The 576,716-nt window shown below is 44.7% G+C and overlaps 6 protein-coding genes across 12 annotated transcripts; 4 read left to right on the top strand and 2 right to left on the bottom strand.

Moving 5' to 3' along the window:
- The first annotated feature begins 870 nt into the window (after nt 1-870).
- Nucleotides 871-394,675, top strand: LOC143766340 (uncharacterized). Of its 3 annotated transcripts, XM_077253955.1 has the most exons (8): nt 888-924; nt 9,715-9,849; nt 16,861-17,008; nt 17,136-17,315; nt 17,398-17,521; nt 17,605-17,702; nt 17,889-17,979; nt 22,634-24,953. In XM_077253955.1, exons 3-8 carry the CDS (start codon nt 16,931-16,933, stop codon nt 23,989-23,991), a joined length of 1,929 nt encoding a protein of 642 aa, XP_077110070.1. In that variant the 5' UTR covers nt 888-924; nt 9,715-9,849; nt 16,861-16,930; the 3' UTR covers nt 23,992-24,953. The 3 variants fall into 3 exon arrangements, with proteins under 3 accessions (XP_077110068.1, XP_077110070.1, XP_077110069.1); XM_077253953.1 differs by lacking the exons at nt 9,715-9,849; nt 16,861-17,008; nt 17,136-17,315; ... (2 more) ...; nt 17,889-17,979; nt 22,634-24,953 and adding exons at nt 387,082-387,231; nt 387,361-387,540; nt 387,624-387,747; ... (1 more) ...; nt 388,851-388,941; nt 393,095-394,675 and having other exon boundaries at nt 871-924; XM_077253954.1 differs by lacking the exons at nt 888-924; nt 9,715-9,849; nt 16,861-17,008; ... (3 more) ...; nt 17,889-17,979; nt 22,634-24,953 and adding exons at nt 356,392-356,477; nt 387,082-387,231; nt 387,361-387,540; ... (2 more) ...; nt 388,851-388,941; nt 393,095-394,675.
- On the bottom strand, nt 59,286-86,395 carry LOC143766355 (uncharacterized). Of its 4 annotated transcripts, none has more exons than XM_077253981.1 (8): nt 86,172-86,374; nt 81,192-81,362; nt 79,015-79,164; nt 72,257-72,433; nt 72,051-72,174; nt 71,870-71,967; nt 71,042-71,132; nt 59,286-61,442 (listed from the first exon to the last, which is right to left on the bottom strand). In XM_077253981.1, the coding sequence occupies exons 3-8, from the start codon at nt 79,090-79,092 to the stop codon at nt 60,103-60,105; spliced, it is 1,908 nt and encodes a 635-aa protein (XP_077110096.1). In that variant the 5' UTR covers nt 79,093-79,164; nt 81,192-81,362; nt 86,172-86,374; the 3' UTR covers nt 59,286-60,102. The 4 variants fall into 4 exon arrangements, with proteins under 4 accessions (XP_077110096.1, XP_077110098.1, XP_077110097.1 ...); XM_077253983.1 differs by having other exon boundaries at nt 59,286-61,439; nt 86,172-86,362; XM_077253982.1 differs by lacking the exon at nt 81,192-81,362 and having other exon boundaries at nt 86,333-86,395.
- LOC143766346 (uncharacterized) lies at nt 115,918-155,265 on the bottom strand. The gene is made up of 7 exons (XM_077253965.1): nt 155,169-155,265; nt 140,886-141,034; nt 140,577-140,756; nt 140,368-140,494; nt 140,188-140,285; nt 139,899-139,989; nt 115,918-118,081 (listed from the first exon to the last, which is right to left on the bottom strand). The coding sequence occupies exons 2-7, from the start codon at nt 140,961-140,963 to the stop codon at nt 116,640-116,642; spliced, it is 2,016 nt and encodes a 671-aa protein (XP_077110080.1). The 5' UTR covers nt 140,964-141,034; nt 155,169-155,265; the 3' UTR covers nt 115,918-116,639.
- On the top strand, nt 210,376-243,874 carry LOC143766341 (uncharacterized). The gene is made up of 7 exons (XM_077253956.1): nt 210,376-210,418; nt 216,487-216,617; nt 216,747-216,926; nt 217,008-217,131; nt 217,211-217,308; nt 217,504-217,594; nt 240,484-243,874. The coding sequence occupies exons 2-7, from the start codon at nt 216,540-216,542 to the stop codon at nt 242,070-242,072; spliced, it is 2,160 nt and encodes a 719-aa protein (XP_077110071.1). The 5' UTR covers nt 210,376-210,418; nt 216,487-216,539; the 3' UTR covers nt 242,073-243,874.
- On the top strand, nt 285,357-326,643 carry LOC143766374 (gastrula zinc finger protein XlCGF66.1-like). The gene is made up of 7 exons (XM_077254021.1): nt 285,357-285,387; nt 317,561-317,711; nt 317,843-318,022; nt 318,104-318,215; nt 318,292-318,389; nt 318,737-318,827; nt 322,046-326,643. The coding sequence occupies exons 2-7, from the start codon at nt 317,634-317,636 to the stop codon at nt 322,738-322,740; spliced, it is 1,254 nt and encodes a 417-aa protein (XP_077110136.1). The 5' UTR covers nt 285,357-285,387; nt 317,561-317,633; the 3' UTR covers nt 322,741-326,643.
- Nucleotides 394,676-487,223: 92,548 nt separating the features above from the next.
- LOC143766338 (uncharacterized) lies at nt 487,224-492,627 on the top strand. 2 transcript variants are annotated; one of them, XM_077253937.1, is made up of 7 exons: nt 487,224-487,352; nt 488,368-488,517; nt 488,647-488,826; nt 488,909-489,032; nt 489,116-489,210; nt 489,884-489,974; nt 490,864-492,627. In XM_077253937.1, the coding sequence occupies exons 1-7, from the start codon at nt 487,296-487,298 to the stop codon at nt 492,471-492,473; spliced, it is 2,307 nt and encodes a 768-aa protein (XP_077110052.1). In that variant the 5' UTR covers nt 487,224-487,295; the 3' UTR covers nt 492,474-492,627. The 2 variants fall into 2 exon arrangements, with proteins under 2 accessions (XP_077110052.1, XP_077110053.1); XM_077253938.1 differs by having other exon boundaries at nt 487,269-487,422.
- Nucleotides 492,628-576,716: the final 84,089 nt, after the last annotated feature.

The following is a 576,716-nucleotide window of genomic DNA, read 5'->3' on the forward strand; positions in this document are numbered from 1 at the left end:
TGCACGCAATGTTGATCGTAAACAGATCAAGCAACTGACAGAATCTATGGATGGAAGGCTGCTGAGTGTCATCATAAAGAAAGGTGGCTGTATTAGTCACTAATTTTTGGGGGGTTTGTTTTTGCATGTCAGAAAAGTTTATTTCTAAATTTTGTGCAGTGATATTGGTTTACCTGGTGAAAATAAACAAGTGAGATGAGAATATATTTGGTTTTTATTAAGTTGCCTAATAATTCTGCACAGTAAGTTACGTGCACAAACATATCCTCCTAAGATAGCCAAATCTAAAAAAACCCACGCCAACTTCCAAAAATATTAAGCTTTGATATTTATGAGTCTTTTAGGTTGATTGAGAACATAGTTGTTAATCAATTATAAAAATAATCCTCTAAAATACAACTTGCCTAATAATTCTGCACACAGTGTATTGGATGAAATGTTTGAGTAGATTGAATTTCCTCCACAGACGTTCGGCGCACCTGGAGCACTGCTGTAGAAAACGTGTTTGCAGAGTGTGCCAGGGTTGTCGCCGTTTGTGCCGTGTCACACACGGCTCCGCTCCATACACCTGGTATACACATGACTCAACTCCGTACACCTTGAACACACACGGCTCCGCTCTGTACACCCCGTAAACACACGGCTCTGCTCTGTATACCCATGGCTCTGCTTCGTACACACGTGGCTCGGCTCCATACACCTCATATACACACACGGCTCTGCTACATTCACACTGTATACCCCTCCTCCACACACATAAACTTCCACTCATCCAGCACCATGACAACCAGCACAGCAGAGTCCTGCATACACTAAGGCCTCTGATCATGTGACCTCTGACTCCTCCCCTCCTGTGACCTCATCACAGGTCCTGTGCGCACAGAGCAGCAGCCATATATGTGGAGCGCTGCTCTGCGGGTGGAGGTAGGTGCTGGAGGCTCCATTATTCTCTGTGGAGTGCGGCTCTGCAGGTGGAGGGATGTTCTGGAGATTCCCCTTTACTGGGGGCATCTAGTGGGTTTGGATCAGGGAGAACCTTCTGAGTGGCCCCATATCCAGGTAGTAACACTGTTTACACTATGGTGGCGCCCCCCTCAGGCTGGAGTCACACAGGGTATGGCATCAGATGTGAGATGCTGATGCCCTCGGCTCCTGATCTGCTGTGATCTCGGTGTCCATGCTCGGTGCTCTGATTCTCTCACATGACCGGATCGGAGCACAGCTGTAATTTCTGCTTCTCCTCTGCTGTCGGTGTATATCACACTGCAATCGGGTGACTCCCGTAGACTTGTATGGGTGTGATTGAGCCAAGTGTCGCTACTAATCTCAGATCCTCGCTGCCCCATAGAGTAACACGGGGGCCGAGTGCTGTTTGTGGTTTTATCCCCCGATCGTGTTATACAGTAATGTGACTCCGGCCTAATAGTGGATGTAGGAGAACCTCAGCAGATGACCGTGCTGTTACTGAAAATAATCTCTATACAGACACCAGCGCTGATATTACCGCCATATGGTGACATATAGTGATAGATCTTGGTCCTGCAGAACATGTCTGAGATTACAGCACAGTTACAGATGGTGACTTACAGCTGACGTTCTTTCTGGTAGAGTCAATAACTTCTCTCGTCTTTTCCATCTAGCCCAGACTGACATGAAGTCTCCAGCCAGGACTGCAGATATTACAGCACAGACACATCTGACTTCTCACATTTCCAGCCCCGTCCCCATCTATTCCCAACCCGAAGAACCTCCTAATCCTGCCGATACCCCAGTACTGAGCTGCTGCTTCTGCCATATTAGTCCCTATTACTGCGCCTATGGTGTGCCCTCTAGATGGTAAAACAAACCTCTAGAATATAGTAATGCCCTCTTCTCCCCTAGAAAGTAATAATGCTCTGTGTGCACCTGTGACACTCACAATAAACAGAGTGCCCCATAACAAAATGGGCCCACTTAAAGGGAACCTATCACCAGATTTGGCTGATATGAGATGCGGCCACCACCTTTCAGGGCTTATCTACAGAGTTCTATGATGCTGTATAATGATCCCTTAGTAGCAAACGGTTTTATGGCCCTAACACTGTATGATAGCCCCCTCACTGTAACCCCCACACTGGCCCACTCACTGTATTATGACCCCACTAAATATCCCCCATATAGTATAATGCACCCCATAGTCTTCCATATATTATACTGCACTCATCATAGGCCTCTGTATAGTATAATACACTCCCCATGGGCCTCCATACAGTATAATGCAATCCTCGTAGTCATCTATACAATATAATTCACTCCTCATAGGCCTCCATATACACTGCTCAACGAAATAAAGGGAACACTAAAATTTCACATCCTAGATATCACTGAATGAAATATTCCAGTTGTAAATCTTTATTCATTACATAGTGGAATGTGTTGAGAACAATAAAACCTAAAAATTATCAATGTAAATCACAACTAATATCCCACGGAGGTCTGGAGTTGGAATTATGCTCAAAATCAAAGTGGAAAATTAAGTTACAGGCTGATCCAACTTCAATGGAAATGCCTCAAGACAAGGAAATGATGCTCAGTGGTGTGTGTGGCCTCCACGTGCCTTTATAACCTCCCTACAACTCCTGGTCATGCTCCTGATGAGGCAGCGGATGGTCTCCTGAGGCATTTCCTCCCAGACCTGGACTAAAGCATCTGCCAATTCCTGGATAGTCTGTGGTGCAACGTGACATTGGTGGATGGTGTGAGACATGATGTCCCAGATGTGTTCAATCGGATTCAGGTCTGGGGAAGGGACGGACCAGTCCATAGCTTCAATGCCTTCATCTTGCAGGAACTGCTGACACACTCCAGCCACATGAGGTCTGGCATTGTCCTGCATTAGGAGGAACCCAGGGCCAACCGCACAAGCATATGGTCTCACAAGGGGTCTGAGGATCTCATCTCGGTATCTAATGGCAGTCAGGCTACCTCTGGCGAGCACAGGGAGGGCTGTGCGGCCCTCCAAAGAAATGCCACCCCACAACATTACTGACCCACTGGCAAACGAGTCATGCTGATGGATGTTGCAGGCAGCAGATCACTCTCCACGGCATCTGCAGACTCTGTGACGTCTGTCACATGTGCTCAGTGTGAACCTGCTTTCATCTGTGAAGAGCACAGGGGTGACAGTGGCAAATTTGCCAATCCTGGTGTTCTGTGGCAAATGCCAAACATCCTGCACGGTGTTGGGCTGTGAGCACAACCCCCATTTGTGGACGTCGAGCACTTAGACCATCCTTATGGAGTCGGTTTCTAACTGTGCAGACACATGCACATTTGTGGCCTGCTGGAAGTCATTTTGCAGGGCTCTGACAGTGCTCATTCTGTTCCTCCTTGCACAAAGGCTGAGTAGCAGTCCTGCTGCTGGGTTGTTGCCCTCCTACGGCCCCCTCCATGTCTCCTGGTGTACTGGCCTGTCTCCTGGTAGCGCCTCCAACCTCTGGACACTACGCTGACAGACTCAGCAAACCTTTTTGCCATAGCTCGCATTGATGTGCCATCCTGGATGAGCTGCACTACCTGAGCCACTTGTGTGAGTTGTAGAGTCTGTCTCATGCTACCACGAGTGTGCAAGCACAACCAACATTCAAAAGTGACCAAAACATCAGCCAGAAAGCATTGGTACTGAGATGTGGTCTGTGGTCCCCACCTGCAGAACCACTCATTTATTGAGCGTGTCTTGATCATTGCCAATAATTTCCATCTGTTCTCTATTCCATTTGCACAACAGCATGTGAAATTGATTGTCAAACAGTGTTGCTTCCTAAGTGGACAGTGTGATTTCACAGAAGTTTGATTTAATTGGAATTATATTCTGTTGTTTAATTGTTCCCTATATTACTAGTACCTAGAAAAATAGACCTTAATTTGATTCTGGCCATCACTATGTATGTATTGGTGGTGTGAGATCACTTGTCCAAAGTCATTTAACTCCTGTAAAACACTAAAGAAGTTGTCCACTTTTTGGCCAACTTCTTCTCATACCCTTCGCTGAGCCCCGATAAAATAATAGAGCCTATACTCGCCTCCCATGACGGCACCTTTCTCGCATTGTCGGCACTAGTTCTCCCGGGACTCCCATGTTGTGTTGTGAAATGTCCCCAATCAGCGCTGGCGTCGCTGTCCCTGCTTTTGGACAAATCGTCAAGAACTGGACTTCCTCTTCATGATCCATTTGTCTGGAGGCGGAGACAGTGACCCCAGAGCTGATTGGCTCTGGCCATCACGTGTCATAATACCATACGAAAGCCCCTGGGAGAGCGAGTACAGAAACCGGGAGAACGGCGTGAGCATGGGAGGGGAGTATAGGTTTATTATAATCGGGGCCAAACATATTAATCAAGAAGGTGTTGTCCTATTGGACGCTGCCTCTGACCCAGCCTAATAGACCTTCCTATATTGCAGGCCCAGACAACATTATTTGGCATGTACATATCGTAGTAACTAGGCCACCCCATTCTATCGAGTACTTGGGGGCAGAGGGGCATTCAGCCGAACTCACACCTTCTTAGATGCCATGTTTGCTTATCATAGCAGCAAGTGGTTAAACTGTCAGGGTTTTTGTTGCAGCCGCATCTGTGCCATCCCTGCTGTGTATATCTATGTTCTGGGGCCCAAAGATTTTTTTTCTTTTCAACAAATGTTAACCCCTTTACCCCCAAGGGTGGTTTGCACATTAATAACCAGGCCAATTTTTACAATTCTGACCACTGTCCCTTTATGAGGTTATAACTCTGGAACGCTTCAACGGATCCCAGTGATTCTGACATTGTTTTCTCGTGACATATTGTACTTCATGATAGTGGTAAAATTTATTTGATATTACCTGCGTTTATTTGTGAAAAAAATGAAAATTTTGAAAATTTCACAATTTTCTAACTTTGAATTTTTATGCAATGAAATCACAGAGATATGTCACACAAAATACTTAATATGTAACATTTCCCACATGTCTACATTACATGAGCACAATTTTGGAACCAGTTTTATTTTTTTTAGGGAGTTATAAGGGTTAAAAGTTGACCAGCAATTTCTCATTTTTACAACACCATTTTTTTTTTAGGGACCACATCTCATTTGAAGTCATTTTGAGGGGTCTATATGATAGAAAATAACCAAGTATGACACCATTCTAAAAACTGCACCCCTCAAGGTGCTCAAAACCACATTCAAGAAGTTTATTAACCCTTCAGGTGTTTCACAGGAATTTTTGGAATGTTTAAATAAAAATTAACATTTAACTTTTTTTCACACAAAATTTACTTCAGCTCCAATTTGTTTTATTTTACCAAGGGTAACAGGAGAAAATGGACCCCAAAAGTTGTTGTACAATTTGTCCTGAGTACGCCGATACCTGATATGTGGGGGTAAACCACTGTTTGGGCGCATGGCAGAGCTCGGAAGCGAAGGAGCGCCATTTGACTTTTCAATGCAAAATTTACTGGAATTGAGATGGGATGCCATGTTGCGTTTGGAGAGCCCCTGATGTGCCTAAACATTGAAACCCCCCCACAAGTGAATCCATTTTGGAAAGTAGACCCCTAAGGAACTTATCTAGATGTGTGGTGAGCACTTTGACCCATTAAGTGATTCACAGAAGTTTATAAGGCAGAGCCATAAAAATAAAAAAATCATATTTATTCACAAAAATGATCTTTTCACCCCCAATTTTTTATTTTCCCAAGGGTAAGAGAAGAAATTGGACCCCAAAAGTTGTTGTACAATTTGTCCTGAGTACGCTGATACCCCATATGTGGGGGTAAACCACTGTTTGGGCGCATGGGAGAGCTTGGAAGGGAAGGAGCGCCGTTTGACTTTTCAATGCAAAATTGACAGGAATTGAGATGGGACGCCATGTTGCGTTTGGAGAGCCACTGATGTGCCTAAACATTGAAACCCCACCCACAAGTGACCCCATATTGGAAACTAGACTCCCAAGGAACTTATCTAGATGTGTTGTGAGAACTTTGAACCCCCAAGTGTTTCACTACAGTTTATAAGGCAGAGCCGTGAAAATAAAAAATCTTTTTTTTTTTCACAAAAATTATTTTTTAGCCCCCAGTTTTGTATTTTTCCAAGGGTAACAGGAGAAATTGGACCCCAAAAGTTGTTGTCCAATTTGTCCTGAGTACGCTGATAGCCCACATGCGGGGGGAACCACCGTTTGAGCGCATGGCAGAGCTCGGAAGGGAAGGAGCGTCATTTGGAATGCAGACTTAGATGGATTGGTCTGCAGGCATCACATTGCGTTTGCAGAGCCCCTAATGTACCTAAACAGTAGAAACCCCCACAAGTGACCCCATATTGGAAACTAGACCCCCTAAGGAACTTATCTAGATGTGTTGTGAGAACTTTGAACCCCCAAGTGTTTCACTACAGTTTATAACGCAGAGCCGTGAAAATAAAAAATCTTTTTTTTCCACAAAAATTATTTTTTAGCCCCCAGTTTTGTATTTTCCCAGGGGTAACAGGAGAAATTGGACACCAAAAGTTGTTGTCCAATGTGTCCTGAGTATGCTGATGCCCCATATGTTGGGGTAAACCCCTGTTTGGGCGCACGGGAGAGCTCGGAAGAGAAGGAGCACTGAATTGGCTGGAATTGAGATCAGACGCCATGTCGCGTTTGGAGAGCCCCTGATGTGCCTAAAACGTGAAAACCCCCAATTCTAACTGAAACCCTAATCCAAACACATCCCTAACCCTAATCCCAACGGTAATCCCAACCACACCCCTAACCCTGACACACCCCTAACCCTAATCCCAACCCTATACCCAACCGTAAATGTAATCCAAACCCTAACCCTAACTTTAGCCCCAACCCTTGCCCTAACCCTTGCCCTAACCCTTGCCCTAACCCTAGCCCTAACCCTTTCCCTAACCCTAGCCCTAGCCCTAACCCTAATGGGAAAATGGAAATAAATACATTTTTTTTAATTTTTAAATTTTTCGCTAACTAAGGGGGTGATGAAGAGGGGTTTGATTTACTTTTATAGCGGGTTGTATAGCGGATTTTTATGATTGGCAGCCGTCACACACTGAAAGATGCTTTTTATTGCAAAAAATATTTTTTGCGTTACCACATTTTGAGAGCTATAATTTTTCCATATTTTGGTTCACAGAGTCATATGAGGTCTTGTTTTTTGCAGGATGAGTTGACGTTTTTATTTGTAACATTTTCGGGCACGTGACATTTTTTGATCGCTTTTTATTCCGATTTTTGTGAGGCAGAATGACCAAAAACCAGCTATTCATGAATTTATTTTGGGGGAGGCGTTTATACCATTCCGCGTTTGGTAAAATGGATAAAGCAGTTTTATTCTTCGGGTCAGTACGATTACAGCGATACCTCATTTATATCATTTTTTATGTTTTGGCGCTTTTATACGATAAAAACTATTTTATATAAAAAATAATTATTTTTGTATTGCTTCATTCTGAGGACTATAACTTTTTTACTTTTTCTTTGATGATGCCGTATGGCAGCTCGTTTTTTGCGGGACAAGATGACGTTTTCAGCGGTACCATGGTTATTTATATCTGTCTTTTTGATCACGTGTTATTCCACTTTTTGTTTGGCGGTATGATAATAAAGCGTTGTTTTTTGCCTCTTTTTCTTTACAGTGTTCACTGAAGGGGTTAACTAGTGGGACAGTTTTATAGGTTGGGTCGTTACGGACGCGGCGATACTAAATATGTGTACTTTTATTGTTTTGTTTTTTTTATTTAGATAAAGAAATGTATTTATAGGAACAATATATATATATATATATATATATATATATATATATATATATATATATATATATATATATGAATTTTTTTTACACATGTAATTTTTTTTTTTTTACACTACTGTATAACATTGCCCCAGGGGGGGACATCATGTTATAGTGTAAGGTCGCTGATCTGACACTTTGCTGTGCACTGTGTCAGATCGGCGATCTTAGTACAGGACAAGACGTGCACTCTCGCTAGTGTTGGTGCAGACTGAACTTGGAGGGATACTCCAGAATATAGTCCTATGTAACAACAGTCGCACTCAATAAGGAGAGTTCTTCTGAATTTTCTTAGTCAAAAAACGTGGTTTCTTTATTGTGAACAAACACCAAAATAAAGGTATCACCGCAGTGTTTCAAGGTAACGTTTCGACCCACAGGGTCTTTCTCAAACCTTACTTTAAATAGTAGATACCAAGCAGAGGGCACATATCCCTGGAGAGGTGCAGGAGTCCCGTTAGGGGCTGTAGCAAGAGAGTGACTGGCGTCTGCGGTGGTGGTGTGTGTCGGCGATCTGACATGCACAGCTCCTGGCTTCCCAGCACCTGCTCTGAGCAGGTGCTGTGAAGCCACCTCCCAGCAGAACCCGGATGCCGCGGCCATTTTGGATCCGGGCCTGCTGCAGCGAGGAGGAGGTAAGAGACCCTCGGAGCAACGCGATCACATCGCGTTGCTCCGGGGGTCTCAGGGAAGGGGATGCTTCTCTATACCGCCGGAACACTGCGATCATGTTTGATCGCAGTGTGCCAGGGGTTTATGTGCCGGGGGCAGTCCGTGACCGCTCCTGGCACATAGTGCCGGATGTCAGCTGCGATAGTCAGCTGACACCGGGCCGCGATTGGCCGCGCTCCCCCCGTGAGCGCGGCCGATTGCATATGACGTACTATCCCGTCGGTGGTCATACGGGCCCACCCCACCTCGATGGGATAGTACGTCTAATGTCAGAAAGGGGTTAATGTTAAAAAATAACAAAATGTGTCTTATATTTTTTGCATGATTTTTACCTTTTTACAAGGATTGTTGGTGCCAACTTTCTATTGAAACATTTTGGTCCCTTCACCCTCGGGACATTTTCCATTTTTGCTTTTCTGTTTTTTGCTCTTCTTCTTTTTTTTCCCCCAGAGCTATAACTTTTTGATTTTTCCATCAATATGGCCATGTGAGGGCTTATTTTTTGCGGGACGAGTCATACTTCTGAACGACACCATTGATTTTACTTTATAATGTACTGGAAGTAGGGAAAAAAATCCAAGTGCGGTGAAATTGCTTTACTTAAAAAAAAGTGCAACTCCACAATTTTTTTTTTTTTTACCATGTTAACCAAATGCTAAAACTGACCTGCCATTATGATTCTCCAGGTCATTACGAGCTCAAAGATACCAAACATGTGTAGGTTCTCTTATTTAAGTGGTAAAAAATGTATTTTCCGAGACCTGTAGCGTCTTCATTTTTACTGATCTGGGTGAGGGCTTATTTTTTTTAGCACACCGAGGAAACACGACATGTGCCGTACATATACGGCACCTGTCATGAAGGGGTTAATATCTGCTCTTTTCTGGTGTTTTTCTTGTAATATAGGAAAGCCTAAGGCCAGAAATAAATCCCATAAAGCACTGTACATGGAGATTTTGGGATAAAACAATTTGTCTGTGTTGTTTGTGCAAACAAAAAAGATTTTAGAAAAGCTTCAAACTTGTGTGTGTGAAACAGACATGAGATCTAACGTGATAGAAGATTACAGTGCGGGGAAGATGGGAAACATTCATATAGACGGCCGGTGGTGATGGAGTCAGTAACGGACTCTGGCCAAATATGTTTCTAGAGCCGTAGTAAAAGATGAAGATGTCGTCCTCATCATGAAGTAGTTATTTCTCATGTCACGTGTAATTAATATCTCCTGCAGTATTGCTAATGCCGATTCCAGTGTCGGTAATTAAGATGAGAATTAGCGTTATGGAAGATGAGTCTATGAGAAACGTATTCAGCTGCCGACTCCGAGGAAGAAACTGCTTGTTGTCTGTGGCCTAAAATATATACGGTAGGTTTTATTAGTACCGTATATACTCGAGTATAAGTTGACCAGAGTATAAGCCGAGACCCCTAACTTTGCCACAAAAAACTGGGAAAACTTAATGACTCGAGTATAAGCCTAGGGTGGAAAATGCAGCAGCTACCGGTAGATTTCAAAAATAAAATAGGTACCAATAAAAGTAAAATTAATTGAGACATCAGTAGGCTAAGTGTTTTTGAATATCCATTGTCATGATCTCCATGGCCAGAGAACTAGCATAAGCCTCAATAGGAACAAGCTCTTGGAAGATGTAACTATACTGACCATGAACTAAACCTACCGCATCATCTAGAAGTAGCCAGGTAGCATGTCCTACTTTTTATCCCTATATGCCCAGCGCCGGCCGGAGAACTAAATAATGCTAGCAGAGGGAAATATAAGACCTGACTCACCTCTAGAGAAATGCCCAAAAAGGAGACAGAGGCCCCCCACATATATTGGCGGTGATATGAGATGAAACAACAAACGCAGCAGGAAAATAGTTTTAGCAAATTTGAGGTCCGCTTTCTAGATAGCAGAAGACAGAAAGCATACTTTCATGGTCAGTAGAAAACCCTAACAAAACACATCCAGAAATTACTTTAGGACTCTGGCATTAACTCATAATACCAGAGTGGCAATTCCTGATCAACAAGAGCTTTCCAGACACAGTAACGAAACTGCAGCTGTGAACTGGAACCAAAATACAAAAACAAAACATGGACGAATGTCCAACTTATCTAGTAGATGTCTGGGAGCAGGAACAAGCACAGAGAGGCTTCTGATAACATTGTTGACCGGCAAGCATCTAACAGAGAAGCCAGGTTATATAGCGACACCCAGATCTAATCAGAACAGGTGAACAGGGAAGATGATGTCACAAGTTCAATTCCACCAGTAGCCACCGGGGGAGCCCAGAATCCAAATTCACAACAGTACCCCCCCCTCAAGGAGGGGGCACCGAACCCTCACCAGAACCACCAGGGCGATCAGGATGGGCCCTATGAAAGGCACGAACCAGATCAGAGGCATGAACATCAGATGCAGTGACCCAAGAATTGTCCTCCTGGCCGTATCCCTTCCACTTGACCAGATACTGGAGTCTCCGTCTGGAAACACGGGAGTCTAGGATTTTTTCCACAACGTACTCCAACTCACCCTCAACCAACACCGGAGCAGGAGGCTCAACGGAAGGCACAACCGGTGCCTCATACCTGCGCAATAACGACCGATGAAAAACGTTATGAATAGAAAAGGATGCAGGGAGGTCCAAACGGAAGGAAACAGGGTTAAGAATCTCCAATATTTTATACGGACCGATGAACCGAGGCTTAAACTTAGGAGATGAGACCCTCATAGGGACAAAACGAGAAGACAACCACACCAAATCTCCAACACAAAGCCGAGGACCAACACGACGGTGACGGTTGGCAAAAAGCTGAGTCTTCTCCTGGGACAACTTTAAATTGTCCATCACCTGCCCCCAGATATGATGCAATCTCTCCACCACCGCATCCACTCCAGGACAATCCGAGGATTCCATCTGACCGGAGGAAAATCGAGGGTGGAACCCCGAATTACAGAAAAACGGGGACACCAAAGTGGCAGAGCTGGCCCGATTATTGAGGGCGAACTCCGCCAATGGCAAAAAAGCAACCCAATCATCCTGGTCAGCAGACACAAAACACCTCAGATATGTCTCCAGGGTCTGATTAGTCCGCTCGGTCTGGCCATTAGTCTGAGGGTGAAAAGCAGACGAAAAAGACAAATCTATGCCCATCCTAGCACAGAATGCCCGCCAAAATCTAGACACAAATTGGGTTCCTCTGTCAGAAACGATATTCTCAGGAATACCATGCAAACGAACAACATTTTGAAAAAACAGGGGCACCAACTCGGAAGAAGAAGGCAATTTGGGCAGGGGAACCAAATGGACCATCTTAGAAAAACGGTCACACACCACCCAGATGACAGACATCTTCTGAGAAACAGGCAGATCTGAAATAAAATCCATCGAGATGTGTGTCCAAGGCCTCTTAGGAATAGGCAAGGGCAACAATAATCCACTAGCCCGAGAACAACAAGGCTTGGCCCGAGCACAAACGTCACAAGACTGCACAAAGCCTCGCACATCTCGTGACAGGGAAGGCCACCAGAAGGATCTTGCCACCAAATCCCTGGTACCAAAAATTCCAGGATGACCTGCCAATGCAGAAGAATGTACCTCAGAGATGACTCTACTGGTCCAATCATCAGGAACAAACAACCTATCAGGCGGACAACGATCCGGTCTATCCGCCTGAAACTCCTGCAAGGCCCGCCGCAGGTCTGGAGAAACGGCTGACAAGATAACTCCCTCCTTAAGAATACCTGTGGGGTCAGAGTTGCCGGGTGAATCAGGCTCAAAACTCCTAGAAAGGGCATCCGCCTTAACATTCTTAGAACCCGGTAGGTACGATACCACAAAATTAAACCGAGAGAAAAATAATGACCAGCGCGCCTGTCTAGGATTCAGGCGCCTGGCGGTCTCAAGATAGATCAAATTTTTGTGGTCAGTCAATACCACCACCTGATGTCTGGCCCCCTCGAGCCAATGGCGCCACTCCTCAAACGCCCACTTCATGGCCAAAAGCTCCCGATTCCCAACATCATAATTCCGCTCAGCGGGCGAAAATTTACGGGAAAAGAAGGCACAAGGCCTCATCACGGCGCAGTCAGAACTTTTCTGCGACAACACTGCCCCAGCCCCGATCTCAGAAGCGTCGACCTCAACCTGAAAAGGAAGAGTCACATCAGGCTGACGCAACACAGGGGCAGAAGAAAAACGGCGCTTAAGCTCCTGAAAGGCCTCCACAGCATCAGGGGACCAATTAGCAACATCAGCACCCTGTCTAGTCAAATCGGTCAATGGCTTAACGACATCCGAAAAACCAGAAATAAATCGACGATAAAAGTTGGCAAAGCCCAAAAATTTCTGAAGACTTTTAAGAGAAGAGGGCTGCGTCCAATCACAAATAGCTTGAACCTTGACAGGATCCATCTCAATGGAAGAGGGAGAAAAAATATATCCCAAAAAGGAAATTCTCTGAACCCCAAAAACGCACTTAGAACCCTTGACACACAGAGAATTAGACCGCAAAACCTGAAAAACCCTCTTAACTTGCCGGACATGAGAGTCCCAGTCATCCGAAAAAATCAGAATATCATCCAGATACACTATCATAAATTTATCCAAAAAATCGCGGAAAATATCATGCATAAAGGACTGGAAGACTGAAGGGGCATTAGAAAGACCAAAAGGCATCACCAAATACTCAAAGTGGCCCTCGGGCGTATTAAATGCGGTTTTCCACTCATCCCCCTGCCTGATCCGCACCAAATTATACGCCCCACGGAGATCAATCTTAGAGAACCACTTGGCCCCCTTTATGCGAGCAAACAAATCAGTCAGCAACGGCAATGGGTATTGATATTTAACCGTGATTTTATTCAAAAGCCGATAATCAATACATGGTCTCAAAGAGCCGTCTTTTTTTGACACAAAGAAAAAACCGGCTCCTAAGGGAGATGACGATGGACGAATATGTCCCTTTTCCAAGGACTCCTTTACATATTCTCGCATAGCAGTATGTTCAGGCACAGACAGATTAAATAAACGACCCTTTGGGTATTTACTACCCGGAATTAAATCTATAGCACAATCGCACTCACGGTGCGGAGGTAGTGAACCCAGCTTGGGTTCTTCAAAGACGTCACGATAATCAGACAGGAACTCAGGGATTTCAGAGGGAATAGATGATGAAATGGACACCAAAGGTACGTCCCCATGAGTCCCCTTACATCCCCAGCTCAACACAGACATAGCTCTCCAGTCAAGGACTGGGTTGTGAGACTGCAGCCATGGCAATCCCAGCACCAAATCATCATGTAGATTATACAGCACCAGAAAACGAATAGTCTCCTGGTGATCCGGATTAATACACATAGTCACTTGTGTCCAGTATTGTGGTTTATTATTAGCCAATGGGGTGGAGTCAATCCCCTTCAGAGGAATAAGAGTCTCCAAAGGCTCTAAATCATACCCACAACGATTGGCAAAGGACCAATCCATAAGACTCAAAGCGGCGCCAGAGTCGATATAGGCGTCCGTAGTAATAGATGACAAAGAGCAAATCAGGGTCACAGACAAAATAAATTTAGACTGTAAAGTGCCAATGGGAACGGATTTATCAAGCTTTTTAGTACGCTTAAAGCATGCTGATATAACATGAGTAAAATCCCCACAATAGAAACACAACCCATTTTTCCGTCTAAAATTCTGCCGCTCGCTTCTGGACAGAATTCTATCACACTGCATGTTTTCTGGCGTCTTCTCAGTGGACACCGCCAGATGGTGCACTGGTTTGCGCTCCCGCAGACGCCTATCGATCTGAATGGCCATTGTCATGGACTCATTCAGACTTGCAGGCACAGGGAACCCCACCATAACATCCTTAATGGCATCAGAAAGACCCTCTCTGAAAGTAGCCGCCAAGGCACACTCATTCCACTGAGTAAGCACAGACCATTTACGGAATTTTTGGCAGTAAATTTCAGCTTCATCTTGCCCCTGCGATAGGGACATCAAAGTTTTTTCTGCCTGAAGTTCCAAATGAGGTTCCTCATACAGCAAGCCCAAGGCCAGAAAAAACGCATCCACATTGCGCAACGCAGGATCCCCTGGTGCCAATGCAAAAGCCCAATCTTGAGGGTCGCCGCGGAGCAAGGAAATCACAATCCCAACCTGCTGTGCAGAGTCTCCAGCAGAACGAGATTTCAGGGACAAAAATAACTTACAATTATTTCTAAAATTCTGAAAGCTAGATCTATTCCCTGAGAAGAATTCCGGCAAAGGAATTCTCGGCTCTGATACCGGAGCATGAACAACAAAATCTTGCAAACTTTGTACTTTCGTGGCGAGATTATTCAAACCTGCAGTTACACTCTGAAGATCCATAATAAACAGGTGAACACAGAGCCATTCAAAGATTAGAAGGAGAGAGAAAAAAAAAGAAAGACTGCAGCATAGACAGACTGGCAAGTGATCCAATTAAGAGCACACTAACTACTAGAGAAAAAAAAAAGAAAAAAAAAAAAAAAAAAAAAAAAATTTTCAGCAGACTTCTTATTTCTCTCCTTTCTCAGCCAAGGATTTTAACCCTTTAGTGGGCCGGTCAAACTGTCATGATCTCCATGGCCAGAGAACTAGCATAAGCCTCAATAGGAACAAGCTCTTGGAAGATGTAACTATACTGACCATGAACTAAACCTACCGCATCATCTAGAAGTAGCCAGGTAGCATGTCCTACTTTTTATCCCTATATGCCCAGCGCCGGCCGGAGAACTAAATAATGCTAGCAGAGGGAAATATAAGACCTGACTCACCTCTAGAGAAATGCCCAAAAAGGAGACAGAGGCCCCCCACATATATTGGCGGTGATATGAGATGAAACAACAAACGCAGCAGGAAAATAGTTTTAGCAAATTTGAGGTCCGCTTTCTAGATAGCAGAAGACAGAAAGCATACTTTCATGGTCAGTAGAAAACCCTAACAAAACACATCCAGAAATTACTTTAGGACTCTGGCATTAACTCATAATACCAGAGTGGCAATTCCTGATCAACAAGAGCTTTCCAGACACAGTAACGAAACTGCAGCTGTGAACTGGAACCAAAATACAAAAACAAAACATGGACGAATGTCCAACTTATCTAGTAGATGTCTGGGAGCAGGAACAAGCACAGAGAGGCTTCTGATAACATTGTTGACCGGCAAGCATCTAACAGAGAAGCCAGGTTATATAGCGACACCCAGATCTAATCAGAACAGGTGAACAGGGAAGATGATGTCACAAGTTCAATTCCACCAGTAGCCACCGGGGGAGCCCAGAATCCAAATTCACAACAATCCATATTGAATCAGGAGCCCCATATATTGCTCCATACATGATGAGCCCCATAAGATGCTCCATACAAAATGCGCTCCATATAATGCTCCATAAAGTTTACGATGGCCCCATAAGATGCTCCATATTAAAATATGCCCCATATAGTGCTACATAAAGGTTAATAAGGGCCCCATAAGACGCTCCATAGAGATATCTGCCCCATATAATGCTGAACAAATGCTGATTATGGCCACATAAGATGCTCCATAGAGATATTTGCCCCATATGCTGTTGCTGCGATTAAAAAAAAATAAAAAATGACATACTCGCCTCTGGTCACTCAGGCCCCCAGCACTTGCAATATTCACCTGTCCTCGTTCCACCGCCGGGCGCCGCTCCATCTTCCGCGTCCTCTGCACTGATGTTCAGGCAGAGGGCGCGCACTAACCACATCATCGCGCCCTCTGACCTGAGCGTCACAGCAGAGGACGCGGAAGATGGAGCGGTGCCCGGCAGTGGAACGAGGACAGGTGAATACTGCGCAATGCTGCTCACCCTCCCCATTATACTCACCTGCTCCCGACGCGGTCCTGGAAGCGACCCTGATGGTCTTCTCCGGGCGCTGACAGCTTCTTCCAGCGTTGAGCGGTCACCGGTACCGCTCATTATAGTAATGAATATGCGGCTCCACCCCTATGGGAGTGGAGTCGCGTCCATATTCATTACTGTAATGAGCGGTACCATGTGACCGCTCAATGCTGGAAGAAGCGCCCGGAGACCATTGGACATGCAGGGACTATGCCAGAAGCAGGTGAGTATGTCACAGCCGCCGCTCCCCCTCCCCCGCCAACCCCTCTGGGACAATGACTCAAGTATAAGCCTAGAGAGGCACTTTCAGCAAAAAAAAACGGGCTGAAAATCAAAGCTTATACTCGAGTATATACGGTAGATGTAGAGAAGAAAAGTAAATACTGTAAAATAATAAGGGAAACATATGAAATTTATTAATTCCAGTAATTGTATTATTACACAGGATTTTTATGATGTTACATCAGCTCATCTTCTCATTCAGGTCTCTACAATATCAGATCCTCTGTGAAGATCTTCTATACAAGAGAATTTTTCTTAATTACCCATCACAGATGGATATGGACAGAGACAAGATGGCGGAGAGAATATTACACCTCACCCTAGAGATCCTTTTCCGGCTTACTGGAGAGGTGAGAGATTCTGATGACGTCACATTACTTCATTCTTATCTATGGGAATTACATGGACAGAACTGTAGAGGTGAGGACTCTGGAAATGTCTGTAGTGAGATTTATTAATGTGTCTCTCCATAACCAGGATTACACAGTAGTGAAGAAGACCTCTAGTGAGCTCTGTCAGGACCCTGTGTCTGAGGGATGGGGAAGACCCGTGAGACTAATAATGGGGCCTCCACCTCACCCCCTGGTACATGAGGACATCGATGACCAGAAGATCCTAGAACTCGCCTACAAGATGATTGAGCTGTTGACTGGAGAGGTGACACTGCTGGGAATGCTGAGACATTATACAGTAATGCTATAAAGGGATCAGGGGATGATGGTATCATTGTATGTGTCAGGTTCCTATAAGGTGTCAGGATGTTGCCGTCTATTTCTCCATGGAGGAGTGGGAGTATTTAGAAGGACACAAAGATGTGTACAAGGACATCATGATGGAGGTTCCTCAGTTCCTCACATCACCAGGTAATAGACAGGACTAAATACACACGGAGTATAATTATCTGTATATAAATAATGAATTCAGTCCCTGTATGTGTTTCCTCCAGATCTATCCAGGAAGAGGACAACACCAGAGAGATGTCCCCATCCTCTTCTTCCACAGGACTGTAAACAAGAAGATCCCAGTGTTCCTCAGAATCATCAGGTAGATGGAGAGAAGGTGTCAGGACTCATGAGATCTCCCCTATGATGTGTAGATGGCTGTGAAGGTCTTGTGCTCAGTCTTGTTTTATCCACCAGTATTATATGTTTTATATTTGTGTAATGAGAACGTTGGAGATGTCAGGATTAGATCTGACCATAGATGTGACATTTACAATGTTTGTTTCAGGGTGAAGATCTGACCCATATTAATACTACAGATACATATGTGAGGGGTGATGAGTGGTGTAAAGAGGAGATTCCTACATATGACTACCCAGGTGAGTAGTAACCACTTAAAGAAGAGAAGTTACAGATTCTTCTCAGTCACCGGCTGTGGCTGCTTCATCGGTGATGTAGTCCAACCGTATCACAATTGTGTGATCACTATTTTGCCTCTAAACCACAACATTCTCCACAATCCATAACTGTTTAAATGACTTTGGGTGTTGAAAGCCCTTTTCTATAGAACTTACAACCTGGAGGATCCACCTACCTCCTGAGATTAGGAGACACTGACCCTTACCTGCTCAGATCTGTAGTAATCTACAAAGTAAAATGAGAGCTTATGTAGAATTTGCTGACAAGTTAGAAAAATATTATAATGGACCTCTTCAAGAAAGTGGAAGGTAGTGATGCTGTTAGCTTTCAAGATCCCTGATATGGGAAGAAGGAAAAAATCAGGGCTTTGAAAAGTGCTGCCAAGTGCTGAGCCACAAAGTTGGGTATCAAAAACAAATGAACATGAAAAAAAAACTTTTCATTTTAAAATTCTAAACATTTCCAATCTGAACCAGCTTCTTCCTCAGGCATATACAAATGATACATTGTGGATCTTATATCCTCCAAAACAACGTCACTAATCCAATTGCTTAATTTATTAATTAAACTGCGCTTATGGTGTGCAGATTTTTGTATTGAAATCTTTCTTCTTATACAAAACAATACAAATAGATGTAAAATGCATATTGGATGCACAATAAAATACATACAAAGAAAAATAAACATACATGGCAACAACCAAAATACCTAAGGATTATTAAAAAAAACCCTCTATTATGTTGTATTTTCAATGCTCCCATTCAGGCCCTCCGGTTTAAAGGGAATGTCACCACAAAAATCGTATATGAGCTGCAGCCACCGGCATCAGGGGCTTATCTACAGCATTCTGTAATGCTGTAGATAAGCCCCCGATGTATCCTGAAAGATGAGAAAAAGAGGTTATATTATACTCACCCAGGGGCGGTCCTGCTGTGGTCCAGTCCGATGGGCGTCGCGATCCGGGTCCAGCGTCTTCTATCTTCATTCGATGAAGTCCTCTTCTTGTCTTCCTGCTGCGACTCCGGTGCAGGCGTACTTTGTCTGCCCTGTTGAGGGCAGAGCAAGGTACTGCAGTGCGCAGGCACCGGTCCTCTCTGACCTTTCCCGACGCCTGCACACTGCAGTACTTTGCTCTGCCTTCAACAGGGCAGACAAAGTACGCCTGCCCCGAAGCCGCGGCAGGAAGACAAGAAGAGGACGTCATCGCATGAAGATAGGAGGTGCAGGACCCGGATCGCGACGCCCATCGGACCGGACCACAGCGGGACCGCCCCTGGGTGAGTATAATATAATCTGTTTTTCTTACTTTTCGGGTTACATCGGGGGCACTAATACTTTCTCTACTAGAAGGTTAGGACTCGTAGTAACTCCAATGGTCCACCATAAATGAGTGCAACTCTGGTTTAGTGTTGGAGCTCTTCCCACATACATACATACATACATACATACATACATACATACATACATACATTGTTGTTCGGGACTTAATGTATTTTTTTTTTTAATTCTATGTCTTTTTTAACAGGTTCATTCTGGAAAATAGTTTAATTGTGGTGGGGTCGGCCTGCCTCACTTATGAGTCTACAACTCCCTGGTAGTCTTTAAAGAATGATCTCCATTGCCTCTTCCAAATGCCCAAGATCTACACTTAAGACACCTCAGCTCTACACTATTATAAATAGTTCTCTTTAAATGACTAAATTCTTGACTCATGTGATATAAAATATTGGCTTAACGATAGTTTAGATTACCAAAAGCCACATACTATAATTGCTCCAGAGAGGTTACTCCACTAGTTACCCATTTTTTACTGAAGAAGACCGTTGAGTTTGATAATTTCAGTAGATGTATTATTGTTTATAGTCACAGTTTTTGTCTGCATTAGTCAGAGCCCAGAATCCTCTCATCTAATGCAGTCAGTTCCCATTTTTCAAATCTGATGTGTGTCACTTTATGTGGTGGTAACTTTGAAATTCTTCACAAAGGATAATGGGAAACAGATGGACCTTATAAATTAGATTCCACCTTCTCTTGAATCCGACTATACTCTGTATATGGTTGTAGATTACTGTCTGGGCATATGTCATGGTTAAGAAAAGGAGAGACATTTAGCTATTTGAATGCAGATATTGCTGGAATAGTTTGCAGGCACACGGTATTGGGAGCACTGTTCATGGTCATCTGGTAGCTCAAAAGATGGCCACCACAAGCAAGCTTGGCATTATCTACTCCATTTTCCAGATGCCAGGGATTGCCTTACTCCTCATCCTACCCCATGCACATGGATTTGGACTTGCACAGAGACCCCTAGGCTTGGGCAACAGTGTTATATTGTTTAGTTGTGTGAGATAGCAAGAAGAATACTCAGGTAACCAGGTCAGAACCAGGAGGGCAGGGAAAATACAAAATCAAAAGATGCAAGATCAGTCAGTAAACAGGCCAGGGTCACAACCGGAAACAAATACACAAGCTGGTAGCCAGAGGACAGAACTAGGGAGGAGATTGCTTCAGCTGGACAGCACATACACTCATATTGCCATACTGGATGATACTACTGGTCCCAAGCACCCTAATCTTAGTGGCTGGAGAGAGCCCCTGTTTCCAAAGTCGCCTCCATTACCAGCGCTGCCTGCAGAATGAATAAAGCCATGTTTCATAGAAAAATTAAACCATCTCTAGTGCAATGTCCCCCTACCTCTTCACCACTTGTTAGTTTGTGAGGGAAGAATTACATATATCTAGGAAGTAAGCAAAACTAATTAAGACATAGGAAGAGCTGACAATTTAAACTCCTTTTGTAAGTAAGACCTCACAATGGAACATATGGGAAAGTGAGAGAACGCCCTAACTTCTTTTGAAGCAGAGGACCCCTGCAGTGTACAGGTAATTAAACAGGAAATGTCTTCTAGGGGGAGATACCAAAAGGAGAGGAGTTTACTTGAGAAGTGTGCTTTCCCAGGCACAGAACTACTATTCACACATTACAGATTATAGCCAGCCCGGCTCCGGTGTCCAGATAGGAATATTGGGGTTGGTATCAATCCGATATGTATGAGATATAGATTTTCATAACAAAGAGAATAACGTGATGCATTAATTCACATCACCGGGGGGCCACTAGAATCCCTCCAATTGAATAACGTTCTGACAGATGGTGTGAACCAGGTCATATTCTTGGGAGGTTCTTCTTGGTTGGATCCGATCCGGTGCACACTGCCGTGCTACAGTTTATTGGTAAGCGCCGCTCTTGATTATGATTTGAGGCTGTGGGATACTTTTTACTCACGGGCTGATCCTTATAGTGTACTTATGGCTGCTTTCCTTCTCTGATGTATTGCATGAGATGTAGATAGTGGTAGATTGCACCGGTGGGTACTCATTTTCCTTTTTAACCATCCTGTTTTTACTATGTATTGACTTACTATGCACTTTATGCCTGTTAAATTAATAAAATTTGTTAAATTTTGCACTACCTCTACGCTCCGTTGGTACTCCTTTTTTTCTAGTAGTTTGCATGGAGTTGGTATGCCGCTTTGGTTGTGGGTTTTATGGCACTATTTAGTGCTCTAATTTCCCTATGGTTCTATGATGTTGTCTGGTATTGTTATCACCATATACTGCCTGTTGGATACCTAATAACTGGCCTAGTAGTGGAAGTGGCTGTGGTCTTGTCCATCAATCATTGATCAATTTCAAACTGTCCTGACGATTGGAGGCAGCCAGCGGAGTTGCATTCCCTTGACGAAGTGATAACAGCAAGTAGATCTGTGTGACCCCTGGCTGTCTATCTTTGACACCACATCTAGTCACAGAAGCAGATGACGCAGGAGCAGATTCCAGAGAAGATGTTGCACACCATTTGCAGAAGCTCTAATATTACAAAATGGCAGAAAATTAGAGCAGTAGAAATCCCCATAAAGTGACTCTATTTTGGAAAATGAAACCCTCAGTGAGTTAATCTATAGGAGTAGTGACTATTTTGACTCTGCAGGCACTTTCTGGAAATTAGCATGCAGTGGATGATGGAGAGTGAAAATTGCACATTTTCCATTTTATTCCCCACACATAGTGCCCAGATTGTGCTCCAGGAGACACACACACCGTAAACAAAGTGGGTTCTTCTCACTATAGTAATGTCAAATACATGGATGTTGAATGTGGTTTGGGCACACTGCACGGCTCAGAAGTGAGGGGCAGATTTTACTTTGGGAGTATGGATATTGCTGGATTGGTTTATTGGAGTCATGTTGCTTTTTAACAGGCTTTGAGCCACTATGGAAACATCTGTTTTTTCCATTGACAAATTATGAACCTGAGTGGGGACTTGTTTTTTGCAGGATGAGTAGAAGTTTTTATTGGTATTATTTTCACCTATATAACATTGTTTGGTGGCTTTTTATTCCATATTTGTGAGACAGAATGAACAAACAGGTCAACACCATGCTCTGCTGGTTCATGCTATGAGTTTTTTTTTATTAGACTGTGATTTGCCATTGTTTTGTGAATTCTATTTTTTTAAATAACCTGACATTTTTATGGACAGTTTAAGTAGAAATGGTCAAATTAAAATTCAAGGATATTTTGTTAAAAAATAATTGGTTTTATTCTTGACAGATGACTGTACCTGGAGATCAGAGGGACAGCTGACATCTTCAGTTTTTAAAGCAGATGATTTTGACATCACCCAGGATTCTATTGAAGAGAATGCCATTACTCCAGATATACCATCATCTATTCACAGCAAAAATCAATCATCTGATCCTTTGAAACAGATCTTGTCTTCTGATTCATTACCGACTGCTAAGGAAAATCGAACTCGCAAAAAAAGCATTAAAAAAAGAACTGCTCTTAAAGCAAAGAAGTCATTTTCACGTTTAGAACATGGAAGTAGTTTTCCCCTCAAAAACTGTTTTCTTAAACATAGAAAAAAAAACACAGCAGAGAATAGATTTTCTTGTTCCATTTGTAGGAAATTTTTTACCCAGAAATCATCTCTTCTTAGACACAGGAGAACTCACACAGGGGAGAAGCCTTTTTTCTGTTCAGAATGTGGGAAATATTTTAGACAGAAATGTAATCTTCTTATACATCAAATAACTCACACAGGGAAGAAGCCTTTTTCATGTTCAGAATGTGGGAAATGTTTTAACCAGAAAGCGCATCTTGATAGCCACCAGAGAACTCACACAGGGGAGAAGCCTTTTTCCTGTTCAGAATGTGGGAAATGTTTTAACCAGAAAGCGCATCTTGATAACCACCAGAGAACTCACACAGGGGACAAGCCATTCTCATGTTCAGAATGTAGGAAATGTTTTAACCAGAAATCAGATTTTGTTAAGCACCAGAGAATTCATACAGGGGAGAAGCCTTTTTCCTGTTCAGAATGTGGGAAATGTTTTAACCAGAAAGCGCATCTTGATAGACACCAGAAAATCCACACAGGGGAGAAGCCTTTTTCATGTTCAGAATGTGGGAAATGTTTTAACCAGAAATCAGATTTTGTTAAGCACCAGAGAATTCATACAGGGGAGAAGCCATACTCATGTTCAGAATGTAGGAAATGTTTTAACCAGAGTTCAAGTTTTGTTGCGCACCAGAGAACTCATACAGGGGAGAAGCCTTTTTCGTGTTCAGAATGTGGAAAGTATTTTGTGAAAAAATCATCTCTTCTTAGTCACCAGAGCAGTCACACAGGGGAGAAGCCTTTTCCATGTTCAGAATGTGGGAAATGTTTTAACCAGAAAGTGCATCTTGATAGCCACCAGAGAATCCATACAGGGGAGAAGCCTTTTTCCTGTTTAAAATGTGGGAAATGTTTTAACAAGAAAGCGAATGTTGATAGACACCAGAGAACCCACACAGGGGAGAAGCCTTTTTTCTGTTCAGAATGTGGGAAATGTTTTAACAAGAAAGCGAATCTTGATAGACACCAGAAAATCCACACAGGGGAGAAGCCTTTTTCATGTTCGTAATGTGGGCAATGATTGATTGGAAATCAACTCTTAAAGGGATGCTGTCACCAGCAAAAAGGTTGTTAACGTGAAGATAGGGGCGTAATCTGCAGATTAATTGCATTACTAACTTGATTGGTGCCTGCAGGTAGCCAAACGCTGCTGGGAGAAAATGAACTTTATTCTCCTTGGCAGCATTCTGTTTCAGTCAAAGGGGTGTAACCGGTGCTGGTTCATTCACCACTCTGAAAATACAGCACGGCGGCTGTAACCGTGCCCCCGGCCTGACGGACAATGGCTTTGCATTGGGACTGGTGACCAGTCGGTGTCACGGCGTGGTTATAGCCACTGCTCTGTGTAAGCAGAGCGGTGACTGACCCGGCACCGCTCCTCTGACTGAAGCCGAAAGCTGCCGGTGAGAATAAAGTTAATTTTTACCCAGAAGCATTCGGCTGCGTGCAGGCGCAGGGCAGGTTAGTAATGAGGCTTGAGAAAGGAAGATGTCCCCCAAAACATCGCTGCAGGTGTGTTTCCCTCATCGTCGGTCAGTATCTCTGCTTTCTTGCTCAAACTATGGAAGTGCAAGTTTGCAAAGAGATCACCCATACCCTGGATCTGTCTGCAAGTCGGAAGCTTGCTCAACCCCATACCACAGTCTGGATGAGTTGTTCACAGTGGTGAATATAATGCAAAGTAATTTTTATTACTTACAGTGAAGGAAATAAGTATTTGATCCCTTGCTGATTTTGTAAGTTTGCCCACTGACAAAAACATGAACAGTCAATAATTTTAAGGGCAGGTTAATTTTAACATTGAGAGCTAGAATATCAAAAATAAAATCCAGCAAATCGCATTGTATACATTTATTTGCATTTTGCAGTGAGAAATAAGTATTTTATCCCCTACCAACCATTAAGAGTTTTGTCTCCTACAGACCAGTTAAACGCTCCTAATCAACTCGTTACCTGCACTAACCCCTTTAACACCCGGACCTTTTTTCGATCTTGCATTTTTTTCACTCCCCTCCTTCCCAGAGCCATAACTTTTTTTTTTTTTTTTTTTTGTCAATATGGCCTTGTGAGGGCCTATTTTTTGCGGGACGAGTTGTACTTTTGAACAACACCATTGGTTTTACCATGTCAAGTACTAGAAAACGGGAAGAAAATTCCAAGAGCGGTGAAATTGCAAAAAAAGTGCAATTCCACACTTGTTTTTTGTTTAGCTTTTTTGCTAGGTTCATTAAATGCTAAAACTGACCTGTTATTATGATTCTCCAGGTCATTACGAGTTCATAGATGCCAAACATGTCTAGGTTCTTTTTTATCTAAGTGGTGAAAAAAAATTCCAACCTTTGCAAAAAAAAAATGTTTAGCAATTTTCGAATACCAGAAGCATCTGCATTTTTCGTGATCTGGGGTTGGGTGAGGGCTTAATTTTTGCATGCCAAGCTATCGTTTTTAATGATACCATTCTGGTGCAGATATGCTCTTTTGATCGCCCGTTATTGCATTTTAATACAATGTCTCGGCGATGAAAAAATGGAATTCTGGCATTTTCACTTTTGTTTATCGCTACGCCGTTTAGCGATCAGGTTTTTGTTTTATTTTAAATGGAGCGAAAGGGAGGTGATTTAAACTTTAATTTTTATATATATATATTTGTCATTTTTAAAAACATTATTTTTTTTTTACTTTTGGCATACTTCAATAGCCTCCATGGGAGGCTAGAAGCTGCCACAACTTGATCGGCTCAGCTACATAGAGGCGATGCTCAGAACACACCCATAACCCTAACCACAACCCTAAGCCCAACACACCCCTAATCCCAACCCTAACCATAACCCTATCTAAACCCTAATCCCAACCATAAATGTAATTTTAGCCCCAACCCTAACCCTAATGGGAAAATGGAAATAAATACATTTATTTTATTATTTTTCCCTAAGGGGGTGATACTTATAAGCGGGATTTTATGTTTGGCAGCTGTTACACGCTAAGACACTTTTTATTGCAAAAAATAGTTTTTGCATCACCACATTTTGAGAGCTATAATTTTTCCATATTTTGGCCCACAGACATCAGAAACATGCATGACAAAAATTAGAGTGACTGTTGCATCATGGAATACGTTCACCCTCATGTTCTAGTGGCGGTGTCTGAAGAGACGTGCAGGATGTCCTACTATGAATGTTTTCCCAATTTAAAGGAGCGGGTCTCCTATACTTGTAATGCCCACTAAGTGCATAGGCTGACAAACATTTCCCCATGGGGGATACATTTTTTCAAAAATTTTTACGGGCCTCATAGACACACTTGAAAAAAAATAGACTGGCTGTAGCATCACAGAACATGTTCATCCTGGCGTTCTAGTGGTGGTAGATGAGGAGAAGGAGGAGGAGGAAACGAAATAGCTAAAATCATGGGAATATACCTCCCAAAAATACACTGTAGTGCAGGTTATGTTTCGCTGTCATTTGGTGGTGTAGAGAAGTCCCAATTCAGCCCCTGTTCATTTTTATAAGAGTCGGCCTGTCTGCATTTTCATTTGACAGGCAAATGCGCTTATCTGTTATAATTCCACCAGCGGCACTAAAAACCCGCTCTGACAAAATGCTAGCAGCAGGGCAGGCCAGGACCTCCAAAGCATGGAGAGTGAGTTCATGCCACATGTCCAGCTTGGATACCCAATAATTAAAAGGCACAGAGGAATCACGGAGGACGTTGGTACGGTCAGCAAGGTATTCCCTCACCATCTTCCCAAACATTCCATTCCTTGTGACATTACCCTGCTCCTCTGGGCCAGGGCGATGGGAGGGTCTGAGAAAACTGTCCCATAACTTTGCAATTGTTGCCCTGCCACTGCTGGATTGGAGTTGTCTCTCTAGCTTGTACTCCTTTGTTGTCCAATGAACTGTGACATCTGCCGCCAGCATTTTCAGATGGGAATTTTTTTAATAATTCCGCAACAATGGCCCCCTGGTACTGCATCATTTTAGTACACCTGTCTGCCTCTGGAACAACTAAGAAAAATAACCTTTGGCACTCAAAACATTCACAATAAGTTCACTTTAAAGATGTACTCTTTATTCTTTAACGCTCAGCCGGTATTCATGTACAACAGACATCAAAAATATTCCAACGTTTCGGCAAGTTCTGCCTTTTTCAAGGAAGTCTGTATGAAATAGCTAATGTATGCGATAGATCAGTAGCCATAGGCTGACGGGTGCAATAGTGTTGCAGCGGTGTAACCGGCCGGTATGAGTCCGATGATCCCAGGAGACAGTGTCACAGACTTCCTTGAAAAAGGCAGAACTTGCTGAAATGTTGGAATATTTTTGATGTCTGTTGTACATGAATACCGGCTGACCGTTAACCCCTTCCCGACCTTTGACGCCACGTAGGCGTCATGAAAACTGGTGCCAATCCGACCCATGACGCCTATGTGGCGTCATGGAATGATCGCGTCCCTGCAGATCGGGTGAAGGGGTTAACTCCTATTTTACCCGATCTGCAGGGAGAGGGGGAGTGGTACTTCAGCCCAGGGGGGGTGGCTTCACCCCCCCGTGGCTACGATCGCTCTGATTGGCTGTTGAAAGTGAAACTGCCAATCAGAGCGATTTGTAATATTTCACCTAAAAAACTGGTGAAATATTACAATCCAGCCATGGCCGATGCTGCAATACCATCGGCCATGGCTGGAAAACCTGAAGTGACCCCCCCCACCCCACCGATCGCCCCCCCAGTGCTCCGTTATGGGGTCCGGTCCCCTCCGTCCTGTGCTCCGCTCCCCCGTCCTCCTGCCCGCTCCCCCCCTGCTCCTATGTCACCCCCCGGTGCTCCGACGCCCCCCCCCGTGCCCCGATCTCCCCCCCCTTATACTTACCTAGGCTCCCGGTGTCGGTCCGTCTCCTCGCTGGGCGCCGCCATCTTCCAAAATGGCGGGCGCATGCTCAGTGCGCCCGCCGAATCAGCCGGCTGGCTGATTCATTACAGGTACATTTTGATCGCTGTGGTAGGTTCTAACACAGCGATCAAAATAAAAAAATAATAAATAAACCCCCCCCTTTATCACCCCCATAGGTAGGGACAATAATAAAATAAAGAAAATATTTGTTTTTCTTTTTCCACTAGGGTTAGGGTTAGAACTAGGGTTAGAACTAGGGGTAGGGTTAGGGTTACGGGTTATGGCATGTGCACACAGAGCGGATCGGCCGCGGATCCGCAGCGGATCGGCAGCGGATCGGCCGCGGATCCGCAGCGGATCGGCCGCGGATCCGCAGCGGATCCACAGCGGATCGGCCGCGGATCGGCCGCGGATCCGCAGCGGATCGGCCGCGGATCCGCAGCGGATCGGCCGCGGATCCGCAGCGGATCGGCCGCGGATCCGCAGCGGATCCGCAGTGGATCGGCCGCGGATCCGCAGCGGATCCGCAGCGGATCCGCAGCGGATCGGCAGCGGATCCGCAGCGGATCGGCCGCGGATCCGCAGCGGATCCGCAGCGGATCGGCCGCGGATCCGCAGCGGATCGGCCGCGGATCCGCAGCGGATCGGCCGCGGATCCGCAGCGGATCCGCAGCGGATTGGCCACGGATCCGCAGCGGATTGGCCGCGGATCCGCAGCGGATTGGCCGCTGCGAATTCGAAGCAGTTTTCCATCAGGTTTACAGTACCATGTACACCTAAGGAAAACCAAATCCGCTGTGCCCATGGTGCGGAAAATTCCGTGCAGAAACGCTGCATTGTATTTTCCGCAGCATGTCAATTCTTTGTGCGGATTCCGCAGCGTTTTACACCTGTTCCTCAATAGGAATCCGCAGGTGAAATCCGCACAAAAAAACACTGGAAATATGCTGTAAATCCGCAGGTAAAACGCAGTGCCTTTTACCTGCAGATTTTTCAAAAATCGTGCGGAAAGATCTCACACGAATCCGCAACGTGGGCACATAGCCTTAGGGTTAGGGTTGGAATTAGAGTTAGGGTTGGAATTAGGGCTAGGGTTTGAAATAGGGTTAAGATTAGGCTTGTGGTTAGGGTTACGGATAGGGTTAGGGGTGTGTTGGGGTTACAGTTGTGGTTAGGGTTGGGATTAGGGTTGGAATTAGGGTTACGGGTGTGTTGCGGTTAGGGTTGTGGTTAGGGGTGTGTTGGGGTTAGGGTTGTGATTAGGGTTATGGCTACAGTTGGGATTAGGATTAGGGGTCTGTTGGGGTTAGTGTTGAAGTTAGAATTGAGGGGTTTCCACTGTTTAGGCACATCAGGGGTCTCCAAACGCAACATGGCGCCACCATTGATTCCAGCCAATCTTGCGTTCAAAAAGTCAAATGGTGCTCCCGCCCTTCCAAGCCCCGACGTGCGCCCAAACAGTGGTTTACCCCCACATTTGGGGTACCAGTGTACTCAGGACAAACTGGGCAACAACTGTTGGGGTCCAATTTCTCCTGTTACCCTTGCAAAAATAAAAAATTACTTGCTAAAACATAATTTTTGAGGAAAGAACAATTATTTTTTATTTTCACGGCTCTGCGTTATAAACTTCTGTGAAGCACTTGGGGGTTGAAAGTGCTCACCACACATCTAGATAAGTTCCTTCGGGGGTCTAGTTTCCAAAATGGGGTCACTTGTGGGGTGTTTCTACTGTTTAGGCACATCAGGGGCTCTGCAAATGCAATGTGACGCCCGCAGACCATTCCATCAAAGTCTGCATTTCAAATGTCACTACTTCCCTTCCGAGCCCTGACGTGTGCCCAAACAGTGGTTTACCCCCACATATGGGGTATCAGCGTATTCACAACAAACTGGGCAACAAATATTGGGGTCCAAATTCTCCTGTTACCCTTGTGAAAATAAAAAATTGCTTGCTAAAACATCTTTTTTGAGGAAAGAAAAATGATCTTTTATTTTCACGGCTCTGCGTTGTAAACTTCTGTGAAGCACTTGGGGGTTGAACGTGCTCACCACACATCTAGATAAGTTCCTTGGGGGGTCTAGTTTCCAAAATGGGGTCACTTGTGGGGGGTTTCTACTGTTTAGGCATATCAGGGGCTCTGCAAACATAACATGATGCCCGCAGACCATGCCATCAAAGTCTGCATTCCAAAACGTCACTACTTCCCTTCCGAGCCCCGGCATGTGCCCAAACAGTGGTTTACCCCCACATATGGGGTATCAGCGTACTCAGGAGAAACTGGACAACAACTTTTGGGGTCCAATTTCTCCTGTTACTCTTGCAGAAATAAAAAAATTCTGGGCTAAAAAAATATTTTTGAGGAAAGGAAACACATTTTTTATTTTCACGGCTCTGCGTTATAAACTTCTGTGAAGCACTTGGGGGTTCAAAGTGCTCACTACACATCTAGATAAGTTCCCTTGGGGGTCTAGTTTCCAAAATGGAGTCACTTGTGGGGAGTTCCTACTGTTTAGGCACATCAGGGGCTCTGCAAATGCAACGTGACGCCCGCAGAGCATTCCATCAAAGTCTGCATTTCAAAACGTCACTACTTTCCTTCCGAACCCCGACGTGTGCCAAAACAGTGGTTTACCCCCACATATGGGGTATCATCGTACTCAGGACAAACTGGACAACAACATTTGGGGTCCAATTTCTCCTATTACCCTTGGGAAAATAAAAAATTCTGGGCTAAAAATCATTTTTGAGGAAAGAAAAATTATTTTTTTATTTTCACGGCTCTGCGTTATAAACTTCTGTGAAGCACCTGGGGGTTATAAGTGCTCACTATGCATCTAGATAAGTTCCTTGGGGGGTCTAGTTTCCAAAATGGGGTCACTTGTAGGGGAGCTCCAATGTTTAGGCACACAGGGGCTCTCCAAACACGACATGATGTCCGCTAACGATTGGAGCTAATTTTCCATTCAAAAAGTCAAATGGCACGCCTCCCCTTCCGAGCCTTGCCGTGCACCCAAACAGTGGTTTACCCCCACATATGAGGTATCGGCATACTCAGGAGAAATTGCCCAACTAATTTTAGGATCCATTTTATCCTGTTGCCCATGTGAAAATGAAAGAATTGAGGCTAAAAGAAATTTTGTGTGAAAAAAAAGTACTTTTTCATTTTTGCGGATCAATTTGTGAAGCACCTGGGGGTTTAAAGTGCTCACTATGCCTCTAGATGAGTTCCTTGGGGGGTCTAGTTTCCAAAATGGGGTCACTTGTGGAGGAGCTCCAATGGTTAGGCACACAGGGGCTTTCCAAACGCGACATGGTGTCCGCTAACGATGGAGATAATTTTTCATTCAAAAAGTCAAATGGCGCTCCTTCCCTTCCGAGCCTTACCATGTGCCCAAACAGTGGTTTACCCCCACATGTGAGGTATTGGTGTACTCAGGAGAAATTGCCCAACAAAATTTAGGATCCATTTTATCCTGTTGCCCATGTGAAAATGAAAAAATTGAGGCTAAAATAATTTTTTTGTGAAAAAGTACTTTTTCATTTTTACCGATCAATTTGTGAAGCACCTGGGGGTTTAAAGTGCTCACTATGCTTCTAGATAAGTTCCTTGGGGGGTCTAGTTTCCAAAATGGGGTCACTTGTGGGGGAGCTCCAATGTTTAGGCACACGGGGGCTCTCCAAACGCGACATGGTGTCCGCTAAAGATTGGAGCCAATTTTTCATTGAAAAAGTCAAATGGCGCTGCTTCCCTTCCGAGCCCTGCTGTGTGCCCAAACAGTGGTTTACCCCCACATATGAGGTATCAGCGTACTCAGGACAAATTGGACAACAACGTCCGTGGTCCAGTTTCTCCTTTTACCCTTGGGAAAATAAAAAAATTGTTGCTAAAAGATCATTTTTGTGACTAAAAAGTTAAATGTTCATTTTTTACTTCCATGTTTCTTCTGCTGCTGTGAAACACCTGAAGGGTTAATAAACTTCTTGAATGTGGTTTTGAGCACCTTGAGGGGTGCAGTTTTTAGAATGGTGTCACTTTTGGGTATTTTCAGCCATATAGAACCCTCAAACTGACTTCAAATGTGAGGTGGTCCCTAAAAAAAATGGTTTTGTAAATTTTGTTGTAAAAATGAGAAATCACTCGTCAAATTTTAACCCTTATAACTTCCTAGCAAAAAAAAAATTTGTTTCCAAAATTGTGCTGATGTAAAGTAGAAGTGGGAAATGTTATTTATTAACTATTTTGTGTCACATAACTCTCTGGTTTAACAGAATAAAAATTCAAAATGTGAAAATTGCGAAATTTTCAAAATTTTTGCCAAATTTCCGCTTTTTTCACAAATAAACTCAGAAATTATCGACCTAAATTTACCACTAACATGAAGCCCAATATGTCACGAAAAAACAATCTCAGAATCGCTAGGATCCATTGAAGCGTTCCTGAGTTATTACCTCATAAAGGGACACTGGTCAGAATTGCAAAAAACGGCAAGGTCATTAAGGCCAAAATAGGCTGGGTCATGAAGGGGTTAAAGAATAAAGAGTACATCTTTAAAGTGAACTTATTGTGAACGTTTTGAGTGCCAAAAGTTATTTTTCTTAGATGTACTGCTTTTTTCCTTTGAGCACCTCCTTCATCTGTTGAGTGCACCACTTTTGACTTTTCAGATTTGATGCCACTGGAACAAGAGCTTGAAAGTTCTCCTTGTAGCTTGGGTCTAAAAGTGTCACTACCCAGTAATGACTGTCACCCAAAATTTTTACAGTACGAGGGTCACAGGAAAGGCAGCCCTGCATGCCAGACTGGAAACAGGAAAGCCTTCTGTGTCCTCAACAGGACAAGTGACCAAGTTGTACTCTTTCCTCCTCCTCCCTGTCCTCAGGCCATCCACGCTGAACAGACGGTATGATATCTGTGCTTGTTGTACCATCTATACCGCAAGAAAGTAGCACCTTTTCTTCCTCCTCCTCTTCCTCATTGTCAACCAATCCACATTGGGATGACATGAGGCTGGCCTGTGTATAATCACCCTGCATGGTTTCTTGCTCCATGTCCTCGTTCTCCGCCTGCAATGCATCCTATCTCATTGTGAGCAGAGAGCTTTTCACAATGCAGAGAAGTGAGATGGTGGTGCTAATTATGGTGTCATAGCCGCTCACCATCTTGGTGGACTCCTCAAAATTTTGCAGAATGGTACAGATGTCTGACATCCATGTCCACTCCTGAGGTCTTATGTGTGGAGTCTGAACTGAATACCGACTGCCTTGTTGATGCTGGTAGTCAATAACTGCCCTCTACTGCTCACAAATCTTTTACAACATATGCAGTGTAGAGTTCCAATGCATTGGGACATCACACATCAGTCGGTGAGCTGGAAGCTGCAAATGCTGCTGAAGCACCGCAAGGGTGGCTGAAGCTGTAGCTGACTTTCTAAAATGGGCACACAGTTGGCATACTTTCATAAGCAGATTCGGCAGCTCCAGGTAAGTTTTGAGAAAATGCTGAACCACGAGGTTAAGTATATGGGCCAGGCAAGGCACGTGTGTGAGCTCACCTCAGGTTCCGGTCATTGTCACACACGACCATGCCTGGCTGTAAGTTAAGCGGTGTCAGCCACAGATCTTACTACTCTTTTAGAGCTGTCCACAACTCTTCAGCATTGTGCGGTTTGTCACCTAAGCAGATTAGCTTCAGCAAAGCCTGTTAACGCTTGGCTGAGGCAGTGCTTCCAACTTGTGACTGATGTGCTACTTTCGGAGATGGACGCTGAAGAGGAGATGGAAGAGGAGGTGCAGGAGCTGTAGACTGTGGGGGCAACCCAGATTGATGCAGGGCCCGCAATCCTTGGGGTTGGGAGGACGTGCACCATCCCAAGGTCTGACGGTCCTGGCTTCCACTATGTTAACCCAGTGTGCCGTCAGCGAGATGTACCATCCCTGCCCACAAGCACTTGTCCACATTGTTGAGGGCACGGCTAATGTTGTGGGACACGTGCTTATGTAATGCCGGGACTGCACACCGGGAGAAATAGTGGCAGCTGGGGACTGAATACCTTGGGACGGCCACCATCAAGTTGCGGAAAGCTGTCTCCACAAGCCTAAAAGGCAACATTTCGAGAAAAATTGAAAAATTTGTGAATTTAGTACTGTGGCCTGTGGGGCGTTGGAGGTGTACTTCTGCTTGCGTTCCAATGACTGTGGTATGGACAACTGAAGGCTGCACTGGGACAAGGACATGGACGTGCCCGATGATGGGCTAAAGACATACTGATGTGTGCAAATTGTAAAGCGCTGTGGAATACTTTATCGCTATATAAAAATAAAGATTATTATTATTATGATGCTAGATGAGTCTGGGTAATGGCAGGTGCAGGGCAGGAGGCATTTTCACATGCACCGTGGACAGGGGGACTGGCTTTCACACACAACAGTGGAAGGAGTGGTTTTACCCGCAGACACTCTTCCGGGTGCCTGTGGTTCGGCCCACAAAGTCAGATGCTTTGCTGCCATGTGCCTGATCATGGTGGTGGTCAGGCTGGGAGTTTTGCGACCCCTGCTGATGCGGGCGTGGCAGGTGTTGCAAACGGCCTGTTTGGGGTTATCGGCAGAGTCTTTAAAAAACAACCAGACTCGGGAAGACCTAACAGTTGAATTGGCAACTTCCATAATGTTCGTGTTGCATGGAACGGTTGCCCGCCTTCTGTCTGCGGTCACCATACTGTGTCTTCCTGCCTGTTGGGGTGTTACGCCTTCATCCCCCCGTGTGCTGCTGTTCTCGCTCTGCATGTCCTCCTGCCAGGTTGGGTTAGTTACTGTATCATCCACCACCACTTCTTCCACTTCCGCACTCTGGTCGTCCTGAGTTTCTGGCAATTGTGTCTCATTATCGTCCACCTTTTGTGACACATTAACACTTGCCTTCGTGTGACCGTGGCTGCTCAAATATTTGAGCATCGCTACATGGAATCTCATCTTGCCTCGCTTCAAGTGGACAGGGAAAGAGACCCAAATCGATAAATGGAAAAACAACTGTTCGTAGTGTCCAAGCATTGGATCAGTTCTCTCAGGGCACTCAGCATGGTAGGAGGAAGGAGGATCAGGGTGAGGAATATGCTGTCAGAGTCACGGCTACTCAGACTTGACCATGTGGAAGACAGGATGCTGGCTGTCATGGCAAAGTGACTGGAAGCATTATCCACCATCCAACCTACTACCTTTTCACACTGCTCTGGTGTCAAGAGTGTTGTTCTGCCGTGCCCTATGAATTCTGACAGGAATCTGTTGCGAGAAGATGTAGATGTTTGTTGTGGCCCACTTTCAGCTTGCCCACAGCCTCGACCTCTGCATGCACCATCACATCCACTTCCCTGTCCCTTGCCACGTGCCTTGCGCATTTTAATAAAAAGGTAAATGCAAGCCTTGACTCTAATCTAATGATACAATTTGTAGGCCACAGATAGACCAGGCGTATGATGGAGATAACAGACTGTTAAATATGTGGCCTTTATTTTTTTTTACCCCAAAATACTGTATAGACCTAGGGTAGCAGACAGCCAAAAAAGTGGAATGTAGGGCTGAAAAGCAACTATTTGTAGAGCACAGATAGACCTGGCGTCTGACAGAGATATCACACTCTTTAATATGTGGCCTGGATTTTTTTGGGCCCACCAAAATTGTGTCAATAAGTAGGCTATGACACACAAAAAAAAAAATGTAGCATAATGATATGCGATGCGTGTGGCGTACAAGACACAGTTATACATATAAGAACTGTAACTAAATAGTTTTTGGTCAACAAAATGGGGTCCAAAAATGTTGTAAGACACTCCAAATAATACTGCAGTACCAAAAAAAAAAAGGCCAGAATTTTCTGCACACACACATCTGATGCCTGGGACAAAAAAAAAACAGTTTTAAATTGCTAGATTTTCACGCTGGCTGTAGTCTGCAGTGTGACCAAGCAAATAAATGTAGAAAAAAAGGGGTCTCTGGATTGCTTTGTAATAAAATTAGCAGGATTCAGGTGCCCCAAAAAAATTATTCTAGCCACATATACCTGCAGCTAGGTGTATATAAAATAGGCAGCAGCAGACAGTAATGGACCCTCTTGATGCATGCGGTGAGATCTATATACTCACATACAGTGCCTGAATGCCTTGCACTGATGTGGATATGTGCACATAGACACTCCCCTGCCTACCTAGCACTGCAATCAATATACCCCCTAATTAGCCCTGAAAGGGACTGTTGGTTTATCTGGATTCGTGGATTGAACAGTAGTAGACTCACACTAACTAATAAAAGAACAAATCTGATCGTATCTCAGCAGCAGCTCTAACTACACTAGCTGAGTCCGGAGCTGAGTGCGCTGAGCAGGGCGACATCCGGTCTCTTATAGACCTGATGAGGCTGTGCAGCCAGCCAATCACTGTAATACCACAACAGAGATGGCTGCGGCATTACAGTGCATGGCAGACAATCCCTGCATGTTCATTCGCGCTCTAAAGAGCGCCAAAATTGCAGGGCAGAGATCCGAGCTCTCCCCGAATAATCATGGAAATGTTCAATGCTCGCTGAGTACTGTTATACTCGGGCGAGTAACGTGTAGTGGTGAGCACGTTCGCTCATCACTAATCTCCATATCTTTCAAGTTTTGGGGCTGTCACTGGGGAACATTGAGTTTCAGCTCCCTCCAAAGATTTTCTATTGGGTTCAGGTCTGGAGTCTTTGTAGGTCGCTCCAGGACCTTGAAATGCTTCTTACGAAGACACTTCTTAATTGCCCTGGCTGTGTGTTTTAGGTCTTTGTCATGCTGGAAGACCCAGCCACGACCCATCTTCAATGCTATTGGTGAGAAAAGGAGGTTGTTGGCCAAAATCTCACGCTACATGACCCCATCCATCCCTCCTGTCCCTTTTGCACAAAAAAGCACCCCCAAATTATGATGTTTCCCCCGCCATGCTTAATGCTTGGGATGATGTTTTTGGGGTTATACTAATGTTCCTTCTTCCAAACTCAGCAAGTGGAGTTGATACAAAAAAAGTTCTATTTTGGTCTTATCTGACCACATGACCTTCTCTCATGCCTCCTCTGGATCATCCAGATGGTCATTGGTGAAATTCAAACGGGCCTGGACATGTGCTTACGTGAGCAGGGGGACCTTGTGTGCCCTGCAAGATTTTAATCCATGACTGCATACTGTGTTACTAACTGTAATGTTTGAGACTGTGGTTCCAGCTTTCTTCGGGTCATTGACAAGGTCCTCTCGTGTAGTTCTGGGCTGATTCCTGATCTTTCTCAGAATCCTCCTTACCCCACGAGGCGAGATCTTGCATAGAGCCCCAGACCGAGGAAGTTTGACAGTCATCTATCTTGTGTTTCTTCCATTTTCTAATAATTGTGCCAACAGTTGTTGCCTTCTCATGAAGCTAAAGAGTGCAGAGTAGGACGACTTCTTAAACAAAAAACTAACAGGTATGTGAGAGTGTAATTCTGTAGTTTGTCCTTAGAATTTTCAATTCAAACCAGGATTTAATAAAAAGAACCTCTTATATGTGTAAATACAGACATAACTGCATGATGTTATGTATTTAACATTAATAAATAACTAACTGAATCATATTATGCGAGTAACACCCATGTAGGTTTTTTGTTTGCTGTTAATATTTTCTAATATTTTGCAGTTATTGTTTTGCACGATAACTTTACAGCATGACATGTTTTACAGTCGCAACATGTGACATTTGAACTTTGGACTAATAATAAGGATACCATACCCCTATTTTCAGTTTGTGTAATTTAAAGCTTGTAGCCTCAATGTAAACATTTCTGAGAGACTTCAACTTTTTCAGAGTTCAGATACAATATTTATCCTATGTGTCCTTCTATTTATAAAATGGTTTATAAAGTGTTATGTTAGGTGTAGTTGGGAAATATTCAAAGAAATATTAAGATTAAATGTAATAGTTTACTATGTGCATTGATAATTAGGATTAGAGATGAGTGAATATTTCAATGTTTCGATCGGATTACTATCTCTGAATTTGCAATATTCGCCTATGTATTTGTTGAATATTTACCGAACATCATTACAGTCAATGGGAGGCAAAAGCAAACGCATGCAAAACACCTTCTAGTGGCCCCAAACACTGCCAAAACACATCAAGTGAGGCACAGGCACCATGAAAGTGGCCTCAGTTCACCCACGGTGCAAATTGTAGCATGGCACTGCCGCAATCAGCCATGAATGAGGTATTGTGGTGAAGGCCAGCATTTCCAGATTTCAGCTGGACCTCAAAGATGAGGTGGGTGAGGGATTGGTGTAGGCCTGCTGTGCTTGGAGCCCTGATACCACATACGACAGCTCAACCTGCTTTCATGCTCAGCCACACTCAGGTGGCATAAATATCTGTTTTGTAGTCTGCTATTGTCAGAAAAATCTAAGGATAGTAGTAACATGGGCAGTGGACTCCAATGAAGTGAAGCTTTCAGAAGCCTACTGCTATAGGCAACACACATGAAGGAGACCCAACCAGGAGTTAAAAAAAAATGAGGGCCTGACACTAGTGATTAGTGAATATACTCGTTACTCGAGATTTCCCGAGCATGCCCGGGTGTCCTCTGAGTATTTGTAAGTGCTCGGAGACTTAGTTTTCATCGCCGCAGCTGAATGATTTACAGCTACTAGCTAGCATAAGTACATGTGGGGGTTGCCTGTTTGCTAGGGAATCCCCACATGTAATCAAGCTGGCTAACAGATGTAAATCATTCAGCTGCGGCACAGAAGCCACTCTAAAGATATCACAGTGCAGTTACACAAGGTTAATGCAGCATACTAAAAAATGCAGCATCGCCTAGTCTGCACAGTCTGCAATTGGGGTGCAAAGGTCCTTGGAGATCCATGACTTGTTCATCTTGATGAAAGTTAGACGGCCTACACTTTTAGGGGACAGCCTGATGCACTTATCTGTCAGGATACCACCAACAGCGCTGAAGATGGGAGAAGGGGGAAGTGTCCACCATAGAGTCCGGTTGGAGGGTCGGCAAACAAATTACCTCTACATTGGGTGAGACCTTTCCATATTGCCAAAGTATGCTGACTTTGTGTCATATTGATCCCCTCCTAAGAGAGGGATTAGAGTATGGTGCATCGTTAGGGATGCATTTTTAAGCATGATACCGCATCAATAGGTGACACCTGCTGATAATGGAGTTGTTGCAATTGAGGACCCCGCTATCTTGTTGTCCTGAAGGATTTTATAACATATAACCACAAGAGGGGGTCTTACCTTTGTGGCAAATAGATGGTCCTTATAGATTACATAAAAGGACCCATTATATACATTAGCCATTTGTATCTATACTGAGACAAGAGTCCTATGTTAATGATGTTGTTGGAGATATGGTCTACATAGCCTACCCATAGGTTTGTGATACGAATGCATCAATGTGGAGTCTGCACTAATTGGGCGCATATTGAATATAATATTGGTCGCCAAAATCTGATTGTCAGCTGAATAGCTTGCATTATAGGGATCGTGGTTTCTTGGAAAGAACTAAATATTGCACAGACCTGAAAGGCCTTGGGCATATTAGATTACCCTACCTTGTATGTGCACTCCACCTATCTGTAGTGTTGTTTGTCTAAAGCACCTTGCACTTTATTTTGTGTGCGTTATTGGCATTCTATTTTAATAGGATATTTATTAAAAGTTAATTTTTAATCAAAAAATGCTGAGATTCTCAATTGCTGGAATTAAATAACACAGGCTAAAACAGCGCTGAAGACATGTTCTGAGAGAATGCTGGCTGTCGGGCACGTTAAAACCTCCAAGGCATGTGAGTTGAGCTCAGGCCACTCATCCATTTTGGAAGACCAAAATGTGAAAGGGTCCAAACCCTACCTGATTATTGATATTCAGTTCTACATACTCCTGCACCATCCTTTCCATTCACCACATGTAACTCTGTTGTGTTGGTGCATCAGCTGGTCTAATAAAAGTGTCAAAAGACTCAAGAAATTGCTTCTTCCACTTATCCTGCTGCTGCAACAACTGTTTTGGCATTGACGGGTTGACGTGCCGGACATTGAAAGTCTAGAGCTGCAATGCACATTGGGTACTTCACTGCTGTCTTGGGGAAAAGCTCTCTTAAGGTACTGTAAAAGCATGTTTCGATACTCCAGTATTCGCGGGTCCCTTTCCAGGGCGGGAAGCATCTGGCAAAATTTGATTTTATAACATGGATCCAACAGAGTGGCTACATGAGGATGGTCTGAGTGCCCGACATCCACAGATGGGGGTTGTGCTCACAGTCCAACACCGTGCAGGACGCTTGGCATTTGCCACAGAACACCAGGATTGGCAAATTTGCCACTGGTGCACTGTTCTCTTCACAGATGAAAACAGGTTCACACTGAGCACATGTGACAGAGTCTGGAGATGCCATGGAGAGCTTTGTTGTCTCCAATGTCTGTTGCTTCACCTTGTTGTAATGGACTGTCCTCTTAGACATTTTAAGGATGGAGGCAATATGACGCTCACTGTATCCCTCTGCTGTTAAAGCCAGAATTGAGCCCTTCTTTTCCTCACTCAAGACTTTTCTTTTCAACTCCTTTGGCATGGTTAAAAGTTATTTTTTCATTCCTATTCCTATTACTTTTGGGATAGTACTAGCACTTGTTTTGCCATCCAGCTTGTCCTATAGCAAGAGGATTGTGAACACAACAGCAGTGTTTTTTTATACTTTCCTTCGTTAAATAAGATTTGATTCAGGTGATTACCTAATCAGAAGCACATTAAGTAGAATAAGGTGTACTCTCGTTGGAATTCAACTGACACTGGAATAGAATGGCTGTTAGACATGTAGAGAAGCTGATTTTTTTATAGAACTGTGCAGTGGTCTCTTAATTTTTGCCATAGCTGTATGTTTCTAATTCTGGACAGCTCTCCTTTTTGAGACGTGTATTTGTGAGACTAAATCATCTTCCACCATCTGCGTTATATATTGGACGTGATTTTAATGTACCTTTCTCAGAAGTGAGGATAGGCTCTCTATGGACAATCTCCCAACTCCTGTAACATTACTCAGACAAAAGCCTTCCCCAAATTGATTAGTAAACATGGTCTCTATGACCTCTGGTGCATCTCTAATCCAACTGGCAGACAATACACGTTCTATTCACATCCCCATTAAAAACATACGCTGATATTTTTATGGGCAATCTCCCTGCTTCGAGACGGTCTTTATCTACAGCTATTGGCTGAATATCTTGATCAGATCATGCACTAGTCTTAGTAGACCTGCTTCCGTTCTCCTCTCCAAGGAGGGAATGCCATTGGAGAGTAAATGACTACCTACTTAAGAATCTGGTCCACAGAATTGGGTTCCAACAACAATTAGTGGACTACTTTATAATTTAGGAGGCTCATAACTCAGTGATGAAAGAGAACTGTATCTCACTGGACTCATATTTTAAAAAAGACATTAATCATCAACACAAAGTACTTTCAACATGCCGTAAAACTTTAGAACACAAAATGTCCCTGCACGCTACAAGAAGTACACATCGTTGATGTCCAAGGGAAACTGAAAGACCTTTCTATTATGAGGGTAGAAAAGATGCTAGTGTATACCAAACAGAGATACAATGAGAGAGGTAACAGGGCTTACTCTCTTAATATCTTTTCTCTTAATCTATTTGTGCCAGCAGTATGTGTTTTTTATTATTACATGGGATTTTACAAGTTATCTAACATATTTGAAATTGTCTATATTTGATGTCTAATACTGCACATGCACGTTATTCTGTATGATTGCACGGAGTATATACCTGCATAGTCCAGGTACTTTACTCATATACATATACTATTCTTTTTGGGCTCTCTACGTATCGAGCATACTGCTGTTTGCACTATTATATAAGTGCACATCCTGTTGGTGAATCATTACTTGTTTGGTGATCTATTCCTTACATCTAACTGACTAAAGGATGTGACCAAACATTATAATGTTGTGGTCCAGTATACCTTTTTCTATAGCTACTTATGCTTTTTAATTGTTTTTAAAATGTTTTGTTTGGCTTGTTTTGCTACTAAATCATTTACTTGGTGACTCCTGTCATTGCATATTACTGCCTTCTTATATACATTTTGTGCCCTTTCTGTAAGTGACCAGTAGATCACGGTTTACCTTGTGGTGGTGCCCTCTCTATTCTCTTACTCTCATAAAGCCAATGAAAGAGCTTTTGAGATAATTGCCCAATTAGGTCAGGTCCCTTTGAAAAAGAGACAGCTCCATGTTAAAGAGCTGAAATTCCTAAACCCTTACTCCAATTTGGATATGAATACCGTCAAATTAAAGCGGAGAGTCGGCACTGTAAGTTCAGATTGATTATATAACTGTATCTTGAATACGTTTTGGTAAACAGCTAAAATGCCAAAACTTGTGTCACTGTCCAAGTATTTTCTAGACCTAACAATCTAACAGTGCTATTGACATGAATGTCTCACCAGATGTCGGTAACAACCCATCCAATCCATACAGGTAGAGAAATCAAACCAAAGATGACCATAACTTATGTGTAACTAGTTGGCCCGTGCAAAATTTTCGCACATTGTTTGTCGGGGGCACAGGCAATTTCAGGAAAATCAAGCTGGTCAAATGTAAATGTATTTAATGAGATGATGAACACAGAGAGGTATGTGTCTCACTGACATCAAAACTATGAATTAACACATGTGGAATTATATACTTAAGAAAAAAGTGTGAAACAACTGAAAATATGTCTTATATTCTAGGTTCTTCTAAGTAGCCAACTTTTGCTTTGATGACTGTTTTGCACACTCTTGATGAGCTTCAAGAGGTAGTCACCGGGAATGGTTTCCACTTCACAGGTGTGCCCTGTCAGGTTCAATAAGTGGGAATTCTTGCCTTATAAATGGGGTTGGGACCATCAGTTGTGTTATGCAGAAGTCTGGTGGATACACAGCTGATAGTCTGACTGAATAGACTGCTAGAATTTGTATTATGGCAAGAAAAAAGAAGCTAAGAAAAACAAGTGGCCATCATTACTTTAAGAAAGGAAGGTCAGTCAGTCCGAAAAATTGGGAAAACTTTGAAAGTGTCCCCAAGTGCACTGGCAAAAACCATCAAGCGCTACAAAGAAACTGGCTCACATGAGGACCGCCCCAGGAAAGGAAGACAGAGTCACCTCTGCTTCTGAGGATAAGTTTATCCGAGTCACCAGCCTCAGAAATCGCAGGTTAGCAGCAGCTCAGAGACCAGGTCAATGCCACACAGAGTTCTAGCATCAGACACATCTCTACAACAACTGTTAAGAGGAGACTTTGTGCAGCAGGCTTTCATGGTAAAATAGCTGCTAGAAAACCACTGCTAAGGACAGGCAACAAGCAGTAGAGACTTGTTTGGGCTAAAGAACACAAGGAATGGACATTAGACCAGTGGAAATCTGTGCTTTGGTCTGATGAGTCCAAATTAATTTGAGATCTTTGGGTCCAACCACCGTGTCTTTTTGCGACGCAGAAAAGATGAACGGATGGACTCTACATGCCTGGTTCCCACCGTGAAGCATGGAGGAGGAGGTGTGATAGTGTGGGGGTGCTTTGCTGGTGACACTGTTTGGGATTTATTCAAAATTGAAGGCATACTGAACCAGCATGGCTACCACAGCATCTTGCAGCGGCATGCTATTCCATCCGGTTTGCGTTTAGTTGGACCATCATTTATTTTTCAACAGGACAATGACCCCAAACACACCTCTAGGCTGTGTAAGGGCTATTTGCCCAAGAAGGAGAGTGATGGGTTGCTATGCCAGATGACCTGGCCTCCACAGTCACCAGACCTGAACCCAATCGAGATGGTTTGGGGTGAGCTGGACCGCAGAGTGCAGGCAAAAGGGCCAACAAGTGCTAAGCATCTCTTTGAACTCCTTCAAGATTGTTGGAAGACCATTCCCAGTGAATACCTCTTGAAGCTCATCAAGAGAATTCCAAGAGTGTGCAAAGCAGTCATTAAAGCAAAAGGTGGCTACTTTGAAGAACCTAGAATATAAAACATAATTTCAGTTGTTTCACACTTTTTTTGTTACGTATATAATTCCACGTGTGTTAATTCATAGTTTTGATGCCTTCAGTGTGAATGTACAATTTTCATAGACATGAAAATACAGAAAAATCTTTAAATGAGAAGGTGTGTCCAAACTTTTGGTCTGTACTGTATATATATATATATATATATATATATATATATATATATATATATTATACTAGATTGTGGCCCGATTCTAACACATCGGGTATTCTAGAATATGTATGTCCCCGTAGTATATGGACAATGATGATTCCAGAATTCGCGGCAGACTGTGCCCGTCGCTGATTAGTCGAGGCAACCTTTATGACATCGTCGCCATGGCAACCATTATGACATCTACGTCGATACTGTGCCTGTCGCTGATTGGTCGAGGCGAATTCGCGGCTGACTGTGCCCGTCGCTGATTGGTCGGGGCAACCTTTATGACATCATCGTCGCCATGCTGTGCCGGTCGCTGATTGGTCGAGGCCTGGCGGCCTCGACCAATCAGAGACGCGGGATTTCCAGGACAGACAGACAGACAGAAAAACCCTTAGACAATTATATATATAGATATTTATATACATATATGTTTTCACGAATATTTGAGCCCATGGATCCATTATACGTCCATTTTGCAAGCCGGTGAGAAAATCTCACCATACGGATGCCATACGGATGCTTACAGGCGAGAAAATCGCATCCTCGCATTGCACACGCATGACACATGGATCACTGTTCAGGGAACATTTCTGCGATTGTCGTCCGTGTAAAACAGACTGATTTTTTTTATACGTTGTGTGTGACTCCAGCCTAAAGGAGATCCCCCAACATTAAACATAATGGTATTTTATTTACTGATCAGAAGGGGTCTGATTGTCAGGACCTTGCAAAAGAACATGGGCAGCAGCATTTTTTTCCCTCCACAGCAGCACTGCCATCTATCTGCAGTGTAGGGAAGTGCAACACAGCCCTATGTATGTGAACGGAGCAGCTCCCTGTACAGCAGTGCCTCTTTGACCGTAAAAATTATGAAGGAGAATTGACCCCATAACTGAGCGTATTTACATCATTGCATAATAATTGGGAATATCCCTTTAAAAAAAATTATATCTGCAGATTATTTTACCTTTTTCCCTACAGTTTGGATTTTTTTTTCAATTTTTGCAAGGTTGTTTCCACCAATCTCTCCCATTGGGAAACAATGTACAGTCTGAGTTATGTCAATGTTGCAGTTTTTTACTTGGAACCAGAGGTGACTCTAGGTCACCAATAAGCTGCTTAGAAGGAAGCTAGACTTTTCAATGACTGTCCAATAATACAGAAAATCTGATGGTTCAGAACCTGACCGGTCCCTTTTAGGCTGCATTCATTTATATCTTCAGTTTTAAAGCTGAAGTCTTAAACAAGTAAAGTTTTACTTTTATTCTTCCACATATGTAGCAAATATTTTATATGTTCCTGCCTGAAATCGGCTGGGCAAGGAGTTCGGCAAGCTGGAAAACCCCAAAGGCAAATGTTAGGATTTGTTTCAGCTTTGTATTAGTATGCTCGGGGTAGTGTGGTGCCACCTGCAGGTCATTTTTGCTTACTGCAGTTTTATGAAAATAAATGTTTAAAATGTATTTTATGATAACATCGTGGATGTGTGGTTTGTTTGGCTATTTTCTTGCTTAAGGGGGCAAGTTTACCTTTCAAATGGTGTATCATTTGTGTGTGTGGGTGCAGTATGAACGGAGATACAAAGTGATCACCCAAAAAGAGTGTTTTGAAATAATATAGAAGGATAACTAGAGATGGGTGCACCAGAACAGTAAAGTTCGGGGCCCGTACTGAACACCTACTGTTCGGTCACGGACACCGACTTGACTATGAAGTCAATCGTACTGTTCGGTTTCGGCACTCCAAATAATAGGTGTTTCTCACACTGTCATGACAGCACGAGAAACACCGGCGGCTCTGATCGTTGATAAGATTAATACCACCATAAGATTAATACTACCATCAGAATAGCAGGGTCCTCACGCCATTTAAAAAAAAAAATATTTTAAAAAAAAAAACGGCGTAGGGTATCCCTCTTTTTTGACAACCGGCCAAGCTGAAGCAGGCAGCTGGGGGCTGGTATTCTCAGGCTGGTAAGGAGCCATAGATATTTGCTCACCAGCCTAAATATAGCAGCCGCCGCTGCCCAGTAAAGGCGCATCTATTCAATGCACCAATTCTGGAGCTTTGACCCGCTCTTACAATTTACCCTGTGGTGGTGGCAAGTGTGGTTCACATTACCTTTGTATTGTCCAGTGACATCAAGCCCACGGCTTAGTAATGGAGAGACATCTATAAGACACCTCTCCATTATTAATCCTATAGTTCTATTGTAAATAAACACACAGCCAGAATAAAGTTCTTTATTTGAAATAAAAAAAACAAAAAACAGACTTTTAATCACCTAATGCCCAATTCCACGGAAGTCAACGTCTCCTGTAAAAAGACGAAAATAAAAAACAACCATATACCTCACCTGTCCGTTGTTATGTCCCACGCTGTAATACACGTTTACTTCAGTGGAATTTGGTGTTAGGTGACTAGAACTGCATTTGTTATTTTTAAATAAAAAAGTAAAAGTGTGTCTATTTACAATACAACTATAAGACTAGTAATGGAGGGACGTCTTAAAAACAGCTCTCTATTACTAAGCAGTGGGCTTGATGTCACCTGAAAATAAAAAGGTGACATCAACCCCACAAATATGAACCCCTCTTTCCACTGCCACAGGGCAAGTGGGAACATTCGGACAAAGCACCAGAATTGGCTCCTCTAATATGAGTCTAATATGGGCAGCTGCAGGCTGCTATTTTTAGGCTGGAGGGGCAATATCCATGGCCCCCTTACCAGTCAGAGTTCCAGCCCTCAGCTGTCTGCTTTAGTTTGGCAGGTTGTCAAAAATGAGAGAAACCCATGCAGTTTTTTAAAATTTAGTTAAATTTTAAAAAACGGCATGTGGACCCCTCTATTCTTGATAACCAGCCTTGCTAAAGCTGACAGCTCAGGGTTGGCTAGTAATGAAAAAAAATACCGGGGAACCCATGCCATTTTTTTTTTTTAATTATTTATTTAGAATGCATACAGCGGCTGACGAATACTCCCATCAGCCTCTGCCTGCTCTCGCTGTTATTAGTGCAGTAGGCATAGAATTATGGAAGTAGTAGTCCCATCAGTTTACTCCATTGACCACAGGTAATCATTTTACCTCCAGGCACAGCTGTGGGCTCACACTGTTATTTGACAATGTGAAAAAAAAACACAAAAATTGAGCTTGACTTGGTACACATGCAGCACAAACGCATGTTCACATTGGACACAAAACATATAAAACCTACAAGAGAAAAAATGAGCAAAAACCCTGCTGTAACTAAGTAAATAAAATGCAAAAAGTGCATTTAAATTACACAGAGTTTTTAGTTATACTGTTTTGATCAAAAATAGGATAAAAGCCATCCCACCACAACAAGGTAACTCTGATTGGGACAGTCCTACACTGTCTAATATTAACCCCTTCATGACCTTGCCGTTTTTTGCAATTCTGACCAGTGTCCCTTTATGAGGTAATAACTCAGGAACGCTTCAACGGATCCTAGCGATTCTGAGATTGTTTTTTCGTGACATATTGGGCTTCATGTTAGTGGTAAATTTAGGTCGATAATTTCTGTGTTTATTTGTGAAAAAAACGGAAATTTGACAAAAATTTAGAAAATTTTGCAATTTTCACATTTTGAATTTTTATTCTGTTAAACCAGAGAGTTATGTGACACAAAATAGTTAATAAATAACATTTCCCACATGTCTACTTTACATCAGCACAATTTTGGAAACAATTTTTTTTTTTGCTAGGAAGTTATAAGGGTTAAAATTTGACCAGTGATTTCTCATTTTTACAACAAAATTTACAAAACCATTTTTTTTAGGGACCACCTCACATTTGAAGTCAGTTTGAGGGTTCTATATGGCTGAAAATACCCAAAAGTGACACCATTCTAAAAACTGCACCCCTCAAGGTGCTCAAAACCACATTCAAGAAGTTTATTAACCCTTCAGGTGTTTCACAGCAGCAGAAGCAACATGGAAGTAAAAAATGAACATTTAACTTTTTAGTCACAAAAATGGTATTTTAGCGAAAATTTTTTTATTTTCCCAAGGGTAAAAGGAGAAACTGGACCACGGACGTTGTTGTCCAATTTGTCCTGAGTACGCTGATACCTCATATGTGGGGGTAAACCACTGTTTGGGCGCACGGCAGGGCTCGGAAGGGAAGGAGCGCCATTTGACTTTTTCAATGAAAAATTGGCTCCAATCTTTAGCGGACACCATGTCGCGTTTGGAGAGCCCCCGTGTGCCTAAACATTGGAGCTCCCCCACAAGTGACCCCATTTTGGAAACGAGACCCCCCAAGGAACTTATCTAGAAGCATAGTGAGCACTTTAAACCCCCAGGTGCTTCACAAATTGATCCGTAAAAATGAAAAAGTACTTTTTTTTCACAAAAAAATTATTTTAGCCTCAATTTTTTCATTTTCACATGGGCAACAGGATAAAATGGATCCTAAATTTTGTTGGGCAATTTCTCCTGAGTACACAAATACCTCACATGTGGGGGTAAACCACTGTTAGGGCACATGGTAAGGCTCGGAAGGGGAGGCGTGCCATTTGACTTTTTGAATGGAAAATTAGCTCCAATCGTTAGCGGACACCATGTCGCGTTTGGAGAGCCCCTGTGTGCCTAAACATTGGAGCTCCCCTACAAGTGACCCCATTTTGGAAACTAGACCCCCCAAGGAACTTATCTAGATGCATAGTGAGCACTTATAACCCCCAGGTGCTTCACAGAAGTTTATAACGCAGAGCCGTGAAAATAAAAAAATAATTTTTCTTTCCTCAAAAATGATTTTTAGCCCAGAATTTTTTATTTTCCCAAGGGTAATAGGAGAAATTGGACCCCAAATGTTGTTGTCCAGTTTGTCCTGAGTACGATGATACCCCATATGTGGGGGTAAACCACTGTTTGGGCGCACGGCAGGGCTCGGAAGGGAAGGCACGCCATTTGGCTTTTTGAATGGAAAATTAGCTCCAATCATTAGCGGACACCATGTCGCGTTTGGAGAGCCCCTGTGTGCCTAAACATTGGAGCTCCCGCACAAGTGACCCCATTTTGGAAACTAGACCTCCCAAGGAACTAATCTAGATGTGTGGTGAGCACTTTGAACCCCCAAGTGCTTCACAGAAGTTTATAACGCAGAGCCATGAAAATAAAAAATAATTTTTCTTTTCTCAAAAATGATTTTTTAGCCCACAATTTTTTATTTTCCCAAGGGTAACAGGAGAAATTGGACCCCAAAAGTTGTTTTCCAGTTTCTCCTGAGTATGATGATACCCCATATGTGGGGGTAAACCACTGTTTTGGCACATGTCGGGGTTCGGAAGGGAAGTAGTGACGTTTTGAAATGCAGACTTTGATGGAATGCTCTGCGGGCATCAGGTTGCGTTTGCAGAGCCCCTGATGTGCCTAAACAGTAGGAACTCCCCACAAGTGACTCCATTTTGGAAACTAGACCCCCAAGGGAACTTATCTAGATGTGTGGTGAGCACTTTGAACCCCCAAGTGCTTCACAGAAGTTTATAACGCAGAGCCGTGAAAATAATAAATGTGTTTCCTTTCCTCAAAAATATTTTTTTAGCCCAGAATTTTTTATTTTTGCAAGAGTAACAGGAGAAATTGGACCCCAAAAGTTGTTGTCCAGTTTCTCCTGAGTACGCTGATACCCCATATGTGGGGGTAAACCACTGTTTGGGTACATGCCGGGGCTCGGAAGGGAAGTAGTGACGTTTTGGAATGCAGACTTTGATGGAATGGTCTGCGGGCATCATGTTACGTTTGCAGAGCCCCTGATATGCCTAAACAGTAGAAACCCCCCACAAGTGACCCCATTTTGGAAACTAGACCCCCCAAGGAACTTATCTAGATGTGTGGTGAGTAGTGTTGAGCGATACCGTCCGATACTTGAAAGTATCGGTATCGGAAAGTATCGGCCGATACCGGCAAAGTATCGGATCCAATCCGATACCCGATACCAATACAAGTCAATGGGACTCAAGTATCGGACGGTATTCCTGATGGTTCCCAGGGTCTGAAGGAGAGGAAACTCTCCTTCAGACCCTGGGATCCATATAAATGTGTAAAATAAAGAATTAAAATAAAAAATATTGCTATACTCACCTGTCCGACGCAGCCTGGACCTCAGCGAGGGAACCGGCAGCGTTGTTTGTTTAAAATTCGCGCTTTTACTTGGTTACGTGAAGTCCCGGCTTGTGATTGGTCAGGGCGGCCATGTTGCCGGGACGCGAACCAATCACAGCAAGCCGTGACGAAATTACGTCACGGCTTGCTGTGATTGGTCCGCGTCCCGGCAACATGGCCGCCATTAACCAATCACAAGCCGTGACGTCACGGGAGGCTGGACACGCGCGCTTTTTAAAATACGCGCATGTCCAGCCTCCCGTGACGTCACGGCTTGTGATTGGTTAATGGCGGCCATGTTGCCGGGACGCGGACCAATCACAGCAAGCCGTGACGTAATTTCGTCACGGCTTGCTGTGATTGGTCCGCGTCCCGGCAACATGGCGCCGTGACCAATCATAAGCCGGGACGTCACTGGAGGCTGGACACGCGCGCTTTTTAAAATACGCGCATGTCCAGCCTCCCGTGACGTCACGGCTTGTGATTGGTTAATGGCGGCCATGTTGCCGGGACGCGGACCAATCACAGCAAGCCGTGACGTAATTTCGTCACGGCTTGCTGTGATTGGTCCGCGTCCCGGCAACATGGCGCCGTGACCAATCATAAGCCGGGACGTCACTGGAGGCTGGACACGCGCGCTTTTTAAAATACGCGCATGTCCAGCCTCCCGTGACGTCACGGCTTGTGATTGGTTAATGGCGGCCATGTTGCCGGGACGCGGACCAATCACAGCAAGCCGTGACGTAATTTCGTCACGGCTTGCTGTGATTGGTCCGCGTCCCGGCAACATGGCCGCCCTGACCAATCACAAGCCGGGACTTCACGTAACCAAGTAAAAGCGCGAAATTTAAACAAACAACGCTGCCGGTTCCCTCGCTGAGGTCCAGGCTGCGTCGGAGAGGTGAGTATAGCAATATTTTTTATTTTAATTCTCTCTTTTACACATTATTACATTAATGTTGTTGCGATACCCGATACCCGATACCACAAAAGTATCGGATCTCGGTATCGGAAATTCCGATACAGCAAATATCGGCCGATACCCGATACTTGCAGTATCGGAATGCTCAACACTAGTGGTGAGCACGTTCAACCCCCAAGTGCTTCACAGAAGTTTACAACGCAGAGCCGTGAAAATAAAAAATCATTTTTCTTTCCTCAAAAAAGATGTTTTAGCAAGCAATTTTTTATTTTCACAGGGGTAACAGGAGAATTTGGACCCCAATATTTGTTGCCCAGTTTGTTGTGAGTACGCTGATACCCCATATGTGGGGGTAAACCACTGTTTGGGCACACGTCAGGGCTCGGAAGGGAAGTAGTGACATTTGAAATGCAGACTTTGATGGAATGGTCTGCGGGCGTCACATTGCATTTGCAGAGCCCCTGATGTGCCTAAACAGTAGAAACACCCCACAAGTGACCCCATTTTGGAAACTAGACCCCCGAAGGAACTTATCTAGATGTGTGGTGAGCACTTTCAACCCCCAAGTGCTTCACAGAAGTTTATAACGCAGAGCCGTGAAAATAAAAAAATAATTGTTCTTTCCTCAAAAATTATGTTTTAGCAAGTAATTTTTTATTTTTGCAAGGGTAACAGGAGAAATTGGACCCCAACAGTTGTTGCCCAGTTTGTCCTGAGTACGCTGGTACCCCAAATGTGGGGGTAAACCACTGTTTGGGCGCACGTCGGGGCTTGGAAGGGCGGGAGCACCATTTGACTTTTTGAACGCAAGATTGGCTGGAATCAATGGTGGCGCCATGTTGCGTTTGGAGACCCCTGATGTGCCTAAACAGTGGAAACCCCTCAATTCTAACTTCAACACTAACCCCAACACACCCCTAATCCTAATCCCAACTGTAGCCATAACCCTAACACACCCCTAACCACAACCCTAACCGCAACACAACCGTAACCCTAATTCCAACCCTAATGCTAACCCTAATCCCAACTGTAACCCTAATCCCAACCCTAACCACAACTGTAACCCCAACACACCCCTAACCCTATCCGTAACCCTAACCACAAGCCTAATCTTAACCCTATTTCAAACCCTAGCCCTAATTCCAACCCTAACTCTAATTCCAACCCTAACCCTAAGGCTATGTGCCCACGTTGCGGATTCGTGTGAGATTTTTCCGCACGATTTTTGAAAAATCTGCAGGTAAAAGGCACTGCGTTTTGCCTGCGGATTTACAGCAGATTTCCAGTGTTTTTTTGTGCGGATTTCACCTGCGGATTCCTATTGAGGAACAGGTGTAAAACGCTGCGGAATCCGCACAAAGAATTGACATGCTGCGGAAAATACAATGCAGCGTTTCTGCACGGAATTTTCCGCACCATGGGCACAGCGGATTTGGTTTTCCTTAGGTGTACATGGTACTGTAAACCTGATGGAAAACTGCTTCGAATTCGCAGCGGCCAATCCGCTGCGGATCCGCGGCCAATCCGCTGCGGATCCACTGCCGATCCGCTGCAGATCCGCGGCCGATCCGCGGCCAAACCGCTGCGGATCCGCGGCCGATCCGCTGCGGATCCGCTGCGGATCCGCGGCCGATCCGCGGCCGATCCGCTGCGGATCCGCGGCCGATCCGCTCTGTGTGCACATGCCATAACCCTACCCCTAACCCTACCCGTAACCCTAACCCTACCCCTAGTTCTAACCCTAGTTCTAACCCTAACCCTAGTGGAAAAAGAAAAAAAAATATTTTCTTTATTTTATTATTGTCCCTACCTATGGGGGTGATAAAGGGGGGGGTTTATTTATTAATTTTTTATTTTGATCGCTGTGGTAGAACCTACCACAGCGATCAAAATGTACTTGTAACGAATCTGCCAGCCTGCAGATTCGGCGGGCGTACTGAGCATGTTGGAAGATGGCGGCGCCCAGGGAGAAGACGGACCGACTTCGGGAGGATCGGTAAGTATGAGGGGGTGGTGGGGGGGTGGATCGGAGCACAGGGGGGGGGATCGGAGGACGGGGGGAGCGGACAGGAGCACGGGGGAGCGGGCAGGAGGACGGGGAAGCGGACAGGAGGACGGAGAGGACCGGGCCACATAACGGACGACTGGGGAGGAGATCGGGGGCGGTGGGGGGGGGCAGAACATGATTTCCAGCCATGGCAGATGCTATTGCAGCATCGGCCATGGCTGGATTGCAATATTTCACCATTTTCATAGGTGAAATATTGCAAATTGCTCTGATTGGCTGTTGCACTTTCAACAGCCAATCAGAGCGATCGTAGCCACGTGGGGGCAAAGCCACCCCCCCTAGGCTGAAGTACAACTCCCCCTCTCCCTGCAGATCGGGTAAAATAGGAATTAACCCTTTCACCCGATATGCAGGGATGCGATCATTCCATGACGCCGCATAGGCGTCATGGGTCGGGAAGGGGTTAAAAACCTTACCAAGTGTCAAGGTTGACCTCAGTGTATGAATAAGGGCAGACAAAATGACTGGGCTCAACCAGTGGAACACCAGTCTGGGAAACCTTATATATAATTTCCAGCTCAGGAAATGGAGGTCACATCCCAGCTTGCACAGAATGCAATAATACAAAGAAAAAAAACACAAAAATTGAGCTTGACTTGAGTCACATGGTACACATGCAGCACATTTGACAATGTGGGAGCCGCGGCTGTCTGACCGGTGGTAATGATTTTACTGTGTGTAATAATTATAGGGGATAACTCAGGAGACTCTTTGCGTTGAACAAGACAACTACAGGACACAGTTTTATAAGTGGTAAAGTCTATATTATCAAACGGTGATTCAAGCAGGTGCAGAGAGAAACTCAAGTCCACAACACTTGGAGTAAATATTAAATGCAGCTTAGCAGTCTATAGGAAACTTCAGAGGAAAATGCAATCACACAGAAAGTCTATGAAGCACAATTATTCTTGAGGATACTTGACACGAATAAGTCCTTGCTTAGTCCAAAACACAGATAGATATGCTTATAAGACAGTTCAAATAATATCTTAGCTCAACCAGGGAGGCCTGGTTATTAGTCTCAGGTTTAAGCATAGCAGCAACAGCTTACATGTCCAGCAAATGCAGATGGAAGTAAACACGAGCAGCAGATGAAGGAGGATTACTGGAACTGGTGTATGCAGCAGGAACTCAGAGCAGAGTAGCAGGATAACCCCACAGGTTCACAGGAGCAGGTAAATAGCCAGGGAGTAACCAGAGGTCAGGAGCTGGATGCAAGGCAGAATACTCTAGCACAGACAGAAGGCTGGGGTGGAGTTTTATAGCAGGAAGACACATTGCACATGAGACCAAAGACGCCATCTTGGAAAAGGGCAGTAATGCACAAAAGGTAATAAAAAATGTTCAGAGTCCTGACACTGTGGATCAGGTGCAGTGTTTGCCATGCTGGCATAGTTCTGGTCCCCGATTCAAATGAATGGGGTCCAGGTTAGGGTAATTTTTCTTTTACCTGAACCAAACTTTTTTTTTACTTTTCAGCCAAACCAGAACATCCACTAGTAATCACTAGTAATAACGAGAAATGACACAGCGAAAAAGTATTTAACTCGCTTTCTGACATTTATTTAGAAGTTTGTACAAAAGCCGTTGTTGGTGATGACAGTTTCAAGATACCTCCTATATGGAGAAACTAGTCATATGCATTGTTCACGTGTGCTTTTGTCCCATTCTTCCACACAAACACTCATCAAATCCTGAAGGTCTCGTGAGCTCCTTCTGTGACCTCTGAGCTTTAGTTCCTTCCATAAATTTTCTATTGAAATCAGGTTAGGTGATTGGCTGGGTTATTCTAGCAGCTTTATTTTTTTTTTAACTGAAACCAATTGAAAATTTCCTTGGCTGTGTATTTGCAAACCCTCGTTTCATCTTAATCATTCTGGTAGATGACCGCAGATGTTTACCCATAATATCCTGGTAAAGCCGTTTAAGTGGTGCGTTCCCGGTGCTCATGTGAAGTTCTTAAGTCATGTGAGCCCTGCATTTAATCAAAGCTGGCGTCACAGTCTCCAGCTTCAGACAAATTGCATGTCATGAGGAAGTTAGAGAGGAGCCACAGCCCTGGCTTTGTGTTGATGTTCAATATGTCCGAAGATGGGAAATGTGAGGCCGACACTGAATGGTCGAATGGCTCATGTGACGTAACAACCTCATGTAAGTCCTGGGAATGCAAGTCCTGAAACCTCTGGACAGGGCTGCCACTAGGAATTTTGAGGGCCCCATACTGGCAAAATTTTCGGGACACCCTTGAAACTCCATCCTAGCCCCGCCTACACCCCTCGAACCTTCCACAGTCCCACAGCCCTCTTTGGAAGAACTCCTCTTCTGCACTATGTCCTCTCCAATCACACATTATCATTTCCAATCACCAGACCACATCCATAGCCAGCAGCTTTTGTTTTGGCCAAAAGATTTTTTAATCCGCCACCACGACAAAGTCGACTCTTCTGGCCAGGCCATACTCTACTCTAACTTATTAAACATTTGTTAAAATACCTAATACAATTTAAGCAGAGATAAAAACTCACACACTTAGGGTACCGTCACACAGTACCATTTACATCGCTACAACGGCACGATTCGTGACGTCGCAGCGTCGTATGATTATCGCTCCAGCGTCGTAGACTGCGGTCATACGTTGCAATCACGGCGCTGGAGCGATGCCGAAGTTCCCAGGTAACCAGGGTAAACATCGGGTTACTAAGCGCAGGGCCGTGCTTAGTAACCCGATGTTTACCGTGGTTACCAGCGTAAAAGTAAAAAAAAACAAACAGTACATACTCACCATCTGATGTCCGTCAGGTCCCTTGCCGTCTGCTTCCTGCTCTGACTGAGATCCGGCCGTACAGTGAGAGCAGAGCGCAGCGGTGACGTCACCGCTGTGATCTGCTCTCACTTTCCGGCCGGCAGACAGTCAGAGCGGAAAGCAGACGGCAAGGGACCTGACGGACATCAGATGGTGAGTATGTACTGTTTGGTTTTTTTTACTTTTACGCTGGTAACCACGGTAAACATCGGGTTACTAAGCGCGGCCCTGCGCTTAGTTACCCGATGTTTACCCTGGTTACAAGCGAACGCATCGCTGGATCGCTGTCACACACAACGATCCAGCGATGACAGCGGGAGATCCAGCGACGAAAGAAAGTTTAAAACGATGTGCTACGACGTACGATTCTCAGCTGGGTGCCTGATCGCAGTAGCGTGTCAGACACTGCGAGATCGTAACGATATCGCTAGAACGTCACGAATCGTGCCGTCGTAGCGATAAAAATGCCACTGTGTGACGGTACCCTTAATCAGCATGGCAGAGGCATATAATACATCACAATAACAAGAAATATTATTCAAATAAACAACAAAGCCTCGCCTGCTGTAATCCAATGGACATAAAAGACTGGACAAGTCGTAAATAATGAAAATCAAAAAAGAACGGTGGCCAAAGACCAGAACAAGAACGACCAAAAGTCCGTGTATAAATCTATATCAAAATGACTTTATTTAGAAAGAATATATATACAGAACAATATGAACGTAGGATAGGGAAATAGTGCAGGGGATTGACGGCCACTGCCAAGGAGTACGAAAAGCAAGTTAGTGTGGACGGGCATGTGGAACCCCCACATCAGATGTACTATTGCTGTGTGCGGTAGGATAAATAAAACAGTGGTCAGATACAAAACTGTAAACAGCCAATCATATATAGTATCCACTTATGGGAATCAGACCACAATCGGACAACCTTATAGTGATGGTACTAGCGTATACCGAAATAGGTAGCAACATCTTATACTAAGAGTGAGCTAAGGAAAAAATACACTAGTGGTCCCGGTGCGCATACGCATTTGCACAAATGTTACATGCCGCAACTAGCCTCTCAAGCTGAGAATGCACAAGTATACCAAAATTGGCAGCAGCATATCAAATACAGAAACAAGCTACAGAAAAAATCACTAGCATGCCCCCTGAGGAAGGAGAACATCCGAAACGATCGTCGGGGAGTGTGGACGGCTCCGTTGTACCTCCACATCACACTGCTGTGGTATGTAACTTTTGTGCATACGTTTGCACGCACTGTGATCGCTAGTGAATTTTTCTGTAGCTTGTTTCTGTATTTGATATGCTGCTGCCAATTTTGGTATACTTGTGCATTCTCAGCTTGAGAGGCTAGTTGCGGCATGTAACATTTGTGCAAATGCGTATGCGCACCGGGACCACTAGTGTATTTTTTCCTTGGCTCACTCTTAGTATAAGATGTTGCTACCTATTTTGGTATACGCTAGTACCATCACTATAAGGTTGTCCGGTTGTGGTCTGATTCCCCTAAGTGGATACTATATATGATTGGCTGTTTACAGTTTTGTATCTGACCACTGTTTTATTTATCCTACCGCACACAGCAATAGTACATCTGATGTGGGGGTTCCACGTGCCCGTCCACACTAACTTGCTTTTCGTACTCCTTGGCAGTGGCCGTCAATCCCCTGCACTATTTCCCTATCCTACATTCATATTGTTCTGTATATATATTCTTTCTAAATAAAGTCATTTTGATATAGATTTATACACGGACTTTTGGTCGTTCTTGTTCTGGTCTTTGGCCACCGTTCTTTTTTGATTTTCTAATACAATTTAAGGTATATTTTTATTTCTTTTTCAATTTTTTAAGTGACCAAATAATACCACATACAGGGAATAAATATCGCCACACCATGACCAGACAACATATTACCACCACATGGAGACCAATAATACCACATACAAGGAACAAATACCGCCATACCATGACCAGATCACATATTACCACCACATCGTGACTGAATACTACAATATTTATCATTAATAAAAAAACACAATACTAATGCCATTATACACAGGAGATCTGTACTTAGTATACAGTGTCCGTGTACACGTAATACAGTGATCACCGGTGACATTATACACAGGAGCTCTGTATATAGTGTATAGTGTACAGGTAATACAGTGATCACTAGTGACATTATACACAGGAGCTCTGTATATAGTGTAAGTGTACAGGTAACACACTGAATCACTGGTGACGTCTCTAATTGAAGTCCTTCATCTCCGCTTTTCTTCTTCATCCACTTCAGACCACCATCACTTCTTCCAGCCAGGACTCGGCTCTGCAGAAAATAACACGGTTATCTAGAGCACATTCCCCAATTTTTCCCCAAATTCTATACTACTCCAGATATAGAAAAAAAGCGATAGTGTCACCCTGCACAGTAACAGGACCTCTCCTTCCCCACACTGAAAACAGTATCCTCAAAAAGAATATCCTTAATTAGCCCCTACAGTAATCATATCCCACATTCTGGACCCCACATATCCCCCTATTCTGGAGCCCACATGTCCTCCCATTATGGACCCCACGTGTCCACCCAGTCTGCCTCATGTCTCTCCATATTGCCCCCATAGTCATCCATAATATTATAATGCATCCCATAGTCCTATATAGTAGTATAATGCATCCCATAGTCATATATAGCGGTATAATGCAGCCCCATAGCGGTATAATGCAGCCCCATAGTGGTAAAATGCACCCCCATAGTGGTATAATGCAGCCACATAGCGGTATAACGCAGCCTCATAGTGGTATAATGCACCCCATAGTATAATGCAACTCATAATTTGATACACCTACATAATGGTATAATGCACTCCCATAGCAGTATAATGCACCCCCACAGTATAATGCACCCCATGGTATAATACAGCCCCATAGGGGTATAATGCACCCCCATAATAAAATGCTCCCCATAGGGGTAAAATGCAGTCGCATAGAGGTATAATGCACCCCCATAATATAATGCACCACATAGGGGTATAATGCAGCCCCATAGGGGTATAATGCACCCCTATAATATAATGCACCCCACAGCTGTATAATGCAGCCCCATCATATAATGCTCCCCCATATAGGATATAATGCACCCCCACAATATAATGCACCCCATAGGGGTATAATCCAGCCCCATAATATAATGCTCCCCCATAGGGGTATAATGCACCCACATAGTATAATGCACTCCCATAATATAATGCTCCCCCATATGGGTATAATGCAGCCACATACCACGGCTATACAATGAATAAAAAAGGTTCTCCTTACCTGGCTGAGATCCAGCGATGTCCTTGGCTAGATACATCTGAGGCGCGCAAAGTCGTTCCGGCGTATGACAGTGACGTCATATGCTGGTGACGTGTCTGCTGATGTCAGCTGCCGGCCTGTGATTGGCAGGAGGCTGTTAATTGTTGCCGTGCAGGAATCTCCCACACGACAACAAATTTTAACTGCCTGTGCGTCTGAGGATGCACGGGCAGTTACTGAGCCAGTAGAATCCTGCCGCTGGGGCCCGGGGAGCAGAGGAGAGGGGGCCCGCTTCTGCTCATCGGGCCCCATATGCCAGTAAGGGATGTAATGCCCTGATGGCGGGCCCTGCCTTTGGAACAGTGGTGGCACAGAAGGCGACTATGAGTGTTTTTTATTTTAACAAGTTCAAACATGAGGAATGACAAGTTTTCATAGTAGTGGATAAGCACTTTAAGACGATTTAACTTTTGGTTAAAACACTTCCAACATTCTGAACATGAAAAAGGCTTCTTCCTTGTTTTGATGTTTATTAAAAGTTGTAAAACATGTCCTACTTTAAGAACATGAAAAAAGTTTCTCTCCTGTATAGGTTCTCTGGTGATGAGATAATTTATTCCCAAAACATTTTGCACATTATGAACATAAAAATGGTTTCAAGATGCTACTTCATATTAAACAATATCCCACATTCTAAATAAGAACACAGGTTTTTTTAATGTATTATAAGAACTGCTTTGTGCATAAAACATTTCTCACATTTTTAACGTGTGAATTTTCTGATGTCTATAAAGATTTGATTTCTGTATAAAACATTTCCCACATTCTGAACATGAAAAAGGCTTCTCCCCTGTGTGAATTTTCTGGTGCTTAACAAAATTGGATTTATGCTTAAAACATTTCACACATTCTGAACATGAAAATGGCTTCTCCCCTGTGTGAGTTCTCTGATGTGTAACAAGAGTTGATTTATATACAAAACATTTTCCACAGTCTGAACAGGAAAAGGGTCTATCCCCTATGTGGGTTCTCTGGTGGCTATCAAGAAGCGATTTCCAGTTAAAACATTTCCCACATTCTGAACAGGAAAAAGGCTTCATCCCTGTGTGGGTTCTCTGATGTGTAATAAGCTGTGATTTCTGTACAAAACATTTCCCACATTCTGAACATGAAAAAGGCTTCTCACCTGTGTGGGTTCTTTTGTGTATAACAACATCTGATTTCTGTTTGAAACATTTCCCACATTCTGAACATGAAAAAGGCTTCTCCCCTGTGTGAGTTCTCTGGTGCTTAACCAAATCTGATTTCTGGTTAAAATGTTTCCCACATTCTGAGCATAAAACAGGTTTCTCTCCAGTGTGGGTTCTCTGGTGGATATCAAGATGCGCTTTGCGGTTAAAACATTTTCCACATTCTGTACAGGAAAAAGGCTTCTCGCCTGTGTGAATTCTCTGGTGCATAACAAAATCTGATTTTTGGATAAAACATTTTCCACATTCTGAACAAGAAAAAGGCTTCTCCCCTGTGTGGGTTCTCTTATGTATAAAAAGTTGTGATTTCCATACAAAACATTTCCCACATTCTGAACATGAAAAAGGCTTCTCCCCCGTGTGACTTCTCTGATGTGCAATAAGATTTGATTTCTCTATAAAACATTTACCACATTCTGAACAGGAAAATGGCTTCTCCCCTGTGTGAGTTCTCAGGTGACTAACAAGATCTGATTTCTGGTTAAAAAATTTCCCACACTTGGAGCAGGAAAATCTATTCTCCTCCGCGTCAATTTGTTGATGATTAAGAAAAAACTTTTCGAAAGGAAAACTATTTCCATATTCTGAATGTGAAAATGGCTTTTTTACTTTAGGAGTAGTTTGTTTTTTAATACTTATTTTGTGACTTTGATTTCTCTTAGTATTCATTAATAAATCAGAAGATAGGACCTGTTTCAATGGATCAGATGATTGATCTTTGGTGTGAAGGAATGATGGTATTTCTGGAGTAATGGCATTCACTTCAATTGTATCCTGTGGGATCTCAAGATCATCAAAAATTGAAGATGTCAGCTGTCCCTCTGATCTTCTGGTACATTCATCTGCTAAGAATAAAACCAATTATTTTTTAATATATCCTTGAATTTTATATTTTTTTGTTCAATCTATTTTATTAAACATTTTATAAACAAAAATATTATATGAAAAATGATAATAAATAGAACCATAGAAAATATCTAGTATTCAAAATGAGAATACCACTTTTAACAGTAAGTCAAACATACCATGGTAGACAATAACAGTAACCATATGGCGAACTCCAACAAGGTATTCAAGAAAGGAAGTATCCTCTATATTATGTAGAAGAAAGACATAGGATATGAAAAACGGGGAAAAAAAGACAAGGGAAGGAAAAAGAAAAGGGAACAAAAAGGGGTTACCAACAAAGGGGCCCTTAAAATCATACTATATATATATATATATATATATATATATATATATATATATATATATATATACACACACAAATTCTTATGTAAATGTAAAAGTCAGCGGAACAAATTACGGAAATCAGGCAGGTCCTGAAATAAAATCCATCCACTCCAAATCCTTCTAAATTTATTGTTTGTTCCATTGTCTGCAGACAGCTCCTCCATTCTACACAGATTGACCACTTCCTTATACCAGTCTAATATGTCAAGGGGTTTGTAAGTTTCCCAAACCACGGGATTACCATTCGTGCTGCTGTTAGACAAAACTGAAGAATACCTCTTGTCTGAGTCTCTTTTGAAGAAGGTAAAATTGACACAAGAGCTATTTGAGGGGACCTTGCTACACTGTTTCCCGTGATTCGTTGATAACTGTCAAACCTTCTCACAGAATGGCTTGATCTTAGAGCACTCCCACCAAATGTGAATCATAGAGCCCACCTCCCTCTCGCATTTCCAACATACCTCTCAATCTGCTGGATATATTGAGTGTAGTTTACAAGGGTAATGATACAATCACATAAGTATTTTATAGTTCTTCTCTTGTGCAATCCCAGCGCTAGCAAGTTTATGCGTGAAGAGAAATCCCCTTTTCCATTCCTGAGGAGATAAGCTTACCCCCAAGTCTCTCTCCCATGCCTGTTGAAATGTTAACTTCTCTGCTCAATCCCCCATAAATCACTGATATAGCATTTGGCGCCTATTTTCTTCTAGGAACAATTTCTCAAAAAAGGTGAAGTTTGAAATCAAAATTTTGTCAAAATTATGTGCCACTAGGAAGGATTGTAATTGCAAGTATTCAAACCACCTAATTTTCTCATTTGGAAACTGAGCCTGTATAGAGACAAAAGAAGGCAACTCCCCGTCTTCAAGCACCTGAAACAATCAGGTATCCTCCACTGCCCTCCGACCGAGAAAAGATCAGCAGAAGTATCCAGGAAGACAGGATGGATTGAAAAACATTGCTGTAAGTGGGCTAATATTCCTATCTGGGAACCCCTTCTTTCTCAGAGTGTGCCATATTTTAAGTGTGTCTCTAGTTAAATTACAATTGACTATAGTCAATGATTCCCCAGAACACCACTGCATATGTCTTAAAGGGACATCCAAACCCTCCGGTTTCACCCCCACCCATTGCTTAGCATCAGCTTGGAAGTGCCAATCTAGAATCCTAAGTAATGCAGTAGCCTGGAAGTACCTCCTAAAATTGGGAAGGCCAGCCCCACCTATAGATTTAGGTCAAGAAAGGGTCTGAATGCTTATGCGAGGTTTGAGTTTACCCCATATGAATTTGGTTAAAGTTGATTGTAATTTACAGAAGAAACTATGAGGGGGGAAACTGGTACTGTCTACTGGAATATGTATAAGAAACGGGGTAAAAATGTCCTTTTTGATAGCATTCATCCTTCCAAACCAGGGTACTTTAAATTTACTATAACTTGCTAGATCTCTGTATGTTCTGCTTAATAAAGTTTGATAGTTAAGCTCGAACAATTTATTAGGATCAGAAGGGACCACGACCCCTAGATATTTCAATTACTCTCCTTAAAATTTAAACAATACTTTTTGCATCCCGGTCAGACACCTTTCATTCAGCCAAACCAGATCTCCACTTTGCACTGACAAGGGGCAGTACCCCAAAACACAGTGTCTGCAAATTGACATCTGGTTTGGCTATTATCCTAAGTCATGTGACAAGGATCGTTAAAGGGTTGACATTGACTGTTAGGAGAAAGGAGAAATGGGAATTTCCAGCACGTCCATCCAGTGTAAGTAAAATAACCAAAATTTATTAGAACATTTTAAAAAACAATTTTAAAAAAAGAGAGAGGAACCCTCTTTGCCTGACGCGTTTCTGGCGCATCACAGCGCCCTTAGTCATAGGAACTAATACAACATGGATAAACAGGTTTATATATGACAGGGAACCAATCACAGACATAGCAATCAATTTCATTGGAAAAGGCTGCAGCTAGACTCACATAACAGAACTTTAACTTATTTTTCTCCAAATATATTGGAAATACACAAATATCTGTTTGTCAATTCAATATATATAAAAAAGATCATTTTTGTAATTCATACCATGTGGATATTTGGTGTCTAAAGTTAGAATCCAAAAAGCTTCCCGCAGAGCTAATTGCTTCCTCCAATCTCCACCTCTAGGTGACTGACTAACCCTTTCAATGCCAAAAAAAGAAAAATCTGATAGATCGCCTTTGTGCACAGAAATAAAATGTTTAGTAGCCCCAGAATAACCTGAATTATTATTTTTTATATTAGCTATATGTTCAGCCAAACCAGATCTCCACTTTGCACTGACAAGGGGCAGTACCCCAAAACACAGTGTCTGCAAATTGACATCTGGTTTGGCTATTATCCTAAGTCATGTGACAAGGATCGTTAAAGGGTTGACATTGACTGTTAGGATTGCTACTTCCAATAGGTAGCACTAAAGTCCTCTTCCTGGCACTAGTCCTCTTCCTCTCTGAAGAGACAATTTGCATATTTCCCAGAGGAGCATTGCGGCTTTAAGTCTCCTAATCTCGACATGCTTAACATGTCACTTTCCGCAAGGAGAAACGATACTTTTTGGATCCCGGTCAGACGCCTCTCATTGAGCCAAACCAGATATCCACTTTGCACTGATGAGGGGCAGTACCCCGAAACACAGTGTCTGCAAATTGAGATCTGGTTTGGCGCTTATCCTAAGTCATGTGACAAGGCTCGTTAAAGGGTTGACATTGACTGTTATGATTGCTACTTCCAATAGGTGGCACTAGAGATCTAGTCCTCTTCCTCTCTGAAGAGGCAATTTGTAAAATTTAAATGGAAATTTATTCATGACTTGAAGGACCTCAGTTTGAGGAAGGGATATATTTAAGGCTTCTTGCTTGAAATAATTGACTTTAAAATTACTGAGTGATCCAATCCTATCAAATTCCTTTAAAATCATTGGAAACGATATTTGTGGTTGTGATATATAAAGGAGTAAATCATCTGCATATAGAGCTGTTTTATAAGGTTAGATCCTATTGTATATCCATGAATACTGCTATTATTTCTGATAGCGTTGGCTAAGTGTTCCATTACGACTTCGTAAAGTAATGGAGAAAGTGGGCAGCCCTGTCTGGTTCCATTGTTGATCTTAAATGGGCTGGATAGTGAACCATTTACTCTAACCCGTGCTGTTGGACCATTATTTAGGGCTTAGATTTTCTGTAGAAAGCGAGGACCTAGAGCTATCTGTCTCAAGGCTTCCTCTATAAACCCCAATGGACTCTATCGAAAGCTTTCTCTGCATCTACAGATAAAAGACCTAGTGACGTGGAGTTAGTTTTTGCCTTGGAAATGATAAGTAATGTCTTAATAGTATTATCCCGGGTTCTCTTGTCCCATGACAAAGCCTACCTGATCATTATTGACTAGGGAAGGTAGTAAAGGGGCTAGCCTGTCAGCCAAGATTTTTAAAAATAATTTAATGTCTATGTTTAAGAGAGAAATCGGCCTAAAGTGGGCAATTATCGAAGGGTCTTTACCTAGCTTAGGGAGCACACTGTGTGCCTCTAGAGATCGGGGTACAAATCCAGTTAGCATTGAAAGTTTTTGCTATTATTGGAGAGAGTTGTTCCCTAAAGTTTTTATAAAACGCCAGTGTAAATCTGTCTGGACCAGGGCATTTACCTGCCAGAGAGGACCGTATTGCAAAGTCAATCTCTTCTATTGAAATCTCCTCTCATAAAGCTTTCTGAACTGAACTACTCAACATAGGTAGGGCTGTTTCCTGAATCTATTCTTTTATCTTATAGGAAAAGTCTAATGTGGGCACATCTGCAAATTGATTCTTAATATTGTATAAATTCTCATAATAAGACCGAAAAAGATCCACAATTTCTTGTGGGTTGTGTGTATCCCTGCCTTTTTGTTTTTTAACAAACGGAATAAAAGTAGCCGACGCACGTGGATGGAGCAGTCTGGATAATTGTCTCCCACACTTGTCTGATAGTTCATAGAAAAAACATTTAGATTTTTCCGTGGATTGAAGATATTTTTTAACTGAAATTTATATTAATTCACTTCTTTTTTTTGTCAAGTCAGCAAGCGTGGAAGCAGATAGAGTTTGTTTGTGAGAAATTTCAAGGGAATGAATTTGCTGTAATAATTTATCCTCTTTCTGAGCTCTCTCTTTAACCTAGAACCATGCTTTATCAGAATCCCTCTCATAACGCATTTCAAAGTCTCCCATTGCAAGGGAGCGGAAGTTTAGTCAGAGGTATGTATTTGGATAAAGGAGTCAATAGATTCCTTCAGCTCCGAAGCACATGAAATATCTCTGATAAGTTTATCATGTAATCTCCAAGTACAAGAACGTTGGACCAGATATGGCAGAGATAAGGACCGAAAAATCAGAGCGTAATCTGACCACAGAATATCTCCAATTGTGGCCTTAGGTTGCCAGGGCAAAGCATGGTGGCTCAAGAGAAGGAGGTCGATGAGGCTATAAGAATTATGTATATGAGAATAATATGTGTAATCCTTCCCCTGAGGATTCATTATCCGCCAAACATCTTTCAGTCGGAGGGCATGGAGAACCCTTTTAAGAGAACGCAGCTGTCTCACCGAAACAGTTTCCCTCCCAGAGGAAGAGTCTAACTTTGGGTTCACTGTGAAATTGAAGTCTCCATCTGTGATCAGTGTACCTTCTGCGAAATTAGAGTGAGGTTAGGAATGCATAGCATGCTGGAATCTGGCCCTTATTAGGAAGATACCAGTTAGCAATTGTGTAAATTGAGTCTGCAATTTTTATCTTGAAAAAAGATATATCTACCCTGTATGTCTACAAGTGTATCAATAAGAGAAAATGCTAATGACTTATGAACTGCAATGGAGACAACTTTGGCTTTTGATTCAGGATTTGTGCTATGGAACCATTTGTTGAAGTACCTATCTTTTAACTTAGGAACATGATAAGATTTAAAGTGTGTTTCTTGTAACATAAGAATTTGGAGTACATAAATCATGCACAGTTTTAGACAGTCTCACTTGAAGTTTAAAGGGAAAGCCCCAAGAATAAAGGATTTTATGTTGTCCCAGTATGTCTAGTAAGGGTCCCAGAGTACGTCTTCTCTGGAGTGTGCACCACGACAGATCATGCATAACTTGGATAATGTGCTCTTTATATATGATGGTTTCCATTGTGTGGGCCTTAACAAGAATGTTCTCCTTTACCTTGTATCTATGTATCCGACATATTACATCTCTTGGTCTAGCTGAATCAGTGGATTTGGGTCCTAGGGACCTATGAGCTCTCTCAAACTCTATGTCAGAGTCACGTGGTACATCCAGTATAGAATTAAAAATATAACGCAGGGATTCCTCTAACTTGTTTTGTTCCACCGACTCTGGCAGACCTCTGATCCTGATATTATTAAGTCTCCCTCTGTTTTCCATATCGTCCACCAGTTCATCCAAACACTCCAGTTGATGTGAGTGAGATGCAATTATCTGTTCCTGTGCATGTAATCTCTGAGTAATGTCCTCTGTGTGACCTTCATTATTAGCCACCCTTTCAGAAATCTGCTGTACTTCCCCTCTAATAGCAGCAGTCTCAGCTCTATAAGAGGATTCAAGCCTGGAAATGTAATTCTTCATATCCTCCTTTGTGGGGATAGTGCTTATGTGAGCCTTAATGTCTTCCCATACATTGTGTGACTGTGTTAAATCACCACATACCAGGCCCTCTGGCTGCACACATATGCCTTGAGACAAGTCCCTCAGTATGGGCAGGGAAGTGCTCACTGCCTGTGAATAGGAAGGAGACATCCCCTCTGGCCTGCATGTTGTCTTTAGAAGCCTCCATGGTGTGAAGCCTGTCCTTATTTGTGTGACTTTCTGCTGATAAACGGGGCTCCTTATCTGCCAACTCCTTTAGGGTATGTGCACACGTCAGGATTTCTTGCAAAAATTTCCTGAAGAAAACCGGAAATTTTCTGCAAGAAATCTGCATTTTTTTTGCGTTTTTTTCCCGTTTTTTTCGCTTTTTTTTTTAGCATTTTGCAAGCGAAATTAGCTTGCAGAATGCTAAAGTTTTCCAAGCGATCTGTAGCATCGCTTGGAAAACTGACTGACAGGTTGGTCACACTTGTCAAACTGTTTGACAAGTGTGACCAACTTTTTACTATAGATGCTGCTTATGCAGCATCAATAGTAAAAAGATATGTTAAAAATAATTTAAAAAAAAAATGCTTATACTCACCTGCAGACAGCCGATCTCCTCAGCGGCATCCGTTCCTATAGATGGTGTGGTTCAGGACCTTCGATGACGTCACGGTCACGTGAGCGGTCACATGAGTGGTCACGCGACCAATCACAAGACAGCGACGTCATCGCAGGTTCTGAACCACACCATCTATAGGAACGGAAGCGGCAGCATGCAGCGCTGAGAGGCGGGAACACTCCGGGGCCATCGAAGGTGAGTATATCACTATTTTTTATTTTAATTCTTTTTTTTGACCAATTATATGGTGCCCAGTCCGTGGAGGAGAGTCTCCTCTCCTCCACCCTGGGTACCAACCACACATGATCTGCTTACTTCCCGCATGGTGTGCACAGCCCCGTGCGGTAAGTAAGCAGATCAATGCATTCCTAGGTGTGCGGAACCCCTCAATTCCGCAAATTTAATGAACATGTTGCTTTTTTTCCGCTATGCGATTTTTTTTCGCGAAAAAAATGCAGCATGTGCACAAAAAATGCGGAATACACTGAAAATAATGGGAGACATATGCAAGCGTTTTTTTCGCGTTTTTATCACGTTTTTATAGCGAAAAAACACGTAAAAAACGCGAAAAATACTGAACGTGTGCACATGGCCTTACAGAGAGGCATGAGGAGATAAGTACATCTCCAGGCGCTTCTTCACAATCTTTTCCTCTGGCACACTCTGAACATGGGCCATCCTCATCTTGGGAATCACAAGCCTCTGAGTGGAGCCTGCTGAGCTTCTCAAATACAGGGAGATTCCTGTCACTGATACCACCGAAGGACTGCTGCTTGATGGGCCATAACTTGCACGCTTCTTAGGCTACTTTCACATTTCCGTCGGTACGGGGCCATCGCAAACCGCCGGCCCGACGGACTTTGTGCTAAATTTAGCACAATGTGGGCAGCGGATGCAGTTTAACAACGCATCCGCTGCCCATTGTGATGAGCGGGGAGGGGGCAGAGATCTGGCAGCGCATGAAAGGTCGGAAATGACGGACATGTCGCACAAAAAAATGTTACACTGAACTTTTTTTTGTGCGTCGCGTTCGCCAAAACACGACGCATCGGTAGCACGACGGATGCGACGTGTGCCCATCCGTCGCTTATTCAAGTCTATGGGCAAAAAAGGCATCATGCAAGCACATTTGCAGGATCCGTTTTTTGCCCATAACGACGGATTGCGACGGAGCAAAAAAGACGGAAGGCAGGAGCTGAACGGCTGCACGTCCTCATGCCTCCATAGCTAGGCCATGCCCTGAATTTTATATTTTTACACATTTTTACTTAACTTGCCATTTTTATGGACCGTTTATGTAAAAATATTGAAAACCTCATAGCTGAACACCACGCTCCACTGGTTCATGCTGTTTGTTCATTTTTCCTTACAAATATTGAATACAAAGCCACCAAACAATGTTATGTAGTCAAAAAATAATACCAAAAGAAACTTCTACTCATCTCACAAAAAAACAAGTCTCCTCTCAGGTCCATCATCTGTAGAAAAACAGAGGTTTCCATATTATTAGTGGCTCTAACGCTCGCACCATGGCTTCCGTAAAACAATTCAGCAAAATCCGTTATCCCAAAGTCAAATCTCCTCCTTTCTTTGAGCCTTGCAGTGTGCACAAACCACATTTAACATCCACGTAACTATTACTACAGTGAGAAGAACCCACTTAATTTACGATGTGTGTGTGTCTCCTGGAGCACAATCTGGGCACTATGTGTTGGGTAATAAATGGCATATTTGCAATTTTCACTCTCCAACATCCACAGCATGCTAATTTCTGGAAAGTGCCTGTGTAATCAAAATAGGTACTACTCCTATAGATTAATTCGCAGAGGGTTAAAAATTCCAAAATGGAGTCACTTTCTGAAGATTTTTACTGCTCTGCTTTTCTGCCATTCTGCTATATTGGAACACACCATTTGTAACAGCCCTATCTTTGGGATCTACTCCTGCGACATCTGCTTCTGTCACCAGGAGCCTCCTTATTCATTCGGCAGCTGGCTCTGGTGATGTAGGAGCCGTTGGAACCAGAAACTCTGAGCAGCGCAGACTCAGTCCAGCCACTAACATGAGGGATACTGGGACCAGTAGTACCATCTAGTCTGGCAGTATGGGTGTGTGTGCCGTCCAGCTGAAGTAATCTGCTCTCTGCTTCAGTTAATTGGAGAGCATCAATCCCTACTAAAGCTCGAAGCATATCGCTGGAAGCTGCAAGATTTTGTATTTTCTGACCCGGCTACCTATTCTTGTCATCTCACATTACAGACCAGCAAGTAACACCATGACCCAAGCCTAGGGGTCTCTGTGTAAGTACAGATCCAAGGGTTAAAGGCAATCCATGGGATCGGGAGACCGAGTAGACAACGCCAAGCATGTTCGTGGTAGCCATCTTTTGAGCTGCCAGGTGACCACAAACCGTGACTTCAATACATTGTTCCAGCAAGATCTGCATTCAAGTGTCTAAATGGCGCCCCTTCGCTTCTTAACCCTGCCATGTGCCAGATAGTAATATACAACTGTATATGGGGTATTGTTGGATTCAAGAGAAGGTGGAAAATAATTTGTAAGGTCCATTTGTTTCCTATTATCCCTTGTGAAGAATTCTAAAGTTATCACCACATAAAGTGACACACGTCAGATTTTAAAATTGGGCCCTTGTTACAAATAGAAAACTGTTTGCGGGAAGTTTATAAATCAGAGTATTTTGTACACTAACTACTGCAGTCAAAAACTGTGCGCATGGACAAAATTATCTACTTAAATGATCAAACTCAACAGTCTTGATCAGTAAAAAAATGATTAACTAGTGGAGAATGTTATGCTCCAGAGGCAAAATTGCAATCACACGATTGTGAAACAGCCAGACTAAATTACCAGTAAAGCAGGCACAGCCAGTGACTAAGAAGAATCTGTGACTTCTCTGCATTTAGTGGTTACTACTCACCTGGGTAGTCATATGTAGGAATCTCCTCTTTACACCACTCATCACCTCTCACATATGTCTCTGTAGTATTAATATGGGTCAGATCTTCACTCTGAAACAAATATTGTAAGAGTCACAGACAGATGGAGAAGTCACATCTACATCTCTGGCAAAAATTAAGAGACCACTGCAAAATGTTCAGTTTGTGTGATTTTTCTCTTTATAGGTATATTTTTGAGTAAAATGTAAATTGTTCTTTTATTCTATAAACTTCTGACAACATGTCTTTGAATTTCCGATCAATAAATTTTGTATTTTTTTTCTGACAAAGAAAAATGGTCAAAATAAAAAAAAACAAAAAACATTGCTTTCAGACCTCAAATTTGCAAAGAAAACAAGTTTATAATCATTTAGAAACAACAATACTAATGTTTTAACTCAGGAAGAGTTCAAAAATCAATATTTTGTGGAATAACCATGATTTTTAATCACAGCTTTCATGCCTCTTGGCATGCTTTCCACCAGTCTTTCACACTGCTTATGGAGCAAAAATGTAAGCAGTTCTTCTTTGTTTGATGGCTTGTGACTATCCATAATCCTCCTGATTACATTCCAGAGGTTTTCAATGGGGTTCAGGTCTGGAAATTGGGCTGCCCATGACAGGGATTCGATGTGATGGTCTCTTATTTTTTGCCAGAGCTGTATGATCAGCTCTAATCCTGCCATCTTCACCGTTCTCATTACAGAAATATAAAACATATATTACTGGTGCACAAAACAAGACTGAGCAAAAGATCTTCACAACTATGTACACATCATAGGGGAGATCTCATGACACTCTCCATCTACCTTATGATCATGAGGAACATTGGGATCTTCTTGTTTACATTCCTGTGGAAGAAGAGGACGGGGACATCTCTCTGGTGTTGTCCTCTTACTGAATAGATCTGGAGGAAACACATGCAGGGACTGAATTCATTCTTTACATACAGACAATTATAGGCCATGTGTATTTAGTCCTGTCTATTACCTGGTGATGTGAGGGGCTGGGGAATCTCCATTATGATGTCCTTGTACAGATCTCTGTGTTCTTCTAAATACTCCCACTCCTCCATGGAGAAATAGACAGCAGCATCCTGACACCTTATAGGAATCTGAGACATACAACGATACCGTCATCACCCAATCCCTTCATAGCGTTACTGTATAATGTCCCAGCATTCCCAGCAGTGTCACCTCTCCAGTCAGCAGCTCAATCATCTTGTAGGCGAGTTCTAGGATCTTCTGGTCACTGATGTCCTCATGTATGATGTGAGGTGGAGGTCCCGTGATTGGGCTTAGGGGTCTTCCCCATCTCTCAGACACAGGGTCCTGACAGCGCTCTTTAGAGGTCTTCTTCACTACTGTGTAATCCTGGTTATGGAGAGACACATTAAGAAATCTCACTACAGACATTTCCAGAGTCCTCACCTCTCCAGTTCTATCCATCTGTTATTCCCATTTGAGATATGGGAAAATTATATCTAATTGATATCATTTTGATATCTGACGGAATGCCTTGTCACATATATTTTGCCCCAGAATGTGTGCTCCCAAACTCAGCCCCCACACTTGGGATTCCACAAGACTATTCATTGTTTTTCTTTAACTAACCAAGGCAACAAGTCTTTTGAAGCTCTCTCTATGGGGGACCGAAAGCCATAGACTCTGTGTCCAAAGCAATTATCACAAGGGTGTGAACTCTTGTGCAGCTAGGAGCCAGCTGGCTTCCTTTATTTAACTGAGGCTGCCATTGTGGCACTACAGCTCCCAGGCTAACTAGTGCAAGGCTCTGAGATATGGAATCTGGGAAATGACCTATAATAACAGAATGCAATATCTCTGAGCCTACCCGAGCACATAGTCGGAATCGGCATTCCTTTCCCCACACGCCCATACCATTTAGCCACCTCCAGAACCTTGCGTTATGGAGTTATAAAGCATAGCTACCAAGAATTAAAAACAGTAGCCGTATTTGGTCTCCCTGCACAGATAAAATCTAATGGAACCCAGTGGCGCCACCGCCAACCCATTTGGAGCTACGGGCAGAAGGTTATGGGCCATCCATATTTCTGCCTGGAAAATCATACTCTCAGATATGGGAGGAGCGAGGCGGCCTAGCCCAGGGGTGAGTCAGCATGTGGGAGGGAGCAGCCTAGGAGATATTAGGCAGCTCCTCATTTTGGTTTTAGTTCTTCTACTTGCAGGAGGCCCGTTACCTGACACGGCCAAGGGAACCACGTAACTAAGATTTGAAACTGTGATCCATTAGCGCCTCCCTATGGTCATATGCTACATAGCACGGTAATTGTAACCTATCTGTACCCTACCCTTGTACTACACTCTTGACTGTATGCATATTTGTTCTTGTATATATATATATATATATATATATATATATATATATATATATATATATATATACATACATACACACACACACACACACACACACACACACACACACACACACACACACACACACACACACCTGTATTTTTCTAGTGCACCTTTTCGGCGATTAAATATAAAATTAATCTCGGCTGCTCTTTTATCTTGATTCACGAATCCCCACGTCTGCGATGGCTGGGAGATATATCTACTATATAATTGTCTAAGGGTCACTTCCGTCTTTCTGTCTGTCTGTCTGTCTGTCTGTCGCGGATATTCATTGGTCGCGGCCTCTTTCTGTCAAGGAATCCAAGTCGCTGATTGGTCGTGGCAAAACGCCCATGACCAATCAGCGACGCGCACAGTCCGGAAGAAAATGGCCGCTCCTTACTCCCCGCACTCACTGCCCGGCGCACGCATACACCCCTCCGGTCACCGCTCACACAGGGTTAATGCCGGCGGTAACGGACGGCGTTATGCCGCGGGTAACGCACTCCGTTACCGCTGCTATTAACCCTGTGTGACCAAGTTTTTTACTATTGACGCAACCTATGCAGCGTCAATAGTAAAAACTAGGGTTGAGCGACCTTTACTTTTATAGGATCGGGTCGGGTTTCACGAAACCCGACTTTTTCAAAAGTCGGGTCGAGTGAAATCGGCCGATCCTATAAAAAAGTCGGGGTCGGGGTCGGCCGAAACTCGAAACCCAATGCAGTGCGACGTCACCGTGACGTCACCGCAGGTCTTGGAAGGCTGATTCTAAGGAAGGAAGGTTCCCGGTTAGTACCAGGGCACATCAGAGTGTAAGTATAGCGATATTTTTTATTTTAATTCTTTATTTTACACTTAAATCTGAATTCCGATACCAATTCCCGATATCTTAAACATATCGGGAATCGGTATCGGAATTCCGATTCCAGATTCAGAAGATCGCCGACCTCATGGCCGACCCCACACAGGGGTCGGGTTTCATGAAACCCGACTTTGCCAAAAGTCGGCGACTTCTGAAAATTGCCGACCCGTTTCGCTCAACCCTAGTAAAAACATCTAATGTCAAAAATAATTAAAAAAATAAAAAATGATTATATACTCCCCTACGCCGCCTTTCCCGCTCCTCGCGATGCAAGCGGAACGTTCCGGTGGCAAGGATGGTCTGGCAGAAGGACCTGCCATGACGTCACGGTCATGTGACCGCGACGTCATCACAAGTCCTGCGCGCCTGCGTGGGAAGGACCTGTCGTGACGTCACGGTCATGTGACCGCTACACGGTCATGTGACCGCGACGTCATCACACCCTGGGACCGGAAGCTGCCGCCTGCACCCCACACAGGCGACAGAGCTACAACGTGCCTGCGGAAGGTGAGTATATGTTTATTTTTTATTTTTTTAACCTGTGTCATAGGTGGCTGGGCAATATACTACGTCGCTGGGCAATATACTACGTTGCTCTGTCCTGTATACTACGTCACTGGGCAATATACTACGTGGCTGGGCAATATACTACGTCACTGGGCAATATACTACGTAACTGGGCAATATACTATGTGGCTCTGTGCTGTATACTACGTCACTTGGCAATATATAATGTAACTGGGCAATATACTACGTCACTGGGCAATATACTACGTGGCTGGGCAATATACTACGTCACTGGGCAATATACTATGTGGCTCTGTGCTGTATACTATGCCACTGGGCAATATACAATGTAACTGGGCAATATACTACCTGGCTGGTGTGAGGCTGTGGCCTCTGATACAGCTAGGGGGCGCTGTTTGTTCTCCCCAGAATGTGCATGCAGACGGATGAAGTCCATAGGTGTGCATGAGAGTCATGGATTTCCGGTCTGGGTTTTCCATGTGGCTAAAGGCCACAGGTTTGTGTGTGTTTAAAAAGCCCTGCAGTAAGGGGTATGGGTGTGTCAGGCCGTGCAGGCCGTGTCAGGTGTCTGGCCAGGTCAGGCCAGGTGTGTGAGGTGCACGTCAGTGTCAGACTGGTGTGTGCTGGTCTGCAGAGTGCATGGAGGCCAGCAGAGCCAGCACCCAGGGCAGCTGAATAGCCTGGCACCCGCAGCGTACACAGAGATGCAAGTCATCCATGGTACTGGTCTCGGATGTGGACAGTCCTGTGCCCGGAGGTGGACAGTCCTGTGCCCGTAGGAGTCGGATGTGGACAGTCCTGTGCTCGGAGGTGGATGTTCTGTGCCCGGAGGTGGATGTCCTGTGCCCGAAAGAGGACTAGCATGTGCATCGATTGCAAACAGGTGGATATGGTGCCCGGCTGCTATCCGGAGGATATCCTGAACTGTGTACGACTGTGTGAGTAAAGAGTCTGTAAGAGACTGTGATACAGCGATGCAGGACACCCACGAGAACTAGTCAGAGGAGGGCTGGCGTGTGTAGTGTCTGCAACATATGAGGCTGTGTGTATGGAGACGTATAGAGACTGAGATGGCGTGCGGTCACCCAGGGAATCTGGACAAGGGAAGTCTGGCCTGTTTAGGGACCGCAAATCTAAAGCCATGTGAAATATATTGCATTGAACTGGTGTCAACTGATCACTGAAGTTATATGCATTTATGTGTACCCGGCTGCACTCCAGAGGATAAAGAGTGCAGTGCGCTGAGTGAGTACAGAGATTTGTTACCGGCGTGCGGTCACCCAGGGAAACTGGACAGAGGGAAGTTCGGCCTGTGTATTGACTGCGTCATATAGCCATGCATTATTAATGGACTGTATGAAGAAGCCGTATACTATATTGACTGTGTGAAGTAACACAATAAAAGTAACTTTTGTGTTTGAATTTGTGGGTCACTGCTTCTTCACTGCGTACGAAGCTACTGCAGCTTTACACTGGGCAATATACTACGTGGCTGGGCAATATACCACGTGGCTGGGCAATATACTATGTGGCTCTGTGCTGTATACTACGTCACTGGGCAATATACAATGTAACTGGGCAATATACTACGTGGATGGGAAATATACTACGTGACTGGGCAATATACTACGTGGACATACATATTCTAGAATACCCGATGCGTTAGAATCGGGCCACCATCTAGTGTGTATATATATATATATATATATATATATATATATATATATATATATATATATATATATATATATATATATATATATATATATATATATATATATATATATATATATATATATATACACTAGACTGTGGCCCGATTCTAACGCATCGGGTATTCTAGAATATGCATGTCCCCGTAGTATATGGACAATGATGATTCCAGAATTCGCGGCAGACTGTGCCCGTCGCTGATTGGTCGAGGCAACCTTTATGACATCATTGTCGCCATGGCAACCATTATGACATCTACGTCGATACTGTGCCTGTCGCTGATTGGTCGAGGCGAATTCGCGGCAGACTGTGCCCATCGCTGATTGGTCGAGGCAACCTTTTTGACATCATCGTCGCCATGCTGTGCCCGTCGCTGATTGGTCGAGGCCTGGCGGCCTCGACCAATCAGAGACGCGGGATTTCCAGGACAGACAGACAGACAGAAAAACCCTTAGACAATTATATATATAGATATATATATATATATACATATATATATATATACAGTACAGACCAAAAGTGTGGACACACCTTCTCATTTAAAGATTTTTCTGTATTTTCATGACTATGAAAATTGTACATTCACACTGAGGGCATCAAAACTATGAATTAACACATGTGGAATTATATACTTAACAAAAAAGTGAGAAGCAACTGAAATTATGTCTTATATTCTAGGTTCTTTAAAGTGGCCACCTGTTGCTTTGATGACTGCTTTGCACACTCTTGGCATTCTCTTGATGAACATCAAGAGGTAGTCACCGGGAATGGTTTTCACTTCACAGGTGTGCCCTGTCAGGTTTATTAAGTGGGATTTCTTGCCTTATAAATGGGGTTGGGAATATCAGTTGTGTTGAGCAGAAGTCAGATGGATACACAGCTGATAGTCCTACTGAATAGACTGTTAGAATTTGTATTATGGCAATAAAAAAGCAGCGAAGTAAAGAAAAACGAGTGGCCATCATTACTTTAAGAATTGAAGGTCAGTCAGTCTGAAAAATTGGGAAAATGTTGACAGTGTCCCCAAGTGCAGTTGCAAAAACCATCAAGCGCTACAAAGAAACTGGCTCACATGAGGACCGCCCCAGGAAAGGAAGACCAAGAGTCACCTCTGCTTCTGAAATCGCAGGTTAACAGCAGCTCAGATTAGAATGCCACACAGAGTTCTAGCAGCAGACACATCTCTACAACTGTTAAGAGGAGACTTTGTGCAGCAGGCCTTCATGGTAAAATAGCTGCTAGGAAACCACTGCTAAGGACAGGCAACAAGCAGAAGAGACTTGTATGGGCTAAAGAACACAAGGAATGGACATTAGACCAGTGGAAATCTGTGCTTTGGTCTGATGAGTCCAAATTAATTTGAGATCTTTGGCTCCAACCACCGTGTCTTTTTGCGACGCAGAAAAGATGAACGGATGGACTCTACATGCCTGGTTCCCACCGTGAAGCAAGGAGGTGTGATGGTGTGGGGGGGGCTTTGCTGGTGACACTGTTGGGGATTTATTCAAAATTGAAGGCATACTGAACCAGCATGGCTACCACAGCATCTTGCAGCGGCATGCTATTCCATCTGGATTGCGTTTAGTTGGACCATCATTTATTTTTCAACAGGACAATGACCCCAAACACACCTCCAGGCTGTGTAAGGGCTATTTGACCAAGAAGGAGAGTGATGGGGTGCTACGCCAGATGACCTGGCCTCCACAGTCACCAGACCTGAACCCAATCGAGAAGGTTTGGGGTGAGCTGGACCGCAGAGTGAAGGCAAAAGGGCCAACAAGTGCTAAGCATCTCTGGGAACTCCTTCAAGATTGTTGGAAGACCATTCCCGGTGACTACCTCTTGAAGCTCATAAAGAGAATGCCAAGAGTGTGCAAAGCAGTCATCAAAGCAAAAGGTGGCTACTTTGAAGAACCTAGAATATAAGACATAATTTCAGTTGTTTCACACTTTTTTGTTAAGTATATAATTCCACATGTGTTAATTCATAGTTTTGATGCCTTCAGTGTGAATGTACAATTTTCATAGTCATGAAACACAGGTGTGTCCAAACTTTTGGTCTGTACTATATTATATGTATATATATATATATATATATATATATATATATATATATATTTATTTATTTACACACACACACACACATATATATATATATATATATATATATATATATATATATATATATATATATATATATATCCCTAGCCAGCTGGTGATATATATGCCCCCGTCACTGGGATCGCTTCAATAGCTCGTACCTATAAGGGAAGCCTTTCCGGCCACTATTTGCCTTCGGTGCAGTTCCCTGATTGACCTTGGGCAAGTGCTAGCGCCAGAGAGCCGATCCCTGCTGGGTCCTTCTCTCCTCTCCACAGAGATAAGTGAAGTTGACACACCCCTTCCCCTGAGCAATCCGTCACACCCATAGATAACAATGATGTAATGTGACGTCATCAGAATCTCTCACCTCTCCAGTAAGCCGGAAGAGGATCTCTAGGGTGAGGTGTAATATCTTCTCCGCCATCTTGTCTCTGTCCATATCCATCCTTGATGGGTAAATCAGGAAAATTCTCTTCTATAGAAGATCTTCCCTGAGAGGATCTGATATTGTAGAGACCTGAATGAGAAGAAGATGAGCCGATGTAACATCATAAAAATCCTGTATAATAATAAAATTACTGGAGATAATAAGGGAAACATGAGGAAATTTATTATTTTACAGTATTTAGTTTTCTTTTTTAAAACATCTCTATATATAAATCAGAAAATCTGTGCGTGGTAGCCCGTGGTAACCACATTTTCACCCAGTTTAAGGCTATGTGAACATGTTGCGGATTTTGCTGCGGATCCGCAGCTGTTTTCCATGCGTTTACAGTACCATGTAAACCTATGGAAAACCAAATCCGCAGTGCACATGCTGCGGAAAATATCACGCTTAAACTCTGAGTTTACACCTACTCCACAATAGGAATCCGCAGGTGTTAAACCGCAGGTGGAATCCGTACAAAACCCACAGTAATTCCGCGGTAAATCCGCAGGTAAAACGCAGTGCGTTTTTCCTGCAGATTTTACAAAAAAGGTGCTTAAAAATCCGCACCCTATTAAATACCGCAACATGGGCACATAGCCTTAGTGAAATTTTGCACGGCCTGTCTTTAATACCAGACTAAAAATACTGCAAACAGTAAAACTCAAAATTCCCCCCTTCATGAGATTTTGCCCCTCAAATTTATGCTCTATAAAATAAACAATAAAATGGGTACCTGTGTGTTGAATGCAAAAACAACAGGTTTTGCCCAAAGGGTCTTAAAGAATTAGAGCAACCTGATAAGGGACAGCAACCTGGTAAGTCGCACTAATGTATGTAATTATAGCAACGGATGTTGCAGAAATAACTGAGGCCTCATTTATGAAAATTGCCTCACAGTAAGATCGTTCTGGTTACCTATACCAACCAGAGTGCATCTTTCAGCATTGAAAGCATTGAGGTAAATTGAAAGCTGAGCTCTGATTGGTTGCTAAGGACAACTAGAACAGTCTGACTGTGAGGCAGTCACACATTTTCTGCTTTATATATGTATTCACTTATTAGGTCTCTGATCAGTGTGAGGTGATAACTAAGGTATCAAAAAGCTTGGCACTCAATAATGCTTGTAGAAAATAAAGTCATTTATTTTACATCTGGACAGACAGATCAGCGGTAGCTCGTTTCTTGCTAAACGTTTTCGGTCCTTTGTGGACCTTCCTCAGAGCAAGTTTATCTAATGTACTGGAGCGTAGGCTCTGGACTTATAATCAGATGTATGAGTATACTGGCAATATATGTGTCTCAAAAATTGTCTCAAACAGCTGAGACAAGTGAACAATGTGAGTAATGGCTTGAAAGGAAATTTTCCCAGTGTGAACGAAGCACCTATTGTGATGGTTGGACGTAGGGACTTTCTAAGCCGAGATATAATTATTCAGCGACGAAGCAAAAATCTTCAACGTATTATAGAAACACATACTGTAGATCATATGATGCTCTGCAATATCCTATAATATTGTGGAATGGCCAAGATGTCAATCACTATAATCTAACGCAGACTGATCCCAACACTGCTAGGCCAACCAATATAACAATATCAGCTATGGACTTCTATGCCTACCAAATAATGATCACACATGGTTCATCAAACCACATTGAACAATGTAGGCAACTTTTTCATCAATTTATATTAGATATGCCAAGGTGGAAAGTGATTGCCTTTTGTACATAAGACTGAATCAAAAAAGCCTTTGAGTGGATGAATACATTCATTTAAGAGATGCTGTTGCTAATGATGGAAACGTGGGAGATATTGGGAGTATGGTTATTTTACTGACTACATTTACAGGGAGCCCCTGATATACAGTACAGACCAAAAGTTTGGACACACCTTCTCATTTAAAGATTTTTCTGTATGTTCATGACTATGAAAATTGTACAGTCAAAGTCCAAAAACCAAAACATCAAACCCGCACCCTTATTCTTGTAAACAAAAGGTTTCCAAGGAACAAAAGGGCGCATGTCCAAAACCAGGGAGTCCAATCTGGATAACGTACCACGCCAAAAATCACAACAGGACAGCGCCACAATGGATGGTGAAAAAAATAGAAGCTTACATCTTTATTCTGCCTTCTGTAACGACGTTTCGGTCAACAGACCTTTATACAACTCCTTCAAGATTGTTGGAAGACCATTCCCAGTGACTACCTCTTGAAGCTCATCAAGAGAATGCCAAGAGTGTGCAAAGTGTGCAGTCATCAAAGCAAAAGGTGGCTACTTTGAAGAACCTAGAATATAAGACATAAATTCAGTTGTTTCACACTTTTTTGTTAAGTTTATAATTTCACATGTGTTAATTCATAGTTCTGATGCCTTCAGTGTGAATGTACAATTTTCATAGTCCTGAAAATACAGAAAAATCTTTAAATGAGGTGTGTCCAAACTTTTGGTCTGTACTGTATGCATGCGTATGCTCAGGATGCCCTGAAATATGTTCAGATATATGACCGTATAGATTTGTTTATTATAGATACGTGTAATCCATCTTGGTCAGAGATAAGGGACAAGCTTCTGAATGGTCACTGCCCCTCTGATCGACATGATTTAACAGCAAGGGTGTTTAAACAAAAACTGAGCAAGGTCATGGAAGTAATTACAAAGTGTCACGTTTTTGGAGAAACTTGATGTTGGATGTATTCAATTGAGTGGCAAAAAGACGTTGCACATGCACACATGTGACGCTTGTCACTTCACATGGCCAAGCCGTGAGTCAAAATGGTCAAGTAGTCCAAAGTCAAAAGCCAGGAGGGTACATCATAAACAGAAGGAAGAGACAAAAGTGTGGTCAGATAAGGTTCCGAGGTCAGAATAGAAGGAGGATAACGGATCGGAGGATAAGGAGTTAAATGGTTGGATGGTCAGAATGAAGTCCAAGGTCAGGCATCAAAAGATCAAGCATACAGAACTCAAGGCACACAAGAACAAACCTCACAAGCTGAATGTACGTCTGGGAGAAGCTGCTCAGTTAAGTAGCATGGCAATCACCCGGAATAATGAACAACTGGAGACAGACGACGCCTCCCTGTCTCAGAATGGATAGTCGAGCTGTCAATCAACACAATGACAGCTTCAGCCCACCCCTGTACGAGATTGGACGGCCGAGCTGTCAGGAACTACATCCTAGAAACACTGAGGGGTAGAATTGTGACAACACATACAGATATGGCTAACGGACAAGATATGCCCTGATGAAATGGACAGTGTTATTTCGGGTTAGCTTCAAAACCCAGAAAAGGACATGGTACTTTTTGAAGCTATTTAGAAACAAAATGATCCACGGGCCATGTGGGGCACTTAACCCAAGATCGCCATGCATGAAGGAAGGAAAATACCCTAATAAGTAATCGCACCATTTGATTGAAGAAACACAGACAGGAGATGATGGTTATTTTCTTTACAGAAGATAGAAACTTGGATGGGAAAGATATACTGCAACTATCAGATTTAAAAGGGTTATTCAGTACACAGATATTGAAATGGATAACCAATGGAGTGTACCTTACTCTCCACTGCTTTAAAAAATATTTGACGAGCACATTAACGTGGAATATTGGAATTCTGTGAAGTCAATCAAATATAATTGTAAATATACTAACAAGGGCAGTGATACGGCAGTTTTTCAGCTACACAATCAAAAATGTGATGAGATGGAAGGTAAATACTAACGAATCCGTGAGGCGATTACTATATTTTTCCATCAGTGAAAGACATCTGACTATAGTTCATCTCAACGTCCAACTTGAAAATGGACGAGTTAATTTCAGTACCAACAATGCAGATGAAAGAGCGGCTCGACCACCTAATAAAACACTAACAGCTTTCTTTTTCCTGTGTCAAGCAGATCTATTTGCGTGGAGTTTATCATATTCTGATGTTCCAAAATATTTTACATGGAATAAATTGAGAAAAGTATTTTGCAAGAAGAAACAAGGTACAAGGGGCTAAGGATGGAACGGACGTTCCAGTGATGTTCTTGGATGCGTGCATACAGTTCATCCAAACAACGAAGACTGTTACTACCTACGTTTATTGCTTCACACTGTCCGCAGGCCGATGTCTGTCACAGAATTAAAAACAGTTGATGATAAACTGTGTCAAACTTACAGGGTGGAATGCTAACAGCATGGTCTGATGGAAGATGATCCACATTTTTTCAGCACGTTTTTTGTGCTGAAAACGCCACCCCCTCAGCTAATACACGAGTCACGGTCCCAGAAAGCCGGCAGGGGAGGGTGAGAGGCGAAGCACCGGGTCACAGAGGCAGGAGCTGGCGGCTGTGGCTAAAGCCTGTGCCGCTGCTGTAATAGAGCACAGGGCCAGCCACAGCTGCCAGCTTCCAGCACTCATCATACTCACCTACTGGCATGCCCTCGGTGCTGGCAATGCATCTCGTTATGGCCACCGGCGCCTGCAACTCTTCCAGCCGAGAGATCACGTGGCACCGCTCATTAAGGTAATGAATATGCATGCCATGCCTATTGAAGTGGAGAGGCGTGCATATTCATTACTTTAATGAGCGGGGCCACGTGATCGCTTGGCAGGAAGTGCTGCTGGAAGCCGGAACAAGATGCAGTGCCATCAAGGGAGCACAGGCAGGTAAATAGGATTTTTTTTTTAACAGGAATCATACATAGTGATAAGGGGATAAGGAGCCATGCACCCCAGGACAGGGACATGGGATCCATGCATACCAGAACAGGGAATGGGGAGCCATGCATACAATGACAGGGACTGGGGAGCCATGCATACAATGACAGGGACTGGGGAGCCATGCATACAATGACAAGGACTGGGGAGCCATGCATACAATGACAGGGATGGGGGAGCCATTCATACAATGACAGGGATGGGGGGAGCCATGCATACAATGACAGGGATGGGGGGAGCCATGCATAGAATCACAGGGACAGGGGAGCCATCCATACCACGATACGGATGAGGGGACAATGCATACCTGGCTTATACTCGAGTCAATAAGCTTACCCAGTTTTCTGTGGCAAAAGTAGGTGCCTCGTCTTATAGTAGGGTCGGCTTATACTTGAGTATATACGGTATACACTTCGAAAGGCGCTAAAATAAAGCACCATCTTACTGTATCGTACTGGGATATACGTCTCCATTCTGTCGGCATACAAAATAAACTAGGAACTCAACTTAAGGATGAATTTTTTGACTTTAATGTAGTCAAGGCAAAATGTTTCAGCCGCATCTGGCCTTTATCAATTACAAACTATACAGGAGTGTCAGGGATTCGTGGGAATCCTGTGGATTTTAGTGAGGCACGTCTCGGTATGGTCACTTTCACAAGAGTATGGGGCGTCTAAAGGGGAAAAAACCCCAATGGTAAACAACCGACAGCGGACGCTGCATCTTTCTCCAGGCACGTGCGCACATTCAGGTCCCCTGGCTTGTTTACCATTGGGGTTTTTTCCCCTTTAGACGCCCCATACTCTTGTGAAAGTGACCATACCGAGACGTGCCTCACTAAAATCCACAGGATTCCCACGAATCCCCGACACTCCTGAATAATTTGTAATTGATAAAGGCCAGATGCTGCCGAAACGTTTTGCCTTGACTACATTAAAAGTCCAAAAATTCATCCTTAAGTTGAGTGCCTAGTTTATTTTGTATTACTTCATGGTGTGGGATCCTACTACGGCACCTTCCTTAGTAGTGCACACAGTTCTCTTAGTTCCATTCTGTCGGTGGCGTGGAATATTGTCTGATGGTCACTTGGTGACCCTTGGATCTGCTACGGCTGATTTTCGGTATTATATGTGTCTTTAACAGATTGAACAGGTGAGTTTAATCTGAGTGCTAAACTAACTGTATTTCTCGGATAAGACCCTATTTGCGCTGATCTCTCCTAGTTTCTGGATTAATTTGCTTCTAGCAGAAATTCACTCAGATAATAACATTGCTCCGGCTGTTATATCGTCTGGGGTTGTGGCCGCTCTCTTAGATGGAGGCCGCACGGCTCATTCAGCACTAGGATTGCCCCTGAATCTCGCGCTCTTGGAAACTCCCGTCTGTAATATCACTAAGGGCTCAGGGAAAGATAAAGTATTACTTGCAAATTAATTGTTTGGGAAGAATGTACCATGGCGCACAAGAAAGTGGTGAAGGTCCTCTATCGCATCTTGAAAGATCTGGGGGATCCAATCGCTTAATGGGGGTGGGGGTGGGGGGGACAGTGGTACTTGTTACAGCTGACTTCTGCGAAACGCTACCTTTTCTTTATGGAGCAAAACCAGCAGACGAGCTGAATAGCTGTTTAAAATCTTATCTATGGAGACATATGCAGAAGCTAACTGTGACTAATATGCGGGATGGGAAACACTACTGCGGACACATTTCCCCGCCACCTACTTTGCCTCGGAAACGGCAGGTTCCCTTTAGATTCCACTTCGGGCTTAATTTCCTTTCCAGAAGACTTTTGCAGAATGGCGTCCTCGGTGCTGGAGGTCACTGACCAAGTTTCCCTGATATCTGTAACAATTGTAACACCCATCAGCGGCTCTGTGATCGCACAATCCTGCCAGTGTCAGCTCCATAATCTACAGATACCGGGGAGACGGCCCAGCGACCACAGACACGGCCATTGCTTCAGTCATGGAGAGTGAGAAGCCGGAATGTCCCCATTGGGGTTCCTGAATTCTGTGGGGTCTCCTGGGTGTCCCCGCAGGGGCTCACTATAAGGATAGGAGCTCCGATAATGTTACTGAGGAACCTTCACCACAAATTATGTAACGGCGCAAGGTCGTGTGTCCGCGGCTCAGCCCAGCGTTACTGGGGCCACTATTCTTATGGGAAACTAAGGGGAAATGTTTCCGTCCCGCGTCTCCCCCCTCGTTACCAAGCGACACGTCCCCCATTATAGGCGTCTGCTGCTCCCAGTCCGACCTGTATTTACTATGAGCAGAAACAAAGCACAAGGTCAATCACTGACAGGAGCCGTCACATGGGGAACACTGCTTGTTCTAGGGCGGAGACCCCAAAATCTCCATATATGAGGGGAGACGGGAAACGCTGCTTACCAGAAAGCTCCAAAGACAACGGCGTATCTGTAACCAGCCTGACCCCTCTGTCCGCAGCTGCTATGTCACTGTACACACCACAGGGGACCCAAAAGAGCCTCCTCAGTGCTGAAGGGGTTAATGTCCCCTGCACCCAGTAATGGGGAATCTCCAGCACCGACCTCCACCCTCAGAGCCGCACACCACATATATGGCTGCTCTGTGACAGGACCTGTGATGAGGTCACAGGAGGGAGGAGTCATGGGTCACATGATCAGGGGCCTCAGTGTATGCAGGACTCTGCTGTGCTGGTTGTCATGGTGCTGGATGAGGGGAGATTTATGTTTGGGGTCAGGAGGGGTTTACAGTGTGGATGTAGCAGAGCCGTGTGTGTATGAGTTGTACAGAGCGGAGGAGCCGTGTGTGTACGGGGTGCGCGGAGCGGAGCCACGTGTGTACGAGGTGCGCGGAGCGGAGCCGTGTGTGTACGGGGTGTACGAAGCTGAGCCGTGTATGTACGAGGTGTACGGGGCAGAGCCGTGTGTGTACGGGGTGTACGTACTGTAGCTGTTTGTGTACGAGGTGTAAATATAAGAAATAATGGCTTGTCTATTAAATTACTTAGTTCTCTTAGTACTCGTGGGTGTATGCCATCCGGACCTGGAGATTTATCTATTTTAATCTTATTTAGCCGGTTTCGCACCTCTTCTTGGGTTAGATTGGTGACCCTTAATATAGGGTTTTCTTTATTTCTCGGCATTTCACCTAGCATTTTATTTTCCACCGTGAATACCGTGGAGAAGAAGGTGTTTAATATGTTAGCCTTTTCCTCGTCATCTACAACCATTCTTTCCTCACAATTTTTTAAGGGGCCTAAACTTTCACTTATGATTCTTTTATTATTGATATAGTTGAAAACAAGTTTGGGATTAGTTTTTTCTCTCCTTAGCAATGTGCTTCTCCGTTTCCTTTTTGGCAGCTTTAATTAGTTTTTTAGATAAAGTATTTTTCTCCCTATAGTTTTTTTAGAGCTTCAATGGTGCCATCCTGCTTTAGTAGTTTAAATGCTTTCTTTTTACTGTTAATTGGCCCACTTACTTCTTTGTTTAGCCACAATGGTTTTTCCTATTTCTTGTCCTTTTATTCCCACAAGGTATAAACCGCTTACAGTGCCTATTTAGGATGTTCTTAAATATTTCCCATTTATTATCTGTCTTCTTATTTCTGAGGACATTGTCCCAGTCAACCAGATTAAGGGCATCTCTAAGCTGGTCACACTTTGCCTTCCTAAAGTTCAGGGTTCTTGTGACTCCCTGACAAGGCCCCCTAGCGAAAGACAGGTGAAACTGTACAATATTGTGGTCGCTATTTCCTAGATACCTGACGACCTGCAGATTTGTTATTCTGTCAGGTCTATTAGATAGTATTAGGTCTAAAAGTGCTGCTCCTCTGGTTGGATTCTGCACCAATTGTGAAAGATAATAATTTTAATAATAATTTCTTGGTTATTAGCAGAAACCTGTTGCCTTTATGGGTTTCGCAGGTCTCGGTTTCCCAGTTAATATGTGGGTAGTTAAAGTCCCCCATAACCAGGACCTCATTATGGGTTGCAGCTTCATCTATCTCCCTTAGTAGTAGACTTTCCATGATTTCTGTTATATTTGGGGGTTTGTAACAGACCCCAATGAGAATTTTGTTACTATTTTTCCCTCCATGTATTTCGACCCATATGGACTCAACATCCTTATTCCCTTCACTAATATCCTCCCTTAAAGTGGACTTTAGACAAGACTTTAAGTAAAGACAAACCCCTCCTCCTCTCTGATTTTTATGATCCTTTCTAAACAGACTGTAACCCTTTAAGTTAACTGCCCAGTCTTTCATCTAACCATGTCTCGGTTATTCCCACTATGTCATAGTCACCTGTAGATATTTCTGCTTCTAGTTCTTCCATCTTGTTTGTCAGGCTTCTGGCGTTTGCGAGCATGCAGTTTAGAGTATTTTGTTTTGTTCTAATCTCCTCCCTGTGCATTGCTTTAGAAATTTTCTTACCTCCCTTCCTATGTTGTCTTGGGTCTTCTTTGCCGCACCTCATATCCTTCATCAGTATATTTTCTGGCTTTATGTTCGTGGCTAACGTTTTTCTTCCCGTCCCCTCTTCTTCTGGTTTAACACCCTCCTGATGAGTGTAGCGAGTCTTGTAGCGAATGTGTGTTTCCCAGGTTTGTTGAGCTGTAGTCCTTCTCTGGCGAGGAGTCCGTTGTACAGGTAATTCACACCGTCGTCCAGGAATTCGAATCCTTGTAGTCTGCACCATCGCCTTAGCCAGTTGCTCGCATCAAGGATCAGGTTCCATCTCCTGGTGCCATGCCCGTCTACTGGAAGGATAGAAGACAAAACTACCTGTCCATTCAGTTCCTTTACTTTCTTCCCCAACTCTTCAAAGTCCTTGCAGATTATCGGTAGGTCCTTCCTTGCTGTGTCATTGGTGCCAACATGTATCAGAAGAAATGGGTGGACGTCCTTGGAACTGAAGAGCTTTGGTATCCTATTGGTCACATTCTTGATCTTCGCACTTGGGAGGCAGCATGCTTCTCTTGCGGTTATGTCCAGTCTGCAGATGGCTGCTTCTGTGCCTCTCAGTAGTGAGTCTCCCACCACTACCACTCTTCTTCGCTTCTTGGCTGTACTCTTTGTTGTCACTTCTGTGTGTTGCTGTGTGCCCTTTTCTTCTTTGCTTGCTGGTAATGCCACATACTTAGGTGTGCCATCATCGTTCTCCACAAGGCCTTGGTATTGTTTTCTCAGTTATGTGGTTGGTGACATCTCCATGGTTTTCTTGCTTCTTTTGGTAACATGCTTCCACTCATCTGCTTTAGGAGGTTCTCTGACACTCTTTTCATCTTCTGTGACCAGTAGAGACGCTTCTGTTCTGTCTAGGAAATCTTCATTTTCTTTGATGAGTTTCAAAGTTGCAATTCTTTCTTCCAGACCCAGCACCTTTTCTCCTAAAAGGGCCAGTAGTCTATACTTTTGGCAGGTGAAGTTAAATTCTTCTTCTGGTTGGTCTGTGAACATGTAGCACATGTTGCAGCTCACTATGTAGGTTGTCATATCTGTTATGTTGCTCCTAGATCCTTCTGACTTGCTGGGTGTCTTCCTTCTTGTGTAATCTACTCAATCAGCCAAGTTTCCTTGCAATAATGTCCTAGAGACAAAAATTTGCGCGGTTTGGCGATGCTTTCCAAGCAGCTGATCCCAGCTGTACCCAATTATCTTTTTGCTGAGAGAGACTCTTTGCTTTTCCCAGAAGGCACCTGGAATCTGCAAATTGTCCTCCTCAAGCTTCAATCCCTGGTGGTGCATGGAGCGGAGCCGTGTGTGTTCGAGGTGCGCGGAGCCACGTGTGTACGAGGTGCGCGGAGCGGAGCCACGTGTGTACGAGGTGCGCGGAGCGGAGCCACATGTGTATGAGGTGCACGGAGCAGAGCCGTGTGTGTACAAGGTACGCGGAGTGGTGCCGCATGTGTACGAGGTGCGCGGAGCAGAGCCGCGTGTGTACGAGGTGAATGGAGTTGCATTTGTAAGAGGTGTATGGAGCGGAGCCGCATGTGTACAAGATGAACGAAGCGGGGCCGCTTATATGAGTTTTATAGTAGTATAAGTTGATTGAACATAAAGTGCCAAAGTGTAAAATCCAATAAAAAATATGAAATATATAATTATAATCAAGTGATCAGAAATAAGGCAAAATTTGCTAATAAATGAGCTGTGGGCAGTGATAAGCATGTGCAATGTATGAACATATATGATGGAGGATATAGAAACACCCTATATAAGCGGCATCTTCCCCTTGGAAGAATTGTCAGTGAGACGTGAGTTGGGGTTTCAGCCTGGGCATCCGCACTTCCACAGATTATCCTCCTTGACTGTTTTTCTTCATTTCTATGGAAATCCTTCAGAACCAGGAGCTATTTCATTACATCAGGCTAGCATACCTTTTGAAGAAGGGAAAGAGGGACAAAGTCTGCGGCGCGCGTAGCGTGGCGCGGCAAGGCAAATTTTAGGCCACGCCCCTGACCACCCCCATGTCACAACTAGTCACACCCATATCCACGCCCCAATCGCACCCATTTAGCACTGCTGTTCACACTAATTGGTACTGAGGGCACAGTGGCTGGTACTATGGGCACACTGACTGGTACTGAGGAAAAGAAAAAAAGAAAGAACAGAGAAAGAGAAAAAAGAAAGAAAGGAGAGAAAGAAAGAAAGAACAACAGAGAGAGAGAAAGGAAAAGTACAGAGAGAAAGAAAGAACAGAGAGAAAGAAAGAACAGAGAGAGAGAGAAAGGAAGAACAAAGAGAAAGAAAGAGGAAAGAAAGAACAGAGAGCAAAAGAAACAAAAGAGAGAAAGAAAGGAGAAAGAAAGAACAGAGAGAGAAAGAGGGGAAAGAAAGAACAGAGAGCAAAAGAAAGAACAGAGAGAAAGAAAGGAGAACGAAAGAACAGAGAGAAAGAAAGAGGGGAAACAAAGAACAGAGAGAGAAAGGAAGAACAGAAAGAAAGAGGGGAAAGAAAAGAGAGAGAGAAAGGAAAAACAGAACAAAACAAAGAACAGAGAAAGAAAGAAAGAACAGAGAGAGAGAAAGAAAGAGGGGAAAGAAAGAACAGAGAGAGAGAAAGAAAGAACAGAGAGAAAGAAAAAGGGAAAAGAAAGAATAGACAGAAAGAAAGAGGGGAAAGAAAGAACAGAGAGAGAAAGAAAAGAGAGAGAAAGAAAGAACAGAGAGAGAAAGGAAGAACAGAGAAAGTCGGGAAAGAAAAAGAACAGAGAGCGAAAGAAAGAACAGAGAGAAAAAAGAAAGGAGAGAAAGAAAGAGAACAGAGAGAGAAAGAAAGAGCAGACAGAGAAAGGAAGAACAGAGAGAGAAAGAAAGAGGAAAGAAAGAACAGAGAGCAAAAGAAAGAACAAAGAGAAAGAAAGGAGAAAGAAAGAAAGAACAGAGAGACAAAGAAAGGGGAAAGAAAGAACAGAGAGTGAAAAAGAAAGGAGAAAGAAAGAACAGAGAGAAAGAAAAGGAAGAACAGAAAGAAAAATAACAGAGAGTGAAAGAAAACAGAGACAAAGAAAGAGGGTTAAGAAAGAACAGAGAGAGAGAGAAAGAGGGGACAGAAAGAACAGAGAGAGAAAGAAAGGGGAAAGAAAACAGAAAGAAAGAGGGAAAAGAAAGAAAGAACAGAGAAAGAAAGAGCGGAAGAAAGAACAGAGAGAGAAAGAAAGAGGGGAAAGAAAGAAACAGACAGAGAAAGACTGGAAACAGAGAAAGAGAAAGAAAACAGAGAGAAAAAAAGGGGAAAGAAAGAACAGAGAGAGAAAGAAAGAAAAGAGAGAGAGAAAGGAAGAAGAGAGAAAGAAAGAACAGAGAGAGAAAGGAAGAACAGAGGGAAAGAAAGAACAGAGAAAGAAAAAAAGGGGAAATAAAGAACAGAGAGAGAGAAAGAAAGAGGAAAGAAAGAACAGAGAAAGAAAGAGGGGAAAGAAAGAACAGAGAAAGAAAGCGGGGAAAGAATAGAGAGAGAAAGAAAGAAGAGAGAGAAAGAAAGAACAGAGAGAGAAAGGAAGAACAGAGAGAAAGAAAGTCCTGAAAGAAAAAGAACAGGGAGCGAAAGAAAGAACAGAGAGAGAAAAAAGAAAGAACAGAGAGAAAGAAAGAACAGAGGGACAAAGGAAGAACAGAGAGGGAAATAAAGAGAGGAAAGAAAACAGAGAGCAAAAGAAAGAACAGAGAGAAAGAAAGGAGAAAGAAAACAGAGAGAAAGAAAGAGGGGAAAGAAAGAACAGAGAGAGAAAGAAGAAAGAAAGAGGGGAAAGAAAAAGCAGGGAGAGAAAAAAAAAGAAGAGAGAGAAAGAACAGAGAGAGAAAGAGGGGAAAGAAAAAGAACAGAGCAAAAGAAAGAACAGAGAGAGGGAAAGAAAAAAGGGGGAAAGAAAGAACAGAAACAAAAAAAAAAGAGGGGAAAGAAAGAACAGAGAGAGAAAGAAAGAAAGGGGAAAGAAAGAACAGAGAAAGAAAGAGGGGAAAGAAAGAACAGAGAGAGAAAGAAAGAGGGAAAAGAAAGAACAGAGAGAGGAAAAAAGAGGTGAAACAAAACAGAGAGAGAGAGAGAAAGAAAGAAAGAGGGGAAACAAAGAACAGATAGAAAGAAAGAAAGAGGGGAGAGAAAGAACAGAGAAAGAAAGAAGGAAAAGAAAGTACAGAGAGAGAGAAAGAAAGGGGAAAGAAAGAACAGAGAGAAAGAGGGGAAGGAAAGAACAGAGAGAAAGAGGGGAAAGAAAGAACAGAGAGAAAGAAAGAACAGAGAAATAAAGAAAGAAAGGAGAAAGAAAGAATAAAGAGAGAAAGAAAGAACAGAGAGAGAAAGAAAGAGGGGAAAGAAAAAGCAGAGAGAAAGAAAGAACAGAGAGAGAAAGACAGAACAGAGAGAGGGAAAGAAAGAGTGGAAAGAAAGAACAGAGAGAGAAAGAAACAGGAAGAAAGAGGGGAAAGGAAGAAAGATTCTATAAAGATACTATAGCAGCCCGGCTCCCATTGTAATGCCCACCTGAGCCTCCTACACCAATCAGCAATGCCCCTCTAGTCATCCACCATAATGCTCTGTAATGCCATCACACCACACTGCACCCAGTACCGCATTACCGGTCTGCTGATCGGTCACTCCCTCCTCACTGAAGACATGGAATGGGATAACATAGGCATAAGACTTTGGCCACCATGACAGAAGCGCTCACTGAGCAGCAGGGCAGGTCCAGTACAATTATCTTGGTCCCCAGTAGTACGTCACTCCGCCGCCTGCCCATTACATGCTACACTTTACCAGCCTCTGTGTCCCGCTCATCTGCTCCGGTATGTACCGTACACATGTGACATCATCAGCACGTCTACCAGTGGCGGGAAGTGCTGCGGGTATCGCTGCCCAGACGCCGGTAGCTATGGCAACTAACTGCCTGGTGAGGCGAGGCTGCCGGCGGGGTGTGTGGGCAGCGGGGTATACGGCTGTCGTGTGCGGGTGGCGCAGAGGACCAGAGGGTACAGTGGTTGCACTCCTGTGTGACTGTCCATGGGAAAAGTAAGCTCCCGGCCGGGGCAGACTCTCAAAATCTGGACTGCCCTGCTGGATCCGGGACGGTTGGGAGGCATGGGCCAGATTGACCAATCACTCTCTGTACTTTATTTTGTGGTGCATCCACCCATGACAATTCCTACCTCACATCCGTCCACCTCTGACCATTCCTACCTTGCATACGTCCACCTTTGACTTTTCCTACTTCACATACATCCACCTCTGACATTTCCTACTTCACATACATCCACCTCTGACATTTCTTACCTCCCATACATCCACCTCTGACATTTCCTACCTCACATGCGTCCACCTCTGACATTTCCTACTTCACATACATCCACCTCTGACATTTCTTAACTCCCATACATCCACCTCTGACATTTTCTACCTCACATACGTCCACCTCTGACATTTCCTATGTCACATACATACGTCCACCTCTGACATTTCCTACCTCACATACATCCACCTCTGACATTTCCTTCCTCACATATGTTCACCTCTGACATTTCCTACCTCACATATGTCCACCTCTGACATTTCCTACCTCACATATATCCACCTCTGACGTTCCTACCTCAGATACGTCCACCTCTGACGCTTCCTACCTCACAAACGTCCATCTCTAACATTTCCTACCTCACAATAGTTCACCTCTGAAGCTTCCTACCTCACATACGTCAACTTCAGACATTTCCTACCTCACATACAGTCACCTCTGACATTTCCTACCTCACATACATCTACCTCTGACATGTCCTGCCTGCCTTACATACATCCACCGCTGACATTTCCTACCTCACATACATTCACCTCTTACATTTCCTACCTCACATACTGTACGTCCACCTCTGACATTTCCTACCTCACTTACTTCCACATCTGACATTTCCTACCTCACATACTTCCACCTCTGATATTTCCTACCTCACAAACATCCACCTCTGACATTTTCTACCTTACATACATCCACCACTGACATTTCCTCCTTCATATACATCCACCTCTGACATTTCCTACCTCACATACTGTATGTCCACTTCTGACATTTCCTACCTCACATACATCCACCTGTGATGCTTCCTACCTCAGATACGACCTTTTCTAACGCTTCCTACCTCAAATACAGTAAGCCAACCTCTGACACTTCCTACCTCACATAAGTCCACTTCTGACACTTCCTACCTTGCATACGTCCACCTCTAATGCTTCCTATCTCACATACAGTGGAGGAAATAAATATTTGATCCTTTGCTGATTTTGTAAGTTTGCCCACTGACAAAGAAATGCACAGCCTAAAATTGTAAGGGTAGGTTAATTTTAACATTGAGAAATAGAATATCAAAAATAAAATCCAGAAAATCACACTGTATAAATTACATAAATGTATTTGCATTTTGCAATGTGAAATAAGTATTTGATCCTCTAACAACCATTAAGAGTTCTGGCTCCTAAAGACCAGTTAGACGCTCCTAATCAACTTGTTACCTGCATTAAAGACAGCTGTCTTACAAAGCCACCTTTACAAAAGACTCTTATCCACAGACTCAATTAATCAGTCGGACTCTAACCTCTACAACATGGGCAAGACCAAAGAGCTTTATAAGGATGTGAGGAACAAGATCACAGACCTGCACAAAGCTGGAATGGGCTACAAAACCATAAGTAAGATGCTGGGTGAGAAGGAGACAACTATTGGTGCAATAGTAAGAATATGGAAGAAATACAAAATGACTGTCAATCGACATCGATCTGGGGCACCATGCAAAATTTCACTTCGTGGGGTATCCTTGATCATGAGGAAGGTGAGAGATAAGTCTAAAACTACATGGGGGGAACTCGTTAATGATCTCAAGGCAGCTGGGACCTGTAAGGTTCCCCTGCTCAAGAAGGCACATGTGCAGGCCCTTCTGAAGTTTGCCATTGAAAACCTGGATGATTCTGTGAGTAATTGGGAGAAGGTATTGTGGTCAGATGAAACAAAAATTGAGCTCTTTGGCATTAACTCAACTCGCCATGTTTGGAGAAAGAGAAATGCTGCCTATCACCCAAAGAGCACCTTTCCCACTGTCAAGCATGGAAGTGGAAACATTATGTTTTGGGGGTGTTTCTCTGCTAAGGGCACAGAACTACTTCACCGGGGGATCAAATACTTATTTCTGACTGCAAAATGCAAATAAATTTCTATAATTTAGTTAAATTTTTGATATTCTATCTCTCAATGTTAAAATTAACCTACCCTTAAAATTAAAATGTTACAAAATCAGCAAGGGATCAAATACTTATTTCCTTCTCTGTAACAAAAAAAAAGTGAAACTCATTATATACTCCCTGATAAAAGTTATGTCGATTATCCATGTTATGTAAATAAAAGGTTATAACCTGACGTTAACCTTATCCATTGGTTGTATACATTATTCTTTTGAGAGCTGAAACCCTCCAAAATGTGGTTTAGGTTAAGAAAATAAATTGGCATCAATGCTGAAATATTGATCAGTTAATGAACACAGAATGGTCAGATTTTGGCAAGACAAAAGTTTTGTCTCCTGGTCATATAATGCACCCTGTCCTAGTTTAAATCCTCACCTGGGCTCAGTAAATGATCAGTTAATTAGTGCGTGTGTATAAAAAGAAACCCAGCACCCCAGACCTTCACTTGAACTGCAACTTGAGCTTTGACAACATGCCAAAAATCCACCCTGCGACCAGTACCTGGATTATCAAGAGGCTGAAGACCAGATCCACTGCAGAGGTTGCTGGCACCTTTAATGTGTCTCAGCGTCAAGTACAAATAACTAAAAAAAGATTTGAAGAGACTGGAGATGTGTTTCACAAGCCCTGGTCCGGCAGACCCTGCAAGATAACTGCTCAGGAAGAATGTTTGTTGGTTAGAAATCCAAAGCAAGCCCCTCTTCCACTGCAGCAGAGCTCCAACAGGCCTGGTCACCTCAAGTCCCTGTGTCAACTAGAACAGTTTGTAGGATTCTGTCTCGAAATGGCCTCCATGGTCGAATCAGTGCCCAGAAGCCAGCACTAAACAAAAGGCAAATAAAAAACTGTGTGGCATTTGCATTTGTAACACAGCCTGCTAAACAGATGGATGCTGGAAAAGTGGCAGAAGGTGGATTTCTCTGATGAATCTTCAGTAGAATTACACCACAGCCGCCGCAAATACTGAAGGAGACCTACTGGAGTCCGTATGGATCCAAAATACACCCAGAAAACAGTTAAATTTGGTGATGGAAAGATCATGGTCTGGGGTTACATTCAGTATGGGGGTGTGCGAAACATTTGCAAGGTGAAAGGCAATATCAATAGCCTAAAATATCAAGAAGTATTAGCTACCTCTTATATTCCAAATCATAAAAGGGGTCAAATTCTGCAGCAGGATGGTGCTCCATCTCATACCTCCATCTCTACAACAAAGTTCCTCCAGGCAAAAAAGATCAAGGTGCTCAAGGACTGGCCAGCCCAGTCACCAGACATGAACATAATTGAGCATGTTTGGGGTAGGATGAAAGAGGAAGCTTGGAAGACAAAACCAAAGAATCTAGATGAACTCCGGGAGGCATGTACGACTGCATTCTTTGCTATTCCTGATGACTTCATTAATAAATTGTATGAATCATTGTTGACCCGCATGGATGCAGTCCTTCAAGCTCATGGAAGTCACACAAAATATGAAATATGACTCTAATAGCACTACAACTTCATTCACCAATGTTATGCAACATATATTTGTATTTTAAGTTAATTATTTGTTTGAATATCACATTACTTTCTGTGGGCGACAAAACTTTTGTCTTGCCAAAATCTGACCATTCTATTCTGACCATGATGATCAATATTTCTGCATTGATGCCAATTTATTTTCTTAACCTAAACCACATTTCGGAGGGTTTCAGCTTTGAAAAGAATAATTTATACAACCAATGGATGAATTTAATGTCAGGTTATAAGCTTTTATTTTCATAACATGGATAAGCGACATAACGTCTGTCAGGGAGTGTATAGAGTCATTACAAACAGAGTTGAAGTGTTTATTTCTGTTAATGTTGATGACTATGACCTACAGCCAATGAAAACCCAAAAGTCATTATCTCAGTAAATTAGAATATTTTATAACACCAGCTTGAAAAATGATTTTAAAATCCAAAATGTTGTCCTACTGAAATGCATGTTCAGAAAATGCACTAAATACTTGTCCGGCGTTCCTTTTGCATCAAATACTGCATCAATGCGGTGTGGCATGGAGGCGATCAGCTTGTGGTACTGCTGAAGTGTAAAGGAAGCCCAGGTTGCTTTGATAGCAGTCTTCAGCTTGTTTGCATTGTTGGTTCTGGTGTTTCTCATATCCCTCTTGACAATACCAGGTGAGTTTGCTGGTCTACCAAGTACAGTGATACTGTTGTTTGTAAACCAGGTATTGGTACTTTTGGCAGTGTGGACAGGTGCCAAGTCCTGCTGGAGAATGAAATTTCCATCTCCAAAAAGCTTGTCGGCAGAGGGAAGCATGAAGTCCTCTAAAATGTCCTGGTCAATGGCTGCACTGACTTTGGTCTTGATAAAACATAGTGAACCTACAACAACAGATGACATGGCTCCCCAAACCATCACTGATTGTGGAAACTTCACACTAGACCTCAAGCAGCTTGGATTGTGTACCTCTCCACTCTTCCTCCAGACTTTGGGATCTTGATTTCCAAATGAAAAGCAAAATATATTTCCCTATGTAATGTGTCAATGACTGCCTTCTGGACATCTGTCAAGTCAGCAGTCTTCCCCATGAATATGGAGCCTATTGAAACAGGCTAAGAGACCTATGTAAATGCTTAGGAAGCATTTGCAGATGTTTTTTGTTAATGATTCTAAGTTACTGAGATAATGACTTTTGGGTTTTCATTGGCTGTAAGCCATAATCATCAACAGAACACTTGAAATAGATCACTCTGTAATGACTATGTAATATAGAAGTTTCACTTCTTGTATTGAAGAACTGAAATAAATTAACTTTTTGATGATATTCTAATTTTGTGAGAAGCACCTCAATATATATATTTTATTTCAATTGTTTTGTTTCTGTATGAATTTGATATTTAATCTTTTATTTTTCCTTAGAATTTTCATTTCAAACCAGGATTTGATTAATAACCTCTTATTAATGTAATTCAAAATAAACTATTAATTTACGGTATATACAGTTGTGCTCAAAAGTTTACATATCCCGGCAGAATGTTTGCTTTCTTGGCCTTCTTTCAGAATATGAATGATAGCACCAAAACTTTTCTCCACTCATGGTTAGTGGTTGGGTGAAGCCATTTATTGACAAACTACTGTGCTTTCTCTTTATAAATCATAATGACAACCCAAAACATCCAAAGGACCTTGATCAAAAGTTTACATGCCCTGGTGATTTTGGCCTGATAACATGCACAGAAATTGAGACAAATGGGTTTGAATGGCTACTAAAGGTAACATCCTCACCTATGACCTGTTTGCTTGTGATCAATGTGTGTGCATAAAAGCTGAGTTTCTGGGATCCAGACTGACTCTTGCATCTTTCATCCAGCTACTGATGTTTCTGGATTGTGAGTCATGGGGAAAGCAAAAGAATTATCTATGGATCTGTGGCACACCAGGAATCCGGGAATCATTGGGGTGATGTCATGCCTGGAAGCAAGGAGGGGTCCCCTTACCAGGTAACACTAGCATCCAACACTTTTCCTTACTTCAGACCAGAAGGGGAAGCTCTAACACCTGGTTTCAGGGGAGCTTCCCTATAAGTTCTGGCCTGGAGGTGGAGTTAGTGTAGTTTGAGTTAAGTCTGAGAGTGAAAGGAGAGCAGATTTAGAGAACCTGGGGAGTGGAGCTGTAGCTAAGCTCACTCCAGAACAGAGCACTGACAAAGAGGATGCCAGAGTCCTTGGCTGTGTGGGTGCTGTACGCCTGGAGAGCTAAATCTGGAGGGCAGGAGACTGCAAGCTACCTGGCCATACTGAACACCCGGAGGCACCCCAGCAGACCAAAAGCCTAGGGCTGCCAGTGAGAAGGCAGTGCTCATGATAGGCTCACACTGTCTGCCATACAGGTTAGAAGCAACACGCAGGAGAGGAACTTGAGCAGAGCTTTAAGCAGCAAGGACCTAAGAGAGCGCAGCAGGAAGGCCTCTGAACCCACCTGGCTAGGTGGATCCTAAGTTGCTTCCAGGCTGCCCGGACCCCATCATCACTTTTTACCCGTGCCCCGGATTCAACCTTCAGCTACCAAGTAAAGGTAAAGAAGACTACAGTCCTTCTGTCCTCCAGTCATTTCCCGCACCCTCAGTCCTGCCCCCCAACGTTCACGATCCCTTACAAAATTATACCGGTATCCCTGGGGCCCTGCTTCACCTGTGGGGAGCAGAGCCATCTCAGCTGCATCAGCATCGGCCCAAGCGGTCTCCCAAGGGCCACAGACTGGGTCACTGCTGCCGTAACAACCCCAGAAGAACTGCCGACCCGGACCGAGCACCCTGCGGCCCTAGCAGCCATCGCAGATCTACGGGAAAAGGTAGCTGAACTGTATAAAACAGTAAAAGGATACAAAAAGATATCCAAGGAATTGATAATGCCAGTCAGCAGCGTTCAAACTGTGATTAACAAATTGATAATCAGGGGCTCTGTAAAAAAAACAAAACCATGATCAGGTAGACCAATAAAAATTGCGTCCATATCTGCCAGGAAAATTGTTCAGGATGCAAAGAAAAACCCACAAATAACATCAGCTGAAATACTGGACTTTCTGAAAACTAGCGGTGTGGCTGTTTCAATGCACAATAAGGAGGCACTTGAAGAAAAATGGGCTGCATGGTCGAGTTGCCAGAAGAAAGCCACTGCTGCGCAAATTCCACAAAGTATCTGGCCTACAATATGCAAAACAGCGCAAAGACAAGCCTAAAAACTTCTGGAACAAGATAATTTGAAGTGATGATACCAAAATTTATCTTTTTGCCCACAACTAAAAATGTTACATTTGGAGAGAGGTCAACAAGGCCTATGATGAAAGGAACACCATTCCTACTGTAAAGCACGGAGGTGGATTGCTGATGTTTTGGGGATATGTGAGCTACAACAGGACACAGGAAACTTGGTCAAAGCCGAAGGAAAGATGAATATAGCACATTATCAGCAAATATTGGAGGCAAATTTGAAATCATCAGCTCGGAAGCTGCGTATGAGACGTATTTGGACGTTCCAACATGATAATGATCCAAAACACAAGGCCAAGTCAACCTGTCATTGGCTACAGCAGAACAAAGTGAAGGTTCTGGTGTGGCCATCTGCTGACCTCAATCGGGAGATCTCAAGCATACAGTTCATGCTAGACAGCCCAGGTATTTACAGGAACTGGAAGCTTTTTGCCAGGAAGAATGGGCAGCTTTACCATCTGAAAAAATAAAGAACCTCATCCACAATTACGACTAAAGACTTCATGCTGTCATTGATGTTAGAGGGGGGCAATACACGGTATTAAGAAATGGGGTATCCAGACGAGCGGTGGATACCGCGTCTCTTTGATACACATTAACCCCTGACCACCACTGCAGCCCCTGGAGGACAGACATATATAGGTCGAGGTGTGCCCTCACCTGATTTCCACAGCAGGGACCCTTTATACGGAGCACATTAAGCCCCTGTGGCACCAGGACTGTGATCCTATTATGGGAACATTCTATGCCAGTACTAAGACTGCAACCCAATAAAGTCTACCATGTGCTATCTTTCTGCAGTTATACCTATTCTCTACACGTGAATTCTGATAGGACTAACTCCTTTACCGAACTCCAAAAACATTTTGAGGAGCTCATTACTCCAATCCCGTGTATATAATTTTACACCATATTCTTTCTGTGACAAGCAGTCGGACTGATGAAGGTCTTGATAAGACTGAAACGTTTACAGACTGCAAAAATAATAAAAAATCCTTTTGCAATGACATACTAAGTTGAGTACCAAGTTCTTTATTTTACTGCCCTTGTCTCAAGGCATCTTTTGTGACAGTGATCCCAGTAAAGCAGCTTCCCTAGAAGCCAGGACTGACAAGGAGTCAGTGTGTGGAATGGAGCTCCAGGAAGGTATCCTCAGACAAGGGGGTTGTAGTAAGGGCAGACAAGTATCTGCTATTGGAACAGACTGGTGGTGCCTTATTATGTTCCGTTGATGTTAAGTAATGGACTATTCATGGTGCAGTTTATGATGCCAAAATAAACCAAATAGACTGTTTCTGTGAGAAATCGTTCCTGTGCGCCTTAATCCTGTTGACAAGCGAGTGTCCCCCAACACGTACAGGGAGTGCTGCACTACAATATACCGTGGGTAAGGAAAGTATTCAGACCCCCTTTAAATTTTTCACTCTTTGTTTCATTGCAGCCATTGGGTAAATTCAAAAAAGTTTATTTTTTTCTCATTATTGTGCACTCTGCACCCCATCTTAACTGAAAAAAACATAAATGTAGAAATTTTTGCAAATTTATTAAAAAAGAAAAATTGAAATATCACATGGTCATAAGTATTCAGACCCTTTGCTCACAGACTCATTTAAGTCACATGCTGTCCATTTCCTTGTGATCCTCCTTGAGATGGTTCTACTCCTTCATTGGAGTCCAGCTGTGTTTAATTAAAGTGATAGGACTTGATTTGGAAAGGCAAACACCTATCTATATAAGACCTCACAGCGCACAGTGCATGTCAAACCAAATGAGAATCATGAGGTCAAAGGAACTGGCCAAGGAGCTCAGAGACGGAATTGTGGCTAGGCACAGATATGGCCAAGGTTACAACAGAATTTCTGCAGTACTCAGGTTCCAAAGAGCACAGTGGCCTCCATAATCCTTAAATAGAAGAAGTTTGGGACCACCAGAAGTCTTCCTAGACCTGGCCGTCAGCTTAACTGAGCAATCGTGGGAGAAGAGCTTTGGTGAGAGAGGTAAAGAAGAAACCCAAGATCACTGTGGCTGAGCTCCAGAGATGAAGTAGGGAGATGGGAGAAAGTTCCACAAAGTCAACTATCACTGCAGCCCTCCACCAGTTGGGCCTTTATGGCAGAGTGGCCCAACAGAAGCCTCTCCTCAGTGCAATACATATTAAAGCCCGCATAGAGTTTGCTAAAAACACATGAAGGACTCTCAGACAGGGCCGTATTTGCCACTAGGCACTTGAGGGCACGTGCCTAGGGCGGGGACAGGCGGGGGGGGCGGCACCTGAGCAAGTTTTTTTTTTTTCTCTTTTTTTTTTTTTTTTTATACCAGTCCTGTGCGACGCGTCCCTTCCTGAAGACAGGGGGCGGCAGAGCGGCAGCCAGAACACGTGGTGCTGGTGCCGACTCTCCCTACTCCCCCTGCTGAGACACAGTGACCCCCTGCTCACAGTCTGGTGCCTGCCCGGCCGGAATGTGAGTGACTGCTGAGGTGGAGGGGCGGCGCCCTGTGTCCCGACCCTGGGTCCTGTCCTGGACTCACATTGCTGGCCTGGAGGAATCGCAGTAGAGCAGTACATACACAGTGAGTAGTGTACTGTCTCTGCAATGGTCATCCTCCTTGCTCCTGCTCGCGCGCTGCCTGCTGCACGGCTGTCTGTGACTCACCTCACGGTGCTCACCCCTTCCCTCACATTCCTCAGCCTTATCTCTGCCTGTAGTGCCTGAGGCTGGAGGAGCCGTGCAAACACAGCAGCCCTGAATGTTTAATGTCTTTGATCTTTGCTCCCGGCAGACGGACCCAGAGAGTGAGTGGTGGGGGTGGGGTATAATACAGCCTCACTCACTCTATCTGGGTCCTGGGAGCAATCATTGCCAGTGCTGGTGTGCAGAGGTGTGTGTGTGTGTGTGTGTCTGTGCGTGCAAAGCTGTATGTGTGTGGGGCTGTATGTGCGTGTGTGCTGGCAGCGGAGCTGTATGTGCGCGGAGTTGTATGTATGTGTGTGTGTCTGTGTGTGTGCGGACCTCTGTGTGTGCGGAGCGAAGCTGTATGTGTGTGTCTGTGTGGTGCTGTGTGTGTGGGCAGCGGAGCTGTATGGGCATGTGTGTGCAGGCAGTGGAGCTGTATGGGCATGTGTGCACGGGCAGCGGAGCTGTATGTGTGTGTGCGCGGAGTTGTATGTATGTGTGCGTCTGTGTGTGTGCGGACTTCTGTGTGTGCGGAGCGGAGCTGTATGTGTGTGTCTGTGTGGTGCTGTGTGTGCGGGCAGCGGAGCTGTATGGGCATGTGTGCACGGGCAGCGAAGCTGTATGTGTGTGTGCGCGGAGTTGTATGTATGTGTGCGTCTGTGTGTGTGCGGACCTCTGTGTGTGCGGAGCGGAGCTGTATGTGTGTGTCTGTGTGGTGCTGTATGTGCGTGTGTGCGGGCAGCAGAGCTGTATGGGCATGTGTGCACGGGCAGCGGAGCTGTATGTGTGTGTGCGCGCGGAGTTGTATGTATGTATGTGTATGTATGTGTGTGTCTGTGTGGTGCTGTATGTGTGTGTGCGGCGCTCTGTGGGTGCGGAGCTGAATGTATGTGTGTGTCTGTGTGGTGCTGTATGTGTTTGTGTGTGCGGAGCTATATCTGTGTGGGGCTGTATGTGTTTGTGTGTGTGCGGGCAGCGGAGCTGTGTGTGTGTGTGTGGAGCTCTGTGTGTGCGGAGCTGTATGTATGTGTGTGTCTGTGCGGTGCTGTATGTGTGTGTGTGCGGAGCTGTATGTGTGTGGGTCTGTGTGTGTGTGCGGGCAGCGGAGCTATATGTGTGTGTGTGTGCGCGGGCAGCGGAGCTATATGTGTGTGTGTGCGCGGGCAGCGGAGCTGTATGTGTGTCTGTGCGGTGCTGTATGTGTGTGGGGCTGTATGTGTGTTTGTGCGGGCAGCGGAGCTGTATGTGTGTTTGTGTGCGGAGCTGTGTGTTTGTGTGCGGAGCTGGGTGTGTTTGTGTGTGGAGCTGTATGCATGTGTGTGTCTGCGGTGCTGTATGTGTGTGCAGAGCTGTATGTGTGTTTGTGCAGAGCTGTGTGTGTGGCGCTGTATGCTTGTGGAGCTGTATGTGTGTGTGTGTGTATGGCGCTGTATGTGTGTGGAGCTGTGTGTGTGTGCGGAGCTGTTAGTGGCAGTGTGTCGCCCCATCCCGGACCAACTTTTCACTATCGATACTGCCTATGCAGCATCAATAGTAAAAAGATATAATGTTAAAAATAATTAAAAAAATAAAAAATTGTGCTATTCTCACCTTCCGCCGTCCACTGATACGCGCGATGCTGCCGCCAGCTTCCGTTCCCAGTGATGCACGGAAGCTGGCGGCAGCATCGCGCGCATCGGGACAGCTTCGGTGGACGCCGGAGGGTGAGTATATAACTATTTTTTATTTTAATTATTTTTTTTAACAGGGATATGGTGCCCATACTGCTATATATTACGTGGGCTCTGTTATATTCTACGTGGGCTGTGTTAAATACTGCGTGGGCTGTGTTATATACTACGTGGGCTGTGGTATATACTGCCTGGCTGTGTTATATACTACGTGGGCTGTGTTATACACTGCGTGGGCTGTGTTATACACTGCGTGGGCTGTGTTATACACTGCGTGGGCTGTGTTATACACTGCGTGGGCTGTGTTATACACTGTGTGGGCTGTGTTATACACTGCGTGGGCTGTGTTATATACTGCGTGGGCTGTGTTATATACTGCGTGGGCTGTGTTATATACTGCGTGGGCTGTGTTATATACTGCGTGGGCTGTGTTATATACTGCGTGGGCTGTGTTAAATACTGCGTGGGCTGTGTTAAATACTGCGTGGGCTGTGTTATATACTGCGTGGGCTGTGTTATATACTGCGTGGGCTGTGTTAAATACTGCGTGGGCTGTGTTAAATACTGCGTGGGCTGTGGTATATACTACGTGGGCTGTGGTATATACTACGTGGGCTGTGGTATACACTGCCTGGCTGTGTTATACACTGCGTGGGCTGTGTTATACACTGCGTGGGCTGTGTTATACACTGCGTGGGCTGTGTTATATACTGCGTGGGCTGTGTTATATACTGCGTGGGCTGTGTTATATACTGCGTGGGCTGTGCTATATACTGCGTGGGCTGTGCTATATACTGCGTGGGCTGTGCTATATACTGCATGGGCTGTGTTATATACTGCGTGGGCTGTGCTATATACTGCATGGGCTGTGTTATATACTGCGTGGGCTGTGCTATATAATGCGTGGGCTGTGCTATATACTACGTGGCTCCTATATACTACGTGGCTGTGTTATATACTACATAATACAGCACTGAGGGGGTATAGAGCTGGAGTAACAGATCTACTCCCTTATTTGCATATGTATGCAAACCGATTTCAGATGAGTGGACTGAGCATGTAAAAATATTGCTGGAATTGTCTTTGAAAGCTACATGGGCATATACATAGATTTGGACCCCTTACCGATTCCATATGGGACTTGTGAACATGTGCAGCACTTGCGGTTTTACACTTACGATGAGACAAAAAAACACTGCTAGCAGCGTTTTTTTTCTGTTGCTGCAAGTACCGCATTTACCGGATCGCGGCAAAACTGCAAGTGCAGCACATGTCCGCAAGTCCCACAGGGAATGAGAGACCGAACGCAGTGTTGCAGTAAGAGATGCGTTACGTGGCAGATGCAGAAAAACTGCCGGATCTGCCACAAATGGGCTACTTTCACATCAGCGATTTTTACCAAGTCACTGCCGACAGTGTCTGCATTAGGCTACGTTCACATTTGCGTCGTGCGGCACAGTGTCGGCGACGCAACGTACAACGCATGCATAACGCATGCACAACGCAGCATTTTGTGACGCATGCGTTCATTTTTTGCATGATTTTTGCCGCAGAAAAAACTGCATCATGCAGCGTCCTCTGCGCCCTGACAGTTGCGCCAAAATGACGCATGCGTCACAAAACGCAAGACAACGCATGTCCATGCGCCCCCCATGTTAAATATAGGGGCGCATGACGCATATGTCGCCGCGGCTGCGCCCGATGCTGCGCCGCACAACGCTAATGTGAACGTAGCCTGAGTCATACTCACCAGTGGAGGAGGCAGCACGAAAAGTGCCTAGGGCAGCAGAAACTCTAAATACGGCCCTGCTCTCAGACTATGAGAAATAAGATTCCCTGGTCTGATGAGACGAAGATAGACCTTCTTGGTGATAATTCTAAGCGGTACGTGTGAAGAAAACCAGGCACTGCTCATCACCTGCCCAATACAATCCCAACGGTGAAAATGGTGGTGGCAGCATCATGCTATGGGGGTGATTTTCAGCTGCAAGGACAGGACGACTGGTTGCTATTGAAGGAAACATGAATGCGGACAAGTACAGAGATATCATGAAAACCTCTTCCAGAGTGCTCTGGACCTCAGACTTGGCTGAAGGTTCACCTTCCAACAAGACAGTGACCCTAAGTACACAGCTAAAATAACAAAGGAGTGGCTTCAGAACAACTCTGTGACCATTCTTGACTGGCCCAGCCAGAGCCCTGACCCAAACCCAATTGAGCATCTCTGGAGAGACCTGAAAATGGTTGTCCTCCAAAGTTTACCATCCAACCTGATGGAACTGGAGAGGATCTGCAAGGAAGAATGCAGAGGATCCAAAATCCAGGTGTGAAAAACGTTTTGCATCATTCCCAGGAAGACTCATGGCTGTACTATCTCAACAGGGTGATTCTACTCAATACTGAGCAAAGGGTCTGAATACTTATGACCATGTGATATTTCAGTTTTCCTTTTTTTTAATAAATTTGCAAACCTTTCTACATTTCTATTTTTCTTCAGTCAAGATGGGGTGCAGAGTGTACATTAATGAGAAAAAAAAACTTTTTTGAAGTTTCCAAATGGCAGCAATAAAACAAAGAGTGAAAAATTTGATGGGGTCTGAATACTTTCCGTATCCACTGTGTATATATATATATATATATATATATATATATATATATATATATATATATATATATATATATATATATACACAAAAACTTTGGAACTACAGTATTATACTCTATAAAATAATTACAAATAACTAAGTAATACTTGGTATAACACTTTGATATAACATATAATTACAGTTTTAGCCATTTCCTAAATCAAATCTTATTTCTCGGTCAAAAATGTCCTCAAACGCTCTATTTATCATTCCCATTTTTAAACTAGTAGATTCTTTGAAGGGTTCAGATAATTGAGTCTTCAGTTTACCCCCATGATGTCTCTCTCAGAAATCACCTGTTTCTGTCTGTCAAATTCTGTCATATGTCTTTTTACAGAGAGGTCTGAACTTTTAATTTTTAACTCTTTCTATGAAATTCTTTCTGTGGACTTTTGGATCATTTGATAGGGCTTATAACAAATGTGTAATTTTCTACGTATTTCATAGATTTGATTACAAGGATAACTCAATTTAGGAGAGTTTGATACTGGCTTCTTATAAAATTTTACCATGTCTGACTTTACAAAGTTAGCACAATTTATTTTCCTTTCACGAGTCTCATATTTTCTAGCAAAATCAAGGGATTACGCACATTCAAATAAAGAATCTTTTTATGATGCAATAACAAGAGATACAGAATTTAAGAATACAAATTTGTTTATAAAACTTTTTATCATTGACTGTGTTTTGACATTTTTAATGAGAGTTCTGTACAACCGTTGAGATATGGACATGAATGTAAATGTACATTCTTTCTGAAAAATCCTTAAAGGGAACCTGTCACCCCCAAAATTGAAGTTGAGCTAAGCCCAGGGGCTTATCTACAGCATTCTGTAATGTTGTAGAGAAGCCCCCGATGTATCCTGAAAAATGAGAAAAAGAGGTTAGATTATACTCACCCAGGGGCGGTCCCGCTGTGGTCCGGTCCGATGTGCGTCGCGGTCTGGGGCCTCCCATCTTCTTACGATGATGTCCTCTTCTTGTCTTCACGCTGCGGCTCCGCAGGCGTACTTTGTCTGCCCTTTTGAGGGCAGAGCAAAGTACTGCAGTGTGCAGGCCCCGGGAAAGGTCAGAGAGGCCTCTTAGTCCTTACTCGTAGATTCTGTCTGATCCTTATGACTTGAAAAAGTGGAATTCCTGACCCTTGGACAACAGATGTTTAGCAAAGCTCTTCTCTCTTCCCCCATATGCAAGTAGAAGGAAATCCACTCAAAATAGCACAAAAAATCAGGAATAGCTAGTTTGCCAATGTTAAAGATACTTATTTTGTATATTTATTGATTCAGGACTCTTTACCAGATGTGATACTGTAATGAAAATGTCATGATGTTTCTTATAAAAAATGTAGTGGTTTATTGGATTGTCCTCCAAATAGAATCATTGCAGCAAAACATAAAATTGGTGAAATAGTTATGAAGAGATTGTCTGTCCATGTCAAAGTTTGTTCCCCATCTTTCCTGGGATCCTGAATGGTCTGTCTGTGTCAATAGTATGGATATCATATGTCCAGCATTGCAAAACCTTGTGTTCATCTAGTGTCTGTGTAAAGTGAACCCCCTTCCTGTGGGTCACATGGTTATATATGTCCCACATAGCACGTGTGCTCTCTATATGGCCCCAATCACATCTTAGCATCTAAGTGTGAACTGTAATTGCCATGGACTACCCATGAGACTGTTCCTTATTTGTCCCAAGTTATAATTCCCGTTCCAGTTGTATGCCAAGCCCTGAAGGAACCATAAAGCCAAACCCCTGCACCTCGCGAATCGGGCAGTATCCCCAGGACCATGTTCTAGTTGCCCAGGTGCTGGAGGGCTTCCATCTGGAGATTGTGTCTACTGTACTTATTGTGAGCATCCTGGGCACTATAAGTATCAATGCTATAAGTTAAACGGGCCACCCCTGAGGCCAAGGGCTTCCCCTCGGGAGGTTAGTCCAAAGGCCCAGAGGGATCGTCACAATGGGTTTCTCCATATATAACCATATGGATTGATGATGTACCCTTAGAAACTTTATTAGACACTGGTTCACAAGTCACCACCATTGACCGCTGAACTTTTGAGAAGAATTGGGACTATGATATTCTGAATCCAGTGGGCAAAGCGAAGTTATGTGTAATTGCAAGCAATGGTCAATCTGTTCCCCAGCTAGGCTACTGGGAACCCATCATCTAAATTGGGGATCGTAAGTTACCAGGTCATGGTGTAGTTGTTACCGAGGCTAAGGGAGATACAACAGCAGTAGTGCTAGGCATGAATGTTATGCGACATGTGTTTCCTGAATTGCTCGCTGCCTTGCATGCTTCTCGCCCTTTTGCTTCTTCCCATTACAGGAAAATTGTTCAACGGACCATCAAAGTGCTCTGCGCCCAACAGAAGTTTGTCAACTGTAAAGGTGAGATCTGCCGTGTGCGTATCACCGACACATGGCCAGTTGCCCTGTCGGCCAACAGCGAGACTTTAGTCTGGTGCCAAGCCCAACCATGAATTAACAATAAAGACTATGAAGCGCTTCTCGACTCCATCCTAATTGAAGGACAGCCCCTTGTAAAAGCTGCCAGAGGCATCGTCACTGTCTCAAACGGTAGAGTACCAGTATGGCTAATCAATCTGAGTGATGCACCAATCGAGCTATACAAGTTTAATTCAGTCGCTCAACTGTACAGCCTTGACCCTGAAGACATCCTAGATGAGAAGACACTCGCTCATCAAAAGTTGATGAAAGCCGCTCCCAAATGCACTAATACACCCACTACCTTCTGGTGGAATGAACTTAATATCGGAGATGCTAACACTCCCATCAAACACATCTTGCAGAAGTATTCCAGGTACTCATTGAATATGGCCTGAAACTAAAACCATCAAAGTGCCATCTGCTCAAGCCAAACGTCAAATACCTGTGTCATGTTGTAAGTGCCAAAGGTATCCAGCCTGATCCTGACAAAATCTCAGTTAAGAAAGACTGGGTTACTCCAAGAACCTTGAAAGAAGTCAAGAGCTTCTAGGTTTTGTGGGCTGCTACCGCTGCTTCATCCCTCATTTTGCACAAATAGCAGAACACCTTACAGAACTGCTACGAGGTTGCCCTAGAGAACACTACGACAGAAGACTTACAATTGATTGGTCTGAGTGACAAGAAACTGCCTTTCAGATGCTGAAAAGGTTACTAACTTCCCCTCCAATTCTGGTGTATCCTGACTACTGCCACCCTTTCCGTCTCTATACGGATGCCATCTATCAAGGCCTCGGGGCGGTACTATCACAAGTCCAGAATGGCAAAGAGAGAGTCATTGCCTATGCCAGCCGAAGCTAGAGAGGAATGATAACAATTACAGCTCATTCAAGTTAGAGCTGCTAGCTCTTGTGTGGGCTGTCACCGAGAGGTTCAAAGATTACCTTGTGCCTACCCCTTCACCGTTTACATGGACAATAATCCCCTCGCTCACCTTAATACTGCACGGCTAGGTGCTCTGGAACAGAGATGGGCTTCAAGATTGGCGAGTTTCTGCTTTGACATTAAGTATCGCAGTGGCAAGATCAACATCAATGCATGCAGATGTGTTATCTTGTTTGCCCATAGGAGAAGAGCCTCTTGAGGAAGATCTGTGGGAGGATGTCGAGATGCCTCCCTTCTATCAAAGATTTGCTACACAGAATGCCATTGCTGCTACATAAACTGATGAAGTCTCTCAACCAAAACAGGATTTGTGCCAAGATCCATTGAGATGGCAAACCCTTCAAAATGAGTCTCGTGTCCTAGGAGAGATCTATGAATACCTGATTACTGGGAGAATACCTGCCCAAAGACGCAGACGATGTTGAGCTTAATCGTCTATGGAGACAGCGCAAAAGACTCTTCATTCAAAAGGGCTTCATCTTGCGCAATTCCCTGGACCCTGTTTCAGGTGAAAGATAACGTCAGATTCTAATCCCACGGCAGATGCCAGAATTGTTCTCGATGCCTACCACGACCAGTCTGGGCACTTTGGCATACACAAAACTGAAGCCACCATATGCCAACGCTTCTATTGGATTGGGATGCGCTCAAACATAGGGAATTGGTGTAGTGCATGTCCAGCTTGCAACCTCACTAAAGCTGGCAAGATGCCAGAGCTCCTCTTCATCCAATCAATTCCCAGAAACCGAACAAACTAGTTGTTCTTGATCACGTGAAGCTAGCTCCAACTCGTTTGGGCTACACGTATGCCCTTACCATGGTGGACCACTATACTAAGTGGGTTGCTGTTATACCGGTGAAAGATCTTACAGCTCGGACTACAGCTATCACCTTCTACCACGAATATGTGAGACATTACGGTTGCCCTGAAGCAGTCCTCACAGACCGTGGACCTGCCTTTGAGTCCCAGCTATTTCAAGAACTCTGCCAGTGCCATGGGTGCAAGAAGCTAAGAACCATTGCCTATCATCTACAAAGGAATGGCTTTTGTGAGAAAGTCAACCAGACCTTCATCAATATGCTGCGAACAGCATTTGTTACCAAACAAGCTGAATGGCCTCAACTACTTGATGAGTTAGTGGAAACCTACAACAATACTGTCCACTGTTCTACCAGCTACATGTCATATTACTTGATGTTTGGAAGACAAGGTCAACTCCCAAAAGATCATGCTTCGGGAATCCAGGTTCCTGATGTGATTAATTCCCTGCCTAAAACTGATTAGGTCTCAGAGCATCAGCGAAGAATACATGAAGCCCAGCAGATCGCTGTTCACCGCATGGGTGAAGCTCACCGTCGGCAGGAAGAGAGCTACAATCAAAAAGCTAATGCTTCCCCACTTCACTTTGGAGACAAAGTATGGCTAAAGAAGTGCCACCATACAGGGAAACTCGATTCACTCTGGGAAACAGAGCCCTACACAATTACAGCTATCATATATCCAGAGTCCGATGTATATGAAGTGAAGAAACCCGGAATGGACCCAAAGATGGGGCACAGAAGCCACATGAAGTTATGTACCAAAGAGGATCTACTGGTGATGTCCTCACCTCCTCCACAAGTCATGCCGGTCTACACACCAATTCCAAGCTTGGAGCCACCACACAGACAACCCACAGAGGAAGAGTCACCTTTCAACTATCAATTTATCCTCCCGTGCTATCAATATGCCCCATCTCGATTCCTGCTCGTTGTTGTTCCTTTGCCAATCCCATCTGAACCAGCAGACTGTTTCATTCCTGCTCAAGAGGAAGATCAAAGGTTGAGGCATTCAGAGCGAAGCACAAAGGAAACACTTCCAGCCCGCTATAGAGACTAAAAAAATATCCTTTAACGTTTCTGCCTCTGCACCTGGGTAATACCATGCACTTTGCTTATTATTTGCATTATTTTCATACGCAGCCATGGACTTATTATGTACTGTTTGTTGCCACTAAATTGCCTTACCATAGCCTTTCATATGGACGATAGTATATTGCGGAAAGAGTCTCTATTCCACACAGGCTCTTCCACCTTCATGTTTTGCAGTTGTTTAATGTATATTGTTCTCCCATATATCTGAGTATGCTTGCCTTGGTGTTGCTTTACATTACCTGTATATTTCCTTCTTTAGTAGACTTCCACTCGTGCAGTCACCGAGGATGGCTTATCTTCAGAGGGGAAGTATGTAGTGACTCAATCCAGAGTATGTCCTTCCCTTTAAGTAATCCCGGATTGTGAGTAGCTTCTGTACACTACAGCTCACTTTCTAACTGCCCCTCTACATTATCCCCTGCATTTGTGAGCTGTAATTCTCCATTTCTAGTCATCTCCATTTTAGATGCAATGCATTTCTCATTTGCTGTGTTCTGGGGCCATCTAATGGTGAAAGTGTACAATGATGCATAATTATTGTTTTGTAAGGATCTGAGATGGGAATTCGGTGTCCTATTGGCCAGCTCCTAGTCACATAGTCAATAGGAGGAGCTGTTTTCCAGGCAAGTCTAGAATTTTCTTTAGTCTGAGGGATGCCTTCAGGGAGAGCAGAATACACATGGAGGATTTTCACTACAAGATCTCCTACAGGCCTAAGAGCCTGGGTTCCCTCTCTAACCTGTACAGACATCATTCTAAAGTCTTTCTGACTGGATTCACCACAGTTATTACATTCCCCTATAAGTACTTGTGCACGTGCCGTGACACACTGTGGAGTTTACCCCGAGTACAGGTCTGTAACCTCTAATTGCTGCGTCTACCTCCTTCTGTAAACTACCAAAAGACACTGTCCAGTGCTCTGAAAGCTCCAGACCTCAATCACATCTCTAAATGTGAACTGTAATTGCTATGAACTACCCATGAGAGACTGTTCCTTATTTGTCCCAAGTTATAATTCCTGTTCCTGCTGAAGTAAAAGCAGCTGTTATCCCCGAGACCGGTGTGTGTCATAATTCCTTTGGCTACGGACCCCGTGTGGGAGTGGATAGCAGGGAACGTTCGGCCTGGTCATTACATACTCAATTATGAGAAAGATTTTTTTCTTGCTAAAAGGGTGTCTTATAGGCTAGAAAATATGGTAAGTTCTAAAGTAAATTCCCTTTCTCACCATTTCAGCGGTGTCGGCATTAGAGTTTCCGGGGCTCATGTGAGGTTGTTATGTCATGGGAGCCCTGCTCCCAATCTGAGCTGGCATCACTGTCCACACAAATTGAACATTACAAGGAAGTCAGTGAGCAGCCACCTCCCTGGCTTCCTGTTGATGTTCAATATGTCCAAAGGTGGGAACAGTGAAGCTGGCGCTGATTGTGCACAGGGCTCGTGTGATGTAACAACCTCATGTGAGCCCCGGGAATACAAGTCCAGGCTCCGCTTAAACGACACCAGCACTGGAGCTAAGTATGAGTGTTTTTATTTTAATGAGGCCAAACATGAGGAATGACAAGGGGTAGTCCTAGTAGTGAACAACCCCTTTAAGGCTGCCATCACACTAGCAGTATTTGCTCAGTATTTTACATCAGTATCTGTAAGCCAAAACCAGGAGTGGAACAATCAGAGGAAAAGTATAATAGAAACATATGCACCACTTCTCCATTTATCACCCACTCCTGGTTTTGGCTTACAAATACTGACGTAAAATACTGAGCAAATACTGCCAGTGTGACGGCAACCTAAGAAGATACAATTTTAGGTTAAAACATTTCTAACATTCTGAACATAAAAAGACTTCTCCCCTGTATGGCTTCTCTGATGCTTATTAAAGGGAAACTTTCACCAGCAATAACGCTGTTAACCTGCAGATACGGGCTTAATCTTCAGTTCAATAGTGTTACTAATCCAAAAATCCAAACTTGAAAAAGTGGCAAACTTGAAAAAGTGGCTTACTTAATATCAAAATCTCACACCTAAAATAGCCGCATAGCAGTTGCTCCCACCATCTGGCTATAGTCCATACAAAACAAAAGACACAAGTTGTTTTTCTACATGATTTATTCAAAAATCCAACATATACAGTAGTGAAAATAAGTGTTTAATACACTGCAGATTTTGCAAGTTTTCCCACCTACTAAGAATAGAAAGGGCTGTAATTTTTATTACACTTCAACTGTGAGAGACAGAATCTGAAAAAAAAACAAACAGAAAATCACATAGTGTGATTTTTAAATAGTTAAATAGTATTTTATTGCATGAAATAAGTATTTGATTTCCTACCAACCAGCAAGAATTCTGGCTCCCACAGACCTGTTAGTTTTTCTTTAAGAAGCCCTCCTACTCTGCACTCATTAGCTTGGTGAGAGGACAACAACTGTTGGCACAATTATTAGAAAATGGGAGAAACACAACATGACAGTCAATCTTCCTCGGTCTGGGGCTCTATGCAAGATCTCACCTCGTGGGGTAAGGATGATTCTGAGAAAGATCAGGAATCCATCCAGAACTACACAGGAGGACCTTGTCAATGACCTGAAGAAAGCTGAGACCGCAGTCTCAAATATTACAGTTAGGTCCCTATACTCACGCCAGCACAAGTCCTAGCCCATTGGAAGTTCACCAATGACCATCTGGATGATCCATAGTAGGTATAGGAGAAGTTTATGTGGTTAGATGAGACCAAAATAAAACTTTTTGGCCTCAACTCCACTTGCTGAGTTTGGAGACAGAAGGAGGATTAGTACAACCCAAAAAACACTGTCCCAAGCTTTATAGGGAACCTGTCACCCCCAAAATCGAGGGTGAGCTAAGCCCACCAGCATCAGGGGCTTATCTACAGCATTTTGTAATGCTGTAGAAAAGCCCCAGATGTATCCTAAAAGATGAGAAAAAGAGGTTAAATTATACTCACCTGGGCGGGCTGTCCGATCCGGTGGGCGTCGCGGTCCGGTCTGGGGCCTCCCATCTTCATAGGATGACGTCCTCTTCTAGTCTTCACGCTGTGGCTCCGGCGTACTTTGTCTGCCCTGTTGAGGGCAGAGCAAAGTACTGCAGTGCGCAGGCACCGGGAAAGGTCAGAGAGGCCCAGCACCTGCGCACTGCAGTACTTTGCTCTGCCCTCAACAGGGCAGACAAAGTACGCCGGAGCCGGAGCCTGAAGACTAGAAGAGGACGTCATCTGATGAAGATGGGAGGCGCTGGACCGGACCGCGACACCCATCGGAGCGGACCTCAGTGGGGAACGCCCCTGGGTGAGTATAATCTAACCTCTATTTATCTTTTAGGATACATCGGGGGCTTATCTACAGCATTACAGAATGCTGTAGATAAACCCCTGATGCTGGTGGGATTAGCTCACCCTCGATTTTGGGGGTGACAGGTTCCTTTTAAGCATGGTGGGGTAAATATATTTTAGGGGTGCTTTTCTGCAAAAGTTAAGTAAGCTACCCACTTGCAGACAGATTCTGGGTGTGGGTGATCTCTTTGCAGACTTGCACTTCCATAGTTTGAGCACGAAAGCAGAGATACTGACCAATGGTGAGGGATTTACACATGCGGCGACATTTTGGGGTGCCTTTCCCTTTCTCAAGCCTCATTACTAACTTGCCCAGTTGCTGCATGCAGCTGAACACTTCTGGGAAAAATGTACATTATTATCACCGGCAGCATTCGGCTTCAGTCAGAGGGGCGGCGCTAGCGCTGATTCAGTCACCTCTCTGAGTACACAGAGCAGTGGCTATAACTGCACCAAGACACTGACTGGCCACCGGTTCCAATGCAGAGCCAGTGTCAGGCAGGCCGGGGGCACGGTTAAAGCCTCAGAGTGGCGAATGAAACCGCACCAGCAACGCCCCTTTCACTAAAACTGAATGCTGCTAAGAGGAATAAAGTTCATTTCCCCAGCAGCGTTCGGCTATCTATAGGCACTAATCAAGTTAGTAATGCAATTAGCCTGCAGATTGCGCTCCTATCTGCAGGTTAATAGCATTTTGCTGGTGACAGGTTCCCTTTTAAGAGTTGATTTCCAAGCAAAACATTTCCCACATTAAGAACATGAAAAAGGCTTTTCCCCTGTGTGACTGCTCTGGTGACGAAGAAGAGATGATTTCTTCACAAAATATTTTCCACATTCTGAACAGAAAAAAGGCTTTTCCCCTGTGTGGGTTCTCTGGTGGCCATCAAGATACGCTTTCCGGGTAAAACTTTTTCCACATTCTGAACAGGTGAAAGGCTTCTCACCCGTGTGGGATCTCTGGTGGCCATCAAGATACGATTTCCGGGTAAAACATTTCCCACATTCTGAACAGATAAAAGGCTTCTCCCCTGTGTGGGTTCTCTGGTGCTTAACAAAATCTGATTTCTCGTTAAAACATTTCCCACATTCTGAGCATGAGAATGGCTTCTCCCCTGTATGGGTTCTCTGGTGTCTATCAAGATGAGCTTTCCGGTTAAAACGTTTCCCACATTCTGAACATAAAAAAGGCTTCTTCCCTGTGTGGGTTCTCTGGTGGCCATCAAGATACGCTTTCAGGTTAAAACATTTCCCACATTCTGAACATGAAAAAGGCTTCTCCCCGGTGTGGGTTCTTTGGTGTATAATAACAGATGATTTCCAGATAAAACATTTCCCACATTCTGAACATGAAAAAGGCTTCTCCCCTGTGTGGCTTCTCAGGTGACCATCAAGAAGCTTTTTCCGGATAAAACATTTCTTACATTCTGAACATGAAAAAGGCTTCTCACCGGTGTGGGTTCTTTGGTGTATAATAACATCTGATTTACTTTTAAAACATTTCCCACATTCTGAACATGAAAAAGGCTTCTCCCCTGTGTGGGTTCTCTGGTGGCTATCAAGATGCGCTTTCCGGCTAAAACATTTCAGACATTCTGAACATGAGAAAAGCTTCTCCCCTGTGTGAATTTTCTGATGTCTGTTAAAACCTGATTGGTCTGTATAACTTTTCCCACATTCTGAACATGAGAATGGCTTCTCCCCTGTGTGGGTTCTCTTGTGTCTATCAAGATGAGCTTTCTGGTTAAAACATTTCCCACATTCTGAACATGAAAAAGGCTTCTTCCCTGTGTGAGTTCTCTTGTGACTAACAAGACTTGATTTTCTGTTAAAAAATTTCCTACAAATGGAACAAGAAAATCTATTCTCCGCTGTGTGAATTTTTTGATGTTTAAGAAAACACTTTTTGAGGGGAAAACTGTTTCCATGTTCTGAATGTGAAAATGGCTTCTTTCCTTTAGGACCAGTTCGTTTTTTAATGCTTATTTTGTGAGTTTGATTTTCCTTAGCAGTCGGTAATGAATCAGAAGACATGACTTGTTTCAAAGGATCAGATGATTGATCTTTGCTATGAACGGATGATGGTATATCTGGAGTAATGGCATTCACTTCAATAGAATCCTGTTTGATCTCAAAATCATCTGATTTTAAAATTGAAGATGTCAGCTGTCCCTCTAATCTCCTGGTACAGTCATCTGCCAAGAATAAAACAAATTATTATTTATGAGTAAGATCCTTGAATTTTAATTTTTTTTACCATGTCTACTTAAATTGTCTGTAAAAATGGCAAGTTATGTAAAAAAAAATATTGAATTCACAAGACAATGGCAGTTCACAGTCTAACAAAAAAAAACCTCATAGCATGAACCAGTAGAGCGTGGTGTTCAATTGTTTGTTCATTCTGCCTCACAAATATGGAATAAAAAGCCACTAAACAATGTTATGTAGGTTAAAATAATACCAATAAAAACTTCTATTCATCTCACAAAAAACAAGTCCCCACTCAGGTCCATCATTTGTCAATGGAAAGGCTCTAAGGCTCTTGAAAAGCAAAAAGGCTTCCATAACCCAATCCAGCAACATCCGCTCTCCCATAGTAAAATCTCCCCCTCGCTTCCATGTATTAGGAATTACTATTGAGAGAAGATCCCACTTAATTTATGGTGTGTCTCCTGGAGCACAATCTGGGCACTATATGTGGGGAATAAAATAGCAAATGTGCAATTTTCACACTTCAACTGCTAATTTATGGAAAGTGCCTGCAGAGTCAAAATAGTCACTGCTCCTATAGATTAATTCACTGAGGGTTTTATTTTCAAAAATGGAGTCACTTTATGGAGATTTCAACTGCTCTGATTTTCTGCCATTTTGGAATATTAGAGCTTCTGCAAATGGTGTGCAACATCTTCTCTGGAATTGCTCCAGCGACATCTGCTTCTGTCACTAGACGTGGTGTCAAAGATACACAGCTGGGGGGTCACGCAGATCCACCCGCTGTTATCACTTCATTAACGGAATGCAAGTCCACTGCCTCTAATCGTCAGGAAAGTAAGAAATTGACCAATGATTGATGGACGAGACCGCAGCCGCTTTCACTACTAGGCCGATTATTAGGTGTCTAACAGGCAGCATGCGATATATACACCCATGATTCCAAAGCATAAATTATATGTAAATACCCCGTATGGTCATTTACAACTTCGCAGAAACGACTCACTGCCACCACCAATCATTTATACAGGCCGATTGGACAGCCACTGCAGAAACAGTATGGCTTTGGGGTGCTGTTTACAGAGCAAAGTCAACAGACCTATAGAATGTTATTTTTAATCCAGAAAGATAGGCAGTGTTTATAAAAAATATACAAAATGGCAACAAAACAATACAATGTATACAATTACATAAAAGGGATAAAAGAAGAAAATTACTAAATTTAGTCACAGAAATGGCTCAGAGCTTAGCGAAGCACTTTGATTGGGAATTGGATAGAACCTGCACAGCAAACTACATCTTCCCAGGTACTGACAATAACCCAGACCAAGGATCTGCTTTTTATTAGCTCCTAAGTTTCACCCATACACTTCACCTTGATGTGGGGTGGTTTGTGAAATGTTTTCAGTTTTGGAATTTTAGGATATCCCCAACTTACAAGATATATTAGCCTCTAAAGATCACAGGCGCCAGATATTGCAACATATCTTTATTATGATTTTACATACACATAGAGCCAAATATGACGTGGTTCACACCATCTATCAGATCGTTATTCAATTGGAGGGATTCTAGTGATGTGAATTAATGCATCACGTCATTCTCTTCATTATGAAAATCTGTATCTCATGCATATCAGATTGGTACCAACCTAATATTCCTATCTGAACCCTGGAGCCGGGTTGGCTATAATCTGTGATGTGTGAATAGTAGTTCTGTGCTTGAGAAAGCACAATTCTCCTCAAGTAAACACCTTCTTTTGGTATTTCTTTTACCCTAGAAGACATTTCCTGTTTAATTACCTGTACACTACAGGGGTCCTCTGCTTCAAAAAAGTTAAAGCGTTCTCTCTCTTTCCCATATGTTCCATTGTGAAGTCTTACTTACAAAAGGAGTTTAAATTGTCAGTTGTGATGAATGAGCATGCTCGGTAATGCTCGGTGCTCGCCTAAGCATCGCAGTGCTCGCGATGCTCGGTGAGCATTTCCGAGGTTGCTCGGCGGGAGTTTTGGTCACCGCCCTGCATGTTTGGCGCTCATTTTGGAGTGCCAATCAACATGCAGGCATTGTCTGCCACGCACTGTAATGTCGCAGCCATGTTGGTGTGGCATTACAGTGATTGGTTGGGCGCAAAGCGCCATTAGGTCTATGTCAGACCTGGCGCTGCCCTACTGACACACTCAGCTCTGGAATCACCAGTGTAGGGAGAGTTGCTGCAGAGATAGGGACAGAATAGGTGGGGTATCAGTTAGTGTGGGTATACCATTATTGAATACACAAATCCAGCTAAACCAACAGTCCTTCTGAGGACTAATTAAGGGGTATATAGATATCAGTGCAAGGTAGGCAGGCAGTGTATGTGGGTATATAGATATCAGTGCTAGGCAGGCAGGCATTGTATGTGGCATACTTTATTGCATACAGCAAGAGGATCCATTCCTTTACTGGCTGCTGCTGCCTATTACAGTTATTAACCGTATATACATAGACCCATATATCAGTGGCCATGAATAATTTTTTTTGCATCTTAATCTTGATTATTTTATTTAAAAGCAATCCAGAGCACACGGCTTTTTATCTCCATTTGTTGTTGGTACTGCAGAATACAGCCAGATCCTTTCCATAGTACAGCATTAAAATACAGCTATTTTAACCCCTTCACCCCCAAGGGTGGTTTGCACGTTATTGACCGGGCCAATTTTTACAATTCTGACCACTGTCCCTTTAGGAGGTTATAACTCTGGAACGCTTCAACGGATCTTGGCGATTCTGACATTGTTTTCTTGTGACATATTGTACTTCATGATAGTGGTAAAATTTCTTCGATATAACTTGCGTTTATTTGTGAAAAAAACGGAAATTTGGCGAAAATTTTGAAAATTTTGCAATTTTCCAACTTTGAATTTTTATGCCCTTAAATCACAGACATATGTCACGCAAAATACTTAATAAGTAACATTTCCCACATGTCTACTTTACATCAGCACAATTTTGGAACCAAAATTTTTTTTTGTTAGGGAGTTATAAGGGTTAAAAGTTGACCAGAAATTTCTCATTTTTACAACACCATTTTTTTTTAGGGACCACATCTCATTTGAAGTCATTTTGAGGGGTCTGTATGATAGAAAATACCCAAGTGTGACACCATTCTAAAAACTGCACCCCTCAAGGTGCTCAAAACCACACTCAAGAAGTTTATTAACCCTTCAGGTGTTTCACAGGAATTTTTGGAATGTTTAAATAAAAATGAACATTTAATTTTTTTTCACACAAAATTTATTTCAGCTCCAATTTGTTTTATTTTACCAAGGGTAACAGGAGAAAATAGACTGCAAAAGTTGTTGTACAATTTGTCCTGAGTACGCTGATACCCCATATGTGGGTGTAAACCATTGTTTGGGGGCATGGCAGAGCTTGGAAGGGAAGGAGCGCCATTTGACTTTTCAATGCAAAATTTACTGGAATTGAGATGGGACGCCATGTTGCGTTTGGAGAGCCCCTGATGTGCCTAAACATTGAAACCCCCTACAAGTGACACCATTTTGGAAAGTAGACCCCCTAAGGAACTTATCTAGATGTGTGGTGAGCACTTTGACCCACCAAGTGCTTCACAGAAGTTTATAATGCAGAGCCGTAAAAATAAAAAATCATATTTTTTCACAAAAATGATCTTTTCGCCCCCAATTTTTTATTTTCCCAAGGGTAAGAGAAGAAATTGGTCCCCAAAAAATGTTGTGCAATTTGTCCTGAGTACGCAGATACCCCATATGTTGGGGTAAACCACTGTTTGGGCGCATGGCAGAGCTTGGAAGGGAAGGAGCGCCATTTGACTTTTCAATGCAAAATTGACTGGAATTGAGATGGGACGCCATGTTGCGTTTGGAGAGCCCCTGATGTGCCTAAACATTGAAACCCCCTACAAGTGACACCATTTTGGAAAGTAGACCCCCTAAGGAACTTATCTAGATGTGTGGTGAGCACTTTGACCCACCAAGTGCTTCACAGAAGTTTATAATGCAGAGCCGTAAAAATAAAAAATCATATTTTTTCACAAAAATGATCTTTTCGCCCCCAATTTTTTATTTTCCCAAGGGTAAGAGAAGAAATTGGTCCCCAAAAAATGTTGTGCAATTTGTCCTGAGTACGCAGATACCCCATATGTTGGGGTAAACCACTGTTTGGGCGCATGGCAGAGCTCGGAAGTGAAGGAGCGCCATTTGACTTTTCAATGCAAAATTGACTGGAATTGAGATGGGACGCCATGTTGCGTTTGGAGAGCCCCTGATGTGCCTAAACATTGAAACCTCCTACAAGTGACACCATTTTGGAAAGTAGACCCCCTAAGGAACTTATCTAGATGTGTGGTGAGCACTTTGACCCACCAAGTGCTTCACAGAAGTTTATAATGCAGAGCCGTAAAAATAAAAAATCATATTTTTTCACAAAAATGATCTTTTCGCCCCCAATTTTTTATTTTCCCAAGGGTAAGAGAAGAAATTGGTCCCCAAAAAATGTTGTGCAATTTGTCCTGAGTACGCTGATACCCCACATGTTGGGGTAAACCACTGTTTGGGCGCATGGCAGAGCTTGGAAGGGAAGGAGCGCCATTTGACTTTTCAATGCAAAATTGACTGGAATTGAGATGGGACGCCATGTTGCGTTTGGAGAGCCCCTGATGTGCCTAAACATTGAAACCCCCCACAAATGACACCATTTTGGAAATTAGACCCCCTAAGGAACTTATCTAGATGTGTTTTGAGAGCTTTGCACCCCCAAGTGTTTCACTACAGATTATAACGCAGAGCCGTGAAAATAAAAATTCTTTTTTTTTTTCACAAAAATGATTTTTTAGCCCCCAGCTTTGTATTTTTACAAGGGTAACAGAATAAATTGGACCCTACAAGTTGTTGTCCAATTTGTCCTGAGTACGCTGATACCCCCTATGTGGGGGGTAACCACTGTTTGGGCACATGACAGAGCTCGGAAGGGAAGGAGCGCCATTTGGAATGCAGACTTAAATGGATTGGTCTGCAGGCGTCACGTTGCATTTGCAGAGCCCCTGATGTACCCAAACAGTACAAACCCCCCACAAGTGACCCCATATTGGAAACTAGACCTCCCAAGGAACTTATCTAGATGTGTTGTGAGAACTTTGAACCCCCAAGTGTTTCACTACAGTTTGTAACGCAAAGCCGTGAAAATAAAAATTCTTTTTTTTTTCACAAAAATGATTTTTTAGCCCCCAGCTTTGTATTTTTACAAGGGTAACAGAATAAATTGGACCCTACAAGTTGTTGTCCAATTTGTCCTGAGTACGCTGATACCCCCTATGTGGGGGGTAACCACTGTTTGGGCACATGACAGAGCTCGGAAGGGAAGGAGCGCCATTTGGAATGCAGACTTAAATGGATTGGTCTGCAGGCGTCACGTTGCATTTGCAGAGCCCCTGATGTACCCAAACAGTACAAACCCCCCACAAGTGACCCCATATTGGAAACTAGACCTCCCAAGGAACTTATCTAGATGTGTTGTGAGAACTTTGAACCCCCAAGTGTTTCACTAGAGTTTGTAACGCAAAGCCGTGAAAATAAAAATTCTTTTTTTTTTCACAAAAATGATTTTTTAGCCCCCAGCTTTGTATTTTTACAAGGGTAACAGAATAAATTGGACCCTACAAGTTGTTGTCCAATTTGTCCTGAGTACGCTGATACCCCCTATGTGGGGGGTAACCACTGTTTGGGCACATGACAGAGCTCGGAAGGGAAGGAGCGCCATTTGGAATGCAGACTTAAATGGATTGGTCTGCAGGCGTCACGTTGCATTTGCAGAGCCCCTGATGTACCCAAACAGTACAACCCCCCCACAAGTGACCCCATATTGGAAACTAGACCTCCCAAGGAACTTATCTAGATGTGTTGTGAGAACTTTGAACCCCCAAGTGTTTCACTACAGTTTACAACGCAGAGCCGTGAAAATAAAACATATTTTTTTCCCACAAAAATGATTTTTAGCCCCCCAAATTTTTATTTTCCCAAGGATAACAAGAGAACTTGGACCGCAGAAGTTGTTGTTCAATTTGTCCCGAGTACGCTGATAACCCATATGTTGGGGTAAACCCCTTTTTGGACGCACGGGAGAGCTCGGAAGGGAAGGAGCACTGTTTTACTTTTTCAACGCAGAATTGGCTGGAATTGAGATCGGATGCCATGTCGCGTTTGGAGAGCCCCTGATGTGCCTGAACAGTGGAAACTCCCCAATTCTACCTGAAACCCTAACCCAAACACACCCCTAACCCTAATCCCAACGGTAACCCTAACCCTACCCCTAACCTCACCTCTAACCGTTTAATGAACATTTTCTGACAGTCATAAGTGCCACGTATTTAAGTGCCACATATTTAAGTGCCACGTATTTAAGTGCCACGTGTTTCAGTGCCACGTGTTTCAGTGCCACGTGTTTCAGTGCCACGATATTTCAGTGCCACGTATTTCAGTGCCACGTACTATAAATACTATAACTATGTGGTTATACGTGGCACTGAAATATCGTGGCACGTAAATACGTGGCACTTAAGTACGTGGCACTTAAGTACGTGGCACTTAAATACGTGGCACGTAAATACGTGGCACGTAAATACGTGGCACTTAAGTACGTGGCACTTAAGTACGTGGCACTTAAGTACGTGGCACTTATATACGTGGCACTTATATACGTGGCACTTATATACGTGGCACTTATATACGTGGCCACTGAAATATCGTGGCACTTATATACGTATATAAACGTATATTTTAGTGCCACGTATTTCAGGTTAGGGGTAGGGTTAGGGGTAGGGTTTTTTTTGTTTGTTTGTTTTCTTGTGTTTTTCTATAAAAACGCATGCGTCTAAAAACGCATGCGTTTTACCACGTTTACATGCGTTTTTTCACACATGCGTTTTTTAAAAAAACGCATGCAGATAAAAACGCAAGTGTGAAACCAGCCTAAAAGACGCTTTTTATAGCAAAAAAGTTTTTGCGTCTCCACATTTTGAGACCTATAATTTTTCCACATTTTGGTCCACAGAGTCATGTGAGGTCTTGTTTTTTGTGGGACGAGTTGACGTTTTTATTGGTAACATTTTCGGACACGTGACCATTTTTGATCACTTTTTATTCCGATTTTTGTGAGGCAGAATGACCAAAAACCAGCTATTCATGAATTTCTTTTGGGAGAGGCGTTTATACCGTTCCGCGTTTGGTAAAATTGATAAAGCAGTTTTATTCGTCGGGTCAGTACGATTACAGCGATATCTCATTTATATAATTTTTTTATGTTTTGGCGCTTTTATACGATAAAAACTATTTTATAGAAAAAATAATTATTTTGGTATCGCTTTATTCTCAGGACTATAACTTTTTTATTTTTTTGCTGATGATGCTGTATGGCGGCTCGTTTTTTGCGGGACAAGATGACGTTTTCAGCGGTACCATGGTTATTTATATCCGTCTTTTTGATCGCGTGTTATTCCACTTTTTGTTCGGCGGTATGGTAATAAAGCGTTGTTTTTTGCCTCGTTTTTTTTTTTTTTTTCTTACGGTGTTTACTGAAGGGGTTAACTAGTGGGGCAGTTTTATAGGTTGGGTCGTTACGGACGCGGCGATACTAAATATGTGTACTTTTATTGTTTTTTTTATTTTATTTAGATAAAGAAATGTATTTATGGGAATAATATTTTATTTTTTTTTTCATTATTTTGGAATATTTTTTTTTTTTTTTTTTTACACATTTGGAAAAAATTTTTTTTAACTTTTTTACTTTGCCCCAGGGGGGGACAATACAGATCGGTGATCTGTCAGTTTGCATAGCACTCTGACAGACCACCGATCTGAGGAAAGTGCAGGCTGCTTCACAGTGCCTGCTCTGAGCAGGCGTCTGTGAAGCCACCTCCCTCCCTGCAGGACCCGGATCCGCGGCCATCTTGGATCCGGGTCTGGGAGCTGCAGGGAGGGAGGTAAGACCCTCGCAGCAACGCGATCACATCGCGTTGCTGCGGGGGGCTCAGGGAAGCCCGCAGGGAGCCCCCTCCCTGCGCGATGCTTCCCTGCACCGCCGGCACATCGCGATCATGTTTGATCGCGGTGTGCCGGGGGTTAATGTGCCGGGGGCGGTCCGTGACCGCTCCTGGCACATAGTGCCGGATGTCAGCTGTGATAATCAGCTGACACCCGGCCGCGATCGGCGGCGCTCCCCCCGTGAGCGCCGCTGATCGCGTATGACGTACTATCCCGTCGGCGGTCATACGGGCCCACCCCACCTCGACGGGATAGTACGTCGGATGTCAGGAAGGGGTTAAACAGGGATTTGGCTGTCACAGCGATTACATGTAAGTGCTCCGAAAATTCAGCCATTTTTGTGGTACTGTCAAATTTTGTTGGAGTGTCTTATACAAGTTATTGACACCAGTTTGCTTAAAAAATATTTACCTACAGGGCAGATATTTTACACTGTGTTTTGTCCGTGACACGGATTGCCTATCATTGTGCTCAAAATTGTGCTATTTCAGGCATCCACTGAATTTTTTTTTGCTGTGTGTTAGTCTAGTTATTGACACCATTTTGCTGCAAAAAAACAAAAATACAGGCCAGATATTTTAAAGTGGGGTATTTGCGTCACAGGCATCACACATCAGTGTGCTAAAAATAGTACCATTTCAGCCCTCCGTTTAATTTGACCACAGCAGCACACCACTATTGAACCCAGAGCAGTGTCAAAAGGTTGTTGGTTGGATAGCGGATAATGTTTCCAGTCACTTTGCCACCACCACCCTGTCTTCCACACGGTCAAGTCTGAGTAGCCGTGAGTGTGGACTGCATATTCCACACCCTGATCCTCCTTCCTCTCACAATGCCGAGTGCCCGGAGACAACTGATCCCACACTTGGACACTCCGAAGAGCTGTTCACTTTTCCACTTAGAGATTCGGGCATCTCTCCCGGTCCACTTGAAGCAGGGTAAGAGAAGGTCACATGTAGCGATGCCCAAATATTTGTGCAGCCACGGTCACAAGAAAGCGACCGTGGTAACGTGTCACAAGAGGTGGACGATGATGAGACACAATTGCCAGAAAGTCAGGAGGAAGACGAGGGTGCGGAGGTGGAAAAGGAGTTGGTGGATGATATACAGTAGTAACTGACCCAACCTGGCAGGAGGACATGCAGAGGACAGCGGCACGCAGGGGGAGGTAGGCGTAGCACCCCAACAGACAGAAAGAAGCAGTGTGGTGGCCACAGACAGAAAGCGGGCAACCGTTCCCCGTAACACCAACATGACAGAAGTTGGTAGTACAACTGTTAGTTCTTCCTGAGTCTGTTTGTTTTTTAAGGACTCAGCCGATATCCCCAAACAGGCCATTTGCACCACCTGCCATGCCCGCATCAGCAGGGGTAGCAAAACTACCAGCCTGACCACAAGCAGCACAATCAGGCACAAGGCAGCAAAGCCCCCGACTTTGTTGGCTGAACCCCAGGGTCAAGGAACAGTGCCTGCGGGTTACACCACTGCTTCTTCCACTATTGCCATGCAAGCCAATCTCCTGTCCATGGTGCATGCGAAGATGCCTCCTGCCCTGCACTTGTCGTTGCACACACTCAACTAGCACCATTATCAAGCACGCCCACGTCTTTGTCCTTTGCGCAGCATGCAGTTGTCCATACCCCAGTCCTTGGAATGCAAGCGCAAATATGCTGCCAACGCCTCACAGGCCACACTAATAAATTCACACATTTCTCGTCTGCTTGCGCTCAAAATGTTGCCTTTTAGGCTCGTGGAGACAGAAGCTTTCCACATCCTGATGGAGGCGGCTGTCCCAAGGGACTCGGTCCCCAGCCGCCACTATTTCTCCCGGTGTGCCGTCCCCGCGTTACACAATCACGTATCCCACAACATTAGCCATGTCCTCACCAATGCGGTTACTGGGAAAGTCCACCTAACTACGGATACGTGGACAAGTGTTTCTGGGCAGGGATGGTACATCTCACTGATGGCACACTGGGTTAACATAGTGGAAGCCGAGACAGAGTTGGAACTTGGGATGGAACATGTCCCCTGAATGCCGAGGATTGCGGGCCCTACGTCAATCAGGGTTGCCCCCATAGTCTACACCTTTCACCTCCTCCTCTTCAGCCTCCATCTCTGAAATGACCACATCAGTCATAAGCTGGAGGCACTACAGCACTGCCTTAGCCAAGCAGCAACAGGCTGTGCTGAAGCTAATATGCTTAGTTGACAAACCGCACAATGCTAAAGAGTTGTGGACAGCTCTGAAAGAGAAGGCAGATCTGTGGCTGACACCGCTGAACCTCTAGCCAGGCACGGTCGTGTGTGACAATGGATAGAATCTGGTGGCGGCTCTGAGGTGAGCTCACACATGTACCATGCCTGGCCCATGTGCTTAACCTCGTTGTTCAACAGTTTCTCAAAAGCTACCCAGAGCTGTCGGATCAGCTTGTCAAAGTATGCCACTTGTGTGCCCATTTTAGAAAGTAAGCTACAGCTTCCGCCGCCCTTGCCGTGCTTCAGCAGCGTTTGCAGCTTCTGGCTCACTGACTATTGTGTGATGTCCCCACACATTGGAACTCTACAATGCAGATGTTGGAAAAGATTTGTGAGCAGAAGAGGGCAGTTGTTGACTACCAGCATCAACAAGGCCGTCAGTATTCAGTTCAGACTCCACACATAAGACCTCAGGAGTGGACATGGATGTCAGACATATGTACCATCCTCCAAAACTTTGAGGACTCCACCAAGATGGTGAGCAGTGAGGACACCATAATTAGCGTCACCATCCCACTTCTCTGTGTTCTGAAACGCTCTCTGCTCACAATCAAAGAGGATGCATTGCAGGCAGAGATTGATGAGATGGAGCAAGGAATCATACAGGGTGATTACACACAGCCCAGCCTCATCTCATCCCAACGTGGATTGGGTGACAATGAAGAAGAGGAGGAGGAAGAACAGGAGCTACTTTCATGCGATATAGATGGCACTACAAGCACAACTGTCATATCGTCTGTTCAGCGTGCATAGCATGAGGACATGGAGGAGGAGGAGGAGAGCATGGTCAGTCATTATCTTGGTGAGGACACAGAAGTCTTGCCTGTTAGCAGTCTGGCACACATGGCTGAGTTTACGTTCGCTGCCTTTCCTGTGATCCTCCAGTTCTCAAAATTTTGGGTGACAGTGATTACTGGTTGGTGACACTTCTAGACTCACGCTACAAGGAAAACGTTCTATCTCTTACTCCAGAGGCAGACAGGTGTACTAAAATGGTGCAGTACCAGAGGGCCCTTGTTGCGGAATTATTTAAAAAAATCCCATCTGAAAACGCTGGAGGCAGAGGTCACAGTTCGTTGGACAACCAAGGAGTATAGGCTAGAGACACAACTCCAATCCAGCAGAGGCAGGGGAACACGGGGTACACTGGTAAAGTTCTGGGAGAGTTTTCTCAGACCTTCCCATCACACAGGCCCTGAGGTGCTGGGTATTCTCACAAGCAGTGCAAAGTTTTGGAAGATGCTGAGGGAGTACCTTGCTGACCATACCGACATCCTCCGTGATTCCTCTGTGCCTTATAATTATTGGGTATCCAAGCTGGACATGTGGCATGAACTGGCTCTGTATACCTTGGAGTCCTGGCATGCCCTGTCACTAGCATTTTGTCAGAGCGGGTATTTAATGCCGCTGGTGGAATTATAACTGATAAGTGCATCCCCTGTCAACTGAAAATGCAGACAGACTGACTTATAAAAATGAACAATTTCTGCATTGTGACAGACTTCTGTACACCACTGAACGATAGCAGCGAAACAAACTCAAATCCAGTGTCTTTTTTTGGGAACTCTTTTACCATGCACCCCTTCACACCCACACATGGGTATACGCTTTCTGATTTGGCCTATTTGCTACTGTCGTCCTCCTTCTCCTCATCCTCAGCATCCACCACCAGTAGATCACCATGTTAACCGTAGTCCGTGATGCAACACCCACGTTATTGTTTTGAAGGGTGTTTATGATGCCCGTAAATACATTTTTGGACAGTATGTTGCTGTATATCCCCCATGGGGAAATGTTTGTCAGCCCATACACGTACTGCATGGGCATTACAAGTATAGGAGACCCGCTTCTTTGTAATGGGGACAGATTTTTAGGAGGCCCACCTCCATGTCTCTTCATCCACCACCACTAGGTCACCAGGGTGACCGTGGTCTGCGATGCCCATAAAGTACATTTTTAAACACTATGGTGATGTATATTCCCCAGGGGGAAATGTATGTCAGCTCATACCCTTACTGCATGGGCATTACAAGTATAGGAAACCAGCTCCTTTGTAATTGGAACAGATTTTTAGGAGGCCCTCCTACAATTCTCTTCCAAGAGGCATTGGTGTGTGTCCAAATTTGGGCCAGGCCTTGCATTCACTGCATAGGCAAACGGTATGAGAGACCCACTTCATAATAATGGGAACTGTAGGGGTTGGTCAACAATCAATTCTGCACTACCCGTTCTTCAGCCCCAACACTGAAATTCTCCACTGCAGGTTCTACAGCCTCAACACTGCAAATCTCCACTGCAGGTTCTACAGCCTCAACATTGCAATTCTCCACAGCAGGTTCTTCAGCCTTATCACTACAATTCTCCACTGCAGGTTCTTCTGGCTCACCACTGCAATTCACCAATGCAGGTTTTTCAGGCTCAACACTGCAATTTACAAATGCCGGGGCTTCAGCCTCAACACTGCAATGCTCCACTGCCAGGTCTTCATCCTCAACACTGCAATACTCCACTACTTATTCTTCAGCATCAACACTGCAATTCTCCAATGCAGTTTCTATAGCCTCAAGACTGCTATTATCCACTGTAGTTTCTTCAGCACGTTCACCAATGCAGGTTCTTCGGGCTCACCACTGCAATTCAACAATGCAGGTTCTTCAGCCTCAAGACGGCAATTCGCAAATGCCGGGACTTCAGCCTCAAAACTGCAATGCTCCACTGCTAGTTCCTCAGCCTCAACACTACAATTCTCCAATGCAGTTTCTTCAGTCTCAAGACTGCTATTCTCTTCTGCAGTTTCTTCAGCCTCAACACTGCAATTCTGTACTGCAGATCCTCCATCTCACCACTGCAATTCACCACTGCAGGTTCTTCAGCCTCAACACTGCAATTCGCAAATGCCGGGGCTTCTGCCTCAACACTGCAATGCTCCACTGCTAGTTCTTCAGCCTCAACACTGCAATTCTCCAATGCAGTTTCTTCAGCCTCAAGACTGCTATTCTCCACTGCAGATTCTTCTGGCTCCCCACTGCAATTCAACAATGTAGTTCTTCATCCTCAACACTGCAATTCTCCACTGCTGGTTCTTCAGCCTCAACACTGCAATTCTCCAATGCAGTTTCTTCAGCCTCAAGACTGCTATTCTCCACTGAGGTTTCTTCAGCCTCAACACTGCAAATCTACACTGCATGTTTTCCAGCCTCAACACTGCAATGCTCCAATGCCGTGTCTTCATCCTCCACACTGACATTCTCCAATGCAGGTTCTTCTGGCTCAACAATTCACTGCATAGCCAAACAGTATGTGAGAACCAAATTACAAATAATGAGAACAATGCTTTCAATTGGCCATCCAGTGCGTTGGTTCAAAGGATTATTAGGGTGCGTCCAAATTTGGAGCAGGCCTTGCATTCACTTCATGGGCAAACTGTATGGGAGTAAAAAAAATTTTGGGCAGCCCTGCCACTCACTGCATATGCAATAACATGATAGGAGACAAACTGTTTAATAATGGGAACAACAAAGCATAGCCGGCTGATGGATGAATAGTGAAGGCCGCCTGAGCGACCCTATAAAAATAGGCTTTGTGTCTTTCAGAGTCCGTCCTTCATAAATGAAACAGGATGTGTCTGATGATGTGGCACACACCACATGGGCAGATAAGGTTGCCAAATGTTTAAATGACATTTCCTAGTGAATGTATTTGTCTTGGTTGAAAGCAATGCTCAAGTTGAAAAACGCATCAAAAACGCTAGGTGTGAACATAGCCCAAGGTGAGGATGAGCATTTTTGTTTTTGGTCATTTATTTTGCCTTATATAGAAGTGATTACCCTGGAAACGATGTTCCTTAACATATTTCCAAGGAAAACACATTTTGGTTTAGTTTTGGTATGTTTTTTCGTGAGTCTGTAAAAGTGGCATAAGACTCTGACAACATTGTTCACAGCAGTGACCTGACAGTCAGAAATGCTTCCAGGGGTCTTCACTGTGATGTTCCCATGTTATTTGAGCACTGTTTTCATCAATTTCCGCAGTTTACAGACCCTTTAAAGACCTCCGGGGGGTGCAGCAAAAATATTCGACTTTCCCATAGACTTACATTGGGCTCATTGCTCGGGTCGAGCACCCGAGCATTTTAGTGCTTGCCCATCACTAATTGTCAGCTCTTCCTATGTCTTAATTAGTATTGCTTACTTCCTAGCTATATGTAATTCTCCCTCTTCACCACATGTTAATTTGTGAGGGGAGGGGGACATCTCACTGGAGATTTCCTTATGGGTTTTAATTTTTCTATGAAACATGGCTTTATTCATTGTGCAGGTGGCGCTGGTAATGGAGGCAACATTGGATACAGGGGCTCTGTCCAGCCACTAAGATTAGGGTGCCTGGGACCAGTAGTATCATCCAGTTTGGCAGAATGTGTGTGTGTGCTGCCCAGCTGAAGCAATCTGCACCCTGCTTCAGCCATTTGTAAAGCACCACACCCTACTAAAGCTTCAGGCATATTGCTGGAAACTGCCAGACACAGCCTTATTCTCCTCTGGTTCAGTCCTCTGTGCTCAGCTCCCAGCTTGTGTATTTGTTTCCTGTTGTGACCCTGGCCTTTTTCCTGACTGATCTTGCTTCTTTTGATTTTATATTTTCCCTGTCCTCCTGGTTCTGACCCGGCTACCTGAGTATTCTTCTTGCTATCTCACACTTCCAAACATAATGTAACACCGTGGCCCAAGCCTAGGGGTCTCTGCAAGTCCAGATCGATATGCATGGGGCAGGATGATGAGCAAGGCAATCCCTGGGATCCGGAAAATAGAGTAGATAAGGCCAAGATTGTTTGTGGTGGCCATCTTTTGAGCTGCCACATGACCATGAACAGTGCGCCCAATACAGTGTCCCTGCAAACTATTCCAGCAAGATCTGCACTCAAATAGCTAAATGGCGCTCCTTCCTTTCTTAACCATGCCATATGCCCAGAAAGTAATGTACAACCGTATACAGGGTATTGTCAGATTCAAGAGAAGGTGGAATATAATTTGTAAGGTCCATCTGTTTCCTATTATCCTTTGTGAAGAATTTCAAAGTTACCACCACATAAAGTGACACACATCAGGTTTGAAAAATGGGAACTGATTAGATTAGATCAGAGGATCCTGGGTACTGACTATGCAGACAAAAACTGTGACTATAAACAATAATACATCTACTGAAATTATCAACAGTCTTCTTCAGTAAAAAATGAGTAACTAGTTGAGAAACCTCTCTGGAGTAATTACAGTATGTGGCTCTTGGCAATCAAAACTATCGTTAGGCCAATATCAGATGAGTTTCAAGAAGAAATATTAGTCATTTAAAAAGAGAACTTTTTATAATAGTGTAGAGCTGAGGTGTCTTATATTTAGATCTCGGGCATTTGGAAAAGGCAATAGAGATCTTTCTTTAAAGACTTCCAATGAGTTGTAGACTCACATAAGCGAGGCAGGTCGATCCCACCACAATGAAACCGTTATACAGAATGAACCTGTTAAAAAAAGACATACAATAAAAAAACATGTTATGTCCCCAACAACAATATATGTATGAGGGGAGAACTCGAACACTAAACCAGAGTTGCACTCATTTATGGTGGACCATTGGAGTTACTATGAGTCCTGACCAGAGGAGAAGAGAAAGTATTAGTGCTCCTCATTTCAGAAGAGATTGTGCAGTAATCTGAATTCCTTAGGATTGAAAACAAAATGGAATTTATGACGTGGAGTGAATCCATGAAACCAGGGCTCGAGCCATGCCAACACATCTCCTGCAGGCGTGAATAAATGTATATTACAGCTATTAGCCACGTACAGCTTAGAGATATATCATGGCACAGGTGTAATGTTTTTTTATGTACCATATTTTCCGGTGTATAAGACGACTAGGCGTATAAGGCGGCCCCCAACTTTTCCAGTTAAAATATAAAATCTTCTCAAAAGACGGGGGTCATCTTATATTCCGGGTGTCATCTTATAGGGTCGGTGCGGATCAATCTGCGGTCGCCAGATATGGTGGGGGGGAGGGGTCCCAATGATGAGGTGAGGGGGTGCCTCACCGGGAAGGTGTAAGTGAAGCAAATTGCAGGCGTCCAGGATGCCCGGGGTCTGGAAAAAAGAGAGAGCAGCGCTGTGCCCAGAAAAACACGCTTCTTTCACCCGTCTGGCCTGCCCTTGTATCCTATTACCTATTTCACTGCCTCTCAGATCTTGCTCTCGAGGAATGCAGTGAAGTGGCGCTGGCGCATGCAGGGCCGCCATCAGGGCATTACTGCCCTTTCTGCTGTATGGGGCTGTCATGATAATATAAATAGGCCATATTTTGAGTATACACCTAGAGGATTCCATGGCTTTTCAGACACACGCTGTGGGTTTCTGATCCCCCCTCTTCACACTGCCTAGAAAGCTCTTCTTTTCACTGCTCCCTCCTCCCTCCCTCCTGCATGCAGCTGTAATGTGAAACCAGTGTGCTGTGAGCAGGGCTACTCAGCTGTGTGAAAAGAGCATGGTCGGGGGGGGGGGCATTCCCTTTGTTTTCTTAAACTGGTATATAATCGCGCAGCTTAGGTCTGGAAGCAGGACAAATACATTTTTGGCCTCTGCATCGGCCGGGCCATCACCCAGTGCGTTTTCTAATTTCCCATACCATTGGTATCCGAGAAACGAATTACTGTTTACCCACGTTGCATAGCCAGGTCATGTTTGGCCTTCATAGAATGCTAATCTCAAAACAAGATCAATGGTAATTCTGTTGCCGCTATATGAGGTTACATCCTGGAGCTACAGCGGATATGAATGTTTCCTAACTCTGAGTTCTTCTGAGAAAGTAAGAGTGCATTCCATAACTCAGGCCACTCAGTGATGTCACGACCAGGGGTATAAGACAGTGAGATCTCATTTTGCTTCAGCTTTTGTCCAAGGAACTAGCTGAGAGACACATCTGTGATGCATTGGGATGTATGCTCCACTCCCCCAGCCCCATGGTCAGCCATGAAATGAGAGAACTGTAAGTCTATTTTCTTCCTTTAATCCCTTTTTATTTTGTAATTGTCTGTATAAACGATACTTGTCTCATTTTATAATATATATTTACACTTTTGTAAACACTGCCTACCTTTTGGAGTAAAATATATAAAATTACTAGCTTAGTTTCTTCTTGCTCTAACGTAACCACAAAACAAGGATTCCTAAAATATAACTTTTAATATATAAAGTTAAGATAACAAAGTTCTAAAATTGAAGACACCAATAAAGACAAATAGCCAGCAGGGGGAACAAATAACCCCTACCAAATCCCTACTCTTTTCCACTACCTACTTACGGGGGTAGGCACCCTAAGTTACTGCGGTTGGCGCCCCCGCTCAACGAAGACTGTCCCTATTCGCCCTACAGATACCCTACAGTCCCTATAAGGTAGTGTCCCAGATACAGGTTGACCCAAAAAACCTCATCCTTGCACCATTTGGACGGTCGTACCCCCTGATGAACCCCCGGTTTTCCCACGGGGGGGAAACGCGTTGGGTATTATAGGGAAGCTTTTCCCAGGTGGAGATAGATGTCAGTGGCTAGACTGATATTTGCAGTGCGGTTTAAGGATTTCCATATATCAGATGAGCAAGACAGTTAAACCTGGCCGAAGAAACTATCTTATGGAGAGACTCACTGGTGGTTGAATGGATCCGAAATGCTACGGAAGGACTTTGATTAAGCAGATGAGTAAAAGCGCTTATTTCAGCATAATGAATATTGTAGCTGTATGGATTATAGTCGCCAGAGGACTTGGCTACTGAAATTACTATGCATAGTGCTTGCTATCAATTAATGTCTGCTTCAGCTGCTGGGATACGAATATCTTGATGACAATTGGACTCATATTTATAACGGTGTTTTTTTTTCTCTTTGTGGAGAAGCACTCCATGTGGCTGAAGAGCTGTTTGAACCGCATAAGTTGTGGCCACTTAAATGACTATTAGTTATACATCTCCTTGGGATAAGAATTCTACATCATACTCTGGGGCTTTCACTCTATATAATGACCTTATTGTGAACGAATATTAGCCAGTCAATGAAGATTGGCCTTGTGTATTTAAATTTGGTTGATTCCACCATTGTGTGAGATTTATATACCAACATTGCTGGCATTTGAGTGGTGCCCCATAACTGAGATTTGTGCATAAATGGGACTTTGACTTTTTCCCTCTCTATTTTTTGTCCCAAAGAAGAGGATATTTTTGTTCGAGCTCCCTATTAAGGACAAAAAGGCTGTGGTGTATAAGACTATTTTTTCAGTTTTTTTGCTTGGTTCTTTTTTTCATTATTTTTTCTTATTTTTGTTTTTCATACAATTTTTTGCTAATTTTTTATGATATGTTATTTTTTCTGGGTGAGAAATCAGTAGGCCAATAAGCCAACAAATGTGTGTTTGGAGGGGCTTTATTTTATGGATCTGTTATGTGTAATTGAGAGAATTATATCTTCCCTGTCTGTGCCTTATGAAATATCTTACATCTATGTATGAACATCCTATTAAGGGCCTCTAGCCTTTTGGTTATACAAATATTTTTTGTTTTTTTGATTTTTTCTAATTTTTTCATATTACTTTATCCATTTTGTTTATTTTTTTATAATATGTTTATTATGGAAAAATTGGGACTTGCCATTATTGATGGGTATGGACAGAATAATGAAAAACTATATACTGTGTAATAGGATAATAACAGTCTCCTTTTGTATACTCTATAACAACCATTCATTGTGTATTAGTACCCTATTTAGGGTCCTCAGCCTTTTGGCTATATTACCATTTTTGTGTTTTTTTGTTTGGTTTATTTTTTCTAATTTTTTTTTTTTTTTTATTCTTTATATGAACTATTTTGCTAATTTTTTATGATAATTTTGGTTTTTTGGGTCAACCTGTATCTGGGACACTACCTTATAGGGACTGTAGGGTATCTGTAGGGCGAATAGGGACAGTCTTCGTGGAGCGGGGGCGCCAACCGCAGTAACTTAGGGTGCCTACCCCCGTAAGTAGGTAGTGGAAAAGAGTAGGGATTTGGTAGGGGTTATTTGTTCCCCCTGCTGGCTATTTGTCTTTATTGGTGTCTTAAATTTTAGAACTTTGTTATCTTAACTTTATATATTAAAAGTTATATTTTAGGAATCCTTGTTTTGTGGTTTTGTTTTGTAGTCTAGGATTCCATTTATATTTGCTTTTGGTTTTTTCAGCTCTATAACGTACTTACACGTCCTCTGAAGTAAATTATGCTACTAATTTGGTTGGCTCCTGACCCGTTATTAATTAGGGAACAGGAGCTGGTGGCAGCGGAAGTGTCCTGGCCTGGTGGGTAATGCTGGCAATGACGGAAGAGTTTTTATAGTGTATTGCTCGGCTACGGCTGGAAATAATTATATCACCCTCACTGCAGTGTGTGCCCCACAGCCAGTACATAGCAGGCAGCCTTTCTGGTGACTAATTATCCTAGGTGCAGTTCCCTGACTGACCTGAGGGTAAGGGAGGCACCAGAGAGCTGCGAGTTCCAAACCGGAACAGGAAAGTGGGATATAAATAAATCCCCTTCAGAAAAGAACCGGGGCCAACCAAACAAATTGGTGTCAGCGGTGCGGATGATAAAAATATCCCCCCTGTGATTTATGACAGGGGCCCAATGACCAGCGGCATATAGGGGGGCCCGCAGGGCCCCACCTTTTGTGCTTCTGCTCATCGGGCCGGGGTCCCATCATGCACTAATGTGCTGCGGCCTGCTGCGCACACATTGGCGCCGGGTCCGGGATTTTTCTCGGAGCTGTGCATGGCTGTCTTACCTTGACAGTTGCACAGCTTTGACTCCCTCCCCCTACTTTTAAAAACCAGCACAGATAAAGCTGGGCGCTTCTAATATCAGGCTGGGACAGTCCAGTGTTACAGGATGTCCCAGCCAAAAAATAGAAGCCCCCAGCCACCCCAGAATTAGCACATCACATCAGATTCGCGAATTCTGGCACTTTACCCAGTCATCCCGGTGTCTTGGTGCAGTGGCAATCAGGGTAATATATGGGTTTGATGAAAGCTATGATTTTTCAAAAATCACATCTGCCATCAAGTCCAAGGGTTAGTAATAGAGAGGTGTCAGTCAAACACTCCCATTACTAACCCTGTAAATAAAAATTAATAAACACACACAGAAAAGACATTTTAAAATAAAAACCTAGACAACATCTTTCACCTATTATTTCTCAAAAAAATAGATCCACAGGTCCATTATAATCCACATCTATGTCTCACATTTATCCCTGACACTGTTACATCCACAGGCTGTGATGAGCGGTGACATCAGTAAGGTTACCAACTTACCGCAGTTCACAGCTGGCTGCTCACACGCTGCCATCTACGGATCACACAGAGGTTACCGTGAGAATCGCCAGCTGTGACCTGTGGTAACCTTATTGACATGTGGCGGTTGCCTGGTTGCTAGGGAATCCCCACATGTAATCAAGCTGGCTTTCAGATGTAAATCATTCAGCTGCGGCAAGAAAAACTAAAACTCCGAGCACCAAAAAATACTCGGAGGACCCCCGAGCATGCTCGAGAAATCTCGAGTAACGAGTACATTCGCTCATCACTAGACAATAACCATGAACCACCCCAGCCTAATAATAGAAACCCAGACACCGTCTGTTTTATCTGACCTGGTTTTAAAATATAGGAGGGACGCCACGCCATTTTTTAAAATTTAATTATTTATGTAATGCACGCAGTTCCCAGGCACTGGGGGCTGACTACAACTGTCATCAGCGTTGTCTGGGCTTGCTGATCGCATGGAGACCAGGCAAGGATGATGACAGTTATAGTTAGCACCCGGCGCCTGGGAATAGCGCTAACTGTACTGCTTTTCCCAGCCGCAAGAGCATTTAATTCTGGTGTGTGTAATGGTTTTATGGGTTAATGCCAGCTGCCATCAATCCATGGTGTAAGTAATGGAGAGATGTCTATCAGGCACCCCCACTACTAGCCCAGACCTGGCGAGACCCAGCGACTCTGAAGAGCAGTGATGGTAGTAACAATACTGCTCTTCACATTCACTGAGCGCAGCGCAAACTCGGAATATCTGAAGAGCGGTGACATTACTAAGTTACTGATGTCACTGCTCTTCAGAGTCACCGGGTCTCGTGCGGAACCGCAAGTGGCTGTAGGCAAAGTTTATGGAGCGTGAGAATGAGGTTCCATAGCCTTTGGTGTCTCAATCCCTTGATTATCTACGAGACTCAGCTATGTAGGTAAAGGAGGACTGAGCTGTAATACTGGATACAGCTGTGATTATATGTTATATAGTTGTGTTACACTCACCTCACTTCTTGTAACCTACAAGTGTACAAAGATATTATACAGTCACCATGTGACAAGTGGGCCTGTGTAACTTCAAATGCCAGGGCTGAATTTTAGTCCCAGTCCGGCCCTGGTTAAAACTCACCTGGGTAGTCATATTTAGCAATCTCCTCTTTACAGCCCTCATCACCCCTCACATATGTCCCTGTAGTATTAATATGGGTCAGATCTTCACCCTGAAACAAATATTGTAAAAGTCACAGACAGATGGAGAAGTCACATCTATGATCAGCTCTAATCCTGACATCTCCACCATTCTAATCACACAAGTATAAAACATATAATACTGGTGGATAAAACAAGACTGAGCACAAGACCTTCACAGCTGTCTACACATCATAGGGGAGATCTCATGACACTTTTTCTCCATCTACCTGATGATCCGGAGGAACATTGGGATCTTCTTGTTTACAGTCCTGTGGAAGAAGAGGACGGGGACATCTCTCTGGTGTTGTCCTCTTACTGGATAGATCTGGAGGAACACAGGGACTGAATTTATTCTTTATATACAGATAGTTAGTTTTAGGCCATTTGTATTTAGTCCTGTCTATTACCTGGTGATGTGACGAGCTGGGGAAGCTCCATCATCATGATGTCCTTGTACAGATCTTTGTGTCCATCTAAATACTCCCACTCCTCCATGGAGAAATAGACAGCGACATCCTGACACCTTATAGGAACCTGACACATACAATGATACTGTCATCCCCCGATCCCTTCATAGAATTACTGTATAATGTCCCAGCATTCCCAGCAGTGTCACCTCTCCAGTCAGCAGCTCAATCATCTTGTAGGCGAGTTCTAGGATCTTCTGGTCATTGATGTCCTCATGTATGAGGGGATAAGGTGGAGGCCCCATGATTGGGCTCAGGGTTCTTCCCCATCCCTCAGACACAGGGTCCTGACAGCGCTCACTAGAGGTCTTCTTCAGTACTGTGTAATCCTGGTTATGGAGAGACACATTAATAAATCTCACTACAGACATTCCCAGAGTCCTCACCTCTCCAGTTCTGTCCATCTGTTATTGCCATAGATAAGAATGATGTAATGTGACGTCATCAGAATCTCTCACCTCTCCAGTAAGCCGGAAGAGGATCTCTAGGGTGAGGTGTAATATCCTCTCCACCATCTTGTCTCTGTCCATATCCATTTTGATGGGTAATTCAGAAAAATTATCTTATACAGAAGATCTTCACTGAGTGGATCCGATATTGTAGAGACCTGAATGAGAAGAAGATGAGCCGATGTAACATCATAAAAATCCTGTGTAATAATACAATTACTGTAGATAATAAGGGAAACATATGAGGAGATTTATTATTTTACAGTATTTAGTTTTCTTCTTTACACCTACTAATAAAACCTATATACTTAGGCCACAGACAACAAGCAGTTTCTCCCTCGGAGTCGGCAGCTGAATACGTTTCTCATAAACTCATCTTCCATATCGATAATTCTCATCTCATTTACAGACACTAGAATCGGCATTAGCAATACTGCAGGAGATATTCATTACACGTGACAGGAGAAATAACTACTTTTTAATCTTTAAAGAGTCCATAATAACAGGGTCTGTACCACAGGACTGGCGTATAGCAAATGTGGTGCCAATATTCAAAAAGGGGACAAAAACTGAACTCGGAAATTATAGGCCAGTAAGCTTAACCTCTACTGTGGGTAAAATCCTGGAGGATTTTCTAAGGGATGCTATACTGGAGTATCTGAAGAGGAATAACCTCATGACCCAGTATCAGCACGGGTTTACTAGGGACCGATCATGTCAGACTAATTTGATCAGCTCTATGAAGAGATAAGTTCCGGACTGGACCAAGGGAACCCAGTAGATGTAGTGTATATGGACTTTTCAAAAGCTTTTGATATGGTGCCACACAAAAGGTTGATACATAAAATGAGAATAATGGGGATAGGGGAAAATATGTGCAAGTGGGTTGAGAGCTGGCTCAGGGATAGGAAACAAAGGGTGGTTATTAATGGCGTACACTCGGACTGGGTCGCGGTTAGTAGTGGGGTACCACAGGGGTCAGTATTGGGCCCTCTTCTTTTTAACATATTTATTAATGACCTTGTAGGGGGCATTCAGAGTAGAATTTCAATATTTGCAGATGACACTAAACTCTGCAGGGTAATCAATACAGAGGAGGACAATTTTATATTAAAGGATGATTTGTGTAAACTAGAAGCTTGGGCTGATAAATGGCAAATGAGCTTTAATGGGGATAAATGTAAGGTCATGCACTTGGGTAGAAGTAATATGATGTATAACTATGTGCTTAATTCTAACATTCTGGGCAAAACCGTCAATGAAAAAGACCTGGGTGTATGGGTGGATGACAAACTCATATTCAGTGGCCAGTGTCAGGCAGCTGCTTCTAAGGCAAATAAAATAATGGGATGCATTAAAAGAGGCATAGATGCTCATGAGGAGAACATAATTTTACCTCTATACAAGTCACTAGTTCGACCACACTTAGAATACTGTGCACAGTTCTGGTCTCCGGTGTATAAGAAAGACATAGCTGAACTAGAGCGGGTGCAGAGAAGAGCGACCAAGGTTATTAGAGGACTGGGGGGTCTGCAATACCAAGATAGATTATTACACTTGGGGCTATTTAGTTTGGAAAAACGAAGACTAAGGAGTGATCTTATTTTAATGTATAAATATATGAGGGGACAGTACAAGGACCTTTCTGATGATCTTTTTAATCATAGACCGGTGACAGGGACAAGGGGGCATACTCTACGTCTGGAGGAAAAAAGGTTTAAGCATAATAACAGACGCGGATTCTTTACCGTAAGAGCAGTGAGACTATGGAACTCTCTGCCGTATGATGTTGTAATGAGTGATTCATTACTTAAATTTAAGAGGGGACTGGATACGTTTCTGGAAAAGTATAATGTTACAGGGTATATATACTAGATTCCTTGATAGGGCGTTGATCCAGGGAACTAGTCTGATTGCCGAATGTGGGGTCGGGAAGGAATTTTTTTCCCCATGGTGGAGCTTACTGTTTGCCACATGGGTTTTTTTTGCCTTCCCCTGGATCAACATGTTAGGGCATGTTAGGTTAGGCTATGGGTTGAACTAGATGGACTTAAAGTCTTCCTTCAACCTTAATAACTATGTAACTATGATGAGGACGACATCTTCATCTTCTACTACAGCTCTAGAAACAGATTTGTCCAGAGTCCGTCACTGACTCCATCACCACCGGCCGTCTATATGAATGTTTCCCATCTTCCCCACGCTGTAATCTTCTATCACGTTAGATCTCAGGTCTGATTCACACACAGAAGTTTGAGGCTTTTATAAAAGCTTTTTTGTTTGCACAAACATCGGGGACAGAAGTTATCTGATACCAAAGTCTCCATGTACAGTGTTTTATGGGGTTTATTTCTCCCCTTAGGCTTTCCTATATTACATGGAAAACATCAGAAAAAAAATATATTAACCCCTTCACGACATGCGCTGTACATGTGCGGAGCATGTCTGGTCTCCCCATTTGATGTGGGCTCAGGTGCTGAGCCCACATCTTTTCCCACGCATGTCAGCTGATTTCAACAGCTGACTTGTGCTCCTCACAGCCACAGGTGGAATCGAGATCCACCCGTGGCTGTTAACCTGTTAAATGCTGCTGTCAATCTCTAACAGCAGCATTTAACACGATCGCGCCAGAAGCACGTCACTAACATGATCACGGTTCACCAATGGGTTGGCATGACAACTTGGGGTCTGCAGGAGACCCCTGTGATTGTCATTGGTGGATAGCTATGAGCGCTGGGCCAGCCATCGGCACTCATAGCAAGTGAACATTTCTGCTACACAGAACAGGGCTGAAGCACTGCTCTGTATAGCACAAGCGATCAGATGATTGCAGCTTCTAGTCTCCCATGAAGACTATTCAAGCAAGCGTAAAGTAAAATACTAAAATGTTTTAAAAAATATATACACTGCTCAAAAAAATAAAGGGAACACTAACTAAATACCACATCCTAGACATCACTGAATGAAATATTTCAGTTGCAAATCTTTATTCATTACATAGTGGAATGTAACAATAAAACATAAAAATGATCAATGTAAATCAAAATGAAAATCCCATGGAGGTCTGGATTTGGAATGATACTCAAAATCAAAGTGGAAAATCAAATTACAGTCTGATCCAACTTCAGTGGAAATGTCTCAAGACAAGGAAATTATGTTCAGTTGTGTGTGTGTTGCCTCCATGTTCCTGTATGACCTCCCTATAACGCCTGGGCATGCTACTGATGAGGCGACGGATGGTCTCCTGAGGGATCTCCTCCCAGACCTGGACTAAAGCATCCGCCATCTCCTGGACAGTCTGTGGTGCAATGTGACGTTAATGGATGGTGCGAGATTCAAGTCTGGGGAATGGGCGGGCCAGTCCATAGCCTCAATGCCTTCATCTTGCAGGAACTGCTGACACACTCCAGCCACATGAGGTCTGGCATTGTCCTGCATTAGGAGGAACCCAGGGCCAACCGCACCAGCATAAGGTCTCACAAGGGGTCTGAGGATCTCATCTCGGTACCTAATGGCAGTCAGGCTACCTCTGGCGAGCACATGGACGGCTGTGAGGCACTCCAAAGAAATGCCACCTGACTCTATTACTGACCCACTGCCAAACCAGTCATTCTGAAGGATGTTTCAGGCAGATCGCTCTCCACGGTGTCTCCAGACTCTGTCACGTCTATCACATGTGCTCAGTGTGAACCTGCTTTCATCGGTGAAGAGCACAGGGCTCCAGTGGCGAATTTGCCAATCCTACTGTTCTGTGGCACATGCCAATCGTCCTGCACGGTGTTGGGTTTCTAACCGTTTGTGCAGACACATGCACATTTGTGGCCTGCTGGAGGTCATTTTGCAGGGATCTGCCAATGCTCCTGTTCCTCCTTGCACAAAGGCTGAGGTAGTGGTCCTACTGCTGGGTCGTTGCTCTCCTACGGCCCCCTCCACATCTCCTGTTGTACTGGCCTGTCTCCTGGTAATGCCTCCAGCCTCTGGACACTACGCTGACAGACACAGCAAACCTTCTTGCTACAGCTCGCATTCATGTGCCATCCTGGATGAGCTGCACTACCTGAGCCACTTGTGTGGGTTGTAGAGTCCATCTCATGCTACCACGAGTGTGAAAGCACAACCAACATTCAAAAGTGACCAAAACATCAGCCAGAAAGGATCATCTTTATTCTCATTTGCACAAGGAAAGACTAGAAGCAATGGGATAAAACTGAATGGGAGGAGACAAAGATTAGATATTAGAAAAAACTTTTTGACAGTCAGGGTGATCAATGAGTGGAACAAGAGGTCAAGAGAGGTGGTGAGTTCTCCTACCATGGAAGTCTTCAAACAGAGGCTGGACAGACATCTGTCTGGGATGATTTAGTGAATTCTGCTTTGAGCAGGAGGTTGGACCAGATGACCCAGGAGGTCCCTTCCAACTCTACCATTCTATGATTCTACAGTAAATTGCCACCTCATTCAAAAGCAAAACATAGATACTGTATATTTGGTATCACTTCGGTCGTTATCGCCTAATCTATCAATATATAAAAAGAATTAATCTGATCTGTAAACGGCATAACGAGAAATAAAGTAAAAAGGCCAGAATTAAATTTTTTTGCTCGCCGCAAGATTGCATTAAAAAGCAATAACAAGCAATCAAAACACTGTACCTACATAAAAATTGTATCAATAAAAATGATAGGTCGGCACTCAAACAATAAGCCGTCACCCAGCCCCAGATCCCGAAAAATGGAGATGCTACGGTCTGGGAAAATGACACCATTTTTTTTTGTAACAAATGTTGGATTTTTTTTTCACCACTTAAATAAAAAAAGAACTTATTCATGTTTGGTGTCTACAAACCTGTAATCATCTGGAGAATCATGATGGCAGGTCAGTTTTAGCATTTGGTGAACATGGTGAAGAAATAAATAAACAATTGTGGAATTGCACTTTTTTGCAGTTTCACCACACTTGTATTTTGTTTCCCTGTTTTCCAGTATAGTATAAGGTAAAACCAATGGGGTCGTTCAAAAGTACAACTCGTCCTGCACAAAACAAGCCCTCACATGGTCATTTTGACAGAAAAATAAAAAAAGTTATGGCCCTGGGAAGAAGGGGAGCAAAAACAGAAGTGCAAAAATGGAAAATGTCCTGGGGGTGAAGGGGCTAAAATGTTTCAAAAGAAAATTGGCACCAACAATCCTTGTAAAAAGGAAGAAAACATGCAAAAAGCAGAAGACACTGTTAATTTTTAATATTAACATTCGTTTTTTTAAAAAAAACCTCTTTGGGCCCCAGAACATAAATGTACACCCAGGGATGGCACAGGTGCGGCTGTAACAAAAACCCTTTCAGTTTACCCACTTTCTGCTCTGAAAAGCAAACATGGCATCTAAGAAGGTGTGACAGAGTTCAGATGAATGCCCTTCCGCCCCCAAGTACTCGATAGTATGGGGCGGCCTAGTTACTACGATACTTACATGCCTAATGATGGTGTCTGGGCCTGCAATGTACGAAGCTCTATTGCCATTCACCACATATTAAATATAATATATCATATGGAGAATTAACTAGAATTAAACACAATTGCTCAGATCCTGAGGTTTTCCATAATGAAAGAAAAAAGGTTTTTGGTAGAGGTAGGGCCGGTTTTAGACAAATTGGGGCACTAGGCAAAACTCAAAGTGGGGCCCCCATGTCAATATAAAACACGTACATGTTACACCCATATCGGTGTCACCAGAGTTTTCAATCAGCATGCCATCCGTGTTTTTCCGGTATGGATAATGGAAATGAAATTACAAAGCTTCTCATATACTTTCCATGTTAAAGATGTACAGCACACGGATGGCACATGGACGGCATGTTTACACGGAATCATAGACTTGTATTGGCCCTTGTCATCTGTCTGCTGGGAAAACACGAAAATGAGTGCAGCACCGTAGGTTAAATAGGGCACACGTGGCATCCGTGAAAAACATGATAGGTCGTGTGAAGGGGGCTGTATAGTCACATAATAGAAAAGAGCAGAATTGCCATATTTTTCTACATCCTACCTCACAAACAGCAGAATAAAAAGTGATTTAAAAAAAGTCCTACATGTCCCCCCAACCTACTCTGCTAAATCCCCTCTGGCTCAGTGTGGCCGATGGTTCGGGGTCCCTGATGGTTATTATACACTTTGCAGCTGTAATATAAGCTGAAGCCACAAGACCCCTGCAGCCCAGTGCTAAGATTGGTGGAGACCCCTGGAGCCACAAGACCCCTGCAGCCCAGTGCTGAGACTGGCAGAGACCCCCGTAGCCACAAGACCACTGCGGCCCAGTGCTAAGACTGGTGGAGACCCCTGGAGCCACAAGACCCCTGCAGCCCAGTGCTGAGACTGGCAGAGACCCCCGAAGCCACAAGACCACTGCAGCCCAGTGCTAAGACTGGTGGAGACCCCTGGAGCCACAAGACACCTGCAGCCCAGTGCTGAGACTGGCAGAGACCCCCGGAGCCACAAGACCACTGCGGCCCAGTGCTGAGACCCCCAGAGCCACAGGACCCCTGCAGCCCAGGGATAAGACTAGTGGAGTCCCCTGGAGCATCAGTGCTGGAGCCGCAGGGATTTATCATTTCATGCTAATTATTTTTACATTCTCAGAAAACCCCTGTAGCAGGGCCGGACTGGGACTAAAATTCAGCCCTGGCATTTGAAGTTACACAGGCCCACTTGTCACATGGTGACTGTATAATATCTTTGTACACTTGTAGGCAGGGCCGGTTTTAGGCAAAGTGGGGCCCTAGGCAAAGTTTAAAATGGGTCCCCAAATGCTAACATATTGCACATCACACAGAAGCCTTTCTGTTGTATTTACGTGCGCTGAGTTCAGGCCGCTAAACGAGTTTGATCGACAATACTGAAGTTGTTCAACGCTTGTTTCCCGGCCTCTTTCCACCAGCTGAGGAATAATGATGAGACAGAACGATCACTAATAGATCACCATACAGTATCATGTTTTCAGCAGCACATCTACAGTTTACACTGGCAATGTGCTGCTGACAACAAGGCTTTTTGTTCCAGCAAAAACAATCCGAATATGCAGCATTTTACTTGTTTAGTAAAATACACCCCATAGTCCTCCATATATTATAATGTGCTCCATAGTCCTCCATATAGTATAATACACTCCTTATAGTCCTCCATATATTAAAATACACTGCTCAGTCCTCCACATAGTATAATACACTCCTCATAGTCCTCCATATAGCATAATACAATCCTCATAGTCCTCCATATAGCATAATACAATCCTCATAGTGCTCCATATAGTATAATGCACCGCCACAGTCATCCATGTAGTACAATTCACTTCCCATAGTATAATGCACCCCATAGTTCTTCATATAGTATAACGTATTCCCCATAGTCCTCGATACAGTATAATGCAGCCCACATATAGTATAATGCAGCCACCCCAGAGTATAATGCAGCCACCCCAGAGTATAATGCAGCCACCCCAGAGTATAATGCAGCCACCCCAGAGTATAATGCAGCCACCCCACAGAGTATGTAACCCCCATAGAATATAATACAGCCCACCTCCCCATAATATATAATGTAGCCCCCCATAGAATATAACGCAGCCTCCCCCATAGAATATAATATACCCCCACAATAGTATATAACACAGCCACATAGTACATAACATGGCCTCCCCCATAGAATATAATATACTCCCCATAGTATATAGCAAAGCCCGCATATTATATAGCACAAACCGCATAGTATACAGCACAGCCTGCATACTATAGCACAGCTCGCGTAGTAGATAACACAGCCCACACAGCAGTATTCAGCACAGACCACACAGTAGTATACAGCACAGACCACACAGTAGTATACAGCACAGCCCACGTAGAAGTATACAGCACAGTCCACACAGTAGTATACAGCACAGCCCACAGAGTAATATATACAGCACAGCCCACAAAGTAATATATACAGCACAGCCCACAAAGTAATATATACAGCACAGCCCACAGAGAACTATATACAGCACAGCCCACAGAGAACTATATACAGCACAGCCCACAGAGAACTATATAAAGCACAGCCCAGAGTACTATATACAGCACAGCCCAGAGTACTATATAAAGCACAGCCCAGAGAGTACTATATACAGCACAGCCCAGAGAGTACTATATACAGCACAGCCCACAGAGTACTATATACAGCACAGCCCACAGAGTACTATATACAGCACAGCCCACAGAGTACTATACACAGCACAGCCCACAGAGTACTATATACAGCACAGCCCACAGAGTACTATATACAGCACAGGCCACAGAGTACTATATACAGCACAGCCCACAGAGAACTATATACAGCACACAGTAGTATACAGCACAGAGCACAGCCCACAGAGAACTATATACAGCCCACAGCAGTATACAGCACAGAGCACAGCCCACAGAGAACTATATACAGCCCACAGCAGTATACAGCACAGAGCACAGCCCACAGAGAACTATATATAGCACAGAGCACACAGTAGTATACAGCACAGAGCACAGCCCACAGAGAGCTATATACAGCCCACAGCAGTATACAGCACAGAGCACAGCCCACAGAGAACTATATACAGCCCACAGCAGTATACAGCACAGAGCACAGCCCACAGAGAGCTATATACAGCCCACAGCAGTATACAGCACAGAGCACAGCCCACAGAGAACTATATACAGCCCACAGTAGTATACAGCACAGAGCACAGCCCACAGAGAACTATATATAGCACAGAGCACACAGTAGTATACAGCACAGAGCACAGCCCACAGAGAACTATATACAGCCCACAGCAGTATACAGCACAGAGCACAGCCCACAGAGAACTATATATAGCACAGAGCACACAGTAGTATACAGCACAGAGCACAGCCCACAGAGAGCTATATACAGCCCACAGCAGTATACAGCACAGAGCACAGCCCACAGAGAACTATATACAGCCCACAGCAGTATACAGCACAGAGCACAGCCCACAGAGAACTATATACAGCCCACAGCAGTATACAGCACAGAGCACAGCCCACAGAGAACTATATGTAGCACAGAGCACACAGTAGTATACAGCACAGAGCACAGCCCACAGAGAGCTATATACAGCCCACAGCAGTATACAGCACAGAGCACAGCCCACAGAGAACTATATACAGCCCACAGTAGTATACAGCACAGAGCACAGCCCACAGAGAACTATATACAGCCCACAGCAGTATACAGCACAGAGCACAGCCCACAGAGAGCTATATACAGCCCACAGTAGTATACAGCACAGAGCACAGCCCACAGAGAACTATATAAAGCCCACAGCAGTATACAGCACAGAGCACAGCCCACAGAGAACTATATACAGCCCACAGCAGTATACAGCACAGAGCACAGCCCACAGAGAACTATATACAGCCCACAGTAGTATACAGCACAGAGCACAGCCCACAGAGAACTATATACAGCCCACAGCAGTATACAGCACAGAGAACAGCCCACAGAGTACTATATACAGCCCACAGTAGTATACAGCACAGAGCACAGCCCACAGAGAACTATATACAGCCCACAGCAGTATACAGCACAGAGCACAGCCCACAGAGAACTATATACAGCCCACAGCAGTATACAGCACAGAGCACAGCCCACAGAGAACTATATACAGCCCACAGCAGTATACAGCACAGAGCACAGCCCACAGAGAACTATATACAGCACAGAGCACACAGTAGTATACAGCACAGAGCACAGCCCACAGAGAACTATATACAGCCCACAGTAGTATACAGCACAGAGCACAGCCCACAGAGAACTATATACAGCTCACAGCAGTATACAGCACAGAGCACAGCCCACAGAGAACTATATACAGCCCACAGCAGTATACAGCACAGAGCACAGCCCACAGAGAACTATATACAGCCCACAGCAGTATACAGCACAGAGCACAGCCCACAGAGAACTATATACAGCCCACAGCAGTATACAGCACAGAGCACAGCCCACAGAGAACTATATACAGCCCACAGCAGTATACAGCACAGCCCACAGAGAACTATATACAGCCCACATCTCTTCTCTTCCTCCCCTCCCCTCCTCCGAGAATGGCCCCACAGTCCAGAAAAAAAAAAAAACTCTCCTCACCTCTCCTCGTGCCCAGCGTTGCTTCCTGGTTCCTGCTCCTGTCTCAGCGGCTGCAGTCTGCCCGGGACACAGCAGGTGCGCGATGATATGACATCATCGCGCACCCGCAGTGTCAGAGGCAGAGCGGGGAATGATGGGAGAGGAGCGTCTGTAGACGCTCTCTCCTCCATCATTGCATTCAACTGTACCGGCGTCTATACGCCGGTATAGTTGAATGCGACGGCGGGGGCGGCGGATTGAGCGGCCCACCACTGGCACCGGCCCTTCTGGCATTTGCCAGAAGTGCCCTATGGCCAGTCCGGCCCTGCCCTGTAGACACTGTTCACACGCACCATTTTTGCTGCCGATTGATCTACAGGGTTGGCAGGAAATATTCAGCATTTGTGCAGCCTTTTCTCTTGCATTTTTGTGTCCCATTCATTTAAATAGGGAAAGAAATGCTGAAAGACGACAGCTACAGATTTCTTAAAAAAAAAAGTGTCTTTTAGCCGCTGTCCGTGTCTGGCAGAACGCACCGGGAGCAGTAAAGAAAGTGTGAACAGGCCCTAATATAAGACACAGGCATTAGACATACTGTGTTTTTCGGATTATAAGACGCACTTTTTTCCCACAAAATTTTTGGGGAAAATGGGGGTGCGTCTTATAAAGCAGATATACCTTACCAGCCACGGTGGAGCAGGGTCCAGGGTCTCTGCAGGCCACAGGCTGGGATGAAGGGGTGATCACATGTGCGGTGCGCCACTGCGGGTGTTCGGTGCTGCGGGTGTACGGTGCTGCAGGGGCTTTGCCGACATTTTGTCAAAGGCCAGAGCCCCCGCAGTTGCATGGTTTCCTATGGGGTGGACTCCGGGACAATGGCTGCAGGGGGCGGCGCATGAGCAGATGGAGATCTCAGCACAAGATCTTGGAAGATGAAATTTCAGCGCTGAGATCTCATCTCCTGAGATCTTGGTGACGAGATCTCCATCTGTGCAGCTATTTTCCCAGGAGTCCACCACATGGGAAACCATGCCATGCAACTGGGGCGGCACGGTGGCTCAGTGGTTAGCATTGCAGCGCTGGGGTCCTGGGTTCAAATTCCACCTAGGACAACATCTGCAAGGAGTTTGTATGTTCTCCTCGAATTTGCGTGGGTTTTCTCCTACATTCCAAAGATAGGGAATTTAGATTTTGAGCCCCGTTGGGGACAGTGCCACTAATGTCTGTAAAGTGCTGTGGAATTAATAGCGCTATATTAATGAGTAAAATTAAATAAACTGCAGGGGTTCTGGCCTTTCACAAAATATTGGCAGAGCCCCCCGCAGCCACACATCCGAACACCCGCATCGGCGTGCTGTACATCCGAACACGTGGCTCCTCCAGCAACGACCTTGGGACCCTGCTCCACCAAAGCCACCACCCCCAGTAAGTAATAAGATGCATGGATTATAAGAAGCACCAACATTTTATTAAAAAAAGTTTTTTCCTATTTTTCTCTTCAAAACTTGGGGTGCATTTTATAATCCGGAGCGTTTTATAATCTGCATAATACAGTAAACTACTGATTCCTATTATATCGACACTACAATTACAGAACTATATACTGTATGCAGCACATATACACAGATACACACTATACATGTACACACATTATGTTTACTTTATAAATATAGAGACACTAGATGGTGGCCCGATTCTAATGCATCGGGTATTCAAGAATATGTATGTATATAGCAGCCACATAGTATATAGCACAGGCCATGTAGTATATAGAGGCCATGTAGTATATAGTAGCCATGTAGTATATAGCAGACAAATACTACGTGGCCTGTGCTATATACCATGTGGCTGCTATATACATACATATTGTAGAATAGCCGATGCGTTAATACAGGCCATGCAGTATGTAACACAGCCCAAACAGTATATAACACAGCCCACGCAGTATATAGCAGCCACGCAGTATATAACAGAGGCACACAGGTGACGTAATATATAGCACAGGCCACGCAGTATATAACACAGGGCACGCAGTATATAACACAGGGCACATAGTATATAGCACAGCCCACGCAGTATATAACAGTGGCCATGTAGTATAAAGCAGCCACGTGGTATATAACACAGCCCACGTAGTATTTAGCAGTGTGGGCACCATATCCCTGTTAAAAAAAATAATTAAAATAAAAAATAGTTATATACTCACAAGCCGGGATCCAGCGAAGCTCTGGCGATGCGAGCGCGGCTGCCGCCATCTTCCGTTCCCAGGATGCATTGCGAAATTACCCAGATGACTTAGCGGTCTCGCAAGACCGCTAAGTGTTCTGGGTAATTTCGCAATGCATCTCTGGGAACGGAAGATGGCGGCAGGCGCGAGCGCATCGTCGGACGACGGAAGGGGAGAATAGCAGGTTTTTTGTTTTTTTATTATTTTTAACATTAGATCTTTTTACTATTGATGCTGCATAGGCAGCATCAATAGTAAAAAGTTGGGGACACACAGAGTTAATAGCAGCGGTAACGGAGTGCGTTACCCGCAGCATAATGCGGTCCGTTACTGCTGGCATTAACCCTGTGTGAGCGCTGACTGGAGGGGAATTTGTGGGCGCCGGGCTCTGACTGCAGGGGAGTAGGGAGGGACTGTGCTCGTCGCTGATTGGTCGCGGAAGCCATGACAGGCAGCTGGCGAGACCAATCAGTGACGCGGGATTTCCGTGACGGAAGTTGCCGACAGAAAGACGGAAGTACCCCTTAGACAATTATATATATAGATACACTATATAAAGTATATACACACAGAAACATTCAGTTTATATACAGTATATACATTATGCTCACATACTCATACAGTTTATGTATTTACACAATATACTGCACATACAGTATACAAATATAGTATACATACACATACTATATACTGTATGTACGTGTGTGTGTGTGTGTGTGTATATATATATATACAGTATATATTATGATTGTGTATATCTGTGGTGCATGTGAGTATATATATATATATATATATATATATATATATATATACACACTCACATGCACCACAGATATACACAATCATAATATATACTGTATATATATATATATATATATATATATATATATATATATATATATATATACATACACACACACACATACTATATACACATATACAGACACACACACACACACTGTATACTGCACATGTACACACAGATACATGTATACTTACCAGATTCTGCGGCTTCACTTGTACAGATCCATTCCCAGGACAGTGCTAGGAGCAGCCATGATAAGGGGAGAGGGCACAGACATACAGGGCTGCAGGTATCTTCCTCCTGGCCCGCCTCTGACCTCTGTCTGATGTGCTGTAATCAGGCCCCTCCCCCTCACTTGCAACTTCTAACCTGACAGCAGGCAGGGAGAAAGAGAGAGAGAGATGGGGGCTGGAAGGGGATTTGGGAGAGATGCTCCAGGACTCACTGGTTATTCACTGCTGTACACCCTCTAGGGCACTTCATAAAGGGGCCTCAGACGCAGGGGCCCCCTTTTGTGAGTGTGGGCCCCAAGCGTCTGCCTGCCACAAACGCAGCCCTGGATAGAGGATACCCTGATTGGACTTTACATAAAGCTAGAGCTAGAATTAATGGTATTGACCGTAACGCTTTTGTATACGGACAATTATAGAAATAAAAAGCCCCCAATGTGCATCACGTTCTCAACTGATTACAGTCCACAGTTCAAGGACATAGTAAATATTATAAAAAAATATATTCCGATATTGAACCAAGATACAAAGCTTAAATATGTAACAATGATATACATTATGTAGCAAAGAAGGCCCCCACTTTAGGTTCCATACTGTCACCAAGTTTATTTAGTAGTAATCAATCAAAAATTAATACAGGGGCAAAAAAACTTGGCTGGATTTTAAAGGATATTGCAAATGTGGTGCTCAACGCTGTCTAGTATGCCAGTTTGTATTAAAAACAAACAGATAGCAATCACGATCCAACCTCAGGGAATATTACAATAAAGCTTTCATTAGTTGTAATGTTACATACGTAGTATATCTTATTGAATGCTCCCCTTGCAGATTACAATACGTAGGATGCACAACATGTCCTCTAAAAACGAGAATTAGGTGTCACCTGTCTGATGCCGCTAACCCTGCAGTTCTGTCCTCTTCTCCGGTCTCTAAACATTTTTCGAATGTCCATAAGGGTGACACATCTGGATTTGTGTTCTGTGGTATAGAGAAAGTATACAGACCATACAGAGGTGGACATCACAGAAGAAAACTTTTAAATAGAGAATCTTGCTGGATTTTCACACTCGGAACAAGAATACGGCATGGTCTGAACCACAGACAGGATCTGATCTTACAATATTAACTTATAGGATTTATATTTATTTTATCTTTTCTATTATGGATTTTTATATTTTCTAGTTTTCATTTTATATGTGTTGTAATAATGTGGTGTTATTAAGTTGTATTTGTCTCTTTGTCTTTTTACTTAGATTCTGTTTTCTACACAGCTATTTCAATGGCAATGTACGAAGGTCTATTAGGCCGGGCCAGAGGCAGCGCCCAATAAGTTACCTTTTAACGTCCCCATACACATTAGACTAAAGTTACATGAAAGCACTGATTTCAGGGGGTTTGGTCAACTATATAATATATTTGGGGGCCTCGCACCAGATGATGTCAGGGCAGAGAAGGATCTGGCATCCTGAATTTCAGAGGCTAGTCAGTTTGTTCTTCCTTCCGCTAGAGGAGTCTGGAGGTGACTCTCATAGAGACCACAGGAAAGAGGGAATATTTGTGTGTATGGGGGAGTCGGGAGAGATAGCCATCTGCCAAATGACCATTCAGCTAACACTTATCTCATGTGTATGGTGCCGTTAGTATTACACCGACAGGCAGGGATGATACCCGGCACTACAGTAGTACAGGGCATCACTGGAGCCATCAGAGGCTTGTATGTTGTATGATCGCACTAATCAGAGGTGTTTAAAAGAAGAAAAAAATTTAATGTGAAAAAAAAAAAAATCACAGTTTTAGCAGCAAGTAATATCCCGTCACTATATGGCAAACAGAGTCACTGCACAATGTGAGTTAAGTTACATCCATAACAACTTTATTATACCCTAGTATCCTATACACAGCGTTGTAGATAGAAATCACAGGTCTGACAGCAAAAGCTGGAATTGGGCCCCCCAAAGGAAAAAAAAATATTGTAGTGCAGCGGGGTTGGATCAGTGTGACAGACAATGACCACAGGAAAAGTTCACAGCAAATGTGTTTTAATGTCCACACTCACACAGTGTGCAGCATATGGCATCCTCAGCTGGGAAACAAAACAGTCCGTGGAAGTCCGGGTGCCAAGGGTGACGGCACTCCCTGTATCATGCTACAGGGTGCCAGGAGTTTGCTCTGCTGGCTCTGTGTTAGCTCACACAGGCTGAGCTTCTGCAGAGCCTACTACTCTGCAAGTTGCAAACTCCCAAAACTGACACACCCAAACCCTTGCTGTAGGGGTTTTAACCTGGAATCTGTGGCCATAGGCCACTTGCAAGACCCGGCCTGGAGGAGACGAACCGCCCTGCTACCTTCCTGTAGTCCGTTTAAAAAAATAAAAGCCCATAACAGCTTTTCCAAAGCTTGACCAGGTCCATTTTTCTATTATTTTGCTTTGAAACTCACAGGCGTCCTGCTGTGAACACAAGGCACTCCAGTGGGTCTAATAGGACTACGTCTGCATCCTGGGGGATACATATAAACCCTTGCATATGATCCCCCTCCCTGCCTCACATATCCCCCCGCTCTGTTCAATCTTGTGGGGTTGAACACATCATCATACAGGGGGCCCATGCCAGGGTATCCGCATTTCCCTGTGATTTCCCCGCCCGATGTTCAACGGTGAAATTAAAATTCTGCAGAGAAAGAAACCATCTGGTGACCTGAGCGTTCCTCTCCTTGGCATTCCCCATCCATACCAAAGGTGAATGATCTGTCACCAAGTGCTAATGAGGACAGGCTGTCCACACACCGCCACCTTCATGGATTGGTATGCTTCCTCCGCTGGGGGTTCCACAGAACCACAACAGACTTTTTCCCTTTGAGGAGATCAGTTAGGGGAGTTGTTCTTCCAAAAAAATTAGGTATGAACCTCCGGTAATACCCGAAGATTACGACAAACGCTCTCACCCGTTTGGTGGTAACAGGTCGGGACCAGTTCTGAATAGCCTCAATTTTATTTATTTGCAGTTTGATAACTCCACGGTCGATCACGTATCCCAAGTACTGGGCTTCCTCGAGCCCTACCGCACATTTCTTCAGATTCAACATCAAGCCCATGGCTCTGAGTGAATCTACTACCATTTACACCTGGGAAAGGTGGGTATGCCAGTCAGTACTAAAGATGATAATGTCATCCAAGTACGCTGACGCATACTTCCAATGTGGTTCCAGTACTATGTCCATTAACCTCTGGAACGTGGCTGGGGCCTCATGTAGTCGAAAGGCCAGGACGACATAGTGGTACAGACCCTCTGGTGTTATGAAGGTGGTCTTTTCCTTTGCCGACTCTGTAAGAGGCACTTTCCCTTGGTCAGATCGAGCGTGGTGAAGTACTGGGCCTGACCCAGGCGCTTGATCAGCTTGTCCACCTGGGGCATTGGGTAAAGGTCGAACTTTGACATCTCATTTAACTTATGGAAGTCATTACAGAACCGTAATGAATCGTCTGGCTTCAGGATTAGCACAATCGGGCTAGACCAGTCACTCTGGGATTCCTCAAATACTCCCAGCTGAAGTATTTGTTTCACCTCACTCGCGATGGCTTGTCTCCGGGCCTCAGGCACATGGGTACGGCTTCATTCGTACCTTCACGTGAGGCTCGGTGATAATGTCAGGCTGGATGACAGAGGTACAACTGGGTAAACCCGAGAATACATCAGCATTCCCTTGTACCAATTTCCGCACCTCTCGCCGCTGCTGTTGAGAGGGTGTCTCCTATCTTTACCTCTCCCTCAGCCTCCGACCGCTCCAATATCGGAGGGTCCCCAGATGATATATCGGGCGTCACCTCCATAAGCATACACTCCCGGTCCTTCCACGCTTTCAACAGATTAACGTGATATAACTATTTGGGTTTTCTTTTCCGGTGGTAAACTCGGTAGTTTACTTCGCCAACTTTTTCACGAACTTCATATGGCCCTTGCCACTTGCCCATAAGCTTGCTTTCGGTAGTGGGCACCAAAACCAACACCCAATCTCCCAAGTTAAAGGAGCGGACCGTGGCCTTTTAGTTATATACGCAGCTCTACGCTGCCTGAGCATCCACCAAATGCTCCTTTACTATAGGCATGACCGCTGCAATTCGGTCCTGTATGTTGGCCACATGCTCAATGACACTCTTATGGTGTGTAGGTTCCTGCTCCCACGTCTCTTTGGCTACGTCCAGCAGACCCCTAGAATGCCTGCCATACAGTAGCTCAAAGGGTGAAATCCCGTGGAAGCCTGCGGTACTTCCCGAATGGCGAACATCAAGTAGGGCAACAACATGTCCCAATCCCTTCCATCCTTAGAGACTACTTTCTTCAACATGGATTTGAGAGTTTTGTTGAGGTGCTCGACTAGCCCATCTGGGGGTGATACACCGACGTGCGCAACTGTTTAATTTTTAGTAGTTGCACAGTTCCTTTGTCACCATGGACATATGATCCCCCTCCCTGCCTAACTCACTATATATATATATATATATATATATATATATATACACACTCACCGGCCACTTTATTAGGTACACCATGCTAGTAACGGGTTGGACCCCCTTTTGCCTTCAGAACTGCCTCAATTTTTCGTGGCATAGATTCAACAAGGTGCTGGAAGCATTCCTCAGAGATTTTGGTCCATATTGACATGATGGCATCACACAGTTGCCGCAGATTTGTCGGCTGCACATCCCAAAGATGCTCCATACAAGGCAGGATGGATCCATGCTTTCATGTTGTTTACGCCAAATTCTGACCCTATCCTAGAGTCGGGAGATCCTATATATAGGATCTCCCGACTCTGCAGATCGCATGCTGCTGTTGTACTTGCAGACCCGGACCAGATGGTATGGAGATGAATGTTCCTTTACTTAACAAGAACTTGTTGGGAAGTATATACATCAGATAGCAGGCACATCACTCTATAAAATGCTTCTTCTGCATTATGCAGAGTCAGGAACTTTCCGGGTACATGACTTTTGTTATAAGTCAAATAGTCCAGCAAACCTGAGCTAAGAACCTCGTCCTTACTTTTTGTTTCCGCTATTCTCTCAGCCTGCAATCCAGATTCTCACTGCCATTATATCTTTGCTTTCCTTCAGGATTTACTATCTGATGTCTCCCTCCTGGCACACAACACCATATCAATTCAAGTCTACAACCAGATAGACCAAAGGTCTGTATTTCTCACTTATTTATCCCTATCTGATTCATCACAAGGAATTTGTTCTCCTGTGTGCCCATGAAGCTCAGAATGAGGTCTACCACACAGTATGATGGCCTCCACAGCACCTCACGCAGTATTATGGCCACCACAACCTGCTACAGAAAATAAGAACCTCCAGTCAGTATGGAAACATTTACAGTCCTCCACAACCCCTCAGTATAATGGCCCCAACCAGCCATACACTCACAGTTCTTCTCTTAATATTAAGCCCCCACAATTCCTGATATTTAAAAAAAAACACACACTACTCACCCAGCCGTGTCCGGAGGTGCGCTGCTCCAGTCTGTGCAGTGTTGAGTAGAGGTTCCATACTACAGGTGTGATGTAGTGTCGCTATTGTGCCTGCAGTGCACAGAGTCTCAGACTCACAAGCAAAGGCTGAATGGTGGATCAGGAGCTTTTGACTCCCTGATTCACTATTCTATTCAGCGTCATTGGCATGTGGATATCTCTGAAATTGTTATTATGGAAAGGAGAGGGTGACCAATACCAAACCTCACGAGCCCTCTCAATTCATGGGCATCATAGCGACCAAGTGGACTACCTTTATGGTTGATACACTTCTGCCTATCCAACTATCGTATGGTAAATCGCATAGATCCTGGGTTCATTAGTATCTACATCAAGAATGAGGCTAAGTGAGTATTAATTAGCTGTGAGGTTGTTGGTGGAGTGGATGGTACCATATTGTGCATGTAGGGGGCAGTATTGTGGGATCATTAGAATGTGGGGGGAAGGCATTACTGTTGGAACATTATACTGTGTGTGAGGAGGCCAGTCCTGTAGAAACCTTATCCTGTGTGTATGGCAAGCTGCTATTGTGTGAACATTATAATATGTAGGGTGATGGTGGTACTGGGGGATCTTTACACTGTGTGTGGTGGGATGATGGTGCTATGGAAACATTATACTGTGTGGAGAGAATGGCGGTACTGTGAGAAGATTATACTGTGTTACGGAGTAGTAGGATGGCGGTACTGTGAGAAGATTATACTGTGTTACTGAGTAGTAGGATGGCGGTACTGTGAGAAGATTATACTGTGTTACTGAGTAGTAGGATGGCGGTACTGTGAGAAGATTATACTGTGTTACTGAGTAGTAGGGTGGCGGTACTGTGAAAAGATTATACTGTGTTACTGAGTAGTAGGATGGCGGTACTGTGAGAAGATTATACTGTGTTACTGAGTAGTAGGATGGCGGTACTGTGAGAAGATTATACTGTGTTACTGAGTAGTAGGATGGCGGTACTGTGAGAAGATTATACTGTGTTACTGAGTAGTAGGATGGCGGTACTGTGAGAAGATTATACTGTGTGTGGAGGGAACTTCAGTTCTGTGAGAGATGCCAGTACTGTGGAAACTTAATACTGTGTGAGGGGCATCATATATACTGCATAAGGGGTGTAAAAAGGAGTGTCATAAGAACGAATCCTCAGAGCTCTACGGCATTTGTACAAAAAGACTGCCATCTGCCATCCAGATGGGACCTTGTGGAATCAATAGGAAAAGGGAGAGTTTCAGGAAGAAAGAGTCTAGATGATACACCAGGTCAGGTGACCTTGGTGAAGCGGTTTACTGTTAGGCTAGGTTCACATTGCGTTAACAGCAGCCCGTTCAACACATGCGTTAACGGGCTGCTGTTAACGCAAGTGGCGATATATCCATTGTGGGCATGCGCTAGCGATGCGTCCGACATAGGACTTAATGGCGGCATAATGGCGTTATGCCACGGTGTAACGTAGTCCCTTTAATGTGCCATATAAACGCAATGTGAACCCAGCCTTATTATTATAAAGGCCTTAGCTCCAAAGCCAGAACAGATTTGGTGCCAAGCAAAAAAAAAGGGTGCAAATGAAGAATCTGAGGTACCAGGCCATGGTAAAGAACCAGAGGCAGCTGATTGTGGCAACAGAACCAAGGAGACATCAGATGAGTCCCAGAGTCCTAGACTATGCCAGCCAAGACCTGAGAACCTGACTTGCGTCGGTAAAGACTCAGAGACCAGACTATGCCAGGTAAGAGCAGAGTCCCAGCTCTTATTACTTCTGGTACAAGAGACGAATGTGCCAATAATCTGTGAGGAGATTCCGCTCAGTAGTATACGCCTGCAGTAAAGAGCAGGAGGCGCGAGTGAGCCGGGCCATTGCTTCCAGCACTGACGTCAGTACAGGTGTTGGTCCAGTGTAGTACAACAGACAAGGTGAAAGCTAGTTGAAGTAAAGGCGGCCCAGCGAGCCTTGGTAGACTTTGTTAGGAGGACTTATGGCCTAACAGGAAGAGGTAGAGACACCACTTTGGCCTGTGTTCACAGAAGAGACAGTGTTATTGACCATATGTGTCAGGAAAATCATTCTTTTCAGTACCAAAAGTAACATTTGCTTAGAGGCTGCTATTACAGTGAGAGTGAGCCGGAGAATTCATTGTATATCTGATATTGTATATTTCACCTCGTAATCACCGTTTTGCATTATTCACTGTTGCCATAGTGATCACAATTCCCATTATAAGGAAATAAATAATTATATTGGTTACTTCTGCCTTGGGTTTGTCAGTGTGTTGTATCCGGTCACCTGCTTACAGGGGCATAATGGAGGCATTATATTGTGTGGGGGCATCATATATACTGCATAAGGAGCATATTGGGGGCATTACACTGTGTGGGGGCCAAGAAAGGGGCCTGTACTATGAGAACAATCTGTTTCCTCCCTTCCTGTCTTCCACAGTTGGGCCGTATGTATCTATTACAGGAAACAGAACAAAAACGCTATAATTCTTATAAAGTGGCAACAAAAACCCCAAAGGAGTCTCAGTACTGAAAGGGTTAATGTCCCCCGCGCGCTCAGTAATGGGGAATCTCCAGCACCTACCTGCAGAGCAGCACATCACATATATACAGTAGCTGCTCTGTGCACAGGACCTGTGATGAGGTCACAGGAGGGGAGGAGTCAGGGGTCACATGATCAGGGGCCTCAGTGAATGATAATAGTGATGGGCAGTCCGGCTCTTTCGGCTCGTGAACCGGCTCTTTTTTTAAATAAAACTAGATTTTACACTGTCATCGTTCCCAGTCTTTGCCTGTAAAGTGACAGCCTCATGATACACCTGTGTAAGTATCTAGTGAAGCAGTAAAGACTGTTTTTTAGCATTGCTGTTTCCGCAGATTGTTGGCACTTGTGAACAGAGCCCGCGCTACTCGGTTGTAGTCCTAAGGCCGGGTTCACACTGCGTTAGCAGCAGCCCGCTCAGCACATACGGTAACGGGCTGCTGTTATCGCAAGTGCCGACGTTTACATTGCGCTAGCGCAGGTAGAGCATCTTCTAGCTCTATCTGCGCTAGCAGTGACGGACCCGGAAACGCTGCAGCCCGCGTCTCAGGGTCCGTCACTCAATGACGGCATATCCCTAGCGCACGCCCATTGTGGGTGTGCGCTACTGATGCGTCCGACATTGGAGTCAATGGCGGCCGTAACGGACTGCGTTACACCGCGTTTATGCTGCTGTGTAACATAGTCCGTCTAACAGACGCCACTAACGCAATGTGAACCCAGCCTAACCTGTATTACTTTGTAATATGCGCCGTTTTTTGTACACGTCCTTTCTGAATTAGTAAGTGCTGTGCTATATGTTGGTGCTGTATAAGATTGTAATTCATAAAAATAAAGGCTGCAAGCACTGTGCTAAGGCTGCTTTCACACTAGCGTCGGTACGGGGCCGTCGCCATGCGTCAGCCCGATGTACCGACGCACGTTGTGAAAGAAATGAACAACGGGGGCAGCGCATGCAGTTTTTCAACGCATCCGCTGCCCCATTGTAAGGTCCGGGGAGGAGGGGGCACGGTCGAAAATGGCGGACGTGACGCACAAAAAAAGTTACATGGAACTTTTTTTGTGCCGACGGTCCACCAAAACACAACGCATCCGTCGCACGACGGATGCGACGTGTGGCCATACATCGTAATGCGTCGCTAATGAAAGTCTATGGAGAAAAAAGCATAATGCAGATAATTCTGCAGGATGCGTTTTTTCTCCAAAACAATGCATTGCGACGTACAGCAAACAACGCTAGTGTGAAAGTAGCCTTACACGCACACTGTATACACACACTGTACACACACTACACACATACACTGTATACATACACAATGTATACACTGTACACACACACACACACACTGTGCAAAGCATATGGAATAGTAAACTCAGTTTATTTCAACACAACGTGGAACAGAAATGTATAAATGCTACTATACCATGGTATCAACTTCTCCTGCTGGTGGTGCACAGCACTACAAATCCCAGCAAGTCAAACAGAATATGGCACTGCAACCCTAGTTACATACCAACTTTATTAACAGTTAAGTTACAGTAAATATGATTGAGGTAGTATTACAGATAGAACAAGTTTAAAGAGATTGTCCATGACTAACATTGATGGCCTGGCCTTAGGGTACCGTTACACTAAACGATTTACCAACGATCACGACCAGCGATACGACCTGGCCGTGATTGTTGGTAAGTCGTTGTGTGGTCGCTGGGGAGCTGTCACACAGACCACTCTCTAGCGACCAACGATGCCGAAGTCCCCGGGTAACCAGGGTAAACATCGGTTTACTAAGTGCAGGGCCGCGCTTAGTAACCCGATATTTACCCTGGTTACCATTGTAAATGTAAAAAAAAACAAACACTACATACTTACATTCTGATGTCTGTCACGTCCCCCGCCGGCGGCTTCCCGCACTGACTGTGTCAGTGCCGGCCGTAAAGCACAGCACAGCAGTGACGTCACCGCTGTGCTCTGCTTTTACTTTCCGGCCGGCGCTCACAGTCAGTGCGGGAAGCAGACGCCGGGGGACGTGACAGACATCAGAAGGCGAGTATGTAGTGTTTGTTTTTTTTTTACTTTTACAATGGTAACCAGGGTAAACATCGGGTTACTAAGCGCGGCCCTGCGCTTAGTAACCCGATGTTTACCCTGGTTACAAGCAAACACATCGCTGGATCGGTGTCACACACACCGATCCAGCGATGACAGCGGGAGATCCAGCAACGAAAGAAAGTTTCAAACGATCTGCTACGACGTACGATTCTCAGCAGGGTCCCTGATCGCTGCTGCGTGTCAGACATAGCGATATCGTATGGATATCGCTGGAACGTCACGGATCGTACCGTCGTAGCGATCAAAGTGCCACTGTGAGACGGTACCCTTACTGTAGGTGATCAATGTGGCGAGACGCTGCAGAGAAGCGAGTGCAGCCCCAGCCTCCTGTGATGCCATGTGTGAGACCACCTCAAATGAAACCGTGCACTCTGAACTACGCAAAACAAATCCCCCAAACTATACGGTGGAATTGCTTCCCCACCTTCATTTTACCTCACTGTGAACTTTTTTTTTCCTGGTTTTTCAGGACATTATATGGTAAAATGGGCTCATTCAGAACTAAAACTTGTCCTGCAAAAAAAGAAACACAAAACCCCAAGCCCTTAGGCTATGTTCACACGATGCGGTTTTCGCTGCGGATCCGCAGCGGATTTGCAGCTGCGGATCCGCAGACGTTTTCCATGCAGGGTACAGTACAATGTTACCCTATGGAAAACGAAATCCGCTGTGCCCACTATCCTTTTTTCGGCTTGAAAATCAGCGCGGATTTTCAGCGGAAAAAAAGAAGTAGCATGTCAATTCTTTCTGCGGATTCCGCAGCGGGTTTCCACCTGCACCAATAGGAAAATGCAGGTGGAAACCCGCAGTGGAATCCGCAGTAGAAAAAGGACTGAAAACCGCAGTGAAAACCACCGCAGGTTTTGCACTGCGGTTTTCACAAATCAGGACCTGAAAAATCCGCAGCGAAAAAAGGATCGTGTGAACAAGCCCTTACAAAGGCTCCTGAAAGGTGTGGCAGAAAAAGAACAATAGCTGCAACATGAAGGGGTTAATCACCATGATTTGCAGATATTTTGGGTGCATTAAAAAGGTTGCAAAAGTGTAAAGACAAGAAGAGCTGCAGAGTGTCAGATAATTGGAGATGGCACAGAACTGCAGCCATTATTAGAGGGAGCTGATAATAACAGCATGGCCACCTCTCCAGCACAAGCCTGGCCTGACGGGAGGCTACAGGCTGCACAGCTGCGGTACTTGTGTGAGGTGAATGCCCGGGAGCTGAGGAGAACACTACAGCGACACTTCAACCGCACCCGGCTGTGCCTTCCTGGGCACTGATTTTGTGATCACATCACTGGACTCACAGGCATTTATTTACACTGAGTACAGTCCACAGACTCCACATCTCCCTCTCTCCTGTCTGCTCCTCCCACATGAGTCACAGTCACACTCACTGAGCTCGCTGAATCTGATAGGCTGCAGGCGCCAGACAAGGAAGGAAAAAAAAAAAAAAAAGATTCGGTTCACTCACGCTGCAGAGCCGGCTCTCATCGTTCACAGCAGGGAGCCGGCTCTTTGTGTCGGCTCGTTCACGAACGACACATCACTAAATGATATCTGTAGTGCAGACCCTACATGGAAACTTCTCAGTCAGTGACATTCCCGCCATTATTTCCCCTCACTACTGGCACAATTACCCCGCGCCGCCTTTTCTGCACAGTGTTATGTGTGGAATGTAACGTGTGATTTCTCTGGAGACAAATAGACCCCACACATGAGGGAATTATCACCAGTTACTATATGGCGACATATGATTGTGCTATCGACTCCATACCAGGAGCTAAAATGGCAAAATCTCATTATTTATCCCCTTCCAGAGTCTGGCTAAGGCTCATATACGGCCATGCACCTCTCCAGTCGCCATGAGGGTTTTTTTGGTAAAAGGATGGAGGGCTGCGTCTGTGCTTGGATTTTAGAGAGATTAATAAAATCACGGCTCACAATCCCTATCCTTTACCCCTTATACCTGACCTGTCTAACCAATTATCTGGAGATACATGGTTTTACGAACTCAATGGGCATATAACCTTATACGTATACGCCATGGTGACGAATGGAAGACCGCATTCAATACACCTGAGGGTCATATTGAAAATTTCGTGATGCCATTCGGGTCAATTAATGCGCCGGCAGTCATTGAAAATTTCATAAATTAGGTATATGTTTTTCTCAATGATGGGTAAATTTGCGGTAGTTTACCTGGATGATATATGAGTTACTCCCGTACTCTGCAGGAGCATCATGAGCATGTCAGACAGCTGGAGTGGGAAAAACATTACCTAGCAATCCCTTTTTGACATTTCGAATAGAGCTCATCATTAGAAAATGTCCTAGCACCAAGAAAGATAAAAAAAAGAAGATGGAAGATTCGCTAAAAGTGGCGTGTCTTCTGAATAAAATCATTACATGCAATATGAAAAATTTATGTTGTCACACAACCTGCTATGGTCTCTCTGAATTTACCCTTAATTCTACAGGTGAAATTTTCCCGATCAAAAGTCCCATGTCATGTTCCACCAGTTATGTTATATATGTGATTATATGCTCATGCCAGAATTTATATGTGGGAAGGATTGCCCAACCCCTCCACAAAAGGCTGAACTCACATCCTTCCAATATTCTATAGGGTTTTCTCAATCATGGGCTTTCACACAACTGCGCCATCAAACACAATAAAGATTTCACACAACTGAAAATATTCCCTATAGAGGAGATTCCCCCACAGGTTCAGAATAGCATTGACCAACTAAATCGGAAAGAAATCTTTTGGATTTATAAACTAAACACCCTTACTCCACATGGACTCAACAAAATTGCAGATGTAGCTTTGTGACCACCTTTTTGACTTCATAAATTGTATTATTTACTATAACATTTTATTGTCATATTCATCATACATTTTATTGGTCTATTCATTGGGGATCTTAATTATTTTAATATTTTTAACATGCTTCTAATACATTCATAAATGTCATTGTCATATTTTTTATCACTCTTATTTATAATACAGTTTTAATACATTTCTACTATAATAACACATAGTTTGTTTATATCACATCAGGTAGTTACTCTTTTCATATCCCTATATACACTATATTAATATTACACGCCTGCCACCAATTCCTGTGTGTAGTTCGTTCCCCCAGTTTTTTTCGTTGTCTCCGGCATCCAGAGCACTCCTCCAATGGATCCTCCGTTCTGTAGCCTGAGTGATCGGCCGACGCTCTTTGTATCGCATTATTCACCTCATCTACAACACCTCCCTCATTTTCCTTCACTCCCATTCACTAAATGTTCTATCAGCTTCCACCATAGTAGCTGGACCCCGATACATGATCGCTAGGTTTATGTCTCCTGTTACCAGAACAGCCGCGATCAGGAACCAACACGTGCTCTTCGTATAGACAGCCGTCACATACAAGATTCAATCACATTCTTGTTTTGTCAGCACCTCCATTTCTCACTATGTAACACCCCAGGCTGACATTCATTCTCATTACTTATTAACCATTGGGTTATGTATTCATCTTCTGGTTCAATTGATTCTTTTCCAATAATCCTATTTTTTCAGGCTGATGCTGAGCCATCAAGTTCTCTAGTGGCGCACAGCTTTACACCACTATACCTGTGACTTCAGAAACTTACTGATCACCAGTTTACATCTCATATAGGAAACTACTGGCATAACTAAATAAAGCCATTTATAAATTATTTATTTAATGGCAAGAACTTTTTCTTTCATTTCACATACATTTTATTCATTCTTTTAGATGATGTCATTTAATTCATAGGTACTTTTTAATATAATTAATGTATATAAGTGTTTTGGGTTTTTTTCATGAACCATAATTTATCTTTGTTTTACGGACTTTCTCATGAACTTTTTTCCATTTATGACACCACACCGGACATGGTTTCCACTCAGACCTCAACCGGTGGGAATGACAGGATTACTATAGACAATACATCTGTAGGAACAAATGTCCTGGTTTCTTTTTTACCCCAGGCTCTCTCTTCCAAAAAGGATCAAATAAATCATTCATACAGGGGATCCAGGGGCGGAAGAAGGAGAAAAAAAAGAAAGGGAAAATTATACGCTCTTCCAACCTCAAATAGTTCATCCTTCTAATATATATAATCTATCAGGATATGAGTTAACAGCTGTAGAATCCTCATAATTTTTCTAAAGGTCTCTCCTTTTGCCCCACTTTTTATCATAAAGATTTTGACCTTTTTCTTCACCTACAAGTATTTGTTAGGAAAATGACACTGACACGACACTTTGTTATTGACAGTGAAAAATCAAAATCCACTCTTCCCGTGCCACAGGATAATACTGGTTACCATATAGATCTAAGTGGGAAGTCCAATTTTTATTCCACAGAGAATAAAGGTCATCACTGTAACACTTTCAACAATGTCCTAGTCCTTAATACATTTAAATCTATCACGGAAAATCTGAGGAACAAAATAAAAAACACACATAACCTGACTAAAGGAGAAAGGAAAGCCCTCCGGTCATTAAGTGAGAACAAAAATATTGTAATAAGATCGGCTGATATGGGTGGTGGTATTGTTATACAGAACCGTGAGAATTATTGTAAGGAAGCACTACGAAGCCTCTCAGATAACAGTTATCATGTTAAAAAAAATCTCCGACGCAATTACTAATGCAATTCCGGAATATAACGCTCTAATTACCAAAGTGCTTCTGAAGGGTGTACTAAGTCAAGCTGAGACGAGATTCCTATCTGTTAAAAATCCATCAACCTCCTTTTTTATCACCTACCCAAGATCCATAAAAAACTTTAATAATCCCCTTGGGAGACCAGTTATTTCAGATGTTGGTTCCCTTACAAGCAATCTATCAGAATACACAGATACAATTATGCAAATCCATGTTCTGAACCTTCGAAGTCATCTCAGGGATTCCTCTCATTAATTCAAATATTGCAGGATGTTGAATGGAAACCCACTTATGATTTCATGACACTGGACGTGGCCTCACTGCACTCGAATATACAACATGATATTGGTCTTATGTGTTTCAAGAAATATCTGACTATGGATTTAAGACTTTCTGAACATCAGAGAGACTTTTTATATGAAAGTCTATTCTTTATCTTGCATAATAATTTCTTTGCATTCCAAGGAGAATTCTACCATCAGCAACTTGGGACCTCAATGGGTTGGAAGGTCGCACCCACATACGCAAATTTATTTATGGGGATTTTTGAAGAAATATTTATTTATAATAATTTTATAATTAAAAAATTATAATTATTTATAAAAGATTCATAGATGACCTGTTTTTTTTATATGAGATAATTCTAGGGGGGGATATTCAGTCCTTCATCCAGGACATTAATACCAATGTTTGGGGACTATCCTTTGCTACTGAAAGCATTGACTTTTTGGACATTACAATTTTCATTTTGGATAATCGCATCTGTACTCATACATTTTTTAAGAAAGTGGCTACTAACAGTTATATACGATATACAAGTGGACATTACACCAAGTGGTTAGACAATATTCCTCAGAATCAATTTACGAGAATGAGGAAGAATTGTACATTAGATTTGGACTTCAATGTCCAGGCTAATGTCCTAAAAGAAAGATTCCAAAACCAAAAATATCCATCAAAATTAATAAAACGTGCTTTCATCAATGTCAAGGGGCGGGATCAGGAATCCTTACTGATAACCAAAAACAAGACGTCATGTGTCAAATATGAGTCCAATTTTGTCACCGCACTCAATATACACCATAAAGACATATGGTACCGTCCTAGGGAAACATCTTCCCAGGAATCCAGCATTGACCTTCTGTACAGCTCCGAGTATTAAAAATATGCTAGCACCCAGTAGATTAAAAAATAATTTGAACCCCAAACATCGAGCATGCTGTATCCATAAATGTAAAACCAAGGATTGCCTATGTTGTCATTCTATATATCATGGTGGTACCTGTGTTATTTCCAACAGCTCCAATGAATCGTTTTGTATTTCTCAATCATTGACCTCCGTTACTAGTTTTGTGATTTATATGATTGAGTGTCTCTGTAACAAGCAGTATGTGGCCATACAGCACAGCCCTTACACAGAAGGGTTAATTCCCATAGAGCCAACATACGTAAAGGCTTTCTCCTTCACAGTTTATGGAGACACTAGACCCTAAATCACAACAAAGACAGCAATAAAATGCGTATTAGCCCCACTGAACACGTCTCTGTAGAAACACAGAATCGTGTACAACAACCCAAGAGAAAGGAAATGTACTTGATATACAAGCTAAATACAGTAAGACCTAATGGACTCAATGAAATCACACATGTATTCCTATGAGAGCATATGGAAATTGTTTATAACATTTCTCCTATGTCAGTCCAGTATTACCTTGTTTTTAACAGAAAACAATATGGGAAATAGTTCATAATAGATGTATGTGTATCTATGCCTATATGTATGTATGTGTATATATGTATGTATATAAGTATATGTTTGCGTGTATTTGTGTTTGCCTATGTATATGTTTTTCGTTGGTAGTTTATTTATAGGATAGAAGGATATATATATATATATATATAGCATATATTTTATAACTGTTTTTATAATGATCGTATTTTTAGATACATTTTATCTTTTTTTTCTCCTTTCCACACAATTTTTAAATCATCAATCTTTTTAAACATACTGTTTATATTATAGACCTCTAATAGATACTAAAGGACAATATACAGCTCTCAAAGTATGAGTTTTGGTTGTGCTATGTAATGTGCAACTACTAATACCCTTTGCTGCTTTTAAACATATTGTTTCATGGTTTGTTTTTTAATCTTCACTTTCTCGTTTAGGACATATGACTAGAATATAATAACATACCAACAAAATAAGACCTCTGGATATCCTGTCTCTTTACTGCTCCCACAGATCTTTAATGGGCGTCTCTCTGTTGACGCCTTTTGGTATATGAAGCAACTTCGCTATATCAAAACTTTTTCTTTTTTACTTTCCCTATGTTTTTTCTTCCTCTCCAAGAGATTTTTTATTTTTATTATATATTTTTTCACTCACATCAGGGGGATATTCCAGGGTAAGCCGGGTTCAGTGGAGTTCAGCAGAGAGAGACTTTCCAGCTGTAAGATTACCTTGCTACGTCATTACACAGCCAGCACTGTTTTCATGTCCTTACTTCAACTCCATTTTATCTACACATAAATATATATTTTTACCTTTTAACCCCTTTCTGCCATCTGAGGTACTATCCCGTCGAGGTGACCTGGGACTTAATTCCCAGGGACGGGATAGTACATCATAGGCTGATTATTACAGCTGACATCCGGCACTATGTGCCAGGAGTGGTCACGGACATGATCAAACATGATCGCAGCGTTTCGGCGGCATAGAGAAGCATCGCGCAGGGAGGGCGCTCCCTGCGTGCTTCCCTGAGAACCTCAGAACAACGGGATGTGATCGCCTTGTTCCGAGAGTCTCCTTCCTCTAAAATGGCTGTGGGGCCCCTTACGGGTCCTGAAGGGATGTGGCTTGCAAGCGCCTGCTAAGAGCAGGCGCCGGAAAGCCTGCACTGCCTGTCAGATCGCTGATCGAACACAGTGCTTTGCAAAGTGCCAGATCAGCGATCTGACACTATAGCATGATGTCCCACCCTGGGACAATGTAAAAAAGTTAAAAAAAGATATATTTATATGTGTAAAAAATAAATAAATACATTACTAAATAAAGAGAAAAAAATTGTTCCAATAAATACATTTCTTTATCTAAGTAAAAAAACAAACAAACAATAAAAGTACACATATTTAGTATTGCCGCGTCCGTAACGACCCGACCTATAAAACTGCCCCACTAGTTAACCCCTTCAGGGAACACCGTAAAGAAAAAAAAAAACAGGCAAAAAACAACGCTTTTTATGCTTTATTATCATACCGCCGAACAAAAAGTCGAATAACACACGATCAAAAAGACGGATTTAAATAAACATAGTACTGCTGAAAACGGCATCTTGTCCCGCAAAAAACGAGCTGCCATACAGCATCATCAGCAAAAAAATAAAAAAGTTATAGTCCTCAGAATAAAAAGATGCAAAAATAATTATTTTTTATATAAAATAGTTTTTATCGTATAAAAGCACCAAAACATAAAAAAAAGACATAAATGAGGTAACTCTGTAATAGCACTAACCCGAAGAATAAAACTGCTTTATCAATTTTACCAAGCGCGGAACGATGTAAACGCCCCCTCCCCAAAATAAATCCATGAATTGCTGTTTTTTGGTCATTCTGCCTAATTCAGAATAAAAAGCGACCAAAAAATGTCACATGCCCGAAAATGGTACCAATACAAACGTCAACTCGTCCTGCAAAAAACAAGACCTCACATGACTCTGTGGACCAAAATATGGAAAAATTATAGCTCTCAAAATATGGAGACGCAAAAACTATTTTTTGCAATAAAAAGCGTCTTTTAGTGTGTGACAGCTGCCAATCATAAAAATCCGCTAAAAACCCGCTTTAAATAGTAAATCAAACCCCCCTCCATCACCACCTTAGTTAGGGAAAAATAATAAAATTATAAAAAGTATTTATTTCCATTTTCCCATTAGGGTTAGGGTTATGGTTAGGGTTGGGGCTAAAGTTAGGGTTATGGTTGGGGCTAAAGCTAGGGTTAGGGTTGGGGCTAAAGTTAGGGTTAGGGCTACAGTTAGAGTTGGTGCTAAAGTTAGGGTTGGGGCTAAAGTGAGGGTAGGGGCTACAGTTAGGGTTAGGGTTGGGGCTAAAGTTAGGGTTAGGGCTACAGTTAGTGTTGGGGCTAAAGTTAGGGTTAGGGTTGGGGTTAAAGTTAGGGTTTGGATTACATTTATGGTTGGGATTAGGGTTAGGGGTATGTCAGGGTTAGAGGTATGGTTAGGGTTATGGTTGGGATTAGGGTTAGGGGTGTGTTGGAGTTAGGGGTGTGGTTAGGGTTGGGATTAGAGATAGGGGTGTGTTGGGGTTAGGGGTGTGTTGGGGTTGGGGTGTGGTTGGGATTAGGGTTAGGGGCGTGTTCGGGTTAGTGGTGTGGTTAGGGTTATGGATAGGGTTGGGATTAGGGTTAAGGGTGTGTTTGGGTTAGGGTTGGAGTTAGAATTGGGGGGTTTCCACTGTTTAGGCACATCAGGGGCTCTCCAAATGCGACATGGCATCCGATCTCAATTCCAGCCAATTCTGTGTTGAAAAAGTAAAATAGTGCTCCTTCCCTTCTGAGCTCTCCTGTGCGTCCAAACAGGGATTTACCCCAACATCAGCATACTCAGGACAAAATGGACAACAACTTTTGGGGTCCAATTTTTCTTGGTACCCTTGGGAAAATAAAAAATTGGGGACTTAAAAATAATTTTTGTGGGAAAAAATGATTTTTTATTTTCACGGCTTTGCATTGTAAACTGTAGTGAAACACTGTTCAAAGTTCTCACAACACATCTAGATAAGTTCCTTGGGGGTCTACTTTCCAAAATGGTGTCACTTGTGGGGGGTTTCCACTGTTTAGGCACATCAGGGGCCCTGCAAATGCAATGTGACGCCTGGAGACCAATCCATCTAAGTCTGCATTCCAAATGGCGCTCCTTCCCTTCCGAGCTCTACCATGTGCCCAAACGGTGGTTCCCCCACATATGGGGTATCAGCGTACTCAGGACAAGTTGGACAACAACTTTTGTGGTCCAATTTCTCCTGTTACCCTTGGGAAAATACAAAACGGGGCTAAAAAATAATTTTTGTGGAAAAAAAAGGATTTTTTATTTTCACAGCTCTGCGTTATAAACTGTAGTGAAACACTTGGGGGTTAAAAGTTCTCACAATACATCTAGATAAGTTCCTTAGGGGGTCTACTTTCCAAAATGGTGCCACTTGTGGAGGGTTTCCACTGTTTAGGCACATCAGGGGCTCTCAAAAAGCAACATGGCGTTCGATCTCAATTCCAGCCAATTCTGCGTTGAAAAAGTAAAACAGTGCTTCTTTCCTTCCGGTCCTATCTCAATTCCAGTCAATTATGCATTGAAAAGCCAAACGGCGCTCTTTCCCTTCCGAGCTCTGCCATGCGCCCAAACAGTTGTTTACCCCCACATATGGGATATCAGCGTACTCAGAACAAATTGCACAACAACTTTTGGGGTCCAATTTCTTCTGTTACCCTTGGGAAAAAAAAAATGGGGGCGAAAAAATCTTTTTTGTGAAAAAATAGGATTTTTTATTTTTACGGCTATACATTATAAACTTCTGTGAAGCACTTTGTGGGTCAGAGTGCTCACCACACATCTAGATAAGTTCCTTAGGAGGTCTACTTTCCAAAACGGTGTTACTTGTAGGGGTTTCAATGTTTAGGCACATTAGTGGCTCTCCAAACGCGACATGGCGTCCGATCTCAATTCCAGTCAATTTTGCATTGAAAAGTCAAATGGCGCTCCTTCCCTTCCGAGCTCTGCCATGCACCCAAACAGTGGTTTACCCCCACATATGGGGTATCAGTGTACTCAGGACAAATTGTACAACAACTTTTGGCATCCAAATTCTCCTGTTACCCTTGGTAAAATAAAACAAATTGGAGCTGAAGTAAATTTTTTGTGAAAAAAAGTTAAATGTTCATTTTTTTAAAACATTCCAAAAATTCCTGTGAAACACCTGAAGGGTTAATAAACTTCTTAAATGTGGTTTTGAGCACCTTGAGGGGTGCAGTTTTTAGAATGGTGTCAAACTTGGATATTTTCTATCATATAGACCCCTCAAAGTTACTTCAAATGTGATATAGTCCCTAAAATAAATGGTGCTGTAAAAATGTGAAATTGCTGGTCAACTTTTAACCCTTATAACTCCCTAACAAAAAAAAAAATTGTGTTCCAAAATTGTGCTAATGTAAAGTAGACATGTGGGAAATGTTAGTTATTAAGTATTTTGTGTGACATATCTCTGTGATTTAAGGGCATAAAAATATAAGGTTGGAAAATTGTGAAATTTTTGCCAAATTTCCATTTTCACAAATTAAAGCAGGTAATATCAAAGAAATTTTATCACTATCATGAAGTACAATATGTCACAAGAAAATAATGTCAGAATCATCAGGATCTGTTGAAGCATTCCAGAGCTATAAGCTCATAAAGGGACAGTGGTCAGCATTGTAAAAATTGGCTCGGTCATTAACGTGCAAACCACCCTTGGGGGTTAAGGGGATAAATACATATAAAATTTGTTTTTCTTTTTTCTTCTTTGTGTCTTCTTCGGTTAGAAATAAATAAAATGAGAGTATAAGTCTGTACTACCATCCTTTTTTCTCTCTTTTTTTTTTTTTACCTGATGACCTTTGATGAACTTTGACACATCAGGTGTCCATCATGTGTCTATCAGGTGTCCATCATCTGTCTATTTGGCTCCAATATTTGAGCTTTTATCACCATAAATGTAACTGCATTGTGGTGTGAACTCCGCTTTTCTTGTCCTGATGAAGAAGTCTATAGTACTTCGAAACGCGTAGAATAAATAAAGAATAACCACATGTACTTTCTGTCTGGATTTGGATTTATTATATGGGATACCAGCAGCGCAGATTATCCACAAACCATCCTTATCTGTGTTTTCCCGGTCTGAAGACCCGTTGGACCTGCAGCAGCTGGATGTATAAGTGATTGAAATGTTGTGTATACACAACTAAATCATAAACCCTGTTTTCCCCTTAATATACAGCTGGAATTGGGCAGGTTAATCTTTGCAAAGGACAAATGAATCAAGACGCATACAAGGTTATCCTGGAAAAACAGTTGATTCCTTCTTCTCAGGCAATGTACTCCAACTCTGAGGACTGGTGTTTCCAGCAGGACAATGTGCCATGCCACAAAGCTACTGTAGGTCAATCAAGGTGTAGATGAAGGACCACCACATCAAATCCCTGTCATGGCCAGCCCAATCTCCAGACCTGAACCCCATAGAAAACCTCTGGAATGTAATCAAGAGGAAGATGGATTGTCACAAGCCATCAAACAAAGAACTGCTTAAATTTTTGTACCAGGAGTGGCATAAGGTCACCCAAAAGCAGTGTGAAAGATTGGTGGAAAGAATGCCTAGATGCATGAAAGCTGTGATTAAAAATCATGGTTATTCCAAAAAATATTGACTTCTGAACTCTTCCTGAGTTAAAACATTAGTATTGTTGTTTCTAAATGATTATGGACTTGTTTTTTTTTGCATTATTTGAGGTCTGCAAGCAATGCATTTTTTTGTTATTTTGACCATTTCTCATTTTCAGAAAATTAATACAAAATGTATTGCTTGAAACTTCAGAAACATGTTGTCAGTAGTTTATAGAATAAAAGAACAATTTCCATTTTACTCCAAAATATACCTATCAAGAGACAAATCAGACAAACTGAAAATTTTGCAGTGGTCTCTTAATTTTTTCCACAGCTGTAAAATGCAAAACAGGGTGATTACGAGGTGAAATATACAATATCAAAAATACTATGAATTCTCCGGCTCACTCTAACTGTAATAGCAGCCTCTAACTGTATGTTAAATTCGCTACTGACAAGGGTGATGGTCGCAACACATATAGGCCGCAACACTACCGCTTCTGTGAACACAGGCCATAGTTGAGATCTCCGGTTCTTCCCGCTAGGCCACCTGTCCTCCTGACAAAGTCTATTAAGGCTCGCTGAACTGCCTGCAGTTAAACCTGCCCCTGTCCTGACTGTTGTACTATCCCAGACCATCCCCTTTTACCGTACATCAGTACTGGAAGCAATGGCCCAGATCACTCGTGCCTCCTGCTCTACACTGCAGGCATTGATTCTCGAGCAGAATCTCCTCACAGATCTTTAGTGCTTGACCAACAGTGGATGTCTCTTGTACCTGAAGTAGTGAGGGATGGGAGTTGGCTGTTGCCTGGAGTAGTATGGACTCCAGGTCTTGACTGGCGCAGGTCTGTTCTCAGCCCTTGGCTGGCGTAGCCTGGACTGGGCCTTATCTGGTGCCACCTGGGCTCTGCTTCCTGGCATGCCACAACCTCCTGCCTTGGGCACTTTACCACGGCCTGGTACCTCAGCCTCAGTGTCTTCCCTGACACACGTCCTGCCCTTTCTTTGCTTGTCGACAAATTTACTCCTTTTTTTGTAGTGACCTTTTCTTTTGTTTTTAAACATCTTTTTATTGGGTTTTAACACAAAAAAAAAACAAAGTTACAGACAGAGGTACAGTATATATCCAAGTATTAGAGTCCTTCATAGTCATCCTTCAGATAATCATGTCCCGTGGTGGGAGAAATGAAACAAATTCAATGAACTGTTGTGTGTTTGCCTTCTCCTAGGTGAGGATTATGGTTTCTTCTCTGGAAACTCTATGTCTTAACACAACCATCATTAGGAAGGACGTCATATCTATACATACAATTCAATCAAACTTATATAAATGTAAATATGAAGACAAAATAGATAAAGAAAGGTAGAAAGGAAAGGGGGGGGGGGGTAGAGAGGAGGGGGTAGGGGAATCCTCCGTGAGGAACAGGGATGTTGGTTTCTGCGATTAAATTTTTCCGTTTCATGAGACCGGTAAGTGAACCATTATTCTTAGATAAAAAGTGACCTAGTTTCTTTTGTGTATAGTTTAGACCATCGCCTATTTTATGAATTTGACTGTTGACCTATCAACTTCAGGTATTCATCATTATCTCTGAATAATTTCCAGGGAGCCCAGGTTACCTTGAATTTGTCTTGTGTGAAATGTGTGTAAGCTATTATTTCCACTATATAATATAGCTGGTCGACTTTATGTATCCAATCTGATAAAGTCGGACAATTTTGGGATATCCAGTGTAAAGGAATGAGTAATTTGGCCACAGCTATTAGGAACATTAGGAGGGATTCATATTTGGACTGCGAGATATCACTAGACCAATTTAGAAAGATAAGTTTCGGTGGGGGAGGATTTGAAAGCTTACATATTTTAGATGTAATTTTCAATACGCTTTTCCAAATCATCTGAATTTTATAGCATGACCACAACATGTGTACGAATATTCCTATTTCTCTATAACACCTCCAACGGGTTGGGGGGTGCTAGGATACCATAGATGTGTAGCCACTGGGGTGATGTACCATTAGTAACAATCGTGTATGAGTTTTCTTGAACTCTCACACATCCAGATGGACCATATGAATTTTTATAAATGTGTTCAACTTGCCAATCTTGCAGTTTAATACCCAGTTCTTTTTCCCAGATTGATATATAGGCCCATTTAGCAGGAATTGAGCTAGTCAAGAGCATCTGGTATAGTTTAGCCAAGACACCTCTTGGTCTTGGCTGTTTATGTTGGGTTAATATTGTTTCGAAGGCCGTTAATTCCCTGAGTGGGATTCCAGTTTGTAGATAGGTTCTTACGTTTTTCTTTAGTCTGTTGTAATGGAGAAAATTAATATGGGTTTGTGGAAATTTATTTTGTAGGTCTGTTAGCGGGAGTAGTGTACCTTCTGCCAGAAAAGTATCTAAACTCTCCTTGATCATGTGCAAAGAGTCTGAGTTCTTAGATTTGGATAGATCCAAATAAAGACCTGGTTGATCCATTACTCTGGCTAAGGGTGATGTTAGTGGCATTAATGAGAGGGAGTGTTTTGTCCAGGTCTGAAGCAAATTTTTAGATATAGCATTAGAGACCTCCAATTTGTGGACAAACTCTTTAGATGCATGGAGTATAGTGGAAATCGGAACTGGTACTGATTCATCTGCAATCTTTGTCCAAAGCTTATGCTTATGACTAATGATGAGCGAGTGTACTCGTTGCTCGGGTTTTCTTCAGGTGATCTCCCTGTATTTGTTAGTGTTCGAAGATTTAGTTTTCATCTCCGCAGCTGAATGATTTACAGCCACTAGCCAGGCTGAGTACTTGTGGAGGTTGCCTGGTTGCTAGGGAATCCTCACATGTAATCAAGCTGGCTAGTAGCTGTAAATCATTCAGCTGTGGGTATGAAAACTAAATCTCCAAGCAGTTACAAATACTCGGAGACCACCCGAGCGTGCCCAAGAAAAACCGAGCAACGAGTATATTCGCTCATCACTACTTAAGACCTCATCCAATCATTGTAGTGGCCTTTAATATCAAGAAACTGCATCATCAAGGTACCACCTAGACTCTTCCTTGCTGAAACTCTCCCTCTCCCCATTTATTCCTCAGGGTCCCACTGGATGGCAGATGTCAGTCTTCTTGTACAAATGCCACACATTGCTTAGAATTTCCGCTTCCTATGGCACGCCTTTTTAAAAAAACCCTTATGCAGTATGCATGATGCCATTCACACAGTATAATGTTCAAACAGTGCTGACATCTCACACAAAAGATATTTCCATGGTACCAACATCACCCCACACAGTATAATGTTCTCATAGTACCACAAATCCACCACACACAGTATAATCTTCTTACAGTACCACCATTCCCTCCGTATAGTATAATATTCCCACAGTACCATCATCCCATCACTCACAGTATAATGTTAACATGGCAACGCCATTCTCCCACACACAGTATAATGTTCCCACAGTACCATCAGCCCCCCACACAGTATAATATTCTCATAGTACCACAAATCCACCACACACAGTATAATCTTCTTACAGTACCACCATTCCATCCATACAGCATAATGTTCCCACAGTACCACCATCCCACCACACACAGTATAATGTTTCTATGGCAATGACATTCGCTCACACACAGTATGCAGTAAACTTCTCACAGTATCGTCATTCTCTCCTCACAGTATAATATTCCCACAATACTGCTATTCCCCCACACACAGAATAACCTTCCCACAGTACCGCCATTCCACCATGCACTGTATAATGCTCCCACAGTACTGTCATTTTTCAGTCACCCATGACAGCACCACGAGAGAGGGGATCCACCCTTCAAGGACAGGAAACCTTCAAGATAAAAAGGGAGGCTACTCTCTCCACATCAGTTGGTTTCCTGTCCTTGATGGGAAACCCTCAATAAAATCAGCGGTGACGATAGAAGAGGATGCCTGGGACGGTCAGTGTTTGACAGACATGGGTCTGCTGCGGCTGTCACCAGGTACTAGTAGCACATCAGAAGTCCCTGTGGGGTGTCCTCCCTGCCCGGACTCATCAGTGTGCTGGGTAAATAAAAGCCGGCAAGCAGCAGCAGAGTCTCACCTGTAGGGGCTGCAGGGCTTCCTCCATCTGCGGTCCCTTGTGAGTATGATATGGGACCGCCTGAAGGCAGATGGTGGCATCAGGATGGAAGCTCAGTGATTGCCTGAGCAGCTACAGCCACCACGTCAGCAGGAGCAACAGGAGTTGCCCCAGCAGCCAGAGAAAAGACACCCGTCACGTCCTCATCAAAGAAAGAAACAAGCGCCCCAGCAGTCTCGCTGGGCCAGGACAGCAAGCTCAGTTATCCTGTTGGTGAGAACACAGAAGTGTTGCCTGTTAGCAGTTTGGCATGCATGGCTGACTTTATGTTGCTCTGCGTTTCCCGAGACCATCGCTTTTTTAAAATTTTCGGTGTCACGCATTACTGGTTGGTGACACTTCTAGACCCACGATACAAGGAGAACTTTCAATCTCTTCTTCCAGAGGCAGACAGGTGTACTAAAATGTGGCAGTACCAGAGGGTCCTTGTAGCAGAATTACTTAAAATATTCCCATCTGAGAACTCTGGCAGCAGACGTCAGAGTTTATTGTACAACCAAGGAGTCCAAGCGAGAGAGACAGAAGTACAATCCAGCTCAGACAGGGGAACAATGGCAAAATTCTGGGACAGTTTTCACAGACCCTCCCATCGTGGTGGCACATAGGCAATGGGTGCTGTCACATGAAGTGCAATGTTTGGAAAGATGCTGAGGGAGTACCTTGCAGATCGTACAAACATTCTCCGGGAATCCTCTGTGCCTTTAAATTATTGGGTATACAAGCTGGACACGTAGCTTGAGCTGGCTCTCTACGCCTTGGAGGTCCTGGCCTGCCCTTCTGCTAGCATTGTGTCAGAGCGGGTTTTTAGTGCCTCTGGTGGAATTTTAACAGATAAGCGCATCTGTCTGTCAACTGAAAATGCTGACAGGCTGACTCATAAAAATGAACAAGGCCTGGATTGGGCAAGACTTCTGTACACCACTGAATGAAAACAGTGAAACAACCTCAAATACATTGTCTTTTTTGTGGAGGTGTATTCTCATGCACCACTTCACAACCACACATGGGAATATACTTCCTGATTTGATCTGTTTGGTGTTATCCTCCTCCTTATCCTCATCATCCACAACTAGAACACCAGGGTGAGCGTATTCCGTGATGTAAAAGTCACTCAATTTTTGTGCAAGGGTGTTTTTATGATGCCTGTTACTAATTTGAAACCAAAACAAATGTTACTCCCCCGGGGGGAAATGTCATAAAAATGAGATGTATGTATATTCTTTCCATTTAATCTTAAATTTTGCATTTTTCCTATCTCTGGACCATCCTCTTATGACCTAGTGTATAGCTCCCAAATATAAAAATATTGAAATACTATTATATTATATTTTTATTTATATCCCTGTCTCTGAGCTGTTGCTAGTGACCAACATATCTCGTTGGACACATTCTGGCTTCATATCTATGAACCTGTGTTCGCCCCTCCCTTTTGTTATTTTCTTTCATAGGTCGATTCACATCCTTTATTCATTTGTTTGATTTCAGTATGATTGATCATTATGTCTCCTCCTTCTCCGCCACTAGATCTTCAGGGTTAACGTGTTCCGTGCTGCTACAGCCAGTCCAATTTTTGGCAAGGGTGTCTATGATGCCCATAAAATATTTTAAAAAATTGTACCCCCTATGGGGAAATGTTTGTCAGCCCATGCACTTCGTGTATGGGCATTACAAGTCTAGGAGACCCGTTCCTTTACATTGGGCCTAGTTTTTAATGAGGCCTTCATCAATGTCTCCTCATTCTCTGCCACAAGATCACCAGGGTTATCGTGTTCTGTGCTGCTACAGCCAGTCCAACTTTTGGCAAGGGTGTCTATGATGCCCATAAAATATTTTTTAAAAATGTACCCCCATGGGGAAATGTTTGTCAGCCCATGCACTTCGTTTATGGGCATTACAAGTCTAGGAGACCTGCTCCTTTACATTGGGCCTAGTTTTTAATGAGGCCTTCCTCCACATCTCATCACCAATGCCACTAGATCACCAAGGTTAACGTGTTCTGTGCTGCTACAGCCAGTCCAATTTTTGTCAAGGGTGTCTATGATGTCCATAAAATTTTTTAAAAAATGTACCCCCCATGGGGAAATGTTTGTCAGCCCATGCACTTCGTGTATGGGCATTACAAGTCTAGGAGACATGCTCTTTTACATTGGGCCTAGTTTTTAATTGTGCTAGGTAGGCAGGGGAGTCTATGTGCACATATCCACATCACTGCAAGGCATGCAGGTGGATCGCCCCAGTGTAGGGCTAGGGGTCCTTCGGTTCTCAGGGGGATGTCACGTGGCTGACTTGGTCCGTGGCCTTCGGGAGGTCCGTTGTAAATGGGGAAAGGTCTTTAAAGGGATAGAGTTTATGTTCGTGACGCCACCTGTGGTATTCGGTTAGGATGACCGATGCTGCTTTAAGGGGTCCACTGGGCTGATGTTATGGGAGCTAGATGGTATACCTTCCCACAGGTGAAGTATGTCCCCAGGGCTTCCCAGTGTGTGGATGGTGAGAGGCGCAGTGAAGAACGAGGACACAAGGTTGCAGTCTCTGTCCCTTTACTGAAGGCTTCAGCATCCGCAGTCCAGAGCACCAGATCACGGGGCAGGCAAAGTCCGGCCGGTTTGGAGGCAAATCCAGAGTCCCCTTATCCAGGTGGAAATCAGTAGCCTTCCTCTAGCGCCTGGGTGTTGTAGTACCTTATTGCTGAGCCTCTCATAAGGTCCTCACAACTGTTGTAGATGTTCTAGATGTTATGTCTCTTTCTCTGTCCCCCTGATGGATAGGACAACCCGTATGACTGGTGGCCTGAGGCTTTTTACAGAGACTCTAGCATGCCCCGGTCTCTGAGGGGTGCCACCGTGCCTCCTGGGTATGGGGCGGATCAGTAACGTGAAATTAGCTGTCCTGCCGGTCTCTGGAGCAAGGCATAAAGGACTGTTGCTCCCTCGGTGTTCCGGCTACCGGATCCTGCGCCTCAGAACCTTTTGCTATGACTTCGTTTCTCATCCTCTACAATACAGTACTCTGTTCATGTCTTTTCTTAGGGGCTGCCGCACTTGGGGCAGGCACAGCACCGTGTCCTTCTGTCTAGTCCTTTGACAGGATCCCACCCCTGTCAGGGACCAACCAGGTGAGCGGAGCTCAACTAGCAGCTGCCTGAGTGAAGCTCAGTTGGCATCTGCCTAACTTCCTATCCAGACCATCAGATTTACCTAAGTGTGAAGAGTGCCCTAATAAATAGGAGCATAGCTCCCCCTGGTGGACTGGAGTATGAAATGTGTTGAATGTTGGTGATACCTGGTAAAGAGAATTCCTTTATTGCCTCCAAACTTCAGGACCTTCCTAGAGGACCAATGGGAGCTGTTACAGGACCTGAGCGTGTGACCCCCGACCTCCAATGAGAGGTCCTCCCTTGGGCATGCTCATAAGGGGAAAAGTAGGACTTAGTCCCAGAGATGTCTGCTCGCCGCTGACAAGTATTGGCTGCAATGGCTGAGCCTGAAAGAGCAGCAGTAACCAAGCGCAGAGTATCTGCCCTAGCCAGATGCTGGGACCGAAGTCTCCGCTGAGCAGACTCCACTGCGGCTGGAGAAGAATGGGAGACCGCAGCGGCGGTGGTTCGAGATTCCCCCTGTGCAGCGGTGGGAACTCGACACCTAACAGTATCTTTGGTCTACAAAGTGTGCTTTTCAGGCTTCCATTCACCTTTTTTTTTGCTGTCTGTTACCCTAGCTCTAAACAGTAAACACTATTTTGTGCTGATTTTTTTTTTTACATTTTTTTACCCCCATGGGGAAATGTTTGTCAGCCAACACACTTAGGCCGGCCTCACACTCAGCGTATGTAAATACGGCCCGTTTTTTTACGGCCGTAATATGCAGAAAAGTCCCCAAAATAGTGATCCGTATGTCATCCGTAGGCAGGGTGTGTCAGCGTATTTTGTGCATGGCATCCTCCGTATGTAATCCGTATGGCATCCGTACTGCGATATTTTCTCGCAGGCTTGCAAAACCGACATCTAATGGATTTATGTGCTCAAATGTTCGGTAAAACATATATACAGTATATATATATATATATATATATATATATATATATATATATATATATATATATGTCATTGAGACACATATATATATATATTATGTATTTATATTTAATTCAGCGCGATATATGTGAAAAGCCGGTAATTCAATTGCCGGCTTTTCATTTCTCCTTCACAAACCCGACAGGATATGAGACATGGTTTACATACAGTAAACCATCTCATATCCCCTTTTTTTTGCATATTCCACACTACTAATGTTAGTAGTGTGTATGTGCAAAATTTGGGCGCTGTAGCTGCTAAAATAAAGGGTTAAATTGCGGAAAAAATTGGCGTGGGCTCCAGCGCAATTTTCTCCGCCAGAATGGTAAAGCCAGTGACTGAGGGCAGATATTAATAGCCTAGAGAGGGTCCATGGTTATTGGCCCCCCCCTGGCTACAAACATCTGCCCCCAGCCACCCCAGAAAAGGCACATCTGGAAGATGCACCTATTCTGGCACTTGGCCACTCTCTTCCCACTCCCGTGTAGCAGTGGGATATGGGGTAATGAAGGGTTAATGTCACCTTGCTATTGTAAGGTGACATTAAGCCAGATTAATAATGGAGAGGCATCAATTATGACACCTATCCATTATTAATCCAATAGTACTAAATGGTTAATAAAACACACACACGATTACAAAGTATTTTAATGAAATAAAGACACAGGGTGTTGTAATATTTTATTAGACTCTTAATCCACCTGAAGACCCTCGTTCTGTAACAAAGTTAAAAAAACAAACAACAATATTCCATACCTTCCGTTGTTATGTCCCACGATGTAAATCCATCTGAAGGGGTTAAATCATTTTACAGCCAGGAGCTGTGCTAATGCACTCGCTCGTACCTGTAAACCGCCGGGTACTGAAAGGAAAGCTGGGTGACCTGTAGTTACCTTGAGTTGCGGTGAGGCGCCCTCTGCTGGATGTCCTCATATGAACTCGAGCGTGGGAACTTTTCCAAGGCTCCAGTTCATGAGGACATCCAGCAGAGGGCGCATAAAAAATTGTTTAAAAAATGTACCCCCGCACCTTTGTAATGGGACAGGTTTTTTTAGGAGGTCCTCCTCCATGTTTCTTCCAAGGGGAGATTGGGGTGCGTGCAAATTTGGGTCTAGGCGGCCCTTGCATTCAACGCATAAGGAAACTGTATGGCAGGACCAACTGAAGACTGTGAAGTGGGTTTTCTTGTGGCCATCCAATACCTGGGTTCAAAGGCTTCTTGGGGTGCATATGACTTGATAGCAGGGCAGGCCTTGCAGTCAATGCAACATTTTTTCAGGAAGCCCTCCTGTACCTCTCGTGAAAGGGGCATTGGGGTGCGTCGTAATTCTTGTCAGCCCAGCTACTCACTGCATAGGCAATACCAGTATAGGAGACCCACTGTTTAATAATGGCCCTTTAAGAATATTAATGCCGCCTGATGCCCCTCTAAAAATAGGCTGTGACTTTAAGAGTCCCTCCTTCATAAATGAAACAAGATGTGTCTCCTTATGTGTCACACACCACATGGCCAGGTTAAATGTTACAATGTCATTTCCCAGTGAATGCATTTGTATTGGTTGAAAGCAATATTAAAGTTGAAAAACGCATAAAAAATGCTGCGTGTGACCATAGCCAAAGTGGTGGAGGAGCATTTTGGTCTGGAGTTAATTATTTTGCCTTATATACAAGTCATTACCCTGGAAAGGATGTACCTTAACATATTTCCCAGCAAAATCCATTTTGGTTTTGTTTTTGTATGTTTTTTGGTGCACCTGTAAAAATGGCGTGAAACTCTGACAACATTGCTTTCAGCTGTAACCTAGGAGTCAGAAATGCTCCCAGGTGCGATACCCATGATTTTCCTGTGTCACTTGAGCAGTGTTTCCATCATTTTCAGACTTTTAAGACCTTAAAAGTACCCCCGGGGGGGATCGCGGTAAAAATACTCGGGTTTCCCATAGACTTACATTGGGCTCGTTGCTCGGGTCGAGTACCCGAGTATTTCAATTTGCTCGACCCGAGCAACGAGCACCCGAGCATTTTAGTGCTCGCTCGTCACTATGACGCTAGTCACTTCTCACGGCTAAGAGGGGTCAGGGAGTCCAAGGTCAGAAGCCAGGTGGGTATGTCATTAACAGAAGGAAGAGACAAAAGCGTAGTCATGTAACGATCCGAGGTCAGAGTACCAGAGTATTACAGATCAGAACTGAAGGGGTTAAACAGGCGGATGGTCATAACGAAGTCCAAAGTCAGGCAACAGATTAACCATATAGAACTCAAGGCACAGGGAGCATGGAGCACAAACCTCACAAGATGAATGTACATCTGGCAGTGGTATGGGAGAAGCTGCTCAGTTAAGTAGGCATGGCCATTACCCGGGATTGTGAACACCTGAGACAGCCAACGCCTCCCACTCACAGATTGGCTAGTCGAGCTGTCAATAAACACACCAACAGCTCAGCACGCCCCTGAACCACACTGGACGGTCATGCTGACAATCAAAGTACTGACAGCTTCAGCACATCCATGTACCAGATTGGACGTCCGAGCTGTCAGTAACTACATCCCAGACACCCTGAGGGGTGGAACCATGACAATGACGTTAATATCAGAAGAATTTGTTTGTAGCCCATGGATCAGGCCTCTATAACATACTAGATGCTACAAACTATTTTAAAGTCAGGTCCCTAACTGTATGATGTTAATAAAAGAATAGTTTTTGTTTTGGACTATGGATCAGGCTTCTATAACACACTAGATGCTACAAACTATTTTTAAAGTCAGGTTCCTTACTGTATGCCATTAATAACAGAAGAATTTTGTTGCAGCCTATGGATCAGGCCTCTATAACACACTAGATGCTACAAACTATTTTACAGTCAGGTCCTTTACTGTATGACGATAATAACAGAAGAATTTTTTGTGGCCTCTGAATCAGGCCTCAACAGCTTAATTTCATCCCAAACAAATGACAAAGTGTGATACGGAGGGTTGTTTAACTTTTTGCAACTGAAAAATTATAATTTTTTTTAAAAATGTGCCTTAGGTCTGCAGACAGGTTCACATCACTGCCACAAAATGAAGATAAAATGGGATACAGCAGGCTGTTTCACATTTAGCAACAAAAAAGTTATAACTTTTTTTAATGTGCCTTAGGTCTGCAGACAGTTTTATATCACCACGGCACTGTCATGATCCCTGGAGTGGACCCACCTCCCTGGTGGTTCCAACCCACCCTGGGCGAGCAGACCTAGTGAGACCGACCCCTATACAGGGAGTGTCAGGGGCAGGCCCAGCGAAGCGGAGTACCATGACAACTGCTGCCAGGAGGTCGGCTGCCAGGAGGCCGGCTCGTGGGAGACCAAGGAGACAAAGAAACAAGACTGACAGACAAGAGACACAGAGTTGAGTGCAAGGGGAAGACAGGATAACGGGATACAGAGGTGGGTGGCTGGGAAGAAGGAGTAAAATCCGAAGAGTAGGAGGCAGGAGACAGGACCGGATCCAGACCACCAGAGCCCTGAAGTTGACGGGTACTAAAAGGAAGGGAGATAAGCAGGTCAGGACCAGAATAACACAGGGAAGCACACCGGTGAGCAGGAGGCAGCAGAGCGCATGCTGGGAAGCGCACTGGGAATAGCAGAGAGCAAAGCATGCACTGGGAATAGCATACAGCAGATCGCAAACTGGGACCCGCACTGGTACCGAGGCCGGCACCAGGACAGACACTAGAGCAATAATCAGGCGGTTCCTCTAGCAGGAAGCGGCCTGATATACCTGGCAGTAGCCCCCACGCCGGAGGAACACTTCGGGGTCGAGATCCCCTGGCCGCATAAAGCACTTGAAGAAATGCGCGGCCGCAGCCTTAGCTGCCCAACGTGCATGTGTGGGCGGCCAGATCCCCCACGTGGACGGAAGGCAGGGAGAGCAGGAGGGACATCACGAGGACACTGGTGAGAGGCACGTCGGGGAGGGAGGTGAGCATCCTCCCTTTTTAAGACTGGAAAGAAATCTTAGGATACGAGGTGCAGATATATTCTCCCGGGGTTCCCAAGACCTCTCCTCAAGACAATATCCTTTCCAATCAATCAAGAATAAAGTTTTCCACCACACTCTTTTCATTGGAAGAATGGAGCGCCCGCCAGGGCTTAGGAGTTACTTGGTACCAGGTCCAGTGGTCATTAAAGGGGAAGTCACGGTGACATCAACCCGGTCCATGGCCTTGGGAGTCCAAATTAAAGGGCAGGTCTTTAAAGGGGTTATCAGAAATAAGGATGTTCGTGACACCACCTGTGGTATTCGGTCAGAGGTGAAAGAGGTCCTCTGGGGAGTGATGGCACTGCAGCAAGGATGGTAGGCTTCCCACCGGTGAAGCTGGGTCCCCAGGGCTCCCGGTGTATTTGGCAGGGATAGTGAGGTGCCAGTAGTAATCAGATGACACAAGTCTCTGCTTCAGTCTCTTTACCTATTTTACTGGTGGTTTACAGCCACAGTCCAGGGTACCAGCAAGAGTTGACCGTGAAGTCCAGGCAGCCTGGAAACAAATTGAATTCCTCTTGTCAGGTCAGATTGGGAGCCTTCCACTATGTGCTGTCTAATAGTCCTTTCAAGGTCCTCTTTCACTCTCTGTCCTGCGACAGTACCTGCATGGTAGGCAACGCAAGCCATTTTATAGGGGTCTCTATTCACGGTGACTCCAGGCTCTGTATATTGCTGTACCTCAGGGTGTAGATGTGGGCAAGTTTCTTTCAATCTCCTGCCCTCCAGTTTCTGCTGTGGGACATACAGTCCCACACAGGCTCAGACTCCCGGTGTCTAGTTTTTGCGCTTCAGCGTGGAGGAAGCCCACTCGCAGCTCTCCTCCAGCTCCTCACTTCTCCTGTCCCCCTTCCTCCTCCACTGTCTCACACAATCTCCAGACTCAATTAACTAACTCCTCCTCCAAGCCAGAATATATACTGTATATCTAGGGAAGCTCCAGTGAAACCGGGTCTAGAGCTTCCCTTTCTGTCCTGGAGTCAGAACATGTTGCATATACAGGTTACCTGTCAAAGGGATTCTCCTCGTTTCCAGGCATGGCATCACCCTCCCCGAGAGGAAGGCAGTACCACTGTGGTACCCAAACTCCTGGGGGTTCCACAAGAATATCCCTCACCTCAAAAACGCTATCGGTGCAAACAGGACTAGGAGCATGACAGAGAGAAGAATGATAGCGGTTAGACACCACAGGTTTGAGGAGGGAAACATGGAAGGTGCTAGGAATACGAAGCGAGGCAGGCAACTTCAACTTATAGGCCACGTCATTGATTCTTCCCGAGATCTCAAAGGGACCAATGTATCGAGGACCCAACTTGTAGGAGGGAGCCTTAAGCCGGATATATTTGGAAGAGAGCCATACCTTGAGAGCCATACCTTGTCACCAGGAAGGTAAGTAGGAGAGTCCAGGCATCTTTCATCAGCATGTCTCTTCATCCTGGCGCTCGCCTTAAGAAGTGATCCCTTGGTCTCCTCCCAAATCTTAGAGAACTCCATGGACAGGGAGTCAGCAGCAGGTACAACCAAAACTGGAGGAACCGGCAGAGGCATATTTAGGTGATGTCCCGAGACAATGAAGAAAGGAGTCTTATTAGAAGATTCGCTGGAATGATTGTTATAAGCAAACACGGCCCAAGGAAAGGGACTGACCCAGTTGTCCTGGTTACCATTAGAAAAATGCCGAAGGTATGACGTCAGGATCTGGTTGGTATGCTCTACCTGTCCAAAGTCACGTTCATAAGCTTGCAGTGGGCTCCCCAAAACCGAGAAGTAAACTGGACTTCCCTGTCGGAAACGATGCATAGTGGGAATCCATGTATCCTGAAAACGTGAGTGATAAAAGTTTTGGCCAATTCGGAAGCTGAAGGCAAGCCAGGCAATGGGACAAAGTAAGCCATCTTAGAGAAATGATCCATTACCACTAAAATAACTGTGCATCTAGAGGAGCGGGGAAGATCACTAACAAAGTCCATGGCTATATGTTGCCATGGAACCGAAGGTACTGGACGAGGATGCAGAGTACCGGAGGGAATTTGTCTTGGAATGTTGTTCTTGGCACAGGACGGACAAGAGGTTATAAAATCTTGTATGTCTTGGCATAGAGAAGACCCCCAGTAGTAGCGTGAGATAAGAGAGAGAGAGAGTCTTCTTAATCCCATCATGCCCGGCAAGCATAGAAGAATGACCCCAGAGCAATACCTTTTCTCTGTCCTTCTCTGCAACAAAAGTCTTCTCAGGGGTAGAGTTGCGAGATTCAGAGGAGCCACTGAGATGATTCTGGAAGGAACGATAACATGAGATGAATTCTCTACTGCATCAGCCAGTAGAATGAATGGCCTGTTAGCCTCAGGACGATGTAGGACAGGAGTGACTGCAAAGGCTTGCTTTAGAGGCAGAAATGCATCCTTAGCCTCCAGAGACCAAATGTGGGAATTGGATCCCTTGCGAACTAGAGCTGAGATAGGCTGAAATAGAGAAGAAAAATGCGGAATGAACTGCCTGTAATAGTTTGCAAATCCGAGGAGCCATTGCATGGCCTAACCCCGAGAGGCAGCAGCCAATTGAGGATGGCAGACACTTTCTCTGGATCCATCATCAAGCGGAAGTCAGAGATAATGTATCCCAAAAAAGGAAAAGAGGTCCGCTCAAAAACACATTTCATTCATATTCTCTGAAAAAAAGGCCAAGAAAGCAAAAATTCTGCTGGGGTATGTAAACTTTTGACCACAATTGTAAACTGTCTGATGAGCACTATATACATAGTGACTTATGAGCACTATATACAGTGACTGATGAGCACTATGTACTGTGACTGATGAGCACAATATACAGTGACTGATGGGCACAATATACTGTGACTGATGAGCACTATATTCTGTGCCTGATGGGCTCTATATACAGTGACTGATGAGCACTATATACATAGTAAATGATGGGCACTGTATAGTGACTGATGGGCACTGCATACTGTGACTGATGATCACCATATACATAATGACTGATGAGCACTATATTCTGTGACTGATGGGTACTATATACAGTGACTGATGAGCACTACATACAGTGACTGATGAGCACTATATACAGTGACTGAGCACTGTATATTGTGTCTGATGAGCACTATACACAGTGACTGATGAGCACTATAAACTGTGACTGAGCACTATATACAATGATTGATGAGCACTATACACAGTGACTGATGGGAACTATATATAGTGACTGATGAGCACTATATACTGTGACTGATGGACACTATACACACAGTGACTGATGAGCACTACATACACAGTAACTGATGGGCACTATATACAGTGACTGATGGGCACTATACACTTTGACTGATGAGCACTATATATCTAGTGACTGATGAGTACTATATACTGTGACTGATGGGCAGTATATGCTGTACCTGATGGGCTCTATATACAGTGACTGATGAGCACTATATACATAGTAACTGATAGGCACTATATACATAGTGACTGATGGGCACTATATACAGTGACTGATGGGGACTATAATCTATGACTGATTAGCACTATATACAGTGGGGAAAAAAGTATTTAGTCAGCCACCAATTGTGCAAGTTCTCCCACTTAAAAAATGAGAGACCTGTAATTGACATCACAGGTAGACCACAACTGTGAGAGTCAAAATGAGAAAACAAATCCAGAAAATCGCCTTGTCTGATTGGCAAGATTTATTTTGCATATTATGGTGGAAAATAAGTATTTGGTCACCTAATAAAAAGCATGATTTCTGGCTCTCACGGACCTGTAACTTCTTCTTTAAGAGGCTCCTCTGTCCTCCACTCATTACCTGCAGTAATGGCCCCTGTTTGAACTTGTTATCAGTATAAAAGACACCTGTCCACAACCTCAAACAGTCACACTCCAAACTCCACTGTGGTGAAGACCAAAGAGCTGTCAAAGGATACCAAAAACAAAATTGCAGCCCTGCCCCAGGCTGAGAAGACTGAATCTGCAGTAGGCAAGCAGCTTGTTGTGATGAAATCAACTGTGGGAGCAATAATAAGAAAATGGAAGACATACAAGACCACTAATAATATCCCTCGATCTAGCGCTCCACGCAAGATCTCACCCCGTGAGGTCAAAATTATCACAAAACTAGTGAGCAAAAATCCCAGAACTACACGGGGGATCTAGTGAATGACCTGCATAGAGCTGGCACCACCGTAACAAAGGCTACAATCAGTAACACACTACACAGCCAGGGACTCTGATCCTGCAGTGCCTGACGTGTCCCCCTGCTTAAGCCAGTACATGTCTGGACCCGTCTGAAGTTTGCTAGAGAGCATTTGGATTATCCAGAAGAATATTGGGAGAATGTTATATTGTCTGTTGAAACCAAAGTAGAACTGTTTGGTAGAAACAAAACTTGTTGTGTTTGGAGGAGACAGAATGCTGAGTTGCGTCCAAAGAACACCATACCCACTGTGAAGCATGGGGGTGGCAACATCATGCTTTGGGGCTGTTTCTCTGCAAAGGGATCAGGATAACTGATCCGTGTACATAAAAGAATGAATAGGGCCATGTACCATGGGATTTTGAGTGCAAACCTCCGTCTATCAGCAAGAGCATTGAAGATGAAATGTGGAAGGGTCTTTCAGCATGATAATGATCCCATGCACACCACCAGTGGCCACGTAAGAAGCATTTGAAGGTCCTGGAGTGGCCTAGCCAGTCTCCAGATCTCAACCCCATAGAAAACCTTTGGAGGGAGTTGAAAGTTGGTGTTGCCCAGCGACAGGCCCAAAACATCACTACTCTAGAGGAGATCTGCATGGAGGAATGGGCCAACATACCACAAACAGAGTGTGCCAACCTTGTGAAGACTTACAGAAAACGTTTGACCTCTGTCATTGCCAACAAAGGATATATAACAAAATATTGAGGGGAACGTTTGATAATGACCAAATACTTATTTTCCACCATAATTTGCAAAATAAATCTTGCCAAATCAGACAAGGTGATTTTCTGGATTTGTTTTCTCATTTTGACTCTTATAGTTGTGGTCTACCTATGATGTCAATTACAGGCCTCTCACATGTTTTTAAGTGGGAGAACTTGCACAATTGGTGGCTGACTAAATACTTTTTCCCCACTATATGTGATGAATATGATTCCAATAAATCTTCCAAACTCCTTTCTTGTAAACAAATAATTTCAAACTACATATGAAAACGTCATCCATATGAAGAAAACAAGAAAATAAACGCAATAGCACTCACCGATATTGTAGTAAAAAAAGAGTCCTCTTTATTACAACATATACGGAGGGATCTTCACGGCACGGGGGAGTCTGACGAACAACGAGTGTGCAGGACGGGACAACAGCCGTTTCGCGCTAAACCAAAGCGCTTTGGTTTAGCGTGAAACGGCTGTTGTCCCGTCCTGCACACTCGTTGTTCGTCAGACTCCCCCGTGCCGTGAAGATCCCTCCGTATATGTTGTAATAAAGAGGACTCTTTTTTGACTACAATATCGGTGAGTGCTATTGCGTTTATTTTCTTGTTTTCTTCATATGGATGACCTTTTCTTCTACGCAAAGCATCGCCGTTAGACACGCCAGTGCGTTTGCCTCGTATTGATAGTACACGATGGAGCATATCCTCTGAATGAAGCTGTGCCGCTCTACTTTTTTTCTTTTCTTTTTTCTGCTACATATGAAAACACAAAAAAAGCTCACAAAATACTCACCCTCTCCCAATAATTAGGTGGCTTAGAACTTCCAGACCTCACATATTATGACAAGGCGATCCATATGGCTAGATGGCTGAAACTAATACACCTTTATAGGATCGGTGAGAACAGGAATCTGGAACTAGTCCTATTGGGCAGAGACCAGAGGTATCTATGATCTCACAGTGTACCACCAAGTCTAACCAATTTGGATGAAATCACACAACCCTAAAAATTAGAAGAGACATAATCTGGAAATTATCACCATCTTCCTCTTTCCCCGAGATGGTTCCTATAAGTTCTATTCCTTATATACTAAATCCTAACTACATATATGTATATAATCTATGGTCGTCTCTATCAAACCTTGCTATCTCATACCTAAGAGCTAACAAAATACTGTGTATTAACCTTTGGCCAAAAGAGGCCATGAAACACCCCATAAATGTCTTGCAATACTGACATATAAAGTATATTTTGGACCAATTTAATCTAAAAGCTGAAATTGCAAAAGACTGGACTTTGCTATCTTTCCTAACACAACTTCAGTTTCCTATCTCCAAAATTATCTCAAAATTATATAATAGCATTTCCTCCCAAACTACTCGATTTAAGCCTCTATTCTTGATCTCCTGGGAAAAGGAACTTAACACTGAGTTATCTAGTAAAGATACCCAGAACATTCTTAATAATTCACATAGATTTTCCAAATGTACACTGTTGAAAGAAGAGGCCTATAAAATAATTTCCCGATGGTACAACTTGCACCACCTGGGGTTGTCGGAATGTAATCTATGTTGGAGGTGTAAAACCCATAAAGGAAATTTGGCACACATATTTTGATTCTCTCCCAAATTGAAAAAATTCTGGAAAGATATTAGTAAGATGCTGACATCATTAGGCATCCTGACTTCAGAGGTGCTTTGTACATTTTTCAAAAATGGAGCTCCTTGACATGTCAAAGGAGGATTGTTAGATAATGTTTTCCCACTCCAGCTGTCTGACATGCTCATGATGCTTCTCCAGAGTACATGAGTAACTCAATATATCATCCAGGTAAATTACCACAAATTTCTACCCACCAGTGAGAAAAACATATAATTTATGAAATTTTAAAAGACTGCTGGAGTATTGGCAAATCTGAACGGCATCACCACATTTTCAATATGACCCTCAGGTGTATTGAATGCGGTCTTCCATTCATCACCATGGTGTATATGTATAAGGTTATATGACCCTCTCACGTTGAGTTTATAAAACCATTTAGCTCCAGATAATTGGTTAAACAGGTCAGGTATAATGGGTAAAGGATAGGAATTGGGAACAATGATTTTTTTAACCCCTTTACCCCTGAGGGTGGTTTGCATGTTAATGACCAAACCAATTTTTACAATTCTGACCACTGTCCCTTTATGAGGTAGTAACTCTGGAATGCTTCATTAGATCCCGGTGATTCTGACACTGTTTTTTTGTGACATATTGTACTTCATGTTAGTGGTAAAATTTATTTGATATGACTTGCAACTATTTATGAAAAAAAAAGAAATTTGATGAACAATTTGAAAATTTTTGCAATTTTTCAACTTTGAATTTTCATGCCCTTAAATCACAGAGATATGTCACACAAAATACTTAATAAGTAACATTTCCCACATGTCTACTTTACATCAGCACAATTTTGGAACCAAATTTTTTTTGTTAGGAATTTATAAGGGTTAAAAGTTAAACAGCGATTTCTCATTTTTACAACACCATTTTTTTTTTAGGTACCACATCACATTTGAAGTCAACTTGCGGGGTGTATATGATAGAAAATACCAAAAAGTGACACCATTCTAAACACTGCATCCCTCAAGGTGCTCAAAACCACACTCAAGATGTTTATTAACCCTTCAGGTGCTTCACAGGAATTTTTTGAATGTTTAAAAAAATGAACATTTAAATTTTTTTCACAAAAAATTAAAGGGAACCTGTCACCCCGTTTTTTGAAGATGAGCTAAAAAAAGCGTTAAATAGGGGCAGAGCTGGGCGTTACATTAGTGTCTTTTGTGTGCCTTTATTACCCACCTATGCTGCTAAAATACCTTTGTAAAGTCGCCGTTTTCTGCTGTCACTCACGCTGGTCTGGTCCTATGGGCGTGGTGACAGCGCTGTTTCTCCCCCAGATCAGGCTCATCATTCCGTTGGTGGCGTAGTGGTGTGCGCATGTCCAACAGAGAATATCCACTGCCCAGGAGATGAAAAAGAGCGCGATCTGCGCTATTCAGCTGTTTACTGGTGGGCGCAGCCATCTTTCTGTGGCCACGCGTGCGCAGATGAAGCGCTCTGCTGCCCGGGGCTTCAGGAAAATGGCCGCCACGATCTCCATCTGCGCACGCGCGGAATCCCGCGGCCATTTTCCTGAAACCCTGGGCAGCAGAGCGCTCCATCTGTGCACGCGCGGCCACAGAAAGATGGCCGCGCCCACCGGTAAGTGCTACTTAGCCATGTGGAGAGACTCGGGAGGAACATAGTGCTATTTGCCTATCTAAGTAAATGGGTCCCTGCACATGTCAGTGTGTTTCCACGGACCATGTGTTCGTGGGCAAAACATGCTGATGTGTCCATTTTTTTATGTCAGCACAGGCCATAAAACGTCCCGCACACGTGCATACACATAACACACATGGATGTCATCCATGTGACACGCATCGGCGCTGGGGAAGAAGCGTTACAGTAAGCACCAGGGTTACCTCTGGTCACTGAGCTCCGTTCCCAGCTGGGCTGAGCTGCGGTGACTTCTGTGAGATCCCCACTAGCACCATGAGCCGTGAGCGCTCACTGTGCTAGCGGGGATCTGATCGCAGTTCAACCTGGCTGGGAACGGAGCTCAGTGACCGGAATTAACCTCTATCACGTCACCCCGGGTCACTGAAGTTCCGCTCCCAAGCAGCTCATTCACCAGTGGTTTTCAGCTGGGACGGTCGCATCTTAGCATCGTCCAGGTTGAAAACTATATATCCCCCTGATATGGATTACGACGTAGGACACAGCGACCTACAGGTATGGTATATTGTTGTGTTTTTATTTTACTTATATTACAGGAGATCGAGGGCTTCGCTTAGATTAGGCATTGCAGTATGTATGGTTTAATTAAGAATAATAAAAGGTGTCTGTGGCATTTTTTTTCAAATAAACGACTTTATTCTGGCTGTGTCTTTATTTAACATTACAACTCTAGGATTAGTAATGGATAGGTGTCTTATAGACGCTTCTCCATTACTAAGCCGTGGGCTTGATGTCACCGGTGACATCGACCCCACAACTATTACCCCACTTGCCACCGCTACAGGGCAAGTGGGAAGAGTCAGGCAAAAGCGCCAGAATTGGCACATCTAATAAATGTGCCTTTTCTGGGCAGCTGCGGGCTGCTATTTTTAGGCTGGTGGGGGTCAATATCCATGGCCCCTTAAGAGCCTGAGAATACCAGCCCCCAGCTGTGAGCTTTAGGAAGGCTGGCTGTCAAAAATGAGGGGGACCCCATGTCATTTTTTAAAATTATTTATTTAAAAAATTAAAAAATATGGCATGGGTACCCCTCTATTCTTAATATTCAACCTTGCTGAAGCTGACAGCTGAGGGTTGCTGCCCCCAGCTGTGAGTTTTGTCTGGTTGGTTGTCAAAAATATGGGGGAACCCATGCCATTTTTTTTAAATACCGTATTTATTTACAGCGCAGGAGCGGCACATGAATACTCCCATCTGCCTCTCCTGCTGTCACTGTTATTAGCAGCAGCAGGGGTAGGCTGATGGGAGTAATAGTCCCATCAGCCGCCGCATGCTGTCTCTTTTATTACTGTAACTGTATAAATGTAACTCTCATCAGTCTCCCCTGCTCTCGCCAATCACTGGCAGAGCAGGGGAGAATGATGAGAGCCGTGTTCAGTACCCAGCGCTGGGGAACAGCGCTTATTGTAACGCTTCTTCCCTGGCACCCGTCCTTGTGGTACTGATGTGGCACACGCATGCCACACGTGTGCCGCAAGTATTACACACACATACACTGACATCTCCGGTATCGGAAATATCAGGATGTGTGAAAGAGACCTTATAGCGGGATTTTATGTTTGGCTGCCACAAATTAAAAGACTGTTTTCATTGCAAAAAATAGTTTTTGCATCGCCATATTTTGAGACCTATAATTTTTTCATATTTCAGCTGACAGACTCATGTGAGGTCTTGTTTTTTGTAGGACGAGTTGACGTTTTTATTGGTACCATTTTTGGGAATTAATAAAAACCAGCAATTCATGAATTTCTTTTGGGGGGGTGTTTATACTGTTCCATGTGTGGTAAAATTGATAAAGCAGTTTTATTCTTTGGGTTAGTACTATTACAGCAATATCTCATCTATATCATTTTTTTATGTTTTGGCGCTTTTATACAATAAAAACTGTATTTCATATAAAAAATAATTATATTGCATCCCTTTATTCTAAGAGCTATAAACTTTTTGATGGAGCTGTATGAGGGTTTGTTTTTTGCTGGACAAGATGACGTTTTCAGCGGTACCATGTTTATTTATATCTGCCTTTTTGGTCGCGTGTTACTCCACTTTTTGTTCGGCGGTATGATGATAAAGTATTGGTTTTTTTATGGTGCTAAAGGGGTTAACTAGTGGGAAGATTTATAGGTCAGGTCATTACGGACGCGGCGATACCAAATATGTGCACTTTTATTGTTTAGATTTTTTTTTATTCGAATATTTATTTAATGATAGAATAAATATTGATTTTTTTATTTTTATTTTTTTATATTTTTCAATTGTTTTAAAAAATGTTTTTACTTTATTCTGACTTTTACACTTTGTCTCACTACGGGACAATCATTTTTTGGCAGCCTGATCGCTTCTATAGCATGCAGATCTGCATGCTACAGAAGCTGTCAGCACTACAGCTTCTGTGCACTGACACTGAGAGACTTCCTGACATGCACTGTGCATAACCAGGAAGTTTCTTAGGTCTGGTAACCCCATCAGGTTACCATGGCAGTGATTGGCACGCCGCGGGGTCTCCGATGCAAAGGCAGTATTTCAGAGGTTAAAAAAAATGAAATGAAAAAAATGGAAATTTGGCAAAAATTTCGCAATTTTCAAATTTTTAATTTGTATTCTGTTAAACCAGAGAGTTATGTGAAACAATAAAGTTAATAAATAACATTACCCATATGTCTACTTTACATTAGCACAATTTTGGAAACAAATTTTTTTTTTGCTAGGAAGTTATAAGGGTTAAAATTTGATCAGCGATTTCTCATTTTTACAACAAAATTTACAAAACCATTTTTTTAGGGACCACCTCACATTTGAAGTCAGTTTGAGGTGTCTATATGGCTGAAAATACCCAAAAGTGACACCATTCTAAAAACTGCACCCCTCAAGGTGCTCAAAACCACATTCAAGAAGTTTATTAACCCTTCAGGTGCTTCACAGCAGCAGAAGCAACATGGAAGGAAAAAATTAACATTTAACTTTTTAGTCATAAAAATGATTTTTTAGCAACATTTTTTTTATTTTCCCAAGGGTAAAAGGAGAAACTGGACCCCAAAAGTTATTGTACAATTTGTCCTGAGTATGCTGATACCCCATATGTGGGGGGAACCACTGTTTGGGCGCATGACAGGGCTCAGAATGTAAGGAGCACCATTTGACTTTTTGAATGAAAAATTGGCTCCAATCTTTAGCGGACACCATGTCACGTTTGGAGAGCTCCTGTGTGCCTAAAGATTGGAGCTCCCCCACAAGTGACCCCATTTTGGAACCTAGACCCACCCAAGGAACTTCTCTATATGCATAGTGAGCACTTTGAACCCGCAAGTGCTTCACAAATTGATCCGCAAAAATGAAAAAGTACTTTTTTTTCACAAAAAAATTATTTAAGCCTCAATTTTTTCATTTTCACATGGGCAACAGGATAAAAAGGATCTTAAAATTTGTTGGTCAATTTGTCCTGAGTACACCGATACCTCACATGTAGGGGTAAACCACTGTTTGGGCACACGGCAAGGCTCGGAAGGGAAGGAGCGCCATTTGACTTTTGAATGAAAAATTAGCTCCAATCGTTAGCGGACACCATGTCGCATTTGGAGAGCCCCTGTGTGCCTATACATTGGAGCTTCCCCACAAGTGACCCCATTTTGGAAACTAGACCTCCCAAGGACCGAATCTAGATGTGCAGTGACCACTTTAAACCCCCAAGTGCTTCACAGAAGTTTATAACGCAGAGCCATGAAAATAAAAAATAATTTTTCTTTCCTTTAAAAATTATTTTTTAGCCCACAATTTTCTATTTTTACATGGGTAACAGCAGAAATTGTACGCCAATAGTTGTTGACCAGTTTGTCCTGAGTATGCTGATACCCCATATGTGGGGGGAACCACTGTTTGGACACACGTCGGGGCTCGGAAGGGAAGTAGTGACGTTTTGAAATGCAGACTTTGATGGAATGGTCTGCGGGCGTCACGTTGCGTTTGCAGAGCCCCTGATGTGCCTAAAAAGTAGAAACCCCCCACAAGTGACCCTTTTGGAAACTAGACTCCCCAAGGAACTTATCTAGATGCATAGTGAGCACTTTGAACAACCAGGTGCTTCACAAATTGATCCGTAAAAATGAAAAAGTACTTTTTTTTCACAAAAAAATTCTTTTAGCCTCAATTTTTTCATTTTCACATGGGCAACAGGATAAAATGGATCCTAAAATTTGTTGGGCAATTTCTCCTCAGTGCAATGATAACTCACATGTGGGGGTAAACCACTGTTTTGGCACCCGGCAGGGCTCGGAAGGGAAGGAGCGCCATTTGACTTTTTGAATGAAAAATTAGCTCCAATCGTTAGCGGATACCATGTCGCGTTTGGAGAGCCCCTGTGTGCCTAAACATTGGAGCTCCCCCACAAGTGACCCCATTTTGGAAACTAGACCTCCCAAGGAACGAATCTAGATGTGCGGTGACCACTTTAAACCCCCAAGTTCTTCACAGCAGTTTATAACGCAGAGCTGTGAAAATAAAAAATAATTTTTCTTTCCTTAAAAATTATTTTTTAGCCCGCAATTGTTTATTTTCACAAGGGTAACAGCAGAAATTGGACCCCAATAGTTGTTGACCAGTTTGTCCTGAGTATGCTGATACCCCATATGTGGGGGGGAACCACTGTTTGGGCACACGTCAGGGCTCAGAAGGGAAGTAGTGACGTTTTGAAATGCAGACTTTGATGGAATGGTCTGCGGGCGTCACGTTGCGTTTGCAGAGCCCCTGATGTGCCTAAACAGTAGAAACCCCCCCAAGCGACCCCATTATGGAAACTAGACCCCCCAAGGAACTTATCTAGATGTGTGGTGAGCACTTTGAACCCACAAGTGCTTCACAGAATTTTATAACGCAGAGCCGTGAAAAATGAATATTTTTTTTCCCACAAAAATAATTTTTTAGCCCCCATTTTTTTATTTTCTCAAGGGTAACAGGAGAAATTAGACCCCCAAAGTTGTTGTGCAATTTTTCCTAAGTATGCTGATACCCCATATGTTTGGGTAAACCACTGTTTGGGCACACGTCGGGGCTCGGAAGGGAGGGAGCACTATTTGACTTTTTGAACGCAAGATTGGCTGCAATCAATGGTGGCGCCATGTCGCGTTTGGAGACCCCTGATGTGCCTAAACAGTGGAAACCCCTCAATTCTAACTCCAATACTAACGCCAACACACCCCTAACCATAATCCCAACTCTAACCATAACCGTAATCACAACCCTAACCCCAACACACCCCTAACCACAACCCTAACCCCAACACACCCCTAACCCTAATCCCAACTCTAGCCATAACCCTAATCGCAACCTAACCCCAACACACCCCTAACCACAACCCAAACCCCAACACACCCCTAACCCTAATCCCAGCCCTAGCCCTAACAACAACCCTAACCCCAATACACTCCTAACCCTAATCCCAACCCTAACCATAACAACAAGCCTAACCCTAACCCCAACACAGCCCTAACCCTAATCTTAACCCTATTTCCAAGGCTAACCCTAATTCCAACCCTAACTCTAATTCCAACCCTAACCCTAAGGCTATGTGCCCACGCTGCGGATTCGTGTGAGGATTTTTCTGCACCGTTTTTGAAAAATCCGCAGGTAAAAGGCACTGCGTTTTACCTGCTGATTTACCGCGGATTTCCAGTGTTTTTTGTGTGGATTTCACCAGCATTCCTATTGAGGAACAGGTGTAAAACGCTGCGGAATCCGCACAAAAAATTGACATGCTGCAGAAAATGCAATGCAGCATTTCCGCGTGGTATTTTCCGCACCATGGGCACAGCAGATTTGGTTTTCCCCTGGGCTGAAGTACCACTCCCCCTGTTCCTGCAGGTCGGGTGAAATTAGTTAACCCTTTCACCCAATCTGCAGGAACGCGATCATTCTTTGACACAGCATATGCGTCACAGGTCGGATTGGCATCGAATTTCATGACGCATACACTGTGTCACAGGTCGGGAAGGGGTTAACAGGTGGTACACATACTGTTAGGGCTAGCGGAACGCACTGAGAGAATATAGTTTTTTATTGTTATTGATGCATTCGCAGCCTGGGGTCCACCGTGCAGGAAAACCTGCTGCTAGCAAATGGCAGCACTATATGGCGGTATTGGCTAGCTCTGTTAACTCACAGAGCAGCCGTGAAAGCAAAGCAAAGCTCTGCGCCCTGTTAGACTTCACAGGAGCACAGGCTATCTGCCCAATAGAGAGCAGTCAGTGGTCATGCATGCACACAAAACTCCTCGCTGGAGGTGCCAGCATTCTAGGGGCTTATTTCAGCCAGGTCCATGAATACACAAACACACAAACTCCTCACCAGGGGTGCCAGCATTCTAGGGGCTTATTTCAGCCGGGTCCCTGAACACAATCTTATATAACCACACTGGCGCAAAGCACATAACTTAGAAAGATACTAGCGCATGGCCGTGCGGGCATGCGAGCCTTTTATAGCTGTAGCCAAAACAGGACCTTCCTAGAAGGACCAATGAGAAGCTGCCACAAAGCCTGAGCACCTTCTGGACCTTCCTGGAGGACCAATGGGCTTTGCTGCAGTATCCAAGCATGTGACCCTCGATCTCCAATGAGAGATTTTACCTTGTGCATGCTCAGAAGGAGAAAAGCAGGACTTAGTCCCAAAAACGTCTGCTCGACGCTGCCCAGCACTGACTTCAATGGCAGAAGCTGGAAAAGCAGCAGTAATCCTCACAGAGTCAGATTGAGCGAGATGCTGGGACCGACGTCTCCGCTGAGCAGTCTCCACTGCGGCAGGAGAAGAATGGGAGACTGCAGCAGAGATGGCTCGAGATTCCCTCTGTGCAGAGGCGGGAACTCGACCCCTAACATTACCCCCCCTCCTAGGGCCCCCCTCCTTGGACCTCGCTATGCTCGAAGGCAGCAATGAGCTGCAGAGCCTGAATGTGCTCAGCAGGCTCACAGGACCATAACCCTTCAAATCCACCAAATAAAATTTTTTGCCATGTACCACCTTGCACCCCAAAATAGCGTTCACCTCGTAATCATCCGTAGACGAACCCGATGTCCCAGCAGATGACTCAGAAAACCGGGACATGTATACGGGTTTCAAGAGGGACACATGCGTGGCGTGGCGTGGCGGAAGGGCTAAACGATAGACTACAGGGTTAACCTGTTCGAGGACCTTGAAAGGACCCAAGTAGCGAGGTGCAAACTTAGTGGACTCAACTCGCAGCCTGATGGTACGGGCGGAGAGCCACACCAAGTCACCAGGAGCAAAGGTCGGAGCAGGGCGCATCGGCAGAGGACCTCATTCTCTCCTTGGAGGCCCGAATAGCATCCTGAGTGCGGTCCCAAATATCCCGTGCTTCCACAGCCCAGTCTGCCACCCTGGAGTCAGCGGAAGACACGGGCATAGGCACAGGTACCCGCGGATGCTGACCACAGTTGAGGAGGAATGGGGTTTGTCCAGTGGAGTCGGCTACAGCATTGTTTAGCGCAAACTCCGCCCACGGTAGCAAGGATGCCCAGTCATCCTGCCTGGCTGAGACAAAATGTCGCAGATATGTGACCAAGGTCTGGTTGGCCCTCTCTACCAACCCATTCGTCTCGGGATGATATGCGGAAGAGAGATTTAACTCAATGCTGAGAAGACGACAAAGCTCTCTCCAGAACCGAGACGCAAACTGGGGACCCCGGTCACTGACAATTTTGTCTGGCATACCGTGTAGGTGGAAGATGTGTCTTATGAACAACGCTTCCAAGGCCAGTGCAGAAGGTAACCACGGAAGCGGCACCAAATGCACCATTTTTGAAAAATGATCAGTGATATCCCAAATGATGGTACAGCTACGAGACTTGGGCAAACCCACCACAAAGTCCATCCCGACCATTTCCCAGGGCCTGTCTGCCACCGGCAAGGGATAGAGTAACGCAGCTGGCCGTTGTCGAGAAGACTTATTTTTGGCGCAGGAGACACACGCCTGAATATAATCTCTGACATCACGGAACATATGTGGCCACCAGTACATCCTCGCCAACAACTCAGACGTCCTCTTTGTCCCAAAGTGTCCACCCACCCTGGACGAATGAGCCCAAGAGAGAACCTCCGGTCGCAAATTAATGGGTACAAAAGTCTTGCCCGGAGGCACAGACTCTAGCGAAACCGGAGCTACGGTTCTCAGACTCTCGGAAGGGACAATAAGCCGAGGCTCTCCTTCCTCCTCCTCAGAAGACACAACAGAGCGAGAAAGGGCGTCCGCACGAATGTTCTCCCCAGCGAGATAATGGAGGGTGAAATGGAACTGGGAGAAGAACAAGGACCATCTGGCTTGGCGAGAATTTAGCCGCTGAGCTGTTTGCAAATATAATAAATTTTTGTGGTCCGTGAAGACTTGAAAGGGAAAACGAGCCCCCTCCAAGAGATGTCTCCACTCAGAGAAAGCCAACTTCATCGCTAGATACTCCCTGTCCCCGATGGAATAATTCCTCTCCGCTGGTGTGAAGGTCTTGGAGAAGAAGAAGCAAGGATGCTTCCGACCTTGAGCATCCTTTTGGAAGAGGACTGCTCCTGCACCAACAGATGAGGCATCTACTTCCAAGATAAACGGCTTATCTACATCGGGACGATGTAGAATGGGAGCACTAGCAAAATGAGACTTAATAGAAGAGAAGGCTCTGGAGACCTCTTCTGACCACAATTTGGGATTTGCTCCCTTCTTGGTGAGGGCTACCAAGGGAGCTACCAAAGTTGAGAAGTGGGGAATGAACTGGCGGTAATAATTAATGAACCCCATAAAGCGCTGCACCGCTTTAAGAGAATGGGGTTCTTGCCAGTCCATCACAGCCTGTAGTTTGGCAGGATCCATAGCCAATCCCTGGGCTGAGATGATATAGCCCAGGAAAGGTAAAGACTCCTGCTCAAACATACACTTCTCCAACTTTGCATAGAGAGAATTTGCCCGTAAGAAGTCGAAGACTCTGCCAACATCTCTCCGGTGGGAGTCAATATCTGGAGAAAAGATGAGAATATCATCCAGATAGACTACAACCGAGGTGGAGAGCATATACCGGAAGATGTCGTTGACAAAGTCTTGGAAAACGGCTGGAGCATTACAGAGCCCAAAGGGCATCACCAAATATTCATAGTGCCCATCTCTGGTGTTAAACGCCGTCTTCCATTCGTCCCCCTCACGGATGCGAATCAGGTTATAAGCACCCCGCAGATCCAATTTGGTAAATACCCTCGCTCCCCGTAGCCTATCAAAAAGCTCAGAAATCAGGGGCAGCGGGTATTTATTCTTAACGGTGATGGCGTTAAGACCCCTGTAATCTATGCAAGGACGTAACTCTCCGTTCTTCTTCTGAATGAAAAAGAACGCCGCCCCTGCAGGTGACACTGACTTCCTAATGAACCCTCTTGCCAAATTCTCCTGGATGTATTGGGACATAGCCTCCATTTCCGGGAGAGAGAGGGGATAGACACGTCCCCGAGGAGGTTCTGCTCCAGGCAAGAGATCTATAGGACAGTCATAGGGACGGTGAGGCGGAAGGGTCTCCGCAGCCTTTTTGGAGAAAACGTCTGCATAGTACCGATAGCATTCGGGAAGAGAAGAGAGATCTGCGGGTATCTCAGAGGTGGAAACCTGAACGCACTCTTTCACACATGTGCCCTTACAAGATTCACTCCAACCCAATATCCTCCCAGAGGTCCACTCAATATGTGGAGAGTGGAAACGGAGCCAGGGTATTCCCAGCAGAATCTCATCCATTCCCTCGGGAAGGACAAGAAGGGAAATAACCTCCTGGTGGGATGGGGACATGGCTAATGTGAAAGGGACAGTCTGGTGTGTGATTTGTAACGGAAGGGTCGACCCATTCACCACTCTAACAGTTACTGGTTTGGTGAGCATCACCAGAGGTACTGCGTGGCGCAGAGCAAAAGCAGAGGACATGAAATTTCCCTCTGCTCCTGAATCCACACAAAGCTCAACTGCAAGAGTGGATGAGCCCAACAGAATTGTCCCTTTAAAGGACAGCTTGGAGGAAAAGACCGCTGTGTCTAGTGAACCTCCTCCTATGGACACTAGATGCGATCGTTTCCGACCGCTGAGGACACTTGTTAGCGTAATGTCCCAGTTGTTGACAATTTTTACACACCACAGGTACTCGAGCGGTCTGAGACAGGTCCCGCTCGAGAAACCTTCATGGCCTCATGGGAGTCAGACGCCAGAACAGGAGATTCTAGAGGTTTGGCAAAGGTGGGAGCCAGCCGAAACTTGTGCCTACACTGGGTCCGCTCCAACCTCCGCTCGTTAAAACGGAGGTCGATGCGGGTAGATACTGAAATGAGCTCCTCCAGTGTGGCGGGAATCTCCCTGGTGGCCAAGGCGTCCTTTACATGATCTGCCAGTCCTTTCCAGTACACCGGAATAAGGACTTTATCAGGCCATTCTAGCTCAGTGGCTAGGGTGCAGAATTGAACGGCAAACTGGCTGACCATGGACGAACCCTGAGTAATTGCCAACAATTGGAGCGCGGTATCGTGAGTGACACGAGGTCCCAAAAAGACCTGCCTCAGAGCATCCAGGAAGAGAGAAGCACTCTGCACCACACGATCATTGCGCTCCCAAAGCGTCGTTGCCCACTCCAACGACCTGCCCGACAAAAGAGACAAAATGAATCCCACTTTCGCCCGTTCCGTAGGAAAACGTGCAGCCAGGAGCTTAAGATGTATGGAGCACTGGCTCACGAATCCCCAACATAGCTTACTGTCACCAGCAAACTTGTCTGGAAGCGGGAGACGGGATATAGTCGGAGAAGGGGTGGCTGCGGACAAACTGGCTGCAGCTGCACTTGCAGCCTGAACAGCGACAGCAGTGACGTCCACAGCTGAGGTTGTAAGCTCTAGAGCCGCCAACCTACCCTCCAGCTGCTGGATGTACCGCTGTAGACGCTGATCGTCCGCCATTTACTAGCCAGACCCTGGCGCTAGTATACTGTTAGGGCTAGCGGAACACACTGAGAGAATATAGTTTTTTATTGTTATTGATGCGTTCGCAGCCTGGGGTCCACCGTGCAGGAAAACCTGCTGCTAGCAAATGGCAGCACTATATGGCGGTATTGGCTAGCTCTGTTAACTCACAGAGCAGCCGTGAAAGCAAAGCAAAGCTCTGCGCCCTGTTAGACTTCACAGGAGCACAGGCTATCTGCCCAAGAGAGAGCAGTCAGTGGTCATGCATGCACACAAAACTCCTCGCCAGAGGTGCCAGCATTCTAGGGGCTTATTTCAGCCAGGTCCCTGAATACACAAACACACAAACTCCTCGCCGGAGGTGCCAGCATTCTATGGGCTTATTTCAGCCGGGTCCCTGAACACAATCTTACATGACCACACTGGCGCAAATCACATAACTTAGAAAGATACTAGCGCATGGCCGTGCGGGCATGCGAGCCTTTTATAGCTGCAGCCAGAACAGGACCTTCCTAGAAGGACCAATGAGAAGCTGCCACAAAGCCTGAGCACCTTCTGGACCTTCCTGGACCAATGGGCTTTGCTGCAGTATCCAAGCATGTGACCCTCGATCTCCAATGAGAGATCTTACCCTGTGCATGCTCAGAAGGAGAAAAGCAGGACTTAGTCCCAAAAGCGTCTGCTCGCCGCTGCCCAGCACTGACTTCAATGGCAGAAGCTGGAAAAGCAGCAGTAATCCTCCTCACAGAGTCAGATTGAGTGAGACGCTGGGACCGACGTCTCTGCTGAGCAGTCTCCACTGCGGCAGGAGAAGAATGGGAGACGGCAGCGGAGATGGCTCGAGATTCCCCCTGTGCAGAGGCGGGAACTCAACCCCTAACACATACAAGCAACATGTTCTGATTCCAGGCCAGAAGGGGGAGCTCTAGACCCAGTTTCAGGGGAGATTCCCCCAGATATATATATTCTGTCTTGGAGGAGGAGTTAGTGAGTTGTAGAAGTGAGCTGTTCAGTCTGGAGAGACAGTGAAGAAGAGAGGAGTGAGAGCAGAGCTGGGACCCTGCAGCCACATGTGGTGCTGCAGCTCCAGGACAGAGGAGAGAAGCAGACTGGTTGCATCTGTAGCAAGTGCCAGAGGGGAGAAGCACAGGAAAACTAAGGAGCTGGAGGGTAATTGCAACTGGGCTCCCTCTAAGCTGAAGCGCAGGCACCGGGAGCCCGAGGCTGTGTAGTACTTCACGTCCCACAGCAGAACCGGAGGGCAGAAGACTCTAGGTCATCTGTCCACACCCACACCTGAAGGTGCAGCAATACATAGAGCCCGGAATCTTTTTAGAGACCCCTGTAAAAAGGCTCGCATTGCCCACCATGCGGGTACTGTCCTAGGACAGGAACAGAGAGGACCTTGTTAGGAGCCACAGGCAGCAAGGAACTCGCCTCAAAGCTAGAGAAGGAAGGCTTACGAACCTCACTTGAGAGAGGGATCCATCATTGCTTCCAGGCCGACCGGACCTCACCAACACCTGTTGCTGGTACCCTGGACTGTGGCTATCTACCATCAGTAAACCAGGTAAAGAGACTGTCCTCTGTTTATTTCCAACACCACACCATCCTTGCCAAATACACCGGGATGGGATCCCTGGGGACCCAGCTTCACCTGTGGGAAGCCATACCATCTTTGCTGCAGTACCATCACCCCAGAGGACCCCTTTAAGCAACGTCAGTCATCCCTGACCAAGTACCCCAGGTGGCGTCACGAACAAACTTGATTAAACAAACCCCTTTAAAGACCGTCCCATTAACATGGGCACCCAGGGCCATGGACCGGGTCGCTGCCGCCATGACACATCCCTTTAAGTACCGGACCAGGTACCGAGTACCCCTAGGCCCTGGCGGGCGTTCCATCTGATGTCAGAGAGGGGTTAATCTCTCTAAAATCCAAGCATGGACGCAGCCCTCCATTCTTTTAACAAAAAAACCCCATGGTGACCAGAGAGGTGGATGGCCTTATACGAGCCTTAGCCAAACTCTGGAACGGGTTAAATAAATGAGATTTCGGCATTTTAGCTCCTGGTATGGAGTCGATAGAACACACATGTCGCCATATAGTAGATGTCTGGTAACTGGTGATTCCTTCATGTGTGGGGTCTATTTGTCTCCAGAGAAATCACACGTTACATTCCACACATAACACTGTGTAGAAAAGGCGGCGCGGGGTAATTGTGCCAGTAGTGAGGGGGAATAATGGCGGGAATGTCACTGACTGAGGAGAAGTTTCCATGTAGTGTCTGCACTACAGATATCATTCCCTGAGGCCCCTGATCATGTGACCCCTGACTCCTCCCCTCCTGTGACCTCATCACAGGTCCTGTTATACCATATATGTGGAGTGCGGCTCTGCAGGTGGAGGTAGGTGCTGGAGATTCCCCATTACTGAGCGCGCGGGGGACATTAACCCCTTCAGCACTGAGACTCTTCTGGTGTTTTTGTTGCCACTTTATAAGAATCATAACGTTTCCTGTAATAGATACATACGACCCAACTATGGGAGACAGGAAGTGAGGACATGTATTGTTCTCCTAGTACAGGGCCCCTTTCTAGGCCCCACACAGTGTAATGCCCCTTATGCAGTATATATGATGCCCCCTCCACACAAAGTATAATGCCCCTGTAAGCAGGTGACCGGATACAACACACAAAGGCAAGGTGAAAGTAACCAATATAATTATTTCCTTGATAATGGCAGAAATTGTGATCACTATGGCAACAATGAATAATATATAAAGGGTGATTTTGAGGTGAAATATTATTATTTATTATTTTAGCGCCATTTATTCCATGGCGCTTTACATATGAGGAGGGGTGTACATAATTAAAAAACAAGTACAGTAATCTTAAACAACACAGGTAAAATATACAATATCAGATACACAATGACTTCTCCGGCTCACCCTCACTGTAATAGCAGCCTCTAACCAAATGTTACTTTAGCTACTGACCGGGGTGATTTTCCTGACACATATAGTCGACAACACTGGCTACTCTGCAAACACAGGCCATAGCAGGGTCTCCGTCTTTTCCCGTTAGCCCATAAGTCTTCGTAACAAAGTCCACCAAGGCTCGCTGGGCCACCTTCACTTTAACCGGCTTTCGCCTTCTCTGTTGTGCTACTCTGGACAAACATGTTTACTGACGTCAGTGCTGGAAGCAATGGCCCAGCTCACTCCAGCTTCCTGCTCTTCACTGCAGGGGTATACTACTGAGCGAAAACTCACAGATTTTTGGTGCTTGACCAAAGGCGGATGCCTCTTGTACCAGAAGTAATAAGAGCTGGGACTCTGCTCTTGCCTGACGTAGTCTGGACTCTGGGTCTTGACCAACGCAGGTCAGGTTCTCGGGCCTTGACACAGGCATAGTCTGGGACTCGTCTGGTGCCGCCTGAGTTCTGCCACTACAACCAGCTGCCTCGGGCACTTTAGCATGGCCTGGTACCTCAGATTCTTCACTGACACCCGGTCTTTTTGCTTGGCACCAAATCTGTTTTGGCTTTGGGGTATGGCCATTATAATAACAGTAAACTGCATCATCAAGGTCACCTGACCTGGTGTACCATCTAGACTCTTTCTTCCTGAAACTCTCCCTCTTCCCATTGATTCTGTAGGGTCCCATCTGGATGGCAGATGGCAGTCTTTTTGTACAAATGCCGCAGAGCTCTGAGGATTTATTCTTATGACAGACCATTTTACGCCCCTTACGCAGTATATGATGCCCCTCACAAAGTATAAAGTTTCCACAGTACTGGCGTCTTACAGAAAAGATATTTCCACAGTGTTGCCATACCCACACACACATAGTATAATCTTCTCACAGTACCAGCATCCCAGCACACATAATATAATCTTCTCACAGTACCGTCATTCTTTCCACACAGTATAATGTTTCCATAGCACCATCATCCCACCACACACAGTATAATGTTCCCACAGTACCGCCATCCACCTACATAGTAAAATGTTCCTACAACAGCATTTTGCCATACACACCGGATAATATTTCCACAGGTCTGGCATCCCCCTCACACACAGTATAATGTTCCAACAGTACTGCCTTCCCCCACTTTCTAATGTTCCCACAGTACTGCCCCCTACATGCACAATATGGTACCATCCACCCCACCGACAACCTCACAGCTAATTAATAAATACTCTCTTAGCCTCATTCTTGGTGTAGATACTAATGAACCCAGGATCTATGAGATATTTACCATACGATAGTTGGAAAGGCATCAGTGTATCATCCATAAAAGTAGCCCACTTGGTCGCTATGATGCTCATGAATTGAGAGGGCTCATGTGTTTTGGTATTGGTCACCCTCTCCTTCCCATCATAACAATTTCAGAGATATCCACATTCCCATGATGGTGATACTATTGAATAGAATAGTGAATCATGGAGTTGAAAGCTCCTGATCCACCACTGTAAGTCCGAGACTCCGGACGTCACTACATCACTCCTGTAGTATTGTGCCTCAGTACTCACACTGCACAGACTGGAGCATTGCACCTTGGTTAAAAAAAAGTAACCATTACTGACTAACACATTTTTTGTTCTTGATTTCTTTTAGTGTTTCTTAAAGCCAGAAAGTTGCCATTTGAAATTACTTTAGTTTTGTGCCATGTCTGTGATCTGCTTTTTTTTCTACAAAATTAAACAACTGAATGAACATCCTCCAAGGCTGGTGATTCCATAATTTTTGCCAGGGGTTCTATTAAGAGAAGAGCTGTTGGGACTGTCATACTGAATGTGTGGCTGGTAGAGGTCATTATACTGAGCAAGTGGTTGTAGTGGACTGTAAATGCCTCCATACTAAGTGGTAGTCTTTATTTTCTGTGGTAGGTTGTGGTGGCCATAATACTGTGTGAGGTACTGTGAGGACCGTCATACTGTGTGGGGTCTGTGGAGGCTATCATACTATATGGGAGACCTCAAACTGAGCTACATGGGCACAGAGGAAAAGAATTTCCTGGTGATGAGTCAGCTAGGGATAAATACTGTATATACTCGAGTATAAATCGATCCAAGTATAAGCCGAGGCCATGGACAACTGGGTAAGCTTATTGACTCAAGTATAAGCCAGGCATGCATTGTCCCCTCATCCCTGTAATGCTATGGGTGGCTCCCCTGGTCTCCTAGTTGTATGCATGGCTCCTCCCCCTTTTATGCATGGCTGTGTCCTCCCTCTTCTATGCTTGGCTCGGTGTCCTCCCCCTTCTATGCATGGCTTGGTGTCCTCCCCCATCCTCACCCTTGTATTCATGGCTCGGCGTCCCCCCCCTTGTTTGCATGGCTCTGCATCCTCTCCCTTGTATGCATGGCTCGGCTTCCTCCCCATCATATTCACCCACCTCATGCGGTCACTGCACATCTCTGCATCTCTGTTGTCCTGGTGCGGCAGCTCTTCCTGTGCTGAGTGGTCACGTGGTTCTGCTCATTAAGTTAATGAATATGCAAGCATCTCCACTCCCATAGGTGTGGAGTGCATATCCATGGGCCAGGCATGGAAAGTGTTTGATCTCGCCTTGCCTCATAGCCGCCACCAGGTTCCAGCCATTGTCACACACGACCATGCCTGGATGTAGGTTCAGCGGTGTCAGCCACAGATTTGCCTGCTCTTCAGAGCTGTCCGCAACTCTTCAGCATTGTGCGGTTTGTCACCTAAGCATTTTAGCTTCAGCACAGCCTGTTGCCGCTTGGCTGAGGCAGTGCTTCCAGCTTGTGACTGATGTGGTCATTTTGGAGATGGAGGCTGAAGAGGAGGAGGATGAGGTGCAGGAGCTGTAGACTGTTGGTCCAACCCTGATTGACATGGCCCGCAATCCTCGGCGTCGGAAGGACGTGTCCATCCCCAGGTCCGACTTGGTCCCGGCTTCCACTATGATAACCCAGTGTGCTGCCAGCGAGATGTACCGTCCCTGCCCACAAGCACTTGTCCACGTGTCCATGGTCAGGTGGACTTTCCCAGTAACTGCATAGTTGAGGGCACGGCTAATGTGGGACACATGCTTGTGTAATGCGGGGATGGCACACCGGGAGAAATAGTGGCGGCTGGAGACTGAGTACCGAGGGACGGCCACCGCCATCAGGTTGCGGAAAGCTTCCGTTTCCACAAGCCTAAAAGGCAACATTTCGGGTGCAAGCTGTCTCGAAATGTGAGAATTTAGTAGTGGAGCTTTGTCTGCGTATTTGCACTTGCGTTCCAAGAATTGGGGTATGGACAAATGAACGCTGCGCTGGAACAAGGACGTGGACATGCTTGATGATGGTGCTAGTTGAATGTGCGCAACAACAGGTGCAGGGCAAGAGGCATCTTCGCATGCACTATGGACAGGGGATTGGATTGCATGCACAACAGTGGAAGAAGCAGTGTTGTCACCTGCAGACACTGTTCCTGGACCCTGGTGTTCAGCCCACAAAGTCGGGTTCTTTGCTGCCATGTGCCTGATCATGCTGGTGGTGATCAGGCGGGACCCTCTTGCTATATGCACTGAAGTCTCCCACATTCACTGCCTGCCTAGCACTGATATCTATGCAGCTCCTCAGAAGGACTGTTAGTTGAGATGGATATGTGTGTTATATATGGTATACCCAGACTAAGTACGAAGCAAACTAATCTCTCCCTAGCTCAGCAGCAACTCTCCCTACACTGCCTGATTCTGGAGCAGACTGTGATAAGCATGGCAGCTCTAGGTCTGATATAGACTTGATGACGTTGTATGGCCAGCCAATCACTGTAATACCACAACCAACATGGCTGCGGAATTATAGTGTGTGGCAGACAATCCCTGCATGTTCATTGGCTCTCTAAAGAGTGCCAAACATGCAGGTCAGGGACCCGAGCTCCCGCCAAGCAAATCCGGAAATACTCAGCGAGCTCCGAGCACTGAGTAGTGGCGAGCATGCTCGCTCATCACTAGTGATCATCACATGGTCCTGGATAAATACCTGGATATGAGTGACAATCGGGGTGTAAGTTGGGAGAGGGAACACCCCTATGTTGTTCCAGGAGGAGTGGAGGACATTGCTAGGTGTCTGCGGATGGAACCTGCAGAGCAAGGACTCTGTTGCCCTTTGTTTGTTTTGTTTTCCTTTAAGATTTTCTTTTCATGGACCCTGCCTTGGTCTATGCTGACTTTAATAAGCCAGCAGGTGTTTCACTATCCAAGTGTTCCTGTGTCTACCTGCAGAAGCAGCTAAGCGTGTCAACCCCTCACATGTGATAGAAGATTACAATGCGGGGAAGACGGGAAAGATTCATATAGACGGCCGGTGGGGATGGAGTCAGTGACGGACTCTGGACACATATGTTTCTAGAGCCGTAATAGAAGATGAAGATTTCGTCCGCATCATAAAGTAGTTATTTCTCATGTCACATGTAATGAATATCTTCTGCAGTATTGCTAATGCCGATTCTAGGGTCGGTAAATCAGATGAGAATTAGCGTTATGGAAGATGAGTCTATGAGAAACGTATTCAGCTGCCGACTCCGAGGAAGAAACTGCTTGTTGTCTGTGGCCTAAAATATCTGGGTTTTATTAGTATATATCAAGAAGAAAACTTAAAAATGTAAAATAATCTCAGATTTTTCCCTAATTATCTCCAGTAATTCAAATCAACTAATGTCCTAAACTATTTGGGGGCACTTCAAATAACTACAAAAACAAATCCCATCTGAATCGTCCAAGGGACAAAGAAGAGATCCCACATATCAATAAAATCAATGTTTTTTATTAAGTCACATATGACAATATACAATAAAACCACAATAAAAATGCAAAATACCGTCTAGAGGACGCCAGATGTACACCAAGAAAATTCCCCACATTAAGTAACCAATCCTGAGTGGTCAAACAAATTGTAAGCCCTAAAGAGCCATACAAGATTAGTAGCTAGGAAGCCTGTGTTACAATTAACATACAGGCTTATAAAGACTTATATCCGTAACTGCTACCTCTCTATGATAAAGTAATATAAGGCACAATTAAAGCATAATAGGATATACAATAAGGTATTAGAAAGTTGGTGGTTACCTACGAAGTGGATGGTCCTAGCGTCCCCTCACCCCGACGCGCGTTTTCGCCGCCAGCTTCTTCCGGGGGCCCCCGGGACGCTAGGACCATCCACTTCGTAGGTAACCACCAATTTTCTAATTCTAACTCAATCTAACTCAGGATTGGTTACTTAATGTGGGGAATTTTCTTGGTGTACATCTGGCGTCCTCTAGACGGTATTTTGCTTTTTTATTGTGGTTTTATTGTATATTGTCATATGTGACTTAATAAAAAGCATTGATTTTATTGATATGTGGGATCTCTTCTTTGTCCCTTGGACGATTCAGATGGGATTTGTTTTTGTATCTCCAGTAATTGTATTATTACTCAGGATTTTAATGATGTTACATCTGCTCATCTTCTCATTCAGGTCTCTTCAATATCAGATCTTCTTAGTGGAGTTCTTCTACATTAAGAGAGAGGATGGATATGGACAGAGACAAGATGGCGAAAAGGATTTTACACCTCACCCTAGAGATCGTCTTCCGGCTTACTGGAGAGGTGAAAGATTCTGATGATGTCACATTACAACATTCTTATCTATGGGGATAATAGATGAACAGAACTGGATAGGTGAGGACTCTGGAAATGTCTGTAGTGAGATTTATTAATGTTTCTCTCCATGACCAGGATTATACAGTAGTGAAGAAGACCTCTAGTAAGTGCTGTCAGGACCCTGTGTCGAAGGGATTGGGAAGAGCCATCAGCCCAATCACGGGCCCTCATCCTCACCTCCTGATACATGAGGACATCAATGACCAGAAGATCCTAGAACTCACCAACAAGATGATTGAGCTTCTGACTGGAGAGGTGACACTGCTGGGAATGCTGGGACATTATATACTAATGCTATGAAGGGATGGGGGATGACTGTATCATTGTATGTGTCAGGTTCCTATAAGGTGTCAGGACGTTGCTGTCTATTTCTCCATGGAAGAGTGGGAATATTTAGAAAGACACAAAGTTGTGTACAAAGACGTCATGATGGAGGTTCCCCAGCCCCTGACATCACCAGGTAATAGACAGGACTAAATACACGGCCTATAATTATCTGTATGTAAAGAATTAATTTTTTCTGTCTGTGTTTCCTCCAGTTCTATCCTGTAAGAGGATGACACCAGAGAGATGTCCCCGTCCTCTTCTTCCACAGGACTGTAAACAAGAAGATCCCAATATTCCTCAGGATCATCAGGTAGATGAAGAGAAGGTTTCATGAGATCTCCCCTATGATGTGTAGATGGCTGTGAATGTCTTGTGTTTAGTATTGTTTTATCCACAAGTATATGTTTTATACTTGTGTAATGAGAATGGTGGAAATTGCAGGATTAGAGCTGATCATAGATGTGACTTCTCCATCTGTCTGTGACTTTTACAATATTTGTTTCAGGGTGAAGATCTGACCCATATTAATACTACAGAGACATATGTGAGGGGTGATGAGTGGTGTAAAGAGGAGATGCCTACATATGAATACCCAGGTGAGTTGTAACCACTAAAAACAGAGGAGTCACAGATTCTTCTCAGTCACTGGTTGTGGCTGCCTTACCTGTCGTCAAGTCTGGCCTTTTCGCCATTTTGTCGCTAGAGCATAATATTCTCCGTTTTTTACTATGGTAGTTAGTACCCAAAATACTCTGATTTAACCACTTTTTGCACAGTCACAGTTTCTTCTTAGTCACCAGCTGTGGCTGCTTTATCGGTCTAGCTACAGTTAGATCCATATATATTTGAACAGAGACAACATTTTTCTAATTTTGGTTATAGACATTACCACAATGAATTTTAAACAAAACAATTCAGATGCAGATGAAGTTCAGACTTTCAGCTTTCATTTGAGGGTATCCACATCAAAATTGGATGAAGGGTTTAGGAGTTTCAGCTTTTTAACATGTGCCACTCTGTTTCTAAAGGGACCAAAAGTAATTGGACAGATTCAATAGTTTTAAATAAAATGTTTATTTTTAGTACTTGGTTGAAAACCCTTTGTGGGCAATGACTGCCTGAAGTCTCGAACTCATGGACATCACCAGACGCTGTGTTTCCTCTTTTTTGATGCTCTGCCAGGCCTTCACTGCGGTGGTTTTCAGTTTCTGTTTGTTTGTGGGCCTTTCTGTCTGAAGTTTAGTCTTTAACAAGTGAAATGCATGCTCAATTGGGTTGAGATCAGGTGACTGACTTCGCCATTTAAGAATATTTCACTTGTTTGCTTTAATAAACTCCTGGGTTGCTTTGGCTTTATGTTTTGGGTCATTGTCCATCTGTAGTATGAAACGACGACCAATCAGTTTTGCTGCATTTGGCTGGATCTGAGCACACAGTATGGCTCTGAATACCTCAGAATTCATTTGGCTGCTTCTGTCCTGTGTCACATCATCAATAAACACTAGTGACCCAGTGCCACTGGCAGCCATGCATGCCCAAGCCATCACACTGCCTCCGCCATGTTTTACAGATGATGTGGTATGCTTTGGATCATGAGCTGTACCACGCCTTCGCCATACTTTTCTCTTTCCATCATTCTGGTAGAGGTTGATCTTGGTTTCATCTGTCCAAAGAATGTTCTTCCTGAACTGTGCTGGCTTTTTTAGATGTTTTTTAGCGAAGTCCAGTCTAGCCTTTTTATTCTTGATGCTTATGAGTGGCTTGCACCTTGCAGTGAACCCTCTGTATTTACTTTCATGCAGTCTTCTCTTTATGGTAGATTTGGATATTGATACGCCTACCTCCTGGAGAGTGTTGGTCACTTGGCTGGCTGTTGTGAAGGGGTTTCTCTACACCATGGAGATTATTCTGCGATCATCCACCACTGTTGTCTTCCGTGGGCGCCCAGGTCTTTTTTGCATTGATGAGTTCACCAGTGCTTTCTTTCTTTCTCAGGATGTACCAAACTGTACATTTTGCCACTCCTAATATTGTAGCAATTTCTCGGATGGGGTTTTTCTGTTTTCGCAGCTTAAGGATGGCTTGTTTCACCTGCATGGAGAGCTCCCTTGACCGCATGTTTACTTCACAGCAAAACCTTCCAAATGCAAGCACCACACCTCAAATCAACTCCAGGCCTTTTATCTGCTTAATTGAGAATGGCATAACGAAGGGATTGCCCACACCTGTCCATGAAATAGCCTTGGAGTCAATTGTCCAATTACTTTTGGTCCCTTTAAAAACAGGGTGGCACATGTTAAGGAGCTGAAACTCCTAAACCCTTCATTCAATTTTAATGTGGATACCCTCAAATGAAAGCTGAAAGTCTGAACTTCAACGGCATCTGAATTGTTTTGTTTAAAATTAATTGTGGTAATGTCTATAACCAAAATTAGAAAAATGTTGTCTTTGTCCAAATATATATGGACCTAACTGTATATCACAATCGTGTGATTTCCATTTTGCCTCTTGACCACAACATTTTCCTCCACTTAAAACTGTTCAATTGACTTTGGGCATTGAAGCCCTTCTACAGAACTTACAACCTGGCTGATCTAATTACCAACTAAAATTTGAAGATGCTGACTCTTACCTGCCCATATCTGTAAACTGCAAAGTAAAATGATAGCGTACGTAGAATGTGCGGACAAGTTAAAAAATCACTTAAAGAAAAATATTATGATTTGCCTGTAAGAGAAAGTGGAGGGTAATGATGCCGTTGTCTTCCAAGAACCCTGATATCTTGTAGGATGACTCTACCTACTCTCCTTTCTGTGCTGCTGAATATGCTCATATGGCCCCTACAAGACCAGCTCCAGTCTTTCTGGCCAAGCTTGGCTTTTATGATCCACAACATTAAACGTGCAGTGAGGGCAAAGTATGAATTTCTGCACAATAACATCAGAGTTTCCCTTATCCTGGTTTCATAGATTCACTCAGCATCATATATTACATTATGTATTTAATCCTAAAGAACTTGAATTACTGCACAATCGCTCCTGAAATGGGGAGCAGTAGTTTGTAGATAGTGCCCAAAATACTCTGATTTAACCACTTACCATAGCCAGTTTTGTGTTCCTAACCAGGTCCCGTTATTTAAATCTGATGTGTGTCACTTTATGTGGTGATAACTTTTGAATTCTTCACAAAGGATAATAGGAAACAGATGGACCTTACAAATTATTTTCCAAATTCTCATGAATCCGGCAATACCCTATACATGTTTGTACACTACTGTCTGGGCACATGGCAGAGTTAAGAAGGGAAGGTGCACCATTTAGCTATTTGAATGCAGATGTTGCTGGATAAGTTTGCAGACACAGTGTATTGAGAGCACTGTTCATGGTCGCCTGGCAGCTCGAAAGATGGAAACCATGAACAGGCTTGACAATATATACTCGGTTTTGCAGATCTGTTATGATCTGGTGGCCTAGGAGCAGCATGGACGAGCTCTGGAGAAGGTGGCCTCTTTGCTGACCGCAGACCCTGAACTTAACACCGCAACTAGAAGTAGCCGTGGGATGTTCCTGTCACTCCCTAGACACCTCGTCACAGCCTGAGGACTAATTACCCCTAAAGAAAGAAACAGGAAAACTATCTTGCCTCAGAGAAAATCCCCAAAGGATAGACAGCCCCCCACAAATATTGACTGTGAGAGGAGAGGGAAATTACATACGCAGACTGAAAACAGAATTTAGCAAAGGAGGCCACGCTAGCTAGAAAGAAAGGACAGGACAGAGTACTGTGCGGTCAGTATTAAAATACTACAAAATATCCACCACAGAGAATACAAAAATCTCCACACCTAACTAAAGGCATGGAGGGTAACTCTGCATCTCCAGAGCTTCCAGCTTGGCTGAATAAATCCTTACACAGACAAAGCTGGACAAGAAAAAACATAGAAATGCACTGAGCTATAAGGTCCACAGCATGTGGACTGCAAAAACAAAGCCAGGACTTATCTTTGATGAATTGGACAGTATAGCAGGAGAAACCAAGCAGAGATGTGAATCCTCCAAACACAATGGACAACTGGCACTGACTATAGGATCTAGCCAGAATAAATAGCCCAGTCAGAATTGGTAGTAAGTGAAAGCACCTGATGACTGCTGAGATCCAAAGGAGCAGCAGTACCACTTACAACCACCGGAGGGAGCCCAAGAGCAGAATTCACAACAGTACCCCCCCCTTGAGGAGGGGTCACCGAACCCTCACCAGAGCCCCCAGGCCGATCAGGACGAGCCAAATGAAAAGCACGAACCAAATCGTCAGCATGAACATCGGAGGCAGCAACCCAAGAATTATTCTCCTGGCCATAACCCTTCCACTTGACAAGATACTGAAGCCTCCGCCTCGAAAAACAAGAATCTAAAATCTTCTCAACCACATACTCCAACTCCCCATCAACCAACACAGGGGCCGGAGGATCAACAGAGGGAACAACGGGCACCACATATTTCCGCAACAAAGATCTATGGAAAACATTATGGATGGAAAAGGAGGCTGGAAGGGCCAAACGAAAAGACACTGGATTAATTATCTCAGAAATCTTATAGGGACCAATAAAGCGAGGTTTGAACTTAGGGGAAGAGACCTTCATAGGAACATGACGGGAAGACAACCAGACCAAATCCCCAACCTGAAGCCGGGAACCAACACCCCGACGACGGTTAGCAAAACGCTGAGCCTTCTCCTGAGACAACACCAAATTGTCCACCACATGGGTCCAAATCTGCTGCAACCTGTCAACCACAGAATCCACACCAGGGCAGTCAGAAGGCTCAACCTGCCCAGAAGAAAAACGAGGATGAAAACCAGAATTGCAAAAAAAGGCAAAACCAAAGTAGCCGAACTAGCCCGATTATTAAGGGCAAACTCAGCCAATGGCAAAAAGGTCACCCAAACATCCTGATCAGCAGACACAAAGCATCTCAAATAAGTCTCCAAGGTCTGATTAGTTCGCTCGGTCTGGCCATTTGTCTGAGGATGAAATGCGGAAGAAAAAGACAAATCAATGCCCAGCCTAGCACAAAAGGCCCGCCAAAACCTAGAAACAAACTGGGAACCTCTGTCAGACACAATATTCTCAGGAATGCCATGCAGACGAACCACATGCTGAAAAAACAGCGGAACCAAATCAGAAGAGGAAGGCAACTTAGGCAAGGGTACAAAATGAACCATCTTAGAAAACCGATCACAAACCACCCAGATAACCGACATCTTCTGGGAAACCGGAAGATCAGAAATAAAATCCATAGAAATATGCGTCCAAGGCCTCTCAGGGACCGGCAAAGGCAAAAGCAACCCACTAGCGCGGGAACAGCAGGGCTTGGCCCGCGCACAAGTCACACAGGACTGCACAAAAGAACGCACATCCCGTGACAAAGAAGGCCACCAAAAGGACCTACCAACCAAGTCTCTGGTACCAAAAATCCCAGGATGGCCAGCCAACACAGAACAATGAAGCTCAGAAATCACCTTACTAGTCCATCTATCAGGAACAAACCGTTTCCCCACTGGACAGCGGTCACGTTTATCAGCCTGAAACTCCTGAAGAACCCGTCGTAAATCAGGGGAGATGGCAGAAAGAATCACCCCTTCTTTCAGAATGCCGACCGGCTCAAGGACCCCAGGAGAATCAGGCAAAAAGCTCCTAGAGAGGGCATCAGCCTTAACATTCTTAGAACCCGGAAGATACGAGACCACAAAATTAAAACGGGAGAAAAACAGGGACCAACGAGCCTGTCTAGGATTCAGCCGCTTGGCAGACTAGAGGTAAATCAGATTCTTATGATCGGTCAAGACCACAACACGGTGCTTGGCCCCCTCAAGCCAATGTCGCCACTCCTCAAATGCCCACTTCATAGCCAACAACTCCCGATTGCCGACATCATAATTGCGTTCCGCAGGCGAAAACTTTCGGGAAAATAAGGCACATGGTTTCATCAAGGAACCATCAGAATTCCTCTGAGACAAAACGGCCCCTGCCCCAATCTCAGAAGCGTCAATCTCAACCTGAAAAGGAAGAGAAACGTCCGGCTGACGCAACATAGGGGCAGAAGTAAATCGGCGTTTAAGTTCCTGAAAGGCAGAAACAGCCACAGAGGACCAATTCGTCACATCAGCGCCTTTCTTCGTCAAATCGGTCAGGGGTTTAACCACACTGGAGAAGTTGGCAATGAAACGGCGATAAAAATTAGCAAAACCCAAAAATTTCTGAAGACTCTTCACAGATGTGGGTTGAATCCAATCATGAATGGCCTGAACCTTAACCGGATCCATTTCTATAGACGAGGGAGAAAAAATGAAACCTAAAAAAGAAACCTTCTGCACTCCAAAGAGGCACTTAGACCCCTTCACAAATAAAGCATTATCACGAAGGATCTGAAATACCATCCTGACCTGTTTCACATGAGACTCCCAATCATCGGAAAAAATCTAAATATCATCCAAATATACAATCATGAATTGATCAAGATAATTGCGGAAGATATCATGCATGAAGGACTGAAACACCGATGGAGCATTAGCGAGCCCGAACAGCATCACAAGGTATTCAAAATGGCCTTCGGGCGTATTAAACGCAGTTTTCCATTCGTCACCCTGTTTAATACGAACAAGATTATACGCCCCTCGAAGGTCAATCTTAGTAAACCAACTAGCCCCCTTAATCCTAGCAAACAAATCAGAAAGCAAAGGCAAAGGGTATTGAAATTTGACCGTGATCTTATTCAAGAGGCGATAATCAATACAGGGTCTCAAAGAGCCATCCTTCTTGGCAACAAAAAAAAAACCCGCTCCCAAAGGTGAAGAAGATGGCCGAATATGCCCTTTCTCCAAGGACTCCTTAACATAACTCCGCATGGCGGTATGTTCTGGCACAGACAGGTTGAAGAGTCGGCCCTTAGGGAACTTACAGCCTGGAATCAAGTCAATAGCACAATCACAGTCCCTATGCGGCGGAAGGGAGCTGGATTTGGGCTCATCAAATACATCCTGGAAATCTGACAAAAACTCAGGAATTTCAGAAGAGGGGGAAGAGGAAATTGACATCAAAGGAACGTCATTATGAACCCCCTGACAACCCCAACTAGTCACAGACATAGATTTCCAATCCAGCACCGGGTTATGTACCTGTAACCATGGAAAACCCAGTACAATAGAATCATGCAAATTATGCAACACCAGAAAACGACAATCTTCCTGATGTGCTGGCGCCATGCACATAGTCAGCTGTGTCCAGAACTGGGGTTTATTTATTCAGTCGCCATGACAGCACCACGAGAGAGGGGATCCGCCCTTCAGGGACAGGAAACCTTCAGACATAAAAGGGCGGCACCTCTCTCCTCCGTCAGTTGGTTTCCTGTCCCTGACAGGGGAACCTCTTCAGACAAGACCTCATGAAGAAGGTTGAAGATTAAGGAAGATTTCCCAGTCCTGGTAGTCCGATGCAGGTAGCGGGAGGGCCCCTACCTCGGACTAGCCAGGGCGCCGGAAGCACCACACGGCAGGGGGACTGCTTGTGTCAGGTGTCAGCAGAGAGAAGCAGCCTTCAGACATGGCTTGCTTCTGGGTGACCCTTTTTTGCCACAGGTACGAGGTAAGTATACGCTACCTGCTCTGGAGCTGTGTCTGCGCCTCGGGTCCGGTCACATCCTGCCTCCGCACCGGCCATATGTCTCTGGGCTCGCCGCGTGTGCTGGGGCGTCCCGGCGGTGTCTCTGGGGCGCTTCCTAATGACGCGGCCGGCGCGGTCCATTAGCGCGGCTGGGCATGCGCGGTGGCCGCGCCGGATGGGGCGGTTCTGTTTTCCTGCCTTTCAATGGGAGCGCCTGTAACCGGAAGGGGCGTTCCCGGTCGACGTCCTCGTCGGCGCTTCCTGGTGACGCAGCGGCGTGGCCCATTGGCGCGGCTGCGCACGCGCGATCGCCGTGCGGGCCTATCGGTGTTATGAGGCGGGAGCGGTGATGTGCCGAGGCCTGGGCTGGGGGCGCGGCTCTAGTAGTGGGGGCCAATTAGATGTATACCGGGCAGGACACCTGGATTATCCTGCTGACCCCCATCTGGGGGTGGTACCGCTTGGGGGCAGTATTTAAGGGCAATATGGCGGCCGCTGCATGTCTCTGACCCTTTATTATAATGGAGTCACCGGAGCAGGAAGCACCGCAGGTGCGGCAGCAGCCTCAGCCTCTTGAAGAGACCCGTGCCATCTCCCAGCGTCGATCTAGTGGCAGTAAATCCAACCAAAAAGAAAGTCAGACCGCACCCAATACCAACTTTGTCTTCATGGACATCAGAGCGCACGTCCACACCAGGGGGTCCTCCTGGTCATAGTCCACAATAAGTATATAAGCAAAGGACAGCGCCACATCCGGGAGTGTCAGGCAATAACACACTTTATTCTGCCTCCTGCGGCAACGTTTCGGTCCGAGGACCTTTGTCAAGCACAAAGCTTTGTGCTTGACAAAGGTCCTCGGACCGAAACGTTGCCGCAGGAGGCAGAATAAAGTGTGTTATTGCCTGACACTCCCGGATGTGGCGCTGTCCTTTGCTTATATACTTATTGTGATCTAGTGGCAGTAGTCGCGCTGGTGGAGTCAAAAATGTTCAAAAGTCAAGCAAGTCCTCAGGTCATAAGACTACCTTGGCCAGGAAGGACACCCCATTATCTACGGTACCATTCACTACGCATCTGGGTAAGTGATCTACGTGAAAGTTCACCTAGTGATCCTTTGTCCCTGTTATGTCCCCCTTTATCCTATTAGGGGAAAAAATGTACCGCCAAGTCCAAACACAGGGAATGTGGCGAGTGTGGGGATCTACTCCCGGATGCTTATGAGAAAAAACTGTGCAGGCCTTGCATACAGCGCCTTATAGAGGAAGAAGCTTCTGACCTTACGTCTTCCTTGAGGGATATGGTTAGACAAGAGGTCAGGGGTTCTATTAGGTCTCTTTCCCAAAAGACAAAATCTAAAGGGAAGAAACTTGCTTCTCCAGTTTCAGAAATTGAGTCAGACTCGGCTGAGTTAACCTCGGATTCCTCTCCGTCTTCCTCTTCATCTATAGACGTTGAATCAGGATATTCCTGTTTGCCACTTGATAAAGTGAATCGGCTAGTTAAAGCGGTAAATAACACTATGGGGATTGAGGAGCCTCAGTCAGAGTGGTCTATGCAGGACATAATGTTTAAAGGGTTGGACAAAAAGTCCCGTAGATCTTTCCCGGTGATTGAAAAAATAAAAACTCTAATTACAAAGGAGTGGAAGAAGTCTGAAAGGAAAGGTTCACTCCCACCGGCATTCAAGAGAAGGTATCCCTTTGAGGAAGAGTCATCGTCCTCTTGGGATAAAGCCCCGAAATTAGACGCCGCAGTGGCCAAAGCGTGTAAAAAATCCTCGCTACCATTCGAAGATTTGGGTAACTTAAAAGACCCGTTAGATAGAAAGGCTGACGTTTTTCTTAAAGGGACCTGGGAAACAGCGGCAGGATCTCTAAGACCAGCAATTGCAGCCACTTGTACGGCTCGGTCACTAATGGTGTGGCTTGACCGGCTAGAAGACCAACTTAAGAGCAAAGTCCCTAGGAGTGAAATCCTGTCTTCCCTTCCTATAATTCAGGAGGCAGCAGCTTTTCTCTCAGACGCTTCGGCAGATTCGGTAAAATTAGCCGCAAGGTCCTCGGCTCTATCAAATGCAGCCCGCAGGGCTTTATGGATTAAATGTTGGCCGGGAGACTTACAGGCAAGGTCAAAATTATGCGGCATTCCCTGTGAAGGGACACATTTGTTTGGGCCTGTACTGGACGAATTATTAGAGAAAGCTGGTGATAATAAAAAACGGTTCCCCTTCCTGGGAAAACCCCCATATAGACGGGAATACAACAAAGGATGGTACAACCGTAGAAGATCATTTAGAGAAAGATCCAGGCGGGACAGTAACAGAAAAAGAGGTAGAGGCTATATCTTTGACACCTCTCGGGACTATAAAAAGCCTCAATGACTGCTGGACCAGGTGGGGGGAAGACTTTCAGCCTTCTTCCCTGCCTGGTTGAAAATTTCTAACAGCCCATGGATCCTCAGTGTCATCTCGGCTGGTCTAAGATTTGAATTTCAGACTTTTCCCTATAACAAATTTTGTATAACGCCCATCCGTTCTTCCTCCACAGAACAGCTGGCTCTAGAATCGGAGGTCCGAGATCTACAGCAAAAGGGTGTGCTGGTTAGAGTACCCACGGTACAGAAAGGTAAGGGGTTCTATTCCCCTCTCTTTCTGGTCAAAAAACCTGATGGATCTTTCCGTACAATCATTAATTTGAAAGGTCTGAATAAATTTCTACTGATTCCCTCCTTCAAAATGGAGTCGATAAAAACGGCAATAAAGCTCTTATTTTACAACTGCTTCATGGTTGTCTTGGACTTAAAAGACGCCTATTACCATATCCCAATACACACAGACCACCAACAATTTCTCAGAGTGGCAGTTTCAATTAATGGCTCTATAGAACACTTCCAGTACCGAGCACTTCCCTTTGGAGTCGCGGTCGCACCCTGGGTATTCACTAAAGTAATGGTGGAGGTCATGGCACACCTTCATGAGCAGGACATCTTAATAATACCCTATCTGGATGACCTGCTGATCGTTGGTCATTCGGAATCTCACTGTACTGACCAATTGGGGAAAGTAACATCAGTATTACAGGAATTGGGGTGGATAATTAATCTTAAAAAATCCCGGTTACAACCCTCTAGGATACAGGAGTTTTTGGGTCTGGTCATAGATTCTAGCATACAGGAATGCCGCCTTCCAGATACAAAAGTACATAAGATTTCTCAATTGGTGATTAAAATAATTAACAACCCATCAATCTCGCTAAGAAGAGCAATGTCTCTTTTAGGGTCCCTTACATCGTGTATCCCGGCGGTTCTCTGGGCCCAATATCACACTAGGCCGCTGCAGTGGGACATATTACATAACACCCGTTGCTTGTCAGGACACCTGGACAGTATATTTTCACTATCTACTGAATCTATACAATCTTTATATTGGTGGACACTCACAACAAATTTACGTAGAGGGGTTCCCTGGACAAACGACGTGTCGCGAATAATAACTACAGATGCTAGCCCCAGGGGATGGGGAGCGCACATGGGAAATAGCTGCACTCAAGGACTGTGGTCCCAATCAGAACAGAACTTGACATCCAACTTAAAAGAGTTGTTAGCAGTGGAACGTGCCTTAAGTAGTTTCCTCATACATCTTCAGGGTAGACATGTCAGAGTGCTCTCAGATAACCAAGTGACTGTAGCCTATATTAATCACCAAGGGGGTACTCGATCAAATTCATTAATGATTGTTACGGATCATATTTTTCAGATGGCCGAAAAACACCTTCTGTCTCTCACGGCTCTCCACATAAAGGGGAAACTCAATGTCATGGCCGACTACTTAAGCCGCAACAAACTCGGTCAGGGAGACTGGAGCTTGAACCAGACTATCTTCAATCAGATTGTTCGCTTATGGGGGTGCCCAGACATAGACCTTTTCGCGAACAAGGAAAACAGGAAACTACACCGTTTCTGCTCCTTAAATCCCAGAGAAAACCCTTACGCAGTGGATGCTCTCCTAATTCCATGGCACTTCGATCTCGCTTATGTCTTTCCCCCTCTAAATTTAATACCATTAGTTCTGAGGAAGATACGGGAAGACAAAGCCCGGGTAATCATGATAGCCCCGTTCTGGCCTCGAAGATCATGGTTTCCTTGGCTGAGGAAAATGTCTATCTCTCAGCCGTGGATTCTCCCAGAAACATCGGATCTCCTCTCCCAGGGCCCAATTCTCCATCCACGAGTCGCCAATTTACACCTAGCGGCGTGGAATTTGAGAGGTCACTATTAAGAGCAAAGGGGTTTTCTCAGGACCTTGTAAACACACTACTAAAAAGTAGAAAACCATCCACAACAAATATCTACGTTAGAATTTGGAAAAAATTTTTAGAGGTTTCAGGGTCACGTATTGACCAAAAAATCTGTGTCAAGAAAATTTTGGAATTTCTGCAAAAAGGGTTACAGATGGGATTGGCCACAAGCACTCTCAGAGTCCAAGTATCAGCTCTGGGGGCTCTGTATAATAATAAATTAGCCAATAATTACTGGATATCCAGATTTTTCAAGGCCGCGTCTAGGTCCAGACCTCTAATTAAACAAAAATTGGTTCCGTGGGACTTAAATCTTGTGCTTTCCGCTCTAATGGAAACACCATTTGAACCTATTGACACAGTGCCAATTAAAATCCTATCCTTCAAAACTGCCCTATTAGTCGCACTCACGTCCGCAAGAAGGGTTAGTGACCTGCAGGCTCTATCTAGACAGCTTCCTTACATGCAGGTTAGAGAAGACAGAGTTATCTTAAAACCTGATCCTCTTTACCTTCCGAAAGTAGCCTCAAAGTTCCATAGACTACAGGAAGTTGTTTTGCCTTCGTTTTGTTCTAACCCCACTAATGATAAAGAACGAAAATTCCATTTGCTAGATGTGAGAAGATGTCTTCTTAAATATATTTCGGTTACCGATGCGTGGAAGAAGGATAATTCCCTATTTGTATCCTTCCAGGGGGTTAGGAAAGGACTTAGGGTGTCCAAAAACACATTAGCTAGATGGATCAGGGAGGCGATTTCTCTGGCTTATTCAGCAGGTGGTGCACAGATCCCGGAGGGTATAAAAGCTCACTCCACTCGAGCCATGGCTACTTCCTGGGCAGAAAGATCGGAAGTATCGATTGAAGACATTTGTAAGGCGGCCACATGGTCTTCTCCGTCTACTTTTCTTAGGCACTATAGACTAGATTTGGGTAGCTCCTCAGATCTCACATTTGGGAGAAGGGTGCTTGAAGCAGTTATCCCTCCCTAGTCTCTTTTACTTCTCTGAAAGTCTCTCGTGGTGCTGTCATGGCGACTGAATAAATACGTAAGCTACTTACGGGTAGCGGTGTTTTTCAGGAGCCCATGACAGCACCCTTATATTCCCTACCCTCTTTTCTTGTTTGGGTCAGCACCTTCTTTACATTGGGTCCTAAGTTTTATTCACTGGGTGAATTGTACCATGTTTTAATGTTGATATGCTACTAACCTAGGAGATTCTCTCATGCTCTGTAAACCAACTGACGGAGGAGAGAGGTGCCGCCCTTTTATGTCTGAAGGTTTCCTGTCCCTGAAGGGCGGATCCCCTCTCTCGTGGTGCTGTCATGGGCTCCTGAAAAACACCGCTACCCGTAAGTAGCTTACGTATTTTTAGCCAAAGGTGTAGCATCAATGCCCCTCAAAGGAATAGGATTCTGCAAAGGCTGCAAGGGGAAACCACAACGCTTGGCAAATTCTAAATCCATCAAGTTCAAAGCGGCGCCTGAATCCACAAATGCCATGACAGAAAATGACGACAATGAGCAGATCAAGGTCACAGATAACAGAAATTTAGGCTGTACAGTACCGATGGTAACAGAGCTATCGAGTCTCTTTGTACGCTTAGGACAATCAGAAATAACATGAGCAGAATCGCCGCAGTAAAAACACAACCTATTCTGACGTCTGAATCCTTGTCGTTCAGCTCTAGACAAAATTTTATCACACTGCATAGGCTCAGGACTCCGCTCAGAGGATAATGCCATCGTGTGCACAACTCTGCGCTCGCGCAAGCGCCGATCAATCTGAATGGCCAGAGACATAGAATCACTCAGACCAGCAGGCGTGGGGAACCCCACCATAACATCTTTAACGGATTCAGAAAGACCCTTTCTGAAAATTGCCGCCAAAGCATCATTCCATTTCGTGAGCACAGACCATTTTCTAAATTTCTGGCAGTATAATTCTGCCACTTCTTGACCCTGACACAGGGTCAACAAGGTATTTTCTGCATGATCCACTGAATTAGGTTCATCATACAATAACCCTAGCACCTGAAAAAGGGTGTCTACATTAAGCAAGGCCGGATTCCCAGATTCCAGGGAAAATGCCCAATCCTGAGGATCACCACGCAGCAAAGAGATGACAATTTTAACTTGCTGAATGGGATCACCAGAGGAACGAGGTTTCAGAGCAAAAAACAGTTTGCAGTTATATTTAAAGCTCAAAAACTTGGACCTGTTCCCAAAAAACAAATCAGGAATTGAAATTCTAGGCTCCAAAACCGGAGTCTGGACAATATAATCGGAAATACCCTGTACTCTTGCAGCAAGTTGATCCACACGAGAAGCCAATCCCGGAATATCCATGCCAACGCCAAACTCCTGAACCACGCAGAGATTAAGAGGGAAGAGAAGACAAAATAGACTACAGAAAAAAAAAAAGGCTCAGCACTTTTCTTCCCTTCTTTTGAGATGCATTTAACTCTTTGTGGGCCAGTTGTACTGTTATGATCTGGTGGCCTAGGAGCAGCATGGACGAGCTCTGGAGAAGGTGGCCTCTTTACTGACCGCAGACCCTGAACTTAACACCGCAACTAGAAGTAGCCGTGGGATGTTCCTGTCACTCCCTAGACACCTCGTCACAGCCTGAGGACTAATTACCCCTAAAGAAAGAAATGGGAAAACTATCTTGCCTCAGAGAAAATCCCCAAAGGATAGACAGCCCCCCACAAATATTGACTGTGAGAGGAGAGGGAAATTACATACGCAGACTGAAAACAGAATTTAGCAAAGGAGGCCACGCTAGCTAGAAAGAAAGGACAGGACAGAGTACTGTGCGGTCAGTATTAAAATACTACAAAATATCCACCACAGAGAATACAAAAATCTCCACACCTAACTAAAGGCATGGAGGGTAACTCTGCATCTCCAGAGCTTCCAGCTTGGCTGAATAAATCCTTACACAGACAAAGCTGGACAAGAAAAAACATAGAAATGCACTGAGCTATAAGGTCCACAGCATGTGGACTGCAAAAACAAAGCCAGGACTTATCTTTGATGAATTGGACAGTATAGCAGGAGAAACCAAGCAGAGATGTGAATCCTCCAAACACAATGGACAACTGGCACTGACTAAAGGATCTAGCCAGAATAAATAGCCCAGTCAGAGTTGGTAGTAAGTGAAAGCACCTGATGACTGCTGAGATCCAAAGGAGCAGCAGTACCACTTACAACCACCGGAGGGAGCCCAAGAGCAGAATTCACAACACAGATCCCAGTGATTGCCTTACTCATAGCTAAGTAAATAAAAAAGCAAAATGTGCATTTAAATAAAAGTTTTTAGTAATACTGTTTTTGATCAAAAATAGCATAAAATCCATCCCACCACAACAAGGTAACTGATCGGGACGGTCCTACACTGTCTAATTTTAAAACCTTACCATGTGTCAATGTTGACCTCAGTGCGAATAAGGGCAGACAAACGGACCGGGCCCAAGTGTTTGGTTTTTTGTAACCCCTCTATAAGGATCTGGACTCACACAGAGACCCCTATGCTTGGGCCACAATGTTACCTGCTGTTCTGTGGCATGGTGTAAGCAGGTGTGGGAATGCAGTAATGCAGAGATTGCAGAACCAGGCTGTATAACAAGGTTATTTAACTGGCTAACAAAGGAAAGGGGTTGCAATGGTCTCCTTGCAGGGAGCCAATAACAACATTAACCAATGGATAGTAATGAGGGAAGTAAACAAAGGTTTAACGCAACAGTCTGATATGTGAATGGCACTTATCGTGGTCTTCTTTGTCCTCATTCGAATACAGTCTGATGGGGGTTGTAGTACCGGCAATGGCCGTAGTAGGGTCCTCCAATGGGGTCCAAGGTTAACGATCCGTCTTCTGGTGGCAGCAGGCAGTCTCTGGTTTTACCCTCTGAGCCCCCAGTCCATAAGACCTTGCAATCAAAGCGGGAAAATATGCAGAAGCCTCTGTGCTGACTGTGGGGTGATGTGTGCTAGCCACCAAAGGGAACCGCACTTCAGTGTCCTGTAACCGGCCCACGCTTCTCTGAGGTCTTATGCTTAGCCGGGCGTGTGGCGTTCCCACACTCACTGTCCCACTGGAGCGCTCAGCAGATCTCAGCTGCAGTACATTTCCACGCTGTCTGTCACCCTGCGGAGCGCCGCATGCCTGCTTCTGCTCGCGCTGCTGGCCGGAAACTGTCACTTTGCGCGCTTTTTGCTCTGTTTCCGGCTTAAATACGCCTCTCTTCCCGGATCATGTGACCTGTAAGGTTCTCTCGTACTTCCTCTGGGCAACATGGGATGCAGCCTCGACAGTTCCGGACCCGGCTCAATACAGGTACCCGCAGTCTGGTCTTCCTTCTTAGGGCTCATACTCACTTGCGAGAAACTTGGATGAGTCTCGCACATCAATACCCGTCACTCAGGAGCGGAGCGTGCAGCCACATAGCAATACATGCAGCCGCACGCTCCGCTCCTGAGTGCTGGGTACAGTGCCGAGTATTGGCGTGCGAGACTTATCAGAGTTTCTCGCAAGTGAGTATGAGCCCTTACACTTCCCCTCTCCCTTAGCTCGCCATTCCACGGGCGAGAGTTCTTTCAGTAGACATTGACACTCTTCCATTTCTTTAACAATCCTTTGACAAATAAACTGGTCTTGTTCATAACTAATGGGAGGTATTCCAGTGGTCGTCCGCTCAGTACGGTGTAGTTCAGGATGAGTGGTAGAGACAGGTTGAGGGATAGAAGATGGAAGCACATCCAGGTACAAGGAATCAGCCATCTCTAGAGTTTCAGGACTACGCACTTTCCTTGGACTGGTGGGCAGTGGACTAGCCAAGTCTGATAATGAGGCAAGTGGTTCTTCCTCATCATAGTCAGGGACCGTGGGAGTAAGCATTTCCGTGGCGCCTGGCACTCTCTTCTCTTCTTCAGGATCCCGTGACAGGCAAGGTCGTAACGTGCTACGGTGGACTATTCGGGTAAGTGTCCCTTCTTCCCCTTCGGGTTGAACTTCATATACTGGCCCATCGGATCCAACTCGGCCTTTCACCTGATACAGAGTTTTTTCCTATCGATGTTCTAACTTGCCCCGAGGCCGCTTGTCTCGGACCAACACTCGATCTCCGGCCTTGAAAGCTGTCCCCCGAATGGACGTCGCTTCATGATGTTCGAGTTCCCGGAACTTGGTCTGCACCAGCCAGCGAAGAGTCTGCAGCCGATGTCGATGTTCTCGGATCCAGGAAGACACCCCGTCCATGGGTAGTCTTCTGGATCCAAATCCAGCTCTGTTATCTCCCGTACTTTTCACCTGAACAGCAGGGTATTGTTGGACACCGAGACCAATTCAGCCACGTACTCCGGCCATCATACTTTCCGATCTTCTTCCAATATTCTCAACATCTGAATTAGTGTTCGGTTGAAGCATTCACAGGCTCCATTCCCCTGAGGATGGTAGGGTGTCATCCTTGACTTCTCAATCTGATACAAACGATGTAACTCCTCCATCACTCAACCTTGGAAACAAGTGCCCTGGTCCGAATGCATCCTTTTCGGACAACCATACACGTGGTTGACGTTTCGGCAGATAGCCTGCGCAGCTGACTCAACAGTCTGATCCTGAGTTGGAGTCACCACAGCAAACTTGGTAAAGTGGTCAGTCATCACCAGACAATGTTCATACCCGAGATGAGCTGGGCCCACGGTCAAGTAATCGATGATCAACAACTCTAAGGAGGCTGAAGTCATGATGGTCTGTGTTGGATTTCTCTTCTCCGGCGGTTTGGCTAATTAACATCTTTGACATCGCTGGCAGGCCTCCTCTACTGCAGTCTTCAATCGGGGTGATATACCAGCTTCTGCAACCCCTGGAAAGTCTTCTCCGGACCAAAGTAGGCCCCTCTCATGAACCTCCATAGCCACTAATTGGATCAACGTCTCTGGGAGCACCACTTGCCAAGTGACCCCCAACTCCAACTGCACCCTTCTATACAGCAAGCCATCTTCCAACTGGAGTCTCTCCCACTGCCTTAAAATCTGCAGAGTTCCCGGGGACAGAGCGTCTCTTTCGCACTGGCTGGGATGTCTCTTCAGAGCCGCCCACTGTCTCAACTGGGCAAGTTCCTTATCCTCCTGCTTGAGTCCCACCCAGTCATCCCGAGATCGTCCCAGCACCTGTTCTCTAGACGCCTCTCCGATCTGTCCCTACATCACCGCCAACGACCTCGTGAGGTCCCGAAATCCAGGAATCTTTTTCCTCCAGCTTTTCATTTTAGTCGTGTCCAGGTCGCTAATGGGTCACTCTCGACAGAACATGTGTGTTCTCACCTCTGGCCTGATATGCGATCTTGTATTGATACTTCACCATGCGGGCCACCAATCTTTGTTCCAAGGCCCCCAGTTTTGCATTTTCCAGGTGGGCCAGGGGATTGTTTTCTGTGCGCACCAAGACTTTGGATCCGGACAAGTATTTGGTGAACTTTTCAGTCATCGCCCACACTAACGCCAGCAATTCCAGCTTGAAGGAACTTTAGTTATCCTGGTTCCGTTACGAGTCATGGAGGGACCAACTCGCGTAGGCAATCACTTGTTCTTTTCCTTCCTGCATTTGCAATAACAAAAGTCCCCAGACCATGAAGACTTCCATCGGTGTGTAGAATGAAGGGCTGAGAAAAGTCTGCGTTGGTGAGTATTGGAGCCTCAGTCAAGGCCATCTTCAAGGCTCGGAAGGCTTCCTCTTGGCTATCTCCCCACTGAGTGGTCTGATTCTTTGCACCAGATGGCACCCCTTTCAATAGTTTCAGCAGTGGATTAGTGATGCGAACCTTCGGTAGTACCTTGTAAGCCCCATGAAGGCCCGAATGTCCTTTACTGTCTTCGGCGTGGGTCAGTCCTGGACTGCCGATATTTTCTCACGTGCAGTTCTCACCCCTTCAGCAGAGACAACATGTCCCAGGCACTCTATTTGCTTACGGAAGAGGTGACATTTTTGGGGCTTCACTTTCAGGCCATGCTTCTGCAGTCGACTTGCTCCAGCCTCCGGAGGTGCTCTTCAAAGGTGGCTCATAGACAATAATATCGTCCAGGTAGATAAGTGTTGCTTGGAAGTTCAGATCCCCCAACCACCTTTCCATCAATCGCTGAAACATCCCAGGAGCATTAGTCAGGCCGAAGGGCATCCAATTAAATTCAAACAATCCCATGTGCAGTATGAATGCTGTCTTAAGCCGGTCGTGTTCAGCCATGGGCACCTCCCAGTATCCGCTGGCCAGATCCAGGGATGAGAAATACTTCACCTTTTCCAAGGCAGATAGCGACTCCTTAATTCTGGGTATGAGGTAAGATTCCCGCGCCATACATGCATTCAGTCGCATATAGTCGACAGAAAAACGCAGGGTCCCGTCTTTCTTCCGAACTAGGACAATGGGGGCTACTCATGGGCTCTGGCTCTCCAGTATGACTCCACTCCGCAGTATGTGTTCCAACATTTCTTTCACCTCCTTGTACATCTGAGGTGGTATTTGCCGGTATCTCTCCCGGATCGGTGCAGCGCTTCCTGTGGGTATTTCATGGGTTGCAGCTGTAGTGCACCCGAAGTCCTCTTCATGACGGGTGAAGACATCTTGGTAAGGTTCCAGTACAGCTTCCACCTTTTGCAGTGAGAGTCTCGTCAATTCAGCCCGTATCTGCTCCAAGATTCGGCGCTTCTCCTTCATTCTTCCAGGTGGGGGCTCCGGAGTCATTGTAACTGCTACAGTCCATGGATCTCCTTGTTTTACGGCCAACTGAAGGTCTCCGGCTGCATCAATTCTTCTGGCATGCCCAGCACCTGTGTCACTTCACTCTTGGGCGAGAGAGTAAGATTGTCTTCACCCAGGTTGACATACCGCACCACCACATTACCATCATGGACGATGGCTAATGTCCAAGCAATAAGGAGTCCCGAGGGTATTTTGGTCCATTAAGGTTGGCTCTATCTGGACTTCCACCCCTGCGAGGGGTGTACAAGCTCATATGGGCAGCGTGAGCACAGTCAGACCAGGCGGTAGAACAAGTTTAGCAGCGGCAGGGACTATCACTTTTCCTAAGACTTTCCCTTCACTAGAGGTTTCTTGGGCCTGGGCAACCCGTATCAATTGTTGAAACACTGTCCTCTGGGGAGGTCGTGGGCTCCATCGGTCCAGGAAAGCATTTGGTGACTCGCTGATCAAGAGAGTCCCGAGTTCTTTCAGCACATTCATCCCCAAGCTCACTGTAGGTCCTTTGCCAGGGTCTCTGGCAGCCAACACAACTCTTTTCCGGACCACATCTTTGTTGCACACTGTAATTTGCATCCATACCACCCTGCGACCGGGATGGGCAACTGATTGGCTGCCGTTAACTTGATCCTTGGGCTCCATTTGGGCCACCTTGCCTCAGGAAAATAACATCTAAAATACATTTCTGGCATGGTGGTCACTTGGGAACCGGTATCAACTAGACAGCGGACGGCTTGACCATCCATTTCAGCCTATACGAGGAGGCTTAGGGAAATTTAAACTTGTGGGACTGCCTTCTCTTCTCCTTGGCTTCTCAGGCTCTAGGTGGCGTCCCCCAGCCATGGATCCCACTAGTTTTAACGGCTGACGAGGTAAGGACCGTCCCCGTCTTGCACAGCTTCGGGCATAGTGTCTGGCATTTCCACACTTGAAACAAGTAGGATCCCTTTCTGCACGGGGTTGTCCCATTCCCTTGCGATGTTCAAGGGGCAAGCAGGACTCTGATTCAGTCCTGTCTCTAGGCATTCTCGAAGCTGCAGTGGGGGCTATTCTGAGGCTGGACCACTCTTCCCGCATTTCCCGTATGTCCTTACGAATTTCTCGGGTCCACTCTGGTTCAGCCGCAGATGAGGCGGGTACCTCACTACTCCAGATCATCCCTGCCAAGGCTGCTGTCCCCTGCTCCTGTTCTCTTACACGTGCTTCAGACCCAATTTCTAGGAGGGTCATATGCGGTTTGGCACGCAGGCGACTGCAGAGCTTGCTTAAGCGATGAGTCCCTGAGGCCCGCCACAAACTGGTCCCTCAATATCCCTTCAGGGGGCCTCACTCCTATTACCCCCATGTCATCCCGTCTGGCAATATGCGTGTGCACCTCTTGTAATGCATTAATGTATTGCGGCGCTGACTCCCCCTCCCTCTGAACACGGCGGAACAATCGCATCCGCAACTCTCCAACATTGGTGGGATCCCCATGCTTCTCTTCTAAAATCTGTAACACCTTGTTCAAAGTGTCCCATTCATGAGGGTGGGCGAAACATTACAGTACGTCTAGCCTCACCATCCAGGGTTATCAGAGCAATCTCTGGCTGTATAGCAGGGGTCACAGGGTGCATCTTCAACATGCCTTTAATCTGCTCAGTCCAGTCCCACAGCATTAAATTACTCCCCATGAATTTAGAGAGATTGCTAAGCATGGCCCTCAGCGGCAAGCTGCACTTTGGGGCATCCATGACAGGTTGTTCTGCTGCCTCTGCGTTTGTAGACTGCCTCCTGCCGACTACGCCAAATGTGAGCAGGAGCGGGAATGCAGTAATGCAGAGATTGCAGAACCAGGCTGTATAACAAGGTTATTTAATTGGCTAACAAAGGAAAGGGGTAGCAATGGTCTCCTCGCAGGGAGCTGATAACATTAACCAATGGATAGTAACGAGGGACGTAAACAAAGGGTTAACGAGACAGTCTGATATGTGAATGGCACTTATCATGGTCTTCTCTGGTCCTAATTCAAATGCAAACTGATGGGGGTTGTAATATCGGCAACGGCCAGTGTAGGGTCCTCCGATGGGGTCCAAGGTTAACGATCCGTCTTCTGGTGGCAACAGGCAGTCTTTGGTTTTACCTGCTGAGCCCCCAGTCCATAAGCCCTCGCAATCAAAGCGGGAAAAGATGCAGAAGCGCGTGTACCGACCGCTGGGTGATGCGTGCTAGCCAGCAAAGGGGACTGCGCTTCTCTGCACATGCGTGACCTTATGCTTAGCCAGGCACGCTGCACTCCCCACACTCTCTGTCCTGCTGGAGCAGTCAGGAGATCTCGGCTGCAGTACGTCTCCTCATTGTCTGTTATCCTGTAGAGCGCCCCGCACGCCTGCTTCTGCTCGTACTGCCGGCCGGAAACTAGCTGTCACTTTGCGCTCTTTTTGCTCTGTTTCTGACTTAAACACCCCCCCTCTTCCCAGATCATGTGACCTGTCAGGTATTCCTTCCCCCAGGCAAAATGGGACGCAGCCTCGACAGTTCTGGACCTGGCTCAGTACAGGTACCCGCAGTCCGGTCTTTCTCCTTACAATGGCAAGAATATTAGTCAGATAGCAAAGTCAGAACCAGGAGGTCAGAGAAAATACAAAATTAGAAGACGCAAATGTATTCAGTAAATGGGCAGGGTAAGAAAAGAAAACAAATACACAAGCTAGAAGCTGATCACAGAGGATGGAACCAGAAGAGAACAAGGCTATATCTGGCAACTTCCAGCAATATGCTTTGGGCTTTAGCAGGGTGTGGGAGTGGTGCTTTCCAATTAGCTGAAGCATGGAGCAGATTACTTCAGCTGGACAGCACACACACCCATACTGCCAGACTGAATGCTAATACTGGTCCCAGGCACTCTAATCTTTTTTGCTGGACAGATCCTGTGCCATCCAGATCTTTTGGTTCCCATGTCTCCTCAATTACCAGCACCACCTGCGGAATGAACAAGGCGACTTCAGGTGACAAAAGAAGACATAGCTGAAGCAGATCCCAAAGGAGATGGAACACTATTTGCAGAAGCCCTAATGTAACAAAAAGACAGGAATCTATCTTCATTTTGGAAATTATAAACCTCAATAAATTAATCTTTAGAAGCAGGAAGTATTTTGACTCCACATACACTTTTCTGGAAAATAGCACGCAGTGGATGTTGGAGAGTGAAAATTGAACATTTGCCGTTTATTACCGAACACTTAGTGGCAAGATTATGCTCCAGGATACACGTACACACAGCAAATTAATTGGGGTCTTCTTACTAAAGTAGTGCCAAATACATGGATTCTAAATATGGTTTGGACATATTGTAAGGCTCAGAAGTGAGGGGGAGATTTGACTTTAGAAGAACAGATATTGCTGGATTGGTTTATGGAAGCCATGTTGCTTTTCAGAAGCCTTTGAGCCACTAATAATGTGGAAACCTCTGTTTTTTTACTGACGGATGATTGACCTGAGTGGGGACTTGTTTTTGTGAGATAGGTAGAAGTTTTTATTGGTAATATTTTCGCCTACATAACCTTGGTGACTTTTTATTCCATATTTGGGAGGCAGAATGAACAAAACAGTTCAACACCACACTCTACTGGTTAATACTATAGGTGTTCTGTTATACAGTGAGTTGTCATTGCCTTGGTGAATAATTTATTATTTTTACATAACTTGCTATTTTTATGGACAGTTTAAGTATAAATGTTGAAAAATATAAAATTCAAGGATATGTTATTAAAAAATAATTGGTTTTATTCTTGGCAGATGGCTGTACCAGGAGATCAGAAGGAGAACTGACATCTTCAATTTTTAAATCAGATGATCTTGAGATACCACAGGATACAATTGAAGTGAATGCCATTACTCCAGATATGCCATCATCCCTTTACGACAAATATTTGTCATCTGATTCTTTAAAACAGGTCCTGTCTTCTGATTCATTGCTGACTATTAAGGAAAATCAAAGTTGCAAAATAATCATTGAAACACAAATTGCTCCTAAACCAAAGGAGCAATTTTCAGGTTCAGAATGTGGAAATAGTTTTCCCATCGAAAAATCTTTTTTTAAACATCAACAAATTCACACAGCAGAGAACAGCTTTTCTTGTTTCAAGTATGGGAGATGTTTTAGCCAGAAATCAGATGTTGTTATACACCAAAAAACACACACGGGGGACAAGCCATTTTCATGTTCAGAATGTGGGAAATGTTTTACAGAAAAATCAAATTTTATCAGACATCAAAAAACTCACACAGGGGAAAAGCCCTTTTCATGTTCAGAATGTGGGAAACGCTTTATCCAGAAATCAGATGTTGTTATTCACCAAAGAACCCACACAGGGGAGAAGCCATTTTCATGTTCAGTATGTGGGAAATATTTTAGACAGAAAGGTAATCTTCTTATACACCAAATAACTCACACAGGGGAGAAACCTTTTTCATGTTCAGAATGTGGGAAATGTTTTAAATGGAAAACAAATCTTGATAGCCACCAGAGAACCCACATACGGGAGAAACCTTTTTCATGTTCAGAATGTGAGAAATGTTTTAACTGGAAAGCGCATCTTGATAGACACCAGAGAACCCACAGAGGTGAGAAGCCTTTTTCATGTCCAGAATGTGGGAAATGTTTTACAGAAAAATCTGGTCTTATCAAACATCAGAGAACTCACACAGGGAAAAAGCCATTTTCATGTTTAGAATGTGGGAAATGTTTTACAGAGAAATCAAGTCTTATCAAACATCAAAGAACTCACACTGGGGAGAAGCCTTTTTCTTGCTCAGAATGTGGGAAATGTTTTAATCAGAAAACAGATGTTGTTATACACCAAAGAACACACACAGGGGAGAAGCCATATTCATGTTCAGAATGTGGGAAATGTTTTAAATGGAAAACAAATCTCAATAGCCATCAAAGGACCCACAGACCGGAGAAGCCTTTTTCATGTCCAGAATGTGGAAAATGTTTTAAATTGAAAACAAATCTTGATAGCCACCAGAGAACCCACATACAGGAGAAGCCTTTTTCATGTTCAGAATGTGGGAAATGTTTTAACCGTAAAAGGTATCTTGATAACCACCAGAGAACCCACAGAGGGGAGAAACCTTTTTTATGTTCAGAATGTGGAAAATGTTTTACAGAAAAATCAAATCTTATCAAACATCAGAGAACTCATACAGGGGAGAAACCTTTTTCATGTTCAGAATGTGGGAAATGTTTTACCGAGAAATCAAATCTTGTCAAACATCAGAGAACTCACACAGGGGAGAAGCCTTTTTCGTGTTCAGAATGTGGGAAATGTTTTAACCAGAAATCAGTTGCTGTGAAGCACCAGAGAACCCACACAGTGTAGATGCCTTATTCATGTTCAGAATGTGGGAAATGCTTTATACAGAAATCGAATCTTATCACACATCAAAAAACTCAAATTAAGGAGAAACTTGTTTAGAGTGTGGGAGATTTTTTTAACTCAAAATCGCATCTTGGTAGACACCAGAGCACTCACACAAGGGAAAAGCCTTTTTCATATTCAGAATGTGGGTATGTTTTGACCATAATGTGCATCTTGATAGCCACTGGAGAACCCACACGGGGGAGGCCGCAACTACACAAAACTAGTCTTTGTAGAATAGAAAGGCCCCAGTTGCACAGCTAAAAGCACAACCTCGGACCTAACTCCCTAATAGGCCGTTGAGGTTTTTTTTGTATTGCCATAGGAACCAAGTAAGGAGATCACAGTACACTGTCAAAAAGGGGAAAGGAAAGTGTGAAGTTTGATATGAAAATCCTGGGTGAAAAACTAAAACACATTCATAAAGGGTAAATGTGAAGAAACCAGATTGTATCTTAATTTCCCAGATGACAATGTTTTTACAAATCAAGAAGAATTGACTTTTTATCTGTATATTTGTTTGTGGATTTAAGCGTTTATTTCTGGTAGGTCAAGATGACAGACTTGCAAACTGATAATAAGTCTGTAATAGTGATTTGTACATAGTTTGTGTTTATCTTTGTTTACTGTGTGCTGATATGCTAATTGTGTATTGTATTCGATTACCAGTTTGTTGACTTCTAAGGTAGATAGGGAAAAGCTGTGAGAGGGACTGAAGGACACTGGGTAATTCTAAAAATAGCTTGCATGCCTCGGGTATAAAAAGACTCAGAGCTACCAGCCAGACTTTCTGCAAACCACCCAACGGATGAGAGATAGGACTTCAGCCAATTCATCATGGCGCCATCACGAGGGACAGGGGTCTATGATTCTATAGGAAACAAACTAGGGGTTTTCGGCTCCAGTTGGAAGGACACAGATCTGATCCAGTAACCATCTCTGAACAATGGATATGTTTGGAGAAAACCAGGTTTGGCACCACTTGCCTGGTTCCATGGAGATGGTCTGATAAGCCAGGTGGTGACTCGTGTCAACTGGCTTTGGACCTTGTATGGACTCTATGGACTGTTCTCGGTCATCTCCCTATGCTTGTTGCCTCTTCTCTATGTGTGTATCACAGGTGGAATAGCGACCCTGGGAGCTCTGACGTAACATCTACCATTATCCTGGTGAGTCAGTTGAAGGGTGGGACGCTGTAATGTGTACCATCTTGGGAGTAATTGCTGGGACTGTTCTGTTTGCTATTGTGTGTTGTGGTTCAATAAAGTATTGCCACACTGTTTTACCCTAACCCTGTGTTGTCTGAGTAGCGTTATGCCCACGTTTAATGGGAGAGCGAGCATTAGGCAGGACGATCCCAGGTCATTGCGATTTCGGCTAGCAGACTTGGGCCCCCGTCGACACTCCGTTTCCCCACAGTAAAAAAGGCAAGCTAAGGAGAACCAAGAATAAAAAGAACATGTATAACCTCCCAGAAGTCTAATAGTGGTAAAATGAAAAGGTGTGAAATCAAACAGACTCCCTGCAAGAATACAACCCGAGTTTACCAAGCAAAGTAAACCACTTACCTGAAGGGCTGGATCTCCTGAACAAGCATCCACCAAGAGGTATAGCAAGCAAGGAAATGCAGTGAAGGGAAGGGTGAACATATAAAATCCCACCCAGAACTTGATGGGGCAAAACAAAACAGAAAAAAGAGAAAAACTTGGAGAGGAGCAAATCAAGAAAGGAAAATGAAGGCAATAGAAACCATCAGCATTTGGACAGAGAAGAAAAAGGAAACCATTGAGCAGACAGAAAAACTGACCATGCAGCAACAGGTCACCTGATTGAATCTCCAAACTGAGTTATGACAGTTCCTCCACTTTTACGAGAGGCCATCAGACCCTCAGAAACCCCTGACATTGCAGATGCAACTTTCTCATGAAGCAATTTATACATACACACATGGTCAAAATTGTTGGTACCCCTTGTTTAATGACAGAAAAACCCACAATGGTCCCAGAAATAACTTGGTTTCTATTGTCTTCATTTTCCTTTCTTGATTGGAGTACAAAGATTCCACATCCATGGTGGCCAGGATGGTTCCTTCTGGTAGAGGACCTATTGCTGATAGTTTATTCAATAGCTCAGTTGTGTCCGGAATGAAGCTGGGTGTATCCTTTACCAGTGGTTTAAGAATACCCTCTACCCATCCAGATACCTGCTCAGTAAGGGTGCCCACACATGATATGTGGATTTTGGGAAGCATGTAGAATATCCCTTTTCTTGGACTTTCTGGTATCAGGTCATTGGCTCTTATGGATTCATCGGGCAGACAAGATACCAACTTGTTTAGTTCCTTGTAATAGTCCTGTGTAGGATCCGACTCCAATTTTTTGTAGCATCGTGTGTCCATAAGTTGTCTGTTTGCTTCCTTCATATAGTCTGATGTGTTCATCATGACTATTGCACCTCTCTTGTCAGCAGGTTTGATGATCATTTCTTTGTTGGTTTTCAAAGACTGTATGGCCTTTCTCTCCTGGGCACTGCAGTTGGATGCTTGTCTCCTGTTAGTATCTATGATGGTGGATTTTATCAAATGTCTGAAGGAGTCTATATATTTATCCAAATGAGGGTTGCGTCCAGGTGGAGGTGTCCAGTCTGACCTCTTCTTTGTTGTTAGGATCCCTTTGACTTCAGTCCAGGTGGGTTCTGAATCTTCTGTATCATTTAGTTATAGTTATAGTTATTAAGGTTGAAGGAAGACTGTAAGTCCATCTAGTTCAACCCATAGCCTAACCTAACATGCCCTAACATGTTGATCCTGAGGAAGGCAAAAAAAAAACATGTGGCAAAGAGTAACTCCACCATGGGGAAAAAAATTCCTTCCCGACTCCACATACGGCAATCAGACTAGTTCGCTGGATCAACGCCTTATCAAGGAATCTAGTGTATATACCCTGTAACATTATACTTTTCCAGAAAGGTATCCAGTCCCCTCTTAAATTTAATTAATGAATCACTCATTACAACATCATACGGCAGAGAGTTCCATAGTCTCACTGCTCTTACAGTAAAGAATCCGCGTCTGTTATTATGCTTAAACCTTCTTTCCTCCAGACGTAGAGGATGCCCCCTTGTCCCTGTCTCAAGTCTATGATTAAAAAGATCATCAGAAAGGTCTTTGTACTGTCCCCTCATATATTTATACATTAAAATAAGATCACCCCTTAGTCTTCGTTTTTCCAAACTAAATAGCCCCAAGTGTAATAACCTATCTTGGTATTGCAGACCCCCCAGTCCTCTAATAACCTTGGTCGCTCTTCTCTGCACCCGCTCCAGTTCAGCTATGTCTTTCTTATACACCGGAGACCAGAACTGTGCACAGTATTCTAAGTGTGGTCGAACTAGTGACTTGTATAGAGGTAAAATTATGTTCTCCTCATGAGCATCTATGCCTCTTTTAATACATCCCATTATTTTATTTGCCTTTGTAGCAGCTGCCTGACACTGGCCACTGAATATGAGTTTGTCATCCACTCATACACCCAGGTCTTTTTCATTAACGGTTTTGCCCAGAGTTTTAGAATTAAGCACATAGTTATACATCTTATTACTTCTACCCAAGTGCATGACCTTACATTTATCCCCATTAAAGCTCATTTGCCATTTATCAGCCCAAGCTTCTAGTTTACATAAATCATCCTGTAATATAAAATTGTCCTCCCCTGTATTGATTACCCTGCAGAGTTTAGTGTCATCTGCAAATATTGAAATTCTACTCTGAATGCCCCCTACAAGGTCATTAATAAATATGTTAAAAAGAAGAGGGCCCAATACTGACCCCTGTGGTACCCCACTGCTAACCGCGACCCAGTCCGAGTGTGCTCCATTAATAACAACCCTTTGTTTCCTTTCCCTGAGCCAGCTCTCAACCCACTTACACATATTTTCCCCTATCCCCATTACTCTCATTTTATGTAACAACCTTTTGTGTGGCACCGTATGAAAAGCTTTGGAAAAGTCCATATACACTACGTCCACTGGGTTCCCTTGGTCCAGTCCGGAACTTACCTCTTCATAGAAGCTGATCAAATTAGTCTGACATGAGCGGTCCCTAGTAAACCCGTGCTGATACTGGGTCATAAGGTTATTCCTCTTCAGATACTCCAGTATAGTATCCCTTAGAATGCCCTCCAGGATTTTACCCACAGTAGAGGTTAAGCTTACTGGCCTATAATTTCCGAGTTCTGTTTTTGCCCCTTTTTTGAATATTGGCACCACATTTGCTATACGCCAGTCCTGTGGTACAGACCCTGTTATTATGGAGTCTTTAAAGATTAAAAATAATGGTCTATCAATGACTGTACTTAGTTCCTGCAGTACTCGGGGGTGTATCCCATCCGGGCCCGGAGATTTGTCAATTTTAGTTATTTTTAGACGCCGCTGTACTTCCTGCTGGGTTAAGCAGGTAACATTTAATTGGGAATTATTATCACTAGTCATATTGGCTGCCATGGGATTTTCTTTTGTAAATACTGATGAAAAAAAGTCATTTAGCATATTGGCTTTTTCCTCATCCTCATCCACCATTTCACCCAGACTATTTTTAAGGGAGCCAACACTGTCATTTTTTAGTTTCTTACTATTTATATATTTAAAGAATATTTTGGGATTATTTTTACTCTCTCTGGCAATGAGTCTCTCTGTCTCAATCTTTGCTGCCTTGATTTGCTTTTTACAGAATTTATTTAATTTTCTGTATTTATTTAATGCCTCCTCACTACCTACTTCCTTTAATTCTCTAAATGCTTTCTTTTTGTCCCTTATTGCGCCCCTTACAGCTCTATTTAGCCATATTGGTTTCCTCTTATTTCTAGTATGTTTATTCCCATACGGTATATACTGTGCACAGGTCCTATCCAGGATGCTAATAAGCGTCTCCCATTTTCTTTGTGTATTTTTGTGTCTCAGGATATCGTCCCAGTTAATTGCACCAAGATCCTCTCTCATCCGTTGGAAATTTGCCCTCCTGAAGTTTAGTGTCCGTGTAACCCCCCTACTACCCATCTTATTAAAGGTTACATGAAAACTTATTATTTTGTGATCACTATTCCCCAAGTGACCCCCAACCCTTATATTTGCTATGCGGTCTGGCCTGTTGGTTAATATTAGGTCTAGCAGTGCCCCCCTTCTTGTTGGGTCCTGAACCAGTTGTGAAAGGTAATTGTCTCTCATAGCTGTCAAAAACCGATTACCTTTGCTGGAACTGCAGGTTTCTGTTCCCCAATCTATTTCAGGGTAGTTGAAGTCCCCCATAATAATGACTTCTCCTTGAGTTGCAGCTTCATCTATTTGCTTTACGAGGATATTCTCCATTGCTTCCATTATTTTTGGAGATTTATAACAAACCCCTATCAGTAATTTATTATTTTTCCCCCCTCCCCTTATCTCCACCCACAGGGACTCTACATTTTCATTAGATTCACCTATATTATCACGCAGGATGGGTTTTAAAGTCGATTTTACATACAGACACACCCCACCCCTTCGCTTATCTGTACGGTCATTTCTGAAAAGGCTATAGCCCTGCAAGTTAACAGCCCAGTCATGGCTCTCATCCAGCCACGTCTCAGATATCCCCACCATGTCATAATTATGCTCCAACAACATTAGTTCTAATTCATCCATTGATACACACATTGAGACAGGGCAAAAGCTTAGAACAAGAATGAATTCTCACCGCCACACAATAAGAGAAAAAAGAATGGATCTACCTGAGGCAATACATTTTTGTCTCCCAAATCATAACATTATGGACATGAAATTACTTGTGTTAAAAGGTAGCTTCAAATCTAAGAGACAGAAGAGTATGGGAATATAAACTGATGACGACCTTTGACAGTCTCACTGCAGGAATGACTTGTCGCATGGATTTATGTCTTTTTACATCAACTAAGGAACTTGCCCCTCAGACTGTGGGGTCATCACAACAGAACCAACCCCAATCAGAGGACAATAAAACATTCCTTATCTAAGAACTGGCCCAATATTTATGGATATAACTGTTTATCACTCATGGTAAACTCCTCCTGCACACAAATAAATCTGTATCTGTTGCATATCTGCCAACACCACCAGGCCATTTTCCCTGCTGTTCTTGGGGTCAGAGCCTGCCTTCTGCTGTCCACATTAGTCCACTTAAAATGGCATTAAGTGCCCTACTCAAAGCAGTAATCAAACATTTCCTACTGCCTGCTACCAAGCACACACCAGGCCATTTTCTCTGCTGTTTTGGGGGTCAGAGCCTGCCTTCTGCTGGCTGTCCACATTAGTCCACTTAAAAAGGCGTTACGTGCCCTATGCAAAGCAGTAGTCCAAACATTTCCTACTGCTTGCTACCAAGCACGCACCAGGCCATTTTCCCCGCTGTTTTTGGGATCAGAGCCAGGGTTCTGCTGTCCACATTAATCTACTTAAAAAGGCAGTTAGTACCCTACACAAAGCAGTAGTCCAAACATTTTCTATTGCCTGCTACCAAGCACACACCAGGCCATTTTCCCCTGTTTTTGAGGTCAGAGCCTGCCTTCTGCTGTCCATATTAGTCCACTTAAAAAGGCAGTAACATAGTAACATAGTTTTTAAGGTTGAAGGAAGCATTTAACTCCATGTAGTTCAACCCATATCCTAACCTAAGGGTACTGTCACACAGTGACACTTTGGACGCTACGACGGCACGATCTGTGACGTCGCAGCGTCGTATGATTATCGCTCCAGCGTCGTAGACTGCGGTCACACTTTGCAATCACGGCGCTGGAGCGATGCCGAAGTCCCCGGGTAACCAGGGTAAACATCGGGTTACTAAGCGCAGGGCCGCTTAGTCTGTCCCCGGTGTCTCAGCTTCTCTGCACTGTGTAAGCACCAGAGCCGGAAAGCAGAGCGGTGACGTCACCGCTGTGCTCGCTTTCCGGCCGGCAGGCGCTCACAGTGCAGAGAAGCTGAGATGCCGGGGACAGACACCGGAATGTAAGTATGTACTGTTTGTTTTTTTTACGTTTACGCTGGTAACCAGGGTAAACATCGGGTTACTAAGCGCGGCCCTGCGCTTAGTTACCCGATGTTTACCCTGGTTACAAGCGAACACATCGCTGGATCGGTGTCACACACAACGATCCAGCGATGTCAGCGGGTGATCAAGCGACGAAAGAAAGTTCCAAACGATCTGCTACGACGTACGATTCTCAGCGTGATGTCTGATCGCAGTAGCGTGTCAGACACAGCGATATCGTATGGATATCGCTGCAACGTCACGAATCGTACCGTCGTAGCGATCAAAATGCCACTGTGTGACAGTACCCTAACATGCTCTAACATGTTGATCCAGAGGAAGGTAAAAAAAAACCATGTAGCAAACAGTAAGCTAATTCCTTCCCGACTCCACATATGGCAATCAGACTAGTTCAAGGATCGACGCCCTATCAAGGAATCTAGTGTAAATAACCTGTAACATTATACTTTTCAAGAAAGGCATCCAGTCCATTCTTACATTTTAGTAATTAATCACTCATTGCAACATCATACAGCAGAGTTCCATAGTCTCACTCCTCTTACAGTAAAGAATCCACATCTGTTATTATGATTAAACCATCTCAGGTCTACGAGTAAAAAGTTAATTAAAAAGGTCTTTGTACTGTCCCCTCATGTATTTATACATTGTAATAAAATCACCCCTTAGCCTTTTTTATTCAAAACTAAATAACCCCAAGTGTAATAACCTGTCTTGGTATTACAGACCTCCCTCTACTCTAATAAACCTTGGCCCCTCTTCTCTGCACCCGCTATAGTTCAGCTATGTCTTTCTAATATACCGGAGACCAGAACTGTACACAGTATTCTAAGTGTGGTCGCACTAGTGACGTGTATAAAGGTAAAATTGTGTTCTCCTCATGAGCATCTATGCCTCTTTTAATGCATCCCATTATTTTATTTGCCTTTGCAGCAACTGCCTGACACTAGCTACTAAATATGAGTTTGTCATCCACCTATTCCTATTCCCCTAGGTCTTTTTCAGTGACAGTTTTGGCCAGTGTGTTACAATTAAGCCTAAGTGCATTACCTTACATTTATCCCCATTAAAGCTTATTTGCCATTTATCAGCCCAAGCTTTTAGTTTACATAAATCCTCCTTTAATATAAAATTGTCCTCCTCTGTATTGATTACTCTGCAGAGTTTAGGGTCATCTGCAAAAATTGAAATTCTACTCTATGTCCCCTACAAGGTCATTAATAAATATGTTAAAAAGAGTGCCTAATACTGACCCCTGTAGTAACCCACTGTTAACTGTTACCCAGTTCAAGTGTCTTCCATTAATAACCACCCTTTGTTTCCTATCCCCGAGCCAGTACGTAACCCACTTACACATATTTTCCCCTATACCCATTGTTCTGATTTTATGTATCAACCTTTTGTGTATTAAAAGCTTTTGAAAAGTCCATATCCACCACGTCCACTGCGTGTCCTTGGTCTAGTCCGGAACTTTCCGTAGTGCGCTACGCAAAGCAGTAGTCCAAACATTTCCTAGTACCTGCTACAAAGCACGCACCAGTCCATTTTCCCTGCTCTTTTTGTTGTCAGAACCTGGCTTTTGCTGTCCACATTAGTCCACTGAAAAAGGTGGTTAGTGCCCTATGCAAAGCAGTAGTCCAAACATTTTCTACTGCCTACTACCAAGCACAAACAAGGCCATTTTCCCCACTATTTTCGCTGTGACAGCTAGCTTGGCTTGTGCCATCAACATCTGAAGTTCTGCGATCAAAACCCAAAATGCAAAAAAAGCCTGTTGTTAAGGGACAGGGACGTGGTGTTGTCAGTGGTGCACAAATAGGCACTGAGTCTGTGTCAGGTCAGAAGGAGCTTGATTCATCCACTATGTTCCTGGAAAAAATTCCCAGTCTGGAATGTAAACTTGTGTGGAAGCCAGAAGAGCGAGAGCAGATTCTGTCTTGGATAGCAGACAAGGCCTCTACGCATTTGTCAAGCAGCAACAAATCTGCCACGACCATACAGACTACTGTCTATACACAGAAGGCTGGCCCATCCAATGCTGAAGCTGGTTCTCCTGCCATTATCAGTCACAAGAGACATATGACCCCAAGCTTGGCCACTCCGAAGATGTTTGCTACATATCCTTTGGTTGTCTCTGGCCTATCACCGTGCAGCATTGAAGAGGGACATCAGGGGATGGTCTGCATTGATGCTCAAGAATTTGAGGACCTACGGCCAGAAGAAAGCCACTTGGAGGAACGTCATTTACTATCTCCAGAGGTGGATTCTGATGATGAGACACAGTTTCCATCAGGTCAGCCTACAATGTCAACTGGGAAGGAGGATGAGATTGAAGATGACACCTGTCGATGAGTCCACTGATCGGACCTGGACCGTAGGCACTCATAGCCATCACAGCAACACAGAGGAAGATGGATATGTAGCACCAACACAGGCACCAAGGGGACATGGTTTACCCAGATTGTGAACTGGGTCAACTGTTCCCAAGAGCACCCCCCGCTGTGCGCCAAGTCAGGGCAAGTGGGTGTTCAGCCGCTGTGTGGAATTTTTTATGAAAGTCCTTCAGAGAAAAATATTGTAGTCTGTAGTAGGGTTGCGCGACTTTCATTTTTTTAAGATCGAGTCGGGTTTTGTGAAACCCGACTTTGTCCAGAGTCGAGTCGAGTGCAGTCGGCCGATTATCGCTAAAAGTCGGGGATCGACCGAAACACGAAACCCAATGCAAGTCAATGGGGAAGCATAGTCGGCAGTGAGTGGAGGCCAGGAAAACACCTACAGTGCCCATTTTAATGCCAAACACATCCATTCTTGTTTCTGAAGCTTGTCAATCTTAATTAACTTTATAATAATAGTTGTTCATTGGAACTTGGGGGTCATTTGGCAAAAGTTGTGGGGGGTAGGGCTGGTTCAAGGTTTTAGTGGGCCCAGGAATCGTGGACTACGTCACGGCGGTGGAGCAGGGAGAGGTAAGTATTTCAACGTTGCAAGTGCTGTGATCCTGAGCAAGCAGGGGGGGCCCACTCGTTCGCATTGGCACTGGCACAGGGCCCCTCAAAGTACAGCGGTGTGTTTGCATGGCGGGGGCGCCTCCCACCAGCAGCGACACTTTTGCGTACTCTGAGGGGCCCTGTGCCAGTGACGTCGCCAACGAGTATGCCCCCCCCCCCCCACACCTGATGAAGGAACCTGCACTTTCATCTGCACCTTCCTCTTTGTCCCTGTGTAAGGTGGTATATCATGCGGGAAGGGGAACCTTACTTTCAGCAGGGTCAGATTCTGGCTGTGTAGAGTGCAAGGGGAATGTAGTGGTCTAGGTCAATGTACCAGCAGACTCATCTAGCAGTGGCTGGGCAATGGGCAGGATGAGGAGGAAACAGATATAGGGCCAAAGAATAAAGTAGGCTAAATGCAGTTCAAAATTGGTAACAGGACTAAACAGGCGGCATTGCTTTGTTCAGTGGAGTAGCAAACTCAAGAGCAGCAGACACTGTTTTAAGGGCCCAACCACACTAGTAGGCCAAATGCAGTTTTATATCTGCTACTGTAGGCCAAAAGCCAGAAGGTTGAAGCTCAGCTTTATTCAGTTGAGGACAACACCAGGGAGGGGCAGACACCATTAGTAGGCCGTTACCAAAGTTAAAGGCCAAATGCAGTTTAATATCTGCTACTGTAGGCCAAAAGCCAGAAGGTTGAAGCTCAGCTGTATTCAGTTGAGGTCAACACCAGGGAGGGGCAGACACCGTTAGTAGGCCGTAACCAAAGTTGAAGGCCAAATGCAGTTTAATATCTGATACTATAGGCCGAAAGCCAGAAGGTTGAAGCTCAGCTGTATTCAGTTGAGGGCAAACACCAGGGAGGGGCAGACACCGTTAGTAGGCCCGTAACCACCAATTTTTAAAAACACTGCACTTAATGAGAGCCAGAAGGTTGAAGCTCAGCTGTATTCAGTTGAGGTCAACACCAGGGAGGGGCAGACACCGTTAGTAGGCCGTAACCAAAGTTGAAGGCCAAATGCAGTTTAATATCTGATACTATAGGCCGAAAGCCAGAAGGTTGAAGCTCAGCTGTATTCAGTTGAGGTCAACACCAGGGAGGGGCAGACACCGTTAGTAGGCCCGTAACCACCAATTTTTAAAAACACAGCACTTAATGAGAGCCAGAAGGTTGAAGCTCAGCTGTATTCAGTTGAGGTCAACACCAGGGAGGGGCAGACACCGTTAGTAGGCCGTAACCAAAGTTGAAGGCCAAATGCAGTTTAATATCTGATACTATAGGCCGAAAGCCAGAAGGTTGAAGCTCAGCTGTATTCAGTTGAGGGCAAACACCAGGGAGGGGCAGACACCGTTAGTAGGCCCGTAACCACCAATTTTTAAAAACACAGCACTTAATGAGAGCCAGAAGGTTGAAGCTCAGCTGTATTCAGTTGAGGTCAACACCTGGGAGGGGCAGACACCGTTAGTAGGCCGTAACCAAAGTTGAAGGCCAAATGCAGTTTAATATCTGATTTTATAGGCCGAAAGCCAGAAGGTTGAAGCTCAGCTGTATTCAGTTGAGGTCAACACCAGGGAGGGGCAGACACCGTTAGTAGGCCCGTAACCACCAATTTTTAAAAACACAGCACTTAATGAGAGCCAGAAAGTTGAAGCTCAGCTGTATTCAGTTGAGGTCAACACCAGGGAGGGGCAGACACCGTTAGTAGGCCGTAACCAAAGTTGAAGGCCAAATGCAGTTTAATATCTGATACTATAGGCCGAAAGCCAGAAGGTTGAAGATCCGATTTAGACAGTGGAGGACAATTTGAATTAGGGACTGCAGACAGACTTAGTAGGCTATCCCCTGTGGACCATGCATCCACCACATTAACCCATTGCCCGTAATGGACACGTAATCTTCCGTGGCCATGCCTACAGGTCCATGCGTCTGTTGTCAGGTGCACCTTTGTACTCACAGATTGCCAGAGTGCATGGACAATGCGGTCTTTTACATGCTGGTGGAGGGTTGGGATGGCTTTTCTCGCAAAAGAAGTGTCGACTGGTTAGCTTGTAGCGTGGTACAGTGTAGTCCATCATGGCCTTATTAATAGTAAATAAAATATATAACTAGGCTCTATGAACTTTTAAATAGGTTCCAGGGGTACACGGGCAGCATTGGTGTTGTCAGTGGAGGAGTATTGCAAGTAGGGACCGCAGACAGGCTATCAAAGGCCTAAAATAACAAACAATAGGCTCATGGCAGTTTTAAATCGGTTACATGGATACACAGGCAGGCAGCATTGTGGACAGTGGAGGAGTATTGCAAGTAGGGACCACAGACAGGCTATCAAAGGCCTAAAATAACAAACAATAGGCTCATGGCAGTTTTAAATCAGTTACATGGATACACAGACAGCATTGTGGTCAGCGGAGGAGGAGTATTGCAAGTAGGGACCGCAGACAGGCTATCAAAGGCCTAAAATAACAAACCATAGGCTCATGGCAGTTTTAAATCGGTTACATGGATACACAGGCAGGCAGCATTGTGGTCAGTGGAGGAGTATTGCAAGGAGGGACCGCAGACAGGCTAACAAAGGCCTAAAATAACAAAACATAGGCTCAAGGCAGTTTTAAATCAGTTACATGGATACACAGGCAGCATTGTGGTCAGCGGAGGAGGAGTATTGCAAGTAGGGACCGCAGATAGGCTATCAAAGGCCTAAAATAACAAACAATAGGCTCATGGCAGTTTTAAATCGGTTACATGGATACACAGGCAGGCAGCATTGTGGTCAGTGGAGGAGTATTGCAAGTAGGGACCGCAGACAGGCTATCAAAGGCCTAAAATAACAAACAATAGGCTCATGGCAGTTTTAAATCGGTTACATGGATACACAGGCAGCATTGTGGTCAGCGGAGGAGGAGTATTGCAAGTAGGGACCGTAGACAGGCTATCAAAGGCCTAAAATAACAAACAATAGGCTCATGGCAGTTTTAAATCGGTTACATGGATACACAGGCAGGCAGCATTGTGGTCAGTGGAGGAGTATTGCAAGTAGGGACCGCAGACAGGCTATCAAAGGCCTAAAATAACAAACAATAGGCTCATGGCAGTTTTAAATCGGTTACATGGATACACAGGCAGCATTGTGGTCAGCGGAGGAGGAGTATTGCAAGTAGGGACCGCAGACAGGCTATCAAAGGCCTAAAATAACAAAACATAGGCTCAAGGCAGTTTTAAATCGGTTACATGGATACACAGGCAGCATTGTGGTCAGTGGAGGAGTATTGCAAGGAGGGACCGCAGACAGGCTAACAAAGGCCTAAAATAACAAAACATAGGCTCAAGGCAGTTTTAAATCGGTTACATGGATACACAGGCAGCATTGTGGTCAGTGGAGGAGTATTGCAAGGAGTGTCTGACACAGTTAGTACTCCCAAAATATAAATAGATGTTAATGTCTCGCAAAACAACAAGAAAAAAAAAAAAAGGGTGGCATACTTAGGTACAGGGGTGGGCTCATCTGCTGAGTTTCTGACATAGTAATTTGGCAGTAAATATTTAATGGTGCCAATATAGGACACTGACCCAGACTACTTTAAGTAGCATCATAGATGTCTACAAATTGGTATTGTCAGTGCCAGACATTGAATGATGTCAGCGAATAGACTAAACATTGGTGGAGCTGTGCGAGATAATTTTGCACGTGGTAGAGCACAGTTTGAGCTGGGGGGGGAACTCTCTTGTGGCCGGCGGTACCGCCCCAGGGCCCCTCATGTTACAATGGTGTGTCTGACGTTGGGTGCGCACCACCACCACCAGAGACACTACATTGTACTATGAGGGACCCAGTGGCAGTGCCGTCGACCAAAAGCGGGCACACCCACCTCTTCAGACAAACAGCACTGTAACGGGTGCTTGAGCCAAGTGGCGAGACCACGGCCCCGTGGGGGGAGTTTTCACATTGCGGGAGGTGTAAACATGTCGTATGCTGGACAAACAGCTGCTGCAAATTAACAGATTGGAACACTCAGTAAGACCAGTCCACAAGCAAGCACTTTTTATAGGAAAGCTAGGTGTCAGCCGGGAAAGGTGGGGCAAAATAATTTGAAATCTAGGAGTGGTTCATTTTAATGAAGGTGAGATCATCCACATTTTGGGTAGCCAGACGAGTCCTTTTTTCGGTTAATATTGAACCAGCAGCACTGAATACTCTTTCTGATAGCACACTAGCTGCTGGGCAAGCAAGCTCCTGCAATGCATATTCTGCCAATTCAGGCCAGGTGTCTAATTTTGATGCCCAGTAATCAAATGGGAATGACGCTTGAGGGAGAACATCGATAAGGGCTGAAAAATAGTTAGTAACCATACTGGACAAATGTTGTCTCCTGTCACTTTGAATGGATGCTGCAGTACCTGTCCTGTCTGCGGTCATTGCGAAATCACTCCACAACCTGGTCAGAAAACCCCTCTGTCCAACGCCACTTCTGATCTGTGCACCTCTAACACCTCTGCCATGTAGCCCCCTGCAGCTTGTGTGAGACTGAGAACCATCACTGGCGCTGTGTGCTGGGAATGCCTGAATCAAACGGTCTACAAGAGTAGCTTGTTTGGTTGCTAATATTTGTTTGAGGTTCTCATGTGGCATAATATTTTGCAATTTGCCTTTATAGCGAGGGTCAAGGATGCAGGCCAACCAGTAATCATCATCGCTCATCATTTTAATAATGCGTGGGTCCCTTTTGAGGATACGTAAGGCATAATCCGCCATGTGGGCCAAAGTTCCAGTTGTCAAATCTGCGGTTGTGCTGGTTGGAGGGGCAGTTACAGGCAAATCTACGTCACTTGTCTCCCTTAAAAAAACAGAACCCGGCCTTGCAACGCCACTAATTTCTGTTGGCCCAGGAGAAGCTTCCTCATTCAAAAAGTACTCATCCCCATCATTCTCGTCCTCCTCCTCCTCTTCGCCCGCTACCGCGTCCTCAACACGTCCCTGACCAGACAATGGCTGACTGTCATCAAGGCTTTCCTCTTCCCCGGCTGCAGACGCCTGCTCCTTTATGTGCGTCAAACTTTGCATCAGCAGACGCATTAGGGGGATGCTCATGCTTATTATGGCGTTGTCTGCACTAACCAGCCGTGTGCATTCCTCAAAACACTGAAGGACTTGACACAGGTCTTGTAGCTTCGACCACTGCACACCTGACAACTCCATGTCTGCCATCCAACTGCCTGCCTGTGTATGCGTATCCTCCCACAAAAACATAACAGCACGCCTCTGTTCGCACAGTCTCTGAAGCATGTGCAGTGTGGAGTTCCACCTTGTTGCAATGTCGATGATTAGGCGATGCTGGGGAAGGTTCAAAGACCGCTGATAGTTCTGCATACGGCTGGAGTGTATGGGCGAACGGCGGATATGCGAGCAAAGTCTGCGCACTTTGAGGAGCAGAACGGGTAACCCCGGGTAACTTTTCAGGAAGCACTGCACCACCAGGTTTAAGGTGTGAGCCAGGCAAGGAATGTGTTTCAGTTGGGAAAGGGCTATGGCAGCCATGAAATTCCTTCCGTTATCACTCACAACCTTGCCTGCCTCAAGATGTACAGTGCCCAGCCATGACTGAGTTTCATTCTGCAAGAACTCGGACAGAACTTCCGCGGTGTGTCTGTTGTCGCCCAAACACTTCATTGCCAATACAGCCTGCTGACGCTTGCCACTAGCTGTCCCATAATGGCACACCTGGTGTGCAACAGTGGCAGCTGCGGATGTAGTGGATGTGCGACTGCGGTGTGTGGACGAGCTCTCGCTTCTGCATGAGGAGGAGGAAGAGGAGGAAGGGGGGCGAACTCCTACAGCCAACTCTTTCCTTGACCGTGGGCTAGGCAAAACTGTCCCTATATTGCTGTCCCCTGTGGACCCTGCATCCACCACATTCACCCAGTGTGCCGTGATGGACACGTAACGTCCCTGGCCATGCCTACTGGTCCATGCATCTGTTGTCAGGTGCACCTTTGCAGTCACAGAGTGCATGGACGATGCGGTCTTTAACATGCTGTTGGAGTGCTGGGATGGCTTTTCTAGAAAAGAAGTGCCAACTGGGTAGCTCGTAGCGTGGTACAGCGTAGTCCATCAGTGCTTTGAAAGCTTCGCTTTCAACTAACCGGTAGGGCATCATCTCTAATGAGATTAGTCTAGCAATGTGTGCGTTCAAACCCTGTGTACGCGGATGAGAGGATGAGTACTTCCTTTTCCTAACAAGAGTCTCATGTAGGGTGAGTTGGACTGGAGAGCTGGAGATCGTGGAATTAGCGGTGGTGCCGGTGGACATGGGTGAGTGAGAGAGGGTTGGAGATGGTATTCTTGCCGGTGCCCTACATGCAGTGTTTCCTACTGCAAACCTGGCGATTCCCTGACTTCTTTGGCCTGGCGACGAAAGCCGCACAGATACTGCAGGTGGTGCAGGAAATGGTGGGTTTACAGTGAGGGAAGGGATGTAGCGTTGCTGACTAGCTTCATTGGCCGAGGGTGCTGCAACCTTTAGGGACGTTTGGTAGTTAGTCCAGGCTTGCAAATGCATGGTGGATAAATGTCTATGCATGCAACTTGTATTTAGACTTTTAAGATTCTGACCTCTGCTTAAGGTAGTTGAACATTTTTGACAGATGACTTTGCGCTGATCATTTGGATGTTGTTTAAAAAAATGCCAGACTGCACTCTTTCTACTATCGGATAACTTTTCAGGCATTGCAGACTGAGCTTCTTTAACCGGATGGCCACACTGTCCTCCAACTGGTTTTGGTTTTGCCACGCGTTTTTGGCCAGATACGGGCCCGGCAGATGGAACCTGTTGTGATGTTGATGCCTGCTGCGGCTCCTCCTCCTCCGCTTCTGAACTACTGTCGCCTGCACCCTGTTCCCCCAATGGCTGCCAATCGGGGTCAACAACTGGGTCATCTATGACCTCCTCTTCTATGTCGTGTGCAACTTCGTCTGTGTCACCGTGTAAGCCGGTGGTATAGCGTTCGTGACGGGGCACCATAGTCTCCGCTGGGTTTGATTCTGCCTCAGTACACTGCGAGGGCAATGTTCTGGTCTGAGTCAAAGGAACAGCATAGTAATCTGGCTGTGGCTGTGCATCTGTGCACTCCATGTCCGATTCAACTTCTAATGGGCATGGCCTGTTAACTGTTTCACTGTCTAACCCAGGAACGGTATGTGTAAAGAGCTCCATGGAGTAACCTGTTGTGTCGACTGACGCATCCTTCACTGTTGTTCTGGGTGAAGGACACAAGGAAGCGACTTTTTCCTGACCGGGAGCATCCACTGATGATGCACTGCTCTGACATTTGGCACTTTCCGAGGAGGAGGCGAAAGAGCTAGAGGCAGAGTGAGCAATGAAAGCCAATACTTGTTCCTCCTGCTCCGGCTTCAAAAGTGGTTTTCCTACTCCCAGAAAAGAGAGCGTTCGAGGCCTTGTGTAGCCAGACAACGAACCTGGCTCAACAACTCGAGACTTAGGTGCTGTACTCCTTTTACCACGACCACCTGATGCTCCACCACCACTACCATCATTACCAGCTGACAATGACCGCCCACGGCCACGACCTCTTCCACTAGACTTCCTCATTGTTTGCAAAACGTAACCAAAGTAACGCTATTTGTTACTGTAAAACAACTTATAAGGTGAACTCAGACTTCTGTAGGATTTATATATACCTTTATAGGTGCCTGACACTGAAAGGGAAATCAGGCCCAATGTTACACACTAGGTTTTCTGTGCCCCAATAATTTGAGACAGATGGCACACACAGGACCAGCACTCAAGCAGAAATGCCAATCTTAATCTCCCACTATTTTTTTTTTTGGAAAAGGGAGAATGTACCCAAAAACAAAAAAAAGGCCAAGTATCACACAGTGCTTTTCGGTGGCACACAATGAGAGACAGATGCCACACACAGGACTGGCACGGAGGCAGACTTGCCAATATTTATCTCCCACTAATTATTTTTTTTTTGAAAAGGGAGAATGTACCCCCCCAAAAAAATGGCCAAGTATCACACACTGGTTTCCGGTGGCACACAATGAGAGACAGATGCCACACACAGGACTGGCATGGAGGCAGACTTGCCAATATTTATCTCCCACTAATTATTTTTTTTTGAAAAGGGAGAATGTACCCCCCCCCCCAAAAAAATGGCCAAGTATCACACACTGGTTTTCGGTGGCACACAATGAGAGACAGATGCCACACACAGGACTGGCACGGAGGCAGACTTGCCAATATTTATCTCCCACTAATTATTTTTTTTTTGAAAAGGGAGAATGTACCCAAAAACAAAAAAAAGGCCAAGTATCACACACTGGTTTTCGGTGGCACACAATGAGAGACAGATGCCACACACAGGACTGGCACGGAGGCAGACTTGCCAATATTTATCTCCCACTAATTTTTTTTAAAAGGGAGAATGTACCCAAAAACAAAAAAAATGGCCAAGTATCACACACTGGTTTCCGGTGGCACACAATGAGAGACAGATGCCACACACAGGACTGGCACGGAGGCAGACTTGCCAATATTTATCTCCCACTAATTATTTTTTTTTGAAAAGGGAGAATTTACAAAAAAAAAAAAATGGCCAAGTATCACACACTGGTTTTCGGTGGCACACAATGAGAGACAGATGTCACACACAGGACTGGCACGGAGGCAGACTTGCCAATATTTATCTCCCACTAATTATTTTTTTTTGAAAAAGGAGAATGTACCCAAAAACAAAAAAAATGGCCAAGTATCACACACCGGTTTCCGGTGGCACACAATGAGAGACAGATGCCACACACAGGACTGGCACGGAGGCAGACTTGCCAATATTTATCTCCCACTAATTATTTTTTTTAGAAAAGGGAGAATTTATAAAAAAAAAAAATGGCCAAGTATTACACAGTGGTTTTCGGTGGCACACAATGAGAGAGAGATGCCACCCACAGCAATGGCACGGAGGCAGACTTGCCAATATTTATCTCCCACTAATTTTTTTTTTTTTTGAAAAGGGAGAATTTAGAGAAAAAAAAAATGGCCAAGTATCACACAGTGGTTTTCGGTGGCACACAATGAGAGAGAGATGCCACCCACAGCAATGGCACGGAGGCAGACTTGCCAATATTTATCTCCCACTAATTTTTTTTTTTGGAAAGGGAGAATTTAGCAAAAAAAAAAATAAAAAATGGCCAAGTATCACACACTGGTTTTCGGTGGCACACAATGAGAGACAGATGTCACACACAGGACTGGCATGGAGGCAGACTTGCCAATATTTATCTCCCACTAATTATTTTTTTTTGAAAAAGGAGAATGTACCCAAAAACAAAAAAAATGGCCAAGTATCACACACCGGTTTCCGGTGGCACACAATGAGAGACAGATGCCACACAGAGGACTGGCACGGAGGCAGACTTGCCAATATTTATCTCCCACTAATTATTTTTTTTTGAAAAGGGAGAATGTACCCCAAAAAAAAAAAATGGCCAAGTATCACACACTGGTTTTCGGTGGCACACAATGAGAGACAGATGCCACACACAGGACTGGCACAGAGGCAGACTTGCCAATATTTATCTCCCACTAATTATTTTTTTTAGAAAAGGGAGAATTTATAAAAAAAAAAAATGGCCAAGTATTACACAGTGGTTTTCGGTGGCACACAATGAGAGAGAGATGCCACCCACAGCAATGGCACGGAGGCAGACTTGCCAATATTTATCTCCCACTAATTTTTTTTTTTTTTGAAAAGGGAGAATTTAGAGAAAAAAAAAATGGCCAAGTATCACACAGTGGTTTTCGGTGGCACACAATGAGAGAGAGATGCCACCCACAGGACTGGCACGGAGGCAGACTTGCCAATATTTATCTCCCACTAATTATTTTTTTTTAAAAAAGGAGAATGTACCCAAAAACAAAAAAAATGGCCAAGTATCACACAGTGGTTTTCGGTGGCACACAATGAGAGAGAGATGCCACCCACAGCAATGGCACGGAGGCAGACTTGCCAATATTTATCTCCCACTAATTTTTTTTTTTGGAAAGGGAGAATTTAGCAAAAAAAAAAAAAATGGCCAAGTATCACACAGTGATTTTCGGTGCCACACAATGAGAGAGAGATGCCACCCACAGCAATGGCACGGAGGCAGACTTGCCAATATTTATCTCCCACTAATTTTTTTTTTTGGAAAGGGAGAATTTAGCAAAAAAAAAAAAATGGCCAAGTATCACACAGTGGTTTTCGGTGCCACACAATGAGAGAGAGATGCCACCCACAGCAATGGCACGGAGGCAGACTTGCCAATATTTATCTCCCACTAATTTTTTTTTTTGGAAAGGGAGAATTTAGCAAAAAAAAAAAAATGGCCAAGTATCACACACTGGTTTTCGGTGGCACACAATGAGAGACAGATGTCACACACAGGACTGGCATGGAGGCAGACTTGCCAATATTTATCTCCCACTAATTATTTTTTTTTGAAAAAGGAGAATGTACCCAAAAACAAAAAAAATGGCCAAGTATCACACACCGGTTTCCGGTGGCACACAATGAGAGACAGATGCCACACAGAGGACTGGCACGGAGGCAGACTTGCCAATATTTATCTCCCACTAATTATTTTTTTTTTGAAAAGGGAGAATGTACCCCAAAAAAAAAAAATGGCCAAGTATCACACACTGGTTTTCGGTGGCACACAATGAGAGACAGATGCCACACACAGGACTGGCACGGAGGCAGACTTGCCAATATTTATCTCCCACTAATTATTTTTTTTAGAAAAGGGAGAATTTATAAAAAAAAAAAATGGCCAAGTATTACACAGTGGTTTTCGGTGGCACACAATGAGAGAGAGATGCCACCCACAGCAATGGCACGGAGGCAGACTTGCCAATATTTATCTCCCACTAATTTTTTTTTTTTTTGAAAAGGGAGAATTTAGAGAAAAAAAAAATGGCCAAGTATCACACAGTGGTTTTCGGTGGCACACAATGAGAGAGAGATGCCACCCACAGGACTGGCACGGAGGCAGACTTGCCAATATTTATCTCCCACTAATTATTTTTTTTTTAAAAAGGAGAATGTACCCAAAAACAAAAAAAATGGCCAAGTATCACACAGTGGTTTTCGGTGGCACACAATGAGAGAGAGATGCCACCCACAGCAATGGCACGGAGGCAGACTTGCCAATATTTATCTCCCACTAATTTTTTTTTTTGGAAAGGGAGAATTTAGCAAAAAAAAAAAAAATGGCCAAGTATCACACAGTGATTTTCGGTGCCACACAATGAGAGAGAGATGCCACCCACAGCAATGGCACGGAGGCAGACTTGCCAATATTTATCTCCCACTAATTTTTTTTTTTGGAAAGGGAGAATTTAGCAAAAAAAAAAAAATGGCCAAGTATCACACAGTGGTTTTCGGTGCCACACAATGAGAGAGAGATGCCACCCACAGCAATGGCACAGAGGCAGACTTGCCAATATTTATCTCCCTGCAGTAATCTCAGAAAAGTATGGCAGGCAGCTATAAAAAGGACTGCTGCACACAAAAGTGTGGACAAACACACAAGATAGCTGTGCAGAAAGGAAGGAAAAACAGGATTTGTGCTTTGAAAAAAGCAGTTGGTTTGCACAGCGTCGTACACACACAGGCACAGCAACGCAGCTATCAGGGTCAGGAAGCCTTCTAGGGCTGCCCAATGAGCGACAGCGCTGAGGAAAAAAAAATGTAGCTTCCACTGTCCCTGCAAACAAAAGGTGGTGTTGGACAGTGGAAATCGCTACAGCACAAGCGGTTTGTAGCTTTATGTACCCTGCCTATCACTATCCCTGCTTCTGAAGAAGCGGCAGCAACCTCTCCCTACGCTCAGTTCAGCAGCCGTAAGATGGTGGTCGGCGGGAACGCCCCTTTATAGCCCCTGTGATGCCGCAGAAAGCAAGCCAATCACTGCAATGCCCTTCTCTAAGATGGTGGGGACTGAGATCTATGTCATCACGCTGCCCACACTCTGCGTCCACCTTCATTGGCTGAGAAATGGCACTTTTAGCGTCATTGAAACGCGACTTTGGCGCGAAAGTCGCGTACCGCATGGCCGACCACACACAGGGATCGGCTCGGTTTCATGAGACGCCGACTTTGCCAAAAGTCGGCGACTTATGAAAATGAACGATCCGTTTCGCTCAACCCTAGTCTGTAGCAATTACCATACCAAGTTAAGCAGAGGCCAGGTCAAAGGCAACCTGAGCACATGCAAAACCACATGTAGCCAAGCACCCCAGTAGGTAGGTGGAACACCAGGGTACCAAATCTGTGTCTGCGGTTCAAACCACTGCCATGTTACCTGGGCAATGTCCTTCAGCAAGTGTTGTTCAGGAAGGAGGCAATCATACCTCCTGACTATAAGCTGCGGTTGTTCACAAACAAAAAACATCAACCACATCAACTTCCTTGTCCCAGCAAAGCATCCAATTGTCTGTGCCTGAGAGCTTGGAAAGAAAGCATAAATACCCAGCCACGCACCCACAGGCATAAATACTAAACTCGCACATTTCCAAATTGCTAGCTGTGGAGATGTTGCCGTTTAGCCTTGTGAGAACACAGTCTTTCCATGATCTCTTGGCTGTGGCTGCCCCACGATACAGTGTTCCCAGCCGCCACTATTTTGCCCCGTGTGGCATCCCTGCGTTACACAAGAACATGTTAAACAATCTGAACCATGCTCTCACCAACGCCGTAACCGGGAAGGTCCACCTAACAACAGACACCTGGACAAGTTGTGGATAGGGATGATATATTTCTGTCATGGCACACTGGGTGAACCTGGTGGAGGGTAGGAAAAAGGCACAAACTGGAACATCACACATCCTAGCCATGCCAAGAATAGCGGTCCCAACTTCTCTCAGTGTTTCTGCCTCTTCATATTCTACTTCCTCTCTCCCCTCCTTCTGCTTCTCATCCTCTGCTGAGGTACCCTACCCATCACTGCCAAGCTGGGACCTGTGCAGCAGCACATTGGAAAAGTCGCAACATGCTCTGCTGAAGCTGATCTGTTTAGATCATAAACCACACACTGCAGCAGAGCTGTGGTATGCTTTAAAACAACAGACCGATCAGTGACTTTCTCCGCTTGAATTTGCCAAGTCACCGACTCATTTGCGACCTGCCCACGTGTTGGAACTCAACCTATCATATGTTCGCGAGTAGGGTTGAGCGAAACGGATCGGTCATTTTCATAAGTCGCCGACTTTTTGAAAAGTCGGGTTTCATGAAACCCGACCCGATCCCTGTGTGGGGTCGGCCACGCGGTACGCGACTTTCGCGCCAAAGTCGCGTTTCAATGACGCTAAAAGCGCCATTTCTCAGCCAATGAAGGTGGACACAGAGTGTGGGTAGCGTGATGACATACTGTAGATCTCAGTCCCCACCATCTTAGAGAAGGGCATTGCAGTGATTGGCTTGCTTTCTGCGGCGTCACAGGGGCTATAAAGGGGCGTTCCCGCCGACCGCCATCTAACTGCTGCTGATCTGAGCGTAGGGACAGGTGCCGCTTCGTCAGAAGCAGGGATAGTGTTAGGCAGGGTACATTCACCCCCAAACCGCTTGTGCTGTAGCGATTTCCACTGTCCAACACCACCTTTTGTTTGCAGGGACAGTGGAAGCTACATTTTTTTTCCCTCAGCGCTGTAGCTCATTGGGCTGCCCTAGAAGGCTCCCTGATAGCTGTGTTGCTGTGTGTACGCCGCTGTGCAAACCAACTGCTTTTTTCAAAGCACAAATCCTGTTGTTCCTTCCTTTCTGCACAGCTATCTTGTTTGTTTGTCCACACTTTTGTTTTTTTTTGTGCAGCTGTCCACTCCTTGTAATTGCTGCCTGCCATACCTTGCTGAGATTACTGCAGGGAGATAGTAATTGTAGGACAGTCCCTTTTTTTTTTTTTTTTAATTCTCCCTGAAAACAAAAAAAAATAGTGGGAGATTAAGATTGGCATTTCTGCTTGAGTGCCGGTCCTGTGTGTGCCATCTGTCTCAAATTATTGGGGCACAGAAAACCTAGTGTGTCATACTGGGAATTTTTTTATTTTTTTTTAAATTCTCCCTGAAAACAAAAAAAATAGTGGGAGATTAAGATTGGCATTTCTGCTTGAGTGCCGGTCCTGTGTGTGCCATCTGTCTCAAATTATTGGGGCACAGAAAACCTAGTGTGTCATACTGGGATTTTTTTTTTTTTTAAATTCTCCCTGAAAAAAAAAATTGTGGGAGATTAAGATTGGCATTTCTGCTTGAGTGCCGGTCCTGTGTGTGCCATCTGTCTCAAATTATTGGGGCACAGAAAACCTAGTGTGTAACATTGGGCCTGATTTTCCTTTCAGTGTCAGCCACCTATAAAGGTATATATAAATCCTACAGAAGTTTGAGTTCACCTTATAAGTTGTTTTACAGTAACAAATACCGTTCCTTTGGTTACGTTTTGCAAACAATGAGGAAGTCTGGTGGAAGAGGTCGTGGCCGTGGGCGGTCATTGTCAGCTGGTAATGATGGTAGTGGTGGTGGAGCATCAGGTGGTCGTGGTAAAAGCAATACAGCACCTAAGTCTCGAGTTGTTGAGCCAGGTTCGTCGTCTGGCTACACAAGGCCTCGAACGCTCCCTTTTCTGGGAGTAGGAAAACTGCTTTTAAAGCCGGAGCAGCAAGAACAAGTTTTGGCTTTCCTTGCTGACTCAGCCTCTAGCTCTTTTGCCTCCTCTTCTGAAAGTGCTAAATGTAAAAGCAGCGCGTTGTTATTGGATGTTCACGGTCAGGGACAAGTCGCTTCCTTGTCTTCTTCACCCAGAACAAGAGAGAAGGATGCGTCAGGCGACACAACGGGTTACTCCATGGAGCTCTTTACACATACCGTTCCTGGGTTAGACAGTGAACCACTTAACAGGCCATGCCCATTAGAAGTTGAATCGGACATGGAGTGCACAGATGCACAGCCACAGCCAGATTACTATGCTGTTCCTTTGACTCAGACCAGAACATTGCCCTCGCAGTGTACTGAGCCAGAATCAAACCCAGCTGAGACTATGGTGCCCCGTCACGAACGCTATACCACCGGCTTACACGGTGACACAGATGAACTTGCACACGAGATAGAAGAGGAGGTCATAGATGACCCAGTTGTTGACCCCGATTGGCAGCCATTGGGGGAACAGGGTGCAGGCAGCAGTAGTTCTGAAGCGGAGGAGGAGGAGCCGCAGCAGGCATCAACATCACAACAGGTTCCATCTGCCGGGCTCGTATCTGGCCAAAAACGCGTGGCAAAACCAAAACCAGTTGGAGGACAGCATGGCCATCCGCTTAAAGAAGCTCAGTCTGCAATGCCTGAAAAGGTATCCGATAGTAGAAAGAGTGCAGTCTGGAATTTTTTTAAACAACATCCAAATGATCAGCGCAAGGTCATCTGTCAAAAATGTTCAACTACCTTAAGCAGAGGTCAGAATCTTAAAAGTCTAAATACAAGTTGCATGCATAGACATTTAACCACCATGCATTTGCAAGCCTGGACTAACTACCAAACGTCCCTAAAGGTTGCAGCACCCTCAGCCAATAAAGCTAGTCAGCAACGCTACATCCCTTCCTTCACTGTAAGCCCACCATTTCCCGCACCACCTGCAGTATCTGTGCAGCTTTCGTCACCAGGCCAAAGCACTCAGAGAATCACCAGGTTTGTAGTAGGAAACACTGCATGTAGGGCACCGGCAAGAATACCATCTCCAACCCTCTCTCAGTCTGCCATGTCCACCAGCACCCCCGCTAGTTCCACGATCTCCAGCTCTCCAGTCCAGCTCACCCTACATGAGACTCTTGTTAGGAAAAGGAAGTACTCATCCTCTCATCCGCGTACACAGGGTTTGAACGCCCACATTGCTAGACTAATCTCATTAGGGATGATGCCCTACCGGTTAGTTGAAAGCGAAGCTTTCAAAGCGCTGATGGACTACGCTGTACCACGCTACGAGCTACCCAGTCGACACTTCTTTTCGAGAAAAGCCATCCCAGCCCTCCAACAGCATGTTAAAGACCGCATCGTCCATGCACTCAGCCAATCTGTGAGTACAAAGGTGCACCTGACAACAGATGCATGGACCAGTAGGCATGGGCAGGGACGTTACGTGTCCATCACGGCACACTGGGTTAATGTGGTGGATGCAGGGTCCACAGGGGACAGCAATATTGGGACAGTTCTGCCCAGCCCACGGTCTAGGAAACAGTTGGCTGTTGGCGTTCGCCCCCCCTCTACATCCTCCTCGTCCTCCTGCAGAAGCGAGAGGTCGTCCACAGACCGCAGTCGCACAATCACTCCATCCGCAGCTGCCACTGTTGCACATCAGGTGTCCCATTATGGGACAGCTATTGGCAAGCGTCAGCAGGCTGTATTGGCAATGAAGTGTTTGGGTGACAACAGACACACCACGGAAGTTCTGTCCGAGTTCTTGCAGAAAGAAACTCAGTCATGGCTGGGCACTGTACATCTTGAGGCAGGCAAGGTAGTGAGTGATAACGGAAGGAATTTCATGGCGCCATAGCCCTTTCCCAACTGAAACACATTCCTTGCCTGGCTCACACCTTAAACCTGGTGGTGCAGTGCTTCCTGAAAAGTTATCTGGGGTTACCCAACCTGCTCCTCAAAGTGCGCAGACTTTGCTCTCACATCCGCCGTTCGCCCGTACACTCCAGCCGTATGCAGAACCATCAGCGGGCTTTGAACCTTCCATGTCATCGCCTAATCATCGACGTTGCAACAAGGTGGAACTCCACACTGCACATGCTTCAAAGACTGTGCGAACAGAGGCGTGCTGTTATGTATTTGTGGGAGGATACACATACATGGGCAGGCAGTTGGATGGCAGACATGGAGTTGTCATCTGTGCAGTGGTCGAAGTTCCAAGACCTGTGTCAAGTCCTTCAGTGTTTTGAGGAATGCACACGGCTGGTTAGTGCAGACAACGCCATAATAAGCATGAGCATCCCCCTAATGCGTCTGCTGATGCAAAGTTTGACGCACATAAAGGAGCAGGCGTCTGCCGCCGAGGAAGAGGAAAGCCTTGATGACAGTCAGCCATTGTCTGGTCAGGGCAGTGTAGAGGACGCGTTAGCGGGCGAAGAGGAGGAGGAGGACGAGGAGGATGATGGGGATGAGTATTTTTTTAATGAGGAAGCTTCTCCTGGGCCAATAGAAATCGGTGGCGTTGCAAGGCCGGGTTCTGGTTTTTTGAGGGAGACAAGTGACGTAGATTTGCCTGTAACTGCCCCTCAACCCAGCACAACCGCAGATTTGACAACTGGAACTTTGGCCCACATGGCGGATTACGCCTTACGTATCCTCAAAAGGGACCCACGCATTATTAAAATGATGACCGATGACGATTACTGGTTGGCCTGCCTCCTTGATCCTCGCTATAAAGGCAAATTGCAAAATATTATGCCACAAGAGAACCTCAAACAAATATTAGCAACCAAACAAGCAACTATTGTAGAACGTTTGATTCAGGCATTCCCAGCACACAGCTCCGGTGATGGTTCTCACACGAGCTGCAGGGGGCTACAGGGCAGAGGTGTTAGAGATGCACAAATCAGAAGTGGCGTTGGACAGAGGGGTTTTCTGACCAGGTTGTGGAGTGATTTCGCAATGACCGCAGACAGGACAGGTACTGCAGCATCTATTCAAAGTGACAGGAGACAACATTTGTCCAGTATGGGTACTAACTATTTTTCATCCCGTATCGATGTTCTCCCTCAACCGTCATTCCCATTTGATTACTGGGCATCCAAATTAGACACCTGGCCTGAATTGGCAGAATATGCATTGCAGGAGCTTGCTTGCCCAGCAGCTAGTGTGCTGAAAGAAAGTATTCAGTGCTGCTGGTTCAATGTTAAACGAAAAAAGGACTCGTCTGGCTACCCAAAATGTTGATGATCTAACCTTCATTAAAATGAACCACTCCTGGATTTCGAATTATTTTGCCCCACCTTTCCCGGCTGACACCTAGCTTTCCTATAAAAAGGTCTTGCTTGTGGACTGGTCTTACTGAGTGTTCCAATCTCTTACTTTGCAGCAGCTGTTTGTCCAGCATACGACATGTTTACACCTCCCTAAATGGGAAAACTCCCCCCTAAATGGGAAAACTCCCCCCACGGGGCTGTGGTCTCGCTACTTGGCGCAAGCACCCGTTAGAGTGCCGTTTGTCTGAAGAGGTGGGTGTGCCCGCTTTTGGTCGACGGCACTGCCACTGGGTCCCTCATAGTACAATAAAGTGTCTCTGGCGGTGGTGGCGCGCACCCAACGTCAGACACACCGTTGTAACATGAGGGGCCCTGTGTTGTGAACTCTATTTTTGGGCTCCCTCTAGTGGTCACAAGCGGTACTGTGTAGTGTTGTCTTTCTGCAGGTTGGCTGCATCAGCTGGTTCGTTATCCTTGGTTGGTTTCCTATTTAGCTCACCTGGATACTCAGTTCCTTGCCTGCTATCAATGTATTCAGTGCTCTTCAGATTCCTTGTGACTACCTTGCTCCCAGTCTCTCCAAGACAAGCTAAGTTTTTGTTTGTTCATTTTCTGATTATCAGCGTTCATCATGTTTTTGTCCAGCTTGCTAAAATGTGATCTCTTTGCTTGCTGGTTGCTCTAGGGGACTGAGTTTCGCCCCCCACACCGTTAGTTGGTGCGGGGGTTCTTGAAATCTCAGTGTGGATATTTTGTAAGGGTTTTTTACTGACCGCATAGATCCCTTTTCTATTTTCTACTATCTAGTATTAGTGGGCCTCATTTGCTGAATCTGCTTTCACCCCTGTGTATGTGCCTTCCTCTTACCTAACCGTTATTATTTGTTGGGGGCTTCTATATCTTTGGGGATTATTTCTCTGGAGGCAAGAGAGGTCTTTCTTTCTCTCTAGGGGTAGTTAGTTCCTCAGTCTGGCTCGAGACGTCTAGGATTTTAGGCACGTTCACCGGCTACCTCTAGTGTGTTTGGATAGGTTCAGATTTGCGGTCAGTCCAGTTTACCACCTCCCTAGAGCTTGTCCTATGTTTCGCTAATTGTTGGAGTAATTTGTGATCCTCAACCACTAAGGATCATAACAGTATAGCAGGCCAAAAAGTGTTTAATGCATCGCAGAAGTGGGATAAAAAGAAGACCTGAGTACATTTTTTTTTTTTTCCCCTCCCGCTTTTCCTTGCTGCAGTCTGTCTAGCTTCTTTCATCCCCTTGAACTCTGAGTGGTTTTGAGCTCAGCTGCAGACATGAATATTCAGACTCTGACTTCTAGTGTGGATCATCTTACTGCACAGGTGCAAAGTATTCAGGATTTTGTTATTCATAGCCCTATGTCAGAACCAAAGATACCCATTCCTGAGTTGTTTTCTGGAGATAGATCTAGGTTTCAGAATTTTAAGAATAATTGTAAGTTATTTCTATCTCTGAGACCTCGTTCCTCTGGTGATTCCGCTCAGCAAGTTAAAATTGTTATCTCCTTGTTGCGTGGCGAACCTCAGGATTGGGCTTTCTCTCTGGCGCCAGGAGATCCTGCATTGCTTAATGTGGATGCGTTTTTTCTGGCTCTTGGACTGCTTTATGAGGAGCCTAATCTTGAGAATCAGGCAGAAAAAAAGCGTTGCTGGCCCTCTCTCAAGGGCAGGATGAAGCTGAGGTGTATTGTCAAAAATTTCGGAAATGGTCAGTGCTTACTCAATGGAATGAGTGTGCCCTGGCTGCAAATTTCAGAGAAGGTCTTTCTGAAGCCATTAAGAATGTTATGGTGGAATGTTATTAGGGTTTCCCACCCCTACAAGTCTGAGTGATTCTATGGCTTTAGCCATTCAGGTTGATCGGCGTTTGCGGGAGCACAAATCTGCTCATCCTTTGGCGGTATTTTCTGAACAGAGACCTGAGTCTATGCAATATGATCGAACTCTGACCAGAATTGAGCGACAAAGTCATAGACGTCAAAATGGGTTGTGCTTTTACTGTGGTGATTCTACTCATGTTATCTCAGCATGCTCTAAACGCTTAAAAAAGGTCGCTAAACCTGTCACCATTGGTACTATACAGCCTAAATTTATTTTGTCTGTTACTTTGATTTGTTCTTTGTCGTCCTACTCGGTTATGGCCTTTGTGGATTCGGGTGCTGCCCTGAATCTGATGGATTTGTCATTTGCCAGGCGCTGTGGTTTTGACCTGGAGCCTTTGGAATTTCCTATTCCTCTGAGGGGAATTGATGCTACGCCATTGGCTGAGAGTAAGCCTCAGTATTGGACGCAAATGACCATGTGCATGACTCCCGTACATCAGGAGGTGATTCGCTTTCTTGTTCTGCATAATTTGCATGATGTTGTCGTTTTGGGTCTGCCATGGCTGCAGGCTCATAATCCAGTTTTAGATTGGAAAGCTATGTCTGTGTCAAGTTGGGGTTGTCAGGGAATTCATGGCGATACTCCGTTGGTGTCTATTGCTTCTTCCACTCCTTCTGAGGTCCCTGAGTTTTTGTCTGACTACCTGGATGTATTTGATGAGCCCAGGTCCAGTGCCCTGCCCCCTCATAGGGATTGTGACTGTGCTATAAATTTAATTCCTGGTAGTAAATTCCCTAAGGGACGACTTTTTAATTTGTCTATACCAGAGCATGCCGCGATGCGGAGTTATATAAAGGAGTCTTTGGAGAAGGGACATATTCGCCCATCCTCTTCCCCTCTTGGTGCAGGATTTTTTTTTGTGGCCAAGAAGGACGGTTCTTTGAGACCTTGTATAGATTATCGTCTTCTGAATAAAATCACAGTCAAATTTCAGTATCCTTTGCCACTGTTGTCTGATGTGTTTGCTCGGATTAAGGGTGCCAGTTGGTTCACCAAGATAGATCTCCGTGGTGCGTATAAACTTGTGCGCATTAAGCAGGGAGATGAATGGAAAACAGCATTTAATACGCCCGAAGGCCATTTTGAGTACTTGGTGATGCCTTTTGGACTCTCTAATGCTCCTTCTGTGTTTCAGTCCTTCATGCATGACATCTTCCGAGAATATCTGGATAAATTTATGATTGTTTATCTGGATGACATTTTGGTCTTTTCTGATGATTGGGAGTCCCATGTGAAGCAGGTCAGGATGGTGTTTCAGGTCCTGCGTGCTAATGCTTTATTTGTGAAGGGCTCAAAATGCCTCTTCGGAGTACAGAAGGTCTCCTTTTTGGGGTTTATTTTTTCTCCTTCTACTGTGGAGATGGACCCAGTCAAGGTCCAGGCTATTCATGACTGGACTCAGCCCACGTCTGTTAAGAGTCTTCAGAAGTTCTTGGGTTTTGCTAATTTTTACCGTCGTTTCATCGCTAATTTTTCTAGCGTGGTTAAACCTTTGACGGATTTGACCAAGAAGGGTTCTGATGTGACTAATTGGTCTCCTGCGGCCGTGGAGGCCTTTCGGGAGCTGAAGCACCGGTTTTCTTCAGCTCCAGTCTTATGTCAGCCAGATGTCTCTCTCCCCTTCCAGGTCGAGGTTGATGCTTCTGAGATTGGAGCAGGGGCTGTTTTGTCGCAGAGAAGCTCTGATGGCTCTGTGATGAAGCCATGTGCTTTCTTTTCAAGAAAATTTTCGCCTGCCGAGCGGAATTATGATGTTGGTAATCGGGAGTTGTTGGCTATGAAGTGGGCATTTGAGGAGTGGCGACATTGGCTCGAAGGAGCTAAACATCGTGTGGTGGTCCTGACTGATCACAAAAATCTGATTTACCTCGAATCTGCTAAGCGCCTGAATCCTAGACAGGCTCGTTGGTCGTTGTTTTTCTCCCGTTTCAACTTCGTGGTCTCATACCTGCCTGGTTCGAAGAACGTGAAAGCTGATGCACTTTCTAGGAGTTTTGTGCCTGACTCTCCGGGAGTTTCTGAGCCGGCTGGTATTCTCAGAGAGGGAGTGATTTTGTCTGCCATTTCCCCAGATTTGCGACGAGTGCTGCAGAAATTTCAGGCGGATAGACCTGACCGTTGTCCACCAGAGAGACTGTTTGTCCCGGATAGATGGACCAGCAGAGTTATTTCCGAGGTTCATTCTTCGGTGTTGGCGGGTCACCCTGGGATTTTTGGTACCAGAGATTTGGTGGCTAGGTCCTTCTGGTGGCCTTCCTTGTCGCGGGATGTGCGTTCCTTTGTGCAGTCTTGTGGGATTTGTGCTCGGGCTAAGCCTTGCTGTTCTCGTGCCAGCGGTTTGCTTTTGCCTTTGCCTGTCCCGAAAAGGCCTTGGACGCACATTTCCATGGACTTTATTTCGGATCTTCCAGTATCTCAGAAAATGTCTGTCATCTGGGTGGTATGTGATCGTTTTTCCAAGATGGTCCATTTGGTGCCCTTGCCTAAGTTGCCTTCCTCCTCCGATTTGGTTCCTCTATTTTTTCAGAATGTGGTTCGCTTGCACGGCATTCCTGAAAATATTGTGTCTGATAGAGGATCCCAGTTTGTGTCCAGGTTTTGGCGAACTTTTTGTGCTAAGATGGGCATTGATTTGTCTTTTTCGTCGGCCTTCCATCCTCAGACTAATGGCCAAACCGAGCGAACTAATCAGACGTTGGAAACTTATTTGAGATGTTTTGTTTCTGCTGATCAGGATGATTGGGTGACTTTTTTGCCATTGGCCGAGTTTGCCCTTAATAATCGGGCTAGTTCTGCTACCTTGGTTTCGCCTTTTTTCTGCAATTCTGGTTTCCATCCTCGTTTTTCCTCGGGTCAGGTTGAGTCTTCTGACTGTCCTGGGGTGGATTCTGTGGTGGATAGGTTGCAGCAGATTTGGAACCATGTGGTGGACAATCTGAAATTGTCACAGGAGAAGGCTCAGCGCTTTGCCAACCGCCGCCGCGGTGTGGGTCCCCGACTTCGTGTTGGGGATTTGGTGTGGCTGTCTTCTCGGTATGTTCCTATGAAGGTCTCCTCTCCTAAATTCAAGCCTCGCTTCATCGGTCCTTATAAGATCTTGGAAATCCTTAACCCGGTGTCATTTCGTTTGGACCTCCCAGCATCGTTTGCCACTCATAATGTGTTCCATAGGTCTTTGTTGCGGAGGTATGTGGTGCCCGTGGTTCCTTCTGTTGAGCCTCCTGCTCCGGTGCTGGTCGAGGGCGAATTGGAGTACGTGGTGGAGAAGATTTTGGATTCTCGTATCTCTAGACGGAGGCTTCAGTATTTAGTTAAGTGGAAGGGCTATGGTCCGGAGGATAATTCCTGGGTTGTCGCCTCTGATGTTCATGCGGCCGATTTGGTTCGTGCCTTCCACGCGGCTCATCCTGATCGCCCTGGGGGTCTTGATGAGGGTTCGGTGACCCCTCCTCAAGGGGGGGGTACTGTTGTGAACTCTATTTTTGGGCTCCCTCTAGTGGTCACAAGCGGTACTGTGTAGTGTTGTCTTTCTGCAGGTTGGCTGCATCAGCTGGTTCGTTATCCTTGGTTGGTTTCCTATTTAGCTCACCTGGATACTCAGTTCCTTGCCTGCTATCAATGTATTCAGTGCTCTTCAGATTCCTTGTGACTACCTTGCTCCCAGTCTCTCCAAGACAAGCTAAGTTCTTGTTTGTTCATTTGCTGATTATCAGCGTTCATCATGTTTTTGTCCAGCTTGCTAAAATGTGATCTCTTTGCTTGCTGGTTGCTCTAGGGGACTGAGTTTCTCCCCCCACACCGTTAGTTGGTGCGGGGGTTCTTGAAATCTCAGTGTGGATATTTTGTAAGGGTTTTTTACTGACCGCATAGATCCCTTTTCTATTTTCTGCTATCTAGTATTAGTGGGCCTCATTTGCTGAATCTGCTTTCACCCCTGTGTATGTGCCTTCCTCTTACCTAACCGTTATTATTTGTTGGGGGCTTCTATATCTTTGGGGATTATTTCTCTGGAGGCAAGAGAGGTCTTTCTTTCTCTCTAGGGGTAGTTAGTTCCTCAGGCTGGCTCGAGACGTCTAGGATTTTAGGCACGTTCACCGGCTACCTCTAGTGTGTTTGGATAGGTTCAGATTTGCGGTCAGTCCAGTTTACCACCTCCCTAGAGCTTGTCCTATGTTTCGCTAATTGTTGGAGTAATTTGTGATCCTCAACCACTAAGGATCATAACAGCCCTGGGCCTGTACCGCCGGCCACAAGAGAGTTTCCCCTCCCAGCTCAAACTGTGCTCTACCACGTGCTAAATTATCTCTCACAGCTAGTGTTGAGCGATACCGTCCGATACTTGAAAGTATCGGTATCGGAAAGTATCGGCCGATACCGGCAAAGTATCGGATCTAATCCGATACCAATACCCGATACCAATACAAGTCAATGGGACTCAAGTATCGGACGGTATCCATGATGGTTCCCAGGGTCTGAAGGAGAGGAAACTCTCCTTCAGGCCCTGGGATCCATATTAATGTGTAAAATAAAGAATTAAAATAAAAAATATTGCTATACTCACCTCTCCGACGCAGCCTGGACCTCACCGAGGGAACCGGCAGCATTCTTTGCTTAAAATGTGCGCGTTTACTTCCTTCCGTGACGTCACGGCTTGTGATTGGTCGCGTGCCGCCCATGTGGCCGCGACGCGACCAATCACAGCAAGCCGTGACGTAATTTCAGGTCCTGAATGCAGAATTAGGCATACAGGACCTGAAATTACGTCACGGCTTGCTGTGATTGGTCGCGTCGCGGTCACATGGGCGGCACGCAACCAATCACAAGCCATGACGTAATTTTAAAATGCGCGCGTTTCCTGCCTCCCGTGACGTCACGGCTTGTGATTGGTCGCGTCGCCCATGTGACCGCGACGCGACCAATCACAAGCCGGAACGTAATTTTAAAATCCTGAATGCCTAGAATTAGGCATTCAGGACCTTAAAATTACGTCACGGCTTGCTGTGATTGGTCGCGTCGCGGCCACATGGGCGGCACGCGACCAATCACAAGCCGTGACGTCACGGAAGGAAGTAAACGCGCGCATTTTAAGCAAAGAACGCTGCCGGTTCCCTCGGTGAGGTCCAGGCTGCGTCGGAGAGGTGAGTATAGCAATATTTTTTATTTTAATTCTTTCTTTTACACATTAATGTTGTTTCGATACCGATACCCGATACCACAAAAGTATCGGATCTCGGTATCGGAATTCCGATACCCGCAAGTATCGGCCGATACCCGATACTTGCGGTATCGGAATGCTCAACACTACTCACAGCTCCACCAATGATTAGTCTATGCTCTGACATCCTTCAATGCCTGGCACTGACAATACCAATTTGTTGACATGTATGATGCTAGTTAAAATAGTCAGGGTCAGTGTCCTATATTGACGCCAGTAAATACTTAGCGCCAAATAACTATGTCTGAAACTCAGCAGAGGAGCCCACCACTGTACCTAAGTATGCCACCCTTTTGTTTTTTTGTTTTGTTGTTTTGCGAGACATTAACATCTATTTATTTTTTCGGAGTACTAACTGTGTCAGACACTCCTTCCAATAGTCCTCCGCTGACCACACCAATGCTGCCTGTGTACCCCTGCCACATAATGGAAGCTGCATAGAGCCTATTTTATTATTTTAGGCCTAGGAAGTCTGTCTGCGGTCCCTCCTTCCAATCGTCCTTTGCTGACCACACCAATGCTGCCTGTGTACCCCTGCCACATAATGGAAGCTGCATGGAGCCTATTTTATTATTTTAGGCCTAATAAGTCTGTCTGCGGTCCCTCCTTCCAATCGTCCTCCGCTGACCACACCAATGCTGCCTGTGTACCCCTGCCACATAATGGAAGCTGCATGGATCCTATTTTTTTATTTTAGGCCTAGGAAGTCTGTCTGCGGTCCCTCCTTCCAATAGTCCTCCGCTGACCACACCAATGCTGCCTGTGTACCCCTGTTGCCAAATTTAAGCTGCATGGAGCCTATTTTTTTATTTTAGGCCTAGGAAGTCTGTCTGCGGTCCCTCCTTCCAATAGTCCTCCGCTGACCACACCAATGCTGCCTGTGTACCCCTGTTGCCAAATTTAAGCTGCATGGAGCCTATTTTATTATTTTAGGCCTAATAAGTCTGTCTGTGGTCCCTCCTTCCAATAGTCCTCCGCTGACCACACCAATGCTGCCTGTGTACCCCTGTTGCCAAATTTAAGCTGCATGGAGCCTATTTTATTATTTTAGGCCTAATAAGTCTGTCTGCGGTCCCTCCTTCCAATAGTCCTCCGCTGACCACACCAATGCTGCCTGTGTACCCCTGTTGCCAAATTTAAGCTGCATGGAGCCTATTTTATTATTTTAGGCCTACTAAGTCTGTCTGCGGTCCCTCCTTCCAATAGTCCTCCGCTGACCACACCAATGCTGCCTGTGTACCCCTGCCACATAATGGAAGCTGCATAGAGCCTATTTTATTATTTTAGGCCTAGGAAGTCTGTCTGCGGTCCCTCCTTCCAATCGTCCTCCGCTGACCACACCAATGCTGCCTGTGTACCCCTGTAACCAATTTAAAACTGCATTTTTCCACCTTTTTTAGTTAACACATACTACCTTTGTCTGTCTGCACCCCTAAATCACGCTGTCCTCCACTGAAAAAGCTAAGCTTAAACCTTCAGGCTCTCATTGAGTCTTTTTTAATGTCACACTGCAGTTGGCCTACTACTTTGGTTGGGGCCTAGTAACGGTGTCTGCCGCTCCCTGGTGTTGTCCTCCACTGAAAAAGCTGAGCTTCAAACTTCAGGCTCTCATTCAGTCTTTTTTAATGTCACACTGCAGTTGGCCTACTACTTTGGTTGGGGCCTAGTAACGGTGTCTGCCGCTCCCTGGTGTTGTCCTCCACTGAAAAAGCTGAGCTTCAACCTTCAGGCTCTCATTCAGTCTTTTTTAATGTCACACTGCAGTTGGCCTACTCCTTTGGTTGGGACCTAGTAACGGTGTCTGCCGCTCCCTGGTGTTGTCCTCCACTGAAAAAGCTGAGCTTCAACCTTCAGGCTCTCATTGAGTCTTTTTTAATGTCACACTGCAGTTGGCCTACTCCTTTGGTTGGGGCCTAGTAACGGTGTCTGCCGCTCCCTGGTGTTGTCCTCCACTGAAAAAGCTGAGCTTCAACCTTCAGGCTCTCATTGAGTCTTTTTTAATGTCACACTGCAGTTGGCCTACTACTTTGGTTGGGGCCTAGTAATGGTGTCTGCCGCTCCCTGGTGTTGTCCTCCACTGAAAAAGCTGAGCTTCAACCTTCAGGCTCTTATTGAGACTTTTTTAATGTCACACTGCAGTTGGCCTACTTCTTTGGTTGGGGCCTAGTAACGGTGTCTGCCGCTCCCTGGTGTTGTCCTCCACTGAAAAAGCTGAGCTTCAACCTTCAGGCTCTCATTGAGTCTTTTTTAATGTCACACTGCAGTTGGCCTACTACTTTGGTTGGGGCCTAGTAACGGTGTCTGCCGCTCCCTGGTGTTGTCCTCCACTGAAAAAGCTGAGCTTCAACCTTCAGGCTCTTATTGAGTCTTTTTTAATGTCACACTGCAGTTGGCCTACTTCTTTGGTTGGGGCCTAGTAACGGTGTCTGCCGCTCCCTGGTGTTGTCCTCCACTGAAAAAGCTGAGCTTCAACCTTCAGGCTCTCATTGAGTCTTTTTTAATGTCACACTGCAGTTGGCCTACTACTTTGGTTGGGGCCTAGTAACGGTGTCTGCCGCTCCCTGGTGTTCTCCTCCTCCTTGGTGTTCTCCTCCGGGTTTCCTTGTCTGAGCTTCAATCTTCCGGCTCTCATTAAGTATTTTTAAACGTAACACTACAGTTGCCATACTACTTGGGTTGGGGCCTAGTAACGGTGTCTGCCGCTGCTTGGTGTTCTCCTCCACTGAACAAAGCAGTGCTGCCTGTTTCCTACTGTTAGCAATTTAGAACTGCATTTAGCCTAGTTACTTATTTGGCCCTACTCATTTTGTCAGCCTCTCATTACAGTGGTCCTCCACTGAACAAAGCAATGCCGCCTGGTTAGTCCTGTTACCAATTTTGAACTGCATTTAGGCCACTCTATTATTTGGGCCTAGATCTGTGTTTCCTCCTCGTCCTGCCCGTTGCCCAGCCACTGCTAGATTAGCCCGCTGGTACATTGACCCAGACCACTACATTCCCCTTGCACTCTACACAGCATGAATCTGACCCTGATGAAAGTCAGGTTCCTCTTCCCGCATACTATACCACCTTACACGGGGACAAAGAGGAAGGTGCAGGTGAAAGTGCAGGTTCCTTCATCAGGTGGGGGGGCACACTCGTTGGCGACGTCACTGGCACAGGGCCCCTCATAGTACGCAAAGTGTCGCTGCCGGTGGGAGGCGCCCCCGCCGTGCAAACACACCGCCGTACTGTGAAGGGCCCTGTGCCAGTGCTAATGCGAACGAGTGGAACCCCCTGCTTGCTCAGGATCACAGCACTTGCAACGTTGCAATACTTACCTCTAACTGCTCCACCGCCGTGACGTACTCCACGTTTCCTGGGCCCACTGAAAACTTGAACCAGCCCTACCCCCCACAACTTTAGCCAAATGACCCCCCAATTTTCAATGGCTACCTATTATTGTAAGGTATATTAAGATTGACAAGCTTTAAGTAACAAGAATAGATGTTTTTGGCATTAAAATGGGCACTGTAGGTGTTTTCCTGGCCTCCACTCACTGCCGACTATGCTTCCCCATTGACTTGCATTGGGTTTCGTGTTTCGGCCGAACAACGACCCCGACTTTGCAAGAAGATCGGCCGATTTCACTCGACTCGACTTTTGACAAAGTCGGGTTTCGCAAAACCCGACTCGACCCCAAAAAAGTAAAAGTCGCTCAACCCTATTCGCGAGGATTAGTGAGCAACAGTGAGCAGTAGCTGAATACCAGCTTCAACATGCCTGTCAGACTGAGAGTCAGCCACCACACATTACAACTGTCAAGTGGGTGTGGATCACTGACATTTGTGAGAACTTTGAGTACTGCACCAAGCTTGTAAGCGTTGATCAGGCTATTATCAGCATAACCAGCTGTGTCTCTTGAAACAATCACTGCATAATCTCAAAGAGGAAGGATGAGCGCTCAGCATGTTGGCAAGAAGCTAGATTTCACAATGGGTGATACTACACAGCCCAGCCAATATTCTGAGGCAACATTGGGTGATGAGGAGGAAGATAAGGAGGATCTGGAGGGAGAGGACTTGTTTTTCTGTGCTACCGAGGGGACTTCTAATGCTACAGAGGGGACACCCAAACCTAGTTTCATGTCTGTGCAGCCTGGATGGGCTGGAGAGGAGGTGGTGGAGGAGGCGAGTCAGTGTGAGGAGAGGATGGGTACTGTTTCTACTGTTGGGGACACAGAACATTTGTATTTTTGCAGCTTAGTTCACATGGCACAGTTCATGTGTAAGTGTCTGTGGCAAGACCCTCACGTGATACACATTTTATCCAACAACCAATACTGGTTGGCCACCTTTCTCGATCCAGGGTACAAGGAGAAATTTCCTTCTCTCCTTTTGGAGTCACCAAAAGTTTTACAATGGAATCATTCAAGAGGGCTGTTGTAGATCAGTTGCTGAAAGCATCACCCTCAGACAATACTGGTGGCAGAGGTAGCAGCTGTTTTCAACACCAAGCGATAATGGGGAGAGACATGAAAACCAGATCCAACAGAGGTGGGGGGAAAATGTGCACAAATTGGGCAATTTTCAGTAAACCTGCACAACAGCAAGGGCTATCTGTGCCTGTAACAATGCCAAGGAGGGAGACGTTGCAGAACATGGTAAAGTGACCATATGTGCGTCCTTTCTGACGCTTCAGATCTCTTCAATTATTGGGTGTCCAAGCTGAACACTTGGCCCGACCTCTCCTTATACACCTTGGAGGTGCTGGCCTGCCTGGCTGCTAGTGTGATCACTGATAGGCGCACACGCCTCTCCACGGAAAATGCAGACAGACTTACTCTGGTTAAATTCAACAAGGACTGGATATCTCCACAGTTTGCAATCCCTCCAGATGACAGCAAGCCAACCTAAATTCACAAAAATGCTGATTCATGCTACTGCTGTTAACATCAACCCCTTCCCATAAAAACCCGTTTCTTTCTTTTGTCAACCATGACTCAGCCCATAGGGTTAATTTTTACAAACCCTATGCACATTGTGCAGTGAACAAACCAGGACAAAATCCCTACTCCAATCTAACTACTATTTGTGATTTGAGGCCCTTGGGTTGGTGGTTTCCTGCGTCAACCATGATTCAGCCCATAGAGCTAATTTTTACAAACCCTATTCACATTGTGCAGTGGACAAATCTTGAAAGTAGAGTGGTCCTACCAAACTAATATTTGTCATTGAAGGCCCTTGTGACAGGTTGTGCCACATTGTGAATGAGATAGGGGATACATATTCAATAGAAATCTAGGTATGGTAGTTATTCTTGTGTATCTGTAAAAGTGACGTAATACTGTGACAAACGTTTTCCCAGAAACCATATATGAGTCAGAAATGCATGCAGGCATATTGTCCAGGATATTCCCATTCTGTTTCATCACTTTCCCATCCATTTCAACCTTTTCCCCCCAGACCCCTTTGTAGGGTCCAGCAGAAAATTACTCGCATTTCCCATTGACTTGCAGTATATTTGCTATTCGGAATGAATATGCGATTTTTACAAAGTACTCGTTATGAGTAGTGTTGAGCATTCCGAAACCGCAAGTATCGGGTATCGGCCGATACTTGCGGGTATCGGAATTCCGATACCGAGATCCGATACTTTTGTGGTATCAGGTATCGGTATCGAAACAACATTAATGTGTAAAATAAAGAATTAAAATAAAAAAAATTGCTATACTCACCTCTCCGACGCAGCCTGGACCTCACCGAGGGAACCGGCAGCGTTCTTTGCTTAAAATGCGCGCGTTTACTTCCTTCCGTGACGTCACGGCTTGTGATTGGTCGCGTGCCGCCCATGTGGCCGCGACGCGACCAATCACAGCAAGCCGTGACATAATTTTCAGGTCCTCAATGCCTAATTCTAGGCATTCAGGATTTTAAAATTACGATCCGGCTTGTGCATTCAGGACCTGAAAATTACGTCACGGCTTGCTGTGATTGGTCGCGTCGCGGTCACATGGGCGGCACGCAACCAATCACAAGCCGTGACGTAATTTTAAAATGCGCGCGTTTCCTGCCTCCCGTGACGTCACGGCTTGTGATTGGTCGCGTCGCCCATGTGACCGCGACACGACCAATCACAAGCCGGATCGTAATTTTAAAATCCTGAATGCTCACCTCTCCGACGCAGCCTGGACCTCACCGAGGGAACCGGCAGCATTCTTTGCTTAAAATGTGCGCGTTTACTTCCTTCCGTGACGTCACGGCTTGTGATTGGTCGCGTGCCGCCCATGTGGCCGCGACGCGACCAATCACAGCAAGCCGTGACGTAATTTTCAGGTCCTCAATGCCTAATTCTAGGCATTCAGGATTTTAAAATTACGATCCGGCTTGTGATTGGTCGTGTCGCGGTCACATGGGCGACGCGACCAATCACAAGCCGTGACGTCACGGGAGGCAGGAAACGCGCGCATTTTAAAATTACGTCACGGCTTGTGATTGGTTGCGTGCCGCCCATGTGACCGCGACGCGACCAATCACAGCAAGCCGTGACGTAATTTTCAGGTCCTGAATGCACAAGCCGGATCGTAATTTTAAAATCCTGAATGCCTAGAATTAGGCATTGAGGACCTGAAAATTATGTCACGGCTTGCTGTGATTGGTCGCGTCGCGGCCACATGGGCGGCACGCGACCAATCACAAGCCGTGACGTCACGGAAGGAAGTAAACGTGCGCATTTTAAGCAAAGAACGCTGCCGGTTCCCTCGGTGAGGTCCAGGCTGCGTCGGAGAGGTGAGTATAGCAATTTTTTTTATTTGAATTCTTTATTTTACACATTAATATGGATCCCAGGGCCTGAAGGAGAGTTTCCTCTCCTTCAGACCCTGGGAACCATCAGGGATACTGTCCGATACTTGAGTCCCATTGACTTGTATTGGTATCGGGTATCGGTATCGGATTAGATCCGATACTTTGCCGGTATCGGCCGATACTTTCCGATACCGATACTTTCAAGTATCGGATGGTATCGCTCAACACTAGTTATGAGTATAGCAATTATGAATATTACGGTACTCGCTCATTACTAGCTGTGATTTTACTGAACGAGGCACATGAATTTCCGGCTTTTGGGGGTACCCCTCTATTCTTGATAACCAGCCTTGCTGAATCTGACAGCTGAGGGTTGTAGCCCCCAGTAGTGAGTTTTGCCTGGCTGGTTATCAAAAATACAGGGGAAGCATGCAGGTTTTTTTTAAATTATTTATTTACAGCGCAGGAGCGGCTGATGAATACTTCCATCCGCTGCTCCTGCTCTCACTGTAATTAGCGGCAGCAAGTTTCAGCTGATGGGAGCTGCAGTCCTATCAGCTGACACCAGTGACCGGAGGTGAAGTTTATACCTCCGATCACAGATGAGCGGTCACGCTGTCTTCTGACAGCATGGGAACTGCAGCTCTGACCGGCGGGGACGATTTTACCACCGATTAGAAGTGCTACGCCAGTGTTTCCCACGCCTTCACACAGCTTGGGAAACAATGACTTTTGTGCTGTGCATGTTCGGCTATATTGGGCCATGTAATATTGAAATATTCGCTCATTTCTACAGATCATCAAGTAAATTACAAGAAATCTCCCAATGTAATCAGAGAAATATCATTCAGAAGGTTGTGAGATCCTGTTAGTGCATTGGAGAATCGGAATGGCCGGACGAGATTTCCGAATAATCCTCAGAGGTTTTGCACTCACCACCCTTCATGATGTGTATCAAATTATAAGACCCTCTAAGGGCAAGAAAACCATTTACCTCCAAAGGCTGATTATAGTCACGACTCTGCTCCGTACACCTCGAACACACACAACTCCGCTCCGTACACACGACTCCGCTCCGTATACTGCGTATACACACGATTCTGCTCCGTACACCTCGTACACACACGGCTCTGCTACATCCACACTGCAAACCCCTCCTGACCCCACACATAAACTTCCCCTCATCCAGCACCAAGACAACCAGCACAGCAGAGTCCTGCATACACTGAGGCCCCTGATCATGTGACCCCTGACTCCTCCCCTCCTGTGACCTCATCACAGGTCCTGTACTCACAGAACAAAGGTGGTGTGCAGCTCTGCAGGAGGAGGTAGGTGGAGATTCCCCATTACTGGACACTGAGGACATTAACCCCTCAGCACTGAGGCACTTTTGGGGTCCCTGTGTGGTGTGAGCAGTGAGGTAACATCTGTGGACAGAATGCGGCTTCGCCGGTTCCACATTAGACCCAGTCAGACACCTGCAGGATGAGAGGACAGAAGCCCAGAGAAGTTCTCCCACAATGCGATGATTCCTCTCCCGGCTCCAGCACAATAATGTAGATACTAGTGATGAGGGAGCCGCTCTCCACTACTCGATCCGGCATCGGGGGCTCGGACAAGCTTGTTACTGGGGTATCGCAGGTGATGGAGCGCCGTGCTCGCGTTCCCAGCCAATAAACATGCGGGGATTGCCCGCCATACACGGTGATGCTGCAGCCATGTTGGCCCCTGGTATTACTGTGACTGTCCGGCCTCATCACGTTATCGGGTTTATAGAAGACCCAGTGACGCGATGCTCGGCACACCGTCCTCAGGAAGCCGGTCAGGGAGAGCTGTTATAGGAGGGAGCGCTTAGATTATTGTCAGCCCCCTAAGGATTATAAAGTTGTGTTCTTTAGTGTCTTTCATGTGGTGCTATAGGGTGTATTTAACCCTTTCACCCCGAAGCCTGTTTTCACCTTCCTGATCAGGCCATTTTTTTCAATTCTGACGACTGTCACTTTATGAGGTAATAACTCTGGATGCTTCAATGGATCCGGTGATTCTGAGAAAGTTTTTTCGTGACATATTGTACTTCATGATAGTGGTAATATTTCTTCAATATGACATGTTTATTTGTGGAAAAATCGTAAATTAGGCAAAAATTTTGAAATTTTTAATTTTTATGCCCTTAAATCAGAGAGTCATGTCACACAAAGAAGTTAACTAATAGCATTTCCCACATGTTTACTTTACATCAGCACAATTATTGAAACATTATTTTTTTTTGTTATGAAGTTTTAAGCATTAAAAGTCGTTCAGCGGTTTCATTTTTACAACAAAATTTGCAAAACTATTTTTTTAGGGACCACCTCACATTTGAAGCCTTAAACAGGTCTATATGACATAAAGTACCCAAAAGTGACACCATTGTAAAAACTGTTCCCCTCAAAGTCTTCAAAACCACGTTCAAGAAGTTTACTAACCCTTCAAGTGCTTCAAAAGAACTGAAGCAATGTGGAAGGAAAAAAATGAACATTTACCTTTTTAGTCACAAAAAAATCTTTTCACAAGAGTAACGGGAAAATGGGCCACAAAAGTTGCTGTGCAATTTCTCTTCAGTACACCAATACCCCATATGTGGGGGACAACCACTATTTTGGTGCATGGCAGGTCTCGAAAGGGAAGGAGCACCATTTTACTTTTTGAACGCAAAGTTGGCTGGAATTGAGAGAGGAGGCCATGTCGCGTTTGAAGAGCCCCTGATGTGCCTATACAGTGGAACCCCCTACCAGTGACCCCATTTTGGGAACTAGATCCCTTAAGGAACTTATCTACACTGTGTGCAGAATTATTAGGCAAGTTGCATTTTAGAGGATTATTTTTATTATTGATCAACAACCATGTTCTCAATCAACCCAAAATACTCATAAATATCAAAGCTTAATTTTTTTGGAAGTTGGAGTGGGGTTTTTTCTTCGATTTGGCTATCTTAGGAGGATATCTGTTTGTGCAGGTAACTATTACTGTGCAGAATTATTAGGCAACTTAATAAAAACCAAATATATTCCCATCTCACTTGTTTATTTTCACCAGGTAATCAAATATAACTGCACAAAATTTATATATAAACATTTCTGACATGCTAAAACAAAACCCCCCAAAATTAGTGACAATATAGCCACCTTTCTTTATGATGACACTCAACAGCCTTCCATCCATAGATTCCGTCAGTTGCTTGATCTGTTTACGATCAACATTGCGTGCAGCAGCCACCACAGCCCCCCAGACACTGAGGTGTACTGTTTTCCCTCCCTGTAGATCTCACATTTTATGGGGGACCACAGGTTCTCTATGGGGTTCAGATCAGGTGAACAAGGGGGACATGTCATTATTTTTTCTTCTTTGAGACCTTTACTGGCCAGCCCCGTTGTGGAGTAGTTGGATGCATGTGATGGAGCATTGTCCTGCATGAAAATCATGTTTTTCTTGTGTGTTGCTTGAAGAAATTGTCTTCCAGAAACTGGCAGTAGGTCTGGGAGTTGAGCTTCACTCCATCCTCAACCCGAAAAGGTCCCACAAGTTTATCTTTGACAATACCAGCCCATACCAGTACCCCACCTCCACCTTGCTGGCGTCTGAGTCGGAGTGGAGCTCTCTGCCCTTTACTGATCCAACCTCTAGCCCATTCATCTGGCCCATCAAGACTCACTCTTATTTCATCAGTCCATAAAACCTTTGAAAGGTCAGTCTTAAGGTATTTCTTGGCCCAGTCTTGACGTTTTATCTTATGTTTCTTGTTCAAAGGTGGTCGTTTTTCAGCCTTCCTTACCTTGGCCATGTCCCAGAGTATCGCACAACTTGTGCTCTTTGTTAATCCAGTAACGTTGCAGCTCTGAAATATGGCAACACTGGTGGCAAATGACATCTTGGCAGCTTCACGCTTGATTTTCCTCAATTCGTGGGCAGTTATTTTGCACCTTTTTTGCCCAACACGCTTCAAAAGTGATCACGCTTCAAAAGTTTGGCAATTTCCAGACTGCTGCATCCCTCTGCAAGACATCTCACAATTTTGGACTTTTCAGAGCCCGTCAAATCTCTCTTCTGACCCATTTTGCCAAAGGAAAGGAAGTTGCCTAATAATTAAGCACAACTTATATAGGGTTTTGATGTAATTAGACAACACCCCTTCTCATTACAGAGATGCACATCACCTGATTTACTTAATTGGTAGTTGGCTCTCAAGCCTGAACAGCTTGGAGCAGGACAGCATGTATAAAAAGTATAATGTGATCAAAATACAACTTGCCTAATAATTCTGCACACAGTGTAGATGTGTGGTGAGCACTTTGAACACCCTGGTGCTTCACAGAAGTCTATAACGTAGAGCCGCGGAAATAAAAAATCAAATTTCTTCCATAAAAATGATCTTTTAACCCCGATTTTCCTTATTTTTACAAGGGTAGCAGGAGAAAATGGATTTCAAAAGTTGTTGTGAAATTTCTCCTGAGTATCCTAATACCCCGTATATGGAGGAAAACCACTCTTTGGGTGCACATCTAGGCTCAGAAGGGGTGACATTTTGGAATTCAGACTTTGATGGAATGGTCTGCGGACGCCATGTCGCGTTTGCAGAAACCCTGATGTGCCTAAACAGTAGAAACTCCCCACACATGACCCCATTTTGGAAACTAGACTTGACCATGAATTTATTTAGATATGTGGTGAGCACTGTGATCTTCCAAGTGCCTCACAAAAAATTATAACTTTGAATTGTGAAAATAATAAAAACATGTTTTTTCCACAAAAATGATCTTTTAGCACCATTTTTTTTATTTTCACAAGGGTAACAGGTGAAAATGGACCCTAAAAGCTGTTCAATTTCTCTTATGCTGATACTGTTTGGGCACATGATTGCTTTCTTAGTCCTGTATATCAGATTGCTTTCTTAGTTCTGTATATAAGATTGCTTTCTTGGTTTTGTATATGATATAAGATTGCTTTCTTAGCCCTGTATATAAGATTGCTTTCTTAGCCCTGTATATAAGATTGCTTTCTCAGTTCTGTATATAAGATTGCTTTCTTACTTCTGTATATAAGAATGCTTTCTTAGTCCTGTATATCAGATTGCTTTCTTAGTCCTGAATATCAGATTGCTTCCTTAGTTCTGTATATAAGATTGCTTTCTTACTTCTCTATATAAGATTGCTTTCTTAGTCCTGTATATAAGATTGCTTTCTTAGTTCTGTATATAAGATTGCTTTCTTAGTCCTGTATATCAGATTGCTTTCTTAGTCCTGAATATCAGATTGCTTCCTTAGTTCTGTATATAAGATTGCTTTCTTACTTCTCTATATAAGATTGCTTTCTTAGTCCTGTATATAAGATTGCTTTCTTAGTTCTGGATATACCATTGCTTTCTTATTTCTGTATATAAGATTGCTTTCTTATTTCTGTATATAAGATTGCTTTCTTAGTTCTGTATATAAGATTGCTTTCTTAGTTCTGGATATAAGATTGCTTTCTTAGTTCTGTATATAAGATTGCTTTCTTAGTCCTGTATATAAGATTGCTTTCTTAGTTCTGAATATAAGATCTCTTTCTTAGTTCTGTACATAAGATCACTTTCTTAGTTCTGTATATAAGATTGCTCTCTTAGTTCTGTATATAAGATTGCTTTCTTAGTTCTGTATATCAGATTGCTTTCTTAGTCCTGTATATCAGATTGCTTTCTCAGTTCTGTATATAAGATTGCTTTCTTAGTCCTGTATATAAGATTGCTTTCTTACTTCTGTATATAAGATTGCTTTCTTACTTCTGTATATAAGATTGCTTTCTTAGTTCTGTATATAAGATTGCTTTCTTAGTTCTGAATATAAGATCTCTTTCTTAGTTCTGTACATAAGATCACTTTCTTAGTTCTGTATATAAGATTGCTTTCTAGGTTCTGTATATAAGATTGCTTTCTTAGTTCTGTACATAAGATCACTTTCTTAGTTCTGTATATAAGATTGCTTTCTTAGTTCTGTATATTAGATTGCTTTCTTATTTCGTGTAACAGCTTTACACTACATAGAGCTTTATAGTAAGTAACACATGATGTTAGAGACGCATTGTATAAGGATGGTAGGAGAGAAAACATCACACACTCGCATGACACTCGTCCAACTCTCCAGGATGAACATCGGACCAATTTATAATACACTGATGTCAACACGCCCTTGGCCGAACTTTGAATATAGTCTGTGAAGTCCGCCCTCCATGGAAGGGGTTAAACAGACGAGATTTCAGCATATTAGGTCCTGGTATGGAGTTGATCACACAATCATATGTCGCCATATAGTAGACGTCCGGCAACCGGTAATAATTCCCTCATGTGTGGGGTCTATTTGTCTCCAAGCAGAGAAATCACATGTTACATTCCACACATAAAACTATGTAGAAAAGGCGGCGCGGGGTAATTGTGCCAGTAGTGAGGGGTAGATTATGGCAGAAATGTCACTGACTGACATTAACCCCTTCAGCACTGAGACTTTTTGGAGTCTTTGTGTGGAGTAAACAGTGACATAACAGCAGGGACGGCCCTGGCACACAAACTAAAGCCGTTTCTGTGCAGTTTGTGGGAGAGAAAACTAAGGGAATTCAATAGGTGACAAATGACAGTATACGTCACTCTCCTTGGGTATAAAATTTGGGAGATCCACCCCTCTGTAACTTCGCCTGTGTCCCGGGACCCCGCTGACAATTTTTAGATTTGGAAGGAGAACCAGAATTAGGACTTCTCTGTGTGTCTTGAGCATGTTATAGTAATGATCATTTATACACTCAGCCCATCCTCCCACATTGTTACAGGGGTTTTCCATCCAGTGCACATTGTTAGTCAGCAGTGTAACAGGGTAACAGTGTAATGTTGGGAATCGACTTTACTAGGCAGTTGTCACATAACCATAAATATGTGATTGGCCAAACACATTCTCATTACTTCTCATTCAATTCTCTTCTATTGAGGGAAGCAGATGAGAACGTGGTTGGCCCAGTGCGGGCTCGCTTATACCGGTGTGTAACATGGTCAAGAGCTCGGCCCAATGTTATACTATGGGGCAGAGCAGATCTGTGATGTATCAGATAGCACTCTGCCCAATATTATACTATGAGGAAGAGCAAATGTGTATGTTTTATAAAATAGCCCTCAGCCCAATGTTATACTATGGGGCATTGCAGATCTGTGATGTATCAGATAGCACTCTGCCCAATATTATACTATGAGGAAGAGCAAATGTGTATGTTTTATAAGATAGGACTCAGCCCAATGTTGTACTATGGGGCAGTTCAGATCTGTGAGGTATCAGATACAGTGCCTTGCGAAAGTATTCGGCCCCCTGGAACTTTTCAACCTTTTTCCACATATCATGCTTCAAACATAAAGATACCAAATGTAAATTTTTGGTGAAGAATCATCAACAATGGGAACACAGTTGGGAAGTTGAACAACATTTATTGGTTATTTTAAATTTTTGTGGAAATTCAAAAACTGAAAAGTGGTGCAATATTATTCGGCCCCTTTACTTTCAGTGCAGCGAACTCACTTCAGAAATTCATTGTGGATCTCTGAATGATCCAATGTTGTCCTTGTTTAAGAAGTTTTTTATTGAAGGGTATAACATACATGTTCAAAGATTATGCAATACATTAATCATTATATTAATACACAATTTCACATCTCCAGGACATCATATAATTAAGACGTATGAGATTACAATCGGAGTCCATGAGATCAATAAACTAAACAGTATCGCACAATTAGAAAGGAAATGGCCTTCATTTTAACTTATTTTGTTTCTTTTGTTTTTGAACAACAAAATAAAGATTATAAAACAAACAAATAATAACTTTTCATTATTTAAAACATATTAATCTACTGGTAACAATTATTAAGTGTATTGCCGCTTCAGTCACACCCTAACATGTCTTCCAGATCGGATCGGGGGATCCCCTGCTAGTATCCTATTAATGTACCATGGGGACTTTTCAAAGCAAGCTATAAGATGGGTTCTTATCTCTTCAGAGAACACATCAATAAGACTCTCCCAAGTATCAAAAAAGCGGGACACCATGTGATCCTCCCCCAGTTGCGCCTCTATCCATTCCATACGAAACACATGCTTCAATTTATTTAAGAACATTCCCAGCGTAGGAGGTTCCGCCATAATCCATTGTTGTAAGATACATTTTTTCCCCACCATGGACACTATAGATATCAGACGTTTAGCCCCTCTTGCGATTCTTGATCCCTCCCCCTGCCATATTCCCAATATCGCCCACTCCGGCGTACAAGGTATATAATTAAGGAGATGGACCAAGCAAAAATTTTTTACCTCACTCCAAAACCCCTTAATCACCGCACAATCCCAAAACTGGTGATAAAGATCAGCCCCAGGAGCCTCACACTTCAGACAATTGGCCGATTGTGACAAACCCATGAGGAACGAACGGTGTGGGGATATATATGTGCCATGGTATAATCTAAGCAACATTTCCCGATAAGAAGAGGCCGGTAAAGCCTTCCAAGCATAAGACATTGCTTTGAGGATATGTTCTAAAGTTAAATCTGGAAAACGAGCAAGCCATCGTGGAAGGCCCGTTTTTCGTCTAGCATAATCCATTTCCCCTCTCAACATGTGATAGAATCTAGAAGTAGAGTGTGATAATGGAGATCTATCTCGTAACATGGTGTCCAATGGGTTTTCCCAATCAAGTTCAGATAACCGCTCTCCTACCCCTGTAGCATAAACCTCCAAGATTGCACAATTCGCAAGACAACCCATTGTCAAAGGAAGGTATCTCCGAGTGTTTGCCCATGGGTATGGCCTACGTGTCGAAGAATCCATTATAGAACCCACTGTCACCGCCCGAAACCTATCGCTCCAGCTCTCCACTCCCCGTCTCAACCCCACGTCTCGATTCCCTAATATTGGCAAGAAAAGTGAGGAGTGTGCATTAAGAAAAAATTTATGACGTATCCTATGCCATATCGTCCACATCACCATTATCAGTGGATTATCCATCACTGAGGAGGGTAATAGTTCCCTATGTGTATGTAAGAGATATAATAAGTTGGTATGGGGTATCAAATTCTGGTCTAATTGAGTATTAGTGTATATAGAAGTATCTTGAATCCAGTCTTTAAGATAACGAAGCAGCGCCGCCAAATTGTACTTCTCCAAATTTGGAAAATTAATGCCTCCATTCAATATGTGCTGTTCCAATATGGCCATGCTAATAGCATGATGCTTCTTTCCCCAAATGAAAGTGCGAAACATACTATTTATTAGCCGCAATTCACTAGAGGAAAGCAATATTGGAAGAGATTGTATAAAATATAAAATTTGCGGGAAAACAACCATTTTTAACAAATATGCCCGACCTAAATATGAAAGCGTTAAGTGTTTCCATCCTTCTAGTTCCCTTTTAATTTTTTGTATAAGAGGAAAGAGGTTACTTCTCTGGAGATTATGAGGGTTCCTAGTTATAAGAACCCCCAAATAAGGCAAAGCATCTTTACACCATTCAAAAGTATATAACCCTGCCCATGGTGGTTTGCGCGGAGCACACAAACTAAGTGCCTTAGACTTGGCTGAATTAATCGAATATCCAGACATAGTTCCCAATTTAGTTATGAGGGCCATAATTTCAGGAAGGGCCTCCTCTGGATTAGCAATGTATAGCAAGATGTCATCAGCAAATGCCGTGAGCTTCAAGCACATTCTCCCCACCCGTATCCCTCTAAACATTGGTAGGGACTCTAAAGCACGTATAAGAGGATCAAGGGCAAGGTTGAATAGAATGGGGGAAAGCGGGCAACCTTGGCGGGTACCCCTAGTTAACTCCACCCTCTCCGTTAGTTGTTGATTAACTATGATTTTGGATGTAGGCGAATTATATAATAATCTGATTAATGCCGCAAATCTCTCACCAAATCCCTGTCTTTCTAGCACCGCATGTATCCAATGCCACTCTACACTATCAAACGCAGCCTCTGCATCTAGACTCAACAAAATGTTAGGAGAGTTCGCATTTCTAGCTGAAACTATAGTGGCTGCAATTGCGGTGCGAACAGCAATAGTCGAGTGTCTGCCTCTTGTGAAACCATATTGATTAGATGACAAGATCTCAGCGAGAAACGTCTGTATTTTATTGGCCATAATCTTTGCCAGCAATTTGTAATCCAAATTTAACAAAGATATGGGTCTATATGATGTTATCTGCGTTGGGCTCTTTCCTGGCTTTAAAATCAAGGAAGTCAATGCAGAATTAAAAGAAGTTGGGGATGTGCCCCCATACAGATAATAATTAAATAAATCCTTAAGGAGAGGATCTATATCAGGAGAGAGTAATTTATAATATTCTGCAGGTAAACCATCCGGGCCCGGTGATTTATAATTTGCCATTGTTTTAATAGCTGAACTGACCTCCATTAATGTGATGGGCATCTCCAAAGTTGCACGCTGAGAATCTACTTTACTAGGCAGTTGTCACATAACCATAAATATGTGATTGGCCAAACACATTCTCATTACTTCTCATTCAATTCTCTTCTATTGAGGGAAGCAGATGAGAACGTGGTTGGCCCAGTGCGGGCTCGCTTATACCGGTGTGTAACATGGTCAAGAGCTCGGCCCAATGTTATACTATGGGGCAGAGCAGATCTGTGATGTATCAGATAGCACTCTGCCCAATATTATACTATGAGGAAGAGCAAATGTGTATGTTTTATAAAATAGCCCTCAGCCCAATGTTATACTATGGGGCATTGCAGATCTGTGATGTATCAGATAGCACTCTGCCCAATATTATACTATGAGGAAGAGCAAATGTGTATGTTTTATAAGATAGGACTCAGCCCAATGTTGTACTATGGGGCAGTTCAGATCTGTGAGGTATCAGATACAGTGCCTTGCGAAAGTATTCGGCCCCCTGGAACTTTTCAACCTTTTTCCACATATCATGCTTCAAACATAAAGATACCAAATGTAAATTTTTGGTGAAGAATCATCAACAATGGGAACACAGTTGGGAAGTTGAACAACATTTATTGGTTATTTTAAATTTTTGTGGAAATTCAAAAACTGAAAAGTGGTGCAATATTATTCGGCCCCTTTACTTTCAGTGCAGCGAACTCACTTCAGAAATTCATTGTGGATCTCTGAATGATCCAATGTTGTCCTTGTTTAAGAAGTTTTTTATTGAAGGGTATAACATACATGTTCAAAGATTATGCAATACATTAATCATTATATTAATACACAATTTCACATCTCCAGGACATCATATAATTAAGACGTATGAGATTACAATCGGAGTCCATGAGATCAATAAACTAAACAGTATCGCACAATTAGAAAGGAAATGGCCTTCATTTTAACTTATTTTGTTTCTTTTGTTTTTGAACAACAAAATAAAGATTATAAAACAAACAAATAATAACTTTTCATTATTTAAAACATATTAATCTACTGGTAACAATTATTAAGTGTATTGCCGCTTCAGTCACACCCTAACATGTCTTCCAGATCGGATCGGGGGATCCCCTGCTAGTATCCTATTAATGTACCATGGGGACTTTTCAAAGCAAGCTATAAGATGGGTTCTTATCTCTTCAGAGAACACATCAATAAGACTCTCCCAAGTATCAAAAAAGCGGGACACCATGTGATCCTCCCCCAGTTGCGCCTCTATCCATTCCATACGAAACACATGCTTTAATTTATTTAAGAACATTCCCAGCGTAGGAGGTTCCGCCATAATCCATTGTTGTAAGATACATTTTTTCCCCACCATGGACACTATAGATATCAGACGTTTAGCCCCTCTTGCGATTCTTGATCCCTCCCCCTGCCATATTCCCAATATCGCCCACTCCGGCGTACAAGGTATATAATTAAGGAGATGGACCAAGCAAAAATTTTTTACCTCACTCCAAAACCCCTTAATCACCGCACAATCCCAAAACTGGTGATAAAGATCAGCCCCAGGAGCCTCACACTTCAGACAATTGGCCGATTGTGACAAACCCATGAGGAACGAACGGTGTGGGGATATATATGTGCCATGGTATAATCTAAGCAACATTTCCCGATAAGAAGAGGCCGGTAAAGCCTTCCAAGCATAAGACATTGCTTTGAGGATATGTTCTAAAGTTAAATCTGGAAAACGAGCAAGCCATCGTGGAAGGCCCGTTTTTCGTCTAGCATAATCCATTTCCCCTCTCAACATGTGATAGAATCTAGAAGTAGAGTGTGATAATGGAGATCTATCTCGTAACATGGTGTCCAATGGGTTTTCCCAATCAAGTTCAGATAACCGCTCTCCTACCCCTGTAGCATAAACCTCCAAGATTGCACAATTCGCAAGACAACCCATTGTCAAAGGAAGGTATCTCCGAGTGTTTGCCCATGGGTATGGCCTACGTGTCGAAGAATCCATTATAGAACCCACTGTCACCGCCCGAAACCTATCGCTCCAGCTCTCCACTCCCCGTCTCAACCCCACGTCTCGATTCCCTAATATTGGCAAGAAAAGTGAGGAGTGTGCATTAAGAAAAAATTTATGACGTATCCTATGCCATATCGTCCACATCACCATTATCAGTGGATTATCCATCACTGAGGAGGGTAATAGTTCCCTATGTGTATGTAAGAGATATAATAAGTTGGTATGGGGTATCAAATTCTGGTCTAATTGAGTATTAGTGTATATAGAAGTATCTTGAATCCAGTCTTTAAGATAACGAAGCAGCGCCGCCAAATTGTACTTCTCCAAATTTGGAAAATTAATGCCTCCATTCAATATGTGCTGTTCCAATATGGCCATGCTAATAGCATGATGCTTCTTTCCCCAAATGAAAGTGCGAAACATACTATTTATTAGCCGCAATTCACTAGAGGAAAGCAATATTGGAAGAGATTGTATAAAATATAAAATTTGCGGGAAAACAACCATTTTTAACAAATATGCCCGACCTAAATATGAAAGCGTTAAGTGTTTCCATCCTTCTAGTTCCCTTTTAATTTTTTGTATAAGAGGAAAGAGGTTACTTCTCTGGAGATTATGAGGGTTCCTAGTTATAAGAACCCCCAAATAAGGCAAAGCATCTTTACACCATTCAAAAGTATATAACCCTGCCCATGGTGGTTTGCGCGGAGCACACAAACTAAGTGCCTTAGACTTGGCTGAATTAATCGAATATCCAGACATAGTTCCCAATTTAGTTATGAGGGCCATAATTTCAGGAAGGGCCTCCTCTGGATTAGCAATGTATAGCAAGATGTCATCAGCAAATGCCGTGAGCTTCAAGCACATTCTCCCCACCCGTATCCCTCTAAACATTGGTAGGGACTCTAAAGCACGTATAAGAGGATCAAGGGCAAGGTTGAATAGAATGGGGGAAAGCGGGCAACCTTGGCGGGTACCCCTAGTTAACTCCACCCTCTCCGTTAGTTGTTGATTAACTATGATTTTGGATGTAGGCGAATTATATAATAATCTGATTAATGCCGCAAATCTCTCACCAAATCCCTGTCTTTCTAGCACCGCATGTATCCAATGCCACTCTACACTATCAAACGCAGCCTCTGCATCTAGACTCAACAAAATGTTAGGAGAGTTCGCATTTCTAGCTGAAACTATAGTGGCTGCAATTGCGGTGCGAACAGCAATAGTCGAGTGTCTGCCTCTTGTGAAACCATATTGATTAGATGACAAGATCTCAGCGAGAAACGTCTGTATTTTATTGGCCATAATCTTTGCCAGCAATTTGTAATCCAAATTTAACAAAGATATGGGTCTATATGATGTTATCTGCGTTGGGCTCTTTCCTGGCTTTAAAATCAAGGAAGTCAATGCAGAATTAAAAGAAGTTGGGGATGTGCCCCCATACAGATAATAATTAAATAAATCCTTAAGGAGAGGATCTATATCAGGAGAGAGTAATTTATAATATTCTGCAGGTAAACCATCCGGGCCCGGTGATTTATAATTTGCCATTGTTTTAATAGCTGAACTGACCTCCATTAATGTGATGGGCATCTCCAAAGTTGCACGCTGAGAATCTGTCAACATAGGTAATTGCAAAGAATTTAAAGAATGCGTTATGGAAGAGATGTCTCCTCCCCTTGTGGAGTAGATAGCTGCATAATGAGCATGCACAGCCTGCAATATGTCTTTACTGTTAGTCAGGTGATTCCCTGAGATAGGGTCTACTAAAAGTGGTATTTTCTGTCTGGGACCTTTTGGATTTGCTAGCCTAGCCAGTAAGGTTCCTATTTTATTACCCCATCTAAAGAAATGCTGCCTATTAAAGTCTACTTTCTGCTGTGCTATCTTGGTCAAATGTGCATTTAATAACGATAAAGCATCTTGCCATTGTGACCAATCCTCTGGATTATTAGTTCCCAGATACCGTCTATAGGCCAATATGGCCAATCCCTGAAGGTCTCTCATTTCTTGTTCCGCTTTACGCTTTTTCCCTACCACATATGCAATAATTCTCCCTCTCATAACTGCCTTACCCGTCTCCCACATAAGAACAGAGTCATCCCAGTGCTGTATGTTGTCATCTACAAAATTACCCCACTCTTGTTTGAGGAATGCCCCAAACTCTCTGCTTTTGAACAAGTAGGCTGGAAATCTCCATGAGCCCGGTTGACGTGGGTCACGACCACAGCGGAGAAATAAAGTGATAGGAGTGTGATCCGAAATCCCAGCATCCCCTATAGCTGCTTCCCTCACCCCCGGCAAAAGAGACTCACCTACCAAAAACATGTCAATACGTGAGAGGGACTTATGCGCCTTAGATATGCAGGTGTAGTCTCTTTCCATCGGATGCAATACTCGCCATATGTCTACCAGAGAAGTATCACGCATAAGGTTAGTCAAGCCAGGTCCCGATCCGGAGTAGGGAGTGGGAAGGACCACAGACCTATCTAATTGCGGATCCAACACAGCATTAAGGTCACCCCCCACCACCAAATTAGGCAAGTCCATAGTTAAGATCATCTGAGAAACGGATGCAAAAAAGGCAGTATTATCAACATTAGGAGCATAAACGTTCAACAACGAATAAGGGGTATCTTCAATAATCACTTTCATAAGAAGGAACCTACTCTGCGGATCCATCACCATGTCCCCCAGAGTCACCTGCAAGTGTCTAGCAAAAATTATGGCCACACCCCGCTTTTTGGAAGAGTATGAAGTAGCATAAGTCTGACCCAACCAATTATCCTTCAAATGTAATGTATCCTTGTGTGACCAATGAGTTTCCTGCAAAAATATGACATCCGGTTTAGCTCGTTTGAGTGCCTGCAATACACGACGCCGTTTCACCGGCGAGTTAAGGCCCGCTACATTCCATGACAAGATTTTTAAAGGATTACCTGTCTCTTTCCGATCAGGCATGCGCGATGTTGTCATCATGGTGTATAAAAATGGTATAGAGGCAGAGCATTTCCAATGCATGGTAGCACATAGGGTTTCGGAGTCCCAGCCGCTCCGCGACCCTCTAAAGTAGATAGGTGTGTGACATCATTAGCAACAATACACTTATGTAAAAATACAACAACCAGTTTCTTATTTACATATAAAATTGATCTTAACCAAAGTATAGTCAATCTCACTATGTAACTCATGTTCCTTATCATTTTGGCTTATTTAAGGAAAGATTAATCAATCTCATACCCAATCTCGCCCCAAACATTATAATGTGTCTTCAAGTATCTGGGGAAGCAAGATCTCATTTCAGCTGGTCTAAAGCAATCTTAGGGTCTTCAAACAACTTTGTCTCTGTACCCAGTGTTACTCGGAGTCTGGCCGGGTAAGCCAATGCAAAACGGACCCCATGATCAATGAGGAACCGACAAACCGGGCCAAACTCCTTTCTCCGCCGGGAAACAGCTACTGAGAAGTCCTGGAACACCAGAATCTTTGCCCCTTGTATAGTAACATCTCTAAGGTTTCTGGCTGCTGCCAAAACTCTCTCCTTATCTTGATAGTGGAAATATTTAGTAATGACCGGGCGAGGCCTCGCACCAGACTCCCTCCTCTCTGGTCCCACCCGGTGTGCCCTTTCAATTTGTCTAGAAGAACCAGGCTCCAACTGAAGGGCCTCCATCAGATCAACTGTTAAGAACCGAATAAGATCCATCCCCTTACAACTCTCAGGAATACCGATAAACCTAAGGTTGGATCTTCTACTACGATTCTCAAGGTCTTCAACCTTATCCAGCAAAGAACCAATAAGAATCTTTTGTGCCTCCACCGTAGTTTGGGTATTTACTACCGTGTCTTCCATATCACTAATCCGCTGTTCAGCTTCCGTGATCCGAGATGTATTTGCCGACACAGCAGTCACTGTTGCCTCAAGGGCCTTATTCCAAGTTTCAAATTTTTTATCAAAATATGGAAGAAGAATTTTTGATACTGCTTGAGCCGTGGCAGTATGAGGTTCAGGTGGGGACTGTGAATCGGAGGCGTCCTGTGACCCTTCTCCCAACCACATCCGATCCAGAGACCCCCCAGCCAAAGACCCACCCTCTGCTCTATTTTTATTCTTATGTTTGGTGCGCCTAGATGTGATTTCTTTCTGTGAGGGAGCCTGTGTTTTTTCCAGGTATTTTTCCATAATGGGGTAGCACTAAGACCTCTCCACCACCAAGAGCCTCAAAAATAAGTTTTAGTTTTGTACCCACCCTTCTCAGGTCTCACTATCACTTAGGCTTGTAAAATTGAGGTTCAAAGTCAATAAAAGCGAGAAATCACAGTAAAAATGAGAGGATTATGCATATGATAAAATATCTCCTAAAGAATTTCAGCAAATATGAACAGCTTGTAACTGTGATCAATATAGCAGATATTATTAAGTATATATATTATGACAATAAGAAAAAGAACAATAACATTCAGCACAGTAAGTTTGTGCAATGCAATAAAGATTTATGGTGCCACTAGATGGCGTTATTTGGTTGCAAATCTCAAAAATGTGACTCTCCACAATGTCAATGAAAAGAAGGGAAAAACAAAGTTAATTATGAACAGACAACCAATATCCTCCTCCTTCTCCAACCAGTCTATCTTGTTGCAGGGTATAGAGGGGTAACTCCTTCCTCTTCCTTCCACTCCAAACCCCACTCCACTTAGTCACCAGGAAAATTAAATTGTAAAGGAGGGAAAATTATAACCAAATAAACTTGGGAAGAAAAAGAAAAAAATTAAAAATAAAAATTAAAAAAAAGAGTTCAAAACAAAATAAAACTAACTCTGCCTATGCTTCCCAATACTAAGGAAGTCCTTGTCTTCTCTCCAGGGAATTTCCAAAAGTATTTCACCCCACGCTGAGGCATGTACTCTGTAATAACATTGAGGTCTGAGGACCGCACTGCCAGTAACAAACAGGGGTCCAGCAGAACCAGAGGATTGTTCAGTTACTTGGGTTACAAAAGCCAGCCCAATAAATAAGACAACGCTACTGACCTCCGCCCTGACAGCCTCTTCCTTCCCACATTTATCGGCTGTCTAATGGGGGGGCCAGAGATCCAGCTCCAGACCAAGAGCAAATATGGCGGGAAGACGTCTCCACACCGCAGCCGCGATGCCCCGATGTCACCAGACCAGACCGAGCTCCCCACCACCGGCTCCTCCGTCGGGTCAATCCCTCCGATGGGTTCCTCCAAAGCCGCCCAAATCCGTCCGGTAAGTATGGCTACCAGGAGCCGCACCCTCGCGTCTTCCAGCTCCCACTTATCGCTCCCTGGAACCGCAACTTCTCCACGGCTTCTTCCGTCACCCTCCAACCACAGCCAGAGCAGGAGCTTACCAGAGTCTCAATCCTGTCTTCCGGCTACGTATCCCCCAACACCGTTGACAATGCGGTCAGGGTGTCTGCACTTTGCCTCAGCGCCTCGTGGTCCACTTTCAGGCCACAAGTTAGTTCTCATCCCCCAGAAAGGACAGTAAACGGCAGGGACTCCCGGGCAAAATAATACGCTTATCTCTGCAATCCTCTTTTCAAGGGGAATCACATCCGATGTGAACAGCCAGCACTTGAAGGCTGTAATCAAGGATGGCTCCAGATTAGGTTTCTCACTAGCAAGGAGCGTTTCTAAAACGCGGCCATCTTAGTTGGCTCCGCCCCCGGAAGTCTCCAATGTTGTCCTAAATGCCTAATGATGATAAATATAATCCACCTGTGTGTAATCAAGTCTCCGTATAAATGCACCTGCTCTGTGATAGTCTCAGGGTTCTGTTTGAAGCACAGAGAGCATCATGAAGAACAAGGAACACAACAGGCACGTTCATGATACTGTTATGGAGAAGTTTAAAGCCGTATTTGGATCCAAAATGATTTCCAAAACTTTAAACATCCCAAGAAGCACTGTGCAGGTGATCATATTGAAATGGAAGGAGTATTATACCACTGCAAATCTACCAAGACCCGGCCGTCCCTCTAAACTTTCATCTCAAACAAGGAGAAGACTGATCAGAGATGCAGCCAAGAGGCCCATGATTACTCTGGATGAACTGCAGAGGTCTACAGCTGAGGTGGGACAGTCTGTCCATAGGACAACAATCAGTCATACACTGCACAAATCTGGCCTTTATGGAAGAGTGGCAAGAAGAAAGCCATTTCTCAAAGATATCCATAAAAAGTGTTGTTTAAAGTTTGCAGCAAGCCACCTGGGAGACACACCAAACATGTGGAAGACGGTCCTCTGGTCAGATGAAACCAAAATCGAACTTTTTGGTAACAATGCCAAACTATATGTTTGGTGTAAAGGCAACACAGCTCATCACCCTGAACACACCATCCCCACTGTCAAACATGGTGGTGGCAGCATCATGGTTTGGGCCTGCTTTTCTTCAGCAGGGACAGGAAAGATGGTTAAAATTGATAGGAAGATGGATGGAGCCAAATACATTACCATTCTTGAAGAAAACCTGTTGGAGTCTGCAAAAGACCTGAGACTGGGATGGAGATTTGTCTTCCAACAAGACAATGATCCCAAACATAAAGCAAAATCTACAATGGAATAGTTCACAAATAAATGTATCCAGGTGTTAGAATGGCCAAGTCAAAGTCCAGACCTCAATCCAATCGAGAATCTGTGGAAAGAGCTGAAAACTGCTGTTCACTAGCGATCTCCATCAAACCTCACTGAGCTCGTGCTGTTTGCCAAGGAAGAATGGGCAAAAATTTCAGTCTCTCGATGTACAAAACTGATAGAGACATACCCGAAGCGACTTGCAGCTGTAATTGCAGCAAAAGGTGGAGCAACAAAGTATTAAGTTAAAGGGGCCGAATAATATTGCACGCCCCACTTTTCAGTTTTTGAATTTCCACAAAAATTTAAAATAACCAATAAATTTCGTTCAACTTCACAATTGTGTTCCACTTGTTGATTCTTCACCAAAAATGTACATTTGGTATCTTTATGTTTGAAGCATGATATGTGAGAAAAGGTTGAAAAGTTCCAGGGGGCTGAATACTTTCGCAAGGCACTGTAGCACTTAACCCAATGTTATACTATGGGGCAGTGCAGATCTGTGATCAATATATGGTAATGATCAATATATGCAGATGTTACTTAATATACTAAAAGATCGGAAATATTACAAGAAGCTTGACAATAATCCCCTTGGAGGTATACAATAGGAAATGAAATGTTTATTGGAAGAACTAAGAATGAATGGTCTTTATAAAAATTAACTTGCGTACCTACTAATTGACTATGCACATGTCACCACCTTCTACAGCTTCCCCAGATACTTAAGAGATTTAACAATTTAAAAGGATGCCTCATTGAATCTGGGATGATGAGTTTGACACACATAATATCAGTGTATTTGTTGATAAAATATTGTGGAACTTTGTCACCGGTTTACCCTCATGTGTCAGAGATAGGACAGATATGCTGAATAAATTGGAAAGTGCTATAATGCCATCAGGTACCCTCCTGTCCAGCCTTGATGTGGAGTCTTTGTACAGTTTCATCCCACATACAATGGGCTGTGAAGCAGTACAGTATTATCTGAACATGAGAGGTTTACAGTTTACCGAAAATAACACATTTGTTATTCAGTTGTTGCAATTCATCTTAACCAGAAATGTATTTTTGTTTGGTGGTCATCTTTATCATCAGCAACTTGGGCCTTGTGCTCCAAGTTTCACCAATCTGCATCTTGGGTAGTGGGAAGACAGGATTGTCTTCTCTGATGACATGGAACAATATACCTCATCCATCCTATTGTGGATGAGGTATATCGATGACGTGTTGTTAGGTGTCGAGTTCCCGCCGCTGCACAGGGGGAATCTCGAACCATCTCCGCCGCGGTCTCCCATTCTCCTCCAGCCGCAGTGGAGCCTGCTCAGCGGAGACGTCGGTCCCAGCGCCTGGCTCGGACAGATGCTGCGCGTTTGGTTACTGCTGCCCTTCCAGGCTCAGCCATTATAACCAATACTGTTCAGCGGCGTTAAGGCGTCCATGGGACTAAGTCCTGCTTTTCTCCTTCTGAGCATGCCCAAGGGAAGATCTCTCATTGGAGGTCGGAGGTCACATGCTCAGGTCCTGTAGCAGCTCCTATTGGTCCACCAGGAAGGTCCTGAAGAGCTGCAGCTATAAAAGGTTCGCATGGCCGCTCGGCCATGCGCTAGTATAAATAAGTATTTGTGCGTGTGTGGATGTATGCCTGTTCTGGTGAAAGCTCTGAATCATTCCCATCCCTAGAGTTGTTGAAGGCTCGCGAGTGTTGTAGCTGTCTAGCGCCAGATAGTGCCATCCAGCACCAGGCACAACATATACTGCGTCTATCCTGCAATGACCGCCGCTGCGGTACTGTACACACTCTGTGCGGCTATCTTTAGCTTCTCCTGACAATCTGTCAGTGTAGGGTGGGAACTCGCATTTGATCCCAGCATCTGACTCCGGGCATCCTCAGGCGCGGGCTCAAAAGCCACCGAGGGTCAGAGCAGGATCAACCACCAGCATAGTGGGGGTGAGTTGCAGGGATCCCACTAGTATCCACTTGCTGCGCCCTGTGAATGCTAACAAGGCTTAGTGTTATCTTTAATCCCGGCAACTCTGTGAAGCAACAGAGTTCGCTCCTAATACAGACCGGGTGACGGTACCCGTGTCTATTCAGGCGTAGTACCGCCATATAGTGCCGCCATTTACTAGCAGCAGGTTCCACTCCTGCACGGTGGACCCCAGGCTGCGAAAGCACCTATACTATCTCTATATTTACTCGGTTCCGCCAGCCCTAACACGTGTTCATCTTATGGTCTGACCCTGAAAATCAATTTGTCGAGTTTGTGGAACATCTTGATTTGGAATCATATTGGCCTTTATTTCACCAGCAAAATCCAAAAAGAAAGGCTTAAATTCCTTGATATTACAATTATTAATAATTTTCATGGCTAGTTGGAGACAATTCTATACCTTAAACTGACAGACACTAATAGCCTTCTATCATGGGACAGTCACCATCCTGAGCCACTTCGAAGATTCCAAAAGGCCAGTATTTAAGGCTGAGAAGAAATAGTTTGAACATGGGGACTATATGGCTAACTCTCAGGAGCTTCAAGGTCGTTTCCTTTAAAAAGGATACCCCAAGAGAATGCTAAGTGAGGCATACAGACATGCCATATCATAGAATCGTGAATCCCTGTTAATCCAGAAGGCCAACAAGTAGACTACTAATATGATTCATCTGATTGGTACATTCAATAATTGTAACTATGAGGTTCGCTCTACTCTTCGAGATCTGTGGGATATTTTGAAGGCTGATTGTGACCACCATGGTGTATTATCTGATAAATTTAAAGGGAATCTGTCACCTACTTTTTTGTATATAAGCTGCGGCAACCGCCATTATGGTCTTATCTACAGCATTCCATAATGGTGTAGATAAGCCCCCCCCCCCCCCCCCCCCCGATGTAGCCAGAAAGATAAGAAAAACAAGTTAGATTATACTCACCGATGGGCGGTCCGCTGCGGTCTGTTTCTAGCAGGTCTGGGTCCGGTGCCTCCCATCTTCGTGCAATGACGTCCTCTTCCTTGCTTCCTGTCGCGGCTCCTGCACAGGCGTACTTTATATGCCCTGTTGAGGGCAGAGCAAAGTACTGCAGTGCGAGGCTCTGTACAGTTTCATCCCACATACAATGGGCTGTGAAGCAGTACAGTATTATCTGAACATGAGAGGTTTACAGTTTACCGAAAATAACACATTTGTTGCAATTCATCTTAACCAGAAATGTATTTTTGTTTGGTGGTCATCTTTATCATCAGCAACTTGGGCCTTGTGCTCCGAGTTTCACCAATCTGCATCTTGGGTAGTGGGAAGACAGGATTGTCTTCTCTGATGACATGGAACAATATACCTCATCCATCCTATTGTGGATGAGGTATATCGATGACGTGTTGTTAGGTGTCGAGTTCCCGCCGCTGCACAGGGGGAATCTCGAACCATCTCCGCCGCGGTCTCCCATTCTCCTCCAGCCGCAGTGGAGCCTGCTCAGCGGAGACGTCGGTCCCAGCGCCTGGCTCGGACAGATGCTGCGCGTTTGGTTACTGCTGCCCTTCCAGGCTCAGCCATTATAACCAATACTGTTCAGCGGCGTTAAGGCGTCCATGGGACTAAGTCCTGCTTTTCTCCTTCTGAGCATGCCCAAGGGAAGATCTCTCATTGGAGGTCGGAGGTCACATGCTCAGGTCCTGTAGCAGCTCCTATTGGTCCACCAGGAAGGTCCTGAAGAGCTGCAGCTATAAAAGGTTCGCATGGCCGCTCGGCCATGCGCTAGTATAAATAAGTATTTGTGCGTGTGTGGATGTATGCCTGTTCTGGTGAAAGCTCTGAATCATTCCCATCCCTAGAGTTGTTGAAGGCTCGCGAGTGTTGTAGCTGTCTAGCGCCAGATAGTGCCATCCAGCACCAGGCACAACATATACTGCGTCTATCCTGCAATGACCGCCGCTGCGGTACTGTACACACTCTGTGCGGCTATCTTTAGCTTCTCCTGACAATCTGTCAGTGTAGGGTGGGAACTCGCATTTGATCCCAGCATCTGACTCCGGGCATCCTCAGGCGCGGGCTCAAAAGCCACCGAGGGTCAGAGCAGGATCAACCACCAGCATAGTGGGGGTGAGTTGCAGGGATCCCACTAGTATCCACTTGCTGCGCCCTGTGAATGCTAACAAGGCTTAGTGTTATCTTTAATCCCGGCAACTCTGTGAAGCAACAGAGTTCGCTCCTAATACAGACCGGGTGACGGTACCCGTGTCTATTCAGGCGTAGTACCGCCATATAGTGCCGCCATTTACTAGCAGCAGGTTCCACTCCTGCACGGTGGACCCCAGGCTGCGAAAGCACCTATACTATCTCTATATTTACTCGGTTCCGCCAGCCCTAACACGTGTTCATCTTATGGTCTGACCCTGAAAATCAATTTGTCGAGTTTGTGGAACATCTTGATTTGGAATCATATTGGCCTTTATTTCACCAGCAAAATCCAAAAAGAAAGGCTTAAATTCCTTGATATTACAATTATTAATAATTTTCATGGCTAGTTGGAGACAATTCTATACCTTAAACTGACAGACACTAATAGCCTTCTATCATGGGACAGTCACCATCCTGAGCCACTTCGAAGATTCCAAAAGGCCAGTATTTAAGGCTGAGAAGAAATAGTTTGAACATGGGGACTATATGGCTAACTCTCAGGAGCTTCAAGGTCGTTTCCTTTAAAAAGGATACCCCAAGAGAATGCTAAGTGAGGCATACAGACATGCCATATCATAGAATCGTGAATCCCTGTTAATCCAGAAGGCCAACAAGTAGACTACTAATATGATTCATCTGATTGGTACATTCAATAATTGTAACTATGAGGTTCGCTCTACTCTTCGAGATCTGTGGGATATTTTGAAGGCTGATTGTGACCACCATGGTGTATTATCTGATAAATTTAAAGGGAATCTGTCACCTACTTTTTTGTATATAAGCTGCGGCCACCGCCATTATGGTCTTATCTACAGCATTCCATAATGCTGTAGATAAGCCCCCCCCCCCCCCGATGTAGCCAGAAAGATAAGAAAAACAAGTTAGATTATACTCACCGAGGGGCGGTCCGCTGCGGTCTGTTTCTAGCAGGTCTGGGTCCGGTGCCTCCCATCTTCGTGCAGTGACGTCCTCTTCCTTGCTTCCTGTCGCGGCTCCTGCACAGGCGTACTTTATCTGCCCTGTTGAGGGCAGAGCAAAGTACTGCAGTGCGAGGCTCTGGGCTTTTCTGACCTTTCCTGGTGCTTGCGCATTGCAGTACGTTGCTCTGCCCTCAGCAGGGCAGATAAAGTACACCTGTGCAGAAGCCGTGACACAAAGCAAGGAAGAGGACGTCATCGCATGAAGATGGGAGGCGCCGGACCGCGACGCCCATCGGACCGGACAACCCTCCCAAGTGAGTATAATCTAACTTGTTTTTCTTACCTTTCAGGTTACATCGGGGGCTTATCTATAGCATTACAGAATGCTGTAGATAAGCACCTAATGGTGGTGGCCGCAGATTATATACGAAAAAGTAGGTGATAGACTCCCTTTAAGCTTACTTATAGGAGAGGGAGGAATTAAAGGACTGTCTTGTCCATAGCCACTTTGCTGAACCCATACCTACAGGTACCTGGCTGGATTCCAAGATTGTGGGTAATCACAAATGTGGGGGCTGTAAGGGTACTGTCACACAGTGCAATTTTGATCGCTACGACGGTACGATTCGTGACGTTCTAGCGATATCGTTACGATATCGCAGTGTCTGACACGCAGCAGCGATCAGGGACCCTGCTGAGAATCGTACGTCGTAACAGATCGTTTGGAACTTTCTTTCGTTGCTTGATCTCCCGCTGTCATCGCTGGATCGTTGTGTGTGACAGCGATCCAGCGATGTGTTCGCTTGTAACCAGGGTAAACATCAGGTAACTAAGCGCAGGGCCACGCTTAGTAACCCGATGTTTACCCTGGTTACCAGCGTAAACGTAAAAAAACAAACAGTACATACTTACATTCCGGTGTCTGTCCTCCGGCGTCTCAGCTTCTCTGCACTGTGAGCGCCTGCCGGCCGGAAAGCGAGCACAGCGGTGACGCGGTGACGTCACCGCTCTGCTTTCCGGCTATGGTGCTTACACAGTGGAGAGAAGCAGAACGCCGGGGGACAGACACCGGAATGTAAGTATGTACTGTTTGTTTTTTTTACGTTTACGCTGGTAACCAGGGTAAACATCGGGTTACTAAGCGCGGCCCTGCGCTTAGTAACCCGATGTTTACCCTGGTTACCCGGGGACTTCGGCATCGCTCCAGCGCCGTGATTGCAACGTGTGACCGCAGTCTACGACGCTGGAGCGATAATCATACGACGCTGCGACGTCACGGATCGTGCCGTCGTAGCGATCAAAATTGCACTGTGTGACAGTACCCTAAGGCTTGTGGATTTGTGAAGAAGAGTAAATCCTCCACTAACACGACATATGACAACTGAGAATTTGCCAATTGCAAGACAAGAGGAATGGTGTATATGGCCACATGTGAATGTCCCTTGAATTACGTGGGGAAGACCAAAAGGGAGATCCTTAAACATATTTTGGATCATGTCAGCTATATCCAAATCTACCATAAAGAGAAAACTGCATGAAAGTAAATACAGAGGGTTCACTGCATGGTGCAAGCCAGTCATAAGCATTAAAGGGAACCTGTCACCCCGTTTTTTCCGTATGAGATAAAAATACTGTTAAATAGGGCCTGAGCTGAGCATTACAATAGTGTAGTTTGTGGACCCCGATTCCCCACCTATGCTGCCGAAATACGTTACCAAAGTAGTCGTTTTCGCCTGTCAATCAGGCTGGTCTGGTCAAAAGGGCGTGTTGTCTTCCCCCAGATTTTGCGTAGTTTTCCGTTGGTGGCGTAGTGGTGTGCGCATGCCCAAGGTCCAGAATCCTCTGCCAGGGGATTTAAAAGAGCGCGCTGTTCGTTATTTCATTGGTGATCGGTGGGCGCGGCCATCTTCCTTTGGCCGCGCGTGCGCAGAAGCGGCGCTCTGCTGGCCGCGGCTTCAGGAAAATGGCCGCGGGATGCCGCGCGTGCGCAGATGGATATCGCGGCGGCCATTTTCCTGAAGCCGCGGCCAGCAGAGCGCCGCGGCCAGCAGAGCGCCGCTTCTGCGCACGCGCGGCCAAAGGAAGATGGCCGCGCCTACCGATCACCAATGAAATAACGAACAGCGCGCTCTTTTAAATCCCCTGGCAGAGGATTCTGGACCTTGGGCATGCGCACACCACTACGCCACCAACGGAAAACTACGCAAAATCTGGGGGAAGACAACACGCCCTTTTGACCAGACCAGCCTGATTGACAGGCGAAAACGACTACTTTGGTAACGTATTTCGGCAGCATAGGTGGGGAATCGGGGTCCACAAACTACACTATTGTAATGCACAGCTCAGTCCCTATTTAACAGTATTTTTATCTCATACCGAAAAAACGGGGTGACAGGTTCCCTTTAAGAATAAAAAGGCTAGACTGGACTTCGCTTAAAAACATCTAAAAAAGCCAGCACAGTTCTGGAAGAACATTCTTTGGACAGATGAAACCAAGATCAACCTCTACCAGAATGATGGAAAGAGAAATATATGGTGAAGGCGTGGTACAGCTCATGATCCAAAGCATACCACATCATCTGTAAAACACGGTGGAGGCAGTGTGATGGCTTGGGCATGCATGGCTGCCAGTGGCACTGGGTCACTAGTGCTTATTGATGATGTGACACAGGACAGAAGCAGCCAAATGAATTCTGAGGTATTCAGAGACATACTGTGTGCTCAGATCCAGGCAAATGCAGCCAAACTGATTGTCCATCTGTAGTATGAAACGACCAATGACCCAAAACATAAAGCCAAAGCAACCCAGGAGTTTATTAAAGCAAAGAAGTGGAATATTCTTGAATGGACAAGTCAGTCACCTGATCTCAACCCAACTGAGCATGCATTTCACTTGTTAAAGACTAAACTTCAGACAGAAAGGCCCACAAACAAACAGCAACTGAAAACCACCGCAGTGAAGGCCTGGCAGAGCATCAAAAAAGAGGAAACACAGCGTCTGGTGATGTCCATGAGTTCAAGACTTCAGGCAGTCATTGCCAACAAAGGGTTTTCAACCAAGTACTAAAAATGAACATTTTATTTAAAATTATTGAATCTGTCCAATTACTTTTGGTCCCTTTAAAAAGAGGGTGGCACATGTTAAGGAGCTGAATCTCCTAAACCCTACATCCAATTTTAATGTGGATACCTTCAAATGAAAGCTGAAAATCTGAACTTCAACTGCATCTGAATTGTTTTGTTTAAAATTCATTGTGGTAATGTCTATAACCAAAATTAGAAAAATGTTGTGGATATTCTCCCAAGATTTCTATACATTTTTCAGGCAGTTCCCATTTTACCACCAGCATACTTTTTCAAAACACTGAAATCCACACTAATTAGATTTGTATGGAAACAAAATAATCATAGAATATAGTATCAGATCCTTTCCCACTCCAAAGCGTCAGGGGGAGCAGGCTTACCAGATCTTCACGCATACCATCAGGCCTCCTTGATAGTTCGATTATTCAATTGGCAATATTATTCAGAATCAAAACAGTGGGTAACGCTTGAACAGGGGTACTCCGCTACACCTTTGAAGCACCTCCCATGGATCGAGTCCAAAGATAAAATATAGACTGCACCTAAGGGGCTCCTGATTAGAGATGCTTTGAGGGTCTGGGACCAAATAAAACAAATAAACACATTAGTCAGACCCTACAGTCTGCTCACCCCCATATTCTCTAGCCCAGAGTTTCTCCCAGGGAAACTGAAAGCAAAATTCCTACGCTGGAGCGCACCCTCGGACATTTGCCTATGTCACATATTGACAGGACCCAACATTCCCTCCTTAGAGGAATTACAAAGCATAGACCTACCAGAAAACCTCTCTTGGTTGGAATATGACCAGATGAGATCTTTTATAAACTTGGAGGAGGGAGGGACGACACTTTCTACCGGCCACACTGACTCCCTTTTGAAGGGTTGTTTCTCAGAGATTCGCATCCTACTCACTTGATCTTTCTCATATATAGTTTCCTAAACCAATCATCCTCCTCTATGCACCTTAATTTTGTCCAAGCATTGGAAAACGAATTACACATTACCTTGTCAGAAGAAGACAAACAGAAAGCATATCTATTTACCCATAAAATGTCAGGGACAGGATATGCCCAAGAAAAAAATTACAAGAATCTTTCAAGGTGGTATCACTACCCGACAAAGTTGAATACAGTGTTTCCAACTGTGCCTGATACATTCTGGCGCTGAGTAATAGAGCGAGGAACAATGCCATTTATGGTGAAACGGCGACAAAGCCCTTTTAGGCCGAATACACCCACTCCTATCTTAAGATCATAGGAGAGAAGATTCTCCCTGTACCCCAGATAGCCCCCCCTTTCAGTACTACCAGGATTCATTAGATCATAGTAATGCAGTCTCCTACATTTTTGCCTGACTGCAGCACGCTTGGTGATTCTCAGACGCTGGCGATCAATAGCAATCCCATCCATCTCTGAATGGCAGCAAGAGCTGTCATACATATGCTACATGGAGGAATTATCCGCAGAAGCATCCGGAGACCACAACAAATTTATCCAAGTCTTGGGTCCATTGATTCTATTCAGGGATTTACCAAACTTTCAGTCATTATTAACCTGATCAAGACTATTAGTAGGTGACATCAGCTGCACAAGCTCTCCTCCCCCCTTTTTTCTCTCTCTCCTCCCTCTCTATTTCTTTTTTCCCTCTTCCCTTCCTCCTTTCCCATTCATTTCTCTTAGCAAAATCATTCATAATATAGTTATTGGGTCAATCTTGCATTCTGGCCCAGTGATCCTAACGGAAATTGTTAAGTTAATACCCGGCTCTTGTTATTGTTATGCAAGGTATTTCTAAACACAATTAATATGGGATGTCCTGTCTTGGTTCTAAGACAGATCAGTCACGTGCCTAGTTATAACCCACAATCAATCAAAATTTAGATAAGGAACAGACTTAAGATAGAGTGGGAAAGAGAAGAAAAGTAAAAAAAAAAGAAAGGAAGAAAAAAAGACAGTTATTCGCATACGTCATCTGTTACGCATATTGTTTTGAAATATTCTTGGCAATATCTTGGCTTATTTGCCTTTTGTTGGGGCCCTGTGCAGCCTGGATTCTTATGTTTATTGTAAAATGTATGTTTGTTATGTGAGAAAATTAAATAAAAATTATTGAAAACAAAAACTGAAATTTTGGCAAGCGTGGGAGTGACTGTCAGTCAGAGCACAAAGGGTTCACCACTGGGCATATTATAGTGACAAATAACCTTGCTCCAAAATGTTTGACTTACTACATCTTGTACAGATGTGGTTGCAGCCAGAGTCTTCCACTACAGCCCAGGTGGCCGAGCGGGTTGTCATGGACAGATTTGTTCACTCCCATCCTAGGCAAGGGAGACCCCCGGAATTCGAACAACCTTGTGGGCCAAGTAGAAAAGTACCAAGTGGTTAAGAGGTCCCTAAGGAAGTTGGGCGGTGTTGCAAAAACCGCAGACATCTGTTGTATTCACGGGGATGACAAGGTCTACCCTGTTGCCAGAGTGACTATAAAAACTAACTGTGGGGCTGAGTCACATGAAGTTGGGGTAGTTTAAGACCTGCTACATCCGCTAATAATAAGGTGGGACTTTAGCCTGTTTTGGGTCTTATGGCAGAAGGCAGATATAACCGAAGTGACTCAGACAGAAGCCAGTTCAAACATGATGAATTCCCATTGCAGTCGGACGAGGATGAGTTCCCTTTGTGTGTCCTTGCTGGTGACGAAAGGGTGATCACTGAGGTCGAGATTGCGGAGTTGGGAGTTTCTGGGGGAATTTTGGGACTGTCCAAATGCAGTATCTTACTTTAAAAATGCATTGGACAATGTGACTGTGATAGATGGGGTTGCTCATGAGTCAGGGCTGACACTAGGTTTCCATATTTCACTTTAAGGCTATGTGCACACGTTGCAGATTTGACTGTGGAAAAATGCTGCAGTTCTGCAGGAAATCTGCAACGTGTGCACATAGCCTAAATAAAGAGCTGCTTTATGAGGTTACTGTCATGATCCAGGTTGGGGTTTGCTTCTTGCTTTTCCTTCCCCGGCCTGGTTATGGTGGGGTTAACCTTTCCTGCCTCTCTTTGGTTGGCTATTTATTGGTGCCACTCCCTGTAGCATGTGTCAGTGATAGTTCCAGTCCCTGGCTTGAGCAGCCCGTATACCCTAGTGGACCTTCTACCTCTGATAACCCGTATTTGTGCCTAACCTGTTCCCTATCCTTGACCAGGCCAGCCACAACCAACCAGGCCAGCCAGCCACAGCCTACCAGGCCAGCAGCCAGCCGACTGTGTCTTCTTCAGGGAGCCCTCCCTCGCATCATCTGCACATAGCTGAAAAACTTCTCGGGGTTTTCTCTTAACTCCATGTATAAAGTAGAATACACCACATGCGTCATTCTCTGTGCTGTGATTGGGTGTATCCAAAAACATCGTCGGCGCAGACGCATGATGCACTTTCTTTCTCCCTCCTTCTCCAAAACAATCACTTCCAGATGATTTGCCTCAAAAGTGAAATCCACAGAAATCTTCAGAATGTTTGCCATCACGCCTTCCATCTTCGCCACTTGCTCTCCAACCTGTCCAAGATGTGCTGTAGGAACACTGTGTATATAGGTGTTTGGGAGCCTCCCATGGGCATTTTTAAAACCGGATCTATCGTAATCCATCGTAAAACGGATAAAAAAAAGGATGAAAAACTGATGCGACGGATCCGTTTTTTTGCCGGATCCGCTAGACGATCCGGCAGAAAAATGGATCTGTCGCATCAGTTTTTCACAATTTTTGCCAGATCCGTTGATCCGTCGTACCGTTGGATAGCTTCTGACAGCAAAAACCTGATGTGTGAAAGCAGCCTTAATATTTGCTTTTTTTTCTGGTGTTTTTCTTGTAATATAGGAAAGCCTATGGCCAGAAATAAACCCCATAAAACACTGTACATGGAGACTTTGGTGTCAAATACCATATTTTTTGGACAATAAGGCGTTCTTTTTTCCTCCAAAATTTTAGAAAGCTGGGCGTCTTATAGTTCAGATGTCCCTTATAGTGGCTATGGGCTGGGGGAAGCGGCAGAGACTGAGGAGCAGGTTACAGGAGGGAGAAGCCAGCGGCTGCAGCTAACACATGTGCCTGCAGTTAAAGAACACGAATATTCATTGCTCCCCACGCCCATAGTCTCTCTCACCTCCAGTCACTGTAACCGGCTTCTAGCGATAAAAGGGACTATGGGCCTGTGGAGCAGTGAATATTCATTCTCTTTAATAGTGGGCACACATGGTCGCCCAACCACTATTAAAGAAAATTAATTTTCACTACTCCCTACTCCCATAGTCCCTACTTCCATAGGCGTGGGGAGCAGTGAATATTCTGGCAGCTGACATCTGTGTGTGGAGGCTGCTTACACATTGTGCACTGCTTACACTATGAAATCAACTGATGGCATCAGAACAGGATGCCGTGCAGAAGGAAGGTGAGTAAATCGTTTTTTTTCTATGTGAGTGGCGTGATGGGGGCCATGTATACTAGGATAGGGGCGCATCTATACCAGGATAATGGTGTCAGCCATGTATACCAAGATGGGGATTGTGGCCATGTATATTAAGCTGGGGATGGGTGCCATTTATACTAGGATGGGGGCTATGTATCACAGGATGGGGATAGGGGCCATGTATACCAGGAAGGGGGCCATGTATACCAGGATGGGGATGGGGGCCAGCCATATATACCAGGATGGTTAACTGTGTAAACCTGGATGGGGATGGGGGTCATGTATACCAGGATGAGGGGCCATATATACCAGGAAGGGGGGCCATATACAACTGGATGAAGACATACATACCATGATAGAGATCATATATACTGAATGGAGCCACATATACCAGGATTGAGAAATATATATATACACCAGGATGGGGGATATATATACAGAATTGGAGGACACTACTCCTATAACAGTGTCAGCAGTAGAACCCCCTCCCATAACAGTGTGTCGTGACCACATATTTTGCTTACATGTTTTTTCTATTTTCCTCCTCTAAAACCTAAGTGCGTCTTATGGTCCGATGTGTCTTATAGTCCAAAAAATATGGTAATTTCTGTCCATGGTGTTTTTGAAAACAAAAAAGCTTTTTTAACGGTTTCAAACTTCTGTGTGTGAATCAGACATGAGATCTAACGTGATAGAAGATAACATTGCGGGGAAGACGGGAAATATTCATATAGACCGCAGGTGGTGATGAAGTCAGTGACGGACTCTGGACAAATATGTTTCTAGAGCTATAGTAGAAGATGAAGATGTCGTCCTCATCATGAAGTAGTGATTTCTCCTGTCACGTGTAATGAATATCTCCTGCAATGTGTAATGAATATCTCCTGCAGTGTTGCTAATGCCGATTCCAGTGTCTGTAAATGAGATGAGAATTAGAGTTATGGAAGATTAGTCTATGAGAAACGTATTCAGCTGCTGACTTCGAGGAACAAACTGCTTTGTGTCTGTGGCCTAAAATATATAGGCTGTATTAGTAGATGTCAGGGAAAAAACAATGTTGTAAAATAATAAAAATATAATTGCTGCTTGGGTCCCTCCAGTCTCTGTATTTTCTGGTGTGTTCTAACGAACTTGTGATTCCTACAGCCAATCAGATGCTGAAGCAGTGAGTAACTTAGCCAGTGATTGGGAGCATAGAGGAGATGTCTTAGGCTACTTTCACACTAGCGTCGTGCACTGCACCTCGCAATGCGATGTTGCGGCGCACCGACGCAAACTGTGAAAGCGCCGCACAACGGTGGTAGCGGATGCTTTTTTACAACGCATCCGCTGCCCCATTGTGATGTACGGGGAGGCGGGGGCGGAGTTCTGGCCGCGCATGCGCCGTCGGAAATGCTGCACACGACGCACCAAAAAACATTACATGCAATGTTTTTTGGTGGCGACGGTCCGACGCAACACGACGCAACCGTCGCACAACGGTTGCGACGTGTGGCAATGCGTCGCACTGCGTCGCTAATAAAAGTCTATGGAGAAAAAACGCATCCTGCAAGCAATTTTGCAGGATGCGTTTTTTCTGCAAACGACGCATAGCGACGTGCAGTGCACGACGCTAGTGTGAAAGAGGCCTTAGTCAGCAATTCAACTTATGTTCCAGTCCATACAAAACTAGAGAATACAACATCTACACTACAAGTTCTATCTCCTTCTTGTTTCCCTCTTATTGTCTCTAGTAATTTTATTATTACGCGGAATTCTTTATAATGATCCATCATCTCATCTTCTTCCTATTCAGGTCTCTACAATATCAGATCCTCTCAGTGAAGATCTTCTATATTAAGCAAATTTTTCTGAACTACCTATCAAAAATGGATATGGGGAGGGACAAGATGGCGGAGAGGATATTACACCTCACCCTAGAGATCCTCTTCCGTCTTACTGGAGAGGTGAGAGATTTTGATGGCATCACATTAGATAATTTTTATTTATGGCAACAAAACTGTTGGATAGGACTCAAAAGGTGAAGAATCTGGAAATGTCTATAGTGACATTTATTAATGTGTCTCTCCTTAACCAGGTTTACACAGTAGTGAAGAAAAGTTCTGTTGAGCGCTGTCAGACCCCTGAGTCTGAGGGATGGGAAAGACCCCTGAGCCCAATGACGGGGCCTCCACCTCACCCACTGATACATGAGGACATCAATGACCAGAAGATCCTAGAACTCACCTACAAGATGATTGAGCTGCTGACTGGAGAGGTGACACTGCTGGGAATGCTGGGATATTGTATACTAATTCTATGAAGGGATGGGGGATGACGGTATCATTGTATGTGTCAGGTTCCTATAAGGTTTCAGGATGTCGCTGTCTATTTCTCCATGGAGGAGTGGGAGTATTTAGAAGTACACAATGATCTGTACGAGGATGTTCCCCAGACCCTCATGTCGCCAGGTAATAGGATTAAATACACACGGCATATAATTATCTGTATCTGTACGAATTCAGTCCCTGTATGTGTTTCCTCCAGTTCTATCCAGTAAGAGGACAACACCAGAGAGATGTACCCATTCTCTTCTTCCACCGGACTTTAAACAAGAAGACCCCAATGTCCCGCAGAATCATCAGGTAACATAGTAATATAGTTAGCAAGGATGAAAAAAGACATTTGTCCATCCAGTTCAGCATATTTAACATCAGAATAAATCCCCAGATCTGCGTCCTTCTAAAGAACCTAATAACTGTAAGATACAATATTGTTATGCTCCAGGAACAATATTGATGGAGAGAAGGTGTCATGAGATCTCTCCTATTATGCGTAGACGGCTGTGAAGGTCGTCTGCTCAGTCTTGTTTTATCCACCAGTATTATATGTTTTAAACTTGTGTAATGAGAACGGTGGCGATGGCAGGATTAGAGCTGATCATAGATGTGACTTCTGCATCTGTCTGTGACTTTTACAATATTTGTTTCAGGGTGAAGATCTGACCCATATTAATACTATAGAGACATTTGTGCAGGGTGATGAGTTTTGTAAAGAGGAGATTCCTACATATGACTACCCAGGTCAGTAATAACCACTAAATGCAGAGAAGTCACAGATTCTTCTCAATCACCGGCTGTGGCTGCTTTCAGTGGTGTAGTCCAGATGTGTCACAATCGTATGATCCCCATTTTGCCGGTAGAGCATAACATTCTCCATCTGAAAATGTTTAAATCGCTTTGTGAAATTGTGAAAACCCTTTTGTATTGAGCTTACAACCTGCAGGATCCACATACCTCCGGGAATTAGAACACGCTGACCATTATCTGCCCAGGTCTGTAAACTTCAAAGCCAAATAACTGTGTATGTAGAATGTGCTGACAAGATATTATGATGGGCTTGTAAAAGAAAGCGAAGTGTAATGATGCTGTTGGCTTCCTAGATCCTTGATATCTTATTGGATGAATCTAGCTTCTCTCCCTTCTGTGCTGCTGAATGTGCTCATATGGTCCGTACAAGACCAGATCCAGTCTTTCTGGCCAAACTTCGCTTTATGATCGACAACATTGAATGTGCAGTGAGGCCAAGTGTGAATATCTCTACAATAATAACAGAGTTTCCCTTTATCCTGACTTTTCAATTTATTTTCAAACCGACTAACTTCAAACAGGATTGTGATAAACTACATAAAAACCATTACACCTGTGCCATGATAAATCTCTAAGCTGTGTGTTGCTGATGGCTGTAATATACATTTATTCATGCCTGCCAGAGATATGTTGGCATGGCTCGAGCCCTGGTTTCATGGAATCGGTCCATGTCATAAATTCCATTATGTTTTCAATACTAAGGAATTCAGATTACTGGACAATCTCTTGTGAAATGGGGAACACTAACTTTCTCTACTTTTCTGGTCAGGACTCATAGTAGCTCCAATGGTCCACCATAAATGAGTGCAACTCCAGTTTAGTGTTGGAGTTCTCCCCTCATACATACATTGTTTTTGGGGATGTAAAATTTTTTTTGTTCTGTCTTTTTTTCACAGGTTCATTCTGGTTGATAGCTTGATTGTGGTGGGATCGGCCTGCCTCACTTATGAGTCGCAACTCCCTGATAGTTTTTATTTTTAAAGTCTCCATTACCTCTTCCAAATGTGCGACATCTAAATTGAAGATGCCTCAGCTCTGCTGTGTTATAAAAAGTTGTCTTTAAATGTCTAATTTTTATTTTTTTTTTTTAAACTCGTATCTGACAGAAATTATTGGCCCTTGCGATAGTTTAGATTGCCAAGAGCCACCGAGCCACATACTCTAATTGACCCAGAGAGGTTTCACTACTAGTTACTCATATTTTACTGATGAAGACTGTTGAGTTTGATCATTTCGATAGATGTTATTGTCTATAATCACAGTTTTTGACTACAGTAGTTACTGCCCAAAACACTCCCATTTTTCAAATCTGACGTGTGTCGCTTTATGTGGTGATAACTTTGGAATTCTTTACAAAGTATACTAGGAAACAAATGGATCGTACAAATTATTTTCTAACTTCTCTTGAATCCAACAATACCCTGTATATGGTTGTACACTACTGTCTGGGCACATCTCAGGGTTAAGAAGGGAAGGAGCGCCATTTAGCTAATTGAATGCAGATCTTGTTGGAATAGTTTGCATACACAATGTATTGGTTACCTGGGCGCTCAAAATATGGCTACCACGATCATGCTTGGCTTTATCTACTCCATTTTGTAAATCCCAAGGATTGCCTTGCTCAACATCCTTTACATGGATATGTTCTTACACAGAGACCCCTAGACTTGGGCCATGGTGTTACCTTCTGTTCTGTGGAGTGAGATGGGATAAAGAAAAGTCAGGTAGCTGGATCAGAACCAGAAGGGCAGAGAAAATGCAAAATCAGAAGAAGCAAGATTAGTCACTAAGGGGTCACAACAGGAAACAAATACACAAGCTGGGAGCTGAGCACAGAGGACTGTAATTTGCTTTGGGCTTTGGTAGGGTGTGGTGCTTTTCAATTGGCAAAAGCTGGAAGCAGATTACTCCAGATGAACAGCACACATCCATAATGCCAGAATGGATGGTGCTACAGGTCACAGCAACCCTAATCTAAGTGGCTGAAGAGCGCCTGCTTCACCCAGAGCTTCTGGATCTCCTCCGTCACCATCGCTGCCTGCAGAATTAATAAGGCTGTGCCTTGTGACAGAAGCAGAGATGGCTGGTGCAGATCTCAGACGAGATGGGACACACCATTTTCACATGCCATAATATGACAAAATTCAGAAAACCAGAGCAGTAGAAAACCCCATAAAGTGACTGCATTTTGGAAATGATAACCCTCAGTGAATTAATCTGTAGTAGTGACTATTTTGACTCCACAGCCACTTCCTGTAAATTAGCACCCATTGGATGTTGGAGAGTGAAAATTGGAAATATATCATTTTATTACTCGCCACATAGTGCTCAGATTGTGCTACAGGAGACACACACCATAAATTAAGTGGGTTCTTCTCATTATAATAATGACAAATACATGGGTGCTAATTTTGATTTGGGCACACTGCATGGCTCAAAAGCAAGGGGAAGATTTGACCTTGTGAAAGTGAATATTTCTGGGTTGGTTTATAGAAGGCATATTGCTTTTCAAGAGCCTTTGAGCCACTAATAATATAGAAACCTCTGATTTTTCCTCGGAGAGATGGTGGACCAGAGTGGGGTCTTGTTTTTTTATGAGATAAATAGAAGTTGTTTGGTGGCTTTTTATTCCATATTTGAGGGGGCAGAATGAACAAATAGTTGAACACCAAACTCTACTGGGTCATCCTATGAGGTTTTCAATTAGATTGTGAACAGTCATTGTCTTTATGAATAATTCAATATTTCATAAAGTCAAAAAATGGTAGAGTTGGAAGGGACCTCCTCAGTCATCTGGTCCAAGTCCCTGCTCAGTGTAGGATTCAGAAAATCATCCCAAACTGTTGTCTGTCCAGCTTCTATTTGAAGACTTCCATTGCAGGAGAAATCGCTACATCTCATGGCAGCCTATTCCACTCATTGATCATCCTCACTGTCAAAAGGTTTTTTCTAATATCTAATCTGGGTCTCCTCCAAACCTCCAATTCAGTTTCATCCCATTGCTTCTAGTCTTTCCTGGTGCAAATGAGAATAAATCAATAAAGCTATTTTAACATTACCTACCATTTTTACAGATAGTTTAAAGAGAAATTTTCAAAAATATAAAGTTCAAGGATATTTTATTCAAAAATAATTTGTTTTATTCTTAGCAGATAACTGTACCAGGAGATCAGAGGGACAGCTGACATCTTCAATTTTAAAATCAGAGAATCTTGAGATCCCACAGGATACATTTGAAGTGAATGCCATTATTCCAGATATACCATTATCCCTTCACAGCAAAGATCTGTCATTTGATTCACTACCAACTACTAAGAAAAATCAAAGACTCAAAAGAGGCATTAAAAGAACTGCTCGTAAAGCAAGGAAGTCTTTTTCATGTTCAGAATGTGGGAAATGTTTTAATCAGAAGTCGAATCTTGATGAACACCAGAGAACCCACACAGGGGAGAAACCTTTTTCATGTTCAGAATGTGGGAAATGTTTTAACCGGAAATGGAATCTTGATAAACACCAGAGAACCCACACAGGGGAGAAGCCTTTTTCCTGTACAGAATGTGGAAAATGTTTTGCACAGAAATCTCACCTTGTTAGGCACCATAGAATGCACACAGGGGAGAAGCCTTTTTCATGCTTAGAATGTGAGAAATGTTTTGTAGAGAAATCACATCTTATCGAACATCTGAGACGCCACACAGGGGAGAAGCCTTTTTCCTGTTCAGAATGTGGAAAATGTTTTGTGAAGAAATCACAACTTGTTAGACACCATAGAATCCACACAGGGGAGAAGCATTTCCCATGTTATCAGTGTGGGAAATGTTTTACACAGAAATCAACTCTTTTATAAAAAAAAAACCTCAGAGAAGTCACAGACGCGTTTTCATGTTCAGAATGTTGGAAATGTATTAACTGAAATTTGCATCTTCGTAAAGGGGTTGTCCACGGGTAGGACAATCCCTCATGTTTGCTCTTATTAAAATAGAAACACTCTTACTCCCCTCCCATGCCGGCGCCATTCAAGCAGTGTCAGCACTTGCGTTCCTGGAGCTCACATGAGGTTTTTACATCACATGAGCCCTGCACCCAATCAGCACCGGCTTCACTGTCCCAGCCTTCAGACGTATTGAACATCAACAGGAAGGCTGCTCTCAGACTTCCTCTTGATGTCCAATATGTCCGAAGTTGGGGACAGTGACCCAGTGCAGATTGTGTGGAGGGCTCAAATGACTTTTCAACCTTACGTGAGCCCCCTAGGAATGCAAGTGCTGACACCTCTGGAATGGTGCCAGCATGGGTGGTGGCTATTAATGTTTTTACTTTAAATAGACCAATCATGAGGAATAAGAAGGGGTTGCTCAATTAGTGGACAACCCTTTTAAACCTCAAAAATCCCACACAGATAGCAGGAAACATATATATCTTGGTACCGTGTCACCCAGTGGATAGAAAAATATTTAGAATTGAGAGTCCTCAGTGGTTGATACCTTTTAATGGCTAACTGAAAAGATGGTACAAATTGCAAGCTTTCAAGACTACTCTGGTCTCTTCATCAGGTATATGTTCCAACCCCATGGATAGAGATGAACACCTTGGTCACCTCAGAAAGACCTTTTTGAATCAGGGCTACCATCCAAGAACAATTCAAAACCAAATTGCAAGAGCAACTAGAATATCAAGGAATCACCTGCTACATTACAAAGCTAAAGAAGAAAATAATCGACAGCCCCCAAATCTAAGAAGCATCATTGTCAGAAGCTCGCTGTCCTCCAAAAACTGCAGGAACCTTTCCTTGCAACCAGAAAAAATGTAAAACCTGTCCATTTATAATGACCACGGACAAGATAAAGATCCCCAATTCACATCAGGATTACAAGATACCAGGTACTATCAGCTGTGTCACTTCTAATGTGGGGTACTTAATTATTTGGACTAAATGTTCAATTGGGGGTTTGTATGTAGGGGAGACAGGGCAGAAACTGAGAACAAGGATGAACTCTCATCGCCATACAATAAGAGAAAAAATAATGGATCTACCTGTGGCAATACATTTTTGTCTCCCCGATTATACCATTACTAGATTGTGGCCCGATTCTAATCCATCGGGTATTCTAGAATATGCATGTCCCCGTAGTATATGGACAATGATGATTCCGACTGTGCCCGTCGCTGATTGGTCGAGGCAACCTTTTTGACATCATCGTCGCCATGGCAACCATTATGACATCTACGTCGATACTGTGCCCGTCGCTGATTGGTCGAGGCCTGGCGGCCTCGACCAATCAGAGACGCGGGATTTCCATTATGACATCATCGTCGCCATGCTATGCCCGTCGCTGATTGGTCGAGGCCCAGGCGGCCTCGACCAATCAGCGAATGAATAAACGGGACAGACAGACAGACAGAAAAACCCTTAGACAATTATATATATATAGATGAATTACTTGTATTAAAAGGTAACTTGAAATCTCAGAGAGACAGAAGAGTCTGGGAATATAAGCTGATGATGACCTTTGACACTCTCAGTGCAGGAATGAATGTGTCGCATGGATTTATGTCTTTTTACATCTACTAAGGAAGTTGCTCCTCAGACCATGTGGGGTCATCATAACAGAACCAGACCCCAATCAGAGGACAATAAAACATTCACACTCCTTATTTATTAACTGTTCCATTATTTATGGACATAACTGTTTATCACTCACATAATGGTAATTCTGCTTCACGTCACCTGTCTTATCTATGGCATTTTTCTGTGCTGTGTTGTGCGTAAATATGTGATTCTTCAGAATTTCTATTAGTCTATGCCTAATGAAGAGACCTGAGTAGTCTCGAAAGCTTGCCATTTGTTACCATCTTTTCAGTTAGCCATTAAAAGGTATCAACCACTGAGGACTCTCAATTCTACACAGATAGCAGTCATTATTAGCAATGAGCGAGCACTAAAATACTCAAGTACCCTTTTCTTCCCAATGTTAATATGTGGAACTTCTACACTGGTAAAGCCTATGCACTAAGTGCAAGATCTAGCAAAAATTTAAATGAGGGTGTGATGACACAGCATTTTATCTTAATTAACCAGATGTCTATTTCCAGTAAGCCAGGAGGAGACTGTTATCTATATGACGACTTTTGAATTTATGCAATTGTTCTTCAGTTTAAGAACCATACACTTTTGTCATGAGTCTTAAATGTTGATTTTTGATCATTTTGAATGGCTAATGTTTGCCACTTACATCAGCTCCCACAAATTGTCTGCTTTCTTTGCAAGACACTGATGCAGGGTCATTGAACATTGGATGTTTGCTTAATATGCTGAATGACCATTGTGTGCATCCTGTGGCTTATTGACTTACAAAACAAAGGAATAAGAAATATGCATATTGATTAAATAGCCACACTATATGAGTTAACCTCAGCACGTCTTCCCCGTGACCTCTTGAAGCTGGCTTGAAGGACAGCAATAGTGAGCTGTATAAGTGGGATATGCGTCCAACAATATACATCCAGACAGAGACTCTTTACATAACCACAGCCAGGAACACATCACAGGATAGCTGCCAAATTCTGGCTCTCACGAGGGACACAGATCTGACATTCTACAGGATGCCAGCTTAGGGGACCACTATACAGATCTGCTTCATTTACCATCACTGAACCCATGAATACATTTGGGGTTGTCAGAATTTGGACCCACCGTTCACCGGAGGCCCATGGATACGTTTGTGAAAGCCAGGAATGGAACTCACCAGTCACCTGGCTCCATGGAGATATTTGGAGAAGCCAGGTTGTGACCTTCCCGGCACCTGGTCTTGTACCTCAATGGACTGTCAGCTTCCTAAGCTTGTCGTTACCTCCTTGGTATTTTGCTGGTACTGTTCTATGTGTTATTTGCCTGTTTTGTGGTTAAAAAAAGTATTGCCACACTATTTTACCCTCATCCTGTGTTGTCTGAGTAGTATTATGCACACGATAATAGGAGAGCGGGAATTCAGTGGGATGAGCTCTGGTCCATGCAGTTTCCGTTAGTGGACTAGAGCACCCGCTGACCCCCATGTCTCCACAGGGGGACTGCAATACACTATGGAAGACACTTAGAGGATGACGTCGGGATACATTTTTTTGACAATTTTATAAAGATTGTGATGAGGGCCTCTCCCATGACTACCTCCTTGTGAATGCCAGTCTATAGATGACAACAAACAGTCTAAATTTGTCCAAAAATTCATAGAAAGCAACTATCATGACTGTGGAGGAGATTTATGTGACCAGAAGGAACAGTCATTTCCATTAGATAATACTGATATGAGACAATGAGAAATAGAACAAGATGGGAAAAAGCAAGAACTTAACTTGAGTGAAGGAGAGAATTTTCAAAACAGTGGTACTCCTACACTGCTAAAGCCTATGAACTATCAAAACCAAAAGAAGACAATGTGTGCATATACCCTAATGAAAATAAATAAGTAAAAAAGCAAGTGCATTAAATAACATAGGATAGAGGTGTATCTAGGTTTTCTGGCACTCGGGCAAGAATTCAGTTTGGCACCCCCCACCACCAAGGACATATGCGATTTGCACTTAGTCTTGTACCCACAAGCTCCTCTCCCTAATGCTCTCAATGTTCAATGACAAACTGAGAGAAGCAGGAAGAGAAGCTCGTTGTCACAGGACCACAAGTATGAAAATCGCATATGAGTGAAGTGTCCATGTGATGACTACTGGAACCTGCAGAGCTGAATCCTGACATCGCAGCTTCTGAATTCTCACAACGAATGCACTGCACACTTTTAGGATTCTCCCTTGCCGGTGGACAGTCATGTCAGCACAAGCATGCGATTTGCATACTTCTGACCACATTCCAACTAGACATGTCTGACCTCGCTTAGTTCATTTTCATTGACTGAGGCCACATATGTCTAGTCAGCACGTGACCACATGTATGTAAATCACCAGCATGAGAGAATCTTGACAGCGTGCAGTGCGCACTGTGAGAATTCAGAAGTCTGCAGTCACAAAGAATGACTGCAGACTCATTACAAACCTGGACATCCCCTTTAATGCTCCTAAAATAATTAAAAACATGAGAATTAGTATCACAAATAACATTTATATCCAGGTACCATATAGGTGACGTTGTCTCTGGAGTCGTTCTCCTTTTCTTCATCTTGTCCAGACCCCATGATGAGTTTTTTCTCATCCACAGCCGTCTCTGCAGACTTCCATCTTCTCCGCTCTTTTGCAGAAAATCTCAACATGACACACTTAAAGATAGAAGTGTCAATATAATGCTCCCTAGTAAAAAAAAATGCCCCTCATCATATTGTCTGCACAAAATATGACCCCACATTGTCTCTCTTATGGTACATGCTCTTTAAACTGACCTGTCATTTCCATACCGGCCCCCTCTTCACACTGTCCTCTCATACTGTGTCCCTCCTGTATTCTCTCATCACACTCCCCCCTCCTTGGTATATTGTCCCCTCCTGGCTGTGCCCTTAAGTACAAAGAAAGAAAAAAAGCCAGCTCACCGATATATGCAAGAAGCACGGAACTTCGTCCTGACTCGACGTGATGCAAATCCAAGTAAAAGAGAAAAATGTTCCAGCTTCTTTGATAAAATGTAAAACTTTAATCCATCATATAAAATAGTAGAGGACACACTCCTGGGACAATGCCATATCACAAGTGAAGAAAGCTACGCGTTTCGACCATACGGTCTTTGTCACAGCTGATCTGCTCAGCAGTCCATCTGGTATAAGAAGGACTGACCTACCAATGGAAAGGTAAAGCAAAAAAAAAAAAAGGAGCTCACCTGACCAACAGTACTTTGAATCACAAACACATATAGATCATTGCCATATATTCTAAAAAATATAAACAATATATATATACATATACAATGGTAAGATACAATAAATCCCATATATACAAAAAAAACACACAAAAAAAAAAAAAAGACAGAAAAAACACAAAGAAAGGGCTAAAAAACATGCAATATATAAATACATGAATCTATGCCTGCACTGCAATTTACCGTCTCTAATAGTGAAACATAAGTTCACTTTTTTTATTTAAACCATGCGGAAATCTAGTACCCAAATTAAACATCCAAAAGGCTTCCCGTGTGAGTAAAGACCTATGCATGTCTCCTCCCCGCGGAGGTTTTTTTATTTTTTCAATGCCCGTTACTCTTAAGGAATCAGTACTGCGTGAATGCATTTCAATGAAATGTCTCGCTGCTGAGGAAACGGTACGATTGCTGTTAGTTGTACATTTGATATCGTACAAATGTTCAGAGATGCGGTTTTTTAGTTTTCTGATTGTGCAACCAATGTATGATTTATCGCAGGAAATGCAATCTATTTTGTACACTACAAATCGTGTGTTACAATTAATAAAAGTTTTAATTTTATATTTATTTTCCATACCTCTGGTACCAAACAATTTTGTGACTATTAAATGCTTACAGGTAGTACAATTAGTGATATTGCATTTATAGCAACCCGTACAACTAAGCCAGGTGCTATTAGGTTGTTTGGACATAAAGCAATTAGGGGATAATATGTTACCTAGCGTAGGTGCCCTTCTTGCTACAACGTTGCAACCATTATTTAACAATACAGCAAGAGTGGGATCTTCAAAAAGAATTGGAATAGCCCAATTAATAATTGTTTTAATCTCATTAAATTGCGGGCTAAATTGCAGACAGACATATGGCTTAGTTGCCACATTTTTATGGATGTCATTTTTGTTTTTATTTTTCTTATGGCTAGATTCCACATCTAAAAGATCTGACTGATTCTTCTGTTTGGCAACATTTAATGCTCTATTGAGCATCCAGTTAGGGTACCCCCGCTTTCTAAATTTATTCCCTGCTTGAAATAAATCATTATTAAAATTACTATTGTTGTTGCAATTCCGCTTCAATCTGGTAAATTCCCCCACGGGGATGGCTTTGATTGTATGCCTAGGATGGCTGCTTTTCGCATGGAGCACCGTATTCCCTGCCATTGGCTTTGTAAACGTACGTGTAGATACCAACTCATCAGGAATCCCTGTCAATTCCAAATCAAGAAATGAAATTTTGGAAACTGCATGCACAAACGTAAATTTTATGTTGAAATCGTTATTATTAATGTAATCGACAAATTTTTGTATGGCAGATACATCGCCCTTCCAGATAATCAACGTATCGTCGATGTATCTGCCATACCAGTGGATATAAGAAGAAAAAGGATTTACTACTGAAAATAAATATAAAAATTCCCAATGGGCCATCACCAGATTTGCCAGAGATGGAGAAAATTTAGCGCCCATAGAAACGCCTATGCACTGCAAATAATACTCCTCATCAAAAGAAAAAAAAATTGTGTGTTAATAAAAAGAAAGTAACCTGTAAAATAAAATTAACCAAGTCCTCCGAATAACCACTATATTTGTTGAGATGGAATTGAAGGGCTGACATCGCTATATCATGCGGAATACAGGTATATAATGATACCACATCGCAGCTTAGCCATGTAAAATCTGAATTCCACTGTTTTTGTGTTATAATACCCAAAACATCTTTGGTGTCCCTAATATGTCCAGGAGTTCTAGAGACCAACGGCTGCAAAACCGAATCCAACCACTGACCTAAAAATTCATTCAGTGAACCAATGCTAGAGACTATAGGTCTCATTGGAGGAAATGCTGCTTGCTTATGCATTTTAGGAAGCCCATATAATATGGGCGTTACAGGATGAGAGACGTGTAAATAATCAGCTTGTTTAGATGTTAAAACTCCCAAAGCTACACCTTCCTCTATCATTACATCAATCTGTTGTTTAAAGAGGATAGTGGGATCAGAACTTAATTTTTTATAGACATTACTGTCAGAGATTAATTTCGAGATCTCATTTTTATAATCAATGGAGTTCATTATAACAATAATTCCCCCCTTGTCACTTGTTTTTTACAATTGGCACGAAGATAATGATTCTTCCAACACTCCTAGATCTATTTTGCGCTTCTCCAACCGTCGTAGGAAATCAAATAGACGCTATGTGAGTTTTAGTTCACGTGATGGCGATTCGGACGATAACGGCTTTAGTACATCTGATATCTCTCTTAATGAGCCCATAGACTATAATCCAGCTAAACAATTAAATAAATCAAAAAACGTAAAAGGCGCGGTGGGAGGAAGCACAGAAAATCAATCTGGTGTGCTAACCCGCCGCAAGAAGGGCATGATGAGATAAGCCGAAATATAGTTAATCTCTCTTCCAAGTCCTTTTCAGAAGAACAATTGCAAGTTTTGACCTATGGCTTAAATTTTGCACCGGACCAAGATTTTGATTTGTTTTCCACCATTTTGGATGTCAATAAATTCATCAGGAACTTAACCATAAAAAAACATTTTTTTTCCACTGATCAAGATAATTGTGCTGAAAGGGAGGAAAAAGTAAAAAATGACTTTCACACACTAGACTTTCACGAGCAAATGTCACTTGTTATATTGCAGGATCTACAAGATAGTGGTACAGAAAATAAAGTTATTAACCAAGCAAATAATTTTAGTACAAAAAACCCCTATTTTTATCCTATAAACTCTCGAGTAGAGTGCATGAACAAATTCCAGGAAATAGTAGAACGAGATCTTAAATCTCTATATGAAAATAAATTATCGAGTAAAAATAATTTATCCAGAAAGGAGAAAATAGCCATTCAAGAAATTAAAGCTATGAATGACATAGTGATAAAAACAAGTGACAAGGGGGGAATTATTGTTATAATGAACTCCATTGATTATAAAAATGAGATCTCGAAATTAATCTCTGACAGTAATGTCTATAAAAAATTAAGTTCTGATCCCACTATCCTCTTTAAACAACAGATTGATGTAATGATAGAGGAAGGTGTAGCTTTGGGAGTTTTAACATCTAAACAAGCTGATTATTTACACGTCTCTCATCCTGTAACGCCCATATTATATGGGCTTCCTAAAATGCATAAGCAAGCAGCATTTCCTCCAATGAGACCTATAGTCTCTAGCATTGGTTCACTGAATGAATTTTTAGGTCAGTGGTTGGATTCGGTTTTGCAGCCGTTGGTCTCTAGAACTCCTGGACATATTAGGGACACCAAAGATGTTTTGGGTATTATAACACAAAAACAGTGGAATTCAGATTTTACATGGCTAAGCTGCGATGTGGTATCATTATATACCTGTATTCCGCATGATATAGCGATGTCAGCCCTTCAATTCCATCTCAACAAATATAGTGGTTATTCGGAGGACTTGGTTAATTTTATTTTACAGGTCACTTTCTTTTTATTAACACACAATTTTTTTTTCTTTTGATGAGGAGTATTATTTGCAGTGCACAGGCGTTTCTATGGGCGCTAAATTTTCTCCATCTCTGGCAAATCTGGTGATGGCCCATTGGGAATTTTTATATTTATTTTCAGTAGTAAATCCTTTTTCTTCTTATATCCACTGGTATGGCAGATACATCGACGATACGTTGATTATCTGGAAGGGCGATGTATCTGCCATACAAAAATTTGTCGATTACATTAATAATAAAGATTTCAACATAAAATTTACGTTTGTGCATGCAGTTTCCAAAATTTCATTTCTTGATTTGGAATTGACAGGGATTCCTGATGAGTTGGTATCTACATGTACGTTTACAAAGCCAATGGCAGGGAATACGGTGCTCCATGCGAAAAGCAGCCATCCTAGGCATACAATCAAAGCCATCCCCGTGGGGGAATTTACCAGATTGAAGCGGAATTGCAACAACAATAGTAATTTTAATAATGATTTATTTCAAGCAGGGAATAAATTTAGAAAGCGGGGGTACCCTAACTGGATGCTCAATAGAGCATTAAATGTTGCCAAACAGAAGAATCAGTCAGATCTTTTAGATGTGGAATCTAGCCATAAGAAAAATAAAAACAAAAATGACATCCATAAAAATGTGGCAACTAAGCCATATGTCTGTCTGCAATTTAGCCCGCAATTTAATGAGATTAAAACAATTATTAATCGGGCTATTCCAATTCTTTTTGAAGATCCCACTCTTGCTGTATTGTTAAATAATGGTTGCAACGTTGTAGCAAGAAGGGCACCTACGCTAGGTAACATATTATCCCCTAATTGCTTTATGTCCAAACAACCTAATAGCACCTGGCTTAGTTGTACGGGTTGCTATAAATGCAATATCACTAATTGTACTACCTGTAAGCATTTAATAGTTACAAAATTGTTTGGTACCAGAGGTATGGAAAATAAATATAAAATTAAAACTTTTATTAATTGTAACACACGATTTGTAGTGTACAAAATAGATTGCATTTCCTGCGATAAATCATACATTGGTTGCACAATCAGAAAACTAAAAAACCGCATCTCTGAACATTTGTACGATATCAAATGTACAACTAACAGCAATCGTACCGTTTCCTCAGCAGCGAGACATTTCATTGAAATGCATTCACGCAGTACTGATTTCTTAAGAGTAACGGGCATTGAAAAAATAAAAAAACCTCCGCGGGGAGGAGACATGCATAGGTCTTTATTCACACGGGAAGCCTTTTGGATGTTTAATTTGGGTACTAGATTTCCGCATGGTTTAAATAAAAAAAGTGAACTTATGTTTCACTATTAGAGACGGTAAATTGCAGTGCAGGCATAGATTCATGTATTTATATATTGCATGTTTTTTAGCCCTTTCTTTGTGTTTTTTCTGTTTTGTTTTTTTTTGTTTTTTTTGTATATATGGGATTTATTGTATCTTACCATTGTATATGTATATATATATTGTTTATATTTTTTAGAATATCTGGCAATGATCTATATGTGTTTGTGATTCAAAGTACTGTTGGTCAGGTGAGCTCCTTTTTTTTTTTTTGCTTTACCTTTCCATTGGTAGGTCAGTCCTTCTTATACCAGATGGACTGCTGAGCAGATCAGCTGTGACAAAGACCGTATGGTCGAAACGCGTAGCTTTCTTCACTTGTGATATGGCATTGTCCCAGGAGTGTGTCCTCTACTATTTTATATGATGGATTAAAGTTTTACATTTTATCAAAGAAGCTGGAACATTTTTCTCTTTTACTTGGCTGTGCCCTTACACTGTCCCTCCATGCTACGCCCCCGTACGCAGTTTCTATTCAGTGCCCACTCACTTTTCTCCCCCCATACTGTCTCCTCATACTATTTCCCTTTCTCCTCATACTGTCTTCTCTCACATCCCCCCTGTTCACCATACTGTCTCCTCATATATTTACCCCCTCACTTTCTATACTGCCTGCTTACCTGACTCCCCATGCTGTGTCTGCACACATCCCATCACCCTCACTCCCTGTACTCTGTCCACATACATTTTTCACATCGCTACTCATACTGTGTCCACATACATTCCCCTGTTTGCTCCCCATACTGTCTGCACCCATCATTCCATACTGTTTCCTCATATATGCCTCCCATACTGTTTCCTCATACATGCCTCTCATCCCCCCATACTATTTCCTCATACATGCCCCCATTCTCCCATACTGTTTCCTCATACATGCCTCTCATCCCCCCATACTATTTCCTCATACATGCCCCCATTCTCCCATACTGTTTCCTCATACATGCCCCCCATTCCCCTGTACTGTTCCCTCATATATGCCCCCATCTCCCCCTTTGCTCTTCATTCTGTGTCTTCAAATCTCCCCCACACATTAAATCCTCCCATCCCCACTCAAATTCTCCCCACACATAATAAATAACCCATGCCCACTCCAATTCTCCCGACACACAATAAATTCCCCCATGCCCACTACAATTCTCCCCACACATAATAAATCCCCCCATCCCCACTCAAATTGTCCTTCCCCCGTGCACTTAATCTTCTGTGTCTTCAGCTCCACTGGAGCACTTACCACCAGTGTTTGCCTCTGCAGCGAGTGACGTCAGTAGCGTGATCACATGATCTGATCACTTTGCTCGCGTCGCTCTGACCCGGCAGAGCCTCAATTGTACTCTCTTCTGTAAGATGTGAGTACACTTGATCCCTGGGCAGGGGCGGACACTGACAGCTTGGGGCCCCTATGCAAGAAATGTGCCTGGGCCCCCCTCCTTTTATGGCAAAAAAGATGTGCGTGTATAATATATATATGTTTGCTGTGGATCGGTGGGTCCACAAAGTCTGCAGTGCGGAGCAGTGCAGAGCCTTGCGGAGAAGAGCTGCAGTTGCAAGAGGTTCTGCAGCAGTGGCTTGTGATCGGCAGCCGGAGGTGCCGGTGGTTTGTGACTGCAGCAGGAGCTGTGACTGTACCAGCAGGAACTGGTGAGGTGTCATAAAAACATTGGTGGTCCAGATCGTGCAGACTCTTAAAGGGCCAGTGCCGACCTAAAGAAACATTTTTTTTTACTGTGTGAACTGGTGCCTGAGAGTACTGTGGGGAGTCCACGGGGTGTACCCCAGGGAAAGGGTGGTGTCCCAAAAAGGGGGCAGTAACCCAAACAAGGATGGTTGCCCAAAAAGGGGTCGAGTCCCAAAAGGGGGCGGTAACCCGAACAGGGATAGTTGCCCAAAAAGGGGTGGAGTCCCGGGGAATGGTAGTTACACAAAACGAGGAGGAGCGTCCCGTAGGGGTGCCGCAGACGAACTGTTGCCGAGGGCAATTGTACTAGGTGTGTCCAATCTGCTCTATGAACTACCCACCCGGCAAGAGGTTACGTGGGTGTGTTCTGGAGTTGAACGCAGAAGTAGAGGATGTATGTGGTCTGGTCAAATCAGGGAGCTCAGTTACCCTAGTAAGGGCTGTGGAAGATAAATTTGTAATGTCAGAAAGGAAAATCGATGTCACCTGCACCCATGGGGACACTAAGGTTTATTCAGTGGCCTTGCTGCAACTCGAGATGGTCAGGGGCCATAGAAGTCTTGAGGCCGCCATAGTCCCAAACTTAACCTGTCCGGTGATAGTAGGCCGGGACTCTAGGCTGTTCTCCGACTTGTGAGAGGAGGGCGTTTCTCTACAGCAGGAGCATGGAGATCTCTCTACTGGCATACATTCAGGGCCGCCATCAGGGCATTACTGCCCTTAATGGCGTATGGGACCCGGGAGCAGAGAGGGGCCCGGAGCAGGCCCCCCACTTTTTGCTTCTGCTCACCTGGTACTAAGCCAGTGTATGGGATATCAGCGCGGCCGTGCAGAGAGTTGCCGGCTGCAGTGGAGCAGGGACGCACAGTCACACAGGCTGTGACAATACTCGCCCCCACACCTGCAGTCAGCAGCACAGCCAGGACATGAGCACCGGATTCCTCCCCTCCAGCAGCGTCACAGCTCTCAGACCTCAGACTGTGAAAAGACGTGGAGGGGTGGGGCTAAACGGAGGGGGTGGAGCCACAGAGAAGCAGGGAGAAGAAAAGATAAAAATAAGAGCGGGATAGAGAAAAGATGGAAGAAGTGAGAGGAGAGAGACAGAAGGCATAACAGAGAGGCAAGAGACAGGTGAGAATGCTATATATATAAGACACTGGCTGCAGTGGTGGGATTCAGGGGGCTCTTGCCAGTTCAGTTACACGGCTTTTAAAAATTAGCAGGCGGTTGCCCCGAACTGTCAAGAAGCGGTGCCACAATCTGGTTTCCTTGTCCGCAATTTTCAACTAAATGTGCATCTGAGGACGCACATTCAGGGTATGTGCACAAGTTGCAGATTTGCCTGTGGAATTTTCTGTGCAGATTCTTCCCTCTCTTGCCAGAAAACGCAGGTGCGGATTTGCTGCATTGTTTAATGCGTTTTTGTGCGTTTTTTTTCATGCAGATATGTCTGCGTTTTTGTAACCTATATAAAGCTAACATGCTTCAAAAAAAAAAAAAATGATGTAATTTCTTGTCCAACCTCTTCATTTACATACTCCATTGAAGAATACTGTTTACACAGATACATAAACAGATAATCGATAGATAATAGATAGATGGAAGATAGATGGATAGATAATAGATAGATACGATAGATAGATGGAAGATAGATAATAGATAAATACCAAGCCCAATGTTTAGTAATAAACATAATAAAATGGTACATAGAGTGTTGAATAAAGACACACACACACACACAAAATCTGTGTTAGGCCGAGGTCACACTTGCGAGAAACTCGCACGAGTCTCGCACCTCAGTACCCGGCACTCGGGACCGGAGTGTGCAGCTGCATGTATTTCTGTGTAGCTGAAGAGTATTGAGGTGCGAGTCTTGTGCGAGTTTCTAGCAAGTGTGATCCCGGCCTTAAATGCAATATCTGTTAAATTTAAAAAAAATTGCGTGCAATTTACAAGTCCAGTGTGAGAAAGCCAGCGACTGGGGGCCGATATTTGTAGCCTGGGAAGGAGTTAATATCCATGGAGCTTCCCAGGCTATGAATATCAGCTCACAGCTGTCTGCGTAGCCTTTACTGGCTATTAAAATAGGGGGACCCTCCCAAAAACAATGACGTGCGGTCCTCCTATAATTTATTGCCAGAAAGGCTATGCAGATATCTGCGGGCTGATATTCATAGCCTAGAGAGGGGCCATGGATATTGGCCCCCCTGGCTACAAATGCCAGCTCCCAGCCACCCCAGAAATGGCACATCTGTAAGATGCACCAATTCCGGCACTTAGCCTCCCTCTTCCCACTGCCCTGTAGTGGTGGCATATGAGGTAATAAGTGGTTTACGTCACCTTTGTATTGTAAGGTGACATCAAGCTGGGTTAGTAATGGAGAGGAGTCAATAGGATACCTATCCATTACTAATCCTATAGTAGTGAAAGAGTTAAAAAAAAGGTCACAGCCAGAAAAAATATTTTAATATTCTTAATTTCACCATACTTACAACCATGCCTAATTCCCTGAAGCCCACTATCGCCTTCAAAAAATAAAAATTAATAAACAACCATATACTCCCTGTCCGACACAGTCCATTTAATAACGAGTGTCCCACGATGATCTTCCCTATAGAGCTGTCACATCAGGAGATGTTGTATGTGGAATTTCCTGAAGAAGAGGTCGCACTGACCTTGAAACCCGTTGAATAAACCACCATCTAAATTTATTATCCTTGTTACTTCATCATTAAGGCAGCGCGGATTTAACCCACACCTCCTGCATAGTTTATAACATCAGGAGATGTGACAGCTCTATAGGCCTCCAGTGACACACTTGACAGGAGACAATGGCTCCTGTAGTGTTATCTCTGAGGGTTCAATGAGTTCATTGCTCTCACTTTACGGCACTGCTGCATGAGAATTTTCCCACGCAGCTGTGCCGCAAGTGACAGTATCAACTATACTGTACTCACAGCGGTGGAGGGATACAGTGCAGACGGATACCTACCGTCATTATATCGCCAGAGCCCCTGGAGAGCGGTCGCATCTGCTGATGTGACAGCTCTCCATCGGAGATCGTCGTGGGACACTCATTATTACATGGATTACTGCGGATCAGGGAGTATATTGTTGGTTTATTATTTTTATGTTCCTTACAGGAGAATTGATGGCTTCGGGGACTAGGTAATTGGGTATGTACTCTATGTTGTACTGTATGTCTATATGTGTATTTTGTCTGTACTGTATGTCTATATGTATGTACTGTCTGTACTTTGTGTGTATGTGGGGTTTTTTTTTACACTTGAACACAGTAGCCGGATGATGGGACTATACTGTCCCATCATCCGGCTAGCTGTCACTGTAGCAGGCATAGCCTGATGGGACTAGAAGTCCCATCGGACGATGCCTGCCTACATACAGACCTGCACACACAGCCCCGCACACACACAGCCCCACACACACCAACACACAGCCCCGCAGACCCCTGCACAGACCTGCAATCCCCGCACAGCTCCACAGACCCACGCACACAGACACCCAACACACACAGCACCACAGACACGCACATCTTCCCCACACACACAGTCTCCGTCCACACACTCTTCCCCCTCCCGATCTGCAGCATTTCTCGCACCCAACTCCGCAGCAAAACTGCAGATCTTGCAGTTTTGCTGCAGATTTGACTGAATCAATGGAAGTCAATGGGTGCAGCAACGCTGCAGATCCGCAAAAATAATTGAACAGCCAAAGAGTATCACACGCAGGAAATCAATTTAAATTGCCTTTATTAGGTAGAAGTGGCATAATACAAAAATTAATAATTATGTACGCGTATTAAGACAGGGATATAAAATGGTGACCCCCAATATATTCTGTACAGACAATATTCCCTCTTTGTGCATCACAAGCATATAAAAATTAAGAAATTTAAAAAATAAAAAAGAGAGTGAACAAAATCAATGTAAGTTAAAAAATAATTAAGCATAAGGGGATGGCGAAGGAAGGTATTCCGAAAACGCGCGTCCGGGTGCGCGGTGACGGGACGTGGTGACGCTAAAGGTATATTGCAGATATTCGCAGTGCTATTTCCCTATGGTTGTTTACACTTTTGGACTTTATTTTTTCTATAGCATTATTGCTGTGTCCGCAGGATTGGTTATATCCTGTGGTCTTACATACTGTTTGTCTAGCCCTTACACGGTGTAGGCTATTTTTGGGGGTGCTTTTTCAACTAATAGTGTATAATTTTGAATTGAGTGATTGATTTACTAATATTGCACCTTATGCTTAATTATTTTTTTACTTACATTGATTTTGTTCACTCTCTTGAGGGTAGAGTAAAGTACTGCAGTGCGCAGACGCTGGGAAAGGTCAGAGAGGCTCATCTAGCCTCTCGTCTCAGAAGCTCATCAATAACTGTCCCCCCTAATATTGACGTATATGCCTTCTAGGCCAATAACGCGCAGGGTGTCTAACGACCCATTGGGATAGTCAAAAAATGTGCTGCCACCGAGATAATTTGTTTACCTTTCAATCTGTCCTTTAATGCTGTGGCAATGTTTGAAAGATGTTGCTGAATTTTTTTGCGCAATTCCTGAGTAGTCTGTCCCGCGTATACTTAATCACACCCACAGATCATGGCGTAAACAAGATTGCGTGAACGGCAATTAAAGTGTACTTTTGACCAGACCTGTGTAAGTAGATAATTTAGTGAAATACCAGTTTCAGATGTCATCAAAGGACATATAGAACAGCCCCCACATGGAAAAGAACCTTTGTTAGGGTTCCTAACCCTTACTTTGCTTTTGGGGTGTCTGAAAATCCAAACACTGGACTCGTATATATGTGATTTGTCTCATCTGATACAGGAATTGGAGGGTTTGGGTCTACCCAATAAAGTCTTACTTGCCACTTTGGATGTAGAGGCATTGTACACCAACATTGGACATGGCCTAGGTATTTTTGCGATTTCTTATTTTTTGGACCTTCACACTACTGGTGATAGGGGTCATGACTCATTCATTTTGGATTTGTTGAAAGTGGTCCTTGAGAAGAATTATTTTGTCTTTGACAGGGTTTTTTATAAACAAGTGTCCGGAACAGCAATGAGGGCAAGGTGTGCACCCTATTATGCAAACCTCTTTTTGGGGTGGTGGGAGAAGTCCCATGTACGAGAGCTTGCTGCTTTCCAGTCTCATGTTTTGATAGCATTGATTTATTGATGACATCGTCATTATTTGGAAGAGCACGAATGAACAATTGGATTGTTTTGTCGGAGAACTATTGTTGGAACTGTTAAGGAGAGAATGTATGGCATATGAAAATATAATGAAATCAAACTTATATGGACGCTTTGCTTAATATTAGATTCATGTCACTTTAAGGTTTTCTGATCCACTGTTATAAGACTTAATTCTGTTTATTATTCCATACCAGGATGTGCCAAGATATGCCAATGTCCAGATGGATTTTGGCAAGGCTGTGTAATTCCCCTAGTCTTATCAAGAGTAAATGCACCTGTACGTAGGGAGATCAATTCCCAATAAACCAAAGATCAGTAGAATACGTGCATAGACAGGTGTCAGCGTGACCTAGAGCAGGCCAGTAGGGTGATAACGGTACAGAATAATCAACAAACAATATAATCAATCAAAAGTGACTTGTGATAATTGTTATGTTGGAAAAACCCATGATGTAATGTGCTGAGACTGCCTGATTTCTCCTATAAAAGGAGGTATTCTACGAAGCATTAAAGCAGGATAGAATCATTTGATACATGATCCACTGTGTGTTGTGTGTTCTTTCCTCCGTGCACGTACCATCTCTTTCAGAGAACCAATTTGGCAGCAGACAATTAAGATGAGAACACACATTCATTCTATGTGCCCTAACATAACATTAGGCTAACTTCTTGTTTTTCTAATACATCTGTGAACTTCTTGGACTTGATGTTGACGATACATGAAAAACAGATTATCACTACATTGTATTGGAAGAGTACAGCCACCAACAACATTTTGCATTTTACAAGCTTCCATCTGGCTCATCTGTGCAAGGGTATCCCAAAAAGACAATTCCTGTGTTTAAGGAGAAACTGTTGCCTCTTTGAGGATTTTACAAGTGAATCTCATTTATTTACCAACTGGTTTTGCGAACGTCGCTACCCACGTAGGATTGTGTCCGGGTCCCTTGAGTATTCTCGTAATAACTCAAGAAAGAATGCTTTGCAAACCAGGGTTAGGCAAACAACAAATACAATTGACCTAATAACTCAGTTTAACAACCAGTGGGGAGATGTCTATCGCATTATGAAGAACAACTGGGGAATTCTACTGAGTGAGTCTAAACTCAGACCTTTCATTGGTGAACACCCCAAAATTGTGGCCAGAAGGGCTAAAAAATTTGAAGGACTACCTGACTAATAGTCATTTCAGATGCCCCAAAATCAAAGTAAGGGTTGGGAACCCTAACAAAGGTTCTTTTCCATGTGGGGGCTGTTCTATATGTCCTTTGATGATATCTGACACTGGTATTTCACTAAATTATTTATCTACACAGGTCTGGTCAAAAGCGTACTTTAATTGCCGTTCACGCAATCTTGTTTACGCCCTGAACTGTGTGTGTGCTAAAGTGTACATGGGACAGACTACCCAGGAATTGTGCCGAAGAATTCAGAAACTTCTTTCAAACATTGCCACAGCACGAAAGGACAGATTGAAAGGTAAACAAATTACCTCGGTGGCAGCACATTTTTTTTACTATCACAGTGGGTGGGCAGACTCTCTGCATGTTATGGGCTTAGAGGAGGGGAGAGTTACGGATGAGCTTCTGAGACGAGAGGCTAGATGGATTTTTGATCTCAAGAGTTGCATTGGGGGGCCAGAATGAGGAACTTTTGTACACAGAGCAGGGCCGCGCTTAGTAACCCGATGTTTACCCTGGTTACCATTGTAAAAGTAAAAAAAAAACAAACACATACTCACATTCCGGTGCCCGGCGTCCGCTTCCCTGCACTCATCCTGCATCCTGTGTCAGCGCCGAACATCTCCGGCATCTCCCACAGAGCAGAGCGGTGACGTCACCGCTCTGCTTTACGGCCGGCACTTACACAGGATGCAGGAGGAGTGCAGGGAAGCGGACGCCGGGCACCGGAATGTGAGTATGTGTTTTTTTTTTTACTTTTACACTGGTAACCAGGGTAAACATCGGGTTACTAAGCGCGGCCCTGTGCTTAGTAACCCGATGTTTACCCTGGTTACTCGGGTGCTGCAGGGGGACTTCGGCATCGTTGAAGACAGTTTCAACGATGCCGAAGTCGTTCCCCTGATCGTTGGTCGCTGGAGAGAGCTGTCTGTGTGACAGCTCCCCAGCGACCACACAGCGACTTACCAACGATCACGGCCAGGTCGTATCGCTGGTCGTGATCGTTGGTAAATCGCTATGTGTGACGGGGCCTTTAACCCCTTCCCGACATGCGCCGTACTAGTACTGCGCTGCCGGCACTGCATTACTGACAGCCGCAGTACTAGTACGGCGGCTCGATCACCGCGGTCTCGCGCTGAGCGCCGCGGTGATCGGGTGCGGGTGTCAGCTGTATATGACAGCTGACACCCCGCAGCAATGCCCACGATCGGCGCTATCGCCGATCGCGGGCATTTAACCCCTCTGATGCCGCTGTCAATAGTGACAGCGGCATAGAGGGGGATCGCGCAGGGACGGGGGCTCCCTGCGCTCTCCCACCGGAGCAACGCGATGAGATCGCGCTGCTCCGGTGACCTGGAAGGAGTCCCCGGATCCAAGATGGCCGCGGGACTCCTTCCGGGTCATGAGATGACCCTGCTTGCCGGCGTCTGCTGAGAATCCTCATAGCAGGTGCCGGCAAGCCTGTGGAACGTGCCTGTCACATCGGTGATCAGACAGAGTGCTGTGCACACTGTCTGATCACCGATCTGTGATGTCCCCTCCTGGGACAAAGTAAAAAAGTAAAAAAAAAAAATTTCCACATGTGTAAAAAAAAAAAAAAAAAAAAATTCCTAAATAAAGAAAAAAAAAAAAAAAAATCCCACAAATACATTTCTTTATGTAAATTAAAAAAAAATCACACAATAAAAGTACACATCTTTGGTATTGCCGCGTCCATAACGACCCCACCTATAAAACTATATCACTAGTTAACCCCTTCAGTGAACACCGTAAAAAAACAAAAACAAACGAGGCAAAAAACAACGCTTTATTCTCATATCGCCAAACAAAAAGTGGAATAACACGCGATCAAAAAGACAGATATAAATAAGCATGGTACCGCTGAAAACGTCCTCTTGTCCCGCAAAAAAAAAGCTGCCATACAGCATCATCAGCAGAAAAATAAAAAAGTTATAGCTCTCAGAATAAAGCGATGCAAAAAATTATTTTTTTATATAAAATAGTTTTTATTGTGTAAAAGCGCCAAAACATAAAAAAATTACATAAATGAGGTATCGCTGTAATCGTACTGACCCGAAGAATAAAACTGCTTTATCCTTTTTACCAAACGCGGAACGGTATAAACGCCCCCCCTAAAAGAATTTCAGGAATTGCTGATTTTTGTTCATTCCGCCTCCCAAAAATCGGAATAAAAAGCGATCAAAAAATGTCATGTACCCGAAAATGGTACCAATAAAAACGTCAACTCATCCCGCAAAAAACAAGATCTCACATGACTCTGTGGACCAAAATCTGGAAAAATTATAGCTCTCAAAATGTGGTGATGCAAAAACTATTTTTTGCAATAAAAAGCGTCTTTTAGTGTGTGACGGCTGCCAATCATAAAAATCCGCTAATAAACCCGCTATAAAAGTAAATCAAATCCCCCTTCATCACCCCCTTAGTTAGGGAAAAATAATACAATTTAAAAAAATATATTTATTTCCATTTTCCCGTTAGGCTACTTTCACACTAGCGTCAGTACGGGGCCGTCGCGCTGCGTCGGCCCGACATACCGACGCATACTGTGCAAGCGCCGCACAACGGGGGCAGCAGATGCTGTTTTTCCACGCATCCGCTGCCCCATTGTGAGGTGCGGGGAGGTGGGGGCGGAGTTCCAGCCGCGCATGCGCGGTCGGAAATGGTGGACCGTCAGCACAAAAAAAGTTACATGTAACGTTTGTTGCTGCCGGTGGTCCGCCACAACACGACGCAACCGTCGCACGACGCTTGCGACGTGTGTCAATATGTCGCTAATGTTAGTCTATGGGGAAAAAACGCATCCTGCAGATGACTTTGCAGGATGCATTTTTTCGCCAAAACGACGCATTGCGACATATGCAAAAAAACGCTAGTGTGAAAGTAGCGCTAGGGTTAGGACTAGGGTTAGGGCTAGGGTTAGGGTTGGGGTTAGGGCTAGGGTTAGGGCTGGGGTTAGGGTTGGGGTTTCAGTTAGAATTGGGGAGTTTTCACTGTTTAGGCACATCAGGGGCTCGCCAAACGCGGCATGGCGTCCGATCTCAACGCGTTTGTTTGCGTTAAAAACGCATGCGTTTTTATAGAAAAAAACAGAACACACACTGAAAAGTCACCCACCACCATCAAGGTGATAAAGGGATCCAAGCCCTAACCCTACCCCTAAACTCACCCCTAACCGTTTAATGAACATTTTCTGACAGTCATAGTGCCACGTATTTTAGTGCCACGTATTTCAGTGCCACGATATTTCAGTGCCACGTCTTTCAGTGCCACGATATTTCAGTGCCACGTATTTCAGTGCCACGATATTTCAGTGCCACGATATTTCAGTGCCACGTATTTAAGTGCCACGATATTTCAGTGAAATACGTGGCACTGAAATATCGTGGCATTTACGTGAAATACGTGGCACTTATATACGTGGCACTTATATACGTGGCACTTATATACGTGGCACTTAAATACGTGGCCACTGAAATATCGTGGCACTTATATACGTATATACGTATATAAACGTATTTCAGTGCCACGTATTTCAGTGCCACGTATTTCAGGTTAGGGTTAGGGGTAGGGTTAGGGTTTTTGGTTTTTTTCTCGTTTTCTTGTGTTTTTCTATAAAAACGCATGCGTCTAAAAAACGCATGCGTTTTACCGCGTTTACAAGCGTTTTTTCACACATGCGTTTTTAAAAAAACGCATTTAGATAAAAACGCAAGTGTGAAACCAGCCTTACCCTTGGGAAAATAAAAACGTGGGGGCTAAAATATAATTTTCGTGGAAAAAAATATATTTTTTATTTTCGCGGCTTTGCGTTATAAACTGTAGTGAAACACTTGGGGGTTCAAAGTTCTCACAACACATCTAGATAAGTTCCGTGGGGGTCTAGTTTCCAATATGGGGTCACTTGTGGGGGGTTTCTACTGCTTAGGTACATCAGGGGCTCTGCAAATGCAACATGATACCTGCAGACCAATCCATCTAAGTCTGCATTTCAAACGGCGCTCCTTCCCTTCCGAGCTCTGCCGTGCGCCCAAACAGTGGTTTCCCCCAATGTATGGGGTATCAGCGTACTCAGGACAAATTGCACAATAACTTTTGTGGTCCAATTTCTCCTGTTACCCTTGGGGAAAAAAAATTGCGGGCTAAAACATCATTTAGTGGAAAGAAAAAATTATTTTTTAATTTTCATAGCGCTACATTCTAAACTTTAGTGAAACAATTGGGGGTTAAAAGTGCTCACCACACATCTAGATAAGTTCCTTAGGGGGTCTTCTTTCCAAAATGGTGTCACTTGTGGGGGTTTCCACTGTTTAGGCACGTCAGGGGCTCTCCAAACACGACATGGGTTCCGATCTCAATTCCAGCCAATTTTGCATTGAAAAGTCAAATGGCGCTCCTTCCCTTCCAAGCTCTGCCATGCGCCCAAACAGTGGTTTATCCCCATATATGAAGTATCAGCGTACTCAGGACAAATTGCACAACAACTTTTGGGGTCCAATTTATCCTGCTACCCTTGGGAAAATAAAAAATTTGGGGCAAAAAGATAATTTTTGTGAAAATTAATATTAATTTTTTTTTACGGCTCTACATTATAAACTTCTGTGAAGCACTTGGAGGTTCAAAGTGCTCACCACACATCTAGATAAGTTCCTTAGGGGGTCTTCTTTCCAAAATGGTGTCACTTGTGGGGGTTTCCACTGTTTAGGCACGTCAGGGGCTCTCCAAACACGACATGGGTTCCGATCTCAATTCCAGCCAATTTTGCATTGAAAAGTCAAATGGCGCTCCTTCCCTTCCGAGCTCTGCCATGTGCCCAATCAATGGTTTACCCCAACATGTGGGGTATCGGCGTACTCAGGACAAATTGTGCAACGACTTTTTTGGTCCAATTTCTCCTGTTACCCTTGGTAAAATAAAACAAATTGGATCTGAAGTAAAAATTTTGTGAAAAAAAAGTTAAATGTTCAATTTTTTTTAAACATTCCAAAAATTCCTGTGAAGCACCTGAAGGGTTAATAAACTTTTTTAATGTGGTTTTGAGTACCTTGAGGGGTGCAGTTTTTAGAATGGTGTCACTTTTGGGCATTTTCTGTCATATAGACCCCTCAAAGTCACTTCAAGTGTGAGGTGGTCCGTAAAAAAAATGGTTTTGCAAATTTTGTTGCAAAAATGAGAAATCGCTTTTCAACTTTTAACCCTTATAACTCCCTAACAAAAAAAAAATGATGTTTCCAAAATTGTGCTGATGTAAAGCAGACATGTGGGAAATGTTGTTTATTAACTATATTATGTGATATAACTCTCTAATTTAAGGGCATAAAAACGAAAAATTTGAAAATTGCGAAATTTTCATAATTTTCGTCAAATTTCTGTTTTTTTCACAAATAAATGCAAGTCATATCGAAGAAGTTTTACCACTATCATAAAGTACAATATGTCACGAGAAAAGAATCTCAGAATCACCAAGATCCGTTGAAGCGTTTCAGAGTTATGACCTCATAAAGTGACAGTGGTCAGAATTGTAAAAATTGGCCGTGTCAGTTAGGTGAAAACAGGCTTCGGGGTGAAGGGGTTAAGGCTGGAGGATGTTATCAGATCATTGCCGGCAGGGATTAGTGCAGAGACTCTATCTAAGGGCTCATTTCCACATGCGAGTCACACGTCCGTATCTCGCATGTGGAAACCAAGCCCTGGAGCCGGCACTCAGGAGCGGAGCTGTGCGGCCGCATAGGAACACATGGAGCTGCACAGCTCCGCTCCTGAGTGCCGGCACCAGGGCTTGGTTTCCACATGCGAGATACGGATGTGTGACTTGCATGTGGAAATGAGCCCTAAACAAGATTAATTAGTGCACACACACAGTACAAATAGTTGCTAAACAACAAAAGAAGAAAAAGATAAGAGCCTAAAAACTCTGGACCAGATATCACCTCCCTACTAACCAGAATCCCTCAATGTCTGTCCACTATTTCATCCTTCTTCTCCGCTAAATTTCTGAAACTTAACATGGACAAAACAGAATTCATCATCTTTCCCCCATCTCACGTGACCCCCCCAACGAACCTATCCATTACAGTAAATGGCTGCCCACTCTCCCCAGTCCCACAAGCTCGCTGCCTCGGGGTTATCCTTGACGCTGATCTCTCCTTCAAACCACATATCCATGCCCTTTCCACTTCCTGCCGACTTCAACTCAAAAATATTGCACGAATCCGTTCATTCCTCAACCAAGAATCTGCAAAAACCCTAGTCCATGCCCTCATCATCTCTCGTCTTGACTACTGCAACCTCCTGCTCTGTGGCCTCCCCTCAAACACTCTCGCACCCCTCCAATCTATTCTAAACTCTGCTGCCCGACTAATCCACCTGTCCCCCCGCTATTCTCCGGCCTCTCCCCTCTGTCAATCCCTTCACTGGCTCCCCATTGCCCAGAGACTCCAGTACAAAACCCTAACCATGACGTACAAAGCCATCCACAACCTGTCTCCTCCTTACATCTGTGACCTCATCTCCCGGTACTTTCCTACACGCAACCTCCGATCCTCACAAGATCTCCTTCTCTACTCCCCTCTTATCTCCTCTTCCCACAATCGTATACAAGATTTCTCTCGCGTATCACCCCTACTCTGGAACCCTCTACCACAACACATCAGACTCTCGCCCACCATCGAAACCTTCAAAAAGAATCTGAAGACCCACCTCTTCCGACAAGCCTACAACCTGCAGTAACCACCGATCAACCAACCGCTGCACGATCAGCTCTATCCTCACCTACTGTATTCTCACCCATCCCTTGTAGATTGTGAGCCCTCGCGGGCAGGGTCCTCACTCCTCCTGTACCAGTTATGACTTGTATTGTTCAAGATTATTGTACTTGTTTTTATTATGTATACCCCTCCTCACTTGTAAAGCGCCATGGAATAAATGGCGCTATAACAATAAATAATAATAATAATAATAATAATAACTCCTACTCCGAAGCTCAGCCACAAGTCAGCCTTTAGCGCACATAAGAGGGGAATTGGAGAAACTTGTAACGAAGGTGAAAAAGCCTATTTAACCCATTGTTACATGTGTAAATACAATTAGTAGGATAAGGCTGAAAGAATAAAACCAAAAATATGTGGCTAAATGTGAATATTTAACAAAAACACAGAGTTCATAAATAATTAAAGCCGCAAAAGGGAAAATGCAGCATGTGTAGTGTAAATGCTAGTGAAAATTATTGTACCTTCAGACAAATTTTATACTTACTAATGTAGTCATTTTCTATTCTCTTTCTGAGATACCATTCTTTCTTGAGCTTACTTTGCACTTTGATTTTTGTACCCAATGATGTCCAAATACTGTTTAACCCCTTCATGACCCAGCCTATTTTGGCCTTAATGACCTTGCCGTTTTTTGAAATTCTGACCAGTGTCCCTTTATGAGGTAATAACTCAGGAACGCTTCAACGGATCCTAGCGATTCTGAGAATGTTTTTTCGTGACATATTGGGCTTCATGTTAGTGGTAAATTTAGGTCGATAATTTTTTAGTTTATTTGTGAAAAAAACGGAAATTTGGCAAAAATTTTGAAAATTTCGCAATTTTCACATTTTGAATTTTTATTCTGTTAAACCAGAGAGTTATGTGACACAAAATAGTTAATAAATAACATTTCCCACATGTCTACTTTACATCAGCACAATTTTGGAAACAAATTTTTTTTTTGCTAGGAAGTTATAAGGGTTAAAATTTGACCAGTGATTTCTCATTTTTACAACAAAATTTACAAAACCATTTTTTTTAGGGACCACCTCACATTTGAAGTCAGTTTGAGGGTTCTATATGGCTGAAAATACCCAAAAGTGACACCATTCTAAAAACTGCACCCCTCAAGGTGCTCAAAACCACATTCAAGAAGTTTATTAACCCTTCAGGTGTTTCACAGCAGCAGAAGCAACATGGAAGGAAAAAATGAACATTTAACTTTTTAGTCACAAAAATGATATTTTAGTGAATTTTTTTTATTTTCCCAAGGGTAAAAGGAGAAACTGGACCACGAACGTTGTTGTCCAATTTGTCCTGAGTACGCTGATACCTCATATGTGGGGGTAAACCACTGTTTGGGCGCACGGCAGGGCTTGGAAGGGAAGGAGCGCCATTTGACTTTTTCAATGAAAAATTGGCTCCAATCTTTAGCGGACACCATGTCGCGTTTGGAGAGCCCCCGTGTGCCTAAACATTGGAGCTCCCCCACAAGTGACCCCATTTTAGAAACTAGACCCCCCAAGGAACTTATCTAGAAGCATAGTGAGCACTTTAAACCCTCAGGTGCTTCACAAATTGATCCGTAAAAATGAAAAAGTACTTTTTTTTCACACAAAATTTCATTTAGCCTCAATTTTTTCATTTTCACATGGGCAACGGGATAAAATGGATCTTAAAATTTGTTGCACAATTTCTCCTGAGTACACCGATACCTTACATGTGGGGGTAAACCACTGTTTGGGCACATGGTAAGGCTCGGAAGGGACAGAGCGCCATTTGACTTTTTGAATGAAAAATTATCTCCATCGCTAGCGGACACCATGTCACGTTTGGAGAGCCCCTGTGTGCCTAAACATTGGAGCTCCCCCACAAGTGACCCCATTTTGGAAACTAGACCCCCCAAGGAACTTATCTAGAAGCATAGTGAGCACTTTAAACTATCAGGTGCTTCACAAATTGATCCGTAAAAATGAAAAAGTACTTTTTTTTCACACAAAATTTCTTTTAGCCTCAATTTTTTCATTTTCACATGGGCAACAGGATAAAATGGATCCTAAAATTTGTTGGGCAATTTCTCCTGAGTACGCCGATACCTCATATGTGGGGGTAAACCACTGTTTGGGTGCACGGCAAGGCTCAGAATGGGAGGCGTGCCATTTGACTTTTTGAATGGAAAGTTAGCTCCAATCGTTAGCGGACACCATGTCGCGTTTGGAGAGCCCCTGTGTGCCTAAACATTGGAGCTCCCCTACAAGTGAGCCCATTTTGGAAACTAGACCCCCCAAGGAACTTATCTAGAAGCATAGTGAGCACTTATAACCCCCAGGTGCTTCACAGAAGTTTATAACGCAGAGCCGTGAAAATAAAAAAATAATTTTTCTTTCCTCAAAAATGATTTTTAGCCCAGAATTTTTTATTTTCCCAAGGATAATGGGAGAAATTGGACCCCAAATGTTGTTGTCCAGTTTGTCCTGAGTACGATGATACCCCATATGTGGGGGTAAACCACTGTTTGGGCGCACGGCAGGGCTCGGAAGGGAAGGCACGCCATTTGGCTTTTTGAATGGAAAATTAGCTCCAATCATTAGCGGACACCATGTCGCGTTTGGAGAGCCCCTGTGTGCCTAAACATTGGAGCTCCCCTACAAGTGAGCCCATTTTGGAAACTAGACCCCCCAAGGAACTTATCTAGAAGCATAGTGAGCACTTATAACCCCCAGGTGCTTCACAGAAGTTTATAACGCAGAGCCGTGAAAATAAAAAAATAATTTTTCTTTCCTCAAAAATTATTTTTAGCCCAGAATTTTTTATTTTCCCAAGGATAATGGGAGAAATTGGACCCCAAATGTTGTTGTCCAGTTTGTCCTGAGTACGATGATACCCCATATGTGGGGGTAAACCACTGTTTGGGCGCACGGCAGGGCTCGGAAGGGAAGGCACGCCATTTGGCTTTTTGAATGGAAAATTAGCTCCAATCATTAGCGGACACCATGTCGCGTTTGGAGAGCCCCTGTGTGCCTAAACATTGGAGCTCCCGCACAAGTGACCCCATTTTGGAAACTAGACCTCCCAAGGAACTTATCTAGATGTGTGGTGAGCACTTTGAACCCCCAAGTGCTTCACAGAAGTTTATAACGCAGAGCCATGAAAATAAAAAAGAATTTTTCTTTTCTCAAAAATGATTTTTTAGCCCACAATTTTCTATTTTCCCAAGGGTAACAGGAGAAATTGGACCCCAAAAGTTGTTGTCCAGTTTCTCCTGAGTACGCTGATACCCCATATGTGGGGGTAAACCACTGTTTTGGCACACGTCGGGGTTAGGAAGGGAAGTAGTGATGTTTTGAAATGCAGACTTTGATGGAATGCTCTGCGGGTGTCAGGTTGCATTTGCAGAGCCCCTGATGTGCCTAAACAGAAGGAACTCCCCACAAGTGACTCCATTTTGGAAACTAGACCCCCAAGGGAACTTATCTAGATGTGTGGTGAGCACTTTGAACCCCCAAGTGCTTCACAGAAGTTTATAACGCAGAGCCGTGAAAATAATAAATGTTTCCTTTCCTCAAAAATATTTTTTTAGCCCAGAATTTTTTATTTTTGCAAGGGTAACAGGAGAAATTTGACCCCAAAAGTTGTTGTCCAGTTTCTCCTGAGTACGCTGATACCCCATATGTGGGGGTAAACCACTGTTTGGGCACATGCCGGGGCTCGGAAGGGTAGTAGTGACGTTTTGGAATGCAGACTTTGATGGAATGGTCTGCGGGCATCATGTTACGTTTGCAGAGCCCCTGATATACCTAAACAGTAGAAACCCCCCATAAGTGACCCCATTTTGGAAACTAGACCCCCCAAGGAACTTATCTAGATGTGTGGTGAGCACGTTCAACCCCCAAGTGCTTCACAGAAGTTTACAACGCAGAGCCGTGAAAATAAAAAATCATTTTTCTTTCCTCAAAAAAGATGTTTTAGCAAGCAATTTTTTATTTTCACAAGGGTAACAGGAGAAATTGGACCCCAATATTTGTTGCCCAGTTTGTTGTGAGTACGCTGATACCCCATATGTGGGGGTAAACCACTGTTTGGGCACACGTCAGGGCTCGGAAGGGAAGTAGTGACATTTGAAATGCAGACTTTGATGGAATGGTCTGCGGGCGTCACATTGCATTTGCAGAGCCCCTGATGGTCCTAAACAGTAGAAACACCCCACAAGTGACCCCATTTTGGAAACTAGACCCCCCAAGGAACTTATCTAAATGTGTGGTGAGCACTTTCAACCCCCAAGTGCTTCACAGAAGTTTATAACGCAGAGCCGTTAAAATAAAAAATAATTGTTCTTTCCTCAAAAATTATGTTTTAGCAAGTAATTTTTTATTTTTGCAAGGGTAACAGGAGAAATTGGACCCCAACAGTTGTTGCCCAGTTTGTCCTGAGTACGCTGGTACCCCATATGTGGGGGTAAACCACTGTTTGGGCACACGTCAGGGCTCGGAAGGGAAGTAGTGACATTTGAAATGCAGACTTTGATGGAATGGTCTGCGGGCGTCACATTGCATTTGCAGAGCCCCTGATGGTCCTAAACAGTAGAAACACCCCACAAGTGACCCCATTTTGGAAACTAGACCCCCCAAGGAACTTATCTAAATGTGTGGTGAGCACTTTCAACCCCCAAGTGCTTCACAGAAGTTTATAACGCAGAGCCGTTAAAATAAAAAATAATTGTTCTTTCCTCAAAAATTATGTTTTAGCAAGTAATTTTTTATTTTTGCAAGGGTAACAGGAGAAATTGGACCCCAACAGTTGTTGCCCAGTTTGTCCTGAGTACGCTGGTACCCCATATGTGGGGGTAAACCACTGTTTGGGCGCACGTTGGGGCTTGGAAGGAGAGGGAGCACCATTTGACTTTTTGAACGCAAGATTGGCTGGAATCAATGGTGGCGCCATGTTGCGTTTGGAGACCCCTGATGTGCCTAAACAGTGGAAACCCCTCAATTCTAACTTCAACACTAACCCCAACACACCCCTAATCCTAATCCCAACTGTAGCCATAACCCTAACCCCAACACACCCCTAACCACAACCCTAACCCCAACACACCCGTAACCCTAATTCCAACCCTAACCCTAATCCTAACCCTAATCCCAACCCTAACCCTAATCCCAACCCTAACCACAACTGTAACGCCAACACACCCCTAACCCTATCCGTAACCCTAACCACAAGCCTAATCTTAACCCTATTTCCAACCCTAGCCCTAATTCCAACCCTAACTCTTATTCCAACCCTAACCCTAAGGCTATGTGCCCACGTTGCGGATTCGTGTGAGATTTTTCCACACGATTTTTGAAAAATCTGCAGGTAAAAGGCACTGCGTTTTACCTGCGGATTTACAGTGGATTTCCAGTGTTTTTTTGTGCGGATTTCACCTGCGGATTCCTATTGAGGAACAGGTGTAAAACGCTGCGGAATCCGCACAAAGAATTGACATGCTGCGGAAAATACAACGCAGCGTTTCTGCACGGAATTTTCCGCACCATGGGCACAGCGGATTTGGTTTTCCATAGGTGTACATGGTACTGTAAACCTGATGGAAAACTGCTACGAATTCGCAGCGGCCAATCCACTGCGGATCCGCGGCCAATCCGCTGCGGATCCGCGGCCAATCCGCTGCAGATCCGCGGCCAATCCGCTGCGGATCCGCGGCCAATCCGCTGCGAATCCGCTGCGGATCCGCAGCCAAATCCGCACTGTGTGCACATGCCATAACCCTAACCCTACCCGTAACCCTAACCCTACCCCTAACCCTAACCCTAGTGGAAAACGAAAAAAAAAAAAAAAAAATATTTTCTTTATTTTATTATTGTCCCTACCTATGGGGGTGATAAAGGGGGGGGGGGTTAATTTATTTTTTTTTTATTTTGATCGCTGTGATAGAACCTATCACAGCGATCAAAATGTACTTTTAACGAATCTGCCGACTGGCAGATTCGGCGGGCGCACTGAGCATGCGCCCGCCATTTTGGAAGATGGCGGCGCCCAGCGAGGAGGCGGACGGACACCGGGAGCCTCGGTGAGTATAAGGGGGGGAGATCGGGGCACGGGGGGGGGCGTCGGAGCACAGGGGGGTGGCATAGCAGCACGGAGGGAGCGGGCAGGAGCACGGGGCAGCGGAGCACAGGACCGAGGGGAGCGGAGCACAGATCGGTCGCTTGGGGGGGCGATCGGTGGGGTGGGGTGGGGTCACATTAGTGTTTCCAGCCATATTGCAGCATCGGCCATGGCTGGATTGTAATATTTCACCAGTTTTTCAGGTGAAATATTACAAATCGCTCTGATTGGCAGTTTCACTTTCAACAGCCAATCAGAGCGATCGTAGCCACGGGGGGGTGAAGCCACCCCCCCCTGGGCTGAAGCACCACTCCCCCTGTCTCTGCAGATCGGGTGAAATCGGAGTTAACCCCTTCACCCGATCTGCAGGGACGCGATCTTCCATGACACCACATAGACGTCATGGGTCGGATTGGCACGGGTTTTCATGACGCCTACGTGGCGTCATGGGTCGGGAAGGGGTTAACATACATGCGGATAAGTTGACATATAATTGCACTTTGGCATTTACAAACACTTATTCCATCTATAGAATATTGACTTCCAGTTTTCGCATGATTTGCGCTTGCGTATTGTATTCGCTCGTTTCTATTCTATACAGCGCATGCGCTAATTACCACTTACGTTCAGGAACAGGCCGGACTATTGACTTCCGGTCTGTACATGGTTCGCGCATGCGCATTGCACTTGGTAACCTTTGCTTGGTACACAAGCTGTTTCAGGGTGAGTGTCTTTTTTGCACCTGCGCAGTAATGACGGCAGGACGCCATCTATTTGGATCCATGATCGCTCACCAGCTGCTGTGATTTAATGATGATTTGTTCTTATTTAAAGACCGATTGTTAGATTTCTCTGCACTTACCTTGGGAAAAACACCGTGTGTGTCGATGCGCGTAGGTCCATGCACCTACATAGCCAGCTTGCTTGCTCTAGGGGGCGACTACCTGACTGGGTTAGGGTTAAAGTTAATCTGTAAGCTCAAATTGGTGGGCTATGTAAATACCCTGTGTCCGGTCAGATAGGCGGTGTTTTGTCTTCTTTCCTCCACCCCATCCTTCCCCGCTGTTCGCAATATTTTCGGAAATTTGAGTAGTTGACCTCCATAGTTCGTAGGTGCGCAAAGCAATCTTGCCTCGCGCACACGCCGTATGCTTTGCCCAACTGCGGGAAAAGCCGAAAAGCATTACTGCGCATGTGCCGGCACACTATGCTTCGGAAGTATTTCTCTGTGTTCTGGGACTCTGTGTTTTGTCTTTGATCTTGTAATAAAATTTTGTATTTGACATTGAATTATCTTGATGATCCTTGACTTCTTGCATATACTTTTTTCTTCTTTTGTGTAATGTTTAACTTGATATGGATTAGGTGATCCCAGTTTGTGTATTGATTGGATGGTGCCCGCTGACACACTTATTACTTACAATGTACCTGTTTGTTATTTGAATAATTCTTTAATAAAAATCGAATGTTGGAAAAAAAAAGACTGACCGTCAGTTCATAAACAGAAAACAGGTGTGAACAGGTGCTTACTAAGAGTAGCCATCTCCATATATAACCAGCAAATACAGTAGCACTCTGTGGCGATAGAGCATGAAAACATGAAATATAGGAAATTTGAACTGCATTACTGCTCTAGAAAATTGGAAAAATTGAGAATACCTAGCGCATAAATTGGCCAATTCATGGGTACCTGGCAAAAATGATAAGGTGACTCTTGTTGCTAGTTACCTGCCTAATGTGAATGCCCTCTTAGGCAGAAGTCCACATTTCTAATTAGAGCAGGATCCTACCTTCCCATATAAATGTAGACTTCAGTCTAGGAAAGGATTCACACTAGGCAGGTTCCCACCAACGAGTATCGCCTTATCATGGCTGTCGGGTACACATGAATTGGCCAATTTATGCTATTCTCAATTCTCCCTCAATCTTTGTAATACTACTGTACACGGATATGTTCCTGGTGAGAATCCAAATCAGGAGAGAAAATTACAGATTGTCAAGGGAAATCACAAGAAATCTCCCAATGTAATCAGAGAAATATCATTCAGAAAGTTGTGAGATCCTGTTAGTGCATTGCGGACTCCGAATGGCCGGACGAGATTTCTGAATAATCCTCAGACTGCAAACATGTAATTTTCTACTAAGGATGAGTATCAAACTGTAAGACCCTCTAAGGGTAAGGTTAGAAAACCATTTAGGCTGATTTGTAGTCACAGCTCCGCTCCGTACACTACACACACACACACACACACACACACACACACACACACACCTCCATTCCATACACGTAGAACACACACGGCTCTGCTCTGTACACCCCATACACATGCAGCTCTGCTCCGTACACACGCGGCTCTGCCTTGTACACCCCATACACATGCGGCTCTGCTCCGTACACCCCGTACACATGCGGCTCTGCTCTGTACACCCCATACACACGGCTCCGCTCCGTACACCCCGCACACACACAGCTCCGTTCCTTACACCTCGTACACACGCGGCTCCGCTCCATACACCTCGTACACATGCGGCTCCGCTCCGTACACCTCGCACACACACACGGCTCCGCTTCGTACACCTCGTACACACACGGCTCCGCTCCGTACACCTGGTACACACGTGGCTCCGCTCCGTACACCTCGTACACACGCGGCTCCGCTCCGTACACCTGGTACACACGTGGCTCCACTCCGTACACCTCGTATAACTACATCCACACTGTAAACCCCTCCTGACCCCACACATAAACTTCCCCTCATCCAGCACCATGACAACCAGCACAGCAGAGTCCTGCATTCACTGAGGCCCCTGATCATGTGACCCCTGACTCCTCCCCTCCTGTGACCTCATCACAGGTCCTGTGCACACAGAGCAGCCATATATGTGGAGTGCGGCTCTGTGGGTGGAGGTCGGTGCTGGAGGCTCCACACCAGAACTGTAGCAGGTACAGACCCCAATATCCACAGGTGTCCCTTCTAAGGCCGGCGTCACACTAGGCGTTTGAAAATATGGCCATTTTTTACGGCCGTAATACGCAGAAATGTTCCCAAAATATTGATCCGTATGTCATCCGTAGTCAGGGTGTGTCAGCGTATTTTGCGCATGTCATCCTCCGTATGTAATCCGTGTGGCATCCGTGCTGCGAGATTTTCTCGCAGGCTTGCAAAACCGACATACAATGGATCCATGGTCTCAAATATTCGTTAAAACATATATACAGTATATATATATATATATATATATATATATATATATATATATATATATACTAGATGGTGGCCCGATTCTAACGCATCGGGTATTCTAGAATATGTATGTCCACGTAGTATATTGCCCAGCTACGTAGTATATTGCCCAGTCACGTAGTATATTGCCCAGCCACGTAGTATATTGCCCAGCCACGTAGTATATTGCCCAGTTACGTAGTATATCGCCCAGTTACGTAGTATATTGCCCAGTGACGTAGTATATTGCCCAGCCACGTAGTATATTGCCCAGTGACGTAGTATACAGCACAGAGCCACGTAGTATATTGCACAGCCCATGTAGTATATTGCCCAGCTACGTAGTATATTGCCCAGCCACGTATGACACAGGTTAAAAAAATAAAAAATAAACATATACTCACCTTCCGCAGGCGCGTTGTAGCTCTGTCGCCTGCGTGGGGTGCAGGCGGCAGCTTCCCATCCCAGGGTGTGATGACGTCGCGGTCACGTGTCTGTGTCGCGGTCACATGACCGTGACGTCACGGCAGGTCCTTCTGCCAGACCATCCGTGCCACCGGAACGTGCCGCTTGCATCGCGAGGAGCGGGAAAGGCGGCGTAGGTGAGTATATAATCATTTTTTATTTTATTTTTTGTTTTTAACATTAGACGTTTTTACTATTGACGCCGCATAGGCTGCATCAATAGTAAAAAACTTGGTCACGCAGGGTTAATAGCGGTAACGGAGTGCGTTACCCGCGGCATAACGCGGTCCGTTACCGCCGGCATTAACCCTGTGTGAGCGGTGAGCGGAGGGGTGTATACAGGCGCCGGGCACTGAGTGCGGGGAGTAAGGAGCGGCCATTTTCTTCCGGACTGTGCGCATCGCTGATTGGTCGTTGCAATGGTCGTGGGCGTTTTGCCACGACCAATCAGCGACTTGGATTCCATGACAGACAGAGGCCGCGACCAATCAATATCCGTGACAGACAGAAAGACGGAAGTGACCCTTAGACAATTATATAGTGTGTGTGTGTATATATATATATATATATATATATATATATATATATATATATATACTTTATTTATATACTTTACTTATATTTCATTCAGCGCTAGATAGCAGATAAGCCGGTAATTCAATTGCCGGCTTTTCCTATCTCCTTCACTAACCCGACAGGATATGAGACATGGTTTACATACAGTAGACCATCTCATATCCCTTCTTCTATTACATATTCCTCTTTACTAATGTAAGAAGTGTCTTGGTGTCAAATTTGGGGGCTCTAGCTATTAAATTAAAGGGATAAATCGCGAAAAAACTGGCGTGGGCTCCCACGCAATTTTCTCCGCCAGAGTGGGAAAGCCAGTGACTGAGGGCAGATATTAATAGCCTAGAGAGGGACCATGGTTATTGGCCCCCCCTGGCTAAAAACATCTGCCCCCAGCCACCCCAGAAAAGGCACATCTGTAAGATGCGCCTATTCTGGCACTTAGCCTCTCTCTTCCCACTCCCGTGTAGCGGTGGGATATGGGGTAATGTAGGGTTAATGTCACCTTGCTATTGGAAGGTGACATTAAGCCAGGTTAATAATGGAGAGGCGTCAATTATGACACCTATCCATTATTAATCCAATAGTACGAAATGGTTAATAAAACACACACACAAATAAAGACACATGGTGTTTTAATATTTTACTATACTCTCAATCCACCTGAAGACCCTTGTCACCTGAAATAAAGTTAAACAAAACAAACAAAAATATTCCATACCTTCCATCGCTCTGTCTTGTCCCATGCTGTAAATCCATCTGAAGGGGTTAAATCATTTTACACCCAGGAGCTCTGCTAATGCAGCTGTGCTCCTGTCTGTAAAACTTGGTGAATGAATAGAATGCAGGGGAATGTACTGTAGTGACCTCGAGTCGCAGTGATGCGCCCTCTGCTGGATGAACTCATATGAACTCGAGCGTGAGAAAATATTCTGAAAAGTTCCCAGGCTCGAGTTCATATGAGTTCATCCAGCAGAGGGCGCATCGCCGCATTTTCTTTCTCCGCCCTTGGTGTGTGTCCCCCTTGGGGTGTGTGTGTGTGTGTGTGTGTGTGTGTGTTTGTGTGTATATATTATATATATATATATATATATATATATATATATATATATATATATATATAATCAAAAAAAGAGGCAGCACTCCATATTCCAAAGTGAAAAAATGTGCAGGACTTAATCACATCTTAAGGCGACGTTTCAGCTCGCAATGAGCTTTTCTCAAGCAGTGAATATGTCCATGTGCTCCATCTTTATACATATCCTAACCATCCTCAATTACTATAAGGTGCTATTCATTATAAATTAAGGTGCTATTGTGCATGTGTTACTTGCATAGAGTGCTAATTAAAAACATATTGCTATCACCCTTTTAAATTTATACAATTCTTATTAGGTATAGCGCTTCTACTTTACCTTTGTGGAAGCATGTTCGGTATGGAGGACGCCATTCTGTTTACTCAGCGTCCAACTGGACCTACTGCGCATGTCAGATGCGTCACCGCTGTGAGCTGACTAGCCGGCCAATCAGCCGTATTGTGTGGCTCCTACTGATTGCGCATGCGCGCGTCATATCCAAAACGCCATATTTGTTGTGGTAATCCATCATTACTAGCAGACATGCTAGTCATTTCACATATATTTCCTGCATCACCATATGGACTTGTTTTAGGTGTAATCTCCCACCCTGACGCTCCGGACGGCACCTTACTCAGGCTGTCTCCGGGAGTCATGTAGTGATTTGCATACGGCAATTAACCTCTTCAGGTCCATATACCGCAGCAACACTACACAAGGTAGTAACACCCTAGTCCTGGTTATATTTTACTTCAATATATCATACCTGATCATGTCGCTATCAACTCACATGCGGTATATTAAATAGTAATTAATGAATGACAGACTCATAAATTTCTTTCTACCATACATAATTTTATTAAAGGAAGGAAAAATATTTTTGATTTCTTTTAAATTTAATCTATATTATATTCATCCTCCACACCGATATGCTCCACCTGGTACAAATTTTCAAGTGTTGATACATCTAAAAAAATAAGAATAAAACATACAAATAATTAAAGATATACTCTATAGCAGGTAATATCTCTAATACAGTACCAATAAATCTCCACTACTAACTGATCAAATAAGGAACACATATTTATCCTAGGTAATAACATTTATATTAAAATCCACATTCAACCCCCTTGATTTCAGGGTGTTCAATTCGTAGATCCACATGAGTTCTTTTTTCTTTAAAATTCGCTCCCTATCCCCCCCTCTCCTTTGGATAGGTACTGCATCTATGATTTTACATTTAAGATCCCTTTCGGAGTGATTATGTTCTGTGAAGTGCTTGGGAACCGGGAGGTCTGTTCTTTTTTTCCTAATTGTATATCTGTGCTGGTTCATCCTGACCTTGAACTCACATGTTGTCTCTCCTATATACCACTGATTGCAAGGGCACATTAATAAGTAGATGACATGGTCCGTGTTGCATGTCAAAAACTGCTTGATCCAATATACTTTTTTTGTTTCAGGATGTTGAAATGTGGACCCTTTTACCATGTGTACGCAATTCACACATCCTAAACAAGGGAAACATCCTTCTCTATTTTTACCTGTCAGGGTTACTTGGGTACTTTTTTTGAACGATCCTATGTCTGATTTGACTAGGTAATCTTTGATATTTTTATTTTTCCTATATGAGAATAGAGGTGGTCTTTTAAATTCTTTTATGCCTGGGAGGCATTTTGTTAACATCCCCCAGTGCTTTTTTATGATATTGCCAATTTCCCTACTCTCTTCTACATAAGTTGTTACCATTGGTATCCGTTCCAAATTTTTTACCCTCCTATTATTTGTTTTCTTTTTGATCAATTCTCTTCTATCCAATTTCAGAACCCTCTCTTTAGTATTCGCCAGGAGTTCCCTTGGATATCCCCTATTCTGAAATTTTCTTAAGAGGGAATCCATTACCATATCCACCTCATCTTCACTCTGAACAATTCGTCGCACTCTAAGCAACTGGCCAAGTGGTATGGACCTGACCATGCTGCGTGGGTGTTGACTGTCGTATGCTAACAAATTATTTCTATCGGTACTTTTTACAAACAAGGTGGTAATCAATTTATTCTCTATTTGTTTAATTAGTACGTCTAGAAATTGTATTTCTACTCCAGACGACACCAGCGTGAACTTGATCGTCTGGTCTATAGTATTTAGGAAATTGAGGAATTCCTCCAAAGTATCCTGTGATCCCGTCCAGAGGAGGAACACATCATCCACGTACCTCCACCAGACCAGCACATGCTGGAAGTGGCTGGACGTGTAGATGTGCTCCTCCTCCAGCACTTCCATCACCAAATTTGCATACGAGGGGGCCATGTTGGCCCCCATTGCCGTTCCTCGTTTTTGCATATAAAAAACATCTCCAAATAAAAAATAATTTTGCCTAAGTATAGTTTCCAGTAGTTTCAATATGAACGTCCTTCCTTCCATGGTATATTCAGCCATATTTAACTTCTTTTCTACCGCCTTTAATCCCCGTTCATGGTCTATAGATGTATACAATGATACAACGTCAAAGGAGGCTAAAATTACCTCTTGATCCAATTTAACCCCTTCTAATTTATTAAGGAAGTCTGTTGTATCCTTTACATATGACTTTCCATTTTTCACAATGGGGTTGAATACTTTATCTAAAAAGATACCAATTTTGTTAAAAATTGACCCTACCCCCGATATAATCGGGCGACCCGGTGGGTTATCTAAGATGGAGCTTTTCTCAAGCAGTGAATATGTCCATGTGCTCCATCTTTATACATATCCTAACCATCCTCAATTACTATAAGGTGCTATTCATTATAAATTAAGGTGCTATTGTGCATGTGTTACTTGCATAGAGTGCTAATTAAAAACATATTGCTATCACCCTTTTAAATTTATACAATTCTTATTAGGTATAGCGCTTCTACTTTACCTTTGTGGAAGCATGTTCGGTATGGAGGACGCCATTCTGTTTACTCAGCGTCCAACTGGACCTACTGCGCATGTCAGATGCGTCACCGCTGTGAGATATGGAAATAGCGGTACTTAGCAAGGGACTATCATTTAGCCCAAGCTCACATGTGGACTGGTTTGGGCTACAATTGGACTTGGGACAATTTTTTAGGAGAATTAAACTGAAGGAATGGTTCTTTGATAAGGATCTCTCAGGGAAAGAAAAAACAAGTGAATTTGATCTTAAGGGGGTTGAGTTGAGGAAGGAGAGTAATTTTAGTCCTCCAACAAGTTCCAGTGTAGTGGAGGCATTTGAAAAGGCAGTGCTTATGGACGTCGAAACTTTGAGGAGTAAAACTGTAAAGGGATACAAGTATCCTAATGTCTTGAAAGAGGAATATGCAGCATTGCAGGATCTTGTCCATGACGGCGACATCGTAGTCAAACCCGCTGATAAGGGGGGCGCTGTCGTCGTCATGGACAGGACAATGTATGTAAATGAAATTAGGAGGCAATTACAGGATGAGAGTGTGTATTGTCAAATGGAGCATGACCCCAAATATAATATTGGTAGAGAGATCAAAATGATACTAAAAGAAGCATTTGAAGGAGGCATTATAGATCAGGATTTACAAGAGTACTTATTAGTTGAATACCCACGGACTCCAGTCCTATACGTAATACCAAAAATACACAAGACCTTAGATAACCCACCGGGTCGCCCGATTATATCGGGGGTAGGGTCAATTTTTAACAAAATTGGTATCTTTTTAGATAAAGTATTCAACCCCATTGTGAAAAATGGAAAGTCATATGTAAAGGATACAACAGACTTCCTTAATAAATTAGAAGGGGTTAAATTGGATCAAGAGGTAATTTTAGCCTCCTTTGACGTTGTATCATTGTATACATCTATAGACCATGAACGGGGATTAAAGGCGGTAGAAAAGAAGTTAAATATGGCTGAATATACCATGGAAGGAAGGACGTTCATATTGAAACTACTGGAAACTATACTTAGGCAAAATTATTTTTTATTTGGAGATGTTTTTTATATGCAAAAATGAGGAACGGCAATGGGGGCCAACATGGCCCCCTCGTATGCAAATTTGGTGATGGAAGTGCTGGAGGAGGAGCACATCTACACGTCCAGCCACTTCCAGCATGTGCTGGTCTGGTGGAGGTACGTGGATGATGTGTTCCTCCTCTGGACGGGATCACAGGATACTTTGGAGGAATTCCTCAATTTCCTAAATACTATAGACCAGACGATCAAGTTCACGTTGGTGTCGTCTGGAGTAGAAATACAATTTCTAGACGTACTAATTAAACAAATAGAGAATAAATTGATTACCACCTTGTTTGTAAAAAGTACCAATAGAAATAATTTGTTAGCATACGACAGTCAACACCCACGCAGCATGGTCAGGTCCATACCACTTGGCCAGTTGCTTAGAGTGCGACGAATTGTTCAGAGTGAAGATGAGGTGGATATGGTAATGGATTCCCTCTTAAGAAAATTTCAGAATAGGGGATATCCAAGGGAACTCCTGGCGAATACTAAAGAGAGGGTTCTGAAATTGGATAGAAGAGAATTGATCAAAAAGAAAACAAATAATAGGAGGGTAAAAAATTTGGAACGGATACCAATGGTAACAACTTATGTAGAAGAGAGTAGGGAAATTGGCAATATCATAAAAAAGCACTGAGGGATGTTAACAAAATGCCTCCCAGGCATAAAAGAATTTAAAAGACCACCTCTATTCTCATATAGGAAAAATAAAAATATCAAAGATTACCTAGTCAAATCAGACATAGGATCGTTCAAAAAAAGTACCCAAGTAACCCTGACAGGTAAAAATAGAGAAGGATGTTTCCCTTGTTTAGGATGTGTGAATTGCGTACACATGGTAAAAGGGTCCACATTTCAACATCCTGAAACAAAAAAAGTATATCGGATCAAGCAGTTTTTGACATGCAACACGGACCATGTCATCTACTTATTAATGTGCCCTTGCAATCAGTGGTATATAGGAGAGACAACATGTGAGTTCAAGGTCAGGATGAACCAGCACAGATATACAATTAGGAAAAAAAGAACAGACCTCCCGGTTCCCAAGCACTTCACAGAACATAATCACTCCGAAAGGGATCTTAAATGTAAAATCATAGATGCAGTACCTATCCAAAGGAGAGGGGGGGATAGGGAGCGAATTTTAAAGAAAAAAGAACTCATGTGGATCTACGAATTGAACACCCTGAAACCAAGGGGGTTGAATGTGGATTTTAATATAAATGTTATTACCTAGGATAAATATGTGTTCCTTATTTGATCAGTTAGTAGTGGAGATTTATTGGTACTGTATTAGAGATATTACCTGCTATAGAGTATATCTTTAATTATTTGTATGTTTTATTCTTATTTTTTTAGATGTATCAACACTTGAAAATTTGTACCAGGTGGAGCATATCGGTGTGGAGGATGAATATAATATAGATTAAATTTAAAAGAAATCAAAAATATTTTTCCTTCCTTTAATAAAATTATGTATGGTAGAAAGAAATTTATGAGTCTGTCATTCATTAATTACTATTTAATATACCGCATGTGAGTTGATAGCGACATGATCAGGTATGATATATTGAAGTAAAATATAACCAGGACTAGGGTGTTACTACCTTGTGTAGTGTTGCTGCGGTATATGGACCTGAAGAGGTTAATTGCCGTATGCAAATCACTACATGACTCCCGGAGACAGCCTGAGTAAGGTGCCGTCCGGAGCGTCAGGGTGGGAGATTACACCTAAAACAAGTCCATATGGTGATGCAGGAAATATATGTGAAATGACTAGCATGTCTGCTAATAACGATGGATTGCCACAACAAATATGGCGTTTTGGATATGACGCGCGCATGCGCAATCAGTAGGAGCCACACAATACGGCTGATTGGCCGGCTAGTCAGCTCACAGCGGTGACGCATCTGACATGCGCAGTAGGTCCAGTTGGACGCTGAGTAAACAGAATGGCGTCCTCCATACCGAACATGCTTCCACAAAGGTAAAGTAGAAGCGCTATACCTAATAAGAATTGTATAAATTTAAAAGGGTGATAGCAATATGTTTTTAATTAGCACTCTATGCAAGTAACACATGCACAATAGCACCTTAATTTATAATGAATAGCACCTTATAGTAATTGAGGATGGTTAGGATATGTATAAAGATGGAGCACATGGACATATTCACTGCTTGAGAAAAGCTCATTGCGAGCTGAAACGTCGCCTTAAGATGTGATTAAATCCTGCACATTTTTTCACTTTGGAATATGGAGTGCTGCCTCTTTTTTTGATTATATTTGAACTTGGATGATCGGTGGACTGGTTATCTGGGGGCCTTGCACCCAAAGATAAGTATACCTGTGCTGTTCCCCTTTTTTTACTATATATGGATCGCCCCCCACACCGCCGCAGGGCCGAGGGGTACCCGGAGCCGGGCCTCGGGGATCTCAGTCCTGGGGGTTGTCACGGTGGCTAGACCCGGTCCGTGGCCCTGTCTGTCAGTGGGGGACGTCCAGTGCAATAAGTGGTGTTGTGACGGTGCAGTTGTGGGGTGCAGGTCGCGGTAAATAACGAGGACACCAGGTTGCAGTCTCTTTACCTCTTTACTGGAGATCTCTGAGTCCTCAGTCCAGAATACGGTTCACCAGGCTGCGCAAGTCCGGCCGGTCCAATGGCACCTCCAGAGTTCACTTCACAGGTGGAAATCGGTGCCTTCCTTCTTAGCGCTAAGTGTTGTAGTCCTTCCCTGCTGTGCTTACGGAAAGTACCCCACAACTGTTGTGTCTGTTTCTTAAGTTCCCTCACAACTCGATTAAATTATGTTCTTCTAATCGTCCGTCCCTTCCTGATGTTACAGTTAGAACGGCACCCGTTTGTCGGGTAGGCCTGGAGTTCTTCCGGGACCCTAGAGACGCCCCTCTCCCGCAATTGCCCCCCAAGACTTCATAGGTGATATGTGTTAGACAGCCCGCCTTAAACTGACTGTCCTGCCGCTGTTTAGAGTATTGCTTGAAGCTGAATGTTATAATACTCCCTTGGCGTTCCGGCCACCGGTAGTGCGCCTCAGTAGGGTGTTGCTCCGGTCTTACAGCACGACCCCTACTGGAATTCTCCTATCGCTTGATCTCGTTTCTCACTCAGCACAATCTATCTCGCTTCTAGTCCTTTCTTGGGCCCCGCCGCTTCCCGGAGCTGGCGCGGACCCGTTACGTTCTTTCCAATGCCAAGCCTCTGTCAGGATCCCACCCCTGACAGAGACCCTACTGTCTCTTCCTCCACAACACCCTCTGCCACTAGGTGTTGCTTCGTCCAATCCAGTCAGCTTTCTGATCTAACTTCCTGCCTGACCCCCAGTTTACCCACTATGGTGGGGAGTGGCCTAATGAATAGCACCCTTAGCTCCCCCCGGAGGCCCGGCTGTGAAATGTATTGGTGTCTGTGATACCTGATCAGATGAACTCCTTCAGTGCCATCGGACGCACCGTAGCTCCCCATAGTGGCGGAGCCACAGTACTGCAACGACCAGGACTCTGGGGCGCTGCACTCCCCCCTGGTTAAACACAGTACTCCGGGACTGGGAAGAAAACAACAATACAAGTTAGCAAAAAGACATACAATTTTGTTGAGTGCAATAACAATAAGCATATTTGAACAGAGCTTCCCTTTATGGGAGGTGAGGACACTTGAACGTTACAAACATGGTAAAATACCATAGCAACATGCTATAATTAACTTTTCTTACCCAACCGGGTATTCTACTAAGTGCAAAAATTGTTGAACAATAATTTAACTTTGCCTTTAAGGACATACACTCTTAATCCACTAAAGACCTTCCTATAATCACATTATAAGGTATTTTAACTTTTTCATTCTCCTTCTTTAAATCTGCAGGACCGCCTGTCCTATCGGCACCAGACCTACTGCCTCTCCTTTCAGTTACAGGACCGCCCCGTTCAGCCAGGGCCTACTGCCTTTTCAACTACTATACACAGTATAGAACATAACATTTCTTTCAGTTTTAGAGCACTGAGCCATCTCTTCTTGACTCCTATGAGAACTCACTACCTAACCCCTACGGGTTTTAGCAGCAAAACAGCAAGGAAATAAACAGTTAACTATTTACAGTTTCAGGTTTCCGAGGCTTAGTTGGACGGCTTCCAGGGCTGCACCTGGCACTTTACCCCTCTTGGCCCGGGAAGGGTGAAGTCCAGGGTTGCACCCAGTGCTGGACAAACGCCGTTAATCCGTCTCTCATGTACGGTTAGGTCATGCACAGCGATGGAGGTCTGCGCAGCTTGAGTAGGGGCATTTGCGGCAGCAGAGGCAGCGGATGCTGCAAGATCAGTCACTGGAACGGAGTCAGCAGCTGTGGCACCAGCAGTCACGGGAGTGGTGTCAGTCATCAGGGCAGGGTCGTCCTTCATACCTGCTTCAGATGCGGTCCCTCCGGTGCCGGTCTGCTCCATCTGCGCTGGGGTCTGGAACGCTGGTTGCAGGGCCTTGTGCTGCGACGTTGTCATCTCTGCTTGCAGCACCTCGCTTTCCGGCAGGGCCTTGCTTTCTGGCTTCGGAGCGCTGGAACTTCTTTCTTGCTCCGGACCAGACGAGGCTGCCGACAGACGTCTGGCGAGGCTCCCGATGATGGTCTTCTTCCATCCGGCCTCAGTGCTCAGCTGCATCCGCCGTGGTTGGTGGATCAGCTCGTCCGCTCCGGTCTGCAGGAGGTCAGCGTCAACTGTGGAGGTCTGGCTGCGATGCCTCTCCGGGTAGCTGGGGGAGTCCTCGGCTCCGACCCCACGCTCCGGCTCCGGGCGGCTGGCCATGGCGTCCTCCATGTTGCTCGCTTCTTCTTCCTGGTCCTTTTCCCGCTCTCTTCTTCGTGGGCGGTTTCGTTTTCGTTGTCTCTGCCCACCATTAAGGATCAAGAGGCGGATCTCGGCTGCTGACGGACACGTCCTCAAGGGGCCGAGATATTTAGACTGGACGGCCATTGTCTTTCGCGCTCTTCAGCTTGTTCACGCCCACTTCCACGCCCTTCTTCTTCTCCTGCGCTCTCCTTAGCGCTGTAATGGCGGCGGTTTTGGCGGGAACTTCTGGCGGCAAGTGGCAACACACAGTCCTTGTAATAAAGCACAGTCCAAGCACGATAAATCACAGTTCCAAGGCACACATGACCTGATTCTTCAGGCTTAAGTAGATCCTGTTCGTGACGCCAAGTTGGATCGCCCCCCACACCGCCGCAGGGCCGAGGGGTACCCGGAGCCGGGCCTCGGGGATCTCAGTCCTGGGGGTTGTCACGGTGGCTAGACCCGGTCCGTGGCCCTGTCTGTCAGTGGGGGACGTCCAGTGCAATAAGTGGTGTTGTGACGGTGCAGTTGTGGGGTGCAGGTCGCGGTAAATAACGAGGACACCAGGTTGCAGTCTCTTTACCTCTTTACTGGAGATCTCTGAGTCCTCAGTCCAGAATACGGTTCACCAGGCTGCGCAAGTCCGGCCGGTCCAATGGCACCTCCAGAGTTCACTTCACAGGTGGAAATCGGTGCCTTCCTTCTTAGCGCTAAGTGTTGTAGTCCTTCCCTGCTGTGCTTACGGAAAGTACCCCACAACTGTTGTGTCTGTTTCTTAAGTTCCCTCACAACTCGATTAAATGATGTTCTTCTAATCGTCCGTCCCTTCCTGATGTTACAGTTAGAACGGCACCCGTTTGTCGGGTAGGCCTGGAGTTCTTCCGGGACCCTAGAGACGCCCCTCTCCCGCAATTGCCCCCCAAGACTTCATAGGTGATATGTGTTAGACAGCCCGCCTTAAACTGACTGTCCTGCCGCTGTTTAGAGTATTGCTTGAAGCTGAATGTTATAATACTCCCTCAGCGTTCCGGCCACCGGTAGTGCGCCTCAGTAGGGTGTTGCTCCGGTCTTACAGCACGACCCCTACTGGAATTCTCCTATCGCTTGATCTCGTTTCTCACTCAGCACAATCTATCTCGCTTCTAGTCCTTTCTTGGGCCCCGCCGCTTCCCGGAGCTGGCGCGGACCCGTTACGGACCCGTTACGTTCTTTCCAATGCCAAGCCTCTGTCAGGATCCCACCCCTGACAGAGACCCTACTGTCTCTTCCTCCACAACACCCTCTGCCACTAGGTGTTGCTTCGTCCAATCCAGTCAGCTTTCTGATCTAACTTCCTGCCTGACCCCCAGTTTACCCACTATGGTGGGGAGTGGCCTAATGAATAGCACCCTTAGCTCCCCCCGGAGGCCCGGCTGTGAAATGTATTGGTGTCTGTGATACCTGATCAGATGAACTCCTTCAGTGCCATCGGACGCACCGTAGCTCCCCATAGTGGCGGAGCCACAGTACTGCAACGACCAGGACTCTGGGGCGCTGCACATATATATATATATATATATATATATATATATATATATATATATATATATATATATATATATATATATATATATATTTCCTATATATATATATATATATCCTTGGTCATATATTTTCAGGATATATTTCTTTATGACACTTATATAGAAATATATATATATATATATATATATATATATATATATATATATATATATATATATATATACACATTTTCTTCCAAATTAATATTTATTATGAATTTTTAGCACTATGCACTTTTAATTTTATATACCGTATTTTTCGGACTACAAGACGCACTTTTTCCCCCCCAAAAAAGGGGGGAAAATAGGGGGTGCGTCTTATAGTCGTAATGCAGGCTTACCCGCAGTGGTGTGGTGGCGGCGGCAGAGGTGCGGTATGGCGTGCGCAGGGTCCCTTTCACAAGTGAGGTGATGCAGCAGCCCGGTAAGCAGCAGAGCCGGGTGAATCATGTTGTTATCGGTGGTGGCGGCCATCTTCCTGAGGCCGCGCGTGCGCAGATGGAGCGCTCTGCTGCCCGGGGCTTCAGGAAAATGGCCCCGGGATGCCGCGCGTGTGCAGATGGGGATCGCGCCAGCCATTTTCCTGAAGCCGAGTTCGCAGATTTAGATCTCCATCTGCGCATGCGTGGCCTCCCGCGGCCATTTTCCTGAAGCCCCGGGAAGCAGAGCACTCCATCTGCACACGCGCGGCCTCAGGAAGATGGCCGCCACCACCGATAACAACATGATTCACCCGGCTCTGCTGCTTACCGGGCTGCTGCATCACCTCACCTGTGAAAGGGACCCTGCGCGCGCCATACCGCACCTCTGCCGCCGCACCTCTGCCGTCGCCACACCACTACTGCAACCCCCCCATGGACACCAGGCCGTGGCGTCGCCCACAGAAGCAGGAAGGGACCTGTTATGGACTGGTAATTTAGGAGCGACATGCGACTAGCTCTGAGCAGGTGGTAACTATACAGACCGCAGTTCCTGATCTTAACACAACACTAGCAGTAGCCGTGGGATGTTCCTGTCACTCCCTGGACACCTCGTCACAGCCGGAGAACTAGCTACCCCTAAAGGTAGAAACAGGAAAGCTATCTTGCCTCAGAGAAAATCCCCAAAGGATAGGACAGCCCCCCACAAATATTGACTGTGAGAGGAGAAGGAAATGACATACGTAGTATGAAACAAGATTTAGCAAAGGAGGCCACTTCTAGCTAGATAGACAGTAAGGAAAGAACACTGTGCGGTCAGTAATAAAAACTAGAAAAAGTCCACCGCAGAGATATGCAAAAATCTCCACACCTGACTAAAGGTGTGGAGGGCAAAAACTGCAGCCCAGAGCTTCCAGCTTAGCTGAATAGATCCATACTGATAAGCTGGACAAATGAGCAAAACATAGAATGTGCTGAACAATAAAGTCCACAAAGTGGACTGCAAAAGGACAAAAGGACTTATATTTGCTGAACTGGACAGAGTGTCAGGGAAATCTGTTGTGAATTTACCTTTTGGCTCCCTCTAGTGGCTACTAGTGATTTGACTCTGGGTATGTCATTCATCCCTTGTATGCTCACCTGGGTCGTTAGGTCAGGGGTGTCGCTATATAAGCTCCCTGGACCTTCAGTTCAATGCCTGGCAACGTTGATATCAGAGCTAATCTGTAGTGCTCTGGTCTGCTGATCCTGGTTCCTGCTTGATTAAGCTAAGTCTACTTTCTTGCTTTTTGCTATTTGTTTTTGTTTTGCATTTTTGTCCAGCTTGTATATTATCTGTTTCCTGACCTTGCTGGAAGCTCTAGGGTGGCTGGTGTTCTCCCCCCGGGCCGTTAGACGGTTCGGGGGTTCTTGAATCTCCAGCGTGGATTTTTGATAGGGTTTTCGTTGACCATATAAGTTATCTTACTGCATTCTGCTATTAGTAAGTGGGCCTCTCTTTGCTAAACCTAGTTCATCTCTGTGTTTGTCATTTCCTCTTACCTCACCGTTATTATTTGTGGGGGGCTTGTATCCTACTTTTGGGGTCTTATCTCTGGAGGCAAGAGAGGTCTTTGTTTTCCTCTTCTAGGGGTAGTTAGCTCTCCGGCTGGCGCGAGACATCTAGCGACCAACGTAGGCATGTTCCCCGGCTACTTCTAGTGTTGGCGTTAGGAGTAGATATATGGTCAACCCAGTTACCACTGCCCTATGAGCTGGATTTTTGTACTTCGCAGACTTGCTGATATCTCTGAGACCCTCGCCATTGGGGTCATAACAGTTTGCCAGGCCCATTAAATGTTTAATGCATTGCAGAAGCGGGATTATAAGAAAGAAAGTTCTGAGGTTTTTTTTTTCTCTCTCAGTTTTTTTTTTTTTTTTCTTTTCCCCTTTACCTCAGAGTGGCTTGTGATTGCTGCAGACATGAATGTCCAGACCTTGATTACAAGTGTGGACCAGCTTGCTGCTCGTGTGCAGGGCATACAAGATTATGTTATCAGAAATCCTATGTCAGAACCTAAGATACCGATTCCTGAACTGTTTTCCGGAGACCGATTTAAGTTTAGAAATTTCAGGAATAATTGTAAATTGTTTTTGTCCCTGAGACCCTGTTCCTCTGGAGACTCCGCTCAGCAAGTGAAAATTGTTATTTCTTTTTTACGGGGCGACCCTCAGGATTGGGCTTTCTCGCTGGCGCCAGGAGATCCGGCATTGGCTGATATTGATGCGTTTTTTCTGGCGCTCGGTTTGCTTTATGAGGAACCCAATCTTGAGATTCAGGCAGAAAAAGCCTTGCTGGCTATGTCTAAGTGTATTGCCAAAAATTTCGAAAATGGTCCGTGCTGACTCAGTGGAACGAGTGTGCATTGGCTGCAAATTTTAGAAATGGCCTTTCTGAAGCCATTAAGAATGTGATGGTGGGTTTTCCCATTCCCACAGGTCTGAATGATTCCATGGCCCTGGCAATTCAAATTGACCGGCGGTTGCGGGAGCGTAAAACCGCAAATTCACCTATGGTGCTGTCTGAACAAATGCCTGATTTAATGCAATGTGATAGAATCCTGACTAGAAATGAGCGGAAAATTCATAGACGCCAGAATGGCTTGTGTTACTACTGTGGTGTTTCTACACATGTTATCTCAGCATGCTCTAAACGTCTTACTAAGGTTGTTAGTCCTGTCGCCATTGGTAATTTGCAACCTAAATTTATTCTATCTGTAACTTTGATTTGCTCACTGTCATCGTATCCTGTCATGGCGTTTGTAGACTCAGGTGCTGCCCTGAGTCTTATGGATCTGTCATTTGCCAAGCGCTGCGGTTTTGTTCTGGAGCCATTAGAAAATCCTATCCCTCTTAGGGGTATTGATGCTACGCCTTTGGCAAAAAATAAACCGCAGTTTTGGACACAGGTTACCATGTGCATGACTCCCGAACATCGGGAGGTGATACGTTTTCTGGTTCTGCATAAAATGCATGATTTGGTTGTTTTGGGTTTGCCATGGTTACAGACCCATAATCCAGTCTTAGACTGGAAGGCAATGTCAGTGTCAAGTTGGGGCTGCCATGGAATTCATGGAGATTCCCTGCCCTTGTCTATTGCTTCTTCTACGCCTTCGGAAGTTCTGGCGTATTTGTCTGATTATCAGGATGTCTTCAGCGAGTCTAAGTCCAGTGCACTGCCTCCTCATAGAGAATGTGACTGTGCAATAGATTTGATTCCTGGCAGTAAGTTTCCTAAGGGGAGACTGTTTAATTTGTCGGTACCTGAACATACCGCAATGCGTTCATATATCAAGGAGTCTCTTGAGAAGGGGCATATCCGTCCTTCTTCTTCCCCTCTTGGTGCGGGATTCTTTTTTGTGGCCAAAAAGGACGGATCTTTGAGGCCTTGTATTGACTATCGGCTTTTGAATAAGATCACTGTCAAATTTCAGTATCCTTTGCCGCTGTTGTCAGATTTGTTTGCCCGGATTAAAGGTGCCAAGTGGTTTACCAAGATAGACCTTCGTGGTGCGTACAACCTTGTGCGCATTAGGCAAGGCGATGAATGGAAAACCGCATTCAATACGCCCGAAGGTCATTTTGAGTACTTGGTGATGCCGTTTGGGCTCTCTAATGCACCTTCAGTTTTTCAGTCCTTCATGCATGACATTTTCCGGAAGTATCTGGATAAATTTTTGATTGTTTATCTGGATGATATTCTGTTTTTTTCTGATGATTGGGACTCGCATGTGGAGCAGGTCAGGATGGTTTTTGAGATTTTGAGTGAAAATTCTTTGTTTGTAAAAGGCTCAAAGTGTCTTTTTGGTGTACAGAGGGTCCCCTTTTTGGGGTTCATTTTTTCCCCTTCTGCTGTGGAGATGGACCCAGTCAAGGTCCGAGCTATTCATGATTGGACTCAACCCTCGTCAGTTAAGAGTCTTCAGAAGTTCTTGGGTTTTGCTAACTTCTACCGTCGTTTTATCGCAAATTTTTCTAGCGTTGTTAAACCGCTGACGGATATGACCAAGAAAGGCTCTGATGTAACTAACTGGGCTCCTGCTGCCGTGGAGGCTTTCCAGGAGTTGAAACGCCGGTTTACTTCGGCGCCTGTTTTGTGCCAGCCTGACGTCTCACTTCCCTTTCAGGTTGAGGTGGATGCTTCAGAGATTGGGGCAGGGGCCGTTTTGTCGCAGAGAGGCCCTGGTTGCTCCACTATGAGACCTTGTGCCTTTTTCTCTAGGAAGTTTTCGCCGGCAGAGCGAAATTATGATGTGGGCAATCGGGAGTTGTTGGCCATGAAGTGGGCATTTGAGGAGTGGCGTCATTGGCTCGAGGGTGCTAAGCATCGTGTGGTGGTCTTGACTGATCACAAAAATCTGATGTATCTCGAGTCTGCTAAACGCCTGAATCCTAGACAGGCCCGCTGGTCATTGTTTTTCTCCCGTTTTGACTTTGTGGTCTCGTATTTACCAGGTTCTAAGAATGTGAAGGCCGATGCTCTGTCTAGGAGCTTTGTGCCTGATGCTCCTGGAGTCGCTGAACCTGGGGGTTTTCTTAAGGAAGGAATTATCGTGTCAGCTATTTCTCCAGATCTGCGACGTGTGTTACAGAGATTTCAGGCTGGTAGGCCTGACTCTTGTCCACCTGACAGATTGTTTGTGCCTGCTAAATGGACCAGCAGAGTCATTTCCGAGGTTCATTCCTCAGTGTTGGCAGGGCACCCGGGAATTTTTGGCACCAGAGATCTGGTGGCCAGGTCCTTTTGGTGGCCTTCCTTGTCAAGGGATGTGCGGTCATTTGTGCAGTCCTGTGGAACTTGTGCTCGAGCTAAACCTTGCTGTTCTCGTGCCAGCGGGTTGCTCTTGCCCTTGCCTGTCCCGAAGAGACCTTGGACACACATCTCTATGGATTTCATTTCTGATCTTCCGGTGTCTCAGGGCATGTCTGTCATCTGGGTGATATGTGATCGTTTCTCCAAGATGGTCCATTTGGTTCCTTTGCCTAAGCTGCCTTCCTCTTCTGATCTGGTTCCTGTGTTCTTCCAGAACGTGGTTCGTTTGCACGGCATTCCTGAGAATATTGTGTCGGACAGAGGATCCCAGTTTGTTTCCAGGTTCTGGCGATCCTTTTGTGGAAGGATGGGCATTGATTTGTCGTTTTCGTCCGCTTTCCATCCCCAGACTAACGGACAAACGGAGCGTACTAATCAGACTCTGGAGGCTTATTTGAGGTGTTTTGTCTCTTCTGATCAGGATGATTGGGTGACCTTCTTGCCGTTGGCTGAATTTGCCCTTAATAATCGGGCTAGTTCCGCCACCTTGGTTTCGCCATTTTTCTGCAACTCTGGTTTCCATCCTCGTTTTTCCTCGGGACATGTGGAGCCTTCTGACTGTCCTGGGGTGGATTCCGTGGTGGATAGGTTGCAGCAGATCTGGACTCATGTGGTGGACAACTTGAAGTTGTCACAGGAGAAGGCTCAGCGTTTTGCCAACCGCCGCCGCGGTGTGGGTCCCCGACTTCGCGTTGGGGATTTGGTATGGCTGTCTTCTCGATTTGTTCCTATGAAGGTCTCCTCTCCCAAATTTAAGCCTCGCTTCATTGGTCCTTACAAGATTTTGGAAATCATTAATCCTGTATCCTTTCGCCTGGATCTTCCGGTGTCGTTTGCCATTCACAACGTATTTCATAGGTCCTTGTTACGGCGGTACGTTGTGCCTGTGGTTCCTTCTGCTGAGCCTCCTGCTCCGGTGTTGGTGGAGGGGGAGTTGGAGTACGTGGTGGAGAAGATCTTAGATTCTCGTCTCTCCAGGCGGAGGCTTCAGTACCTGGTCAAGTGGAAGGGCTATGGTCAGGAGGATAATTCCTGGGTGGTCGCCTCTGATGTGCATGCGGCCGATTTAGTTCGTGCCTTTCACGCCGCTCATCCTGATCGTCCTGGTGGTCTTGGTGAGGGTTCGGTGACCCCTCACTAAGGGGGGGGTACTGTTGTGAATTTACCTTTTGGCTCCCTCTAGTGGCTACTAGTGATTTGACTCTGGGTATGTCATTCATCCCTTGTATGCTCACCTGGGTCGTTAGGTCAGGGGTGTCGCTATATAAGCTCCCTGGACCTTCAGTTCAATGCCTGGCAACGTTGATATCAGAGCTAATCTGTAGTGCTCTGGTCTGCTGATCCTGGTTCCTGCTTGATTAAGCTAAGTCTACTTTCTTGCTTTTTGCTATTTGTTTTTGTTTTGCATTTTTGTCCAGCTTGTATATTATCTGTTTCCTGACCTTGCTGGAAGCTCTAGGGTGGCTGGTGTTCTCCCCCCGGGCCGTTAGACGGTTCGGGGGTTCTTGAATCTCCAGCGTGGATTTTTGATAGGGTTTTCGTTGACCATATAAGTTATCTTACTGCATTCTGCTATTAGTAAGTGGGCCTCTCTTTGCTAAACCTAGTTCATCTCTGTGTTTGTCATTTCCTCTTACCTCACCGTTATTATTTGTGGGGGGCTTGTATCCTACTTTTGGGGTCTTATCTCTGGAGGCAAGAGAGGTCTTTGTTTTCCTCTTCTAGGGGTAGTTACAGTTAGGTCCATATATATTTGGACAGAGACAACATTTTTCTAATTTTGGTTATAGACATTACCACAATGAATTTTAACCAAAACAATTCAGATGCAGTTGAAGTTCAGACTTTCAGCTTTCATTTGAGGGTATCCACATTAAAATTGGATGAAGGGTTAAGGAGTTTCAGCTACTTAACATGTGCCACCCTGATTTTAAAGGGACCAAAAGTAATTGGACAGATTCAATAATTTTAAATGAAATGTTCATTTTTAATACTTGGTTGAAAACCCTTTGTTGGCAATGACTGCCTGAAGTCTTGAACTCATGGACATCACCAGACGCTGTGTTTCCTCCTTTTTGATGCTCTGCCAGGCCTTCACTGCGGTGGTTTTCAGTTGCTGTTTGTTTGTGGGCCTTTCTGTCTGAAGCTTAGTCTTTAACAAGTGAAATGCATGCTCAATTGGGTTGAGATCAGGTGACTGACTTGGCCATTCAAGAATATTCCACTTCTTTGCTTTAATTAACTCCTGGGTTGCTTTGGCTTTATGTTTTGGGTCATTGTCTATCTGTAGCATGAAACGACGACCAATCAGTTTGGCTGCATTTGGCTGGATCTGAGCACACAGTATGTCTCTGAATACCTCAGAATTCATTTGGCTGCTTCTGTCCCGTGTCACATCATCAATAAACACTAGTGACCCAGTGCCACTGGCAGTCATGCATGCCCAAGCCATCACAATGCCTCCACCATGTTTTACAGATGATGTGGTATGCTTTGGATCATGAGCTGTACCACGCCTTCGTCATACTTTTCTCTTGCCATCATTCTGGTAGAGGTTGATCTTTGTTTCATCTGTCCAAAGAATGTTACTCCAGAACTGTGCTGGCTTTTTTAGATGTTTTTTAGCAAAGTCCAGTCTAGCCTTTTTATTCTTGATGCTTATGAGTGGCTTGCACCGTGCAGTGAACCCTCTGTATTTACTTTCATGCAGTCTTCTCTTTATGGTAGATTTGGATATTGATACGCCGACCTCCTGGAGAGTGTTCTTCACTTGGTTGGCTGTTGTGAAGGGGCTTCTCTTCACCATGGAGATTATTCTGCGATCATCCACCACTGTTGTCTTCCGTGGGCGCCAGGTCTTTTTGCATTGTTGAGTTCACCAGTGCTTTCTTTCTTTCTCAGGATGTACCAAACTGTAGATTTTGCCACTCCTAATATTGTAGCAATTTCTCGGATGGTTTTTTTCTGTTTTCGCAGCTTAAGGATGGTTTGCTTCATCTGCATGGAGAGCTCCTTTGACCGCATGTTTACTTCACAGCAAAACCTTCCAAATGCAAGCACCACACCTCAAATCAACTCCAGGCCTTTTATCTGCTTAATTAAGAATGACATAACGAAGGGATTGTCCACACCTGTCCATGAAATAGCCTTGGAGTCAATTGTCCAATTACTTTTGGTCCCTTTAAAAACAGGGTGGCACATGTTAAGTAGCTGAAACTCCTTAACCCTTCATCCAATTTTAATGTGGATACCCTCAAATGAAAGCTGAAAGTCTGAACTTCAACTGCATCTGAATTGTTTTGTTTAAAATTCATTGTGGTAATGTCCATAACCAAAATTAGAAAAATGTTGTCTCTGTCCAAATATATATGGACCTAACTGTAGCTCTCCGGCTGGCGCGAGACATCTAGCGACCAACGTAGGCATGTTCTCCGGCTACTTCTAGTGTTGGCGTTAGGAGTAGATATATGGTCAACCCAGTTACCACTGCCCTATGAGCTGGATTTTTGTACTTCGCAGACTTGCTGATATCTCTGAGACCCTCGCCATTGGGGTCATAACAGAAATCCAAAAGAGCAGTGGCTCCAAGCAGGAACAATTGACAACTGGCATTGATTGAGGAATAAGGCCAGACTAAAATAGCCGAGCCAGAAAGACGATCAGTGGGAGCAGCTGCTGATGCTAAATCCAAGAAGCAGCTATACCACTCAAAACCACAGGAGGGAGCCCAAGAGCAGAATTCACAAAAGTGCTACTTACAACCACCGGAGGGAGCCCAAGAGCGGAGTTCACAACAGGGACCCTGCTCAGGTGCACGCCGTACTGCATCACCCCACCTCTGCCGACACCATGCCTCCTGTGACCCTGCTCTGCCACCGCCAGCCCTCAGGTAAGATACTGTAAATTCGGACAATAAGACGGACCCCCATCTTATAAAAAAAAAATTTTCTGCAATTTTCACCCCAAATTTGGGGTGCGTCTTATGGTCCGGTGCGTCTTATAGTCTGAAAAAATACAGTAATCAGTGGCCACTATATAATAAAATATATATAATAAAATATATATATATATATATATATATATATATAAAATTTGCTTATATTAATCATCTATCAAATTCACGTCCTCAATAATACTTCATACTTGTAGCACAGTTTAATTTGGCATTTTTATTTTTTGCACTTGCAAGATTGGGTTTTATTTATTTTTTATGTAATATTGAATGCATTTGGTTGTCAATATATACCTTCATTGCACTATTGACATTGCACTTTATTCACAATTTTGCACAGCATTATTATAATTTTTTTGCACAGCATTATTGATTATATTTGTCACTTTTTTCTATTGCACTTTAAAGATTGGATTTTGATTTTTTTGTGCGTATCTGTTTTTTTTTTTAATCAAATAGATTTTTATTGATTTATAAAATGCAATAAACATTTAACAATAACACGTGTTTTTCAATTCCCCCCCCCAGCATTAACCCCCCTTTACCCATCCCACCCCCTTCATCCCCATCTCTCCCCCCTTTCCCACTTAGACAGATCACGTCCTTCTTTTATCATGTCTTGTAGCATTATATACTTTAGTATAATATGTCCTTCACTATGAATTTATATACCATTATTTTATAGGCGACACCTCCTCAGGCCTATTTTCCCTTAATCTCCTCCTAACCCAATTCCAACCAAGGGGACCACAATTTGTCATACAGAACCATTTTCCCTCTTTTCTGATATACTCCCTTTTCTAAGGCTATGACCTTCCCCGCATACTTGATGTATTCTCCCCTCGAGGGAGGCTCCTCTTTCATCCAGTTTCTTGCTATGACCTTCCGAGCCATGTATAACAGTCTAGCGATTGCTGTTTTCAATGTGTTATCTACAATTATCTCATCCACATATCCCAGCACGCACACCACTTGTTCCCTTGGAATTACACATCTATACGCCCCTTCTATCCGGCTGAGAACCACTAACCAGAAGACAGTCAACCTCGGACACGACCAGAGCATGTGGAACATTCCGGCATTATCATTCTTACACCTAGGGCATTCCGAATCGGGTCTCAACCCAGCTCTATTTAGAACATCCGGAAACCTATATACTCTGTGTATAATGTAAAGCTGAGAAAGTCTGTACGGCTCATTCATTGATAGCTTCGTTACCCATTCTAAAACAGATTCCCATGTTTCATCCTCCAAGCGACCCAACTCTCTTTCCCATTTAGCCCTCGCCCCAAACGGATATCCCAATAAGTAAGTATGGAGTAAGTCCTTATATAAGGAAGAGATAACACCCCTCGATGTTCCCGCACCGCAGATATATTGAAATACTAAGTCACTTTGGATTTTGAGGCAATCCTCTGTATTCTGAGCCAAAAAGGCATGTCAAACTTGTGCATATTGATAACCCCTGGATGTCTCGAGTCCATACTCAGACTGCAGCTGGGAAAAGGACTTCAACTCCCATCGCTCTAAAATCTGATAAACATATCTAATCCCTTTAGCCTGCCATCCTAACAAACATCCCATTGCCAAAAATTCTGGTAAATTATTATTAAACCATAGTGGAGAAAACCTGGTAAGGCAAGTGACCCCACAAATAAGTTTGACTCTTCCCCATATTTTATATATCAAAAGCAATGTTGGATATATTTTCCCAAGCATCCCAAGGGAGCCATCCTCTAAACACTGTATCGCCGGACTTCTTTTGGCAATCTTTTCTATTAAGAGTTGTACCCCGTTGGCGGACGTCACCTGCTCCCAGCCCTTTAAATGTTGACATTGGGCTGCAAGGAAATATATCTCAGGATTAGTCAAGGCCAGACCCCCCACGTCTTTAGGCCGCTGAAGCGTCTGCAACCTAATTCGTGGGTGCTATCTCCCCCACACCAGACTTCTAAATAATGAGTTAATCAAGTTGAATTTCCCACGTGGTATCCAGATAGGTGAATTATGAAGAACATACAATATTTTAGGCATCAGAATCATTTTGATAAGGTTAACGCGACCCACAACAGACAAATGCAGCTTAGACCCCTACCTTAGCCTTAAGAGTTTCCAGCACCGGTGTCAGATTCTTGTGGAAGTAGTTTGTAATCGGCAAAGAGATTGATATCCCAAGAAATTTGAATTGGTCTGCTATCTTAAGTTTACCCCCTACCGTAGAATCACCCAGCTCTCCCCCCACATCATCCACCATGAATAAAATTGATTTATTCCAGTTTATTCTTAGTCCTGATAGAGAGCCAAATCCCTCAATGAGTCATGCGGGTCCCCCAGAAATGGCAGTATATCGTCAGCGTAGAGCGCTATCTTTTCTTCTATCGACCCATATTTGAACCCTAAAACCTCGGTGGACTGTCAAATTTTGGCGGCCAACGGTTCCACGGCAAGAGCAAACAAAAGAGGGGAGAGCGGGCACCCCTGTCTCGTTCCTCTATGCAGCTGAATCGTGTGAGAAAGCTCACCATTCACTCTCACTCTAGCTGATGGTTGCTCATATAGCAGCTGAACCCAAGACACGAAATGTGGGCCAAAGCCAAAACAGTGCAATACCTGCCACAGGTACCCCCATTCCACACTATCGAATGCCTTATGGGCATCTAAGGAAGCAATGACTCTATGCCCACCGTTATCAGCCCTCAGTTGTAAATGCAAAAATAGTCTTCTTAGATTCACTGCCGTAGACCTATCAGGCATAAAGCCGGACTGATCTGGGTGAATTAATTTAGAAACAATGCCTGTTAATCGGGCCGCTAACACCCCGGCCAGGAGCTTAACATCTGTAGTAAGTAGCGAGATCGGGCGATACGATTCAGGCCGTCGCAGATCTTTATCTTCCTTCGGAATTACTACTATTATGGCTTCCCTCATGGAAGCTGGCAAGGTTCCGCTAAGCTTGGCTCCTCCAATACCACTCTTAATCTGGGTATTAACACCTCTTCCATCTCTTTATATATTTCGGCAGGTAGCCCATCTACTCCTGGCGCCTTACCTCTTGCCATCGCCCTTAAAGCCTGACCTAGTTCTTCATCAGTAATAGGGCCCTCCAAACTTTCTCTATCCTCCTCACTCAGTCTAGGCAAGGCGATGCCCTCTAAAAATGCCATATTGTCTCCCTCCGATGTGACCACACCAGAGGAGTACAGATCCGCGTAGAATTCCATAAAGACTCTTAAAATCTCAGAGGTCTCCGATACTTTCATACCATTGTCAAGTTCCTATGAATGCACGAATGATGCACTCCTCTGAGCAGAAGCCACCAATGACAACATATGTCCAACTACCTCTCCCTCCTGGTAAGACGCCAGATGTTGGAACTCTCTCTTCCTCTCTGCCCTTTCCATTAGAATTGTCCCTGTGGTTCTGGGCTTCTTTTAGCAGTTTCCCAGCCTCAGGAGTACCCAGTGTAATCAAATAATCTTCAGCAATTCTCAGCCTTTCCCTCGCGTCATTCTCCGCCTGTTTTGACCAACGTTTACATCTCCTAATATCCCTAAACAGCAGCTCTCTCAAAAAAGCCTTCATAGTCTCCCAAATGGTAAGTATATCCGCACTACCCTCATTAATCTCAAAGAACTCCTCTACCTCTCGCTGTATGGTCTCCAAGCTCACACTATGCAACCAGTTAGAATGAATTTTCCACTCTCTCCTTTGTCGCGCCCAAGTCCCTGCCGGCCTCAACTCCACCTCCAACGGATTATGATCCGAGAACGCCCGTGGCAAATACCTGACTTCTCCCACCAAAGTGTCAAACATGTTATTCCCGAGCGCCATGTCTATTCTAGATAGCACATCATGAGCCGGTGAGTAGCAGGAGTACCCCCTCTCCCCCACGTGTCGCACTCTCTACAGATCAGTCATACCGATCTCTCGCACATATGTTCCAAATGCCGTAGTATGACTTTCTGTCCTACGCTGTATGTTTTTATTTCTATCTCACTATCACATATTGCCCTTCCACATCAACATACACCTTTGTTGTGAATTCCGCTCTTGGGCTCCCTCCGGTGGTTGTAAGTAGCACTTTTGTGAATTCTGCACTTGGGCTCCCTCCTGTGGTTTTGAGTGGTATAGCTGCTTCTTGGATTTAGCATTAGCAGCTGCTTCCACTGATCGTCTTTCTGGCTCGGCTATTTTAGTCTGGCCTTATCCCTCAATCAATGCCAGTTGTCAATTGTTCCTGCTTGGAGCCACTGCTCTTTTGGATTTCCCTGACACTCTGTCCAGTTCAGCAAAGATAAGTCCTTGCTTGTTCTTTTGCAGTCCACTTGTTGTGGACTTTATTGTTCAGCACATTCTATGTTTTGTTAATTTGTCCAGCTTATCAGTATGGATCTATTCAGCTAAGCTGGAAGCTCTGGGCTGCAGATTTTGCCCTCCACACCTTTAGTCAGGTGTGGAGATTTTTGCATATCTCTGCGGTGGACTTTTTCTAGTTTTTATTACTGACCACACAGCGTTCTTTCCTTACTGTCTATCTAGCTAGAAGTGGCCTCCTTTGCTAAATCTTGTTTCATACTACATATGTCATTTCCTTCTCCTCTCACAGTCAATATTTGTGGGGGGCTGTCCTATCCTTTGGGGATTTTCTCTGAGGCAAGATAGCTTTCCTGTTTCTACCTTTAGGGGTAGTAGAAAAAAATTGGAACAGCACAAATCCTATACTTAACTTCGGGTGCAAAGCCTGAACAACCTGTCCATCAGTTGTTATCAGTCCATAAGTTTCACAAAAATAGGCAGCACTCCATGTTCTTTGAGAAAATGTGCAGGTGTTTATTAAGCCCACATCTCCATGCAACATTTCAGCTCTAACTGAGCCTTTCTCAAGCCTTGAGAAAGGCTCAGTTAGAGCCGAAACGTTACCTTTAGGGGTAGCTAGTTCTCCGGCTGTGACGAGGTGTCCAGGGAGTGACAGGAACATCCCACGGCTACTGCTAGTGTTGTGTTAAGATCAGGAACTGCGGTCTGTATAGTTACCACCTGCTCAGAGCTAGTCGCATGTCGCTCCTAAATTACCAGTCCATAACACACCTTCACCTCTTCATAACGCACACCTGCTGGGACCAGCACCGATACTCCTCTAGCGTACGTAGAGAAAGTGGAGTGATATGACCTCTGCAGCCATCTCCTACTCAAGACATCGACCCTCTCATGTACCAAGTGCGTTTTCAACAGACATATCAAGGAGGCCCTTTGTTCACGAGCATATTGAAGAACCGCCGCTCTCCTGGTCTTGTCTGCTAGGCCTCTAACATTCCAACTTAGTATTTTAATGCGTTCCCCCATCATGTCGCAGAATAGTAATCCAAGAATCCTTACTCCCTAACCTGAGCTGTCTAACCCCCTCCCCCCCCTTGAACTCTCCCCTCCCATCCCAGCCCCCCCAAACTATCACATTTTCCTCTCATTGAGAGTGGGGCTCCTAGGCCCGTTTGAGACACTCTCGCCTAAGTTATCACCACCCTCTGGCTCCCGCCACCAACAGCACCACAGCTCCTTACATTGATTAATAACATATCAAAACATGCAAAAAAGTGGAGAAATTACAAAAGCAATATTTGCAGAACACCCTGTCAGCCTCCCCCACCCCCCTCCATATTATCCAACTCAAACTCTGTCTGACCCATTAATCAACCTGGCCATACTCCACTCTTCCAAGGTTTGAAAGAGCTATAGGCAGAAAATTAACATAGAAAGAAGCCCAATTCTCTTCTGTCAAAAGTGAAGCAATAACCACACATGTTGCCACGCGTATCGGTTTGTTAATATATAATATTACTATCTGCACTTTATTTTAATAAGAAATATTGAGAGGATCTTGTCAACTTTATACTTTTTTATCCCTTATTATATTCCAGTTGTGAGATTTATTATATTATATTATAAATTTTTATGATTATTATTCTTTATTATTTATATTGTATTATCTTATATACTTAAAAATCTTATTCCAATTAGTCTGATGTGCCCCACCCCCCACACACAGGAATTATTTGTTATTATTTTTAATAATATTACCTTTTTAAATTGTATATTGTGTCATATCGCCTTTTATGATAATAAAATAATTTGACTTAATTGATTTATTTTTCTAGTAAATATTTTTTGGGGTATATATCTATTGGTAATATTTACTATTGGTTATTTATCAAATATTATTTGGTATTTCTTTTCTATATAGGATTTTTTTTTATATACTGCTTGGGATGTGTTATAGACTATGTGGCCTGTGTGATATACTGCGTGGGCTGTGTTATATATTGCGTGGGCTGTTATATACTGCGTGGCTGCTATATACTGCGTGGGCTGTGTTATATACTATGTGGCTATGTTATAGACTGCGTATCTGGTATATACTACATGGCTCCTATATACTACGTGGCCTGTGCTATATGCTATGTGGCTGCTATAGACATACATACATACAGGTCCTTCTCAAAAAATTAGCATATAGTGTTAAATTTCATTATTTACCATAATGTAATGATTACAATTAAACTTTCATATATTATAGATTCATTATCCACCAACTGAAATTTGTCAGGTCTTTTATTGTTTTAATACTGATGATTTTGGCATACAACTCCTGATAACCCAAAAAACCTGTCTCAATAAATTAGCATATCAAGAAAAGGTTCTCTAAACGACCTATTACCCTAATCTTCTGAATCAACTAATTAACTCTAAACACATGCAAAAGATACCTGAGGCTTTTAAAAACTCCCTGCCTGGTTCATTACTCAAAACCCCTATCATGGGTAAGACTAGCGACCTGACAGATGTCAAGAAGGCCATCATTGACACCCTCAAGCAAGAGGGTAAGACCCAGAAAGAAATTTCTCAACAAATAGGCTGTTCCCAGAGTGCTGTATCAAGGCACCTCAATGGTAAGTCTGTTGGAAGGAAACAATGTGGCAGAAAACGCTGTACAATGAGAAGAGGTGACCGGACCCTGAGGAAGCAGTGGACTGAGTCTGGTGTGGAAACATCCAGAGCCACCGTGCACAGGCGTGTGCAGGAAATGGGCTACAGGTGCCGCATTCCCCAGGTAAAGCCACTTTTGAACCATAAACAGCGGCAGAAGCGCCTGACCTGGGCTACAGAGAAGCAGCACTGGACTGTTGCTAAGTGGTCCCAAGTACTTTTTTCTGATGAAAGCAAATTTTGCATGTCATTCGGAAATCAAGGTGCCAGAGTCTGGAGGAAGACTGGGGAGAAGGAAATGCCAAAATGCCTGAAGTCCAGTGTCAAGTACCCACAGTCAGTGATGGTGTGGGGTGCCATGTCAGCTGCTGGTGTTGGTCCACTGTGTTTCATCAAGGGCAGGGTCAATGCAGCTAGCTATCAGGAGATTTTGGAGCACTTCATGCTTCCATCGGCTGAAATGCTTTATGGAGATGAAGATTTCATTTTCCAGCACGACCTGGCACCTGCTCACAGTGCCAAAACCACTGGTAAATGGTTTACTGACCATGGTATTACTGTGCTCAATTGGCCTGCCAACTCTCCTGACCTGAACCCCATAGAGAATCTGTGGGATATTGTGAAGAGAAAGTTGAGAGACGCAAGACCCAACACTCTGGATGAGCTTAAGGCCGCTATTGAAGCATCCTGGGCCTCCATAACATCTCAGCAGTGTCACAGGCTGATTGCCTCCATGCCACGCCGCATTGAAGCAGTCATTTCTGCCAAAGGATTCCCGACCAAGTATTGAGGGCATAACTGAACATTATTATTTGATGGTTTTTTTGTTTGTTATTAAAAAACACTTTTATTTGATTGGACGGGTGAAATATGCTAATTTATTGAGACAGGTTTTTTGGGTTATCAGGAGTTGTATGCCAAAATCATCAGTATTAAAACAATAAAAGACCTGACAAATTTCAGGTGGTGGATAATGAATCTATAATATATGAAAGTTTAATTGTAATCATTACATTATGGTAAATAATGAAATTTAACACTATATGCTAATTTTTTTGAGAAGGACCTGTATGCTAGAGTACCCAATGCGTTAGAATCGGGCCACCATCTAGTCGTTTTATAAAAGCCTCAAACTTCTGTGTGTGAATCAGACCTGAGATCTAACGTGATAGAAGATTACAGTGTGGGAAAGACGGGAAACCTTCATATAGACGGCCGGTGGGGATGGAGTCAGTGATGGACTGTGGACAAATATGTTTCTAGAGCCGTAGTAGAAGATGAAGATGTCGTCCTCATCAGGAAGTAGTTATTTCTCCTGTCACGTGTAATAAATATCTCCTGCAGTATTGCTAATGCCGATTCCAGTGTCGGAAAATGAGACGAGAATTAGCGTTATGGAAGATGAGTCTATGAGAAACGTATTCAGCTGCCGACTCCGAGGAAGAAACTGCTTGTTGTCTGTGGCCTAAATATATAGGTTTTATTAGTAGATGTAAAGAAGGAAACTAAATACTGTAAAATAATAAATCTCCTCCTATGTTTCCCTTATTATCTCCAGTAATTGTATTATTACACAGGATATTTATGATGTTACATCAGCTCATCTTCTCATTCAGGTCTCTACAATATCGGATCCTCTCAGTGAAGATCTTCTATATAAGAAAATTTTCCTGAGTTACCCATCAAAGATGGATATGGACAGAGACAAGATGGCGGAGAGGATATTACACCTCACACTAGAGATCCTCTTCCGGCTTACTGGAGAGGTGAGAGATTCTGATGATGTCACATTACATCATTCTTATCTATGGGAATAACAGATGGACAGAACTGGAGAGGTGAGGACTCTGGAAATGTCTGTAGTGAGATTTATTAATGTGTCTCTCCATAACCAGGATTACACAGTAGTGAAGAAGACCTCTAGTGAGCGCTGTCAGGACCCTGTGTCTGAGGGATCGGGAAGATCCCTGAGCCCAATCATGGGGCCTCCACCTCACCCCCTGATACATGAGAACATCAATGACCAGAAGATCCTAGAACTCACCTACAAGATGATTGAGCTGCTGACTGGAGAGGTGACACTGCTGGGAATGCTGGGACATTATGCAGTAACGCTATGAAGGGATCGAGGGGATGACGATATCATTGTATGTGTCAGGTTCCTATAAGGTGTCAGGATGTCGCCGTCTATTTCTCCATGGACGAGTGGGAGTATTTAGAACGACACAACGATCTGTACAAGTACCACATGATGGAGGTTCCCCAGCCCCTCACATCACCAGGTAATAGACGGGACTAAATACAAATGGCCTATAATTATCTGTATGTAAAGAACGAATTCAGTCCCTGTATGTGTTTCCTCCAGACCTATCCAGTAAGAGGACAACACCAGAGAGAAGTCCCCATCCTCTTCTTCCACTGGACTGTAAACAAGAAGATCCCAATGTTCCTCAGAATCATCAGGTAGATATAATCTATAATAATATATATTCGTTATTTTTATATAGCGCTAACATATTCCGCAGCGCTTTACAGTTTGCACACATTATCATCGTTGTCCCCGATGGGGCTCACAATCTAAATTCCCTATCAGTATGGCTTTCTCTCAGGTAGATGGAGAGATGGCGTCATGAGATCTCCCCTATGATGTGTAGATGGCTGTGAAGCTCCTGTGTTCAGCCTTGTTTTATCCACCAGTATTATATGTTTTATATATAATGAGAACAATGCAGATGGCAGGCAGGGCTACCACCAGGGCCCCATATTGTCAAAACTTTTTGGCCCTCTTGGGACTTTGCCCAGGCTACACCCCAGCTCCGCCTCCAACCCTCGAACCTTCCACAGTCCCACTTCCCGCTCATATAAAAACTTCACATCTGTATCTGTATAATGCATCCCATTGTCATATATAATAGTGTAATGCACTCAATAGTCATATATAGCAGTATAATGCACCCCATAGTATTATAATGCACCCCATTGGCATATATAGTTGAAAAATGCAACCACATAGCAGTATAATGCATCTCCTTAGGAGTATAGTGTACCCCTGTAGTAGGATATTGCAGCCTCACACTGCTGCGTTACAAAAAAAATGTATCCTTACCTGGCTGAGGTCCAGCGGTGTCCTCCATTTGATACATCTGAGTCACGTACCATCGTATGAGAGTGACGTCATACGCCGGCAACATGCCCAATGACATCAGCTGCCAGCTTGTTATCTCCTGCAAGGCAACAGATTTTAACTGGCCGTACGTCTGATGACACACAATCAGTTGAGATGCTGGGGCCCTCTGCTCGCCTGGCCCTATGCGTCAATAAGGGCAGTCATGATCATAGATGTGACTTCTCCATCTGTCTGTTACTGTTACAATATTTGTTTCAGGGTGAAGATCTGACCTATATTAATACTACAGAGACATATGTGAGGAGTGATGAGTGGTGTAAAGAGGAGATTCCTACATATGACTACCCAGGTGAGTAGTCACCACTAAATACACAGAGTCACAGATTCTTCTCATTCACCGGCTGTGGCTACTTTATCGGTGATGTAGTCTGGCTGTATGACAATCGTGTGATCACCATTTTGCCTCTAGACCTTAGCATTCTCCTCCTTCCAAACTTTGACACATCAGCTCTACACTATTATAAAAAATTTTTCTTTGAATGTCTAATATTTCTTCTTATGAATAATTATGGAGACAATAGCGCAAGATAGGGTCTTATCCAAGACAACTAAGGTTAATACAATTAGATTGTACTCACCAGAAAGAGCTATTATAGCATTTAGGATTATCCACTGCAGCAGAACCACAGGTCCAAAAAAAGACCAGAAAATGGAAAACACATGGGTGAGCATGGGTATAATCTGCACCTCTGAATAACTGAAAGTCCGGATGTGTTCACATAAAGAAGTGTGGCTTATTCTACGCGTTTCGAAGTTTTATGACTTCTTCATCAGGAAGTTCCACATACATACAGATACTGTTAAGAAATGACTGTCCTAGCGTGACCTGACGAATGGACGGTCACAAAACGGCGAAACACAAAAGGGTACACCGAGGACACTTTAACAATGGTGGGCCCTGTCGGTAGGGAATGGGGAATGGACACCTGCACTCACCTGAGGATGTGCCCTGCTATTACTAGCGTCCTTATACAGGTTCTTTCACCCCGTCACCAAGCAGGACACCTAATCCCTCACTTGCCCTGCTTCTGTCCCTAAGTAGGGAATTAGCAAGTGAGAACACTGGTCCCACCACTGTACTAAGACAACACAAGGTAAGGTAAGACAAACACCACAGGGAAAAGGAAACACAAAACAACACTTAGCTTTTCTCTGCTGAAATGCACTGCACAGCAGAGTAAGGCACCAAATTACTGCATTCAACTGAAGCACCACTGAACCAGCAACCCCCAGTCTTCAGCACGGTTGGTATCCAAAAGGACCTGTATAACCAACAGTCAGCTGATGCATCAGGTGACCTTTTAAAGGAAGATGGGAGGGTTCACCACCTGCAAAAGCAAATTAGGCAGCAATGTAATTACACCATTGGCCACCAGGGTGGGGAAGAGCATCTGTATTAACCCCCGATAGCCTGAAAAGAAAAAAAAAAGTTTTTATCTGAGAGGCCAAATCTGCCACAGATCCAAACATGGATCGTGACAGATACAGACACAATACAGCTTTAAATAGACAAAAAATTCAAATCTCAGTTCCAATTTTATGGTTTTACTTTTATTTTTTCATTCTGTTGCTACAAGAAAAGAAAAGAAAATTAATACCATGTAACAATAAACATTTTTAATCTGTCATTTTTTTCTGGTTAAACTGTGAACGCATCTTGTCTATGAACTATGACATTGTCTGATTGTCAGGTGATCACATTGGCGCCGAGATATAACTTTTTTGGCTATTTAAAGCTATAATGTGTCTGTATCTGTATGTTTGTGGTACTTCATGATAAAGAAGTCATAGAACTTCGAAACGCGTAGAATAAACAACACTTCTTTATGTGAACACTATCCGGACTCTATTATCCAGCAGCTCAGATTATATCCACGCTCACCCATGTGTTTTCTAATATTTCTTCTTGAAACTGATCTGACATCTGACATTGGCCCTTACAATAGTTTAGCTTGAAATAGCCACTGAGCCACATACTGTAATTACCCCAGAGAGGTTTCACCACTGGTTACTCATTTTTCTCTGATGAAAATTGTTGAGTTTGATCATTTCATTGTCTATTGTCAGTTTTTGACTACAGTAGTTACTGCCCAAAATCCTCTTATATAACTACATCCCGCAGTGTTTTTTCCTAGTCAGTGCCCATTTTTCGAATCTGATGTGTGTCACTTTGTGGTGATAACTTTGGAATTGTTCACAAAGGATAATAGGAAACAAATGGACCTTACATGTTCGTTTCCATCTTCTCTTGAATCTAACAAAACCCTATATACGGTTGTATATTACAGTCTGGCACATGACAGGGTTAAGAAGGGAAGGAGCGACATTTATCGCTTTAGCTATTTGAATACAGATCTTCATGGAATAGTTTGCATACACAATGTGTTGGGGGGCACTGTTCGTGATCACCTGGCAGCTCAAAAGATGGCCACCATGAACAGGCTTGGTGCTATCTACTCCATTTTACAAATCCCAGGAACTGCCTTGTTCATCATACTTTAACCCTTCTACATGGGTCTGTACTTATACAGAGACCCATAGGCTTTTGCCATGTTGTTACCTTCTGTTCTGTCATGCGAAATGTAGCAAGAATAGTCAGGTAACCAAGTCAGTACCAGGAAAGCAGAGAAAATACAAAATCAGAGGACACAAGAGTAGTCAGTAAGTGGACCCAGGTCACAACAGGAAACAAGCCAGGAGCTGAGCACAGAAGAATTAATACAGAGGAGAAGGCTGAATCTGACAACTTCCAGCAATATGCTTTGAGGTTTAGTAGGGTGTAATGCTTTCCAATTGGCTGGAGCAGGGAGCTGTACAACACACACATACTGCCAGACCGGATGGTACTACAAATCCCTGGAACCCTAATCTTAGTGGCTGGACAGAGACTGCACCACCCAGAGCTTTTGGTTTCAATGTCTCCTCCATTACCAGTGCCGCCTGTAAAATGAATAAGGTCGCGCCTGTTGACAGAACCAGATGTCACAGGATCAGATCCCAGAGGAGATAGGACATAGCATATGCAGAAGCCCTAATATGAGAAAATGACAGAAAACCAGAGCAGTAGAAATCCCCATAAATTGACTTCATTTTGGAAATTATAACCCTCAGGAGATTAATGTATTGGAGTAGTGACTATGTTGACCCCAGATATAACCTAAAGACGTTACCAAAAATAAAATCAATAAAGTTTATTGAAAAATATATTTAAAAAACATATATCACAAACATTAATGACATATGCATGAGGTTGTACTGTATATAATGAGGATGTGCCAAACAAAAGAAAAACAAGTCATTTAGGGTAAAAGAGGATCACATGGGACCTTAGTGATTTTCACTCAGTAAACCTGTAGATACAACCATCCTATTCACTCTCAATGTGAAAAATGGAGTCTATTCCTCATGTCGCAACATGCATCGCTAATGACAGCTCAATTGCTTACCCATAGTATGTTGTGCCAATTCACAAACACCACCTCAAAAACACCTCGGTGCGCATTTCATCCACGTGTTTTCTCAAGGGGAGTGACTGGTTCATCCTATGAGGTTTTCTATAAAGGTACCTTCACACTAAACGACTTTGCAACGAGAACGACAACAATTCGTGACGTTGCAGCGTCCTGGATAGCGATATCGTTGTGTTTGACACGCAGCAGCGATCTGGATCCTACTGTGATATCGCTGGTCGTTGCTGAAAGTCCAGAACTTTATTTGGTCGTCAGATCGGCGTGTATCGTCGTGTTTGACAGCAAAAGCAACGATGCCAGCAATGTTTTACAATGGTAACCAGGGTAAATATCGGGTTACTAAGCGCAGGGCCGCGCTTAGTAACCCGATATTTACCCTGGTTACCATTGTAAAAGTAAAAAAAAAACACTACATACTCACCCTCTGATGTCTGTCACGTCCCCCGGCGTCCGCGCTGCTGCTCAGAGCTTCCTGCACTGAATGTGTCAGTGCCGGCCGGAAAGCAAAGCACAGCGGTGACGTCACCGCTCTGCTTTAGGGCCGGCGCTTACACAGTGCAGGGAAGCTGAAGGCGAGGGACGCGACAGACACGACAATGTAAGTATGTAGTGTTTGGTTTTTTTTACATTTACACTGGTAACCAGGGTAAACATCGGGTTACTAAGCGCGGCCCTGCGCTTAGTAACCCGATGTTTACCCTGGTTACCCGGGGACTTCGGCATCATTGGTCGCTGGAGAGCTGTCTGTGTGACAGCTCTCCAGCGACCACACAGCGACGCTGCAGCGATCGGCATCGTTGTCGATATCGCTGCAGCGTCGCTTAATGTGACGGTACCTTTAGACTGTGAACTGTCATTGTCTTTGTGAATAATTACGTATGTAACATAACTTGTCATGTTATGGACAGTTTACGTACAAATGTTAACATTCAAGGATTTTTTATGAAACCTAATTGGCTTTATTTTTAACAGATGACTGCACAAGGAGATCAGAGGGACAGCTGACATCTTCAGTTTTTAAATCAGAGAATCTTGAGATCCCACAGGATACAATTGAAGTCAATGCCATTACTCCAGATATACCATCATCCCTTCACAGCAAACATCTATCATATGATCTTTTGAAACAGGTCCTGTCTTCTGATTCATTACTGACTACTAAGGAAAATCAAAATCACAAAATAAGCATTAAAAAAACAATTGCTCCTGAAGTAAAGAAGACATTTTCACTTTTAGAATATGGAAATAGTTTTCCCCTCGAAGAATCTTGTCTTAAGCATAAAAAAATTCACGCATCAGAGAATAGATTTTCTTGTTCTAAGTGTGGGAGATGTTTTAACCAGAAATCAAGTCTTGTTAGTCACCAGAAAAGTCACACCGGGGAGAAAACCTTTTCATGTTCAGAATGTGGGAAATGTTTTAACCATAAATCAAATTTTATTAAGCATCAGAGAACTCACACAGGGGAGAAGCCTTTTTCCTGTTTAGAATGTGGAAAATGTTTTATCCAGAAAGTGCATCTTCTTAGTCACCAGAGAATTCACACTGGGGAGAAGCCATTTTCATGCTCAGAATGTGGGAAATATTTTACACACAAATCAAATTTTGTTAACCACCAGAGAATCCACACAAGGGAGAAGCTTTTTTCATGTTCTGAATGTGGGAAATGTTTTTTATGGAAATCAAGTCTTGTTAAACACCAGAGAACCCACACAGGTGAGAAGCCTTTTTCTTGTTCAGAATGTGGGAAATGTTTTAACTGGAAAGCGCATCTTGATAGCCACCAGAGAATCCACACAGGGGAGAAGCCTTTTTCATGTTCAGAATGTGGGAAATGTTTTTTATGGAAATCAATTCTTGTTCAACACCAGAGAAGTCACACAGAGGGGAAGCCTTTTTTGTGTTCAGAATGTGAAAAATGTTTTAACCAAAAATCAGATTTGGTTAAGCACCAAAGAACCCACACAAGTGAGAAGCCTTTTTCATGTTCAGAATGTGGGAAATGTTTTAACCGGAAAGTGCATCTTGATAGCCACCAGAGAATCCACACAGGGGAGAAGCCTTTCTCATGTTCAGAATGTGGGAAATGTTTTATCTGGAAAACCCATCTTGATAGCCACCAGAGAATCCACACAGGGGAGAAGCCTTTTTTGTGTTCAGAATGTGGGAAATGTTTTAATCGGAAATCAGTTTTGGTTGTGCACCAGAAAATCCACACAGGGAAGAAGCCTTTTTCCTGTTCAGAATGTGGGAAATGTTTTAATCGGAAATCAGATCTTGTTAGGCATCGAAGAACCCACACAGGGGAGAAGCCTTTTTCTTGTTCAGAATGTGGGAAATGTTTTTTACGGAAAGCACATCTTGAAAGGCACCAGAGAACACACACAGGGGAGAAGCCTTTTTCATGTTCAGACTGTGGAATACGTTTTGTGAAGAAATCCTCTCTTCTTAGTCACCAAAGAATTCACATAGGGGAGAAGCCTTTTTCCTGTTCCTAATGTGGGAATGTTTTACAAGAAATTAAACTCTTTAATAAACATCAGAGAAGAGGCACAGGGGAGAAGCCATTTTCATGTTCAGAATGTTGGAAATATTTTAACCAAAAATTGTAACTTGTTAAAACTGTTGTCCACTACTAGGACAACACCTTGTCATTCCTTATGTTTGACCTCGTTAAAACAAAAATACTCATACTCGGCTCCCTTGCCAGGGCCAATTCAGTGGTGTTGGGATTCGTGAGGTTGTTACATAATATAAACCCTGCGCACAATCGGTGCCGGCTTCACTGTCCCCGCCTTTGGAAGTATTGAACATAGACAGGGAACCAGAGCTGCGGCTGCTTTCTGACTTCCTCCTATTGTTTTGGGGAATTGTTGTATTGGGAGCAGGGCTCACCTGACTTAAAAACCCACATGAGCTTCGTGAACGCAAGTGCTGACACGGCTGGAACCCCGTTGGCATGGAAGGTTTGAATAATTATTTTTATTTTAACAGGACCAACCATAAGGTTTGAGAAAGGATTGTCCAAGTAAAGAACAACCCTTTTAAACATTAAAAAAATTCCGCACAGCGAGAAGTCATTATCATACCTAGAGTGTAAAGAATTAATTTGTCATGTCGGACGCTGTTCATACTAGGGCGTTCGACAGACAGTGGTAATTCCGCTTTTGTCCACTATGTGCTCAGTGGCGTCGGCTAGATTTTATCTAGCTGGTCCGGGGTTAATTTAGCTGGTGCTCGGATTGGAAGCTGGGTCACGCCCACTGCCTTTAAATAGTTCTTCTGAACATTGGGCGTCGCCGATTATAGCTTCTGTCTTGTGCTTGGTTATCTCGGTCTGGAGTGGTGGTCTTGGAGAAGGAGTTTCGTATCTGGTGGTGTATTTTCCTTTGTCGTATTTTCTCCTTCCTTTATTTGTATTTATTTTGCCCTGTGCACTTATAGTGTATTCCTGTGTGACTGCGGCGTGGTGCATATTTTCCGTTATCCTTGTCTGTGCTAACTGTGGGTATTGGTGTGTGGTCTCTTCACTGGGTGGTCGGTGGTGATTTCAGCCTAGGGTTGAAACAGGAGACAGGGTGAGGATGGAGGCCCAGACATGCACACCATCAGTGTAAACTCTGGGAGAGGGTCAGTCAGGGTTTCCCAGAGTTGAGGGAAATCGCAGGGGCCTGGGTTATTAGCTCTTGCCTACCTAGGTTTCCTGTGACATTATAATCGGCCAACATTATTTGAATTCCATGGATCCCATGACTTCCATAACCCACCAGTTGGAGGCGCTGTCCCTACAGGTCACTGAGTTGAGGGGAGCAGTGCAGCAATAGGGACTAGCAGTATCTAATGTGCAAGCTGGAGCGACAGGTAGAGTTGCTGAGCCTATGTTTCCTTTACCTGAAAGATTTGATGGAGAACGCAGTAAATTTGTTACTTTTTGTGAAGCTTGCAAACTATATTTTCGTATGCGCCCGATCTCAGGTAATAAGGCTCAGCGTGTGGGCCTGGTGTTGTCATTACTAAACTGGGATCCTCAAGCATGGGCGTTTTCTTTGCCTTCTGATTCTGCTGCATTTAACTCAGTGGAGAGTTTTTTTTCTGCTCTTGGACACATTTACGATGATCCCGGCAGATTGGCTCTAGCAGAATCTAAGATATGCGCTATTCGCCAGGGGGAGCGTGTTGCAGAGGATTACTGTTCTGAATTTCGCCGCTGGGCGGTCGACACTCAGTGGAATGATCCCGCGCTGCGGAGTCAGTTTATTCATGGGGTTTCTGGAAGGGTTAAAAAAGCACTCCTGATGTACGAGACTCCTGCTTCTCTAGATTCCGCTATGAGTCTTGTTGTCCGCATTGATCGCTGTTTGCATCAGGGGGAGCATGAGACACCGCCTATGGGAGAGGGTTTAGGTTCACGTGAGGTTGCTGCAGGTGAGCCCACGGAGCCTATGCAAATCGCAGGGGTGTCACATGTTAAGCGTCGAGCCCCTGTGCTCAAGAAGCAGGGAGCCTGTTTTTACTGTGGTAAAACTGGTCATTTTGTTAACATTTGATCTCTGCTGTCTAAGAAAAACGCAACGGCGGAAAACTTCTAAGCTCAGAGGGTGCGGAGGAGGCCAATCTGAGCTTATGCATATCCTCCATGGTGGTTTCTCAATGCATGCTCCCTGCCAAAGTTATTATCGCTGGCAGAGAGCTGCCAATCACTGTTTTTGTTGATAGTGGTTCTGCCACAAATCTCATTGATGAGGAGTTTGAGCACACAGCCGGTTTTAGGATCGAAAAACTGCCTCATCCTATCCGCGTGGTCACCATCAATGCTGCTCCTCTCCCACAGGGGGAGATTACTGAGTTTGTGGCTGAGGTGAAACTCCACATTGGGGTTCTACATTTCGAGCAGGTTACATGTAAGGTGCTCAGGAATCTTCCTGCACAGGTGGTTTTGGGTTTTCCATGGTTGTCTATGCACAACCCGGTTATTGACTGGAAAACTCAGGACATAATTCAGTGGAGCGAATTCTGTCAGGAGAATTGCCTGGCCACATGTGTGTCTGCTGTGACTTCAAGCGTTCCCGAGTCACTTCAGGATTTTGCAGATGTGTTCTCTGAGAAGGGTTGTTCAGAGTTGTCACCACATCAGGTTTAAACCAGGGGCCAAATTGCCTAAAGCAAGGATGTTTAACATCTCCGGTCTGGAGAGACAAGCGTTAAAGGATTACATTGCTGAAAGTTTGAGCAAAGGGCACATCAGGCCTTCATCCTCGCCTGTGGCAGCGGGTGTTGTGAATTCTGCTCTTGGGCTCCCTCCGGTGGTTGTTGGTGGTATGTTGTGAATTCTGCTCTTGGGCTCCCTCCGGTGGTTGTAAGTGGTAGCGCTGCTGTCTCTGAATCGCAGCATTTATCAGGTGTGTTCACTTTGTGCAATTTTGACTGGGCTATTTAGTCTTGCTTCACCCTTTAGTCAGTGCCAGTTGTCCATTGTTCCTGGAGGATTCACATCTCTGCCTGGTCTCTCCTGCTTTGCAGTTCTTTTCAACAAAGATGAGTTCTGGCCTTGATTTTTTGCTGTCCACATGCTGTGGCCTTATTGTTCAGTTCTTTTCCATGTTTTTGTCTTGTCCAGCTTGGTCTGTATAAGGATTTGTTTAGCGAAGCTGGTTTCTCTGGAGATGCAGATATACCCTCCATATCTTTAGTTAGCTGTGGAGTTTTTGTATTTTCTGTGGTGGATATTTTCTAGTGTTTTAATACTGACCGCATAGTACTCTGTCCTATCCTTTCTATTTAGCTAGAAGTGGCCTCCTTTGCTAAATTCTGATTTCAGTCTGTGTATGTTTTTTCCCTCTCCTCTCACAGTCAATATTTGTGGGGGGCTGCCTATCCTTTGGGGATTTTCTCTGAGGCAAGATAGTTTTCCCTTTTCTATCTCTAGGGGTAATTAGTCCTCCGGCTGTGTCGAGATGTCTAGGGAGCGCTAGGTACATTCCACGGCTACTTCTAGTTGCGGTGTTAGGTTCAGGGTCTGCGGTCAGTACAGGTACCACCTTCTCCAGAGTACGTCTCATGCTGCTCCTAGGCCACCAGATCATAACAGTACAACTGGCCAACAATGAGTTAACCGCATCTCAGAAGAAGGGAAAGAAAGTGCTGAGCCATTTTTTTTTCTGTAGTCTGTTGTGTTTTTTTTTTTCTTTCTCTTCCCTCTTTACCTCTGGGTGGCTCAGGAGTTCGGCGCTGGTATGGATGTTCAGGGATTGGCTTCTCGTGTGGATCAATTTGCTGCTAGAGTACAGGGTATTTCTGATTATATCGTTCAGACTCCAATTTTAGAGCCTAGAATTCCAACTCCTGATTTGTTTTTTTGGGGATAGGTCCAAATTTCTGAGCTTTAAAAATAACTGTAAACTATTTTTTGCTCTGAAACCCCATTCCTCTGGTGATCCCATCCAGCAGGTTAAAATTATTATATCTCTGCTGCGTGGTGACCCCCAGGATTGGGCATTTGCCCTGGAACCTGGGAATCCGACGTTGTTTAATGTAGACACCTTTTTTCAGGCGCTTGGGTTATTGTATAACGAACCTAATTCAGTGGATCATGCTGAGAAGACCTTGTTGGCCCTGTCTCAGGGTCAAGAAGCGGCAGAATCATATTGCCAGAAGTTTAGAAAATGGTCTGTACTGACTAAATGGAATGAGGATGCCTTGGCGGCAATCTTCAGAAAGGGTCTTTCTGAATCCGTTAAAGATGTTATGGTGGGGTTCCCCACGCCTGCTGGTCTGAGTAATTCTATGTCTCTGGCCATTCAGATTGATCGGCACTTGCGCGAGCGCAGAGTTGTGCACACTATGGCATTGTCTTCCGAGCGGAGTCCTGAGCCTATGCAGTGTGATAGGATTGTGTCTAGAGCTGAACGACAAGGATTCAGACGTCAGAATAGGTTGTGTTTTTACTGCGGCAATTCTGCTCATGCTATTTCTGATTGCCCTAAGCGAACCAAGAGAATCGCTAGTTCTGTTACCATCAGTACTGTACAACCTAAATTTCTGTTATCTGTGACCCTGATCTGCTCATTATTGTCATTTTCTGTCATGGCATTTGTGGATTCAGGCGCCGCTCTAAACTTAATGGACTTAGAATTTGCCAGACGTTGTGGTTTCCCCTTGCAGCCTTTGCAGAGTCCTATTCCTTTGAGGGGCATTGATGCTACACCGTGGGCTAAAAATAAACCTCAGTTTTGGACACGGCTGACCATGTGCATGGCGCCAGCCCATCAGGAAGATTGTCGTTTCTGGTGTTGCATAATTTGCATGATGCTATTGTGCTGGGTTTCCCATGGTTACTGGTGCATAATCCGGTATTAGATTGGAAATCTATGTCTGTGACTAGTTGGGGTTATCAGGGGGTTCATGGTGACGTTTCTGTGATGTCAATTGTCTCCTCCCCCTCTTCTGAAATTCCTGAGTTTTTGTCAGATTTCCAGGATGTATTCAATGAGCCCAAGTCCAGTTCCCTTCCACCGCATAGGGACTGTGATTGTGCTATTGACTTGATTCCAGGCTGTAAGTTCCCTAAGGGCCGACTTTTCAACCTGTCTGTGCCAGAACATAACGCCATGCGGAGCTATGTTAAGGAGTCCTTGGAGAAGGGCCATCTTCTTCACCATTGGGAGCAGGGGTTTTTTTGTTGCCAAAAAAGATGGCTCCTTGAGACCCTGTATTGATTATCGCCTCTTGAATAAGATCACGGTCAAATTCCAATACCCTTTGCCTTTGCTTTCTGATCTGTTTGCTAGGATTAAGGGGGCTAGTTGGTTTACTAAGATTGACCTTCGAGGGGCATATAATCTTGTTCGTATTAAGCAGGGTGACGAATGGAAAACTGCGTTTAATATGCCCGAAGGCCATTTTGAATACCTTGTGATGCCATTCGGACTCTCTAATGCTCCATCTGTGTTTCAGTCCTTCATGCATGCTATATTTTGGAATTATCTTGATAAATTCATGATTGTATATTTGGATGATATTTTGATTTTTTTAGATGATTGGGAGTCTCATGTGAAACAAGTCAGGATGGTATTTCAGATGCTTCGTGATAATGCCTTGTTTGTGAAGGGGTCTAAGTGCCTCTTTGGAGTACAGAAGATTTCTTTTTTGGGTTTCATTTTTTCTCCCTCATCTATAGAAATGGATCCGGTTAAGGTTCAGGCCATTCATGATTGGATCCAGCCCACATCCGTGAAGAGCCTTCGGAAATTTTTGGGCTTTGCTAATTTTTATCGCCGTTTCATTGCCAACTTCTCCAGTGTGGTTAAACCCCTGACCGATTTGACGAAGAAAGGCGCTGATGTGACGAATTGGTTCTCTGCGGCTGTTTCTGCCTTTCAGGAGCTTAAACGCCGATTTACTTCTGCCCCTGTGTTGCGTCAGCCGGATGTTTCTCTTCCTTTTCAGGATGAGGTTGACGCTTCTGAGATTGAGGCAGGGGCCGTTTTGTCTCAGAGGAATTCTGATGGTTCCTTGATGAAACCGTGTGCCTTCTTTTCTCGAAAGTTTTTGCCTGCGGAACGCAATTATGATGTCGGCAATCGTGAGTTGTTGGCTATGAAGTGGGCGTTTGAGGAGTGGCGACATTGGCTTGAGGGGGCCAAGCACTGTATTGTGGTCTTGACCGATCATAAGAATCTGATTTATCTCGAGTCTGCCAAACGGCTGAATCCTAGACAGGCCCGATGGTCCCTGTTTTTCTCCCGTTTTGATTTTGTGGTCTCGTATCTTCCGGGTTCTAAGAATGTTAAGGCTGATGCCCTCTCTAGGAGCTTTTTGCCTGATTCTCCTGGGGTCCTTGAGCCGGTCGGTATTCTGAAGGAAGGGGTGATTCTTTCTGCCATCTCCCCTGATTTACGACGGGTTCTTCAGAAATTTCAGGCTGATAAACCTGACCGCTGTCCAGTGGGGAAATTGTTTGTTCCTGACAGATGGACTAGTAAAGTGATTTCGGAGGTTCATTGTTCTGTGTTAGCCGGTTATCCTGGGATTTTTGGTACCAGAGATTTGGTTGGTAGGTCCTTTTGGTGGCCTTCTTTGTCACGGGATGTGCGTTCTTTTGTGCAGTCCTGTGGGACTTGTGCGTGGGCCAAGCCTTGCTGTTCCCGCGCTAGTGGGTTGCTTTTGCCTTTGCCGGTCCCTGAGAGGCCTTGGACGCATATTTCTATGGATTTTATTTCGGATCTTCCGGTTTCCCAGAGGATGTCAGTTATCTGGGTGGTTTGTGACCGGTTTTCTAAGATGGTTCATTTGGTACCTTTGCCTAAGTTGCCTTCCTCTTCTGATTTGGTTCCGTTGTTTTTTCAGCATGTGGTTCGCTTGCATGGCATTCCGGAGATCATTGTGTCCGATAGAGGTTCCCAGTTTGTTTCTAGGTTTTGGCGGGCCTTTTGTGCTAGGCTGGGCATTGATTTGTCTTTTTCTTCCGCATTTCATCCTCAGACAAATGACCAAACCGAGCGAACTAATCAGACTTTGGAAACTTATTTGAGATGCTTTGTGTCTGCTGATCAGGATGATTGGGTGGCTTTCTTGCCATTGGCCGAGTTTGCTCTTAATAATCGGGCTAGTTCTGCTACCTTGGTTTCACCCTTCTTTTGTAACTCTGGTTTTCATCCTCGTTTTTCTTCAGGGCAGGTTGAGCCTTCTGATTGTCCTGGGGTGGACTCTGTGGTTGACAGGTTGCAGCGAATTTGGGCTCATGTTGTTGACAATTTGGTGTTGTCTCAGGAGGGGGCTCAGCGTTTTGCTAACCGTCATCGGTGTGTTGGTTCCCGGCTTCGGGTTGGGGATTTGGTCTGGTTCTCTTCCCGTCATGTCCCTATGAAGGTTTCTTCCCCTAAGTTTAAGCCTCGGTTTATTGGCCCTTATAGGATTTCTGAGATTATCAATCCAGTGTCTTTTCGTTTGGCCCTTCCAGCCTCTTTTTCCATCCATAATGTTTTTCATAGATCTTTGTTGCGGAAATATGTGGTGCCCGTTGTTCCCTCTGTTGATCCTCCTGCCCCGGTGTTGATTGATGGGGAGTTTGAGTATGTGGTTGAGAAGATTTTGGATTCTCGTTTTTCGAGGCGGAGGCTTCAGTATCTTGTCAAATGGAAGGGTTATGGCCAGGAGGATAATTCTTGGGTTGTTGCCTCCGATGTTCATGCTGATGATTTGGTTTGTGCCTTTCATTTGGCTTGTCCGGATCGGCCTGGGGGCTCTGGTGAGGGTTCGGTGACCCCTCCTCAAGGGGGGGGGTACTGTTGTGAATTCTGCTCTTGGGCTCCCTCCGGTGGTTGTAAGTGGTAGCGCTGCTGTCTCTGAATCGCAGCATTTATCAGGTGTGTTCACTTTGTGCAATTTTGACTGGGCTATTTAGTCTTGCTTCACCCTTTAGTCAGTGCCAGTTGTTCATTGTTCCTGGAGGATTCACATCTCTGCCTGGTCTCTCCTGCTTTGCAGTTCTTTTCAACAAAGATAAGTTCCGGCCTTGATTTTTTGCTGTCCACATGCTGTGGCCTTATTGTTCAGTTCTTTTCCATGTTTTTGTCTTGTCCAGCTTGGTCTGTATAAGGATTTGTTTAGCCAAGCTGGTATCTCTGGAGATGCAGATATACCCTCCATATCTTTAGTTAGCTGTGGAGTTTTTGTATTTTCTGTGGTGGATATTTTCTAGTGTTTTAATACTGACCGCATAGTACTCTGTCCTATCCTTTCTATTTAGCTAGAAGTGGCCTCCTTTGCTAAATTCTGATTTCAGTCTGTGTATGTTTTTTCCCTCTCCTCTCACAGTCAATATTTGTGGGGGGCTGCCTATCCTTTGGGGATTTTCTCTGAGGCAAGATAGTTTTCCCTTTTCTATCTCTATCTCTAGGGGTAATTAGTCCTCCGGCTGTGTCGAGATGTCTAGGGAGCGCTAGGTACATTCCACGGCTACTTCTAGTTGCGGTGTTAGGTTCAGGGTCTGCGGTCAGTACAGGTACCACCTTCTCCAGAGTACGTCTCATGCTGCTCCTAGGCCACCAGATCATAACAGTGGTAGTGCAGTTGTCTTGGGGTTGTAATCCGGACAGGTGTTTCTGCTGATTGCAGCTCTATTAGGTATTTAGGTGTGCAGGATCCATGAGTCCATGCCAGTTGTCCATTGTACTTGGAGGGATTGCATCTCTCTCTGGCTCCTCATGCCCTGCTGCCAATTCAGCTAAGATAAGTGTCTGGTTTTTCGTCTCTGTGCACACATGCAGTGTGCTTTGCAATTCAGTGCAAATCATTGTGTTTTTGTCCAGCTTAGACTTTGTTTGGATTTGTCAGTCATGCTGGATTCTCAGGAGATGCAGATATACTTTCTATGTCTTTAGTTAGATGTAGAATATTTGTATTATCTGCTGTGGATATTTTTAGGATTTTAATACTGACCGCTTAAAATTCTGTCCTATCCTTTTCTGTTTAGCTAGAAGTGCCTCTTTTGCTAAATCCTGTTTTTCTGCCTGCGTGTGTTTTTCCTCTTATACTCACAGTCAATATTTGTGGGGGGCTGCCTATCCTCTGGGGTTCTGCTCTGAGGCAAGATAGAATTCCCATTTCCATCTATAGGGGTATTTAGTCCTCCGGCTGTGTCGAGGTGTCTAGGACGTGTTAGGTACATCCCACGGCTACTTCTAGTTGCGGTGTTAGTTTAGGGTTTGCGGTCAGTACATGTACCACCTACTCCTGAGAAAGTCTTTCATGCGGCTCCAAGGTCACCGGATCATAACAGTACAACTGGCCAACAATGAGTTAAATGCATCTCAGAAGAAGGGAAGAAAGAGCCATTTTTTTTTCTGTAGCCTGCTTTGTCTTTTCTTCCCTCTTTTCCTCTGGGTGACTGAGGAGTCTTGTGCTAGCATGGATGTTCAGGGATTAGTTTCTCGTATAGACCAGCTTGCTGCTAGGGTACAGGGTATTTCTGATTATATTGTTCAGACTCCGCTTTTAGAGCCTAGGATTCCTACTCCTGATTTGTTTTTTGGGGACAGGTCCAAATTTTTGAGTTTTAAAAACAATTATAAACTGTTTTTTGCTCTGAAGCCTCGTTCCTCTGGTGATCCCATTCAGCAGGTTAAAATTGTCATCTCCCTGCTGCGTGGCGACCCTCAGGATTGGGCATTTTCCCTGGAATCTGGGAATCCGGCCTTGCATAATGTAGATGCCTTTTTTCAGGCTCTAGGATTATTATATGATGAACCAAATTCTGTGGATCAAGCGGAGAAGACCTTGTTGGCCCTGTCTCAGGGTCAAGAAGCGGCAGAATTGTATTGTCAGAAATTTAGAAAATGGTCTGTGCTGACTAAATGGAATGAGGATGCTTTGGCGGCAATTTTCAGAAAGGGTCTTTCTGAATCTGTTAAAGATGTTATGGTGGGGTTTCCCACGCCTGTTGGTCTGAGTGATTCTATGTCTCTGGCCATTCAGATTGATCGGCGCTTGCGGGAGCGCAGAACTGTGCGCGCTGTGGCGTTGTCCTCAGAGCAGATGCCTGAGCCTATGCAGTGTGATAGGATTCTGTCTAGAACGGAACAACAAGGATTCAGATGTCAGAATAGGTTGTGTTTTTATTGTGGCGATGCTTCTCATGTCATTTCAGTCTGCCCAAAGCGTACAAAGAGAATCGCTAGTTCTGTTACCATAGGAACTGTACAACCTAAATTTCTGTTATCTGTGACCTTGATCTGCTCATTGTCGTCATTTTCTGTCATGGTGTTTGTGGACTCGGGCGCCGCTTTGAATTTAATGGACTTTGAATTTGCCAGGCGTTGTGGTTTCCCCTTGCAGTCTTTGCAGAACCCTATTCCTTTAAGGGGCATTGATGCTACACCTTTGGCTAAAAATAAACCCCAGTTTTGGACACAGGTGACCATGTGCATGGCGCCAGCCCATCAGGAAGATTGTCGTTTTCTGGTGTTGCATAATTTGCATGATGCTATTGTGCTGGGTTTTCCATGGTTGCAGATACATAATCCTGTGTTGGATTGGAAGTCTATGTCTGTGACTAGTTGGGGTTGTCAGGGGGTTCATAATGACGTTCCTGTGATGTCAATCTCCTCTTCCTCCTCTTCTGAAGTTCCAGAGTTTTTGTCTGATTTTCAGGATGTATTCGATGAGCCCAAGTCCAGTTCCCTTCCACCGCATAGGGACTGTGATTGTGCTATTGACTTGATTCCAGGCTGTAAGTTTCCTAAGGGCCGACTTTTCAACCTGTCTCTGCCGGAACATACCGCCATGCGGAGTTATGTTAAGGAGTCTTTGGAGAAAGGGCATATTCGGCCATCTTCTTCACCGTTGGGAGCGGGATTTATTTTTGTTGCTAAGAAGGATGGCTCCTTGAGACCCTGTATTGATTATCGCCTCTTGAATAAGATCACGGTCAAGTTTCAATACCCTTTACCTTTGCTTTCCGATTTGTTTGCCAGGATTAAGGGGGCTAGTTGGTTTACTAAAATTGACCTTCGGGGGGCATATAATCTTGTTCGTATTAAGCAGGGTGATGAATGGAAAACTGCGTTTAATACGCCCGAAGGCCATTTTGAATACCTTGTGATGCCATTCGGGCTCTCTAATGCTCCATCTGTTTTTCAGTCCTTCATGCATATCATCTTCCGGAATTATCTTGATAAATTCATGATTGTATATTTGGATGACATCTTAATTTTTTCCGATGATTGGGAGTCTCATTTGAAACAGGTCAGGATGGTATTTCAGATCCTTCGTGATAATGCTTTATTTGTGAAGGGGTCTAAGTGTCTCTTTGGAGTGCAGAAGGTTTCTTTTTTGGGCTTCATTTTTTCTCCCTCATCTATAGAGATGGATCCGGTTAAGGTTCAGGCCATTCATGATTGGATTCAGCCCACATCTGTGAAGAGCCTTCAGAAATTTTTGGGCTTTGCTAATTTTTGTCGCCGTTTCTTTGCTAACTTCTCCAGTGTGGTTAAACCCCTGACCGATTTGACGAAGAAAGGCGCTGATGTAACAAATTGATCCCCTGTGGCTGTCTCTGCCTTTCAGGAGCTTAAACGCCGATTTACTTCTGTACCGGTGTTGCGTCAGCCAGATGTTTCTCTTCCGTTTCAGGTTGAGGTTGACGCTTCTGAGATTGGGGCAGGGGCCGTTTTGTCTCAGAGGAATTCTGATGGTTCCTTGATGAAACCGTGTGCCTTCTTTTCCCGTAAGTTTTCGCCTGCTGAACGCAATTATGATGTCGGCAATCGGGAGTTGTTGGCTATGAAGTGGGCGTTTGAGGAATGGCGACATTGGCTTGAGGGAGCCAAGCACCGTATTGTGGTCTTGACGATCATAAAAATCTGATTTACCTCGAATCTGCCAAACGGCTGAATCCTAGACAGGCTCGATGGTCCCTGTTTTTTTCCCGTTTTGATTTTGTGGTCTCGTATCTTCCGGGTTCTAAGAATGTTAAGGCTGATGCCCTCTCTAGGAGTTTTTTGCCTGATTCTCCTGAGGTATTGGAGCCGGTCGGCATTCTGAAGGAAGGGGTGGTCCTGTCTGCCATTTCCCCTGATTTGCGACGGGTTCTGCAGGAATTTCAGGCTGACAAACCTGACCGCTGTCCAGTGGGGAAATTGTTTGTTCCTGATAGATGGACTAGTAGAGTGATTTCTGAGGTTCATTGTTCTGTGTTGGCTGGCCATCCTGGTATTTTTGGTACCAGAGATTTGGTTGGTAGGTCCTTTTGGTGGCCTTCTTTGTCGCGTGATGTGCGTTCTTTTGTGCAGTCCTGTGGGACTTGTGCACGGGCCAAGCCTTGTTGTTCCCATGCTAGTGGGTTGCTTTTGCCTTTGCCGGTCCCTGAGAGGCCCTGCACGCATATTTCTATGGATTTTGTTTCAGATCTTCCGGTTTCCCAGAGGATGTTGGTTATCTGGGTGGTTTGTGACCGGTTTTCTAAGATGGTTCATTTAGTGCCTTTGCCTAAATTGCCTTCCTCTTCTGATTTGGTTCCGTTGTTTTTTCAGCATGTGGTTCGTTTGCACGGTATTCCGGAGAATATTGTGTCCGACAGAGGTTCCCAGTTTGTTTCTAGGTTTTGGCGGGCCTTTTGTGCTAGGCTGGGCATTGATTTGTCTTTTTCTTCCGCATTTCATCCTCAGACAAATGGCCAGACCGAGCGAACTAATCAGACTTTGGAAACTTATTTGAGATGCTTTGTGTCTGCTGATCAGGATGATTGGGTGGCTTTCTTGCCATTGGCCGAGTTTGCCCTTAATAATCGGGCTAGTTCGGCTACCTTGGTTTCGCCCTTCTTTTGTAATTTTGGTTTTCATCCTCGTTTTTCTTCGGGGCAAGTTGAACCTTCTGATTGTCCTGGTGTGGATTCTGTGGTTGACAGGTTGCAGCAGATTTGGGCTCATGTGGTGGACAATTTGGTGTTGTCTCAGGAGGAGGCTCAGCGTTTTGCTAACCGTCGTCGGTGTGTTGGTTCCCGGCTTCGGGTTGGGGATTTGGTCTGGTTGTCTTCCTGTCATGTTTCTATGAAGGTTTCTTCCCCTGAGTTTAAGCCTCGGTTTATTGGTCCTTATAAGATTTCTGAGATTATCAATCCTGTGTCCTTTCGTTTGGCCCTTCCGGCCTCTTTTGCCATCCATAATGTTTTCCATAGATCTTTATTACGGAAATATGTGGTGCCCGTTGTTCCCTCGGTTGATCCTCCTGCTCCTGTGTTGGTTGATGGGGAGTTGGAGTATGTGGTTGAGAAGATTTTGGATTCTCGCTTTTCGAGGCAGAGGCTTCAGTACCTTGTCAAATGGAAGGGTTATGGCCAGGAGGATAATTCTTGGGTTTTTGCCTCTGATGTCCATGCTGCTGATTTGGTCCGTGCCTTTCATCTGGCTCGTCCTGATCGGCCTGGGGGCTCTGGTGAGGGTTCGGTGACCCCTCTTCAAGGGGGGGTACTGTTGAGAATTGTGCTCTTGGGCTCCCTCCGGTGGTTGTTGGTGGTAGTGCAGTTGTCTTGGGGTTGTAATCCGGGCAGGTGTTTCTGCTGATTGCAGCTCTATTAGGTATTTAGGTGTGCAGGATCCATTAGTCCATGCCAGTTGTCCATTGTACTTGGAGGGATTGCATCTCTCTCTGGCTCCTCATGCCCTGCTGCCAATTCAGCTAAGATAAGTGTCTGTTTTTTTGTCTCTGTGCACACATGCAGTGTGCTTTGCAATTCAGTGCAATTCATTGTGTTTTTGTCCAGCTTAGACTTTGTTTGGATTTGTCAGTCATGCTGGATTCTCAGGAGATGCAGATATACTTTCTATGTCTTTAGTTAGATGTAGAATATTTGTATTATCTGCTGTGGATATTTTTAGGATTTTAATACTGACCGCTTAGAATTCTGTCCTATCCTTTTCTGTTAACTAGAAGTGCCTCTTTTGCTAAATCCTGTTTTTCTGCCTGCGTGTGTTTTTCCTCTTATACTCACAGTCAATATTTGTGGGGGGCTGCCTGCTCTGAGGCAAGATAGAATTCCCATTTCCATCTATAGGGGTATTTAGTCCTCCGGCTGTGTCGAGGTGTCTAGGACGTGTTAGGTACTTCCCATGTCTACTTCTAGTTGCGGTGTTAGTTTAGGGTTTGCGGTCAGTACAGGTACCACCTACTCCTGAGAAAGTCTCTCATGCGGCTCCAAGGTCACCGGATCATAACAAGCGGGGTTCTTCTTCGTAAAGAAGAAAGATGGCGGACTACACCCGTGTCAGGATTTCAGGGAGTTAAACCAGATTACGGTTCGTGATCCATACCCTATGCCACTGATACCAGATTTGTTCAACCAGGTGGCAGGTGCTACGGTTTACCAAGCTTGACCTCAGGGGGGCGTACAACCTCATAAGAGTCCGTCAAGGTGATGAGTGGAAGACGGCTTTTAATACCCTTATTAAGGGTCATTTTGAAAATTTGGTAATGCCATTTGGGTTGACAAACGCACTTGCAGTGTTTCAACATTTCATTAATGATGTGTTCTCGCATGTTTTGGGGAAATTCGTTATTGTGTACCTAGATGACCTTCTCATATATTCTTGCGACCGTGAGACTCATTTAGATCATGTCAGGCAGGTGTTACAGCTTCTCAGAGAGAATAAACTATGCAAAACTTGAGAAATGTGTATTTTCGGTTCAGGACTTGCCTTTCTTGGGTTATATTGTGTCTGCTGCTGGGTTTAAAATGGACGCCGCTAAGGTGAAAGCGGTGTTGCGTTGGGAACGACCTGATAACCTAAAAGCACTTCAGCGTTTTCTTGGGTTTTCTAACTACTATAAGAAGTTTATCAAAGATTTTTCTATCATTGCTAAACCGCTAACTGACATGACTAAAAAGAGTACCAATTTCTCCGTTTGGCCTGAGGCTGCTGTGTGCGCATTTGAATTTCTTAAGAACAGTTTTGTTTCGGCCCCCATTCTTGTGCAGCCAGACGTATCGAAACCTTTTGTCGTGGAAGTCGATGCGTCTGAGGTTGGTGTGGGGGCGGTGCTTGTCACAAGGCTCATCCTTGAGCGATTTGCGTCCATGCGCCTATTTCTCCAAGAAACTGTCGCCCGCCGAACGTAACTATGATATCGGCAACAGGAAGTTGTTAGCAATCAAGTTGGCCTTTGAGGAATGGCGACACTTCTTGGAGGGGTCTGTTCATCAGGATACTGTTATTACCGACCATAAGAATTTGCTTTATTTGGAGCCTGCCAAGCGTCTATCTCCCAGGCAGGCTCGCTGGGCATTGTTTTTCAAGTGGTTCAACTTTGTTGTTACTTACAGACCTGGGTCTAAAAACACTAAGGCGGATTCTTTGTCCAGGTGTTTTCCGGGGGGAGAACCTCGGGAAAATCCGGTACCTATCCTCCAAAAGGGTGTTGTGGTTTCGGCTCTCACAACCGAGGTTGAGGCTGAGATTGCCGAGGCCCAGGAGGAGGTACCATCTGAACTTCCCATCAACAAATCGTTTGTACCGCTTCATCTCCGCTTAAAGGTTTTGGCGGAGCATCATGATGCTGTCCTGGTTGGCCACCCAGGGGTCAGGGGTACTTTGGAGTTGGTGTCACGTCGGTTTTGGTGGCCCAAAATCCGTCAGGACGTGGTCTCATTCGTGTCAGCTTGCACCACGTGCGCTAGGGCTAAGACGCCCCGTTCCCGTCCTGTTGGCACACTACTTCCTCTCAAGGTACCTAGTAAGCAATGGACGGAGATCTCCATGGATTTTATCACTGACTTGCCCTCCTCAGCTGGGAACACGGTCATTTTGGTGATTGTTGATAGGTTCTCAAAAATGTCGCACTTTGTGTCTTTGCCTTCGTTGCCTAACGCTAAGACTCTGGCTCAGGTATTTGTGCAGGAGGTGGTCAGACTTCATGGGGTTCCATCTGACATCGTTTCTGATTGGCAGTTTGTAGCAAAATTTTGGAAAGCGTTTTGCTCACAGCTGGGGATCAAGTTGTCTCATTCTTCGGCATTTCATCCTCAGTCAAATGGTCAGACCGAGCGTATGAACCAAAATTTGGAGCAGTACTTATGCTGTTTTGTTTCTGACAATCAGGAGGAGTGGTCGATGTTCCTTCCTTTGGCTGAGTTTGCCATCAATAATCACCGCCAGGAGTCTTCTAGGGAATCTCCGTTTTTTTGTGTTTACGGGCTACATCCTCAATTTTGTACTTTGAGTCAGGGGGGCTCTTCCGGCGTTCGGGAGGAAGACCAGTTAGGAGCACAACTGTCATCAGTCTGGAGGAGAGTTAAACAGCGCCTGTTGAGCGTGGGTGCTAGGTACAAACGTATGGCTGACAGTAGGCGTGTGCCAGGTCCGGACCCGAGTGTGGATGACTGGGTGTGGTTGTCCACAAGAAACATAAGACTCAAAATACCATCCCTTAAATTGGGTCCTAGGTTTATTGGTCCATTTAGGGTCGCCGCCGTCATTAACCCAGTAGCGTACCGATTGGAGCTTCCTACGGTGTATAAGATACACAACGTATTCCACAGATCATTATTAAAAAAGGTGGTGGGTTCCGTGGACGCGACGCCAACGCCTTCTCCAGTCTTGGTCGATGGTAATTTGGAATTTGAAGTTTCCAAGGTGGTTGACTCTCGTGTAGTGCGCCGCACTTTACAGTACTTGGTACACTGGCGTGGTTATGGGCCTGAGGAGAGGTCTTGGGTACCAGCCTCGGACATTCATGCGGATCGGCTGGTCAGTATGTTTCACCGCCGCCATCCGGACAAGCCAGGTCCTATAAGTCGTGAGAGCCCTAGGGTCCCTCGTAGAAGGCGGGGTACTGTCATGTCGGACACTGTTCATACTAGGGCGTAATTCCGCTTTTGTCCACTATGTCCGGGGTTAATTTAGCTGGTGCTCGGATTGGAAGCTGGATCACGCCCACTGCCTTTAAATAGTTCTTCTGAACATTGGGCGTCGCCGATTATAGCTTCTGTCTTGTGCTTGGTTATCTCGGTCTGGAGTGGTGGTCTTGGAGAAGGAGTTTCGTATCTGGTGGTGTATTTCCCTTTGTCGTATTTTCTCCTTCCTTTATTTGTATTTATTTTGCCCTGTGCACTTATAGTGTATTCCTGTGTGACTGCGGCGTGGTGCATATTTTCCGTTATCCTTGTCTGTGCTAACTGTGGGTATTGGTGTGTGGTCTCTTCACTGGGTGGTGGGTGGTGGTTTCAGCCTAGGGTTGAAACAGGAGACAGGGTGAGGATGGAGGCCCAGACATGCACACCATCAGTGTAAACTCTGGGAGAGGGTCAGTCAGGGTTTCCCAGAGTTGAGGGAAATCGCAGGGGCCTGGGTTATTAGCTCTTGCCTACCTAGGTTTCCCGTGACAGAATTACTTGAAAATTGTATTTTGTTGACTGTCAAAAATAGCTCTGACCTGGAGAAAATATATACAGTGGGAAAATAAGCATTTGATAGTATGCCAATTTTGTAAGTTTTTCCAGCCACAAAGAATGAAGAAGTCTCTAATTTTGTTTTTTTTGTGGGTACACTTCAACTGTGAGTGACAGAATCTAAAAATAAAAAAACAGGAAATCACATTGTATGATTTTTTTTCATAATTTAAATTGCATTTTACAGCATGAAAGGACATTTTTTTGGACTATAAGACGCACTGGAGCATAAGACGCACCTAGGTTTTAGAGGAGGAAATTTGAGGAAAAAAAATTTGAAGCAAAAAATGTGGTCAGTTTTGTACTTAACCCCTTCATGACCCAGCCTATTTTGACCTTAATGACCTGGCCGTTTTTTGCAATTCTGACCAGTGTCCCTTTATGAGGTAATAACTCAGGAACGCTTCAACGGATCCTAGCGATTCTGAGATTGTTTTTTCGTGACATATTGGGCTTAATGTTAGAGGTAAATTTAGGTTGATAATTTCTGAGTTTATTTGAGAAAAAAACGGAAATTTGGCGAAAATTTAGAAAATTTCGCAATTTTCACATTTTGAATTTTTATTCTGTTAAACCAGAGAGTTATGTGACACAAAATAGTTAATAAATAACATTTCCCACATGTCTACTTTACATCAGCACAATTTTGGAAACAAAATTTTTTTTTGCTAGGAAGTTATAAGGGTTAAAATTTGACCAGTGATTTCTCATTTTTACAACAAAATTTACAAAACCATTTTTTTTAGGGACCACCTCACATTTGAAGTCATTTTGAGGGTTCTATATGGCTGAAAATACCCAAAAGTGACACCATTCTAAAAACTGCACCCCTCAAGGTGCTCAAAACCACATTCAAGAAGTTTATTAACCCTTCAGGTGTTTCACAGCAGCAGAAGCAACATGGAAGTAAAAAATGAACATTTAACTTTTTAGTCACAAAAATGATCTTTTAGCAACAATTTTTTTATTTTCCCAAGGGTAATAGGAGAAACTGGACCACGACCGTTGTTGTCCAATTTGTCCTGAGTACGCTGATACCTCATATGTGGGGGTAAACCACTGTTTGGGCGCACGGCAGGGCATGGAAGGGAAGGAGCGCCATTTGACTTTTTGAATGAAAAATTGGCTCCAATCTTTAGCGGACACCATGTCGCGTTTGGAGAGCCCCCGTGTGCCTAAACATTGGAGCTCCCCCACAAATGACCCCATTTTGGAAACTAGACCCCCCAAGGAACTTATCTAGAAGCATAGTGAGCACTTTAAACCCCCAGGTGCTTCACAAATTGATCCGTAAAAATGAAAAAGTACTTTTTTTTCACAAAAAAATTATTTTAGCCTCAATTTTTTCATTTTCACATGGGCAACAGGATAAAATGGATCCTAAAATTTATTGGACAATTTCTCCTGAGTACACCGATACCTCACATGTGGGGGTAAACCACTGTTTGGGCACATGGTAAGGCTCGGAAGGGAAGGAGCGCCATTTGACTTTTTGAATGAAAAATTATCTCCATCGCTAGCGGACACCATGTCACGTTTGGAGAGCCCCTGTGTGCCTAAACATTGGAGCTCCCCCACAAGTGACCCCATTTTGGAAACTAGACCCCCCAAGGAACTTATCTAGAAGCATAGTGAGCACTTAAAACCCCCAGGTGCTTCACAGAAGTTTATAACGCAGAGCCGTGAAAATAAAAAATAATTTTTCTTTCCTCAAAAATGATTTTTGGCCCGGGATTTTTTATTTTCCCAAGGGTAATAGGAGAAATTGGACCCCAAATGTTGTTGTCCAGTTTGTCCTGAGTACGATGATACCCCATATGTGGGGGTAAACCACTGTTTGGGCGCACGGCAGGGCTCGGAAGGGAAGGCACGCCATTTGGCTTTTTGAATGGAAAATTAGCTCCAATCATTAGCGGACACCATGTCGCGTTTGGAGAGTCCCTGTGTGCCTAAACATTGGAGCTCCCCCACAAGTGACCCTATTTTGGAAACTAGACCTCCCAAGGAACTAATCTAGATGTGTGGTGAGCACTTTGAACCCCCAAGTGCTTCACAGAAGTTTATAACGCAGAGCCATGAAAATAAAAAATTATTTTTCTTTTCTCAAAAATGATTTTTTTAGCCCACAATTTTTTATTTTCCCAAGGGTAACAGGAGAAATTGGACCCCAAAAGTTGTTGTCCAGTTTCTCCTGAGTACGCTGATACCCCATATATGGGGGTAAACCACTGTTTTGGCACATGTCGGGGTTCGGAAGATAAGTAGTGACGTTTTGAAATGCAGACTTTGATGGAATGCTCTGCGGGCGTCAGGTTGCATTTGCAGAGCCCCTGATGTGCCTAAACAGTAGAAACCCCCCACAAGTGACCCCATTTTGGAAACTAGACCCCCAAGGGAACTTATCTAGATGTGTGTTGAGCACTTTGAACCCGCAAGTGCTTCACAGAAGTTTATAACGCAGAGCCGTGAAAATAATAAATGTGTTTCCTTTCCTCAAAAATATTTTTTTAGCCCAGAATTTTTTAATTTTCCCAAGGGTAACAGGAGAAATTTGACCCCAAAAGTTGTTGACCAGTTTCTCCTGAGTATGCTGATACCCCATATGTGGGGGTAAACCACTGTTTGGGCACATGCCGGGGCTCGGAAGGGAAGTAGTGACGTTTTGGAATGCAGACTTTGATGGAATGGTCTGCGGGCATCATGTTACTTTTGCAGAGCCCCTGATGTGCCTAAACAGTAGAAACCCCCCACAAGTGACCCCATTTTGGAAACTAGACCCCCCAAGGAACTTATCTAGATATGTGGTGAGCACGTTCAACCCCCAAGTGCTTCACAGAAGTTTACAACGCAGAGCTGTGAAAATAAAAATGTCATTTTTCTTTCCTCAAAAAAGATGTTTTAGCAAGCAATTTTTTATTTTCACAAGAATAACAGGAGAAATTGGACCCTAATATTTGTTGCCCAGTTTGTTGTGAGTATGCTTGTACCCCATATGTGGGGGTAAACCACTGTTTGGGCACACGTCAGGGCTCGGAAGGGAAGTAGTGACATTTGAAATGCAGACTTTGATGGAATGGTCTGCGGGCGTCATGTTGCATTTGCAGAGCCCCTGATGTCCCTAAACAGTAGAAACACCCCACAAGTGACCCCATTTTGGAAACTAGACCCCCCAAGGAACTTATCTAGATGTGTGGTGAGCACTTTCAACCCCCAAGTGCTTCACAGAAGTTTATAACGCAGAGCCGTGAAAATAAAAAATAATTGTTCTTTCCTCAAAAATTATGTTTTAGCAAGTAATTTTTTATTTTTGCAAGGGTAACAGGGGAAATTGGACCCCAACAGTTGTTGCCCAGTTTGTCCTGAGTACACTGGTACCCCATATGTGGGGGTAAACCACTGTTTGGGCGCACGTCGGGGCTTGGAAGGGAAGGAGCACAATTTGACTTTTTGAACGCAAGATTGGCTGGAGTCAATGGTGGTGCCATGTTGCGTTTGTAGACCCCTGATGTGCCTAAACAGTGCAAACCCCTCAATTCTAACTTCAACACTAACCCCAACACACCCCTAACCCTAATCCCAACTGTAGCCATAACCCTAATCACAACCCTAACCCCAACACACCAGTAACCACAACCCTAACCCCAACACACTCGTAACCCTAATCCCAACCCTAATCCTAACCCTAATCCCAACCCTAACCACAACTGTAACCCCAACACACTCCTAACCCTATCCGTAACCCTAACCACAAGCCTAATCTTAAGCCTATTTCCAACCCTAGCCCTAATTCCAACCCTAACCCTAAGGCTATGTGCCCACATTGCGGATTCGTGTGAGATTTTTCCGCACGATTTTTGAAAAAGCTGCAGGTAAAAGGCACTGCGTTTTACCTGCGGATTTACAGCGGATTTCCAGTGTTTTTTTGTGCGTATTTCACCTGCGGATTCCTATTGAGGAACAGGTGTAAAACGCTGCGGAATCCGCACAAATAATTGACATGCTGCGGAAAAAACAACGCAGAGTTTCCGCACGGAATTTTCTGCACCATGGGCACAGCGGATTTGGTTTTCCATAGGTGTACATGGTACTGTAAATCTGATGGAAAACTGCTACGAATTCGCAGCGGCCAATCCGCTGCGGATCCGCGGCCGATGCGCTGCGGATCCGCAGCCAAATCCGCACTGTGTGCACATGCCCTATTTTGATCACTGTGATAGGTTATATCACAGTGATCAAACTATACCTGGAACGAATCTGCGGGCCGGCAGATTCGGCGGGCGCACTGCGCATTTTGGAAGATGGCGGCGCCCATGGAGAAGACAGATGGACACCGGGAGCCTCGGTAAGTATAAGGGGGTGGAGATCGGGGCACGGGGGGGCGTCGGAGCACGGGGGGGTGGCATAGGAGCACGGGGGGAGCGGACAGGAGGACGGGGGAGCGGAGCACAAGACGGAGAGGAGCGGACCACAGATCGGTGGCTTGGGAGGGCGATCGGTGGGGTGGGGGGGGTCACATTAGTGTTTCCAGCCATGGCCGATGATATTGCAGCATCGGCCATGGCTGGATTGTAATATTTCACCAGTTTTTTAGGTGAAATATTACAAATCGCTCTGATTGGCTGTTGAAAGTGAAACTGCCAATCAGAGCGATCGTAGCCACGGGGGGGGTGAAGCCACCCCCCCTGGGCTGAAGTACCACTCCCCCTGTCCCTGCAGATCGGGTGAAATTGGAGTTAACCCTTTCACCCGCTCTGCAGGGACGCGATCATTCCATGACGCCACATAGGCGTCATGGGTCGGATTGGCACAGGTTTTCATGACGCCTACGTGGCGTCATGGGTCGGGAAGGGGTTAATATTCCCTATCCTGGTATATATGGTCCACTCATCCCCATCCTGATACACATGGTCCCCCTATTTCTACCCTGGTATGCATGGCTCCCTCATTCCTATCTTGGTTTGCATGGATCCCTCATCCCTATCCTGGTATGCATGGCCCCCTCATCCCTATCCTGGTAGGAATGGTCCCTCTCATCCCTATCCTGGCAGGAATGATCACCTTCATTCCTATCCTGGTATGCATGGCCCCAGCCCTATCCTGGTATTCAGGGCCCCCATCTCATCCTACGGTAGTATGCATGGCCCCAATCGCTATCCTGGTATGCATGGCCCCCATCCTTATCCTGGTATGCAGGGCCCCATCTCATCCTAGTATGCATGGTCCCCATCCATATCCTGGTATGCAGGGCCCCAATCTCATCCTAGTATCCATGGCTCCCATTCTTATCCTAGTATGCATGGCCCCAATCGCTATCCTGGTATGCATGGCCCCCATCCTTATCCTGGTATGCATGGCCCCCATCCTTATCCTGGTATGCAGGGCCCCCATCCATATCCTGGTATGCAGTGCCCCCTATCTCATCCTAGTGTGCATGGCCCCAACTCTATCCTGATATCCAGGGCCCCATCTCATCCTAGTATGCATTGCCCCCTTCCTTATCCTGGTATGCAGGGCCCCATTTCGTTCTAGCGTGCAGGGCCCCATCTCTATCCTGGTATGCAGGGCCACATCTCATCCAAGTATCCATGGCCCCATCCCTATCCTGGTAGGCCGGGCCACCACCTCATCCAAGTATGCATGGCCCCTGTCCTTATCCTGATATGAAGAGCCCCCATCTTGTTGCGATGCCAGCAGTTGCTTTATGCTTATAAGCAACACATGGCAGGGATGTCATGCACTGCTCACAAGCAGAGCACAGCTGCTGGAATACTCACTGCTCTGCATGCCGGGACCGTGCGCAGAGAGCAGTTAGAATTCATTGCGCGCACAGTGTCAGCCGGAGCCTTCCTGCTTCTGCCGGCAGTCAAGTGTGCCTCTACTTAAGAGAAATGAATATTCATCTCTCTGGGCATGGAAAGAGGTGAATATTTATTTTTCTTTAGTAGCAGCACATGTGATTGTCCGGCAGCAGCAGAAAGCCGGTGGCTGACACTGCACGCTGCTGAAAAGCAATGAATTCTCACTGCCCTCCATACGCATAGTCTCAGCATTCAGAGCAGTGAGTATTCCAGCAGCTGCCCTTCGGCTTGCAAGCAGAACATGACATCCCTGTCATGCTCTGCTTACAAGCATAAAGCAGCTGCTGGCATCAGTACTAAATGCTGCGAGGGAGTGCCGGGAAGGTAAGTGTAATTTTTTTTTTATGTTTTCTGATGGGGCCATGCATACCAGGACCTGGATGGGGGGCAATCATACCAGAATAAGGATGGGGCCATGCATACTAGGACGAGATGGGGGCCATGCATATCAGGACTGGGGTTGGGGGCCAATCATACCAAGACGCTATTAAAGAGAAATGAATATTCATTGCCCTCCACACTCATGGGTGTGGAATGCAGTGAATATTAATTTCTCTTTATCAGCAGGAACAGGAGTTAGCCACATGAGCGGGCTTCAGCCTCCTGCGACCCGCTGCTCTGTCGATGATGCTCACCCACCTCCCCAGCACAACCAGAGCCGGCACATTTGGATTATAAGACGCACCCCCCACTTTCCTCCACATTTTTGAAGCAATAGGTGCATCTTATAGTCTGAAAATCAACTAGCAAGAATTCTGTCTCTCACAGACCTGTTAGTTTTTCATGAAGAAGCTCTCTTACTCTGCACTCATTACCTGTATTAATTGCACCTGTTTGAACTCATTACCTGTATAAAACAAACTTGCCCCCACACTCAATCACACTCCAAGCTCTCCATCATGAACAAGAACACAAAACTGTCTAAGAACACCAGGGACAAAATTGATGACCTGCACAAGACTGGGATGGGCTTCAGGACAATAGGCAAGCTGCTTGGTGAGAAGGCAACAACTCTTGGTGCAATTGTTAGAAAATAGAAGAAACGCAAGATGACTGTCAATCTTACTCGATCTGGGGCTCCGTGCAAGATCTCGTCTCGAGGGGTACGTATGATTCTACGAAAGGTCAGGAATCAGCCTTGAGTTAAACGTGAGGACCTGGTCAAAGAGCTGAAGAGAGCTGGGACTACAGTCTCAAAAATTACTGTTAGTAACATACGCTGTCATGGATCAAAATCCTGCACGGCATGCAAGTTCCCCCTGCTCACTCTGGCACATGTCCAGGCCCATTTGAAGTCCGTCAGTGACCGTCTGGATGATCCAGAGGAAGCATGGGAGAAGGTCATGTGGTCAGATGAGAACAAAATATGACTTTATGGTAATACTCCACTGTCCGTGTATTGAGTAAGAAGGATGAGTACATCCCAACCGTGAAGCATGATGAGGGAAACCACATAGTTTGTTGGTGGTTTTCTGCGCAGGAAACCAGATAACTGCACCATATTGAAGGGAGGATGGATGGGGTCATGCATCATGAGATGTTGGCCAACAACCTCTTTTCCTCAGTAAGAGCATTGAAGGTGGGTCATGGCTGGGTCTTCCAGCACAACATTGACCCCAAACACACAGCCAGGGCAACTTAAAAGTGACTCTAAGAAGCATTTCAAATCCTGGAGTGGCCTAGCCAGTCTTCAGAAAATCTTTGGAAGGAGCTGAAACTTAATGATGCCCAGCAACAGCCCTGAAACCTGAAATAACAAGATCTGTATGGAGGAGTGGGCCAAAATCCCTGCTGCAGTGTGTGTAAACTTGGTCAAGAACTGTGGGGAACATCTGACCTCTGTAATTGCAAAGAAAGGTTTCTGTACCAAATATTAAGTTCTGTTTGACATGAAATCTACTATTGACATGAAATCCTCACCAGAATGTCACACAAAAAAACATCTCATGATGGGTAAAACCAGTGAGCCGTCTCAAGACCTTTGCAACCTTATTATTGCAAAATATACTCATGGGATTGGGTACAGAAACAATTTCCAAACTACTGAAGGTTCTAGTGAGTACTGTTGAGGCAATAATCTGGTAATTGAAAACATTATTTTACCATAAATTGGCCATGACCAGGTTTTAGACTAAAAATTTTCCAAGAGCCAAGGATTACCTGAGGAGAGCTACAGAAAGACCTGGAATCAGAAGCTACAGTTGTTTCAAAGAAAACTGTAAGGCATGCACTCAATCTCCATGGTCTGTATGCATGCTCATCACTCACGGCTCCATTGCTGAACAAAAATCATAATGCTTTTTATTGATTTTTAATATCTATAATTATATAATGAAATTGTATACACTTAGTTTACAAACTCTCAGATTTAGTTTCCTTTGTTCCATTTTAAAAATGAAACGATCCCCAACAGAGTAGTTGAAAAAGAAAATAAGCAAACCTATAATTCCCCAACTCCCCTGCCTCTACCCAGACATTCAGGATATACTATTTATATTTCCAGTGTTCACATCTATCCTATCATTCTCTTGACCACAGTAACCCCTTGGATGTTGCACTCCCTTATTTAATCTCTATACAATGTTCTGTTAGCTGGTATCTCTCCCCCCTTTTCACTCCACATTTAGATCAAATATTTTTAAGTTTCCCAATGTTCCACCCAAGTCTTCCAGTAAATACCAACTGGTCTGGTCAAAGGGCCTCGTGATTTTATGAAGTTTCTCTTTTGTATAATAACTGAGTAAAAATTCTTTTTATCATAAGCGATTTTTCCATATCTCTCCTTATCACATTCTGCTTCCATCCTTTCCATGTGGAATAGGGTGGTCACTTGGCCGATTATCTCTTTGCAATTTGGAATAGATTCAGATAACCAATGATGTATCAAGCTTCTTTTGGCTATTACACAGAGTGTATGAAATATTAGCTTTAGTTTTTCCTTCTCTTTGTTGTACACCTTCCTTATTCCTGCAGTAATCTATATATATAAGAGGCATCATGATTACTCGCTAATCCCGCCCCCTGCACAGTAGCTCCACCCCCACCCCATCACCACACATAATCCCGCCCCCCACCCCATTACCACACACAATCCCGCCCCCCACTCCATCACCACACACAATCCCGCCCCCCACCCCATCACCTCACACAATCCCGCCCCCACCACATTACCACACACAATCCCGCCCCCCACCACATTACCATACATAATCCCGCCCCCCCACCACATTACCACACACAATCCTGCCCCCACATTACCACACACAATCCCACCCCCGCCACATCACCACACACAATCCCGCCCCTCCACCACATTACCACACATAATCCCGCCCCCCAACACATTACCACACACAATCCTGCCCCCACATTACCACACATAATCCCGCCCCCCACCACATTACCACACACAATCTCGCCCCCACCACATTACCACAAACAATCCCGCCCCCCACCACATTACCACACACAATCCCGCCCAGGGCCATATTTGCCACTAGGCACTTGAGGGCACGTGTAAATGTGAAGACAAAAGAAAAAATCCAGCTCACCATAGTTGTAGTCCCTGGAGGCTCGGAGCACGGAAACACTGTGTCAAGGCGTGAGGAATGCAGGAAATAGAAAAAAATCCAGCTCGACGAGGTGGTGAAAAAGCAAAGTCTTGGTACTTTATTCACTTCATATCAAAAAATAGAGGATAAAACAACAGCACAATATAATTAAAAACACTATCTACGCGTTTCTGGTGACATAGCACCCTTAGTTATGAAGTGAATAAAGTACCAAGACTTTGCTTTTTCACCACCTCGTCGAGCTGGATTTTTTTCTACTTGAGGGCACGTGCCTAGGGCGGCGGGATGCGGGGGCACACTTGAGCTAGGTTTTTTCTTTTTTTTTTTAATAAAACTCCGGGGTCAAGTGCCCGCCCCCCCTCCTCCCGAGATTCCTTCCCTCCATCCCTCCCTCCCCCTCCCTGAAGACGTAATACTCACCTTCCTTCAGCAGTGGCTGCAACTGCGTCACAGTGCCGGCAGCGCGTCCTGTCTTCAGCGGTCACATGCTACCGCTCATTAAGGTGATGAATATGCGCTTATTTATCACCTTAATGAGCGCTACCACGTGACCGCTCATACAGGAAGGAAGACGCTGCAGAGATGCCGGGAAGTTCTGCGCCGCGCGGTGAGAGGTGAGTATGACAGGGAAGAAGGGGGAGCCATGCACGCAGGGGAGAAGGATGGGGGAGCCTTCCACGCAGGGGAGAAGGATGGGGGAGCCACGCACGCAGGGGAGAAGGATGGGGAGCCATGCACGCAGGGGAGAAGGATGGTTAGCCATGCACGCAGGGGAGAAGGATGGGGGAGCCATGCACGCAGGGGAGAATGATGGGGAGCCATGCACGCAGGGGAGAAGGATAGGGGAGCCATGCACGCAGGGTGAGAGGTTAGAGGAGCCATGCACGCAGTGGAGAAGGATGGGGAGCCATGCACGCAGGGGAGAAGGATGGGGGAGCCATGCACGCAGGGGAGAAGGATGGAGGAGCTATGCACGCAGGGGAGAAGGATGGGGGAGCCATGCACGCAGGGGAGAAGGATAGGGGAGCCATGCACGCAGGGTGAGAAGATAGAGGAGCCATGCACGCAGGGGAGAAGGATAGAGGAGCCATGCACGCAGGGGAGAAGGATGGGGAGCCGTGCACGCAGGGTGGGAGGATGGGGGAGCCATGCACGCAGGGTGGGAATATGGGGGAGCCATGCACGCAGGGTGGGAAGATGGGGGTGCCATGCACACAGGGTGGGAGGATGGAGTATAAATATGGAGTATAAATACTGGGCCCTATAGGGGGGACACAGTGCACGAGGACAGTGTGAAGAGGGGGCCGGTATAGAAAAGAGAGGTCAGTGTAAAGAGCATGTACCATAAGAGGGACAGTGTGGGGGTCATATTTTGTGCAGACAATATAGTGAGGGGCAGTTTTTTATTCAGGAGCATTATAATGACACTTGTATCTTTAAGGGCGTCATGTGGAGACTTTCTGCAAAAGAGCGGAGAAGATGGAAGTCTGCAGAGACGGATGGGGTCTGGACAAGATGAAGAAAAGAAGAACGGCTCCAGAGGCGACGTCATCTATAAGGTACCTGGATGTAAATGTTATTTGTGATGCTAACTAACTCTCATGTTTTTATTTATGTTAGGAGCATTAAAGGGGATGTCCAGGTTTGTGATGAGTCTGCAGTCATTCTTTGTGACTGTAGACTTCTGACTTCTCACAGTGCGCACTGCACGCTGTCAGAATTCTCTCATGCTGGGGATTTACATTAATGCAGTCACATGCTGACTAGACATGTGTGGCCTCCGTCATTGAAAATGACCTGAGCGAGGCCGGGCACGTCTAATCGGAATGTGGTCAGAAGTATACAAATCGCATGCTTGTGCTGACATGACCGTCCACCGGCAAGGGAGAATCCTAAAAGTGTGCAGTGCATTAGTTGTGAGAATTCAGAAGCTGCGATGTCAGGATTCAGCTCTGCAGGTTCCAGTAGTCGTCACATGGACACTTCACTCATATGCGACTCTCATACTTATGGTCCTGTGGCAACGAGCTTCTCTTCCCGCTTCTCTCAGTTTTTCACTGAACATTGAGAGCATTAGGGAGAGGAGCTCGTGGGCACATGACTGAGTGTGCAAATCGCATATGTCCTTGGTGGGGGGGCGCCAAAATGAATTCTTGCCCCTGTTGCCAGAAACCCTAGATACACTTCTGCTGGTATGCTACTGCGAGCGGCGATTACCGGGTCCGGTGGAGGGAGGTCTGTGCACAGGCAGTGAGGCAGGGACTGAGGGTGTGCACAGAGAGAATGGAGACCCAGAGACTGCCCGTCCCAGTCTGCGCCGTAGCCTGGAGCCCTCATTATATGTCAATGGAATATGGCAGGTAATGAATTGTTTTTCTAAAGCTTTATAGTGTAGTTTTAGGTCAGGGAGGGATGGATAGGGATGAGCTAGCACGGTGCAGGGACAGGTAGTGATGGCTACTTGCGGACATGTGCAGCAATTGTGGTTTTGCACTTACAGTGAGACAAAAAACACTGCTAGCAGTGTTTTTTTCCATTGCTGCAAGTACCGCATTTGTCGGATCACGGCAAAACCGCAAGTGCCAGTTAGCTGGCTGGAAACAGCTAGTGGAAAATAAATGGAAACAGATATAGAGGAATACTCTTAACACCTGTATTTTCCAATATACGTTTTATGTCTTTCCAGAATTCTTATACTTAAGGGCAACTCCACAATCCATGTAGTAAGTCGGAATCTTTAAGTTTGCATTTTGGACAATGTGTCAGATGATTTCTCATATTTTTGGATATTGGTATATTAAAGGCCAAGATTGCTCTATGCATGATCCTAAATTTTGTCCCTCCAAACCTCACTGAAAATGTTCTTCTGTACTACCTTCTACCCTTCTAGGATTTTTTCCCAATTTCCTCTCCATCTATTTGCCTATCCCATGACCTAAATACAGTAGCGTTCAAAAACATGAGATACTCACAAAATCCTTCTGCTAGTTTTTATTTCCAGCATTGGGAACATTGCATGCTTTTCTAATTCAAAGCATGAAGAGAAATGTAGATAATGTTTAACTACTTTACAGAAAATAACAAAAAATGAAATTGCTAAAGATCGCTCATGTGATCTTAATATACTTGTTCTTTCCCTCTGGTCTCTCACTAGTATGATACCTAAGGGCGATACTCACCATTGTGTAGGTCACCATTGATGATCTATACATTAGTGTTGAGCGATACCTTCCGATATGTAAAGGTATCGGTATCAGATTGGATCGGCCTATATCCAAAAAATATCGGATATCGCCGATACCGATACCCGATACCAATGCATATCAAGGGGACACAAAATATCGGAATGGTTCCCAGGGTCTGAAGGAGAGGGAACTCTCCTTCAGGCCCTGGGATCCATAGTCATGTAAAAAATAAATAATACAAATAAAAAATATTGATATACTCACCCCTCCGGCGGCCCCTGCTCTTAGCGGTGCCTCCGTTCCTAAGAATGCAGAGTTAAGGACCTTCGATGACGTCGCGGCTTGTGATTGGTCGCGTGACCGCTCATGTGACCGCTCACGCGACCAATCACAAGCCGCGACGTCATCGAAGGTCCTTCACTCCCTGCATTCTTAGGAACGGAGGCACCGCTAAGAGCAGGGGCCGCCGGAGGGGTGAGTATATCAATATTTTTTATTTTTATTATTTATTTTTTACATGAATATGGATCCCAGGGCCTGAAGGAGAGTCTCCTCTCCTCCAGACCCTGGGAACCATACGCACCGCACACTTCCGATTTCGATTTCCGATATCGCAAAAATATCGGCACTCGGTATCGGAATTCCGATACAGCAAATATCGGCCGATACCCGCTATTTGCAGTATCGGAATGCTCAACACTACTATACATGCTAATAATATGTAAACAAACATAGAAACAATATAACACCAGGAAATGTTACTTTTTCCCCACCAATATGGCACACAGTGGTGACATCTGTCTTCATTGCCTCAATTCTGGTGCCGTACATATGCCGGCATCATGTGACTGGATGATACTGGAAGTACCCAGCGCCAGAGGCGTAGCTAGGGGTGCAGCTCAAGGGGGGCGAAAAATCAGAGTGGGCCCCTAACCGGTAACCCTGATTACAACTCGGGTAGTTCACTCTAGTCGTGGGAATAGGAAAACCTCAGCAAATGACTACCCTGTAACTGAAAAAAATCTATACAAAAACCAATACTCATATAACCGCCATATGGTGACCTCATAGTGGTAGATACCAGTGCTGCAGAATATACAAGAGTTTACAATACAGTTACAGACAATAACTTACAGGTAACGTTCTTTCTGATAGTCGTTCACTTTTACATCTTACTCAGACCGACACGACGACTTCTCCAGCCAAGACTCGTCTGCAGAGATTACAGGACGGACACATTTCACGTCTCATATTTCCAGCCCAGTACCCATCTATCTCCAACCTGCACAAACTACTCAACCCAATACTGAGCCCCTGCTACCGTATGTGTCCCTATTACTGCATGTGCTGTGTGGTACAAAAGCAGGGATCCTCTGACTGCCTCACATAGTAATGTCACCACTGTGCCCCTTACATAGTAGAATGTCTCTTTTGTGCCAACACAGTAGCTTCCACGCTCCGCACTGGTTCCTACAGTAGCTCCCACACTGATTACAGGCCCCCACAGTAACTCCCACACTGTATATAGGCCCCCATACTGTATGATGGCCCCCACAGTTGCCTTTAAACTCTACTGTATAATGCGCACTCTGATATAGTTAACAGTGGCAGTAGCTCTGGGTGGGACCCCTCAGAGCATGGGGCCGGGGGCGACCGCACCCTCTGCCCCCCTGGTAGCTACACTACTGCTCAGCGCCGTTTCGCAAGCACGGCTGTGCTTCTTCCTCAGCGCAATTTGCTTTCTCTGCACAGGGCTAACTTGGTGAGTGGCTGTTTGATTCCAACTGTCTACCAAGCACTGAGCTTTGGTTTGGAGAAATTCGATTTGTGCTGTGTGACTCCTAGCAATCATTGTTATTCTTTCAGCTTTTACAGTAACTGTTACCTGCATTGACCCACTATCTGGTAAAGTTTTGTTCTTATCGTATTTAATTCTTTTTCTCTATATGCCCTTCTTTACTTTTGGCTATATCCTCTATGTATTTACAATATTGAAGATCTGGAGTGACAGTCATAATCTATTTTGCCTGCTACTTTCTGCTATGTACAATATGTTTATCTCCTAGGTGCTCCATTTTTTCTACCTCTATAGTATTTCGCATATGATATTGCGTTTCTATGTATTATGAACTAATGTATGCACCCTTATAACCGATAAGTGCATATAAGTATACATAATTTTATGATGTTGTATTTTAGTTCTGAAGAAGGCCAGTATAGGCCGAAACGTCAATTACATAACTGGATTATTTTTTATGTGCAATACATTTATATGATTTCAGCATCTAATGTTGGAGTGCCAAATTCCCTTTTTTCCTATTTATGGTGTGGAACCCTAACTGAGCACCCTACAAGATTGTGCCACTGCCTTTTTGCACTCATTTCTATCTTTGTCTGACAATTGTAGAATTTTCGCATTTACTTTTATTTGAGGTGAAGCCTGAAAATCTACCAAACATTTCTAAGAGACCTCATTCTTCTGACAAATTTCTCCACATCTGCCATGTAAAGTATTATGTCATCAGCTAAATATGAGACTTTGTTCCTCATGACTCCTACTTTTATTCCTTCAAAAACCTCATGTTGTTCAAAGTAGCGTGCCAAGGGTTCAAGTGCTAAATCAAATATAAGCGGTGACAAAGGACACTCCTAGCGTGTCTCTTTCTTTAGTGGGAAGATTAATTAGAGATGTTCAGGGGTCTTAATTTTTGCCATGGGATTTGATTACAGGACTCTTACAAAGGTTCTGAAATTACCCGTCATCCCTACTTTGTCTAGTACCTGTCTTATCCAGTTCAACTTTACATTATTTGCAACATCCTCCTGTGGTCTACCTGCTAACACTCTCGCACCCCTCCAGTCCGTCCTTAACTCTGTTGCCCGACTAATTAATCTCTCTCCTCGCTACACTCCTGCTTCCCCTCTTTGCAAATCCCTTCACTGGCTCCCAATTTCCCAGCGTATCCAGGTTAAACTACTAACACTGACCTACAAAGCCATCCATAACCTTTCTCCTCCGTATATTTCCAAACTAAACTCTCAATATCTTCCCTCACGTAATCTCCGGTCTTCCCAAGACCTCCTTCTCTCCTCCACGCTTATTTGCTCCTCACCCAATCGCCTCCAAGACTTTCCCGAATATCCCCCATCCTCTGGAATTCTGTGCCCCAACACGTCTGGTTATCCACCACATTTGGATTCTTCAAACAGAACCTGAAAACCCATCTCTTCAAAAAAGCTTACAATCTGTAATGACCACACGGCCACCTCAACACCATCGGAGCTACTGCAACGCACGAACTACTGTCTCATTCCCCATAATTCTGTAGAATGTAAGCCCACAAGGGCAGGGTCCTTTTCCCTCTGTACCAGTCTGTCATTGTTAGTTTTGTTTACTGTGATATTTGTATTTTGATGTAATCCCGTCTAATGTACAGCACCATGGAATTAATGGTGCCATATAAATAATAATAATTATCAAATGCTGTTCCTGCATCTAAAGCAACTAACGCCAGTCTCTCACTCCTATTCTCTCCACTTTTTATTATGTCTAAGGCTAATAATGTTCGTCTAACATTTGTGACTGCATTTCAACCTTTCACAAAGCCCACCTGAGCTGATGACACTAAAGCTAGGAGTGTCTCTGCCAATCTCTTGCTATAAGTTTGGAAAATATTTTAATACACTGGTTTATCAGAGAGATTGTCTATAGAAAGCTGAATCCTCTGCTCTTTCCCATCTTTTGGTACCAAGCTTTTATGAGCCATATTGTAGTATCTCATTATACCATTTAGTTAGAATAGGAGCTATTTGCTGGGTCATGACTTTAAAGAAATCACCTGTGAACCCATCTGGACCGTGAGCTTTTCCAGCTGGTAGACCACCAATAGTGCTCTGAGTCTTCACCTCTTCCTCCTTAACAGGGGCATTTAGCAAAGTCAAATGTGTTTCGGTGACATTAGGCATTGTAAGTTTACTCAAGATGTACAATAACAAATTGTATTGTGGTACCGTGTTAGCCAGAAAAATTGATTTGAATATTTTTCTGCCCAATGATGACAGAAGTATTCTAGGAGTGATACCTTTATTGGCTAACCAGAAAATAATGTTTGCAAGCTTTCAGAGCACAGTGGCTCCTTCTTCAGGCAAGATTACAAATAGATTAATAAGAAACAAGCACAACATTTAAAGAATACTACAGGAGGACATTTGTTAGGGGGTGGGAAGTGTGATGAGTCCAACACTTCTGTCATCATTGGGCAGAAAAATATTCACATAAGTTTACTCAAGAAATCTCCACCTCTGTCCTCCCCCTGTGACTCATCTAAGTATAAGTTTCCATAAAAATCCCCCAGGATTGAGCTTATCTCTTTGGCATTGTCCACTACTAGACCCTCTTTATTCTTAAGTTTTAATATATTTTTTCCCCTTTTTTCCTTTTGCCAAATTTGCTAGTAGCCAGCCCACTTTATGCCCAAACCTCCTCAACTCAATGTCTATCTGTGTCTTCATAAACATTCTTTTCTTCTCCGCCCATTCGTCAAAATTTTTTGGGCCTCTTTCCAGTTTTCTATTCAGTTTTGACGTCCGAAGACAACACATTTTTCCCTTAGTTTATTGCTAAACTCTTCATATTTGATGGACTTTTCAATGTATGCAAATACGCTATTAATTTCTCTCTCAAAACTATCTTTCCTGCCTCCCAATATGTTTGTGTCATTAAATTATCTGAAGAACTGTGAAATTATTATTCTTCCAACCATTGTTGCAATACCATTTTAAATTGTTGGTCTCTACGAAGAAAGCCTGGGAACCTCCATACATAATCTGTTCCTTTTGGTTATTGCTCTAATAAATGTAGTGATATTGGTGCATGGTCTGAAATCACCATTTCATCTATTTTTGCCTCTTTACATCTATCCAATAATTCTCTACTCATTAATAGATCAATTCTGGACCAAGTTTGATGTGGGTGAGAGAAGGGTGTGAATTCCCATTCACTACGCGATTCCATTCTCCACACACTTAATGTGTCCGGGTCATCTCTTCATTCTGCTAGAAGAGTTGGTTTCCCGTATGATCTTTCCTTTGTACCCCCTATTTTTAGCCTATCCTCCCCTATAAAAATGCATATTTTTAAAATCTCCTACAGTTATCATATTCTTAATTGTGTTTTGCAATAACTTACAGTTGTGCTCAAAAGTTTACATACCCTGGCAGAATTTTTGCTTTCTTGGCCTTTTTTTCCGAGAATATGAATGATAACATCAAAACTTTATCTCCTCTCATGGTTAGTAGTTCGGTGAAGCCATTTATTGCCAAACTACTGTGTTTTCACTTTTTAAATCATGAAGACAACCCAAAACATCCAAATGATACTGATCAAAAGTTTCCATTCCCTGGTGATTTGGGGCTGATAGCATGCACAGAAGTTGATACAAATGGGTTTGAATAGCTACTAACGCTAACATCATCACCTGTGACCTGTTTGCTTGTAATCAGTGTGTGTGTGCATAAAAGCTGATTGAGTTTCTGGGATCCAGACAGATTCTTTCATCTTTCATCCAGCCACTGATGTTTCTGGATTCTGAGTCATGGGGAAAGCAAAAGAATTGTCAAGGGATCTATGGGAAAAGGTAGGTGAACTGTATAAAACAGGAAAGGAATACAAAAAGATATCCAAGGAATTGATAATGCCAGTCAGCAGCGTTCAAACTGTGATTAACAGATGGAAAATCAGGGGCTCTGTAAAAACAAAATCACGGTCAGGTAGACCAACAAGAATTTCATCCACCACTGCCAGGAAAATTGTTCAGTATGCAAAGAAAAACCCACATATAACATCAGCTGAAATACTGGACTCTCTGATAACTAGCGGTGTGGCTGTTTCAAGATGCACAATAAGGAGACACTTGAAGAAAAATGGGCTGCAAGGTCGAGTCACCAGAAGAAAGAGATTACTGCGCAAATGCCACAAAGTATCTCACCTACAATATGCAAAACAGCACAGAGACAACCTCAAAACTTCTGGAACAAGGTAATTTGGAGTGATGAGACCAAAATTGAACTTTTTGGCCACAGCCATAAACGTTACATTTGGAGAGAGAGGTCAACACGGCCTATGATGAAAAGAACACCATTCCTACTGTAAAGCACGGAGGTGGATCGCTGATGTTTTGGGGATGTGTGAGCTATAAAGGCACAGGATACTTGGTCAAAGTTGAAGGAAAGATGAATGCAGCATTTTATCCGCAAATACTGGAAGCAAATTTGCAATCATCAGCCCAGAAACTGCGCATGGGGGGTACTTGGACATTCCAACATGACAACGATCCAAAACACAGGGCCAAGATCTCAAGCGTGCAGTTCATGCTAGACAGCCCAGGAATTTACAGGAACTGGAGGATTTTTGCTAAGAAGAGTGGGCAGCTTTACCATCTGAGAAAATAAAGAACCTCATCCACAACTACCACAAAAGACTTCAAGCTGTCATTGATATTAGAGGGGGCAATACATGGTATTAAGAAATGGGGTATGTAAACTTTTGATCTGGGTCATTTGGATGTTTTGGGTTGTCATTATGATTTAAAAAGAGAAAACACAGTAGTTTGACAATAATTGGTTTCACCCAACCACTAACAATGAGTGGAGAAAAAATTCTGCCGGGGTATGTAAACTTTTGGGCACAAGTGTAGTATACAATTGCTTAAAAAAAAAAAAGGTTTTCCGTCCAAATTAGGTGCACAGAAATTAATTATACTCATTTCCCCTTCATTTCCTTTTTTATTTAACATTATGTATCACCCTTCTGTATCCCGCTCTACCTGTTTGACTTTGGAAAATTTTTGTACAATAATATTAACGCTCCTGATTTTCTCACCTCTCCTTCAGATCCGTATACCTCCCCACCCGCATTTTTTTTCATTTTGAGCATGTCTTCATTTCTCAAATGTGTTTCCTGTAATAACTGTTGTGAATTCCATTCTCGAACTCCCTCCTGTGGTCATGAATGGTACTTCGGTGAGTTCTGTCCTTGGACTCCCTCTGGTGGCTTTGAGGGGAGCTGCTGGTTCTGAGATTCCTTCCCCAGCTGCCCTCGTTTAGGGCTAGGCTAGGATTCTCTATTTAACTCCACTCAGATCGTTACTCCATGCCAGCTGTCAATGTTCTAGTACTGGTTCAGATCTCTCCTGGATCTTTCTGAGGACCTGTCTACTCCAGCAAAAGCTAAGTTCCGGCTTGTTCATTTGTTACTTATGGTTTTTCTTGCTAAGTTCTAGTCCAGCTTGCTATCATGAAACTGCCTGGCTAGCTGGAAGCTCTGGGGGTGCAGAGTGGCACCACCGCACCGTGAGTCGGTGCGGGGGTATTTTTTGCACACTCTGCGTGGTTTTTGTAGTTTGTTGTGTTGACCGCAAAGATCCCTTTTCTATCCTCAATCTGTTTAGTTAGACTGGCCTCTCTTTGCTAAAGCCTATTTCATCCTGTGTTTGTGATTTCCTCTTAACTCACAGTCAATACTTGTGGGGGGCTGCTTTTACCTTTGGGGAAATTTCTCTGAGGCAAGTGAGGCTTTGTTTCCTTTCTATAGGGGTAGTTAGCTCTAGGCTGTGAAGAGGCGTCTAGGCAGAGTTAGGCACGCTCCACGGCTATTTCTAGTTGTGTTGATAGGAGTAGGGTTTGCGGTCAGCAGAGTTCCCATTTCCCCAGAACTCGTCCCGATTCCGTGTTTAACTATCAGGTCATTCCTGGTGCACCTAACCACCAGGTCCATAACAGTACAGCTGGCCCACAAAGTGTTAATGCATCTCAATAGAGGGAAAAGAAGTTCTGAGACCATTTTTTTTTTTTTTTTTTCTCTGCAGTGTGTTTTGCCTTTCTTTTCCCCTTAAACTCTGGGTGGTTCAGAACTCAGGTGTGGATATGGACATTCAAGGTCTGTCCTCTAGTGTAGATCAACTCGCTGCAAGGGTACAAAACATTCAAGATTATGTAGTTCAGAATCCTATGTTGGAGCCTAGAATTCCAATTCCTGATTTGTTTTCTGGGGATAGATCTAAATTTCTGAATTTCAAAAACAATTGTAAACTGTTTCTAGCTCTGAAACCCCGCTCTTCTGGTGACCCTATTCAGCAAGTGAGAATCATTATTTCTTTGTTGCGTGGCGACCCTCAAGACTGGGCATTCGCCCTGGCGCCAGGAGATCTGTCATGAATCCCCAATGGCTAGGGATAGCACAGGATAAGCAAAGTATAATAAATATCGGACGAGCTCTAGGGTGATGGAACCTGGGCTGACCGCTGCCCTACGCCTGACAAACGCAACTAGAGATAGCCAGGGAGCGTGCCTACGTTGGTTCTAGACGCCACGCACCAGCCTAAGAGCTAACTAGTACTGCAGAGAAAACAAAGACCTCACTTGCCTCCAGAGGAATTAACCCCAAAGATATAGTTGCCCCCCACATGTATTGACGGTGAAATGAGAGGAAGGCACATACATAGAGATGATGTATATAGCTTTAGCAAATAGAGGCCCGCTGAAAACTAGAAAGCAGAATGACACAAAAGGGGACTGAGCGGTCAGCAAAAAACCCTAATCAAAAAAAAAACCATCCTGAGATTACAAGAACCCATGTGCCAACTCATGGCACATGGGGAGAACCTCAGTCCACTAGAGCAACCAGCTAACAAAGAGACATTCTAAGCAAGCTGGACAAAAAACCAAACAACTGAAAATCAGCACTTGGCTTATCCTGAAAGATCTGGGAGCAGGTAGGCAGGAACCAAACAGAGCACATCTGAACACATTGATAGCCGGCAAGGGAAATGACAGAGAGGCCAGGTAAAATAGGAAACACCCAGCCTCTGATGGACAGATGGAAACCAAAGGCCGCAACCCACCAAAGTCACCCAGTACCAGCAGTAACCACCAGAGGGAGCCCGCAAACAGAATCCACAACAGTACCCCCCCCTTGAGGAGGGGTCACCGAACCCTCACGAGAACCCCCAGGGCGATCAGGGTGAGCTCTATGGAAGGCGCGGACCAAATCAGTCGCATGAACATCGGAGGCGACCACCCAGGAATTGTCCTCCTGACCATAACCCTTCCACTTAACCAAATACTGGAGTTTGCATCTGGAAACACGAGAATCCAAGATCTTTTCAACAACATACTCCAATTCTCCCTCCACCAGCACCGGAGCAGGAGGCTCGACCGAAGGAACAACAGGCACCTCATACCTCCGCAACAACGACCGATGGAACACATTATGAATAGCGAACGATGCTGGGAGATCCAAACGGAAAGATACAGGGTTAAGAATCTCCGAGATCCTATAAGGACCGATGAACCGAGGCTTGAACTTAGGAGAAGAAACCTTCATAGGGACAAAACGAGAAGACAACCACACCAAGTCCCCAACAAGAAGTCGGGGACCCACGCGGCGACGGCGATTAGCAAACTGCTGAGTCTTCTCCTGAGATAACTTCAAATTGTCCACCACCTGATTCCAAATGTGATGTAGCCTGTCCACCACCACGTCCACTCCAGGACAATCCGAAGACTCCACCTGACCAGAGGAAAAACGAGGATGAAACCCCGAATTACAAAAAAAAGGAGAGACCAACGTGGCCAAACTAGCCCGATTATTAAGAGCAAATTCGGCCAGTGGCAAAAAAGCAACCCAGTCATCCTGATCAGCAGAAACAAAACACCTCAAATAAGTTTCCAAGGTCTGATTAGTTCGCTCCGTCTGGCCATTCGTCTGAGGATGGAATGCAGACGAGAAAGACAAATCAATGCCCATCTTGGCACAAAACGTCCGCCAAAATCTAGACACAAACTGGGATCCCCTGTCAGAAACGATATTCTCCGGAATCCCATGCAAACGAACCACGTTCTGAAAAAACAAAGGAACCAACTCAGAGGAGGAGGGCAACTTAGGCAAGGGCACCAAATGAACCATCTTAGAAAAGCGGTCACACACAACCCAGATAACGGACATTTTCTGTGAAACCGGGAGATCAGAAATAAAATCCATGGAAATGTGCGTCCAAGGCCTCTTCGGGATGGGCAAGGATAACAACAACCAACTAGCCCGTGAACAGCAAGGCTTAGCTCGAGCACACACTTCACAAGACTGCACAAAGGTACGCACATCCCTAGACAAGGAAGGCCACCAAAAAGACCTGGCCACCAAGTCTCTTGTACCAAATATTCCAGGATGACCAGCCAACACAGAAGAATGGACCTCGGAGATGACTCTACTGGTCCAATCATCCGGAACAAACAGTCTTTCTGGTGGACATCGATCCGGTTTATCCACCTGAAACTCCTGCAATGCGCGTCGCAAGTCTGGGGATACGGCGGACAATATTACTCCATCCCTAAGGATACCAGCAGGCCCAGTGTCTCCAGGAGAGTCAGGCACAAAACTCCTGGAAAGAGCATCTGCCTTCACATTCTTTGAACCTGGCAGGTATGAAACCACGAAATTGAAACGAGAAAAAAATAACGACCAACGAGCCTGTCTAGGATTCAAACGCCTGGCAGACTCAAGGTAAATGAGATTCTTGTGATCAGTCAAGACCACCACGCGATGTTTAGCACCCTCAAGCCAATGACGCCACTCCTCAAATGCCCACTTCATGGCCAAAAGCTCCCGATTACCCACATCATAATTGCGCTCGGCGGGCGAGAATTTTCTAGAGAAGAAAGCACATGGCTTAATCACCGAGCCATTAGAACTTCTCTGTGACAAAACCGCCCCCGCTCCAATCTCGGAAGCATCAACCTCCACCTGGAAAGGAAGTGAAACATCTGGTTGACACAACACAGGAGCAGAAGAAAACCGGCGCTTAAGTTCCCGAAAGGCCTCCACGGCCGCAGGAGACCAATCAGCAACATCAGCACCCTTTTTAGTCAAATCAGTCAAAGGTTTAACAATACTGGAAAAATTAGCAATGAACCGACGATAAAAATTAGCAAACCCCAAGAACTTCTGAAGGCTCTTAACAGATGTAGGTTGTGTCCAGTCACAAATAGCCTGAACCTTAACGGGATCCATCTCAATAGTAGAAGGAGAAAAAATGTACCCCAAAAAAGAAATCTTCTGGACTCCGAAGAGACACTTTGAGCCCTTCACAAACAGAGAATTGGCCCGCAAAACCTGAAACACATTCCTGACCTATAGAACATGAGACTCCCAGTCATCAGAAAACACCAAAATATCATCCAAATACACAATCATAAACTTATCCAGATATTCACGGAAAATATTGTGCATAAAGGACTGAAAGACTGACGGAGCATTGGAGAGTCCAAAAGGCATTACCAAATACTCAAAATGGCCCTCAGGCGTATTAAATGCGGTTTTCCACTCATCACCCTGTTTTATCTGCACCAGATTATACGCACCACGAAGATCTATTTTAGTGAACCACCTAGCCCCCTTAATGCGAGCAAACAAATCAGTAAATAATGGCAATGGATACTGGTATTTGACTGTAATCTTATTCAGAAGGCGATAATCTATACAAGGCCTCAGGGAACCATCTTTTTTTGCCACGAAAAAAAAACCTGCTCCCAGAGGGGACGAAGATGGACGAATATGTCCCTTTTCCAAGGACTCCTTAATATAATTCCGCATAGCAGTATGCTCTGGCAGTGACAGATTAAATAAACGACCCTTAGGGAACTTACTGCCAGGAATCAATTCTATAGCACAGTCACACTCTCTATGGGGAGGGAGCGAATTGAGCTTAGGCTCCTCAAAAACATCCCTATAATCCGACAAAAACGCAGGGATCTCCGAAGGAGTAGATGAAGCTATAGAAATCGGAGGTGCATCATCATGAACCCCGTGACATCCCCAGCTTAGCACAGACATTGTTTTCCAGTCCAGGACAGGATTATGAGTTTGTAACCATGGCAGACCAAGCACTAGTACATCATGTAAATTATACAGTACAAGGAAGCGAATCACCTCCTGATGAACGGGAGTCATGCGCATGGTCACTTGTGTCCAATACTGCGGTTTATTCATAGCCAATGGTGTAGAATCAATTCCTTTCAGAGGAATAGGAACTTCCAGAGGCTCTAGACTAAAACCGCAGCGTTTATCAAATGACCAATCCATAAGACTCAGGGCAGCGCCTGAATCCACATAGGCATCGACGGAAATGGAAGACAGTGAAAAAATCAGAGTCACAGACAAAATTAACTTAGACTGCAGAGTATCAATGGCAAAAGATTTATCAACCCTTTTTGTGCGTTTAGAGCATGCTGATATAACATGAGCTGAATCACCACAATAAAAACACAAACCATTTTTCCGCCTATAATTTTGCCGTTCACTTCTGGACTAAATTCTATCACATTGCATAGTCTCAGGTGCCTGTTCAGAAAACACCGCCAACTGGTGCACGGGTTTGCGCTCCCGTAAACGCCGATCTATCTGAATGGCCATAGCCATAGACTCATTCAGACCTGTAGGCGCAGGGAACCCCACCATAATATCCTTAATGGCCTCAGAAAGACCATTTCTGAAGTTTGCAGCCAGGGCGCACTCATTCCACTGAGTAAGCACCGACCATTTCCGAAATTTCTGACAATATATTTCCGCTTCATCATGCCCCTGAGAGAGGGCCAATAAAGCCTTTTCAGCCTGAATCTCTAGGTTAGGTTCCTCATAGAGCAATCCCAATGCCAGAAAAAACGCATCCACACTGAGCAATGCAGGATCCCCTGGTGCCAATGCAAATGCCCAATTCTGAGGGTCGCCCCGTAGGAACGATATAACAATCTTGACCTGTTGAGCAGGGTCTCCAGAGGAGCGAGATTTCAAAGAGAGAAACAATTTACAATTGTTCCTGAAATTCAGGAAGGTAGATCTATCTCCAGAAAAAAACTCTGGAATAGGAATTCTAGGTTCAGACATGGGAGTGTGAACAACGAAATCCTGTATGTTTTGAACCTTTGCCGCGAGATTACTCAGGCTGGAAGCCAAACTCTGGACATCCATGATAAACAGCTAAGATCAGAGCCATTCAAGGGTTAAGAGGAGGTAAGAAGCAGCTAGACAGCAATTAAGGGCTAGGCAGCAAAACTCTGAAGGAAAAAAAAAAAATAAAATTTTCCTTGAACACTTCTTTTCCTCCTGCTTCAGCCCAAACAATTAACACTTTGTGGGCCGGCTATACTGTCATGAATCCCCAATGGCTAGGGATAGCACAGGATAAGCAAAGTATAATAAATATCGGACGAGCTCTAGGGTGATGGAACCTGGGCTGACCGCTGCCCTACGCCTGACAAACGCAACTAGAGATAGCCAGGGAGCGTGCCTACGTTGGTTCTAGACGCCACGCACCAGCCTAAGAGCTAACTAGTACTGCAGAGAAAACAAAGACCTCACTTGCCTCCAGAGGAATTAACCCCAAAGATATAGTTGCCCCCCATATGTATTGACGGTGAAATGAGAGGAAGGCACATACATAGAGATGATGTATATAGCTTTAGCAAATAGAGGCCCGCTGAAAACTAGAAAGCAGAATGACACAAAAGGGGACTGAGCAGTCAGCAAAAAACCCTAATAAAAAAAAAACCATCCTGAGATTACAAGAACCCATGTGCCAACTCATGGCACATGGGGAGAACCTCAGTCCACTAGAGCAACCAGCTAACAAAGAGACATTCTAAGCAAGCTGGACAAAAAACCAAACAACTGAAAATCAGCACTTAGCTTATCCTGAAAGATCTGGGAGCAGTTAGGCAGGAACCAAACAGAGCACATCTGAACACATTGATAGCCGGCAAGGGAAATGACAGAGAGGCCAGGTAAAATAGGAAACACCCAGCCTCTGATGGACAGATGGAAACCAAAGGCCGCAACCCACCAAAGTCACCCAGTACCAGCAGTAACCACCAGAGGGAGCCCGCAAACAGAATCCACAACAGAGATCCTGCATTGCGTAATGTAGATGCATTTTTTCTGGCGCTGGGATTGCTTTATGATGAACCGAATTCTGTGGATCAGGCAGAGAAAATTTTGCTGGCTTTGTGTCAGGGTCAGGATGAAGCGGAGGTATATTGCCAGAAGTTCAGAAAGTGGTCTATGCTTACTCAGTGGAATGAGTGTGCCCTGGCAGTAATTTTCAGAAAGGGTCTTTCTGAAGCCCTTAAGGATGTTATGGTGGGGTTCCCCACGCCTGCTGGTCTGAATGAATCAATGTCCTTGGCCATACAGATCGATCGGCGCTTACGTGAGCGCAAAACTGTGCAGTATCCTCTGAGCAGAGGCCTGAGCCTATGCAATGTGATAGGACTTTGACCAGAGCTGAACGGCAAGAACATAGACGTCAGAATGGGCTGTGTTTTTACTGTGGTGACTCCACTCATGCTATCTCTGATTGTCCTAAGCGCACTAAGCAGTTCGCTAGGTCTGTCACCATTGGTACTGTACAGCCTAAATTTCTTTTGTCCGTTACTCTGATTTGCTCTTTGTCATCCTATTCTGTTATGGCATTTGTGGATTCAGGCGCTGCCCTGAATTTGATGGACTTAGAGTTTGCCAGGCGCTGTGTTTTTTTCTTGGAGCCCTTGCAGCATCCCATTCCTTTGAGGGGAATTGATGCTACGCCTTTGGCCAAGAATAAGCCTCAGTACTGGACCCAGTTGACCATGTGCATGGCTCCTGCGCATCAGGAGGATATTCGCTTTTTGGTGTTGCATAATCTGCATGATGTGGTCGTGTTGGGTTTGCCATGGCTGCAGGTCCATAATCCAGTATTGGATTGGAAATCAATGTCGGTGTCCAGTTGGGGCTGTCAAGGGGTACATGGGGATGTTTCATTGTTGTCAATTTCTTCCTCCACTCCTTCTGAAGTCCCTGAGTTTTTGTCGGATTACCGGGATGTATTTGATGAGCCCAAGTCTAGTACCCTACCTCCTCATAGGGATTGTGATTGTGCTATTAATTTGATTCCTGGTAGCAAGTTCCCTAAGGGACAACTTTTCAATTTGTCTGTGCCAGAACACGCCGCTATGCAGAGTTATATAAAGGAGTCCTTGGAGAAAGGGCATATCCTCCCGTCGTCGTCACCATTGGGAGCAGGGTTCTTTTTTGTGGCCAAGAAGGATGGTTCTCTGAGACCCTGTATAGATTACCGCCTTCTTAATAAAATCACGGTCAAATTTCAGTACCCTTTGCCTCTACTGTCTGATTTATTTTAAAATGCGCGAGTGTCCTGCCTCCCGTGACGTCACGGCTTGTGATTGGTCGCGTCGCCCATGTGACCGCGACGCGACCAATCACAAAGCCGGAACGTAATTTTAAAATACTGAATGCCTAGAAGGACCTGAAAATTACGTCACGGCTTGCTGTGATTGGTCGCGTCGCGGCCACATGGGCGGCACGCGACCAATCACAAGCCGTGATGTCACGGAAGGAAGGAAAAGCGCGAATTTTAAGCAAAGAACGCTGCCGGTTCCCTCGGTGAGGTCCAGGCTGCGTCGGAGAGGTGAGTATAGCAATATTTTTTATTTTAATTCTTTATTTTACACATTAATGTTGTTTCGATACCGATACCCGATACCACAAAAGTATCGGATCTCGGTATCGGAATTCCGATACAGCAAATATCGGCCGATACCCGATACTTGCGGTATCGGAATGCTCAACACTAGCGGCGGGTGCTGCAGGAGTTCCAGGCTGATAGACCTGACCGTTGTCCAGCGGAGAAACTGTTTGTCCCTGATAGATGGACTAATAGAGTTATCTCTGAGGTTCATTGTTCGGTGTTGGCTGGTCATCCTGGGATTTTTGGTACCAGAGATTTGGTGGCTAGGTCCTTTTGGTGGCCTTCCTTGTCGCGGGATGTGCGTTCTTTTGTGCAGTCTTGTGGGACTTGTGCTCGGGCTAAGCCCTGCTGTTCTCATGCCAGTGGGTTACTTTTGCCCTTGCCGGTCCCGAAAAGGCCCTGGACGCATGTTTCCATGGATTTTATTTCAGATCTTCCTGTTTCTCAAAGGATGTCGGTCATCTGGGTGGTTTGTGATCGCTTCTCTAAAATGGTCCATTTGGTACCCTTGCCTAAATTGCCTTCTTCCTCTGATTTGGTTCCATTATTTTTCCAACATGTGGTTCGTTTGCATGGCATTCCGGAGAACATCGTGTCTGACAGAGGTTCCCAGTTTGTTTCAAGGTTTTGGTGGTCCTTTTGTGCTAAGATGGGCATTGATTTGTCTTTTTCTTCGGCTTTCCATCCTCAGACAAATGGCCAAACTGAACGAACCAATCAGACTTTGGAAACTTATCTGAGATGTTTTGTTTCTGCGGATCAGGATGATTGGGTGACCTTCTTGCCATTGGCTGGGTTCGCCCTTAATAATCGGGCCAGTTCGGCTACTTTGGTTTCGCCTTTTTTTTGTAATTCTGGATTTCATCCTCGTTTTTCTTCAGGGCAGGTTGAGCCTTCGGACTGTCCTGGTGTGGATTCTGTGGTGGACAGGTTGCAACAAATTTGGACTTATGTGGTGGACAATTTGACCTTGTCCCAAGAGAAGGCTCAACGTTTCGCTAACCGCCGTCGCCGTGTTGGTCCCCGACTTCGTGTTGGGGATTTGGTTTGGTTATCATCTCGTTATGTTCCTATGAAGGTTTCTTCTCCTAAGTTTAAGCCTCGTTTCATTGGTCCTTATAAGATTTCTGAAATTCTTAATCCTGTATCATTTCGTTTGGCCCTTCCTGCTTCTTTTGCCATCCATAATGTGTTCCATAGGTCGTTGCTGCAGAGATATGTGGCGCCTATGGTTCCCTCCGTTGATCCTCCTGCTCCGGTGTTGGTCGAGGGGGAGTTGGAGTATGTGGTGGAGAAGATTTTGGATTCTCGTATTTCGAGACAAAAACTTCAGTACTTGGTCAAATGGAAGGGCTATGGTCAGGAGGATAATTCCTGGGTTGTTGCCTCTGATGTCCATGCTGCCGATTTTAGTTCGTGCCTTTCATTTGGCTCGTCCTGATCGGCCTGGGGGCTCTGGTGAGGGTTCGGTGACCCCTCCTCAAGGGGGGGGTACTGTTGTGAATTCCGTTCTCGAACTCCCTCCTGTGGTCATGAATGGTACTTCGGTGAGTTCTGTCCTTGGACTCCCTCTGGTGGCTGTGAGGGGAGCTGCTGGTTCTGAGATTCCTTCCCCAGCTGCCCTCGTTTAGGGCTAGGCTAGGATTCTCTATTTAACTCCACTCAGATCGTTACTCCATGCCAGCTGTCAATGTTCTAGTATTGGTTCAGATCTCTCCTGGATCTTTCTGAAGACTTGTCTACTCCAGCAAAAGCTAAGTTCCGGCTTGTTCATTTGCTACTTATGGTTTTTCTTGCTAAGTTCTAGTCCAGCTTGCTATCATGAAACTGCCTGGCTAGCTGGAAGCTCTGGGGGTGCAGAGTGGCACCACCGCACCGTGAGTCAGTGCGGGGGTATTTTTTGCACACTCTGCGTGGTTTTTGTAGTTTGTTGTGTTGACCGCAAAGATCCCTTTTCTATCCTCAATCTGTTTAGTTAGACTGGCCTCTCTTTGCTAAAGCCTATTTCATCCTGTGTTTGTGATTTCCTCTTAACTCACAGTCAATACTTGTGGGGGGCTGCTTTTACCTTTGGGGAAATTTCTCTGAGGCAAGTGAGGCTTTGTTTCCTTTCTTTAGGGGTAGTTAGCTCTAGGCTGTGAAGAGGCGTCTAGGCAGAGTCAGGCACGCTCCACGGCTATTTCTAGTTGTGTTGATAGGAGTAGGGTTTGCGGTCAGCAGAGTTCCCATTTCCCCAGAGCTCGTCCCGATTCCGTGTTTAACTATCAGGTCATTCCTGGTGCACCTAACCACCAGGTCCATAACAAATAACGCAACATCTGCTTTCAACTTCTTTAAATGTCTTAAGACTGTCATTCTTTTTGTTGGGGCTCTGAGCCTCTTTCAATTCCAAGATATTATATGCATATTATAATATCCTAATTTCTGGGTTACATATTACACAACTACACCAAATGTTTCCTATTTAATTCCATCCTACATTGTACTCCTGCATGTCTTCCCCTATAGCAAACACCCCCTTGTCCAATAACAAAAAAAAAATAACAATCTCATTTTCTTTTCTCATCTTCTTTTCTCTCCATTTCGTTTCAGTCTAGTTATTACTATTGTGAGAGGATGAAATTTGCTGGGGCTTTGTGGAGCTTTCTTCTCTCTCTCCATGGCATCCAGCGCCAGAACAGGAAGTCAGATTATTTCTTTTATATGCAGCAATAGAAATAATAACATCCAGAAGTTCATCTCCTGGACTAATTCCAATAGCTGGGGTCTCATTTTTACCTCCAACTCTACTATAGATTTCCTGGACCTTGTAAGCAGGTGCGGGAATAAAGTAACGCAGGGATTTTGGAACCAGGCTGTATAACAAGGTTGTTTAAATGGCTAACAAAGAAATGGGTAGCAATGGTCTCCTCGCAGGGAGCTAATAACATTAACCAATGGATAGTAGCAAGGGAAGTAAACAAAGGGTTAACGTGACAGTCTGCGTTGTAAACGGCACTTATCGTGGTCTCTGGTCCTCATTGGAATACAGTCTGATGAGAGTTGTACCAGCAATGGCTGGCGTGGCACCCTTAGGTGGATCCAGCAAATCACGGTCCAGCTTCTGGAAGCAACAGGCGGTCACCGGTTTTCCCCGTTGAGCCCTCAGTCTATAAATCTGTGCAGCCAAAGTAGGGAGTGTTGCGGGAGTCTCTGTCCAATACGTGTGCTGCTGCTGCCGCTGGTCTATCGATAAAGGAGGATGCACCTTGGGACCCTGCACCTGGCACCCTTCACGAGCCCTCTGCTTAGCCGGGCGTGCGGCGCTCTGCATACTCACTGTCTGTCTGGAGCGCTCGCTTAATCTCTGCCGTGACTCATCTCCGTGCTGTCACCCTGCGGAGCGCTCTGCACGCCTGGCTAGGCAGAGGGCTGTGCTCTTGAGGAGTGTGTGTCAGGGCCCAGTGATCAAGTTAATGGTGGCCAATCAGTTGCCTATCCTGGTCTCAGGGGTGGTATGGATGCAAATTACAATGCGGCAAACATGTGGGCCAGAAAGGAATTGTGACCTCTGGAGACCCTGGCAACGGCCCTGCAGTGACTTTGGGGATGAATGTGCTGAAAGAACTCGGGACTCTCTTAATCAGCGAGTCACCAGACGCTTTTCTAGACTGATGGAGCCGACGAACTCCCCAGAGGAAAGTGTTTCAACAACTGATACGGGTTGCCCAGGCCCAAGAAACGTCAAGTGAAGAGAAAGTCTTAGAAAAGTGATAGTCCCTGCCACCAGACTGTGCTTATGCTGCCTGTATGAGCTTGTACACCCCTCAAAGGGGTGGAATTCCAGATAGAGCCAACCATAATGGACCAAATACCCTCGAGACTCCTCACTGCTCGGACATTAGCCATCATCCATAATGGTAATATGGTGGTGTGGTGTGTCAACCGTGGGGAAGACAATCTTACTCTCTTACCCAATAGTGAAGTGGCACAGGAGCTGGGTATGCCAGAACAATTGATGCAGCCGGAGGCTGTTCAGTTGGCGGTAAAACAAGGAGATTCATGGACTGTAGCCGTTACAATGACTCCAGAAGCCCCGCCTGAAAGTATGAATGAGGGGCGCTGAATCTTGGAGCAGATGTGGGCAGAAATGATGGGACTCACACCGCAACAGGTGGAAGCTGTACTGGAGCGTTACCAGGATGTCTTCACCCATCATGAAGATGACTTCGGGTGCACTACAGCTTAAATTCATGAAATACCCACAGGAAGCGCCACACCGATGTGGAAGAGATACCGGCAGATACCACCTCAGATGTACAAGGAGGTGAAAGAAATTTTGGCACACATGCAGTGGAATGGAGTCATACAGGGGAGCCAGAGCCTGTGGGCATCTCCCATTGTCCTAGTTCGGAAGAAAAATGGGACCCTGCATTTTGTGTTGACTATAGGTGACTGAATGCATGTACCGGTGCGGGATTCTTACCCCTTACCCAGAATTGAGGAGTTGCTATCTCCCTTGGTAAAGGTGAAGTATTTCTCGTCCCTGAATCTGGCCAGCGGATACTGGCAGGTGCCCATGGCTGAATATGACCGGCCGAAGACAGTGTTCATACTGCCCATGGGATTGTTTGAATTTAATCGGATGCCCTTCGGCCTGACTAACGCTCCTGAGTTGTTCCTGCGATTGATGGAAAGGTGTTTGGGGATCTGAACTTCAAAGCAACACTTATCTACCTGGACAATATCATTGTCTCTGCAGCCACCTTTGAAGAGCACCTCTGGTGGCTGGAGCAAGTGTTGAGTCGACTGCAGAAACACAGCCTGAAAGTGAAGCCCCAAAAAGTCACCTCTTCCGCAAGCAAATAGAGTACCTGGAACATGTCATCTCTGCTGGAAGGGTGAGACCTGCATGTTAGAAAATAGCGGCAGTCTAGGACTGCCCCAACCCGAAGACAGTAAAGGACGTTCTGGCTTTCCTGCGGCTTACTACTGAAGGTCCGTGAATCATTTCACTAATCCGCTGTTAGAACTATTGAAAGGGGTGCCGTCTGGTGCAAAGAATCGGATCATTCAGTGGGGAGATAGCCAAGAGGAAGCCTTCCGAGCATTGAAGAAGGCCTTGACTGAGGCTCCAATGCTCGCCTATGCAGACTTTTTCAGCCCTTCATTCCACACACCGATGGAAGTCTCCATGGTATGGGGGCTGTTCTATTGCAAATGCAGGAAAAGAAAGAATGAGTGATTGCCTACGCAAGTCAGTTCCTCCACGACTCTGAACAGAAACCAGATAACTGGCGTTAGTGTGTTCGATGACGGAGAAGTTTGCCGAATACTTGTCCGGATCCAAAGTCTTGGTGCGCGCCAATAACAATCCCCTGGCCCACCCGGAAAATGCAAATCTGGGGGCCTTGGAGCAAAGATGGGTGGCCGGCACGGTGAAGTATCGATACAAGATCGCATATTGGGCCGGAGCTGAGAACACGCATGCTGATGCTCTGTCGAGAGTGACCCATGAGCGACCAGGACGTGACCAAGACGAAGAGTTGGAGGCAGAAGAGATTCCTGGTTTTCGGGTCCTTGCCAGGTCATTGGTGGCAACACAGAGACAGATCGGAGAGGCGTCTGGGGAACAGGTGCTGGGACCACCCCAGGATGACTGGGTGCGACTCCAGCTGAAAGATAAGGAACTTGCCCAGTTGAGACAGTGGGTGGCCCTGATGCAACTTCCCAGCCTATGCAAAAGAGACGTTCTGCCCCAGGGGAGTCCCGGAAGAAGGCACACGCAGCCGAAACGCACGTTGGGGTCGTGGCACCATCGGACCAGAGGTAATATAAACGTTACAAGTTTGTTTTTGCTGCCCTGTACTATGCTGCTATATATTACTGACCTATCTGTGGAGGTATGAATGACTATGCCGTTGAGGCGAGAGAAACTTTCCATCCATGTGGTTAATGAATAAGGTGGCAGTGGGCTTTATGTTTGTGATAGTTTGCCTCTGGTCTATGGTGTCTTTATTTTGGTACCATCTCCATCATTGTTGTTTACAATTTTTTTATTACTACCAATAAAATTTATGGAATTTTTGTATGTTAAGTTCTAGTATGTGCAATTCTTTATAGGTTTATAGTAATAAAAACAGAAACAAGATACCTCCGCACTGCTGCAATACGTTAGACCCTAATGTCTCTAACCCTTCTTAGCTGCTTATAGCCGTAATAATGTATCCCCATATACACCAGGGTGTCGCATCCAAAAAAATAGTACACAGTTCACAACAATAAAAAAGAAGTATGGAGCGCACTCACCGGAGTAGAATTTTCATGCTTTTATTCGGACATACAAAAAACTAGACAGGGAGAGATGTGGAGATGAACGGACGACGGCCGTTTCGTGCAGACGGCACTTCAACGGGTCCTGACGTTAACAGGAAGCAGGGAGGATTCTTTTACCTGTGTGATTCTGATCACTCCTCCCACTCCCAGACGTCACAGTGAATAAAACACCACTTCTCAGAACATGAGTGAAAAACAAATAACATATGAATTAAAATCATTACAAATAAGCACCGCAACATATAAGGATTAAGCAGTACTAATATATTTTCTCAAAGGAACACAGACATGTCTATTTTTTCATTGAGACCAAGAGGACCCAATGCACCTGTGCGCAATATCCACCTAGCCTCTCTTTGTAACAGAAGCCGATGCAGATCTCCCCCTTGTTGCGGTAAGGAGATTTTTTCTAATCCAGCAAAACGCAGAACTTGAGTATTACCTGCATGTTGTTTTCTCACATGGTTTATTAACCTGGGAACGCCCTTCCCCGTATGGATGGAATTAAAATGTTCCCTCACTCTCACGAATAGGGGCCGGATCGTCTTACCAATATAAAAAAAGCCGCATGGGCAAAAGATAACATATACAATGTGTGTAGTTCTGCAAGAGATAAAATCATGCACCGTATGGTAAATTGGACCAATTTTTAACTTATTACCTGTAAGGTGGTATATGCAGAAATTGCAATGCCCACACCGGAAGTTCCCTTTAGGGACACTATAATTTAACCAATTCTCTCGATTCGATGTAAAACGGTTACGTACCAAGCAATCTCTGATATTTTTACTTCGTCGGCTAGCAAAAAGAGGGCCCTTTTCGACCATCTCTTTTAAATCACTATCCTGTCCCAGAATCTGCCAATTTTTTCTGATGGCTGACCTGATTTGAGTGTCCATTGGACCAAATTTGAAAGAAAAAACAAATCTCTTGTCCTCTTTTTTTGCTTTTTTAGATGACATATTGCCAATGTCTGAATCAATAGCCCTTTTGAAAGCCCTATCTAAGATTGGTTGGGGATAGCCTCGCTTCTCAAATCTATTATATAATTCTTTGGATTGTTGCCTAAAACCAGTACTATCATTATTTATTCTTTTAACCCTTAAGAATTGGCTATAAGGTAGGGCTTGTTTGGTATAAAAGGGATGAGCACTATTGTAATGCAAAAGAGAGTTAGACGCTGACGGCTTTCGGTAGACCTCTGTTCGAATAACCCCTTCACATACTCTTAATTTGACGTCTAGGAAAGTCAATTCATTTCCTCCAAATTGGAAAGTGAACTTCATATTCATGGTGTTTGACATCCCCAGGTGCTCCACAAACTGTGTGAAAGCCTCCTGGTGACCATCCCACACCATGAATATGTCGTCCACATATCTTACATAGAGTTTAATGTGTTTCTGGAACGGGTTATTGGACGAATAAATATATTCGTCCTCAAATTTGGCGAGAAATAGGTTAGCGAAGGTACATGCGACGGGGTAGGGGTACCCATGGCAGTACCCTCCGTCTGCCTGTACCATGAGTTATCATACTGAAAAGCATTATGCTTCAAAATGAATGACAATCCTTCACATATGAAGGCAACGGTGTCAGCACAAGTGGGTGTATTTTCCAGGATTACCTTGATTGCATCTACCCCTAAATCTTGTGGAATTCTGGTATAGAGGCTTCCGATGTCTATGGAGGTGAGACAAAAACTCTCTTGCCAAACGAAATCCTTCAAAGTATTTAGAAAATCTCCAGTATCTTTTACGAACGACGGGATGTCTTGCAGGAGTGGGCGTAGCAGCCAGTCCAAATAGGAGGATAAAGGTTCAGTTAAGGCCCCCACCCCGGACACTATAGGGCGCCCTGGTGGCTCCATCATAGATGCCGTACCCCTGTCATGCGGACTACTAGCGGGGAGAAAAAATGTGGATTCATATTTTTCGGAATGTGAGTCACATGAGGATATTTTTTCTCTAAGCATCAAAACATTGGAGTACAAATTGTTTACCATCGCTGAAAGAGAAGTAAATTTATTTTAGACTAATAATTCTCTGAAATCCTATATGGAATGCGGAAGAGTACCGCGTGGACTCAGAGTTATGAAAGAGATGGTGCAGTTCAAAGATAATGAATTATTTGCAAAGGAATGGGAAAAGATTCTATTGCGATGCTCACAGGATTTGTTACAGCTCATTCTCAAGCAAAATATTATTAATTATGAAGTCACCAAAGCAGAATTGGGTAAAACTAAAGACGAATTAAAGGCCAGATTATCAGAAACCCAATGGAGGGATATGGACAAAAAATTGGATACCAAACTGGTGATTTTACAAAATGATATAAAACAAAGAAAACGCGAAAAGTTTATACGTGATAAATGTGATTTCGACACAGGAAAAGCTTTTTCATGGAATAAAGGTGGACAGTTGCAGAATTTTCGCAGATTTCCAAAGAGGTCACATCAGAAGAAAGGACATTCATGGAGAAAAAATAATAACAAAAAAGACTACCTCACTACTGATTCCGATTCGAGTGCAACCGAGGAATTTGGCACCGTATCTGGATCTTCGGCCCCAGTATATGCTACGGACGTTAGTGCATCCCCTTTAGACGTAGGACGCGTCGTGGGGGTAGGAGAAATGGCGGAAAAGAAAAGAAAACAGGTCTCTTGGAGACAGGGCCGGACTGGGACTAAAATTCAGCCCTGGCATTTGAAGTTACACAGGCCCACTTGTCACATGGTGACTGTATAATATCTTTGTACACTTGTAGGCAGGGCCGGTTTTAGGCAAAGTGGGGCCCTAAGCAAAGTTTAAAATGGGTCCCCAAATGCTAACATATTGCACATCACACAGAAGCCTTTCTGTTGTATTTACGTGCGCTGAGTTCAGGCCGCTAAACGAGTTTGATCGACAATACTGAAGTTGTTCAACGCTTGTTTCCCGGCCTCTTTCCACCAGCTGAGGAATAATGATGAGACAGAACGATCACTAACAGATCACCATACAGTATCATGTTTTCAGCAGCACATCTACAGTTTACACTGGCAATGTGCTGCTGACAACAAGGCTTTTTGTTCCAGCAAAAACAATCCGAATATGCAGCATTTTACTTGTTTAGTAAAATACACCCCATAGTCCTCCATATATTATAATGTGCTCCATAGTCCTCCATATAGTATAATACACTCCCTATAGTCCTCCATATATTAAAATACACTGCTCAGTCCTCCACATAGTATAATACACTCCTCATAGTCCTCCATATAGCATAATACAATCCTCATAGTCCTCCATATAGCATAATACAATCCTCATAGTGCTCCATATAGTATAATGCACCGCCACAGTCATCCATGTAGTACAATTCACTTCCCATAGTATAATGCACCCCATAGTTCTTCATATAGTATAACGTATTCCCCATAGTCCTCGATACAGTATAATGCAGCCCACATATAGTATAATGCAGCCACCCCAGAGTATAATGCAGCCACCCCAGAGTATAATGCAGCCACCCCAGAGTATAATGCAGCCACCCCACAGAGTATAATGCAGCCACCCCAGAGTATGTAACCCCCATAGAATATAATACAGCCCACCTCCCCATAATATATAATGTAGCCCCCCATAGAATATAATGCAGCCCCCCATAGTATATAACGCAGCCTCCCCCATAGAATATAATATACCCCCACAATAGTATATAACACAGCCACATAGTACATAACATGGCCTCCCCCATAGAATATAATATACTCCCCATAGTATATAGCAAAGCCCGCATATTATATAGCACAAACCGCATAGTATACAGCACAGCCTGCATACTATAGCACAGCTCGCGTAGTAGATAACACAGCCCACACAGCAGTATTCAGCACAGACCACACAGTAGTATACAGCACAGACCACACAGTAGTATACAGCACAGCCCACGTAGAAGTATACAGCACAGTCCACACAGTAGTATACAGCACAGCCCACAGAGTAATATATACAGCACAGCCCACAAAGTAATATATACAGCACAGCCCACAAAGTAATATATACAGCACAGCCCACAGAGAACTATATACAGCACAGCCCACAGAGAACTATATACAGCACAGCCCACAGAGAACTATATAAAGCACAGCCCAGAGTACTATATACAGCACAGCCCAGAGTACTATATAAAGCACAGCCCAGAGAGTACTATATACAGCACAGCCCAGAGAGTACTATATACAGCACAGCCCAGAGAGTACTATATACAGCACAGCCCACAGAGTACTATATACAGCACAGCCCACAGAGTACTATACACAGCACAGCCCACAGAGTACTATATACAGCACAGCCCACAGAGTACTATATACAGCACAGCCCACAGAGTACTATATACAGCACAGCCCACAGAGTACTATATACAGCACAGCCCACAGTAGCAGTAGCATACAGCACAGAGCACAGCCCACAGAGTACTATATACAGCCCACAGTAGTATACAGCACAGAGCACAGCCCACAGAGTACTATATACAGCCCACAGTAGTATACAGCACAGAGCACAGCCCAGAGAACTATATATAGCACACAGTAGTATACAGCACAGAGCACAGCCCACAGAGTACTATATATAGCACAGAGCACACAGTAGTATACAGCACAGAGCACAGCCCACAGAGAGCTATATACAGCCCACAGTAGTATACAGCACAGAGCACAGCCCACAGAGAGCTATATACAGCCCACAGCAGTATACAGCACAGAGCACAGCCCACAGAGTACTATATACAGCCCACAGTAGTATACAGCACAGAGCACAGCCCACAGAGTACTATATAGAGCCCACAGTAGTATACAGCACAGAGCACAGCCCACAGAGTACTATATACAGCCCACAGTAGTATACAGCACAGAGCACAGCCCACAGAGTACTATATACAGCCCACAGTAGTATACAGCACAGAGCACAGCCCACAGAGTACTATATACAGCCCACAGTAGTATACAGCACAGAGCACAGCCCAGAGAACTATATATAGCACACAGTAGTATACAGCACAGAGCACAGCCCACAGAGTACTATATATAGCACAGAGCACACAGTAGTATACAGCACAGAGCACAGCCCAGAGAACTATATACAGCCCACAGTAGTATACAGCACAGAGCACAGCCCAGAGCACTATATATAGCACAGAGCACACAGCAGTATACAGCACAGAGCACAGCCCACAGAGAGCTATATACAGCCCACAGTAGTATACAGCACAGAGCACAGCCCACAGAGAGCTATATACAGCCCACAGTAGTATACAGCACAGAGCACAGCCCACAGAGAGCTATATACAGCTCACAGCAGTATACAGCACAGAGCACAGCCCACAGAGTACTATATACAGCCCACAGTAGTATACAGCACAGAGCACAGCCCACAGAGAACTATATACAGCCCACAGCAGTATACAGCACAGAGCACAGCCCACAGAGAACTATATACAGCCCACAGCAGTATACAGCACAGAGCACAGCCCACAGAGTACTATATATAGCACAGAGCACACAGTAGTATACAGCACAGAGCACAGCCCAGAGAACTATATACAGCCCACAGTAGTATACAGCACAGAGCACAGCCCAGAGTACTATATATAGCACAGAGCACACAGCAGTATACAGCACAGAGCACAGCCCACAGAGAGCTATATACAGCCCACAGCAGTATACAGCACAGAGCACAGCCCACAGAGAGCTATATACAGCCCACAGCAGTATACAGCACAGAGCACAGCCCACAGAGTACTATATACAGCCCACAGTAGTATACAGCACAGAGCACAGCCCACAGAGAGCTATATACAGCCCACAGCAGTATACAGCACAGAGCACAGCCCACAGAGAACTATATACAGCCCACAGCAGTATACAGCACAGAGCACGGCCCACAGAGAACTATATATAGCACAGAACACACAGCAGTATACAGCACAGAGCACAGCCCACAGAGAACTATATATAGCACAGAGCACACAGCAGTATACAGCACAGAGCACAGCCCACAGAGAACTATATACAGCCCACAGTAGTATACAGCACAGAGCACAGCCCACAGAGAGCTATATACAGCCCACAGCAGTATACAGCACAGAGCACAGCCCACAGAGAACTATATACAGCCCACAGCAGTATACAGCACAGAGCACAGCCCACAGAGAACTATATACAGCCCACAGCAGTATACAGCACAGAGCACAGCCCACAGAGAACTATATACAGCCCACATCTCTTCTCTTCCTCCCCTCCCCTCCTCCGAGAATGGCCCCACAGTCCAGAAAAAAAAAAAACTCTCCTCACCTCTCCTCGTGCCCAGCGTTGCTTCCTGGTTCCTGCTCCTGTCTCAGCAGCTGCAGTCTGCCCGGGACACAGCAGGTGCGCGATGATATGACGTCATCGCGCACCCGCAGTGTCAGAGGCAGAGCGGGGAATGATGGGAGAGGAGCGTCTGTAGACGCTCTCTCCTCCATCATTGCATTCAACTGTACCGGCGTCTATACGCCGGTATAGTTGAATGCGACGGCGGGGGCGGCGGATTGAGCGGCCCACCACTGGCACCGGCCCTTCTGGCATTTGCCAGAAGTGCCCTATGGCCAGTCCGGCCCTGCTTGGAGACCATCACAATAGATGAACCTGTCAGTACGGTTGTTAATTTAACTGACCATGTTTTGAATGAAGCACATCTTTCTGTTCTAGCAAAAGGTTTGAATTATTGTTTACCAGAGGAGTTTGACGTGGTTGACTTCAAGATTGACCTCTATAAGGCTGTGAGAAAGATTCATTTGTTTAAGTCATTTGCATGTTCTAAGTGATCTGAGGTATCGAAAATGGTTCCCCCGGTGATTTATCCGGGAGAAATACCTTGCAGGGTGGGCCCTATGGGCTTCATGTTGACAGAGGCTTCACTTGCCAATATGCAGGATGACGCACGATTATTGTTAAGCCTCGCGAATTCTCCTAAGGTAGATACCTCTCAAGGAGATATGCCTGGTATGCCTTTTACCGGGGGGGTTAAGTCTACATTTATGCCACCGGTTTCTCCAGTCACTCCTATAGACATTTTTGAGATCCAGGTGATTAAAGATATAGAGGCGTTACTGTATAAGAAACTTCCCAGTAATTTGAGACCGGCGGAAATTCGGGCTTTAAAAGAAATACAGAGGTGGTCAGATACCATTGTAAGAGCCGCCGACAAAGGGGGTAATACGGTGTTCCTCTCTAGGGAATATTATGTAAAGGAAGCGTTAAGACAATTGTCTGATAATGACACGTATATAAAATTAAAAGGGGATCCGACAGAAAAATTTAAGAATACATTGCGTTCCTTCTTGAGACAGTATATTGAAAGAGGGATCTTATCTAGTAAACAAGCAGCAAAATTATTCCCAGATTTCCCTAGAAAGCCCCATTGGTATCATATACCAAAGATACATAAACCTATGATGGAGCCACCAGGGCGCCCTATAGTGTCCGGGGTGGGGGCCTTAACTGAACCTTTATCCTCCTATTTGGACTGGCTGCTACGCCCACTCCTGCAAGACATCCCGTCGTTCGTAAAAGATACTGGAGATTTTCTAAATACTTTGAAGGATTTCGTTTGGCAAGAGAGTTTTTGTCTCACCTCCATAGACATCGAAAGCCTCTATACCAGAATTCCACAAGATTTAGGGGTAGATGCAATCAAGGTAATCCTGGAAAATACACCCACTTGTGCTGACACCGTTGCCTTCATATGTGAAGGATTGTCATTCATTTTGAAGCATAATGCTTTTCAGTTTGATAACTCATGGTACAGGCAGACGGAGGGTACTGCCATGGGTACCCCCGTCACATGTACCTTCGCTAACCTATTTCTCGCCAAATTTGAAGACGAATATATTTATTCGTCCAATAACCCGTTCCTAAAACACATTAAACTCTAAGTAAGATATGTGGATGACATATTCATGGTGTGGGATGGTCACCAGGAGGCTTTCACACAGTTTGTGGAGCACCTGGGGATGTCAAACACCATGAATATGAAGTTCACTTTCCAATTTGGAGGAAATGAATTGACTTTCCTAGACGTCAAATTAAGAGTATGTGAAGGGGTTATTCGAACAGAGGTCTACCGAAAGCCATCAGCATCTAACTCTCTTTTGCATTACAATAGTGCTCATCCCTTTTATACCAAACAAGCCCTACCTTATAGCCAATTATTAAGGGTTAAAAGAATAAATAATGATAGTACTGGTTTTAGGCAACAATCCAAAGAATTATATAATAGATTTGAGAAGCGAGGCTATCCCCAACCAATCTTAGATAGGGCTTTCAAAAGGGCTATTGATTCAGACATTGGCAATATGTCATCTAAAAAAGCAAAAAAAGAGGACAAGAGATTTGTTTTTTCTTTCAAATTTGGTCCAATGGACACTCAAATCAGGTCAGCCATCAGAAAAAATTGGCAGATTCTGGGACAGGATAGTGATTTAAAAGAGATGGTCGAAAAGGGCCCTCTTTTTGCTAGCCTACGAAGTAAAAACATCAGAGATTGCTTGGTACGTAACCGTTTTACATCGAATCGAGAGAATTGGTTAAATGATAGTGTCCCTAAAGGGAACTTCCGGTGTGGGCATTGCAATTTCTGCATATACCACCTTACAGGTAATAAGTTAAAAATTGGTCCAATTTACCATACGGTGCATGATTTTATCTCTTGCAGAACTACACACATTGTATATGTTATCTTTTGCCCATGCGGCTTTTTTTATATTGGTAAGACGATCCGGCCCCTATTCGTGAGAGTGAGGGAACATTTTAGTTCCATCCGTACGGGGAAGGGGGTTCCCAGGTTAAAAACCATGTGAGAGAACAACATGCAGGTAATACTCAAGTTCTGCGTTTTGCTGGATTAGAAAAAATCTCCTTACCGCAACAAGGGGGAGATCTGCATCGGCTTCTGTTACAAAGAGAGGCTAGGCGGATATTGCGCACAGGCGCATGGGGACCTCTTGGTCTCAATGAAAAAATAGACATGTCCGTGTTCCTTTGAGAAAATATATTAGTACTGCTTAATCCTTATATGTTGCGGTGCTTATTTGTAATGATTTTAATTCATATGTTATTTGTTTTTCACTCATGTTCTGAGAAGTGGTGTTTTATTCACTGTGACGTCTGGGAGTGGGAGGAATGATCAGAATCACACAGGTACAATAATCCTCCCTGCTTCCTGTTAAAGTCAGGACCCGTTGAAGTGCCGTCTGCACGAAACAGCCGTCGTCCGTTCATCTCCACATCTCTCCCTGTCTAGTTTTTTGTATGTCCGAATAAAAGCATGAAAATTCTACTCCGGTGAGTGCGCTCCATACTTCTTTTTTATCTTTATAGGTTTATATATGTGTGTTTTGCACGCGGGATTGATTATTTTATATATATCTCCTGATGGGCACAGGGTTTACTGATTGATAATCCTGTGCGTTGTGTGTCTAATTGGTAATGCTAGAAAAATAGAATACCCCCCCAAGTGACCACTTTTTGGAAATTATGACCCTTTGGGAATTTATCTACAGATGTAGTGATGATTTTGACTCCATGGGTGTTTTCCAGAAACAGGCAGCATTGGATGTTGCTGAGTGAAAATTGCAAACTGCCTTTGTATTGACCAGTATGCTGTAATGATCAGTACGTTGCAGTCACCAGTATATTATGCCAAGCTCATGTTTCTGGAGACACGCATGTGTAAATTGGGTAGGCTCTCATCACTATAGAAATGGCAAACATGTGGACACTAAATGTGGTTTAGGCACACCAGCTCAGAAGGGAGGGGGGGGGCATTTGGATTTGGGAGCGAAGAATTTGCTGAATTTCTTTTGGCGGGTAAGGAGCCATTTTGCTTTTCCAAAGCCTTTGTAATACTGGTAATGTGGAGGCCCACTATATTTCCATTAACAGATGACAGATCTGAGTGGGGACTTGCTTTTATTGTGGATTAAGTGGAAGTTTTTATTGGGAACATTTTACATAATGTTTGGTATCTGTCATGATCTCCATGGCCAGAGAACTAGCATAAGCCTCTATAGGAACAAGCTCTTGGAAGATGTAACTATACTGACCATGAACTAAACCTACCGCATCATCTAGAAGTAGCCAGGTAGCATGTCCTACTTTTTATCCCTATATGCCCAGCGCCGGCCGGAGAACTAAATAATGCTAGCAGAGGGAAATATAAGACCTGACTCACCTCTAGAGAAATGCCCAAAAAAAGGAGACAGAAGCCCCCCACATATATTGGCGGTGATATGAGATGAAACAACAAACGCAGCAGGAAAATAGTTTTAGCAAATTTGAGGTCCGCTTTCTAGATAGCAGAAGACAGAAAGCATACTTTCATGGTCAGTAGAAAACCCTAACAAAACACATCCAGAAATTACTTTAGGACTCTGGCATTAACTCATAATACCAGAGTGGCAATTCCTGATCAACAAGAGCTTTCCAGACACAGTAACGAAACTGCAGCTGTGAACTGGAACCAAAATACAAAAACAAAACATGGACGAATGTCCAACTTATCTAGTAGATGTCTGGGAGCAGGAACAAGCACAGAGAGGCTTCTGATAACATTGTTGACCGGCAAGCATCTAACAGAGAAGCCAGGTTATATAGCGACACCCAGATCTAATCAGAACAGGTGAACAGGGAAGATGATGTCACAAGTTCAATTCCACCAGTAGCCACCGGGGGAGCCCAGAATCCAAATTCACAACAGTACCCCCCCCTCAAGGAGGGGGCACCGAACCCTCACCAGAACCACCAGGGCGATCAGGATGGGCCCTATGAAAGGCACGAACCAGATCAGAGGCATGAACATCAGATGCAGTGACCCAAGAATTATCCTCCTGGCCATATCCCTTCCACTTGACCAGATACTGGAGTCTCCGTCTGGAAACACGGGAGTCTAGGATTTTTTCCACAACGTACTCCAACTCACCCTCAACCAACACCGGAGCAGGAGGCTCAACGGAAGGCACAACCGGTGCCTCATACCTGCGCAATAACGACCGATGAAAAACGTTATGAATAGAAAAGGATGCAGGGAGGTCCAAACGGAAGGAAACAGGGTTAAGAATCTCCAATATTTTATACGGACCGATGAACCGAGGCTTAAACTTAGGAGATGAGACCCTCATAGGGACAAAACGAGAAGACAACCACACCAAATCTCCAACACAAAGCCGAGGACCAACACGACGGTGACGGTTGGCAAAAAGCTGAGTCTTCTCCTGGGACAACTTTAAATTGTCCATCACCTGCCCCCAGATATGATGCAATCTCTCCACCACCGCATCCACTCCAGGACAATCCGAGGATTCCATCTGACCGGAGGAAAATCGAGGATGGAACCCCGAATTACAGAAAAACGGGGAAACCAAGGTGGCAGAGCTGGCCCGATTATTGAGGGCGAACTCCGCCAATGGCAAAAAAGCAACCCAATCATCCTGGTCAGCAGACACAAAACACCTCAGATATGTCTCCAGGGTCTGATTAGTCCGCTCGGTCTGGCCATTAGTCTGAGGGTGAAAAGCAGACGAAAAAGACAAATCTATGCCCATCCTAGCACAAAATGCCCGCCAAAATCTAGACACAAATTGGGTTCCTCTGTCAGAAACGATATTCTCAGGAATACCATGCAAACGAACAACATTTTGAAAAAACAGGGGCACCAACTCGGAAGAAGAAGGCAATTTGGGCAGGGGAACCAAATGAACCATCTTAGAAAAACGGTCACACACCACCCAGATGACAGACATCTTCTGAGAAACAGGCAGATCTGAAATAAAATCCATCGAGATGTGTGTCCAAGGCCTCTTAGGAATAGGCAAGGGCAACAATAATCCACTAGCCCGAGAACAACAAGGCTTGGCCCGAGCACAAACGTCACAAGACTGCACAAAGCCTCGCACATCTCGTGACAGGGAAGGCCACCAGAAGGATCTTGCCACCAAATCCCTGGTACCAAAAATTCCAGGATGACCTGCCAACGCAGAAGAATGCACCTCAGAGATGACTTTACTGGTCCAATCATCAGGAACAAACAGCCTATCAGGCGGACAACGATCCGGTCTATCCGCCTGAAACTCCTGCAAGGCCCGCCGCAGGTCTGGAGAAACGGCTGACAAGATAACTCCCTCCTTAAGAATACCTGTGGGGTCAGAGTTGCCAGGTGAATCAGGCTCAAAACTCCTAGAAAGGGCATCCGCCTTAACATTCTTAGAACCTGGTAGGTACGATACCACAAAATTAAACCGAGAAAAAAATAATGACCAGCGCGCCTGTCTAGGATTCAGGCGCCTGGCGGTCTCAAGATAAATCAAATTTTTGTGGTCAGTCAATACCACCACCTGATGTCTGGCCCCCTCGAGCCAATGGCGCCACTCCTCAAACGCCCACTTCATGGCCAAAAGCTCCCGATTCCCAACATCATAATTCCGCTCAGCGGGCGAAAATTTACGGGAAAAGAAGGCACAAGGCCTCATCACGGCGCAGTCAGAACTTTTCTGCGACAACACTGCCCCAGCTCCGATCTCAGAAGCGTCGACCTCAACCTGAAAAGGAAGAGTCACATCAGGCTGACGCAACACAGGGGCAGAAGAAAAACAGCGCTTAAGCTCCTGAAAGGCCTCCACAGCATCAGGGGACCAATTAGCAACATCAGCACCCTGTCTAGTCAAATCGGTCAATGGCTTAACGACATCCGAAAAACCAGAAATAAATCGACGATAAAAGTTGGCAAAGCCCAAAAATTTCTGAAGACTTTTAAGAGAAGAGGGCTGCGTCCAATCACAAATAGCTTGAACCTTGACAGGATCCATCTCAATGGAAGAGGGAGAAAAAATATATCCCAAAAAGGAAATTCTCTGAACCCCAAAAACGCACTTAGAACCCTTGACACACAGAGAATTAGACCGCAAAACCTGAAAAACCCTCTTAACTTGCCGGACATGAGAGTCCCAGTCATCCGAAAAAATCAGAATATCATCCAGATACACTATCATAAATTTATCCAAAAAATCGCGGAAAATATCATGCATAAAGGACTGGAAGACTGAAGGGGCATTAGAAAGACCAAAAGGCATCACCAAATACTCAAAGTGGCCCTCGGGCGTATTAAATGCGGTTTTCCACTCATCCCCCTGCCTGATCCGCACCAAATTATACGCCCCACGGAGATCAATCTTAGAGAACCACTTGGCCCCCTTTATGCGAGCAAACAAATCAGTCAGCAACGGCAATGGGTATTGATATTTAACCGTGATTTTATTCAAAAGCCGATAATCAATACATGGTCTCAAAGAGCCGTCTTTTTTTGACACAAAGAAAAAACCGGCTCCTAAGGGAGATGACGATGGACGAATATGTCCCTTTTCCAAGGACTCCTTTATATATTCTCGCATAGCAGTATGTTCAGGCACAGACAGATTAAATAAACGACCCTTTGGGTATTTACTACCCGGAATTAAATCTATGGCACAATCGCACTCACGGTGCGGAGGTAGTGAACCAAGCTTGGGTTCTTCAAAGACGTCACGATAGTCAGACAGGAACTCAGGGATTTCAGAGGGAATAGATGATGAAATGGACACCAAAGGTACGTCCCCATGAGTCCCCTTACATCCCCAGCTCAACACAGACATAGCTCTCCAGTCAAGGACTGGGTTGTGAGACTGCAGCCATGGCAATCCCAGCACCAAATCCTCATGTAGATTATACAGCACTAGAAAACGAATAGTCTCCTGGTGATCCGGATTAATACACATAGTCACTTGTGTCCAGTATTGTGGTTTATTATTAGCCAATGGGGTGGAGTCAATCCCCTTCAGAGGAATAAGAGTTTCCAAAGGTTCTAAATCATACCCACAACGATTGGCAAAGGACCAATCCATAAGACTCAAAGCGGCGCCAGAGTCGATATAGGCGTCAGTAGTAATAGATGACAAAGAGCAAATCAGGGTCACAGACAAAATAAATTTAGACTGTAAAGTGCCAATGGAAACAGATTTATCAAGCTTTTTAGTACGTTTAGAGCATGCTGATATAACATGAGTAGAATCCCCACAATAGAAACACAACCCATTTTTCCGTCTAAAATTCTGCCGCTCGCTTCTGGACAGAATTCTATCACACTGCATGCTTTCTGGCGTCTTCTCAGTGGACACCGCCAGATGGTGCACTGGTTTGCGCTCCCGCAGACGCCTATCGATCTGAATGGCCATTGTCATGGACTCATTCAGACCCGCAGGCACAGGGAACCCCACCATAACATCCTTAATGGCATCAGAGAGACCCTCTCTGAAAGTAGCCGCCAAGGCACACTCATTCCACTGAGTAAGCACAGACCATTTACGGAATCTTTGGCAGTAAATTTCAGCTTCATCTTGCCCCTGCGATAGGGACATCAAAGTTTTTTCTGCCTGAAGTTCCAAATGAGGTTCCTCATAGAGCAACCCCAAGGCCAAAAAAAACGCATCCACATTGCGCAACGCAGGATCCCCTGGTGCCAATGCAAAAGCCCAGTCTTGAGGGTCGCCGCGGAGCAAGGAAATCACAATCCCAACCTGCTGTGCAGGGTCTCCAGCAGAACGAGATTTCAGGGACAAAAATAGCTTACAATTATTTCTAAAATTCTGAAAGCTAGATCTATTCCCTGAGAAGAATTCCGGCAAAGGAATTCTCGGCTCAGATACCGGAGCATGAATAATAAAATCTTGCAAATTTTGTACTTTCGTGGTGAGATTATTCAAACCTGCAGTTACACTCTGAAGATCCATTATTAACAGGTGAACACAAAGCCATTCAAAGATTATAAGGAGAGAGAAAAAAAAAAAAGACTGCAGCATAGACAGACTGGCAAGTGATCCAATTAAGAGCACAGAAAAAAAAAAAAACTCTCAGCAGACTTCTTATTTCTCTCCTTTCTCAGCCAAGGATTTTAACCCTTTAGTGGGCCGGTCAAACTGTCATGATCTCCATGGCCAGAGAACTAGCATAAGCCTCTATAGGAACAAGCTCTTGGAAGATGTAACTATACTGACCATGAACTAAACCTACCGCATCATCTAGAAGTAGCCAGGTAGCATGTCCTACTTTTTATCCCTATATGCCCAGCGCCGGCCGGAGAACTAAATAATGCTAGCAGAGGGAAATATAAGACCTGACTCACCTCTAGAGAAATGCCCAAAAAAAGGAGACAGAAGCCCCCCACATATATTGGCGGTGATATGAGATGAAACAACAAACGCAGCAGGAAAATAGTTTTAGCAAATTTGAGGTCCGCTTTCTAGATAGCAGAAGACAGAAAGCATACTTTCATGGTCAGTAGAAAACCCTAACAAAACACATCCAGAAATTACTTTAGGACTCTGGCATTAACTCATAATACCAGAGTGGCAATTCCTGATCAACAAGAGCTTTCCAGACACAGTAACGAAACTGCAGCTGTGAACTGGAACCAAAATACAAAAACAAAACATGGACGAATGTCCAACTTATCTAGTAGATGTCTGGGAGCAGGAACAAGCACAGAGAGGCTTCTGATAACATTGTTGACCGGCAAGCATCTAACAGAGAAGCCAGGTTATATAGCGACACCCAGATCTAATCAGAACAGGTGAACAGGGAAGATGATGTCACAAGTTCAATTCCACCAGTAGCCACCGGGGGAGCCCAGAATCCAAATTCACAACAGGTATCACAGTTATCTGGTGTTCTGCGCTGGCCACTTACTTTGGGGTTTCCATCTAAATCTCTGAGTGATGTGATTCAGATGAAGCCCCCAAGGGATCCATTCACTATAATGAGGCAGCAGATTTACTCTGGACTCCGTCTGTCCTCTGTTCAGCGGTGTCCTTCTTTTCAGAAGTTCACAAAACTGTGGCCGACAGCACTTTTATGCAATCCTAAAAAGACAAACACAGCCAGACCACTGGTCAGATGGCATCCACAGTGCCTGCCTTCTGTCTGAATCACATATTTCAGAGATTTACACGGAAACCCCGATGTAAGCGCTCAGTGAAGAGCCCAGGATAAATGTGCGCTGAGCCTTACTGCGATCTTAGGGAGGCAGAATGAAAAAATCAACAGCATGTGAAGAATTGGTTTTATTTATTTCTTACGCCGTTCCCCATGCGGTATATTGTATTTTTTGGACTATAAGACACACCGGATCATAAGATGCACCCCAAATTTTCAGAAGGAATATAGGGGGAAAAAATAATGTGTCTAATGGAGGTCCGTCTTACTGTCCGAATTCAGCTTACCGGGGGGGAAGGATCGTCACAGTTGGAGGAGTGGTCAGAGAGGAACGTGGTCACGGGTTGTTCGGTGACCAGGCTGGTGTGGTGACCTCCAGTAAATTGCATCCCAGGCTGGTGCAGCGGTGGTGCGCTGGGCTTCCGGGTGGTTCCGACGGTATTTTGCAACAGGTTCGGCGGGGCTCTGCTGACATTTTGCGACAGGTGCGGTGGAGGTGCTTTGTGGTGTGGCGGGGCTCCGCTGGCATTTTGTGAAAGTCCAGAGGCCCCTGCAGATCAATTGCTGCGATGCAGTGGCCTCCGGGATAATGGCTGCAGGGGCAGCGCATGCTCAGATTCACATCTTGACAACAAGATCACGTCCTGAGATCTCCTCTCCAGAGATCTTGGGATGAGATCTCTGTACCTACAGTAGATCTGATATGACATCTGATATGACAATTATAAAATAATTAATTATTTTTAGTTTTGGTTTTTACAAATTAATTTTTTTTCATAAAATAATATTTTTTGGTATTAAGGGGGAAATGTGTTTTTGATCCTGATCACATCATCACATTTCATCATTGTGAGAGGAAGAGATGAGAGAGGAGTAGAGAAGGAGATCATGAGATGATCGAAGGTTGCGTGCAGGTAGGTAATGGGAGACCATGTCACAGATGTATGGAGGAGTCAGATTGTGAATGGCTGTGTACGTCATTGTTAGTGTTTTGAACTGTAGCCTCTGGGCAATAGGAAGCCAGTGAAGGGCCTGGCAGAGAGGAGAGGCTGGGGAGTAACGGGGAGACAGGTGGATTAGTCGGGCAGCAGAGTTTAGGATGGATTGGAGTGGTGCCAGAGTGCTAGAGGGGAGGCCAGAGAGTAGGAGGTTACAGTAGTCGAGGCGGGAGATAAGGGCATGTACTAGTGTTTTTGTGGTTTCATGGTCAAGGAATGCACGGATCCGGGAAATGTTTTTGAGTTGGAATCGGCAAGAGGAGGCAAGGGCTTGGATATGTGGCTTGAAAGAGAAGGTAGAGTCAAGGATCACCCTGATGCACCGAGCGTGCGGGACCGTGGAAAGTGAGCAGCCATTGACATTGATGGATAGGTTGGGTGGAGGGGTAGAGTGAGGTGGGGGAAAGATGATGAATTCTGTTTTGTCCATCTTCAGTTTTAGAAAACGAGCAGAAAGGAAGGATGAAATAGCAGACAGACATTGTGGGATTTTGGTCAGTAAGGAAGTGAGTCCAGATAGGTAGATCTGCGTGTCATCAGCGTAGAGATGATATTGTAAACCATGGGATTCTATGAGCTGTTCCAGGCCGAATGTGTAGATGGAGAAGAGTAGGGGTCCTAGAACTGAGCCTTGGGGAACACCAACAGACAAGGGACGAGATGAGGAGGTGGTGTGGGAGAGGGAGACACTGAATGTCCAGTCTGTTAGATATGATAAGATCCAGGATAGGGCCAAGTCTGTGATGCTATGAGATGAGAGAATCTGTAACAGGAGGGAGTGGTCCACAGTGTCGAAGGCAGAAGACAGGTTGAGGAGGACAGAGTAGTGTCGCTTGCTCTTGGCGGTTAGTAGGTCATTGGTCACTTTAATTAGGGCAGTTTCAGTTGAGTGATGTGTTCGAAAGCCAGATTGTAACCGGTCAAAGAGGGAGCAGGAGGAGAGGTGGGAGGACAGTTCAAGATGGACATCCTGTTCCAGTAGTTTTGAGGCATAAGGGAGAAGGGATATCGGGCGATAGCTGGACACAGAGGATGGGTCGAGGGAGGGTTTTTTGAGGATAGGTGTGATTGATGCATGTTTGAAGGATGAGGGGAAGACACCGTTTGTAAGTGAGAGGTTGAAGAGTTGTGTTAGGGTTGGGTGTTGTGTATCCGCTTTTTGGGCTCCCCTGGTGGTTGCTGGTGGTACTGGTGACTTGTTTGCACTTTGCTGCTTCTGTTCACCTGCTTCCATCAGTGTTTGGGAGTTTCCTATTTAGCCTTGCTCTCCAGTCATTTCCTTGCCGGTCATCATTGTAACCAGAGTCTTTCGGTTGCATGTTCCTGCTACTAGTCTGCTGATCAGCTAAGTGGACTTATTGTCCTTATCGTTTTTGTATTTTTGTCCAGTATACAGTTTTGTCATTTTCTGTTGCTGGAAGCTCTTGTGGTCTGATATTGCCACTCCTGTGTGATGAGTTGACACAGGAGTCTTAAAGTAATTTCAGGATGGTTTTTTGAAAGGGTTTTCAGTTGACCGTGAAGTCCTCTTTTGTATCCTTCTGCTATCTAGTAAGTGGACCTCTCTTTGCTAAATCTACTTTCATACTGTGTATGTCTTTTCCCCTGAAATCACCGTTAATATATGTGGGGGCTGCTATCATCTTTGGGGAATTTCACTAGAGGTAAGCCAGGTCTGTTTCTTCCTCTACCAGGCGTAGTTAGTCCTCCGGCTGGCGCGTGGCATTTAGGAAGCCGTAGGTATGCTCCCTGGCTACTATTAGTTGTGTGGTAGATTTAGCTCACGGTCAACTCGAGTTTCCATCACCCGAGAGCTCGTTCGTTATTTATATGTTTCTTACGTTCCCTTGCCATTGGGAACCATGACAGTATGACCGGCCCGTGTTAAACTTATTGGCAGAAGAAAGGAGAGAAAAAAGAAGTCTGTAAATTTTTTTTTTTTCTTTTTCCCTATGCTTGCTCCATAGTTGGATCAGTTGTATTTCAGCTCTAATTACAGCCTTTGCCTTTCTCTCCTTATAATCCTTGAATGGCTCTGAGCTCACCTGTTTAAAGATGGATCCCCAGAGTTTGGCTGCAGGTTTAAATAATCTTGCTACGAAGGTTCAAAATTTACAAGATTTTGTTATGCATACTCCTATTTCTGAACCTAAAATCCCTACACCAGAGGTGTTTTCCGGAGATAGATCTCGGTTTCTGAATTTCAAATATAATTGTAAATTATTCCTTTCTCTCAGAGCTCACTCCTCAGGAGATCCTGTTCAGCAGGTTAAGATTGTAATTTCTTTGCTGCGAGGTGACCCTCAAAATTGGGCATTTTCATTGGCACCAGGGGATCCTGCGTTGCTCAATGTGGATGCGTTTTTCCTGGCTTTAGGGTTGCTTTATGAGGAACCTAATTTAGAGATTCAAGCTGAAAAAGCTTTGATAGCCCTATCTCAAGGGCAAGATGAAGCTGAGATATACTGCCAAAAATTTCGTAAATGGTCTGTGCTTACTCAGTGGAATGAGTGCGCCTTAGCGGCAAATTTCAGAGAGGGCCTTTCTGATGCCGTTAAAGATGTTATGGTCGGGTTCCCTGCGCCTATGGGTCTGAATGAGTCAATGACAATGGCAATTCAGATTGATCGGCGTTTGCGGGAGCGCAAACCCGTGCACCATTTGGCGGTATCTTCTGAAGAGACGCCAGAGAAAATGCAATGTGACAGAATTATGTCCAGAAGCGAGCGGCAGAATTATAGGCGTAAAAATGGGTTATGCTTCTATTGTGGTGATTCTGCTCATGTTATATCGGCATGCTCTAAACGTACTAGGAAGGTTGACAAGTCTATTTCAATTGGCACTTTACAGTCCAAATTTATTTTGTCTGTAACCTTGATTTGTTCATTATCAGTTATTACCGTGGATGCCTATGTGGACTCTGGCGCCGCTCTGAGTCTTATGGACTGGTCCTTTGCCAGGCGCTGTGGGTTTGATTTAGAGCCTCTGGAAGTCCCTATACCTCTGAAGGGTATTGATTCTACACCTTTGGCTTGTAATAAACCACAGTTCTGGACGCAAGTGACTATGCGTATGACTCCAGACCATCAGGAGGTGATTCGCTTCCTTGTGTTGTACAATTTACATGATGTTTTGGTGCTTGGATTACCATGGTTACAGTCTCATAACCCAGTCCTTGACGGGAAAGCTATGTCTGTGTTAAGCTGGGGATGTCGGGGGGCTCATGGGGAAACTCCTTTGGTGTCCATTTCGTCATCTATTCCATCTGAGATTCCGGCATTTTTGTCTGATTATCGTGATATTTTTGAAGAGCCTAAAATTGGTTCACTCCCTCCTCACAGGGATTGTGATTGCGCCATAGATCTGATTCCTGGCAGTAAATTTCCAAAGGGTCGTTTGTTTAACCTATCTGTACCTGAACATGCTGCTATGCGCGAGTATATTAAGGAGTCCCTGGAAAAGGGACATATTCGTCCTTCTTCATCACCTTTAGGAGCCGGTTTTTTCTTTGTCTCTAAAAAGGATGGCTCTCTGAGGCCTTGTATTGATTATCGACTCCTGAATAAAATTACAGTCAAATATCAGTATCCGTTGCCTTTGCTGACTGATTTGTTTGCTCGCATAAGGGGGGCTAAATGGTTCTCTAAGATTGATCTTCGTGGGGCGTATAATTTGGTGCGAATTAAGCAGGGGGATAAGTGGAAAACCGCATTTAATACGCCTGAGGGCCATTTTGAGTATTTGGTAATGCCTTTTCGGCCTTTCTAATGCACCTTCGGTCTTTCAGTCCTTAATGCATGATATTTTCCGTGAATATTTGGATAAATTTATGATTGTGTACTTGGATGATATTTTGATTTTTTCTGATGACTGGGAGTCTCATGTTCAGCAGGTCAGGAGAGTTTTTCAGGTTTTGCGGGAGAATTCTTTGTGTGTAAAGGGTTCAAAGTGTGTTTTTGGGGTTCAAAAAATTTCCTTTTTGGGGTACATTTTTTCCCCTTCTTCTATTGAGATGGACCCTGTCAAGGTTTGGGCTATTTACGACTGGACGCAGCCTACTTCTCTGAAGAGTCTTCAGAAATTCTTGGGCTTTGCTAATTTTTATCGTCGATTTATAGCTGGTTTTTCTGGCGTTGCTAAACCTCTGATGGATTTGACTAAAAAGGGTGCTGATGTTGCCAATTGGTCCCCTGCTGCTGTGGAGGCCTTTCGGGAGCTTAAGCGCCGCTTTTTGTCTGCCCCTGTGTTGCGCCAGCCTGATGTTTCTCTTCCCTTTCAGGTTGAGGTCGATGCTTCCGAGATCGGAGCGGGGGCGGTTTTGTCGCAGAAAAGTTCCGACTGCTCAGTGATGAGACCTTGTGCGTTCTTTTCGCGAAAATTTTCGGCCGCCGAGCGAAACTATGATGTGGGTAATCGGGAGCTTTTGGCCATGAAGTGGGCATTTGAGGAGTGGCGTCATTGGCTTGAGGGTGCCAGACATCAGGTGGTAGTTTTGACTGATCACAAGAATTTAATTTATTTGGAGTCTGCCAGGCGCCTGAATCCTAGACAGGCACGTTGGTCGTTGTTCTTTTCCCGGTTTGATTTTGTGGTCTCGTACTTACCGGGTTCTAGGAATGTGAAGGCAGATGCTCTTTCTAGGAGTTTTGAGCCTGACTCTCCTGGGAATTCTGAACCTGCTGGTGTCCTTAAGGATGGGGTGGTTTTGTCTGCTGTCTCTCCAGATCTGCGACGTGCTTTGCAAGAATTTCAGGCGGATAGACCTGATCGTTGTCCGTCTGGTAGACTGTTTGTTCCTGACGATTGGACCACTAGAGTCATCTCGGAAGTTCATTCTTCTACTCTGGCAGGTCATCCGGGAATTTTTGGTACCAGAGATTTGGTGGCTAGATCCTTCTGGTGGCCTTCCCTGTCTCGAGATGTGCGTGTTTTTGTGCAGTCTTGCGATGTGTGTGCTCGGGCCAAGCCTTGTTGTTCTAGGGCTAGTGGGTTGTTGTTGCCCTTGCCTATTCCTAAGAGGCCTTGGACGCACATCTCTATGGACTTTATCTCGGATCTCCCTGTTTCTCAGAAGATGTCTGTCATCTGGGTGGTGTGTGACCGTTTTTCTAAAATGGTTCATTTGGTGCCATTGCCTAAGTTGCCTTCCTCATCTGAGTTGGTCCCTCTGTTTTTTCAAAATGTGGTTCGCTTGCATGGTATTCCGGAAAACATCGTTTCTGACAGGGGTACCCAGTTCGTGTCTAGATTTTGGCGGGCAGTCTGTGCCAGGTTGGGCATTGATTTGTCCTTTTCGTCTGCATTCCATCCTCAGACCAATGGCCAGACGGAGCGAACTAATCAAACTTTGGAGACTTATTTGAGGTGTTTTGTGTCTGCGGATCAGGATGATTGGGTTGCCTTTCTGCCGTTGGCGGAGTTTGCTCTTAATAATCGGGCTAGTTCTGCCACTTTGGTTTCTCCTTTCTTTTGCAATTCAGGGTTTCATCCGCGTTTTTCATCTGGTCAGGTTGAATCTTCGGATTGTCCTGGAGTGGATGCGGTAGTGGATCGGTTGCATCGGATTTGGGGACAAGTGGTGGATAATTTGGAATTGTCCCAGGAGAGGACTCAGCAGTTTGCTAACCGTCGTCGTCGTGTTGGTCCCCACCTTCGCGTTGGGGACTGTCATGAATCCCCAATGGCTAGGGATAGCACAGGACAAGCAAAGTACAAATAAATAACGGACGAGCTCTAGGGTGATGGAACCTGGGCTGACCGCTGCCCTACGCCTGACAAACGCAACTAGAGACAGCCAGGGAGCGTGCCTACGTTGGTTCTAGACGCCACGCACCAGCCTAAGAGCTAACTAGTACTGCAGAGAAAATAAGACCTCACTTGCCTCCAGAGGAACGAACCCCAAAAGATATAGTTGCCCCCCACATGTATTGACGGTGAAATGAGAGGAAGGCACACACATAGAGATGATATATATAGCTTTAGCAAATTGAGGCCCGCTGTAAACTAGAAAGCAGAACGATACAAAAGGGGACTGAGCGGTCAGCAAAAAACCCTAATCAAAAAAAACATCCTGAGATTACAAGAACCCATGTGCCAACTCATGGCACATGGGGAGAACCTCAGTCCACTAGAGCTACCAGCTAGCATAGAGACATAATAAGCAAGCTGGACAAAAAAAAAAACAACTGAAAATCAGCACTTAGCTTATCCTGAAAGATCTGGGAGCAGGTAGGCAGGAACCAAACAGAGCACATCTGAATACATTGATAGCCAGCAAGGAAATGACAGAAAGGCCAGGTAAAATAGGAAACACCCAGCCTCTGATGGACAGGTGGAAACCAAAGGCCGCAACCCACCAAAGTCACCCAGTACCAGCAGTAACCACCAGAGGGAGCCCACAAACAGAATCCACAACAGTACCCCCCCCTTGAGGAGGGGTCACCGAACCCTCACGAGAACCCCCAGGGCGATCAGGGTGAGCTCTATGGAAGGCGCGGACCAAATCAGTCGCATGAACATCGGAGGCGACCACCCAGGAATTATCCTCCTGACCATAACCCTTCCACTTAACCAAATACTGGAGTTTGCGTCTGGAAACACGAGAATCCAAGATCTTTTCAACAACATACTCCAATTCTCCCTCCACCAGCACCGGAGCAGGAGGCTCAACCGAAGGAACAACAGGCACCTCATACCTCCGCAACAACGACCGATGGAACACATTATGAATAGCAAACAATGCTGGGAGATCCAAACGAAAAGATACAGGGTTAAGAATCTCCGAGATCCTATAAGGACCGATGAACCGAGGCTTGAACTTAGGAGAAGAGACCTTCATAGGGACAAAACGAGAAGACAACCACACCAAATCCCCAACAAAAAGTCGGGGACCCACGCGGCGACGGCGATTAGCAAACTGCTGCGTCTTCTCCTGAGATAACTTCAAATTGTCCACCACCTGATTCCAAATCTGATGTAGCCTGTCCACCACCACGTCCACTCCAGGACAATCCGAAGACTCCACCTGACCAGAGGAAAAACGAGGATGAAACCCCGAATTACAAAAAAAAGGAGAGACCAACGTGGCAGAACTAGCCCGATTATTAAGAGCAAATTCGGCCAGTGGCAAAAAAGCAACCCAGTCATCTTGATCAGCAGAAACAAAACACCTCAAATAAGTTTCCAAGGTCTGATTAGTTCGCTCCGTCTGGCCATTCGTCTGAGGATGGAATGCAGACGAGAAAGACAAATCAATGCCCATCTTGGCACAAAACGTCCGCCAAAATCTAGACACAAACTGGGATCCCCTGTCAGAAACGATATTCTCCGGAATCCCATGCAAACGAACCACGTTCTGAAAAAATAAAGGAACCAACTCAGAGGAGGAGGGCAACTTAGGCAAGGGCACCAAATGAACCATCTTAGAAAAGCCGTCACACACAACCCAGATAACGGACATTTTCTGTGAAACCGGGAGATCAGAAATAAAATCCATGGAAATGTGCGTCCAAGGCCTCTTCGGGATGGGCAAGGATAACAACAACCCACTGGCCCGTGAACAGCAAGGCTTAGCTCGAGCACACACTTCACAAGACTGCACAAAGGTACGCACATCCCTAGACAAGGAAGGCCACTAGTGTTGAGCATTCCGATACTGCAAGTATCGGGTATCGGCCGATACTTGCTGTATCGGAATTTCCGATACCGAGATCCGATACTTTTGTGGTATCGGGTATCGGGTATCGCAACAACATTAATGTAATAATGTGTAAAAAAGAGAATTAAAATAAAAAATATCGCTATACTCACCTGTCCGACGCAGCCGGGACCTCAGCGAGGGAACCGGCAGCGTTGTTTGTTTAAATTTCGCGCTTTTACTTGGTTACGTGAAGTCCCGGCTTGTGATTGGTCAGGGCGGCCATGTTGCCGGGACGCGGACCAATCACAGCAAGCCGTGACGAAATTACGTCACGGCTTGCTGTGATTGGTCCGCGTCCCGGCAACATGGCCGCCATTAACCAATCACAAGCCGTGACGTCACGGGAGGCTGGACATGCGCGTATTTTGAAAAGCGCGCGTGTCCAGCCTCCAGTGACGTCCCGGCAACATGGCCGCCATTAACCAATCACAAGCCGGGACGTCACGGGAGGCTGGACATGCGCGTATTTTGAAAAGCGCGCGTGTCCAGCCTCCAGTGACGTCCCGGCAACATGGCCGCCATTAACCAATCACAAGCCGGGACGTCACGGGAGGCTGGACATGCGCGTATTTTGAAAAGCGCGCGTGTCCAGCCTCCAGTGACGTCCCGGCAACATGGCCGCCATTAACCAATCACAAGCCGGGACGTCACGGGAGGCTGGACATGCGCGTATTTTGAAAAGCGCGCGTGTCCAGCCTCCAGTGACGTCCCGGCAACATGGCCGCCATTAACCAATCACAAGCCGGGACGTCACGGGAGGCTGGACATGCGCGAATTTTGAAAAGCGCGCGTGTCCAGCCTCCAGTGACGTCCCGGCAACATGGCCGCCATTAACCAATCACAAGCCGGGACGTCACTGGAGGCTGGACACGCGCGCTTTTTAAAATACGCGCGTGTCCAGCCTCCCGTGACGTCACGGCTTGTGATTGGTTAATGGCGGCCATGTTGCCGGGACGCGGACCAATCACAGCAAGCCGTGACGTAATTTCGTCACGGCTTGCTGTGATTGGTCCGCGTCCCGGCAACATGGCCGCCCTGACCAATCACAAGCCGGGACCTCACGTAACCAAGTAAAAGCGCGAATTTTAAACAAACAACGCTGCCGGTTCCCTCGCTGAGGTCCCGGCTGCGTCGGACAGGTGAGTATAGCAATATTTTTTATTTTAATTCTTTCTTTTACACATTAATATGGTTCCCAGGGCCTGAAGGAGAGTTTCCTCTCCTTCAGACCCTGGGAACCATCAGGAATACCGTCCGATACTTGAGTCCCATAGTCCCATTGACTTGTATTGGTATCGGGTATCGGTATCGGATTGGATCCGATACTTTGCCGGTATCGGCCGATACTTTCCGATACCGATACTTTCAAGTATCGGACGGTATCGCTCAACACTAAAGGCCACCAAAAAGACCTGGCCACCAAGTCTCTCGTACCAAATATTCCAGGATGACCAGCCAACACAGAAGAATGGACCTCGGAGATGACTCTACTGGTCCAATCATCCGGAACAAACAGTCTTTCTGGTGGACATCGATCCGGTTTATCCACCTGAAACTCCTGCAATGCACGACGCAAGTCTGGGGATACGGCGGACAATATTACCCCATCCCTAAGGATACCAGTAGGCCCAGTGTCTCCAGGAGAGTCAGGCACAAAACTCCTGGAAAGAGCATCTGCCTTCACATTCTTTGAACCTGGCAGGTATGAAACCACGAAATTGAAACGAGAAAAAAATAACGACCAACGAGCCTGTCTAGGATTCAAACGCCTGGCAGACTCAAGGTAAATGAGATTCTTGTGATCAGTCAAGACCACCACACGATGTTTAGCACCCTCAAGCCAATGACGCCACTCCTCAAATGCCCACTTCATGGCCAAAAGCTCCCGATTACCCCATCATAATTGCGCTCGGCGGGCGAGAATTTTCTAGAGAAGAAAGCACATGGCTTCATCACCGAGCCATTAGAACTTCTCTGTGACAAAACCGCCCCCGCTCCAATCTCGGAAGCATCAACCTCAACCTGAAAAGGAAGTGAAACATCTGGTTGACACAACACAGGAGCAGAAGAAAACCGGCGCTTAAGTTCCCGAAAGGCCTCCACGGCCGCAGTAGACCAATCAGCAACATCAGCACCCTTTTTAGTCAAATCAGTCAAAGGTTTAACAATACTGGAAAAATTAGCAATGAACCGACGATAAAAATTAGCAAACCCCAAGAACTTCTGAAGGCTCTTAACAGATGTAGGTTGTGTCCAGTCACAAATAGCCTGAACCTTAACGGGATCCATCTCAATAGTAGAAGGAGAAAAAATGTACCCCAAAAAAGAAATCTTCTGGACTCCGAAGAGACACTTTGAGCCCTTCACAAACAGAGAATTGGCCTGCAGAACCTGAAACACCTTCCTGACCTGTAGAACATGAGACTCCCAGTCATCAGAAAACACCAAAATATCATCCAAATACACAATCATAAACTTATCCAGATATTCACGGAAAATATTGTGCATAAAGGACTGAAAGACTGACGGAGCATTGGAGAGTCCAAAAGGCATTACCAAATACTCAAAATGGCCCTCAGGCGTATTAAATGCGGTTTTCCACTCATCACCCTGTTTTATCCGCACCAGATTATACGCACCGCGAAGATCTATCTTAGTGAACCACCTAGCCCCCTTAATGCGAGCAAACAAATCAGTTAGAAATGGCAATGGATACTGGTATTTGACTGTAATCTTATTCAGAAGGCGATAATCTATACAAGGCCTCAGGGAACCATCTTTTTTTGCCACGAAAAAAAAACCTGCTCCCAGAGGGGACGAAGATGGACGAATATGTCCCTTTTCCAAGGACTCCTTAATATAATTCCGCATAGCAGTATGCTCTGGCAGTGACAGATTAAATAAACGACCCTTAGGGAACTTACTGCCAGGAATCAATTCTATAGCACAGTCACACTCTCTATGAGGAGGGAGCGAATTGAGCTTAGGCTCCTCAAAAACATCCCTATAGTCAGACAAAAACGCAGGGATCTCAGAAGGAGTAGATGAAGCGATTGAAATCGGAGGTGCATCATCATGTACCCCCTGACATCCCCAGCTTAGCACAGACATTGTTTTCCAGTCCAGGACAGGATTATGAGTTTGTAACCATGGCAGACCAAGCACTAGTACATCATGTAAATTATACAGTACAAGGAAGCGAATCACCTCCTGATGAACGGGAGTCATGCGCATGGTCACTTGTGTCCAATACTGCGCTTTATTCATAGCCAATGGTGTAGAGTCAATTCCCTTCAGAGGAATAGGAACTTCCAGAGGCTCCAGACTAAAACCGCAGCGTTTAGCAAATGACCAATCCATAAGACTCAGGGCAGCGCCCGAATCCACATAGGCATCGACGGAAATGGAAGACAGTGAAAAAATCAGAGTCACAGACAAAATGAACTTAGACTGCAGAGTATCAATGGCAAAAGATTTATCAACCCTTTTTGTGCGTTTAGAGCATGCTGATATAACATGAGCCGAATCACCACAATAAAAACACAATCCATTTTTCCGCCTATAATTTTGCCGTTCACTTCTGGACTGAATTCTATCACATTGCATAGTCTCAGGTGCCTGTTCAGAAGACACCGCCAACTGGTGCACGGGTTTGCGCTCCGGTAAACGCCGATCAATCTGAATGGCCATAGCCATAGACTCATTCAGACCAGTAGGCGTAGGGAACCCCACCATAATATCCTTAATGGCCTCAGAAAGACCATTTCTGAAGTTTGCAGCCACGGCGCACTCATTCCACTGAGTAAGCACCGACCATTTCCGAAATTTCTGACAATATATTTCCGCTTCATCATGCCCCTGAGAGAGGGCTAATAAAGCCTTTTCAGCCTGAATCTCTAGGTTAGGTTCCTCATAGAGCAATCCCAATGCCAGAAAAAACGCATCCACACTGAGCAATGCAGGATCCCCTGGTGCCAATGCAAATGCCCAATTCTGAGGGTCGCCCCGTAGGAAAGATATGACAATCTTGACCTGTTGAGCAGGATCTCCAGAGGAGCGAGATTTTAAAGAAAGAAACAATTTACAATTGTTCCTGAAATTCAGGAAGGTAGATCTATCTCCAGAAAAAAACTCTGGAATAGGAATTCTAGGTTCAGACATGGGAGTGTGAACAACAAAATCCTGTATGTTTTGAACTTTTGCCGCGAGATTACTCAGGCTGGAAGCCAAACTCTGGACATCCATGTTAAACAGCTAAGATCAGAGCCATTCAAGGGTTAAGAGGAGGTAAGAAGCAGCTAGACAGCAATTAAGGGCTAGGCAGCAAAACTCTGAAGGGAAAAAAAAAAAATTTCCCTAGAACACTTCTTTTTCTCCTGCTTCAGCCCAAACAATTAACACTTTGTGGGCCGGCTATACTGTCATGAATCCCCAATGGCTAGGGATAGCACAGGACAAGCAAAGTACAAATAAATAACGGACGAGCTCTAGGGTGATGGAACCTGGGCTGACCGCTGCCCTACGCCTGACAAACGCAACTAGAGACAGCCAGGGAGCGTGCCTACGTTGGTTCTAGACGCCACGCACCAGCCTAAGAGCTAACTAGTACTGCAGAGAAAATAAGACCTCACTTGCCTCCAGAGGAACGAACCCCAAAAGATATAGTTGCCCCCCACATGTATTGACGGTGAAATGAGAGGAAGGCACACACATAGAGATGATATATATAGCTTTAGCAAATTGAGGCCCGCTGTAAACTAGAAAGCAGAACGATACAAAAGGGGACTGAGCGGTCAGCAAAAAACCCTAATCAAAAAAACCATCCTGAGATTACAAGAACCCATGTGCCAACTCATGGCACATGGGGAGAACCTCAGTCCACTAGAGCTACCAGCTAGCATAGAGACATAATAAGCAAGCTGGACAAAAAAACCAAACAACTGAAAATCAGCACTTAGCTTATCCTGAAAGATCTGGGAGCAGGTAGGCAGGAACCAAACAGAGCACATCTGAATACATTGATAGCTGGCAAGGAAATGACAGAAAAGCCAGGTAAAATAGGAAACACCCAGCCTCTGATGGACAGGTGGAAACCAAAGGCCGCAACCCACCAAAGTCACCCAGTACCAGCAGTAACCACCAGAGGGAGCCACAAACAGAATCCACAACAGGGGACTTGGTGTGGTTGTCTTCCCGTTTTGTCCCTATGAGGGTTTCTTCTCCCAAATTTAAGCCTCGGTTCATCGGTCCTTATAGGATTTTGGAGATTCTTAACCCTGTTTCCTTTCGTTTGGACCTCCCGGCATCTTTCGCTATCCATAATGTGTTCCATCGGTCGTTGTTGCGGAGATATGAGGTACCGGTGGTTCCTTCTACTGAACCTCCTGCTCCTGTGCTGGTGGAGGGTGAATTGGAGTACGTCGTAGAGAAGATCTTGGACTCCCGTATTTCCAGACGGAGACTTCAATATCTGGTTAAATGGAAAGGCTATGGTCAGGAAGATAATTCTTGGGTAACTGCCTCTGATGTTCATGCCTCGGATTTGGTTCGTGCCTTTCATAGGGCTCATCCAGATCGCCCTGGCGGTTCTTGTGAGGGTTCGGTGCCCCCTCCTTAAGGGGAGGGTACTGTTGTGTATCCGCTTTTTGGGCTCCCCTGGTGGTTGCTGGTGGTACTGGTGACTTGTTTGCACTTTGCTGCTTCTGTTCACCTGCTTCCATCAGTGTTTGGGAGTTTCCTATTTAGCCTTGCTCTCCAGTCATTTCCTTGCCGGTCATCATTGTAACCAGAGTCTTTCGGTTGCATGTTCCTGCTACTAGTCTGCTGATCAGCTAAGTGGACTTATTGTCCTTATCGTTTTTGTATTTTTGTCCAGTGTACAGTTTTGTCATTTTCTGTTGCTGGAAGCTCTTGTGGTCTGATATTGCCACTCCTGTGTGATGAGTTGACACAGGAGTCTTAAAGTAATTTCAGGATGGTTTTTTGAAAGGGTTTTCAGTTGACCGTGAAGTCCTCTTTTGTATCCTTCTGCTATCTAGTAAGTGGACCTCTCTTTGCTAAATCTACTTTCATACTGTGTATGTCTTTTCCCCTGAAATCACCGTTAATATATGTGGGGGCTGCTATCATCTTTGGGGAATTTCACTAGAGGTAAGCCAGGTCTGTTTCTTCCTCTACCAGGCGTAGTTAGTCCTCCGGCTGGCGCGTGGCATTTAGGAAGCCGTAGGTATGCTCCCTGGCTACTATTAGTTGTGTGGTAGATTTAGCTCACGGTCAACTCGAGTTTCCATCACCCGAGAGCTCGTTCGTTATTTATATGTTTCTTACATTCCCTTGCCATTGGGAACCATGACAGTTGGGATGAAGACTTTTGCGAGGTTAGGGATGAGGTGGGACGGGAGCGGGTCAAGAGTGCAAGTGGTGAGATGTGATCTTGATAGAAGGATGGAGAGCTGATCGTCTGTCATGATGGAGAAGCTGGCTTTGGAACAGGGCTGAGAAGTCAAGAGGAGGGGCATTGGGGGCTGCGGGCCAAAGCTTTGTCTGATGTTATCATCCTTCCAATGGGACTGTATGAGTTCGACCGGATGCCCTTCAGCCTAGCAAACGCCCCAGGAACATTTCAGAGACTCATGGAGAGATGTCTGGGAGACCTGAACTTTGAAGCTACTTTGATCTACTTGGATGATATCATCGTCTTCGCCCCCACCTTTGAATAGCATCTGCAGAGACTAGAGCAAGTTCTGAGTCGGCTACAGAAGTATGGCTTGAAAGTGAAACCCCAGAAATGCCACCTCTTCCGTACCGAGATTGAATACTTGGGACTCGTTGTCTCCGCTGAGGGGGTGAGGCCTTCCCAGGAGAAGATCGCTGCGGTACAAGAGTGGCCAACTCCAAAAACTGTGAAAGATGTGCGTGCGTTCCTGGGACTCACGGGATACTTCAGCTTCGTAAAAGACTTTATCTGCCTTGCTAATCCACTCCAGGAGTTGTTGAGGGGAGTGCCCTCTTGCGCTAAAAACAGGAACATACAGTGGGGGAAGCGTCAGGAGGAGGCATTCTTGGCTTTGAAGAAGGCTTTGACGGAGTCCCCCGTGCTGGCCTACGCTGACTTCACACATCCGTTCATCTTGCACACTGATGGGAGCATGCTGGTCCTCGCGGCCGTACTATTGAAGATGCAGGACGGGAAAGAGTGCGTCATGGCATACGCCAGTCGGTCTTTGCATGACTCGGAAAGGAATCCAGAAAACTACAGTTCATTTAAGCTGGAGTTGGCGCTGGTGTGGGCAATGACTGAGAAGTTTGCGGAATATCTGGCAGGCTCAGAAGTTCATTTACGCACCGATAACAATCCGTTGGCCCATCTCAAGAATGCCAAGTTAGGTGCCCTAGAACAAGGTTGGGTAGCCCGAATGGCCAAGTTCCGATACAGAATTTCGTATAAAAGAGGAGCTGAGAATGTTCATGCGGATGCCCTCTCCCGAGTAAACTATCGCAAACCAGCACCCAGCCAGGATGAAGAACTGGAAGATGTGGAGGTTCCAGGTTTTGGAGAGCCTGCCAGGATGGTGGCAGCGGCGTGGGAAATTGAACAGAGGCCTGTGTGAATTTGCTGGAGCAGCCCCGCAATGACTGGGTCCGAGTGCAGCAGGAGGATCCGGAGCTAGCTCAGTTGAGAAGGTGGGTTGTGTCTGAACAAATGCCCAATCGGCACGAGAGGAGGTACATGTCACCTGAAGTACTGAAGATGCTACGCCAGTGGGAGAGGCTCCAGTTGCGGGATGGTATCCTGTACCGGAAGGTATTCCTGCAAACAGAACTCAGTCTTGTATGGCAGACGGTGATTCCCTCGTCCTTGATCGACCAGGTGGCTAAGGAAGCACATGAGAAAGGAGCACACTTTGGGCCAGAAAAAACTTTCCAGTGGTTACAGCGCCTATTTTATCATCCCCACTTAAGGAACATTGTGGATATATGTCATCATATGTCAGCAATGAAGAAGTTGTGAGCTGGTCAAACCACCAGAACGAGCTCCCACAGAGACGGTGAGGTCTTCTGGCCCCATGGACCTACTGGCAATAGATTACTTGACAATTGGCCAGCACACCAAGGCTATGAGCATTGTTTAGTGATGATAGACCACTTTACTAAATTTGCCGTAGTGACGCCCACGCGGGACCAGACTGCTGAGTCTGCTGCTCACGCAATCTGCAAACACTTCATACAGGTGTACGGGTGTCCCAAGCGCATCCATTCTGATAAAGGGGCCTGCTTCCTTGGAAGAGTGATGGAGGAGCTGCACCAGCTGTACAAAATCGATAATTCCCAGACCACCCCTTATTATCCACAGGGGAATGGGGCTTGTGAAAGATTTAACCGCACTCTGATTCAAATGCTGAGGACCCTGGAAGAGGACCAGAAGGCGAAGTGGACTGAGTCCGTCCCTGAATTGGTGTGGGCGTATAACAATCGGAAACACAGCCCCACCAGATTCACCCCCTACTCTTTGTTCTTTGGCTGACCCGGGAAGGGGCTGGCAGAGCTGGAGCTGGAACCAGAGGAGGACTACCCACGGATGGGGGTGTACTTCTGGGCTCAAGAACATCGTCTAGTGCAGAACCGGCTACAAGAATTGCAGCATCTCCAGGTAGCTCCTCAAAAGGGGACAGCCCTGGATAGACTGGAGACCGAGTCTTAGTGAGGGAAAAGCGCCCACACAACAAGCTAGAGTACCGGTGGCTTTTATCCTAAGTCATATTGCACGACTCGTTAAAGGGTTGATTGTGACTTGTAGGATCGCTACTTCCAACAGGTGGCGCTATATAGTTAAGTCCTCTTTTTCTCAGAAGAGGCAATTTGCATATTATATTTCCCAGAGGAGCATTGCACGGCGAATAAGCCTCCTTACCTTGACAAGCCAGAGATGGTATGTCACTCTCCATAAGGAGAAACGATACCCCTTAGACCCCAGTCCAGAGCCTCTCACCTAGCCAAATCAGTTCTCATGCTTCGCACTGACGAGGGCCAACAGCCCGAAACACCGTGTCTGCAAATTGAGATACTGATTTGGCTTTTATCCTAAGTCATATTGCACGACTCGTTAAAGGGTTGATTGTGACTTGTAGGATCGCTACTTCCAACAGGTGGCTCTATAGAGTTAAGTCCTCTTTTTCTCAGAAGAGGCAATTTGGACATTCGATAGTACTTGCGTTTATTTATGGAAAAAATGGAAATATGGCGAAAATGTTTAACATTTTGCAATTTTCAAACTTTGAATTTTTAAATCAGAGATATGTCACACAAAATACTTAATGAATAACATTTCCCACATGTCTGCTTTACATCAGCACAATTTTGGAAACAAAATTTTGTTTTTGTTAAGAAGTTATAAGGGTTAAAAGTTGACCAGCGATTTCTCATTTTTACAACAAAATTTACAAAACCATTTTTTTAAGGACCATCTCACATTTAAAATTACTTTGAGGGATGTATATGACAGAAAATACCCCAAAATGACACCATTCTAAAAACTACACCCCTCAAGGTGCTCAACACCATATTCAAGAAGTTTATTAACCCACGTTCTTCACAGGAACTGAAGCAATGTGGAAGGAAAAAATTAACATTTAACTTTTTTTTACAAACATTTTACATCAGAACCAATTTTTTTTATTTTCAGAAGTGTAAAAAGAGAAAATGAACCACAAAATGTGTTGTGCAATTTCTTCCGAATATGCTGATACCCCATATGTGGGGGTAAACCACTATTTTGGCGCAAGGCAGAGGAGTGCCGTTTGACTTTTTCAATGCAGAATTAGCTGGAATTGTCGCGTTTGGAGAGCTATTGATGTGCCTAAACTGTGGAAACCCCCCACAAGTGACACCATTTTGGAAACTAGACCCCTTAAGGAACTTATCTAGATGTATGTAGAGCACTTTGAACCATCAAGTGCTTCACAGAAGTTTATAATGCAGAGCCTTGAAAAAAAAAATCTTTTTTTTCCTCAAAAATAATTTTTTAGCCCGCATTTTTTTATTTTTACACGGGTAACAAGAGAAATTGGACCCAAAAGGTTGTTGTCCAGTGTGTCCTGAGTATGCTGATACCCCATACGTGGGGGGACCACTGTTTGGGCACACATCGGGGCTCGGAAAGGACGTAGTGACGTTTTAAAATACAGACTTTGATGGAATGGTCTGTGGGTGTCATGTTGCATTTGCAGAGCCCCTGATGTACTTAAACAGTAGAAACCCCCCACAAGTGACCCCATTTTGGAAACTAGAACCCCCAAGGAGCTTATCTAGGTGTGTGGTGAGCACTATGAACCCCCAAATGCTTCACAGAAGTTAATAACGTAGAGTCGTGAAAATAAAAAATATTTTTTCTATAAAAATGATATTTTCACCCCCAAATTTTTATTTTCACAAGGGTAACAGGAGGAATTGGACTATAAAAGCTGTTGTGCAATTTGTTCTGAGTATGCTGATACCCCATATGTGGGGGGACCGTTGTTTGGGAGCATGGTAGAGCTCGGAATGGAAAGAGCGCCGTTTTGGAATGCAGACTTTGATAGAATGGTCTGGGGGCGTCATGTTGTGTTTGCAGAGCCCCTGATGTGCCTAAACAGTAGAAATCACACACAAGTGACCCCATTTTGGAAGCTAGACCCCCAAGTAACTTAATGTGTTGTGTGAACTTTGAACTCCCAAGTGCTTCACAGAAGTTTATAATGCAGAGCCGTGAAAATAAAAAAATCATTTTTTTTCCACAAAAATGATTTTTAGCCTGCAATTTTTATTTTCTCAAGGGTAACAGGAGATATTGGACGCAAAAGTTGTTGTTCAATTTGTCCTGAGAACACCGATACCCCATATTTTGGAGAAAACTACTGTTTGGGCACACATTGGGGCTCGGAAGGGAAGTAGTGATGTTTTGGAATGCAGAGTTTGATGGAATGGTCTGCGGGTGTCATGTAGCGTTTGCAGAGCCCTTGATGTGCCTAAACAGTAGAAATCCCCCACAAGTGACCCCATTTTGGAAACTAGACCCCCCCAAGAAGCTTATCTAGATATGTAGTGAGCACTTTGAACGCCCAACTACTTCACAGACGTTTATAATGCAGAGCCGTTAAAATAAAAAATCATTTATTTTTCCACAAAAATGATTTTTCAGCCTGCAATTTTTTATTTTCCCAAGGGTAACAGGAGAAATTGGACCCCAAAAGTTGTTGTTGATGTGGCGGGAAAACCACTGTTTGTTCGCACGGCAGAGCTCAGAAGGGAGGGAGGGAGCACCATTTGATTTTTTGAACTCCAAATTGGCTGGAATCGATGGTGGCGCCATGTCACGTTAGGAGTCCCCCTGATGTACCTAAACAGTGGAAACCCCCCAATTCTAATGCTAACCCCAACACACCCCTAACCCTAATCCCAATCCTAACCATAATCATAATCAAAACCCTAACCCCATCACACCCCTAACCCTAATCCCAACCCTAACCCCAACACACCCCTAACCCTAATCACAACCCTAACCATAACCCTAATCAAAACCCTAAACACAACACACCCCTAACTCTAATCCCATCCCTAATCCCAACACACCCCTAACCCTAACCATAACCCTAATCCCAAACCTAACCCTAATCCCAACCCTAACCTTAACCCTAGTCCCAACCCTAATCCCAACCATAACCCTAATCCCAACTCTAAGCCTAACTTTAGCCACAACCCTAACCCTAACTTTAGCCCAACTCACTTTAGCCCAACTGTAACCCTAATTGGAAAATGGAAATAAATACAGTCATGGCCAAAAGTATTGACACCCCTGCAATTCTGTCAGATAATACTCAGTTTCTTCCTGAAAATGATTGCAAACACAAACTCTTCGGTATTATTATCTTCATTTAATTTGTCTTAAATGAAAAAACACAAAAGAGAATGAAGCAAAAAGCAAAACATTGATCATTTCACACAAAACTCCAAAAATGGGCCAGACAAAAGAATTGGCACCCTCAGCCTAATACTTGGTTGCACAACCTTTAGCCAAAATAACTGCGACCAACCACTTCCGGTAACCATCAATGAGTTTCTTACAATGCTCTGCTGGAATTTTAGACCATTCTTCTTTGGCAAACTGCTCCAGGTCCCTGATATTTGCAGGGTGCCTTCTCCAAACTGCCATTTTTAGATCTCTCCACAGGTGTTCTATGGGATTCAGGTTTGGACTCATTGCTGGCCACCTTAGAAGTCTCCAGTGCTTTCTCTCAAACCATTTTCTAGTGCTTTTTGAAGTGTGTTTTGGGTCATTGTCCTGCTGGAAGACCCATGACTTCTGAGGGAGACCCAGCTTTCTCACACTGGGCCCTACATTATGCTGCAAAATTTGTTGGTAGTCTTCAGACTTCATAATGCCACGCACACGGTCAAGCAGTCCAGTGCCAGAGGCAGCAAAGCAACCCCAAAACATCAGGGAACCTCCGCCATGTTTGACTGTAGGGACCGTGTTCTTTTCTTTGAATGCCTCTTTTTTTCTCCTGTAAACTCTATGTTGATGCCTTTGCCCAAAAAGCTCTACGTTTGTCTCTTCTGACCAGAGAACATTCTTCCAAAACGTTTTAGGCTTTTTCAGGTAAATTTTAGCAAACTCCAGCCTGGCTTTTTTATTTCTCAGGGTAAGAAGTGGGGTCTTCCTGGGTCTCCTACCATACAGTCCCTTTTCATTCAGACGCCGACGGATAGTACGGGTTGACACTGTTGTACCCTCGGACTGCAGGGCAGCTTGAACTTGTTTGGATGTTAGTCGAGGTTCTTTATCCAACATCCGCACAATCTTGCGTTGAAATCTCTAGTCAATTTTTCTTTTCCGTCCACATCTAGGGAGGTTAGCCACAGTGCCATGGGCTTTAAACTTCTTGATGACACTGCGCATGGTAGACACAGGAACATTCAGGTCTTTGGAGATGGACTTGTAGCCTTGAGATTGCTCATGCTTCTTCACAAATTGGTTTCTCAAGTCCTCAGACAGTTCTTTGGTCTTCTTTCTCTTCTCCATGCTCAATGTGGTACACACAAGGACACAGGACAGAGGTTGAGTCAACTTTAATCCATGTCAACTGGCTGCAAGTGTGATTTAGTTATTGCCAACACCTGTTAGGTGCCACAGGTAAGTTACAGGTGCTGTTAATTACACTAATTAGAGAAGCATCACATGATTTTTCGAACAGTGCCAATACTTTTGTCCACCCCCTTTTTTATGTTTGGTGTGGAATTATATCCAATTTGGCTAAAGGACAATTCTTTTTGTGTTTTTTCATTTAAGACAAATTAAATGAAGATAATAATACCAAAGAATTTGTGTTTGCAATCATTTTCAGGAAGAAACTGAGTATTATCTGACAGAATGGCAGGGGTGTCAATACTTTTGGCCATGACTGTACATTTTATTTTATTGTTTTTCCCTAACTAAGGTGGTGATAAAGGTGGGGTTTATTATTTTTTTTATCACTGTGATAGGGTCTATCACAGTGACCAAAATGAACCAACAGGAAAAGTTTTCCTGTTGTTGCTGGGTGGCGGTCGGCAGATCTCGGCGGGTGCACTGCGCATACGCCCGCCATTTTCTTACCGGAAGAAGACGCCAGAGGCTGTGGGGGAAAGCAGGATGATCCAGGGACACCGGGAGACACTGGTAAGTATCAGGGGGCGATCGGAGACCACATCGGAGGACAGAGAAATTAAATGGCAAATAGCGCTTTTTTTGCGGTCTCCGTTATACGGTTAAAAATGGCGATCGCAACCTAAGGGTCGGTAAAAACCGACCCGAATCATGTCCTCTGGGGCCTCGGCTACTTCCGGCAGCTGAGACCCTGGAGAAAATCCTACTCTGGGGGGAGCTATACACTTTTTCCACAGTGCCATTATTTAAAGGGAACCTGTCACCTGAATTTGGCGGGACCGGATTTGGGTCATATGGGCGGGGTTTTCGGGTGTTTGATTCACCCTTTCCTTACCCGCTGGCTGCATGCTGGCCGCAATATTGGATTGAAGTTCATTCTCTGTCCTCCGGAGTACACGCCTGCGCAAGGCAAGATTTCCTTGTGCAGGCATGTACTACGGAGGACAGAGAATGAACTTCAATCCAATATTGCAGCCAGCGGGGAAGGAAAGGGTGAATCAAACACCCGAAAACCCCGCCCATATGACCCAAAACCGGTCCCGCCAAATTCAGATGACAGGTTCCCTTTAATGGTGTACCAGCGGTCATTAAGGGGTTAATCAGTGCTCATCAAGGCTTCCATAGTTTCCAATCAGCCTTTGTATTAGCCTTGCCCCTTCTTCTCCAGCAGCCACTTTGACCTCTTGGATGCTGACATGCTGATCATCTCTCTCTGGATTTCAGCCCATCTGGTTTTTACCTCCACGTAGCACAGTAGGTGAGTTATTTTCCCCTTGTTCACCATATATTGTATTATGTAGCTACTTTGTTCTACATGTTTTATATCAAATCTATACAACAAGTAGTGCTTAAGCACAGCACATACTGTGTAACACATGGTGGAGGTGGTGTGATGGCGCAGGCATGCATGGCTAGGCCAATAGTGTTCATTGATGATGTGACTGAAGACAGAAGCAGCTGGATGAATTCTGGAGTGTACAGGGCAATACCTTCTGTTCAGATTGAACCAAGTGCAGTAAGGCTATGTTCACACGCTGCAGGTTTTGCTGCGGACCCGCAGCTGTTTTGCAGCTGCGGGTCCGCATCCTTTTTCCATGTAGGTTACAGTACAATGTAACCTAATGGAAAACAAAACCCGCTGTGCCGACGATCCTTTTTTTCTGTGGAAAATCCGCGCGGATTTTCCACAGAAAAAAAGAAGGACCATGTCACTTCTTGGTGCAGAATCGCAGCGATTCTGCACCCATAGAAATGCATTGAACCGCTAACTTCCCGCATGGGGCTGTGCCCACGTTGCGGGAAGTTAAGCGGATAATGTGCGGGTGGTACCCGGGGTGGAGGAGAGGAGACTCTCCTCCAGGCCCTGGGAACCATATTTGGGTGTAAAAAAAAAGAATTAAAATAAAAAATCATGATATACTCACCTCTCTGCGCTGCCCGCGGCGTCCGGTCTCAGTTGCTGTGCCGAACAGGACCTGTGGTGACGTCGTGGTCACATGACCGTGATGACGCCGCGGTCACATGACCGTGACGTCACGAAGGTCCTTGTCGGCACAGCCGCTTGCAGCGCCGGGGAGATCGCGACGTCAGAGGGTGAGTATAGCCAATTTTTATTATTTTTTACATTACTATTGATGCTGCATATTGCTGCATATGCAGCATCAATAGTACAGGAGTAATCCCGCAGCGGAAACCCGCGGAACAAACCGTGATAAATCTGCAGGGATAACCGCAGCGGTTTTGCCCTGCAGATTTATCAATTCCGCTGCGGGATTAACCCGCAGAGCAAGCCGCAGCGTGTGAACATGGCCTAAGGATGATTGGACGACGCTTCTCAATTAAGATGAACAATGACCCAAAACACAATGCGAAAGCAGAGAAGTGGAATATTCTGCAATGGCCGAGTCACCACCAGATCTCAACCCCATCGAGCTGCATTTCACAGACTGAAGGCAAAACTGAAGGCAGAAAGACCCACAAACAAGGAACAACTGAAGTCACTGCAGTAAAGTTCTATACACACACGGCTCCGCTCCATACACCCCGTACACACACGGCTCCGCTCCGTACACCTCGTACACACACGGCTCTGCTACATCCACACTGTAAACCCCTCCTGACCCCACACATAAACTTCCCCTCATCCAGCACCATGACAACCAGCACAGCAGAGTCCTGCATACACTGAGGCCCCTGATCATGTGACCCCTGACTCCTCCCCTCCTGTGACCTCATCACAGGTCCTGTGCGCACAGAGCAGCCGTGTATGTGGAGGGTTGAGCCTTTGCTAAGTCAGAAAATGCCCCCACCCCAGTATGACACACGGAAATGACGTCACACCTGGAAGGAGCCCATACCGTCTGCGGGTGGAGGTCAGTGCTGGAGGCTCCATTATTCTCTATGTGGAGTGTGGGTGGAGGGTCCACACCAGAACTGTAGCAGGTAAAGACCCCAATATCCACAGGTGTCCCTTCTAATTGGGGGGAAACTATCCCCTCTAATAATCCTCGGACAGGTCTGACAAACACAGAAAAGTGCCCCTTTATGGAGGTGACAGAAAGTCTGTTTAGTCCCTTTAGCTCCATAGTATCAGCTCTAATCCAATGGTGAGAGAGCGATTTACCCTGAAGAGTCACAGATTGTGGGGTTGTTATCAAATGTTATATTTAGGGGGTTTGTGTTGTCTCCTTATAAGAATCACAATGGTTTTGTTCCTTTTCCGCTGATAGATACAAATGACCCAACTATGTAAGACGGGAACCCAGGAAACCTGTATTACTCTTATACTATGGGGCTCCCACACAGTATAATGTTCCCATAGTACTGCCATCTTCAGTTTTATTCTGTTACTTTTAAATACCTGTTTTTGTTGTTTTTCATTTAATATATGGAAGCCTACTGGAAAATGCTAAAAATACATCATATGCAGATTGAAAAAAACACTGTACATGGAGACTTTGGCATCATATGACTCCTATCTTGTTGTTTTTACAAAGAAGCTTTTCTAAAAGCCTCAAACTTCTGTGTGTGAATCAGACCTGAGATCTAACGTGATAGAAGATTACAGTGCGGGGAAGACGGGAAACATTCATATAGACGGCCGGTGGTGATGGAGTCAGTAACGGACTCTGGACAAATATGTTTCTAGAGCCATAGTAGAAGATGAAGATGCCGTCCACATCATGATGTAGTTATTTCTCCTGTCACATGTAATGAATATCTCCTGCTGTATTGCTAATGCCGATTCCAGTGTTCATTAGTAGATGTAAAGAAGAAAACTGAATACTGTAAAATAATAAATCTCGTGTTTCCCTTATTATCTCCAGTAATTGTATTATTACTCAGGATTTTTATGATGTTACATCAGCTCATCTTCTTCTCATTCAGGTCTCTTCAATATCGGATCCTCTCAGTGAAGATCTTCTGTATAAGAGAATTTTCCTGATTTACCCACCACAGATGGATATGGACAGAGACAAGATGGTGGAGAGGATATTACACCTCACCCTAGAGATCCTCTTCCGACTTACTGGAGAGGTGAGAGATTCTGATGACGTCACATCACATCATTCTTATTTATGGGAATAACAGATGGACAGAACTGGAGATGTGAGGACTCTGGAAATGTCTGTAGTGAGATTTATTAATGTGTTTCTCCATAACCAGGATTACACAGTATTGAAGAAGACCTCTAGTGAGCGCTGTCAGGACCCTGTGTCTGAGGGATGCGAAAATCCCCTGAACTTAATCGCAGGGCCTCCACCTCACCCCCTGATACATGAGGACATCAATGACCAGAAGATCCTAGAACTCACCTACAAGATGATTGAGCTGCTGACTGGAGAGGTGACACTGCTGGGGAGGCTGGGACATTATACTGTAATGATATGAAGGTATCGGGGGATGACGGTATCATTGTATGTGTCAGGTTCCTATAAGGTGTCAGGATGTCGCTGTCTATTTCTCCATGGAGGAGTGGGAGTATTTAGAAGGACACAAAGATCTGTACAAGGACTTCATGATGGAGGTTCCCCAGCCCCCCACATCACCAGGTAATAGACAGGACTAAATACACACAGCCTATAATTATCTGTATATAAAGAATGAATTCAGTCCCTGTATGTGTTTTCTCCAGATCTATCCAGTAAGAGAACAATACCAGAGAAATGTCCCCATCCTCTTCTTCCACAGGACTGTAAACAAGATCCTAATGTTCCTCAGGATCATCAGGTAGATGGAGGGAAGGTGTCATGAGATCTCCCCTATTATATGTAGATGGCTGTGAAGGTCTTGTGCTCAGTCTTGTTTTATTCACCAGTATTATATGTTTTATATGTAATGAGAACAATGCAGATGGCAGGCAGGGCTGCCACCAGGAATTTCGGGGCCTCATACTGGCAAAACTTTCGGGCCCCCTTGGGACTTCAACCAGGCTACACCCCAGCTAGCCTCCAACCCTCGAACCTTCCACAGTCCCATTTGCCCACTCATAGAGAAACTCTACATCTGTATCTGTAAATTGCATCCCATTGTCAGCCTCACACTGCGGCTTTACAAAAAAAATATATCCTTACCTGGCTGAGGTCCTGCCGTGTCCTCCACTTGATACATCTGAGTCACGTACCGTTGTATGAGAGTGACGTCATATACCAGCAACGTGCCCACTGACATCAACTGCCAGCTTGTTATCTCCCGCAAGGCAGATGTGTCTGACGGCACATGATCAGTTGAGCCGCTGGGGCACGCAGAGGAAAGGCAGCCTGCTTTGGCCCCTATCTGCTTATCAGGCCCTATGCGCCAGTAAGGGCAGTAATGCTCTGATGGCGGCCCTGATGGCAGGATTAGAGCTGATCATAGATGTGACTTCTCCATCTGTCTGTAACTTTTACAATGTTTGTTTCAGGGTGAAGATCTGACCCATATTAATACTACAGAGATATATGTGAGGGGTGATGAGCGGTGTAAAGAGGAGATTCCTAGATATGACTACCCAGGTGAGTAGTAACCACTAAATGCAGAGAAGTCACAGATTCTTCTCAGCCACCGGCTGTTGCTGCTTATCGGTGATGTAGTCTGGTCGTATCACAATCTGTGATCACCATTTTGTCTCTAGACCTCAGCATTCGCCTCCATCCAAACTTTGACACATCAGCTCTACACTATTATAAAAAAATTTCTTTGAATGTCTAATATTTCTTATGAATAATTCTGGAGACAATAGCGCAAAATAGCATCTTATCCAAAACAACTAAGATTAATACAATTAGATTGTTCTCACCAGAAAGAGCTATTATTATAGCATATAGGATTATCCACTGCAGCAGAACCACAGGTTCAAAAAAGACCAGACATTGGAAAACACATGGGTGAGCAGGGTATAATCTGCACCTCTGAATAACTGAAAGTCTGGATGTGTTCACATAAAGGAGTTTGGTTTATTCTACGCGTTTCAAAGTTCTATGACTTTTTCATCAGGGAGTACCACAAACATACAAGTACAGACACATTACATTGTTAAATAGACAAAAAATTCAAATCTCAGCGCCAATTTTATAGTTTTATTTTTATTTTTTCATTCCGTTGCTACAAGAAAACAAAAAAGAAAATTAATACCATGTAACAATAACATTTTTATTCTGTCACTTTTTTCTGGTTAAACTGTGAACGCATCTTGTCTATAAACTTTGGCATTGTTTGTTTGTCAGGTGATCACATTGGCGCTGAGATATGATTTTTTTTGTCTATTTAAAGCACACATTGTCTTGGTGAATAATTACGTATGTAACATAACTTGTCATGTTATGGACAGTTTACGTAGAAATGTTAACATATGTAACATTCAAGGATTTTTTTATGAAAACTAATTAGTTTTATTTTTAACAGATGACTGCAGAAGGAGATCAGAGGGACAGCTGACATCTTCAGTTTTTAAATCAGATAATCCTGAGATCCCACAGGATACAATTGAAGTCAGTGTAATTTCTCCAGATAAACCATCATCCCTTTACAGCAAAGATCTATCTTATGATCTTTTGAAACAGGTCCGTTCTTCTGATTCATTACTGACTACTAAGGAAAATCAAAGTCACAAAATAAGTATTAAAAAAACAATTACTCCTGAGGTAAAGAAGACATTTTCACTTTTAGAACATGGAAATAGTTTTCCCCTCAAAGAATATTTTGTTAAGCATCAAAAATTTCACACAGCAGAGAATAGATTTTCTTGTCCCAAGTTAGGGAGATGTTTTAACCAGAAGTCAAATCTTGTTAGTCACCAGAAAAGTCACACCGGGGAGAAAACATTTTCATGTTCAGAATGTGGTAAATATTTTACACACAAATCAAATTTTGTTAAGCATCAGAGAACTCACACAGGGGAGAAGACTTTTTCCTGTTCAGAATGTGGGAAATGTTTTAACCGGAAAGCACATCTTAATATCCACCAGAGAATCCACACAGGGGAAATGCCTTTTTCATGTTCAGAGTGTGGGAAATGTTTTAACCGGAAAGCTTATCTTAATGGCCACCAGAGAATCCACACAGGGGAGAAGCCTTTTTCATGTTCAGAATGTGGTAAATGTTTTATCTTGAAAGCGCATCTTGATAGCCACTTGAGAACCCACACAGAAGAGAAGCCTTTTTCGTGTTCAGAATGTGGGAAATGTTTTAATCGGAAATCAGATCTTGTTAGGCACCGAAGAACCCACACACGGGAGAAGCCTTTTTCTTGTTCAGAATGTGGGAAATGCTTCAATCGGAAATCAGTTTTGGTTACGCACCAGAAAACCCACACAGGGGAGAAGCCTTTTTCCTGTTCAGAATGTGGGAAATGCTTCAATCGGAAATCAGTTTTGGTTACGCACCAGAAAACCCACACAGGGGAGAGGCCTTTTTGGTGTTCAGAATGTGGGAAATGTTTTAACCATAAATCAGTTTTGGTTACGCACCAGAAAACCCACACAGGGGAGAAGCCTTTTTCGTGTTCAGAATGTGGGAAATGCTTCAATCGGAAATCAGATCTTGTTAGGCACCGAAGAACCCACACAGGGGAGAAGCCTTTTTCGTGTTCAGAATGTGGGAAATGTTTTAACCAGAAATCAGTTTTGGTTGCGCACCAGAAAACCCACACAGGGGAGAAGCCTTTTTCCTGTTCAGAATGTGGGAAATGTTTTAACCAGAAATCAGATTTGGTTAAGCATCAGAGAACCCACACAAGTGAGAAGCCTTTTTCATGTTCAGAATGTGGGAAATGTTTTAACCGGAAAGTGCAGCTTAATAGCCACCAGAGAATCCACACAGGGGAGAAGCCTTTTTCTTGTTCAGAATGTGGGAAATGTTTTAACCAGAAATCCGTTTTGGTTACACACCAGAAAACCCACACAGGGGAGAAGCTTTTTTCGTGTTTAGAATGTGGGAAATGTTTTAGACAGAAATCCGTTTTGGTTACGCACCAGAAAACCCACACCGGGGAGAAGCCTTTTTCCTGTTCCTAATGTGGCAAATGTTTTACATGGAATTCAACTCTTTAATAAACTTCAGAGAAGTGGCACAGGGAAGAAGCCTTTTTCATGTTCAGAATGTTGGAAATATTTTAACCAAAAATTGTAACTTCTTAACCCATTACTTAATTAAATTAAATTAAAATTTTTACAAGTACGGATTTTTCAGAAAAGGGCGTCCCAATGACAATGACATGATTTCCTATTTTAAAAACATTCATTTTACAAACACAACACAAAAAATTGTACCTAATTATAAAAATTATAAAATCTTAGTTGCTAGAAGCTAAAGATTAGGCGTCCCAAAAAAAGGACATTGGTAGATAATGGGTTAAAACAGTTGTCTACTACTAGGACAACATCTTGTCATTCCCTATGTTTGGCCTCGTTGAAACAAAAATACTTATACTCAGCTCCCTTGCCAGTGCCAATTCAGTAGTGTCTGGACTCGTGAGGTTGTTACAGTATAGAAGCACTGCGCACAATCAGTGCTGGCTTCACTGACCCCCGCCTACGGAAGTATTGAACATAAACAGGAAACCAGAGCTGTGGCTGCTCTCTGACTTCCTCCTATTGTTCAATTTGAAGTTGGGGACAGTGACATCAGCGCTGATTGGGTGCAGGGCTCACATGACATAACAAACTCACATGAGCTTCGTGAACGCAAGTGCTGACACTGCTGGAACTCCATCGTCATGGAAGGTTTGAATAATTATTTTTGTTTTAATAGGACCAGATATAAGGATTGAGAAGGGATTGTCCAAGTAGAGAACAACCCTTTTAAACATAAAACAAATCCCACACAGCGAGAAGTCATCATACCTAGAGTGTAAAGAATGAATTACCGTATATACTCGAGTATAAGCCGAGATTTTCAGCCCAAATTTTTGGGCTGAAAGTGCCCCTCTCGGCTTATACTCGAGTCATGGTCGGCGGTTGAGGAGGAGAGAGGACTGTCGAAAACTCACCTGCTGCTGGTGCTCCTAACGCTGTTCCAGCCTGTCCCATGGTCTCCCGCGCTGCAGCTCTTCCTCTATTCAGTCGTCACGTGGTACCACTCATTACAGTAATGAATATGGACTCCACTCACCATGGGACAGGCACGGACAGCATCAGGAGCGCCAGGAGCAGGTGAGTATTTCATATTCACCTGTCCGCGTTCCATCCGCCGGGCACCGCTCCGTCTTCCCGTCCTTTTGCAGTGACTGTGCAGGTCAGAGGGCACGATGACGTATTAGTGTGCACGCCGCCCTCTGCCTGAACAGTCAGTGCGGAGAGACTGGACGCTGAGGAGCAGTGACGAGAGGTGAGTATATGATTTTTTTTTTTTTATTGCAGCAGCAGCATTACATGTGGCACATTGCTGTATGGAGCGTCTATGGGGCCATAAAGAACTGCATGGAGCATTATATGGGGCATCTATGGGGCCATAACTGCATGGAGCATTATATGGGGCATCTATGGGGCCATAACTGCATGGAGCATTATATGGGGCATCTATGGGGCCATAACTGCATGGAGCATTATATGGGGCATCTATGGGGCCATAACTGCATGGAGCATTATATGGGGCCATAACTGCATGGAGCATTATATGGAGCATCTATGGGGCCATAACTGCATGGAGCATTATATGGAGCATCTTTGGGGCCATAAAGAACTGCATGGAGTATTATATGGGGTCATAATGAACTGCATGGAGCATTATATGGGGCTCCTGGTTCAATATGGATATTCAAAAACACTTAACCTACTGATGTCTCAATTAATTTTACTTTTATTGGTATTTTTTTTTTTTTTTTTTAAATTTACCAGTAGCTGCTGCATTTTCCACACTAGGCTTATACTCGAGTCAATAAGTTTTCCCATTTTTTTGTTGCAAAATTAGGGGGGTCGGCTTATACTCGGGTCGGCTTATACTCGAGTATATACGGTACTTGAAAATTGTATTTTGTTGACTGTCAAAAATAGCTCTGACCTGGAGAAAATATATACAATGGGGAAAATAAGTATTTGATAGTATGCCGATCTTGCAAGGTTTTTCCAGCTACAAAGAATGAAGAAGTCTGTAATTTTTTTTTTTTGTAGGTACACTTCAACTGTGAGAGACAGAATCTAAAAATAAAAACCAGGAAATCACATTGTATGATTTTTGCATAATTAAATAGCATTTTATTGCATGAAAGGCTGTATTTTTCGGACTAAAAACGCACCTAGGTTTTAGAGGAGGAAATTAAGGAAAAAAATTGAAGCAAAAAATGTGGTCAATTTTTTACTTAATATCCCCTATCCTGGTACATATGGTCACCTCATCCCGTTCCTAATACGCATGGTCACCTCATCCTCTTCCTAATACGCATGGTCCCCCCATCCCTACCCTGGTATGCATGGCCCCCTCATCCCTTTCTTGGTTTGCATGGATCCCTCATCCCTATCATGGTATGCATAGTCCCCTCGTCCCTATCCTGGTAGGAATGGTCCCTCCCATCCCTATCCTGGCAGGAATGATCGCCCTCATTCCTATCCTGGTATGCATGGCCCCCAACTCTATCCTGGTATCCAGGGCCCCATCTCATCCTAGTATGCATGGCTCCCATCCTTATCCTGGTATTCAGGGCCCCCCATCTCGTCCTAGTATGTATGGCTCCTCATCCCTATCCTGGTAGGCATGGCCCCCTCATTCCTATCCTTGTATGCATGGCCCATCCCTATCCTGGTATGCAGGTCCCCCATCTCGTCCTAGTATGCATGGGCCCCCATCTTTATCCTGGTATGCATGGCCCCCATCTCATCCTATTATGCATGGCCCCAATCCTTATCCTGGTATGCAGGGCCCCATCTCGTTCTAGTGTGCATGGCCCCAACTCTATCCTGGTATGCAGGGCCTCCATTTCGTCCTTGTATCCATGGCCCCATCGTTATCCTGTATGCAGGGCCCCCATCTCGTCCTAGTATGCATGTCCCCATCCTTATTCTGGTATGATTGGCCCCCGTCCTTATGATTGGCCCCACCCCCCTTCCTGGTATGCATGGCCCCATCAGAAAACATTAAAAAAACATCAAATCATTACACTTACCTTCCTGGCGCCCCCTCGCAGCATCTTGTTCCGGTGCCAGCAGTTGCATTATGCTTGTAAGCAACACATGGTAGGGACATCATGCTCTGCTCACAAGCAGAGGACAGCTGACGGAATACTCACTTCTCTGCACGCCGGAACTGTGTGCACAGAGAGCAGTGAGTATTCATTGCTCTTCAGTAGCGCAGAGTGTCAGCCAGAGCCTTTCTACTGCTGCCGGCGGTCAAGTTTGCCCTACTTAAGAGAAATGAATATTCACCTATCTGGGCATGGAAAGAGGTGAAAATTCATTTCTCTTAAGTAGCGGCACACGTGACTACCCGGCAACAACAGAAAGCCGGTGGCTGACACTGCGCGCTACTGAAGAGCAATGAATACTCACTGCCCTCCACGAACATAGTCCTGGCGTGCAGAGCAGTGAGTCCTTCGGCTTGCAAGCAGAACATGACATCCCTGCCATTCTCTGCTTACAAGCATAAAGCAGCTGCTGGCATCGGAACAAGATGCTGCGAGGAAGTGCGGGAAGGTAAGTGTAATATTACTATTTTTCTCTTTCACCCATGACTGCACCATGGAGAGAGGGATCCGCCCTCAGGGACAGGAAACCTACAGGTGAAAAAGGCGGTACCTCTCTCCCACATCAGTTCGATTTCCTGTCCCTGACGGGGAACCTGCAGCATACCTGATTGTCGTGGGATGCCGGGGGTCCATCGGGCCGATCTAGGCAGCGGGGAGCCCTGCCTCGGACCTGGTGGTTTCTTCCCTCCCCGAATTCTGGGGTTGGCGGGCTCTGTGCGTGGGCAGAGGGAGAGGCAGTGAAGCATGATCCAGTCTGCCTCTCCCTTAGAGACTACTATGGCCGGTAATAGGTGGTGGCGGTCAACTGGCACTATGACGCCGGTCCACCTATGGCCAGGGGAAGATGGTGGTGGCGGCGGCTACCTACATGGAAGCATCGCGACTAACGGGGCATCAGCGGCTGCCCCGGTGTTTCCGACGCTCCCTCCTGAAGGCTGGACGCCGGGAAAGTGAGTCATGCGCGCGCGCGCATTGGCCTCAAAGCATCTCTGGGAAATCCAGAGTGTGCAGGCGCGGGGGGTTGTTTACGGGGCAGCGCGCTGCATTACTGGGTAATTGGTGCTGCAGCACGCCGCCCGCATGGAGGCCATTAAAGGACGGGCATTTGTGGGATTTGGTGCTCGATTTCACCATGAGTGAGCAAAAGCAACCGGCTGAGCAGGCCCTGCAGTCCTCTCCAAAGAAGCACCACCAACAGCAGCGCCATTGCCCACAGCAGCAAGGGGATGCCTCCTCCCAGCATCGCAGTTCAGGATCCCAGTGCAGCAGAGGTTCCGGTGGATCCGAAAGACCAGCAACGGTTCAAGTAATGGAGTCAACTCCTACGCCAGAACCGGTATTTCCTTTACTGCAGGAGGGTAAGTGACTTCCGTGAAAGTTCACCTTCTAAATGGGGTTTATGGTGTCTTCTTAGGGAAAGAAGTGTACCGCAAAAACCAGGCACAGAGTGTGTGCGATCTGTTCTGTGGAGCTACCCACTACGTGGGTGAAAAAGCTCTGTACTGCGTGCATAGAAAATACCATTTGTGAAGAGTCCCCAAGATTTGCATCTGATTTAAAAGAGCTGATTAAAACCCAGGTGGAATACACGCTCAAAGGGGTTAAAAGCTCAAAAGGAAAACGTAAACCCAGGCATTGATCCCCGGCATTTAGTTCCAATGAGGAAGATAGCGACTGTTCCACTTCAAACAGTTCACTCTCTTCACCTTCATCCTCGGAGGGGGGGTCGCAATTGCTTCCCTATTGAAGAAACGGATGCCTTAGTAAAGGCAGTTAGAGCAACAATGGGGCTGGTAGAGTCTCGGCCCCCCAAAAATGGTACAAGACTTTATATTTGGTGGCCTAGAGCAAAGGAAACAGACAGCGTTTCCATTAAACAAGAAAATACAATCTTTAATAAAAAGGAACTTTAAAAGGCCAGATAAAAAAGTCCTCTTAACCCCAAGGAGAAAATACCCCTTCGATGATCCTGTCTTTCTTTCTGGGGAAAAGCACCAAAACTAGATGTTGCTATTGCAAAAGCGTCTAAAAAATTTGCCTTGCCTTTTGAAGACATGGCGACCCTGAAGGACCCCATGGACAAAAAGGCTGAGGTATTTTTAAAAGGCTCTTGGGAGGCTGCCGGGGGAGGATTGAAACCAGCCATAGCCGCTACGTGGACTGCCAGAGCCTTAATGGTGTGGAAAGACCACCTAGAGTCACAGTTAAAACATAAATCTCCCAGAGAATCAATTTTGGACTCGGTCTCAATAACGAAAGGAGCAGCTGCGTTCTTAGCGGACGCTTCTATAGACTCAGGCCAACGGCAAGGTCTGCCTCTTTCAAATTCAGCAAGAAGGGCTTTATGGCTCAAGAGCTGGCCGGGAGACGGACAAACAAAATCCAAGGGATGCCGCATTCCCTGTGAAGGGGAATTCTTATTTGGGCCAACCCTAGATGACATTCTTGAAAAGGCAGGGGATAAGAAAAAGGACTTCCCGGGGTTTCCCAACCAGTCCTATAGACGGCCCTTTTGAGGCAGAAGATTTATACGCAGGAAACCCCCTAAAAATCAAAAGGAGGGGGTGGGAGGACAAAAGATATAAGGGAAAAAGTTTCATGTTCAACAAACCCAAAAACAAAAAAACAACCCCAATGAGGGTGTGCCCCAGGTGGGGAGGGAGGTTAAACTACTTTCTTCCAGCCTGGGAAAAAACATCGGGGAGCGTATGGATATTAAACATAATAAGAACAGGGCTAAAGCTAAAATTCCACACTGTCCCATCCCATCACTTTGTCATAACCACGCAAAGGAAAGTAGAGGCTGAACAGCTAGCCCTCCAGAAAGAAGTACAGAATCTTTTAACGAAGAACGTCCTCCAGGAAGTCCCACAGGAGGAGAGAGGCACGGGGTTTTACTCCCCTCTGTTTCTCCGGACAAAACCGGATGGAACTTACAGGACAATTGTAATAATTATAGGGGATAATTCAGGAGACTCTTTGCGTGGAACAAGACAACAGGACACAGTTTTATAAGTGGTAAAGTTTATATTATCACACGGTGATTCAAGCAGGTGCAGAGAGAAACTCAAGTCCACAACACTTGGTGCAAATAATAAACGCAGCTTAGCAGTCAATAGGAAACTTCAGAGGTAGATGCAAACAAACAGAAAGTCTATGAAGCACAGTTATACTTGAGGAAACTTGACACGAATAGATCCTTGACTTAGTCCAGACACAGATAGATATGCTATTAGGCAGTTCAAATCATATCTTAGCTCAGCCAGGGAGGCCTGGTTAATAGTCTCAGGTTTTGCAGAGCAGAAACAGCTTATGCTGCGTTCACATTTGCGTTGTGCAGCGTCGGCGGCGCAACGCACAACGCATACACAATGCATGCATAACGCTGCGTTTTGCGACGCATCCGTTGTGATTTTGGATGCCAAAAAAATGCAACTTGCTGCGTCCTCTGCGCCCTGACGCTTGCGTCAAAAAAGACGCAAGCGTAAAAAAACATAAGACAACGCATGTCCATGCGCCCCCATGTTAAATATAGGGGCGCATGATGCATGCGTCGCCGCAGCTGCACCCGATGCTGCGCTGCACAACGCAAATGTGAACGTAGCATTACATGTCCAGCAAATGCAGATGGAAGTAACACGAGCAGCAGATGAAGGAGGATTACTGAAGACTGGTGTATGCAGCAGGAACTCAGAGCAGAGTGGCAGGATCTCCAACACAGGTTCACAGGTGCAAGGCCAGGGAGTAATCAGCAGCTGGATGCAAAGCAGAATAATCTAGCACAGACTGAAGGCTGGGGTGGAGTTTTATAGCAGGAAGACAAGTGCACATGAGACCAAAGACGCCATGTTGGAAAAGGGCAGTAATGCACAAAAGGTAAAAAATGTTCAGAGTCCTGAGATTACTCCCTCCTTAGAAGCGGCCTCAGGACGATCCTGGACCTGGTTTCTCAGGGAATCTCTGATGAAAACGAGAAATCTTCTGTTGGGCATTGATGTTTTCCACAGGTTCCCAAGAGTCTTCCTCAGGGGGATATCCCTGCCATCTTACCAGATATTGGAGCTGATTCCTGCGAATCCTGGAATCAATAATTTCCTCCACCACGAATTGTTCTTGCCCATCAATCACCACAGGCTGCGGAGGTGGCACAACACGTCCCTGGAAGGTATTAGGAGATACAGGCTTTAGTAAAGATACATGAAAAACTGGGTGTACCTTCATTGTCCTAGGTAGCTTCAGCAGGCAAGCCACAGAGCTCACAATACCGTTGATCTTGAAAGGGCCAATGAATTTCTGTCCAAGTTTTTGTGAAGGAACATTTAACTTCAGATTCTTAGTTGCTAACCACACGGAATCTCCTACCTTGAACATGGGTGCAGGTTTACGGAATCTATCAGCCGATCTCTTATAACGTTCTTGAGCCGTGGTCAGGGATTCCTTCAGAACCTCTAGATTTTGTCTCATCACAGTCAGCCTTTCCTCCACTGCTGGAACCAGAGAATTAATTGGAGACCTAGGTAAAATACACGGATAATAACCCAGATTGGCAAAGAAAGGTGTAAATTTAGTGTAGGCGCTCTGAGAATTATTATATGAAAATTCGGCTAACGGCAACAACTCCAACCAATCATCCTGGAGATGGCTGACATAGCATCTTAGATATTGTTCCAGCGTCTGGTTGGTACGCTCAGTCTGACCATTTGTCTGGGGATGGTAAGCAGAAGAGAGACAGACATTAATATTGAGTGCAGAGCAAAACCCCTTCCAGAATCTTGAAGTGAACTGTACTCCACGGTCAGAGATGATCTCATCCGGCACCCCATGCAACCGAAAGACATTCTGTATAACCAAGTTCACTGTATCTTTAGCAGAGGGGAGGCTGGTGCACGGAAAAAAATGAGCAGCTTTAGTCAGGCGATCAACTACCACCATGATTGTATTCATGCCCCCCGAAGTAGGCAGCTCAATAATAAAGTCCATTGATATAGACCCCCAAGGGCGGGATGGAACAGGTAATGGTTGTAGAAGACCCGTAGGTGCCACATGAGGAGTCTTGTAATGGGCACATACCTCGCAAGAGAGAACATAGTCCTTGGTATCCTTCAGGCAAGTTGGCCACCAGAAGAATCGGCTCAGGAACTCTTGTGTCTTCAGTACCCCCCTGTGACCAGCCAACTTGGAGTCATGTACCAACTTGAGGATCTGCAGACGGACGACCTCCGGGACGTAGATACGTCGATCTCTGAACCACATGCCACACTTAAAGACAAGATTAATATCCCCAGGTGGGTTGGCCAGAAATACATCACCTTCATAGGCCTCCCTGCACTCCTTCCACAAGTCCTGATCGTGGATAACTCCGATGAAATTGGCATCAGGTAGAATGGTCTTGGACGGGGCTCCAGGTACGGAATCCGCAGCATGGATTCGGGATAAAGCATCAGCTTTCCCATTACGAGAACCTGGAGGGTACAAGATGACAAAGTTAAATTGATTTAAGAAAAGAATAAGTTCCAATGAGCCTGACGAGGAGAAAGACATCTAGCGGATCTAAGGAACTCTAGATTGCGATGGTCAGTTAGCACTATGATCTGTTGTGCAGCTCCTTGCAGATGATGCCTCCATTCTTTGAAAGCCGCAATAATAGCCAGCAATTCCTTGTCTCCCACGTCGTAATTCTTCTCTGCTGAGGTTAGTCTACGGGAAAAGAAAGCACAAGGATGTAGCAGACCCTTCTCTCCAGTTCTCTGGGAGAGAATAGCCCCCAAAGCATTATCAGTAGTGTCCACCTCCACAATGAAAGGATGTGTTGGATCTGGGTGTATCAACAGCGGTGCTGATGTGAAACAGATCTTCAGCCGATCAAAAGCTTCTTGAGCCTGTGATGACCACTTAAAGGGCTTTTCCTTCTTTGTCAAGGAAGTAATGGGACGGACAATATCAGAAAAATTTCGAATGAAGCGTCTGTAGAAATTTGCAAAACCAATAAAACGTTGGACCTCCTTAACGTTCTTGGGTGCCGGCCAGTCAAGGATAGCCTGAATCTTACCAGATTCCATGTTCAGCCCCTGGGGAGAGATGACATAATGGCTTGATATACAGTTGGTTCTCTTTCAGATGTCTTAAAACAGTTTTGACATGTTCTTCATGTTCCTGTAGAGAGTCAGAAAAGATTAGTATATCGTCCAAATAGATCACCACAAACTGGTCCAACAAATCTTTGAAGATGTCATTAACAAGGTGTTGAAATGCTGCAGGGGCGTTACAAAGCCCGAAGGGCATCACAAGAGATTCAAAGTGTCCATACCGGCATCTGAATGCTGTCTTCCACTCATCCCCTGGATGAATACGCACCAAATTATAAGCCCCACGAAGATCCAGCTTAGAGAACACCTTAGCGTGGCGGACTCTTTCCAGTAATTCGGGAATCAGAGGCAAAGGGTAACGGTTTTGTACGGTTACCTTATTGAGTTCCCGATAGTCAACACAGGGTCTCAGGGTCCCATCCTTCTTCTTTACAAAAAAAATGAGTGCCCCTGCTGGTGAGGAAGTAGGACGTATGAAGCCTTTGGCCAGATTTTCATCAATATACTCCTTTAAGGCTTGAAGCTCAGGTGCCGCCAAAGGGTATACGTGACCAAAAGCAAAATCTGCCCCAGGAAGCAACTCAATGGAACAGTCATAATGCCTGTGTGGAGGAAGTTGATCTGCATTCTTCTTGTCACAGAGGTCAGAGAACTCTTTATATGCTGGAGGTAAAGAAGATACCTGTACATGTGGTTCCGTAGCCGTGGACTCAGGGACAGCTTCTATTAACGCTGAGTTGCTCCTTGTTGGAAAGATAATCTCCTTTGTCTCCCAGTTGATAATTGGGTTCTGAGAACGCAACCAAGGAATGCCTAAAAATCACAGGAAAATGAGGAGAATAAATTAGCAAGAAAGAAAGTTGCTCCTGATGATTAGGCTCCAACAAAATTTCAAGGGGTACGGTCTCCTGATCCACAGGCCCAGAGATTAAAGGTGACCCATCCACTGTTTCCATGGTAATTGGAGAGGCTCTTTGCTGAATTTTTGCTGAACTGGAAATCCACTTTCCTGAACACAGGATCTTAATAGGGAGAGAACAGTGAGAGTTATTTTCCTTCAGCTCCTTGGGGGGTGAAGTCATAGAAAGTGAATGGAATACAGCGTTTAAAGGCAGGCTACATTCAGAGATGTCAGATTCATCATCACAGTTGTCATACTCCCCTATTGCTGCTAGCACCTTGTTAGGCCGTCTAGGACACTTAGGACAATTGATCAAGAAGTGGTCAGACTGGCCGCAGTAGAAACATAGGCGATGCTCCCGGCGCTCATTGATCTCGTGTCTCTGAACGGAATCAATTTGCATGGGCACCTCCTCCACTTCCCGAGATGTTTTACCTGCAGGCTCTTTGGAAGGAAGGGAAAAGTTAGAAATACGGTTATATGCAGCAAATTTCTCCTGCCTACGCTCAGTAAGGCGAATGTCTATGCGCACACAATGCAGTATAAATGTCTCTAGTTCTTGTGGTACAATACAAAATTACCAGCGCACTACTTATAACAAAAATCAGATAAGGGGTGCAAAAGAGTGGTCATGCGATATGACAAACCAAGAGAAGAAAAAGCACCACTCTGAAAAATTGCACACCACTATAAGCATAAAGGCATATATAAAAAGGCAAACTTTATTGATATACCAAAAGATAACAACATTTAAAATGGTATAATACCAAATTTCCCCAAGATGACCCGCCAAAATGACAAAAATCCAAGAGGGCACATGTAGCGCCCCCACTGCCGCAGGGCTGAGGGGTACCCGGTACCGGGCCTCTGAGTCTCTGCTCTGGGGTTGTCACGGTGGCTAGGCCTGGTCCGTGACCCTGCTGAGGGGCATACAGTGATTAGATGTAGATGGTGATGTTGCGGTGCAGTGTAGGTTGTAACAAATAACGAGGACACCAGGTTGCAGTCTCTTTACCTCTTTACTGAAGATCTCTGGGTCCTCAGTCCGGAATCCGGATAACCAGGCTGCGCAAGTCCGGCCGGTCCAATGGCACCTCTAGAGTTCTCTTAGCAGGTGGAAATCTGTGCCTTCCTTCTAGCGCTAGGTGTTGCGGTCCTTCCCTGCTGTGCTTACGGAAAGTCCCCACAACTGTTGTGTCCGTTTCTTAAGTTCCCTCACAACTCGATTAGATGATGTTCTGCTAATCCTCCGTCCCTCCCAGATGTTACGGTTAGGACGGCACCCGTATGACGGGTAGGCTCGGAGCTCTTCCGGGACCCTAGAGTCGCCCCTCTCCACAAGTTGCCCCACAAGACTGCATAGGTGATTTAGGTGAGACAGCCCGCCTTAGACTGACTGTCCTGCCGTTGGTTTAGAGTATTGCCTGAAGCTGAATATTGTAATACTCCCTCGGCATTCCGGCCGCCGGTTGTGCGCCTCAGTAGGATGTTGCCTCGGTCTCACAGCACGACTCCTACTGGTATTCTCCTTCTTGCTTTGATCTCGTTTCTCACTCAGCACAATCTATCTCGCTTCCAATCCCTCCTTGGGCACCGCCGCTATGCTGACCAGGCACGGTCCCGTTACGTTTGCTCAAGTTGCCAGGCCTCTGTCAGGATCCCACCCCTGACAGGGACCCTACCGAATCTTCTCCCACAACACCCTCTGCCACAAGGTGTTGCCTGGTTCCAACCCAGTCAGCTTTCTGTTCTAACTTCCTGCCTGACCCCCAGTTTTACCAGTGTGTGAGGAGTGGCCTAATGAATAGAACCCTTAGCTCCCCCTGGAGGCCCGGCTGTGAAATGTATTGGTGTCTGTGATACCTGGTCAGATGAACTCCTTCAGTGCCATCAGACGTACCATAGCTCCCCTTAGTGGCGGAGCCACAGTACTGCAACGACCAGGACTCTGGGGCGCTGCACTCCCCCCCGGTTAAATCCAGTACTCCTGGACTGGGAAGAAAACAACAATACAGGTTAGCAAAAAGACATACAATTTTGAAAATGCAATAACAATAAGTAAGCTTGAACAGAGCTTCCCTTTATGGGAGGTGAGGACACTTGAACGTTACAAACATGGTTAAACATTATAAATTACAGGCTATAAATAACTCCTGTTACCCAACCGGGTATTCTACTTAGTGCAAACTTTTGAATAATAAGTTAACATTGCCTTTAAGGACGTACACTTCCTATCCACTAAAGACTTATGCTGAACATTATAATATTAATTAACTGTTTCTCTTTCATTCCCCTTTGTTAAATCTGCAGGACCGCCTGTCCTAACTGCTCCAGGCCTACTGCCTCTCCTTTCTTTACAGGACCGCCCCTTTCAGCCCGGGCCTTCTGCCTTTTCAACTACTATACACAGTATAGAACATAACATTTACTTTCAGTTTGAAATCACTGAGCCATCCTTACATAGCTCCCAAGAGGACTCACTGACTAACCCCGTACGGGTTCGCTCTCTGTCCTCATTTTTCTATCAACATCAATCATTTCTTACAATCAACTGGTTGGATACTTATAACTTTTTCATGTAAGCATCATCATCACTTTCTTTTTGTCAAGACATTATTGCTATCTATCAGTCTTAAAGCAATACCATTCTTTAAGTGCAACAAGTGAACATCCCCTTTAAGAGGGGACCAAGTCTTTATGAGGTAGCACATCCTCTCAAGCTACCAGTCCATACTCAGCAAAGGCTCCGGTGCGGTATCTTCACAAAGAGTCCTTCTTTAAGTAAAACCAGTAGGGAGCACCTTTAAGAAGGTGCAAACTATGTACAAGCAGTTTGTATCATGCACTGTTCATGATTCCAGCAGTTCTTGGTAACAAAGCAAAAGGTAGCAAAACAATCAAAAACAATAGGAATCCCGAGTCAACAAAGGGATCCCTTTAAGAGTTAACCCTGAACGGGTTTAGCAGCAAAGTCAGGAAGCAAACAGTTAACTATTTACATTCGCAGAGCATTAATATCTTACTCTGGTGGTGCAGAAGGTGGTTTCCTTCCGGGCCTCACCAGACCAACGGGTCACGCTGCCGATCCAAGGAGCGGTTCCTGTTATGACCCCAATGGCGAGGGTCTCAGAGAAATAGGTAAGTCTGCGAAGTACAAAAATCCAGCTCCTAGGGCAGTGGTAACTGGGTTGACCATATATCTACTCCTAACGCCAACACTAGAAGTAGCCGGGGAACATGCCTACGTTGGTCGCTAGATGTCTCGCGCCAGCCGGAGAACTAACTACCCCTAGAAGAGGAAAACAAAGACCTCTCTTGCCTCCAGAGAAAGGACCCCAAAAGTAGGATACAAGCCCCCCACAAATAATAACGGTGAGGTAAGAGGAAATGACAAACATAGAAATGAACTAGGTTTAGCAAAGAGAGGCCCGCTTACTAATAGCAGAATGTAGTAAGATAACTTATATGGTCAACAAAAACCCTATCAAACATCCACGCTGGAAATTCAAGAACCCCCGAACCGTCTAACGGCCCGGGGGGAGAACACCAGCTCCCTAGAGCTTCCAGCAAGGACAGGATACAGATTAAGTACAAGCTGGACAAAAATGCAAACAAAAACAAATAGCAATAAGCAAGAAAGCAGACTTAGCTTAATCTAGCAGGAACCAGGATCAGTAGACAAGAGCACAACAGATTAGCTCTGATTACAACGTTGCCAGGCATTGAACTGAAGGTCCAGGGAGCTTATATAGCAACACCCCAGAACTAACGGCCCAGGTGAGCATACAAGGGATGACTGACATACCCAGAGTCAAATCACTAGTAACCACTAGAGGGAGCCAAAAAGCAAATTCACAACAGTACCCCCCCCTTAGTGAGGGGTCACCGAACCCTCACCAAGACCACCAGGGCGATCAGGATGAGCGGCGTGAAAGGCCCGAACTAAATCGGCCGCATGCACATCAGAGGCGACCACCCAGGAATTATCCTCCTGACCATAGCCCTTCCACTTGACCAGGTACTGAAGCCTCCGCCTGGAGAGACGAGAATCTAAGATCTTCTCCACCACGTACTCCAACTCGCCCTCAACCAACACCGGAGCAGGAGGCTCAGCAGAAGGAACCACAGGCACAACGTACCGCCGCAACAAGGACCTATGAAATACGTTGTGAATGGCAAACGACACCGGAAGATCCAGGCGAAAGGACACAGGATTAAGGATTTCCAATATCTTGTACGGACCAATGAAGCGAGGCTTAAATTTGGGAGAGGAGACCTTCATAGGAACAAATCGAGAAGACAGCCATACCAAATCCCCAACACGAAGTCGGGGACCCACACCGCGGCGGCGGTTGGCAAAACGCTGAGCCTTCTCCTGTGACAACTTCAAGTTGTCCACCACATGATTCCAGATCTGCTGCAACCTATCTACCACAGAATCCACCCCAGGACAGTCAGAAGGCTCCACATGTCCCGAGGAAAAACGAGGATGGAAACCAGAGTTGCAGAAAAATGGCGAAACCAAGGTGGCGGAACTAGCCCGATTATTAAGGGCAAATTCAGCCAACGGCAAGAAGGTCACCCAATCATCCTGATCAGAAGAGACAAAACACCTCAAATAAGCCTCCAGAGTCTGATTAGTTCGCTCCGTTTGTCCATTAGTCTGTGGATGAAAAGCGGACGAAAACGACAAATCAATGCCCATCCTACCACAAAAGGATCGCCAGAACCTGGAAACAAACTGGGATCCTCTGTCCGACACAATATTCTCAGGAATGCCGTGTAAACGGACCACGTTCTGGAGGAACACAGGAACCAGATCGGAAGAGGAAGGCAGCTTAGGCAAAGGAACCAAATGGACCATCTTGGAGAAACGATCACATATCACCCAGATGACAGACATGCCCCGAGACACCGGAAGATCAGAAATGAAATCCATAGAGATGTGTGTCCAAGGTCTCTTCGGGACAGGCAAGGGCAAGAGCAACCCGCTGGCACGAGAACAGCAAGGCTTAGCTCGAGCACAAGTCCCACAGGACTGCACAAAAGACCGCACATCCCTTGACAAGGACGGCCACCAAAAGGACCTGGCCACCAGATCCCTGGTGCCAAAAATTCCCGGGTGCCCTGCCAACACCGAGGAATGAACCTCGGAAATGACTCTACTGGTCCACCTAGCAGGCACAAACAATCTGTCAGGTGGACAAGAGTCAGGCCTACCAGCCTGAAATCTCTGCAACACACGTCGCAGATCTGGAGAAATAGCTGACAAGATAACTCCTTCCTTAAGAATACCCACAGGTTCAGCGACTCCAGGAGCATCAGGCACAAAGCTCCTAGACAGAGCATCGGCCTTCACATTCTTCGAACCTGGTAAATACGATACCACAAAGTCAAAACGGGAGAAAAACAATGACCAGCGGGCCTGTCTAGGATTCAGGCGTTTAGCAGACTCGAGATACATCAGATTTTTGTGATCAGTCAAAACCACCACACGATGCTTAGCACCCTCGAGCCAATGACGCCACTCCTCAAATGCCCACTTCATGGCCAACAACTCCCGATTGCCCACATCATAATTTCGCTCTGCAGGCGAAAACTTCCTAGAGAAAAAGGCACAAGGTCTCATAGTAGAGCAACCAGGACCTCTCTGAGACAAAACGGCCCCTGCCCCAATCTCCGAAGCATCCACCTCAACCTGAAAGGGCAGTGAGACATCAGGCTGGCACAAAACAGGCGCCGAAGTAAACCGGCGTTTCAACTCCTGGAAAGCCTCCACGGCAGCAGGAGCCCAGTTAGCTACATCAGAGCCTTTCTTGGTCATATCCGTCAAAGGTTTAACAACGCTAGAAAAATTAGCGATAAAACGACGGTAAAAGTTATCAAAACCCAAGAACTTCTGAAGACTCTTAACTGACGAGGGCTGAGTCCAATCATAAATAGCTCGGACCTTGACTGGGTCCATCTCCACAGCAGAAGGGGAAAAAATGAACCCTAAAAAGGGAACCTTCTGTACACCAAAGAGACACTTTGAGCCTTTAACAAACAAAGAATTTTCACGCAAAATCTTGAAAACCATCCTGACTTGTTCTACATGCGAGTCCCAATCATCAGAAAAAAACAGAATATCGTCCAGATAAACGATCAAAAATTTATCCAGATACTTCCGGAAAATGTCATGCATAAAGGACTGAAAAACTGAAGGCGCATTAGAGAGCCCAAAAGGCATCACCAAGTACTCAAAATGACCTTCGGGCGTATTGAATGCGGTTTTCCATTCATCTCCTTGCTTAATGCGCACAAGGTTGTACGCACCACGAAGATCTATCTTGGTGAACCACTTGGCACCTTTAATCCGGGCAAACAAGTCTGACAACAGCGGCAAAGGATACTGAAATTTGACAGTGATCTTATTTAAGAGCCGATAGTCAATACAAGGCCTCAAAGATCCGTCCTTTTTGGCCACAAAAAAGAATCCCGCACCAAGAGGGGAAGAAGAAGGACGGATATGCCCCTTCTCCAGAGACTCTCTAATATATGAACGCATAGCGGTATGTTCAGGTACCGACAGGTTAAATAATCTTCCCTTAGGAAACTTACTGCCTGGAATCAACTCTATTGCGCAGTCACACTCCCTATGAGGAGGCAGTGCACTGGACCTGGACTCGCTGAAAACATCCTGATAATCAGACAAATACTCCGGAACTTCCGAAGGCGTAGAAGAAGCAATAGACACGGGCAGGGAATCCCCATGATTTCCACGGCATCCCCAACTTGACACTGACATGGCCTTCCAATCCAAGGCTGGATTATGGGTCTGCAACCATGGCAACCCCAAAACAACCAAATCATGCATTTTATGCAAAACAAGAAAACGTATAACCTACCGATGTTCAGGAGTCATACACATGGTAACCTGTGTCCAAAACTGCGGTTTATTTTCTGCCAACGGCGTAGCATCAATACCCCTAAGAGGGATAGGATTTTCTAATGGCTCAAGAACAAAACCACAGCGCTTGGCAAATGACAGATCCATAAGACTCAGGGCAGCACCTGAATCTACAAACGCCATGGCAGGATAAGATGACAGTGAACAAATCAAAGTTACAGATAGAATAAATTTAGGTTGCAAATTACCAACGGTGACAGGACTAACAACCTTAGTTAGACGTTTAGAGCATGCTGAGATAACATGTGTAGAATCACCACAGTAGTAACACAAGCCATTCTGGCGTCTATGAATTTTCCGCTCATTTCTAGTCAGGATTCTATCACATTGCATTAAATCAGGTGTTTGTTCAGACAGCACCATAGGTGAATTTGCGGTTTTTCTATCACATTGCCTTAAATCAGGTGCCTGTTCAGACAACACCATAAGGGAATTTGCGGTTTTGCGCTCCCGCAACCGCCGGTCAATTTGAATAGCCAGGGCCATGGAATCATTTAGACCTGTGGGAATAGGGAAACCCACCATCACATTCTTAATGGCTTCAGAAAGGCCATTTCTAAAATTTGCGGCCAGTGCACACTCGTTCCACTGAGTCAGCACGGACCATTTCCGAAATTTTTGGCAATACACTTCAGCCTCGTCCTGGCCCTGAGACATAGCCAGCAAGGCTTTTTCTGCCTGAATCTCAAGATTGGGTTCCTCATAAAGTAAACCGAGCGCCAGAAAAAACGCATCAATATCCGCCAATGCCGGATCTCCTGGCGCCAGCGAGAAGGCCCAATCCTGAGGGTCGCCCCGTAAAAAAGAAATAACAATTTTCACTTGCTGAGCGGAGTCTCCAGATGAACAGGGTCTCAGGGACAAAAATAATTTACAATTATTCCTGAAATTTCTAAACTTAAATCGGTCTCCGAAAAACAATTCAGGAATCGGTATCTTAGGTTCTGACATAGGATTTCTGGTAACATAATCTTGTATGCCCTGCACACGAGCAGCAAGCTGGTCCACACTTGTAATCAAGGTCTGGACATTCATGTCTACAGCAAGCTTGAGCCACTCAGAGGTAAAGGGGAAAAGAAAAAAAAAAATAAGAGAGAGGAAAAAAAAAAAACTCAGAATTTTCTTTCTTATAATCCCGCTTCTGCAATGCATTTAACATTTAATACTGGCCTGGCAAACTGTTATGACCCCAATGGCGAGGGTCTCAGAGAAATAGGTAAGTCTGCGAAGTACAAAAATCCAGCTCATAGGGCAGTGGTAACTGGGTTGACCATATATCTACTCCTAACGCCAACACTAGAAGTAGCCGGGGAACATGCCTACGTTGGTCGCTAGATGTCTCGCGCCAGCCGGAGAACTAACTACCCCTAGAAGAGGAAAACAAAGACCTCTCTTGCCTCCAGAGAAAGGACCCCAAAAGTAGGATACAAGCCCCCCACAAATAATAACGGTGAGGTAAGAGGAAATGACAAACATAGAAATGAACTAGGTTTAGCAAAGAGAGGCCCGCTTACTAATAGCAGAATGTAGTAAGATAACTTATATGGTCAACAAAAACCCTATCAAACATCCACGCTGGAAATTCAAGAACCCCCGAACCGTCTAACGGCCCGGGGGGAGAACACCAGCTCCCTAGAGCTTCCAGCAAGGACAGGATACAGATTAAGTACAAGCTGGACAAAAATGCAAACAAAAACAAATAGCAATAAGCAAGAAAGCAGACTTAGCTTAATCTAGCAGGAACCAGGATCAGTAGACAAGAGCACAACAGATTAGCTCTGATTACAACGTTGCCAGGCATTGAACTGAAGGTCCAGGGAGCTTATATAGCAACACCCCAGAACTAACGGCCCAGGTGAGCATACAAGGGATGACTGACATACCCAGAGTCAAATCACTAGTAACCACTAGAGGGAGCCAAAAAGCAAATTCACAACAGGTTCCTGCCCCAGCAATTACAGGATCCCTCGCCGTGATGCCCTTCTCACTGATGGACCAGCACGCCCCCAAGGTACATGGTGGGTCCGGGTTCCCCGCTGCTCCGCAGGGACAGGTTCCGTTGCCTTTTCAGCAAGAGGTTCATCTTCTGATGTTCCGGCAGCGGCTTGGAGTGCGACGCACCGCTGGACGCCCCGAGCTACCCAGCCAGCCTCACCGGTTTCCCTCCTCCACCTGGTGTAGGTTACAGCGTCACCTGGCTCCAGGTCGCGGGCGAATCTTCCTCCACAGGACTCCACTTCCTCCCGGTCCACACGGACCTGTAACGGCTCCCCAATCTCCTGTATAACTCCCCTTCCGCGTCGGGAGTTAAAGGAGACCACTACACCCCAGTGTGATGGCGGGGTTTCTTCTACGCTGGTCAAGTCAATCTGGGCTGCAGGCTGGGGCCGGCTCCGCCACGCCGTCATCAGGCGCCGCAGGTGTTCGGCCTCCGGCAAGATCCTCATGCCTTGTGTTTGCAGCGTACCTTCAGCCGTGGCCGGGTTGGGAGGAGCCGGGGACACCGGAGAAGACGGACCTCCGTGGGCTGGCCCAGCCGAGCGAGCACGCGGGCGTCAGCCTCCAAGTGGCATGCTATTTGTTGGGCCTCGGCTGCGGCCACACACTCCTCGGGCATCTGCCAGTTAGGTCGACCCATCGGTGGTTCCGTGAGGGCCAGTCCCTGCAACGATGGCGTCTCCAAGGCTGTGTCCGGTGATGCGGTTCCATGCCGAGTCAGGTCATCCCCACGCGGTGCTCCCGGCGTCGCCATCTTTATCTCCTCCCCAGCGTCTTCTTCCCGCGGTCTCTTTCGTGGGCGGCCCCGTCTCCATGGTCTCCACCCTCCAAACATGATCAGGAGGCGGACCTCGGCTGTTGACGGACACGTCCTCAGGACACAGAAATATTTAGACTGGGCGGCCATTGTCCTTCGCGCTCTCCAGCTCGTCTACACCCACTCCACGCCCCTCTTCTTCTCCTGCGCTCTCCTCAGCGCTGTAATGGCGGTGGATTTTGGCGGCAAGTGGCACAGCACAGGCTTTGCAATAAAGTACAGTCCAAGCACAACAAATCACAATTCCAAGGCACACATGACCCGATTCTTCAGGCTTAAGTAGATCCTGTTCGTGACGCCAAGTTGTAGCGCCCCCACTGCCGCAGGGCCGAGGGGTACCCGGTACCGGGCCTCTGAGTCTCTGCTCTGGGGTTGTCACAGTGGCTAGGCCCGGTCCGTGACCCTGCTGAGGGGCGTACAGTGATTAGATGTAGATGGTGATGTTGCGGTGCAGTGTAGGTTGTAACAAATAACGAGGACACCAGGTTGCAGTCTCTTTACCTCTTTACTGAAGATCTCTGGGTCCTCAGTCCGGAATCCGGATAACCAGGCTGCGCAAGTCCGGCCGGTCCAATGGCACCTCTAGAGTTCTCTTAGCAGGTGGAAATCTGTGCCTTCCTTCTAGCGCTAGGTGTTGCGGTCCTTCCCTGCTGTGCTTACGGAAAGTCCCCACAACTGTTGTGTCCGTTTCTTAAGTTCCCTCACAACTCGATTAGATGATGTTCTGCTAATCCTCCGTCCCTCCCAGATGTTACGGTTAGGACGGCACCCGTATGACGGGTAGGCTCGGAGCTCTTCCGGGACCCTAGAGTCGCCCCTCTCCACAAGTTGCCCCCCAAGACTGCATAGGTGATTTAGGTGAGACAGCCCACCTTAGACTGACTGTCCTGCCGTTGGTTTAGAGTATTGCCTGAAGCTGAATATTGTAATACTCCCTCAGCGTTCCGGCCGCCGGTTGTGCGCCTCAGTAGGATGTTGCCTCGGTCTCACAGCACGACTCCTACTGGTATTCTCCTTCTTGCTTTGATCTCGTTTCTCACTCAGCACAATCTATCTCGCTTCCAATCCCTCCTTGGGCACCGCCGCTATGCTGAGCAGGCACGGTCCCGTTACGTTTGCTCAAGTTGCCAGGCCTCTGTCAGGATCCCACCCCTGACAGGGACCCTACCGAATCTTCTCCCACAACACCCTCTGCCACAAGGTGTTGCTTGGTTCCAACCCAGTCAGCTTTCTGTTCTAACTTCCTGCCTGACCCCTAGTTTTACCAGTGTGTGAGGAGTGGCCTAATTAATAGAACCCTTAGCTCCCCCTGGAGGCCCGGCTGTGAAATGTATTGGTGTCTGTGATACCTGGTCAGATGAACTCCTTCAGTGCCATCAGACGTACCATAGCTCCCCTTAGTGGCGGAGCCACAGTACTGCAACGACCAGGACTCTGGGGCGCTGCACACATATCTGTAGCAATACACAATAATGAATCACAAAATCTAGTCCACAATATCAAATCAAAAAACAAGATACAGTGCAAATATGACCTAATGACATGCGGCCCTTTAAACACAGCCCGATACCCGGAGGGTTAAAGAAGCAGTGCCTATTTATCCATAAGGCTCAATAGCCAATACTATCTAATAAACATATGCCAGATGCCTGTATAGTGATGAATAAATAAGCTGCCTGCCTGAAGCCGCAATGTGGGGCCTAGACCTGTATCGGATATGGTGCGGATTCAAAGGAAATCCCACTCTGGTAATGCAGTTACCATAGTCAGAGAGATGGTCTCCAAGTCCTGGGTCCAGCCATGTGAAGCACCCAAGGGCAGTAAGGCAGAACCACCGGGGGGACAAAACGCCGAAAGGCCAGGGTCAACGTGGGGAAGAGACCCAACGCGTGTCGCCGTTACATGGACGGCTTCGTCAGGGGAAGAGTACTAAAAGGAAATCAATGTGAGTTTAAATACCTTTCAATGTAGTAAGGAGATAAGCGAGACACGCAGGGTGCCAGAACCGGAACTGACGCATGTAGGGCGGAAGAGTACACAGTGGCAGATGTCTCTGCCAATACTGCACAATGCGCATGCTCCGGAAAACTCCAGCGCAGCGCATTGTGTGTTGAGTGGGATGCTGAGGCTCGCAAGAAGAGGGCATCAATATACGCCGTAGCAATATGTGAGGGCCGATCTGGCTCCAGCGCAGCGCATTGTATGTTAAGTGTGGAGCTGAGAAGATAAGGCTCACAGGAAGAGGACATAAATGTACACCGTGATAGCGATACATGGGGGGCCAATAAACAGGAGACAAGTAAAACATAGACAAAACATTAGAACATAAGACAAGAGCCACAAACAGGAGGACATATATTGGGAAGTAGACAGGACATATAATGACCAAAAAGGAGTGTAACAGCTTGGTAAGTATAGAGGCCAGTATACGACAGGCCATAATATGAAAATATGACCTGCAAATAAAAAAAAAAAAGCGATTACAGGGAAATAAATATGAACTTACAAGGGTCCATGTTAAATAGTTTATTAAAGAGTGCAGACAAGTAGAGAGGCAACCCAAGATAGATAAAGAGAAAAGAGAAGAAAAATACGTGCACAGTTGTGCACAAAAATTACGGTAAGTAAGAAAAGACCCACATGATTCATATGTCAAGGACACGTACCCCTAAGGGCCCAGATGGTGGAAACCAACAAGGAAGGGAATGATAGAATGGTAATCCCTAAACCAAATAGCCCAAAAAGTGCAGTAAGCACACATTGCGGACTGCATATAAATTATATGGGGAAGGAGACTCTTAAGGGAAACAGCAATAAACCATACCCACATAAGGGGAAGGTATTAGCGCAAGAGATATCTAATCAAGACAGTATGAGCTTTACAAAAAATGGAAGCTCAGAAGTGGGTATCCCATGGCCTACGGCTAAATAGCCAATGCAGGGTACCAAAATAACTAAATTGGGGCCCATAAGTAGAGCCAAACTGGCTATGCTGCTCCTATTAAGGAAGAACAATCCCTGTAGCCCATGCAAACTCATACCGCACAAGGAAAAGTGCGGGTGATCCCCACACCTTGCCAAAAGCACTAACACCCTAACCCTAATTAATAACGTGCACTAAGTGATTTCACATTTTTTGTTAGTCTCAATATAAGGCATGCACGAGAGGTCCAACTAGAGTCCCATAATCCACACCGACGTATAACATCCTTGTTCGACTTGTCTTGTTACTCCAAAGCCTTCGTCTGTCCAAACTTGCATAGGCAAAAGCTGAAGGCCTTGTAGGGAACCTTGACCAAACTAAACTTCATAATGGAAAGGAGTTGATACCATCCAGGGGCCAACAAGAATATAGAGAAGCAGGACCCAGTTCCAATGACCACCTGAAAAGGAACATATAAAACAAAAGAGAACTTATTAAATTCAACCCAGAAAGCCCGTGAACAGAAGATCCTTATTTATGCCAGAGGGAGCTGTAGAATGTAACAAGAAAATCCAGCGGGCTTCTGCTTGCAAAAGCCTATTTTCAAGGGGTCCACCCCTGCCTGAACCATGGATGTGCTCAAGACCCACTACCCTGGCACCTACATGTCTACCCGCATGATGTAATAAGAAATGGGATGCCACTGTAGTTAGGACTTTACCCTTTCGGGAATCAGCATTAGCGGTACTAATGGTGGAAAAATGCTTCTGTATACGTCGGCGTAGCTCTTGGGACGTCTGTCCCACGTACACAAGTGGACAAGGGCAGATGATGGCATAAATGACATTAGTAGTCTTACAATTAACATAGGATTTTATCCCATGCTTGATCTGATCGATGGGATTACAGAAGTTGTCTGTCATGTTCTCAATGGCAAGAGAACATAGCATCAGCATATATAGGAACTAGCTCTTGGAAGATGGGAACTGAGCTGACCATGAACTAAACCTAACGCACAACTAGCAGTGGCCGGGTAGCATGCCTACGTTGATTCTAGATGCCCAGCACCAGCCGGAGGACTAAATAATGCTAGCAGAGGAAAATATCAGTCCTAGCTCACCTCTAGAGAAATACCCCGAAAGGAGACAGAGGCCCCCCACATGTATTGGCGGTGAATTAAGATGAAATAACAAACGTAGTATGAAAATAGGTTTAGCAAATTTGAGGTCCACTTACTACATAGCAGAAGACAGAAAGGACACTTTCATGGTCAGCTGAAAACCCTATCAAAACACCATCCAGGAATTACTTTAAAACTCTGGCATTAACTCATAACACCAGAGTGGCAATTCCTGTTCACAAGAGCTTTCCAGACACAGTAACGAAACTACAGCTGTGAACTGGAACAAAAATGCAAAAACAAACATGGACAAGAGTCCAACTTATCTAGTAGTTGTCTAGGAGCAGGAACAAGCACAGAGAGGCTTCTGATAACATTGTTGACCGGCAAGAAACTAACAGAGCAGCAAGGTTATATAGCGACTCCCACATCTTGATGGGAACAGGTGAACAGAGAAGATGAAAACACCAGTTCAATTCCACCAGTAGCCACCGGGGGAGCCCAGAATCCAAATTCACAACAGTACCCCCCCCTCAAGGAGGGGGCACCGAACCCTCACCAGAACCACCAGGGCGATCAGGATGGGCCCTATGAAAGGCACGAACCAGATCAGAGGCATGAACATCAGATGCATTCACCCAAGAATTATCCTCCTGGCCGTATCCCTTCCACTTGACCAGATACTGGAGTCTCCGTCTGGAAACACGAGAGTCTAAGATTTTCTCCACAACGTACTCCAACTCACCCTCAACCAACACCGGAGCAGGAGGCTCAACGGAAGGCACAACCGGTACCTCATACCTGCGCAATAATGACCGATGAAAAACGTTATGAATAGAGAAGGATGCAGGGAGGTCCAAACGGAAGGAAACAGGGTTAAGAATCTCCAATATCTTATACGGGCCGATGAACCGAGGCTTAAACTTAGGAGAAGAGACCCTCATAGGGACAAAACGAGAAGACAACCACACCAAATCCCCAACACAAAGCCGAGGACCAACACGACGGTGGCGGTTGGCAAAAAGCTGAGTCTTCTCCTGGGACAACCTCAAATTGTCCACCACCTGCCCCCAGATCTGATGCAATCTCTCCACCACAGCATCCACTCCAGGACAATCCGAAGATTCCACCTGACCAGAGGAAAATCGAGGATGAAACCCCGAATTACAGAAAAACGGGGACACCAAAGTGGCAGAGCTGGCCCGATTATTGAGAGCGAACTCTGCCAATGGCAAAAAAGCAACCCAATCATCCTGGTCAGCAGACACAAAACACCTCAGATATGTCTCCAGGGTCTGATTAGTCCGCTCGGTCTGGCCATTCGTCTGAGGATGGAAAGCGGACGAAAAAGATAAATCTATGCCCATCCTAGCACAGAATGCCCGCCAAAATCTAGACACGAATTGGGTCCCTCTGTCAGAAATGATATTCTCAGGAATACCATGCAAACGAACAACATTTTGAAAAAACAGAGGAACCAACTCGGAAGAAGAAGGCAACTTGGGCAGAGGAACCAAATGGACCATCTTAGAGAAACGGTCACACACCACCCAGATGACAGACATCTTCTGAGAAACAGGCAGATCTGAAATAAAATCCATCGAGATGTGCGTCCAAGGCCTCTTAGGAATGGGCAAGGGCAACAATAATCCACTAGCCCGAGAGCAACAAGGCTTGGCCCGAGCACAAACGTCACAAGACTGCACAAAGCCTCGCACATCTCGTGACAGGGAAGGCCACCAGAAGGACCTTGCCACCAAATCCCTGGTACCAAAAATGCCAGGATGACCTGCCAACGCAGAAGAATGAACCTCAGAGATGACTCTACTGGTCCAATCATCAGGAACAAACAGTTTATCAGGTGGGCAACGATCCGGTCTATCCGCCTGAAACTCCTGCAAGGCCCGCCGCAGGTCTGGAGAAACGGCTGACAATACCACTCCATCCTTAAGGATACCTGTGGGCTCAGAGTTACCAGGCGAGTCAGGCTCAAAACTCCTAGAAAGGGCATCCGCCTTAACATTCTTAGAACCCGGTAGGTATGACACCACAAAATTAAACCGAGAGAAAAATAATGACCAGCGCCCTTCTTAGTCAAATCGGTCAATGGCTTAGCAATATCCGAAAAACCAGCAATAAATCGACGATAAAAGTTAGCAAAGCCCAAAAATTTCTGAAGACTCTTAAGAGAAGAGGGCTGCGTCCAATCACAAATAGCTTGAACCTTGACAGGATCCATTTCAATGGAAGAGGGAGAAAAAATATATCCCAAAAAGGAAATCCTCTGTACCCCAAAAACACACTTAGAACCCTTCACACACAAAGAATTAGACCGCAAAACCTGGAAAACCCTCCTGACTTGCTGGACATGAGAGTCCCAGTCATCCGAAAAAATCAGAATATCATCCAGATACACAATCATAAATTTATCCAAATAATCGCGAAAAATATCATGCATAAAGGACTGGAAAACTGACGGAGCATTTGAAAGACCAAAAGGCATCACTAAATACTCAAAGTGGCCCTCGGGCGTATTAAATGCGGTTTTCCACTCATCCCCCTGCCTGATTCGCACCAAATTATACGCCCCACGAAGGTCAATCTTAGAGAACCACTTGGCCCCCTTTATGCGAGCAAACAAATCAGTCAGCAACGGCAATGGGTATTGATATTTTACAGTGATTTTATTCAAAAGCCGATAATCGATACATGGTCTCAAAGAGCCGTCTTTTTTTGACACAAAGAAAAAACCGGCTCCTAAGGGAGATGACGATGGACGAATATGTCCCTTTTCCAAGGACTCCTTTATATATTCTCGCATAGCAGCATGTTCAGGCACAGACAGATTAAATAAACGACCCTTTGGGTATTTACTACCCGGGATTAAATCTATGGCACAATCGCACTCTCGGTGCGGAGGTAATGAACCAAGCTTGGATTCTTCAAAGACGTCACGATAGTCAGACAGGAACTCAGGAATTTCAGAGGGAATAGATGATGAAATGGAAACCACAGGTACATCCCCATGAGCCCCCTTACATCCCCAGCTCAACACAGACATAGCTCTCCAGTCGAGGACTGGGTTGTGAGATTGCAGCCAAGGCAATCCTAGCACCAAATCATCATGTAGATTATACAGCACCAGAAAGCGAATAATCTCCTGGTGATCCGGATTAATACGCATAGTTACTTGTGTCCAGTATTGTGGTTTATTATTAGCCAATGGGGTGGAGTCAATCCCCTTCAGAGGAATAAGAGTCTCCAAAGGCTCTAAATCATACCCACAGCGTTTGGCAAAGGACCAATCCATAAGACTCAAAGCGGCGCCAGAGTCGACATAGGCGTCCGTGGTAATAGATGACAAAGAGCAAATCAAGGTCACAGATAGAATAAACTTAGACGGTAAGGTGCAAATGGAAACAGATTTATCAAGCTTTTTAGTGCGCTTAGAGCATGCTGATATAACATGAGTAGAATCACCACAATAGCAACACAACCCATTTTTCCGTCTAAAATTCTGCCGCTCGCTTCGGGACAGAATTCTATCACACTGCATACTCTCTGGCGACTTCTCAGTGGACACCGCCAGATGGTGCACTGGTTTGCGCTCCCGCAAACGCCTATCGATCTGAATAGCCATTGTCATGGACTCATTCAGACCCGCAGGCACAGGGAACCCCACCATAACATCCTTAATGGCATCAGAGAGACCCTCTCTGAAAGTCGCCGCCAGGGCGCACTCATTCCACTGAGTAAGCACAGACCATTTACGGAATCTTTGACAGTAAATTTCCGCTTCATCTTGCCCCTGAGATAGGGACATCAAAGTTTTTTCTGCCTGAAGCTCCAAATGAGGTTCGTCATAAAGCAACCCCAAGGCCAGAAAAAACGCATCCACATTGAGCAACGCAGGATCCCCTGGTGTCAATGAAAAAGCCCAGTCTTGAGGGTCGCCCCGGAGCAAGGAAATCACAATCCTGACCTGCTGTGCAGGGTCTCCGGCAGAGCGAAATTTCAGGGACAAAAATAATTTGCAATTATTTCGAAAATTCTGAAACCCAGATCTATTCCCCGAGAAAAATTCCGGCAAAGGAATTCTCGGCTCAGATACAGGTGCATGACAAACAAAGTCTTGCAAATTTTGTACCTTCGTGGCGAGATTATTCAAACCTGCAGTTACACTCTGAAGATCCATTACAAACAGGTGGACACAGAGCCATTCAAGGGTTAAGAGGAGGTAAGAAGCAGCTAGACAGCAATTAAGGGCTAGGCAGCAAAACTCTGAGGGGGAAAAAAAAAAAAAAAAAAAATTCCCTTAAACACTTCTTTTTCTCCTGCTTCAGCCCAAACAATTAACACTTTGTGGGCCGGTCAAACTGTCATGTTCTCAATGGCAAGAGAACATAGCATCAGCATATATAGGAACTAGCTCTTGGAAGATGGGAACTGAGCTGACCATGAACTAAACCTAACGCACAACTAGCAGTGGCCGGGTAGCATGCCTACGTTGATTCTAGATGCCCAGCACCAGCCGGAGGACTAAATAATGCTAGCAGAGGAAAATATCAGTCCTAGCTCACCTCTAGAGAAATACCCCGAAAGGAGACAGAGGCCCCCCACATGTATTGGCGGTGAATTAAGATGAAATAACAAACGTAGTATGAAAATAGGTTTAGCAAATTTGAGGTCCACTTACTACATAGCAGAAGACAGAAAGGACACTTTCATGGTCAGCTGAAAACCCTATCAAAACACCATCCAGGAATTACTTTAAAACTCTGGCATTAACTCATAACACCAGAGTGGCAATTCCTGTTCACAAGAGCTTTCCAGACACAGTAACGAAACTACAGCTGTGAACTGGAACAAAAATGCAAAAACAAACATGGACAAGAGTCCAACTTATCTAGTAGTTGTCTAGGAGCAGGAACAAGCACAGAGAGGCTTCTGATAACATTGTTGACCGGCAAGAAACTAACAGAGCAGCAAGGTTATATAGCGACTCCCACATCTTGATGGGAACAGGTGAACAGAGAAGATGAAAACACCAGTTCAATTCCACCAGTAGCCACCGGGGGAGCCCAGAATCCAAATTCACAACAGTTGTCCCTAACGGGATGCATGTACTGGCAAATGTTACAGTCACCGCAGGGAAAGGAACCCTTAAGTGAGATACCCCTATTCATTTTTACAGTGGGCCTGACATAGTGGCTGCTTGTAAGAATGTCTCTAAGGTTGGGTGCCCTCCTTGCGGTAATTAAAGGCCGTTCACTGACAATCTGTGATGTCATCAAATCCGTTGTGAGGATACCCCAATGTTTCTGCAAGATGTGTCTTACCTTGGACCAATGGGTGTTATATCCAGTAATAAAACGAACAAATTTGTCCGATAATTTCTTTTTTGGCTCAAGAAGGGAGCCTTGTGACTGAAGGTTCTGCCTTACTGCCCTTGGGTGCTTCACATGGCTGGACCCAGGACTTGGAGACCATCTCTCTGACTATGGTAACTGCATTACCAGAGTGGGATTTCCTGTGAATCCGCACCATATCCGATACAGGTCTAGGCCCCACATTGCGGCTTCAGGCAGGCAGCTTATTTATTCATCACTATACAGGCATCTGGCATATGTTTATTAGATAGTATTGGCTATTGAGCCTTATGGATAAATATGCACTGCTTCTTTAACCCTCCGGGTATCGGGCTGTGTTTAAAGGGCCGCATGTCATTAGGTCATATTTGCACTGTATCTTGTTTTTTGATTTGATATTGTGGACTAGATTTTGTGATTCATTATTGTGTATTGCTACAGATATGTGCCCTCTTGGATTTTTGTCATTTTGGTGGGTCATCTTGGGGAAATTTGGTATTATACCATTTTAAATGTTTTTATTTTTTGGTATATCAATAAAGTTTGCCTTTTTATATATGCCTTTATGCTTATAGTGGTGTGCAATTTTTCAGAGTGGTGCTTTTTCTTCTCTTGGTTTGTCTAGTTCTTGTGGTGACTCTGAGCGAGCTAGTTCATCTTTTATAATACTAGACAGACCCCTTTTAAAAATAGGCAATTGTGCATAACTGTCCCAATTGGTATCTACCGCCAATCTCCTGAATTCAGTGGCATACTCAATAACAGAACGTTTAGCCTGGCGTAAAGACAACAAAGCAGATTCAGCGGTTGCATGGCGATTAGGGTCATCAAACATTAATGCCATAGCTGCCACGAAGTCATACAAGTCATTTAACCGTGGGTCACGAGACTCAATCATCGGATTCGCCCAGGCGAGCGCTCGTGAGGTCAGTAGCATTATTACACACAATACTTTGGATCTGTGAGCATGCACATCAAAATATAGCATACATTGATTCACAAAGCCACGAAATTTGTCGCGATCACCATTAAATCTGAATGGAGGCAACTTAGGTGGGCTAGCTGGTGGCGGTTGCCCAGAGGGTAAAGTCACTTGTGCATCTATTTGCGTGCTTATGTCCTGAAAAGCCCGTCCATACTGGGATTCTATGCCAGCAAGTTTGTTTTCCTGGGCTGCCATGCGATTGCTTAAGTCCTGCAAAGTTTGTCCAAACACTTGTTGATTGTGTTCAAAGCTTCCAAACTTCTTTTGCAGACCTTCCACATCTTTCTGCAGTGATCTAGTTATGGAAAACACCTGCTCTAATCTTCTCCAGCAGTCTCCTTTTTTTTATGGCTAGATTATCCTGTAATAATTATAGGGGATAATTCAGGAGACTCTTTGCGTGGAACAAGACAACAGGACACAGTTTTATAAGTGGTAAAGTCTATATTATCAAACGGTGATTCAAGCAGGTGCAGAGAGAAACTCAAGTCCACAACACTTGGTGCAAATAATAAACGCAGCTTAGCAGTCAATAGGAAACTTCAGAGGTAGATGCAAACAAACAGAAAGTTTATGAAGCACAGTTATACTTGAGGAAACTTGACACGAATAGATCCTTGACTTAGTCCAGACACAGATAGATATGCTATTAGGCAGTTCAAATCATATCTTAGCTCAACCAGGGAGGCCTGGTTAATAGTCTCAGGTTTTTCAGAGCAGAAACAGCTTACATGTCCATCAAATGCAGATGGAAGTAACACGAGCAGCAGATGAAGGAGGATTACTGAACACTGGTGTATGCAGCAGGAACTCAGAGCAGAGTGGCAGGATCTCCAACACAGGTTCACAGGAGCAGGTGCAAGGCTAGGGAGTAATCAGGAGCTGGATGCAAAGCAGAATAATCTAGCACAGACTGAAGGCTGGGGTGGAGTTTTATAGCAGGAAGACAAGTGCACATGAGACCAAAGACGCCATGTTGGAAAAGGGCAGTAATGCACAAAAGGTAAAAAATGTTCAGAGTCCTGACAACAATCATAAATTTGAAAAAACTGAACAAATTCTTGGTGACGGAAAGTTTCAAAATGGAGACAATAAAAACGTGTGAGACACTTTATCCGCCCTGATTCATGACTGTCTTCAATTTAAAGGACGCATATTACCATTTGTCCATCCATTTAGATCACCAGAGATTCCTCAGGGTGGCGGTAATGATGCAAGGGGAGTTAAAACATTACCAATTCAGAGCCCTCCCCTTTGGCCTAGTCATAGCCCTGAGGGTTTTTACGAAACTAATGGCGGAGGTCATGGCTCACATAAGAGAGCAAAATATACAAATAGTGCCATATCTGGACGACCTCCTGGTAATTGCAGTCAACAGTTGGACAAAGTGATGACATCCCTGACAAATCTAGGTTGGATGTTGAACCTAGCAAAGTCCAGAATTACCCCAACCCAAGTACAACAGTACTTAGGGATAACTATAGACTCAAACAGACAAGAATGCCGTCTCCCGGGGAGGGGGGGGGGGGGAATTCGAACATGACACAGCTAGTAGCACAACTGAGGGGATCCCCGGTCATCACCTTGCGCAAAGCAATGTCCATACTAGGATCAATGACAGCCTGTATTCCAGCAGTCCAATGGGCCCAAAGTCATACCAGGGATCTTCAATGGGAGATACTAGAAGCAGAGTCTCGCTTAAAGGGAGATTTAGAAAAGCACTTAAAAATCTCAAAAACAATACGTTTCCTAGCTTGGTGGGTGGATCCGGGCAACCTAGCAAGGGGCGTCCCTTGGGTATGGCTAATATCTATAACACTGACCACAGACGCGAGCCCCTGGGGCTGGGGGCTCATCGAGACAGTCAGACTGCTCAGGGTCCTTGGTCGAAGAGCAAAAACTTGTCTCCTCAAATATGAAAGAACTTCTGGCGGTGGAATGTGCTGTCAACCACTTCCTAGACTCCCTCCAATCCCATCACATAAGAGTGCTCTCAGACAACAAGGTAGTGGTAGCATATTTGAATCACCAGGGGGCACCAGGTCTCGGGCACTGATGGAAGTAACAAGATCCATCCTGCTGTCAGCAGAGTCCAATCTAGCCTCATTATCGGCCCTTCATATCAGGGGCACGGAAAATCGAACCATAGATTTTCTAAGCCGAACACAGCTGAGGCAAGGGGAGTGGGAATTGAACCAGGGAGTTTTAAACCATATAGTACAGCTTTGGGGCCTCCCGGGGATAGACTTGTTTGCAAACAGTCTAAACCAGAAAACTCGCGCCTTCTCTTCAATCGACCCAAGGAGGAGCCCAGTAACTCTAGACGCCTTTTCAATTCCCTGGCCTTTCCCCCAATAGCGTTAATTCCCTTAGTGTTGAGGAAGATTCGGGAGGACGGAACAAGGGTAATTATGATAGCCCCCTTTTGGCTGAAAAGAGCATGGTTTTCGTGGCTACTGATGTCCATAACAGACCCTTGGGTTCTTCCAGACATTCTGTCTCAGGGGCCGGTGAATCATCCGCAGGTAAAAAACATATCACGGCCTGGAATTTGAAAGGGAGCTTTTGATTAAGAAGGGATTCTCTTCAAACCTAGTTTCTACTCTTCTTTCAAGTAGGAAACCTGTGACTACTAGGGCGTACGGGAAGGTTTGGAGGAGATTTTTGTCAGTCTCGGGTGCCAGTTTATCCGGGGAGATTCCAAACAAAGAAATGCTGAAGTTCCTTCAGAAAGGGTTGGAAAAGGGTTAGCAACAAACACACTTAAAGTTCAAGTAACAGCATTAGGATCCCTTTACAACAGCGACTTAGCGGGAAATGGCTGGGAAATGAGGTTTATTAAAGCCTCAAGTAGATCTAGACCCATTTTTCACCGCACTACGCCTCCCTGGGTTCTAAACTTGACCAGAGCACCCTTCGAGACTTTGTCACAAGCCTCTCTAAAAATTGTATCCCTCAAAACCTCTCTGCTCGTAGCACTAACATCAGCTCGCAGAATTAGTGATATACAGGCTTTATCAGCATACCCGCCTCTAACCCAGATAGTAGATGACAGAGTGGTCCTTAAGACCGACCCATCCTATCTTCCTAAAGTGGCGTCACATTTCCATAGATCACAGGAAATCTCTTTGCCCTCTTTCTGTCCCAACCCCAGAAATAGAAAGGAAGAACTCCTACACACACTAGATGTTAAAAGATGCTTAACCCAATATCTGTCAGCCACGAGGGAGTGTAGGAAGGATAGGTCTCTGTTTGCTTTCAGGGTCCAAAGAAGGGACATAAAGCATCAAAAGCCACACTGGCGAGATGGATAAGAGATGCTATCCTCCTTTCGTATTCCTCTTGTAATGAAGCCATTCCAGAGGGGGTTAGAGCTCATTCGACCAGATCGGTAGCGACTTCGTGGGCAGAGGGAGCTGGAGCCTCAATTGAACAGATATGTAGAGCAGCTACTTGGTCGTCTCCCTCTACATTCTTTAATTATTACCGGCTAGACTTGACCTCTTCTTCAGACCTCACTTTTGGCAGAAGGGTTCGGGAGGCAGTGGTCCCCCCTAATGTACATTGTATGAAATTCTCTCCGTGGTGCCGTCATGGGGGAAAGAGAAAATCGTAGTTACTTACCGGTAACGGTATTTCTCTGATCCCATGACGGCACCCGTACATTCCCTCCCTTCACGTGTGGGTGTGCAGACTAGGATTAATTATTAATATTTAGTCACACGGTGCCTCTTATAAGCTTAAAATTAAAATATTTTTGTTTAGTTTAACCGTTTAAGTTACAGCTGAAGTTTTGTTAAGGCTCTGTAAACCAACTGATATGGGAGAGAGGTACTGCCTTTTTCACCTGTAGGTTTCCTGTCCCTGAGGGCGGATCCCTCTTTCCGTGGTGCCGTCATGGGATCAGAGAAATACCGTTATCGGTAAGTAACTACGATTTTTTTTTATGTTTTCTGATGGGGCCATGCATACCAGGATGGGGTGGTGGCCAAACATAAGGATGGGGCCAAGCATACCAGAATCAGGATGGGGGCCAATCATACCAAAATAAGGATGGGGCCATGCATACTAGGACGAGATGGGGGGCCCTGCATACCAGTATAAGGATGGGGGCCATGCATATCAGGACCGGGGTTGGGGCCCAATCATACCAAGACGCTATTAAATAGAAATGAATATTCATTGCCCTCCATGCCCATGGGCGTGGAATGCAGTGAATATTCATTTCTCTTTAGCAGCGGGCACAGAAGTTAGCTACAGCAGCCGACTCCAGCCTCCTGTGACCCGGTGCTCCGCCAATGCTGCTCACCCATCTCCCCAGCACAACCAGAGCCAGCACATCTGGACTATAAGGCTGTGTGCACACGATGCAGATTTGGTGCAGAATTCTGGCAGAAAACGCAGCTGACAATTCCTGCAGTTTTTATGGGTTTTTGTGCGGTTTTCATGCAATTTTAGTGCGTTTTTTTTTCAGTGCAGTTTTGGTGCAGTTTTTAGTGCGGTTTTTGTGCGTTTTTCATGCGGATCTGTCACCATTTTTTTTAAAGCTAAATAAAGAGATAAAGTTTAAAAAAAATAAATAAAAATATTTACGTGATGTCATTTCCTAGTCCAACCTCTTCTCAATCTCCATTTTGGAAAGCCATAACCACTTTCTGACAGGCCTCACCATGAGTGCTAATGGTAATGAACAACACAGGGAAGAATGTAGCCCACCATATACCGAACAGCATGTTGAAACTTCAGTCCGGATATGCAGGCCACAACGCCTCCAGATGCTTGGGGTTTTACTGGAGTATCTGAATCAGCAAAGATTGCAGGTAAGGCTACTTTCCCATTTCTGGCTTTTGGCAAGCGTTGCAATGCCTCGTTCTGTGGAAAAAATGCAACCTGCAAAGTTGCCCGCAGGATGCATTTTTTCACCATAGACTTGTATTACCGACGCATCGCGATGTATTGACACACGTTCCATATGTCTTGCACTGGATGCGTTCGTATTTGGTGGACCGTCGTAGTTAAAATTTTTTCAAGGGAACACTTTCGTACGTCGGGTCCTGCAATTTTAAAGTGCGCAGGCGCTACTGGAACTACAGCCCCTCCTCCCTCGGACTTAACTATGGGCTGCCGACGCGTTGGAACACTGCGTCTGCTGCCCACGTTGCACAGATTTTGCACAACATGCATCGGTACGTTGCGCTGACGCTTAGCGACAGCCGCGTGCTGACGGATGTGTGAAAGAAGGCTTGGCTACTTGCACATTTCCTTTTTTTGTTCCCCTCACAATGCGTCCTTTTGGGAATCAAATGCATCCTGCAAATGTGCCCGCAGGATGCGTTTATTTACCATAGACTTGTATTGCCAACAGATCGTGACGTATGGCCACACGTTGCGTCCGTCGTGCACTGGATGCGTCGGGTTTTGGCCAACCGTCTTCTTTGAAAAATGTTCAAGGGAACTATTTTATGTCCGTTGCATCCACTGTTTCAGACTGCGCATGCCTAGCAGGAAATATCGCTCTCACGCTATTTCCTCACCTAGCAGTCTGGTGGAAATGTGAAAGCACACACTTCCGTTGGTACATTGCGCCAATGATTCGTGACAGGCGACTACCGACGGAAGTATGAAAGAAGCCTAAGCTACACCATGTGTACAATAATATTACATGTCTCTTTTTTTGACTGTGTTGTGCAGTAACGCATATTTTTCCTACAGTCACAGACCAGAAGAAGACGAAAAATGTGGGTACACCCAATAGTGGAACAAAGAACTATGAAGGGACATTTTCGTGTTCTATATCAAGATTTGAGGAGGTAAGTTTTTCTTATGTGAAATGACTTCCTGTAAACTTATCCATGTCTGACCGGACCTTTTTACTCCTTTTTTCCAGATACCCAGATAAATTCATAGCGTTTTGTCGGCTGAGCATACCAGCTTTTGATCGACTTCTTTCTGTCATCCGTGCTGAGCTGACATACGTGGACACTGTGATGCGGAAGTCCATCTCTGCTGAGGAAAGGCTGCTCATCACCTTGCGGTAAGTATTTTTTAATTTTTTGTTTTGTCTGTCATAAGTCCTCTTTGACACGTCAATGTCTCCGGTACGTGTGGTGAAAGTTTTCCCATGTCCTGGAGACAATGACAGATGACCATTTAAAGGGAACCTGTCTCCCCAAAATCGACGCTGAGCTATGGCCACCGGCATCAGGGGCTTATCTACATCATTCTTGAATGCTGTAGGTAAGCCCCTGATGCTGGTGGGCTTACCTCACCCTCGATTTTGGTGGGACAAGTTCCCTTTGAAGGCTGGGATCACACATACGCGATATACGTCCGAGTCTCGCCGGTGAAATCCCACCTCTGGCACCGGCACTCATGAGCGGAGCGTGCAGCTCCATGTATTGCTATGCGGGTGCACGCTCCGCTCCGGAGTCCAGACGCAAGAGGAGTGATTTCACCTGTGAGACTTGGCCGTATCTCACGTATGTGCGATCCCAGTCCAATGTTTGGGTGTACGCACAGGTCAGCTAGGTGTTATGTAAAACTTTTTTTTTACATTTTCGGGCGCATGGTACACAAACACATACACACATGGCTGGCCACCACGAAAGAAAAGTGCTGTTCAACAGCGGAAGGTGATGAAGAGGATCGCATTATTCTCCCCGGCTCAGCACACGAACTCTTTATCACCTGCTGCTGGTGACCAGCGCTTTTCTTCTTCCATGGTGTCCATCCATGTGTTACTAATGCCTGACACAGTTACACACCTGTACACAGATATCACTGGTCAATTAGTCCTTACCGTTAGTATTGTGACATGTGAAACAAACCTGTCAGTAGTTTTTGCCGCTATAGAACATGTTGAAAACCGACCTATCTACTGCATTGTTACATTGGGAAAGTGTGACTGGGGAGTTATTGGCAGCATTGGAAGATGTTCTTGAAAAAACAGAAAGGCGGTGACATAGCGGCCCTAACTGCTGATAGGTTTCCTTTAACTTGAGGGTGACATTACTAATAATCTTTTCTTTTCCTTGCAGATTTCTGGCCACAGGAGAGAGCTATATATCCCTGCACCTCCAATTTAGAGTTGGTAAATCTACCATCTCTCAAATTGTGAGGTGCACATGTACCGTCATCTGGCAGAAGTTGCAGCCCATCGTGATGCCTTCCCCAACCGAGGAGACTTGGCTGCAGGTTGCAGCAGGCTTTCAGTCTGTGGCCAATTTCCCAAACTGCATAGGTGCAGTTGATGGTAAACATGTAAGGGTTCAGCAGCCACCACAATCAGGATCACGCTTCTTTAATTATAAGAAGTATTTTTCAGTGGTCCTGATGGCGGTGGCTGATGCCCATTACAAATTTGTTACCATTGATGTTGGTGCCTATGGTAGTACCGGGGATTCTCGGGTGTCGCGAGCTTCACAGATTGGGATGCAAATTCTTCAAGATGGCGGAACGCTCCCAGCCCCAAGACCTTTGCCGGGTTCCACACATCCAGTACCCTTTGTGATGATATCGGATGAGGCCTTTGCTTTAACGACCAACCTGCTGCGCCCATACCCACGAAGGGGACTGGATGCCCAGCGGAGGATTTTTAATTATCGGCTGAGTCGTGCACGAAGATATGTGGAATGCGCCTTTGGGATCATGAGTAGTCAGTGGAGGATCTTTCAGACACCCATCCAGCTGGAGACTGACACCGTTGACGCTGTGATTAAGACTTGCTGTGTGCTTCACAACTATGCTCGTGACTACAGCACTGACATAGATGTGGAGCACCAGCAGCCAGTATTTAATCCAGTGGTCAACGTGGGTCTGGGAAGACCATCCAGCTCCGGTGTGTGTGTGTGAAACCTTCACTGACTACTTTATGAGTCCAGAAGGTGCCATGCACTGGCAATACTCCTGTGTCGGTGATGTGCAGCCAGACCAGCAGAGGATAGACGAAAACTAACCTGAACACTGAAAATTAAATTGAAGACCAAGAAACATTTTTCACTTTTTTTGGAAAAAAAATTGTATTTTCTTTTCACTTATTAAAAAAATTAATAATCTTACTATTTTTTGCTTTATTTCGAATTATACTTTTTTTTTTCTTTTTAGTCTAATTATGAGTGATGGGGAAAAAGATTATGTAATGCTGAGGGCCAATTGTTGTGTGTGTGTGTGGTCCTGTGAACTGAGGGTTAACATAGTGGCTTCATCAGGGCCCAGTCATTAGTTGTAGGCCTAGAAAGATATATATTTTCGTCGTATATTCTATATGTCAAAGAAATGTTATTTTAAAAATAAGAAAAGTCAAATTTTAGGGAGTTTAGTAAATAAAGTTTTAAAAATACGCTATGGGATGGTGAAAATCCAAATGTATTTATAAATCATTAAAAAAAGGTATGAAAAAAGTAGTCATTGCTTTGTTAAACTTCATTCTTTTATTAATTATTTTTTAACTAAATCACAATTATAGCACGGGCTGATTTTCAGAAAAAACTTGTCGGGTATGGGTATTCAAAAATTGTGTGACAGAATATAATGGATTCAAATTAGCCAAGAGAATCTCCTATAAATATCAATAAAACATAACCTTTAATGGTACCACTCTAAAAACGTTTCATGGACAATAAATGTGCTAAAGTGCAAACAGTGCTCAAAATACCAGTGCTGAATAAAAAAATGGTTTTGTCTCACCAAATCAGTCGCTCTATATTCTTCTCCTCTCAGGAGCTTTGCTTTTTAACACAGGGAAAAAGGGGGATGTTTGCTATCCTACCCCAGTCGTGCCCCTGTGTTGCTACCGCCCTGACAAGGGCAGTCCCCAAGTCAGGCTCAATAATTGTACCCACCAAACCAAAAGGTGAACTTCCCTACGCGTTTCCTCTCCCATCTGGGAGACTCATCAGGGGAAACGAGTTAAATATAATTTGTGGGATATTCTATTTTTAAGATTAGAGCCCCTCCGTCGGGAGGTGGTTCCTATGTGTCCAATGCACCTGCTTTTGGGTATGGACTATGGTAAGCTGAGACGACGGACGGAGGTACATCCCCTTAAATAAATTCCTACTCATATGATTAATTGTTGGGCGTCCTACCTCATTTCCGTCACACTCACAATGTGTGTGTGCATAACCGCCATTGTTTAGTGCTCTAGGACGCCTGCCGCCATTTTCTTTATGTCCGTACTGTCAGTGTCCACTTCATCCTTCTACTGCGCATGTCCGGTTACCTACAGCCACAAGAGGCCGTCGGGGCACACTTACGGGTACATTCCCCATGTTGCTTGCTACTGCGCATGTCGCACTTTAGAATACTATACACACCCACCTTCTGGTGGCGTCACAGCAACCCAGGCAACCGCGCCTCCAGAGCAAGTGCACGCCTACCTTTTGGTGGCGTCATACCATCCCATGCAGCGGTGTATTGGGAGCCGTACACCTCTATTCCATGGTGGCGTCACATTCTCCACGCAACAACACTTCAGGAGCTAGTGTACGTCTCCCCATGGGTGGCGTCACGGTATATCACACAGTCCCCCGGTCTTTTAACATTTCTGACAGCACCAAGGCTATTACAATTTGATATTAACGCACCTTACTTCATTGCCATGGCGGGTCCTTCTCCCATACCATCCTTGCCACCGGCACCTGCCGCTTGCATGGAGCGGTCACCGGAGCGTCGCGAGGAGCGGGAAAGGCGAGTATATAATGATTTTTTTTTTTTTTAATTTTAACATTAGATCCTTTTACTATTGATCACACAGGGTTAATAGCGGCGGTAACGGAGTGAGTTACCCGCAGCCTAACGCGGTCCGTTACCGCTGGCATTTACCCTGTGTGAGCAGTGACTGCGGGGAGTATGGAGCGGGCGCTGGGCACTGACTGCAGGGGAGTAGGGAGTGATTAATCGGATCGTGGCCGTCGCTGATTGGTCACGGCAGCCATGACCGGCAGCTAGCGAGACCAATCAGCGACTTGGATTCCATGGCAGACAGAGGCCGCGACCAATGAATATCCGTGACAGACAAAAGGACAGAAAGACATAAGTGACCCTTAGACAATTATATAGTAGATTATATATATATATATATATATATATATATATATATATATATATATATATATATATATATATATATATATATATATATATATAACATATCGGTGCGTCTACAATTTCTAATTTTTTTTTCTAGATTATTTTTTTTTAATGTCTAACTATTACATCTGAGGAAGGTTTTTAATTACATTTTGTTGTCCATTATAGATAAGGGACATGCCCGCCATATGGGACCCGGCCGATGAGGCATATAAAGACAAGTATGCACGTGAAAATTGCTGGATGAGGATTTTACGTGACCTCTATCCGCATTATGACGGCTACAACTGTAGCTTGCAGCTGCAAATTAGTAAGTATTTTTTTTACACCTTGCAGAAATTTTTTTTTCAAGGGAATGTAATGATCATATTATTTTATTGTTTTAGATAAAGAGGTCAAACAGCGGTGGCGCTCAGTGCGAGACCGCTTCCAAAAAATTCTGACCAGCCGGTCCAAAAGCGGGTCTTCCCCGGTCAAAGGGAGCTTCAGCTTGTATGAGGAGCTAAGTTTCTTGCTCACAAGCAGGACTTTGAGGAGATGATTTGTTAAAATTAAAGTAAATGCAGTAATGATGAATATAATTTATTGTATCAAACTTAAAAATTCATTTTTTTTCACAGCACTGAAGGGAACATTCCAGCTCCTGACTCCGTAGAGGACTCAACACCAGAAACAGCAGAGTCAGCAGATGACGCATGTGCTTTGGGCTCACCAGGCTCTATCCCTGTTGTCGCAGGCACTTTGGGAATATGTTCCAGTTCAACATCTTCGGCTGACCAAAGTGATGTGCCAAGAACCCAAGGAACCTCTGTCGTTCCGGTGCCAATAACAGTCCCACCCCCCCAAAAAAAAGTAAGCAAAAAAAAAGAAGATAAAACCACAAAAAGGGTCAATGAGACCATTGATCTTCTTAACAAATCTGCCAAAGAGGATTATCTTGATCTTTTTGGGTCTACTATAGCAAACAAGGCACGGTTATTGGCACCGGAAAGACTGAGCAAATTTATGAGCTCTGTCCATGCCCTTTTGGATGCGTTCGAGGAACCTGCACCAATTGCCCCCCTAGCGGACATTGTAACAGGTATCACACAGTGTGAGACCTCCACCACCACCACAACTGCAGCATGACCAACGGCATCACCGGCCTACCAGCCAGTGCTACTCTGATACCAACTCTGACCACTTTGGATTTGGCCAGGAGTATACTATGTTACATTAGTTAAAATGTTGACAGTCATAATGCTGTTCCATTATATTCTGCTGAAAGCAAGACCCAAAGGGGTTCTGAGGAATATCAAGTATAGACACCCCAGAGATTCCTAAAATGTATTCAAATTAGCCAAGAGAATCTCCTATAAATATCAATAAAACATAACCTTTAATGGTACCACTCTAAAAATGTTTGCTAAAGTGCAAACAGTGCTCAAAATACCAGTGCTGAATAAAAAAATGGTTTTGTCTCACCAAATCAGTCGCTCTATATTCTTCTCCTCTCAGGAGCTTTGCTTTTTAACACAGGGAAAAAGGGGGATGTTTGCTATCCTACCCCAGTCGTGCCCCTGTGTTGCTACCGCCCTGACAAGGGCAGTCCCCAAGTCAGGCTCAATAATTGTACCCACCAAACCAAAAGGTGAACTTCCCTACGCGTTTCCTCTCCCATCTGGGAGACTCATCAGGGGAAAAGAGTTAAATATAATTTGTGGGATATTCTATTTTTAAGATTAGAGCCCCTCCGTCGGGAGGTGGTTCCTATGTGTCCAATGCACCTGCTTTTGGGTATGGACTATGGTAAGCTGAGACGACGGACGGAGGTACATCCCCTTAAATAAATTCCTACTCATATGATTAATTGTTGGGCGTCCTACCTCATTTCCGTCACACTCACAATGTGTGTGTGCATAACCGCCATTGTTTAGTGCTCTAGGACGCCTGCCGCCATTTTCTTTATGTCCGTACTGTCAGTGTCCACTTCATCCTTCTACTGCGCATGTCCGGTTACCTACAGCCACAAGAGGCCGTCGGGGCACACTTACGGGTACATTCCCCATGTTGCTTGCTACTGCGCATGTCGCACTTTAGAATACTATACACGCCCACCTTCTGGTGGCGTCACAGCAACCCAGGTAACCGCGCCTCCAGAGCAAGTGCACGCCTACCTTTTGGTGGCGTCATACCATCCCATGCAGCGGTGTATTGGGAGCCGTACACCTCTATTCCATGGTGGCGTCACATTCTCCACGCAACAACACTTCAGGAGCTAGTGTACGTCTCCCCATGGGTGGCGTCACGGTATATCACACAGTCCCCCGGTCTTTTAACATTTCTGACAGCACCAAGGCTATTACAATTTGATATTAACGCACCTTACTTCATTGAGCTGGGCTGGATAGTTTATTAGCTTATGATAACAGTTGCCCCCCAGGTATTAACCGGATGGATGTATATTTGGACACTAATCAATGGTGTAATCACAGCTACAGTAAAAGAAATGTACCCTCTTATGTTGAATCGGCTGGCTACTTTACTTCTGGAGAATGTGACGCCTCCATGGAATAGAGGTGTACGGCTCCCAATACACCGCTGCATGGGATGGTATGACGCCACCAAAAGGTAGGCGTGCACTTGCTCTGGAGGCGCGGTTGCCTGGGTTGCTGTGACGCCACCAGAAGGTGGGCGTGTATAGTATTCTAAAGTGCGACATGCGCAGTAGCAAGCAACATGGGGAATGTACCCGTAAGTGTGCCCCGACGGCCTCTTGTGGCTGTAGGTAACCGGACATGCGCAGTAGAAGGATGAAGTGGACACTGACAGTACGGACATAAAGACTCAGACGTATCACCTCAAGACCATACAATTCATGGGTATTGAGAAAGTTAAACCACCCAGGAGAGGTGGTGATTTTGATAAGATTCTGCTCCAAAGGGAATCGAGATGGATATTTCGCCTTAATACTTGCCATCCTTTTGGCCTAAATGAACAACTAAGCTATAGTTGCTTCTTGTGAAACAAATTTTAAATGAATATAGTGATTATGGGGGGGCATTTACTGCTGTTAAAATCGATACGTCTGAGTCTAGGTCTCGCCCTCACAGGAATATTCGGTCATAAAAACGGATTTTGCATTATGTCGTCTATTAGGACCTTATAACATGATACTAGCCACTGCGGTATTTTGTTTATCTATTTCTCGGGCCTATACTATATATTTATATTTTTTCAGGCCTATTACTGAGAATTGTGTTTTATGGACGTTCACGTCAGGACGGATTATTCCCCTTATGGTTATCAGAATAATTCCTCTGTAGTAACCAATGTGCCTTTCAATATTTTGGGTATGAAAGGACCTTGTATTCACAATTGAAATAGATACTGCTCCTGTGGATAGGGGTAGTTAGAACAATGATAGCAGAAGTAAAGTAGCCAGCCGATTCAACATAAGAGGGTACATTTCTTTTACTGTAGCTGTGATTACACCATTGATTAGTGTCCAAATATACATCCATCCGGTTAATACCTGGGGGGCAACTGTTATCATAAGCTAATAAACTATCCAGCCCAGCTCAATGAAGTAAGGTGCGTTAATATCAAATTGTAATAGCCTTGGTGCTGTCAGAAATGTTAAAAGACCGGGGGACTGTGTGATATACCGTGACGCCACCCATGGGGAGACGTACACTAGCTCCTGAAGTGTTGTTGCGTGGAGAATGTGACGCCACCATGGAATAGAGGTGTACGGCTCCCAATACACCGCTGCATGGGATGGTATGACGCCACCAAAAGATAGGCGTGCACTTGCTCTGGAGGCGCGGTTGCCTGGGTTGCTGTGACGCCACCAGAAGGTGGGCGTGTATAGTATTCTAAAGTGCGACATGCGCAGTAGCAAGCAACATGGGGAATGTACCCGTAAGTGTGCCCCGACGGCCTCTTGTGGCTGTAGGTAACCGGACATGCGCAGTAGAAGGATGAAGTGGACACTGACAGTACGGACAGGCGTCAGCGTCCTAGAGCACTAAACAATGGCGGTTATGCACACACACATTGTGAGTGTGACGGAAATGAGGTAGGACGCCCAACAATTAATCATATGAGTAGGAATTTATTTAAGGGGATGTACCTCCGTCCGTCGTCTCAGCTTACCATAGTCCATACCCAAAAGCAGGTGCATTGGACACATAGGAACCACCTCCCGACGGAGGGGCTCTAATCTTAAAAATAGAATATCCCACAAATTATATTTAACTCTTTTCCCCTGATGAGTCTCCCAGATGGGAGAGGAAACGCGTAGGGAAGTTCACCTTTTGGTTTGGTGGGTACAATTATTGAGCCTGACTTGGGGACTGCCCTTGTCAGGGCGGTAGCAACACAGGGGCACGACTGGGGTAGGATAGCAAACATCCCCCTTTTTCCCTGTGTTAAAAAGCAAAGCTCCTGAGAGGAGAAGAATATAGAGCGACTGATTTGGTGAGACAAAACCATTTTTTTATTCAGCACTGGTATTTTGAGCACTGTTTGCACTTTAGCAAACATTTTTAGAGTGGTACCATTAAAGGTTATGTTTTATTGATATTTATAGGAGATTCTCTTGGCTAATTTGAATACATTTTAGGAATCTCTGGGGTGTCTATACTTGATATTCCTCAGAACCCCTTTGGGTCTTGCTTTCAGCAGAATATAATGGAACAGCATTATGACTGTCAACATTTTAACTAATGTAACATAGTATACTCCTGGCCAAATCCAAAGTGGTCAGAGTTGGTATCAGAGTAGCACTGGCTGGTAGGCCGGTGATGCCGTTGGTCATGCTGCAGTTGTGGTGGTGGTGGAGGTCTCACACTGTGTGATACCTGTTACAATGTCCGCTAGGGGGGCAATTGGTGCAGGTTCCTCGAACGCATCCAAAAGGGCATGGACAGAGCTCATAAATTTGCTCAGTCTTTCCGGTGCCAATAACCGTGCCTTGTTTGCTATAGTAGACCCAAAAAGATCAAGATAATCCTCTTTGGCAGATTTGTTAAGAAGATCAATGGTCTCATTGACCCTTTTTGTGGTTTTATCTTCTTTTTTTTTGCTTACTTTTTTTTGGGGGGGTGGGACTGTTATTGGCACCGGAACGACAGAGGTTCCTTGGGTTCTTGGCACATCACTTTGGTCAGCCGAAGATGTTGAACTGGAACATATTCCCAAAGTGCCTGCGACAACAGGGATAGAGCCTGGTGAGCCCAAAGCACATGCGTCATCTGCTGACTCTGCTGTTTCTGGTGTTGAGTCCTCTACGGAGTCAGGAGCTGGAATGTTCCCTTCAGTGCTGTGAAAAAAAATGAATTTTTAAGTTTGATACAATAAATTATATTCATCATTACTGCATTTACTTTAATTTTAACAAATCATCTCCTCAAAGTCCTGCTTGTGAGCAAGAAACTTAGCTCCTCATACAAGCTGAAGCTCCCTTTGACCGGGGAAGACCCGCTTTTGGACCGGCTGGTCAGAATTTTTTGGAAGCGGTCTCGCACTGAGCGCCACCGCTGTTTGACCTCTTTATCTAAAACAATAAAATAATATGATCATTACATTCCCTTGAAAAAAAAATTTCTGCAAGGTGTAAAAAAAATACTTACTAATTTGCAGCTGCAAGCTACAGTTGTAGCCGTCATAATGCGGATAGAGGTCACGTAAAATCCTCATCCAGCAATTTTCACGTGCATACTTGTCTTTATATGCCTCATCGGCCGGGTCCCATATGGCGGGCATGTCCCTTATCTATAATGGACAACAAAATGTAATTAAAAACCTTCCTCAGATGTAATAGTTAGACATTAAAAAAAAATAATCTAGAAAAAAAAATTAGAAATTGTAGACGCACCGATATGTTATATATATATATATATATATATATATATATATATATATATATAATCTACTATATAATTGTCTAAGGGTCACTTATGTCTTTCTGTCCTTTTGTCTGTCACGGATATTCATTGGTCGCGGCCTCTGTCTGCCATGGAATCCAAGTCGCTGATTGGTCTCGCTAGCTGCCTGTCATGGCTGCCGTGACCAATCAGCGACGGCCACGATCCGATTAATCACTCCCTACTCCCCTGCAGTCAGTGCCCAGCGCCCGCTCCATACTCCCCGCAGTCACTGCTCACACAGGGTAAATGCCAGCGGTAACGGACCGCGTTAGGCTGCGGGTAACTCACTCCGTTACCGCCGCTATTAACCCTGTGTGATCAATAGTAAAAGGATCTAATGTTAAAATTAAAAAAAAAAAAAATCATTATATACTCGCCTTTCCCGCTCCTCGCGACGCTCCGGTGACCGCTCCATGCAAGCGGCAGGTGCCGGTGGCAAGGATGGTATGGGAGAAGGACCCGCCATGACGTCACGGTCATGTGACTGCGACGTCATCACAGGTCCTGCGCTCATAGTCATACCAATCCTGGGACCGGAAGCTGCCACGTGCACCGTACACAGGAGCCAGGACTAAGGTGAGTATATGTTTATTTTTTATTTTTTGTCACTGGCCAATATACTACATTACTGGGCAATAAACTACGTGGCTGACCAATATACTACATACTACGTGGTTGTGCAATATACTACGTGGCTGGGCAATATACTACGTTGCTGGGCAATATACTACGTGGGGTGGGCAATATACTACGTGGGCTGTGCAATATTCTATGTGGCTGGGCAATATACTACGTGGCTGGGCAATATACTACGTCGCTGGGCAAAATACTACGTGACTGGGCAATATACTACGTGGCTGGGCAATATACTACATGGACATGCATATTCTAGAATACCCAATGCGTTAGAATCGGGCCACTATCTAGTGTGTAATATATATATATATATATATATATATATATATATATATATATATATATATATATATATATACATACACAGGGTGGGCCATGTGTATGGATACACCTAAATAAAAAGGGAATGGTTGGAGATATCAACTAGTATATGGCAGGGGGGAAACTTTTCAAGATGGGTGGTGACCGTGGCGGCCATTTTGAAGTCGGCCATTTTGGATCCAACTTTATTTTTTCCAATGGGAAGAGGGTTATGTGACACATCAATCTTATTGAGAATTTCGCAAGAAAAAAAATGGTGTGCTTGGTTTAAACTTAACTTTTTCTATCACCAGAATCCATAGAGCCCTGGGAAGGCCACGCAACAACGATATGCCCAGGGATGTGATCCTAAAACTACATTATGAGGAGGCACGAGACCTAATCCTGAATGCTGCACGTGATAATCCAGACCTACCGGGACTGCCATCCTCAGTACATATCTATGCGGATATCGCATCAACCACCCTCGCCAGGAGGAGATCCCTCAAACCAATAACATTAGCCCTGCAGACGGCACAGATTAAATACAGATGGAGCTTCCCCTTCGCCCTCGTCTTTACATACAACTCCCAAGTGTACACCTGTCGTACACTAGAAGAAGGGAAACAAGCCATGCTTAAAGCTGGGATCCCGATCTCAATAGAGACTTCAGCCATGCCACAGAGAAAACCAAGACCACCAAGAGAATGGCAAAACTCTCCCAGAACAAGGAGCCAAAACGCACGGGTCGTCTGATATGTTCAATTTTCAAGACTGTCCACCTTGATTTCCGTGAGACGGAGCGAACTGCTACTGTTCATCCCGGTTGCTCCCGGAGATGGGGGGAGGGGGTTGATGGTTATCTGCTGCCTCTCCTTTCAACTCTCCAGAGTTTGTAGTTATATACTGAATATTTATACAGATACTTTATTCTGACTTTAAACGCAAGTGGTCCCTCAGATTGTTACTTCCCTAATTGATCCTATTCCTTCTCTATCTTATCCCGCTCTAATTCCTCCCTACCTCCCTCCTTCTTCCCAATAACTACCGTACCGCAGTCCCCTCCTTTTCTCCTCCCTCTCTCCTCATAACCCCCCTTTTCTTCCATCCCCCCTTTTCTTCCCCCCTCCCCTTTCTACCCCAACCCCCTCATCCCACCCCCCCCTCCCCCATTTCTCCTTCCTCTCCTTCCCCTCCCCTTTCCCCCCTTCCTTTCTCTCCCCCCTCCCCTTCCTCACCTTCCATCTTTTCCCCATCTATCTCCCTCTCCCTCCTTTTTTTTTTTTTCTCTCTCTCTTTTTCCTCTCCTGTTTCTTCTTTTCTCTCTCCTCTTTATACCATTCTCTCTACCAAGGGCCTAAATGTCGGGTTTATGTCATGCTGCCTAAACTTGGCGACACCTGGTACTCCAATTAATATGGTAAACCAGATCGCCATATTTTCCGGATTTGATATCCGTTTGTTATTATTAACTGTTATGTTGGTCTTTGTCTTCCCCCAGTCTGTTCCCTTCCTATTGTTTCTTCACAGAGATCATCACTGCACTTAGGCTACGTTCACATTTGCGGTCCTCGCCGCAGCGTCGGGCGCCGCAGCGGCGCCGCATGCGTCATGCGCCCCTATATTTAACATGGGGGCGCATGGACATGCGGCGCACTTGCGTTTTGCGCCGCATGCGTCGCTGCGGCGCCCGCGTCGGTGCGCAGAGGACGCAGCAAGTTGCATTTTTGCTGCGTCCAAATTCAATGAAAAAAACGACGCATGCGGCGCAAAACGCAGCGTTGTGCATGCGTTTTGCTGCGTTTTTATTTGCGTTGTGCGTTGCGGCGCCGACGCTGCGGCGCACAACGCAAATGTGAACGTAGCCTTACAGATTAACTTATCATCTAACCGGAGACACGGTTCTTGTTCCCGCTCGAGCCTTCACACTCTTCAGCGGTAAATATTCACTGAAAAATGTGTAATGTTATTTCACATAATGTCCGAGGATTCAACTCACCCATTAAACGTAAGAAAGCCTTCTTTGACTACTCAAAACACGCACCAGACATTATTTGTCTCCAGGAGACTCATTTCTCCACCTCCTCCCACCCTAAACACTTTGATGCCAAGTATTCACAACACTATATGTCAAACTGGGACAAAAAGACGAGAGGTGTCGCCACTTTCATTAGGAATAACTTCCCATTTCAGCTCATTAACGCACATTCGGACTCAGAGGGCAGATTCCTCATTACTCTTGGAACTTCACGAAACCAGACAATTTGCATTGTTAATAGCTATTTGCCTGCAAATTCCCAGAGATCGGTCTTTCAGCTAATTATATCAAAACTAGCCACTCTTACATACGACCACCTTGTCTGGTGCGGCGACTTCAACTTTATCGTTAATCCTAAATTAGATAGCAGCGCCCAGAAGCGGTCGGATTTAACAAAAACTGATAAAAAGAAAATCCAACACCTAATGAAAGACAACTGCCTGGTCGATGTATGGAGAGAACTAAATGGTCCTATAAAAGGTTACACATACTTTTCACCTGCACACCAGTCCTATTCCCGAATAGACCTACACCTAACTACTGTAAGAACGATCCCATCTGTCCTAGTCTCCCGTCATATTCCATCATCGTGGTCTGATCATGATGTTGTCCTATCAACATTTAATTTCAATGTCACCACTTCTAAATTATTAAAATGGAGACTGAACGAATCCTTACTAACTGACCCTGCTACACTCTCTAAAATTAAAGAGGAGTTAGGATTGTACTTCCAGACTAACTGCACTGATGACATTTCCCCTGGTCTAGTGTGGATGGCGCATAAAAAATTTATTACTGGCTCACTAATCAAAATTGCGTCCAATAAAAAGAAACAAAGGTCTGATCTACAAACACGTTTAGAGACTAAACTTGTGAAACTTGAACTCGCTAACCAAGCCACCACTTCCCTCTTCCTGATTAAACAAATCAGAGACACTAAGCTACAGTTAGACACTATTCTTACAAACAAAACAGAGAGAGCGTTAACATGGACTAAGTCAACTTTTTATAAATATGCAAATAAGCCTTCTGGCATGTTGGCACGTAGACTCAGATGCAAGGAATCCTTAAATAATGTCACTTCCATCAAAGACTCCAAAGGCAGAATTTCCGCACACCCGGATATGGTATACGAAACATTCCGAGACTACTATCAAAAACTATATACCGCTCCACAGACACCTTCATCACAATCCTTACCCTCCTTCCTAGATGAATTGAAATTACCTAAAATCCCCAACTCCTCGTTAGACCAACTGCATACACCAATATCTGAAGATGAAATTTCTGTAGTAATTAAAAACCTAAAAAAAAACAAAGCCCCCGGACCTGACGGCCTCACGGCGCTCTACTACAAGAAACTTACAAACATCCTCACACCGCACATTAAAAATTTCTGTAATGCTTTACTAAATGGCACCCAGATGCCCCCTGAATTCTACTTTGCGCATGTGACGGTAATTCCAAAACCAAAGAAAGACCATCTCCTTCCCAAGAATTATAGGCCTATATCGTTGCTGAATGTTGACCTCAAACTCTTTACATCCATCATTACCACTAGGCTCAACAAATTTTTACCTACCCTTATTCATCGAGACCAGGTGGGGTTCATACCTAATAGACAAGGTCCCGACAATATTAGAAGGAACCTAAATATTATACATACAGCAAACTATCATAAACAACCCCTGCTACTGCTAGCTTTGGACATAGAAAAAGCTTTCGACTCGGTCTCGTGGCCCTACCTATTTGAGGTCCTAACCAGATTTGGTATCCCTCGCACCCTTATTTCATGCCTTCAACTATTGTACGACAGTCCAACAGCCTACCTAAAACTTCCGTCAACTAAACCTACTCCTATCATCATACAAAGGGGGACGAGACAAGGCTGCCCACTTTCCCCAGCCCTATTTGCCATGGCCATGGAACCACTAGCTGAGGCATTAAGGCTTAACCCGAACATACTTGGACCTGTAGGGCTTGACGCACAATATAAAGCAAGTCTATTCGCGGATGATTTACTGTTGACTATATCCAGCCCACTCACCACTCTTCCAAATTTATTTTCAGTCCTACGTAGATTTGAGTCGATCTCAGGACTCAAAATTAATGTTGACAAATCCGAAGCTCTATTCCTTAATACCACCAAAGAAATGCAAACAAATATTATTTCCCAGTTCAAATTTACAAAAAATGAACATTATATCACTTATCTTGGAGTCAACCTCACCTCTCAAAGGTCGACCCTATTTAAATGGAATTATCTCCCATTAATAAAAAATCTCCGAGCTGACTTAACTAGATGGTCCGCCATGAGATTGTCCTGGTTGGGCAGGCTGCATGCCATTAAAATGGTCTCTTTGCCTAGATTTCTGTACTTATTCCGCTCTCTCCCCATACCATTGCCCCATGATACCCTGCGCGAAGTTCACTCCATGATCTCAAAATTTATTTGGCAGGGGAAAAAACCTAGAATCCGTCAAAAAACTATGTTCATACATAGAAGACTGGGGGGGCTCTCCTTGCCTAACTTCACACTATTACAAATCAGCTCAGTTAGCCCAATTGACCAATACCTGCGCTACCAACCGTGCACCGAGATGGGTTGACCTGGAATCATCTCTCTTGTCTCCATTTTCCTTGTCGGGACTTATGTGGTCCACGCAAAAATTACCTAAAGGTCTACACATTACAGCACCTTTCACAGCACACTCCCTGATCCTCTGGAGGAAGGAAAGATTCAAATTTGAACTCCAATCTGAGTCTGCCCCACTGACCCCTCTCTTCTACAACCCCATGTTCCCTCCAGGACTTGACCCACGTTCTTTTGCATGGTGGAAAGTTAACGGGATTACTACTCTAAAGCACCTCTGTTCGCCCTTTAATACAATTTTATCTAGACAAGAATTTCTCCAAAAATACAATCCACCCATTAGCGAAACCTTCCGTATTCATCAGGTTTTCCATTTTGCGGAAAGGTTCTTGCAGCGGAAAACCCCTTTTCGCGCGACTGGCTTTGAGCAGAGATGCATGGATGACCCACTGGGAAGGGGAACTATTTCTTTATTATATGGATCCCTCAATGCGGCACATAGAGTCGACAAATTACACTACATGAAACAGTGGGAGGAAGATCTGGGTATCCAATTAACCTTGTAAAATTGGAGACGATGCTGTGACACAGTCTCCAGGGGTAGTCATCAAGCCTCCCTAGCAGAGACATCCATTAAGGTGTTACACAGAGCTTACCAAGTTCCAAGTAAACTTCACGCCATATACCCCAACATTTCAGATAGATGCTTTAGAGGATGTGGCGCAGTAGGAGATATGAAGCATATTTGGTGGGAATGCCCGATAGCCTCGGCTATGTGGCAGGAAGTTGGATTATTAATCGGAAAAATGTATGACCGGACAATACAACCTGACCCAGCCACATTCCTCTTGGGAGCCAAATACCCGGGGTTTACTAACAAATTTCACAGGCTGATAGGCCAACTGCTTATGGCCGCCAAGCTACATATAGCTACCAACTGGAGGTCGCCGTTTCTCTCTGTCCAGGCAGTTAAAGATAAAATGAACTCAATCCTCTTATATGAACGTATACACGCGACTAGGGAAGATCTGTGGGAGACCTTCTACCAGATTTGGAAACCGTGGATGGAACTTAACACGAACTTAAATCTTGAACAAAACTTGACTTTATCTATTTGAGACTCTGTTGTCCTGTGAGAGATTCTGATAACACCGGGGTTGAGCCGGCGTGGGGCGGGGTGAAGGGAGGTAGGTGGCAAAACTCATAAAACGGAACATAGTTTAACCTTGTCTGGTAAATATACTATAGCCCACTACGAAATAAAGTGTAGTATCTCATTTCCCTCCCCACTTTCCCTATTTTTATGTCTCCCCATGTTCTTGTCTTGTCACACTTGTATCTTCGAATTTGAGTTAATATATGTTTGGTTTTGCCACTTTGTTCTTATTGAACTCCCTTGTAAGGGAAACTGTTGTTCAACTGCTATGTTATTGAAAATAAAAAATTATTGAAACTAAACTTAACTTTTTCTTTCATGAGTTATTTCCAAGTTTATGACCACTTATAAACTGTGTTCAAAATGCTGCCCATTGTGTTGGATTGTCAATGCAACCCTCTTTTCCCACTCTTGACACACTGATAGCAACACCGCAGAAGAAATGCTAGCATAGGCTTCCAGTATCCATTGTTTCTGATACTGCACATCTCGTATCTTCACAGCATAGACAATTGCCTTCAGATGACCCCAAAGATAAGTCTAAGGGGGTCAGATTGGGAGACCTTGGTAGCCACTCAACTGGCCCACGATGACCAATCCACTTTCCAGGAAACTGTTCATGTAGGAATGCTTGGACCTGACACCCATAATTGATGGTATGGTGTGGTATATAGGGTACAAAGTGTTGTAAATTCCGTTCTCGGACTCCCTCCTGTGGTCATGAATGGTACTTTGGTTACTTCTGCTCTTGGACTCCCTCTGGTGGCTTTGAGCGGAACTGCTGGTCACTGAGGTTGGCCTTCCCAGCTGCCCTCGTTTATTGATATGCTGGCTTCCCTATTTAACTCCACTCAGATCGTTACTTCTTGCCAGCTGTCAATGTCTCAGTATTGGTTCAGATCTCTCTTGGATTTCTCTGAGGACCTGTCTACTCCAGCAGAAGCTAAGTCCTTGCTAGTTCATTTGTTGTTACTGCTTTCTGAATATATTTCTTGTACTGCTAAGTTCTAGTCCAGCTTGCTATCATGATATTCCCTTGCTAGCTGGAAGCTCTGGGGGTGCAGAGTTGCACCTCCACACCGTGAGTCGGTGTGTAGGTCTTTTTGCATACTCTGCGTGGTTTTTATAGTTTTTTGTGCTGACCGCATAGTTCCCTTTTCTATCCTCTGACTATTTAGTGAAGTCTGGCCTCCTTTGCTAAAACCTGTTTCATTCCTGTGTTTGTGACTTTCCTCTTGACTCACAGTCAATATATGTGGGGGCTGCCTTTTCCTTTGGGGAATTTCTCTGAGGCAAGGTTAGGCTTCTATTTCTATCTTTAGGGGTAGCTAGCTCTTAGGCTGTGAAGAGGCGTCTAGGGAGAGTTAGGTACGCTCCACGGCTATTTCTATTGTTTGTGATAGGAGTAGGGTTTGCGGTCAGCAGAGTTCCCACTCCCCAGAGCTTGTCCCGATTTCTAGTTTACTCATCAGGTCATTCCGGGTGCTCCTAACCACCAGGTCCATAACAGTACAGCTGGCCCACAAAGTGTTAATGCATCTCAAAAGAGGGATAAGAGAAGTTCTGAACCCATTTTTTTTTCTCTGCAGTGTGTTTTGTCTCTCTTTTCCCCTTAACCTCTGGGTGGTTCAGGACTCAGGTGTAGGTAAGGACATTCAAGGTCTGTCCTCTTCTGTGGATCAACTCGCTGCAAGGGTACAATGCATTCAAGATTATGTAGTTCAGAATCCGATGTTAGAGCCTAGAATCCCAATTCCTGATTTGTTTTCTGGGGATAGATCTAAGTTTCTGAATTTCAAAAGTAATTGTAGACTGTTTCTTGCTTTGAAACCCCGCTCCTCTGGTGATCCCATTCAGCAAGTAAAAATTGTTATTTCTTTGTTGCGTGGCGACCCTCAAGACTGGGCATTCTCCCTTGTGCCAGGAGATCCTGCATTGCTTAATGTACACTCACCGGCCACTTTATTAGGTACACCATGCTAGTAACGGGTTGGACCCCCTTTTGCCTTCAGAACTGCCTCAATTCTTCGTGGCATAGATTCAACAAGGTGCTGGAAGCATTCCTCAGAGATTTTGGTCCATATTGACATGATGGCATCACACAGTTGCCGCAGATTTGTCGGCTGCACATCCCAAAGATGCTCCATACAAGGCAGGATGGATCCATGCTTTCATGTTGTTTACGCCAAATTCTGACCCTACCATCCGAATGTCGCAGCAGAAATCGAGACTCATCAGACCAAGCAACGTTTTTCCAATCTTCTACTGTCCAATTTCGATGAGCTTGTACAAATTGTAGCCTCAGTTTCCTGTTCTTAGCTGAAAGGAGTGGTACCCGGTGTGGTCTTCTGCTGCTGTAGCCCATCTGCCTCAAAGTTCGACGCACTGTGCGTTCAGAGATGCTCTTAGGCCTACCTTGGTTGTAACGGGTGGCGATTTGAGTCACTGTTGCCTTTCTATCAGCTCGAACCAGTCTGCCCATTCTCCTCTGACCTCTGGCATCAACAAGGCATTTCCGCCCACAGAACTGCCGCTCACTGGATTTTTTTTCTTTTTCGGACCATTCTCTGTAAACCCTAGAGATGGTTGTGCGTGAAAATCCCAGTAGATCAGCAGTTTCTGAAATACTCAGAGCAGCCCTTCTGGCACCAACAACCATGCCACGTTCAAAGGCACTCAAATCACCTTTCTTCCCCATACTGATGCTCGGTTTGAACTGCAGGAGATTGTCTTGACCATGTCTACATGCCTAAATGCACTGAGTTGCCGCCATGTGATTGGCTGATTAGAAATTAAGTGTTAACAAGAAGTTGGACAGGTGTACCTAATAAAGTGGCCGGTGAGTGTAGATGTGTTTTTTCTGGCGCTTGGATTGCTTTATGACGAACCGAATTCAGTGGATCAGGCAGAGAAACTCTTGCTGGCTTTGTGTCAGGGTTAGGATGAAGCGGAGGTATACTGTCAGAAGTTTAGAAAATGGTCTGTGCTTACTCAATGGAATGAGTGTGCCCTGGCAGCAATTTTTAGAAAGGGTCTTTCTGAAGCCCTTAAGGATGTTATGGTGGGGTTTCCCACGCCTGCTGGTCTGAATGAATCAATGTCCTTGGCCATCCAAATTGATCGGCGTTTGCGCGAGCGCAAAGTTGTGCACCATTTGGCGGTGTCCTCTGAGCAGAGGCCTGAGCTTATGCAATGTGATAGAACTTTGACCAGAACTGAACGGCAAGAACACAGACGTCAGAATGGGCTGTGTTTTTACTGTGGTGACCTCACTCATGCTATCTCTGATTGTCCTAAGCGCACTAAGCGGTTCGCTAGGTCTGTCACCATTGGTACTGTACAGCCTAAATTTCTTCTGTCTGTTACTCTGATTTGCTCTTTGTCGTCCTACTCGGTTATGGCATTTGTGGATTCGGGCGCTGCCCTGAATTTGATGGACTTGGAGTTTGCCAGGCGCTGTGGTTTTTTCTTGGAGCCTTTACAGTATCCTATTCCATTAAGGGGAATTGATGCTACGCCTTTGGCCAAGAATAAACCTCAGTACTGGACTCAGTTGACCATGTGCATGGCTCCTGCACATCAGGAGAATATTCGCTTTTTGGTGTTGCATAATTTGCATGATGTGGTCGTGTTGGGTTTGCCATGGCTACAGGTTCATAATCCAGTATTGGATTGGAAATCAATGTCTGTGTCTAGTTGGGGTTGTCAAGGGGTACATGGCGATGTTCCGTTGGTGTCAATTTCTTCTTCCACTCCTTCGGAAGTCCCTGAGTTTCTGTCGGATTACCAGGATGTATTTGATGAGCCCAAATCCAGTGTCCTACCCCCTCATAGGGAATGTGATTGTGCTATAAATTTGATTCCTGGTAGTAAGTTTCCTAAGGGCCGACTTTTCAATTTATCTGTGCCAGAACACGCCGCTATGCGGAGTTATATAAAGGAGTCCTTGGAGAAAGGGCATATTCGCCCGTCTTCATCACCGTTGGGAGCAGGGTTCTTTTTTGTGGCCAAGAAGGATGGTTCTCTGAGACCCTGTATAGATTACCACCTTCTCAATAAAACCACGGTCAAATTTCAGTACCCTTTGCCTCTGCTGTCTGATTTGTTTGCTCGGATTAAGGGGGCTAGTTGGTTCACCAAGATAGATCTTCGAGGGGCGTATAACCTTGTGCGTATTAAACAGGACGATGAATGAAAAACAGCATTTAATACGCCCGAGGGCCATTTTGAGTGCCTGGTGATGCCATTCGGGCTTTCTAATGCTCCATCTGTGTTTCAGTCCTTTATGCATGACATCTTCCGAAAGTATCTGGATAGATTCATGATTGTATATTTGGATGATATTTTGGTCTTTTCGGATGATTGGGAGTCTCATGTGAAGCAGGTCAGAATGGTATTCCAGGTCCTTCGTGCTAATTCCTTGTTTGTGAAGGGGTATAAATGTCTCTTCGGAGTTCAGAAGGTTTCCTTTTTGGGCTTCATTTTTTCCCCTTCTACTATCGAGATGGATCCTGTTAAAGTTCAGGCCATTTATGATTGGACTCAACCTACATCTGTGAAGAGTCTTCAGAAATTCCTGGGCTTTGCTAATTTTTACCGTCGCTTCATCGCTAATTTTTCTAGTGTGGTTAAACCTTTGACTGATCTGACAAAGAAAGGTGCTGATGTGGTGAATTGGTCCTCTGCGGCCATTGAGGCTTTTCAGGAGCTGAAACGTCATTTTTCTTCGGCCCCTGTGTTGCGTCAGCCAGATGTTTCGCTCCCTTTTCAGGTCGAGGTTGATGCTTCTGAGATTGGAGCAGGAGCTGTTTTGTCTCAAAGAAGTTCTGATGGCTCTGTGATGAAGCCATGTGCCTTCTTTTCTAGAAAGTTTTCGCCTGCTGAGCGTAATTATGATGTTGGCAACCGGGAGCTGCTGGCTATGAAGTGGGCATTCGAGGAGTGGCGACATTGGCTTGAGGGAGCCAAGCACCGCGTGGTGGTCTTGACGGATCACAAGAATCTGACTTATCTCGAGTCGGCCAAGCGGTTGAATCCTAGACAGGCTCGATGGTCGCTATTTTTCTCCCGTTTCGATTTTGTGGTCTCTTACCTTCCAGGTTCTAAGAATGTGAAGGCGGATGCCCTTTTTAGGAGTTTTGTGCCTGATGCTCCGGGAGTCCCTGAGCCGGCTGGTATTCTCAAAGAGGGGGTAATTCTGTCTGCCATCTCCCCAGATTTGCGGCGGGTGCTGCAGGAGTTTCAGGCTGATAGACCTGACCGTTGTCCTGCGGAGAAACTGTTTGTCCCTGATAGATGGACTAGCAGAGTTATTTCTGAGGTTCATTGCTCGGTATTGGCTGGTCATCCTGGGATTTTTGGTACCAGAGATTTGGTGGCTAGGTCCTTTTGGTGGCCTTCCTTGTCACGGGATGTGCGTTCTTTTGTGCAGTCCTGTGGGACTTGTGCTCGGGCTAAGCCCTGCTGTTCTCATGCCAGTCGGTTGCTTTTGCCCTTGCCGGTCCCGAAAAGGCCTTGGACGCATGTTTCCATGGATTTTATTTCAGATCTTCCTGTCTCTCAAAGGATGTCTGTCATCTGGGTGGTTTGTGATCGCTTTTCTAAGATGGTCCATTTGGTACCCTTGCCTAAATTGCCTTCCTCCTCTGATTTGGTGCCATTATTTTTTCAGCATGTGGTTTGTCTGCATGGCATTCCGGAGAACATTGTGTCGGACAGAGGTTCCCAGTTTGTCTCTAGGTTTTGGCGGTCCTTTTGTGCTAAGATGGGCATTGATTTGTCTTTTTCTTCGGCTTTCCATCCTCAGACAAATGGCCAAACCGAACGAACCAACCAGACTTTGGAAACCTATCTGAGATGCTTTGTTTCTGCTGATCAGGATGATTGGGTGACCTTCTTGCCATTGGCTGAGTTCGCCCTTAATAATCGGGCTAGTTCGGCTACTTTGGTTTCGCCTTTTTTTTGCAATTCTGGTTTTCATCCTCTTTTTTCTTCGGGACAGGTTGAGCCTTCTGACTGTCCTGGTGTGGATTCTGTGGTGGACAGGTTGCAGCAAATTTGGACCCACGTAGTGGACAATCTGACGTTGTCCCAGGAGAAGGCTCAACATTTCGCTAACCGCCATCGTTGTGTTGGTCCCCGACTTCGTGTTGGGGATCTGGTTTGGTTGTCATCTCGTTTTGTTCCTATGAAGGTTTCTTCTCCTAAGTTTAAGCCTCGTTTCATTGGTCCTTATAAGATTTCTGAAATTCTCAACCCTGTGTCATTTCGTTTGGTCCTTCCAGCTTCTTTTGCCATCCATAATGTGTTCCATAGGTCGTTGTTGCGGAGGTATGTGGCGCCTATGGTTCCCTCCGTTGATCCTCCTGCTCCGGTGTTGGTTGAGGGGGAGTTGGAGTATGTGGTGGAAAAAATTTTGGATTCTCGTATTTCGAGACGGAGGCTTCAGTACCTGGTTAAGTGGAAGGGCTATGGTCAGGAGGATAATTCCTGGGTTGTCGCCTCCGATGTCCATGCTGCCGATTTAGTTCGTGCCTTTCATTTGGCTCGTCCTGATCGGCCTGGGGGCCCTGGGGAGGGTTCGGTGACCCCTCCTCAAGGGGGGGGGTACTGTTGTGAATTCCGTTCTCGGACTCCCTCCTGTGGTCAGGAATGGTACTTTGGTTAGTTCTGCTCTTGGACTCCCTCTGGTGGCTTTGAGCAGAACTGGTGGTCACTGAGGTTGGCTGTCTCAGCTGCCCTCGTTGATTGATATGCTGGCTTCCCTATTTAACTCCACTCAGATCGTTACTTCTTGCCAGCTGTCAATGTCTCAGTATTGGTTCAGATCTCTCTTGGACTTCTCTGACGACCTTTCTACTCCAGGAGAAGCTAAGTCCTTGCTAGTTCATTTGTTGTTACTGCTTCCTGAATATATTTCTGGTACTGCTAAATTCTTGTCCAGCTTGCTATCATGCTACCCTTGCTAGCTGGAAGCTCTGGTGGTGCAGAGTTGCACCTCCACACCGTGAGTCGGTGTGTGGGTCTTTTTGCATACTCTGCGTGGTTTTTATAGTTTTTTGTGCTGACCGCATAGTTCCCTTTTCTTTCCTCTGACTATTTAGTGAAGTCTGGCCTCCTTTGCTAAAACCTGTTTCATTCCTGTGTTTGTGACTTTCCTCTTGACTCACAGTCAACATATGTGGGGGGCTGCCTTTTCCTTTGGGGAATTTCTCTGAGGCAAGGTTAGGCTTCTATTTCTATCTTTAGGGGTAGCTAGCTCTTAGGCTGTGAAGAGGCATCTAGGGAGAGTTAGGTACGCTCCACGGCTATTTCTATTGTGTGTGATAGGAGTAGGGTTTGCGGTCAGCAGAGTTCCCACTCCCCAGAGCTTGTCCCGATTTCTAGTTTACTCATCAGGTCATTCCGGGTGCTCCTAACCACCAGGTCCATAACAACAAAGATAGTGGGGCCATTCTTCATCAATGGAAACCTCAATGCTACTGGATATCTGAAATTGCTACTTGATGATGTGTTGCCATCTTTTCCAGCAAGATGGTGCACTTTGAACACATTTTAAAAGTGGTCATAAACTTGTAAATAACTCATGAAAGAATAAAGTTACATTTAAACCAATCACACCATTGTATTTCTTGTTAAATTCTAAATAAGTTTGATGTGTCATATGACCCTCTTCCAATTGGAAAAAATAAAGTTGAATCCAAAATGGCTGACTTCAAAATGGCCACCGTGGTCACCATCCATCTTGAAAAGTTTCCCCCCTCCCATATACTAATGTGCCACAAGCAGGAAGTTGATATCACCAACCATTCCCATTTTATTTAGGTGTATCCATATAAATGGCTCGTCCTGTATATATATGTATATATATATATATATATATATATATATATATATATATATATATATATACTGTATGTATATATATATGTATATATGTGTGTGTGTGTGTATATATATATATATATGTGTGTGTGTGTATATATATATATATATATATACAGGGGTTGGACAAAATAATGGAAACACCGAAGATTATGGTGCCAAAACGTTAGAACATGTGATAAACATGCAAACCGTGACATATGGTAATGTTTTGTAGTTGATTATTTGTGTTATGTTATATGTGTATGTAAATTAACGAGATTATTTAGGCATTTTGGGTGACCAAGTGCGTCCAATTGGTTCAAGCACTGTTCCCTGAGGGGAACGCCATCTTTCAGGATGATAATGCACTAATTTATACAGCTAGAATCGTTAAAGCATGGCACGAGGAACATTCTGATGAAGTTGAGCATCTCATCTGGCCCCCACAATCCCCAGACCTCAACATTATTGAGCATTTATGGTCGATTTTAGAGATTCAAGTTAGACGTCGATTTCCGCCACCATCGTTGCTCAAAGAACTGGAGGGTGTTTTAACTGCAGAATGGGCTAAAATTCCTTTGGAAACAATTCACACCTTGTATGAATCCATACCTCGGAGAATTGAGGCTGTAATCGCCGAAAAAGGTGGACCTACACCATATTAAACTAACTTTTGTTGATGTTTCCATTATTTTGTCCAACCCCTGTATATATGTGTATATATGTAATTTTATTTTTTTTAACTGTTGTATTTTAGTTCTGAAGAAGGCCAGTATAGACCGAAACGTCAATTACATAAGTGGATTAATTTTTATGTGCAATAAATTTATATGATTTCAGCATCTAATGCTGGAGTGCCAAATTCGCTTTTTTCTATTTACGGTGTGGAACGCTATTGGAGCACCTAACAAGATTGCGCTACTGCCTTCTTGCGCTCATTTCTATCTTTGGCTGACAATTGTAGAATTTTCCCATTTACTTTTATTTAAGGTGAAGCCTGAAAATCTACCAAAAATTTCTGAGATCTAATTCTGACAAATCTCTCCACATCTGCCATGTAAAGTATTATGTCATCAGCAAAATATAAGGCTTTGATCCTCATGACTCCTACTTTTATCCCTTCAAAAACCTCATGTTGTTCCAAGTAGCGTGCCAAGGGTTCACGTGTTACCGTAAATCAAATATAAGCTGTGACGAAGGACACTCCTAGCACGTCCCTTTAGCAGGAAGATTAATTAGAGATGTTCAAGGGTCTTAATTTTTGCCATGGGATTTGAATACAAGACTCTTACAAAGTTTCTGAAATTACCCGTCATCCCTACTTTGTTTAGTACCTGTCTTATCCAGTTCAACTTTACATTATTTGCAACATCCTCCTCTTTGGCCTCCCTGCTAACACTTTTGCACCCCTCCAGTCCGTCCTTAACTCTGCTGCCTGACTAATTTCTCTCCTCGCTACACTCCTGCTTCCCCTCTTTGCAAATCCCTTCACTGGCTCACAATTTTTCAGCGTATCCAGGTTAAACTACTAACACTGACCTACAAAGCCATCCATAACCTTTCTCCTCCATATATTTCCAAACTAAACTCTCAATATCTTCCCTCACGTAATCTCCGGTCCTCCCAAGACCTCCTTCTCTCCTCCATGCTTATTCGCTCCTCACCCAATCGCCTCCAAAACTTTTCCCGAATATCCCTCATCCTCTGGAATTCTGTGCCCCAACACGTCTGGTTATCCACCACATTTGGGTCCTTCAAACAGAACCTGAAAACCCATCTCTTCAAAAAAGCTTACAACCTGTAGTGACCACACGGCCACCTCAACACCATTGGAGCTACTGCATCTCCCGAACTACTGTCTCATTCCCCATAATCCTGTAGAATGTAAGCCCACAAGGGCAGGGTCCTTTTCCCTCTGTACCAGTCTGTCATTGTTAGTTTTGTTCACTGTAAGTGATATTTGTATTTTGATGTAACCCCGTCTAATGTACAGCACCATGGAATTAATGGTGCTATATAAATAATAACTATCAAATGCTTTTTCTGCATCTAAAGCAACTAACGCCGGTCTATCACTCCTATTCTCTCCACTTTTTATTATGTCTAAAGCTAATAATGTTCTTATAACATTTGTGACTGCATTTCAACCTTTCACAAAGCCCACCTGAGCTGATGACACTAGAGCTAGGAGTATCTCTGCCAATCTCTTGCTATAAGTTTGGAAAATATTTTAATACACTGGTTTATCAGAGAGATTGTCTATAGAAAGCTGAATCCTCTGCTCTTTCCCATCTTTTGGTATCAAGCTTTTATGAGCCATATTGTACTATCTCATTATACCATTTAGTTAGAATAGGAGCTATTTGCTGGGTCATGGCTTTAAAGAAATCACCTGTAAACCCTTCTGGACCTTGAGCTTTTCGAGCTGGAAGACCACCAATAGTGCTCTTCACCTCTTCCTCCTTAACAGGGGCATTTAGCAAAGTCAAATGTGTTTCGGTGACATTAGGCATTGTAAGTTAACTCAAGAAATCTCCACCTCTGTCCTCCCCCTGTGACTCATCTAAGTATAAGTTTCCATAAAAATCCCCCAGGATTGAGCTTATCTCTTTAGCATTATCCACTACTAGACCCTCTTTATTCTTAAGTTTTAATATATTTTTTCCCCTTTCTTCCTTTTGCCAAATTTGCTAGTAGCCAGCCCACTTTATCCCCAAACCTCCTCAACTCAATGTCTATCTGTGTCTTCATAAACATTCTTTTCTTCTCCGCCCATTCGTCAAAATTTTTCGGGCCTCTTTCCAGTTTTCTATTCAGTTTTTTTGACGTCCGAAGACAACACATTTTTCCCTTAGCTTATTGCTAAACTCTTCATATTTGATGGACTTTTTAATGTATGCAAATACGCTATTAATTTCTCTCTCAGAACTATCTTTCCTGCCTCCCAATATGTTTGTGTCATTAAATTATCTGAATAACTGTGAAATTATTATTCTTCCCACCATTGTTGCAATACCACTTTAAATTGTTGGTCTCTAAGAAAGGCCGGGAAGCTCCATACATGATCTGTTCCTTTTGGATATTGCTCTAATAAATGTAGTGATATTGGTGCATGGTCTGAAATCACCATTTCATCTATTTTTGCCTCTTTACATCTATCCAATAATTCTCTACTCACTAATAGATCAATTCTGGACCAAGTTTGATGTGGGTAAGAGAAGTGTGTGAATTCTCATTCATTAGGCGATTCCATTCTCCACACACTTACCGTATTTTCCGGCATATAAGACGACTTTTTAACCCCTAAAAATTGTCCCAAAAGTCGGGGGTCGTCTTATACGCCGGGTACGGCGTGTGCAGGGAGCGATCCTGGATGTTCCCAGGGTCTGAAGGAGAGGAGACTCTCCTTCAGGCCCTGGGATCCATATTCATGTAAAAAATAAAGAATAAAAATAAAAAATATGGATATACTCACCCTCGGATGGCCCCTGGCCGTCACCGCTGCAAGTGTCTGCCTCCGTTCCTAAGAATGCAGAGTGTGAAGGACCTTCGATGACATCACGGTCACGTGAGTGGTCAGGTGACCGGTCACGCGACCAATCACAAGACAGCGACATCATCACAGGTCCTACACTCACTGCATTCTTAGGAGGCAGACGCTTGCAGCGGTGACAGCCAGCGTTCGTCGGAGGGGTGAGTATATCCATATTTTTTATTTTTATTCTTTATTTTTTACATGAATATGGATCCCAGAGCCTGAAGGAGAGTCTCCTCTCCTCCAGACCCTGATAACCACACGCCGTATAAGATGACTGGGCGTATAAGATGACCCCGTCTTATACGGCGGGCATATCCCAAATTCCATATTTTATATGGAAAAGTTGGGGGTCGTCTTATACGCCCAGTCGTCTTATACACCAGAAAATACGGTAATGTGTCCGTGTCATCTCTTCATTCTGCTAGAAGAGTTGGTTTCCCGTATGATCTTTCCTTTGTACCCACTATTTTTAGCCTATCCTCCCCTATAAAAATGCATATTTTTAAAATCTCCTACAGTTATCTTATTCTTAACCCCTTCATGACCCAGCCTATTTTGACCTTAATGACCTGGCTGTTTTTTGCAATTCTGACCAGTGTCCCTTTATGAGGTAATAACTCAGGAACGCTTCAACGGATCCTAGCGGTTCTGAGATTGTTTTTTCATGACATATTGGGCTTCATGTTAGTGGTAAATTTAGGTCGATAATTTCTGAGTTTATTTGTGAAAAAAAAAAGGAAATTTGGGGAAAATTTTGAAAATTTTGCAATTTTCACATTTTGAATTTTTATTCTGTTAAACCAGAGAGTTATGTGACACAAAATAGTTAATAAATAACATTTCCCACATGTCTACTTTACATCAGCACAATTTTGGAAACAACATTTTTTTTTTTGCTAGGAAGTCATAAGGGTTAAAACAAAATTTACAAAACCATTTTTTTAGGGACCACCTCACATTTGAAGTCAGTTTGAGGGTTCTATATGGCTGAAAATACCCAAAAGTGACACCATTCTAAAAACTGCACCCCTCAATGTGCTCAAAACCACATTCAAGAAGTTTATTAACCCTTCAGGTGTTTCACAGCAGCAGAAACAACATGGAAGGAAAAAAATGAACATTTAACTTTTTAGTCACAAAAATGATTTTTAGCAACAATTTTTTTATTTTCCCAAGGGTAAAAGGAGAAACTGGACCACGGACGTTGTTGTCCAATTTGTCCTGAGTACGCTGATACCTCATATGTGGAGGTAAACCACTGTTTGGGCGCACGGCAGGGCTCGGAAGGGAAGGAGCGCCATTTGACTTTTTGAATGAAAAATTGGCTCCAATCTTTAGCGGACACCATGTTGCGTTTGGAGAGCCCCCGTGTGCCTAAACATTGGAGTTCCCCCACAAGTGATCCCATTTTGGAAACTAGACCCCCCAAGGAACTTATCTAGAAGCATAGTGAGCACTTTAAACCCCCAGGTGCTTCACAAATTGATCCGTAAAAATGAAAAAGTACTTTTTTTTCACAAAAACATTATTTTAGCCTCAATTTTTTCATTTTCACATGGGCAACAGGATAAAATGGATCCTAAAATTTGTTGGGCAATTTCTCCTGATTACGCAGATACCTCATATGTGGGGGTAAACCACTGTTTGGGTGCACGGCAAGGCTCGGGAGGGAAGGCGCGCCATTTGACTTTTTAAATGGAAAATTAGCTCCAATCGTTAGCGGACACCATGTCGCGTTTGGAGAGCCCCTGTGTCCCTAAACATTGGAGCTTCCCTACAATTGACCCCATTTTGGAAACTAAACCTCCCAAGGAACTAATCTAGATGCATAGTGAGCACTTTAAACCCCCAGGTGCTTCACAGAAGTTTATAACGCAGAGCCGTGAAAATAAAAAATAATTTTTCTTTCCTCAAAAATGATTTTTAGCCCATAATTTTTTAATTTCCCAAGGGTAACAGGAGAAATTGGACCCCAAATGTTGTTGTCCAGTTTGTTCTGAGTACGATGATACCCCATATGTGGGGGTAAACCACTGTTTGGGCACACGGCAGGGCTCGGAAGGGAAGGCGCGCTATTTGGCTTTTTGAATGGAAAATTAGCTCCAATCATTAGCGGACACCATGTCGCGTTTGGAGAGCCCCTGTGTGCCTAAACATTGGAGCTCCCCAACAAGTGACCCCATTTTGGAAACTAGACCTCCCAAGGAACTAATCTAGATGTGTGGTGAGCACTATGAACCCCCAAGTGCTTCACAGAAGTTTATAACGCAGAGCCATGAAAATAAAAAATAATTTTTCTTTTCTCAAAAATGATTTTTTTTAGCCCCCAATTTTTTATTTTCCCAAGGGTAACAGGAGAAATTGGACACCAAAAGTTGTTGTCCAGTTTCTCCTGAGTACGCTGATACCCCATTGGTGGGGGTACACCACTGTTTGGGCACACGTCGGGGTTCGGAAGGGAAGTAGTGACGTTTTGAAATGCAGACTTTGATGGAATGCTCTGCGGGCGTCACGTTGCGTTTGCAGAGCCCCTGATGTACCTAAACAGTAGATACTCCCCAAAATTGACCCCATTTTGGAAACTAGACCCCCAAGGGAACTTATCTAGATGTGTGGTGAGCACTTTGAACCCCCAAGTGCTTCATAGAAGTTTACAACGCAGAGCCGTGAAAATAAAAAATCATTTTTCTTTCCTCAAACATGATGTTTTAGCAAGCAATTTTTTATTTTCACAAGGGTAACAGGAGAAATTGGACCCCAATAGTTGTTGCCCAGTTTGTCCTGAGTACACTGATACCCCATATGTGGGGGTAAACCACTGTTTGGGCACAAGTCGGGGCTCGGAAGGGAAGTGGTGACGTTTTGAAATGCAGATTTTGATGGAATGGTCTGCGGGTGTCACGTTGCATTTGCAGAACCCCTGATGTGCCTAAAGAGGAGAAACCCCCCACAAGTGACCCCATTTTGGAAACTAGACCCCCCCAAGGAAATTTTCTAGATGTGTGGTGAGCACTTTGAACCCCCAAGTGCTTCACAGAAGTTTATAGCGCAGAGCCGTGAAAATAAAAAATAATTTTTCATTCCTCTAAAATTATGTTTTTGCAAGCAATTTTTTATTTTCGCAAGGGTAACAGGAGAAATTGGACCTCAATAATTGTTGCCCAGTTTGTCCTGAGTATGCTGGTACCCCATATGTGGGGGTAAACCACTGTTTGGGCGCACGGCGGGGCTCGGAAGGGAGGGGAGCACCATTTGACTCTTTGAACGCAAGATTGGCTGGAATCAATGGTGGCGCCATGTTGCGTTTGGAGACCCCTGATGTGCCTAAACAGTGGAAACCCCTCAATTCCAACTCCAACACTAACCCCAACACACCCCTAACCCTAGCCACAAGCCTAATCTTAACCCTATTTCCAACCCTAGCCCTAATTCCAACCCTAACTCTAATTCCAACCCTAAGGCTACTTTCACACACAGCATATTTGCTGCGTATTTTTACGCGCGCGTATTTTGCTGCTGCTTTACCTGCGTTTTTTTACGCAGGCAAAAAACGCAGCTGCTTTCACACACTGCGTTTTTTGCTGCGTTTTTTGCTGCGTTTTTTGCAGCTGCGTTTTTTTCAGCATTGTGTACTGAAAATAAAGTTTGTTTGAAAAAAAAAAAAAGGGAAAAAAAAAAGAGTCATTGAGGTCATTTCCTGTCTTTATGACTCGGAATACAATACACACTGGAGTTAACATCATGTCGATTCTGCCAGCTGCAATGGCCTTGAGCCAAAGACGCCTCAGCAAGCGGAACAGACATCAGCTGGGGTTTACTAACCCCACTGTCACTAACCCCAGGTTACTAGGGCAGGCGTCAGTCAGACGCCCCCCCTCGTAACCCTGTACGGTAAGGGTATGTTCACACGATCCTGATTTCAATCCTTTTTTTTCAGGACAAAAACCGCAGCTCTTGGCAGAAAACGCAGGTGCGTTTTTGGTGCGTTTTTGGTGCGTTTTTGATGCGGTTTTTGATGCGGTTTTTAGTGCGTTTTTTTATGCAGTTTTCTCTGCAGATTGTCTGTGTTTGACACAAATAAAGCTTTAACTGCAGTGGGGGAAAAAAAAAGAAATGATGTCATTTCCTTGTCCAACCCTTTTCTTCTTCCATCCTCCATTTTGGGACTAAACACCAAAATGAGTGGACGTGTTTTGAATGACAGCGCTCCGCAGAGTGCTGAGCGTAGGCCAGATCACAGCCCGCGGATCCAGCTCTATCCAGCTATTTAAGTCTACGTTCACATTTGCGGTCTGCGCCGCAGCGTCGGGCGCCGCATGCGTCATGCGCCCCTATATTTAACATGGGGGCGCATGGACATGCGTCGCACTTGCGTTTTGCGCCGCATGCGTCACTGCAGCGCACGCATCCGGCCGCAGAGGACGCAGCAAGTTGCATTTTTGCTGCGTCCAAAATCAATCAAAAAAAGGACGCATGCGGCGCACAACGCAAATGTGAACATAGCCTAAGTGCCACGTATTTAAGTGCCATGTATTTCTTTGCCACGTATCACGTATTTCAGTGCCACGTATTTCAGTGCCACATATTTCAGTGCCACGTATTTCAGTGCCACGTGCCACGTATTTCAGTGCCACGTGCCACGTATTTAAGTGCCACGTATCACGTATTTCAGTGCCACGTGCCACGTATTTCAGTGCCACGTGCCACGTATTTCAGTGCCACGTGCCACGTATTTCAGTGCCACGTGCCACTTATTTAAGTGCCACGTATCACGTATTTCAGTGCCACGTGCCACGTATTTAAGTGCCACGTATCACGTATTTCAGTGCCACGTGCCACGTATTTCAGTGCCACGTATCACGTATTTCAGTGCCACGTGCCACGTATCAAAGTGCCACGTGCCACATATTTCAGTGCCACGTGCCACGTATCAAAGTGCCACGTGCCACGTATCAAAGTGCCACGTGCCACGTATCAAAGTGCCACGTGCCACATATTTCAGTGCCACGTGCCACGTATCAAAGTGCCACGTGCCACGTATCAAAGTGCCACGTGCCACATATTTCAGTGCCACGTGCCACGTATCTAAGTGACACGTGCCACGTATCAAAGTGCCACGTGCCACGTATTTCAGTGCCACGTATCACGTATTTCAGTGCCACGTATTTAAGTGACACGTATCACGTATAAGTGCCACGTGTCACGTATTTAATTGCCACATATTTAAGTGCCACGTATCAAGATTTTCCATGGAGAACAGACACATCCAGAGATATGTCTGCTCTCCACGGCTGCAGCAACACACTGACAGGAGCCATAGTTCCTGTCGGTGTGTCACTGCGCATGCGCGAGCGAGTTTACCGGCGGTCATTGACCCCGGCACTCTCGCTTAACAGCAGTGCTGCGTGGGAAAGTTCAACGCAGCTGTACTGCTGTTAACCGAGACGCCGGAGTCATTGAACTCCGGAACAGTACGCGATACACTGCTAGGAGCTTCGCTCCTGGCAGTGTATCGCCGGAGAGCAGCCGATCGGCGTGGGACACTCGTTTTATGGATTCTGCGGACAGGGAGTATGAATTTGGTTTATTATTTTTGGATTTTTTCCTGGAGGATCGAGGGCTTCGCCTACAAGTGTGCTGTTGGTGAGTATATACTCTATGTTATGTGTTGTATGTACTGTGTGTCATGTATGTGTATTGTGTGTAGGTGTTTTGTGTAACTTTACAATTGTGCTAAGTCGCCGGACACAGGGACAACTCTCCCATCCTAATACCGGATGGGAGTAGTAGTCCCATACGGCGACTTAGCACAATGGTGGCACTAGCGTCGCATGGGGACACACACACACACGCACGCACGCGCACACGCGCGCACACACACACACACACACACACACACACACATACCAAATCGATCAGCAGCCCCACGTTTAAGGACTCCATGCTGCTTCACTGGGGGGCGGGGGCTTCCCTCTTCCTGTCCGACGTCACGTCCGGTCCTGGGTGTCAACCCCTCCGTACAAAGACGCCGACACCCAGGACAAAGGCGCTGTGTGTGGAAGGTAATATGGGGCCCTATGGGGATACGCAAACACGCCGCTGCGTAAAGAATTGACATGTCAATTCTTTTTACGCCGGCGTGTTTGCAGACAAAAGCGCCGCGTTTTTTTGCGGTGTGTCTGAACGGCAAAGTGAATTTCTCATTCACTTTGCCGGCAGACGAAAATGACATTGCGCATTTTTGAAAAGCGCCCGCAAAATAGCGCTCAAAAATGCGCTATGTCTGAAAGTAGCCTAACCCTAAGGCTATGTGCCCACATTGCGGATCCATGTGAGATTTTTCCGCACCATTTTTGAAAAATCCGCAGGTAAAAGGCACTGCGTTTTACCTGCGCATTTACCCCGGATTTCCAGTGTTTTTTGTGCGGATTTCACCTGCGGATTATTATTGAGGAGCAGGTGTAAAACGGAATCCGCACAAAGAATTGACATGCTGCGGAAAATACAACACAGCGTTTCCGTGCGGTATTTTCCGCACCATGGGCACAGCGGATTTGGTTTTCAGTAGGTTTACATGGTACTGTAAACCAGATGGGAAACTGCTACTAATCCGCAGCGGCCAATCCGCTGCGGATCCCCAGCCAAATCCGCACCATGTGTGCACATAGTCTAATCTAACCCTAACTCTAGTTCTAACCCTAATTCTAACCCTAATCCTAACCCTAACCCTAGCCCTAACCCTAACCCTAGCCCTAACCCTAACTCTAACCCTAACCCTACCCCTAGTGGGGGAAGAAAAAAAAAATATATTTTCTTTATTTTTATTATTGTCTCTACCTATGGGGGGTGATAAAGGGGGGGTTCATTTACTTTTTTTTATATTGATCACTGTGATAGGTTTTATCACAGTGATTAAAATGTACCTAGAACGAATCTGCCAGTCGGCAGATTCGGTGGGCGCACTGCGCATGTGCCCCCCATTTTGGAAGATGGCGGTGCCCATGAAGAAGACGGACGGACACCACGAGGCTCGGTAAGTATGAGGGGGGGAGATCGGAGCACGGGGGGGATCGGAGCACCGGGGGGGTGGATCAAAGCACGGGGGGAGCGGACAGGAGGACGGGGGAGCGGACAGGAGGACGGAGGGGAGCGGACCACAGTACGGGGCAGAAAGGAGGACTGGGGAGGCGATCGGTGGCGGTGGGGGGGGGCGGATTAGGTTTTCCAGCCATGGCCGATGATATTGCAGCATCGGCCATGGCTGGTTTGTAATATTTCACCATTTTCATAGGTGAAATATTACAAATTGCTCTGATTGGCTGTATCACTTTCAACAGCCAATCAGAGCGATCGTAGCCACGGGGGGTGAAGCCACCCCCCCCCCTGGGCTGTAGTACCACTCCCCCTGTCCCTGCAGATCGGGTGAAATTGGAGTTAACCCTTTCACCCGATCTGCAGGTACGCAATCATTCCATGACACCACATAGGCATCACAGGTCGGATTGGCACCGACTTTCATGACGCCTACGTGGCGTCAAAGGTCGGGAAAGGGTTAATGGTGTTTTGCAATAACTTACAGTTGTGCTCCAAAGTTTACATACCCTGGCAGAATTTTTGCTTTCTTGGCCTTTTTTTCAGAGAATATGAATGACATCAAAACTTTATCTCCACTCATGGTTAGTAGTTGGATGAAGCCATTTATTGTCAAACTACTGTTTTCTCTTTTTAAATCATAATGACAACCCAAAACATCCAAATGACACTGATCAAAAGTTTCCATTCTATGGTTATTTTGGCCTGATAGCTGTTATGATCCTAATGGTAGAGGATCTCTGGTATTCTGGCTCAGTGTGCAAAAAACATAGAACTGCTCTAGGGAGGTGGAAACTGGGCTAACCGCATACCTGATCCTAACACACACAACTAGAAGTAGCCGGTGAACGTGCCTACGTTGATTCTAGACATCTCGAGCCAGCCGGAGAACTGACTACCCCTAGAGGGAAAATAAGACCTCACTTGCCTCTAGAGAAATTAACCCCAAAGATGTAGAAAGCCCCCAACGAATAATAACGGTGAGGTAAGAGGAAAACACAAACGTAGAGATGAAATAGATTAAGCAAAGTGAGGCCCACTAATCTAGATAGGCAGAAAATAGAAAGTGAACTATGCGGTCAGCAGAAAACCCTGCAAAAACATCCACGCTGAATATTCAAGAACCCCCGCACCGACTGACGGTGTGAGGGGAGAATATCAGCACCCTAGAGCTTCCAGCGAGTTAGAAAATCACATTTTGAGCAAGCTGGACAAAAAACACTGATAATGCAAATGATCCAAAGTATGCAAACAGGACTTAGCTTTTCTTGCATGAGACAGATGGCAAGGAATCCAGAGGAGTCAGAATAGGACTGAATACATCGATACCAGGCAAGAGACTGAGTCCTAAGGAGGACTAAATAGGGAACACCCACAGATTAATGGAACAGCTGAAGTCCAAGCCTGCAGAAAGACATGACTCATACAATACCATTAGTGACCACAAGAGGGAGCCCCGAAACACAGTTCACAACAGTACCCCCCCCTTGAGGAGGGGTCACCGAACCCTCACCAAGACTCCCAGGGCGATCAGGATGAGCAGCGTGAAAGGCATGAACCAAATCAGCCGCATGAACATCAGAGGCGACAACCCAGGAATTATCCTCCTGACCATAGCCCTTCCACTTAACCAAATACTGAAGACGACGTCTAGAGATACGAGAATCCAAGATCTTCTCTACCACGTACTCCAACTCGCCCTCAACCAAAACCGGGGCAGGAGGCTCAACAGCAGGAACCACAGGCACCACGTACCGCCGCAACAAGGACCTATGGAACACATTATGAATAGCAAATGACGATGGAAGGTCCAAACGAAAAGACACCGGGTTAAGGATTTCCAAAATCTTAAAAGGACCAATAAAGCGAGGCTTGAACTTAGGAGAGGAGACCTTCAAAGGAACATGCCGAGAAGACAACCAAACCAAATCCCCAACACGAAGTCGGGGACCCACACCGCAGGGGCGGTTGGCAAAACGCTGAGCCGTCTCCTGTGACAATTTCAAATTGTCCACCACATGGTTCCAAATCTGCTGCAACCTATCCACCACCGAATCCACCCCAGGACAGTCAGAAGGTTCAAACTGGCCCGAGGAAAAACGAGGATGAAAACCAGAATTGCAGAAAAAGGGCGAAACCAAAGTGGCAGAACTAGCCCTATTATTAAGGGCAAACTCGGCCAGAGGCAAAAAGGTCACCCAATCATCCTGATCAGCAGAAACAAAACATCTCAAAAAAGTTTCCAACGTCTGATTAGTTCGCTCGGTTTGGCCATTAGTCTGAGGATGAAAAGCCGATGAGAACGACAAGTCAATACCCATCTTAGCACAAAAGGATCGCCAGAATCTGGACACAAACTGGGATCCTCTGTCAGACACAATATTCTCAGGAATGCCGTGCAAACGAACCACATTCTGAAAGAACAAAGGAACCAAATCGGAGGAAGAAGGCAACTTAGGTAAGGGCACCAAATGGACCATTTTAGAAAAACGATCACACACCACCCAGATGACAGACATCTTCTGAGATACTGGAAGATCCGAAATGAAATCCATGGAAATGTGCGTCCAAGGCCTCTTCGGGATAGGCAAGGGCAAAAGCAACCCGCTGGCACGAGAACAGGAAGGCTTAGCCCGAGCACAAATCCCACAGGACTGCACAAAGGAACGCACATCCCGCGACAAGGAAGGCCACCAAAAGGACCTAGCCACCAAATCTCTGGTACCAAAAATCCCAGGGTGCCCTGCCAACACCGAAGAATGAACCTCGGAAATAACTCTGCTGGTCCATCTATCAGGGACAAACAGTCTCTCTGGTGGGCAACGATCAGGTCTATCAGCCTGAAAGTTCTGCAGCACTCATCGCAAATCTGGGGAAATGGCAGACAAAATCACTCCCTCTCTGAGAATACCAGCCGGTTCTGAGACTCCCGGAGAGTCAGGCACAAAACTCCTAGAAAGCGCATCAGCCTTCACGTTCTTCGAACCAGGCAGGTATGAGACCACAAAGTCAAAACGGGAGAAAAACAACGACCAACGAGTCTGTCTAGGATTCAGACGCTTGGCAGACTCGAGATAAATCAGATTTTTATGATCAGTCAAAACCACCACACGATGCTTAGCTTCCTCGAGCCAATGTCACCACTCCTCAAATGCCCACTTCATAGCCAACAACTCCCGATTACCAACATCATAGTTCCGCTCAGCAGGCGAAAATTTTCTGGAAAAGAAAGCACATGGCTTCATCACAGAGCCATCAGAGCTTCTCTGCGACAAAACGGCCCCCGCACCAATCTCAGAAGCATCAACTTCAACCTGGAAGGGAAGAGAGACGTCTGGCTGGCACAAGACTGGCGCTGAAGTAAACCGGTGCTTCAGCTCCCGAAAGGTCTCCATGGCCGCAGGAGACCAATTAGCAACATCAGAACCTTTCTTGGTCATATCCGTCAAAGGTTTAAATACGCTAGAAAAATTAGCGATAAAACGACGGTAAAAATTGGCAAAGCCCTAGAACTTCTGAAGGCTCTTAACAGACGTAGGCTGAGTCCAGTCATGAATGGCACGGACCTTGACTGGGTCCATCTCCACGGTAGAAGGGGAAAAAATAAAACCCAAAAAAGAAACCTTCTGTACTCCAAAGAGACGCTAGAAAAATTAGCGATAAAACGACGGTAAAAATTGGCAAAGCCCTAGAACTTCTGAAGGCTCTTAACAGACGTAGGCTGAGTCCAGTCATGAATGGCACGGACCTTGACTGGGTCCATCTCCACGGTAGAAGGGGAAAAAATAAAACCCAAAAAAGAAACCTTCTGTACTCCAAAGAGACATTTTGAGCCCTTCACAAACAAAGCATTATCACGCAGAACCTGAAACACCATCCTGACCTGGTTCACATGGGACTCCCAATCATCAGAAAAAAACAAAATATCATCCAGATAAACAATCATAAATTTATCCAGATATTTCCGGAAGATATCATGCATGAAAGACTGAAACACAGAAGGAGCATTAGAGAGTCCAAAAGGCATCACCAAGTACTCAAAATGACCCTCGGGCGTATTAAATGCTGTTTTCAATTCATCTCCCTGCTTAATGCGCACAAGGTTATACGCACCACGAAGATCTATCTTGGTGAACCAACTGGCACCCTTAAACCCGAGCAAACAAATCAGACAACAATGGCAAAGGATACTGAAATTTGACAGTGATCTTATTCAGAAGACGATAATCAATACAAGGTCTCAAAGACCCATCCTTCTTGGCCACAAAAAAGAATCCTGCACCAAGAGGTGAAGAGGATGGGCGAATATGTCCCTTCTCCAAAGACTCCTTAATATAACTCCGCATTGCGGCATGCTCTGGTACCGACAAATTAAAGAGTCGATCCTTAGGAAATTTACTACCAGGAATCAAATTTATAGCACAATCACAGTCCTATGAGGAGGAAGGGCACTGGACTTGAGCTCACTAAATACATCCTGGTAATCTGACAAAAACTCAGGGGTCTCAGAAGGAGTAGAAGAAGCAATAGACACCACCGGAGTATCATCATGAATCCCCCGACAACCCCAACTTGACACAGTCATAGCTTTCCAATCCAAAACTGGATTATGGATCTGTAGCCATGGCAGACCCAAAATGACCACATCATGCAAATCATGCAAAACAAGGAAGCGAATAACCTCCTGATGTACAGGAGTCATGCACATGGTCACCTGCGTCCAATACTGAGGTTTATTCTCCGCCAATGGCGTAGCATCAATTCCTCTAAGAGGAATAGGAAATTCCAAAGGCTCCAGGACAAAACCACAGCGCCTGGCAAACGACAAATCCATAAGACTCAGAGCAGCACCAGAATCCACAAAAGCCATGACTGGGTAGGAAGATAATGAGCAAATTAAGGTCACAGACAAAATAAATTTAGGCTGCAAAGTACCAATGGTGACAGGATTAACAACTCTTTTTAAGCGCTTAGAGCATGCTGAGATAACATGCGTTGAATCACCACAGTAAAAACACAACCCCTCTTGACGTCTATGATTTTGCCGTTCGGCTCTGGTCAGAATTCTGTCACATTGAATAGGATCAGGTGTCCGTTCAGACAGCACCGCCAAAGTATTAGCAGATTTGCGCTCCCGCAAACGCCGATCAATTTGAATGGCCAGAGCCATTGAATCATTCAGACCTGTAGGGATAGGAAACCCCACCATCACATTCTTAATGGCTTCAGAAAGACCATTTCTGAAATTTGCGGCCAGGGCACACTCATTCCATTGAGTAAGCACGGACCATTTCCGAAATTTTTGACAATACACCTCAGCTTCGTCTTGACCTTGAGATATAGCTAGCAACGCTTTTTCAGCTTGATTTTCAAGATTAGGCTCCTCATAAAGCAAACCAAGCGCCAGAAAAAACGCATCGACATTCACCAATGCAGGATCTCCTGGCGCCAGAGAGAAAGCCCAATCTTGAGGGTCGCCACGCAAGAAGGAGATAACAATTTTAACTTGCTGAGTGGAATCACCAGAGGAACGAGGTCTCAGAGACAGAAACAATCTACAATTATTCCTAAAATTCAGGAACTTAGATCGATCTCCAAAAAATAGCTCAGGGATAGGTATTTTTGGTTCAGACATAGGACTATGAGTGACAAAATCCTGAATGCTTTGCACCCTTGCAGCAAGCTGATCCACACAAGAAGTCAGAGTCTGAAGATCCATGTCTGCAGCAGAGCTCAAAACCACTCAGAGTATAAGGGGATGGAAGAAGCTAGACAAACTGCAGCAAAAAAAACCCAAAAACCTCAGAACTTCTTTTTAATCCCGCTTCTGCGATGCATTAAACATTTCCCTTTTAGGCCTGGTATACTGTTATGATCCTAATGGTAGAGGATCTCTGGTATTCTGGCTCAGTGTGCAAAAAACATAGAACTGCTCTAGGGAGGTGGAAACTGGGCTAACCGCATACCTGATCCTAACACACACAACTAGAAGTAGCCAGTGAACGTGCCTACGTTGATTCTAGATGTCTCGAGCCAGCCGGAGAACTGACTACCCCTAGAGGGAAAATAAGACCTCACTTGCCTCTAGAGAAATTAACCCCAAAGATGTAGAAAGCCCCCAACGAATAATAACGGTGAGGTAAGAGGAAAACACAAACGTAGAGATGAACTAGATTAAGCAAAGTGAGGCCCACTAATCTAGATAGGCAGAAAATAGAAAGTGAACTATGCGGTCAGCAGAAAACCCTGCAAAAACATCCACGCTGAATATTCAAGAACCCCCGCACCGACTGACGGTGTGAGGGGAGAATATCAGCACCCTAGAGCTTCCAGCGAGTTAGAAAATCACATTTTGAGCAAGCTGGACAAAAAACACTGATAATGCAAATGATCCAAAGTATGCAAACAGGACTTAGCTTTTCTTGCATGAGACAGATGGCAAGGAATCCAGAGGAGTCAGAATAGGACTGAATACATCGATACCAGGTAAGAGACTGAGTCCTAAGGAGGACTAAATAGGGAACACCCACAGATTAATGGAACAGCTGAAGTCCAAGCCTGCAGAAAGACATGACTCATACAATACCATTAGTGACCACAAGAGGGAGCCCCGAAACACAGTTCACAACAGATAGCATGCACAGAAGTTGACACAAATGGGTTTGAATGGCTTCTAAAGCTAACATCCTCACCTGTGACCTGTTTGCTTGTAATCAGTGTGTGTGTGCATAAAAGCTGATGGAGTTTCTGGGATCCAGACAGATTCTTTCATCTTTCATCCAGCCACTGATGTTTCTGGATTGTCAGTCAGGGGGAAAGCAAAAGAATTGTCAACGGATCTATGGGAAAATGTAGGTGAACTGTATAAAACAGGAAAGGAATACTAAAGATATCCAAGGAATTGATAATGTCAGTCAGCAGCGTTCAAACTGTGATTAACAAATGGAAAATCAGGGGCTCTGTAAAAACAAAACCACGGTCAGGCAGACCAACAAAAATTTCATCCACCACTGCCAGGAAAATCGTTCAGTATGCAAAGAAAACCCACATATAACATCAGCTGAAATACTGGACTCTCTGATAACTAGCGGTGTGGCTGTTTCAAGAAGCACAATAAGGAGGCACTTGAAGAAAAATGGGCTGCAAGGTCGAGTCACCAGAAGAAAGCCATTACTCCGCAAATTCCACAAAGTATCTCACCTACAATACGCAAAACAGCACAGAGACAAGCCTCAAAACAAGGTAATTTGGAGTGATGAGACCAAAATTTAACTTTTTGGCCACAGCCATAAACATTACATTTGGAGAGAGGTCAACAACACGGCCTAGGATGAAAAGAACACCATTTCTACTGTAAAGCACAGAGGTGGATCGCTGATGTTTTGGGGATGTGTGAGCTATAAAGGCACAGGAAACTTGGTCAAAGTTGAAGGAAAGATGAATGCAGCATGTTATCCGCAAATACTGGAGGCAAATTTGCAATCGTCCGCCCAGAAACTGTGCATGGGAGGTACTTGGACATTCCAACATGACAACGATCCAAGTTGACCTGTAGTGGCTACAGCAGAACAAAGTGAAGGTCCTGGAGTGGCCATCTCAGTCTCCTGACCTCAGTATCATGCAGCCATTCTGGGGAGATCTCAAGCACGCAGTTCATGCTAGACAGCCCAGGAATTTACAGGAACTGGAGGCTTTTTGCTAAGAAGAGTGGGCAGCTTTACCATCTGAGAAAATAAAGAACCTCATCCACAACTACCACAAAAGACTTCAAGCTGTCATTGATATTAGAGGGGGCAATACACGGTATTAAGAAATGGGGTATGTCAACTTTTGTTCAGGGACATTTGGATGTTTTGGGTTGTCATTATGATTCAAAAAGAGAAAACACAGTAGTTTGACAATAAATGGCTTCACCCAACCACTAACAATGAGTGGAGAAAAAATTCTGCCGGGGTATGTAAACTTTTGGGCACAACTGTAGTATGCAATTGCTTAAAAAAAAAAGGTTTTTGGTCCAAATTAGGTGCACAGAAATTAATTATACTCATTTCCCCTTCATTTCCTTTTTTATTTAACATTATGTATCACCCTTCTGTATCCCGCTCTACCTGTTTGACTTTGTATGGAAAATTGTTGTGCAATAATATTAACGCTCCTGATTTTCTCCCCTCTCCTTCAGATCTGTATACCTCCCCACCCGCATTTTTTTCATTTTGAGCATGTCTTCATTTCTCAAATGTGTTTCCTGTAATAACGCAATATCTGCTTTCAACTTCTTTAAATGTCTTAAGATTATCATTCTTTTTGTTGGGGCTCTGAGCCTCTTTCAATTCCAAGATATTATATGCATATTATAATATCCTCATTTCTGGGTTACATATTACACAACTACACCAAATATTTCCTATTTAATTCCATCCTACATTGTACAACTGCATGTCTTCCCCTATAGCAAACACCCCTTTGTCCAACAACAACAACAAAATAACAATCTCATCTTCTTTTCTCTCCATTTCGTTACAGTCTAGTTATTACTATTGTGAGAGGATGAAATTTGCTGGGGCTTTGTGGAGCTCTCTTCTCTCTCTCCTTTGCATCCAGCGCCAGAACAGGAAGTCAGATTATTTCTTTTATATGCAGCAATAGAAATAATAACATCCAGAAGTTCATCTCCTGGACTAATTCCAATAGCTGGGGTCTCATTTTTACCTCCAACTCTACTATAGATTTCCTGGACCTTGTAAGCAGGTGCGGGAATAAAGTAACGCAGGGATTGCGGAACCAGGCTGTATAAAAAGGTTGTTTAAATGGCTAACAAAGAAATGGGTAGCAATGGTCTCCTCGCAGGGAGCTAATAACATTAACCAATGGATAGTAGCAAGGGAAGTAAACAAAGGGTTAACGTGACAGTCTGCATTGTAAACGGCACTTATCGTGGTCTCTGGTCCTCATTCGAATACAGTCTGATGGGAGTTGTACCGGCAATGGCTGGCGTGGCATCCTTAGGTGGATCCAGCAAATCACGGTCCAGCTTCTGGAAGCAACAGGCGGTCACCGGTTTCACCCGTTGAGCCCTCAGTCCATAAATCTGTGCAGCCAAAGTAGGGAGTGTTGTGGGAGTCTCTGTCCAATACGTATGCTGCTGCCGCTGATCTATCGATAAAGGGGGATGCACCTTGGGACCCTGCACCTGGCACACACTCTTCATGAGCCCTCTGCCTAGCCGGGCGTGCGGTGCTCTGCATACTCACTGTCTGGAGCACTCAATTAATCTCTGCCGTGGCTCTTCTCCGTTATGTCACCCTGCGGAGCACGCTGCATGCCTGGCTAGGCAGAGGGCTGTGCTCATGAGAAGGAGTGTGTGCCAGGGCCCAGTGATCAACTTAACAGTGGCCAATCAGTTGCCTATCCTGGTCGCAGGGGTGGTATGGATGCAAATTACAGTGCGGCAAACATGTGGGCCAGAAAGGAGTTGTGTTGACCGCTGGAGACCCTGGCAACGGCCCTGCAGTGACTTTGGGGATGAATGTGCTGAAAGAACTCGGGACTCTCTTAATTAGCGAGTCGCCAGACGCTTTCCTAGACCGATGGAGCCCTGATACGGGTTGCCCAGGCCCAAGAAACGTCAAGTGAATGTTATGACCTGGTGGTTAAGAGGCCACACTGATATGACCTGGTGGCTAAAACGCAACATGGGACGAGCTCTGAGGAGGTGGTATCTCTACTGACCGCAGTTCCTAATCCTAACAACAACACTAGTAATAGCCGTGGGATGTTCCTGACTCTCCCTAGACACCTCGTCACAGCCTAAGAGCTAACTACCCCTAAAGTAGGAAATAGAAAGCTATCTTGCCTCAGAGAAAACTCCCAAAGGAAAGACAGCCCCCCACAAATATTGACTGTGAGTGGAGAGGGAAATGACGTACACAGAAATGAAATCAGATTTCAGCAAAGGAGGCCAATACTAAACTTGATAGACAGAGAGAAAAGGATACTGTGCGGTCAGTATTAAAAACTACAAAATCCACGCAGAGTTTACAAAAATGAACTCCACACCGACTCACGGTGTGGAGGGGCAAATCTGCTTCCCCAGAGCTTCCAGCTAGCCTGAATATGACATAGTGACAAGCTGGACAAAAAGAGACATATTTGCAGAGCAATAAAGTCCAAACAAATGGACAAACAAGAACTAGCAAAAACTTATCTTTTGCTGACAAGGACAGGCCATATGAGAAATCCAAGGAGAGAACCAAATCCAACCAAGAACATTGACAGCTGGCATGAACTAAAGCCCAGAGCAGGTTTAAATAACAAACCCAGGCAAGGCGATCAGTGGAGGCAGCTGCTACAGCTACCTAAAGGAGCAGCAGTTCCACTCGAAACCACCAGAGGGAGCCCAAGGGCAGAACTCGCAAAACTACCATTAGCAACCACAGGAGGGAGCTCCAGAACGGAATTCACAACAGTGAAGGGAAAGTCTTATGAAAAGTGATAGTCCCTGCCGCCAGACTGTGCTTATGCTGCCTGTACGAGCTTGTACACCCCTCAAAGGGGTGGAAGTCCAGATAGAGCCAACCATAATGGACCAAATACCCTTGAGACTCCTCACTGCCCGAACATTAGACATCATCCTTGATGGTAATATGGTGGTGTGGTGTGTCAACTGTGGGGAAGACAATCTTACTCTCTCGCCCAATAGTGAAGTGGCACAGGAGCTGGGCATGCCAGAAGAATTGATGCAGCCGGAGGCTGTTCAGTTGGCCATAAAACAAGGAGATTCATGGACTGTAGCTGTTACAATGACTCCAGAAGCCCCACCTGAAAGTATGAATGAGGGGCGCCGAATCTTGGAGCAGATGTGGGCTGAAATGACGGGACTCATACTGCAACAGGTGGAAGCTGTACTGGAGCGTTACCAGGATGTCTTCACCCATCATGAAGATGACTTTGGGTGCACTACAGCTTAAACTCATGAAATACCCACAGGAAGCGCCACACCGATCTGGAAGTGATACCGGCAGATACCACCTCAGATGTACAAGGCGGTGAAAGAAATTTTTGCACACATGCTGCGGAGTGGAGTCATACAGGAGAGCCAGAGCCTGTGGGCATCTCCCATTTTCCTAGTTCGGAAGAAAAATGGGACCCTGCATTTTGTGTTTACTATAGGCGACTGAATGCATGTACAGTGCGGGATTCTTACCCCTTAACCAGAATTGAGGAGTCGCTATCTGCCTTGGGAAAGGTGAAGTATTTCTCATCCCTGAATCTGGCCAGCGGATACTGGCAGGTGCCAATGGCTGAACACGACCGGCCGAAGACAGTGTTCATACTGCCCATGGGATTGTTTGAATTTAATCGGATGCCCTTCGGCCTGACTAACGCTCCAGAGTTGTTCCTGCGATTGATGGAAAGGTGTTTGGGGATCTGAAATTCAAAGCAAAACTTATCTAGCTGGACAATATCATTGTCTCTGCAGCCACCTTTGAAGAGCACCTCTGGTGGCTGGAGCAAGTGTTGAGTCGACTGCAGAAACACAGCCTGAAAGTGAAGCCCCAAAATGTCACCTCTTTCGTAAGCAAATAGAGTACCTGGGACATGTCATCTCTGCTGGAAGGGTGAGACCTGCATGTGAGAAAAAAGCGGCAGTCTAGGACTGCCCCAACCCAAGACAGTAAAGGACGTTCGAGCCTTCCTGCAGCTTACTACCGAAGGTTCGTGAAGAATTTCACTAATCTGCTGTTAAAACTATTGAAAGGGGTGCCGTCTGGTGCAAAGAATCGGATCATTCAGTGGGGAGCTAGCCAAGAGGAAGCCTTCCGAGCCTTGAAGAAGGCCTTGACTGAGGCTCCAATACTCACTTATGCAGACTTTTTCAGCCCTTCATTCTACACACCAATGGAAGTCTCCATGGTATGGGGGCTGTTCTATCGCAAATGCAGGAAGAGAAAGAATGAATGATTGCCTACGCGAGTCGGTTCCTCCACGACTATGAACAGAAACTGGATAACTGGTGTTAGTGTGGTCGATGACGGAGAAGTTTGCCGAATACTTGTCCGGATCCAAAGTCTTGGTGCGCACCAATGACAATCCCCTGTCCCACCCGGAAAATGCCAATCTGGGGGCCTTTGAGCAAAGATGGGTGGCCAGCATGGTGAAGTATCGATACAAGATCGCATATCGGGCCGGAGCTGAGAACACGCATGCTGATGCTCTGTCGAGAGTGACCCATGAGCAACCAGGATGTGACCAAGACGAAGAGTTGGAGGCAGAAGAGATTCCTGGTTTCGGGACCTCGCCAGGTCATTGGTGGCAACGCAGAGACAGATCGGAGAGGCGTCTGGGGAACAGGTGCTGGGACAACCCCGGGATGACTGGGCATGACTCCAGCTGAAAGGAACTTGCCCAGTTGAGACAGTGGGTGGCCCTGATGCAAGTTCCCAGCCTATGCAAAAGAGACATTCTGTCCCTGGGAAAGCTGCAGATTCTAAGGCAGTAGGAGAGAATCCAGTTGGAAGATTGCTTGCTGTATAGAAGGGTGCAGTTGGTGCAGAAGTTGGCGGGGGTCACCTGGCAAGTGGTGCTACCAGAGAAGTTGATCCAAGCAATGGCTACGGAGGCCCATGAGAGAGGGGCCCACTTTGGTCCGGAGAAGACATTCCAGTGGTCGCAGAAGCTGCTATATCACCCACGATTAAAGACTGCAGTAGAGGA

The sequence above is a fragment of the Ranitomeya variabilis genome, chromosome 4 (assembly GCF_051348905.1).
Source record: "Ranitomeya variabilis isolate aRanVar5 chromosome 4, aRanVar5.hap1, whole genome shotgun sequence".
NCBI classification, from domain to species: Eukaryota; Metazoa; Chordata; class Amphibia; order Anura; family Dendrobatidae; genus Ranitomeya; species Ranitomeya variabilis.

Coding starts and splice junctions, on each gene's coding strand:
- LOC143766340 (XM_077253953.1), top strand. CDS start 898: ATGTGGAGCGCTGCTCTGCGGGTGGAG. Junction 925..387,081: donor GCGCTGCTCTGCGGGTGGAG/GTAGGTGCTGGA, acceptor CTTCTCATTCAG/GTCTCTACAATATCGGATCC. Junction 388,942..393,094: donor TCCTACATATGACTACCCAG/GTGAGTAGTCAC, acceptor TATTTTTAACAG/ATGACTGCACAAGGAGATCA.
- LOC143766355 (XM_077253982.1), bottom strand. CDS start 79,092: ATGGATATGGACAGAGACAAGATGGCGGAGAAGATATTACACCTCACC. Junction 71,968..72,050: donor CCAGCCCCTCACATCACCAG/GTAATAGACAGG, acceptor TGTTTCCTCCAG/ATCTATTCAGTAAGAGGACA. Junction 61,443..71,041: donor TCCTACATATGACTACCCAG/GTGAGTAGTAAC, acceptor TTTTATTCTTAG/CAGATGAATGTACCAGAAGA.
- LOC143766346 (XM_077253965.1), bottom strand. CDS start 140,963: ATGGATATGGACAGAGACAAGATGGTGGAGAGGATATTACACCTCACC. Junction 140,757..140,885: donor TCTTCCGGCTTACTGGAGAG/GTGAGAGATTCT, acceptor CTCCATAACCAG/GATTACACAGTACTGAAGAA. Junction 139,990..140,187: donor ATGTTCCTCCGGATCATCAG/GTAGATGGAGAA, acceptor TATTTGTTTCAG/GGTGAAGATCTGACCCATAT.
- LOC143766341 (XM_077253956.1), top strand. CDS start 216,540: ATGGATATGGACAGAGACAAGATGGCGAAAAGGATTTTACACCTCACC. Junction 216,927..217,007: donor TTGAGCTTCTGACTGGAGAG/GTGACACTGCTG, acceptor TGTATGTGTCAG/GTTCCTATAAGGTGTCAGGA. Junction 217,595..240,483: donor GCCTACATATGAATACCCAG/GTGAGTTGTAAC, acceptor TATTCTTGGCAG/ATGGCTGTACCAGGAGATCA.
- LOC143766374 (XM_077254021.1), top strand. CDS start 317,634: ATGGATATGGGGAGGGACAAGATGGCGGAGAGGATATTACACCTCACC. Junction 317,712..317,842: donor TCTTCCGTCTTACTGGAGAG/GTGAGAGATTTT, acceptor CTCCTTAACCAG/GTTTACACAGTAGTGAAGAA. Junction 318,390..318,736: donor ATGTCCCGCAGAATCATCAG/GTAACATAGTAA, acceptor TATTTGTTTCAG/GGTGAAGATCTGACCCATAT.
- LOC143766338 (XM_077253937.1), top strand. CDS start 487,296: ATGACACACGGAAATGACGTCACACCTGGAAGGAGCCCATACCGTCTG. Junction 487,353..488,367: donor CATACCGTCTGCGGGTGGAG/GTCAGTGCTGGA, acceptor CTTCTCATTCAG/GTCTCTTCAATATCGGATCC. Junction 489,975..490,863: donor TCCTAGATATGACTACCCAG/GTGAGTAGTAAC, acceptor TATTTTTAACAG/ATGACTGCAGAAGGAGATCA.